Source organism: Epinephelus fuscoguttatus, linkage group LG21, assembly GCF_011397635.1.
Source record: "Epinephelus fuscoguttatus linkage group LG21, E.fuscoguttatus.final_Chr_v1".
Classification (NCBI taxonomy): Eukaryota; Metazoa; Chordata; class Actinopteri; order Perciformes; family Serranidae; genus Epinephelus; species Epinephelus fuscoguttatus.
The window spans coordinates 6,063,102-6,547,494 of NC_064772.1; the positions used below are offsets into that span (position 1 = coordinate 6,063,102).

The following is a 484,393-nucleotide window of genomic DNA, read 5'->3' on the forward strand; positions in this document are numbered from 1 at the left end:
AAATGGTGGCCATTACTGTCATTTTAACACTCACCTCTGTCATTTTCATTCTGTTCTTTTCTTTGTCTCCAGTTATCCTCTCAGCAGTCTCTTAATATGAAACCTTTTATCTGCAGAAGGTGAAATGCTGACAGGAAGTTACTTTAATAATTACAGAGACAATATCTAAACTACACGACCAAAAGTATGTGGACACTGGAACATGACAGTGTGTGTGACACTACGTTGACGAATGTGCTGCTTTACAGCCTTCATTCTTCTGATTTACTCTTTCTACCAGGTGTGGAACCTGCTGCAGGGATTTGATCCCATTCAGATGGAGGAGCATCAGAGAGGGCCATCCCTGGATCAGGAAGCCAGGGAGAGGTAAGCGAGGAGCTGCTTCTCCTACAGTACCTCTGTCCTCCTGCAGGAGGCAGTACAACCCCACACAAAGACTAACCAGCCCGGTGTTTGTCCTCTCATCCTCTTCTTATTTGTGACAAAGGTGAGGAAGGAGTGGAGGACAAATGTGTCTCCCCTCACTTTCCCCTCCTCTGCAGTGGCTGTTCTAGGCCATTTCAAATGCAATTTTAGGGGTACCAAATAAGCACAATTGTAAAAAAGTCAATGTATCTCCCTGTGGCTGTTTTGTGAATCTTAGTAGTTGTTTTGGATCTCTTTATGTTCATTTTTAATCTCTTTGTAGTCTTTCTGTGTCTCCTTATGGTCATTTTGTGTCTCTTTGTAGTCATTTTGCATTTCTTTATGTTCATTTTGCAGTCTTTATGGCCGTTTTGTAGTTGTTTTGCATCTCTTCATAATCATTTTGCATCTCTTTATAATCATTTTGCATCTCTTTAGAGTTGTTTTGTGTCTCTTAATCATTTTGCATCTCTTTGAAGCTGTTTAGCACCATTTTATGGTTGTTTTGAGTGTCTTTATAATATTTTTCTATGTCTTTTTTAGATGTTTTGCTTTTCTTAGTAGTTTTTCCCCCCTAGTCATTTTGTATTTCTTTGCGGTTTTGTATCGCTTTGTAAATGCATCTTTCTGTGGCCCTTTTGTGTATCTTTATGGTTGTTTGGTGTTTCTTTATAATCATTTGCATCTTTATAATCGTTTTGCATCTCTTTGTGGCTGTTTTCTGTCTCCTAGAGGTCATTTTGAAACTCTTTGTAATCGTTTTGTGTCTCTGTGGCGGTTTTGTGTAACTGTTTGGCTTCTCTTTGTAGTTTATTAATGAGCACAACTGTAACATACTACCACCATCCCCATATGTCTGCTTCTCCAAAACACAAATGAGACACAAAACCATAAACACAAGAAAAATCACTGAATAATCCCTACATCCTTGAACCACTGTTGCTCCTCTGTCTTTGTCTTCCTTATCGGTGTGTTTATGAATTGAATCAGATGTTTTACTGATGATCAAGAAATAATGATAACGATCAAGATGAGGATGATTAATGCAAGAAACAATGAACATTTTGGGTAGTTTGCATCAGAAAATGTGTGTGAATGTTATCAGTGTACAAGTGAGTGTGTGTGTGTGTGTGTGTGTGTGTGTGTGTGTGTGTGTTATCAGTGAGCGTCAGCCGGCTCTCTGCTTTGTTTTTAGGTCACTTTTACACCGACTCTCCTTAAATCAGTCTGAAAGCAGCTCCGCTCTCTAAAATAGAAACAATTAGTGCAGGCTTGACATTCAACTCTTTCTCTCTTTCATTCCTCCCTCCTGTCTTTCTTTCTTTCTTTCTTTTACATCCTGTTAGGTTTTTCGTCTTTTTTTTTTTAGGGAGAAGTAGGCCGTCTGTCTGTCTGTGTAAGCTCTGCCTGCAGACAGACAGACGCCTCGTCAGCACACATCAGCTTTAACTCGTTTATGTTTGATGCGGCCATCTGTTGTTGGTGGAATTTATTTATTTAAATAATGTGTAGAAAAAGAATGTACACTTTACACTTTAATAATACTGTACAGTATGTGTTACTGCAGAGAGAAAACAATATATAACTAGTATATTTTTCTACTTAAAAAAAAAAAAAAAATCAGACCACAAGTGGATGCTGAAGTGAACTTTTGAAACAGAATTAAAACAACTTATAATTGTGAGCTAGGTGATGGTGAAGAAATGTGCTGAACCTGTAAATATTTTTAATTTGAAACTTCCAGAGTGTACAGATCAACTCTCTGTTACAACTGTGATCTACTGTCTACCTATAGTTGTTCTGACAGTCACATCTGTTTGTGGTTGTTTTGCATCTCTTTATAATTGTTTTGTGTATCTTTGTTATCATTTTATGCATATTTCTAGTCGTTTTGCATCTCTCATTATGGGTGTTTTCCGGTCATTTTGTGTTTCTTTGTTTTGGTCCGGGAGGTCCAAGCTCGCAGTTCTGTATATTCGGACACTGCGAGCTTGGACCTCCCGGACCAAAACATCAGTTTCCTCCTGGGAGAAGTTTGGCCGTCTGACGCTGCTGCTCTCTTCCGCCATGGCTCTCTTCTGACCTCCACGGGCTGATGATGCAAAGGTAGCCTGGGAGGAGGTCACCACAATCGTGAATCAATGTTGCGTTTCTCTCGTACTCTCTCTTTCTCTCTCGCAGTCTCACTCTGTTTCTTTTCTTTTGACTTTTCTAAGATGACAGATGCTGAATATATACTCCCTATCTGATGCTGTGGCTGTTTGTGGTTGGCTGAGAGGGGTGTGAACTCATTAGTTTGCAGCTGTGTTAATCAAATCAGGTTGGGTTTCCATTACACGTGCCAAAGGTGCCAAACGGTGCCAATCCCCTTTGATCTGACATCAGATGTGACGGGACAGTCGATATAGAGATACATTTATGTGCTGATTACAGATAGTTGCATTGAATAGTGGTTTTGTGGCTATTTATTGCATCGTTAATGTGCCTGATATTCTGGGAACCTGCCTGTGAGGTTTTGGTGACGTGTGCGCACTGTCCGCCGGTCAGCCAAACTTCGGCTTACACCAGCTGCGCTCCCCCTGCGCTGACAGTAGACCTGGTTTCAGCTGGCGAGCTTTTAGCGCACCTTCGGCGAAGCCTTTTGGCATGAAACTGTCACTGCGCCAAGCTGGATCTGTTGACACCTCCCCCTGCTGTGCCGCCACACCCATCTCAGCGCACCTCGGTCTGCCAAACTACCAAACTGAGCGTGCCTCGGGTTGCGCTGTTTGAAACTAGCTCTGCGCGGGGTTCGCTACCCTGCGCTGTGCCGGGAAACTAGAGCCCTTTGACTTATTTCCACCCAGTCAACAGTGGGATATTCATTGTGCCGACAGTGGCTTGGAAAACCGCCCATAACCGTGTCACACGGGGAAGAGGGAAGGCGGCTGGAGTTCCTCCAACATTTGCGGTTAGATTATCATATATTTTTATTCACAAAAATATAGGCTGCTTCGGCTGATTTTTTTTGATGCGCACATGTGCCCCTAAATATTTTTTACAGTTCGCACACACGTATTTTTAGTCGAGTGAAACGCTCGCACTGTCGAGCGCTGGATCTGATAGCCTGAGCACATCGGCACAAAACGCTACGGCGTTCGAGATATTATTTATATCATGAGAAGTCAATACTTTCGGCAGCCTAAATCTTTTATTTAGAAACTATGGCGGGTCAAATTAAACTATGGCGGGCCAAATTAAACTATGGCGGGCCGCCATAGTTTCGTTAATTAATGGGAAACACTGGTAAAGGTCTCCCACGGGACTCCCAAATGCTTCTTACAAAAGATGGTGAGGACAGAGGGACAGAGGATGGGAGGGTTTAATAATTAATTTTCATCCAAACAGAATAAAAATGAACAACCGCACACACTTTTACTGTTGTTATTTTGTGTGTGTGTGTGTGTGTGTGTGTGTGTCATGACTAAGCCCACAAAGAAACAGATGACATCACAGACTTAATGCTGTGTCAGCAACTGTCCTGCATATACCTACGCTGTGTGTGTGTGTGTGTGTGTGTGTGTGTGTGTGTTGGACTGGTGTCACTCTTTGATCCTAACGAGCAGAGAGAGGCACGGTCAGAACGAACACACACACATTCCACACACACACACACACACACACACACACACACAATGATGAAGAAGAGCAGGACAAAAATAAAATACATGTTAAATTTTCATGTTAAAAATAAGCAGCAGTTGCTCTGATGGTCAGACACGACTGTGATGGGATGATCTTGTGTCTGTGTGTCCGAAGTAAACAGCTGTTATTAACTTTACAAGTTGATAATATGTAAAAATCACTAATACTTATTTTTTTTCAAGATTTTTTTTTAGCCTTTAATGTATAGGACAGACAAGCGAGAGGGGAGGGGAGAGAGAGAGAGAGGGAGTGACATGCAGCAGGGGGCCACAGGCCGGAGTCGAACCCAGGCCGCTGCGGCAATGGCCTTGTATGAAGCGCCTGCTCTACCACTAAGCCACTAGCCCCCCCCCCAAATGTGGTATTCCAGTAGGAGCAAGATTGTATGGCTGCAGCCTGGAACCTCCTGTCTCATGGCTCTCGTATCATGACCTCTTGTCTGGTGATAAAGAAGCCACACCCCCCGAGCTTCTAAATTTCAGAATATCACGCCTGACACGATAGTTGTTTTAAACGTAATATTGTATTTTGTAATGTATTTTAGGAATCCTGGTAGAGTTTCCTGGTAGAAAAGTTGTACATATGACTGCAGCCTGGAGCCTCTCATCTCATGACCTCTGCTGTGTTAAACATGACTGCAGCCTGGAGCCTCTCGTCTCATGACCCCTCCTGTGTTAAACATATGACTGCAGCCTGGAGCCTCTCGTCTCATGACCTCTCCTGTGTTAAACATATGACTGCAGCCTGGAGCCTCTCATCTCATGACCCCTCCTGTGTTAAACATATGACTGCAGCCTGGAGCCTCTCATCTCATGACCTCTGCTGTGTTAAACATGACTGCAGCTTGGAACCTCTCGTCTCATGACCCCTCCTGTGTTAAACATATGACTGCAGCCTGGAACCTCTCGTCTCATGACCCTTCCTGTGTTAAACATGACTGCAGCCTGGAACCTCTCGTCTCATGACCCCTCCTGTGTTAAACATATGACTGCAGCCTGGAGCCTCTCATCTCATGACCCCTCCTGTGTTAAACATATGACTGCAGCCTGGAGCCTCTCATCTCATGACCTCTGCTGTGTTAAACATGACTGCAGCTTGGAACCTCTCGTCTCATTACACCTCCTGTGTAAAACATATGACTGCAGCCTGGAACCTCGTCTCATGACCTCTGCTGTGTTAAACATGACTGCAGCCTGGAACCTCTCGTCTCATGACCCCTCCTGTGTTAAACATATGACTGCAGCCTGGAGCCTCTCGTCTCATGACCCCTCCTGTGTTAAACATATGACTGCAGCCTGGAACCTCTCGTCTCATGACCCTTCCTGTGTTAAACATGACTGCAGCCTGGAACCTCTCGTCTCATGACCTCTCCTGTGTTAAACATATGACTGCAGCCTGGAACCTCTCGTCTCATGACCCCTCCTGTGTTAAACATATGACTGCAGCCTGGAACCTCTCGTCTCATGACCCCTCCTGTGTTAAACATGACTGCAGCCTGGAACCTCTCGTCTCATGACCCCTCCTGTGTTAAACATGACTGCAGCCTGGAACCTCTCGTCTCATGACCCCTCCTGTGTTAAACATGACTGCAGCCTGGAACCTCTCGTCTCATGACCCCTCCTGTGTTAAACATGACTGCAGCCTGGAACCTCTCGTCTCATGACCTCTGCTGTGTTAAACATGACTGCAGCCTGGAACCTCTCGTCTCATGACCTCTCCTGTGTTAAACATATGACTGTAGCCTGGAACCTCTCGTCTCATGACCTCTCCTGTGTTAAACATATGACTGTAGCCTGGAGCCTCTCGTCTCATGACCTCTCCTGTGTTAAACATATGACTACAGCCTGGAGCCTCTCATCTCATGACCCCTCCTGTGTTAAACATATGACTGCAGCCTGGAACCTCTCGTCTCATGACCCCTCCTGTGTTAAACATGACTGCAGCCTGGAACCTCTCGTCTCATGACCCCTCCTGTTGTATTTTAGGAATCCTGGTTGAAAAGTTGTTTTATACATAGTATTGAATCCTCTTCAATGTACTGTTACATGTTGTCCTTTCTTAAAATCATTTTATTTTTTTATGTAAAGCACTTTGAGTTGCATTTTGTCTGAAATGTGCTACACAAATAAACTTGCCTCGCCTTGCCTCAGTGTTATAGTGTGTCTCAGCTTGCAGGCTCTGTAGATATCTGCCTGGCACTGCTGCTTGTCCTGTTTATGTGTTAGTTGACACACACATATGCACACATACATGCACGCACATTCGCACTACAGGATAAGCAATTGTCATAACAATTTCCCTGTGATGTGTGAAAGGAATATATAATACATATATAAAATATATAAATAAAACGAGTCTTTTAAAGAATGCAGCTTTTTTTATTTCTTTAGTCAAAATATCCAGACTGCAGCTGGCAGAACTGGCTGCAAAATCCAGGGTGGGGATCCTCAGAATAAATCCCCGGAGCTCTCCCAACTTCCCACGTCCAACATAACCTGTGGGTATAGCAATAACAAAACAAAAGCATATTCATGTGCATGGTGTTAAGATTTATTTTTTTGTTGCAGACACAAAGTCATTTTACTTAGTAACATTTGAACATTTGAATTCTGTTAAAAGCACAGTGTGAATACCTGGCATGCAGCTCTTAAATGTGCAGTTGCACTGAGCGCAGTTTTGTACAGAGTACATAACGTTAGGTATTAGCTAAAAAAAAAAAAACGGTAAACGCTAACGCTTCTTCAAATAAAGATGTATGTGTTAACCCAAGGGACACGTAGTATCATCTTACGTTTCAAATGCAACGTTACAAACTATCCAGATGGTTAAAATTGTAAAGTTAAGAGTTTAACCATTTCATTTTTGTAAAAAAACAAGAATGTCAAGAAGTCACTAATTTGCATTTTTGACTATGTAGACTTGCTGTTGTACACGTCCATGTCATGACACGAGAGGTCATGAGACGAGAGCAAAGAGCATGGATACCAAGAGGCAAAGCTCAACAGAACGCCACATAGCAACAGACTCGCCCATGGTTTCGTCCTACCGCCGCCATTTTGGACCGTCAGCAGACCGCAGCAGACCTGCTTGCATACAAAAACACACAGACAAACTGAAGTATATCGCTATTAATTATGCTTACAATGCTACTCACCTCGTGATAGCTTGGTCACAGCTGCTTTTTCACGTTTTTGTAAAGCAAAATATAGACTTTAAACAAAATGAAGAAAAACGGCCTAGATGGCATCTCTACATATTACATCCACTTAAGAGAAGATTAGCTTAATTACTCCTTCAAAATCACCCCATAAGCCAATCTACCAAAAAATAAAAGTAAAAAAAAAAAAAATCAATATTTTAACTAGAAACACATTAATGGTGACGTCACATAGTCAGGAATAAAGGTTTATTTACAGTTATACAGTAAGGGGACAGTAATGATAATAATAATATATATAGGCTATTTTAATATGATATATTTTAATGCTAAAGCAGTAATCAGTTCTGATATAAATGGTCCAAGAGGCCATATATAGGCCTATATATATATATATATATATATATATATATATATATACATATATCTTCCCACGAAAACTGGCATATTAAATTGATATTAAAACACTTTAAAACGTACACCTCTGTCGGGATCCTTCAGGAAACGGTGGAAGGCCAGGTGCGGGGTGTTCCACCGATAGTTGTTGGAGTTAATTGCACTACACTGTTTTCTTCAGTGTTGCCAGATCTCGCAAGACAAATAAGCAACCGGGCCTGTGAAAACAAGCCCAGAACAATCGACTTTTTCTACGGTGCCCCCCTAGGTTCCGGGGAGAGAAAATTAAATAATCTGTGTGCACGGTTTTACAGTCCGTGGGGACGGATTTTAAACTGTGGGTACAGATTGTCAGTTTACATCCATGTGGACAGATTAGTAAACTGTGCGCAGTTTTGCAAAACTGTACCCACGGTACACAGTTTATTTATTTTTCTCCCCCCTGAGCTTCAGGACAATGACCACAAGAGGGAGTTAAACCACATTTTAACATTATTTAACATTAGAAAACAGATGGGATATCAAATATAGACTGATGTACCAAGTACATTATATACACAGTAAACCTCTGATAATTAAAACTTGCACACACAAATAAATATCATCCTGAATTCACAAATTCTTTATTTATTATTGCTTTTTATGCACTCATCTAACTTTTTTCTTTTAGTTACCGGACTGATGTTTTCCTAACCAGAAAAAAAAACACATTGCCCTGCTCTGCCTCTGATTGGCTAGTACTCGTTGCCATCAGGGTCAGAGCCAATTAGAAGCAGGATGCGGGTGGGAAAAAACTCTGCTGTCTCCTGTGTGTATGGGGAAAGGGGAGGGACAGAGGGAACAGGCAAGACAAACTATCCTACGTTTAAACAACATATCGAAAATATCTGCTTGACAACTTATTATGGAGCTGGGAACAAGCCCAAATAAGCAACTACGCTTTAGAAACAAGCCCAAAAAAAAAACGCGACCCGCGACTTCCAATATTTGTAAGCGACTTTACAGAAAAACAAGCCCAAAGTCGCTTATAATAAGCAGACTTGGCAACACTGGTTTTCATTTACTTTTTTCCTCCTCTCTCCTTGACAACTTGCATGTTGTCTGGGCGCAACAGTCCAATCTCAACAGTCCAAAATGGCGGCAGCGCCCCTAGTGGCTGTTGGCAAAAATTCAACGGAGCTTCTTCTCTTGGTATCCATGCTCTTTGACGAGAGGCTCCAGTCTGCAGCCATACAAGTGCTGGAATTTGTAATTTACGTGACAATGCCTGAACGCAACACAGGCTCCACTCCAATTGACTGTGTGTTCAGTGCTGTGCTGCGCTGCTGTGTGAGCTGCGTGTTACACACTGTCCATAACAATAACTATGTCAGGTAACAAACTGCGTCAGGGTTGTTTTCAGTCAGGTAAATGCGGCCCGAGCCGCGCTCTAGTGTGTTCACCTGTGTGTGTTGGGGCGAAACTCTGCCGTGCGCAACAGAGAGCAGAGGAGAATTGTAAACGTGTGACCATGTAGAGACAGAAATGACATAAGATAAATAACATGAGGCTATTTAGTTTGTTTAATAAAAGGACAAGGTATAGACCTGGGGCCTCATGTACAAAGACTTGCGTGGATTTCCTACTGAAACATGGCGTATGCTTAAATCCAGAAAACGTCATACGCACAAAAACATCTCCCATTTAAATATGCAAATCATATTTACAGTTTTTCACAATTGCTTAAACACATTTCCTGATTGACTACCTCACTTTCTCAAAACCCTAAACACAAATCACAAAACTCACACACAAAATGCAAAATCCTACACTTCTCTTGCAAAAGCACACTTTGCCCTCAAAACAATATTACCTCTTCACTAAATGGCATTTTCTTTTCAAATGACAAACACATACAGCATATGAGCAGACATGTCTAAGCACCCATTGAACACTGATGTGCAGAATGGAAAACACTATAGTGTGAATGGAAAACACTATATGGATGCTTTATCAGTAGAATCATGCCTTTGCATGTTCAGTGCTACATTCACCTGTTGGATGTAAAATACTGTATTACCATATCATGTTTTTGCGTATATTCAACTAGAAGACAACACAATACTTGTACAACAAATAATATTTTATTTGTACTCAAAATGTTCAGTCTACTGTAAATCACAGCAAACTGTGGATGAAAACTGGCTGAAATGAAAAAGATAACAGATGACAAATAATAGAAAGAGATAACATAAAACAACTAGGCTGCATCCTGCCTACGGTCCCTGGCTTGCCACAGGTCCTCATCTACGTCACAGGCAATGTCCTCCCTGGCCAAACAGTGGGGGAAGAATCACCTACAATGGCGCATGAAGCCTTGACAGGCCTCAGCAGTCACATCGCCACATACGTCCTCCATGGCTTGCAGCAGTGGGATCCGTGTCTGTGGGTTCCTCTCATACACCTTCCATCTCCAGGCAGAGAAGAATTCCTCAGTAGAAATGAGGAAGGGAGAGTATGGAGGAAGATGCAGGACAGAAACTTCAGGATGGCCCCTGAACCAGTCACAGACCACAGCAGCCCGGTGGAAACTGACGTTGTCCCAGAAAACAACAAACCTGATTACCTCTGTGTCATCCATCTGGTCTGGTTGAACAACGATGTTGTAGAGGGTGTCCAGGAATGCTATGAGATGGGCAGTGTTGTATGGGCCAAGGGTGGCATGGTAATGGAGGACGCCGTGGTGGTTGATGGCAGCACACATTGGTATGTTCCCTCCCTGCTGGCCAGGGACCTCAATGACAGCACGCTGGCCGATTACATTTCTGCCCCGGCGCCTTCTCTTTACAAGGTTGAACCCCGCTTCATCAATGAATATAAATTCATGCATGGCTGCTGCTGCATCTAGGTCAAGATATCTCTGAAACAGACAACAGGACAGTATTACAGTATATACTGTACACCAAGAGTGTTCAACAGAGTATAGGCTATTGTGAAACATTGTAAAAAAAATAAATAAATAAAAAAAACTGTAAAAAAAAAAAAAAAAAAAGGACAACATTGGAGTACAATACAGTAGTGTGTCAGTGCTGATAGGACACAGTTGTGGAATGTATAGGACTTACTTGCACATAGTCATGGCGAATCTCCTTGATTCTGGCAGTGTTCCTCTCAAAAGGAACCCTGTATACCTGCTTCATCCTCATGGAGTTGCGTTGGAGAACACGGTCCACTGTGGATAAACTCACTGTTGCTATATTTTGGAATATGTGTTGGTCTGCAATGATTGCATCTCGGATTTGTCGGAGGGTTATGACATTGTTTGCCAGCACCATGTTGACTACTGCAGTCTCCTGCTCATCTGTGAGGAGTCTCCCTCTCCCACCACGGTGTGGTAATCTTGCAGTTCTGCAAAAGATACAAATAGATACAAATACAGCAAGGTCCTTGCAACACTCATTGAATACTGTATTGATATGCAGTGCTACAGCAAAGCGAGTAGGTTTCTTACCTATGCTCATTTCTGAAAGTCCGAATTATTGAGGCAACCGAGAAGCGACTCAGGTTGGGTTGGACTCTCTGGCCAGCCTCCCTCATGGGCAAACCATGGTTGACCACATGATCAATGATAGTGGCCCTAATCTCATCAGAGATTATGGTTCTCCTTTCTCCTCCTCGTCCTCTTCCTCCTTGTCATCGTCGTCCTCCTCCTCCACCTCCTCCTCCTTGTCCTCCTTGTCCTCTTCCTCCACCTCTTCCTCCTCCTTGTCCTCTTCCTCCACCTCCTTTTCTTCTCCCGCCTCCTCTTACTCTCACTCCTCCTTGTCCTCTTCCTCCACCTCCTCCTCCTCCTCCTCCTCCACCTCCTCTTACTCTCACACCTCTGCCTTGCTGCTCACCTCTCTCTTCAATGTTGCCACCATCCATTGTTCTCCAAACAAACCAGGAGCCCATCTGTGACCCTTTTATGACAAATTACTGATTGCAAATTGCACAACAGCCTTTGGAGTTTAGAAATGTGATTGGCAGTGTGTTATGTGTGAACAGCAAGAGAGGGAACTCAGGAAGAGTGTGCAAGATATAGGGAATTGTGTGTAGTGTTGTGAAAAATGTGTGGTATGGAATGGGAACATGTGTCTCAAGCAGAGATTGTGCTTTGAGTTCAGCAGGATTGGTTTGGGAGTTGGTACATTAGTTTCAGATTGTGCACATTGTGTCTGATGTTCCAATTAATGTGTTTAAGCAATCATGAAAAACTGTGAATGGACCCTGCACCTGAGATTCCCCTCTGTGCATGATCAAAAAACTAAAAAAAGAAAAACACAGAATGTGAATTGGAGACGATACTCACTGAAGTGGAGGCGCGCACAAATGTACTTTTTGGCACACTGTCCGCAATACTAAATGCAAGGGGAGTGAGTAGGAGAGTGTGTGTGAGGCTGTCAATGCTGTGGGGTCAGAAAAACATACCCATGCAGGATTAAAAAAGAAGTGGTCCAACATTAAGGTGGAAAAGGATGTACGCCACGTTTTTGTGCGTACATACCCTTTGCACATGAGGCCCCAGTTCTATAGGAAAGGTAACCTTAAATGACTTCTGTTGTGATCTGGCGTGACATAGAAAATAAAATTAAATAAAATTAACTTGACCATAGAGCGCCCAGGGCGCCACTTAGGCTAGAACCGCCACTGCATGCAGACAGTTAGACTTTTAATTGTCCAGGCTTTCAGATGTCTGCCTCTACCACAATACAGTTTGGACAAGCATTTAGTGAACAACAGTAAGGCTGATATCTGTGGCTGACGCTACAGTGAGAGTTATTGTTTCAGCTCTAATTACATCAGAGTTGTTGATTGTCAGGAGGACATCAGAGTAGTCTTAATATGTTATCTTGTGGAAATACAGAAATCAGGCTAAAAGAAATGGCTTTAAGTGAATCAGCAATGATGTTGTTTACATTGATCTGGAACAGTAAATTTTCAGATCAATGTTTACTTTTATTTAATTAGCAGTATTACTGATTCACTGCATTAATCCAATGAGCACACACACACACACACACACACACACACACACACACACACACACACACACACACACACACACACACACACACACACGGCTGACCTCAGCTGACACCTGTCACTTTGTTTTAAAAGTTGACTTGACCACACACACACACACACACACACACACACACACACAAGCAGACAGATCACTCTATCTGTTCCTGTTTAGCCCTCAGTTCTTCTGAGTGTGCTCAGTACAGCCCCACTGGGAGGAAAAACACACAGTCCCACAGAGAAGACTGACCCTATGCAAGGTCAAGTGTGTGTGTAACAGGGTTTGTGAGACAGTGTTTGTCAGGTTATATGAGCTCATTATTTTCAGTTTTATTACACCAATCTGGGAATCTATTATTAAAAGCCGGATGTTAAATTCATAATTTGCAACACAAACACTCTGTATTATCTGTAAATTAATACTATATTTTAAAACATTTTTAATTACACTGGTACATGATGCAAAACTTTGATGTGTGTGGACAGAAAATCCAGTCCAGTCACCAGAAGAAAATGGTGGCATTGTAAGTTTCAGCGTTTCTAAAGTGACATAGTATGAGCTGACTGTCATCTGGAAGTGGAGGGGATGGTGGATGGCGTGACACCTAGGAGAAATGCCTGCAAGCTGCAGACAACTGTTAGAGATCAACAAACAACAAAATTGGTTGTGTTTGAGTCAGTCATCCATCACTGTTTGCAGCGGCTTTTTAGTTCAAGAAGTGGATCTTTCTTTACTGAGGATAGAGCCACAAAAAATGTTTTTTTTTTTACCGAGACGTGTGTTTCCTGCCAGTTTCCTGCCAGGATTGTGTCACCAAAAGCAAGGATTTTAAGTTAAAACATGATCTTTTTCTAACCATAAGCAGGTGGTTTTTGTGCCTAAACATAACCACACAGTAACCTCAGTGTTGTTGAAACATAAGGAAGCATAGTTTCAATGCATCTGCTACATAACAACCAAGCAGCGACCTCCAAGGCTGAAAAATGAAGCCAATGTGAAGTGCCAAAAACTGCAGTTCCTCTTATGGCCACTTGAGGCTGAGTCCAAGAGTGAGTCAATCTCAACAAGCCTCTATGTTAAAATGGCCAACTTTACAGCAGAAATAAACACATTTACAGCCTGGTACAAAAATCTGTTTTGGTCTCTGCAGCTTATTTCAACATTTATGAAATTAGATTAGATTTTTTTTACATTTTATGAAAAGTTACGTAGGGCAGGGCAGGGCAGGGCAGCTTGAATGACAAGCTGCCTGCAAGGCATCCCCAAAGCTCTTGGCAACGCCACTTCTGGCTCCCAAAAACCAAGAAAGTGACGGTTGAAATGTTGAACATGAGGCTTCAAAATGGTCTACAAACCAATGGGTGGCGCACGGTAGCTACCTCCATTATTTATACAGTCTATCATAATAATGCACATGTAAACTATCTGTGGTTTTGCATGAATATATCCTTTCCCTCAATAATTACTTTGAACTATTTTTAAGTTACACTTAAACACTATAATTCAGTCACTGACTTCAAATGTGACTCCACCAACAGAGTTATGAGAAAAAAAAGGAAAATGAGCTTCTGATTCTTCAGATTTTTCTACAGAAATTGGCCAATTTTCAGAAAAAAAATCTTAATGAGAAATATACATCTAGTAAAGTGAAGAGAAGATTTTTGGCAGGCAGACAGATGGAGAAGCTCCGTTTAACATATGCTGAGGAACTCTGGCACCCCCTCTGTGTGCGTGTGTGTGTGTGTGTGTGTGGCCAGAGACAGAGTTACATAACCAAGTAAACAAGTGCACGCACACACACACACACACACACACACACACACACACACACACACACACACTCTCTCTCTCTCAACACAGCATCTTGCCCAAGGGCAACAAGGCAGTTCAGAGAGGGCAGCTTGTGTTCCTGTGTGTGTTCAGTCAGATGCGAGCATCAGTAGAGCTGAACCAATTAGCTGATTTACTGATTATTATTCATTGACAGAAATTAGATATGTTACATGTTTCTCCGGGAACTGAGGAGGATGAGGAAGAAAAAAGGTTAGCAGAAATGCTTGAGTTTCAACAAAACCACAACCCCAAAAATGAACAAAATGGAGTAGAAAAGTAGAAAACAGACATCAGTACCCCCTTATCCCACCAAAATTATTATCATTTTTTTTATACAGTATGTGATGGTAAAAATAGGTGATAGACTGCTTTCCCATTGCTAGAAGACCAGAGTCATGCCCATGGATGTATAAAGAAACCTGGATACAGTGTTGGAGGCGGGGCCATGTTCAAACAGACAGAGCGCATTCAAGTCCCGCCTCCCCTGGAGGGGAAAATAATTTGTCGCAATCAACTGACTTTGTATTGAGTGAAGGTACCTCCTTGTCATTTACGTTTGCTAGCAAACAACACAAAATTACCTTAAAGCTGTTTTGTGGTGGGATGCTATACCAACATTGTAAAGAATCCATAACTAAGTTTTTACAAGCTGCTGAACTGAAAAACAAAGCTTTGAAGCAATAAGAAATGAGGCATCAGCAGGAATATATAGGGAAAATATGGGATCCTGACACTCAGTATGTCTACATGCAGCAAGCATTTTGCTTGCTGTGGAGGTTGAAGCTAACGAAGGTATGTAAGGACTGTTTTTGATATTTGATAGCTTAAATGATGATCTTACATGGTGATTTAATCAAATAGTTGTAAAACCAAATGTCACTATGGGTCAGTCAGTGGGATCATTTCTCCAAGATAAGCAAGATAAAGAGAATGGACACTGACCAACAATATTGAGTTTATCAGTGTAACTTTTCTTCTCTGGTAGACCTAGGGCGCTAAAATGTTCCATTGACATGCTGATATCAAATGTTTTTAGTGGGTTACAGCTGTTTTGTTAGTGTTCCAGCCCTTAGTTGCATATTGTAACGCTGCTGACATGTTTGGCTAGCTAACATTGTCAGAGAGCTGTTCAGTAATTTATTTAATGCTCACTTTAATCATGTTAAACATTAGCATGCACAACCTAGCCAGATTAATCTCTGGACCTAACTAATGTTAAACATGAACACTTAAATAGAAAACACTTTTTTGTAGATTAATTATGATTCACTTGTCAGATGACTGTACATAAATAAAATGTATGTACCACAAATACAAATTGATTCTGGTGTCCAGTAGGGCTGCCTCCAACTAAGAATTTTCCTAGTCGACTACAAGTCATCATTTAGGGCCATTAGTCGAGTCACCTGCGTGTTTACGATATCAATTTAATTAACACATTATATATTTTGGGTAGGGCAACACAAGGGTTTGAGCTCAAGGTCTGAGAAAGAATAGTATAAGTCGCATCTCCCCAAAGTTCAGATGTGTGCCTCTGTGTGAATGTCATGGTAATCACTGGTAAGTAGGGTGACCATATTTTGATTTCCAAAAAAGAGGACACTCAGCCGGCCACGACATAGCCAACTTAAATGATACTCGCAGTTTACTCAAAGATGCCTTATCATTTTAATATATTTAAAATTTATATGTATGGATAGAAAATTCAGTTATATTACAAAATAATATCTCTCAAAGACAGAAATTCAGATAGGCCCCAATAGGGGACACATACACACACTAGAGTGTGGCGATCCGAGCCCGAAGGTACCCAACAGGTCGGGCTGGGTTTGGTCAGAAATGTAGCTATAAATTGTATTCGGGCTCGGGTCAGATTTGGTCAGCTTTCAGTGAAAATGTAGTGTAAAAATAAATAAAACCCTATTGTCTGTCCTGTTTATTGCTTGGGCACTGTTATTTACGTGACAACACCTGAACATAACACACACAGACACACACTGGCTGTTTGTTTCTACCTCTCCCCTCTCTGGAAGTCTCGGACCTCCAGCCGCCCGCCTCCGCCTTGATTAAACGCTGAAAATAAAATAAAAGAGGGAGAAAGGTGTCCTATATTTTATCTTATTTTGTTTTATTTCTCCCTCTCCTCTCGCTGGAAGCGTCGGACCTCCCGCCTCCCGCTCCCGTCTCAAACACGGAGGTCTCCCTCTCCACTGAGCACGCCCGGCCTGTTAAATAGCCTGTAACCACTGTGTGACACAAACTCAGTGCTTTTGTCATTAAATAATGTCGGGCTCAGTTCGGGTTCGGACAGAAATATGCGGCCCGTGCCGCACTCTAACACACACACACACACACACACAAACACACGGAAAAGCGGACATTATCATCAGTTTATAAAAACCCCCCGGACGCCCTGGACAGGACGTGAAAAGTGGACATGTCCGGGCAAAAGAGGACGTTTGGTCAGTCTACTGGTAAGTGTAGCTAAAGATAGCTTGAAAACTTTTTTTTTTTTTAACCTAACGGTCTTCTTCCATTGCCTGTGACCGTATTTTCCCAGAGTTTTTTTTCCCAGAGTTGTGTGATGGTGTCTGTGAGATTGAGTCAAAGTAAATTACAGTGTTTGTGTTCATGGTTATAAAGGAACGTGTCACCCAGTGACACAGTGTGACTCATTGATGTGTTTTTACGGAACAGAAGAAGACAACATACAGAATATCAACTTACCCTGAAATTCAGCAGAAGGGAAATAAAGCTGAGGGGACATGAAGAGTAAAACAACCCACAAGTTTTCAGCAGCAGCTTCAATTGTCATCCTCAATCGGCTCTGACGCCGTGCACACACACACACACACACAGTCAGAGAGCATTACATCATAAGTTCGGCTTCATGACACAGGTGGGGATCAGTGTTAGTGAGCATGACGTGATGAGGCGAACTTGCATCGAGCGTGAGATGGAGGGAGGAAGCCACAGAGAGACGGATGCAGATGAGCTTGCAGAGTCGAGGTAGTGTGCAAAAGCAATCTGCCACAGGGCATAATCTTACCCAGCATGCTTTGAGACATATAGGATGCCATAAACCTGTTTGTCCATCTGAGAAAATGAGTGATTCTGATCTGTTTGTCAGTGAAAAACATTTAGCTAGGGGCCCCTTTTACATGGTATTACATGGTGGTTTTCTGTTTGGGAAGCACTGAGCATACAACTCAATAAATGAGACTTGCACGAGTTGTGTGAGAGCTTGCAAACAGATGTTTTGATATAGTTTTGCTGTTGTTAAACATGGAGCCCGTGTACTTAAATTCATCAAGAATTTTCTGTTTTTGGATTCTCTGTTCACCTTGGAGGCATGTGAGAAGAACACAATTGTAACATGAGGTGAGTAACTGATAAACACATGGTAATTTAGAGGGCACAGTATTCCTTTAAATTAAATGGTAAATGTATGGCGCCTTTCTAGTGAACTGACCACTCAAGGCACTTTTACACTACATGCCACATTCACCCATTCACACACACATTGATGGTGGTGTGGTGGTTACCATGCAAAGTGCCACCTACTACACACTTAAACATCTAGCACAGCCATCCCTTTGGGGTTCAGCATCTTGCCCAGGGATACTTTGACATGCGTCTGTGAATGAGGTATAAAAGAAAGATAAAACAGTTTGGTTCAAGTTCGCCTTTGCTTTTAGTAAAGGAAACAAGTAGAGACCTACAACCACACAGAAAGCATCAAAATAAAACCATCACAACAGATTCAGTATTAAATTTTTTTCTCGTTTATTACAGGAGGCTTTTGTTTTATATACAGAGACATGTATTTGCAAAATACTAAAAAGTATTTCAACTCAAAGTACTAAAAAGTATATATATTTTTATATATATTCATATCATGATCATTGTAATTATTATTATTGTCTCTAAAACACCAAGGTGGGGTCACTGAGGCACGGCTTTCGCCTCCTTTACACCGAGGTTTCACCGGCTTTGGCCAAGGGTTCGCAAAGCGAGAGTACCACAGAGGTTAGAGGAAAACCTTGTAACTCACTTTTAGATGATTTAGGCTATATATAGGTATACTATGTAGGAAGTTGCCCACTGTTTGTGAACAGTTTCGCCAATGCGCGCAAAAGTCAACCACAGCTTTCTGTGCTTGGTGTGTCTTCTTGCTATATTTCAGGGGTTTTTTGGAGCTTTGTCCATGATTTTCAAAGCTTCCTCTCAGCTGAAAGCTGCTTCTGGTCTTGTACCCGGTCACTATCTTTAATGTGCCCAGAAACATCCCAAACACTAAAAATAAGAAGAAAACAAGAAACCCAGGCAAAAGGCAAGTCTCTGCAGATAAGTGCACACTGACATTGGGTCACAAGAGATGATTGAGAGGGATTACTTTTGTTTTTTAGGAAAATCCTGCATAGTACACCTTTAAAAATATTGAAACAAAAAGAAGTACTCAGTGATGATGAGAAAACACTCAAATTCGGACTTTGGGGGTTTTACTATTCTGTTGTAAAAGTTAAGTTTAAGACTTTTGGAAACTCAATTCCCTGCCCCCCACCCCTTTCCTTATAATAATAATACTACATTGGATTTATATAGCGCTTTTCAGGATACTAAGTTAAATCATTGGAGTTACAAAGTTTTCACCCTGCAACTGTGACGTCTGCTCGACTTTCCAGCAGAAAACACAATGAAACTGCTTGGATCAAGAAACCTCTTATCTCCAACTTGGTGATTTATATTTTCCAACATGATTTTTGTCATAAAATCGACATTAACAATGGGAGAAATATTTCCAACTTTGGCTGGAAGAAAAGACCATTCATGAGGTGTGAGGAGGGGAAACATTCAACGTAATCTCCCCTCCACTCCTGGAAAAGGCAACTTTCTTGAGATATGAGGTTTCTGGGGGACTGATATGGAGCTGGAGACCTGGCGAAACCAGTTTGACAACCGTTGTGAAACCAGTTGCGGTGTAAACGGGGCGATGGTGGTTAAAGCAGTGAGAGGATGCCTGGAAAGAAAAAACAAATCCATGACGACGAGAAAAGTAAAAACATCATTGTTATTATCCTCGTACTGTAAATAAGATACAGCATCACTCACTGCCTGTTTACATAACTGTTGTATTGCATTTATCACACAGTTAATAGTAACAATAGTAATAATAATGAACAATGAAACTTGTTTTCTGTGCATTTCCTCCGTGTTGATTCCGTAGATGTTTGTTGTTTTGTTTTGAAGGTGACGAAGCAGCTTTTGGTTTTGAAACGGGTAAAAGAAGGCAGGAAGGAGCAGAGACTCTTAGTCCGAGTTTGTGTTTCAACAGCCCCCCCTTTCCAATCTCAGTATGGACTCTTCCAAACCCCCTGGTAGCACCACATGGACTGACCCAAAGCTCAGAGCAAACACGGTGGTTTTCCTTCAAAACAGGTTTATTTTTGCTCCAGTTTTTGTACATACAGATCTTTCCTTTTCTTGCTCAGACAAGTCGGGGGTTATTTCAAAGGTTTGTTATCAATCTGTCTTTTCCACCTCGCACAGCCAGTGGTGAGCAGTCAGAGTGAATTTCAGGTATGGAGAGCTGACGTTGGTCTTCAGGTGGACAAACTCTGAGCTTGATACCAGTTTACTGTCCTGATACTGACAGTAAATGTTTGACTGTGTTTTTGTGCTCAGTGCAAACCAGAGTCTGAGGTCCAGATTCACTAAAATTACACTGAGAGGGCAATTTTGTGCATTACATTGCTCTGCAGATGCTCTCGTAGTGATATTGTGAGACATGGATGTATAAGGAAAGCTGGATACAGTGTAGTCTGACAGTCTTGCTGCCACTTTTCACCAGTTGCCACTAGGGGTGAAAAAAAAATCAATTCTTACATGTATCTCTCTTGAAACATTATGTCTCAATACAGAAAAGTCAATATTTGTAAATTCAAAACCCAATTCTCATTATGACATTATGATCACCTGTAACAATTTTGTACCATTTGGATAGTTAAATTTAACAGACTTAAACACGTGTGTCATGTTTAACTTCTAAGTTAGGCTACGTCTTGAGTTTTCCAAGAGGAAATCCAGCCCAGTTGCCTGAAGAAAATGTTGGCATTATACGATTCTACAAACCACTGATACGTGACATTTGCACGTTTCATACTCATCTTATCAGTGATTTTAAAGTGATGTAATATATGAGCTGACTTTGTCATAAGGAAGTGGAGGGCAAGGTGGAAGGTGTGACACTTGGGTGAGGCACCTGCAAAGCTACAAACCACTGTTCAAGATCAACTAAACTAAACTGGTTGTTTTTTTAGTGACCTGTCACTGTATTTCCACCAGGGATAGTGCCCCAAAAAGCGGTTGTTTTTTAACCAAGACATTACTGTGTTTCCAGCAGGGATTGTGCCATAAATGGTGGTTGTTTTTTACCAAAACATCACTGTGTTTCCTGCCAGGATGGTGCCATGATAAGTGGTCATTTTGTACGGAGACGTAGCAGCTTTTCCACCAAGTATTGTGGCACGAAGAGCGGTTGCTACTGCCACAAAAAGTGAGTACTCTAAGCCGAAACCTCACCTTTTTTCTAACCATAACCACGTGGTTTTTGTGTCTGAACTTAAAGTTAACCACAGTGTTGCTGAAATGTAAAGAAAAGTGAAGTTTCAACATATGACATAAAGAAATAATGCATTAGCAGTTTGTAGAACCGTACAATGCCAATAATGTTTCTGGTGATTATGTTAAAAGAAAAAGAGACCCGGAGAAGAGCCACACTGTATGCAAGTAAACTTATGTTTTTATTTTAATTATGTTATTATTACTATTATATTACAAATATGCTATGTGTTAGAAGCAGCAAGAAGTCACACAGTGAGGAAAAATAAATCGTGTAGAAATAAAAAATATTCAACCATTTTGCATTGATTATCATTTTATAAACGCATCATAATCCTCTAAATTGAACCGTGAGGTGCTCAGAGATTCCCACCCCTAGTGGCTACGTACAGAACGGCAAAAAAAAAAAAAAAAAGACAAACAAACCACAAAGAAAACCCAAAACCCTCAGCCAAAAAACACGGGGCGCTATTGTTAAAGAGGCATCTGTAAAAGTGTTGACAGGACAAAATGCACTTTTTTTTCTGCAGACTTCAGTGAATCTGAACCACTTAAAAGTTAAAAATAGAGACTTGTATCAGCCAATCAGCTCTCTGTGCTGTTTGTTCCACAACGTAAGAGGAAGAGCCACAGCAGTGATGGACGGGTGGCGGTGGGAGACCACGAACCTTGTTCAATATCAAAAATCATAAGAATCATTTCATCAGTCAATCAACCAACCAATCAAACATTAAACCAATCAAAGAATCACTCAGTCTGCCAGTCAAGAAATCATAGAATCAACCAGTCCATCAATCAAGCACATTATCAGTCAACCAGTGGGAAAGCATGGCTTGGAGTGTTGGGGTTCATATGTAGCAGGCACACTCTGGGTCTATTGCTACTGAAAACAGCCCTTCAGCACAACTGCAACCTGAAATACGCCTCGCAGCAGAGTTCAGCAGTGTCTTAAGTATTTACCTAGTTTATATGGTTATCTATTCTCAATAGAATCTAGTAGAAATAGAGTCCAGACGGTGCCAGTAAAATTGTTTTTTTTTCTCTTTTTACTTTTTTAAATTAATCTAGTAAAGCGTTTAGTAAAGATCCCTCGGGTGACCACGACAACAGAGACAGAGAGAGAGGTTGTTCGAAATATTGAGATCAAAGCAGACTGAACAAACGCTGTACACACACTTTGACACTTCATCTTAATAAAAACGAGTGGTAACACTGCTTCACAGCAGCCTCATGCCGCTGTATTCACCTGTGTGTCCGTACTGATAACACCGTCAGTGCTGCACCAGGAAAACAAGATCAGAGGTCACCAAACTCTCCAGGTGTGGTTGTGCATTTTCAAACGTGACTCCACAGATTCATACAGTGAGAAAACGCTTCTGTGAAGTCAAGTGTTTCCTAAGAACTCACTTAAAAGGTATCGGCAAACCGTTATTGCTAGACGCGGTTTGTTTTTTTTGTTTGTTTCTCTGTGCAAAATGGATAAAGAGCCGTCTCGCTCGGCCTCCGCTTCTCCTCCTGGGCGCAGCTAAAGCGTGCAAAAAATAATAAATAATAATAATCATTTTTTTAAAAAACGGTCTTAGATAAGATAAAACAATCAACCAGAAAACAAAGTCAATAAATAAATAAATAAATAACATGGTGTTATGATTTGAAGAGTCTCCTTTCAAACTGGGTAATAAGATACTTTCTGCAAAATCTTAAATTTGTTACACAGTACTTTGTAAGATAAAAGGCCAAAATAATTTTGTACTTTGGATTTATCTGCACCAGAAAATTAAATGTGTCGAATCATTAAACACTCCATTTAATTTCTTATGAAGAAACTAGACTAGAAAATGATATCCAAATAAGAGTCAGAATTGAATTCCCCACATTTGACATGAAACTCTTCATATGATTTAGTGGAAAAAGGAAGCAGAAAAGCTTTTAGCATCATCATGTCAGTGTTCTGGAAAAATCTACACAGCTGCAATTATTTTTTAATAACTCCCTGGTAGATTCTATATTTTATTTTGCACAGACAAACTGTGTTTGGAGACAGACACATGCCATAATTTTTTGCACCCTCAAATCTATTCAATGTAAACGCACCATAGGAGTATTCAAAAGTTCATTCCTGTGAGTTTGATACATGTAAATGTATGGAACCTTTTGAATTTTGATATTTTTTTTAAAAATATGGTGTCATTTCCTCCAAGACACTGTGTTAGTACATATAAGTTCGACAGATAGTGCTGCACCCAAAAAGACTTGTCTTCAATGCATTACCAGTCGTCATGTATAAATTTACAATTATAAGGATTAACATTTATTTTAATGCATTGATTAACTCTGCAGCTCATTAGTTTCTGATCATATTTCATGGCTCACCTGATCTGTTTCCTTTGCTCTTTGTTATAAATGGGTTGTTTTAACCAGGCCCCCAAGAACAGCGCTGGACTTTAAAGACAAATTTTATAGTGGCCAAACAGTAAACTCACAACTCCAGAGTCCATCACATGATGCCATTGGGCCCCAAAAGACTGTTTTCCATTGACATACATTGGAAAAGAGATGTCTGTAAATCAGTGGTTAATTTTTTTTTTTAAATGTTTACCTCTGCATAATGACTTGTTTCACTATCAGGATTCGATCCACCCGGTAAGATAATATTTTGAAAATCTAGAAGAGCTGTACCAGGAAATCATTTTATTCTCTTTCAAGTTAGCAGAGCGCTAATGGAAATAGCCAGTTAGCTGGCGGAAGTGTCTATTGCACTTATTCTATGGGCCCAATGATGCAGAAACAGTGCTGATCACCTGGGTAATTTCATAACATGGAAATAGAGCTTTTTTGGCTCCACGTGCCACTGAGTAACTTTTACAGGAATGGATTGGGGCCTTTCTGCAGCGCTGTATCCAGTTCTCTTTATACATCCCTGATTTAAACACTGAGAATAAAATGCAACACATCTTCTATGTATGTAGCATCCATGTTGTCTCCACATTACAACGTACAGCTCTTAAACACTAAAGTCAAAAGAATGACTATCCAAAACATACAAATGCACTATTGGACTTGGCTGGCAGAGGACTCAACTCAAGTTTGGTTTTAATCGGTCCTTGCTTGTTCATTCAGTGCTGTTGCCACACTACACTTACAACACGGTAAGGATTCATGAACCCTCAAAGAGCCTAACAGGCTGATCCGATGCACATCGGGCACTGAAAAGAGTTGTTCAAAAAGATTTCTTTGTTAATTTTTACTCTAAACTAGTTTCCAAGCACCTGAGATTAACACAATTGAACTTTCGATATTTCCTCTCTTTGGTAAATATCAGTCCATGGTAAATATAAAGCAGAAGTTGATCATTTTATTGCAGAGCTACCAAGAGCTTTACACTTACAATATTTTATTTCACACTAAAAAAATGACTCCTGGAAGAAGTCAGGATTTCTAGTAAGTAGTACTTAACCAGTTAGCTGGCTGTGGTCACTTAGCAATGTCAGGCACAACCTTTCTCCATGACCTGGAAAGTTGGACCAACAGGCATCAATGTTTTCTAGGTGGTAAAAGAAGCGGCATGTGTCTGAGGCCTTTGTCGTCGTGAGTATAGGTTAATTTACAGATATTTTCCTGAAAAAGTATTCAGTCAAAGCAAATTTTAGACTAGAATTATGAATTAGAATTATGGGAAAGTTGCTCCATTTTGAAAGAGAACAAATGAGTCATTTAGCAAACTGTTCAGTCCTTAACGAAAATTCATCTTGATTCCCGATCTGCAACATCCTACTTGTTTTTTGCATCATTTTGAAACTGCAGAGAAACAATCTGACTGATAAGCTGAATGTTTACAGCAGTGGACCAACCTGCTGTCTGATAATCTGCTGCAGTGAAACAGTTTTGTATTTTTTAAAGATGAGGTTTTTCCAGGACACTGAGTACAAATCAAATGCGGCATGAGCTTTCCATGAAACTAAACAGGTTGAAATCCTGATGCTAATGTGCTGAGTTGATTGTCACACTCCAGTCAGGGCTGGTTGATGCCTCAAAGATCTTAAGCCCATTTAGACTCGAGACTTTGGTTTAAGATCTTGAGCCAAACTCAGACCAGACGGATTTATAATGACAGCGGGTGATTTGTCAAAAAAGTTGGCATTGAATAGTTTGTGCAGCGACATTAAATCCCCTGATAGAAAAACAACTTTATAGATGGCTTTAAAAACAAATTAGTGAAAGTGAATTCTGCATGAATTAATTTTTTTTTTGATCAGTTGGTAAAATGCAACGACTGATGGTTTGTTGCACACTTTTAATGAGTTTCTAAATTAACCTGAGATGTTATGTACAGAAGCCCTGGGTGGAAAACGAAAAAAAAAAATTGTGCTCCCATTTTCTAGGTATGATCTAAATTGTTTTCTGCTCTGTTTTTATGACTGAAGAACAGGTGGAAATTCAGAATAATCTGTCTTAGTTCCTTTTTAAAAAAAAAAAAAAAAAAAAAAATCTGTGTATGGTTTTAAATGGTTTTGGCTGAATCATTTTTATAAGTTAGTTTCTTCCCATATGTGAAAACAGGCAGAAAAAAGTGTTTGTTGTTGTGATACTCATTTCACCCACAAGTCTGAAGTGCACCATGTTTTAAATCAGACTAAAAGTATTTGTGTTTTTTTCAAGGCGAGGTTTAATTTTCAGATGCAGATGAAAAAGTAATCTAGAAAAATTATCACGGCAAAATCTTTTTTTCCACCTGTCTTGAACACAGGAGAAAAAATGATTTATATCAGACAGAGAAAATCAATCACCATTTCTTTTCTCACTTGCATCTCAGGCCTTCTGTTATGATGTGAACGCTGTTTCAAAAATACATTTGTGATTATTATTATTTTTTGGCAAAGCTAAACTAAATTCTTTCGAATTTTGAGAGTAAAGACGGAGTAAATCCACTTGATACTATTGACAACATTATCAGAAAGACTTATTCTTGCCCATCAAAACAAGTTTTTACCCAGATTATCCTTCAAAAAGAAAAAAATCATCTTTAAAAAAAATCATCTGTGAAACAGGTGAGAAAAAATGTTTTGCCACAAGATTTTTTCAAAGTTACCTCTTTTCCATCTGTAAAATTGGTGAAAAAAAGGTTTTGCCAGGTAATTTTTATTTCAGAATCATGTTTCTACATGTCTGTCATTGTAATACTCTGCTGCACTACCCCATGTTCTAAAAAAGACTAAAAGCATTCATGTTTTTTTACGGGTGAGTTTTTATATCTCCTTGCAGATGAAAAACAAAGGTAACTTGGAAAACTTATCCTGGCAAAAAAAATTTCCACTGAGGTCAAAGAAAAAAAAACCAATTTATATCACCAGATTTTTTTTTGTCACTTGCCTCTTGGGGCTTCCGTAGTTATGATATAAACTTTATTTTCTCCATAAATAGATTTGTATTTCATTCATGAATCCATTTTACATAACTGCTTATCCTGTTAGTGGTTGCAGGGGGGCTGAAGCCTATCCCAGCTGACAATGGGCGAGAGGCGAGGTTCACCCTGGACACGTCACCAGCCGATCACAGGGATGTGTATTTATTTAAGCTTAATTAATTTATCTCAAACTTTGAGTAAAGATAGTAAGAATCTAACTTTGACGACACTTTATTCTTACCAAATCCAAAAAATCTGTGAAACAGGTGGGAAAACAAAAAAGTTCTGCCAGGATAATTTTCTAAGTAATTTTTTTTTTTTTTTTTTTAAAGTATTATTGAAATGCACGTTTTTATTAAGTACTGAGCATACAACTGGATAAATTAGGCTTGGATTATATCGTACGAGTTGTGTGAGAATTTGTAAATTTATGGTTTGATATAGTTTTGCTGTTGTTAAACATGTTCCCTGTTTATGTCAATTAATCCACAATTTTCTCTTTAGGAATTCAATGTAACTAAATGATAGACAAACAGTGTTTTACGTGTAAAGTATCTTTTTAAGTCATAAACACAGGAGAGAAACAATTTAGATCAGACATAGAAATGGATCACCATATTTTTTTCTGTCTTGCCTCTCGGGGCTTCTGTAGTTATGATATGAATCTTGTTCCATAAATAGACTTGTACATCTTTTGAGCAAAGTTTAATTAAATTGTTTGGAATTTTGAGTGAAGACAATATGAATAAACTTAAGTTTAATTCGATTTAACTAAACTTTTGACATCATATTGAAGCACTTTATTCTTGCCACTAACCTTTGATTTCTTCCTCATGCAGTGCAGCAATGCAGCAGGAATATAAATCTGTTCCAGTTTGTCGGTGAAGTTCCAGAAGGACTTTTAGACAAATCACCCACCAGCGTAAAAACTGACAGTGATGAGGATGTTCACCACCGGGGCAAAACACATGTTGGAAGAGTCTGGGACTGTGTAGAAAATCTCTTTGTGCACTTGGATTAGATTTTTTTTTTTTTTTGGTGTTATCTCAAAGGTTTTCAGAGAAAAAATAGAAACATCCCTGTCCCCTTTTTCAATGTGTCTTTGCCCAGGTGCAGTAAAGTGACAGCACATGTAAACTTAAAGGTGCAAAAACTGCCAACAAAAACAGATGAAGTTGCTTTTCAGGGTTTTTTTTTTTTTTCCTGACCGCACCCTCTTCTTTCATCTATTACAACATGGTAGTTCAGCCACTTTCTCATAGCTAGTGCCACTCCAAAGTCAAAAGAGAGAGACTGCTTATTTTTTTTCTTCAACTTACTCTAAAAAATATAAAAAATAGTAATAATCGTACCGCTATTAAAAGACTGGTAACATCAACAAAGTTATACTTTTACTACGAAAACATGTTTTAAATCACGTTGTCATTATTTTTCCTCCTCTCTCCAGTCTCAGTCAGTCGGAAAGCCGTCGACTGTCAAGAAACACCACTAGGAACACCGTCACTCTTACAGCCAGGCGTACTCTGAGAATATTGATCAACTGTGGGAGGGCGCAAACCCCCTAGGCCAATAAATGATGGATACATCTGATATAGTTGTTTTGACCCCTCTGACCCCCTGTAGCTGAGGTCAAAAGTCAGTCAGTGTTCCGAACCCTCGGCTCCGGTCGACATGAGAGACCCAAGAGGTCACAGGGATCTTCTGTCTTTTACTCCAGCAAAGGCAGAGTTGACTTGACAGACGGGGTTTCCCTCTCTGTCTTTGCAGTTTTTCTGCTTCCCTTTAAGAAACTCTGAAAACAAGTTGAGTCCAGGAATCTCCACGGGGAACAGGAAATAACATTAAAGGTAGTAAATATTCCACTTTGTTTGCTCCTTCACTTGACTCCTCCTGCAGTTCCTTGCTCATAGCTTCTCTCTGCCGCCTCCTCAGCGTTCCTCAGCTATGGTACATTCAGTAAACAAAACAACAAACCCAAATCGAGGACATCCTCATTTGTTAGATTTTTTGCTTTTTGGTTCCTGCTATGGTACAGCTTCCTGCTGTATGTCAGTGTCAACCAACGACGATGATTGTTCACTGGGTTCACTGCCCGCGGTGTCAGCAGCTATTGTTTCTGTCTTGGCGGCAAGCGGGTGAAAGGTCTCTGATGTGGCTCGTGTCACGCTGTCGTACGATGGTGGGGATGAGGTGGAGGAAATTGTCTCAGAGCGCTCCATCCCTAACAAACTCGAGCCATAGTTCTCCCTCATCATGGCGGCAATAAGCCCTTCTTTCTCAGGTGCATCTTCCCCGAAAATTCCCTCTTCACCTTCATCTCCTGCGTGCCGAGGTGTGGTGATCTGGCGGTACAGGTAGGAGGCAGCCTTCATCTGCCGCCTCACCAGGTGTCTGCGGTAGCATCTCTGGATCACTGTGGCGGAGACTTCTTCCTGTTTACGCCTCAGAGTCGTTGTGATCGGCTCATAGGAGATCTTGGACGGGTTGGCCATCATGAACTTCTCTTCCATCTGCTGCTTGAGGGCGTCCATCTCGCCTGACTCGCCCAGGACACGCTTTGTGAAGGCAAAGAGAATGTCCAGGCAGTGGATCTTGTCCCCACTGACCATGGGCAGGTCCATAGAGATCAGCTTGATCTTATTAGGCTTGCTGATGCGCAACGGCTCTGACAGCGAGTCGGCAAAGTCGGACAGCTTGGCATACTCGATGAACTGTGTGGCCTCAGGGTCGAACTTCTCCCAAACTTCATAGAACATTTCAAAGTCGTCCTCACTCAGCGGCTCAGTGCTCTCCTCCGTGGCCACGCTGAAGTTCTCCAGGATGATGGCGATGTACATGTTCACCACGATGAGGAAGGAGATGATGATGTAGGTGACAAAGAAGGTGATGCCCACCGACGGGTTCCCACAGTTTCCTCTGACGGTGGTGCCAGTGTGGGGGATGTTGGGGTTGCACTCCTCAGGGGAGTTGTTGAGGATGGGGCTAAGCAGACTGTCCCAGCCGGCAGATGTGGTGATCTGGAACAAGCAGATCATGCTGTTCCCAAATGTCTCAAAGTTGAACATGTCATCAATGCCTGCCTGCCGTTTCACGTAAGCGAAATTAGCCATGCCAAAGATTGCGTAGATGAACATGACCAGGAAGAGGAGGAGCCCGATGTTGAACAGAGCAGGAAGGGACATCATGAGGGCAAACAATAACGTCCGGATGCCCTTAGCCCCTCTGATGAGACGCAGAATCCTTCCGATACGAGCCAGTCGAATCACTCGGAACAGCGTTGGCGAAACAAAGTACTTCTCAATGATGTCAGCAAGCACAATACCTGGAAAACATAAGAAAAAAATGTAAATAATGTATACTTGTAAACAAATCAACCAGTCAGTAACAGACATTTGTGACACTGGGTGCTTTTGTAAACAGTCACTCTGAGTATTGCAGCACAGTTTACCATTTTCGGAACACCAGTGGCAGAGGCTCTGGGCACTCTGTCTGAGGAGACGAAGCAGCAGAGCTCCAAGTGCAATGAAAATAAAATTTAAGCGTTTGTTAATTCCTATAGAAATATAGAAATTAGCAGTAACCCAACCCGATTGAAGCATAGGGGAATGTTGAGTAATTATAGCCCGTCACGGCCTGAACTTGGCAGACTGGAGACCCAATCTAGAGAGAGCAAATAAAAGAATTTTTGAATTTTAACAGCCATTGAATACTTAACTGGAGATTGTTTTTCGCACAATCCTGTTTAAATAGATCTGAAACTAGAATTACTGCCTCACATATGCGTGCCCCTACAGTTTCTCTTAGTTTACATCCATGTCTGTGAAAACATGGATGCTTCACACATAGAAGATCTATACAGTCAGCACAGATTCAAGATTAGAGTCACCAATTCAGTATCTGACCAAATGTCTTCCCTTCTGTTCCTGAGATATGATGTTGATGGGCAGAAATGTTTTTGTAGAACATTATGATATCACAGTAAAATTGACCTCTGACCTTTTGGATCTAAAATATCATCAATTCATTATTGTAGCCTGTTAGACATCCATATGAAATATTGTTATTATTAGCATAAGAATTCTTGAGCTATGGCTAAAAACAAAGTCACAGTGACCTTGACCTTGAACCACTGACCGCCAAAATCTATTCAGTTTATTCTTATTATGTTATTCTTATTCTTATTCTTATTATTCTTATATTCTTATCTATTCTTATTTGAGTCAAGTCTGAAGAAATGTCTTTCAGGTGTACTGCAGGTAATGTGTTCACAAGAATAAGACATACACAAGGTCACAGTGACCTTGACTTTCAACCACCAAAATCGAATCAGTTCATTATTCAATCCAAGTAAACATCCGTACCAAATTTGAAAAAATTCCCTCCTGGTGTTCTTGAGATATGGTGTTCACTGGAATGACACACGCAAGGTCACAGTGATCTTGACCTTTGACCTGCAACCACCAAAATCTAATCAGTTCATCGTCCAAGGGGATGTCTGTTATACATTTGAAGAAATTCCCTTAAAGGGTTTGTGAGATATCGCATTCACTTGAATAGGACAGACAACCTGAAAACATATTGCCTCTGGTTACTGCTATTGCTGGCATGGTGGCATAATGAAAACCATAATAGCTGAGCATTCATTCTTTTTGCAGCAGAAAGCTGAGGCTTCTGTCAGTGGATGCTTGTAATGACTGTAATGCGCTACCGAGCATGTGTTGCAAAAATTCATCATGGAGCCAAAAAAAATGAATGATGGATGTTTTTCAAACCCTTTGACTCTAAAAATTAGCATGTTTAAAAGTCATTTATGGTTTACAAAACCTTTACGATTAATATGTTTTGTGTTTTTATTTTGTAAAATCTGATGAAAAAAATAAGATTTTTGTATTTTTTTAAATGACAGTTTTCAACAATTGTATTAATTATTATGGTTTATTGACCTTCATAACCTTTTATCTCAGTTTGTACAGATTTTAGGGATATAAAACACTTAAAGATACTCCAAGAAATTACATAACACAATTTGAATACCAGTATATTTATTTTCAGTGTTCACAAAGTTAGATCCAAAAATGTAAGTTATAGAATAAAAAAAATCAGGTTGGTTTAATTTGATTGGTTAAATCAAGATTAAATAATTAAGAAAAAAATTCAAGCTGAAAAAAAAATCAGCAATAGAATTTGACATATGTTCTATTTAAAAAATTTCAACTTCATTTTTTTAATCTATTTGTGAACACTAGAACTATATATACATATATATGTATATATGTATATATATATATATATATATATATATATATATATATATATATATATATATATATATATATATATTTAAATTAAGCTTTTGAAATATAAGTTTTTGACTTCAAATAAGTTAATCCTGAACAAATAAATTCAGAATCGTGGTTTTTAAAGTAAAGATTTTCAGTGCTATGAATGTAGTGGTTTTTAATTTCAATATGAAGAATTCCGTGGCTGTTAAAATTCAAATACTTTTGGTCTTTTATTTGCTTCCACACCAGTAAGGTTCAGGTAGAGAATCAAAGCTCTCGATAGATTCTTGGTCCAATCTTATCAATGAATTTGCAATTGTTGTTGTGTTTCAATGGGAAATCAGCTGCTACACTGGATACTTAAATGTTTCTGACATCACAATAATAATTATTAACATGCTGTGATCTTTTGCTGAGAACAAGTCATCCTGCAGGACTGGTGTCATCTGCAGAGACACCAACACAGGAGGAACATCTGCTGGATTATATCATCTAAAATCGATAAGTGGAAGACTATTAGTTGACCAAGATTTCCTCCTTTTTGAGGACATTCCTGTGAGTTACATCATCTAAAAGCTCTCTGTTTGGATACCTCAGTCTTTATGTGGCAGGTCTGCTGTGATTACAACTTGAGTAATTGGTTCTGGAGGGCTGAGCTGTCTTTCCCCTGTAACAGCAAGTCAAACACTGTAATTCATCCGTCTTTTCCTTGTTATCCAGGATGATAAACTCAGAGAGAAGCTGGCCTGTCATCACCAGACCAGACCCCCACACACCTCTATCTTTCATCCGTCTCCTGCTGCTGAGTTATGGGTGATGGAAGGACTGAACAGGGGGGAGTCGAGAGGGAATCACCATCACATCGTACATCAGCTCCACAATCCCCCCAATCCTGACTTCACCCCCCCCCCCCCCCCCTCCCACACACACACACACACAGCTGATGTAACAGGTCAATCATGTTTGATTTCTCTCCAGGGACCGCCCTCTGGCAGCTCTGATTGCTGCTGTTACCTTCACCTCCCCCAGGCAGCCTCGTCCGGAGCGTGCACACAACACACATCCACACATGTGCACACACACTTAATTACACACACATACACAATCTTGTCACAACACTGATAGCTAAATTACCTGCTTAGGTTGGTTTGTGCTGCCTCTGTAGACTCTTCTGTCACATGTGTGTGTGTGTGTGTGTGTGTGTGTGTGTGTTTGTGTGTGTGTGTGTGTGATAGTGTATATGACCATACAGGACCTTGGTGCAGGGTAAACATCAAGGCCAGGATCGTCACTTTGTTGGCAGATAATTGTCAGGCAGACATTACATCAGACACACACACACACACACACACACACACACACATATATACAGTGGTGGGGGAAGTATTGAGAGCCTTTACTTCAATGATTGTTTGGTTTTAAAAATGGCAAAAATAGTGAAAAAAATGTACTGAATGTATGATTACGAGTGAAAAACAAGTCAGCATAGACAGAAATTTCTATTGAGAACCTTACAGGGTATAAAAACACTTCTAGAAAACCTACGTTAATAAGAAAGAATGTTTGTTTGTCCCTTACGACAACATAGGAGACATTTCTTTATCATTTATAACAGTCTATGATGACAACAAGGGGTTAAAAATTCCTCTGTTCCTCTGCTAGTTAGTTTTGTTCTTTTGACACATTTCCTGCCTGGGCTGGCTGATCACAAAAAACACCATATGTACCATAAAACATGTGCTGTGGTACACATAGCAAATCATTTCATAGTTCATATTTGTTTCCTGGAAACCAGCAAAGGTGCATGTTGTTTGAAAATATTCTCATGTTTAAAAAAAGTTCATTTAATCACTTTTAGTAATTTATTTTTACTCCATCTTTAATTTTACCTAAATCTTTATAAACTTGAAATGGTTGTGCGAATCCTTTGTGAAACATTCAAATTGCCAGCTGGATAATGAAATTTTCACTGTGACCCACTGGGACGTGTTTGAACTCACCGACGATGGAGAGAATGACCACCACAAAGTCAAAGATGTTCCAGCCGACGGTGAAGAAGTAGCAGCGCAGCGCAATGATCTTGATGAGGCACTCTATGGTGAAGACGATGATGAAGGCCAGGTTGATGTTGTTCAGGATGTACTCCATTTGAGGTGACTGCTCGTCCGTCTCCACCATCATGGTGATCATGTTAAGGAGGATCAGCACCATAATGATGATGTCGAATACCTGCTTTCCCACCAAGTCGAAGAAGAAGCCCTGCAGAGAGTTCTGGAGAGAGAGAGAGATGATCCATTTGGTTCTAGTATTAATCAACATTTAGCTCATGCGTGTTTTTTTGTTTTGTTTTGTTTTTTACCATTTTTTCCCCTCGTTAAAGTATTTTTTTTTTTTTTTTTCCTTATCCGCTGTGAGGGTTCTAAGGACAGAGGGATGTCGTATGCTGTAAAGCCCTCTGAGGCAAATTGTGATTTGAGATATTGGGCTTTATAAATAAAATTGAATTGAATTGAATTTTGTGTTATGAATGCTTTCGTATACTTTCTTTTGGAACAATGTTGCTGTTCCTAGGGAGGACAAAAAAAGACTTACATATAAATAGAAAAATAAATAAATAAATAAGTACCAAAGTAAATATAGAAAAGAAATACAGGAATAAACACTTAAAACAAAACAAAAATAAATAAATAAATAAATATAGAAATAAATAAATATAGGGATTAATAAATACATTCCAAACTAAATAAATAAATACCAAAATATTTAGATAAATAAAAAGAATAAACATGTGGAAATATATATGGAAATAAATCAATATAAATAAATGTAGTTGAACAAAATGACCAAATGAATGCTACAGAAATGTACATTACACATTATCCTACTGAGTCAACACTAATATCACCACGACTTTACGGCTGTTAATAACCTGTTTAATGTGTTTTGTGTGCAATATGTCTTTGATATTTACATTTAACTGTTTGTTTAATTATTCATTATTAATTTTAATAATTTCATTGTACTTTGAAATTTCTCTGTAAAAGCTTTTTGGTCAATTAAAATGTGCTCTATTCATAAGTCATCTTGATTTGACTTGACATTTTTGATAACAAGGCTGGTATAATCAAAACTGAAAAGACTTTAAATTGAAATTTGAATATGTATATATATTACATTTCAGTTCATAGTTTTTGGCCATGATTGGATGTATCAGTGTTTAAATGCCGAGGTGTGTTGTGTTGGTACCAGAGGTCTGGGGATCGGTTTCTGAGGTTTCTTGGAGCCCAGTTTCTTCATGGCATTGTAGTATTTCTTCTGCTCCTCTGTCATGAAGATGTCCTGTCCTCCTAAGTAAACAAACAACAACAACTTTGTTATTTTCACGGCAACATGTTTCCTCACAACATTTCAAACTCAAATAATAAACAAACAAACAAATAAATAATTAGATATAATGTGTTCCTATTTTCTTTTGCATTTATTTGTATTTATTTGTTTTTGCTATGCTACTTATCTTCCGTTTCTGCTGGTTGAAGTTATCGATGATGACACCAATGAAGAGATTGAGGGTGAAGAAGGAGCCAAAGATGATGAAGATGACGAAGTACAGGTACATGTACAGATTGATCTCCTTAATAGGCTGCTCCTCAACCTGACAAGAACACACACACATCATTTCAAAAAAGAGGAATACACATCCTGTTCTACCTTATTGTATTATTTCTTCTTCAGCCTCTCATATTGTCTCATCTCCTCTCACATTATCTTCATTTTACCTGATTTCTCTTTTAGTTTATTACCTCCCATTTAATTCGAAACCTTCATCCATCATCGTTTCCTCTTTATTTTACTTCAGTTTTAAACTCACACCATTACTTGATTTATTCAGTGTCACTTGATGTTATTTCTCCATCACTAATCACATTTGAAAAGGGAATTCATATTTCTCTTCACACCTGATTTAACATATTCTCACCTCATTTCTATCTTCCAGTGTAAATGCCCTTTGGCTTTTTTGCACCTCTTATGCCCTCTACTGCTTGTCTAATCTCAAAAAACTTGGTTTACTTTTTACATTTTATCCAATTTCAGTGTTTTTTAAGACATCTCTTTTATTTTATTTTTGTAATCAAGTAAAACATTTTTATTTCCATGTGTAATTATTGAATTTCATCTTAACTGACCTCACCTAATCTAATCTAATCTAATCTAATCTATTTGAGGTCTATTTTGACCTTTCTGTTGCAACTGGAAACTCATCATTCATCATTGTCTGAAAAAACACATCTTCAAAACCTTTTCAGATTTGGGGTGCCCACGAGCTCACCTGGAAGAGCGGTCGCCCCATGTACCAAGGCCATGTCCTTGCTGCAGCGGCTGTGGGTTTGATTCAAACTCTGGCCCTTTGCTGCATGTCATCCCCTCGCTCTCTTTCCATTTCATGCTAGAGTATTCCTATCTAATGGTGCAAAAATGCCATTAAAGCCCCAAATCCAATCTATTCTGAGTTTTTTATCTTCTTTTATCTTTTTTTTTTACCTACAATGGCCTGAATACACAGTTTTATACAACTGATCGGGAGGAACTTTACACTTTAACTTACAGCTCGTGAATCCACCGCTGCATACATAATGTCCGTCCAGCCTTTGAAGGTTGCCTTGGAAACAAACAAACAAACAAACAAACAAACAAACAAACAAACAAAAAGATTAAATAGCAGCCAGTTGTGATTGGTGTGGAATATAATGAATATAATGTTATTACTTTTTTACCTAAAGATATATTTAAATTGATGTATCATTATAATGTTGATAATTATCTTTGTGTGAGTGTGAGTATTCTTTCAAATATATTTTTCCCCTTCCATAATTGCTCTGATTTTTTTATATTTATAATATATATATATATATATATATATATATAAAAAAATATTTTTTATATATGTGTGTGTGTGTGTGTGTGTGTGTGTGTGTGTGTGTGTGGTTAGGTTAGGTTTATTATCAGTAACGTTATATATGTCAGCATCAAAATTTGACTTGAATACATACTGACATAAGTACATTTGACTGTATATAGGCATATTTTTTTCCTTTTTCCTTCCTTTAATTTTTTTTATGCACAGATACCAGACTTGTAGAAAATGTTCAAATGTTTCTGATGCCTTGACAAAGGTCTGTGACCGAAACTTAAACAAAATAAATGTTTCAAGTGAGAAGAAAGCGTGCGGGAGTCTTTCTACCTGGTTGCTGTTCTCCTCCTCTGACGCACCTTTCTGAAAACCGGTGTGCAAAAGTTTTACAGTTTTTATGCACAGATGAATTTCTTTTTGTGTTACCATTGAAACTGCATGAGTATAGCATGAGAATAGGAGTGTCCACATAGTGTATGTACTGCAGTCTTTAGTAACAGTATATGTCAGCCCTTGACCCCTTTTTTCTCTCATTTCGCTTTACTTTCAACACTTTCATCAGTGCAAGAGACAAACTTGGAGCTTCTGTTTTCCTGCCTGTATGTGTGTCAAGAGTGTTCTGAGTGTCTCTGCTCTCACATCACCAAGACAACGTCCTGCACATTTCCTCCACTTGAGTGCATAACTGAACAAAAAGGATCTCAAAGTAACATTCCCGTTTTAGCAGAAAATTAGCAGACAGACAGAGAGAGAGCATCAGAGTGCCATGGAAACACCGCTGCTGTGTTTTTCTCAATGAAAGATCAACAAGTCCTTTTATGGACTTCCTTCCTCAGCCGGGGGTAAGAGGGTTGAGAGGTGGGTAGGGAGGGGGGAGCAGGTGGAAGTAAGGAGAGAAAAGATGCAGATGTAAAGTAACAGCATACTTTTCTCTGAGTGGGCGCCTGCCATCCGTCACTCAGACCTGAAATCAGCTTGTTGCCACGGGTTACCACCTGTTATTATTATGGTTTGTCGGATGTGAGCGAGAGGGGGGCACGCTGTGAGAAATGACAAGCTCAGCCAGCGATTTTTAATGGATCTGAAGACTCTATGACAGAGGGGTTACACAGTACATTTACTCAAGTACTGTACTTACATCCAAATTTGAGGTACTTCTAATTCTCTGGCTATTAAATAGTTTGCAAAAACATTTAATAGGAAGTGGAACTGAAGCAATTAGTCCATTAATTAGTTAGAAAAATAATTAATTGTCTTCAAAGTAAAAAGGCCACATTTTCTCTGGATTTGCAGCTTTGTTGTCCTATGAGAAAATAAACCAAATATTTTCAGGTTTAGTCCATAAATGGATAAATAACATTATCTTCTTTTAAAAGGGCAGTGTGAAGGATTTAGTGGCATCTAGCATTAAGGATTGAAGATTACAAGCAGCTGAAACTTCTCCTGGTTAGAATTCCGTCAGTGTTCATTATTCAGGAGGTTTTTACTGTCTCTTCCTCTCCTGATTTGTCCCCTCCTGTCGCAGAGGGGCTTCTAGCTCCAGTCGCCGATGCAAAAACATTAATGACCCTATAAAGCCCGTGTTTGGTTTGTCCGTTGGGCTACTGTAGAAACATGTCGGTGCAACATGTTGACCTCCATAGACGAGGAGACGCTCCCTAAGTATATATATACAGCTCATTCTAAGGTAACAAAAACATTCTTATTTTCAGGCTGCCAATATATCCCTCTAAATTCTACAAACTGGACCTTTAAAGGAGCTCTATGTAAGAAATCTAAAGCAAATAGTCGTAAAATCCTCCTAATATGTCACAGAGACTAAGGAATAATGTTCATATAACATACTGATCTCACTGACAACAATAGTACAGCCAGAATATTCACATTTAAAAAACATTTTTACAGTCTGCAAATCATGTTTATGTTTTGAATTTGTGTTTTGGCCTGTTGTGCCACCCACTGCCGTCTGTCAGTCACGCAGTCAGTAGAGTCTCAGCATCCAGGTTGCCAGTAGTTACGACTGAGCTATGTTAGGTTGAGCTGTAGGCTCTTGGTAGGCACACATATTACTTCCTTCTCATCTGGCTGGCTGGTAGTGAGCGGGGCTTATCAATTAACTCAGTGGTCCAGGTGTGATAATGAGAGATAGAGGGGGACTGCACTACCGAGAGGCCTGGGGACAGCATCTGGGTTTTTTGCTCTGTGAACCTGACCGCCGACTACCTCCAGTTTTGTGTTTTGTTAGTTGTTTTGACCAACCCTTTTATAAAAATTTGTACAATATCTGTCTGCCACGACATCGCCTGAGCTGGCCGCTCGTGGGGAGCCTTGTCTGAGCTCGCCACAGTTGCTGTTTAGAGGTAAGCCCCACGCACAACCCCACCGCCAACCAACCATGTTTCCTCTCTGCACACTCTATGTTAGAGAATGAAGTTGCCTAGACAGGACGTGAGTCAAATTATCAGTCATTCTCGTAACAGCTACAATGGCTGACGGTGAGACTAAACCCAAACGACCTCGTTATGATTCCCAAAAACGCCAAGACAAAACTCGAGGCAAAGCGAGGGTCTATATAGGAGATGCTTTTGAACGGTGGAGACGGTTGAAAGCGTAGAAGAATTTGAAATCGGATGTCGAAGTGGCTACTCTTCTCCTCGACAGGTAAGCTTTAGCCAAACTTGGCTAACTAGCATCGTAGCTAGACGGGGATGGACATTTCGAATACTTTCAACTGTTAATCATTTTCGATCATACACTGTAGTCCATGTGCAGGTGGGTCAATGACCCGACTGATTTTTTTTGAGAAACAAACGTTAGCAGCACAGCAAGCAGCATTAGCAGTGTCCCGCTACATAGCATTAGCAGCAGGCTCCTCCTCAGCTGTATCCCGGCAGCAGCGTTAGCAGCAGAGAAGCCGGACTTGCTCGAACGGTCCACTGAAAAACCGAAGATCACGGATACGGCGACACGGCCCTGCCACAGCAGCCACCCATGGGTAAGCAATTCAGTCTCCAGCGTGCCGCTGTCTATCAACCTTGAATCTGTAGGGGAGGGGGGGTGGACATGACTCGTGGCAGTATTTTGAATTTGAGTGCAGTAACTGTTTTGGCGACATTCTTACATACGGCGCCTTTAAATACCTACTACCTTGGTTTTAGGACACTGTTGGGGTTTTTGTTCTTTTAAAAATGTTTGAGTTATGGAGAAGTGGTAGGACCATGTAAGTGTATACTTATTTCTACTCCTTTTTGGACTTGTATTTATGTTTTTTACGAGTTTGTATGCTAACAGTTTGCTACATGGTTACTGTTCAGTAAATCAAATCAAATCAACCAGTTTATTGAGAGAGGAACTGAGAGATTAATCTGGACCCACAGCTGTGTTTAATCAGGACTTTGGACCTTCTTGGTCACATATTTGCTAAACTTCATGAAGACGGATGTTGATATGTTGTTGCTGTAAATGTGGAAACTTCATACTCACCATATGAAATGTCTACAGTTGTCAATGAACTGATCGTTCAGACGTTCACACATCCTGAGCTCAGTAAAATCTTTCCCTGCATCAGTTTTGCAGCCTGGAGCTATTTCCAGATGCTAATGGAAGGGTTGCCCCCACCAACCGTTGCCACGCCGACCAGCCAAACACGCAGAGAGGAGCCAAGCGACTCATTGCCATGGCAACCGCACTCTGACAAGTCTCAAGTTTCCTGGTGGCTGAAGTAGCAGCAAACTTCTTTACCCTGTATTCTCTGCTCTCTAACAAACCTGTAAGACTTCTCCTTTGCTTTATTTATGTTTTCTTTATCTTTTTAATTTTTGTGTCCGTCAATCCCTCGTCTTTCCTCTGTTCTATTTCCATCTATTTCCTCTTCTCTCATCTCACCCATCTTTTCTCCATCTCCAATGTCTCACTTTTCCTCCATTCATCCCACATCTGACCGCCCCTTGAATCCCTGCCTCCTAATTATTTCTCTCCATCCCTCCATCTCTGCTGTTTCTTTCTTACTGTTTGCTGTTTGAGCTTTAATTTTCTTACTTCACTTGTACTTTTTCTTCCTCCCTCCATCTCTCCACTTCCCTCCCACTTGGCTGGAGTCGCTCTAAAAATAAAAGCCTCTCAGACGCTGATTGATTGGAGGCTCTCAGGACTCCCGTGGTGGGCGACAGAGAGCGAGAAGGAAAAGAAAGAGAGAGAGAGAGAAACAGAGGAAGGAGGGAAATGAAGGCTTGTATGGAAAGATGGCAAGTGATGGAGAAATGGAAAGAGGAGGAGGCAGGGGCTGTATAATTGGCTTTGTTCATGTTGTGTTTAATAACAGATGATGGAGAGATGGGGAGGGAGGGTGAAAGAGAGATGAAGCAAGAAATGGATGAGGTGAGGGTAGAAAATAATACAGAGTAAAGAAAAAGCAGAACAGATGGATAGAAATTCGGAAACAGGAGAGAAAAATTAAAGCTTCGGGAAGTCAATGAAAGCAAAGGAAAAGAAAACTGATGGACAGAGAGAGACAGAGGGTGTAAAAAGATGTAATAAAGAAAGCAGGACTTTAGAAATAAAATAGTTTCACACTTATTTAGCATTCATAAGAACTAAAGAAAGATACGATCCATGGTTTTTAGTACACTATAATGTAGTTGCATGCAGATATATGTCTATTAATGTATGTTTATATCATTACCAAGATATGATCTACATTGTTTCCCTGTGACAGTTTTTATTTATTTAATCATTTTTATTCTAATCTATTTTATATACTGGTATATGTACATATATATAGTATATATATATACTATATATACTTCTCAATTTTTCAGTCTTGATTTTGTTTACATTAAGTGATGTATAATTCATTTTATGTATGCATTTTATTTAATTATTGCTATTACTTTAATTCATATATATTAATTTATTTTTATTTTATAATCTGGTTGATATTAAAAAATATTTTTAATCTGTTTACTTCTCTATTTTCATTTTTTTCACTCTTGTTATCATTTCTAAAAGTTTGGTTTCACTCATGAATTTTAACGCTTTTATGTGTCTTAAAAAAGGTGGTTGCTAACAAGTGGCTAAATGGACTACGTAACATTATAACAGCGAAAATGGCTTAACAGTGGGGTGACATTAAGTCATGCAACCGCAGTTTGTAACCTAAGGTTAAGCAGCGATTATGGCCTAAATTTTTAGATTCTAACTGGAGACAAACCTTTTTTTCATCCTACACTTAGATCATAAACCCTTGAATATAAAAATGACTTTTTGTCCAAAAAACAAACAAACAAAAAACCCCAACCTCAAAATCCAACATGGCTGCTCCACACATCAACAGTAGTGAAAGCTGTTGTTATATTCTGTTTATTAGCACTTCTGTCTTATTTTTGTCTCACTAAAACAGCCGAACACAGTCCTTTCCAACTTCACATCTGTGGACATATTGCTTTGGTCTTTATATGCACAAACAGCCTAACCAGGAACCGGAGGATTGCCAGCTTAAGTCCCTGCACAGACCAAGTATGGAATGTGGACTCGTAGCTGGAGAGGTGCCAGTTCTTGAGCAAGGCACTGAACCCCCAACTGCTTTTGCCTGTCCAAGACAGCTCCCTCGCCCTGACTCCTCTCCATTTCATGCATGGATAGGTCCTGTTTGTGCATGTGTGTGTATTTCGGGCCTGTATGACAACAGAGTGAAAAAAAAATTGAATTTCCCTGCAGGGATTAAAAAGCATATCTTCTTCTTCGTCTTCTTCTTCTTCTTCTTCTTCTTCTTCTGCGTTGTTATCAACTGGTATTGCTAACAAAATCCTGGTTTTCCGACTTGTGCTGGAACGTGACCAACTCAGGCGTGATATCATTCCCAGCTCGAACCTCCAATTTCCGAAGTTAATGGAACGCAGCATCTATCTATGCTCATGAATGTACACTGCTCAAATATTCAATTTCACTGTAATATATGTCAGAGTACAGAAACTACAGGCACTTTAAAGCATTTCCTCCTTCAGTTTTAATGTGACCTTGACAATTAATACATCAAATTGTCTGTAATACTTTAAAGAGAGCTGCTAAAACGTTTCTTATCGATTACTGTTATACTTCATGAATTTTTAATATTCAAAGAACAACCACATATACATTAATAGTATTAATATATCAGCCACCGTATACAATACAAAAGTACTCATTACTCCACACAGATCAACAGTACATAAGCTCATTATGACGATATGTACAGTTATTATAAATTAATAATAATAGTACATTAAAACCGAAGGAAGTCTGTTCAGTCCTACTGCATCTAAACTCCTCAGCTGTGCTATATTTGTTTTTGCCTGCCTACCACTTACTGTAAGTTTCATATACAGTGAAGAAGTACTGAGATCCTTTACTGCAGTAAAAGTACCAATACATACTGTAAAAATAGTCCACTACAATTCAAAATCCTGCTTTGAAAACTTAAAATAAAGGTATGTATGTTGCAGTAAACTGTTCCATGCTGTCAGTGTTTTCTTGTTCAATCTGATGTTTTTGGTTAATATTACTGCTGCATTAATGTGTCATTTTACTGCTGCATATGTTTAAGGTTGTGCTCATCATCAGCTCCTTTATATACTGTTGGGTAGTTTAATGTACAGCAATTCATCAGAATCTATAAGATCATCATAGTAGCACGGCTGTCCTGTAAGAACAATGTATCTCTAGTAAAAAAAAAAAACAGCCCTATTTTTAACATTGTGACGATGCATTTTCCACATGATCCAGGAGGGTTTTTAAAGAGTTTATTTAGCTTTAAGGAACAGATTGTAAGATTTAGTGAAATCTAGTGGTGTCTAGCGGTGAGGATTGCAGATTACAACCAGCTGAAACTTCTCCTGCTCAGAATTCCTTCAGTGTTCACTGTAACAAAGGTTTTAATCAGGAGCTGAATTATCCACCAAGGTCCCATCCTCTCCAAAACAATCAGACCAGGTGATATAAACCAGTAAAAACACTAAATAAAGCAGTTTCATGTTAAAAATAAGTGTTTTTTGATGCTGTTTGGCATGTTAGAGACGAGCCACGCCCAGCACCTGCAAATGTGTGTTCACCCAATTTCAGATCCAGACCTTCAGGAGGTTTTTAGCAGGAGCTGAATTATTTGCAGAGGTCTCTTCCTCTTTAAACAAACTGACACAGTGATTTAAACCGGCAAAACACTGAATAAACCATTTTCATGTTAACAAAAAAAGTATTTTTCTTACGTTGCTTATTGTGGAAAAGCTTCTAACTACAGTGTCTGTCACAAAAACATGACTGTCCCTATATAGAGCCAGTGTTTGGTTTGTCTGTTCTGGTCTACTGTAGCAACATGGCAGTGCACCATAGCGAACTCTGTGGAGGAGGACCTGCTCCCTATGTAAATGGCTCAGTCATAGGTCCCCTTTTTATTATCTACCTTCTACCTCTTTCCTTTTCCTCTCCTTTTTTCTGACATTTAATTTCACTGCTATGCTGATGACACACAGTTCTATCTATGCAATCCACTAAGCCTACAAGCCTCCTCCTCCTCTTCCCCCCAATTTCCTTGCTGAGTGTTTACTGGATATCAAATATTGGCTCTTGTACAATGTCCTTAACAATGATAAATCTGAGGTACTCCTTGTAGGTTCTAAATGTGCTTTGACTAAACAGCACATTTTTTCACTTACCATTGACAAATCCAAAGTCCATCTGTCCCCTCAGGTTAAGAGTCTGGGTGTCATCCTGGACAGTACATAGTCCTTGAGGCCCACATCAATAATGTTACTTGGTCTGCATAATTTCACCTACAAAATATTAATCGTCTTTGCCCATCACTTGCTTACAATACAACAATAACTAAGCCTCTCATGATACTATACAATCGAGCAATTAAAACTTTGGACAGGACACCAATAAGAGAACATCATTGCCATGTTCTTCAGAAACTAAATATACTATGTTTTGATAATTTCATTAAATTTGCCAATTTCAAACTCATCCATAAATGCCTACATAATCAGGCTCCCCAGGTGCTCAGTGACCTTGTGGTTCCACTTAGAGCTTCTGGCTCAGTAACATGTGGAGCGGCCAATGGGAATTGTAAGGTTCCTCTGCGAAAATCCTCATTTGGACAATCAGCTTCTTCTGTTCATGGAATTAACATTTGGAATTCTTTACCTTCAGAACTTAAACTGGATCCTGATTTCAATCACTTTAAACTCAAACTGAAACAGTTTTTGAAAAGGAATCAAGTCATGCAGTCACAAATAATTTGGTGCTTCCTATTCTATGGTGCTTATAATGTACTGCAGTTTGTGTGTGTATCATTGTGTCTGTACTTTTATTGTGTGTACTTTGCACTGTCACTTGTGTTTTTGTTGCTGACTCGTTTGTATCTTAAGGCCCAGCTAGGGATGGGCATTGCAAATTAGCTCAGGCTATAAATGCTGTGGTGTGTGGCATTCATGTATGTTACATATTTGTCCCTATACAAATAAACATTAAATAAAATAAATAAATATCCTGTATTGATTACTGCAATTCTGCTGTATTTGGGCTCTCTCTCAAGTGGCTTCATAAACTCCTTTTGGTCCAGAATTCAGCCGCCCCTGTCATTACTAGAACCCCCTCCACAGATCATATCACTCCTGTTCTCCAGCACCTTCACTGGTTTCCTGTTAAATATCACATAGATCCTCTACTGCAATCCAACTCTCATCACCATTTGCACACTTGACTACCATGGGTTCTAGAGCCTTCAGCCATTCTGCCCCCCACCTCTGGAACTCTCTCCCCCATTACATTCGCAATGTTGACTCCCTCTCCACTTTCAAATCCCGTCTGAAAACACACCTTATCAAGCTGGTATATTCAGTCTGCTTTAATGGAGACACATCTGGAGATACATGGTTTTCACTGGACAAGAAATGAAAAACTGTCATCTGGAAAATAACTACAGTTGTCAGACAAATGTATGTAAGAATATTTACCTCTGAGATGTAGTGGAGTATAAATATTAAGCTCCATAAAATGGAAATACTCAGGTAAAGTGCAAGTACCTCAGAGAGTAGTTACATTCCACCACTGATCATATGTATTCTCTTATAAATACAAACTAAATAAAATCGAGAGATATTTAATGAAAAAAGGGAGAGACCCCGAGTGAGACGTTGAGAGAGAAGTCAGTGGAAAGAAATTAAAGCTAACACGACAAATGGAGACAAAGAGACGGAGAGGGAGGGTGAGCACAGGAGTGGAAAAGTCAAAAGTGAGAGCGATGAAGAACAGGTGTGGGAGGAAAATTAAGGCTAAGACAGCAAATGGATGGAAGGAAAGAAAAGACGAGATGGAGGGGAGTGAGGGGAGGGGGAGGAGAAGCAGAAAAGTCAGTCCTCCTACGGGTTGTGGAGGAGACGCTCAGGTTTAATTTGTTTTCAACTTGCCGGGCAGGAGAATAGTTTCACTTTGTGTCTGTGTTTCAGAGACTGACATCTTAATCTGCAGACATACATAACTATAAGAAAGTACTAAAAGTAAAAGTACTCATTAGGCAGTATGGCTCATTTCAGAATAATATATATTACTGCACTCTAACTATTAATGCATTAATGTGTTCATCACTTGCAGCTAGAACTAGTTGCAGCTGGTAAATCTGGAGCTCATTTTAACTTCTTTCTTTAGTACTAAGTAGTTTCTTCTATAATAACACATCATTATTTATTAGTTGTTTATATTTTATATTAACAATATGAATCTACTGTGTAACTAAAGGTGTCTGATAAATGTAGTGCAGTAAAAAGTGCAATATTGCATCCAAAATGAAGTAAAGTAGATGTATAAAGTTGCATAAAATGGAAAACTCAAGTAAAATGCAGGTACTTTGAAATTATACATAAAAGGAGGTATGTTCAAGAGTTCAAGAGAACAGCGTGTTCAGAGGAGATCATATTTGCTTTGTGTTTCAACCCACACTACAAATGAAACACTGCAGGTGTTTTTAAGTGTCTAAATTCTGAACTTAAAAGGCACCAAATGAATCACCATTCACTTTGCAGTAAAACCCACCTCTCTGTTTGATGCTTGACAAACAAAAAATGGCCGACAGTGTTCTAAATGATCCACATGCTCTGAAAACGTGCGGCGGCAATTTTTCAATGAGTTCATGATTCTTTGATTCTGTTTTAGATGCTTAAATGACCTCTGCAGGAGTTTCTCTGCAAAGTTGGACTGATATATTGGCTGGGCTGTTATTAGCTAATCACACATAAATGGATATTAACACTTATACAACCAGCCCAGTCACCAGATCCACGGGGGGTGAAAGGGTATAGATGACCCTGGCCCAAGGCCAAGGCCATAAAAAGGTCTATGGTTGACACTTAAATGGGATCAAGAACAACAATTTTCTAGAACACATTTCTATGTGCTATCTGATACTCCAACCCCCACGCAGGTATTGTGAAATGGTGCGGTCCACCTGACTACTTGGGTTAGATGCACTTTGCCAGAACTAAGTGCTGCTAATGTAAACATGTGAGGCCGACTGCAGCCTGATTAGCTGAGTCAGAATGCCTCAAAATCAGGGACCACCAAAGGTAAAGTCAGGGTACAGAGAGAACATGAAAATAAAAGGAGTAGAAAGGCAATGGCCAAATATCCGACAAACAACTGTGAATTAGCAGCATATGACAGACAGAGCTGAAGGTGAGAAGTGAGTCAGAGTAATAAAACCTGCTGTGTCAACTCAGTTTTAAAGCTACGGTGAAGACACAGGTATCATAAACTAGAGGACCTAGGGCATGCATTGGTACCAACCAAGTTAAACTAACTTGGGATCCAAATAATGCTCCAAAGTAACACTAAATTTTGCTGAGGGGAAAAAGAAACTATGCCATTTTTAAAAATAGCGTTTTAAATATTTCTGCATACTAGGGTCCCTAAACAGTCTTGGAATTACACAAATTGGGTATTACTGGAAAACTGAGTGTTGACTGGGATATACCCTTGACACTAACTCTGCTTTGCACACAATTTGACCAATATTTAATTAACATAGCCTCAAGATTGAATGGATAAAAGAAGGAAAAAATGATTTTAATCACTCCTGAGTTGCTCTTATGATTTAATACCCAAATACTCAATCAATGTTTGATTGGACTTTTCTCTCATCATTCATTCGAGGGCATTTTTTAGGCCCAGGACACACATGTGACCACCTCTGCCTTTCAAAATAAGGTGTTGACATAGAGTTGATACAAATACATTTATAAATATAATTAATTGGACTATATTCACATAAAGTACTAAACAAATGAAGAAGAAGAAGAAAGAAGAAGAAGAAAGAAATTCCATCAAATTTAGCAAACTTGTTCACCTCGTCGTTATGGATAAATGTTGCACAGTCATTTAGCGCTAGCTAGCTCAAATGATCGCAGCAGGATTCATGGGTAATGGCTCATCATTAATGTTGTGTACTGTAATTTTTTTTTCATAAATAGGCCAATTTATCTTTGCTTGTTTATTGGATTCATGTTCATGTGTGTTTATGTAATAATTTTTGAAAACAACAACAACAACAACAACAACTACAAACAAACTTAAATTAAATTATTAAATAATAAATTGGCAGCCCCACTGCAGTAAGTCTGTGTCTGAGGACCCCCTAAGGGTCGCGGACCCTTTGTGGAAGATCCGGGCAGGAGAGTAGTCCTCTCACACATCTGAATGGTGGCAGGAGAGTATTAGTAGTAGTGTATGCCATCTAATGAGTTAAAATAAATTGCAGTAAAGAAACACCAGCCTCTCCCTGTGTAATAGCCACAACACCCTGACGTAACACAGTCTCTCACCACTTGCAGCAGAGCCAGGTATCCTGCCCCGACGTTGTCGAAGTTGACCTTCACTTTGGTCCAGTAGTAGAGCGACGTGTCGTTGACTGCCTCGCACTCTGTCTTGTTGTTGATAACGGAGGACTCATACATGTGGCCTGTGCGATTGACGCAGCGGCCAAACTTGCCGGCAAACAGGTTTACGCCCATGATGCTGAAGATGAGCCAGAAGATGAGACAGACCAGCAGCACGTTCATGATGGAGGGAATCGCCCCAATCAGAGCATTCACCACCACCTGCACCGACACAAACAAGACGGCATCACACACAAACACACACAGGTCAAACACAATAAATACTTGAGTATTTTCTTCTCATCTTACTTCTACATGGTACATGTATTTTTACATGGTACTGTGTAAAAAATTAGCACAATCTGTTACCAGGGTTAATGCAGAGCAGCAGAGCAACCTCTTATTGTTAAACTTTACATTAAAATTAATCAATCAAATCAATGCACCCTGCAGTTAAAACAATCTACTTAATTAAGCTGGCAGCAAAGACAAGCTGCGGAGATGGAGTCTCTGTAGGAGGAAAAAACCCTGCTCTACCCTGCCAACATGATGCGTCATGTTCACGCCCCATGTTGTTTGGCTCTAAGGTGGTCTTAAAACTCAATCCGAGATGTCTAAATCAGTGTCTAAATCATCTTTTTCTGATGTTGATGTTCCCACAAAGTCAAACATGTTCAGTAGTTTAGCAGAGTTTTAGTCTTGGCTTGTGCAAATACTGAAGTTCAAGGATGAAAACACTGTCAACAACAAATAACTGTACTCACACAGTCTTTTAAGAATCTTCAGTCAATGGCAGACATAAATACCACTACTTTATATCACATCATTAGTCTGTTAACATAGACTTGCTGACTCTGCTGCTCTTAATCTCTATTGTGCCTTCACCTTGCAATGTTTTGCTTGGTATGTTTTTGTAAAGTTCCTGCTCTTTCAGCACAATAAAGATATATTCTTATCTTATCATGTATATATATATATATATATATATATATATATATATATATATATATATATATACATATATCTATACATACATATATATATATATATATATATATATAGATATATATATAGAGATATATACATATATATAGATATATATATAGATATGATCCAGTGTGAAGTGAAACACAGGTCTAAAAGTCTCTAATATATTGCCAGATTGAGGCAGACTGGAGAATCTAGTGTTTTCTTATTTATCCTGAGTCCCTACTGTTTCCTTTGTACATCTCCGCATTAAAGGGAAACTTTGCAGATATATTTAACCAGGTCTGTGTCACCGCAGTGTGAGGAGTGTGTGCAGATGAATGGTGTTTGACTTTCCTTGTGCCAGCAGTGCCAGGAACTCCCTGTGCGGGCTGTGAGCAAAAATCTGCCAGGTGACACAAAACATGTTTTTTCATCATCTATGATGGGTTTCATGTCATTTAGTAGATTTTGGCTGGTGGACGGGTGGGGAGTTCTGTGAGCTGGAGGCGTGGAGGGAAGCCAAACACCGTTTATCTGCACACACAGACCCGGCTGGAAATCAGCAAAGTTCCTCTTTAACTAATGTGACACTCAACTCATATGGGAGGGACAGGAACTACAAAGTTTGAGCTTCAACGTGACATGTCATGTCAGATTTTAAAGTAAAGCAACTACAGCTTTTTTACATACTTAATCCTCATATAACATACAGAAACATGAATATTTATCTCCCGTCATATAAAAATGATGATGCTTTTATTTTACCATGAGACTATGCTTAAAGTTTTGATGCATTTTTGAGATTTAAGTTAAATTATATTGGTCAGGATGATTTTTTTTGGTAAGGTGCATTAAAACTGAAAAAATCTGAACATTAAATAATTTTAAAGTATAGACTCATAAGCCTCAACATGTTAGAACTTTAATCAAATATTCAGAATCTGAGTTAAGCCAACAAAACATTTTAGATGACACTTAGTTGTTGACGAAATACAATTATTCAACAACTATTAGCTGTCTATTCTGTGATGTTTATGGTCCATCTCTTTTACATTTCTTTTTGCTCAGTTAATACTGTGTAATTTAAATTTTCTATTTATTTCTGTACGTGTAGTGTGGAAACTAGATATTAAAAAAAAAGAAAAAGCTTTAGAATAATCTGGTCCAAGAAAACTTCCATTTTGATGTCTAAACATGTTGCTGACACCATCACTCCCATATGAAGTGAATGAGGATATTTAGTGAAACCAGTGCTTCACTTTCTCCTTCTGTCTAAAAAAAACTCAGCAGCAGCAGCAGCAGAAGAAGAGGAGTGATAGTGGACTTTCTTATTAACGGTTTATATTTTGGGGGAAATCACCCTGCTTCCTGTTGGTGCTCAGAGTGCGAGCTGAATCAGCTATGTCACTTCAACCTGCCTCTCCAGCCCTGTGGTGGTGAGCGAGCAGCATTTTGTAAATTGACACGAGAGCTAATCTTATTAGCCAGACAAAGAAGAGAGGATCATGGGAGAGTGAAAGCTCTGACTTCATTCCCAGCATGCACCACGTGAACCACAGCAGAATCTCACGTGGACCAGAGTCAGCGTCCTGCACACCTTTTACATTTTACCTTAATTTTTTTTTCTTGGCTGTGTTGAAACTGACTAGTTTGATTACAAAATACTGATTGGACAGTTTGATAAAATAGAACATTGAAATGGCTGTCAATCATTTCATCAGTGAATAGTATTTTTACAGCGTGCTACTGGTACTTAATCAATACTGATTACAAAAAAGTTGGGATGCTGTGTAAAATGTAAATAAAACAGAATGCAATGATTTGCAAATCCTTGTTAAAATTTATATTCAATTGTATACAGTCCAAAGACAATATATTTAATGTTTAACCTGATAAACTTTATTGTTTTCTCTAAATACACACTCATTCTGAATTTGATGCCTGCATTATGTTATAATAAAGTTGGGACAGGAGCATGTTTAGTGACATCACTTTTTCTTTTAACACTCAGTAAGTGTTTGGGAAGTGACACACTAACCGTTGACATTTTAAAGTGAAATACACTCTCATTTTTGCATGATATACGACTAAGTTGTTCAGCAGTCTGGGGTCTCTGTTGTTGTATTTTATGCTTCATAATGCTCCACGTGCCTTCAATGGGAGACAGGTCTGGACTGCAGGCAGGTCAGTCTAGTACCTGAACTCTTTTACTATGAAGCCACGCTGTTGGAACACGTGCAGAAAGTGTCGAAGTGTAATAAACAGGGACGTTCCTGAAAAAAACGTCATCTGGATGGTAACATACATTGCTCCAGAACCTGTTTGTACCTTTCAGCATTCATGGTGCCTTCACAGTTGTGAAGTTATCCATAATGCCATGGGCACTAACACACCCCCATACCATCACAGATGCTGGCTTTGAAACTTTGAGCTGGTAACAGTCTAGATGGTCCTCTTCTTCTTTAGGGGACACAACATGATGGACTCTTCAAACCACGGCACTCCACTTTGTTTCAGATCATCCCAGACGAGGTTAGGCTCAGAGAAGTCTGCGGTGTTTCTGGATGTTGTTGATATACGGCTTTCACTTTGCATGGCAAATTCCTGACTTGCATTTGTAGATGCTGCAATGAACTGTGTTTACTGACGGTGGTTTTCCAAAGTGTTCCTGAGCCCATGTAGTTATAGCCTTTATACAATTGTGTTCGTTTTTAATGCAGTGCAGCCGGAGGGGTCAAAAGTCACAGCCATTCAATGTTGGTTTCCAGCCTTCCCCCTTACGTGTTGAGATTTCTTCAGATTCTCTGAATCTTATGATGATATTATTGATTATAGATTGTGAAATCCATAAATTCTTTGTGATTGTACGTTGAGAAACTTTGTTCTTAAACTGTTGGACAATTTGCCCACACAGTTTTTCACAAAGTGCTGAACCTCACACCTTGTCTGGGAACAACTGAACCTCTCAAGGATGCTCCTTTCATACCCAGTCATCATACTGTAATCTGTTGACTAGTTAACCTGTTTACCTGTGGAATATTTCAAACAGGTATTTTTTGAGCATTCCACAACCTAGTCTTTATTGAGACCTGTGTCAGGCGTCAAATTCAGGAGTGTATATTAACAAAACAATAAACTTTATCAGTTTGAACATTAAATATCTTGTCTTGGTAATGTAAATGATCTGAGTACTTCTTCCACCAATGACAAAATTTGATCACTGACATTAGTCATGTGGATTTAGATGTTGTGTTTTCAAAAACACATTTTCTCTCCTCCTCTGTCTCTCAGTGCAGGGTGAAGTTTGTGCAGGACACTGACTCTGTGATACTGTCAGTAATACTGATGAATGACAGAAACAGAAACAGAGTGGAGGGTCCATGTTTCCTTTTTGGTCACATAAGTTTATGGACATGCGCATTTTTAAATACTGATTCTTTAACATAAGAGAAACATGAGTTTGTTTTCTGAAAGAGAAAACCTCTGAGGAGGAGGAAAGTCAAACACTGACAGGAAGTAATGAGATGAACCAATCAGAAAGCAGAAAAGACTGAAACAACAGGTGAGATGTTAGAAGATAAAACACTGCAAAAACACACCTTTAAACACACCTGGGCACTAAAATACTCTCTGGTCTTATATTTATCATCTCTTACATCATGTAACATTTAATGTCAGTTATTAATATAACCTGAGTGTGTGAATGGATGATTTTATTCAGACAGATATTTATGAAGTCTTTTTATCACCTCCTCTGACAGAATGACACAAAATAACAAGAAGTTATAGACTTTAACAGCTAAGAATAGTAGAAATATTTGAGTCCTTGGTTTTATAATAAGCACAAAGCAGTGACCTCGTTCAATTAACTGCAGATGGAAAGGGAATGAAGCAGATACTCATTGTGTATGATCAAAACAACCCGTAACATGTAGAGAGAGAGCGAGAGAGAGATGGGTCTAAAAAGCATGCTGGGAAGTTAGCTAATATGATAATCATGTTTCTTTGGAAATTTAATCTGATGAGTTGAATGAACTCCTGGAAGTATAGCCATCCATGTTAATATGTTCTGAAATGAGTTTGAAAGTAATAATTACAATTTTTTAAAGTTAATTTGAAATCAATAAATCATACATATTTATGTTAATGGCAGTTGATTTCAGTAGAGGATACCTTCAGCATTTTTCAACCTGGACTCTATTTCCGCATGTAAACTGATCGAAGAGACTGATGTGAACAACAGTTTTTGGCATGGTTCCAGAACTGAGTGAGCTCTAACTGAGTGAGCCTAGAAAGAAGGCAGACATATCTACAGCTGATATCTCAGACACTCTACAACTCACATCAAAACAATCTAGACTGATAAATAGCACTAAAAGTAAGAGGCAAAATAGGAATTTTTGATCTGGGGCTGAACTGTCCCTTTAAAAGGGACCATCATGCCCGGCAAGTAAGTTAGTGTACTTCTAGTGAGACATGACCATAGGAAACGATGAAGATGTTTAAAAAATAGCTAAACGGAACGAAATCAGTAATGTAGTGAAAGAATTCCCTGTCCACATGTCAGGATGTATTCATGAATGCACAGCCTTGCTGTCTACAACACCTCCTAGTTTCCAGCTATAATATTATGACCTCCTCCACCATTGCCTCGTTTGTGGTTGTATGAAACTTTTGACTCCGCCCTTTATTGCCATCTACTGGTTATAATTATGCCAACATAAAGGACGCACAGAAGTATGTAAGCAGGAGCATTTACAATGTTTGCAATGGACAGATCTGTTTTTGTATTTAAAGGAAGAATAAATGAGCCTTAAGAGGAAAAATATCTATTTTAGATTTTGGGGTGAACCTTCTCTTTAACTACTTTTTTCTGATTATACTAAAACATTTTCTTTTACTATAACATTTTTTTTTTTTTTTTTTTTACAGTGTATTACTAGTACTTTTACTTGAGTAAAGGATGTGAGTACTTCACCAATGCCCAGGTGTGTTTGTGTTACTAATACTGACTCTTACCCTCATGCCTTCAAATCTGGAGAGGGCTCTGAGGGGCCGCAGGGCCCGTAGCGTCCGCAGGGATTTGATGGCTGCAAAGTCTGAATAACCCAATGTATTGGCCACCAAACTGACCAATGAGACCTGGAGGAAAGAGAGAGGTAGAAAGAGAGGAGGGACAGGATAGAAAAAAATACAGAGACAGATATATGAAGACAGACAGAAAGACAGGAGAAGGAGAAACAGAGGACAGAAGCAGGACAGTTAACCTCTAGTCTAATGAAAGACAGAGTGGGAGAGGACTGAGCCACAATGACACCAGCCGATCAGAACTGTGGGGAGGCACAGGAGTGTTAGTTTGAATATCAGCTGACTGGCAAGTCCTGGAGGAGAGGAAGGAGACATGAATGAATTCAATAAAGTTAGTTTAGCATCAGCAAAGGGAAAGCACATTGCTGCTACTTCTTTTTTTTCTTTTAGATGATGTTTCTGATGACAGACTGAGACTTTGACCTGTGAAACAAATAATATTACCTCAGTTGAGGTAAGTTATTTTAATGTGTTAATATTCAGTTCATCTTCGATGTCCAAATAAACTGAATGTACTCCTTTATTCAAACTGTGGAAGAGAAAAGGATTATTACTGTTTACTTGGTGAGAAATGAGGCTGACTGTGGAGTATTTAGAGCCAATAAAGATCAGTATAAATTTGTCCCGTGTTATGAAAGCCTTTGTAAAAGGTAAATACAACAGACTGTACTGTTATTCTTGGATGTGTGTTTAGCTGTGAAGTACTTAGGTGCTTTTTAGGAAATATTTCTGCATGATTGCACTAAAACCTCATAATCCAAAAGTCAGTTAAAATATCTTGTAAACTTTGAGACTGCAACACGGCCTCGAAAACTTTAATGAAATTAATAGAAAATCTTAATGACAGATTTTTCTCCAGTAGCAGAAAAACTGATTAAGCGCTAGCAGAGAATTTAAATGATAAATGTTGGAAGTATTCAGCACAGTTGCTAAAAGAACTGTTAGCATTTTACATTTCTGCAAACCCCAAATATGTTACATTTGATAGGTATCATGTCAATGTTTCTAAAGTGACGTAGTATTTGAGCTGACTTTGTCATCTGGAGGTGGAGGGGATGGTTGACACTGTGACACCTATAGGCAAGACAGCTGCCAAGTTACAGACCACTGTTTGAGACCAACAAACAACAAAAGCAGTTGTGATTTAGCAAGTAATTACCATTTCCAGCTGATTTTTAGCACCCAAATGTGGGTGTTTTTTAATGACCCAACACTGCATTTCCAACCAGGATAGAGCCATGAAAGAGTGGTTATTTTTTTTACAGAGACACTGCTGCATCTCCTGCCAGGATAGTTCCATAAAAGCTCGGTATTTTAAGCCAAATCATGATCTTTTCCTTAACATAACCAAGTTTTTGTGTCTAAATCTAACTGAAATGTAAAGATAAGTTTTTAATGTATCCACTACACGCTAAGGTACAAATGTAACATATCCGTCGTTTGTAGAAATGTGCACTGCCAGCATTTATTTTGTTCTGGTTTATACAGATTGTGTTGATATATAACTTTAAGTTATGGTCAATATTCAGTGATATCAGGGATGATGAACCACAAAATATTCTAGTTGTACTGAAACACTGTGATATATCCCTTCTACTTAAATCAAGATGACATCAAGTCTAACAAAGAAACCGGAGCATCTCTAACACCCTCTTCGCCCCACATGTATGCTTTGTTTTTCACACTCGAGCAGCAGGTCTCAGGTTGGTTCTGTTGGGCGGAGCTCCGGGTAAGGTTCTGGTTCTTACCCTGATACCAGCGAAGCGGGACGCGGCCCGGAGAGGACGGAGAGCCCTGAGCGTCCTCAGCACACGCATAGTGGCGATGTTGTCCATAGAGATGAACTGAGCCAGCAGACCCAACACTGAGATCTAAAGGGTCAAACATTTTTTAGACATTTTCAAAGTCTAACACACAGAATTAAAATTCATAACGTACTTTGTCAAATATTACCATACCATAAATACTGTTCTTACCCTCCAATTCATCACAGTAAGATTCATTTTTATGTCCTTTTGTTCACTGTTAAGCTTCTTTCAATGAGCCTCTACACTTCCTGCATATATTTCATAATAAAAGCCTATCAGTAAAGGGAATGGTTTATGCCTTTTAATGTAAAGCATCTATGAGGAGAGTGTTGAGTTTCATTGATGGTAGCTGCACACTAAACAAATGGCGATAGGAATAAATTAATGAGTAAATACACTCACAGTATTTGAGGGGTGAGTATGACATGTTGTTGTAATGACAAAATCAATGCTGTGCAAGTGTACACTATGTTGAATTTATCAGGATGACAGGGAATAATGCAAATTAAAACAGGTGCAGATCAGAAACTCACAAAACTATCAAAGAATTTAAAAGGCCGGGTGAAAAAAAAAGAAAAGTTTTAGCAATGTTGGCCAAAGTGTATCTCCTACGTAGGACATATTATCTCTTATGTACAAGATGTTATTTCCTACACAGGTGGGTGCTAACATCTCACTTGCTTGCTGAGTACACTGTGTATGTATGTGTTCATGGGAACCTAGATGTTGAGGGTGGGCAGTTCTTGTGTGTATGAAATAAAATCCTACAGGCACCACTGCACAGTTCCATTATCTTTTAAAGCCTATATTTTTAGCTAGTTAACTGAGATGGTAAAACCTTTTCTTTATGCTGCATTTGGCTGAACAGTCAGTATGCTTTGTATCGTGCACTAAGCGTTTCATTCTGCACAGCTGTCCCACTCTTAAAAGCTTAATCAAGCATATAAGTTTATCTTTTATATAGGAGATAACATCCCATATGTCACAGATAAACTTTTGGCCAATATTGCCTGTATTATTTCCCAACTTCCTCTCAGGGCTTTCAAAAGAACATTGAATCTTTTGACTAAAATATAATTAAAAAGCTTATAGAACAGAAGAAATGAGAAATAAAAGTCTGTATCCAATATGAACCTGTTTGAAATAAAGACATTTTTTAAATATATATAAGGTAAATAAAAGATTTCAGTTATGTTTAGCATTAACTAGTTTATCAAGTTATGTTTAGCGGATGAATCTGGTGAAAGTTAGAGCCCTGAAAAGGTGCATTTCACAAGAAACAAGACAAATCAGAGAAAAGCCTGAGAGAAATAAAAAAAAATTAAAAAAAAATGTCTAACAGAAATGTGTTTATCCTTTTTTTTTTTTTTTTTTAAATTCCATCATTTATATTCTTTGTCTTCTTTTTATTCCTTGTGTGTGACCTGCCCTGATCCTTGTGTGTCATAACCTGTCAACCTCCCTGAGTCCGTGTTTATTTGTCATCCCTGAGTTTCCTGTTTTATTTTGGTAACCAGTGACTTGTCTCGTTTCAGATCCCACATCCTGTCAAGTTTCCCTCCTTTGTGATCACTTGCCCCACCCTAATGTGTTTCACCTGTGTCTCATTGTCTCCCTTGTCTTACATTATCTAAGTCCCCATCTTTCTTCCTCTGTTACCAGATTGTCTTTACCTTCAAGTGAGAGGTCCAGCAGTTGTCCTAGTGTTTCTTGTAAGTTTGTTTCAGCCAACCTTTTTTTCCTGTCAATTTGGATACTTTTGCCTGTGTTACTGATCACCCTTGTACCGAACTGAGTCTGATTTAAAGAGCCAGAATGTTTATTCAAGTTTGCTTTGTGAGTCCTTCACCGGTGTTTTTCTTTTTAAAAAATACTGTCATTGTAAAGTTAACTTGTATGATACACAACAACTGTGATGTTGCACTTAAAGACAACATCAGTGGAAAACTGCACTTTAAAATGTAACATTAATTCTGTTGAGTTAAGCACAGTGTTCAGTTTGTTCAATTTAAAGTGTTAAATTTATTTGTTGTATTTTAGCAGTATATTGAAAGCAGACGATAACTGACTTTAACATCTCTTTATTTATTGCAAGTAATATAATTACTGCAATTCAACCAAGTTAAAGCTGCTTTCACACTGCTGCGTAGTAACTGCCCTGACAACCGCTGACCTGCAAGGGGATTTCCCAAAAAAGCAAGGCGTTTTTTAAAGCCACCACTACATACATACTAGCCTGCAGCTGGACAATGGAAATCACTGAAACTACCAAAGATTCCTACACAATTGGACAATTTACCAGTCATCTGAAGTTCGGTGGAGACTTTATCCAAGGCCCAGTTTTTCTTGTGACTGTCCCCAAAGTTGCTAGTGCTGTAACTCCAGATATTCAGACACCAACATTGTCAAAGCTTCCATCTTGTCTTCTTTCTGCTGTCATAATGCCCGCTATGTGATCTGCCAAAGCCGAGTGGCAACTGCCAGAAGTTCAACACAGTATACTTTGTGCCGCAGAGCAAAATCTTTTCACGTGCACATGGGCAACGACCACTTCATACCCCTACCGTTGTGTTGGAAACCATTTCCCCTCTGCCACCTAGTTACTGCAGGGCAGTGTGAAAGCAGCTTAATGCATGTTTTCCTCATATCCATGCAGCTCTAGTCCCTACACCCCAAACTGAGAACCACTGATTTAGATGATCCAACACTGAGTCATTAGTCATAACAATCTGATTTTCTGGTGATGTGTGTTGTGGACTTGTATTTGTGTTTTTCTGCCCTCTGGTGGCTAAAAAGCAATGAATGCAGCTTTAAGTAAATTATGTGAGTCTTTCTTTACTATTAACACTGTGCTCTGTTTGTTGTCTCAGATCTGCATGTTAGACCTCTGTGACTCAACACATCTCTTTCTTCTCTCTCTTTAGGTCACTGCAGTCAAATAAAAATGTCACAACACGTGTCATTTATGAAGACAGCCAGGCGGAAAACACCCAGAGAACCAGAGAGAGACTCAATGCATGCATATGTATGGTGTGTGCATCAGTCTACCTCTACTTTATAATCGTGCCTAGAAGAGCGAAAGAGAGTGTCCAAATATACACATCTTTATATGTGTATGTGTGCAGAGGTTAAAAAGCCAGTGCTGATCGTTTGGCCTGAAGCTGTTTAGACTTTCTCTCTCTGTTCCTCTTTGTCTTTCTTTGTCTCTCATGGCTTTTATTTATAGAGTTGCATTATGGCAGTGGAGAGAGACTCAGAGCAAGACAAGTGCTGTAACGCACACTACCTGAGATATGCATGCATATATTTCTTTTTAATAACTGTAATATGTGTCACACTACCATTGAACAGTTTGGAATCAGCTGTTATATTAATGTCATTCTTCTTTTCCCTCAATTATGGCTACTTTAATTTTTTTTTTTAAATTTTGATAAACTTTTATAGAGTGTATATATAAATGTGTTTTATTATTTTCTGTTCTTGTGAATATGTTCATGTAGATGTTGCATTATATGTTTAAGACATGTCTACAGATTTTTTGTTATGGATCTAAAAATTTTAGTCATTTTAATATTATCAATCACGGCAAAGTTGATTTGATTTGAGAATCTTGCTTTCTGTGTCTTTGTTCTTGAATTAAATGAGTTGTGAAGGAAAACCAAAAAATGTAATAGAAGTAAAAAAAGTGGAAGTATTAGAAATTATATTGCTTGTGAGCAATGTGAGGAAGGATGTCAAATAATCAAGTCACCACAACATAATACACTGCTCAAAAAAATAAAGGGAACACTTAAACAACACAATGTAACTCCAAGTCAGTCACACTTCTGTGAAATCAAACTGTCCACTTAAGAAGCAACACTGATTGACAATCAATTTCACATGCTGCTGTGCAAATGGAATAGACAACAGGTGGAAATTATAGGCAATTAGCAAGACACCCCCAATAAAGGAGTGGTTCTGCAGGTGGTGACCACAGACCACTTCTCAGTTCCTATGCTTTCTGGCTGATGTTTTGGTCACTTTTGAATGCAGGCGGTGCTTTCACTCTAGTGGTAGCATGAGACGGAGTCTACAACCCACACAAGTGGTTAAGGTAGTGCAGCTCATCCAGGATGGCACATCAATGCGAGCTGTGGCAAGAAGGTTTGCTGTGTCTGTCAGCATAGTGTCCAGAGCATGGAGGCACTACCAGGAGACAGGCCAGTACATCAGGAGACGTGGAGGAGGCCGTAGGAGGGCAACAACCCAGCAGCAGGACCGCCACCTCCACCTTTGTGCAAGGAGGAGCACTGCCAGAGCCCTGCAAAATGACCTCCAGCAGGCCACAAATGTGCATGTGTCTGCTCAAATGGTCAGGAACAGACTCCATGAGGGTGGTATGAGGGCCCGACGTCCACAGGTGGGGGTTGTGCTTACAGCCCAACACCGTGCAGGACGTTTGGCATTTGCCAGAGAACACCAAGATTGGCAAATTCGCCACTGGCGCCCTGTGCTCTTCACAGATGAAAGCAGGTTCACACTGAGCACATGTGACAGACGTGACAGAGTCTGGAGACGCCGCGGAGAACGTTCTGCTGCCTGCAACATCCTCCAGCATGACCGGTTTGGCAGTGGGTCAGTAATGGTGTGGGGTGGCATTTCTTTGGGGGGCCGCACAGCCCTCCATGTGCTCGCCAGAGGTAGTCTGACTGCCATTAGGTACCGAGATGAGATCCTCAGACCCATTGTGAGACCATATGCTGGTACGGTTGGCCCTGGGTTCCTCCTAATGCAAGACAATGCTAGACCTCATGTGGCTGGAGTGTGTCAGCAGTTCCTGCAAGACGAAGGCATTGATGCTATGGACTGGCCCGCCCATTCCCCAGACCTGAATCCAATTGAGCACATCTGGGACATCATGTCTCGCTCCATCCATCAACGCCACGTTGCACCACAGACTGTCCAGGAGTTGGCAGATGCTTTAGTCCAGGTCTGGGAGGAGATCCCTCAGGAGACCATCCGCCACCTCATCAGGAGCATGCCCAGGCGTTGTAGGGAGGTCATACAGGCACGTGGAGGCCACACACACTACTGAGCCTCATTTTGACTTGTTTTAAGGACATTACATCAAAGTTGGATCAGCCTGTAGTGTGTTTTTCCACTTTAATTTTGAGTGTGACTCCAAATCCAGACCTCCATGGGTTAATAAATTTGATTTCCATTGATAATTTTTGTGTGATTTTGTTGTCAGCACATTCAACTATGTAAAGAACAAAGTATTTAATAAGAATTTTTCATTTTTGAGCAGTGTATATAAATAAAATACATAAAAAGTAGAACAAATAATCTCAGAAAATTATGTCAGCATATTGATCATTTTTAGGGATCAAGATTATGAAAAGTGATGTCATCTGTGTCAACTTTGACATCAATAACTTCACTGTCACCATGCCAACCATCAGCGCTTTCCATATTCTACACTTGAAAATAGTTAAATGAAAATTTAAGTAAACCAGTGTAAAGTATAAAGAAACTTATAGTTAAGTAGATACACTTAAGTAAATCAAGTGAAGTTGAGGTAAGTAAGGCAAAATTATTAAGTATGCTAACTATGATAAATCACACTAAAATACTGTACTGTAAACTACAGTAAGGTATGAGGTAACAAGTAAAGTAGGTAAACTAAGGTAAAGTAAAGAAAAATAAAGTGAGGCAAAACTGAATAAAGCAACATTATTAAGTAAACTTAAGTCAAGTTAACTTCGTAAATGACGATAAACAATAAAAAGTAAAGTCAGTAAACTAAGGTAAAGCACATCAAGTCAAGCTAACTACAGTAAATTAAACTACCACAAAGTACAGTAAGAAAGGTAAACTATAGTAAAGAATTAAATAACTAAGTAACTAAACTATGGTCAAGTGAAGTTAGCAAACTACGGTAAATGAAATGATCATTATGTACAGTAAGTTTACAGTAGAGTATAAAGTAATAAATGAGTAAACGATGGTAAATAAATTAAGTAAACAACTACAAAGTTGTTAAGTAAATTAAGCAAGTGAATCTAGTGAACTACCATGTATTACATTTCTATAGTGCAAAGTAAGTTAACTTCAGTTGAGTATAAATGAAAAAAGTAGAGTAAATAAACTAAGGTAAAGTCAAGTAAACTACAGTAAACTACGTAAGATTTAGCTGAGTAAAATTATTTAGGAAACAACAATAAAATAAAGCAAATTAAGTAAGCTGATAAAGTAAAGGACCATAAATTAAGTATTTAGATTATTAGCTCAAGTACTATACTAATCTGGTCTACATAAATTGGTTGATTTAACTATTGCATTTTAACTTTCTCATCACCATCAGCACTGTTTTCTGTTCAATGAAAACTGTGAGCTCTAATTATCATCTTTGTCACTCTTGTATCCACATTATTGTCATCACACTGTTACATAATCCACAGGATTAAAATAATGACTATGGTCACAGTTATAACGTCAACATTAACATTCAATTTCAGTTTTTAAAAGAACCAAACAAATAAACCATTCAACGGACCAATAAACCAACAAATCAACCATCAATCAACTAATCATTGACTTACATCAACAATGAGGAAGTCAAGCCAGCACCAGTAGTTGGTGAAGTACTTCTTGAAGCCATAGGCGAGCCACTTGAGCAACATCTCTAGGATGAAGATGTAGGTGAAGATCTTGTCTGCGAATTCCAGCACCACCTTGATCACCTTCCTCTGCTCGATGTAGATGTCCTCAAAGGCCTAAAGGGGGCAGCAGGGTGTGGAGCGTTAATAAACAGTGAACTAAATTAAAGTAAGTTAACTATAGTAAAGTGAATTATATTAAACCACAAAAAAGTGAGGTGAACTAAGGTACAGTAAACAACAACAAAGTAAGGTTACATTATTGAGTAAGCGAAAGTAAACTATGGTAAATTAAATTAATATAGGTAAGTAAATTAAGTAAAGAACAATGTAACCTATAGTAAAGTCAAGCTGCCTGAGTTAACTGAGGTAAAGTACAGTAGTGATGAACAGTAAAGTACACCACATGAAATTAAACTAAAGCTAGTGACACAAACTACAATGAATTAAATAAAGTAAACCACAGTAAAGTACAATATGGTAAAAAGTAAATTACAGTAAATTAAATAGAAGAAATTACAGTTAATTAAATGAATTCAACTTCAGTAAAATTAAGTTAGTGAAGGACATTACAATAAGTTAATCTCCTTAAATTTCCTAAACTACAACAAATAAAATAAAGTAAAACACCATTAAGTAAACTGTTTTTAGTATTTTATTTCTGTTTCTGTGTAGCACTTTGGAAACCTCCGTTTGTAAAATGTGCTATATAAATAAAGTGGATTGGATTGGATTAAAGTAAACATCGGGAAATAAAATAAACTACAGTAAATCAAATAAAGTAAACGATAGTAAAATAAAGTGAGTGAAGAATATTTCAGTAAATTAGTTTCCTTAAATTTCCTAAACTACCATTAATGAAATAATAAGAAAATCATCACAAAGTAAACTATGGTAAAAGTAAAATATAGTAAAATTCACAATTTAAACAACAGTGAATTATATAAAGTTAACTGCAACAAATTTAATAAATTAAAATACCGTTAATTAAATTAAGTTAACTACAGCAAGCCACTGTAAAAAGCAAATATGAGGAAATTCAATAGATAAGCTATGGTATATTAAAGTACACTAAAATAAATGGAACTACATTTAATGACATAAAGTAAACCACAATAAATTGAATAAAATAAACTACAGTTAATTAATAAAGTAAACTGCCATAAACCACTGTAAAAAAAAACATCAGTAAATCAAATAAAGTAAACTGCAGTTAACCACAGACAAAAAGCAAACATCCGTAAATTAAATTACTTACAGAAAACCACTCTAAAAAGCAAACATTAGTATATTAAATCAAATAAAGTCTACACTAGTTAATCCAATAAAGCATGCAGTTACTTCAATAAAGGAAACAACAGTACATCAAACAAACTACAGTAAACTACAGTGATTTTTGGAAAAAAGAAATTGATACTAAATTAAATAAACTATGATAAATTTACTAGAGTAAACTGGGTAAACTGTGGAAAAAAACAAACTATTCAATAGAAACTACAGTAAACTAAATAAACTACAGCAAACTGCTGTAAAAATAAACTACAGTAAACTAAATAAACTACAGTGAAAAAACAAAATTCTCTAAATAAATTAAACAACAGTAAACTTAATAAACTACAGCAAACTGCTGTAAAAATAAACTACAGTAAACTAAATTAACAGTAAACTACAGTAAAAGCAAACATATCTAAATAAAATAAACTACGTATAAAGTGTGTGTTTCTGACCAGAGCTCCGGAGCTTAGCAGAATCATAAAGATGATGAAGGTTTCAAACCAGCTGTGCTCTACAATCTGGTAACAAGTCTTCCTCAGTCTCCACCACATCTGACCAGGGCCTGCCGTTGTGTCGATGTCACAGCACTGAAACCTCGTCACGCACACTGTGGGTGAGAGACATTGACAGAGAGGCAGAGAGAATTAAGTTGACCGTTGACACATTAAACTGACTTTTATGTCCATGGTGAGCATGTATGGTCCAGGACTGCTCACCAACCCAGCTCTGTAGAGCTTCTTTCACATTGTTTTTACATTGTCATTGAAAAATCTATTTTATTTTTTTATTTCTATTAGCTGCTTTAATGATAACTGTTCATCCCACATCAGTCACAATATTAAAAACTGCTAAAAAAAAAAAAGGAAATCTGAAAACAATATGACTGTTATCTGCTAGTTAATACATAACACTGATTCATATTTCTGTTCACATTCCACCTCGACTCAATTTAAGAATCCCATGTTCTGTACATTCTCCAAGTGAAGCCTCCTGGGTTTATTTATTTTTTGTAGTTAAACAACATGAGCTTGTGTGAGTCTCAGCCCAATGCCTTGCTCCAGGGCACGCTGGTATCAAACCACACACACACACACACACACACACAGGGCGATGTCATGTCTGCTTTGTTGTCGCACAGATGACCCGCAGCAATAAGTGCTCTATCTAACCCTTTGGTTGATCTGTGTGTGTGTGTGTGTGTGTGTGTGTGTGTGTGTGAGAGAGAGAGAGAGAGAGAGAGAGAGTGAGAGACAGACAGAGAGTTTCTTGCTTGTGTTGAGCTGCTAGTGCATGCAAACACATACTGTACAGTCTGTCTGTGTTTATACGCGTGCTGTCTTGCATAACCGCTGAATCTTTGACAGATGTTAAGTTTCTGCTTCCCCGCAACTCTCCCTGTGTGTGTGAGTGTAATGCAGCATTCACATCAAATTCACATTTAATTTTTCCCAGCATTACTCATTGCAGGAAGGTGGACACAACTGTATCTATGCTTAGACTCATGGTTTTACTTATTACTTATATAAGTATCATATCAGCCCAGTCGCCAGAAGAAAATGTTGGCATGGTACATTTTTGCAAACAACTGATTTGTTAAATTTGTGCAATTCATATGTATCAGTCTTTCTAAAAAGATGTAGTATATGAGCTGACTTTGTCATCAGGAGGTGGAGGAGACGGTGTGACACCTAGGAGAGACGCCTGCCAAGTTGCTGATCACTGCTCAAGACCGACAAACAAAACTGTTTATGTTTCAGCGAGTCATTGCTGTGTTTTCAGAGGCTTTTTAGGCACCAAATGTGGGTGTTTTGTAGCCACCAGTCACTGTTTTTCCAATGGCTACTGTGCCATAGAGGGCGATAGTTTTTTTTATGGAGACATTGCGGTGTTTCTTGAAGGGATTTTGCACCTAAAACCAAGTATTTTAAGCTAAAACATAATCTTTTGCTAACCATAACCATGTATTTTATTTCTCTAAACCCGAACAACATGTAACTCAAATGTAATCTGTGTTATCAGAAATGTAAAATGCCAACATTTTTAGTGGTGATTTGGCTGTGGCGTGAGATCTATGTGGGATGACTGCCAAGCTGCAGGCCACTGTTCAAGACCAACAAACAACAAAACTGCTTGTGTTTTAGTGACCTGTCGCTGTGTTTTCTGCCAGAATTAGGCCCCCAGAACTGGATGTTTTAAGCCAAAAGCTGATCTTTTCCTCACCATAACCAATTGGTTTTTGTGCCTAAACCTAACCTCACATTAACCACAGCATTGTTAAAGTATAAAGTTTTAGCATATCGGCTACATAATAACATACAAATGTAACGTATCGTGGTTGCAGAAACATATAATGCCAACATGTATCCTGGTCATTATGATGATCATATACATTGGTAGCAAAATAAGTTAATTAATCTTTTAAATCTGCATTTATTCATTTATTATCCGTAACTGCTTATGCTTTAATGTTGCGGGAAGGTTGGAGCCTATCACAGCTGACGTGAATGGAGAGGCAGGGCTAACACAAACAACAATTCACCCTCACACTCACATCTACGGGCAGTTTAGTGTCACCAGATAACCGACATGTCTTTGGACTGTTGGAGGAAGCTGGAGAACCTGAGAACATCCATTCTGACACCAGGAGAACATGCAAACTTGTCTTTAATATATAACATTTTCAGTGACTTGTGCATTGTTCTTTTTCAGTGGAGAAAGAAGAAATTAGATCCCTTACTGAAGTAAAAGTATCAATACCACACTGAAAATACTCCACTTCAAGTAAAACTCCTGCATTCAAAACCTCAGTCATGTAAATGTATGTAATCAATAAAATGTAGGCTACTTAAAGTACTAATAGTAAAAGTATGAATATTGCAGTAAAATGTTCCATGTTGTCAGAGTTTTTCTATTCTGTCCTATGTTTTTGGATTAATATTCCTGCTGCATTAATGTGTATGTGTCATTTTACTGCTGTACATGTTTAAGTTTGTGTTCATTTTAACTCCTTAATAAACTGTTGGGTAGTTTAATCTATATCAATGCATCATATTCTATGAAGTCATCATATGTTTGTAGCGTGGCTGTCCTGTGAGAAACATATATTTAAAAAGTAAGAAAAACAGCCCTGTTTACAGTTTTGTGATGATGCGTTTTCCAGCCGATCTAAGAAGGGTTTTAAAGAGTTTATTTAGCATAAGAAGTAGGAGAATTTTTCTCAACACATAAAGTGTTTATCAAAAACATTCAACATCAACACATCTGGAGATACATAGTTTTCAGAGGAAGGAGGTGACAAACAAATGCAGAGAAAGTACAATATCTATCTCTTCAGTGTAGTGGAATAGCAGTATTAAGTTGCATTAAATGGAAATACAAGTACTATGAATTTGCACACATACATTCCATCACTTCTTTTTGACAGATTTAATCAATCTCACATATTTGCTATCTTTCATAACTGGAATCTGAGCTACAAGTAAAAGCTCCATTGATCCAATTCATAACACACATTTAACGCATTAAAACCTCACAAAATTATGGCAAACATGTTAGCAAACAGCTGTCAACAGTGTGGGTTTGTACATGTGATATTGTCAGTGTAAGTTTTTTTTTTCTAAAGCTATTACAATCTAGAGAAATAAAAATCACAGTCAGTGAGGTTAAAATCTGGGATGAATAGATGTTCTTTTAAAAACAAATTTTGCCATGTTAGCTAAGATTTGTGTATTAAATCTGTATAACACTGTACAAAGTCTATATTAGACTTTTATCCTGAATGAGACTATTTAAGGAAAGGAAAAAAAGTGTTGGGACAATTTATCATAACTATTTTCCAAGCACTACAATGACGAGTCAGGAATGATTCTATATGATCAGTATGTATGATTTCTGGTCTCAGCACATATCTAAGTTTCGGATCCTGAAAGCAGCTGGATGAGCCTGAAACAGATGGGACCACTCATCATCTCCTGAGTGGGTGCTGATAACAAGAGGATCAAATTCCCATTGCTCCGTGTTATCACTCCTGTTGGCCGTCTGTGGCACTAAAAGCTTGTTGCAAACGTTTCCAAATTCAATCAGTCTGTCTGGGGAAGGGGACGACAACCAGGACGATGAAACTATAACCTAACGTTCACTCACAACACAAGACAGGGAAATTCAGCAGTGATCGCTTTAGTGAGTGATGCTGATGTGCACTCTAGCAAAGCATGATGGCGACTCAGTTGCTGACAAAGGAGTGAGGTGATTGGAATGTCCTCACTGACGTCACATTACTCGCCACTAGGGCTGTCAAAATTGCTCAAAAATGACGTTTGAATATTCCTTCTAAAAGTAACTCACAGGTTCGAACCATTCGATTTTTTTTTCCACATTATGTCCACATGAGGACAAACTAATACAAGGAAACATACTTGTATATGTATTAATACAAGGAAACAGGGCTACTTGTAGGTATTTTTATTTCAACATAAATGTCTCTGAAAACATTTACATACCTACACATTAAAACACATAAAACAATTATCTATAACATTACGTTAGAAACGACTGCGGACCTCTCACTAACCCCCATCTCTGACCCGTCAGGCCACACCGCTCGCGGAAGTGCTGCGAAGAGCCTCGAAGCACCTCAAAGCGAAGCCAGTTTCCTTTCGGCACCCATGTTAACCACACAGCTCCGTGGCCAGCTCTGGTCTATTTTTTGCGCGAGCCGTGAGCGAATGTGTCAAGCCGGGTGACAGAGACAACAGCTGGGAGCAGAACCGCTTGTTGACCAGCGTGGAGAAATGTGCGTCTGATGTGAACAGAAGTGCTCTGGCTCGCGCAAGAATTTCGGTGTGCTACGCTTCGTAGCACCTCTGCGGGCGGTGACACTCATTGACATCCTGATGTTGAGTGAAGGTTGACTGTCGGCTTGGTGTGTCACAGCCACTATGCTACATCACCTGACTTCCTCCTTTGCTCCCCTCGTATTGTCACAGCCACAATAAGTTGCCGCCTAACAATAAACGTAAACAGCTATTTCACAGCTGGATAATGAACCCTAATATTAGGGTGTCATGCCCCTTCTAACCCATTTCTATGGCCCTTTTTACACAGAGATTGCACAAAAGAGCTGTTATGACGTCACTTCTTTATGCCTTCTTTACATTATTACACAGAGCCAAAGAACGACGGCATCATGCTACTCCAATATGTGATTTTAGACAGCATGCCGGCATCTTGAGGTATGTTGGGCATGATGTGTAACACAACAGTGTCAGCCTCTAGTGTGACGTATAACACACACATCAGCAGTGGTTTATTAACATTAACAATGACATTAACATGGCAATAACAATCATTTACCATCTTGTAATATGGCGGTTGATCTCATCCTCTGTTTGGGGGTAAGGAGCTCCTAGACCTCATTGTTTTCCCAATTGGCAGACATTTATGGCCACTGTTCTTCTTCTTTGAGTTAGCTGCTAACTGCTAACAGCTACTTTTTAAATCTCCTGTGCTGGGTTGCACGCATAACACCTTGTCAAACTGTCACATCCATTCTGACCATGATCCCGTCCTGCCAGCTGTCCTGTTAATACAGACACAGTTTCTGCACTGTTACTACCTCCAGTGGCAGCTTAAAGACAACTCTGTCCTCCCATTCCGCAATTGTACCTTTTATACAGCAAGACGAGGCGGCATAACAGCCCGATATTCCCGCCTTAAACAGGCAGTGTAAAGCAGGCTTACAATACTTAACCATTGTTATCAGCCACTTAATGGCCTGTGAACACTCAGTATGTGTAAACTAGGCCTGTGACCCCCACCTACATGGGCACTACATGTTACATTAACATAAAGGCCTCTAGTTTCCTGGCGCGGTCCAGGGTGGCGCAGGGTGGCGAACCCCGCGCAGAGCTAATTTCGAGCAGCTCAACCCGAGGCGCACTCAATTTGGTAGTTTGGCAGACCGAGGTGCGCTGAGATGGGTGTGGGGGTGCAGCAGGGGGAGGTGTCGACAGATCCAGCTTGGCGCAGTGACAGTTTCGTGCCAAAAGGCTTCGCCGAAGGTGCGCTAAAAGCTCGCCAGCTGAAACCAGGTCTACTGTCAGCGCAGGTGGAGCGCAGCTGGTGCAGTGGAAGTTTGGCTGACCGGCGGACAGTGCGCACACGTCACCGAAACCTCACAGGCAGGTTTCCAGAATATCAGGCACATTAACAATGCAATAAATAGCCACAAAACCACTATTCAGTGCAACTATCTGCAATCAGCACATAAATGTATCTCTATATCGACTGTCCCGTCACATCTGATGTCAGCAACATTGATTTACAATTGTGGGGACCTCCTCCCAGGCTACCTTTGCATCATCAGCTCGTGGAGGTCTGCTCACAGTTCTGTATATTCGGACACTGCGAGCTTGGACCTCCCGGACCAAAACATCAGTTTCCTCCTGGGAAAAGTTTGGCCGTCTGACGCTGCTGCTCTCTTCTGCCACGGCGAATTGAGTAAACTCTCATTACGCCTTCGCGCGGTGCATTTAAGGGCGAGGAGAGGGGCTCATTTGATTGGTGTGATGTGAATCGGCTGTGTAAAACCCACTCCACGCCTTCTCTCCTCCCTCTTTCTGACTTGTGCAGGTAGGAGGGACGGAGGTGGGAAAGAGGAGTAGCTGCGCCAGCGTGCACGGTGTGCCAAACTTGCAAAATCCGCCTGACCACACCCAGTTGGCGCCTGGTCTGCGAAACTAGAGGCCAAAGTCTTCACAACTACTTTTATGAATTACTTTAACGCACATTTTTGGGACTATTAGCACTGCATATTGACCATATTCCTTAGGCTGTACTTTATACAAATCAAATCTTTCCTATAAGATTATCTATTCTCTCTCTCTCTCTCTCTCTCTTAATGTATATATGTATGTTTTATATGTATATATATATATATATATATATATATATATATATATATATATATATAATATACACATATGATTCTCGACTTTTGCAGGGCTTCTTTCTTGTCTCTCAATATGTTTATTATTATGCACCAAAACACCAAGGCAAATTCCTTGTATGTGAAAATCTACTTACAGGTAATAAACCTGGACTGAAATCTCAAAGATTAGATCTTAAAAACTCTGAGGAACCTCCACATTGGCTGCAACATTCAGCCACAGAGGTTGCCATGGTCATATTACCATAATTCTAAATTAAGTACGGGGCAGATTTCTAAGTAACTAACACACATTTAGAGTAACTTTCTCTGCTGACAGACTAAAGAAGAAGAGTATGAGCTGTGTGTTCGCTGCTCTTCACTCCACTGATTGCAGCGTCTGCCTGCTTCTGTAATTAGAGCCCTGATTACCCTGGCTTTCTGTTTCCATGGCTACTAATAGGCTTTTTCCCGATACGCTGGTTGAGTAATCCAATGAAAACAAGCAAGCGGTAATCCGACACTCAATCAGCCCACTTGGCAGAATTATTTTGTGTGTGTGTGTGTGTGTGTGTGTGTGTGTGTGTGTGTCTGCTTGTACTGAAGGCAGCTGTAATAAACACTTTTTGCTGCATAAACTCCTATTGAACGGCTCATTACATCACCTGTTGGAGGAGCAGACGCCTCCTTCAGGCGCGCTGGCTCTCTGCTGCGTGCCACATTGATCTGTTATTGATCAGTACTCAGAAAATGCTGCTGAGTGATCCCCCACCAGGTGATTGCATTTGACCATTGTTGCCTGCACATGAATGCACTATTACTAACACACACACACACACACACACACACACACACACTGTATGTAAACATACTGAATCTAATGCAATGAAATGTATCAAATGCATTCTTGATGCTTTTGCAATTTGAATGGCCTCATTGTCGAGCATCATCCTCAGGATAAACTTTACATTTTCACCATGTGCAGCCTTAAGAACAGCTAAATCTTTTCAGTATTTTTTTACCCTGGACCTTTAACTGACTATATGGACTATAGTCACAGTTGGGTTTAGGCAACAAAACTTATTGGTTATGTTTAGAAAAAAGGTGATGTTTTGGTTTAAAAAAAAGGGACGTTTGTCACATATCGTACATCATTGCGCAATGACTCCATGTAAATTAGTAATGTTACGTTAAAGCTAGGGATGTCCCCCTCTGATCTCTCAGTCTCATGGCTGATTAAGGTATTTTTTTAGCTGATCAGGATCCACATGCCATAAATTAAATTGCAGTATGAGACTGTATATTTTAATTATCTACCAAAGTTATGAGCACTTTTTTTTTAATTTTAGCTCAGTGTGAGAGTTACTTGCATTTTGCTTTCAACTATGTTGCATGGTGTTTCACTGAACCGCTTGGGGGAGAGACAGACAGCCATGCAGAGCCGACAACAACCACACTCATCACACCGCTGCAAATGGAAACAAAAACTCTGAATGGCAAAAGTGAAAAAAAGTAATACATTAATCATTCAGGTAAGTAAGATTTAGGCTGTGCCGAAGCAAAAAACACTGAGCAATACTTTCTTAGAGGGAGAGAAATTCCTCCAAGACAACGAGAAGGCCAAAAGATTACAGAGATGGTTTGTTATTTTATAGGCTTCTTTATTTTGTAAATAAACAAATAAATAATAGGCTAATAAATAAAACATATTATGGAACAGCTGTGATGGAGGGTGTTTTTTCCTATTGCTTTGCAGAGCTGTTCAACTGTCATGCATAGGCTACAGATTAGATTGACTTAAATAACTTGCAAAAAAGTATATACTTGAAGAGTGCACTGTGTAGCTGTATTTTGTAGTTAAAGAGTATCTGATTAAAACTTAATATCAGCAGATTTTCATTATTACATGACTTGGATTGGGATCAGTAACAAAAACAAACCTCCTGCGTTAAAACCATGGTCCCTTTTGGTTTTACATGGGATGCAGGTATGCAAGCTTTGTAATTTTATGTTTAAAATAATGTTGACTTTTGGGACATGATCTGCAGTCTTCTGGATGAATGTCCGGTTTTGTTTGACACATCCATCTCCTCTCCTCCCCACCCTACATGGACTTTGCCACTCTTTTTACTACACCAGTTTCTCTCAGTGTCAAGTACAAAAAAAAGAATTTCAATGTATTATCATTCCATCATCATCTAAATTCCCTGAAGGCCCTTTTTCATTTTCTGTGTATATGTTCACAAAGAGAATATTCTTCTTATTTTAGCCCAACAAATTATTTCTCTATCATTATTTTACCTGTTTTTGGATAAAAAGATATCGGAGCGATAATATAAGTGACAAAGTGACTGAGCAAGTGGCTGACCGTCTTGCTCATGGGAACTCCAACAACAAACTGTGTCTGCTGCAGCAGTCACACCTGAGACCTTTCAGTTAGAGGACGTCAGAGCAGGAGATGCCTCTGCTGCCGCTGCTGCAGGCTTTACACACTGTTCACTGAGGCAGAAACACACACTCACATATTCACTCACAATCGCGTGTCGTGCAGCTCCACAACATTAACCAATGAGTTGGCATTTACAGGACCAATGGGGCAGCTAATCTAACGCCCGCTGTCAGCACAGATGTGAGTGTGTGTGTGTGTGTGTGTGTGTGTGTGTGTGTGAGAGAGAGAGAGAGAGAGAGAGAGAGAGAGAGAGAGAGAATTAAATCTGGATTTTTATATTTGCATGTGTGTTTTCAATTGTTCCCATCTGTGGCCACATAACAGAAAAGTCCCATGCCCAGCAGAGCACACCACCTTTTTTTATGTGGCAGCTCTGAGCACTTCTAGTTTCTAACTTTTCAGAAAGGCACCAGTGACATCACTGCCCCTTCTTTAGATAGGCTACTGTCTACTGTCACAACAAAGACAGGAGCAGACCAGCCAGCAGACACTAGATGTAGCTGGAGAGTGTTGTGCTTTCATCACTGTTCACTCTGTAAGCCTGATATTGACTGAGTGTTTAATCCTCTGTTAATGTAGCATTACATTATCTATCTAGCTTGTGTTGGTGTCAAGATATTGTTGTCATAGAAACACACCTATGCTGAACATGTTAAAAAAAATGTTGGGAGCGCCATTTTATGAAGTGCTGAGATGAAGCCCTTGCCAGCATCCTGCCACTGCTTTCCTGCTGAAGAGAAACACCTTATGGACACAGGCCCTTACTGAGGTAAGGACCAGCTCAGTCACCAGAAGAAAATGATGGCACTGTATGTTTCTGCAAACACATTACGTTTGCAAAATATTCTAGTTTGTTCATTAGCCTATTTTGTTCTAGTTTTGTACTTTGGTGATCGTACATCATTGTTAGCTGTTGTCCAAAGGGCTCTAGTTAAGCTAACGTTAACTTCTGGAGCTTAGCTTCATTAACTTATCTGTAATCGCAGAGATAACAAAGGTTGGCAAACATTATGCTGAATGATTCAGTGTAAATACTGTAGCACCAAACTAATGGAGAGACACTCTTGGTAAAGATGGTAAAAAGGCTGTTATCCTTTTCTCATATTCTGAGCCAAAAACCTTAACTTCAGTGGCACTTTGATGCAACATTCTCAATGACATCTGATCGTTATGTCTCCAAAAAGTCATCAATCGCCTCCTGCAAAATGCTGTGTACTGTGACACCTGCCATAGCGCTGGTCACTGAATGTTGACATTCTGAACGCGTAAGTGGAGAGGGGCGTGGCTTAGCCATAGGTCATTTGGTTTTCACCTGCCTGGCTTAACAATGCTGTCTGTGGCCATGTGTAAATCTGTCCTAAAACCACCCTAAACGTTCGTTTTCAAAGCCATGAAACTCACCAAGTGGTCAGTGGTGTTTGTTGGTGTTTTGACATAAAAATCGTAGCAAACTGTGGTTTCCATCCGTGTTTTCGCTATTAATCTTGATTGTGGAAGTATTTTTTCAGCTGCCTAATACCCGTGTGTAAACTTCCGCTTGATCATTCGTTTGACCCTGAAGCGTTATACACTCCAGCCCACTTGATGGCAATAATGCTCCTTTACGTGGGTGTCACCAACCGGCAGGAAACCATTGCAATGTAATGGGACAAAGAAAAAAAGCATAAGAAGAAGGTTGGCGTTGTGTTCAAAGACATCATACTGCAAAGGTTGTTTACAAGCACGTAATCCATTGTGCAGTTGTTTAAACTTATTACAAAACTTCTTCGTTTTTGATGTGAAACTGTTTAATTCAATGTTTTTTTCAGGTTTTAATCACCTGGTCTGTTTGTTTTGGAGAAGAGGAGACCTCTGCGGATAATTTGAATGAATGAAGTTGGATTACTCATAAAGAATCAGGTCCCTCGTGCTTTAAATAGATTTTGTGGACTTCAACGCACCTCCTGACTCAGTGTGCATTATTAATTACATCCCCCATTTAATCCGGTCCAACAGACTCATTGTCTGCTCTGACCGTATCAGGTAAAAGCAGGAACTCTGGTGCCAAACTGTTGACCTTCATTCATCTGAAGACTTTCTTTATGCCACAGCTCTGCGACTTGTTAGCACCACTCGCCAAGTTTTTCCCGTTCCGGACGACCTTTCTTCCCATGTGATGAATAATTAGCGGCGGGGGAGCATCACCATTCAGGCCGACACACACACTCTGTCTTGCTGACAGCCAGAGGGAGCAGCAGGGAGGCACGCTGCTGTTTGTGCTTTGTAATCGCAGCATGAAGGAACACACACACACACACACACACACACACATATATATATATATATATATGTATGTATGTATAGAGGGAGAGAGAGAGAGATAGATAGAGAGAGAGAGAGAGAGAGAGAGAGAGAGAGACATATACAGATAATCCTTCATGGCCAGAACAGCAGCTCTCTGTGGAACATAAACTACGCATGCAGATAAACACACAAACTTAAAGCACACACACGTAAATATATCGTCAGGAGAGAAAACCCTGTGTCTTCAGTTTTATGCTCTCCAAGAAGCTGAACAACTACATTCAGATCTTTGTCTCATGCACACTTAAAGGCAACACACACCTTTTGTGTCATTTGATGCACATTTTCGGACACATGTAGCACGCACCAGATGCTGATACTTTCATAGTATCACTTTCTTTTGCTCTTTTGTTCAAACTAGTGCTAACAGCTAGTTGCTAGCTGTTGAATGGTAGCAGAGCGAGCAGCCCCCAGCTTTCGGACTTCAAATCTGTTGATCTCTGCAGGACTTCACTCAGATCCAGCCTGTCTAGAGAAGGTTTATGGTTTGATGCTGTTTGTCAGACAGGTAGGAGGCTCTGTTATCTGTGAGTGTAGCTGTGTTGTAAGAAAACCGTCAGAGCTCAGTGCAGTTTTTGCTGACAGCTGAAAGTTTAGTTTTAATCACAGACTCTGTGAGAGAACATGAGTTTAAACCGCCAGACTAACATGATGCAGATTTAGAAAGGATTCAAGCTGACATAAAGTTATTTTTCCCGCTTCTTAACACAGAGATGAATAAATCAGAGTTCACAATGAACCGGGGTACAAATTCCAGTTGTGTCAGATTAGTTATTTGTGGTGCCAAAGTTTTTGAGAGCATAGATGAAGAGATGTTGATCTTTTCAAATGATGATGTGTGAGTGTGTGCTCATAAATCACCCCTTTAACCTGTCCAAAACTGCTAGAGCAATGCAAATTTCTAAATGTGAAGAAAGTATTTGTAGGTGTAGAAAAGGCTTTTACTGTGAAACATTTGCAGGAACTTGTTGTGGAGAATTCAATGACTTGTACTTCAAATGTACCTCCTGCAAACTGGTGGCATTTTTTATGTCATAACAAAAACAGTTCGACTGACATGACCCACTAAAGTGAGTGAAATAATAATAATAGTAGCAATACTAACAAAAATAGGACAAGAATATGTGATGACATTACACAGGTTGCAAATGAAGACCAGTGATGCTTGGTCGTGGACCAACTTGTAGTCTGGCATCTCTGTTGGCCAAGTCACAGCAAGATTTTATGACTCCATTCCGACATAGTTCCGACATAGTCCATTCTGACATAGTGACTGTCAGAATGGACAAACATGTTGTGTAGACTGAATCTGGCATAACACTTGCACTACTGTCTATTCAAAATAAATGAAAACATATGGATCCTGATGCATTTCGTTTTTTCTTCCCCATTGTACTGAGCTTGCACTGACCTGTGACTCCTGTGCAACGTTAACACCTCTAGTTTAAATGTGCGGTAGCGTAGAGATGTCAACAACGCAGGCTGAATGTACGAACGAGTCAGGCAGCCAACAAACACCCTGAGATTCACCATAACTTCCATATGGCCACTTTGTCTCTGCACGCACACACACACACACACAGCTGGTGTCTGCCTGCTGTTGTTAGTCAGTTTTTCTAGCCTACTTCTGCAGCAGCTGGCTGACTTGCCGGAACCACTACTCACACACACACACACACACACATGCACACACACACACACACACACACACACACACACACACACACACACACACACACACACTACCATAGTGCTGCATCAGCATACTGGTGGTACTGGTCCAGTGTGATGGGACTGCGAGCTGAGTCAGAAGGGAAGCCAGGCAGCAATTCTGTTTCTGTCCCCAAAAATATGTTGACACCAGCAAGGTGAAAAGGTCATTATCATCTCCTTTTTTCTCACTTCCTGTCCATTCATTAAATCTTATACTTTTTGGATTTGCCTTCTTTATCTTCTGCTTTTCATTTCATCTAATTTTCTTTTCACTCGTCTCCTATCCTCTTTTGTTCTATGCTCTCCTTTTCTTTCAGTTTGCATCCTGTCTTTTAGGGAGCACCTCAACTTAATGTCATTTAAAGTTTGTATTTGATCAAAAAAATATCTGCGCTTTCGATCAATGCCTGAGCCCCATTTTAACACCACATTTGGACTTCCCATGCATCCCTGAGTGCACTACAATGCACACAAAGCTAGCATGGTGTCAGCTAACAAAGCTAAATAACACAGTACCACAGCTAGAAGTAAAAACACATGACTGGTTGACACCGCATCACTGGAGCACCGAAAAAGCTGAGGTCAGCTCATCTTTGATTTGTAGCGTGTCACACCTGTCCACAGTGACAAGTGTTGGGTGTCAGTTCTTAGCTTCATGTCACTGGCTTCCACTGAAAATGACTCATAGCCTGTTGCTGTGTTGCTTGTCGTGTGAACATAGCAATAGGCATAGCCCTAGCTGTTGCTATTATAGTGTGTTTTCAGATTGTGAAAGTTATGGTACCATTTTTGTTGCCCAAAAAATCTTGTTTAGTGTTTGGTTGTACTAAAATACCCTCAAAGGATTTGGATGTTCAGTTCTTCCGGTCAGTACATTGTTTTGTCATGTTTTTTTTTTTGCCAGCCAAAATTAGCATTAGCATTATCACATTTACCCATAGCTGTAATGCACTGTGCTAACCGAGCAGCTAGTGTTAGGGTTAGTCTAACCTTCTTATTCAAATATGGTCACTTCTGGGTCCAAAAATCCAAGATGGTGACGGCTAAAAATGCCTAACTGGGGGCTTCAAAGCAGGAGTCCACAAACCAGTGGGTCAGTCAATCAATCAATCGTAATTGACAACACACTCCAACTTGCATACATACACAACAATTCGCATACATCCTTGCACATGAATAGCCAGTGACCATTATATAAGGAGGTGATAATTACTATGGATAGGTGCATCCTACTGACCTGCAAACATGACGCAAACAAAGAAAGAGAGAGAGAGAAAGAGAAAAAATGTTCTAAAGCTAACACTGAAGGAACATTTCATTTCCATCTCTTGGTAGTGGTGTGACAAGGAAAAGTAAATCAAAGGCCTGGAATCAGGTAACTGATGCCGTTCTCTCTGTATCTTCCACCATCCAAAGTAAATCCAAAAAAAGCTTCAGTAGACACAAAAAGCACAACAGCTACAGAAGGAGGCTCCTCCCAGTCAGTTATCTTCTGCAGATGATCACATTGCTTACATCATCGGAGACACCTCTCTGTCAGGGGAGCCAGCAACATGCCTCCACTCGACCAGTCAACAACAAACTCAGAGGGTACAGTGATGTACGTGTTATATTTAGTGTGAAATCACTATTCATTCTGACAGCCATCGCTGATAGCTTAGTGTTTGGTCAGTCACGTGGGTCTCAGTCTTGCTATCGAAGAGAAGATGCATTTGAGGAGTTTTCTCTTCTGATTGAATCAAGGGGGAACAGGATGCCAGAAATATAGAAAAACAAACAAACATGTAAGTCGATTTAAATAACTCATTCACGTTTTTAAGAAACCTAATCTGAAGCTTAAAGCTAACACTAACTAATTTAGCTAACTGTGCTATATTTCTAATATTTTGTCATGATTAACTTGTTTCAAAGGCAATTGGCAATATTTATGTGCAATCCTTATTTACACAAGTACTACGAGCAGTCAGAAGCAGGGGTAGATTTTGTTGGTACTTATAAAAGGATCGGAGCTACTGATGAACTTCAAAATACATGTAAATTTCCTTCCGAGAACAGTTTACACACAAATTTGTTCTGCTCACGTTTCATGAATGAAAAGCATTGTGTGGTCTGTGTTTACTTGAATTTACTGACATTATCTACTGGATATGACGTCACACATTAACTGAGCCTGTTGAAAGATTGATAAATGTTCATTACCACATGCTGCCATGTATGTCAGACATCTAATCAGATTTTGCTCTTCTGATGGATTTGCTCTTTCTGTGAATGGGTCTCCATGCTGTGTAGCAAGATGAGCCTCCTGCACCAAAAATGCTGTCAAAACTTTTATTCATAATTGCCAACACAGCCTCCATAATTCTGGGAAAAGAATTAGAGGAAGGAAAAACAAAAAACCTTGCAAAAATAAAAGAACCTCCCTAAATTACTGAGAAATTGATTCACACAGGACTAATATTATCACATAACCTCTGAGTTTGGTGAAATCTGGCAGATAATTTGTGGTGGAATTTTTATTTGACAAATTACACCCATGGCTCATTCGCACGGGATTAAGATCACAGAGGACTTCCACAATTATTACAGTTTTTTAAGGTAATACTGGTCCTGTGAAAATAAAGCTTCACTTTGGATGTAGGGTGACAAGAGCAAACAAAAGCCCAGCTTGTTCTGCACCTTTTTCCTCTTCACTTCTTTTTTAAAATCTCTGCACTCATCTCACTTTTATTTTTTGTTCCCCTCCTCCCTCTCTCTTCTGCAGTACGATACTCTTTTCTCATTTCCTTTCTCCTTTGCCCTCTCCTCCCTCATTACTACTTTACTCTTTTTTCATCTACTTTTCCTTTTTCTTATTTCTTCTTTTTTATCCTTTCTCTTCTTTCTCCTCTTTTGTCCCTTCTCCTTTGTTTTTCCTCTTTTCAGCTTTATTCTCTCGTTTCATTTTGTTTCACTTCTACGCATTTTCCTCTCTCTTCTTCACTAACTCGTCATGTATCTCACCAACTAACACAGACGTGCTGATGACAAAGCTGTGAAGCAAAAGGAAGGAATTTTGTTCATGTTTCATCCCTCCTCTGTCAGTGCTCCGAGCAGCTGATCTGAGTCCAGCTGGTGACAAACGTCAGCCTGCTGTGAAGGACTCTGCTGAATCAGGAAGAAGCGGGCGTCGTGTTGGGACAGTTGCAATGGACGCATCAATCTTGTAAATGAATCAAAGCTAATTCAACATCTGCCGCTTGGCAGGCACTTTCATCCACAGCAGCTCTTACAGGAAACAGGCCTGTCTCTGGGTGGAAGGTGGACCTGTAACTGGTGGTGGGCAATCCAGGAAAATCTGTTCTTTGTCCAATACTGAGAATTATCAGGGCTCTCTGATACCTGCAACATGTCATTTATTGCAGCTTGTTTTTATAAATTACCACTGTGTTGAGTAGTAAAGATTTCTTATAAATATTAATATTCCTATTTTTTTTTATTTCTTGCTTCTGTTATTTTGTTGGAAAATGTCAACAAAATCTTGTTCACAGGGACAGCTCCTTTAATTTTGATTAACAGAAAAAAGGTACAGTGTAGAAGATGATTGAATCAACACTTCGTTATCAATAGTGTTCACACTATGAACAACACAGCAACAGGGTTCGGGTTGTTTCCAGTGGAAGCAGGTATTATGTGACAGGTGGCATACTAGCACCCGACACTTGTAGCTGCTGATGGGCATGATGCACTACAAATCAAAGATGAGCTGGCCTCAACTTTTTTCAGCGCTCCAATGACACAGTGTCAACCAATTTTTTTTGTTTCTAGCGGTGGCACTGTGTTATTTAGCTTAGTTAGCTGACACCATGCTAGCTTTATATGTGTGCTAATTGCTGACCAGTGGGAGCACACTGTCAATTTACAATTGATTGGCATTCATGAACATACACACGTGCCTACGATGAAATTTGAGTTTCCCACGGTGTTCATGAATTCGGTCCAGGTTTAGTACCAGGGTTTTTTATGTGCAAATTTACTCACAAATTTCATGAATGAGACATATATGGTAATTTCTGGTGTAAATGTTGAAAATGTAAATCAGTAGAAATACTTGGGAACTGTTCTTGATGACAGGCTGACTTTTGAAGCCCATGTGGACTCACTTTGTAAGAAGGCTCATCAGCGGATGTATTTTTATAGGAAGCTCTGTGGTTTTAATGTGGATTCTACTTTTGTGAGAATGTTTTATTCTTGTTTTATCAAGTCTTTAATAACCTTTAACTTCATCTGCTGGTTCGGACTTTTAACATGTAAGAACAGGAACAAACTGTTGGGAATAGTCAGGGTGTGCAGTAAAATTGCTGGCACAGCCCTAAGCAACCTCATTGATCCTCACAAGGTGAGGTTGGTGAAAAAGGCCAGACTGATCCTGGCAGATCCAGACCACCCGCTTCATGGAGAGCTCAGGTTGCTTCCACCTGGACGCAGATATCTGCCGCCGAGATGCAGGCCAAATAGACTGAAGGATTCATTTGTCCTTGCAGCGATTAGACTTTTAAGTGACTTGTCTTGACTCAATTTCTGGACATATATATTTGTTTCTATGTTGTTTTGTTAACTGCTAGCTGTGGAATTAATTGCCCCTAGGGCATGATAAAGATTCTTCTTGATATTGGAGATAGCCACTATAATGTCATCCATTTGTTTGTGGACTCCTGTTCTGAAGCCTCCAGTTTTGCATTTTTGGCCATTGCCATCTTGGATTTTTGGAGCCAGAAGTGACCAAATTTGAATAAGAAGGTTGAGCTAACTGTAACACTAGCTGCCAGCTCAGGTAGCACAGTACATTACAGCTATAGGTAACTGTGATAATGCTAATGCTAATGCTAATTTTTTGCTCGCAAATATACAGGGTTAAAACCATGAAAACAAAATGTAGAGGGTATTTTACTACAGCCAAATACTGAACAAAACTTTTTGTTAGGTGACAAAAATGTTACAATTAACTTTCATGATCTGAAAATACACTAAAATAGCAACAGCTATAGGTATGCCTATTACTGTATTCACACCATGCGTAACAAAGCAAGAGGCTACGAGTCATTTTCAGTGGAAGCTGGCTACATAAAGCTTAGAACTGACGCCTGACACTGCGAAAAGGTATGACACACCACAAGTCAAAGTTGAGCTAGCTTCAACTTTTTTCAGCGCTATTGTTAGCTATTGTTATGCTAGCTTTACTTTGCAGTGAACATGGACATGCAAAGAGGTGGCAAAATGTGATGTTAAAATGTGGCTCAGACATTGATGAAAAGCATAGATATTTTTTAGACCAAATAAACACTTATGATGACATTCAGTCAAAGTGCTTTACAGCAAGTGGCAGACATCACAGAGCCTGTGATGACACAACTGCTTGAATAAGTGTCTGAGCAACACTTTCACAGTGCTGTTGCGGTGTCACTCATAGTGTGAACACAGCATCAGATGGCCCATGTTATTGTCCAAAAATCTGTTGTCATGTCTTCAGACATTAGCAGTGTTGCCTTGTCAGCACGTAACCACCATTTTCTAAGTAGTTTCACTACTACTACAATAATAATATTTAGTACCGGTAATTAATGCTCTGTCTATATTCATCTAATACACACAATGTTCTTTGCATGGGGCACATTGTAAGAAGTTAAATATTTAATATGTAACTTTTCCACATTAAAACTGTCTAAAAACAACAAGACCAATGTTATATATTTTTCTGAGTTGTTTACCCCAAACATTTCCAACAATATTCAAATCAAGAGAAATCTTTCATTTTAATCAAAACACAGTCTGTGTCATTTGGTTGCCATCGCCTGTCAGTGGTGTCATATCCCTTTTTGTGTGTGTGTTAGGGTTGTGGTTGTCTGCCAGAAGCTGTCATAAAGTGACATTTTATTCAGTTTTAAGCCACATTTATATGTGCACTTTTAATTTTTCTGTCATTTCTAACTATATGTTTTAACTGGATGGAGGATTTTAGTTATCAGATGTCGTGATACTAAGTTATCAGAGAAACAAGCTGATGAAAGTTATTGGCAACACAGCTCTAGGTCCTGCTGTGCCAACCAGCATCTGAGAAACATTGATTTGTTACATGAAAATGCTATATTCATATTATAATTAAGGGGCCGTATTCACCAAGCTTCCTAGCAGTAAGAATTGCTCCTAGTGACGAAATTCAAAGATTCCTAGAATTGTGACATTTTCTTAGAATTTCCCCTTAAAGTTAAGTCTTAAGTGCAACACACACCGCTGCTGGCGCGGCGCTGTGGCCGTCAAGGGCCGCTCCCCAACACACACTGGCAGCGGTGCACAGAGGCACCGTCAACATGTATTTCCCACCCCAGCCTGCTAGGTGGCTGTACCTACACTAGTTGCCAACGGTTGCCAACTGCTAGTAACAGAAGAAGAAGAGGAAAAACTTTGAGGCAACAACAACTTGAATTTCACGGGTGAGTTTCTTATCAAAGTCGTCTTATTAAAAATTTGAAACAACCGCAGTTGATCCTACGAGATGAGACATACATAAAAGGCTTTTCTCGCAGCGCCACCATGAGCGCCGGCTGCGCTGGAAATAGAGCAGTGGGCTGAAGCAGAGCAGCACGGCGCGTTGGCTGGCGCCAGTATGGGTTGGTTCATAGACTATAATGGAGGCGGGCGGAAAAACTGCAAGAGTGCAGCAGTGATGACTTTTGTCTGTGACAACCAATCACATCTGTTAAAAAAAAAAAAGCATCGCACCTAGCAACAGGGTCAACCACATCCCCCCAGTAAGGTAAAAGTTTCTGTCCCTTCCTTGCTCGGAGTTGCTCTTAGAAGGCATTAGCAGGCGCTGGGCTAGCAGCCTCTCTGCGACAAGCCGAACAGCATTGGAGAAACAGATAGATTTTTAACATAAAAATGCTATATTGAGTGTTTTTACTGGTTTGAATCACCTGGTCTGTTAATTCAGCCTCAATGATGAAAACTGAAGGAATTCTAACCGGGAGAAACTGCAATTATTGCAGAGGTCTGTCTTTTGACACTTTTTTGACTGAGAGACCCCAAATGACAGAAAACTGCACACTAAGTTTGACTGTTAACTGCTGTGAACAGGGTATAATAAGGCAAGACACATCAGCTTTTTGATGCAACAGGATATTAAATCCAGGAGAAAAAGATTAAAATGTGTCTGTATTTTGATTTAAATATATGTATTCATCTCAAACCATCCAGTGTAAGTGGTATGGTGACCTTGTCAGCTGCAAATACTGTATGTTACATCTGGGATTCATGTAGTTACTGCAGGTGCTGGGGATGTTTTTTTTGTTGATTTTGTTCTTCAGGCAGGGTTTTCCAGCTGGCTGGCCTAATTCTGCCTGAGTATTTTACCTCAGGTTACCTCTCAAAGTCAAATGGGCAATATCAGTCTGAACAATTCTTCCTTCTCATTGAACTCTGATCTGGAGTCAGCCATTTTTGCCAATAGAGAATCTATAACATACAAAGTATCTTCACTCTCTCCGTCACTGCTATGATGTCTCTGTATCATGGCCATGTTAGCTGAGCTGTGTTGAAGACAAATCTCTGTGCTCCAGGAGGAAACTGGCTGAGTCAGGAAGGAAACAAGGTGTTTGCTTTTCACCTGGGTTAGTCGGTACAGGATCATAAATCTAATTGTGAAAGTATTGGGGCAAGTGGGCGGTGGGACGGGCTCATGGTTAGTGGAACGATCATGTGGCTCACAGTTTTTAAACCCTGCAGCGAGAAAAACATGTTCAAGGCTGCTCTCTTACTGAGAGGATAAAGACAATTTGGAAAATCTAAATCCAGTCATCACAAAAACAATGATGCATCATGACACACGACGGCAAACAAATAATAGTTAGCAGACAGTATTTGTACTGCAAAGAACTTCTTGTCGACAAACACCACAAAATTAATATAAATAAATCCAAAATACACCTTGTACATTAGTTAAAAGATACCCCAAAGGATCTAACAGATTCACATCACTTCCATCATGTGATTTTCCCTAAGCTACATAAATGTCCATAAATGACTGATGAAACTCTTAGAAATATAACACTCTGGAGAAGCCAAAATGAACACAAATTAGTCTATCTTGTCTTCTTTGAGAAGTTAGCCAACTTAAACACATCTAAATTAAACAACCATTTCCTTTTTTCATTGTCTTGTACATCAGAATATTTCACTCTTCAATCGTCAACAAAAAACAAACCTAAGTCTGATAAAAAAAAACCAAAAAAAACCCCCGCCTTAAATCTTGAGGAGTAAAGAGGAAGAGGACTAACCGTTGACTCTGTCAGAGCCCTAAGACTTTTTAAAATCTAAAGAAATCAAATGGTTTGTTAAAAGAATACTGCAACAGCCAAATGATCTTTGAATAAAAATTACTCACCCTGTGTTATGTTGAAATTGTTTTGTTTTTCTCACATAAACAATGAAAGCAAAAAACAGCAAAACCATATCAAAACATCCACTACCAAACTTGACTGACATGACTCCTGCAATATAATCAAAGTCTTATTTATCCATTCATATGCTCAGTTCTTCCCAGACAAACACCACTTTCTGACAGGGAACTGAATGGAAAATGAAAATTATCTGTACTCTCTTGAAAGCCAGACTCCTTTTACAATAATTTTTGCTCACTGAACATGGCAGCTGCTGGTCTACCACTGCCTCAATCAATAAGTTTGCATTATTTCATGATTTTGGTGTTTAAAAGGGTTAATTCAGATTCACCAACGTCACACAATAACACAAACAACAGATCAACGTATTTTTGTCAGTGCAGTCTGGATTCGAAGAGAGAATAGATAAGTTACACCTTCCGTTCAGTTGTTGGAAAGGGCTGTTTGTGTGAAAAGTACTAAGCACATAACTGGATAACTGAGACTTGGATTATGCTGCACAAATTGTGTGAGGGTTCTGATGTTTTGGTATAGTTTTGCTTCAGTTTCTGTTTACTCCAATTCATTAAAAAAAAATTCACCATTGTTGGATTCTTCGTTCACAGTGGAGGCATGCAAGAAAAACTGTAATTTTCTTCACAAATTCAACTTAACATGTATAAGTGAGTTATCGATATACAAATGATTATTTAGATAGTAAGGTATTCCTCTGAGCACTTGAACAATTAAACAACTACTTCCATTTTTTCATCGTCCTTAACACCAGAATATTTCATGGTGTTGTTGAGACATTCCATGAAAGACTCATGCTCTTTAATTATCAAAAAGAAAAACTTAAGTCTGATTAAAAAAAAAACAAACCTCCTTTCTCTTGCTGTTAAATTCGTAGATGTTCAAAGGGGACTTACTGTTGACTGTATGTTGGAAAAAAAAGAAAACGAGACTTTTTTTTGTTTCCTAATCATCACCTCTGTCTTATCTCGCTTAGGATTTTATTTGTTGATCTGATCAAACTTGGTAAGTAGGGCTAACATCATTGTGTTATATGCAGATATAAAGCTGCATGTCATCTGCATAGAACAGAAATAAATGTTCTTTTGTTCTTGCAGTTCCACAAATAGAAGATAATACATCATTGGCTATTTTAGATCTTTAGGGATTTAATTCCTGGGATTTCATTGGCTGTTGGTTGCCGAATAGTACTCCGGTGTTCCCCCAGCCTTTTTTTCTCCTATGTCTCTGCCATGCTAGCTGTGCAAAATTGGGGCTAAGACAAATATGCATGCTCCAGGAGGGAAACTGGCTGAGTCAGGAAGGAAACAAGGTTTTTGCCTTTCACTTGAGTTCATCAGTACTGGATCATAAATCTCATTATGAAAGTATTAGGGCAAGTGGGTGGTGGGATGGGCTCATCATTAGTGGAAACCATGTGCATACAGCTTCAAAACATTTACAGATCTGCAAACTTGCACACTCATTGCAATGAAGGAAGGAAAGACGGAGGTGAAATAGTCTGAGTGATGACCTGTTAGATTATATTAACATTTCTTAAATGAGGTAACATATGAGCTGACTATCTCTGGGAGGTGGAGGGGATGGTGGATGGGATGACACCAAGGTAAGATGGATGCCAAACTGCAGACCACTGTTCAAGACCAAGAAACAAAACAACTGGTTGTTTTTTGGCAAGTCATTGCTGTGTTTCCAGTTGCTTTCATCCACCAGATATGGATGATTTTGGCCGCCTGTCACAGTTTTTCCTTTGGGGATAGTGCTACTAAAAGCAATAGTTTTTTTACTGAGACATCGCTGCATTTCCTGCTGGTATAGTGGCACAAAAAAGTGGTTGTCTTATTTACCAAGACACTGTTGCGTTTCCCGTCAGGATAGTGCCATAACAGTGGTTGCTTTTTACTGAGACATTGCTGTGTTTCCAGTTGGGATAGTGCAAAAAATCCTAACTATTTCAAGCCAAAACATGATCTTTACCTAACCATAAGCAAGTGCTTTTTGTACCTACACCTATCCACACATTAACCGTCTGCAGGGTTGTGAAAAGGCAAATAAACGTTTCTGCAACATGATAACATACAATAAAATATGACATATCTGTGATTTGTATAAATGTACAATGCCGACATTCATTCTGATGCCTGAATTGACATAACTATAGAACCTGTCTGGTGTAAAATACCATCTTTGTTAGCAAAATTTGATTTTACGTATGATTAGCGCATTAACAATTCCGTAATAACACATCCAATAACAATTATACATATATTAATTATATATATATATAACAATTATATATATATATATATAACAACAATAATATATATATAACAATATATATATTTTCTAATATGTTGTATCCATGTTTCCTTGTGTAAAAGTGTTAATTGTGTCCGACCTTGTTGCCTCAGCTGCTTTGTGTGTGTGTGTGTGTGTGTGTGTGTTTGTGTGTGCTTACTGTCCGGAAAGCAGTTGTCGGGGTCCATGGCCTCTTCAGCCATTTCTGAGTACTCATCCTCTTCATCTCCAGGCTTCCTGAGGTCCACTGTGCTGCCCTCTGATAGACTGATGTCATCTTTCTGCTGAATAATACAACAAGAAACAACCAATCAGATCAGTTCGCAGGTGCATCTCCATGTAGCGCATTAAAAACAAAAGAATTTTAGAATCAATTCTGTACTTCACTGGTAACCACTATTGAGAGGCCAGTACTGGGGTGATATGGCCTCTCTTCCTGGTACCAGTGAGGATTCTTGCTACTGCATTTTGAACAAGCAGCAGGCGGGAAAGTGCTTACTGACTGACTCCTACGTGGAAGGAATTACAATAGTCTGTGTAAGAGGAAATAAAAGTGTGCGCTAAAATCTCTAAATCTTTGATGGGCATGTCACGATCCTGAGGTTTTTTTAATATAATGTTATCTTGTGGACTTTGTTTTTGGGGTTTTCTGTTTGTGTTCTTTCTTGTTTTGTTATTCAATCATGTTTAATCTGTTTCCTGTTTTATTTTGTAGATTCTCTCCTCATGTGTTGTGTCTGGTTTTCCTTCCTGTCTTTGTGTTTTCCTGCTGTTTTCTATCACACCTGTCTCGTTAGTCCTTTCCTGTTCCCAGTCTTTCTTTCATGCCTGTTCTGTATTAGTCTTGTTTGCTCCAGTCTAGCGTTCCCCTCCACACCCTTGTTGTTAGCCAATCCCCATTTCCCTCCTTTTGCCCATGTCCACCTACTTCAGCTGTGTCTTGCTCTTGTGATTAGTTTTCTGTGTTTTCTGTGTTTCCTTTTGTTCCTTGTCAGTTCATCTGTGTTCTTGGTGTCATTTCCTGCTCCGTTCCCTGCCTGGTGTCTTGAGTTCTGTTTGGATTTTTTTTTTTACCTGAGTTCATCCCATTTTCCTGGTTGGTTTTCAGTTTAGTTTTGGTGCTTCTTTCATTTTTGACTTTAAGCTACCTGCCTGCTCCGGATGTTTTTTATCAGCTGCATTAAAGCTTGCTTTTTGCTAAACCTTCAGCCTGACAGAGCAAGAAAGGTTTTAATTTTGCAAGTGACTTAACATGATAAAAGCCAGAGTTACCAACAGAGTAGTCTCACCACCAGACAATCAGAGATCTCCGCCTTCTGATTGTCTGGGGACACTCCTTTCTAAAGTGTGTTTAACACACCGGAGAAAACGGCCGGCAACAAAGCAACACCTCTTGCATTTTTTAAAAGGACACCACCTCCCGGAAATGTGCGCTCTCCCTTTTCTCGTCTGCAAGGAAACAAACACACAGAGAGCTTGAAAATGGATGCCGAGAGATTTAACTCCGTTTTATCAAACGTGTGCTCAGTCCACCAGATTGTGGAAATGAAGGACTTACAGCGACTTTGTTTAAAACTTTTAACGCAGGTGGACTATGTTTACGAGCACAAGAGTTCAGCGAGCCACCGAAGGACCGCCCTGCGGATTTACTATTGGTTCTGCAACGTAGGGAGTTTTTTAAACTCTGAAATTGTATCTGCCCATCTAAACACAAAATCAGGGAGAAAGACGTCAGTCTTTAGTTAAGCAAAGCGTCTAAAGACTGACTTGTGAGTCTACCAACAGAGTTGATTTATCTATCAGATTTTAAACCAGAATCGAAGAAAACACCCAGATTTTTTGCATGTGATTTTATGTTTAATAAAAATGTCACAAGCATACAGTGACTAAGCAACAAAACTGTACACAGAGTGTGCAGAGCTAATAATAAAAAAAATAAGATAAGAATATATGTTAATTTTTAAACAATTAAACAATAAAATAATATATGACATCGTAATAAAATGTACAAATTGAAATTCTGGGCCAATACTGATACCAATGTTTAAAATAACAATTTCGCCATTAGCCGATACTGATTTTTTGGTTTGTTTGTTTGTTTGTTGTTATTTATTCTTCTTTTGTGCCAGGGAAACACAGAAATCTACACTATGAAAAATAAATGTAGAGTTTTAAAATCATTCAGTCCTTCATTACATTACCTTTAAATGAGCACGAATTCAATAATACACATCTATGAAACAACCTTTAAAATAAAAATCATCTTTAAAAAAAATAAGCAAAAAGCCTTTTATAGTGCTGTGAAAACATCAACACATTCCTCCTTTAAATAGCTGTTTTTATTCAACTTTCTCGCTAAAAGCTACATTTTACAAGATTACACGGATCACATCATGAGAACACTATAATTTTCATTTGCCCAATACTCATTTTCACTGAACAGAACTTTAACACTCCCCAAGTTGTGGCACCCCCTATGGATGACGGCGTCCTTAGCATTCTCCTATACTGCCTGTGCCACAGGCTGGTGCTGCACATGCTGAAATCAGTTGAGATCAAAATGAAGGTTTAGTTCAAAGATGGCCGTGGTCTGAACAGCTGGGCCGGATGTAGGGAGGTAGGAAGTAGGGAAGGGGCCATTGCAACCCACCTCCCACTTTATGCCCCTGGCTCACATTCTTTTTAAGTCGTCAATCGCTGTGCCTCTGCTGGAGTGATCCCATCACAAGATAGTCCATCACAAGTCTTGACTTTTAAACTTTGTAATGGTCAGACCTCTCAGTGATTGAATTTTTTCTTTAATAGTATACATGATGGATGTCAGAGGTAAGATATGACAGAGCTCACAAAAAGTTATAATATTATTATATTATTTACATTTAATAATTTCACAGCAGTCGTAGTGGGGAGCCATTTTTTTTCCAAAGATGGCAAGAGCTCTCTTAATTAGTTTACTTTTCTTTTTTAGTTTAGAGTTGACATGTTATGGTTGAAACGCAACCGGTAGCGATATTATTTAATGAATTTATTCAAAAATAGAAAACTTACCCGTACTTCAGCAGTATTCATATTATTTATTGTACATAGACTTATATATAACCTCCAAACTGAGTGTACTTCCCTGCCCTTTCTGGACTATTTCCCTCGCTACCTGCCCACACATTTTTTTTTTTTTTTTGGATTGCTGTTGTTGCTCTTTGTAATGCATCTTTGAGTATCCTGAAAGTGCTATATAATTCCAATGTATTATTATCATTATTATTATTATTTAGCTTACTCCTTTTTTACCTGATTAAATGATGTTTTTGTAGAAAACAGACAGAATTTACAAAAATGTGGGACACATATTTAAAGGGCTAACATTTTCACAAAAAAATATATTTATAACAAAAATGATTATAGCTGTACATTTTGACAACAGTGTTATCAGTACACACTGTTAGTTTTAAATTTTGGAGGCTTTTATCACATTTTTTAATAGTTTGAAGTTGTGAATTCTTGTCTGTGACAAGGCTGTTTCCTGACACAGGTTAAGGAATTCAAAAAATAAAAGCAGATCAAATTATTTTATAAATCATACTTATTTCACATATGTACTTATATGTATACATGAATTCTAGTAATTCTAGAAGTAGAATTAGCGTGTTTTTACTTTATAATCTTAAGGACATGATTCGTCCCAATTGTCAAGAATGGGTAATTATAATTTTCATGATATATCTAATCTGCAATGTGTAGTGATTACTGTTATGTGTGGTAAAAAGTATATATTGCCTTATATATTGCAGCAGAGTATGAGTGTAATGTTGCATAAAATAGAATTTTACCTTTATTCCACCACAGTTTTTGGACAACAGTGGAGCTTTATGGCACTAAGTAATGAGATATATCAGACTTTAGATACACAATCAGCACTCGTTAGTAGGATCAGGTCAATGGTAGATTGGGTTTTATTAGCGCTTGTGTTAGCTGTATAGTATCAGTATGCTGTTCTGAGTGTTATTTGAGTAAAGTGTGGTGCGTGGTTGTGTGACCATCAGCATCATTTTGCTGCAGTCGGAGCTGAATGAGTCAGATTTAATGTTACATCAATGACAGGAATCCTGGCTGAGAAAACAGAGAGGCATCACCTTCCAAACGCTCCCTCCCTCCCACTGCCAGGAAAACTGCCGTCTGTTCACTTTGACTCTGAGATCTGGACAAAACTAGACGTCAGGAAATCCCCCCTCATCCCCCCCACCCCCCATCCCCTCTATCTCAGCTGACTTCAAAGCTCTGTGTTTGCTGAGCATCATGGGAGTTTAACTTTACAAAGGGACGAGGGAGATGGAGGGATAGGAGACAGGTTTTCTGCTGAGGGCTGAGGACGGAAATTTGGCAGGTTTTATTGAATGTCTGGACAAAGACACAGCAGGGGTGTATGTGTGTATGTGTGTGTGTGTGTGTGTGTGTGTGTGTGTGTGTGTGCTGTACATGTGTTTGTGTGTGTGGACAGGTGAACTAACTACCTGAGTCAACAGCTAACTCATGAATGCATTCAGAGTCTGGGAACAGAGAGCAGCCGCTGTGACGAATGCCAGCCTTGGACACACACACACACACACACACACACACACACACACACACACACACACACACACACACGCACACACACACATGCACGCAAAGGTGAAGCCAAACGGACTGAACACACACCTAATCTCTGACACACACTTACAGGTGAAAAGATCTGCACACAGAAACTGGATAATGTAACACACACACGCGCAGCAGCCTTGGGCCGGAACCCAGACAGTTGACGTCCATAATGAGGGGTTTAAATGTATTTCTATTCACAAGCTGTTTCTATTGTGCAGACACAGAGGAGGTGAAGGCAGTGAAACACATTCAGGGCCTGTTAAATAATGAATCACGTGCAATCAGATTACTTTAATCACAGTAAAAGAATGAGATTTCAGGATGGTTTTACTAACTTGGGTCAAATTCCCCTAGAATTCAACCATTAAAACTGTACTCACAGAGTTAATGGTTGAATTCTAGGGGAATGGAGACATTGCTACAAATCCATTTCATTTGGAGGTCAAAGCGACAGTGAGTGCTCCCAAAATGCCCCGATCATCCTCCCAAAAAACAGCTGTCTGTGCAAGAGTCTTATATTGTGCTGCAAGAATGAGTCCTAAAACCTGGAAATGACTTAGCATTTTAGCATTCCCGATTTCCTCATCTCAAAGATGCCTGAAATGAGGTCTGTGGTTAACACAAGCTTTAAAGATTTTTACGTTTTGTTCTATGACATGAAATACGTCAGTTAATACCCCACTGTGAATTTAGAAGCTTTAATGTGTTTCACAAAAGGCAGTTGCTAACAAGTGGCTAAATGGAACAATAGAATGTCATCATCCCGAATGCAGATTAACAGCCCTGTTGTAGTGCCGACAATGAAGTCATGTGACTGTAGTATAATTTGTTTATAGCCTAAGGTTAGCTTTTATCCTGTTATCTTTTTTTTAAAGATATTTTTGGGGGCATTTTTTGCCTATAATTGATAGGAAAGCTAAGTGTGAAGGGGAGAGAATGAGGGAATGACATGTAGCAAAGAGCCACAGGCTGGAGTCGAACCCAGGCCACCGCGGCAACGGTCTTGTACATGGGGCGCCTGTTCTATCCACTAAGCCACTGGATTTGACTGAGAAGGCGAGGACACTATTGGCAGACAGCCTGTCATGCAAAGCAGCCTGCCTTAATTATGCATAACTTTAGCCTTAATAAAATGTAAACAGGTGAGTTATATAAAATTTGCCCTCTGTACAGTTGTCATGAGGGGGGGATATTAGCTATTGAGACCAAAGCAGTTTGTTGTAAACATGTTTATTTCTGCCATAAAGTTGGCAATTTTAACATGGGGGTCTATGGGGATTGGCTCGCTCTTGGAGCCAGCCTCATGTTGCCGTTCAAAGAACCAACATATGCTCATGTGGACCTCGTCACATATTTGGTCATGGACTGTCCGTCCACTTACGACGTGCAAGGTACCTTGGGTGTGTTGGTTGTTGACGTTATGAGACACCGTGTCAAATTCTCTTTTTTGAAGATGCACTTCCATTTTCACAGGAAATTTGATGTTTATATACAGTCTCTTTCAAAATAAATGCACTACCACAGTATAACACAAAGAATCAACGTTTTTTTCCTTCAACACCAAACACACATGGTTGGGTTTAGGCAACTAAAACACACTTAGGTTTAGGCAACAAAAGGAAGTGGTTATGTTTAGGAAAAAAGAACAGGGTTTGGCTTAACCGTCCTGCCCACCCCACTCAGACGTTCGCCGCCTTAACTTTTGTCCTGTCCCGTTGCGTTTCCCCCTGACGCCGCAGGGCACCGTTAAACTATAATGGCAACTGGCTGCGTATCATGCTGACGTCAGAGGACGCCTTTTTTCGTTTTTGACGCTGCAAATCACTCCCCAAGCGCCAGATTTCGACAACCTCAGAGTGAGACCGGGCTCAAATAACTGCAGTTTTTAACACCTCCATGTTGGCTTCATTTCTCAGCTTGATTGCAACATTTACTGTTAGGCAGTGACCTCTAGTGGCTGTAGTAATTATGGCATGAGCAAAGGAGGAAGTCAGGTGACGTAGTAAAAACAGCGACAAAGTCCATGAGGGGAGGAGGTCGGGGTGGATGGATCAAGCCCCCAGGAACAGGACTGGGCTTTGAAACAAATTTGACATAGTGGTCAAACTGTGTACAACTCCATGTAATGATACTGGGCCCCAAAAATCTTTTTTCCCATAGACTTACAGTATGTAAGTGATGTCTGAAAATGAGTAGGAATATTTTTTTTTGAGGGTCACAAATCCCACAAAATGACTCATTTTACCATAAGGATTGGAACATTGGGAAAAGCCTAGAGGAGCACCGTAATTAAAACCTTTTATTGCTATTCAAGTCAGTGTATCGCTCAACCAGAAGTCAGCTGCTCGGCCGGTAGAAGTCTCTGATGTGCCTGCTCTGTGGGAAAAACAAGATGGCGATGGCTGAAATGCTGAGCTTGAGGCTTCAAAATGGGAGTCCACAAACCAAGTGGTGAAGTCATGGTAGCTTCGTCCATTATTTTACAATCTATGGTTTTTGTATAAAAGCAATTTTGCTTAAACTGGCTTTAAGGGAATAAATGAAGCTGTGGGAGACCTGTAGTTACAGTAGAAACAGTGACTCACATCGAGATTAAAGTTGGTAATCTGTTTTTATCTGTTGTGTGTGTGCATTCTGTACAGGGCATGTGTTATAAGTGGGCTGGCATGTCTGTCATCCCTTCAGTCACAAACACTGAAACCACATCCTGCACCTACTTATCATTCCTCTGTGTGTGTGTTTTCTATTAATACTTAATACATTAATTGAGGAACATTAGAGAGCGGGACACACACACACTATTTTAATGTGGCACAGATGTAGTCGTAAATTTCTTGAATCCACTCCCTGCTCTCGACCTCTGTATTCCTTTGTAACACACACACCAACACACACACACACACACACACACACACACACACACACACACACAGTGTCAGCAGACTGGAAGACCACACTTCACTGTTTGTATTCATGTTTTCTTGTCAGCTCGTTCAGACATTTCATTCATTCATTCATTCATTCACCGTTAAAATGAAGCATGTGGAGTTGTTCGTCTTCACAAATGCAAAATAAGTCATATTTTATCTTTTCAACAGACTGAGAGAGAAAGAAAGAAAAATAGAGGAGACGATGAAGACAACAAAGGAAAACAGATATGCAGAGTTGCTTATCTGCATCCATTGAGTTGCTACAAATACTAAAGTACAATTTTATGGCACTTCTGTAAGTGTTTTCATGTTTTGCTTTTTTTTTTGCCTTTACTCCACTACATCTCAGAGGGCATATATTGTACTTTTTAAAAGTAGTACATTCATTTGACCACTCTAGATACTTAACAAACTCAGGCTATATACAGTGGCATGCAAACATTTGGGCATCCCTGTTCAAAATTTATTTTACTGTGAATAGTTAAGTGAGTAGAAGATGAAGTGATCTTCAAAAGGCATCAAGTTAGAAATGAAACATGCTTTTCAACATTTTCGTAGAATTGCTAGAAAGGCAAATCAAAACCCCCACTGACTGCAAAAGACCTGCAGGAAGATTTATGAGACTCAGGAGTGGTGGTGCACTGTTCTACTGTGCAGCTACACCATACAAATATGATCTTCATGGAAGAGTCATCAGAAGAAAACCTTTCCTGTGTCCTCACCACAAAATTCAGCTTCAGAAGTTTGCAAAGGAACATCTAAACAAGCTTGATGCTTTTTGGAAACAAGTCCTGTGGACTGATGAAGTTAAAATAGAACTTTTTTGGACGCAGTGAGCAAAGGTGTGTTTGGAGAATCATGGCTGCAGAGTTTCATAAAAGAACACCTGTCCTACTGTTTAACACGGGGAGGGTGGCTCATGCTTTGGGCTTGTGTTGCAGCCAGTGGCACAGGGAACATTTCACAGGTGGAGGGAAGAGTGGATTCAGTTAAATTCCAGCAATTCTGGAAGTAAACATCACACCATCTGTGAAAAAGCTGAAGTTGAAGAGAGGATGGCTTCTTCAACAGAACAATGATCCTAAACACACCTAACAATGGACTACCTCAAGAGGCACAAGCTGAAGGTTTTGCCATGGCCCTCACAGTCCCCTGACCTAAACATCATTAACTCTTGTACTCCACACTCATTCTGTAGCAAAAACGCCTAAAATGACATACCCAAATTAAATGACTGTAGCATCGCCAGAAAGAAAACTCTTTGAAGTTTCTTGTGAAAGTGTCAGAAACACTCTAGGTGATACAGAGACAAAGTAATGGGCCTCTGAAGTCAGTAAAAAAAATTAAAGATTTTGCTTCATCTGAGCAGGTAAATGACACTGTGGGGCTGTAGGCACACTATCAATGAACTTTTCCTGTCGAAAAACGGCATGACATGCAATTTTGGACTTTGTGTGTTTAGGCTGCTCTGGTGCCAAATACATCATAAATAAAAGAAAAATGATGTTATTTTTGAAAAGTTGAGAGCTTCCTGAATCCGGCAATACCAAACATCACATGGTTTGATGACGCAGTGCGCCTGGGAGATACCATTTAACAGAGGAGGGGGGGAGTGAGGATATCAGCATCCTGGCAGAGGTAAAAAAAAAATCTGTGGATAGACCTCAAAAGAGCAGTGCATGCAAGATGGCCCAAGAATTTCACAGAACTAGAAGCTTTTAGCAGAAAAGAATGGGTGAAAATCCCCCAAACAAGAACTGAAAAACTCTTAGCTGGTTACAAAAAGCATTTAGAAGCTGTGGTATCTGCCAAATGCGTCATCTTTAACTTTTTGCCTTTTGGAAATCAGTTTACCTTCTACTTACTTAACTAGTCACAGTAAAGTTAAATCTTGTTGGGCACTAATGCAACTCAAAAGCACCAGAAGTGAGAAGAATGACACTTTATTCTCACAAGTCTTAGAAAAACTTGATTGAGCTTCATTTTTCAAGGGATGGAGTTTGGATGCAATGAAAAGTATTTCCTTTGCTCTTGGTACAACCTTCTGTTTAAGCTCCTTCATCCACAAAAAGCTGCAAAAAGTTTCTGAGTTCTGAACTGAGCTGAATTAAAAGACAATCTTCTTTCAAGTATGTATCTGATGTTTTGGTGCTTATATCACAACTTTTAAAGAGTTTTAAGGACAAGTTTTTCATAGTCTTAATTTTTATACTCTTTTCAAAAAAAAAAATCATTAAATGTTTTTGCTTTTATATTTTTTTCAAGGTTCAAAACAAGTTAAATTCTCTGCATTATGCAATGTTTTGTTTGTATGTTTGCAATACTGTTTGTAGTTTATCTGTGATGTAACTCTACAGGCAGCAGCTTGTGTTAACAGGACAACAGGAGAAGCAGAGACGTTTTGATGTCGACTACAAAATAACAGACAAGAGAAATCAAAGCAGAGCTGCCGCGTCCGTCTCCCACCACCTGCCTCTGCAGACAACACCTGTACATCTGTTAGCCAGGTCCTGAACTCTGCAGGGGTCAGAGGTTGCCAGCGAGAGACTGAGGGGGCGGAAGGAGTGATGAGGGTCACAGTCTGTTTTACAAGCTGCCATTCCAGGGCAGCGCGCACACACACACACACACACACACACACACACACACACAGCAGTACACCTGGCATAAATGCAGAAAAGCAGAGTGACAAACACACCAGCTCAGGTGTTTATAAGCAGCGTTAATGGCTGCTTTTAAACTTTTAAGAGCTTTTTAAGTGTTTGGGGCAGAAGTGACACACACACACACACACACACACACACATACATATATAAAGACCATAATTACACTCAGTTTTAAAATGTCTTTCGGTGATTTGAACACAAGGCAACAGCTGAGACACATCTCAGTTCACACTTATGTCTATCACGCGTCTCAAGCCGACCTCGTGTAGCCTACTTAGTGCTGTTCACTTTTGACCTGATTGCCCGAGACACATTTTAAACCAGTGTAAACAGGGTAAAAGAGTCCTAGGGGTGAAGACTTGTCCTGACCTGACATGAACAGGTTCCAGTCCTCTGGACTGGTGGTAAACTGGTTTGGGTCCAGTCTGATTCTTTTCAAAGGGTAACTTCGGTATTTTTCAACCTGGGCCCTATTTTCCATGTTGCTGTGTCTAAGTGAGTAACGGGAACAACAGTTTTTGTAATTGGTCTCTGCAGCCACTGGACAGGCTACAATGGAGCGTTACTGAGCAATTCAGCATTACCAATCAACGTTCACTAAAAGTATTTTTTTTTTTTTGTCACTGACGGACTCAGATTGTTATCTTATGTGTCTGTAGAGACAGGATCCCTACAGAGACAGATCTTTTTGTTAAAGAGTGAGAGCCTTTTTGTTTTACCAGAAACAGCCCTGAAATAGCCATTGCCAAACACACTAGACTCCAGTGAAATAAGCAGTAACTTTATCATGGTAAAACATGTCGACAGAAACAAAATAAAACCATTTTGGTTTGTATTTCCACTGTTCTAACAATTTTGCTTTGGTTGAAATAAACCCTTAATTCATCCAGTTAGATGTGAAAACATGCTGGCTCTATACATGTTAAACTTTCTGTGTATTTACATGAAGTCTGATGTGTCTTGGGATTGGCAATTCCAGGGCTTTTCTGGTTGAACAAAAAGATCTTACGCTTTAACAGAAAGGTCTGTCTCTGTAACATTATTCCATAATGTTGTCAGACACTCAGAGTAACAATCTGAGCCTGTCAGTGGCAAAAATAAACACTTTTTGTGACGTAAATTGATGGTGCTTATCAGCTTCTTTGCATGTAATGTTGGTGTGCTGTCCAAATGGAGGGCAGCTGGAGCCAAAGATTACCAACACTACACAAATATGATTTGAGCTGTTTAGGGCTATTCCAATTGATCAAATTGAAAAACAAGGTCTACTAAAAGTCCCCAAAATATTAGGACGTAGTAATGATAACCTGACAGTGGTGCATTAGTATACAGTATTGACATATAAAAAAAAAAAAACATTTACTCACCCAGCCAAAAACAAGACAGCAGTCATTTCATTGGTGGATCCAACCGCACAAAAAATAATAACAGTCCACTAGAGTGGAGGACCAGGTAATTTGTAATGACGATCATGTCCACACCGGGCTAACTGGTTAAGTTGTCGAGAAAAAAAATTACTTTTCTTTGTTTTGTATGGATCACATCCAACTTAAGTTTCAATTTTCTGATGATACCCGCTGCCTGCAGGTTCATTCAACCCTTTTATGTAGTCACTTTACTCTATTTACAGTTCACACAGTATATGGATTTATCACTTCCTGCTCTCCATCTCAATTTCAGATGTCATAATAGTCACGTCAAACAAGCTATTGCCCACAGGGGTTACACTGCAGCCTTTTTTGCCACAACCTGCTGCAGCACTCTTGCTCAATACTGAACCAATTTAAAAAATTGTTGGTCCCATTAGTCCACTTAGACACAAAATCATAGGTGTCCAGTGGTAGAGAGAGTATTCAGATCCTGTACTGAAATAAAAATACTAATACCACACTGTTACAAGTTAAAGTCCTGCATTAAAAATGCTCCTTGTGAGTGTAATCTGTTTAAGGTAGTTTAAGTAATTTAAGTATCAAACTGTCTCCTGTGACTGTTATTCTATTATATATGATCTCATTATATGATTCTGACTCATGCATTAATGTAAAAGCAGGATTTTACCTCATTTTATACTACTGACTAATGATTATTTTCATTTTTTTTTTAAAGATTATTTTTTCAGGGCTTTTTGCTGACAGACAGGGTGAAATGGAGGAGAGAGAGAGTGGGGGGGTGATATGCAGAAAGGGTTGCGACCGCTGTGGCGATGAATCGCCTTTGTATATGGGTTGCCGGCGATATCCACTACACTACCGGTGCCCCATGATTGTTTTTATTATGCGTTAATCTTAATTGAATGTAAAAAGTACAATATTTCCCTCTGAGATGAAGTGTTGAAGTATTGAGTGCCACAAGAAGCAAATACTCAAGTACTTTATCTTTGAATGTAAAACAGTATTTAAGTGAATGTGCTCAGATTCCAGCACTGTGGATATTTAATAATCATCTTTAAAAGAGTTTTAAATGATCCAACTGAAAGAGTCTCCCAGACATTTTAAGACTGTGTTACTCAGTTTATGGCACAGTCATTCCACTATGACCTTTGACCTTGGCTGCTGACCGCGTCCACCTCCAGCAGCTGATTTCAGTTTTATGAGACAGTAAAACCTTGTTCGGTGATTTATGGTGCCATTAAAGCACAGGTCAGCTATTTAATCATTACATAACCAAACACAGGGTCTATTAAAACAGAGTGCTGCAGCAGCTTAACAGCTTTCTATTTACAGTGAGCTGTTTGTGTACCGAAAATAAATTACATACAACAGACCTGCAGGGAGAGGAGAGATGGGGCGAGAGATATAGAGAGGTGGAGAGGGAGGGGAGAAAAACAAGAAATTACAGCTGGGAGAGAGGGAGAGATAACAAGAGGGAGGATGGATGAATGTGCATCCTGTGGCATTAAATGTATTCTCTTTTTGTTGTGTTGCACCACTGGCTGGAATTTTACCCAGACACAGGTAATTGAGTCTACAGCAGAGTCTAAAGCAGAGTCCTACATGGGTCTGATTTTCAAGTCTCACTCTGAACTTGCAATACTACATCTGCTCCACCACCCGCACATATGACCAGTCAGTTCCAGGCTCAATACAACCCACCAACACAAGATCTGTGGCCTGACCCCAAACTACAAATCCTTTAATACAAGGCACTGTTCAAATGAAACTTTTTTTTTTTGCTACCCCCATTTTTTATTTTATTTTATTTTTTACAGATTTCAGTTAAAGACCTAAGACTTTTTTATGCATTGAGTAGATATATTTCTCTTGGTCACAAATCTGTTAAAATCCATATTAGTGAGCAATTTTCCAACATGATCCATCCACCTGACAGATGTGACACATCAACATGCTTATTAAACAGCATTATTACTAGACAGGTGTACCTCTGGATAGTCACAATAAAAGGCCTCTCTAAAATGTGCAGTCTGACCACGCAACACAATGAGACCGACGTTATAAGCTTTGAGGATGTGTGCCATTGGCAGGCTGATTAAGGGAATGTCCACCAGAGCTGTTGACTCTCAACTGAATGTTCATTATAGAACAATGATCTGTCTCTGATGATGTTTCCATGAATTTGGCAGTACGGCCAACCAGTCTCACAACTGCACAGTTTGGTTCCAATGACAAACTGCTATCGGGTTAAGACCCTGGTGAGGATGATGAGCATGCAGATGAGCTTTCCTGAGATCAGCTGTTCAAGTGGCTGATCTCAGCCAAACTTGCAGGTGAAGATGATGAATGTGGAGGTCCTGAGCTGGTATGTGGTCTGCAGTTGTGAGGCAGGTTGGATGTCCCGCCAAATTCACAGAAACGACCCTGGAGCTGACTTATGGGAGTGAGATGAACATACAGTTCATGGGCAACAGCTCTGGTGGACACTGTCTACACCTATGGTACATCAGAGTTTGGCTAACAAGAATTTGTGTATGCTGTTCCATATATGTAGAATTTTCTGGAGAGGGACTTAAAGTTGTACTCATTGGTTCTTCTCAGCCGTTTCAAAACACTGTTGCAGGAATCTTGTACGGAATCATCTATATGCCAATGTCAGGGTGTATTTCAGGTGGTCTTTTTAATTGTTGGTAGTTGCTTTTGTGTTTCTTGTTTTTATGGTTCACTTATAGCATAAACAAATATAAGTTTTAGTTTTTCTTTGTAGAAATCTCATTTTGTGTTTAATATTGTTTATTCTGGACTTGCATATTTTAGATTCTGTATTTATGTTCTATGTTGTCTGCCTGTCCTGACTGGCCAGGACACTCCTGCAGTCAGCTTGCCAAAAGCATGCTCCCTTAGACCTTGTGACATCTGTGGCATTGTGTTGCATATTTTAGAGTGTCCTTTTAATGCGACCATACGAAGGCACACCTGTGTAGTAACAATGCTGTTTAATCAGCATATTGATATGCCACACCTGTCAGGTGGATGGATTCTTTGAAAGGGGAAAGTGCTCACTAACACAGATTTGAACACATTTGCAACCAGAATTTGAGAGAAATATATGATATATAAATATTTTAAAAACACCAGTGGTATGTTTACATTTTTGTTCAGTATATTTTAAAATGAAGGTAGTTCAGGAAATACAATTCAAATGAATATATCTGGCTTATTCTCATAATATGGTGCAGCACATCTCTACAGTTAACGTGCCTGTTAGTAATGCACTTGATTGAAGCAACTCTTTGCAGAAGACAAAGCCGACACAAAGTAAGCAGTCAGAAGATTGAAATGTTATAACAATAAATTAAAGTATTATTATTATTCTTATTTGTTTTAAACTATTTATCATGCAACACCTGGAATTCATCCTGGGTGTTCTTTCCTAAAACCAGAACTGAGCAGAAATGAAGTTAAGACTAAAAGACTAAATATCACCAAATCAATTTATTTAATGGATTACATAGCACAAAATTATTTTGTGAACAAACCACAAGCATCCTGACAACTGCAAAAGGATGCCTGTAGCCCAGGCAAGAGAAATCACCACAGTGGCAGACAGCATGAACGCAAAGTTCAGCAACACTCATCGCATCTATTTATGTAAATGCCTGCAACAGTGACTACCACTGACATATCAGGGTCTTGCAGGGTTGTTCCATTTCATAGGGGAAGATTTCAATCCCGTGTAACACTGGTCTGAGGGGCAATGTGGCAAACAAGGGGTAGAGGTGAGCATGAGAACTGGGATTGAGAACTTATCAGACGCACGTTGTCATGGTCAGCTCCAACAATATTCAGTTGGATAACATTAATAACACCAAGCTACCCTTGAGCCAGGCACCAAAAACAAACATGCAGACTGAGGTTGTATGAATGTGAAGCAGGACAGTGCTTGGGCTGCACACACTCACACTCACACACACACACACACACACACACACACACACACACACACACACACACACACAGCTGCTGACTAACCTTATTCAGATATCAGCAGCACCTTCTTGCTGGTACATTATTTAACTGCCTAACTAGGTCACACGCTGGCAAACACATATTGTTCCAAATAATAAAAAATCATTTCACATTTATGTTGCTGAGCCAGCGAGGAAGTTCGCCAAAAAACAACCGCACACGACCGCGTGAATAATTTAGACGTCAAAATATGACGTATTTAACAAAAAAACTGAGCAGCCATGTCTATTACTCATGGTGAAAAGGCCTGTGCGAGTAAAAGTACCACAGACTCATTTATTCTTACTGCAGTTAGTCAGCGCTGACGTTGGTGGGTAAAACTGGGGGGGGCAGCAGAAATAAACTGTGAACGGACACATTATCACCTGATACATTTTTTATAGTGTGCTTGTTGGCACACAGCTGCTGATATACAGTAGACATCCATCAAATACAAAAACACATTATTATTATAAACATTTTGGTGTTTACGTCACCTGATGAATGTCCAATTTAGCTGCTAAATGCTCCCCTGTGTTCACCAGAAAGTCTCTCTGTCTGCTGCTGTGTCCCAGTGGTGGAAGTATTCAACTGTGTATAACAACTGTATTCAAGTGTTCAATATGTATGCTCAAATATGTTTAGCCACTCCAGGCAGATTTTTTAAAAATTATTTTTGGTCAAAAATGGCTCTCTTGATAGTTAAGGTTGCTGACCCCTAGTTTAGGCAATGAAACTCCTTGGTTAGGTTTAGAAAAAAAATCATGTTATGGGTTGAAGTATGTTTGTTACGCAACAGCAAGGTAACATAAATACATTACTTAAGTAATGTCAGTGTACAACCACTATGTAAATTATGTTAAAATAACATTGAATTTTGGTTTTCACATGGGACATGAACTTTGGTCTGTTTTGTCTGACCCATCCACCTCTCCTTCTTTCCACCCAACACAGACTTTTTTGCTCTTTATGATATGACTAGTTGTGGTACTTGATTATAATTGACTGAGTCACATTTGAAGCCATTGAAAAACACTCCATTTGCACAAAGCTGTGACCGCAAAACAACAGCATTACTACGCCAATTAACAGTTGTTTCAAAATATCCGATTTTGTTGTGAATTTGGATTTACTGGGTGGGCTGAGCCTGGATAACTGGTTGAAAGAGACAGACAGGAGGATGTTAAAAAGAAAGGAGACAAGCTGAAATTAACGAGAGAGAGATTAAAACGCTGGAAAAGTCAAGTAATGTGGTCGGACTACGTGGTAAATTTGCCATTGGAGTAGTGAAAAAACTTCATTGAGAAGGATGGAACAAACATCCCACCACAAAGTGTTAACAAAGGCAGACCTTTAGGAAATCAGGTACCGAATCCAAACACACCTGAAAGTCTTGTCAACAACATCTGGTTAATGTGTAGCTGCAAAACGGACACAGGGCTAAAGAGGGCAACCGCCAACTGAGGCTTGAATTATTTATCATCCACCAGTACAAGAGTGGTTAGTAATATGCAATACTGTCATTCGACGAATGCATAAAAAACAAAAAGAAAGGAATGAAGACAGCCTCCGGGAATTTTTGTTTGAAAGCCAGGGAGCCCACTGTGTCCTGTTGCTTTGTTGGAGAAATACCTGTCGCTGCTGCCACCCAATCCACTGGCTTTTTATCTCCATCCAAAGCAAACAAACTACACTACCCATCAAAGGTCAGTTTATCATGTAATGTTAGGTATACTAGAGCCCATGGGGGCGACTTCTTCAGCTCCATGTTGCCACAGATATGTAAAGCAGCTGGCACTTTGTGCTGCATCTGTGGGTTGCTTTGCAACCATTTTGCTGAATGTAGCTCAAGAACTAAAAATCACTGTAACCATGACCTTTCATGGTGTTTTGCTTAATTATTATATGTCAGTTGCTCTCAGTGTCAAGTATTGCATTAGAGAATTTGAAAGCCTGATGTATCTTATAAGATGCTAAAGGACTTCTAGTGATGTCACTCACAGAGGGCCATGACAAAGCATTAGTAGGGTTGGTGGGATTGGTGGTAGCTAGGTCCAACAACCACTGACTGTCACCCGGGAGGCCACTTTTTGCCTTTTGACAGACTGTATGGCCAAACCCTGTGTTGGCATGTGTTGGCAAAACGTACTGCGTTTGTTGTTGAAGAAAAACAAAGTCTATTTGCAGTGTTGTACTGACGTAGTGTGCTTATTTTGCAAGAGAATGTATGCAAACTGTAAATTTCCCATGAAAACATAAATGTATTTTGAAAACAGACAATGCATGTAACAGACAGACAGAAGTTGAAACAGCGTCCCAGAATGTCAACAACCAGGGCACACAGGGTACCTTGCACGTCATATGTGGACGTGGAAAGTCCATGACCAAACATCGATATGTGACAAGGTTGGAGTGAAAATGAGATTTGACATGCTAGGGATGAGAATGTGCTGGAAAAACACTTCAACCTTCAGTTTATCACAAACATTCAAAATCAGCACGTGGAGATACATGGTTTTTACTGGACAGGGCGGGGATGAAAAACTATCATCTGTAAACTAACTAAGTCTGTCAGATGAATGTAGTGCAATAAAAAGTACAACATTTACCTCTGAGATGTAGTGGAGGAGTATTACATGAAAATGGAGACACTCCAGTAAAGTACAAGTACCTCAAATTGCTACTTAATCGCAGTAGCCTACTTGCGTAAATGTACATTCCATCACTACCTTAATACAACAAATTTTTTGCACTTCAGCCAAGCTTAAAACCTTTTTGAGTTTTTTCCACTCAGGTTTTTTGTGCCAAATTATCTAAACTATCAACCTAAATCAGCTGAATGCATCTGATGTGAGACAGAATCCAGCATCTAATGTATTATTATTCCATATCTACAAAGGTCAGGCTAACCAGTTCAACAAAAGTTCAAGTCATGTCAGGAAACCCTTTCCAGAGCTCCCTGACTGTTACGCAACACAAACACCCACAGTGAGTGGCGAGGAAATCAAAGAATTGGGGGTGAAATAAGGAAATCAGAGGGTGAATTAAAGACCAGTGATGTGTAACATGAAGAACACGAGGATGAGGATAAAAACACGCGTCTACTCCTCTGTTTTCTTTTTCATTCTATGTAGAATGTTGAGCACAATTAAAAGCAAAAGAAACAGAGTAAGTGAGATGTAACTAGAGGGAGAAAAAAAACAGCCTGGCTGTTACACACACACACACACACACACACACACACACACACACACACACACCCTGAAAACAAAGCTTGATGCTAAAGAGTTGTGAAAGCAGTGATGCTCTCTGACTCCCCCTCTCTCCCTTTCTGTTGTCCCGACCCCCAACAGCCTCTCATCCCTCTCTCTCCCTAACACACACACACACACACAAACACACACATGCATGCACGCACACACACTCTTTCTCTCTCTGACTCGACAACAGCTGTTTTGGGGGGAAAATATGCTCCTGAGTTTTGTTCTATTTATGCTGCCCTTTCACATTAGGTCAGTGTGTGTTTTTCTGTATGTGTGTGTGTGTTTGTGTGTTTGTGTGTGCTCTGCAGTGCTCACTGCATTTGCATGTTTCACCTCATGGCTAACTGGCTACTGCACCATGCAAACACAGAGACTGAAGCAGAAATGATCAGCTTGTTTGCTGCTCAGTGTATATGCTGCTGTACAAACAGAGAGAGAGAGAGTCCCCTTAACCTCCTGAGACCACAGCTTTTCTTTGGTATGAATTTTTAATTTCTTCAGGCTATTTGGGATGAGAAGGACCTAAAACTAAGCATTACTGTATCTTTGAGCAGAAGGTATTATTTAAAAAGTTGTCCTTATATTCAATTTTATTCAATTCAATGTTATTTATAAAGCCCAATATCACAAATAAGAATTTGCCTCAGAGGGCTTAACAGCATATATGAGGACTATGGATTTATTTTTGATAGTCACAAGTAACAAAGTATGATATAAAACTGATAATTTCAATGCCTGTACATTGTTTTGCAAAAACAAATCAGCAAACAAAGTTTTGCAGCTCTAAAGGCCCAGACATGCCACACCTCCATCAATAATTAGTGTTTATGAAAGCCGACTGTTGCGTTGCCTCACGTCGCAGTGTCTTGGCCAAAAAGTTGCACATGAACACACCATAAAGACTGCAGCCAACGGCCAACCAGCATGTATGTTCTGCGCCTGTGGGAGAGGAAATAACTCTCCACACCAGCAGATGGTGGTAGTCTGTATTCATCATTCAGAGAAAGAAATTGGAAGACGATCTTGACGCTAGGTAGCTGGTTAGCACATTAACAACACAATCCAATGTTGAGAGAACATAGCATATTCATGTGTCAGTGAACAATGACACAAGGATATAGGAGGACACAGGGTTTTAAACTAAGCAATATGTGAGTTCTTGACACAAGATCAATAAGGTATGTATTATATTAATGGAGAAGTCATTCTTTGGAAGATTCTAACAGTTTAGAAGCCAGAAGGGATGAAACATCACAGTGTTTAACAAGAACATGGCAAAGATTAGAGAAAAGTTTTTAAATTGAAATAAATTCTGTATTGCAAAACACGTTTTTGATTCATTTCTTTCACGTGAATCATGTCAGGACACCTTGTGTCACCTTTGGGGTTTCTGACCCACAGGTTGGGAAACCACTGTGATACAGTATAGAAGGACAGAGAGACAGAACAGGTGCACAACATGATTAAAGAGGAGAGGTAATGATGAACTGAGTCAGCACAGGTGTGTTAACACGCACACACACACACACACATGCATCATGCACATGCGCACACACACACACACACACACACACACACACACACAGCACGACACAAATCTGTCATTTCATGTTAGATACAAAGAGAAGAGAGAGGAAACAACTAAACATCTCTTCTTCTCCTCCTGCTGCTGCAACACACAACATACAACACACACACACACACACACACGCACACACACACACACACACACACACACACACAATGAGACTATTTGAAAAATGTGACACAACTCTTACAAAGAACACACACACAAACAGACACAAGCACACACACAAGGTGTCTGTGGCTCAGTTGGACTTTTGTCCCATGAATAGATGAAGAGAGACAGGAGGCCAGCACACACACACACACACACACACACTAATATACACCCTTTTAGCACAAACACATCACACACAGCGTTGCAGAGTGAGAAAAATGCCTGACCATAATGCACTGCCTCAGGGCTCCAATTCTATCTGAGGGAACCTCTTACTCTGTGTGTGTGTGTGTGTGTGTGTGTGTGTGTGTGTGTGTGTGTGTGTGTGTGTGGTGAGTGTGTGTGTGTGTGTGTGTGTGTGTTTGTGTGTGTGTGTACGTGCGCTATAAATTGAGCTATCACAAAGACACTGTTCACAGAAAGAGAGAGAGGAAGTCTCTATGGGATATACTGTAATATTCAGAATATGTTTCAGATTCAGATACAGGATACTTCGTGGATCCCCAGGGGTAAACTGGGAGACCTTATGAATGCTCTGATACTGTATAGACACAAACCTATAAGAAGAGATATGTGCACAAGAAATATAAGAAATATGGGCAAATATGTGCAAAAGAAATATAAGAAATATGGGCAAATATGTGCAAAAGAAATATAGGCAAATATGTGCACAAGAAATATCAGAAATATGGGCAAATATGTGCAAAAGAAATATAAGAAATATGGGCAAATATGTGCAAAAGAAATATAAGAAATATGGGCAAATATGTGCAAAAGAAATATCAGAAATATGGGCAAATATGTGCAAAAGAAATATCAGAAATATGGGCAAATATGTACATTGAACTTCAAATGTGCAAAATACAAATGTAAGAGTAGAAAAGATGAGAACTAAATATTAAATAAAACATTAGTGTACAGTGTAAAAATTGCACAGTTGAATTGTTATTGCACAAAAATGTAGAGGGTTTCAGGTCAGTAGAGCATACTGTGCAGCTTAGCAGTTGAAACAGAAGAGTATTGCACAGTTGAAAATATAAATAATTAAAAAAAACTGTTAATACAGCAGTAAACCATTATTTACTATGTAAAAATATGGTGGAGTAATGGCGTGCTGAGCAGAGAATGAAGTCATGCTCATTGCAAACAGAGAAGCTCAGATTACTAACGTTTACGTAATCTGAGTTTACCTGTTTGTTGTGGTAAACAGTCCCAACTCACATGCACGTGCGCATGTGAGTTCCTGTGTGTATCCAACTGCCTAGCTAATCACTGCTGCTCTGCACTGCGCTCACACATTGGTAACTGGTGATTACAACAGTGGCACTGTAGCCAAAGTGTAGCGCCCACCCTCCGCCCTGGTACTTTAACACCATAAACTCTGTCAACACTGATGGCATTGTTAGCAGTGTTCGCACTGTTAGCTGTTAGCACTGTTAGCTATTAGCCACTGGCTCATCCACCTCTGTAGATACATATATATATATATATATATATATATATATGTGTAGATATTCATGAGAATGACCACGAAACTTCACCAAGGGGGAAAACAAAGCATTCACTACCATGCTGAAGAGTTGCTGTGTGGCTCTCTGCCTGTTAAATAAACTCAAAAATCCAGAGCTGAAGGGTATTTTTCAACCTGGACTTTATTTTCCCACATTTCTGTGTCAAAGTGACTCATTGTAACAAAAGTTTTTGAAACTGGTCCAGTATCAAGCATAAGCACTGGCCAGGCTGCAATAGAAGCGCTCAGGGCACGTCAGCATCGTCAATGTACCTCCAATAAAAGTACTCGTTTCTGCCACTGACAGGTTTAGTTTGTCATTTTCAATATCTGACAACATTATCTAGAACCCCAACCCTTTTAAAAAAAGAGTAATATCCTTTTTGCTTAACCAGAAATAACTCTAAAATCGGTATTAAAAAAAAATCCCAGCCACGTAGTCTTCAGACTAAATGTAAAAGTGTTATGTAAGATTAAAAAAAAGGTGAAGTTTGATCCGTTACACACACACACACACACACACACACACAAACACAAACACAGACAGACACACCAGTTGTTAGATGGTAACCTTGGGGGGGAACAACAGCTGACTCACCCACACACACCTGAGCTTGTTTACGTCAGACACAGATGCCTGTATGTGTGTGTGTGTGTGTGTGTGTGTGTGTGTGTGTGAACTAAAAAGCCACACAGTGTGGTCAGCAGACAGTCAGATCTCCTCCCTACCTCCTCCCTTTCCTCCTCTTCCTCAGAGCCCTCGCTCTGCTCCTCCTCCCCCTCCCCTTCCTCTTCCTCCTCCTCCTCTGGGAACTCTACGTCCGACTCTCCAGGGGCGATAGGGACGCTGATGGTCAGGTTTGGGTTTGTCATGTAGCTGTCATCCTCTGGCACCACATACTTCTCCACATGACGGCCTGAGACAGATACAAACACACAAATCAAAGTTGAGGTACATTAATCAACATTTAGTCACATTTTTTTAAAAAAAAAATCTCTAAAAAGATCTGTGAACTCCTGGTTGGTGTGTTCACGGATGCTCAGACATCAGAAATTAGAAAAAGTTAATAGATTATTTGTGGGAGAGACAACAGTATGCACAGTATCGATCACTAAATGGGTACTTTATCACTGGCTGTAGCTTAAATTTGTAACTTTATATCTTAATTGACTGAAGAATGTTCTGGTTGTTAAAATAAATTATTTCAGTCTTACTGCAGACTTAAAGGGCAGGACAACTTTTTTTTTTTTAGGTTTTTCTTTCTGTAGCCTCCCAGTGGTGCTCCTTATGAATTCAAATCTAAACATTAAGTTTTTGGTTAAGGTGTGTGGCATAATTTAGGTTTCTTTACCACAATGTTACTACATATATGTATTGCAATTTCTACACAAGAGTATACATTATCTCCTGCAGTGTTCATCGTGTTGATGGTAAAATAGCAAGATCATTTTTCTAAACTGAACAACCTGGCCCTGCAAATGATACAAAGCTAAACAAAGGCAATTTTAAAAAAAAAAAAATAAAGAGGTCATTGTGGGGAAGGTTGATGGTTCACCTTTAAGGGAGATCATTTGAACCATGGGTGCAGAGCTGCAAGAGGGAAGAGTAGGTTTATGATGGGATTTTGTTTGTCTGCAATTATGTGTATGTTTTTGCTGTCCCCAGCATGTTTGATTTTCTTTTTGTCTTCCACGACTTCTCCCGTCACAGCCGTCACTTTAACCAATAAAAAAAACACAGAGTGATCTGCTGCCATGGACAGCTGTATGGCAACAACACCCCAGCCTTTTTGATATTACCTCTTGGGACGTTACCACACAGAGTAAAAGGGGAAAATGATGACATGAAACAGCAGAGGCACTTTTTCAACCTGATGAGTACTGCCATTAGCATCAAGCTAGCAAACAATGTTATTTCTTTATAATGGAGGCGGATATAAAGTAATAAAATTAAAAAATACTGGTGAGGCTTTTACTCACCACAACTGCATAGGCAACCAGCTTCATTTGAAACAGACTACAGCAGACGCAGGCCTTTATTTCTCATTCCCTACAGCATTAATCTATTTTTACTTTTAATCCACTCCTGTTTGCACTGTTAAATTTAATGCACCACGCCATCTTTGAAACATTGCGAAAGACGACCAGGGATGATTGGTTGTGCACCAGCGTGTAGTCTGTCATGTTTGACAGCAAAGTTACAGCAAGATTTTATGACTCCACAATCACCTTATCTGAGATAGTGACTGTCGGAGCAGACAAAAATGTCATGTAGTCAGAAGCTGGCATCAGTTTGGACCCAAAAATCACACATTACCCCACCAACAAACTAACTAGCTGACGCAGCAGTAGACCAGCAGCTCCCATGTTCTGTGAGGTGAAATTTGTGTTTTTGTCAAAGAAGTCTGGTGGCTTTAAAGAGAGCAAAATAATGGCTTTATTCCCTGTGGAAATCACTGTCTGACTGTAAGGTACAGCAGTGAAAATATTACACTGTCTATGGATAAGCACCTTATACAACCCTACTTTAAAAAATCCAAAGTAACCCTTTAGTTTTACTGCAGTAAAGGTACTAATACCACTCTGTGAAAATACTCCATTACAGGTCAAGTTGCTGGCTGTAGCTGAGTATCTAACAGACAGATATGAGAGTGATATTGAACTTCTCATCTAACTCTCTGGCTGCAGCATTTTTCTATCCCCCAGCATCCTGTGTGGTCTCTCTGTGTGTGTGTTACCTATGACAGCTCCATTGGCCTCAGTGTGGATGGTGCTCAAGCGTTTGAGCTTCATCATGGCTTTGGCCTCTTTTCTCTTCTGACGGCGGCGCTTTAGATTCCCATTGAAGAAATCCACCACCTGCATCACACAGAACAGAGAAAAAGAAAAGACAGCGTGAGACACACAACATAACATGATTCAGACAGGTGCACAGTCAGGTATACTGACTGTCGGACAGACATACTGATACCTGTCTGCGGCACCAGGCCAGGCCTCTAGTGATCCTGTGGATGGCGATGTGTAGGTTGTTCATCTCGCCATCCTCATCGGGAGCTGACAGGTTGTCGGAACTGAAGCTGCTGAGGAGCAGAGCCAGGAAGAGGTTCAACAGCTGCAGACAGACAGACAGAGCAAGAAAGAGAGAGCGAGAAGGTGTCAGTTTTAACTTTAACCTTTATTAGTTAAATAAACACACCTGTGGTGTTAAACCTGTCGTGACATCTGTACAGTAAGATTGCATCATTATCTACAGAACCATCAGCTCAGCATAGGCTGAATATGAGACAGTGGGTCCCTGGGCATGCAGAGGACCCCACCACCTCTCCTCCACAGGAGCAAGGCACACCAACCTTACAGCTGTTTAGCCACTTTTTGTTGTTGTTTTGTGTCTCTTTGTAATTTATTTTGTGTCTGTGGTTGTTTTGCCTCTCTTTGGAGTCACTTTGAATCTCTTTGTAGTTGCTCTGTGTCTCTTTGCAGCTGCTTTGTTTGTCTCTATAGTTGTTATGCATCTCTTTGTTTTATTTTTGAGTCTTTGGTTGTAGTTGCTTTGCTTTGTTTTTTGTGTCAGTGGTTATTTGCCCCTTTTTGTTTGTGTGTCTCTTTGTAATCATTTTAAATCTCTTTGTAGTTGCTTTGCATCTTTTTTTGTAATCATTTTGAGTCTCTTTGTGGTTGTTTTGCCACTCTAGTCATAAATCTCTTTGTGTCTCTTTGCAGCTGTATTGGATCTCTTTGGGGTTGTTTGTGTTCCTGGATAGTTGCTTTATATTTCTTGATGGCCATTTTATGTCTCTTTGTTGTGGTTTTGCTCATTTTTGTCAGCACTGTGAGTCTCTTTGTGTCCCTTTGCAGCTGCTGCATCTCTCTGTAGCCACTTTATGTCTGTTTGAGGTCATTTTGAGTCTCTCCCTGGTCAGTTCGTGTTAGTTTGAGTGACATTTTGTTGGTCACAGCCAGTGGGGCCCCTGACACTTTGGACCTCTGGGACTGTGTCTGTGCCTGTTAGACCTGGTCAGTAATCCATCCATGCAGCTGACGCAGTTGATGAATTGGCTACAATAGCACTAGATTAGTGTCAGGTAGCTGCAGCGGACCTTGGATGCAATTTAGCTGCATCCAGTGGAAATGGGGGGTTTCAAGTGACTACTAAATACAAAGTATGGCTGAGGCTGATGGGAATACAATTGTGTCTATTTAGTCAAAAAACAAAGTATTGCACAAATTAAAATGTTGACCAGGTTGATACTACTGAGTGAGAATATGGATCATCACAGTTATTCCAATAAATCCAGAGGGGATCATGAATGTGTGAACCACAATTAACGGTAATCCATCCAATTATTGCTGAAGGTGTGTCACCAAAAAAACCAAATTTGTTGCTGGTGGAAAACATAATGCCTCCGACCATGGCTATTGCCTGCACAGACGCATGAAAACAGCTGTGTCATCAGTCTGCTGTTTGTTCTCTTCCATACATTCAGACTGTGGTTGTAACGAACATGTCAGCCTGGATCACCGAGGATGTGTGTGTTGACAATGAGGTCAGGGTGTTAATGAAATGCTTGTTTAAGACACATACAGAAACCAGGAAACACAAATCACCACACACTGCTTGTCCTCTGTCTGTCTGTCTACCGTCACACCTTCTTCCAGATGTTTCTATCCTTTAGTTAAACCACACACACACACACACACACACACTTCATGATCCACTGACACACATACACTCTTTGGTAACATAGTTTCCATAGCAGGTTGATTATTCAGAGTGTGATGAATAATGCCTGAGACCTCTTGGTAACTGATCACTGAGTCGGAGTGCTACTCTTAGCCAGATTGGCTTCTCTTTAACCACAGCTGAGTGAGCGTGTGTGTGTGTGTGTGTGTGTGTGTGTGTGTGTGTGTGTGTGTATGTGTGTGGTGTCTGTGAGTGTGTGTGGGTCAGGTGGATCAGGTAGCGTCCTGTGACTCTGATTACAGCCAGCAGATCTCGGACCTGCCGACACATTGGTTGCCTATTGCTGGAAGGCACTTGACAAGGACTCAGTGGACTGTAGGCTAGCCTGGTAAGACCATCTTGATGATGTGAGCTCAACATTCTGTTTCAATCACTGTATCAGTCCTGCATCGTATCCACAAATTAAAATCTAACTGGGGCAAATCAAGGACTTGCACTGCACTTGACAACGTCAGGAGCCAATCAGAGATTAGAATTGATGACTGAAAATGCAGGCTGCATCTTGCAGAACAATGGGTCTGCACCATTAGCACATCAGCATGCCTGCAGTGCACCATGTAGGCGAAATCTGCACACCATTTGCTTGTTATGGGGGCTGGCAGATACGCTGGATCCACCTTCAGCGACGTATCTGTCACTACAACCATATGGCCCATACAAACAAAGACAAGTCAAGGGAGATTGCTGAGACAGAGAACCGATGATTGTCACTGAGACTTACATAACATTATATTGGGATTAATACTGTCCATGCAGGCAATTATTTGTCAACCAGGAAAGCTGACATGGCTTAAGCTCTGTAGGCCAACATTGTTTTGTCAGCTGGAAATTACATGGTTGCTGCTGCTGGCTGACACATTACACTCCATTTAAACTGCTTTCCCGGCCCTCGCTGTTACGTGTTAAGCAGCACATCGGCCAACTGAAAAGAAGCAGGCCCAACAATGGTGGCTCCTGAAGTAACAAGCACTAACTCTAACGTTAGTAGAGTAAACAAAGCAATAAGTGAAGTTATTGCAGAAATAGAGTCAATAACGATTACAAATGTACCAGATTGATGTACAGTTTGGCATTATGAACGGTCAGCCTGAAGGCAACGGATGAAACTCAGGGTTCAGGATGTGTGTTGGGTCAGCAGATTCACATAAAGAGGATAAGATAAGACAATGATGTTCCTTTTTCCCTGTGATTTTTTTCTATGCATGAAGAAGAAGAAGAAGAAGAAGAAGAAGAAGAAGAAGAAGAAGAAGAAGAAATGTTTTCATATCCAAAACAATCTACAAGCCAGAAATCAGTTCATCTGTATCAGCATACATACTCAAATACATATAAACATATTCACATTCGCAGCTGCTCAGGTCTCGACAGCCAATGCTAAATGTAAAGTTTAAAGCATTTCAAAATATGCAGTTGTAATTTGAATAAAGCATATTCTTACAGGCACCCTGTGGTGTATTCTGAGCAAACTAATTATGTGTTTGAACTCATGTTGAATGCTTTTCTTGCAAAACAGACTCTTCTTAAAAGTTTGAAACTTTGTGTTGTATACACACATTTTTACTTACCAGCAGTCCTCTTCTTTTTCCCTGCCACTGTTGAAGCGTTGCTGCATTTTTAAGAGCATTACTGCCACCTGTACATCCTCACTCTCTCATAAAAACATTGGCCTGGTTTCAATACTGTGTTTTGTGCGTCGTCACTAAGAACAAGAAAGTGGATCACATCACTCCAGTTCTGAGGTCTTTACTGTACGCTGGCTTCCTGTCTGTCAGAGAATCAATTTCAAAATACTACTGTTGGTTTATAAAGCGCTCAGGTCTTCAGGGACAGGTCTGCTTTGTGTCCCCAGAGTCAAGACTAAACATGGAGAAAGAAGCTTTTAGTTGGTATGCACTACATCTGTGGAACAAATCCCCAGAAAACTGCAGGTCTGCTGCAACTCCCACTTCTTTGAAATAAAGACTGAATATTACATGACTGGAACTTCTATTATTGTAGTTTATAACTGTCTTAATATAATTTAGCTTGTCTTTTATTTTATACTATATGTTCTCTATAATATGTTGTCCACTTCAATGGTGGCTTTTGAAGTGTATGTATTTAAATGTCTTTTGATAATGCCTTCCTTTTGCTCTTTGTTTCAACACTTATGATGTTTTATGTAAAGCACCCTGAATTGCCTTGTTGCCGAAATGTACTAAATGAATAAATTTGCCTTGCCTTTCATATTTTGGTGTTGGGGCTGTACCTGTTTTATTACATTCAGATAAAGGACTGTGCCTTTACATGATCTTCAAATTACTGAAGTTTGTTCATTATACTGACATTTGTTATACTTACTTGAAATAATACCAATATGCAGATAAAAAACATTAATTTTAAAAGGTGTTGTCTTTGTTGCACTGTAATTAACAAAAAATACAAAAAACGGAAACAATAAACACAAGATCTGACAAATAATAATATCTGCAATGTATTCGGGAGAGCCCCCTGGGGAGTGTTTGTACGGCCCTGCACATCAGTGTATCATCTCACTGTCTCTCTGTATCTATCACACACACACACACACACACACACACACACACACACACACACTCTGCAGCTGATTAGTTGTTATGTAAGTACTCGACTGGAACCAGCAGCCTCCCAGTTTCTAGTTGTGTAAGTGGAAACCGGGCCAGTATCTGACATCAGGAAGCAACCTCTGACCTGTGTGTGTGTATGTGTGTGTGTGTGTGTGTGTGTGTGTGTGTGTGTGTGTGTGTGTGTGTTGTGAGCATGTTGTGTCATATTGCGTCAGTGTATCAGATGTGTAAGGTGGATCACTAAACACACACACAGTGGTGGATGACAAACCTGAAAGCCATACTTCAGTAAAAGTACAGATATCAAACCAGAAAATGACTTTGGTAGAAAATAAAGGTAACTATTAGAATATTGTATTAATAAATGTCACACAATATTTGAAATTTACTGTGCTTAAGCATTAAAAGTAATTTGATTATATTAAATTTATTTAAATATTGAAAGTAAAAATACAAGTAAATGCTGGTAATAACAAAAAGTGGTGGGAATTTCAAAAATTAACCCTTGCTAAGTCCGGCCCCCAGGCACAGACTGGCCAATCACAACGTAGCATTGGGCTGGCTCAGACCAGGGTCCGACAACAACACAGCTGTACTCCACAGACTCTAATAGAATCATTTCAGATTTCCTTTATTTTCAGGCTAGTTTTGTGGATTTGAAGCTAAATGTTGTGCCTGGGGCACATTGTGTATTAGTGATGCTCATTACCTGGAGAGGCTGGAAGGAGACATACCTTTCCTCCCCCTTCAAAAACCAAAATCAAACCCTGAAAAGTGTAGGGTTAGGTATAGCCTACTGAATGTATACACATGCTGCTTTTGCTTTTTAATGAACATTGATTGACTTTTCCAGGAGATCCTTGCCCATCTGGCCACAGGGGTCCGGGTGCTGGCAGCCAAACACTGTTCATCTGCACACATGGCAGCTGGTTCAATATCTGCTATATGTTTCCCTTTATATTCATTGTTTTCTGTCTTGATCACCAGGTGATGTGTTCTTTTTTACTGCCATTGGTAGCCTATTGTTCAGCTTTAGCCTCTGATTATCCTCATCTTTTTAACCTGTTTTTGCTGCTGAGTCTGTTTGACATTCTGGATATGCAGCTGTATCCTTCAATCATATGTTGTATACCCCTCTGTCTGCTTCTCTCTGAATTCACTTTTTAATTTTTCCAAAAAATATGATAATATTTCTTCAGGGAGTGCAATTAGTTACTGTGTGGGTTCAATGCTTTCTCCGTCAGCTTGTTGACTATCACAAGGGGGCGGGACTTAGCGAAAGGTCAATTATGAAGTTTATTTCCTCTTAACATGAAGATCACCTTACACTGGTTACACTTGAAACATTATGGAACACAGTGTTAAATGCAATGACAACTGCAGCAGCAGAGGAACAAAAATAAAACCAAATGTTTCTAACCACACACATGTTGAGCAGATTTAATACAAATTTGTTTATAAAATCAAAAAGATGCATTAGTTTAAAATTTCCATCATACATATAAAGTATTTTAGTTTTAGAGGGCAGCTATAACAAAGAAGAAAATTATGAATAAACTTAATCTATCTTGCACTTTTTAAAGAGAAACTCAGTCTCCCATTGACAGTGAAAGAAATTAAATAAAAGCGAAAATAGAGACGGTGACAGGGGAAGAAAGAAAACATATCTGCCAACATATCCCCCTGAATCCTACACACTAGACCTTTACATTTAATCTTGAAAGTTCAAAATATAAAATACTGAAAGAAAAAAAGTCTGAATATTTTATTTTTTAATAATTCTCAACTTATGTTTACTGTTATTACATTCAAAACAAAATGCTTTAACCCTTTATTACTTTACTTTAACTCTTTATATACTCGAGTAAGATGAGCAGGAAGGAAATCAATATAAACATCAGACTGTGTATGGATGTGTGTGTGCTGCACGTGACAGAGTAACAAAGTGTGCGTGTCTTTGAGTTTGTGCTTGTGTGTAAATATGTAAAAGAGAAAAAAAAACAAGCATGAGCTAACGTCTGTTTCTGTGTGTGTGTGTGTGTGTGTGTGTGTATGTGTGTGTGTGTTTTGTATTGATCCCAGCTGGCGGAGTGTGTGTTGTGTGTTGCTACTGATCGGTGTCCGGCTGTCACATAACTGGTTTCCACCATTCCAAAACGGCGACATCTGATTGGCTGCGGGCTCCGACCCAAACACCAATAGATCAATGCTGTTGATTGGTTAACATGGCAACATGCCCCGACAGCTCGACCAATGACCTTGCTGCTTTCCAATAATCCAATAACACATCACTGACAGATAGAGGACTTCCTTCATCTCTTCATCACTTTACTCATTTAACCTGTTTATACATCAGTGACATCTTTAATTTATTTTAATGGCCACCAGGGGGCAGTGGAAACAAACTGTCAACAGTAATTAGACACATGACCTTAAAAAGCTGTTGTGGTTAAAACTTTAGTAAGAACCTGATGTTGTGGGTGAAACCCATCTGAAAACCAGCAAAATCACAGCAGAAAGTGTGTATGATGATGTGTGAGAGTATGTGTGTACGTGTCCATGCTTCAGTTGTGGATGTGTTTATGATTAATGACAGTAAGAGCCATCTGTGTGTGTGTGTGTGTGTGTGTGTGTGTGTGTGTGTGTGTGTGTTAGTTTCCGCTGCAGCAGACCACCTGATCCCCCAATTCACCTCGTTTAACTCATTAAGCGGATCGTACCAATTAGCCCGGGGAAGTGGGCCAACCCTGCACCTTTCCTACACACACACACACACACACACACACACACACACTCGCACAGACACAGAAACCAGAAAGGCAAAGCACAACTAAGCCAATGGTCGACTAAATGGATAAAAACCTACTTGTTTTGGTTGGTTAATTCATTCATTCATTTATTTCCTTTATATCATTAATTTAAAGTGAGACTCATTTAATTATTTTAAAGTTTATCAATTATTATCTATTTATCAGGAATTTATTTTAAGCCCAGTTCAGGCCAAACATGACAGACAAGGTGAAACAGGCACCTACTTGCAAAGTGCTGCTCTGCAACATTCTACAAACCTGCCGGTTCACACCAATGTAACTCAATGAGATGGTGTATCATCTCTATGCAACAACTCTCTGTAATTTTTTTGTGATTTACAGCTTTTCAGGCTGATTCTGTGGCTGAGTATTATTTGTAGCTCCTTAAAATGTGAGTGAGGATAGTGAGATACTGGCCACAGTTGCATTTGTAGTGATGAAACAGCGAAAGACACAGACAAAACAAGCATCAGATGGACTGTGTTCATAATAAATATGCCACAATAATACTAAGAACCAAGGGCAATTAATTAGTCAATGATAATGTGTGTGGGCGGGGCATGAGCACATACAGTGAGCAGCAGCAGCGACCCACCATCCGACAATGATGGAAACAGAGGAGCGAGGACGCTCTGCAACATTCTAAAATGGTTTCATCTTGTTGCGAATCTTTGGTCTGAACTGGGCTTTAGAAACAAAATTGATATGTTTGTTGTGTGACGATAATGAGGTGGACAAGGGTGGTTTTTAATCCAATGCATGTTTATAAAGTAAGAAATAGGTAAATAACAAGTACGCCTTTTGAATACACGTGATGGCTTGACTCATTGTGACCCATTGTGTCAGTTCAGTGTGGGAAGGCTTTGCATCTTCAACAGCCGCCTGCCGCTGCCTGCTTGAAGATGTGTTTTTAACTGATGAAACACTTTTGATTGTAAACCAAATGGAACATTTTTCTGTCCCCCATCCTGTGTTTTTTGGTCAACAATGTTTTTGTACAACCAAAAACTTTGTCATGTCATTATCTGGGGCATGTCATGGCCTCCCATTTGTTCCTGCTACTATATGGGTGGGCCATACCTTTGCTATATGTTTTTAAAGCCCTAACAAAGACCTGCAATGACAGACACGTCGGCTTTTTTAATGATTTGGCCACTACATTAGGGCTTTTTAATATTTCCTTCCTCGTTTTTTTTATATTTTCAGAGTGCCTGGATTGTCCTCCTGTGTATCTTGTTGTTTTCCCATTCTCCATAAGCACCTGACTCAAGGTTTTGATCTACCAGTAACCAGTCATCTCTCTCTTTTTAAAACTCTTTGTACTGTTGTTGGAATTTTGGTGGGTGGTGAAGGGATCAATAAACTGCAGACCTTCATGTGGGAACCTGCTGTTCATTTCCCATGTGAAACCAACATCCACAACCACATGAATGTAACATGCAGAAATGAGCATAATTAACATGCCGTCCCTGAACATCCAAAACTGTCATAGGAGGATATTAAGCGCATCATGCAGTATTTTGACATGAAGGTCCACTGACAAAATGGCAGTATTTGACAAGTTGAATTGAGAACATTTTGGCACAAATGCTGGCTGGATGCCCATCTCCACCAGCATGCTTGCAGTGTCTCAGTAGACCTCTTTTATTGTTGTGTCAGCCAAGTCATCCTGCATGGTCTTCTCACTCCATACAGCAAGCAGGGCTTGCGTTTAATCCACAGACCAAGCAATTGCCATTCACTTTTGTCTTTGCTTTTTTGTGACATAACTGAAACTGATGAATTATCTGCTATGTCTGGCTACAGCAGGGGAGATTATTTAAACATGTGGCTGAAAAGTCACTGAATGTTGATGCTGAATAATAATGACGAAGCCCATTTGATGTCACCACAACCCACTTGGAGGCAGAGGCGTGCACACTGGCCCAAGTCTGGAGATATTCCATTTCAGGTGCAACACAACACAACTTGTCATGTTTGTTTCTAATAGAAATACAGATGTAACATGGAATGGTTTGACTCTGTGCGGCAAGAAGTGCTAATAGAAAAGACATAAATTTGTTTCAAATCTGGTTGGACGTGGTGCGTTGGCATCCACAACATAAATATTACTTTATAAATACTGATGTTTATTGGAGACAAAATCATTTAACACTTTCATATGATCAGATCATCAGCTATCAAATTTAGTGAGACAAATGCTGACTGCAGGACTTTTACTCATAACAGACTATTTCTATGGCAGTAAATGATCAGAGTGCTCCTTTCACTGCTTCACCTTCTGTAGAGAATCATTCAGCTCTGTATTAGACTAAAGTTTAACTCAGGTAGTCGAGGAGAGTCCAGGAAGCAGCTGCTGTCCTCGAAACAGCCAGGCATCAAGACAGGCACACACACACACACACACACACACACACACACCTGAAGAACTACAGCATCCACAGCTCAGGGGGGCCGGTGGTGATGAATGAGCGGTAACATGATCTGTTTTTGGTGCTTCTCCTAGTCACAACAAACCCCCATGAGCAAAGCCCCCTGGGAAAACAGTGTGACACGTGAGATAAGAAGAATGAGAGAGAACTACTAAAACCACTAGGAGGGTGAGAGAGGACAGAGGAGTGGAGAGGATAAGAAACAGGGTAAAGCGGTGTTTATTTATTAACCTGTTTGGTTCCTGTGATGTTTTTGTGTTTGAATGAGCACCATCATGAGCTACTTACAGGTACAACATGCACAAACACAAAACTAGACAGTACACAATGTGGGCAAAAGTATATGAACAACTCCAGTTCACAATGCCAGCGACAAAGAAATGCCATACATAAGTTATATTCACTGTGTTTATACATTTAATAATTTGAATGTATTTTCTAACACTGTCTTTAACAGATTTATCTATCTTTTCCCTCTGCACGTACCTCTGGGTGAGAACTGATGTAATTTTGTGTCAAAATGTGCACAGTGTAAATTTCTATCTGTATTTGTTCATCTTCATTTCCACAGTACATTTATATATTAACAGGTGAAACTGAAGTAAACTCTTCAGGGGATTGTTTGGATCTTTTGCAGCGGGGTTGTATGAGGCATTTATTCATAGTCAGTATATTATCTCCAGTAAATGGCGGGCGGCGTGTCCCCAGTTTGGCTAAGCAGGTTTGAGTAGTGCCGTACAGCCTTCTCTAAGAAGCTGTTTTATTGCTCTCTTCAAAGCCACCAGATTTCTTTGACAAAAACAGTATTTTGACCTCACAGAAAAACAGGAGTTGATGATCTCTTGAGGTAGTTTGGATTCACCAAAGTCAAACAATAATAATAATAAAACTAACTGATTGCAGCAGTGGTGGACCAGCAGCTCCTGTGGTCTGTGAGGTAAAATGACTTTTTTTTTTTTTTTTTAATTAAGTGCAGCACATACCGCTGCCATACGCCGCGCGTCAAAACGCCTGCCTCCATATATTCTATGAACAAACCCACAGCGGTGCGGCTCCCACTGCTCTATTTCCAGCGCGGCTGGCGCTGCGAGAAAAGCCTTTTATGTACGTCTCGACCGTCGTAGTATCAACTTTGGTTGCAGCTTTCAAAGGGGTATCTGGATGCTTAACATTATTAAGTTTTTCAAATTTTTAATACAACGATTTTGATAAGAAACTCCCCCGTGAAATCCAAGTTAATGTTACCTCAAAGTTTTTCTCCTTCTTCTTCTTCTTCCGTTGCTAGCAGTTGGCAACCGTTGGCAACTAGTGTAGGTACAGCCACCTAGCGGGCTGGGATGGGAAACACACTTTAGTGTCGACGGTGCCGCTGTGTGCTGCTGCCAATGTGTGTTGGTGGGGGGGGGCACATGACAGCCCCAGCGCAGCAGCAGTGTGTGTTGCACTTTAGTCCCCAAAAGAAGGTCAACGTCAGAAATATGGAAATATTTCATATATAAAAAAGGTGATGTCAACCAATAGAGCGTACTGTGCCGACATTGCCTCGCCATTGTCGCCACAACATGAGGTAACACAACGAATCTTTTTGATCACCTGACTCACCATCACAGAGCGCTATATGATGAGTGCAAAGCAAGAACTCAAACAAATGTTACGGCGCAAAAAGCTAAAAGATGACTACTACTACTTAAAATAAAGTGTTAAATAACGTCCATTTTGTCACTTGTGTTAATTCCACTTGTGTGAATCAACCTAATTCTTTCCAAATAGAGCTACTCAAGTCATCTGGTGAGAATTCTTGTATTTTTCAACATCGCAATATACATCGCAAAAAAAAATAAAAAAATCGCATTGTCAGTTTTTTCCAAAATCGTGCAGCCCTACTGTGCGTTCACACCAAATGTGATGGACGTGATGTCATAGCCTGTAACGTGAGTATCGCGTCGCTGGATTACAAATGTCATCTTTTGATTATCGCTTCATCGCTTCAATCGCGATGACGCAACCCTCCTCCCGCAATTTTCTTCACCTCCTGCTATTTTCTTGTCAACCACGGCTGAGTTAACTACCGTAGCTGCTCTTCATCTGTTGTGGACATCTGATTTGGATCGGAGACCCAAACGCTGTCTGGGTTCACAATATCCTCCAGAAACGCACACAGCTGGGTGAATACCATCACCTCCTGCAAGAGCTGCGTCTGGATGACGGTCGTTTCCGGCGGTACTTCAGGCTGACGCTGGCCCAGTTTGAGGACCTGTTGGCCCGTATCAGTGCGAGGATCTCCGGCCTGGACACCAACTACAGGCGCTCCATCCCAGCTGCGGAGCGCCTGTCCATCTGTCTCCGGTTAGTTGCTTATAATTTCTTTATGAATGGTTGGATATCAACGCTGATTGGATGTCGTGGCACAGCAGCGATGTCGCTTGAAAAGTTAAAATTTTTCAACTTCAAGTGACACACGCGATGAGGCGATGGACGCGGCGATGGACCTTTTCCACGGCAAAGTTCAGATGTATCAAGACTGAAATGACCGTGGAAATGTGTGGTGCCTCACGCCTCTTCATGGCTGGCGTACGCATGTTTCTACAGCTGTTGATCCTTTGGCGACACTTAGGGGTGATGCTGGGAAATCCGATCTCACTCTGAAGTCGTCAAATCCAGCACTTGGGAAGTAACTTCCAGCGTCAGACACAGATGAAAAAGCCATGCTTTAACACTGGCATGAAACGCAGCTGGTCGTAGTTATGGTTTAACCGTGCCCAGAGGCGTCTGGGGGAATGTGGCGGGAGACGGTAGGTGAAAGTCTGTGTAGGGCATGTGGGAGGGGTGGTGGATGGGTCCAACAAACACTGACTTTCTCTCAGGACAGCTGTGAAAATTGTAAAGCCAAACCCTGTTTTTTTCCTGAACCCAATCACGTGCACGGTGTTGTTAAAGAAAAAAAAAGTCAATTTGCAGTGTTGTACCCACATGAAGCATTTTTCTTTTTTTCTTTAAGATATTTTTTGGGGCATTTTGCCTTTAATCAATAAGACAGTCTAGCGTGAAAGGGGGAGAGAGAGAGGGAGTGACATGCAGCAAAGGGCCACAGGCTGAAGTCAAACCCAAGCTGCTGCTGCAACAGCCTTGTATGTGGGGCGCCTGCTCTATCCACTAAGCCACCGACGCCCCAGAGCATTTATTTTGAAAGGGACTGTATGTGAACAGTAAATTTCCTGGCAAAACGGAAGTGTATTTTGCGTGTCTTAACTGGATGTGGAAAGTTCATGACCAAATGTGGACATGTGGCAAGGTCGGAGTGAGAATGTTCTTGGAATGTCCCTATCTAGAGCCAGTGTTTGGTTGTCCATTCTGGGCTACTGTAGAAAAATGGCAGTGCAATATGGCAATCTTTGTAGATGAAGACCCAACAGCTCTTTCAAAGTAAAAAAAACACAAGGATTCTTATTTTCAGGTGATTGTATACTTAAGAAAACACAGTTAAAAGGGGAAACAGTTGTCAAACTGTGTGTTTATTTATTTCGGTGGACTTGGCTCTGTAACAGTCTGCACCTCACTGTGTGAAGCTCTCTGAATGTGAGAAGTATTACGTCTCCACACAATGCTACAACATGGCCACAGACACAAAACACTTGATGCAACACAAGGACACAAAAGGTGATTTACAAGCAACTAAGAATTACTTTTCTCTTGGCAACAAACCAAAATGAATTCATTAAAAGGAACTCAGAGCTTCTTGTGTTAGTAACTTTGTTGGGAATAGCCGTACTTTATTACGCTGGCACTTCTGTGATGTAAAGGCCACGGCTGTGCAACATGTTTTTCAGAGTAAATGAAAAATTAGGATTGAAATTATTTAACTTTTAAACTTTTTCTGTACACTCACCACCAGATTAAACCTTTGTTATCCATCTCTCAATTCTATCTTCACCTATCAAATATTTTTTGTCAGTATTTATTAGGTTTTCATTTTTAAATGTTTTAATTTATATTTGATGCTGTTTTTATTTAATTTGTGCTTTACAAATAAACTTGCCTTGTTCAAGTTAACGCCTTCAGTTATGTGCAAAAAGTATTTTGCAGTGTTCGTTAATTATTTTAAGATTTTACTACCAACTTCCTCTGTACCTGTGTGGTTTCCCCTCTCATTTAATGAAAGCTGTCTCCATGGAGATGTTTCGTCTCATTATTGAATGATTTATCAAACCCAGTACATGTGAAATTAATCAAGTCAGTTTAATTTGATTATTCAAACTGCTGATTTGTGGTTTTTCTAACAGCTCTGGAGACTCAGACAAAAAGTCATGATGATTAAAGTTGGTGAACACATATAATGAGAGAGTGAGATGAAAGGAAGAAGAGGAGAGAGGAGAGAAAGAGGAGAGCAAGAGTGTCTGGTGGCAGGTGTGCTGCAGTTGAAGTGCTGGCTCAGGGAAACACATTCAGCCGCTCGTTTGTCATGAAGAGAAACGGCAAACCAAACATCTGCTCACCTGCGTCAGTCTGTGCAGCTGCGCGCACACAATCACACATGTACACACACACGTGAGGCTTTCAGAGAAGCAGGTCTGCAGGATACAGCAGGAATTGGACTTTTAAGACAAAAGACTTTCAGACTAAAAGCAGAGGGACAAAGGCATCATACTGTTTCTGCAGTGCAGTTGCCAAGTTTCTGCAAACCACAAATATGTTACATTTGCAGATTTCACGCATATCATCCTAACTTTTTTAAATCTAATATATCAGGTGGAGGGGATGGTGGATGGTGTGTCACCTTGACTAGACGCCCACTGTAGACCATTGGTAAAGACCAACTAACAACAAAACCAATATTTTTTTAACGAGTCATTGCTGTGTTTTCAGCGGCTTTAGAGGCACTCAACTTGGGTGTTTTTTTGCGACATGTGGCTGTGTTTTTAGTGGCTTTTCAACCCCCTACTGTAGTTGTTTTTTTGGGACACGGGTGTTTTTAGTGATCTGTAACTGTGTTTCTAGGGAATTTTAGCCCCCCAGTGTGGGTGTTTTTTAAGGACCTGTGGCTGTGTTTCCAGAGGCTTTTGGCCCCCAAACATGGGTGTTTTTTAGCTATCTGTAGCTGTGTTTGTAGTAATATTTTAGCCCCCTAATGTGGGTGTTTTTTAGGGAGACGTGGTTGTGTTTCAAGCAGTGTTTTAGTCCTCAAATATGGGTGAACTGTAGTGACCAGTAGCTGTGTTACCAGCAGCATTTTAGGCGTCTGACTTGGTTTCTTTTAGGCCCCAAACCTGGATGTTTTTTGTGACATGTAGCTGGGTGTCAAGCAGCTTTTTAGCCCCCTAATGTGGGTGTTTTCTGTGGCTGGAGCTGTGGCTATATTTCCAGGAGTTTATTAGGCAGCAGACTTGGGAGTTTTTTAAAAAAAAAATTTTGCGACCAATTGTTTTTTATTTTCAAAAGAGAAGGGCACGACATAATTCAATGACAGTAATACAACAAATAGTATACACTTCCCTTTAACCCACCCCTCCAGCATACCCCCCCAAAATGGTGACAACCCCCCTCCCTCATTGTCCCAACCCGATCTTCTTCATTGTTACATACAGTATATATAGTTATACAGCACATAATACACTAGTCGTATCAGTGTTCTGTAGGTCAAATTACAATTAAAAAATTACAGATAAATACACATCTCTCATTCAAGTAGATCTTTAACCACTGCAGCTGCAGAGGCCCATGTTCGGATTGTTTTGTGGTCATAAGTAGCTCGTAAATCATTAAACGTCCTAAGACCTTTATCATCACAGATATCAGACATGACATTAACCTCTCCATCACTCCACTCCCTAAAAGAAAAAGGCACCCCACCAGTGAGTAGAGAATAGTTATGAAAAATAGGACTTTGTGTGTGCCACTTTTACATAGATCCAGTTGTCCTCCCCACTGAGTGTTGTTTATTGTTTATTGTTTATTTCACTGAAGAGTAGTTAGCTTGACGCGTGGACGTCCCCCACCCCAGATAAACTTTGATATTAAACTATGCATCTTGTCCCAATAGCCATTAGGCGGGGAAAGGGGTATCATATTAGAGTAAAAGTTCACTCTAGGAAGGACGTCCATTTTGATTATTGACACACGTGTTTGTAAGGAATTTGGGAGACGCGTCCACCTTACCAAGTCCGCCTCCACCCGCCTCATAATACCTTGGAAATTCTTGCTAGAGATGGAGAACAAGGAGAGGAAAACATCCACGCCCAAGTATTTGAAGCTCCCAACCACTGGTATGTGTGTTGGCAATGTGGAAGTGTCAAGAGATGAGTTAAGGGGCATCAGTGAAGATTTAGTCCAGTTAATTTTATAGCCCAAGAGAGCGCTGAACTCCTCAAACACCTCTAATACTATTGGGATACACACTGACGTGTTATTTATGTATAACAGAATGTTGTCAGTGAATATTGATATATGATGTGAAGTGTTGCAGAAGGATATGGGCGAGAGAGTGGAGTGTTGTCTAATTGTCTGCGCAAGAGGTTCGAGGGAGAGAGTGAACAAAAGAGGGGACAGAGGACAACCTTGTTGGGAGCCTCTCGATATTGGAAAGGGGAGGAAAAAATGTTGCCTGAGATGACCCTAGCTGAGGGATTAGAATAGAGTACCTTAATCATCTTAATATAGTTAGTACCAAGACCAAAAGCTTCCAAAACCAGACAGAGATAATTCCATTCAAGTCTATCGAAAGCTTTTTCAGCATCCAATGATAGCACATGGGGACTCAATATCTTTAGAAAAATATAACACATGGAGAAGTCTACGCATATTATCAGCTGCTTGACGCGATTTTATAAACCCAGTCTGGTCGCAATGTACTAATTTTGTCATGTGTGTCTCAATCCGTGAAGCTAGGACTTAGCATATATTTTTATTTCTGAATTCAAAAGTGACAGGGATCTGTCAGACTTGGGAGTTTTTTTGGGTTTATTTGCCACTTGTAGCTGTTTTTTCAGCATTATTTTTAGCCCCCAGATGTGGATGTTTTTTAGTGACGTGGCAGTGTTTCTAGTGGCTTTTTAGCCTCCTAATGTGTTTGTTTTCTTAGGGACCCATGGCTGTGTTTCCACACATATGGGTGTGTTTTAGTTACCTGTAGCTGTGTTTCTAGCAAAATTTCAGCCCCTCAATGTGGGTGTATTTCAGAGACATGGTTGTGTTTCAAGTTTTAGTCCTCAAATGTAGGTGAATTTTAGTGGTTGTGTTTCCAGTGGCTTTTTAGGCATCCAACTTGTTTTTGTAGGGACATGTGGCTATGGTTCCAGCAGATTTTTAGGCACCTGACTTGGGAGGGTTTTTTTGCCACCCATAACTGTTTTTTTTTTCAGCATTGTTTTTAGCCCCTCAGTGTGGGTGTTTCTTAGTGACATGTGGCTGTGTTTCTAGTGGCTTTTTAGCCTCCCAACATGTTTGTTTTCTTAGGGACCCATGGCTGTGTTTCCACAGGCTTTTTGGCACCCAAACATGGGTGTTTTTTAGTCACCTGTAGCTGTGTTTGTAGCAAAATTTTAGCCCCTTAATGTGGGTGTATTTTAGGGAGATGTGGTTGTGTTTCAAGCAGAGTTATAGTCCTCAAATGTAGGTGAATTTTAGTGACCTGTGGCTGTGTTTCCAGTGATGTTTCTCCTACACATAACCAAGTGGTTAACACGTTAATCACAGCGTTGTTGAAAAGATTCAATGTACCCGCTTCATAAGAACTTGCAGAAATGTAATCATGGTTTGCGTCAAAGTTCAATAACAGCATTTATTCTGGCTACTGGGTTAGTTTATGATGAACTGCAGGTATACTAGATATTTACTCCAAAATATAACCCATATAAATAAATGAACAAATTAAATGTTTGATGAAATGTCTGTTGACAGCCAGTGACTCCACTAGAGCTGCTTGAATCATCTGTATGTGTTGTTTGATATCTATATCTATAAATCTATGTCTATAAACTCCTGAATGAAAACAGCTAATTTTAAGTTTTTGAGTTTTTAAATGTGCATCAGTGGTGTGCCTCATGTTATATGGAGTCATAATGTTACACACACACTGTACACATAGTCTGCTGCACACTGATTCAGCTACTGCCTGCAGGAACACACACACACACACACACACACACACACACACACACACACACACACACACAGAGTGACATACCCAAGTCTGTACCTAAGATAAGAGGTAATTCCCCACCTCTCTCTTTATCTGTCAATGAAAGCATGAATGCTTATTACATTTAGCTAAATAGCACGCACGCACGCACGCACGCAGACAGACAGACAGACACACAGACACACAGACACACAGACAGACACACACACTATATGACATCACGCGACCTCACAGCAGACGTCATTAGCCGTGCTGTGTTGATTTTTTGAACGAAAATAGAAAACAACTGTGTGTGTGTGTGTGTGTGTGTTAGGTTGGTCTTTCCCCCTGCCCCAGGGCCACCTAGGTAATAGTGTAATATCATTATGTTTGCTGTCACAGAAACATAGTCTCACATTCTCCATGGCGACTGTTACTGTGACAAAGGTTTGACATGTTAAAGTGAAACGGACATGTGTTACTGTTTTCCTTCATTTCTTCCTTTCTGTGTCCTTCCTTTCCTCTTTCGTTTTCAGTCCTTCATTCTGCCTTCATTTCTTTGACCTTTCCCTTTTTATTTCCTTTATCCTTTCTACCTTCCCCTTTACCTTCTTTTTCTTTCTTCCTCGCTTTGGTTCTCTTTTTCTATTTCTTCCTTCTGCACATTATTCTCTCCTTCTTTTTCTTCCTTCCTTCCCTATTTTGTTTTCTCTCTTTTTTCCTCTGTCATCCTTCCTTTTGTCCCTCTCCTTCTTAAACTTGTCCTTATTTTACCTCCTTTTCATCTTCCTCCCTTCCCCTTTACCCTTCTGCATCATTCCTTGCTTATTTGGCTCTCTTCTTTTTCTTCCCTCCCTTCTTCCCTCCTGACTTCTAGCACTCTCTTTCCTTCCATTTCCCTTACTACTTTCATTCTTCCTTTCTCCCCCCCTTCCTCCCTACCACCTTTCCTCATTTTGGTTTCTTTCCTTCTTCCTCCTTTCCCCTTTATCTGTCTTCCTTTCTTCTGAGCTTCTTCCTTTCTTTAGCTCTCTTTCCTTCTTTGCTTGGTTCTCTTTAATTTGTTCATGTATCCTTCCGTTCTACTCAATGTTCATCCTTTGTGTCCTCCCCTTTTACCTCCTTTCCCCTCTGTTCGTTATGAGCAATGACACTTGACATCTCAACAAAAAACAGAATCACTCACACACATATGAATGCATACATATATGCCTACACACACACACGCACACAAACGCACACAGTGAGCTGAGTTGTGCACAGGGAGGCCATTCCCAAAGGGATAAATCACCCAAATTGGAAAAGTTTGGTCATCATGTCACATACATACACTCACACACAAACACACACATTCTACACACACATGTTTGGGCATATTCATTCCGTCAGGTTAGCATATCGCCCTGCCAGGGGAGATACAGTTCCTACCGCTGACAAGAGAAGAATAAGAGGCTGTTGACTGTGTGTGTGTGTGTGTGTGTGTGTGTGTGTGTGTGAGCTGTCTGGCCCATCAAGCTCGTTATTAAATATCCATGAGACCATTAAGCTAAACAGATGAATGAGACTCTATTATTGTTGCACACACACACACACACACACACACACACACACACTTCATGATCCACTGACTGGTGAATATGAGACTCTGTATAATGACTAAAAATGACAACAAGAAGAAAATAAGGAATGCAATAAGATGTGGAAAAATGGAAAAAGACAAGTTAACATGACATAAAAGTCTTTGTTGATTTTATTTTATCCATTTGTTCCTTTCTCATATCAAGGATTCACCATATATGATGTGTTGCCTCATATAGAACTGAAAGTTGCACTTTTCTATTTATACTGAACAAAAATATAAACGCACCACTTTTGTTTTTGCTCCCATTTTTCATGAGCTGAACTCAAAGATCTAAAACATTTTCTATCCACACTAAAGAGCATTTCCTCACAAATATTGTTCACAAATCTGTCTAAATCTGTGTTAGTGAGCACTTCTCCTTTGCCGAGATAATCCATCCCACCTCACAGGTGTGGCATATCAAGATGCTGATTAGACAGCATGAATATTGCACAGGTGTGCCTTAGGCTGGCTACAATAAAAGGTCACTCTGAAATGTGCAGTTTTGCTTTACTGGGGGGGGGGGTCAGAAAACCAGTCAGTATCTGGTGTATCTCCTTCGCATAGAGTTGATCAGGTTGTTGATTGTGGCCTGTGGAATGTTGGTCCACTCCTCTTCAATGGCTGTGCGAAGTTGCTGGATATTGGCAGGAACTGGAACATGCTGTCGTATACGCCGATCCAGAGCATCCCAAACATGCTCAATGGGTGACATGTCCGGTGAGTATGCTGGCCATGCAAGAACTGGGATGTTTTCAGCTTCCAGGAATTGTGTACAGATCCTTGCAACATGGGGCCGTGCATTATCATGCTGCAACATGAGGTGATGGTCGTGGATGAATGGCACAACAATGGGCCTCAGGATCTCGTCACGGTATCTCTGTGCATTCAAAATGCCATCAATAAAATGCACCTGTGTTCGTTGTCCATAACATACGCCTGCCCATACCATAACCCCACCGCCACCATGGGCCACTCGATCCACAGCGTTGACATCAGCAAACCGCCCCCCCACACGACGCCTCACATGCTGTCTGCCATCTGCCCTGAACAGTGAAAACTGGGATTCATCCATGAAGAGAACACCTCTCCAACGTGCCAGACGCCATCGAACGTGAGCATTTGCCCACTCAAGTTGGTTACGACAACGAACTGCAGTCAGGTCGAGACCCCGATGAGGGCGCGAGCATGCAGATGAGCTTCCTGAGACGGTTTCTGACAGTTTGTGCAGAAATTCTTTGGTTATGCAAACCGATTGTTGCAGCAGCTGTCCGGGTGGCTGGTCTCAGACGATCTTGGAGGTGAACATGCTGGATGTGGAGGTCCTGGGCTGGTGTGGTTACACGTGGTCTGTGGTTGTGAGGCCGGTTGGATGTACTGCCAAACTGTCTGAAATGCCTTTGGAGATGGCTTATGGTAGAGAAATGAACATCCAATTCACGGGCAACAGCTCTGGTGGACATTCCTGCAATCAGCATGCCAATTGCACGCTCCCTCAAAACTTGCGACATCTGTGGCATTGTGCTGGGTGATAAAACTGCACATTTCAGAGTGGCCTTTTATTGTAGCCAGCCTAAGGCACACCTGTGCAATAATCATGCTGTCTAATCAGCATCTTGATATGCCACACCTGTGAGGTGGGATGGATTATCTCGGCAAAGGAGAAGTGCTCACTAACACAGATTTAGACAGATTTGTGAACAATATTTGTGAGGAAATGGTCTTTAGTGTGGATAGAAAATGTTTAAGATCTTTGAGTTCAGCTCATGAAAAATGGGAGCAAAAACAAAAGTGGTGCGTTTATATTTTTGTTCAGTGTATAATATAATCTCACGTTACATTTAGACAACTCCACTTTGAGGGAACATTGGGTTCACAATAACAATTTAAAGGTCCAGTGTGTGGGATTTAGGGGGATATATTGGCAGACATTGATTTTAATATAATAAGTATTCATTTAGTGTATAATCCCATGAAAATATGAGTCCTTGTGTTTATGTTACTTTAGAATGGGCTGTGTATATCTACGTAGGGAGCAGATCCTCACCTACTGAGATCACCATGTTGCACCTCCATGTGTCTACAGTAGCCTAGCACAGACAAACAAAATGCTGAGGAGAAACCAAAAAAAATCAGTGATCTCAAATAAACTGTTTTTGGATGGTAGGTCAGATAAAACATTCAATTTGACAGCATAGGACATACCACTTGAAGATGTCACTTTAGGCTCTGGGAAATAACAGGATGTTAAATAATAAATCAAGAAAATAATGGGCAATAATTGGCAATAAAAATAGTTTTTAGTTGCAACACTAGTCACAATGACTGCTGGCCAGATTTCCACTAATTCACTGTAATTCCTCGCATAATATATAATCATATGTATAATTTTTTTGACCTCCTGACCTTTTCTCCAGCAGTGGGTTTAATGACTTCATCATTTTGTCATTCATCACTGACTCTTGTTATTTCAAGTTCAGTCCATACAACAAGTGTTTTGATATCAAGTACCACTCGCTCACTCTCATGTAACTCGGCTCACCGTTGTTGTTTTTTTATGTCGAACAAGCGTAATCACCCACACACGCATACACACAATCACTCAGTTATACACGTACACACGTGCACCAATGCAGGGAGCACTCATCTAGCCAGAGAAAAAAGAGGAGAAGAAAGATTTCCTTTCTTCTGATAATTATCTGCCATCTCATCTTACACACACACACACACACACACACACACGTCTTTGTAGCTCATTTTACCTGCCTTGCTATAAAATGTAGCCCTGTCTGTCTGTCACTCTGTGTGTGAGTGTGTGTTTGTGTGTCCTAGTCAGTATGTCCTAGTCAGAGGGATTCAGAGCAGACAGGGGGTGGTAACTGGAGAAGAGAAAGTACACTTATCTGATGGTCACCACACACAAACACACACATGCACATACACACAGAATTTAAGTTGGAGGGTAATAATCAAGACTAAGACCAGGATGAAAGTAAAGAAGAGAAAAAGTAGACGGCAAGGAAGGCAAAAAAATTAACAAATACACTGTCAAATTATGCAACGTATCCTCATATTGGTTCGTGTGATATCTCTTTTATCTGCACAAATGGCATTTTCCCATGACCCAAGTAAAGTTATATAAGTTAGGTTTAGGAAAAGAAACAGTTGGGAGTTCTCATGTAAGGTACTTAAGTTACATATTTTATTTTTAGGAAAAGAAACAAAGTTCTGTACTTATCGTAAAGTTACGTAGGTTAGGTTCAGGTAAAGAAACATGGTTGGGCATTGTCACGTTATGTACTTAACGTAAAGGTACGTTCTTAACTTGGCAAGGTGACGACATACGTTAAAATAATCCAAGATCACTTATTGTTACATGTGACAAAATCACTGGTCTCCTGGGCCAAGTCTTGTGTTTGTTCGACCCGTCCACCACTGCAACATCCTTACATGGACTACGGCTGTAGTCAACAAAGAAAATCTTGGTCGACTGAAGTCGTACATCTTCGACGAATCAATTAGTCATGGGAAAAAAAAGAAATGTACATGTTATTTTTACTTCTGCAGTGGTGTGTCTGTCACTCTGCAGTTACACCTCCAAATCGCTAGTCGGCGGTGGAGGACTGTGTTAAGTGCTGTAAAGTTTAGTTGATTCAAATTAGCTTCACTATAAATCACAGCATTGACAGACAAACGTTTGTCTTTATCTGGACACATTTCCCCCACCAATATAACATGCCAATGTTATTAGCACAAGTCTGTGGCATTTTACATTGTATAAATTAGCCTAGCGACAAGTGGAGATTTCCTCTGTTCATGTGAAGCCAGGATAAATCCCGAAGTATAAATCTCTCAAGGATAGATCACACACAAGATTTAAATGCTATTTTAGTGGAGGCTTTACTGTCTTCACAATTTATTGTTCCTTATCTGTGAAATACAAGTAAATACAAGCTTTGTTTCCACTGAGGGAAATGGTGTCAGTATACAGAAACAGACAGGAGGTCTGCGTCACCGCAACGCTGAGCGTGAGGATGGGTGAGTTAAACTTTGTTTAAACACCCCCAGTTTCATGGGTAACTTAGCCTGTCCCTCCTGCCGCAGGAAATAATGGATTAATCCTGGAAAGCTATTGATGTAGCACTTTTCTCCTTATGAAAGTAACACAGCAATTATTCGACCAATGAGAATTTGGTCAGACCAGAGCATATCGACCAGTCGACCAGGAGACTACAGCCCTAACATGCACTTTCACAATTTCGTTCAGTTTTTTATAACACATTCTGGCGTATCTCTTCCATTAGTATACTTGTGAACAGTGCATGAGAACAACCTGAATTACAACATATCAGAATGTGGGATCTTTCGGTCATGTGTGTTATCAACCCTCAAATGAACTAAAACAGCAAACAATCCTCTTACTGGGAAAGGAGGAAGATCACTGTGCTAAATGTATTTCTAAATGTATTACACCATAAAACGTACAACCAGTTCTTTTTCTTTTCTGTATGTTGGAAGTGACAAACTAAAGGGGAAGGTTTTAAACTGTGAAGTACACAGCGAGAGAAAAGAGGGAGGCAGAGATAAAGGGATGGTGGAGAGGGCATCAGCACATATGGAGAGTCAGATATAAATGTTAGGAGGTTAAACAGGGAGAGAGGCAGACAGAAAGAGAGAAGGAGGGGGTCAGTAGATCAACATTTACTCTGTCTGTAGCTCTCAGTAGATCTCACATAAATCAGCAATTCTTTGGACAGAGTTGAAACACAGGGTCACATGTAAAATATCCCCTCTCTCTTTGTCTCTCCATCCATCTATCCACCTGCCTCACTCCACTGTAGCATCCTCAGAATGCCACACAGGTTTTCATCTTAAGTGGTTGTAAAAGCTGTCAGAAGAATAAACCACTGGAAGGTTCAGCTGACAGATCTACAACGTCCAAACAATATGGCACAGAAGTAAAGGGTTTCAGGTGATGTGTCAGAGATCAAAAGTCAGTCACCTCCTGCTTTTCAGTGCCTCTGAACACCATGTACCCTCTGACAATGCAGTTCTCACCCACAATGATCAATGCCTCCATGCTTACAACACAGGAACACAGAGTTCTCCAAGATTTTAATCTTTCAATCCATATACACCGCTGTCGCAAGAAGAAAAAAATGGCATTGTACATTTTGGCAAACCATGATTTATATGTATCATATCAATGTTTCTAAAGTCATGTACTATATAAACTGACATCTGGTGCTTCTCAAAGTAAAGGAAGTATCCTTAAACAGCTGAATCTGTAGGAGGCTATGTCATCAAATTCTGTTGCATTGTCAAGGATCCTTCGAATTCTACAGAATATGGAGTTTTTCCTTCAGAGAATGTGTGTAACCTCAGTGGGCATGAAGTACAAAATTCTTTACACACAATTTGCTGGAATTAGAGGTAGGGCCTCTTCAATGATGCACACCTAGGCACTCGCTAGCCTGTTTCAATGTGTATTCACTGAATGCTAGGATGGAGTCTTGCCTAGCCTAAGCAGGACCCAACTTGGAAGGGCATTTCCTACTAAGGAAGCATCCTTGATTTGTAAAGCACCATTTGTCATCAGAAGGTGGAGGGGATGGTGCATGGCGTGTCACTTAGGTGAAATGCCTGCCAAGCGGCAAACCACCGTTCAAGACCAATGAAACAAAACCTATTGTGTTTTAGTGAGTCATTGCTGTGTTTCCAGGAGCTTTTCAGCCAACAAACAGCGACCCATCGCTGTTTTCTCAGCAGTGACAGAGTCACCAAAAGCAGTCATTTTTCACCAAGACATCATTGCTTTTTCAGCGGGGAATGTGCCCCCCAAACTGAGTATTTTGAGTTTAAACATCCTCTGTTCGTAACCTACTTCATGGTGCTATCAGTAGCCGCAATACATTGTCTGTGAATTTGCCCCTGAGTGTAGATATGTGTTTGTAATGGCACAACACAAAGTAAGAGGTTACAGGTAAGGTGTCAGAGGTCAGGCGTCTGGGCTCAAACTGAGCCCAAAGTGTTGAAGGTGAAAGCCAGAACAGTTCTGCTGGCTCTGACAGCCCTGCATAGACTCAGCCAGCTACAGCTATCTTGTAATAGTTATCAGCTAAGATCCCCCAACAGCAGATTCCTGTAATGTATGGAATAGAGTACCATAAACTCAATCTGGCTGATATTTATCTGGTAAAAAGCAACTCTTGCTACCTTGAAAAACCACAAACAAAAAACAATTATGTCAAGGACTTGGTCAACAATAATTTAGCAACCCAGAGTTTCCAACACATTAATTTATTTATGGTGGCCCGCCACGATTAAAATATCTGCCGCAACATTTTGATTTTCTATTTTTGGAGCTGGACCATTTATCAGGTGCCCTGCTGAAATAAATACACAGTTTGTTCCACACTCTCGCAGCTCAGAGCTGCAGAACTGCAAGCGCAGTGAATCACAGAATGTAGAGATTTAGAGAAGGGACACTGACTGACACCAGGCAAAAAACAACAACAACAAAATTGCAGGTTACACCCATCCCATCCCCAACAACACAACCTCCTGACGCCCCGCTGGCATTAGCTACTGCCACACTTTGATTCTAATTCTGTGGGAAACACTGCAACCACCAGCAGGGCAAAATTAGATTTCAAAGTTTCAGCAAATCTTTCAGAAGCAAAGGGTCAAAGGTCACTCACCACCAGGTTTCCGATAACCATGACCAGCATGAAGACCAGGATGCACAGCGGCTGGCCTGCGACCTCCATGCAGTCCCACATGGTCTCTATCCACTCGCCGCACAGCACCCTGAAGACAATGAGGAACGAGTGGAAGAAGTCCTTCATGTGCCAGCGAGGAAGAGTGCAGTCCTTTGAGATCTTACACACACAGTCCTGGAGGGAGGAAGGAGGACACAGCCTGATGTGTTGAACCCACATGCACAAATCTAAACTTGTATTTTGGTCAGAGGTCAGAGGTGTTACCTGGTAGTTTTTACCAAACAGCTGCATCCCAACCACAGCGAAGATGAAGACAATGATGGCGAGGACGAGCGTCAGGTTGCCCAGAGCGCCCATGGAGTTACCAATGATCTTGATCAGGGTGTTAAGGGTTGGCCAGGAGCGAGCAAGCTTGAACACACGAAGCTGGAAGCAAAAAGAGACACACAGGAAGAGATGGGACTTCAGAATAAGGGTAATCAAGTCCTCTTAATCACTTCTGTGATGTTCCAGAACCAAGCAGTCTGAAGTGTATTATTTTTAAGAGATTTTAATGGTACAGTTTGACCAATGTATTCTTTATTATTTGAATTAAAGTATCACTATCAATGCTTTTACTTGAAGTACTCTGAAGAAATATTTCACTACTGGAAAAATGGTCTTTTCAGCAGTCAGCATCAGAAAAACTCTAATTTGTAAAGTGAAAGTGCTTTATTCAGTGTTTTACTGGTTGAAATCACCTGGTCTGTTTGTTTTGGAGAGGAAGAGACCTCTGTGGACAATTCAGCTCTCAATAAAAACCTCCTGAACAATGAACCCTGATGGAATTCTAATCAGGAGAAGTTTAAGTTGGCTGTAATCTGCAATCCTGACTACTAGACACCACTAAATCTGACAGACTTGAGTTTGTCAATAGCATCATTTCCATTCAGGTGTCTCACTTCTATTGGAAGGAAGGTTTCCAAACCAACAAAGGAGAGCTAAAGAGACAATGAGGGCAGGAAAAGAAAAGGGAAGGAAGGAAGGATGACATCGGAGAGACAAGAGAATGAAAATTAAGACATAAAATAAAACAAGAAAGTACAATGAAGACACACAGAAAGAACACAAAAACAAGAGAAAGAAAAGAAAGAAGTGAATGTAAAGTGTATATGTTTATTAGTGAATCTGTGTGTTTGCCACAGGCAGAACCTGCCAACACCCAGAGTGACACTTGGAGAGATCGACGTAGACAGACGCAGACAGGCTTCAAGGATCTGTGTGTGTTTTCTTTGTGCGTGTGTATGTGTGCTTTCTATGTGTGTGTTTTGGGTGGATGTTGACAACCACCGTCCTTGTCTTGTGCAGCAAAGTTGGCCGCAGCTGAACCTGACATGTATTTTAGTGACATCGCTCATCAACAGCCAATCACCACGTCCCTTGCACACTGAGAAACGTCCTGAGGATTGATGCCTTTTCATTGGTGCTTCAGCTGATGGTCAACCAGCTCGCACCGGCCAGCATGTGCACTAGGTTTCCTCTTTTAGATAATCTTTTCTTCTGTCTCACTTTCAAGGGAATTTGTGGACTGTTGTTATAGTATTTGTTGTCTCTGTATCTTTACGAGCTGTTTTGTTTATTATTGTCTATAAGCAGAGGTGGAAGAAAATATTTTTCTTTGTCATTTGGTTTGGTTTCTTTTTATTTTATATATGATTACAATATTATTACATGTATATTTAGTATTATTCATTACCTTTACTAATATTTTAATGATTATGTTTTTTCCTTATTTTTTTCCTATTATTATTTGCTCAGTCCTTTTGTCTTGTCTCTTCTTTATCAATTACAGATTCAAATACACTCGTTTACCATACCTGTTTCCATCTACCCTCATGAATGTTTTTTTTTTTTTTTAAGATATTTTTGGGGGCATTTTGGCCTTTATTTGATAGGGCAGACAAGTGTGAAGGGGGGAGAGAGAGAGGGAGTGACAAGCAGCAAAGGGCCACAGGCTGGAGTCGAACCTGGGCCGCTGTGGCAACAGCCTTGTACACAGGGCCCCTGCTCTACTACTAAGCCACCAACGCCCAACCCTCATGAATGTTTTGTATGCCACTACCTCAAATTTGTGTACTACCCTCCCCAGCAACAAAAAGAAGAAAAAAAAAGAAAAACAGTGTACAAAAACTATGTTACGAGTAAAAGTCCTACATTTAAGTTTTTCATGAAGTGGGAAATACAAAAGTATTAGCATGAAAATATAACTAATGTACCAAAAATATACAGAATGTCCCATTTCAGAATATTATATATTTTATTACTAGATTATAATTATTGATGCATTATTATGTTCATCGCTTTAATGCTGCAGCTGGTAAAGGTAGAGCTCATTTTAATAACTTTATATGCTGTTGGGTAGTTTGATCACTTTGTCATCATCTCTTAACAGATTTATATTTTGTATCTTTACATAGCTTTGCTGAATACTTGATTCTGCTTGGTCTATTATTTAATTCTACTGTCTTTTTTTTTATTGAAGAGCAGGCCTCAGCTATGAATTAGACGCACTTCTGATCATTGATGCTGATCAGAAGCAATGGAATCATTTTTAAATCAATGAATGCTATTATAATTGATTTTTTAAAATAAACAAATCTTTTGTAAAAAAAAAAAAAAGTCACTATTAAAAATCAATAAAATAATTTTTAAATCAATAAAATCCATTTTAAATGAACAAAATTATTTTTAAACTAATAAAATCCTTTTTAAAGCTAAAAACATTTTAAAATCAATATTTTGTGTTAAATCATTGACGTCTTTCATGAGTAGCCATGAGTAAGGCATGATAATGAACAGCAAATGAAATGAAAGGGTGATTCAGGACCCCGACACGGGGAGAAGGGGTTATTTTTGCAGTACGTTATCCCTTAGTTAAAAATCTGACTCCATAAAATAACAAAAGCTGTAAGATAAATGTATTTCAGTAAAAAGGACAATATTTCATTCTGAGATGTAGCGGAGGAGAAGTTTAAGTAGCAGGAAATGGAAACATAATCAAATAAAGTACAAGTGCCTCAAAAATATCCTTAAGAACAGCATCTAAATAACTGTAATTTGTGAATTTTCACCACTGTCTACATAAGTCCTGAAAAACCAAAAGTATGAGATTATTCTACCTTTTCTTACCTGTTCAGTCAGGAATTTGAGTTGAAAAATGTTGGAAATATGAGACCTTAGTAACGGACTCAGTTTAGACGAGACCTGCTCACTAGATCTGGCAACTTTTTAAAGCAATTTAGTTAAATGGTGGCATAGAGAATATCTCTCCAACACATATTTCGATTGAAAAGTCATTTCTGCATGTGATGTCATCAGATATGCAAACTAGTTTATCATGTTATATAACGGCTTTCCATTACAAAAAGTTGGTAACAATGGAAAAAATCATTTCAAACTCGATTCAAGAAACTGATTCTGAAGGACTGATGAAGAAATTTGTTGGTAACTTTATGTTTCAGGTGTAATCTGAGCATTACCAGTCTGAAGGAGCGCAGCACACTGAGCCCCTCCACATCAGACAGGCCGAGCTCCATGAGGCTGAGGCAGACGATGATGCTGTCAAAGATGTTCCAGCCTGTCTGAAAGTAGTAGTACGGATCCAGAGCAATGATCTTCAACAACATCTCTGCTGTGAAGATCCCTGAGAACACCTAAAACACAGAGACACACAGACATTTTAATATTAATGTGACAACCGTACTGATGTTTTAATTTGGTGTATTTAAGGAGTTGATTTTATGAAAAGATGCTGAAGCTGCTGCTAAAATATTACAGTCACCTGCTTTGTTAATGATCACGTTCATACAGAAAATAAAGTTCAAATTAAATAAACGGCCTTATTTGGAAAATCCAAATGGAATAGACTGTTTTCATGACCCCAGTCAAATTATCGTCTTATTTGGACTAACAGGAATATTAGCGTGTATGAAAAAATGTAGCCAATGGAGAAGAAAAAGGAGGTAACATGTTGTTTTGCCTGCAAAATGAGTCAGGAAACCTGACCTCTGCTGTGAGCTTTAGATTTTAGAAAAACAAAGAAAACTCACTGTGCATGTAATTTAAATTATACTGAAGATATAAAATATAATTTACAGCACCAATTATATATTACTAATAGTCTGAGATAGACAAATACAAGGAGATCGTCTCTGCACTAAGGTACTAGAAATAGCTGTGACACACACACACACACACACACACACACACACACACACACACACACACACACACATATGCACACAAAGCTAAAAAGTGGACACATACAGGTAGGGACAGTCAGGTAATGACACATAAACACACACACTCACACACACACATAAACACACACAGGCATACAAAAAGCTAAATGAAGGGCAGAGTTAGCCAAAGGGTAGGACATTTCAGACTGGGTTAGATTCTCTCTCTCCCTCTCTCTCTCTCTCCCTCTCTCTCTCTCAGACACACACACACACACACACACACACACACACACACACACACACACACACACACACACACGTGTCACCTCCTATAAACCCCAGCTGAAGTACACAAGTTCTTTAAAGGCCAACAGGAGTTCAGAAACAAAGGGACACTCCAGCACACTAACCTGCTGCGCTCACATTAACACACACTGTTAGTATGACTGCTAACCATTTTCAACACACTGTGTGCATGTACAGGTATGTATGTATGCTAAAGTATTAGCGTGGAGACATTGAGCTGAATCACAGACCCGCGCTGCTTTATTAAACAGTTTTTAATAAAGGGGACCTATTATGCTTTTCCTTATTTTCTGTCATACATCTACACCTATCAGCCAAAACATTCAAACCACTGACAGGTGAAGTGAATAACTGTTTTTTTTATTCCAATGCATTGCTCTGCTGGAAAACCTTCTGGCATTCATGTGGATACCACCTGACATGTTCCACCCACTCAATACGTGTTGCAGACAATGCCCCCCCCCCCCAAATGGATCTGCCACCAACGCACTGATGCCAGACACCACAGGACACTCCCAGAGATCTTGTGTTCATGCATCGACAGGTGAGAGCCAAGTCCAATCCAAGGAGGCCCCACCTTGGATTAGGGGGACATCTGGAGTACCGGCACATCACAAGAATCCTGGGAAATTTAGAAGCCAGGTCGACACCTTGAGCTTTTTGTCACGCTCTACAGGTCATTTCTAAACAGACTTTGTAGGGTGGTATGCTGCTTTTTTCTGCTGGGGGCCACTGCCACTGGGGATTACTGTTGCCATAAGGGGGGTACTTGGTCTGACATGGTGTTTGAGTGGGTGGAACATGTCAGGTGATATCCACATGAATGCCAGAACCAAAGGTTTCCCAGTAGAACAGTGGACTGGAACAAAATAATCAAAGTTGTTCACTTCATCTGTCAGGGGTTTTAGTATTTTGGCTGATTGGTGTATATGTATAATGTTACAATGCTGGATGTTAATATTAAACATGGCCAAAGTTATGAGGTAAATGTATTTAAAAGTAATCTCTGTAAGCAAAAACCTCAGGCTACAGACAGTTCTGAATACGGTTTCTAGCCTTTTTTTTCTACTATTACTACTTTTACTTTTTACTACGCTTCTTCTACGCTTCTATGAGTGTCTACACTAAATACTCATATAGCTACATGCTAACATATAGCTACATGCTAATGTCAAGGAAACATGTAATCTTGGTTGCTGATGTTCATTTCTCCCTGATTTCAGATTTTACTCTGTATTCATGTGGTGTCTGAATGATAAAAAAACAAACAAAAAAACAACAAGTGCCCAACTGGGAAAAATTCACATTAACACCCCCTCAAGTCAGAACAACAACTCAGAAAATTGGTGAAAATTTTGGCACGTGTTACCAAGTTGACGTCACATATGCAGAAACATGCCAAATGTTCAGTTGATTTTACTAAACTAATAATCCTTTTGCTCACGTGTAATTTGTAAAATGGTATTGTGTTGTAAGTGTAAGTTGCTGTTCATGTAGAGTAACCTAGCTTACTTAGAAAAGTTATTTATTAGCATTAATGGAGTAAAGCAATATTTCAGTAGTTTTAGGGGATGTACCTGCACAGCAACAAGACACCTTTTAATAAAAAGATCCGAATTTTACTAACATGTTGTTTATAAGCTTTGAGCAATAAAAAATAGCACATTTTCTCTGTAGGGTCCTTGTTGTTCCCACATTATGACTTAAAGTTCATGAACACACCAAAGTCAGAGGAACAACTTCTCAACAATCTCTCTGCTGAAACATGTTCAGTTGTGTTTAGAAGCTTTTATTGGTGATTTTTAACAGTAGACAATGCCACTATTCTCTCTTACAGTCATTCCTCAGCAGTAATGACGGTGCAGAGACGCTGAGATACTGAAGACTGGGAAACACTAACCAGTCAGAGCAGACTGGGCATTTTCAGGAGGGGGCCTTAAAGAAAAAGACAATAAAACAGAGGGTGAATACAGGTGTTCCAGCACAGACAGTGTGAGGAAAATGAGGAAAGTGCTTATTGAAAAGAAACCCAATATACAAGTATGAACCTGAAAATGGGCAGAATAGGTCCTCTTTGCGATCACAAGTGCACTCGGTTCCTCATAAACAAGACCCGACCAAAAACTCAAGTAAAGCTGCAGATTATATTGAGTCTAATCAGGTCTGCAAGTGCTCCACTCTACTGCTGCAGGTCTCAGGTCTGTCTTTTCGTCTTTTTTCTAGATTTTGGCAAATCAACCTTTATATTGATGCAATCTTTTTCTTTTCGACCCCTTGCTTTTGTAACGATTATGGTCAATCCCACATCGCCTGCTGTCAGTGCTTTGAGAAGCAATAGCTCCTATGCATCTCTGTGTTCTTGCATAACACCATGTTAAGTAGGTTTTCACCAGGCTTAATTTCTGAAAGGTGGATTAAAAAAAATAACCTTTACAAACAAGAGGAGACAAAATATTATAGACTGTTTTGCTCAAAGCAGCTGTTTCATTTTCTCTGCTACACGCACCATATGTAGACCACAAACATGGTGGGTAACAATGACGACAGCAGGACCTGGGAGAAAGAAACGAGGTGGGCATGACTACATTGACTGAATTCTTCAATATAATCTGATGACTAAAAAGACTAAAGTGTCAACACTTTTCATTGACTAAAACTATATCAACTAGAATTACCGCCTTGTAGTTGTATACCTCCACAAACCAAGTTGCAGTTACATCCATGTCTGTGAAAACATGGATGCTTCACATACATCTTCCCAAGTGTCACCAATTCAGTATTGGATTAAATGTCTCCCCTTCTGTTCCTGAGACATGACGCTGATTAATGGCCAGTAAAGTGTTTTATGCAGAACACTGTGATGTCACAGTGAAGTTGACCTTTGACCTTTTGGACATTAATGTCATCACTTCATATAACAGCTACGGTTTTCTTTGACTGAAATGATACTAACATACCCAGACTTTTAATCAATTCAAACTTGACTAAAAAAACAGGTTGAGGTTGCAGCTGCAGTTTTTTTTTTTAATTCAGTGACCTGAGGACAGTTGCAGACTTGCAGTTCACTGAAGCAGCCGAGTTCTTGATTTGGTGATTTTTAGGAAACAACACTTTTCTCAGCTGTTTTCTCCTGTGGTTTGATCCTTTAAGCTTCTCTCTCTCTGCAGACCTCAGCTCGTCCAGGGTTTGCCTAGCTCTGCTTTACATCACGTGTGTGTCTGTGTTTGCTGCGTTTAAAGTGTGTGTTTGTTGAAAGTGCACGTGAGAGTGTATTAATGTGTGTGTCCTTGCAGCAGCAGCAGCAGCAGCAGCAGCAGCAGCCCCTCTCCCTGCTTGTTGTTCCAGAAAGAAGGGGATCCTCGATGTGACACCGGCTACGTGACACACGTGTGTTTGTGTGTGTGTTTCTGTTTCTTGGTCTGTGCACGTGTGTGTGTTTGTTTATGTGTGTGTGTGTGTGTGTGTGTGTGTGTGTGTGTGTGTGTGTGTCTGTGTGTGTTTAACTGGCAGTGTGTGTGCAAGTCTCCCACAAAAAGTGAGTTCTGAGGTTTAATGGTTCGACTATTTTTGTCTCTATGCGCACAAAATCACACACACACACAAAATCAGGCTCTTTCTGGGGTTACCTCTTCATCTCAAACACACACACACACACACACACACACACACACACACACACACACACACACACACACACAGATGATCCTCTTACACGGGCTCATTAACTCTGTAGTGTGTTGATTAGCTACTCAACAATCACGCTGTTATTATTACCACCATCAGGAGAGCCTCTCTCTCCATCACTTTCTCCTGTAAGTGAGTGATGTGTCGATGAAGGAGGCTCTCTCAGTACGCAGAGGTTGAGCAAAAACTCATAGTTGAAGATGAGAATGTGAAATGAAGTGAGTATAAGTGATTCAGAGTGTGCATTTTCAACATATGAGAGGAAGGAGGTGTCAGTTAGTTATGGCAGAGGTTGCTGGTTTGAATGCTGCCTGTGCTGCTGCTGCTGCTGCTGCAGTGTTTCAGTGTGGTGGTGTTCTGTTACTGATCAGTGAAGAGTGTGTGTGTAAAAGTGTGTTGACGTCAGGCAGAGTGACGTTAATGAAGTTAAACACAGTTCAGCTGTCAAATATCAGCAGCAGCCTCTGGCCTCAAACATCACGCTGTGGGAAACATCACACACTCACAGCTCCTTATATTATAATACTTAGGTACTTATATTATTTCATAAACCCGACATCATACATCGAGTTTACCCCACTGTTTATTCTACATTCTATATTTCTTGTATGTTAACTAAATCATTCTGCACTGCTTTTTGCACTTCTGGTTACATCCTAAGCTACATTTTATTGTCTCAGCACAGGACTCAAAATACTTTTTTTTTTCTGTTTACATGCACTGCACTTTTAAAATTACATGCACTGTTTTTTTACATTTGGTGTATTTGTCCTTCTTCATCCGCACTACTGCCATGGCCAGATCCAAGCCGAATTACAGTAATGTACAGTGAAACTACTTCAAGTGTCAGATGGTCATAAAAACGTTTTGAGCAGCCACTCCACAAACCTAAACAAAAACTTGCACTAAATATATGAATATATGAAGAGGTGTGTCCTATGTGGTGATAAATTTTGATATTACGTTTCAGTCGCTGGGACACATTACATGGAAGCTATTAAAACATGATATATTAGAATAATTATGTGAAATAAATAAACCACACAACAGTAATGAAAATAAGTGTGCTACGAGAGAACAATCTGGCGTAATTTTCTGAATCATAATTTTCTTTAATTATTGAAAGCACCTCAGTTTTGTGTTATTTAAACAGTAATACATGGCTGATCCCTCAGTCAGCCCCCAGTAGTTAAACAGAGAGCTGGGAAGCTTGGAGGTGAGTTTAGCGTCCTCTAACTGCCAATATCGGGTGAAACTGACGTAGCTGGTCAGATATCATCCTTAAAACTTACTTTACCAAGATGCAGAGGCCTCGGCTGGTTTGACCAAAGTGTTTTATGGTGCTGCTGTTTAACTATGCTGCTCTGTCTTGTCTGTCCATGTACTGTCAGTGCCCTGTACATGTGTTTTCATGGTGTGAGTAAATGGATGTGTGATGTAAGGCTCCATGTCATTGGTCCAACAGCTCATTAGTCCGATGTCCCGCTGTTCCAATATGTGATTATACTAGGCTATACTGTATTTGTGTACCATAGAGGATGAGCAAACGCAACAAAAGTAGGCTACTGGTCGAGATACAAGTGTGATAGAGAGGAGAGAATGAAACTCCATAACCTCCTGTTATTAACTTTGGGGTCCGGGTTGTGTGGGGAGCTCTCCGCGGTGCTGGCTCCCAGCGGGTGTATTTCTACCTTGATGGTGCGCCGCGACCAGCTCTGGGTCAGCTGGGAAAGGCTTGAGGCAGAGCAGGGTCACGGCTTATGTGTTTGTCACTTTCTTTTTCATTTTAACCCACACCATGATCTTTTCCTGACCCTAACCAAGTGGTTTTTGTGCCTAAACCTAACCAGACCTTAACCACAGGGCATGATGATGATTTCGGAACAGCGGGACTTCCGAACAATGGGATGTTGGAATAATGGGCAGACCCCGTGGTGTAAAAGTGTGTGAAAAGTGTCAATTGCACATGGTCAGTGGGTGAGTAGGCAGGTGCACCATGTTAAGTGCAGCGGTGCATGTAGAGCTAAGAATTATTTTTTACAGTTTTTTTTTTTGTTTCATTATTCAGTGTTCATATGTATTTTAAAAAGTTGTGAATTTTTGACACTGCTGCATTTGATTGGCTAACTTAGGCTGGATGACTATAAATCAAACAGCAGCTCTGATCCCAACCACATTCAGAAGTTTGTTTTTTGTTTTCTGGTCATAAGATGCATCTTGCTGTTGCTGGGCAACACCTACTTGCCTGTCAATCACCTGTATGCCAGAGACCTAAACACTTATAGGTAGCAATGTTCAAGTATTCAAGTTTTTGTAAGCATCGCACAAATGTTCGTCTTTGTTAGATTGAACTGTTGCAGTAATGACCAGATTTTCCTCCATGTTTGTTATTGGCAGTTCTTCTCTATGGGAATTTCCATTTTCTGATCGGATAGCAGAGAAAAAGCTGCACTGATGTTGACAGTTTAATCTCTCAGAGCTGAACCTTTTCAGTTTAGGCTGATGACTGTACAAAAACACAAACAGGACGACTTATTGTCTCCTAATTCAAGACAGACCTGACACATAACATTGCTGGAGACAGAAACATGGATCCTGAGGGTTCTGTGGGTCTCAGGTCTGACTGAGGACTCTTACTTGTGACTTATCCTACCAAGTTGGTAGGTTGGGTGTTTGTAGACACAATGATGACTTTAAAGTTCAGTTCGTGTTCACGACTGAGGACTCTGTGTGTGTGTGTGTGTGTGTGTGTGTTTCTGCAGAGGCAAAGTCTCTGATTCACTGACTGAGGGATGAAAAACTACTCTGACCAGCAAGTGTGTGTGTGTGTGTGTGTGTGTGCTGCTGCTGGCTAACAAACAGGGGATGTCGACATCAGCACTCACTAATAACAGTAACATCAGCACAGAGCGGATGACACGGACTCTGTGTGTGTGTGTGTGTGTGTGTGAGAGAGAGAGACAGACACGTGATTATTTTTGTCACAACCAGGCAGATATAATGAGTAAGCACCAGGACACACACACACACACACACACACATACAGTAGCTAGCTCATAATTACAAATATCGGATTTAAGTTTACATTTAATAAACTTTATTTTTCTAAAATCTGTTTTAGGGCAATTTTTGTTGGAAATATTTAAGCCTTTACATATGGACATCCTGTGGACTGCCAAACCATTATAGCTAGAGCATTCATTCTTTTTGCCGTGGAAAGATAAGGCTTCTGTCTTCCGTCATCACATCATGTTTCCTTTCTTATGTACGGTGCAAACGTTGTATCTCACCATAGTCATGCCAGAATTTCCCCATACAAGTTGTGGGAGATGGATGTTTGCATAATCCTGTATATATTGACAGAAAATAGGGCTGCTCCTTGAAAGTCAGGGATCAGTTGGAGACCCCTCATTCAAGACAGCTGCGGACACAATGCAGTGGCATGAGGAAGGACAAACTTTCCACTACAAGGCTCCAAGATAACATTATCCTCTCTCTTCTGCTTTAAAGAGGTGAATTAACAGCTCACAGATACTTAACACGACACAGTCTCTGGCTTTTGTTTGATATCTAGTGTTGGCAAAAAATGCACATTTCTGATCCATTATTAGCGTCATTAGGTTATTTACTATATTACATGAATGCCACTGTCACACTGAACGTTCTGCTGAACCCCATTTAAAATGTCTAATGTACACTGTACGATTTTTGACTAGATTTGACCCAATTTTTGAGACGCACGACCTGCCTACGCTTGGGCCAGATTTCCGCTTTGACGTGTGTCTTTTGCCGTGCAGTGTACAGGGGGGAGCGAGGGCCGATCGTCTGTTCCAGAAGCGCGGTCGGACGGTCGGATGAATTTCTGACATGTCAGAAACTTTGGTCGGCCAGCACAGACATTCACACAGTTGAAGCAGAGCCACAAGCTGATTCGCCAACGTCTGTGCATTTATCCCTCACTGCGCCTGCGCAAAGACATAGATCACCATGGCGATGCGTCGGTGGACTGATAATATGGAGGCCAGGTTGGTTGAGCTGTGGCAACAGTGTGAGTGCCTGTTTGACGTTTCTTCTTCCACCTACCACGACCGCTATCAACGAGAGAAATGCTGACAGGTGATATATTCTTCAGCTGCCTGGTAAGTTTTTTCTGCTCTCATTTTCAAGCAAGTGCAACAAACATACAAGCTAGTGCGCTAGATGAGGTACAACACACACACACACACACACACACACACACACACACACACACACACACACACACACACACACACACAGAGGGTGCACCCAGCTGTAGCCGGCTTACCTCCAACTCTCGTTGTAAAATGGACAAACCATACTGTCCATGTCTCTCAAGCCATCTGCGAGTCCATGTGCGCAGACGCCTCTTCTTTTTGAACGTTTCGGCACACAGAATAGCGCAAATCATCAAAGCAAACCGCTTGTCCTGCTTCGTTGACAACATCGGCACTTCCGGAACAAATTGGAGCTTTCAAATGTAACGTTATCTTTATTGGCAGCTGTCAACGGGCAGGACAGTCAGCAGGGGCCGACGAGCCATTTTCACCTGTACAGTGTGAGCTCTCTGATCGTGCTTGATGATCAGAACGTACAGTGTGAGCACATAAATTGTGAGCTTTGGCCGCACATCGCAGATGATTCACTTGTACAGTGTGAGCTGGTATTAACAACAAGATTTTAAAAATCGTACAGTGTATGCTGGACTTTAAGTGTCATCACGTTGTATGCTCATGAGGATGTCATTCCGCTAAGTTAGACGTGGTGCAAAAAACCACGCGAAAACTAGTTGTGGTGCCAGAGGAATGAATGATGAATCTATCATCATCATTATGAAAGTCTTTGCACTCTGTTTATAGAAATGAGCATATCTCAAAACCTAAAAAAGCAAGTAGTTCAAATAACTAACTGAACATTATGAAATGTTTTGTTTATATGTTTAAAAATCTTGTGGAGCAATACATTTTGTTCTTTTATTTTGCAAAGTAAAAAAAACATCCAATTTTTGTATTTTTCTAAACTAACACAAAAAGTAAGATAATTTGTGTTTGGTACATTATTTCTTTGTTGTACCAATGCTGCTTGGCAGTAAATCTTATACTGTTGGAAAGCCTGTTTATTTCCCTTTTAAATGGTGCCACATTTGTAAGGTACATGCATTTGTGGGATGAGCAGCAGAGCTGAGTATGTGGGTTGCGCCCATGAAAAATTTGTCAAATCTTCTCTGCCAATGCCAAACAGCTTTTTTTGCTGTTGACTCTTGTTTGGTTTTGTTTGGTGGATTGGATGACTGAAGTCTGAAGAAACATTGTTATACGGATGATACACAATTGTATTTATCCATAAAGCCAGAAGAAACGGATCAATTAACTAAACTTCAAAAATGCCTTACAGACATAAAATCCTGGATGAGCTCCAATTTCCTGATATTAAATTGAAACAAAACTGAAGTTGCTGTTCTCGGCCCCAAACAACTCAAAAACTCTTTATCTGATGATATAGTTTCTCTGGATGTCACTGCTCTGGCCTCTAGCACTACCGTATGTTTCTGTGTTTATTTTTTCAAATTTGATGAACAAATATGTAAGCTTTTGCATTTTTAAAATTTCTGACATAATTTCAATAGTTTTATCAGTTATAATGGTTTATTGACTAACACGTCTTTTTAGCTTAGGTTGTACAGATTTTAGGGATATGAAGCATCTGAAGATACTTTAAAAAAAAATGACATCACAATAAGCAAAATTTCCACTGTAGGCTCTGACTAACTGTTTCCATTGCAGAGTTAAAAGGGTGAAAGGCACTCACTTTGTTTAGGGACCTAACTGACGTCAATAAAACATTGTTTGTTTAGCCATTTACAGTTTAGGCAGTGGGATTCTCATAAAGGTCCCCTCCAAAAAACTTTCCCAAAATGCACTGCAAGTCCCCAAGTTTTAGCATTCCAAAGCACTGCCCTAGTGCCCCTGAGCAAGGACAGCACTGTGCTGACCAAATTAGATAACAGCTACAGCAGAGGACTCTGTGTGTGTGTGTGTGTGTGTGTGTGTGTGTGTGTGTGTGTGTGTGTGTGTGGATACACAGCAACAACCTCACACTGTGCAGTGTGCCAGATCACACAGGGAGCACCTTTATCAAGAGTCACACACTCACACACTGAATTTGTCCTCTCACCGTCTCCTTCTCTACAAAGAAACTTCATAGTAGCAGACTTTAAGGCTCATTTTTCATTCACATACTAACAAGACTGGGGGGCAGAAAATATTTCTTAAGTCATTCATAAAAAAATGTCCGCAAGGTCCTCGAGTCCTCTGGAGGAAATGGAGGACTTGGAGTCAAGGATGGGACAGTTGGGGACAGGACAGCTGGGAACGAGGAGTCTGAGTGTCAAAAGCCTTCACTGCAACAGTAGCTGCTGTATTGACTGAACCACTATGTTAAAAAGGAAGGATTGATTATTTATCATTATTTACTCATTCTGTTATTTTAATTTGTTTAATTTTTTTTATTTTTAGATGTGTATTTTCATTTCTTTTATTATTGTGAAATATGTATTTTTATTTTTAGATGTCTTTTAATTTATTTTATTTCAAGTTATGAACTTATTTTTAAATAGAACAGTGGGGATGTGGGACAAAAATGTCAAAGATAAGTCTTTAAAAAAAACTGCTCACTGTGAGAGGAGGTTAAGTAGGCCTTTCACACAGACTGCATTGGCTACCTCTACTTGGTGTGACGGCTACCTCACTGAACTGCTGTGGCTCGCACACATGTTGAACACACAGCGTTGCTGCTGCAGTGCTGCTACTGCAGCCCTGTCTTTCTACATGGAATCAGCATCACACAAAAGCCATAATAGAAGTCTTGTGCTAACAAATGCAGAAATTCAGTCCCCAGAAGCACTGCAGGGCTTTTAGTTTGAAACAGAAACAGAATGTGTCATGTCTGTAACATATTCTACAGATACAGATATGGAAACTTAGTGAAAGGTTCAATGTTACTCATGTGCTGTTGATATGGCTATCAACAGATTATTGTCATTGTCTATTTTTGCTGAGAACTGCACGTCATGCAGGAATAATAAGCGAGACTCTGAATCATTACAAGAGCTACAGCTGAGCTGCACTGTTCACACATGGCTGCTCTAACCTGTCAACATGGGCACTAAGCTTGGGTAATATCATGAGATTATTATTCAACACCCACAGAGACATTAATTTATGCGACAGCTGTTAGTTTTGTGCTATATTCAGTCTCTTTCTCTATGTGCTTCACCACATTGTTGTTGCATATCATAAAAAAAGTAACAACATGCTAGCATACGTCTGACGCTGTATGCAATTACCCATGTAGCCCAAACTCAAGCAGGAAAGACGTCCGCTCTCATAAGCAAACAGACTGCAAACACGTCTGTTTGGAGATTCTTTGGTTTTAAACCAAACAAAAAAGGAGAGTCAGAGAACTTGAACTGTGATATGTAAGGTGTGCGATAAACAAGTCAGGACTACAGATGGAGACAGCGCAAATTTCCGCTACCATCTTAAAACCTCAAGTCTGCCTCCGACTCATCCACAAAGAGCAGTCACACCAAATCTTTCACCACTGTGTGCCATCAACCCTCGATCATTGGGGTTTTCACAAAGGCAACAAAATGTAAACATGACAGTCAATGGTGGTGTTATTGAATAAAAATAACCTCACCAGTTGATTGATCTGATTTATTAATGCTTTTTTGTAAAATAGTACTCACTGTCTATACACTCTGGCTGTTTATGGGTATTGCAACGGATATGTCTCTAGACCATGTGCTTCTATCTCTTCAGTGCTCCTTTTTTCTTGGACAATGATTTCATTTATCTCTTTTCTTAAAGCAATATCATTAGTAGGGGAATTTCAATATCATCTCAACCCAAATGGGCAGCAATATAAAAAGTAAGAGGTTTTGTGACACACGCAGTGCCCATGCCAGGTGTCAGGATGTCCACAGAGTTAGAGAAGGACCTTCTGTAGCACTTGAAGAGATTCCTGCAAACAGGGGAAGCAGAGTTTTGTCAAGGCTTTTCCTCAGTAGAAGAGAACTGCTAACCTCATTTGTAGGAAGGAAAACTTTGAGGAACTCCTGAACCCGACTGATATGTCTTCTGTGGATGGAGGACTCGCCTTATCGGTCATTTAGGAGGAAATAAACAGGGTAGTTGGAAAGCTCCCCATTGACAAGATGCCACCAAGGGTGGAAGAGAAGAGATTAAATCTGAGATTCTGAAGGCTCTGGATATATGTGAGCTCTCCTGGAGCCTGTTTCAAACAGCAACATGTAAACACAATTAAAACCAGGACCCCTTAAAATTTTTATGGCTGAAGGCCAATTTAGGAACTCAGCAAATGATTGAGGGCCGCACAACTGGCAATAATCGTCACAATCTTGTTAGGGGGGTGCAGTTTGATGCAGTAACCGAGTAGTGTATCAAATGTAAGCTATTAAACATCAAATTATCAAAATAGTTAAATCCAGTGAAGATGCATCCATGAACCTAGATGGATCCAATCCAGTCAATCAAAATATAACGCAAGCATTTGATATCACATTCTGGGACCACACTAAATGTTTCTGAAGGCCCCCACTGGCCGTAGGCTGTACTTTGAGAGACTATGGTTTAAATGCAGATGGCATTATTAAGTTATTGCAAATGACTGTTGGTTGGGGTGTTGGAGAGCAGAGGTAGAGGGAGGAGTGGCTCATGACACACTTTGTTTTGGTCTACAGGCAGTGCACAACAGAAAACCTAGCGGTGAAAGGATTTCACTTTTTGCCCCTTTAAGTTTTGGAAAAACATATTTTTTTTAGCTCAAACTGAGCTTGACCTAAAATTTTAATCATTTTATTCCTCAGTTCAAGTGGACATATGTGCCAGATTTCAAGAAATTCCCTCAAGGCATTCTTGAGATATCGTGTTCACAAGGATGGGGGACGGACAACCCAAAAGCATAACGCCTCTGGCTACGACTACTGCCAGTGCGGAAGCATAAAAAAATGTGTCCATCAGAACCAGCCAACAAATCAGTTTCTGTCAGGCCATATTGTGTGCGAGCCTTACTCCCCATTCATCAAAATCCGCCGCTTTGTCAGTGATCTTGATGTCAGATACTAACGCAAAGAGTCACCTTTCACAGCAGTAGGCTATGCACAGGACGTGTCAGTTTTAAAGGCTGCTGGCAACAGTCTAACTCATCAAATAGCAACACTTTGTCAGTGGATGTCAGCATTAGACACAGATGCAAAGAAGTACATTTTGTGGGAGTATGATAGGCACTGGGCATATCACACATAATATATTCGTAATATCAGGAGCAAGAACATCTGTAGGGCGGGAGGTGTAGCGGATGGGTCATGGTCTGGTCCAGTACACACAGCCCCCTCTGCAAAAAACATGGTATATAGACTGATGCACATCATGTGGGACCAAAATTCAAAAGCATGAGCTCTACCAGGAAACTTTTAGTTATACACCATTAGCAACATGTGCTGTGGTTGATTCAACAAGCTAACTGTTCTGCAACTCAGTCACACTACGGTGACCACAAATGAGACGCCGCAGGATCCTGGTCAGCCACAACAGCAACAGGGAGAGAGAATTGTGTAGAAGGCGAGGACAGTGTGTCAGTGTCGCCCAACCAATGTGGGTGATGTAAATGAAAATGCATCCACCATGCTAAAACAAATTCGACAACTTCACACAGATGTGCTGATCAGTGGGACGAGGGACAATGTACGTCGTGACAAAGTGCCGCCCTGGGCAAACGCCCATTCGGCCTATATCAGGATCTGCTACTGCCTAGCTTCCACTGTTACAGACATTTAGTACACTCAGGAGAGGTTGTGCGCTTAATGCACAGTGTGTCTCTATAGATAAAAGCCTCCACTAAATGGTATGTATCCTTTAGATCTTTACACACATGGAAATATTGACATGTGAAACCCGCAGAGCAAAGCTGAAGAGCACATGATAAACAAACAGTGGAAGCGTTAGTCGACATTGATTCTGTCAGCACAGTCATGTCCTGACATGATCTTTTACACATTGCATAACATAACACACACACACACACACACACACACAGAGCAGAGGCTCTCCTGTCCATCAGAAAGGCCATCTAAATGCTATGTAAACATCTGTGAGGATTAGAGGAATTATCCTATAAAGAACTTAAAGACTTCAGACTGCAATCGGATCCCTTTGGTGTGACCCCGCCTTTATCTGACACCTGAACTGCTCTGTACTGAAATGAAGGAGAAGTTTGGACTGTTTACGCTGCAGAAGTAAATAGCTGCTTCAAACTGCAGAGGAGGTGACAGCAACATTAGAGCAGTGTTACATAATGCTGGTATTGTTGATAAAGGGATGTTCTTTGGGGCTGAAACTGTCTGGACAGTTGACCAGGTGAACATAAAGAATACAGGGACCTTGCCTGTGGAAACGTACTTACACTGAACAAAAATATAAATGCAGCACTTTTGTTTTTGCTCCCATTTTTCATGGGCTGAACTCAAAGATCTAAAACATTTTCTATACACACAAAAGACCATTTCCCTCAAATAAATCTGTGTTAGTGAGCACTTCTCCTTTGCCGAGATAATCCATCCCACCTCACAGGTGTGGCATATCAAGATGCTGGTTAGACAGCATGAATATTGCACAGGTGTGCCTTAGGCTGGCTACAATAAAAGGCCACTCTGAAATGTGCAGTTTTGCTTTATTGGGGGGGTCTGGGGGGTCAGAAAACCAGTCAGTATCTGATGTGACCACCATTTGCCTCACGGAGTGCAACACATCTCCTTCGCATAGAGTTGATCAGGTTGTTGATTGTGGCCTGTGGAATGTTGGTCCACTCCTCTTCAATGGCTGTGCGAAGTTGCTGGATATTGGCAGGAACTGGAACACGCTGTCGTATACGCTGATCCAGAGCATCCCAAACATGGTCAATGGGTGACATGTCCAGTGAGTACGCTGGCCATGCAAGAACTGGGATGTTTTCAGCTTCCAGGAATTGTGTACAGATCCTTGCAACATGGGGCCGTGCATTATCATGCTGCAACATGAGGTGATGGTCGTGGATGAATGGCACAACAATGGGCCTCAGGATCTCGTCACGGTATCTCTGTGCGTTCAAAATGCCATCAATAAAATGCACCTGTGTTCGTTGTCCATAACATACGCCTGCCCATACCATAACCCCACCGCCACCATGGGCCACTCGATCAACAACGCTGACATCAGCAAACCGCTCACCCACACAATGCCACACACACTGTCTGCCATCTGCCCTGAACAGTGAAAAATGGGATTCATCCGTGAAGAGAACACCTCTCCAACATGCCAGACGCCATCGAATGTGAGCATTTGCCCACTCAAGTCGGTTACGACGACAAACTGCAGTCAGGTCGAGACCCCGATGAGGACGACGAGCATGCAGATGAGCTTCCCTGAGATGGTTTCTGACAGTTTGTGCAGAAATTCCTTGGTTATGCAAACCGATTGTTGCAGCAGCTGTCCGGGTGGCTGGTCTCAGACCATCTTGTAGGTGAACATGCTGGATGTGGAGGTCCTGGGCTGGTGTGGTTACACGTGGTCTGCGGTTGTGAGGCCGGTTGGATGTACTGCCAAATTATCTGAAACGCCTTTGGAGACGGCTTATGGTAGAGAAATGAACATTCAATTCACGGGCAACAGCTCTGGTGGACATTCCTGCAGTCAGCATGCCAATTACACACTCCCTCAAAACTTGCGACATCTGTGGCATTGTGCTGGGTGATAAAACTGAACATTTTAGAGTGGCCTTTTATTGTGGCCAGCCTAAGGCACACCTGTGCAATAATCATGCTGTCTAATCAGCATCTTGATATGCCACACCTGTGAGGTGGGATGGATTACCTTGGTAAAGGAGAAGTGCTCACTAACACAGATTTAGACAGATTTGTGAACAGTATTTGACGGGAAATGGTCTTTTGTGTGTATAGAAAAAGTTTTAGATCTTTGAGTTCAGCCCATGAAAAATGGGAGCAAAAACAAAAGTGTTGCGTTTATATTTTTGTTCAGTGTATATATTGCTTTGTGTTTTTTTCTACTGATGCTTCGTGTTCCTGCACTATCCCTCTGCTGCTGTAATGTTGCAAATTCCCCACTGTGGGACGAATAAAGGATTATCTTATTTTATACAACAGTTAGTTCCGGCCCTGCAATCTGAGTAGTAAAACCGTGACGATATTGGAGTACAACATCACGGTTAGTTCACTGTGTATGTATCACTCCGCCTCACAGCTGATTACAATCAACAATCAAATCAAAACTGATGGTTAGTGTCAGTTAGGTCAGCAGTTGCGTTGTAGGCTAATTAATTCATCCACTGTCAAACAGCCAAAAATATGGATTTATTTCCTAAAATAAGTTTTGAATTGAACTATGAATGGTCATCAGAGGAAGATGAGGGAGAGGAGAAGCTGAATCCATCTGAGCACACATCCAGGTTTGTCAATGTTTCATCAGCGGAGCTCAATGACTTGGAGAAAAGCAACATAGTGTCAGATCAGAAGGCAGAGTCGGCTGTGCCTGTGAAGCGGCAGTCCACCATGCAGTCACCACAGACTTATTTCACCAGCTGCACAATTAATGGAAATGTGCAGATAAATGTGTATAAAGAGTAAGTGCCTGGCGTACCATGTCTGTGTTACATAGCAACAGTGACAGCAGAGTCCTGAGGGAACTATTTTTGTTGGCGGAAGACAAATAAAATGAAAAAAAAAGAAATTATCTATTTTGTCCTCATTTTCCAACATTTCTTAATCAGCCTTGCTTATTTAACTGTTGAACTGTTGTATAAAAGCAATATCACACTCGAGCTCGTGATGTTGTACTGTGATATCGTCACGGCTGTGATTGTCTTCGGCACTTGGCCTGCGGCCTCGTGCCTACGACCGAATCACAGCCATGACGATATAACATCACTCCCTCTTGTGTAATATTGCTTAATTGTCTTGTCTTGTCTTGTCTTGTCTTGTCTTAAAATATGCAGCCAATTGCTCAACAATGTGGCTGAGGTGTGGTGAGGTTTCGGCACAAAAAACACTTGGTTATGGTTAGGAAAAGATCATGTTTTGGCTTAAAACAATCATGTTTGGTGCCACAACGGTCACTGGGAAATGCTGTGATGCCCTGCTACAAGCACCCAGGTTTGGTTCCACAAATACCGCTGGGAAATGGCAGAATGTACCACCAAAACTCCCAGGTTCAGTGCAAAAACATCCAAATTCAGAGCAACAAATGATGCTGGGAAATGCGGCAATGTGCCGCTAAAACACCCACATTGTAGAGAGAGAGAAAGTAAATTCAACCTGAACTTGATTTTCTGAAGTCAAACAGTGGACCAATAGTGGCAGTCCTGCACTGCTGGCCAAAAATCAGTGGAGATACAACAATTTATTGTCTTAACATCAAGCCACACTTTCATCTTTGTATTCGTTTTTTTTTTCTCCGGTAGTGGACGAGGAGCACTTTTTACTTCTTTGTGGCCACTTCAATCAAGCTCACCTGGTTCTGCCCCACCTCCAAATCCTTCAAAATTCCTCTAACTACTGTTTTGCAGTTGTTTACCTCTGTGAACCAGTCAAGTTGCAGTTTCCATTCATGTATGTTCAGACTCAAATGCAGCCATGACAGCAGACTTCAACTTTGAAGAAGTAGACTTTGGAGCAGGCTTCAAATATGGATGTTGCTGCAAAGAAACTACAAATTCTAATTAATTAATTAATTCTTGAGTTTCGTCTGTTTAATGAGGTCACAGAGACCTTTAACCTTTGACCACCAAATTGTAATTAGTTCATCCTTGAGTCCTGCTGGATGTTGAGCCATATTTGAGGGATTGAGATCTTGCATTCCTGAGAATAAGACCGACGTGAGGACACAGTGACCTTGACCTTTGACCATGAAAATCTAATCTAATCAATTCATTGGTGAGTCGAAGTGGAAGTTTGTGCCAGTTTTGAAAAAATTCCCAAAAGGTGTCCTTGACATTTCACACTCAGACAGAATGAGACGGTCAGAGAAGAGAAGGTCAAAGTGACCTTGACCTGTGACCTTGTGATCAGCATTCAACTTCTTAAAGGGAAGTTGGATGCTTATGTGGTACATAGTTACACAAGACTGAGCAGTAACAGTTGTTGACTCCAAGTGGGTGTTGGTGCCAAATCTGAAGGAATTCCCGCAAGGCATTCTTGAGATATCACCTTCAAGAGACTGGGATGGACGAACAACCAGAAAACATAATGCCTTTGGCCACAGCTATTGCTGGAACTAAGGCATAAAAACACGTGTTGAAATGTTTAAAATCTGCACTTGGATTACTCCTTCAAGTAATTTATACACTGGAACTAAAAACCGGGACATCATGGTATTAATAAAAGCATGTGTCTCAATCCAGGTAATGCTCTCACAGTAGCCTGACTTTAGGCCCAAACCCAGTGACTGAACACCACTGCTGCAGGCTGACCCACGGCCACTGTTTCTCCTAATAAACTTTATTACCATTCTCTGCCGCAAACAGCTGCCTGAAGCCTGAGCTGAGGAAACCTGACATCGCCAGACAGGTACAAGTGTGTGTGTGTGTGTGTGTGTGTGTGTGCGTGTGTGCGTGTGTGTTTGTGTGTGGGCAGGTGTGATCAACATGGTGATTTTAGCCGTAAGCCTTTCACACCTCAGGTGAACCAATTACCATATTGCATCAACCTATCAGCTCCTGTCAGATCGTCAGCACACCTGCAGGGTCAAACACTGGAGTTAGTCACAGTGGTTTAAAGCCATCCGACCCGTTTCTGTCAGCTCCAATACTGAAACTCACCTTGCTTTTCTACTGAGAGACAAAAACAGCACACACACACTTTTTATTTTTCTAGAAGAGCAAAGAAATCCAAGTCTATTTTTTGTCTCTGAATCCTGGGGTATGTGAATTGTACAAAAGGGTTTGAGGCAGTTTCAAAGGTCCGAGGGTCCTTTCCCAAACAGTCTTGTTCTTTGTCACAAAATCTAACCGCCTCCTGAACTCGCCTCAAGTTTGTTTGTCACACCTAGTGACAACAACAACACCCAGTGAGGAGGTTCATGCTCTGTACTCTTCTTTTCTTCAAAGAAAAGTTTGTGAGATGTTTGGAGATAAGAATACCAAACCCAAATCTCATGCTAAAATATAAATGATAAATACAATGATGGATAAAGGTAGTGTAGTGCAGATAAATTGTCTTTGATTTGATTTGAAAATTAATGGTAAGTGACAACTATTTGTCCAGAGTCTGTGGTTGATAGATGCACTACTCTCTCTTTTAATGTCTACACTGGTTCTTGCTTGGGTTTTACTCCTTCTTTAACCAACAAGCTTATAGCTCAGTTACTACATTGTTACATAAACATGTCATATATTACTCTCAACAAGACCATCACAATGCATGCTATACATAGCACTAAACATGTTCTAGGACATTTTTTATTCAGAAAAAAATTACACACAGGAGGGAAATGTTGCCATGGTGTCTGCTCTCAACAATGAATAAACACAAATAAGTGGGAACAGGAAGTTCTACTGATTCATGCAGTGTATTCCAGTATAAAAATGTATGGAACTAAAGCTGGGTTGCACCAATATGGATTAATTTAATCAAAGATTAGCTTTGATCAGAGTTCAAAACTAGGTTTAAAGGTCCAGTGTGTAGGATTTAGGGGGATAAATTGTCAGAAATTGAATATAATATAATAAGTATGTTTTCTTTAGTGTATAATCACCTGAAAATAAGAATTGTGTGTTTTCCTTATCTTAAAATGAGCCATTTATATCTATACAGGGAACAGGTCCTTGTCTACATAGATTGCCATGTTGCACCACCCTCTACAGTAGCCCAGAACAGACAAACCAAACAATGGCCCTAGATTGGGATATTCAAGTTTTTGCCTTTTCATGGCGGCCACAATAGTTAGCAACCCCTCTGCAACAAGCTGTACTAGAATTTTTTTTATTTATTTATTAACTGTTTTTTTTTTTTAAGTAAAACTGCTTAATTCAGTGTTGTTACCAGGTTATCTCACACTCCTGCAGATAATTTGGCTACCAGTAAAAACCTCCTAAATGCCTGTATCCCAAGCTATCAGAGAAAAAAAATCAAGCACACATAAACTGCTGGGTGAGGTTCCTGTCTCCAACATGCCAAACAGCATCAGAGAAACACTGATTTGAGAAAATCAAACAATCAGGAAATGCTACTTTGGCAAAACAGCTACATTTCTTTCACTGTAACTTGGGAGAAATTCAGCGGCATCATAAACCTAAATTGGCTGGAGTCTGTCCCTTAACTTTCCTCAAGGAACTTTCTTTGTTGCTAAATTAATCTAAAACAGACAGCCAAAGGAAACCATTTCTAAGTAAGGTATTCATCTATCCATCCATCCATCCATCCATCCCTCTGTCCTACCAGGTTTCCAATGGTCAGCATGCCATTGAACTCGTCGGTCATGGGATAGTGTTCCATGGCCATGAAGAGCGTGTTGAGGACAATGCAGACGGTGATGGCCAGGTCCAGGAAGGGGTCCATCACCATGATCTTCACCAGCTGCTTTACTTTTAGCCAGGTGGAAGAGCAGTCCCACACCAGGTACCGGTGGGCGAACACGTACCAGCACGGGTGGCACTTCTTATGGGCCTCCTCCAGTTCTGCATCACCCGAGATGAAACAACACAAAAGAAGAGGAAATAAGTACAAATAAATAAAAGACAATTAAGAGAATGGAGGGGAAAAACAGGAAACCAAGCGGCCACCCAAATTGATCATGGTCACTTAAGACAATTCCTGTAATTCCAGCAGATGTGCCGTGGCATGTTTGAAGCTAATAAAACTACACGCCTCATCTATTTTTGTTAGAACCATGGTGCTTTTCGCAGAGCAGATCGAGTTCTCCTGCTAATGGCCGCTGTACATAAAATATAGATACAATGTAATCATAAGGATAAATGTATTTTGTAATAGCTTAAACACAGCCACGAATCTTTGATCCATAAGTATTAACTTCATCTGTAGGTGACAGCACAATAAATTAGGAAATAACAACAAACACTATTAAAACAGACAAAAAACCCTGTTTAACTACCTGCATACTTAGTAATGGTAAAAGCATCTGCCTGAGCCCAATTGGGCTTGAACAGACCCACCAGGATTGGGCTTTTTCATGAAACTGGCGGTTCTTGTGAATAAGGAGTTTTAACTCTCTGAATCAAGAGGGAAAGATGAAAAACTGAAAGAAAGAGAAAGAGAAGCCCTTTTTAGATAGGAATTGTTCAAATTTGCAGGAAAGCCCAATCAGTCTTTTTTTAGCATTGGCAGTATAAAAACAAAATCGGGGGGAGCGGCAAAATGCCACCTACCTACTGTTGTTAATACAGACTGCGCCTTTTTCGGGGCAATGAGGGGCGTGAGCAAGTAACAAAACATGTAGCTCAGCGTGCGATGTAAACAGTGACGTATGAGGGAAGCCGTGGCTGGTTAGTTGGCCCGTTCTTCACCATTCCCGTCATCTTACGGTTAATGGCCTCTTTGTTTTTGAGGACAAGGAGGGCGCGCAATTCCTTGTCTCCCCAGTTGCTCATCTTTACAGTGTCTGTCAGGTCTGTGTTTCCCTCTTGCTACTAGCTGCTCGCTAATTCCTGCTATCAGCTGTTTCCTGTTTATCCACCGCCAGTGGCTCGCACATGCAACGTCATCAACAGCTCCTCCCACAAGTCTTCAACAGCCCCTCCCGTGGCAGAAGGCCGCCTTGGTCTTTTTAAACTAGAAGGGTTCTACCAATATGACTACCCTACGAGGAGGAAAATTGGGCACCTTGGATCAACTCGCCAATCCGGCTCTGTGTGTCTAATCGCTCGCAGCTTGCCGACAAAACGGCCCAACATTCGCGGAAAATCTGGCAGTGTAAAATGGGCTAGAGAGAGTGGGACTGCAGGGTGACGTGGTTTGCGGTGTGTATTCTGCCCCTCCCCGTCCTGCAATGGGAGAGAGGTGTAACATGCAGCAAAGGGCAGTGGTCATCATTTGAGCTCCACATTGCTATAGACTGCTGTGCACTCTAGATGCACAGAGGGGCGAAGCCCGCTCTGTCGAACCTGTCCATAGACCATAGAATGATGAAATAATGAAAGAAAGAGAAGAAGAAGAAGAAGAAGAAGAAGTTGTGTGAGAAAACATGTTAGCCCTAAGCTTCTAATAAATATTTTAATCGTAAAAGATATATATTATAATATATAAAATGTTGCATAATAAATATTTGTGTTTATTTTTTTACTGTAGAAATTCTGTTTTACTGGCTTCCGGCTCAAAACTGCTGCCTTGGTTCAGGTTTGGGTTAGGCTTGGACCCAAGGGTTCATGTAGGGACCCACCTAATTTTAAGGGCCCAATCAGAGCTCTAGACTAAATGAACAAAATCTGCAGGTCTACAAAATCAGGCAGGCAAAATGCTTCACACTCACAGTGTGGTGCAACGCTGTGTGGAGGATGGTAAAAAAAACCTTGTTACAGCTGCACATGGTGGAATTGTCCCTCCCAGCTCCCTTTCAGTCAATATGACAGTGAACATAACAAAAACAGGGACTAATTCATCTTGTATCATGCCTAACTTAACTTAACTAGCTTAACTTAAGTGGACCATAACATATCCAGTATGGTATTAATCTGCAGATGCCTGTTTCAAATGAATCCAAACTTTTCCAAGGATGTCAGTTTTTGAGCCACAATGAAGAACAACATGAATCCTGCAGACAGTAAGGGTTGTTGTTTTTAGCCGCGACAATTTCCTGAAAACTTGCGGCCCCCCCCTTAACAACCTGTTAAGGGGTCTGAAGAGTCAGCAGTCAGTGATGGCTTAAAACAGTCAATAAGACCACCAGAGGTCCTTCAGCACACAGTCAAACAAGTGCACACAAAATATTAGGCTGGTAGGTCCAATAGTTTGTGGGATTAGCTGCAGACAGACATATACACACACACACTCAACCATAATCCCCTCCTGGTTTATGCCTGGAGGGGATAATTAGTAAATTAATGTTAGTGCTATAGAATAATAAAATAAAAAACAAATTGAATCAATAATAAATAAAACAATTTGTGGCCTCTTTGTGGGTGTCTGTGTATATATGAGTTGTGTTTGGGTGCTACTGTTTTATCAGCAATGAAAACCAGCCAGGAAAACAAGCATACTTTTTCAATAAGAAAGGCTGCTGTTCAGTCTTTAGTCTGGAGAAATAAAACCACAGGTGGGCCCAGATCATAGTTTTCCAAGTCACTGGGGTTTCCAAGACTGGGGTCCTGAGACAGGTCCAAGTCATTATGTGTGTACTTTGAGTCCTAAACAAGTGTGCCTTTAATTTAAGTTTACTAAAATTGTAGAGAGAATGAATGCTTACTAAAAATCATGTTTATTATTTTCAAATAAATATTCAACATTTAAAACTGATCTGTTGTGTCTCCGTGTGTCAATCCTAAGTGTTGTTGTTGTTTTTAATGGACCACAGCATGTCTGAGATATAATCTAATCTGCACTGCACTAACAAACACACCTTTTTCTTTCCTGCTTGTGTAACATGATTGGCTTCATTCAGATTAATTTAAATTCATTTTTAATTTGTTTTATCGACAACATAAGGTGTTGATAAGTATCAGAGTAATTTTTTGTAAAGGGGGCAGAAAATATAAGATTTTCTTAATTCTGCCTCCCTTTAGTCATGGCTGTGTAAACTATATGGATATGAAGATGTTAAAAAAAAGGTTTTGTTATTGGAACACATTCATGAACGAAATAAACTTCAAACAAACAAACAAACAAACAACATTCTAACATCACTATTATTATATCTTATTGCAGTAACATTTTAAGTTTTCATAACATATTTTTTTACTCTTTTGGCAAGGGGAGAGTATGAATACATGCTTTGAGTGTTTGGTGTTAAAGTCAAAGTTGAGTTGACAGACATATATTGATTTTGTCATTAGAATCATGACTTGAGTCTTAAGTAACGTGACCCAAATCCACACCTCTGACAAGAACATTACATATTAAAGAAGGTTTCTTTAAACAGATTGTGTCAACTTTATGATAATACACGAAAAACAGCAGTATGACCCTCGGAAAATGAGGTGAGAGATGAAGTGGATTGACTGTCTTGTAGCCAAGAACACTTTTTTTTTATCTGAAATAAAACTGTCAGTAAATAATACAGTATTCTAGAGAAAATAATAAAGGATGAAAGGAAAGAGGGGAAGGAGAGAATGAAGGGTGCACAAATGGATGGAGGGAGGACAGCAGTGGCTTTTTGTATTTTCCTCTATGATGATTTGTTCTCTAAGAGCAGCGACTGCCGAGGGGAGAGACAGTGACTCAGCAGACTTACCGCACACGCACGCACGCACGCACGCACGCACGCACGCACACACACACACACACACACACACACACACACACACAGACATACATATGAGTGCAGATTTGGACAGATATGAACTCAAAAATCAAACACATGGATATCAACACACACACACACACACACACACACACACACACAAAATGATCTCATGGTTAATGAGGGTAACCATCAGAACACTCTCTCTCTCTTTCATTCTGTCTCTATGTCTCTCTCCCTTTCCAACTCTCACACAAACAAAGCCAGTGTCCCCCCTGGGGTTGGCTTGGGCAGCGACAAACACACACACACACACACACACACACACACATGATTACGGTTACGGTTACACAATAACATATCGATACACAATTACACAAGCATACACACAAATACATACAGACAGCCTGAAAACACCTAACACAAAAATGCTCAAATTCAGACAAATTCATGGTTTCTCACACACACGCACACACGCACACACGCACGCACGCACACACGCACACACACACACACGCACACACACACACACACACACGCTGGGATAAAAAGTCAGACCAGTTTATAGTCCTGTGTTAACACACCATTACAAAAACACCTACAATGTCGATGGGGATTTGGAGGATGGATGCAGGACGCCTCTTTCTGTTCATTCCACTGTTAACTAACTAACTCACTCACCCGAACCAAACTCAGGTAGCATTTTTATTTTATGCAGGTTCTTTATTTGAGCAAATTCATTTTGATAGAAATGAAACGAGCAGCTGCCTGGATGGAAAATAAATAAATCTGAAATTGTGTGACTCTTGACTAGAAATAAGGAGGAAGTCAAAATTGTTTCTGCTAATGTGGCTAAATGCAAAGACCAACATATAGGCTACATTTGGGAACCAAGATGTCAATAAAAGAAGACTAGGTAATAACCTCCAAAATAGGTGGATCATGGAATGAAACGCTAGGGGGATTTTAATTTAAAACAAGGACTTTTAATTGGAAACAGGAAGTGGTGGCAAATACTCAGTCCCAGACTTTCACCATGAGTTTCTCTTAAAGAGCTGGCCCTGTCATTGCTCTGGTCGGTGATCCATTGGCCACTATCAGAGCCAAGCTCCACCAATAACGATAGTCTGTAAAACATCCCATCCGCACCAATTACCAAAAGGACAATTTTGTCATTGTGGCGGTATCCATTCAGACATTTAAACACGTAGTATTGACTTCCATTTCAATCAGTGTCTTATTTCCACTTTCTTCTTATAGCAGTGGCAGCACCCGCTCTGATAGTTTTATAATGTTTAAATACATTTAAGGCTTGTGTCATACAGACCCAGCTGTTCCTCAAACAAATTGATAACATCCTCTCTTTCCTCTATCCAAAACTAACATTTCAACCACAGTTGACGATCACAGAAAGTGATCCGAACAAAGTTGTTGGAAATTGGCCACAGGCACCAGCCAAATACTATAATCAAACAGTCAATTAACAACTGCAAATCATCGCAACCACCAGAGGTCTTTCAACATACAGTCATACACGTGCACACAAAATATTAGGCTGACTGGTCCTGTAGTTTGCGGAATTAGCTGCAGACAGTCATATACACACTCTTACGCATGATGTTAATGTTAGTGCTACAAAGTCTAATAAAATAGCATACAAATTACATTAAGAATAAAGAAAACAATTGGTGGCCTCCCTGTGGCTGTCTGTGGGCATATGAGGTGAGTTCAAATGCTGCTGTTTTATCAGACATGCTAATGCGGAAAACAAGCATAATTTTTCAATAGAAAAGGCTGCTCTTCAGTCTTTAGTCTGGAGAAATAAAACCATAGGTGAGACCAGATCATAGTCTTCCAAGTCACAAGTTAGACTGGGGTCCTGAGACTAGTTCAAATCATAGAGTTTGTGCTTTGAGTCCTAAACTAATGTGCCTTTTAAACTTTTGAAGAACTGTCAACAGACAGCTGCACTCATCTGGTGATAGCAATGTTCTTTCCTACACTGTGACAAGAGTGTGTGGATGTAGCATTATGTTATTAAATTTTACTCATGTAGCAGCTAGCTAGTTAGCTAGCTTGCTAAATCTGCCATGCTATCATGCTACACCGATTACAAGAAATGAGGAATACAGTTTTACAGGACTGTCAGTGTCCACAGCTCAGTCAACGTGTCAGCTTCTACTTACTTTTGAAAAAGCAACAGCCAATGGGGAAATGTTTTCACTCATTCCAACAAGTGGTGTAACTTCAGCACTCACTCACTTAACAACAGAAAGACTTGTGCCTTTCTAGGGCTGTCCTCACATGCTGCAGTCCAGCCAAAAATGAAAGCCATCAAAAGATCAAGACCTTGTTAAAACGTATTAATTGTTGCTAATATTCACTGTTGAACCCTGCTTATTTTAGCCTGTATTTGTTCACATATTTCCAAATTGTCTCCATTAAAAAGTTCTGAATAATCTATTAGCAGCATGTACCCATTGATGGAAGGACATCTATTACTGAATTACTCTGATACTGAAGAAAACTTTAAAACGTGATGATTTTCAGGCAAGTTTTGCAGAGTCTTTTTCTGTGAATTCTAGACAGATTTCTGGACATTTATTCTGGACAGACAATAAAGGTAATGACATCCTTGTGAAGTGTAAGTCATAGATATCAATATGTGTTTCATGCTTGTGTGTTTACATTTCAGTGAGTTATGACTCCAAAAAGGGGCTACATTTTGGAGCTCACGGAATCAGTATTGTTGCTATGGTGATAACCTTGATTTCAGATAATGGTGGCTGTTGTCCAGATACTGTATATTTGAAGTGTCACTTTACACGTGCCAGCCAATCAGAAAGAGTATTTCCTGTATTGTTGCTCCCATGTTAAATTATGTTGCTCCTTACCTTCCATGGCATCAGTGAGGTAGCTGGCAGCGCTGAGCGCCCTCCCCCTCCGCTCTGATTCCTGTGTGGACGAAGGACGGGGTAACAGCATTGTGCTAAGCTCTGTGGTTGATGTGGGGACCTGAGAGAAACACAGAGGAGGAGGATGACATCTATTTTATTCCATTCTTTTTTAATTAAGTGTGGGAAAACACAAAAACATCACTTCCAATACAAACTAACAAACTGTAAGTACGCAATATATTGTAACATGTAGAGGACACACATGCTGTAAAAGACACCAACACACACATTCAACCTCCATTCAGGAGCATGAGCTGTCATCCACTTATCTGTTACCAAGGTGATAGCATCACACACACACACACACACACACACACACACACACGGATTTATGTCAGGTCAAATGGGTCAAACATAGTGCTGTGATTTCCCTGTGTGTGTGTGCATGTGTGTGTGTGTGTGTGTGTGTGTGTGTGTGTGCGTGTGTGTTTATGTGTGTGCACCTCTTATCACCAGGGCAACAGATAAGCAGGTGATGACTTGTGTTCAATGAATCAGAGAAATCCGTGTGCCACCACTCTATGTGTGTGTGTGTGTGTGTGTGTGTGTGACTGCTGGATATTTTTTCATGTGTCAGACGAGCTGTATGAGGGTTCAATCCACTCGACTCCATGTGTCACCTCTCACACTAAAGGCTTTAATCAAACTAAATAATTAACCTCTTCCTGCTGTCATTAGCACTGGGTAGCAACCAAAAACAGGTCATGTGATCAAGATGCCTCCTGGAAGCTTTACTGTGGAAGTTTTTCCTTTGGATACATCCAACTGGGACCTGAAGGGATTAAATGTCCCATCAGGCCTTGAGAAATGTCTCAGAATCCCCCAGTGGATGCTGGAGGAACAAGTCATGGGAGGCAGTTGTTAACATAGCCTGCTAACATGTCAACCAAGACCCAAGAACCAATAGAAAATAGTTGGCTGGATAGGATAAACAATGCAAATTTATTAGGGCTGACCTGAATGCTTCAAACCTTTAAATCAGTAATCAAATGCTCAGATTTTTCTTTTGTTTTTTCACCACGGCAATGATGGAGGTAATTCAAAGGAGGTGGCCAGTGTCAGATGCAAATGAGACCAGGGTTCTCTGCGCAGTTATCAACCCCTACAGCAATCATTAAATTTAAGAAAAAAGAACATGTGAGACTATTGCAGGCGGTTTACCGCAGCTGCAAACTGTAGTGAAGCACCTCAACTAGTGATAAGGCCCAAGTCGCAGCATACCAAATCATCAATAACTAACAGAAACATTGCTTGCAATAGTTCACCTTCCACCTTCTCTTTGCTTTCTCTATCACTTCCTCTGTGTGACACACAGGTCCTAGCAGAGTTGGCTGATTAGCTGATTCGCATATATAAAATGACATATATAATAATGATATAAAAATCTCCCTCAAGTCCTGTCACATCCTGTTGAAGCTTCAAATATTCACAGGTAATTATCACTGAAGCTTCAAAGGCCCTGAAGTGGTGTTAAGGACAGCCTAATATGTATTTAAGAAATAACATCTTATTTAGTATCATTTTATCAACCTTTAACAAACTTATTCTGAATTTATACAGGTCAGCAATAGCATACATTGTTAGCATAGCAGCCAGGAGTCACACCTACTTAATATTAGTAAAATATATATGTAAATTGTCAAATAATGGAGGCGGTTGTTATTTACCTCCACTGCTACCAGGCCTTTATTTAAAGTAGGCTCATATTAGAGAGAGGCTACCGCTCTGTTTGAGAAGTATATGTGTTCATAATTTACAATGAAAGTCACAAACAGTTGTATGTTTGGCTGCTAGGTATATTGCTAATAAATACTGCTGAATGATGCCATTAGTACATTTTCCATTTTCTAGAGTTCCACGCCTGTCTTGTAACTCACTGCCAGCCAGGCAACATCTTTAATGTGGGGCTTTTTGAACTTTTCATGGCCAATATCATACAACATCAGCTGGTTAGACACAGCAGCAATCAATGTGTCCTCCATCTTGGCTCACTCTTCCTTTGAAAGTTGCTTAGTCTGTATGAGGTAAAAAAAAGTTTTACTTCCTCTGTGTAAATTTACCTGGATCTTCTGCATCACTGAGCCATGCAGCAAGCCGCTTGAGAATTAAGCTAGCCGTGCGGTAAACTTCTGCTGGCTGAGGCTGCTACATTCGGTTTAGCACTCTGCTAACTTGGATCGGGAAAATGATTTAGACATGCAGCTCTTCTACATTTTCAAATTGTTTTTGGACCGAATGGATCAAATCAATCAAGAAAATGTACCTAAAAATTTACAGATGTGTCTTTCACAACAGTCTGTGCTTACAAAAAAATGAATTTGAATACCAAACAGTTGTCTTTAGCCAACTGGGTTGAAGATCATGTAATGTGAACAAAAGCTACAGACAAAAAAGACCTTGAGGTGAAATCCTTTCTTTAAGTCCTGTTTACGTTTTCATGGCTGTACACCTTCTAAATATTCCAGATGTGTTTTTATATCAGATTATACACCTTTCTCCAAAAGCTTGCCATTAATTGGTCTCAGTGAAACCATTAGTGTCGTTAGTATATTTCAAATGATGTTCTGTAGGTTCTGTAGGTCAGTTAAAATGTATAAAGATGAACCCCTCACTGACCCAGGGGAGTTTAGGACTTCTCAGTCCTCTCACAGATGAACTTCAATGAACCTGATTTGCTCAGGTGTGATTACATAACACTTCCTGGTAAATGTTCCTCCAATGAGACGTGACGCATGGGCCTGAAGGTCGCCGCCCACGACACCACCTACATCCTGTCTGCGTGTCAGGCAGGGAAGCACCAGAGCAAGGAAACACACACACTCTAACAGCAGCCAGCCGTGCACTAATTTAGCTTCTGTTAGCTGCTGTGGGTTGCCATGGTAACATTTCCGTGGCAACCAAGCGTGTGCGCCCTCCTCCTCCTCCCACTCGCTTCTCCATCAGTCTGAGCAGCAGGACGACAGGTCCGTGTTCTTCATGGACACGAGGAAGCAGAAATACTTCATGTCAAAACATGAAACTATAAACTGAACTCAGAGCTGCTTTAAACTCCCACACAACCCCTGCTGATGTGCTTCACATCTCAGTGTGAAGTAACTTTTCAAAACTGTGCAGGAGTTTTCATTCATTCATCTGTGAGGATATCAAATGTTTCCCTGCAGCAGCGCTTGAAGCAGAAAGAAAACAGTGCCCGTACTCTCTTTTTTCACATTGGTGTGTGTATCGACTGGTATCAGCTGCTCCTGGGGTCACACGTGCTTGTTGCATGTCCAACTGTTGACTGAGCAGTGGTGCAATGTAACTCAGCACACTTATACTACATCTCAGAGATAAATATTTAACTTTTTACTGCACTACATTTGTCTACAGCTTTAGTTACTTGGCAGAGGACAGTTTAACATCCCCTTACTGTTTAGTTAAAATCATGTATCTCCAGATGTGTTGATGTTCAGTGTTTATGATAAACTGTTCCTTTATGTGCTTAGGAAAATCTCCTACTTCATGAAGGGAAACTTTGGTAAATTTTGGTATTTTTCAACCTGGATCCTGTTTTCTCATGTTTCTGTGTCTAAGTGACTAAAGGAGACAAGAGATTTTGGAAATGGTCCAGTGTTGATAAAGTGAAGAGAGTGAGAAAGAGTGCTGCAGCCGCTGCGAAGAAACAGGTTGCTATGTAAATCCATATGGGCAATTGTGCCCCCCGTTAATTTATGTACAAAAAAGTGTTTGTGTTTGCCACTGAGAGTCTCAGATTGTTATCAAAAGAACATCTGACAACATTATGGAAGAGTTCAGAAAACATAGTTTAATGCTGTAGATTAAACTATCCAACAGTATTTAAAGGAGTTAAAATGAACACAACCTTCAATATCTGGCAGTGTAAACAACATTATGGGAAATCTGACGAATGTATTTTGACTTAAATAATAATTTATTATAGAGCGGGTCTGAAGTTCACTGGAATAGAGGCCCACACTAAAGCCTAGGTTAAAAGGATTTTGTTAAAGGACATATAAAATATATTCCATCTTTTCATCAATAAATTGCTGGGAAACCTATGAAAGGCCAGCTCTGGACTCCTCCTCTGATAATTTGAGCAGCTTGTATTAATTCATGACTGACATTACTGGTGCTTTATGCTTTTATTCTGATATCAATAGGGCAGAATTCAATCCAAAATTTGATGAAAACACAATTATTGGCATATCATTTTTTTTTGCATTCTTTGTCTTCTAGTTCTATTTAACCGCTTCTCTTTCTTCTTCTATTTCTTATATAACAGTGTAGGTATGGGAACAGGTTGTCAGCAGGTGGAGGTGACAAACACCTGCAGGCATGGAGCCGTTGCGTTTTATCCTCATGATCCTCTGACCTACTGCTTGATGGGGAAAAGACAATTGTAAACAAGTATGAAAATAAAGGTAATCCCTGATGACACCAAGCCGTCTGGTTTTCAGCTACAGGTTCTCTAATGTTCTTCTGTAAGTTTGAAGATGAAACTGCACACACACACACACACACACACACACACATATATATATATATATATCAGTGTTTCCCATACATTCATTTATCTGTGGTGGTGCGCCACTAAAGAATTATCTCCACCACATATAGATGTTTTTGCTTTTGGCGCTACCTGTTCGACCTTGCAAATAAATGCATTATAATGGGACTCACTGTCTGTGAATGTAGCTTGTCATTACAATTCCGGTGCAATAGGTGGCGCTCCTGTTGCCGGTGCAGCTGGCAACGGGAGCAACATGACAACCACCGCCTGTCGCGCGACAACTCTCTATTTTACGTGGCTCTTCTATTTTTGTCGCACTATGCTCCCCTACGCGACCCTCCAGCAGATAAAAACTACATGAAATAGTGTGCTAAACGAGCACAATGTGTTTTTAAATGAACAAACCATTATCAGTGGTGATATGTGATGACTTTTTTTTTCATGCATTTACCCATGTTTATCCGTGACATTGTGTAAATGTCCGTGGCGGACATTTGAAAGCGAGTAGATGACAAACAGTACAGTAAACTTGTAGATAACTCAAATATATGCAATAACTTAGGTGGAAAATGCTTTAACATTTCATGCAGCCTACGTGCAGCCTTTCGGCTCAGCAAATGGTAAACAACCCCGCTGGCGTCTCTACGTTTCGCTTCCGTACGCAGACAGAATTTTTTATCTGGGTAAACTATCCGCTTACGTACCCCACAAAACTCATTTATGCTTATGTATGGGTGCTTAGCTGAATCTGTAAAGTAACTAAAGCTATCAGATAAATGTAGGGGACTAAAATGTGAAACATTTGGCTCTGACATGTAATGGAGTAAAAGTAGAAAGTAGCAACCAATGTAAATACTCACTAAAGTACAAGTACCTCAAAATTGTAGCCCAAAATGTGTGTTGTGCGTACAGTTGTAGGATGAACAGAACTGTTTCTGTGTATCATTGTGAAACACCATCAACCCCTCAGAGGAAACATACAACACACACACACACACACACACACACACACACACACACACACACACACACAGGTTTTCTCTCTCATTCTGTGTGTTTGTTAACTGAGTCATGCAGTGTGAGTGTGATCTGATTATCATCTCTGCTGCTTGTTTCTGAAAGGACATAACACAGGATGTGTGTGTGTGTGTGTGTGTGTGTGTGTGTGTGTTCCAGGCACAGCTGATTTACTGGATGTTAACAGCCTCGGTGCAAAATACAGAGAAATATAAAAAAATGCGCTGTTTGAGAGTCTGAAGTGTCCATTAACAACATCTACCTTTAGCCTGGTACTGGTAAAATGTTTGTGTTTGTGTGTGTGTGTGTGTGTGTGTGTGTGTGTGTGTGTTAGGGATACAGCACTGACTGTCAGTGTGATGCTGATTCTGAGCTGTAAAGATCCATTGATATTGATATGAGTATTGCTGCTGTTCCTTCTTGTAACAGTTGAATTGGATTTGAGTTTTGGTCAGTTACTTTTAAAACTCCAAATAATGAACACTACTATTTTCTTAATATTCATCTGACTTTACAGATATTTTCCCCAAACCCCTTCTATTATCTTCATTACTGCACCATTTCCTCCAAACTCTTGTTTTGTTTCCCTGTAGGGCTGCTGTACCCTAGTAGTTTTAAGAAATACTGTGGGGACAATTTATTTTTATTTTCCCATAAAATCCCCCGATTATTGCTTCCTTATTCCCCACAGTCTTGTTTTTTTTTCTTTCCACTGTACCTACAATAGTAGCTACAGGAACCAGTTACCATTTTATTGGCTATGGAAGCCCGTGTCTGCAAGCATGATTTAAAAAAAAACAAACAAACAAACAATAATATCTCGTTGGTCATTATTATTCAAAATAATACGCAACTTTCTGAAAATAATGGGAAACTTCTTAAACTAGTGACTCAGAATCTGCAACTAATGACACGGAATGTGAAAATAATGAGAAACCTTCTCAAAACAATGACTTAGTATCTCAAATTAATGAGAAACTTCTTTAAAATAAGGAGAAATTTTCTCAAAATAATGACTTGGTATCTAAAAATAATTAGAAACTTTCTGAAAATACTGAGAAACTTTCTTGAAATAATGAGTTAGCATCTCAAACTAATGACTTGGTATCTGAAAACAGTGAGAAACTTTCTCAGAATAATGACTTAGGATCTTTAAAAAATATGACACTTTCTCAAAATAAGATGAAACTTCCTAAAAAAATACTGATTTTAATTTCTCATGATAATGACTTATTTATTTTAATGACTTAATATCTCAAAAATAATGACTGAGTATAATTTCTGATTATTTTGAGATATTAAGTCATTATTTTGAGATAAATGCTTATTTTGAGAAAGTTTCTAATTTCTTTAGATATTATGCCATTATTATGTGCAAGTCATTATTTTGAGAAAGTTTCTTATTAATCTGACTTGCAGGTTCTTTCTAGTTTTCATCAGGTTAATGGAAATAGGCTTCCATAATTGGCACCTGATTCAAATCTCACTGTAAATTGTGGGCTGTATTATAGTTGCCAAATTGTTTTTTCCTGTCAAGAAGGGTATGTTTCCTGTCAAACACAGCCATGTTAGTCATCACTTGCTCGTCCAACCTCAGCTCCAATAAGACTGCCTGACGCTCCACCCAAATTAGTAATTTTATACTTCTAGTAACTAAAAGAAACTTGTGACAGGGCCAGACAGGTCTTATGTGCTCTTACAGTATGTGGTCTTAAATGAATCCATGTTAACTGGTTGTTCAAACAATCAGGTGACTTTGAAAAAACTGCAGTGACTACTCAAATCAAAATTATATCAGTGATGGTGTGTCTGTGAATGTAAAGAATTTATGAAAAAATGTTGTGTGTGTAGCTTTTTGGATACCAGCAGCAGTATTCCTTCTTTCCAAGCATTGAAAGCATTTGTATGTTGTGTGTGCATAAAGGAAGGACACCTCAGTAACGTGCCTGTCCTGGTATGTGTGGCTTATAGTCCCTGATGCCATAGCAGTGACACTATGTGTGGTTGGAATTGAGTGTGTGTGTGTGTGTGTGTGTGTGTGTGTGTGTGTGTGTGTGTGTGTGTGTGTGTGTGTGAGTGTGTGTGTACAGATGGAGGGAATACCACAGTGTTGTTATCTGAGATGGTTGATCTGAGTGTGTGTGTTTAGCCCATGATATCAGAGTGGAGTTATGCAAAGTGCTGATTCATAATTCACATATCTGAGGGTTAAATGGCTGCAGTCTCCACCATTGTTTCCACTGCCACACACACACACACACACACACACACACACACAGTACTCACGCTCTCCTCCTTGACCTTCTCCATGGTGCAGGCAGGCAGCTGCCCCTGCAGAGATGGTGGGGAAACCCCATTCTGGTCCATGGCAACAAACAGCTTCCCGTTGACGTTCAGAGTTGGATAAAATACCTGGAAACACAAACACACACACAGGGATGAAATATGAGTGTGTGAGGAAACCTGTTATCAACACCACAGATATTTGGCATCAGGGTCCAAAACTGTGCATGAAAGTCTACACTAGTGAATAAAATAAATGAGATCAGGTTGCTGAAACAGACCCACATCACGATAAACTGTCATCACTACAATGCAGAGGTTCATTGACTTTGTTTGGTTTTGCATTAACTTGCATTAATTAAAACATACTGGTGGTGCCATTCAAAACATGGCCGACAGTAACCGGATTGCAATTCGCGAATAGACTCTCGCTGTCCGTCACTCTCACTTTGTTGAGCTGGGAACCAAAGAGAAGAATTTTAACAGCAAAGAGAGTCTGCAATTATGATCTTCCTAAAATGAAAAATTAAGAGCACAGTGAAAATATGATAAAAAGAAAAATTACAGAGAAATTAGATTATTATCTTTTTTTTTTTTAATGACAGCAACGGCAACACAATGAGCTGCAGTGTTTTTAATGACGTCATATCTCATGTTGTTTCATGGCCGTTTGAAAACTATTTTGGCCTGTAATTTTCTGCAGTTTACCAGCCATTGGCAGATATCCAAAACAATGATTTTAAGCCCTGTTTGGCATCTTCAATTTGATTCTTTTTATTCACAATTTTGGTTAAATTTGATATGCTTTTGTTTGTTTGTTTGTTTGTTTGTTTGTTTGGCTGTGTATGCACACTTAATTAGTCTTCATCTCATTATATCCTATAATGTCTATTGTCATTCCTTTATATAAAACAATATCTGCTCTCACATATTGCTATATAATCTCATCTGATAAAGAGATAAAGTTTCATGTAAACCCATCTCATCTCAGTTTATCTATTATCTAACCATGCTAGGATATCAAATCTGATCTTGTATCAATAAATCACATCTAAAAGAAGCCCCATAACATGCCATGTGATCTTATCTAATCTCATTCCAAAGGGCCGTCAACACCAAGAGCGACAAAACATATATTGTTTTAAAAATCATTCTGACTCATATGGATGGTGGAGTCCACACCACAACTGTAACGACAATGACAGCAGACATTAGGGATGCAGGATAATATTGGCATGTCATCAGTATCAGCAGATAGTGCCCTTAAAATGAACAGATCAGAATCGGCCAACATGCTTTTTCTTATTTTGCACAATGAATGAATATTACATACAACTGAAAAGCATTCTATTTCATGTCTCCATCTGCTAGTGGCCATCAGGATAAGAGTATGTATGATGTTAATTCCACTACAGAAGAGACTTGATAATCACTAAAATTAGGTAGGGAAAAAAATGGATACATCGATACTGGAATTGGTTATTGGTCAAATAGGTTGTTTTTTATCAGCATATCTGCAAAAAAGCTAATATCGTACATCCCTAACTGACACACGTTTAAAATCCATCTGAATTTAAAATGTGTCACTGTCAGCATGGCAGATTACATTGCAGAGAGAGTCACTCTACATACATTTCTGCGAGCGAGTTATTTTCTAGCAGATACATTTAAACTTTAGGTTTCAACAATATTGTCATAATGTGTGGTTAGGTTTAGGCATGAAAACTACTTAATGATTAGGATTTTGGCTAAAAAATCACTAGTGGCACTATTACAGCTGGACAAGCAGCAATGAGTCCCAACAAAACACACCATGTCTGATCCAAAAACCAATGATGAAACAAAACCAATGATGAAACAAAACCAATGATGGCTAAATCACAACAGTTTTTATTGTGTGTCAGTCTTACCCATCTGCAACTTGGCAGGTGTCTTGCCCAAGTGCAGGGGCATTATAGTGGAGGTGGAGTAGTCGTTTGGGCCATAACTATATTTGTCTTTTTTAAGATTTTTGGGGGGCTTTTTTGCCTTTTATCCACAGGGATCAAGTGTAAAGGGGAGGGGGAGAGAGAGGGAGAGGGAGAGAGAGAGAGAGGAGAGAGAGAGAGTGGAAGTTGGCCGACGCAAACAGAGCTGGCTGCCCAGAGAGGAGAGGTTGTGTTCTCACTGTGACCAGGGAACAGTAGAGACTGAGCTGCACTTCTTGACTCAATGTGACAAATATAAATGCATTAGAGAAGAGTATTTTGCAGAAATAATAAAGATATTTCCAGAGTTCTTGCACTGGAATAACTTAGAGAAACTTCCGGTCCTACTGGGAGAGAGGGAGGACTGTTGTGTACTGGCGGCAAAATATGCAACAGCCCGTCATCAACTTCACATCACACATGATAATTGATAATTGTTTATAAATTGATAATTAATCTGTTGTATAACAGAGAGAGAGAGAGAGAGAGAGAGAGAGGGGATGAAATGCAGTAAGGGGGCCGTAGGCTGGAACCAAACCTGTGGCCCTGTGCCATTACTAAATTAACCAAATTAAACTTACTTAATAGTTTGGCTAAAATACTGAACTTTGATTAGAAAACTACAGTGGAAGCTCTCTGTCAACCCTTAAAGGTGCAGAGTGATTTAGTCAGCCCCTGCACTAGGATTTTTCTCTCAATGCAGTTGAAGCCGAGTTAGTGGCTGCTTATGCTACTGGAACATCAACGTGCACTGTCATGTCTTTACAAAATAAAGGGAAATCAGGGTTCCAAAAAAGTAAAGGTAGAAAAAAAGGAAAGAAAAAGAAACAAACTAACTTAAATTGAATTAAAAGGTGCATGCAAGAGACCTGAATACAGAAGGGAAGAACAGGGGGCCCACAGAGAATGCCTATGCATAGGACCCCAAATTTGGCGCACATGACAAAGTCAGCTCATATACTGCATCACTTAAGAAACATTGATATAAAATGTAAAATGCCAGCATTTTCTTCTGGCAACTGAGGCGAACTATAAAAACACTACCTGGAGTTTTACTGTAGAAATACTTTGTTTTGCTTTTTGTTTTTCTGCATTACATACAACAGTAACAGGTCATCAATATCCATTTTCCTAAACTGCCACAGTTGCCTAATTCATGCTGTTATGTCGTATAATCTCATCTAATGTCATCCACATAATTAATCCCATGACATTTTATCTATTCTAATCTCATATGATTTTATTTTGTCTCAACAAATCCACTTTTGTTCAGCAAAATTATCATCTCACATCACCTGACAAAAGTGTAATTCCATGCCAACTATTCTTACCTAATTTCCAATCTCATTCAATTTTAGAATACAGTAGCTACCGTCATTTTATTCAATTAAATCTAATCTATTCCCATTTTTCTTTACATTAAAGTATCTCAATTCATCCCATAACATCTCATTATGTTTGATTTTTTTTAATATAAGTAACCCAAATCTTGTTTCATCCAAAGACTAATCTCATTCTGCTGGGTCACCTGGGAGCTCCTGCTGGCATTGCTGTAGGTGCTTGGTCGTCGTTTGGGCCACGGGTGCGGCAGGATGCCACTGAAGGTCCCACCACTGTAGGTTCGACCCCCAACGCCTTCCACCACGTCACCTGGGACGCTGTACTCGTCATCGGCCATCTCCCCCTCTGACCCCCGGCTCCTCAGACGGAAGTTGAAGATGGAGGAGACCTGGCTGCTTCGCCGAGTCCTTGTGGAGAAGGAGCGAGCGAGAAGAGGGTGGAGGGGCTGGAGGAGATGAAGAAAAGCGTTACTTTGACTGTATTATAACAAAATGAAAAGGTTACACATCCAGATTCTTTTTGCCTTACCTTTCCCCCATCTGTCATGTCCACCTGCAGCAGCTTTTCCTCTGATAGGTTCGCTTCTACATCAGCGACTCCCACCAGCGCTTGACTCCGCCTCCGTTCCTCCATGCTGTCCAATGGCAGGCCAAATGGTGAGAGTTCTGGTGACATCATTGAGTCCGAGTCGAGAATTTTCTGGGCAGCAGCCTAGAAGAGTAGATGAAATTTGTGTCGGATGAAACACAATAAACTCTCCAGAGATCCAGTAAACTAAAAAGAAAGTAAAGTAGAAAGAAAGGCTACAGCTCAGGCTGAGGAGTAGGGTAAAGCTTAGGCTAATAGAAAGAAAGACTACAGCTCAGGATAAGGCGTAGGCTACAGCTCAGGCTACAGCTCAGGATAAGGCGTTGGCTGCAGCTCAGGCTACAGCTCAGGATAAGGCGTAGGCTACAGCTCAGGCTACAGCTCAGGCTACAGCATAAGCTACAGCTCAGGATAAGGCGTAGGCTACAGCTCAGGCTACAGCTCAGGCTACAGCGTAGGCTAAAGCTCAGGCTATAGCTCAGGATAAGGCGTAGGCTACAGCTCATGCTACAGCTCAGGATAAGGCATAGGCTAAAGCTCAGGCTATAGCTCAGGATAAGGCGTAGGCTGCAGCTCAGGATAAGGCGTAGGCTACAGCTCAGGCTACAGCGTAGGCTAAAGCTCAGGCTATAGCTCAGGCTAAGGCGTAGGCTGCAGCTCAGGATAAGGCGTAGGCTACAGCTCAGGCTACAGCTCAGGCTACAGCGTAGGCTAAAGCTCAGGCTATAGCTCAGGATAAGGCGTAGGCTGCAGCTCAGGATAAGGCGTAGGCTACAGCTCAGGCTACAGCTCAGGCTACAGCGTAGGCTAAAGCTCAGGCTACAGCTCAGGCTACAGCTCAGGCTACAGCGTAGGCTACAGCTCAGGCTACAGCATAAGCTACAGCTTAAGCTACAGCTCAGGATAAGGCGTAGGCTACAGCTCACGCTACAGCTCAGGATAAGGCGTAGGCTAAAGCTCAGACTATAGCTCAGGATAAGGCGTAGGCTGCAGCTCAGGATAAGGCGTAGGCTACAGCTCAGGCTACAGCACAGGATAAGGCGTAGGCTACAGCTCAGGCTACAGCACAGGATAAGGCGTAGGCTGCAGCTCAGGCTACAGCTCAGGATAAGGCGTAGGCTACAGCTCAGGCCAAAGCTCAGGCTACAGCTCAGGCTACAGCGTAGGCTACAGCTCAGGCTACAGCTCAGGCTACAGCATAAGCTACAGCTTAGGATAAGGCGTAGGCTACAGCTCAGGCTACAGCTCAGGATAAGGCGTAGGCTAAAGCTCAGGCTATAGCTCAGGATAAGGTGTAGGCTGCAGCTCAGGATAAGGCGTAGGCTACAGCTCAGGCTACAGCTCAGGATAAGGCGTAGGCTGCAGCTCAGGCTACAGCTCAGGCTACAGCTCAGGATAAGGCGTAGGCTGCAGCTCAGGCGACAGCTCAGGCAACAGCTCAGGATAAGGCGTAGGCTGCAGCTCAGACTACAGCTCAGGCTACAGCATAAGCTACAGCTTAAGCTACAGCTCAGGATAAGGCGTAGGCTACAGCTCAGGCTACAGCTCAGGATAAGGCGTAGGCTAAAGCTCAGGCTATAGCTCAGGATAAGGCGTAGGCTGCAGCTCAGGCTACAGCTCAGGATAAGGCGTAGGCTACAGCTTAGGCTACAGCTCAGGCTACAGCTCAGGCTGCAGGTCAGGCTAAGGCATTATTTGGGATGACACAGGTTTGCCATAGATGCTCGCTATCTGGCACTTTTTCAAAAGCAGCATTATTTGTATCTGCTTGGCATGTCTTGATTGTAGGTTATAAGTTTATTTATTTGACTTCTATCCTTGGCTGCCTGCCCTGCCCTGCTTGGTTAGTCTGAGGTTTCAAGCAAATTGTTGTTTATAGTACTTGGAACTGGTACTTGTTCATGTGAAATCTGCAGTCCATCTACAGCGATTGTAATTCCATAATAATTCTACTGTATAGTAAATCCATGGGGTTATAGTAAATCCAGGTCAGGAGCAGAGCAGGAGGTCAAACTGATGATGGACTGGGTTTATCTGAAGTCAGTGCATCAGTTTACCTGTTGCTCCTTCTTAAGCCTCTCCATGGCCGTCTGAAACTCCCGTTCTTTCTGGCATGCCTCGGCAATGGTCGCCTGGTTCTGCTCCTCGTATGCCATTGCAACCACGGCCAGGATAAGGTTGACCAGGTAGAAGGAGCCCAGGAAGATCACCACCACAAAAAACACCATGTAGGTCTTACCAGCTGACCGCAGCGTCTGCAAAAAACAATTAACAGAACACAATGTTCTCACACAAACATATTTGCAACGGGGGAATTTCCACAGTCCCACCTCGCTTTTTAGAAACTCTCTGAACAGCTTCCTGTTACTGTCCAGCTGCCAAAATCCAGATGAGAGAAGAGGAGCTGATAAAATGTTGGATTACCTTCAGTTATTACCATGTGTTCACATCAGTGAGCTTTGGGAGTGACTGTTCTATGGATTTTTTCTGCCGCAGGTTTCAACTCATAATTACATTTACACTTAATATTCTCATAAATTGACACTAAAATTTAACATTAATCAAAGATAAGGCTCTAAATAACAAGTTTCTTTTGAATAAATACAGAATTTCAACCTTCAACCAGTTTAAGATGTCCACCAGTAAGATTAAAGTGTGCCTTAAATGTCCATAAATAAAAACAGGGTCAAGCACCAAAGCTGAGGCATTAAATAGTCTGATGGAAGTAAAGCTTGACATAGGCCACTTGGTCTTGAGGGGCAGCGACCTGTATCTGAGCCTGATACTTCAGGAACAACAGCCACTACGCAGCATCCCCATCACCTCTGAGACCAAAAACATCCTTGTGTATATGCATTACCTGGTGGTAGAGATTTTCCCAGTAGTCTTGTGTCATCAGGCGAAACAAAGACAGGAAGGCCCACCCAAAAGTGTCGAAGCTGGTGTAGCCGTAGTTGGGGTTTCTCCCTGCCTTCAGACACTCAAACCCATCTGGGCACTTTCTGTAACACAAACAAGCAAAAGCACACACACCAGGCCTTATTTAGTGTGACTGAAAAGTGATCAGTATTGTTCTCTCCTCATCAATTAAAATGTCTGCAATGTTTTTGTAGAAGAGGTTGGATCTTCTATAAGGAAGATGCCAGCCTGTCAGCTTTGGTCATGGTGGAATGTCGATGTCCCCACTGCTACGAAGCCTCTGCCCAAGCAGCAAAATATAATGAATACGGTTGAGATCACGTTGTACTGTGTTAGCCTGTGCTAACTGGGCAGCTGAATTCTAATAATAAGAAACTCTGAATCTGAGACAGCATCAAAACTTTTTTTTTGCAATTCTTACTTGCCCCAGCAAATTAATTGCAAGAAAAACAAAAAAAAGAAAAACAAAAAAGCCCATTGACATCACAACAGGCATTGCAATTCTTTAGAAAAGCTGCTGTGAAATAAAGCATTTCATGCCAGAACAATCCTAAAAACAGCCAGTAAAACCCTGCAGGGACTGTCCAGACAAAAAAGCCACTGAAAGGTTGAATAGCAAAACTGCCTATAAACACACAAGTATTTGAGCATTAAATTTGAAGTCTTCTTTGCTTTCTTTTTTACATATCTACATGCTGACAGCAAAATTAATAATGGCAATTTGGCACACAGACTCAGTCGGACTAAGAAAGTTTGGGGTTTGCTTTCTGATCTTTGGGTTAAAGTGAGTTTAAGATACTGTGCCACCTTCTTTTCATGGTGATGGCAACAGTAGCATTCATGTTTATGATAGTGAATTAGCGATGAATCACCCTAATACATGAATCCCTTCAATTCATGTATGATCCATGATGATGAAGATATAGATACAGTCATTTCTGGCTCCAAAACACCAAGATGGCGACAGCCTAAGTGCTAGGGTGGCCATTTCCACAACACCAAAAAGGAGGATACTTTGCGGCATTTAGTGAAGCAAGAAAAATTGCAACATAGGACTCTAGTGTACTCCCCACTATAGTACAATTTTGTCCATTATCATGATACAGTGATTCTGAGATACTCTATTTATCACAAGACAATTTGATCTATCATGTATGACTGGTGATTGACTTGACTTGACTGCACGATAGACTTTACAAACCTCTGCAGAGGATATCTTGTCATCTTGAGGCGATGTAGCTTCTCGAAAAAACAACGTGCAACTTGGCTCTTCTGTTGCTATTGTTTCTGTGCTAGCATGCCTTTCAATACCCCCCTTTCCTTGTGTACTAACGTTCACATCACAACGACAAAGCATACAATACGCATGCAAGTCGTCTTTCGTACGTTTGCTGAAAAATGTGTGCTCTTTTGACCATTCGGCATTGAATGAGGTCTGTCTTTTTGGCATTAACATTCCGTTAACGTGATGATATGACACAGCCAGCACATGGACGCTTGTTTACATTTTCAACCAATGATAGATCAGATAATCGATTGACATCGCTTTCGGCCAATCATTTTTTTTGCCAATCTTTCATTAGACCGAAAGTCTTACAGCACTGGACGATATGCTGCGTTACATTCAAGTGCAACTCCAAAAAGGAGGACAAATAAGCGTCTGGCTTGTGACTGCACCGGACGCCGGACAGGGAATTTAAAATCCGGACGTATGGCCACCCTACGAAGTGGGGAACTGCCCATTGGTTCGACATCCCATTGTTCCGACCATATTAAACCCATTCTTCATTCATAATCTCTGCAAATGCAGTCTTTCTAGCTCTTTCTACTACCTCATTGCCGCAGATGGGTTTACATATGAGTTAGTTGAAAGTCTGGTGCATCTCATACAGACGCCAAAAGGTGTGTATTGGTGTACTTGTGCACTGGTGTCAGATGCCGAGGGACAATGATCAAGACGAAACTGCTGTATTCGTCCTGAGAATGAAAATGGGTTACTAAACGATTTACTGCCTCACAGTTGCATGCCTCTGTAAATTAGTGAAGTTGCAGTCACAGTTTACATCCATGTCAGTCCAGTTGACAATGCTTCAAATATGGATGTTGCTGTAAAGACACTACATATTCGTAACCATGATTGTGTCACACACCTCAGGCAGCAAAGAAGATCTATACAGTTAGCACAATTTCAAGATTAGTGTCACCAATTCAGTAACTGACCAAATGTCTCTCCCTCTGTACCTGAGTTATGACCAGACCACGGTATAACGCGTTACTAATGCATTAGAGTACTTTGATTACTTTTTGCAGTAATGAGTAAGCTAACGCGTTAGTTTGCTGTTTGAGTAATCAAATACTTAAGTACATTTTCAAACAAGACATCAGTTACTTCTGTTACTTTTAGAACGCTGGTCCTTCAGATCCGAAACACCAACGGCTGCTGTTTGGTTCTAATAACGGAGATAACGTTAAACCTATCAGTCTGAAAGAAGCCACGGAGCTTGTGGCTCACTACGTGGACTCAGGACTTGCATTATGCCTGGTACACGCTACATGCTGGTACCCACCAATTATCCGCGGTCGTCTTTCATGGCGTGTCTGATGTCATCGGGTTATTCTTGTCCTATTTTTATCACTTTTACTATTATTTGTGTCTGTTCATGTGCCAGCCGACATGTTGTTGTAGTCACCTAAAAGTAGTCTCGCTCACCAGACCTTTCTCAAGAAAAGAAAGGTCTGGCTCTCACTTTGAGATTGGAGAAAAAAACGCTCCGGCTGCTTGTACTTCTTTCAACCAATCACAATCGTTCTGGGCGGTGCCACAGCAACGGTGCGCTTGCAAAAATATTGCCGGGGGGAAACAGGTTTTGGTGTAACACGCCCACAAAAATATCACCTACAGGACGCGAACCATGACAGAAAAATGGCTACATCCCTGCAAGATCAAAAACTGCAAAAGTTAGTAAAGGATGTGTTGAAAACTGTTGAAAACTGCTACACAACCAGAGGTGGTAGGGCGGGACTTCAATGGGTGGCTCGTTCTGCCCAATGAGAGGCTGATCTCTGCAGCGAACTTCCACCCACTCAGACTACCTAAAAGCGTCAGCAGATGGCAGGAGCTACATTTGAAGCGCCATAAGTAAACTAACAAGCTACTGTATCTTCCACAGGAAGTTCTGACAAATGTTTCAGAATAAAAGCCTATTTAGAAAATGGAGGGATTCTCTCAGCCGAGGTTATGAGGGGCTTTTAATTTGAAACAAGTGTTGAGTTTGAAATGACGGTGCGATATGTTAACTTTACAAAGACAATGGAGCGGATAAAAAGTAAATATATAAACACACAGAGGGATTAATAAATAACGGAGCGTCTATAATGTACTTTGTTTCAAATGAAGCTGGGAGCCTCTGCAGTTGTGGTGAGTAAAAGCCCCGCCGCTATTTGTTAATGTTATTACTTTATGTCCGACCGTGAGGATCTACCATTGTTTGCTAGCTTGATGCTAATGACAGTAACATTAACTCAGCGGGTTGACAAAGTGCCTCTGCTGTTTCACACCATCATTTCCCCCTTTTACTCTGTGTGGTAACATCCCTAGAGGAAATATTAAAAACACTGGGGTGTTGTTGTCATACAGTTGTCTACGGCAACAGATCGTTCTGTGTTTCTACTGGTCAAAGTGACGGGTGATGGGAGAATTGGATCTCAGTGAAGGGCAAGTGGTCCATAACTTTAATTGTGGAGACAAAAAAACGTAGGCTTAGCGCCCTGTGGTCCATTGCCTAATAGGAAATGTAGAATACTCAACAGTACTTTAAAAGTGCTTGAGTTACTTTTCTCAGGGAGTAACATTGGAAGTACTTCTAAAGTAATTGAGTTACTTTACTCAGGGAGTAACGCAGTAAAGTAACTGGTTACTTTTTTTAAAAAAAAAGTAACACAGTAATGTACTTTGATTACTTTTAAAGTAACCCTTACCCAACACTGGTTATGATATTGAGGCATGTCCAGAAAAATGTTTTTGCAGAACATTATGATGTCACAGTGAAGTTGACCTTTGACCTTTTGGATATAAAATGTCATGTTGTCATTTTATCCTATTAGACATATGTGTGAAATTTTACCATAAATGGTGGATGAATTTTTAGGTTATGGCTAAAAATATGTTTTGTGAGGTCACAGTGACCTTTGACCCCCAAATTCTAATAAATTAATTCTTGACTCCAAGAGGACATTTGTGCCAAGTTTGAGGAAATTCCCTCAAGGCCTTCTTGAGATATCATGTTCACAAAATGAGACGGACCCAAGGTAACAGTGACCTTGACGTTTGACCTTTGACCACCAAAAACTAATCAGTTTATCATTGAGTCCAAGTGGACGTTTGTGCCAAATTTGAAGAAACTCCATCTAGGTATTGAGATATTGTGTTCATGAAAATGGGACAGATTAACGGCAACTCAAAAACGAGATACCTCCGGATACGGCTATTGCCGACATGGAAGTATAAAAATATAGGATAAACTTATATGATGTAACACAGGACCATACAACCATTTTACCCAATGATATACAAAGCACACAAAGTATGTGGCTCCACATTGATGAACTACAACAATAATATACTCTTACAGGTTATATTATAGAAAAAAAATTAATAACTTGAATGAATAACTTACTATATAATGATGAAAACTCTGTCTGTGTGTGTGTGTGTGTGTTCCACGTTTTTCTCCTCACTGACTTGGTCAATCCATGTGAAATTTGGCACAGTGGTAGAGGGTTATGGGAGGATACAAATGAAGTAATACTACATCAATTGGCCAGAGGGGGGCGCTATAGCAACTGACTGAAATTGCAAACTTTGAATGGGCATATCTCATGCCCCGTATGTAGTACAGACATGAAACTTTGCAGAGAGCTGCTTCTTCTGATGAGGAAAATATGCCTCAAGAACCCATAACTTCCGCTTATATAGATTTTCCGCGATCGATGGATCGACCTCTTTCTAGGAAGTTTGACCGATCTGCATGAAACTCGGTAAACATGAACCGGAACCAGGAACCATTCCTCATAATGAGTACTTTTACTTTTGATACTTTTGCTTAACTAATATTTTCAATTCAGGACTTTTATTTCTAAAAGGTATTTTTAAACTGTGGTATTTCTACTGTTACTGAAGTAAAGGATCTGAGTACTTCTTCCACCGCTGGTAATAATCAGGAGGTGTGTGGTTATATAACTATAACTAGTGTTTCTCTTGAATCTGGACAATCTCACACCACAGGTTTGTACAGAAAGTGGGTGTAGGAACATTGTGAAAGCTGAGACATTTCAATCATACATTTAAAAACAGCATCTGTCTTTCCATCCATCCATCTCTTCCTGACACAACACCAGCTAACACCAGCTCTGTTTCTACATCACTGTTTACGACTGAAGGCTTGTTATCGCCGTGCGACCGGGACCCGCCCACACGTGTCACCACGGAGACAGAACAGATAACACGGGGACGGCATTCATCATAATTGATATTCCACATTCATATCCTATCACATTCATTGCCGCCCACGCAGTCACATCTGATCTGCTGATACACAGCAGTCCCAATGGTGGAGCGCTGGTCAGCAGAGGGAGGGGCTGCTGCAGTTTACAGCTGCTGCTTCTGCCCACAACAATTCACAGTGACAGACACACGACCAATGAAGCCAGCAGTGAGGAGGTCAAAGGTCAGATGGTACAGCAACCTGAAAATAATCCTTTGACCTGCACATGATTGTGGAATGGTCCTCTCTGACACCCTGATGGTTACTGTGTATTACTGTACACATACAATTCCAGCACTTTTTTGTTGGCATTTGTTGAAGCAAATTTGTGATTCAGACACAGATTTTGTCCGGTGCAATTGAAAAAAGTGAAAAATACAACCTCAATGGTTGCACAGTGGTGCAGTGGTTAGCACTGTTGCCTCACAGCAAAAGGGCTCCTGGTTCGCTCCCAGGGTGGGGAGCTTAAATCCAGGGTAGGGGAGCCCTTCTTTGCGGAGTTTGCATGTTCTACCCATGTCAGTGTGAGTTTTCTCCAGGTACTAAGGCTTCTTCCCACAATCCAAAGACGTGCAGGTTAATTGGTGACTCTAAATTGACCGTAGGTGTGAATGTGAGTGTGAATGGTTGTCTGTCTCTATGTGTCAGCCCTGTGATAGTCTGGCGACCTGTCCAGGATGAACCCTGCCTCTCGCCCTATGTCAGCTGGGATAGGCTCCAGCCCCCCCACAACCCCTGCAACCCCCAATTGGATAAGCGGTTATCGAAAATGAATGAATGAATGAATGAATACAACCTCAATCCCCCCAAAAGTGAGGACACTGTATAAAACATAATTTTTAACAGGATGCAATAATTTCCAAATCCTACTTCACCTTTATTCAACTGAATACAGTACCAAGCCAAGATATTTGATGTTCAACCTGACAAACTTTATGGTTTTTATAAATTTACACTCATTCTGAATTTGATGCCTGCAACACTTTCCAAAAAAGCTGGGACAGGAGCATGTTTACCACTATGTAACATCCCTTTTTGTCTTAACAACATTCAGTAAGTGTATGGGAACTGAGGACTGTTGAAGTCTTGAAAATTAAATTCTTTCTCATTCTTGCTTGATATACGACTTTAGTTGCTAAACAGTCCAAGGTCTCCATTGTTGTGTGTCATACTTCATAATGCTCAACACATGTTCAGTGGGGGACAGGTCTGAACTGCAGGTAGGACAGTCTAGTGCCTGCACTCTTTTACTACGAAGTCACGCTGTTGGAGCACATGAAGAATGTGTCTCATTGTCTTGTTGGAATAAACAGGGATGTCCCTGAACGTCGTTTGGATGGCAGCACATGTTGCTCCAAAATCTGTACGCCCCTCTCAGACATGGTGTCATCTCTCTGATATTATGGATTGTGGATGGCAAAATCCTAAAATTCTTTGCAATTCTGCATTGAGAAATGTTCTTACACTGTTGGACTGTTTGCCCGCGCAGTATTTTTACTAAATGACAATCTTTGCTTGTGAAAAACTGAGCCTTTAAAAGATTCCTTTTTCATACCCAATCATGATACTATCACCTGCTACTAACTAACCCGTTTACCTGCTGAATGTTCCAGGTGTTTTTTGAGCATACCACAACTTTCCAAGTCTTACGCTGCCCCTGTCTCAACATCAGGTGTTGCAGGCATCAGACTCTGCAAATGCAGATCATTTAATTCTTCTTTTATTTACGCTTTACACAGAGTCACAATGGCACAAAGTCCTGAGATAAAGTCCAGAACAAAAGGTAGATGAGGCTTACTTTCCCCTAGCTACAACCACAGAAACAAAACTTGTAGCAATGTAGTTTTGTTAAGTGTCAAAGCATAAACTCTATAGGTTTGCAGTGAGTGGAGGAGTTATGATGCACAGAGGATGACATTAACAGAACCATGAACACCTCAGCGTGAACAAACCTCTGGTTGAACAAAACTCTGAGTCACAGAGGAGCTTCATGCTGAGTCACAGAAAAGGTTGCTCGCTGTGCAGACGCTATCTGGGGATTCAAACCGACAACCCTGCAGTCACAAGCCCACAGCAGTGACCCGTCCTGGCTGGCACCGCCCCCGCTGGGTCTCTGCCGCTGCAGCAGCTGGGATGCTTTTAAGCAGCAGCTCACACTGACTCATCAGCGGCCAACCTGCCTGTATTTATTATCACCTTACTACACAACATTTGGTGGGAGCTGGTAATTCATTAAGGACGCATGTAAATAAACTATTTAGTTATATAAGGTTTACATAATACAGGTGAGTGAAAGGATAAGATGGGATGACATGAGTGAGACGAAATCAATTACATTCACTTTTTAATTTTGCACTAAAAATGTCTTTTAACCCTCTGAAAACAGACCTCCGGTGCATGGCCAGCTGAGGTTGTTGTTTTCATGATACTGTTTAAAATCGATCTAAAATAAAATTAATTAATTAATTAATTAATTCTTTTTGCAACAAAAAGCTAAGATTGCATCATGACATTGTATGTGTGCAATGACCTCATTTTGTCATGTTTCAAGCTGTCTAAAAGATGGTGAAAATGTATGGTGACACCACAGTATTGTCCTGTCATTAGTGTCATTAGTAAAATAAAAACCAACAGCTAGAGTGTACAGGCTGTACAGATATTATGGACATAAAATACACAGGGGAATATTTCTAATGCAGATGAAACTGCCTTACTGCCTTTGGACTTTGCTCAAAAACTAAAGTACATAGTTAGAATAACTCATCGCGGTTCTGCATTTAAAATCTTTTGTTTATTTTTCAAATCTAATTTAAAAAAATCTGATTATTGTATTTTTTTAAATTCATGACACGAATTAACTACTTTAATCAATAATTTTGGTTTATTGATTTACATTTTCTTTTATCGTAGGTTGTACAGATTTTAGGGATATGAAGCATAAGAAAATACTCCAAGAAATGACATCACAATAAGCAAAACTACCAGTGTAGGCACTGGTGGACTGTTTCTACTGCAGAGTTCAAAGGGTTAAAATACTTAATTAAAAAAACAACATGGAATAAGTAGACACTGCAAATACTTAACATGTGTACATTATTAATAATAATAATAATGCATTATATGTTGGATTTGCATCTTATTGTCATCTTAGACTATTTATATTTTTATATTTATTCTGTTTTCCTACTCTGTATTTAAACGTCTACACTGCGATTTCCCTCAGGCAGAGGTGGGACCAAGTCATTGTTACAAGTCCTAGGCCTCTAGTTTCCCGGCGCGGCACAGCGCGGCATGGCGCGGCGCGGCGCAGGGTGGCGAACCCCGCGCAGAGCTAGGCCCAATTCCAATCCGATCCCTTACAGACTCACTGAATTAGAGGCACATTCATATGAAGTGCGTGAGTGTGTGAGGGCTGTCCTATTGTCAAATCGTCAAGTCAGTGAGTCAGTGAGTGAGGCTTTTATGCCCCTTTACTGTAGGTCAGCATCGATGCGGACTTACGGTAAGGAAATTACCCACAGTTCATAGCGTTGTGACATCAAATACAGGGGTTGCCCTCAGAACACCGGTTCACCGAACAAGTGTTTAAAAAAACCCCGCAAACAAATAAACACGGTCGGCAGATCTGCAAACTGTAACGATATATATATATATATATATATATATATATATATATGTATATATATATATATATGTGTATATATATATATATATATATATATGATAGATATCACTATATCACTTAAAACACTTTTGATGCTAGTTTAGAAAAAACATGCATATGGTAAAAACACAGTAAATTCATTATTTCAAACTTACCTCTTGCCCATTTTACAACTTAAGTGCTTGGATAAGGATTGACTGATCAGGGAGTCTATCCCTCACACGCCTTGTGCGTGCTGACAATAACCGATAAATGATCACGCCCAGAGCCACCAGTGTCAACAACATTTTGTAGAGAGGGGGATAAGTGCTGTCCCATTCCTATTTATAGCATCCGGAGCCCTTTCAGACTCTCACACTCAATCACTTACAGCTGATGTCAGTTAAGTCAGTGAGGGTTCAGGGCTTGAGTCTTTAGGGGCCGGATTGGAATTGGGCCCTAGTTTCAAGCAGCGCAACCCGAGGCGTGCTCAGTTTGATAGTTTGGCAGACCGAGGTGCGCTGAGATGGGTGTGGCGGCGCAGCAGGGGGAGGTGTCGACAGATCCAGCTTGGCGCAGTGACAGTTTCGTGCCAAAAGGCTTCGCTGAAGGTGCGCTAAAAGCTCGCCAGCTGAAACCAGGTCTACTGTCAGCGCAGGCGGAGCGCAGCTGGTGTAAGCTGAAGTTTGGCTGACCGGCGGACAGTGCGCACACGTCACCAAAACCTCACAGGCAGGTTTCCAGAATATCAGGCACATTAACAATGCAATAAATACCCAAAAAAACACTATTCAATGCAACTATCTGCAATCAGCACATAAATGTATCTCTATATCGACTGTCCCGTCACATCTGATGTCAGATCAAAGGGGATTGGCACCGTTTGGCACGTTTGGCACGTGAGACTGCGAGAGAAAGAGTGCGCGCGCGCACGAGAGAAACGCAACATTGATTTACAATTGTGGTGACCTCCTCCCAGGCTACCTTTGCATCATCACCCTGTGGAGGTCTGCTTGCAATTCTGTATATTCGGACACTGCGAGCTTGGACCTCCCGGACCAAGTATAATGTATTAAATTTATACAAGTCAGGATTACTTTTTAAAATTTCTATTTATTGTCAAAACAAGTTTCGTAAGAGTTACTTAGGTGTTTAGCTAATGTTAGCTAAGCATCAGCTTGCTAACAATGTTAATATTAGCTTCCACTTACCATCTTTTGTGCAACTTTAAATGTCAAACAAAGTTTAAAGTTGTTGCATCTCCATCTGTAATTTTCAAGTGGATCTGGGGAATTAAGTGTTGACTTACTAGGAATGAATAGCATTAATATAGCATGATTCAGGAAATGAAGGGAAATTAAATGATTTGTGGCACACTTTTTAAATTTTTTATGGTTAAGGCATCAGGTAATTTCAAGTCAAAGTTTAAGTCCAAGTGAAGTCACATGTCATTGGTGTTGAAGTCCAAGTCAAGTTGCAAGTCTTTTTTGATTTTGTCAAATCGAGTCTTAAATCATCAAATTTGTGACTCAAGCTGGGCTTGAATCCAAGTCATGTGACTCGAGCCCACAGCTCAGCCCCAAGGTTAAATAAAGTTTGTCTTATTTTACAAATTAACTTGAGACTTTCTTATGAATAAATTATAGGAATGCAACAAAATCAAAAAGCTGCAGTTTTATACAGAAAATAAGTAGATGAGACAATACATAAGGCAATAACATTAATGTACAAGTCATCAACAAATCAAAACCTTTTAGTTTCTGAAACAAACACTACACAATGGTGATATAAATGTACACAAGTCCCTTGGGCTGGTCATCTTACTGCAGCCAAAACATAATAATTAGCTGAGAGTGGCTGTGGTTGTTTGCAGTAGTTAATTTTAGAAAATGCATTTACAAAGCATTGTGGTCACACAAATTATGTGTAACATAGCAGCCAATCCCCTGCACTCTCATGCATGCATTGCACCATCATCTGTGCTTTGAGCCTCCCTTTATGCGACCCTAAATATATAATTTCTACTTTCACTTAATGCCACTTTGTATGCATATATTGCTGCTACTATGTTTTGTTATATTTATTAATTTTACTTTGTATGAAGAGCAGCTTTGGCACAAATGTGTCCTTCAGAAGTTCCATCTTATCTTATAGCCAGTAACAAAAGCCTTATTAATACAACACAATACAAAAGCAGCACTGAATATGAATCTGCCACCACAAAGCTCAGTAGTTGACCTTTGAAGCATTTAACTGGAGCAGTCAATTTCATGCCATTTAAATCTGCGACTAACAAACTAACAGAATTTGCATTGTGAAGCCAGCCACCACTGGGAAAAAAATGTTCCAAGCCTGTGTCATTGCAAAAGCAGTCAGGCTGCAAAATGGCACATAGGTGATGCAGATTTAATGTGAACATGCAAAGTATTATTACCATAAAGTAGCTGGTCATGTAGGCTACAGTAACTACTGTGGTAAAATCACAGCCAAAAAAAAAAAAAAAAAAAAATCATCTAAAATCAAAAAGCTGCTTATGCAAACAATTAATGCAATAGGACATCCAAGTTGCTGCACTGCTTAAACAAACATTATGGTGACAACAATCATTTTCAATGCAACAATAAATTTCAACTCACTGCACTGCTCATTCGAACATTATGGTGACAACACAACTATCAATTTGTTGAAATAAAGCAGTCGAACTTACTGCAATGCTTATCCAAACATTACGGTAACAACAATCAATTTTAAAACAATAAAATTATCCCAACTCACTGCTCTGCTTATCCAAACATTACAGTAACAACAACAGCAATCGATTTTAACGCAATAAAACATCCCAGCTCACTCCACTGCTTATACAAACATTACGGTAACAATGGCAACAATCAATTTAATTACATTACAAATATTACAAACAGCAAACTAAGTCTTGCTGACCCATCCACCAATGACAAAATGCTGTGTAGCTGTTATACCTCTTTTACAGTAACCAATGTCTGACAGTTCAGTTTACAGCAACAATGAATCTGTTATCAAAGTGTCAATCTGCTCATCTAAACATTATGGTATCAGAAAAGGGTGGCTTATTAATGCAGTCAAACAGAAAAATACCAGGGGGCTTCTTATCCAGTCATTGTGGTCAAAAAATGTGTAACACAAATGTGTAACGTTATAATAAAAAGCTGAGTAGCTGCTTGTGCAAACACTATGATACCAACAATCACTGTTAACATTGTTAAAAGTTCTAACTGGCAGCTCATTTACGCTTTACCGTACAGTTAAGTAATGTGATAGCAAAATCAAACTGAGCTGCTGATACAAACATTACAGTAACAACAATCAATGTTAACTGAATAAAAAAAGTCAATGATGCAAATGTTACAGAGCTGTTACTGTTAGCTATTACTGAGCAGCTGATACTACAAACATTACGGTTAAAGGTGGAGGAAAATCAACACAACACACACTGTGGACAGCTCCACTGATAACACCAGAGATGAAGTCATCACACACACACACACAAAATATGACTAACCAGTCATCACGTAGGGCCAGTCATCTTGATGCCAGTTAGACTGACACCAACCCTGACCAAGGCCACTGCGTCTCACACACACACACACACACACGCACGCACGCACACACACACACACACAGTGAATGTGAGGTGTACGTGTGTGTGTCACTCCTCCACTTCCACCCATCCACCCATCTTGCGGCAAGTGAGTCAACATGGTGGCATGTGAGTGGATGTGAAGTGTGTATGATGGGTTGACTGAGTGTGTGTATGTGTTTGTGTGTTTAAGGGGCTTGAGGACATAAAGAGAGTGTGTGTGAGAGGTTCGGAAAATGCAGACAGGAGGCTGAGTGTAGCGTATAGCAGGTGTGTGTGTGTGTGTGTGCATGTGAGGTGTCAGACTGTGTGAGAGCCGGCAGTTATCTCTCACACACACCTCTGTCTATGTTAATGGAGGGACGCCACTTCAGACCCCCCACTCTAAGTAAAGGGGGCCCCTCAGCCCGGCACTTACACACCTACATCACACACACACACAGACAAAGAAACACCTGACAGTCTGCTGGTACAATATAGTAACACAAACAAACACACACACATACACACACACACACACACACACACACACACTAAATTGTGTTTTATTTTCAGAATACAGCCTCAGTAGGACAGAAATTTAAAATACTGCAGCCAGAGAGGTTTAACCACTGTTACAGAAACTTTGTGTAAACCCATAAGGACTATTTAGCAGATTCTACACAGACCTTCACTAACAAAACAGATGCTTTAATGATCAGCTATACAAAAGTCTACTTGAAAAGTAGTCTCCATACAATTCTTGATCAATCATCTAACATGTTCAAGGTTTGAAGTCTCAAAGCACACTGCTGCTTTGGTCAGGAATTTCTCATGAGAAAGGTCTCCTATTTATAGCCCCTCAAAATGTCAATGTGACTTTTGTTTATTCAGATTAATGACAAGATAAATGTTGAAAGTTTCAAACTTCACTTTACCAAATTATGTCTATCTAATCAAAAACTAAAAGTGTGCACTGAATACTTGAAACACAAATACATATCACCAGTGTTGGTAGTAACTTGTTACAAAAGTCATGTGTTACAGTAACATATTACTTTTAAGCAGTAAAGAAGTAATATAAGGCGTTACCAACAGGATATCATTTACAATGTCACATAATGCGTTACCACCTGAAATTAAATCTTTGTTTTCATTTTTCATTCATCCACACTGATCCACTTCTGCCAGTGAGCCAACAGAAAAAGGTTGTTGTGTCATTCATTATATGCTATCTTATAGAGGGGTGCCAGTGATTGCGTGTGTTATCATGTCCAGTGTGTTTCTATTCATATACTTCCACTGTATCCTCTTTTGCTTTTGTGTCCTAAGGCTGCCTGAAAGCAGCAGGGATAAGGAGCTGGCCTCTGGGTTGTTTTTTCCTCATTCCGGTGTTCAGCACATCTGGGTTATGTAAGTAGCCTATATGTTAGATGTGTTTTCATTCACACCATCTACAACCACAGAGCAATGCCGGCAAACTTTCCTTCCTGTTCTTATGCATAACTGTCGCTCTGGTGCTGTTGTAGCTGACTGGCACATTGGGAACCGGCAGGAGGGTCTTCCAGCTGTGGTATATTAAGTTGCCCTCCTCCTAGTAACTGACTCACATGCCATTCCATTTGTAGTGCTAAGTATTTGTATTATTTGTTGTACAGTATTTGTTTATTGTTTTTCATATCATAGGCCCACAAATATTTATCCATATCTAATAATGATCAAACTTTGATCCTCTGCCTCACCATCCCTGTGACAAAGGCTATTTCTTTATTTAAAAAGGTCAAGATTATTTAATTGCTCTAATCATTATGCTTTTATTAATATAAGCAGCAGATTTTAATCCAAAGTTGTATCCACTGTATGTGAATGCATTAATGGGTCAGACTGGCGCAGCACTGGATTTGAAATGAACTGTAACAAACTGGAGCTGCTGTACTTTGATTAACTTCTGTGAAACAACATGACCCTCATCCATATAAAATGAACACTGGTTCTTCTGGGGTCGTTTTGGTCAAAGTAACACAAAAGTAGTGTAAAAAGTAACATTACTATAGTGTATTGTATCTTATTACTTTTCAATGAAGGTGATTAGTAGTGTGTGATATCACCTTTTTCCAATGAGAAGACTGCAGACAGAAACGCAAACAGTGAAAACTGTATAGTGAAATAAACAAACTGGACCGCCTTTACAAAAAAGAAAATGTTGTATTCATTCAGGTCCCAGTCATTCACAGTGAGAAGTTGATTGAGATGATTGCAGTTTAAAGTACATGAATAAGTACATTTACCATAGCAGGATACAACACTTGAGAGGGTGACAGAGACAGACAGACAGAGCCAGACAGACATACAGACTCACTCAAAGACAAACATGCTGAGGCTATTTTGGGAGATATCCTGGGGATTTCTGTGTGTGTGCGTGTGTGTGTGTGTGTGTGTGTGTGTGTGTGTGTGTGTGTGTGTGTGTGTTCGCTTCATGTTCCCCCGCCATTCAGTGCTGTTCCCTATGACCTCTTAAACACACACAGACACACAGACACACAGACACAGACACACACACACACACACACACACACACCTCTAATTATAACACTCAGGTAAACTCAAGTCTGGGAGGAAGAGAGTACTTAGAATTGCTATAGCAACCGTATCCCAGTGCTGGTTGCCGGGGGAGATTGTTTTGTGCCATCTCTGCTGGGAGACGGGAAGACCGTGTGTGTGTGTGTGTGTGTGTGTGTGTGTGTGTGTGTGTGTTCTCACCACACCTTATCGAGACTTGGCAGAACAAACTGTAGGTTTAAATCAGCCTCTGTTTTACAATAATATTCACTATATTTAAAAATTAAATATCTTTAGGAAATGCTTTCATTCAGAACAGACGAGAAAAAAGGAAATCCATTGTAATCTAATCTCTTCACTACTACCTTTATCTGTCATATTCTAATCTACACTAATTATTTCTAACGGTATCTAAATTATTCTAATCTTGTCAGTTTGGTAGTCCAGGTTGTTAAATGTTGATGCTTTGTCATGCCCCTTGGCATGTTATATCAGTGCCAGAGGTAGCCTTTAGTGTCTTTATGAGGAGCACTGAGCTTTCAGTTAACTCCAATATAAACCCATCCACAGCAATACTTTATCTTGAGACCAACTATGTAATATAAAAGGTGAGAGAGTCTGCATGGGGTGGAAGGGAGGGGAAGTGGATGGGTCAAACAAAACAAGACTATCACCCACAAGATCACTGTTTGTGTCCCATGTGAAACCAAAAGTCAATATTGTTTTGAAGTAACATAATAAAATTAACATATGGTCATATTTATGCCATGTTACATGACAAACATACTTATTTTACCCCAAAACATGTGTTTTTTCTGAACCAAACTGCAGGGTTGGGCATCATTTGGGTTTTTTTCCGATACAGGTGCTCATACATTAAAACTGTGCCAATGCCTAAACCAATGCTTTTAAAAAATACAGCACAGCCAGTCACAGAAAATTACTTATTTTATATCAAAGGCAAATTTAAACAAGAAATTAAACAATGTATTAGGCTTCACTCATAACAGTTTAAAATATACTCACATATGTAACTATGGATAAATACTAAACACTGTTAACAGATTCACATAAAGAATGAAACCTAACCCAACAACAAAATTTCAACGATAAATAAAAGAGCACAAATAACAGCAAAATAAATTTTGAGGTCCCCTGGTGGCTTAGTGGGTGGAGCAGGTGTCCCATATAAATATGTCCTTGTTTCAGCATGTCAGATGTCATCCCTTCTCACCCCTTCATGCTTAGACTGTCCAATTTAATAAAATCCAGTCGCTGCAGCCTCACCGTCACCATCACTGTCACACGCAGGCTTGTTCACTCCCACTCTTGCTACTCACACAATCTGGCACCAAAATAGTAACTGATGCTATATTGGCACTGGGTTTTGGTTCCCAACCCTACCTAACCACGACCCTTTCACAACATTAATCATGTGTTACAATTTGTTTCAGTTGTGTGTCAGTAAGAGATGCTAAAGGGCGTGGCAAAGCGTCTGTATTTGACGACCCGGGAATGAGAATGGGTTTAATGTAGTTTGGGCTACAGGGGTGTCGGTGGCTTAGTGAATAGAGCAGGTGCCCCGTGTACAAGGCTGTTGCCGCAGCGGCCCGGGCCCGACTCCAGCCTGTGGCCCTTTGCTGCATGTCATTCCCTCTCTCTCTCTCCCCCTTTCACACTTGACTTTCCTATCAATGAAAGGCAAAACTTCCCAAGAAATAGCAAATCTAATCAGATCTCACTGAGTTCAAACTAATCAAAGACAATTTGTCAAATCCACTTTTATCTACTTTAATCGACCCTTCGCTTAGTCCCAATCCCAGATGCAAACTGACGAATCATAGTGTAGCATCTGGCCAGCTCAGACCAACAACAACACTGCTGTGCTCCACTGACTCTAATGCAATCGTTTCAGATTTCCTTCCTTATCAGGCTGGTTTTGTGGATTTGAAGCTAAATGTTGTGCCTGAGTAACGTTGTGTATTACTGATGCTCATTACCTGGAGAAGTTGGAAAGAGATATATATTTCTTCCCTGTTCCAAAACCAAAATCAAACCCTGTAAAGTGTAGGGTTAGCTAGCTAGCTACTGAAGATATAGCCTGCTGAATGTATACACATGCAGCTTTTGCTTTTTAATGATTATAACACTTGAAAAAGGCCGACCCTGCTGTACAGGAACCAGTGAAGGGAAGCAGGGAAACTGATATTCTGTCAACTGTGTGTCATCACACTGTATGCAAATGAAAGTTGTTTGACTTCAACCCCCGGAGATCCCTGCCTGTCCAGTGGTGGAGATACCATAACTGAGGTATGGCAGTGGAGGTCCAGGCACCGGTGGCGGCAAAGGGGAGAGGGAGCCAAACACTGTTTATCTGCACTCACTGTGATGACACAAAGCTGGTTCACCATCGGCAGAGTCTCCCTTTATATTCATTGTCCTCTGTCTCAATCACCAGTGATGTGGTGGTTCACTTTGACCACGTGATCTCTACATTAGGCTTTAAAAAAATGTGATAGCACTGTATTTCTTTGGGGAGTGCAGTTAGTTACATTGCGGGCTCCATGCCAGCTCTGTCAGTTTGACTGACCATCACAAAGGGGCGGGGCTTAGCAATGGGTCAATTTAGCCTAATCTATTTAACATCTATTCATCTAATATACATTGATCAGCCATAACATTAAAACCACTGACAGGTGAAGTGAATAACTTTGATTATTTTGTTCTAATGCATTGTTCTGCTGGGAAACCTTTAGTTCTGGCATTCATGTGGATACCACCTGACATGTTCCACCCACTCAAACACCATGTCAGACCAAGACCAAGAAACAGCCTGTGGAGCGTGACAAAAAACTCAAGGTGTCGACATGGCTTCTAAATTTCCCAGGTCCCAATCTCCTCAAGGATTCTTGTGATGTGCTGCTACCCTAGATGTACCCCTAATCCAAGGTGGGGCCTCCTTTGTGTCCTGCGGTGTCTGGCACCAGTGCGTTGGTGGCAGATCCATTTAATCCAGTGGGTTATGAGGTGGGTTAATGGCACGTGCCACAGATGCTCATTCAGATTGGGATCTGGGGAATTTGGAGCCCAGGTTGACACTTTGAGGTGTTTGTCACATTCCTTGGGCCGTTCCTAGACGATGTTTGCAGTGTGGCATGGTGCATCATCCTGCTGGGGGGGCCACTACCATTGGGGATTACTGTTGCCATGAGGGGGGGGACTTTGTCTGCAATGGTGTTTGAGTGGGTGGAACATATCAGGTGGTATCCACATGAATACCAGAACCAAAGGTTTCCCAGCAGAACAATGTATTGGAATGAAATAATCAAAGTTATTCATTATTTTAATGTTTTGGCTGATAGGTGTAGATGTAACATAGTCCAATCATGTCTAATATAATCTTACTGAAACAAGCTTTATCTTGTCCAGTTAAATCTAATCTAGTGTGGTCTAGTGTAATCTTGTATAATCTAGTTCAATTTAGCCTAATCTATCCTACCATCGAATATGAGCTAAAATAATTTTAGATTTTGGTTGAACAAGCAGGTTTGAATTTACTAAAAGTCTAGTGAGCGTTATTATGCTAACACTGGCATTCAGCCCTAAGATGATGAAGTACATTTGAAACAACTGGTGTGAGAATAATTGTCAAAATCTGACTAATCCTAATCTGGATAAATTATGCTGGTCAATGTTAAAACAGTCACATGATGTGACTCTGCTTTAAAATGAGTACATATCAGATCTGCACCAGAGCACATAAAGTGTTTACACCAGGAGAGAAACCTTTCACCAGTGGTGGAAGGAAGTATTCTGATTTTACTCGATTAAAAAGTAGTAATACCAGTGTAGAAATACTCTGTCTCCAAGTAAAAGTTCTCAAGTGAACCTGTTCAGAATAATATATATATTATAACCATTACAATTTTTGCCTCCAAAATGTAGCGAAGTAGCAGTAGAAAGTATCATGAAATGGAAAAACTCAAAAACAAGTATCTCAAAATTGTACTTAACGACAGTACTTAAATGTACTTTATTACTTTCCACCACTGCCTTTAACATTGAGCTCATCAACATTTTAAGCACCTAACAGAATGACTGTCAGAGGTCAGAGGTCACTATTCATGCTCGACCACAGCAATCTGAGCTCTGGGGGGGGTTGAGGGACTTTTGTGTGACGTTCTGAAGTCGACTACATTAACTTAAGGTCAGCAAGGCGCTCTCAGTGTTTCCATGAGACGGGAGGAGAAAATCCCTCTGGCTTTGATTCTGTTTTAATGTCTCATCAGTGACACAGCAGCTCCTGAAATAGCAGCTAAACTATCGAGGCGGGTCGCCTGGCTGTTAGCATCACAGCACAGAGCATGCTGGCTACAAACCAACGCTTTGATCACAGCCGAGCCGTAACTGTGTGTCTGTGTGTGTGTGTGGCACTTTGATCACCACATTTGGTCACATTAATAACAGAGTCGTCTCCAATGTGTTATCATTAGAACATCTAAACCATCCTGATTACCAAGCACTTATAAGGACACACACACACTCTCTGGTACTGATGACTGTTCACATGACTGTAGACTTGTTCAAAGTAACCAAGACATGTCGACATGTTAGAAACTATCCCTGACCTCTTAGTATCATACACTCCAGGACGCACTTTGAGGTCCTGAGGCAGAGGTCTTTTGTCTGCTCCAGATGCCCGGCTGAAAACTAAAGGGGACAGAGTGTTTGCTGTCAGGGCCCCGAGGCTCTTGAACAGTCTGCCCAAAGAGATCAGGCTGGTAGAGTCAGTGATCTCTTTTAAGTCCCCTCTTAAAATAAACTTCCATCAGAGAGCCTTTCCTGATTTTACTTGAGTTTTAAGTTCATTTAAACTGTTTTTTATTTCCTCAGTTTTTATATGTAAATGTATGTTAAATGTAAAGCACTTGGTAACTCAATTGAAAAGCACTTTTAAAGGGGCAATAAGTGAAATCGTTTCACCGCTAGGTTTGCTGCTGTGCACTGCCTGTAGAGCAAAACAAAGTGTGTCATGAGCCACTCCTCCCTCGACCTCTGCTCTCCAACACCACCTCCCCCCCACCACCCACTCGCCTCGTCTGTGCCGGCGAGATGAGTACCGCAGCACCTCCACGGACTATCACATCTAGACGGTCCCGGTGTTTCCTCCGCAGGCTCCGCTTCACTTAGCTTCACTCAGCTGCCTGATATACCCGCTGCTTCTTCCCACATTAACCTGAATAACAAACCAGGGCTTGGTGCTCCGGTTGGATCCAAACGGAGAGCCGCTAGCTGGGAAGCTGGCGGAGGTTAACTGGCTGTGTTAGCAGTTCACATGAACATACATGAACGTGCAGCCGGACCGGCTTGTAAACAATGGGCTGGAGATCAACACAGAGAGAGGGTGTGTGAGGTCATGCTATACTCCAGATGAAATTACACCTCTAGTTCTTCACATAGCAATTTTTTAATTCCTTCAATCTAGAAATGATGAATTCCGCTTATTGCTCCTTTAAGTAAGTTTAAGTAAAGATTATTATTTCTTTTATCGTTTACAGTCTTCTGATCTGAACCCTGTTTTTTCTCAGTTTCACACTAGATTTACAGCCTCATTGAATTTCCACATACAGTGTTCCAATTATAACATGGCGGAAGAGCCAAAAAAGACCTACAACTCGACTTGGTCTTTAACACCCATGACTCCTGACTTCACTTGGATTTGAGCCTTTTTAATTTAAAATACCTGATACCTTCCCCCAAGACCAAAGATTAGAAAGTACTTTTTTTTTTTTAAAGTGTGCCACAATCAATTCATTTCCAAAAGCAACCACATTAACGCCATTCATTCCCAGCAAGTTGACAGTTAATTCCCTGGATTCACTTTGTGTAAATTAATCCCAAGTTGCAGCACCAGTTTGAAACAGATGGTATCAAGGTATTTTGTTTCTGTACAAAAACTATGCGATTGTCAACAAATAAAAAAATTGCAGTATGCAAAACGTGTGAGTCAAAAATTACAGATGGAGACGCAACAAATAAGTACACTGTCTTTAAAGCATTCATGATATTTGTAAATTTAATATGACCAAGCAGCAACCTCCTGTTCATTGAATGGCCATTTGAGGCTGGCTCCAAAATCCCCACTGAAACCCATGTTAAAATGCCCAACTTTACAGCAAAAATAAACATGTTTACAGCCTGGTCTTTACAGCTTATTTCCCTGGGTCATGACATGGGTGTATTTTTACATAATTTACCCATTCACTTTTTATTTGGACTGACAGGCTGTCTGCTGATAGTGGCCTAAGCCTCTCAGTCAGACCCACCCCTTACTCCTCCACAGCTCACCCAAATATGATCACTTCTGGCTCCAATAATCCAAGATGGCAACAACCGAAATGCCAAGCTCCAGGCTTCAAAACAGGAGTCCACTAACCAATGGGTGACGTCATGGTAGCTATGTCTACTATTTATACAGTCTATGATTATTACTCCGTTGTTAAAATGGTGTTATTAGGATTTGGGACTTGCCTTGGGACTTAAGTGCAAAGACTTGTGACTTGCAAAACAATGACACTGTCCCACCTCTGCAACATGTGTTAGCTTAGCATGCCATAAATTGTTACTTACAGCATAAGTAGAGAGTTTTGCAGTCTGACCAGATTTGAACTAATATTGGAGACTGCACATGCAGCCCATGCAAACAACAAAAAGGACATGAACAGATGCAAATTTGCCCTTGGCAGCACAAAGTGAGGCAAACATGCGACTGAAAATTTAAGTTACAATTTGAAAACAAGTTGTGCAAAAACTTTATGCTTATCACGGGGATCTTGTGAAAGTACAAAGACAAGAGGAAAAAGAGGAGAAACTGGAGAAATATAACACAAAGTACAGTGTTCCTGGTAAGTTTTTTAACAGTCAGATGATGAGTTGTCACAAAAGCCCGACACAGCTACAAACAACGTCTGTGCAGTCTGTTATTTCACCACAAACTAACAACTTACCAACTGCACAAATAGTCAAGGCAAAATTACCATGTATCTTTTTGTTTTGTTGCTTATTCCTACACGAACATGTAATGTCATAAAAAGGTATTAAAAAATTTAAGCTTTCAGGAGCTTTAATAAGCAGCAGGGGAACATATTACGTCTCAGCCCTTCAGAGTAGTGTTTCCTCAGTAAAGCCATAAAGACCAGTCCTGTGCTGTTCATTAGTCGGCCTAGTTGGTTTATGATAACTCACTTAAAGTGACCTAAAACATAAAATTGCATGCTGGATATATGTACTATGGGGAGAAACAACTTTTACATCAGTTTACATCCATGTCTCTGAAAACATTGATGCTTCATGCACATCTTATCCCCAACAGCACAGAAGATCTATACACTCAGCTCAGTTTCAGAATGGACATTCAAGATTGGCATCACCCATCCAGTATCTGACCAAATGTCTTCCCTTCTGTTCCTGAGATATGATGTTACGAAATGATCAGAGAAGTGTTTTATGCAGAACATTTTGACGTCACAGTGAAGCTGATCTTTGACCTTTTGGATATAAAATTCACTTCATCATTATATACTATTAGACATTTGTGTGGAAAATGTATTAAAATGAGCCAAAGAATTCTTGGTTTATGGTCAAAAACATGTTTTGTGAGGTCACAGTGACCTTGACCTTTGGCCTTCAGTCAGTTCATTCGTCAGTCCAAGTGGATGTGTGACAAATTAGAAGAAATTTTCTTTTAAAGGTGTTCTTGAGGTACCATGCTTATGAGAATGAGATGGATACAGGCAGATTGACCTTGATCTATGACCACCAAAATCAAATCAGTTCACTGTTGAGTCCAAGTAGCGTTTGTGCCAAATATTAAGAAGTTCTCTTTCTTCTTCTGAGATATTGTGTTCACAAATCTAATCAGTATATTGTTGAGTACAAGGAGACATTTGTGCCAAATTTGAAGAAATTCCCCCAAGGCATTCTTCAGATATCATGTTCACAAGAATGGGACGGATGGACAGATGGATGGATAACCCAAAAACATAATGCCCCCAGCTACGGGTTTCGCCATCACGGAGGCAGTAAAAGGTGTACTGTCAGAAGGGGCATTTATCATCATGTGGTAAAAATGCTGTCATGGAACATTTCATTGGTTTGTCACATTTTCAAGTTAAACTACATGAAGAACTGCAATGGCATTTGTTCTAATTTAACATATCTTTGTTTCCATTTAGTTTCTGACAGTGGTCATTGTGTTCAGGAAAGTTAGTTTTCAGTATTATACTGCTTTCAGTGCTCAGTGTTCTGCGGGCTCATGGTCTACATGTCATTATGGGAAATGCCAGCGTTCTATTTATTTCAGTGGAGAGCTTTTCATGCCACAAAGTCTAAATGTTGTGGAGGAGAGCTTCTTTAGGCTGGAGGGAAAATGTGTCAGGCACAATTTAACTTTTTATAATGAAAAGCTAAAGGGAATAAAGGCTACTTAACCTTTTCTGGACTGCCTTAGATCTCTTTATCCTCAACAAAACCTTTTCTAACTCATACATCAGAGGATAAGAAGCTTCCCAGACACCAGTCTGTTTTTAAGACCCTCAGTTGTGTTGTTTCCAGTGGAGAATTCGCTGTCTCATCGTTTAAATGCAAAGAATTTCATATGTTGCTTTAGCAGTGAGTACAGTTTTAATATCCTGAAAGTTTCATCAGAAAAGATTTATTGATTTTTAAGATTGATACAGTGTTACTGAGTATATTTTGATGCAAATTTTGTTAGGTTTGAGGTGTTTCTTGTCCATTTAAAGTTCTTAAAAATAGAGGGCTAAAACTTTATACTACAAAAACTTTGCAAAAAAAAAAGTTTTGATGTCACAGTATGGATATTGCAGTGGTGGACTCAGGCTGTCTGAGGGGCAGGGGCAGAAAAAATAAAAAAGGCACCAGCTGCATGCTGTGAGGCACCAGCAGGCACAAAGTTTTGTGGTATGTTGGGCAGCCTATATGGCGCTGCAAAACATTCATGCCAATGGAAGAGAACCCTATAGGGCACTTTATGATGTTTTCTCTACTGGAAGGGCAAGCTAGAGGGAACTTTATCATGCTGTTTCCACTGAAAGGGCAACCTAGGGGGCACCTGATCATGTTTTCTCCACTGGAAGGGCATTTTAGAGGGCACCTGATGAGGTTTTCACCACAGGGAGGACCCCCTGGGGTCACCCAAGGTCACCCTAAATGACAAGTTATCATGTTTCACTGGAATTGAAACCCAAGAGGGCACTTCATCACATTTTCTCAACTGGAGGTCACTTGATGATGTTTAACTAACTGGAAGGGCACCCTCATTGGCAAGAAATCATATTTTCTCCACTGGAAGGTCACCCTAGATGGCAAGTAATCATATTTTCTCCATTGAGAGGGCACCCTAGATGGCATTCAGTCATGTTTTCTCACTGTAAGGACACCCTAGATGAAACTTTATCATGTTGTTTTTGCTGGAAGGGCACCCCATAGGGCATTTTATGATGTTTTCTCCCCCGCAGGGCATTCCAGAGGGCACTTTATCACCTTTTCTGTAATAGAAAGGTTTCCTAGACAACAAGCAACTGGAAGGTCACACTTGAGGACTTGATGACATTTTTTCCAAAGGAGAGGCATGTTAGAGGGCACTTAATCATGTTTTATGCTTTATCTACTTTCGAAGATGGGAGTCTAATGGTGGTACACTGATTTTTTTTAGCTCCATGTTTATAGTGCTTTTCATCCAAAGTGCTTTACAGTTTCGCCCCTTATTCACTGACCACAGGGAGCACTTTGGAGCCTGGTGTCCTGCCCAAGAACACTATGACATGTGGTATCCAACCACCAACCTTCATCTTCAATCATCTGTTCATCAGCAGATGGAATCAGTCTTGTGATAACAACTATATGGTGAAAAGATCATAACCCTTCATGATCTAAACGGTGTTTCCTAAAACTTTGTACTGCTTCAATGTTATCCGACTTTAATAGTCATTGTTTTCAATGGAGAGTTAACATCCTGTGGTTTGAACGCTATTTACTCGCTCAGCAGTGGTTCCAGTGGAGAGCATCGCTGCTCTACACGATTTTAAAAGAGAAGAGCAGCCTGTCAACTGCTCTCGGCTGTTGTAAAATCCCTGGGAAACGAGTTCTCGAGTGGCTCATTACTTAGATATGTGTATGGGTATGGGAAGAAGCCGTGCTGGCTTTGATTCAGACACTTGTTGGCATTCCTTGAGAATTGCACAGAGTGCTAAGTCATGTTCATTTCACCAGCTGTGTCCAAATGATTTATAACGGGAGGATAATGTGACACTACAGAAATAGAGCCTGAGGGGGCGTCGGGGACTGCGTCTCAGCGGAACAAGGAGACCACCGTAGACTGAAGATGTGGGTTTGAAATCAGCTCTGGATCTGTCCGTCAGTCCCACTGCCGATCAATATTCTCACTTCAGAGAAACTTAAGAGATAACAATGAACTCACTCAACTCTCACTTTTTCTCTGCTCTTCTTCTCTTTGTCTTTCCAGGTTTGAATCTCAGATTTGTTTGTTTTATCTTTTCTGTCTATATTCTTTCTGTCTCTCCTGTTGGTCTTATTTCTGTCTCATTTTAAGAACTGAGACTCTTTCCTTTTTGTTATTTTCCATGTATTAACATTACTGAATATTAAAAGCAAATGGAAATAGCACTCAACACGCAAAAATGTTTACACCAGTAAAAACAATTATCTTTGATGTAATGTTCAATTCAAATTAAAGAATTATGTAATTAAAGTGCATTTGTCAAACACTAAGATCTAGCTGGCACAATTAAACATACTGTTAACTCAGTTTTGCTACATACAAGTTGTAAAAAGCAAAACTGGGTGTTGTAAAATTTCCAGCATGTTTTGTTGGGGATAATGCAGGATTGGCTGATGGAAGTTGGAGATAGTTCATGTTTTACTATCTGTCAGCAACATTTCTGTCTCAGCTTGCTTTGTCCAGGTGCCACTTTTGCAGAATTACAGGAGGTCAGGGGCAGTTAATAAAAAAGCATCAATTATATTTATCAGTAAATATAATTAACAAATTGCCTGTTTTCAACTTTTTGACTTTTGCTGTCCTTAGTCATCTTTGCCAATAGGCTAGGATTTGAGGGCATTTGGGGCTTAGCCCAGACCTTTGTTTTGGGGTCTAAGGGATCCTCCTATGGCACTTTTTTGAGAAACAAGCTCTTTTTTATGCTTTTAATTCACTTTGGCAACTTGTTTACATTCAAAGTACAAACAAAAATCCCAGTGTCAACATATTTATTGTCATTGTGCATTAGATCAGAGGGCCACCTGGAAACATATCAAGGGCCAGATTTGCTCCATGGGCCGTAGGTTGCATATGACTGTCATAGGGTCTCGCAAGGCAACTTGTCCAGAGGAGAGGCCAGACAAAAGGCCAATTTATAGACTGAATGCCAATTCATTGTTTCCATATCCATCTGTCCACGAGGTTCCGCTGTTGTTCACGTGAACATTTGTGTGCAGCCCATTTTATGTGACCCTGCGAACTTTACATATAACAAGCACACCGACTGCTCCAATTACAAAATATATTGTCTTGTTCCACTCTTGAGTCCAGTTCAAAACACTGTGGTCAAGCCAGCTGTGGCTGCTGCACCACTGTAAAGTTAGTTTTAAGTTGGATATTTGACAGAGTCAGCAGCATCTTCTGCAGGCTCCAGAGGCAGTAGGCTCACCTCCCTGCCCTTCCATTTACTGCTGGAAGCTGAGGCGGACCCTCAACTGTACTATGAATGGAACAACGTCCGTGTGACTACAGCTTTCCACGGACATTCAATGCGGAAAGCTTGTCCGAGCCTTGAGAGTGAATTGCAGATCCTATATAAATCAGCCAAGATGGAGCTGCAGCACCTTACCCAGGACAGGAAACCAGGGGCCAACTCCGGGCGCCAGACTCGGGAGGGGAGAACCAAAAGAACCACATAGAGCTGCCACAGGTAAGGTAAGGTCACATTACGGGCTCTAGTTTCGCAGACCAGGAGAGGCGGAGGCGCAGCGCACGGATTCTGCAAGTTTGGCACACTGTGCGCGGTGGCGCAGCTACTCGTCTGTCCCACCTCCGTCCCTCCTACCTGCGCAAGTCGGAAAGAAGGAGGAGAGAAGGCATGGAGTGGGTTTTACACACGTCACATCAATCAAATGAGCCCCTCTCCTCGCCCTTAAATGCGCCACACGAAGGCGTAATGAGAGTTTACTCAATTCGCCATGGCAGAAGAGAGCAGCAGCGTCAGACGGCCAAACTTCTCCCAGGAGGAAACTGATGTTTTGGTCCAAGCTCGCAGTGTCCAAATATATGGAACTGCGAGCAGACCTCCACGGGCTGATGATGCAAAGGTAGCCTGGGAGGAGGTCACCACAATTGTAAATCAATGTTGCGTTTCTCTCGTGCACGCACTCTCTCTCTTTCTCTCTCTCAGTCTCACTCTGTTTCTTTTCTTTTGACTTTTCTAAGATGACAGATGCTGAATATATACTCCCTATCTGATGCTGTGGCCGTTTGTGGTTGGCTGAGAGGAATGTGAACTCATTAGTTTGCAGCTGTGTTAATCAAATCAGGTTGGGTTTCCATTACGCGTGCCAAACGGTGCCAATCCCCTTTGATCTGACATCAGATGTGACGGGACAGTCGATATAGAGATACATTTATGTGCTGATTGCAGATAGTTGCATTGAATAGTGGTTTTTTGGGTATTTATTGCATCGTTAATGTGCCTGACATTCTGGAAACCTGCCTGTGAGGTTTTGGTGACGTGTGTGCGCACTGTCCGCCAGTCAGCCAAACTTCCATTTACACCAGCTGCGCTCCGCCTGCGCTGACAGTAGACCTGGTTTCAGCTGGTGAGCTTTTAGCGCACCTTCAGCGAAGCCTTTTGGCACGACACTGTCACTGCGCCAAGCTGGATCTGTCGACACCTCCCCCTGCTGCGCCGCCACACCCATCTCAGCGCACCTCGGTCTGCCAAACTACCAAACTGAGCACGCCTCGGGTTGCGCTACTCGAAAGTAGCTCTGCGCGGGGTTCGCCACCCTGCGCCACCTTGTGCTGTGCCGGTAAACTAGAGCCCAAGGTCATGATGTAAGGAGAGGGAAGATAGAGGCCTTAGCTCTCTGCTGCAAAAAGACTGAATGCTCCAGCTATTATGGTTCTTGTTTAAAACAATTTAAACAGGATCATATAAATAACAATCTCCTGCAGCCATCTGCAAGATGTCTGTTTTTAAAGGGTTGAGTGTGATTTTAATGTTTTCTTAACATCTTGTGTTTAATCCACTCTGCAAAGCACTTTGAATTTCTCTGTGTATGAATGGTGTTGTACAAATAAACTTGCCATGCCTGAATGCATGTCACTGCGTCTGGGAACAAACTTCTGGAAAAGTGGACCCTCTCCTTTTCTGGAGACACTCTAGGGTCTCTAGGAGGTATCAGGCAGGTGTGGGGATATTTATGAACCAGTGGCTGAGCATTGTTGTTCTCTCTGGTAAAGAAGTATGCAGCCTTGCAGTCCATGGGTGGGGTGCTATGATTTATATTGACTTCTGTGACTCTGAGATTATTCAAATGTATTATTTCTGTCTTTCTACTTCCTGTCTCTAATATATAAACACACTGTGAGTTGACGTCTGTCCAGAGTGACACAGCTTCCTTTCAGCTTTAGATGGACACACCTCTACAGTGCGCTCTAATTTTTTTATCTATTTGTCTTTCCTCCATTCTCTCCATCTGTCTGAGTCTCCTCAGCAGTCAAACAGCTAGGTCAGGCGTGAGACATTATCGATCTGATCGTGCACACACACACACACACACACACACACACACACACAGCACAGTGACCATCTGCTCCCACGTGTCAACAGTGTCAACTCATTCTCTGTCAATAAAGCCACTTGTCAATAAATATTCATTTCTCTGAGACCACTTCCTCTGCTGTCTCCAGGGTGGACTCTGTCGTGTTTAATCTTTCATGCCGACTCCATAATTTACCTCAATATCACCTCTCCTGCAGCCGGACTGTTTACTTACACTCTAACAGACACAGTGCCTCTGGTTGGTAAGGAAGCCCAGGAAGGACATTGGTGATGTGGGCAGTTTTCTCATTTGGTGAATGTAAGTAACCAATCTCACCATTTTCTCTGTTTAAAAATAGCAGTTGCAGCTTTACTTGCTTTGGCAAAAGAAAAGTTCAGCTAGGATGACTAATTTTCATATCCTTGCTCGCTTTTATATAAAAGTTCTCTCCAACTTTATCAACTGACTGCAATCTAACTGAACCTACAGACGTCTGTTGGCCAATTACGTTCTTGCTGTAAGGATTTGAAACAGAAGTCTTCACTGGTCTTGGTTGCCAGAACCCTAGATACAATTCCGGACCCAGTAAATGGTATTGGTAAATGGACCTGCATTTGTATAGCACCTTTCTAGTCAACCACTCAAAGTGCTTTTTACACTACAAGTCACATTCACCCATTCACACACACATTCATACACTGGTGGCCGAGGCCAGCATACATGGTGCCACCTGCTACTCAGTTTTTAACACACACACACACACTGATGGAAGCATCATCAGGAGCAATTTGGGGTTCATTATCTTGCTCAAGGATACCGACATGCAGACTGGAGAAACTGGGGTTCGAACCATTAATCTTCAATTGGTGGATGACCTGCTCCACGTCTGAGCCACAGCTGCCCAATAATAATTATCTTTTCAGAGAAAATGTTGTCTAAAAAGATGAATATTGAATCAGGTCCCTCCAGGATTTCTTGAGCTTGTTTTTTTTTTAGGATTGTTGTAGCCTATATGCCAGATTTCACAAATTAAGAGTACTGTTTTTTCAGGCAGTTTTTTAAAAATGAAATTGCAGAAACAGTGAAAATCACAAAATTTGTTGTGATTATTTTTGTGTATAATTCATTACAGATCAAAGGCAACCTGTTCCAGTGAGAATAAAACCACACTGTTCTAAGTTGGTGATTTATACAAGACTGACATTACCACTAAGTGGGGCTGCTCCCTGAAAGTCAGCTTCAAATCATGAGTCAACTGACTTGACTGAGGTACAGGCAGCTGTGGATACAGAGGCAGCTGCCTGGAAGAAGAGAGGCTTTGCCTGGTCAGACACAGAGAAATGTTATCTTCTGCCCCCTGCTTAGAAGTAGTGAACTTACAGCTCACAGCAACTTGGTACAACACAGTCTTTGGCTTTTTTTTTTTTTTTTTTCCAAAAAATGATGCATGTTTCTGATCGTTAGTGTAGTAATCTTGTCTGCTACATTTCGTAAATGTCACTGTCAAACTAAACATTCCACAACACCCCGTTCAACAAAGTATCACCATGCACACAAGTCAAGTTGCACTCATCCATGTCTGTGAAAACAAGGATGCTTCAAAGGCATCTGCCTTCCAGCAGCACAGAAGACCTATACAATCAACACAGTTTCAAGATTAGTTTCACCAATTCAATATCTTAACAAATGTTTCCCCTTCTGTACCTCAGACATGATGCTGATAAAAGCGTTTTTACAGAACATTATGATGTCACAGAGAAGTTGACCTTTGACCTTTTGGGTATGAAATGCCATCACTATTAAATAAAAAGTTAGGCCAAGAACATGTTTTGTGAGGTCCCAGTGACCTTGAACTTTGACCTTTGACCACCAATTCATTCCAATTTAAAAAAAAATAGCCCTTAAAGCGTTCTTGAGATATTGCGTTCACAAAAATTAGACAGACACGGTCACAGTGACCTTGACCTCTGACCACCAAAATCGAAAAAGTGTATCCTTGAGTTGAAAACATAATGCCACCCACCACTGCTATCGCTGGCATGGAGGTATAAATAAGGAACAAACAGTCAACTATTTGTAAATCAAAATACCTTACACTAACCTGCATATTTAATCTAACTCATCTTGATTCTTTCAACACGTGTAACAGATCTGGGTGCAGCAGCCTCTGCCATGGTGATCTGTGTTGTGTACATCTCTGAGCCATTCTCCAGATGTGTTTTGTGGTAGAAAAGTTTGTGTTCCAGGGCATCTTTGAACACAGTTCAAATCAGTTTTCCCTGCTTTCAGGCAGAATATCAGGGAGTTGCCTTGCACAACCTTCAGCAGTAATTTTTGTTAGTAAATAAATAAGGTGTTCATGTTGCACATCTACATCTTTACTACCAGAAACAAGCAAGTGAGTTTTGTGATGCTATGCCGGGAACTGCTATCATTGGTGGAACTCACGGGAAACTACGATGATTAGTCAAATTTGCAGAAAAGTTACAGTGATTGGACAAAACTGCAAGATTGCGCAGAATTGTGCTATACTGTAAAAACTTTATTTCACTTAATCTCAAGACTGAAACAAAATTCCTAAATTACAAAAAAATTCTGTCCACCTTCATTACATTGCGGGGGAAACAGAAATATATAATAAAGTCGGGAAAACACACAAAAAAATCAACAAAAATGAATCACAGATTTGATCCCACTTATAGTTTTAGGTTTCTTTGAATTAAATCAACTAATGGTTCAAAAATCAGACGGTAAATCAGATTTCCTCTTCCTGAGTAAACAGAGTGGCTCCCTCTTTCTCTCTTTTCTAATTTGTCCTCTGGTTACCCATGATTCAGTGTGTGTGTTTGGTGGGCGGGTTCGGTCCGTCAGCGCAGATGACATACGGGGAGGGGGTCATGATCAAGCTGGTCGACATTATCCTGTCTGAGGGAGTTGGACGTAGGCAGGAAGAGAAGGTCAGAGTGTCGACTCTGATGTTGTTTTTCCTCCTCGGGCCCGTTAGTTCACATGCAGCCGAGTTTATTTGTGTACAGTTCAGGTGTCACTTATCCTTTGTGTTTGGGTCATTTCACAGAAGAAAAGGTGTCTTTAGATATTCAAGCAGCTTTGTGTCGACTTCCATCATTGCAGAGCATATTTTCTTTGGTATTGTATTTTAATTTATGTCCCTTAATACCACCTCGCCTTGTTCTCCAGCCTACACCTCTGTGTTTCTGCCGCTGCTGTGACCTAATTCAACCCTCAGGGATCAATAAAGTTCATTTTATCCTTCCAGTGTGGGCTGTTCTTATAACTGAGTGTTGTCCGTGAGTTTAATTTGATCCACTTTATCCCTCCTCCTCTGCCTCTCTATCACTAAATAATTATGAATACTCTCTATGTGTTCTCAATAAGCACAGACATGTAACATTTCACAGAAAAGCAAAAATTAACAGAGACGTTACAGGGAAACATTTTTCAGTCTGGACCCTTTTTTCCCATGTTTTTGTATGACTAATGGAGACAACACATTTTGAACTGGCCCAGTACTGAGGGAGAGTACTAAAGCTGGCAGCAGCGATACAGGCTGCAATGTTACCCTTTGGGCCAATAGCACACTGTCAATGTGCATCGGCTACAGTGTTTGCTTTTTAGCCACTGACAGGATCAGGTTGTGGATCATAAGTCCAGCTGTTCTCATGCACTGTTCATGCCTACATCTTGGAAAAGTTGTGCACCACAGTGCATATCTAACCCACGCTATCATGAGCTGTAAATTGTAAATAACCCAAGTAATGAAGAAGGCTGCGATCTTGTGACGATGTGCTGACAGGAGTAAAGAAGAAAGTAGAATGAACAGTGAAAGTCAATTGGGTCAAACAAACACAGAACTTCTCCCCCGGAGACCAAGTGAAGTGTTTTTAACTCAAAGAAACTTTACTTTTCTAAACTTAACCTATGTAACTTTATGTAAGTACATAACATGAAGGTGCTCAACATTTTTTCCTTTTCCTAAACCTTACCTATGTAGCTTACTTGCCTAAACCCAACCTAACTTTATGCTAAGTATTTACAAGTACATAACATCATTTGCAGGCAAGATTTAGTGATGCAGAAGCAAAAAACACCATGCATCTCCATCCAAGTAGCGCTCAAACATCACTAAAATTACTCGGTCCCAAGTCCAAAAGAGAGACTGAACAGATATTAAAAATGAAATAATCACGAAAATTTTCACTGATGAGTCTGAGTAGTATTGACTAATCCCGTTTGATCAGCAGGTAAACAGTCAGTGTCAAGAGGTGGAATGCACTGGCTGAGATGCAATGTCAGAACCCTTCAGTTATCGTCTGATGACACATTGGCTTTACATTAGCCTTATTTAATATATCTCCATTCATATGAATATCTATCTGTTAAAAGAGATTATCTTAAATGACCAGTGAATGGAGGAGGAAGTTGTGGCACTGACATCAGCTCCAGATCTGTTCAAACATTTGCTGTTGCCCCCAGGAGCTTATTGTTGTCAGACCAATAGCTGATGGATTCTGAGATTGCAGTTGCAAAGTACTGCTATTGTAAGTAGCAGTAGTATTCTACTGTGCAGAAATAAAGTGGGGTATTACAGAAGTTGTCTTTCCCTTTGGTGTTTCAGCCCTAAGGAAAAAGCAAAAGGATCACAAGTGCTTTAGACCTGTCTGTTATCAACACACACACACACACACACACACACAGACACACACAGACACACAGACACACAGACACACACACACACACACACACACACACACACACACACACAGATGCATGTACACGCGCACACGCACGCATGCGCGTGCGCGCACACACACACACACACACACACACACACACACACACACAGTTATCTCCCTGTGGACTGGCGTTTAGGTGGTGGAAATCTCTTTTGTGTCTTTGGCTGAACATTGGACAGATGTCACATTCACAGCCTCCCGGAGAGCTCATAACTCAAACTAAACACACCCACAGCGCAAATATGCACACACACACACACACACACTCTCAAACTGATGCAAACTGATGGAGATGCACAAACACTCCCTCTCACACACACACACACACACACACTCAGACAAAATCAACCCCCACTTTGAAAAATGTTTTCAATATTGCGCTTGAGTTATTGATCAGGGCAGCTTTTAACATAATGTTTTAACCATTTATAATGGGGGGGGGGGGTTGTTGGTAGAGATCTGTATGGCACGTGCACAAACACACATTTAAAGTTTAAAAAACACACGCACAGTTGGAGGTGCATTAACATGGTGGATACTGCCAGCAGAGGAAACTAAGCTAAGCAGAGTTGGAAATGTACTGGAACCAGCAGAAATGAATGCTAAACTAATTTAATGGGACACACACACACACACACACACACACACACACACACACACACACACACACAATCGGTAGTGCATCGACATGGCTACCACCAGCAGTGAATGCTAGGCTAATGGAATGATGAATATCAGCCATGTGACGCAGTGTATTCCAGGAAAATCAACCCCCTCGGCAGCTATTTCCTCAGAGTCGGCTCGAGCCATATTTCTCGCTAACTGCTGCGATGACAGCAAAGTCTTTCTGAGAGGAAGCTGGGTCAATGATGATTAAAGCCGCACCTCCACCTTTTGAATCTGTTCCTGTGTTTTCTTGTCACATTATGGGGCAAATAAAGGTTTCAAGTTGTTTTGCAGCTATAATGGGAAAACAGCTTCTTGGCATTGATGGAATTCCTCATTGAAAACAGAAGGGGTCAGATGCATAAAACTCTGTGGATTCATGACTAAAACAACGTGTATGCACAAAGACAGAAAGGTACATTCTTTTTGTCACATTTATAAAGACCCATGTACGGCCGATTCTGTTTCTTATATCTCAATCAGTTTGGAACTGGGTGCACGTGTGCCTCATTTCCTCTCCCACAGATAGCCATAAGGATGTAGAAATGCCTGTAAACATTAATTTGCATATCAATACATTTGCATAAACAATACTATCAGACCTGTCAATGAGAAACATGGCACAGACAGTGTAATTTCACTGTCTGTGCCAATGTGTCACTGGTAAGGTTCACTAGCAGCAGAGCAGCTGTCATTACACACAGCTGTGGATATTTTTAGTGACCATTAGTTCATCACGTTTCTGCAAACCATCATTGCGGAAAAAATTTCAGTCATCATTATGTGTAAATGAACTGTGTTAGACTTCCTTTCTCCTTACCATCGTCCAGATCTCCCTGCTCATCTCTCAGCTCAAATCCATTGGACGACGCAATTTTCCCTGACTCTTGGGCTGTTGCTCAAACTACAGATAATACTTCCACACTTTCATATGCCCACCCCCACAAACACAAAGAGTATGGAAGTGGATCAAGAGAGACAGCCGCCTCTTGCTCCCTCTCTCTAGCCAGTCTAACACAGAGGTCGTGCTATAGGGCCACTACGAGGTCCCGTCTTTTTGCTGCCTTTGCATTTTTACACAGAACCAAAAAACGGACGCATCATTCTGCTACAGTGTGTGATTTCAGACAGCATGTCGACATTGCAGAAGCAAAGTGGCATGGCAGATGTGACATGTAGCACAATAGCATTGGCATCTTGTGTGACATATAACATATGTGTCTGCAGCGCTTTATCAGCAATGACAATGCAAAAACAATCATTCTCTGTTGGAGTGTAAGGAGCTGCTGAACCTTTCAGCCTTAGCGTCGGCCACAGTTATTCATCTTTGAGTTAGCTACTAACTGCTACTTTTTAAATCTCCTGCAGTGGGTCACACACGTAACATCACACCTGTGCCAGAAGAACAGGCAGTGTAAAAGGGGCTCGCTCTTTCTGAGTCAGACCAAACTTAGATCAAACCCATATCAAATGGTAAGTAAACACCGCTGATCAAATATGAACTGAGATTCTGTTACAGTGTTGGCCATTTCTTGCCTAAAGTGTTTTCAGAAAACATACTGTAGTGAACTGTTACACTCTAATTCAAGATCATTTGTTACCAACAGGCTGCCATACTGTTCCTGTGTCAAAATGGCCAGGCTGCTTTACGTTACACACAAGTGAGAGCATTTATTGGCCCGGTGCGGCGCAGTGCATTTTGGTAGTCGTAGGTTTTCTACCTCTTGGCAAAAGCGGATGCCACAGCCCTTTTTTTTATGGTCAAATAGTGCCAGTGTCAGGCTGAAATTTTACAGAACAATATGTAACCTGCAAGATGAATAACACAATCAATGAAAATTGGCAAACAACTTAAAATCAATATCTAAGTCATACTGTGGTTTCTAGCTCAACATGCTCAACAAGATCATGACCTGCCCTCGATGCCTCAGGTTGTGTGTTTGAGTCCAGGGGGAGGCAGAATAAAGATCCCAATGCCTACTTAGTTATTGTGCTGTGTGGATTAGAGACACACAATTTCTAAGGTGTTTTTACTTTAAGAAGTTCCATGGTCCGGGCAGTTCTGTTAACTGACCCTCCTGTATTTCCCATTTGTTGTCTTCCTCTTCCTCTTCCATCTTCCTCTTTAAAAGGCTGGCTTGACTCACTGCCGCACAGCAGCTATAATCAAATCTCAAAATGTCTCAGGGGAACTATAAGTGTTATTTTGTTTTATAGGTAATTTATCTTAATATGTGATACCACCATAACCAATAAACTGGCCGAGGTTCATGAGGACACATGATTGAAAAGCCCATTTTCACCACATATAAGCCATGACACTGTATTAATTTTTATATCTGCCTGTTTTGTCTCTGTGTAATGTGCTCCAAAAACAAAGTTGAGTTTATCTATAGAGCATCTGTAACTGGTGAAGAGGGAAAGGCGAAGCTCTCAGTTTACCTTGTGGTAATGCTCACCTACAGTTATGAGCACTGGGTAGAGACCAAAAGAATGAGATCACACATACAAGAAGCCAAAATTTGTTCCCTCCAAACTGTCTGGGATCAGCCTTAGAAACAGGGCGAGGAGCTTAGAGCAGATTGCAGCTCCAGCTCCACCTGAACTGATCAGGATGCTGACTGGACTCCTGGCTCCTCCCTGCGGAGGCTTTCCGGGCACGTCAACCCAAAACACACTGGTATTATAAATCCCATCTGGCCTGGGGATGACTTGGGACCCCCAGGAGGAGCTGAAGGACATGAATGGAGAGAGAGAAGGACGTCTGGGCCACTTTGCTTAGCCTTCTGCTACCAGACCAAAAGAAAGGATGAAGAACGCACAGAGAACTCAATAACATAAGATTGTTTTGACTGTTGCCCCTGTCGCTCCAGCTTGTGCCCTCTTATGTGAGACTTTTACACTGATGATAAAATTCCAGTAAATCAGTTCAGATGCTAATTTTGTCAAAAACAAAGTTAAAAACAAACCTACGCAGGTGTTTGAATGCACTTCCCATCCCCTGAAGAATGCTTCCATCCAGTGTGCAGTGAAGTAGATTTTTAACCTACTTTATAAAAAGGTGCTTCTTGTTTCTTTTTGGCTCGAGGATGAGAGCAGCTTCTTGTGAAATTAGTTAAAATTCCACTTCACTGTATACAGGAGGGAATATTTCTAACGGACAGAAGAGTCTTTGAGGGTTTTGGACATATCTTCAAAAACATGTTTGGTGCTTTTTGTATTCTGTTGATTTAATTTTTTTTTTAGGAAAATATTGGCTTAAATAAATCTGTGACTGGAACACTCTCATTAATGCAAAAATGTAAAAATGATGATTAAATGACAGCTACAAACTGGGAGTCAGATTGGATACTTTAAAGCACATTAAAAGGGAGAGGATTCGGGATAAATAGACCAAGTGGGACTGCTTGGATGCTGTCCTGGTAAATGAGCCGTCCTTTCAGCAGGAGGAACAGGAGAATCAGGCTCCTGCCCTCTGGGTCCCTCCGGCTCCTAACAGCCTCGGATCACCTCCTCTCAGCGCAAAACAACTTCCTCCCGCTGACCTCACGGGTCACATGCTGCATGCCAACAAGCCCGCGTAACGAGAGCCCCTAACGACGGCTGCTAATTAGCTTTCCTTAACGAGGCAGCCCATCAGGCCGGCTGTCATTCCATATCGTTGCTGCGTGCCCACCGTGCGGTTGGCATGTTGCAGGCATGTCAGCAGAATACTGACGGGGCCGCAGTGATGAGGGGTCACATGACAGACTGCATGCACTCATTTAATAGGTCACATCTTTTTCCTCTCTTCATATAGCAACAAATTTACTTATGTTTTTATAATCATTTGGTATGAACTTAAAAAGGACCTTTCATGCACATTTTCAGGTACATAATTGTATTTTAGGTCTCTACTAAAACATGTTTACATGCATTAATATTCAAAAAACACTATTTTTCTCATACTGTCTGTGCTTGAACACCTGTATTCATCCTCCCTCTGAAACACTCCATTTTAGCACCTGTCTCTTCAAGTCCCCTTTCTGAAAAAACCCAGTCTGCTCTGATCAGTCAGCTTTTCGGGGTCTTCTGTATCTTACCGTCTCTGCACCATCATTGCTACTGGGGAATGACTGTATGGAGTGTAGCAGCACTTCCCTTTAAAAATCACCAATAAAATCTTCTGAGCACAACTGGACATGCTCCAGCAGGAATATGATCCAAAATCTGAGGAATTACAGTCAGCAACCAGGATTACAAGTTTCCCTAACATTAGTATGTAGCTATATGTAGCATTGTACTTGCAGGAATGACTGTAACGGGGAATAGCAGCACTTTCTACTGTGAAAAATCAACAATAACAGCTTCCAAACAAAACTAGAAGCAGCAGGAATATGATCCCTGGTGTTAGCGCGTAACTGTATGTAGCACTGTAGGCTATTTGCAGGCAGGAAATGACTATAATGGAGTATAGCAGCACTTTCTCCTGTTACAAATCACCAATAAAGGCTTCTAAGCATAACCAGACATTTTATATCAGGAATATGATCCAAAACCTGGGAGACATTCAGCAACAGGGATTACAGGTTTCCCTGACAGTAGCATAGCTACATATAGCAGTGTACTTGCAGCCTGGGAATGACTGTAACAGAGAAAAGCAGCATTTTCTCACATTAAAAATCACCAATAAAAGTTATCAAATACAACTGGACATGTTCAAGCAGAAATCTGTTCCAAAATCTACATTACTGGCAACCAAGATCACGTTTTCTTGATGTCAGCATGTAGCTACATGTAGCAGTATTTGTAATGTAAACACTTGTGTGTCTGGAGCAGACAACCACACAAAGAGATTAGTCACAGGTAGATGTCAGCTTGTCCTAAAAGTAAAAAAAACTAATGTTAAATGTAGTTGGGGCAAGAATTTATTCAGATATGTCTTGCAGCTTGCCTAGGGCAATACTGACAGTGAGCTAACTTTAGCTTTACTCAAACCATGTACGCTAATACTTGTTGTCATTGCCACCACAGAAAGCCCACTGCCCAAATCATCTGATTAGATGATGTGAAAAAAATTCCGATGAGGTCGGGCGCTTTTTTCTGCTCTGAGCTGAGGTTTTTTAACTCACAGTGTTCAGTGCTCTCCTGCAAAAAGACAAGGTGCGTAGAGCAAGAGGTGCTCCACAACACAAAAGCAACAAGCAAAACATTCCACTTTTATTGCAAACCATCACAAAAAGCCACACCAGGCCCAATACATGCTCTGTCTGATTGGGGCCTTAGCCCTCCTCCTTAAAAAACCCATTCTGCTCTGATAGATCAGCGTGTCTGGGTCTTTTGTATCACGGCATCTCAGCACCATCATTGCAGCCAGAGAATTACTTTATGGGGGTACGGAGGTACTCTCGACTGTGAAAAAAAAAAAAAAAAAAAATCAATCACCAATAAAAGTTTCTAAACCAAACTCTTTACAGTCAGACATGTTTGAACAGGAATATGATTGGTAAGAAATTCACAACATTGCCAACCAAGATTACATATTTCCCTGATGTTAGCTACATGTAGTAGTGTATGCAATGTAAAAACTTGCTGTAGCGTGCCTGGAGCAAATGACCATGTAAGGCTGACGTTAGCTTGTCTCACTGGACACAGCCCTGCCAGCACAGAACAGTCTGAAGCCTGAGGGTTTTGTTCACAGGGATCACTTTTATCTACTTTTTCCTCATTATTTGAAACTTTGGCCATGTTCAATATGAACATCTGACATTTTAATACTATATATGTGACAGAACATAAGAAAAAGCATAAAAGGTCCCCTTTAAAGTGACTGCATTTTCAGCAATCGGTTTCAGACTAATTAAAGGCATTACAGGAGAACCTCGTCGTGATTGGCTCCACTTACTAAAGAATGGCTGGAATCCATTCAATCGGTGAGTTTCCACTCAGCAGGTTTGCCTCGTTTGAATTAGAGCATTGGAGTTTTTCTATCATTCAGTTATATGTTTCATTTCAGATCTGAAGTGAAACAGATTATCTGCAGAACATCATTCTGACTGCGAGCCAGAGGAAGTAAAAAGAAAAAAGATGGAAATGGGAAACTACAGAAGACTTGGTTTGAGGTGAAACACAGAATCAAAATTCAATACTGAGTTTGAAGTGTAAGTTATGAGTCCAAATTTGCAAGAACGGGAGGACACAGTACGCTAAATTTGTACCTGGAACAACATCAGAAGCCCAGATGGACTATCCTCACTGCAATGTATATTTACAATATAAAAATGTCTTATATCATACATTTATCTGCTTGTGTTTGCATTTCTTTATATTTATTATTTTTTGAAGGAGGCAAAAGTCCACAAAGGCAACTTTAAATGCCCAGAGCATGAACCTAAACTTTACATTCAGGCAAACTAATTTGGCAGCAACAAACTTAAAGCTGAAGTGTGGCACTCTTAGATATACATAATGAACATCCATTACATTCAAGCTCTTCCCAAAATAGTTCACACAATGCTGATTAAGGCCGCGACAAAGTAGAGTGTGTTTTGCAGGTTGCTGTCTTTTTTTTAATTGTTGCTAAGCAACCACCGAATCACCTGTCCTCTATTTTGCTATGAAGTAAAATCACAGATTTGTACCTCAAAATCTGCATAAAATATGGGCAGACAGAGGACACTTAGGGAATGGTCACAGGGAAATGGAGGTCTGTGTTGGTACATGAGACCCTCAAAAAGAGGAGAAATCACAGGAAGCACCACCAGCTGGTCTAGGAGCTTCGCCTGGATGATGGTTGGCTAAGGGCTTATTTTAGGCTGAGTTGGAAACAGTTTGACAATCTGCTGTCATTTATCAGGCTTAATTACAGTTGGTAAAACACTGGAAAGCAGTTGAGGCGACAATTTGTTCAGGTGTGTCTTGCAGATTGCCTAAAGCCTGGTATACACTGTGTGATTTTGGACTGTCCCAGATGAAAGATGACCAACATGAAAGATACATGGCAATATCTTTGGTTGTGGCTCTGAAACGGTAATCCTAGGTCATACAGTGAGAGAGCTTCAAGGATGGCCATTACCATGGTCTTGTGATCAAAGACAGCCTTGGATAAAATTCTAACAGAAATTTGGGATGACCATCTCACTGTGTGATTGCTGTTACGACCTACGTCTACAAACCAACCAATAGAAATGCAGCATGAAATGATGCACTGGCGTTAAACCCAAACAAACCAATGGATGGCAGCCCGCCATGGAGGCAAAACACACTAAAAGAAATACGTGGGAGTAAAAGCTTGTGGAGTTGTGGCAGCAGAAGCCTTGCCTGTATGATGTGTCCTCCAGCTCTCACCATGATCGTGTAAAGAGGGACGAAGCATGGAAGGAAACAGTTGCAGAGTTGCAGCTGCGTGAGCAACCCAGCAGCTAGCAAACACATACACAGACACACTGCAGTATATAGTGCCCACAAAACTTTGGGTTATTTAATAATGTGGCCCTCTATGTTGGGCTTCACAGCTGGAGAAGTAATAACCTGTGCAGCATCCTCAGTAGAGGAAACTATTGCATAGCACATCGTAGCCTGTGATTTAGTAGGTGCTGTCATCGTACAGTCTGTTTACATCAAACTTGATGTCGTACCCAAGTTTATCAGATCCATGACACACAGTGTAGCTGCACTTAACTTACAAGATTCTCACAGTCTGTAGGAGGCATAAGACATATATCTATGGTCTTGACCCAGGCAACCTTGAAAGTACAGACAACATCGTAATGGCAAAACAGTCCTCTGTGGGTTCAAGCACTTAACAGAAGCTGATATATCAAATGAACCTCTCCAGATGCACTCATCATCCTCAACATCACTTCCCTCACCTCCACATTCATTAGTTTTCGTTGTTGTTTTTTAATCTCAGGCATTTGTTAGCTTTGTAACCCTGCCCCTCATGCAGGCGGCGTTCCCAGCCTCAGACGGCCAGATGCAGACAGATGCTGCCACACTGCTTCAACGAGTCCAACACGCCGTCTCCCAAAGCAAGCCGAGGTCATGATGCAGTGAAATGCAGGACTACCTGGAGTGAGCACTGTGTTGCTGTTAACTGATGACATAAAGGTTTGTCTGTCATCGAGTTGCTTTCAGCCTCTTCATCTCTCAGGATTTGATTTGGGAAATCGACTTCCAGCAGACACAGAAAAATGACTGCAGTACTTCATTCTGCTGGTCTGTGGTGTCCAAACTTTAGGTACCTGAGTCTTCCATTGTCATGCTTCATACATTTACTTGACTACATTTATCTGTCAGCTTTAAGTTTAAGTTTAAGTTTATTTACTTTATTATTCCCCCTGAGGGGAAATTCAATGTTTTCACTCTTGCTTGTCAATTACACACAGGTCCGAAAGACACACACATGCACAAACAGGACCTATACATGCACAAAGTGGAGAGATGTCAGAGTGAGGGGGCTGCCCTTGGTCAGGCGCCACGAGCGGTTGTTACTAGGATCTGAAGACTTCTGCAACTGTTGCCACTATATGTGTTACATATTTCCATGAAGTTTCCATCTAAGAATGACTTTATGAGTCAGAATTTATTTTGGGTAATATTCTGTATTTTATTTGTGCTATTTTAGTAAACAGGAAGAGTCTTTTATTTTGAAGCCCCGTTGAGCTGTTTCCATCTGGTTAATGTGAGAGAATTAGAAGCTAGCTGACGCTGTTGAGTGCAGGTTGTATAGAAAGATGCTCATATGCACCTGAGGATGAGCTGTACAGTACCTGCTTTTAGAAGAAGAGTAATGTTTACTGGTGTATACGAAGATAAGAAGATTCCAAGATGATTTCCTTTCCTAGCATGCAGCCAACGAGGTACTTTATTACGTTTGTATTTATTTTTGTTTTCTATTGTTTGCTTTCATGTTTGCTATTCAGGTAACGTGTTGTCTTTATGTTGTATTTGTATCTGTGTATTATTAGTCTTCACGGTTTGATGAGGAGAGAAGACTTCAGTAAAACCCATTGAAGAAAACCACTTGTGTCTGATTGTGCCTGGGAGGGAGTCACAACTTCCTTCACCTCTGCTGTTCCAAACGGTCTCTGGCACAGCTTCTGTCGACTGACATTGACGTAGACAGTATGAAAACTTGTCCTTGGTTAGGACAAATTATCCCCCCTGCCAAACACAACATGCCTACCATGAGCACAGTGTCACACTGAATAATAAACTACAGCACTGACTGTGAAGAAGAACCTGTGATGTCACTTAAAGATCACTTTTCTCCTCTAAAGGTACAGAAGAGTCAATTCTAATCTTAGAGCCAATGTTTTCCAAACTAACACATGGCTGATAAAATGCCTGTGATTCTGTCCATGCAGCTGGTTGTATGAGTCGCAGTATGCCAGTGTGTATGTCAGAGTGGGTTAGCTCAGTGACCTTTGCCCTCAGGCCCGGCGAATCAGCATCATGCGTGAGCAGAGCAGCTTCAGCGAAGGAAGCAAACAACACTGTGATCAACATCACTGTCATCACTGCTCGCTCACCCATCTTTCTCTCTCTCACTTTCTTTCATCCTCGAGCAGTCTCTCTCTCTCTCTCTCTCTCTCTCTCTCTCTCTTGGCTAACTCCGTCGCTCTCAACACTGTTGACTCACTTTGACTCTGCAGAATGAGAGGGAATCTTTCACAATCTCAAAAGCAACATGACAAACATCCAATTTGATCAGCCCAGCCGCCAGGGGAAAATGTTGGCATTATTACGTTTCTGTAAATCACCACGTTACATACCTATCAATTCAACATCTCAAAAGTGACAGACACTGCACAGACAACAACACCAGTTGTTATTTTAAGCTATATATGCTATAGAAATATGCTACACATATTTGCTAGAAGAATGTTGACCTTGAAGGGACAACTGGTTGCTTTTTCTTCATCTGAGACTATTATTCTTTTTAGCCATGCCAGCAGCATCGCTCCGGGGACATCACAGCCCAGTTGCCAGAAGAAAATGTTGGCGTTGTACATTTCTGCCATCCATGGATACATTACATGTGTACATTTCATATGTATCATATCAATGTCTCTAAACTGACATAGTACACAAGCTGACTTTGTCATTAGAAGGTGGAGGGGATAGTGGATGGTGTTACACCGAGGCAAGACATCTGCCAAGCTGAGGACCACTATTCAATACTGTTTTTGGTGAGACAGTTTGTTTCCAGTGACTTTGTAGGCACCAAATGTGTTTGTTTTAGCGAATGGTGGCTGTGTTTCCTGCCAGGACAGTGCCACAAAAAGTGATTGCTTTTTTTATCAAGGCATCACTGGGGTCCCAGCTGGAATTAGGCCCCCAATACTGGGTGTTTTAAGCCAAAACATGATCTTTTCCTAACCATAACCAAGTGGTTTTATGCCTTAACACAACCACACATTAAGTGCAGCAGTGTTGAAATGGTTAACATACAAATGTCACGTATCAGTGGTTTGCAGAAACGTACCATGCCAACATTTATTCTGGCATTGGGGTTTGGTGGCGATATCGTCGTGTTGGTCACGTATGTCCAACTGGTAGGAGGCCCCGGGGCAGACCCAGAACACCGTGGAGGGAATACATATCTTGTCTGGCCAGGGAACACCTCGGGGTCCCCTGACTGAAAATAGATGGATAGATAGATGGATGGACAACAAATTCCTTCACAGGAAATTACTAGAGTTATGTTCTGTCATTAAGAGTCCTGATCACATTCATGTTTTTAAAGAAATATGACAATGATTTGATGGAGTGATTGAAGCTCCGCCCTGCAGATACTGAACACAAAGGTTTAAACTGGCCTCTTCTGCTCTGCTGCCTCCGTCGCCTCCAACTCCACAGCTCTTCTTCTTCGGTCTCTTGTCTAACCCTCATTCTGTCGTTTTTCTCTGTAGTTTTCAGTCAGTCTCCTCTGCACCTCCATCTTTCCTGACTTCCTCTTTTTTCTTGATTTTGTACTTTCCTCTTACCCCCTCTTTGCTGTCATATCCCCTCTTTTTCTTTCCTTACTTACTGTACCCTGTCCTTAAAATTACATCCTTTTACCCCTCTATCCATTATCTCTCTCTTTCTATGCCTCTTTATTCTTTACCTTCCTTCCTGATCCCAGTTTGGCTTCTTTCACTTTCTTTGTACCCATTTGAAACCAAGCATTTTTGTCACTTTGTCTATCTCTTTATTTTCCTTTATTTTCTCTTCTCCTCTCTATTCTATCTCTTTCTCTGTCTGTTTTTGGCTGCCCAGTCTGTCTCATCTCTCACCTTCTTTCATTTTATCTCTCTTTTCTCCCCCGTTCCTGTCTCTCTCCATCCCATTATTTCTTTCTGTTATCTGCTCCCATGCCCTCGCTCAATCTTTCTATCCTTCTGTCTTCCCTCTCTCCCTCCTGTCTCCTCGAATACCCCTCCGTCCGTTCACTCTCTCATTTATCTTCTCTTCCTTTCTCCTCTTTCGCCCGTCCTCCTTTCTGCTTCACCTCTTCTGAACCTCCTCTCCTTCTTCTTCTTCCGACTCTCCCTGTAGCGTGTTTCCTGCACTGAGCTACATGTCAGTTAGCTTCCTGACGTATCAGTCTGTTAGCCTGCTGGTGACGTGAATCTGTATATAGGTTTCACATGGCATGGTCAACGAGCTTCAGGCTAAGTCGGGCTAACTTGTTTTCCCAAAGCGCATGGCTGCTTTGACTTAGATGACAGTCTCTCTTTTACACACACACACACACACACACACACATATACAAACACAGACACCGTATTGTCATAGCTGTGTCATTCAGTGTCTGTCAGCGTCCTGCTCTCAGCGTGGGCAGTCAGCACAGATACTAGTCCTTTCTGACATGTCACACAACACTGCAGAACACAGAACTGCCAGCAAGATGCAAAACAGATGATGAGACACACACAGCTCCGTGTTGCTGCGCGGGAAACTCAGCCAGCCAAAACTGCAGTAATTACACGAGAAAAGAGGAGAAGAACGCCACACAGAGCACTTCCACCTCTGAGAAAAAGTTATTTACAGGCCTAAAGACTCAACCTGCTGTTTATTTGGTTTTTGTCTCACAGATGAAACCAAATGAAGCCCAATCTGTTTCCATCTTTGTTCTGTTTACATTTTCTAACAGCTCCAAACAGCCAATAGTTTGAAAAGAGAAAATACTCAACTTGCTTGGCTCTGAAGTTTTATCAAACTCACTCAGATACACCATGTGTTCAGATCCTTTACTGCAATAAAAGTACTAAAAAAACAATGTGGATATACCCCACTACAAGTTTAAGTCCTGCATTTCAAATCTTAGGGAAGTAAAAGCATATATATGGCAGTAAACTGTTCCATGCTGTTAGTGTTTTCCTTCTCTCTGCTGTTTTTGGATTAATATTCCTTCTGCATTCATGTGTATGTGTCATTTTACTGCTGTAGGTGTTTAATGCTGTGCTCATTTTAATTCCTATATATACTGCTGGGTAGTTGAATCTACAGCAAAGCATCATATTCAATAAGATCATCATATGTTTGTAGCGTGGCTGTCCTGTGAGAACCACGTATGCCCTGTTTTTAGCTTTTTGACGATGCATTTTCCAGACAATCCAAGAGAGTTTTTAAAGAGTTTCTTTAGCTAAAGAGGAATTTTCCAATCTGACCACCATAATAAATGTTGGCATTGTACATTTCTGCCAACCACAGATATGTAGCATTTGTGCATTATTATGTAGCTGATATTTTGCCACTTTATGTTTCTGTACATTTTTAACAATGCTGTGGTAATGTGTGTTTAGGTTTAGGCACAAAAAGCACTTGGTTATTGTTATGGTGAGGAAAATATTGTGCTTTAGCTTAAATAATTTGGTTTTGGTGCCACAATCATTACTGGAAATGCCACTGGTATCTTGCTTAAAGACAACAGGCGCTGTTTGTTGGTCTGGAACAGCGGTCTGTAGCTTAGCATTCATCACACCTGCTTCTGTAGAGCCATTACTAATGTAATGTTACGGCTCAACAAGTTTGCATTTATAACATATTACATCAGCTGAGAATCTGTATTGCTCATAGACTGACTGCTGACCAGTGGCGTGCACAGACTTTTTGAAGGGCAGGGGCGAAAAGAAAAAAAAGGGCACATACAGCGCGTTCTCGTCACTGAAGAGGGCACTAAGTTCCGCGTGTTTTTGAGGGCACTTTAGACATGTTTATATGTTATACAAATGGCATATTATATAGCCTTAAAACAGACTAACTAGACAGACTACTCAAGTTAGTTTGTAGTTAGGATCAGCATCCACGAGAACTGTGTAGATTCAGTGTTGGACTGTGAAGAACACACAGAGACATGGATGTATGAAAGAAATAAATCCCTGGGTTGGTCTGGGGGTCCTCCCCCAGAAAATTTTCAACACATTTTAACACCATATTAGCACCAGATAATCCAAACTGGTTCTGTGAGATATAGTTCTGGCTCAATATAGATCAAAAAAGGGCCCAACATAAAAGTCATTGCAACAGTAATGTTTTAACCAGCCAAGAGGGCAGTTTAGTGTGTTTTTTGGCTCCAAAGAAGGCACTTTAGCGTGCGTTGTGGCTCAATAAGAAACCATTCCATTTTCATGGCACTATCTCTAGCTGTCACACCATCCACCATCCCCTCCACCTCCAGGTGACAGTCGGCGCATATACTACATTCCTTTAGAAATGTTGCAAGAAAGTGTAATATATCTGTGATTTGCAGAAATGTGCAGTGCCGACATTTTCTAATTGCGACTGGGCTTTAAATTTTCTCAACAAATGAAGGAACAATTCATCCTTCCTTATCACAAACATCTGGAGATACATGGTTTTCACTGGATAGGAAGGGGATGAAATACTGTCGTCTGAAAAGTAATCTATATACTGTAAACAGATATCTATATACACATTTGAAGATTTTGGTAACGGGAACCATTCTGGTTTCAGTTTGAAGTCCCAGTAGTACTGACCAATCATGTTTGTGTGGCAGGTAAACAGTCCATTTGGAGAGGCAGAGCTCATTGGCTAAAATGCAATCTTGGAACCCATCAGCTATTATCTGATGATGATTTAGCTTTATATCAAAGAGTTTTCATTTTTCTGCATTCATTTGTAAATATCTGTTTATAGAGTGTGGCAAAAATGACCAGTGCATGGAAGAGGAAGTCTTGGCCCAGAAATTCTACTGGCAACACCAGATCTCCTGCAATATTGGCCCTTGCCCCTTTATCGTCGACAGACACTAGCCAATGTGTTTCAAGACTGTCTGAAAAGTAACTAAAGCTGTCAGACAAATGTAGTGTACAGGATTTACCTCTGAGATGTAGTGAAGGAGAAGTATAAAGATGCATAAAATAGAAATACTAATGTACAAGTACCTTAAACTTGTATTTAAGTAGAGTACTTGAGTAAAGGCTACTGAGGGTTACAAAGCACAAGCCACCATGCTGGATGACTGACAGTGATGTTCCTGCATGACTTAACTTAAGCTTTTCACACTTGCATGTGTTAGCTCTGAGCTAATCCAAACCTGTGGCTACAGAGAGCTCAGAGATATTGCAGTAAGCTCTGGGCTGGGCGACAGTCTTCTCCACGGGCTGAGTGGTAGAAAGGTTTCATTTCTGGCAGAAGAAAGTTGCCTTCTGCAAACTGACACCAATCAGACACAACAGGAACTGGTGTTTGGGTCAGGACAACATTTTAGTGTTCACAGTTTTCTATTAGAGGGTTTAAATCAGCCAGTCAAAGGATTTTCTAAATACTCAGGTCACAAGTCTTAAGGCCATCAGTGCAATTACACAGACACCAAATATTTTTTTTTAACTTCAAGCCACCAAAACCTGAAACACCTCCACATTTTAAACATTTTCTGAAAAATATCCAGTTTCATCTTGCCACCCAGGGATGCAGCACAAACCCCATCTAAACATTTTGATAATTTGTGCGGGAAAAATCTAATTTATTTCCAGAGTCAAAAATCTTACACCAGAATCAGCCTTTATGTGGAACTGTGGGAAATAAACTCATTAATTTCTCCTGAGAAACAATACAGAAGACATGAGCTCAGTGTTCTCAACTGCAGCAGTTTTGCTTACTTGAGTAATTGTGAACAAAATAATAATATGTCAAACAACCATCAAAGCCTGAAGCATCACTGAACATTTGTAATGACCACAGTCACACCACCCTTTTTTACGATCACCTGCAACACATTTCAGCCTCTGTCCTTCAAAAATCCTTTCATCCTTCAACAAACTCCACCCTCAGCAGGGAGGTGTGTCCAGCTCATACACCCACACCTCCACCTCCACTCTTCCCCAGCTTCTCAGTCTGTTTGAAAACACGTTTCCTGTAACGGAGAGAAAAAGTTCACTCACCCTGCATCACTGCTGTTCCCACAGATTAAGGCATCCTTGGCTCCCTCCACCTTGTAGAAGTTTTCTAGAAATATAAGAAATGAAATTTGACGTTAGATTTGAACTTTAATTTGAAGTTGAAGCACACACTTATGGTCCACCCACACAGGTGTTTTCACTCATTCTGCCTAACGCCCAGGACTGTGTGGGAGTGTGGAAGCTGGACTTGAGTGACATCTCTTCACCTCAACTCTCCTGTTAGTTTTAAAGCACTTGTTGGTTAGGGTTTTTGCTTTTATCATTCTTATGAGTTAATGTAGTATCCAGCATAACTTAGCAGAGGTCCAGTTTGAATAAAAACACCTGTGTGGGTGTGCAGGACCCGACGATATATGTATGTATGCCTTCATAGTGAACATGGAGAACATGTCAAAGTCTCACACAACTTGTGCAGTATAATCCAAACACAAACAAATCCAAACATGGTCCCCGTTTACTTTAATTTATGAAGAATATTTGCCTTCTTTGAATTCTTCGTTCACTGTGGAGGCACGAATTCAACACAAATTCAAAGCAAAGGCCCAGATACACCACACTCCCTCTCAAATTCAGCTCTTTGTTCACATTCTTCACTTCCGTTTATCTTCTCATGCACTGAGCTGAACTGCCAATCAGAGTGACTTTATTTGCCAATGGGCTCCATTGTGCTGACGCCCATTTAAGATGCTGAATTGGCAGAAAAACCAATGGCCGAACTTTGACCAATGTCTGACAGTTGGCATGATGCGTCAGGCCCTTAACACGTGGTAAGTAACTGACATGCAATTGGTAATTTTGTGTAAAATATTCCTTTAACAGTCTTCCTGAGGAAAAGTCATGAACACTGAACCCTTTTAACAAAAACTGAAAAACATCACACACAAGCAAGGATAATATTTTTTCCCCACATATTTTTGCAAAAGCTAACTCAGCATCTATTTATAGAGCAATTGCTACAAAGCGGTTGCACCAAGCACCAGCCTCCAGAGTGGAAAAATGAAGCCAATGCTGAGGTTTTGAAAACTGCAGTTTATTTAATGTCCACTTGAGCCTGGCTCCAAAAGCCAGTCAATCCCCACACACCGCCATGCCAAAGTGCCCAACTTTACAGCAGAAATCAACATGTTTACGGCCTGATACAAAATAAAAGGTTTTGGTCTGTACAGCTAATTTCAACATTCACGACAACTGTAAAGGCAGTGAATATTTATATAGCCCAGTCATTTACATTTTATTAAGGCTTAAAGTTATGCATAACTAAGGGCGTGGCTGATTTGAGTGACAGGCTGTCCACAAGGTATTGCGACAGTCTCTGAGTCAGATCCACCCCCCACTCCTCCACAGCTCCAAATATGGTCATTTCTGGCTCCAAAAATTCAAGATGGTAAGTGCCAAATGTGAGGCATCAAAATGGTTGTTCATGCACCAGTGGGGGACATCAGGGTACCTCGTCTATGCTTGACAAACCAGAGAGCCTCACAGACTGATGGGTCGGATCAAAATCTCTGTTGATCACTTTTACCCCCGTTATTTGTCCTAAATAAAGCCAGAACAAGTGATTGACTGTGTGGAAATATTTTTTTTTGTTTTTTCATTTTATAGATGCAAAATACTAATTTTGTGATGTCTCTTTTAATCTACTCAACATTACTTTTGGATGTTTTTTGTAGCTCAAAATAATTATTTAGTGCAGCCAACCATGGACCCAAACTTCTGGGTGGATGGCGGCTCTACAGCACAGGGTGTCTGACAGACCAGTTAACAGTACAAATAAGCACTTACACATATCAAGTCTTTATCTTTTGTTTCAAGGAAGGTAAATTTTAACAACTGTGGCATTTGACTGCAGTACAAGACATGAAACATTTTGTCTTCATAGATATATATTCCCTCTGCTCAACTGATATGTTTTAATGTATTGTCAAAAGAAAAAAAAATCAGGATGGTGTTTCAGGTAAGTTCAGGTAACCCTTTCTGTGCTTTCTGTATTCAGCTGTCTGTTCATCTGTCCGTCTGTATAACCATAGGATCAATAAACTCATCAGACTCCGCTCAAGTGTTTTGACCTTTCAGATTCCATCTAAGTACAGTAGGAGGCCATAAAAACAAAACCATTACAGGAACCATCGTTTAGTGGGCATTTATTCTACACTTTAGTCTGACCACAGGCCATTTCCAAGTACATTAATATACTTACCTCAGGTAACTCTCTGCCCCAAACACATATGTATTAAAAGCTTTTAATGCAGGTTGGCAGGAAGAAAACAAATGTTTCTTAAGTTTTGTTTTGGTTTGAGGGCATGCAGAACTTGTTCCATAGGATGGGAATAAATGTTTTTAAGCAGCCCAGTTTCAAAGAGAAGGACTGATTCTGGAACAGCTCTGGAGATGGGTAAGTTTAAGACAACCCATATGAAGTGGGGACACTTTCAAGAAAAATGTCAACGTATGATCAAGGATGAGTTTGAGACAGAGCCATGTTAAAACTGACAGATGACAGTCAAAAGTCAAGATCAAACAATGAGTTTTAGATCAGACTCAGGAACCAAGACCAGGTTACCAACTAGAGAAGATAACTGTTAACTGATAAACCCTTTAAATCCGACTCAACATAAAAAGTCTTTAAACAAACTGCTGTTTTCCCTGGGTTTGGCTTAAAACTTTATAAGACATGTTAGACATGTACTTAAGTTTAACCCTGTGTTCCCAATCACATACTTTTTCTTTTTACGATCTTACAAAGTACATACTGTTGTGTGGAGCATGCATACGATTGGGACACACTATTTCCTTATGACATTGCGCCTTGACCTTTGACCCTCTTGCTTATACATCCATCACAATCTGTAGCTCAAAACATTAAGTAAAAAGAAAATATATCCAAACTGGAACACAGCAGATCTTAATGTTATCACTTAACATTATTTTGGAGATAAAACAAATCACAAAGCTGGTCAGAGAAGGATGTAATTGTCTTATTCTAACAAGAAATGCTGTAATTGTTGTTATTAATGTAATTTATAATTTTAAAGCTTGACTATCCACAGGCACATCAGATCAATATATATGTCTGTAAAAAGTTGGCTATTTTACCATAACTTTAGAAAAAGATGTTTAAAATGTACAAATTGAATTCATTTCTCTAATCTGACATAACAATGTCATCACGTCAGGTCAAACTGCAAGGGTCAGGGTCAGCTCATGGGGCAGCTAAACTTGGGGAGAGATTTGCAGTAGTGGGAGCTAGTCAATAGTGCAGACAGGATTTACAAGCTGAAAAAGACCAGACACTTGCCAGAACAGTTTTGGAGCTGCTCTTTAGATCTATAAAATATCTTGGATATGAGGGATTTCCACTCCAGGGACATAGTCATCAGGATGGAGTCTGAACAGCGAAAGATGGCGCTGACGACAAGCAGACATAATGTCATTATTTGTATAGGGGCCCTGCCTGGCTTAAACAAAGAGAAACCAGCATGTCTGCCACCATTTAAAGGAAATATTAGATATTTTGCAGTCCAGAGACAAACTGTGTCTGGAGCTACAGAGCACACATTCTTTGTAATGATAAAACCACTGATGTAAACATGTCTGAGCAGTTTTATTGTAGCTCTTCAACCCAGTCGCCAGAATAAATGTTTGAATTGTACGTTTCTGCAAACCACAGATATGTAACATTTTTTACCTTATTATTAGTGGATATGATGAAACTTTACATTTCAACAATGCTGTTGATAGCATGGTTATGTTTAGGCACAAAAAAACTTTTATGGTGGTGTACATATAAAAATTGTAATGATGGAGGGATGGGGGGGTTTCTTAGTTCCACGTTCACTAAAATGTATAACTGATCGGAATGACGGACAAGTCTATGAAAATAAACTTGTAAAAAACTTCTTCTAAGTAACTCTTGGATGTGATACAGTGTGTAGTAATTGATGTGACAGGCTGCCACCTGCTGTGATTTTACTCGTCTTAAAGAACTGACTGAAAAACTGAAAAACATCACCTCCTTTTTGTGAGATGTAACATCAGCCCCAGAATTTGTGTCTTTTATTGTAAAAAGCTGTTCCTGTGTGAGTCAACCTTACATAATAGAGATGGGGAACCTGACAGATGGGGATCGTTGAATCAGATGCAACTTTTCAACAGAAACAGTGACCTTAAATGCCGGCTTGACATTTTCATCCATTTGCCTGACGGGAACAACCATCCAGGGTACTTATCTTTTATTCAACATGCAATTCGGACCACATTTAACTCCAGCCATTATGACCGATTACACAGCATTCCAATAGAAAAATATTAAAATGGGTGTCATGTTCTTATCTCACTTCACTAAGTGTACTCGGGGAAACAAAAGAAGCAGCTGCGACCCAGCGAAACAAAGTTTAAACACTTTTCAGCAAAACCTCAGCTTGTCAGAGAGAAACAAAGCATTTCGACATTTCAAAGTCTTCCTTTATTGTGGCAGTACACGTGCAAAGTTTTCCCTCCTCTGACAAACAAAACAGGTTCTTTGGTGCTTGTGTCTGGCTCTGACCGCGTCTGACCGCCGCTGCACCAAAGGCACTTAAGCTTTTTAGGAGTGAAGCCATTCATTTGTTATCGAGTGCATCTGGGAGACTGCATCCCCACTCGCCAACAAAAAACTTCTGAAGTCTGAAGTGCTTTTGTTCACCAGCTCAAAGTAACCATGAAGCCTTTACGCAGCACTGAGATTAGTCACTGAGGCATTTTCTCCCCAGACAAAGCAGATAGGAACAGTCTACGTAGAGTCATTACCTGAAACTTCAGGTTTAAATAAATGCATATTAGCCCGCGGACTGACATTTAATAAAGGTTTTTTTCAGAGCGACCCCCATCTGAGAGGATTTTACAGAGCTGCAGAAACCTGGAAAATTGTCTCTACAGGATATCGAGAGAGTGGGCTTAATTTCATTTCTTTTCAAGCTCAAGAGCAGCAAATGATTCTGACAAGCCTAAATACACCTCCACCCTCCCCTCGAGGGTTTTCATCTGCACCAGATGCATTTACATGATGAAAATCTGCAGGTATGACAAGTGAAATATACTGAAACACTGTTAATCTGCTCTCCAATGAAGGAAACATATTGATCAATGGCTCTTTGTTGTTTTGTCAAAATGCCTCATCTGAGAGGCAGAAGGCGGACAAAGGCAACAAATACATGTTAGATTATGTTAGATATGTACGTTTCATATCAGTGTTTCTAAACAGTACTACTGCATGGAGTGTATATATAATTGGTACAAGCTACTTCGTCCTAACATTGCACTTCAAACTGTAACCTTCCTGCTCATATATCCGTCGCAGTACGTAACGCGAAATGTAAAGAAAAAAAGAACACAGCAGATCTTAAAGTTATACCTTGAAAATACAACAAAACACCAAGCTTGCCAGAGGTTGGAGTCAATTTCTTTATCCTGATCCTGAAATGTTATAATTGTTATTATCTATTTATCACTGTAAATGATGCCACCTTAGAGGCAGAAGGTGGGCAAAGGCACCAACAGAATGTTCAGCCCCGTCGCCAGAAGAAAATGTTGGCAATGTACGTTTCTGCAAACCAAGCATACGTTATCTTTGCACGTTTCCTACATATATCAACGTTTCACAAGTGATGTAACATATGAGCTGACTTCATCATCTGGTGGTGAGGGAGATGTTGGATGCTGTGACACCTAGGTAAGACACCTGCCAAGCTGCAGATCACTGTTCAAGACCAACACACAAGAAACCCAGATGTGTTTTAGTGAGTCATTGCTGTGTTTCCAGCAGTTTTTAGCCCCCAAACATGAGTTGGGTTTTTTTGTTTTGTTTGATTGTTTTTTACAGTTATTGCTGCGTATCTTCACCAGTCAAATTTGAGCAAACCGAATCAATTATGAAATTAAAAAAACTTTTAAAAAATGTTTTATCTGAATTTGTGAACATTTAAAAAGATATTCAGATTTATCCTTTAAAATTCCAACTCAAGAAATGTCATATTTTAGTTTCAAAGAGGTGAATTCAGAATTCAGACACATGGTTTTTAAAGTTAAATATTTCAGTGCTACGAATTCAGTCGTGTGTAAATGTTAATACTAAGTACACTGTTAAAATTCTCATTTGCTGCCATACACAGTCTCTTTTCTTTTTGTCATACTTATCCAGACATGTAAATTACTAAACTCAATTACCATACTTTTCCATAATGCATAGGAACCCCTACAGCTATGAAAACATTAGGACATTGATCAGTCTTGGTATTCAGCACACATAATAGTCAATCAGTAAAAATGATTTCACTTTGGTTTGGCCAAAAACTGAAGTGACTTCTACATCTCCTTCATTATGGGACAATGTCAGTACCCCGAAATGTTCTTGAGTAAAACGTTTAAATCTGCTGCATCAAGTTTAAAGTTTCAGAGCTGCAGAATGTGCAGCTCATGTTAGAAATAAACAGAGCGGTAAACTAAAGATATTAACTTGTGAATTTATATGATTAGTAAATTTCTAACAGCATTTCTTTCTTGCTTCATATAAAACAACAGTGTTGCTTTTTACAACACATCATTTGACTCGTTTTATGTGAGTGTGCTCAGAGCCTGAAGAAGAAAGCAATAGGTTACCAGAACAAGTTGATAACCATCATCTCTGAAAGAGGTTTGAGGCTTTGTCAAGCCTGTCAAGGGGGGTCATTGTTTAAGGGAATAGCCTGTCTTAAAGTTCCCTAAAGAAAATCTATAATGTCAATATTTCTGTGTTCAGACAGAGATCATTTAGCTTGTTTTGAATATTTAAAAATCAAAATCCATGTTATATTTTTTCCTGTAGAATATTTTTGATAAATCATCCTGCACTCTGGGAGCAGCTAACTCCAGATATACATAGTTCTTCACATTTTAGGAGCTTAAGACGCTCTAGTTGCCATTTCACCGAATTTAAGACACTGTTTTTAATGATAAAAATAATTTAGACAAATTTTAAGGGAAAAACTAGGGTCACGAGGTCATTTCTAGGTGTAAGCACTGAAATTATTTCACTGAATTGTACAACAAGAGGGGCCAATGGTTGCTGACGGCTGGCTCTGAGCAGACTGAACAAACATGATGGGCATGATGGGAAATGTTTGAGCATGGAGAACATGCACCATTGATCTCCCACTGAGGGGCTGTTTTCAGACTAGCCCAACAGGACAGGCTTTAACAGCGCAGCTCAGGTTTCACAGCAGCTTTTAGAGGTCGATACGGGAGCCTGCAGGGGACATTTGTTTGATGTGATGGATGGGAAAGCAAACTGCAAATGAATAAATAGAAGGTGCATTAGCAAGGAGCAGCGTGTCCCAACAAACCCCGTTACTGTAAGCTCAGAGCTGCCTTTTTTTGGATGGTTTCACCCTTTAAGAGAAGTTAAGACCCAGTAGAAACAGTGTGTGTGGTTGGGGCAGGTATCCTTCTTGTGCTACAGTGAAGCATCATTACATTAAATAATAACACATCTGGTTTTCAGATAATGAGGGGGTCTGTTTGTCCTGGGGTGGATTTTTTAACAGGATATTTCCTGTTGTTGCTGGATTGTGAATCTACCTCAACTGCTCCTAACCTAAACTAACTGAAAATAAATAAATACAAGCTTGCTTATAAATTTGAGCTAATATCATGTTTGTTTTTCATACCACTATGACTGTGGCTATGAACCTGCTATTGGATGGCTATCTAAGCCGGCATTTTCTCTTCCTTCCTTTTTCTGCGTGTTACCACTTTCCAAATCCCCTTTGCAATAGGAACCTCCAAGCTAACAACGTGGGGTGCTTTCAGACCTCGAGTTCACTTGCTTTGGTCCAAATCAAGGACTAGTTTTGTTACAAATTGCATAATTGCCTAGAGTTGGTTCATGTTCTAACTGCAGCATTTACAAACAGTCCAGATAAAATGGCTTGTGCGATAAAGCTGCTCTTGATTGGTCAGAATTTCCATGCAGGTAAAGTCCAGGAAGTAAACAAAACATTGAAGAAGAGTACAACTCCAAGATAAGTGCGACACTTTCTAATGTCACAATGGAGAGACAACTACACAGGTTGATTTTAGCACTGGTCATTGTATGTTATTTTGCTTACAGTGTTCATTTTAGGCAAACCATACCGTTTGAGAACGAGGCGCGGCTCCAACTACAAAACAATGTTTTGATGCATTGGATGTGCTGAATGCACATATTAAGGCAGTACAGGAGGAGCTGGTTCAGACCGAGGTTGGAACACACTCTCACCACAAATGGACCGCACCAGAGTTCGTTTGTAACTTCAAGAAGGTCTCCATCCGGTTGTTTTGGTGCACACCTGAGTGCGATTGCTGTGTTCACACCTGCCCAAACCAACCGCACTTAGGGGTTAATGACCTTGACTTCGATTAAACCAAACCAAAAAGGGCAGGTGTGAAAGCACAGTTACATGCTGAAAATATTAAGCTCTGACAGACATTTGGATTGTGTGATAAGGCATGCCTGCTCTGATCTTGAGGTGAATTGTTGTAAAGATCTGCAGTGAATCATGCACTTTATGAGCACACCTCAGAAAAGCCCAGACTCCGTCTCACAGGATTGTCATGCCTGATATTGCTCTGTATTTTAACAGTCAAAGTTTATTTGCCACATCTGTTACAGTAGCAGTAGTGGCAGCAGCGTGCACCAGTGACATTAACTTCAACAATGTACCAATCTGTTCCACTTCACTCAAATGTCTCTGATATTGTCATAATATTGTTTTACACAGTGGTGGACAGTAACAAAGCACATTTAGTAAAGTACTGTACTTAAGTACAGTTTTTGAGTATCTGTACTTGGGTATTATAATGCAGTACTGCATGCGATTTGTTTGTCAAAATGGTGTTCCCGTACCTTTACCTCACACATGCCTTACTCACATTGGGCGGCTCATCAGTAGAGACAGGTAGAGGAGAGGTCATCAGCACATGGATGTATTTGCTTATGCAATGCTACTATGGCTACGGCAGCAGATGGAAATGAAGATTCCCCGCCAGATCACCCATAGCCATACCTCAAGTCAATGTTTGAGGTTTTTGAGATGAAGAATGACTCGTATCATTTTAAATGTTTGCTCTGTTTACTGTGCACAAACTGCATCACTATGGAGTTAGATTTGTCTCATTAATACCTGTAAATGCACAGAGGGTGATCTACAAATATTTCTTGATCTGCACAAGTTTCATAATTATGTGTGTGAACAGATCGATAATCTGTGTGTAAATGTGTAATCTGTAAATATAAAACACATTCCACAAATACAAAACATATCTGAGAATACATTAAATTAATTTGCAAATAAATGAAAAGCATTTGTGGATATCTTCCTAACATTTACAACTTTTGAACAGGCATTTGTGAATTCAGTTTTTATTTGTGAATCGAAAAAACATTTGTGGATCTCAGTTCTATGCGTGTGGATTTGCTTTTTACACACATGGATTTTTGAGACAAACTTTCCGCCGGTCAAAAATGCACTCGTATCACACTCAGCCATCTTCAGATAGCACGTGATCACCCAGCTGATGACGTCATCTCCGCATGTGAAAGTAAGAGCACGCAGTCTTTCTATGAGCTGTTTTTTCTTGTTGTTTTTTTAATAATAATCAGCGATAAGTAACGTACATTCACTGTTTTATGTTAATGTCATACAGTGATTATTAGTGTGTGTTTATTTGTTCTATGTATCTGGCACACACTTTTGTATACATTTCTGTTTGAGTATGAAAGGCACGGTGGCTTGGCTGCTTCTTAAGTTGGCAGTTATCAGCCAGAAGTTGAAGTTGAAGTTGAAGTTGAAGTAAATGTCAGTGTCAAAGTTGAAGTTGAAGTTAATGTCACTGTACAATGTTCAAACCCAAAGAAATATGTCATTTTAAGCAAGGACACAAAGTCATTTGGTGGCAGTAGCCTGTCAGTGTATTCATATCTGCTTCGCACATGTGTCAGAGCTGTAATTGTCTGTCATAAATAGACTTTTTATCCAGCTTTAAGGCACATTTGTACAATACAATGTTTAGTTCTAGGTAGTTTTTAACTGTATGTTTTAACCAGATAAGAATTTTAAGTCATCGGATATCTCAATCTTAAGTTATCAGGGAAACACACTGAGCAAACATTAGCGGCAGCTCAGCTACTTGCCCTGCCATGCTAAACACCATCGGAGAAACACTGATTTTTAATGTAAAACTGCTTTATACAGTATTTTTGCTGGTTTGAATCACCTGGTCCATTTGTTTTGTTGAGGAAAAGACCTCTATTTGTTTAAACTGTGCTAGATGGACTGACACAAAATGAAAATAAAATAACACAAAATAAGAAGACATGGTGTGAAAAAAGTAGAAATGAGAAGATGGAAACAAAACATAAGGAATACTTAATTGATTACCGGTGGAAACTATTTCCTCACTGGATGATTTGCAGTAATTTTAGAGTTTCCTGCTGTATGTAGATTAAATATGAACATGAGCAGCAACACAAAGACAGTTTAGTGATTTGGTCCCATGGAGAAAAAGACAAGGTGGTATCAAGCTCAGGTTTCATCTGACAGCAGCGTTAAGTGTTTCCTTAACCCTGACCTCAACCTATATGCAGGTGTGTGTGTGTGTGTGTGTGTGTGTGTGTGTGTGTGTGTGTGTGTGTGTGTGTGTGTATGTGTGTACTGTATGTGCTACTGTATGTGTGTATTAGTATGTTCACATAACATATATTATGTTCCCTGGTCAACACACCTGATCTGTCAAATAGTGTATACTGGCTAACCTCGCATGACCTCTTAGTGTGTGTGTTAGTCAGTGTGTGTGTGTGTGCATGTGTGTACATGTGTCACATCCTGTATGTATTATGTTCCTGGTAAACTGCCCAGCTGAACTGCCTGCACACACATCACACCTGACACTGTGTGTGTGTGTGTGCGTGTGTGTGTGTGTGTGTGTGTGTGTGTGTGTGTGTGTGTGTGTGTGTGTGTGTGTGTGTGTATGTGTGTGTGTGTCATGCTGCAGTGGTGACTGGTGTTTCCTAAATGGACTGGACAATGCCGTGTTGGCACTGTGGTTATAACTGACGTCAGTAAAGACACACACACACACACACACGCCTCTCTACAGAAGATACTAGAAGCTTGTCTTGCTCTGCTGTCTCGTCTTGATGTTAAAAATGTAAGTGTTGTCCATTTATTAATTCCTTTTTAAAAATATTTTTTTAACTGACCACTACAGCTGCTACCATCAGAATCTGAAAAACATGGGGCAGCAGCAAACCATATTTTAGCCACCTAAACTAGAACTACTGCCTCACAATTTCATGTCTCCATGAACCAGTCAAGTTGCAGTTACAGTTTATATTCATGTCTATCCAAAATAATATGTAGCTATGACAACTGACAGTGCTGCAATTATGGATGTGGCTGCAAAGAAGCTACAAATTTTGAAAGGTAGATGTTTCACACATCTTCAGCACAATCAGCACAGTTTCAAGATTAGTGTCAAAAACTCTGACGAAATGTCTCCCCTTCTGTTCCTGAGTTATGCCATTGAGTGATGGCCAGAAAAGTGTTTCTGCCAAATATTATGATGTCAAAGTGAAGCTGACATTTGACCTTTGACCTTTTGGATACAAAATGTCATCAATTCATCATTTAATCCTAAAATTTTGTCATGATTAGAGTATGAATTTTTGAGTTATGGCCAAAAACATATTTTGTGAGGTCACAAAGACCTCGACCACCAAAATCTAATCAGTTCATGTCGAGTCCAAGTGGACGTTTGTGCCAAATTTGGTCAAATTCCATCAGGGAGATCTTGAGATATTGCGTTCATGAGAATGGAACAGACAGACGGATGGACAACTGAAAACACAATGTTTCCAACCACAGCTACAGATGCATGAAAAAACAGTATCAGTTTATGTATACGCTATTCACATAATGTCCACCTATGCTCTCATCAAAACCAGAATCAATTAAGAAAATCAGTCATGTTGGCTTGCTGAACACAGGAGCTGCTGTTCTACTGCTGCTCTGATCAGTTTGTTTGATTGTGTAATCGTGTGACTTTAATGCTTTAAAGGGTAAGTTTGGATTCACCAAAGTCCCACAATAACAAAAACAAAGTAACTGATCAAGGCAGCAGTAGATCAGCAGTTCCAGTGTTCAAGGAAGCTAAATTACTGGTTTTCCCAATGGAGTCCGGCTTTGAAGAGAGCAAAATAATGGCGTTAGTCCCCGTTCTAAAGTTGCTGTCTGATGGTAAGGTAGAGTGGTGAAAATATTCTAAATATAGAGTACATGTCAACTGATACAGATTTTTTTAGGTGGCTAAAATGTGTTTTGTTGCTGACCACATCCACAGCAGTACTATGCTTAAATTCCGTGTCGTCACTCCTTCCTACTTCTATAAACTGGCGGCATGCAGACTGCCATCTAACATAGTTAATACACTGATCATAAATAAGTACCTCATACAACCCCACTTCAAAAAATTCTAACTATCCCTTTGAAGGTCCAATCGTATTTTCTGTAAATTGTCAAAAATAGTCAAATTTAACAACGCTGAGTTAAAAAAGAATCAGAGTCAGTCTTTAGAATCCCATCATGAATAATCTATGAGTAATTCCAACATGATGTTAAACCCCCACATTCCCTGAAACAACAGGATGTCACCTCAATGTTTCCAATGGAAGCTTGATGGCTCTGACACTTCCTGAAACAAATAACTAACACATTGGACCTGGTAGGAGGACTTGTCACAGTTTGAGGCATTTCACTCCTCAACAAAGTCTGAGACTAAACCTGAGCTGCTGTGATAATGGGAAATCAGACAGGACAATGGAAGCTGCTCCACACCAGAACACCTCTGAATCTGATCCCAAACACACCTGAGAAAAACCTCCCTGAACCCTGACCCACTGCCAGAAATAAGTACACTTTCCAAAATCTCACATCCCATTCTGTCAAATATGAATTATTCAGCAATGAATAAACCTAACCAGCTCCTTGCTGCTTTTGCAAAGTGTGCCAACACCAACTGATCACATCCACAGTAACAGTTCAGACTTTGATTCTCACCCTCGTCGTTGATGAAGTCCTTCATGGAGGCCCAGGTCTTGTTGTTGCAATAGAAGGTGGTGTTGGCCGGCAGGCTGCTGTTGACACAGTGTGCCGTGCTGCGGACGCACTTCTGCCGCAGGTTTCCCATGAAGAGCTGCAGGCCGATGAGGGCGAAGACGCTCAAACAGAAGACGGTGAGGATCATCACGTCAGCGAGTTTCTTCACTGACTGGATCAGAGCGCCAACAATGGTCTTCAGGCCTGCCAGAGCGCCATGGACGCAGACAGGATTAATATTCAGATAAAAGTAATTGTGGCTGTGAACCCTTGTTAAAAACATTACATAAAGAGCTTGCTCAATTTCAGTCTCTGATTAAATAGATAATTCAAACAAATTATTCATTATGTTCAGTAAAAATCCATTTCAAAACTAGAAAACAAGCAGCTAGTATGAATAAAGGGGCACATATTTTGAACTACTTCAAAGGAAAAGGTCACCCTAAAACAATATGAACTTTATATAGTACTCACCTCCCCAGGCTCTCTGTGGTGCCATGTGAAGTGTCTTAAACTGAGTGGTGTTAAAGAAGATACACAAAATAACCACTTGCATGTCAGTTACTCATTGTGTGTTACCTTGAATTTGTGAAGAAAACTTTTTTTCTCGCATGCCTCCAAGATGAATGGAGAATCCAAGAAAAGCAAACATTTTTTGTGAGCTGAAGTAAACAGGGACCACGTTTAACAACAGCAAAACTACATAAAAACATTAAGTGACAAACTCTCACACAACTCTTGCAGTATAATCCAGATCCAATCATCCATGTGCACAGTACTTCCCAAACACATGCATTTTCACTGAGACATTATGATATAACGAATGAATGGCCAAGTAGCATGCCTGTGTGTTCGAACTCTGCTCAAGCGAAACTCATACTTATGCGTCTGTTCAGGCATGCTCAGGACATGCTACATGTTGGCAGAAGTGGTTTATATCACAATGTTTTAGTGAAAAGTGAAAGTCATGTGTTTACCGGACATACGACTGGATAAATGAGACTTGGATTATATTGCATGAGTTGTGTGTGAGTTCGTAAACAGATGTTTTTATATAGTTTTGCTGTTGTTAGACCTGGACCCCACTGAGTTCAATCAATCAGGAATGTTTGCCCTTTGTGGATTCTTAATTCACTGTGGAAAAATGTGAGAAAAATAAAGTTTTCTTCTTCAATTCAAAGAAACATGTGGTGGGTAACTGATATACAAATGGTGATTTTGTGGGTTAAGTATTCCTTTAAGGAGAGCAGTGCGCCAAAAAAATGAAAGCATATCTGTGCAAATAGACATTGACAGGGTCCAAACAAAAGAGAGCAAAAAAGGTTACAAAATGTCCAAAACCAAAATCAAAACACAATGAGTTAATGCTAAAACTTTTGTTTGTTCATTTGGAAAATTGTGTTTCATAAAAGTTTAGCAAAATAGTTGCGTTTAAACCTACAAATAGATACAAGTCACTTAGTTAATGCTGTACAGGAATTTTCATAATGTTTTTCAGACGTTTTACAACTACTTTTTCTTTTCAGACTCTGTCAAGTCTGTTTGCACTTTTATGCTTCCATTTTTTTGGGCACTGCACTCTCCTTAACACCACTCTATAGAAAACTTTTTCTGGTACCATGGACAGCCTTGAGAGTTGAGCACTATACAAAATTTACATTGTTTTGGGGTGAACTATTCCTTTAATCAATGGATCAGGAACCACAGAGATGGCAGCCGCCTTAAATTCAATCTTAACTTAATCCAATCCTCCATTCTCTTTCCAAAATGCTAAGTCCTAAATATTTTAGCCCAAACCCAAATAGAGTTAAAGCAATAAATTATCAAGACACTCATTTTTAATTTGTGAACGAAAATCTAAAGAACCTGCTAATACTTGTTCAGTTTATTGTTTTAAAGCTAACTGCAGCAATGTGAGGTAGGTCAAACTAAAGGTCGGCCATCTTTATGCACCATAGAAATAAATCACATGATAAATAATACATTAAATGAAAAAGTAAAGTAGTTTTACAGAAAACAGGAAAAAAGCTCTGCTGTTAGATGAAACTCTCTCAAAATACAGCGTAAAATGTTTTGTCCTGTCGATGTATAACATTTCTTAGAAAGGTTTTCATCTTACAGCTGCTTTTAAGTTTTTCAAAAATGTTTCCACTGTGGAAGAAAAGTCATCATCACAAACAAAATCAAGCAAAGCAAACTCCCCATTAACATTTAGATAAAACACAACACACACACACACACACACACACACAAACATATGGTAAAACAGCAGGAACAAAACACACTGAGAACACAAAGGGTGCAGACAAGTTGACTGTCCTCAGCCAATTGGACCAAATCAATTAAACACCAGTTTCTCTTTGCACTTTTTTATCACTTGAAAGCACTTTCCCTTATAAGTTAATTCATTAGAAACAGACACACTTTCAATTTGCATCCAAAATTAACCAATAGAATCAACGTTGAAGCGTCTGTAAGCTAATGAATAACTAACGTGATTATATTTAGTTATGGCTGCAGCTGTGACATGCTTTCCAAATGTCTGCTACTACTGCTATAGTTATAACATGTGTTAGACACTGTTACAACAAGGCCACGACCATGGCATGAAGATGTTTTTATCATGTTTATGGCATGCTAATGGCGCCATTGGCACTGCATGCTAACATGCACAGTGGGAACATACAGAGGCTAGGCAGCAACAGATTTTAAGAAATAGTTCCACATTTTAAATTAGTATTTAAATTAAGGGCAAAAGGCTGAACAAATACATCTTCATACAATTAAAAAGATCAATATACAGGTATAAAGTGGCATTAAAGAAAATGACTCGAGTACCTCAAATTTGTATTTGAGTAAATGTTTGTGTCCCATGTTCCTAGCCCATGTCAAACCAAAAGTCAACACTGAGTTATTTTAAAAGACATACATAAATTTCCATTATCATTCCCAGATTGTCAAATACTGAAACACACTGTAACACATAAATATTGTCAGTGGTTAGGTTAAGGCAACAAAACTACTCGGAATGGTTTAGAAAAAAAATTGGTGGGCTGAAATTAACATGTAACATGACGTAAGAACATATTTTGATGTAAGCACATTATGTGATGTAAGCACATAACATGACTTAAGTACGTTAAGTAACATAAGCAGGTAACATGACGCAAGCACGTAACGTGACGTAAGCACGTAACTTCTCAGATACAAACGTAACGTGACGTAAGCACGTAACTTCTCAGATACCTATGTAAGTTACATAAAACTACATTAAAACTATGTAGGTCAAATAATGCTATGGAAACAAAAGCTAACTATTGCTTTCACAAAGAACATGAGCAGCATTCTATTTGCTGAAAGTCCATGTTTATGTGATAGTACTTATCACCGACCATTAGTGTTTTTCGTTTTCTTAATTCTAGTTTTGGAAGAAACTTTGTTTTCATTCATTCATTCATTCATTCATTCATCTTCTAACCGCTTCATCCTCTTGAGAGTCGCGGGGGGGCTGGAGCCTATCCCAGCTGACATCGGGCGAGAGGCAGGGTACACCCTGGACAGGTTGCCAGACTATCGCAGGGCTGACACATAGAGACAAACAACCATTCACGCTCACATTCACACCTACGGACAATTTAGAGTCACCAATTAACCTAGTCCCCAATCTGCATGTCTTTGGACTGTGTGGGAGGAAGTGCCCGGAGAGAACCCACGCTGACACGTGGAGAACATGCAAACTCCGCACAGAAGGGCTCCCACGCCCGGGATCGAACCGGCAACCCTCTTGTCGTGAGGCGACAGTGCTAACCACCACACCACCGTGCCACCCACTATGGTAGTAGAGGAAGAGTTAATTACTCTACAGGTGTGCTGCTTACCGGGAGAAGCACACAGTTTTTTGAACGCCGTTTTAGTGGCCTAACTTTGAGCCTTTTGTTTGCTTTGCATACAAGTTATAATGGCATACGTGTGTGTAGGTCGACAAAGGCTATATTGTTAAATGGACCGATTGTCGTAAATAAATGATCAACATTTGAGCAACTGCATGGACTCTGATTCATTCAATGGAGCTGCCACAGACAACGCGTCAATTAGAAGTCCTGGTAGCAGCCTATCAGTGGCTTAGGTTTTTTGTTTTGTAGAAATCAAGTCACTACAATGTTGGTCATGATAAGAACTGATAACAGCCGTTTAATGGGCTGATAACATTCAAAAGTGATGCCAGCTGACAAATCTTTTTCATCATTAACATAAATTCATTTCAAGATGTGAATTTAGCTTCAATTTAAATGAAGCAGTGAGCCTTTTAACAAGTATTAGAATCAATTTTTACTCATGTATCATTGCTTGGGTCACTGTTGAGAGTTGTATTGTGTAAAGTTGCTGTTTGCTAAGCCTCTGATGTTCACTCACAACTAATTATGAGGAAGAATTCGGTGCTTCTTTCTGCATACTACCTATGTGTACTTTACCAATGTGAAAAAGCAGATTTATTCAGTAGGTAGTATGCAGGATGAGGTTTCAAACACAGCCACTGATTTTAGTTCTTCCAGCAGGCCCCAGCCGGGAGGGGGTGCGTTTGATATTCACTCCCCTGCATTTCCCTTCCTCACCTGGGATGACAGAGATGGTTTTGAGCGCTCGCAGCACCCTGAACGTCCTTAAGGCTGACACATTACCCAGGTCCACAAACTCAGTCACATATCTGCAACAAGCCGGGAGACAGAAGCACAAGAACAGACACACACAGAAGGGTATGACCACACTGAGCAACAACGAGCCGACACAGAGGGATATAAAAATGGAGAGAGACAGAGAGAGATACAGTAGAGACAGGCCAGGTAGAGGTTCAAGCCAGAGACATCTGCTATTAAGAAGGGGAAGTAAGATGGTCAAAGCTGCTCACATGGATATAAACTGGAGACAAACTCAACTTCAGATTCTGAAAAGACTTTTGGGTCTACATGTATACAGATACGTTTAAAAACAGATATTGACCTCCATGTTAAAGCCTCTTGCCTATACCAAATGGAGTTTTTAGGTCACTAAAAGAGAGATTTTTTTTAGAAACACTCTCGAAGGTGGAGATTTTTCAAAACCTTGGTCACTGTTTATCCATGTGAATCATGTGTTCAGCTTTTACATGTCTGACTTCTCCTTCTTTACTGTGTCTTCAGTTCAGATCAGGTGATTACACCCGTGACTCCTCATTGGATAGAGAGTGGGACGTAGGCAGGGGGGCTGGTGCTGCAAGACACAGCAGACATGGGACAAACAAGAGAGGACGTTCACGACGACGTTACGATGATGAGGGATTTTTTTTCTGTGCCTTGTCGCCCCCAGGTGGTGGTGAGGCCTTACCTGGGATGACTGAGATAGTTTTCAGGGCTCTCAGCACTCTAAAGGTTCTCAGCGCCTGCAGGTTCCCTACTTTGATAAACTCTGTTAACAGCCTGTAGGGGGCAGTGTGGTGGTAGTCAACATACAACAGAAGAAGAAAAACACAGCAAAGTCTGAAAATACTTCGGTGATTTAAATGTTTTCCCCTTATGAGTTAGAGAACCAACAGTTTTCAAAACATCAACAAAGACCTGGTGCTATAAGCGGCATCAATACAATAAGGGAAGAGAAGAGATTAAAGATATAAGAAAGAAAGATAACATCAAATGTAAGTTTGTTTTTTTCACAATGATTTCCTTTGATATAATATTTGTGATCACATGTTGCAGATTAATATGTTGAATACGTGCACAAATATTGAGGCTTTTTCATCATCTTATCCAATCAAATAAGAGTCTATATCAGTCATAACAAAGGGTCCAGACTGGAGTCAAACTAGTGACATGGCCAATAATATCAGTCTACTTTAGCTTGTCATATATCAGCCCGTAGGTCACAAGAACCTGCAGGACAGAAATGCCAATATGTTAGGGGTAATTTAGCTAAAGAGTTTAGCTAAAGACCTTTGAGTTGAGTATTAATTTGTAAAAACATACTATTGCAATGTCAAGAATGAACTTCCATGACTTAACAGAAGAAACAGATGGTGCTTCTCAAAGTCAAGGAAGGATCCATAAATGGCTGAATTTCAAGGAGGCTACTTCATTAAATCTCGCCAACGGACTGTTCCAGTGTCACGGATCCTTTGAATTGAAAAGACTGAGTCCTTCCTTCCGAGAATTTTCAAGGATGCATATATGTATCCTCAGCGGGCATGAAGTACCCACAGTTCTTTGTGCACGATTAGATGGAATTGAAGGCAGGGCCTCTTTAATGTCGCGCGCCTGGGCCCACGCTTGCCTGCTCCAATGTGTTCACCAAATGGAAGGAAGGAGTCTTGCCTAGTCTCTGCAGCAACCAACTAAGAAGTACCCTGTCCTACCAACAAAGCATGTTTGACTTGGAGAAGCACTGTGTGTCTCCATTTGTTTTTTATCTGTAAAATGTCCCACTCTATTTACATTTTCATTATTTTCATATTTTCATTAAAACTCAACTTTTCAAAGCGGCTTCTTCATGTGTGAATAATGTTGTGTGTATTTTAAGTGTATTCTGTTTTATGATAATTTCTATCTAATGTCAAATGTCTTTGAGTACTATGAAAATCACTCTATAAATAAAATGTATGATTGTTATTATTATTGTTATCATCATTATCATTATTATTATTATTATTATTATTATTATTTTGGTCGAACATTTAATTAATTTAAAATTGCCCTCACAGAAATGTTTGGTTATAATATGTGTTAATTAAAAACTGACATGTTTGTTGTTCTTGGATGTCTTTTCAGGAGAAAATCATAAGTATTTTTAATTTAAAGAAAATTGTTACAGCCACCCAACATTATATTAGAAATCATTCCAGCAGAAAAAGAGAACGGAGGAGATAAATATTTGTATACAATAATACGTATTGCTGCATTAAAACAAATTACACGGAATTGTATGAATGTTAAGTCACCATCTGTTAAGGACTGGAAATTAACAGTTGATGATATTAAAGAAATTGAAAGAATCACTTATAAGTTGAGAAAGAGGGAGGATGAATGCATAAGACTCTGGAGTAAATGGGCCGAAGAAACATATGGATTGGAATAATAAAACCTAAATAAATAAATTATATCTAAAAGAGTACAGAAGGACAATGAAGGACAAAGAAAAAGTTGTATAAATGTGGCAGGATGAATGAAATAAGTGATGAGTTTCATAACGTGTAATAGCAAAACCTGCAATAAAGTAAGAAAAAAAGTCTAGTTTAAGTAAAAGTAAACTTTTGATTTTCCAATATTTGATACAGTAGCTAATAATGATTAGAAACCTGCACACCCAACAAACTAATGCAGCTTGGATAATACTATTTTTACGACTACTACTATTTTTAATTAATGTGACTAAATAGACTTTCCTTTCTTTGTGATATCAAACTGAAAATACTAAGTACAGGTTGTTTTTTTTCCTTGTCCCATTGATGGGCATTGAAAGTCAACGGGCAACTCTGTTTCCTATAAATTCTGTTGACATACTATTAATTTGGTTTTCCAAATTGGGTGGATGGGTGGGTGGATTAAATTTACTGGCAATGGTTTTTCGACACATCCCCAAATAACCAACATTCAAGATCCAAAAGTGAGGGAAATTTTCTGTTTCAATATTTCAAAATCACTCTGAATGTATATCTCCTAACAAATTTACATGTATACATACAGAAATATAAAGACTTAAGGCACCCCCTGGCATAAATAATTGGGGGCTGACTTTATTGTCTATGGTATGCTCCAGCAAGATGGTAATGGTACCTTTTAAAACTAGACAACATGAGGCATCCATCGATACTGTTGGCACAGCTTGTTGGTAAAAGGGGGCTACATAACACTCTATATTTAGGCTGAATTTTGTCTGGGGCTGAACTGGCAAGGCCATTCTCAAAGGGGTCCCTTGAACTTTTACCCCAAGATGTCTGATGAAAATGGGTTCTGTGGGTTAGGGTTAGGGTTAGGGTTACCGAGTCACCTCTAAACTTGAGAAAACTTGTTACCAGTAAAGATAATTAGGAAGGTTAACTGTAAGATAAGAAATATGTATACATATATCAGCATGAGTTTCAACAACTCTCCACACTGACATAGTTTTTAATATACTTCAACAGGACAATCTAGTCCCTGATGATTGGTTATGACTCTTGGTTTTGGTGTGTATTCAGTAGACCCATCTGGCAGCCCATATTAAAAATTTCTGGGGGCATCACTGGAGGCTGCTAGGTCAGCATCCAGACACCTTTATATGTTAATAAAAAAATAGAATTAAAAGAGACATTTGTTAAATTCAACTTTGAACCAAAAAGAAATCCATAACAATAATTTCCATCAACAACCAGGTAAAATGCCAGGGTGGGAAGGTTTCACTTCTCTCCCCTTTTAAATGAATCACATGAAGTTGTGAACCATGGTGGCCATATTGGCCCCCCTGCTTAGATTGAGTCATCTGCTAACGGCCCTCCATTACGGCTCATATATCACCACCGTTGACTGGCAGGCTGATTGAATTACAGTGAGGGGGGGGTGGGGGGGCACAGCAGCCAGAGCACGCTGCACCAGTAGAACCAGTGACAGCAAAGAGACGCTTCATACTGGAGAGAGGTCAGTCCTGCTCCCACTGTAATGAGCCCAGAGTGTTTATATATCAAGTCATTTTTTGTTATCAGTCATACTCATAATTTTACATTATTTTATTTTATTTTACACTGTAATGAATTCATTATTGTAACTATTTCAATTAAAAAAATAGGGTTGTATAACTATTTTATCTTAGATCTTAAAAATAGAAATCTATTTTTATCAAATTATTTTACCTATTTAGAATGCTTCAGTGTCAGTGCTGGACGATCTGGGATGGTGTGTCAGTTTACGCTGGTTAAATGTATTCCTTTGTCTTTATACAACGACAGTTGCTCGGAGCATCATAAAATGTTTGCCTTATTCCTCCGCCAAAGGGTGCCAAGAGCCTGTGACCAGGCACGGACGTTTGCCCTGGGGTGTGCACCCAGTGCACTGTTGCACATTTAGCTAATTTAGAGATAACATGCTGATTTTTTTTCTCCATCGACCAATCAATTGGTTGATGAGAAGGAAGAATTTCAGATTTTCTTTCGGTGATTACAGCCCGAGAACTTTGGCAGGACGTATCCTGAAACAAAGGGGAAAGTAGCAAGATAGGATTTGGGGCTTGCTGCCAAATATCACTCACATCATTCCCAAAAAGACAAAAAATTACTATCCATCAAAAAATATATATTTTTCATCACTTTATGGTGATTATTACTGCTTCACTTGTATATAGAATTATACAATTTAGAAGCTTCAATATGAGCCCAAGTTGAAATAACAGCCTAAATTCTTCACTCTACCTAAAATCAGAGAAAAATTGTTTTCAGTCACTACAGCCTTCCAGGCAGTCTATCTGCCAGCAATCTGAACCATGAAATGTTGAATACCCCAAAGTTTTATGTTGGAATTGTACAGTATGGGTCCCCAGCACTTAGAAACTGTCAGATACTGACTTGCGTACAAAGGTAAATTAGCATAATTACCTTAATGGAAAATATTTCAACTGCTTGGCTGATTTGGACAATATTGCAAAGGTTTGGGGGTTTTATTGAGGATGCTAAATCCATTCCTGACATTTTCAGAAATATCTACATCAGAGTCTCATGTCTTTATCTAACTCCTCAGATGTTTGGTTACCACAGTGTTGATTTATTGATGATTTTATTTGGCTAAAAAGATATAAAATGTTGCAGCTCTGATGCTGTGAAAATGGCTGACGAGTGTGGTGCTGCTGGTGTGGTGATGGCAGCCATTAACATGTCATTACACCAGCAATAGCAGTAACACAGGGGCGGGCCGAGTGTGTGTGTGTGTGTGTGTGTGTGTGTGTGTGTGGTTGGGGAAGGAAGGGTGATGGACTTTGTCTCCATGGGAATCCTGACTCGGTGGGTGGGAAAGAGAGCATCAATCAGAGAGTGTTGTGTGTGTGTGTGTGTGTGTGTCAGTAGGGGTGTGTCTATTCACCGACCATCACTCTGGATTTAATAAAGCCAGGGCACAGAGGGGTGATGTGTCAGGGGCAGAACGTGTGTGTGTGTGTGTGTGTGTGTGTGTGTGTGTGTGTGTGTGTGTGTGTGTGTGTGTGTGAGTGTCCTTACATGCACTATCATGGTATTTTCTTGTGTGTGCATGACCACACACTCATTTAACATCACCATCCTTGGTATGTGTGAGTGTGTGTGTGTGTGTGTGTGTGTGTGTGTGTGTGTGTGTAAAGAGGTGACTTATGTGTCCCTGTCCTCCTAAAGATCCAACTGACCGCAGGACGGCCCTCGGTTCAAGGACACACACCTACTGACATTTGTATCTGTGTGTGTGTGTGTGTGTGTGTGTGTGTGTGTCGTCCACAGAACCATAGACAAACAGATGGGAAATGAAAGAAGGAGCAGGTGGAATATTTAAAAGTGTTTTGAAAGAAAACTGTGTTGTTATTTATTTCTTGTCATGTGCCAACTTTCCCTCAGACAGCCTATATTTCCCAGAATGCTCTTCTCACAGTCAGTAGTCAAAGAGCAATATGCTTTTGTTATTATCAGTTAAGGTGGCAATACACATATTTTTAGAGTTACGGAGCTTTTAAATGGGGTCGTGTCAGAGTCGTAAGATTCATAAAATGAAATTAGTCTTAAAGGTCCAGTGTATAAGATTTAGGCCAATTTAGTGACCTCAAGCAGTGAGTATTGCAGAGTGCAATAGCTGAAACCTTTCCTGGTTAGACTTCCTTCAGTGTTCATTGTTCAGAAGCTTTTTACCAGGAGCCAATTATCAGCAAAGCTCTCTTCCTCTTAAAAACAATTGAGCCAGGTGATTTAAAGCACTAAAAACATTTCTATATTATATTACAATTCTGCCAATATATCCCCTGAAATCCTACACACTGAACCTTAAACAGTGATTTTCTGAAGTTAGTTTCGAGGTAGATAATAAGAGCTGTAAATGTACTTTTTAAATCAGTGACCCCCAACAGAGGCAGGAGTACGGAGCCCAGTATGTGTTACAGGAAAACATTTTTCATTTGCATGCTTAATAAATTTACTCCCTTCAAATGAGTGGATAATTGGTGCTTGTGGACAACTAAATCAAACCCTCAAATTACTTCATTTAGTCCCTCAGATGAACAGCTTCGTCCATTTGTCTGTTTTGTCTCCACAGTCTCACTGCAGGTCTCCTAACTTAACTAGATTTATCTCATTAACATCACATGTTCTGTGGACATTAAGGTAATAACTTCAAGAAATCTGCAGTGTCATCAATGTTTTTATGGAAAAGCAGAACTCAAGCCTTAATTATGTTGAAGGGAAATTAGAAATAACATAAAGTTGTGTTTAAAAATAGAAATCTGTAGTGTATCTATGTATAATAATAATAATATGACCACCACTATTTCTAAGTAAGTTCTGTCTTCCCTCTTTAGCTCTCTTTTCTCATTTCTTTCATAAATATATTTCTGTCACTTTCCAGGAGAACAACTGAGTGCAACACTACGAAGGTTCTCCAAAAGAGACTGTTGAAAAGTCCATAATTAAACAATAATGTGTCTTTCCCTTCTCCCCTGCCGTCCAGTTTTTCACTCTGTACAAACCTTCTGGTTTCCAAACAACACGTTTTACAAACTAGTTCTGTTGGAGCACAACCGGACCCTTCTTGCAAGAGAATGATGGTGGTTTTGGTTAATATTAAAAGAGTAAACACTGATTTAAAACATAAATTAGGACACATTTACTGTTTCAGTACCCCTTTTTACAAAGAAATCCCACAATACTGCTGTAAGGAAGATATGCCATTAAGCCAGCACTGCTTTTTTAATACTACACATTCTCATTCCCAACTTGTGAAATACTGATGGAAAGTCAGTGGCCCTACATGAATCTTTGCACTTGTTTTATACCAGGCACCCAGGAAGTGCATTCGGCTTTGAAGCTTATTTTCATAATTGCCGTACAGTGTAAATACATCTGTCATTTGATGCCATGTCGCCCATAGACTTATATTGGAAAAGAGACGTCTGTCAATCAGTGGATTATTTTTTTGAGCATCACAACCCTCGCAAAGTGACTCATTCCACTATCAGAATTTAATCTGTTCTGTCTGATAACATTTGGAAAATCTCAAAATGCTACATGATTAAATTACTTTATCCTCATTCAAGCTAGGAGAGCAGGAAATAGCCAGCTCGGCCAGCAATAGTCTCTAGTGAAGCGGGAAACTTGGTGCCTCGGAGGTCGCTACTGCGCTGACTCTGGCTCTGACATCACAAGAGCAAGATGGCAGCAGCCATATCCAGGATATTTTAGCTTCAAGTCTGTACAGATGGTCTGAGTGGAGACGCATCACTTTCTTTATATGCAGCCTATGGTGTAGAGGCAGTGCCAATCATCTGTGTAATTTTATATGCTGCAGCGGAACATTTTTGGCTTTATGCACCGAGAAGCAACTTTCATGGGAACGAAAGGGGTCTCACCACCAGTACTGTGTCCAGTTATTTTTGTACTGAACTAAAGAACTAACTTTTTTGAGTTAGCCGCTTATTGCTACTAGCTGCTTTTTAAATTCCTCAGTGGTGGGTCACACACATAACACATAACAATGCCTCCTTGTGTCATGCATTTTATGCAGAACAGTGTGGAGGAATAATGCCTGAAGAGGCTGTATGGAAGGGGCTAATATTCAACGAAAACCACCATTATTTTTGGACTCTCAACCAAGTGTTTTAACCAACCACATGTGGCACATAGCATGCGAACTCTTGCCATTTGGACACCATTGCCAGTTAACTCAATCCAGTCAGCAATTATGTTTTCCTGCCATATGTGAATGTATTCTGCAGGCGACAGGGTTTCCCATAAAGTTGCTTAAAATATGTGGATGAAAAGTTGCGATGTCTACCCGCATGAAGAAGCAGACGTGCTGAGTGAAGACAGAATGTGAAGTAAATCATCAGCAGATGTTTTAAGAGCTAACTGTTTTAATGGGGAATTTGTCCTTTAAGTAAAGCCATTTTTCCCTCTGAGGGATTTGGCAGCAGGTCGTCAGGGTCGCATTATGTAGCTCTGCAGACACGGCGTCCACACCCTCTGAGGGCACCTTCATCAAGACACTTCAATTTAGCGGGGGGCCACGTTGGAGGTGACACCGCTTCATTACACTGCACACTAACCCCCGAGCCGATCCTAGGGGTCAATTATTGATCCGATTGGTTCATTGTGATCGTTTATCTTACCGCCAGCGTCCCTCCCTCCATGCCTCCCTGCTCCTCAGCATTGTGATTGATCGCTGCCTGATCGCTAACCAAACCAAACTACAGCGATTTTCCATCAGTCAGTCAATTACTGCAGTGGACAGGTCACGCTTGCTGAAACAAAATGACGGGATACGGCTCGCAGAGTGGGCGTCAAAGGAAACAGACACCCAGAGTTGCAGCTTCTGAGTCTTTTTTTTTCTTGCTTGAATTGATGATTTGATGGTTCATTTATGTGCTGAGCGAGTTTCGGAAGCCTTGAGCTTTTCAAACCTGTAATTTGGAAAATGCATGGGTGTCACTGCTCTTCTCTTTTTTCTTCAAAAACACTGAGTAAAGTCATCTTATTCATCAAGTGGATCATCAAACGATTCACTTCTCCCACTTTAGACCTGTTGCCTTTTATGTGTGTGTGTGTGTGTGTGTGTGTGTGTGTGAGAATGTGTGTGAGAACTGTACAGAAATGTTTCTGAGAGATATTCAGCTCTCCTCAGTTATAAGTTATATTTTACTTGCGTCTGGTGGGTTTGACAATGATGACTTTGGGTCTGTTTCTGGTTAAATAAAAATGATCTTACTCTTTTAAAAAGGGTCTGTCTCTATAGAGATCCTCTCCATAATATTGTCAAACAATTACTAAGCCAAACACTTTTACTGGACGTAAACTCACGTTGCAAAAAGCCCCAAGTGGTTACCTTGTAGCTACTTTTGTCTCCCAAAGTCTCGCAAAATACTAGAGGAATTCCAAAAGTTGTTGCCATAAGTCACTTAGACACAAAAACATGGGAAAATACATTGAAAATTAGCAAAGTTGTCCTTTAAATAAAAGCAAGAGTAGTAAGTAGTAAGAAATCGCATCAGCAAAGTGTCCTTACTATACAAATTAAACATGTTATATATAATATTCATAATACTGGACGATTAATACACACGATTAATTGACACATGAATGTGTGTGCAACATTTTAATATTATCTGGACAAAACATCATGTTTTTGGAAGAATGTTTTAAACTAGATAATTTACAAGTAGATGAGAGTAGAAGCAAAAGTATATATAATTATATAAATATTTTGTTGTGATTTATAGTGATGTGGACATAAAAAGTGCAAGTTCCTCAAAATTGCACTGAACTACAGTATTTGGGTAACTGTACTTAGTCACTTTCCACCACTGTGGACAAGAAACAAACACCCTCATCACAGCACAGATTTATTTTTAACCGCCCAGACTTATTAAGTTTATTAATGATATATGATGCTGCAGTCTGAAGTTTGTTTTTTCTCGGACTGACAGCACAATGAGACAAAGTTCTGCAGACTTTCTCCTTACTTTGCAAATGTGTCTGAATTTACTTCTGCTCAGCTGCACAAACTGACTTCAAACTGCACATTTTCACAGTATGTACCTCAGCTGCAGAGACAGGCTTCTATTAGTCTTTATTTTTAATTCCACAGCCATAATCCCATCAGTACAACACAGTCATGTCGTCCTCTCACCACTTTCTCTTTTCATTCACTGATTAATTCCACTCACTTCTACTTTGCAGTTCTTTTCCCTCACAGATGTTTCACATTATAAGCCTTCCAGTAGCTGAAATTGCATAATCACTGCCGCTCGGAAGTGTTGATTGTAATGCAGCATGACACCAAATAAAACTAAGGTAAGCTAGAATGTGTTCGAATTAGACCCACATCATAGTCATGTGTCATATATTAATCTGCAACATTTTACACTTAAATAAACTACTGTCCAACTCTGATGTTTACTTTCTTCTTCATTTTAGTTTTTATTTATTTTATTTTTTTTCTTTTGACTTTTCTCCTGACTCGTGCAAGGTAACCACATGGGGCTTTTTGCAACGTGGTGTATTAATAATATGGAGCTAGGATCAAGGGGGTGAGATTTGGAGAAAGTACTCAGAATTTTCAACATTAAAGTTTTAAATTCACAAAAAAACCTAATTCTTTTTTTTTATTGTATATTTCTTTATTTACAGGATGAAAAAAAACACAAATTTAAGTGGAAAAAAAAAATCCTAACTCTGCCATTACAAAGTTGAAATTTTGCAAAAAAAACCCCAGAAATCCTCTGAGATTCCTATCTATATTCAAGATTGGAATATAATTCACACTATCTTTCCTTTTTTTAAATAGAAATATGGGACTCGATCTCAGGAAATATAACCCAAACTCCATACTTTCTACAATACCAACAGACTAATTACGCTGTCATAGAAAGATGAAATTGGCATACTGAAACTAAAATCTGAAACAAGGAAAAAACATCAGGATCAGTGAGTAAGAACATTATTTTGGACTTTATTTGAGCCCCTGCTGTCAAATATTGATATTTATGTAAGAATTTGAAGTATTTAGACTCTTTTTAGTGGGTTGGACTCAAGATTAACAATTTAAAGATGTAGGATTCTGTGATATGACGGTATTTACTGTGCAAAAGTAGAAATGTGTCCATCAGTTGAGATTTGCCAACATTGTTTGTACTGTGGGAGCAATCCATGGCGGGCTATTAAGCAATTCTGGGCTGGATTCTCACATGATCTCACAACCTCTCGAATCCAGCTGCCACATGAGGTAATGTGATTTGGGCAGACATGGAGGAGGAGAGTGAAGTTGTAAATACAAAAATCTATAACACTTGAAATATTGTTGTCAAGCTTCCATTTTAGTTTTACTGTTTTGATTATTTTTGTTGTCTAATGTGAGGCTGTTATTGTTGTTTTTTTATTTGCATGGAAGTTCCAATAAAAGAAAATAATCAAATGTGATAAAATGCAGTTAAACTTTGTCTTGATTGAATTTACAGAAGAATTACTGTATTAGGATTTATGCAGTTACTGTGATATAAAATTACAAATACTGTGATAGAAGATTTTAAGCCTTAATGCTCAACCTTACAAGGATACATCACTATGAGTAAATATTTGTCTTTTCATGCCACTGCACTGCTACAGCAACATTAATTGAAAAAACATTTTGTTGTAAGGTAGATGAAATAAGGTGAGAACGGACTTAATTGAAGCATTACAGTGGAAAAATGTTGCTGCTTTGCTCCACATAAGGTTCTAGCAGAGAATCTGTGCAGCTAACTTATCAGTAAATATAAATAATAATTTGATTTTCTGTTCTGATTACCAGAAGAAATGACTTTTGCAGACAATAATGTGAATGTGGTAGTTTTCACTGCAGTAATTTAAACAATGACAAACCTGGTGACTAAATCTGGAGGCTGATATTTCACATTTATGGCACGTTCTCAGTCTGGGCTTCATATGATCTTGATTAGTTGATCATATTCACTCATAAAGATGTATTTTCATCTTTAATCACAGCAGGAAACACACTTAACACTGGTTTTCTATGACACGGTGACATTTGTGCATTACAGAGTACACCTTACAAACAGGCCTCATTATAGTGAATGAGGCACTCGCACCCTTTGATGCAGGTCTTTAGTTGGAGGTGTGTGCAGTTCTAAGCTGTGGGTACGGTATGTTATTCAGAACGAGCAGTTTTATGAATGTTGTGTGTGTGTGTTTGACTCACGCCATGACGATGACACTGAAGTCAAGCCAGTTCCAGGGGTCCCTCAGGAAAGTGAAGGGCCCCACACAGAAACCCCTGGCCAAGATCTTTATGAGAGACTCGAACGTGTAGATACCTGTGAAGGTGTACCTGAGGGATGGAGGACAGCAGAAGGGAAATGAGAAAGGGAGGATATTAAGAGAGAGAAGAGTAAAGAGAAAATGGGTGATGATAGATAAGAAGGAGAGGAAGGAAGGAAGGAAGGAAGGAAGGAAGAGAAATGAAAAATAAGAGAATAGGAAATGTAGGAGGAAGATGTGAGAAGGGAAGAGAGGAGGAAGAGAAGTAAAAGAGAAAAGAAGGGAGGAGAGATGGGCGAAATGAGAGAGGAGATGAAAGGAAAGAGCAGAGAGAGAGAAAGCAGGAAAAGAAGAGTGGAAGAAAGAGGAAGGTTGAATATTCATAAAATGAGCAGAGCCTCAACTCTCCGTCAAACATCCTTCACTTATTTAGTTTGTCCCCAGAAACAAGTTTGACCCATCAGGGCGTCAGCTCAACCGTACAAAGACAGACAGACAGCAGAGAGAGAGGCAGTCACGTCAGCAGCAGCAGCTGGAAGCCACAGCTGAAATACCTCAAAGGGTCAGGTCATCCAGAGTAACCTGCCTGGTGTCACCGTAGTCAAATACCTTAGAATTTAACTCCTCAAGTTTTAAATATCAGTCTGCAAGATAAACCTAATTTTCTTTGGGAACATTTGTGCCAAAAACAAGACAGCTGGAAATTAACTAAATTTACATTCAGGGTGCTTTCACATCTGACCTGTTTGGTTCAGTTAAAACTAATTTAGGTCTGTTTGCCCATTTGGGCTGCTGTGAAAGCTGTCAAACAACCAAACAGAGACCACTTGAAAAGGTGAGTCTTGTTCTGTGTCCTAACAGACTCTGGAGCCATTTGTAGGATTAAATAGTAGCACATAGGTGATTTTAGTATTTCAAAAGCTCAACCACTAATAAATCCATCTGTTGATCATGAAATCTGTTCAGGAAGCGTTTCGTAATTGATCTGCAGGGGGCCATGTATATGATCTATTTATGCAGATCATATAGTGACCATGGTGACACGTATGCACATCAGTGCGGGTATTTTTCCTGATTAATAGGTCAAAAGCTTTTAAAAGTATTGTGTTTGTATCCAGTTCAGTGAGACTGTTAACGTTCTGAGACTCGCTGGACCGTCGGTGATCCCGGCCAACAATCCCATCTTCAAGAGGCTCTAGCTACCGGGCTGGGTTTCAAAGCAGACGTCCCCCCGACCACTCACCTCAAGATATCTGAATAAAAATGGATACCATGGGTAACCATGAGTCTTCCCTTTACATACATCTCCAGTTTTTGCTAGTCCAATGCTGGTTTGGACAAAAAACATGCAGGTAAAAAAATAAGGAGAGACTGGCTGCACTGCACTGAAATGTACTGGACTGGACTGGACTATATTGTACTGTGCTGTACTGCATTGCACTGTACTGCACTGCACTTAATTGTACTGCACTGCACTGTGACAGAAAGATGTATATCTTTCTGTACTGTAAGTGAGATTTTTAATTGATACTGTCTGAAACATGATTGTCTCATTAAGTAACTGACAGACCAGCAGACATACAATACAGTACAGCTGTAAACCCAACAAGTAGCAACTTTTAGTGGTTTCTGTTTAGTCAGAGTCAGACCGCCAATTTTCTTTCATCAAAATCTAATTTGAAGCATTGACAAAATGGTATTACACCAAAAATGAACTTTGAATTTGACTTTGATTGCCACAGTTTGTACAGAATGATCAGCCAAATGTTTTCCTCCACCCTCTGGATGCCGTTACATCATCAGACACACAGTGTGCTGACATTTGCTGGCAGTGCTACATTCAGCAGCAGTTAGACACTCTGTGGGAAACCCCTTAACTCCCACAGAGACAGACAGACATACCGACAGTCAGAGGCACAGAACTTTCCAGGTGTACTTACTCCAGGTATTTGGCCCAGTATGCCGGCTCGGACATGGCCATGAAGCAACAGTTGGTCAGGATGGTGCACATGATGAACAAACTGAATAATGTGAGCAGGTTAAGGAAAAGGAGGTTTTACATCAAAACCCATGATAGAACAGAAAAACAGATCTTTGTGACCTGATCAATAAAAGCAAGAGTCACAAAGGTGTCAGTTCAAGTTGCATTGCATGTATAAATAGTATTAACAAGAAAATCACAGAAAAATACTGTGAAACTTGATGCAACAGGTGCAGCAGCGTCTCACAACACTTTATTGACATAATTAATAAATCCACGACTTGATTCCATCCAACAATATTTTTGAAATGAAATAGAAACACTGACAATATTTCCATTACTTCTCATTATCATTTGAAAAAGTCCTCCAACCTTACATCCCTTGTTCCTTCCCTCAAACACATCTAACTGGAGTGTTTCCTGAAATAGTGCCCCTACTGCTGTCATAGTTAACTGAAAGAGAAGCTTATATGTGGCAGTTTAACTGCTGCAGTTTTATACATGTTGGTAATGTTGTGAAATGGTTGCAGTTGCACCAAAACTAAGTGGGTAGGTTTAGAAAAAAGATCATGGTTTGGCTTAGAATATGTTCATTTGTTGCAATGCAATATGATACGATACGATACAATATGATGTCATGCGATACGATACGATACGATACAATATGATATACTTTATTGTACCCATAGGGAAATTTGTCTTGGACTCAGGAGCTGTAGTATTGCTACGTATGCTAAGTATTGCTGCCTTACGGTAATAGTCCACAAAAAATTAAGCATACACCATAAACACATAAAAACACATACCACACATAACAGTATTGCCCATCAGCCATTCATTGTAACTGCACATAACACCAGTATAAAACAGAGCACCATAAGCAAAGCAACACAATCCCTAAAGAATCAACCAACATTATTTGAAATCTTAATTGAGGTAGGCACAGATTAATTTTTAAAATGATTCAGTCTAAATTTGGGAATCTAGTATCGTCTGCCCGAGGGTAAAAGCGCATACTAAGCTTGGAGAATATGGGAAGTCTGGTTACTACGGTAACATGATATACCAAACATGAGTGACATTCCACACATATATCATGTGAAATATGTGTGGAAAAAGGTAAAATACTGTAACTCAAAGTTGACATGACATGAAGTCTCCTGGGTGGAAGGCATGTGTTTGTTTGACCCATCTATCCACCCCAACCTCTTAATACTACTCTTCATACTACATAACCTGACATCCTTCTTTGCTCTCATCATAATTACTACAGCCACTCTAGCTAACAATGAGCTAAATATGAGTCTCAATCAGGCCCAAAGGAACACAGCTCAGCTTTGCTTCCAATTGTTCCCAGTAGCCCCTTGTGGTGTTGCAGCAACAAAACCCCTGCTGCCCAAAAAGCATTTTCCCCATAGGCCATTATTACAAAAGTGAGGTCTGTAAATCTGTTGACGGGACACCTTGAACTGCAAACAAGGTCATTTATGACTGTTTCGTGTATGAATTTTTGTTCCATGGTAGTTTTATCTTTGTAAAACTTTCCTGGAGCCAAGAAAAAGCTATTTAAAAATCTGTGATGTCATCATAATGTAAAATCTATGAACCAAGCAGAGCTCGTGGATGGAGCCAGCAGCAGAAACACTACTGCACATGTTCAGTGGGCCGCATACCGCAGAAGTAAACCTAAAAGCTAGAAAACTTTTGTGGTGTATGCGCCAGACAAGCAACTACAATCGAATGAATAGTCGCCATCTTGGTCCAGTATCTCGTTATTATACAACTATGGTAAGCTGCTTGTACAAACAACCTATGTAGTCCTATTTTGGAGGAGGACAGTTTTTTTTTTTACCTTGATAAAGACTAATATATGGGAAAAAAGGGGCCCCTCTGGGAAAGTCAAGGAGTTTCCTGTTGCTGTGTTACTGGGACTATAGTAGGAAAGATGGAGGACATTCTATGTCTGTCCTGTCTTGACTTGGAATCACAGGCAAAGAAAAAAAAAGGGAGTGGCCCCTGAAATCTGATTGGCCACCCCAGGTGCCACCCCATTACCCTACACTATGATCCTTACGAGAAGTTTTGCAAAATTTCAGCATATCCCCATACAACGATTCCTACAAGTCAGTGCCCCTTTAGTCTGAGTGGGCGGAAGTTTGCTGCAGAGATCAGCCTCTCATTGGGCGGAACAAGCCACCCGCTGAAGTCCCGCCCTACCACCTCCGGTTGTGTAGCAGTTTTCAACTGTTTTCAGCACGTCCTTTACTAACTTTTGCGGTGTTTGATCTTGCGGGGATGTAGCCATTTTTCTGCCATGGTTTGTTTCCTGTAGGTGATATTTTTGTGGGGATGTTACACCAAAACCTGTTTCCCCCCGGCAATATTTTTGCAAGCGCACCAATGCTGTGGCACCTCCCAGAATGATTGTGATTGGTTGAAAGAAGTACAAGCAGCCGGGGCGTTTTTTTTCTCCAATCTTAAAGTGAGAGTCAGCCCAGCCAGACCTTTCTTTTCTTGAGAAAGGTCTGGTGAGCGAGACTAGCGTCCCTTAGATGAAATTATGTCCTTAACATAAAATGACGTAATTAAAGTATGGAAGCATGATATTATATTTGTGTGATGCCACTCTGTTGTGCTGTGATTGATAGATCTGTCCTTTTTTAAATACAAATACAGAAACGTCGGAAACTGTAATGTTAACAATTAAATTAGACATGTGTGGTAAAAGCCAGGCAAAATTAAGGCTATTTAGATGTGTCCAAGTCATGCCACCACCAGAATAAGTCAGTGCCCCCACTGTGACAAAGTGCTTTATATGATATAAATAAATAGTCTAGAAGAGTCAGATGTTTGACCTCCTCTTCCCTGAAATGTGTGAAATGGTTTTTAGAGCTTGTTGGGAAGCAGGTGGGTGGAGTTTAGCAGAGGGGACAATAAGTGCCAGAAAGAGAATTAGACAGTCAATTTAGTGTACTTTTCTGTGATTTATGGCTCTTAGTCGCTGTGCATAAGAGCACCAAGTCAAATGTAAAATGGAAAAATGTCCTCGGTATGATGTTGCCGATCGAGAAACTGAAGCTTTTATGACTTGTTCCCTCATTGTGAGTCTCTCTGGAGAGTGTCAGCTAAACGCCTAAAATGTAAATGTAGAAACGTCTCTCTTTTCTGCTTTGTGTGTGTGTGTGTGTGTGTGTGTGTGTGTGTGTGTGTGTGTGTGTGTGTGTGTGTGTGCCGACTACATGCCGAAGTGATTTTACATGTTCTTTTTTTTTTTTAAATACCTTTCACTGATTTCCCATTAGGGCTAAATAAAGACGAAGTGAACTGAAAGGCTATGCCAAGTTAGCATGTGTGTTTCTGCGCTCCCCTCCGATGCCTGCCACATTCAATACAGCAAATTAATATGCCATTAACAGCCCCAAAGGAAGGAGGGGGCCCACTCCTGTCTAATCATCATATAATGGGGAGCAGTAACTTTTCCAAACTGTCAGAAGGCAGCGATACATGTTAAATATCACCTTCACCTGCCATGTTTCAGCACGCTACACGCGCTGAGGTGGGAGCAACCTCGCTCAGCTGTCAATCACAGCTATAAATGAATCATAATTATTGTAATTTGGCAGAAGGAACATACTCCCCGAGTGAAAGCGGCCCAAACTCCAGCTGAAAGTTGTTTGAGCTGCAGGGTAATTGTTGATTGAGTGCCGGCTGTAATGATGTTGCTGGAGCGCGGTGGCAGGCGGTGAGATAACACGGTTACCGATTGACAAACAACGCAAATGTCCCCCTGCCGCTGCCGCCGCAGAGCCATGAGCTAATTATGCCATAATGATAGCCCTGCTGTTGTGGACCTCCCAGGCCACCGTACCGGTAATGTTGTTACACCTCCCACATCCACCACGGGATCTATTTTCTCTCTCAAAGCTTTTTTTGCTTCTTCCCTCTTTCCATATTTGTGTGTCTCCATCATTCTTCTTCTTCTCTTCTTTCTCACCTCCATCACTCACTCTTTTTATCTAAGCTCACTCAAGACTGCAGTTAAATACTTTTATCATCCAAAATCAAAGCTAACCTCCTAATTTCTCTCAAGCCACCAGTCTAGTTGCTCCACAGCTTTTATTTTGAAAGAACAGCAGGAAGTAAATGTATCTGGATCAGCAGCACAAACACAGAGAACAAGGAACCAGGCAGGGGCGTAGCCATCATTTCAGAAGTGAGGGGGGCAAATTGTTCAGAGGTCTATTGAGTGATTTTTCATCCTGCAAAATGTGATGTGCAAAATTAGTCAAATATTTTTAAGCCTTCTCCCTGTGCTACCTATTGCAATACACATTTTGGAGTATAAATAAGAGTATATAAGTACCCTACACAACCCTTCTTCAAAAAATTAGACTATCCCTTAAAGAATTATCTGCGACAAAGATGCCTGCAAGATACACAACAAGAAAGCTGAGGTTGCCACGGGTTACCCTAGACTAATGATGCATCTCAAACCTGCATCGAGGCCCTCAGGAAGTGATCCGGTGATTACACTAACAAGATACAAACTACTGTTTATTCACACAAAAGTTTGTTGAACAATAGCACACATATTGGGTAAGAAGTGCATAGTATGAGATGGATGCAGCCTTTGACTTGCACAAAAAGACTTACAAACTGCATTGGCTTAAAAAAACAATACAACACTAATATGGTGCAAAGACTGTGGTAGCCAGGTGCCAACACAATTTCATACAATGCTATTTAAAGCGACCAGGTGTTCCCTCAAACACAGCAGCTCAGCTCCATCTCAGCAACACAAAGTCAGAAAATTACTGACAACATCAATTCAACAGCAGAGAAGCAACACGAGGAGACACAGCTAGTAGCTGTAGTGCAGTCTGATGGATGAACGTGGTCCCTGAGCAATGCCTCATGGGACACAAAGTCAAATGTGTGTCCTCCAGAACAAAGGCCCAATGGGAAATGTAGTCAAACAGTGTTTTCTGTCAGAAACGACACTTGGTGTTAATACTGATCAGCTGACAGAGAAAACACGCAACACACTTTGTTTTCTGGAAGTGTTTGTATGTGTGTGAGTGAATGAGTGTGTGTGTCCATCTCACACCATGGCTAGTCATTGTGGCGCCAGTGTGGTCAGGCATGAATCCAGAACACACTTGATCACACACACGTTTATAAAAACACTCACACACATACTAAAACTCCACTTCACCATCACAAGTTGTACTCTAACGCAGCTCCCTACACACAGACACACACACACTTGTTCGAATTTTTGTTTTGTCTCTTATTATAACACACACACTCAAACACACACACACACACACGTAACACATCAGCAGCGCCACACCTCCACTCCGACCTCTTCACCCACTTATCCCCCTGACAACAATAGCGTGTCCGCCGGCTCGACATCTCTCAACACCAGCAGCCGCCTCCTGTTGTAAAAATAGATGAGTGTGAGGTGAGGGGAGGGAGGGACAGAAGAAGAGAGGGAGGGTGGGGTGGCGAGGGCGGAGTAGGGGGCTGTTGAGTTTTGGGGGTGAGGTGGTATCTGTCATGTTGGCTTGGCGTCTGGAGCCCAAGGAGGACATTGGCATGGGATAGGGCGGGACCAAAGCCCTACAGCTGGAGCCTATTCCTTAACATCTGGAATCTTACATCACTCTGAGGCCTTAAAACACGATGATCCTCTGATATCATATTGGGTGCAAGGTTCAATTATCTGTGCTAAAAAAACAGAAAAAAGTTTGGACTCAGCCCAAACCACCATCCAAAAAGCACTTCATTCATTCATTTAAAGTGTGCTGAGGCCTTAATATTTTATATTTTAATAGTTTATTATCCCATTATACCTTGATTTATTATCAGAAACAACTATCTGCAGCTACAGCACAATTTCTCTCTTTCTGTTCTCTGATGTATGTTTTATAAGACTGTGTTTGCCAATCATTTATTTTCAGATACCTTAACTATAAGCAGGGTAGCTTAAAGACATAGACTGTATGAAATAATGGACATAGCCTCCGTGACCTCACCCATTGGTTTGTGGGCTTCCGTTCTGAGGCCTTGAGTTTGAGTTTGACCGTTGCCATCTTGGTTTTTCAGAGCCAGAAGTGACCATTTTTGGACAAGACAGTACAGCTGTGGAGGAGCAAGGGGGTGAAAAACACTTTGCAAACAAGCTGTAACTAAAGTGGCCCAGCCCTTAAATATGCATAATTTGGTCCAGTGGTCCAGTGTGATGGATTCAGGAGGATATATTGGCAGAAATGGAATGTAGTTTAATAAGTCTGTTTTTTCTAGTGTATAATCACCCGAAAAAGAATCATCATGTTTTCATTGCCTTAGAATGAGTTGTTTATATCTTAATAGGGGGCAGGTCTTTGGAGATCACCACATGCTGGACCGCTATGTTTTCTACAGTAGCCCAGAACGGACAAATCAAACACTGGCTCAATATGTGGGTTATTTACATTCATGTGTCGGCCATTGTAGTTAGAGGTCCCTCAGCGCTGAGCAGTATTAAGGAAAACACCAGCTTTCATTTTCCCAGGGTATCGTACCTGGTGGCAGACAGAACCGTATAAAGAAAGTGAGGCTTATAGGGGACCAGTCTAAATGCAGACAGTGTCATTATTCTATAGCAATTACATTTTGCAATCAACATTTGCTTCATAATAATAAGTTTAAGTAAAAACAACTTTCATCCAGAGTAAAGCCACTCTGAGTCCAAACCACAAGTTTCAGTTATCTAATCAAAATTTGTCAGGTGAAATATTTTTGGTAAAAAAGGTGTGTCCAATCTCAAAACAATACTTAAAAAATATTATATATTCCACCAATTTTGAGGGTTTTTTCAAATTAATATTATTACTATGAATTGATGACATCATATACCCCTGAAAGGTAATTTCAAAAAATTTAGCTTAAACAAAATAGATTAAATCACATGAAAAATCATGCAAACCTTGATGAGGAGCTTGTAATCATTGCTTGTTCAAACCTTTGACACAGTGCTTTGGCTTCTTAAGAAATAATTTTGGCCAAACAACCAATACTAATGGATTACACAAATCTAAGATTATTCCACCAGGTCTCAGTGGAATAACATCGGACCTACAGCTGTGTAAAGAACACAATAAACAGATGGATCTGATAGGCTTAGTGTGGCACTATAGGTTAAAGGTCAGGGGTCAGAGTGCAGCAAATAGCAGACCCCAAGATCCAGACAATTACTGTAACAATCTGTGTGTGAATAATCACCTGTGTGTGTGTGTGTGTGTGTGTGAGAGAGAGAGAGAGAGAGAGAGAGAGAGAGAGAGAGAGACAGCAGAGACCACCTTGATGGGAAATATTTACTGGTCATGTTTATAGCTTGCCAGACAGCTCAAGATGATATCTGGCTCAGAAATACAACCCACAGGATGAGCCATCTGATTCACACACACACACACACACGCACACACACAAATACACAGAGTCAGTTGACATGATTGGTAAATACACTGTCATTCTCTCATATGTGTGCCTGGGCAGCATCCAGCTGTAGGTCCCGGTGTAAACTCATCTCAGAGATGATTCAGGATACAAAGACATTCCTGACAATTTAATGCAGCCACACGGTGATTATACAGTAGTGCAATGTCACTAAGTAGGTATTGTATTTTACTTGAGTATGACCATTTTATGAAACTTTATACTTCTACTCCCCTACACCTCAGTGGCAAATATACTTTTTACTGCACTACATTTGTCTGACAGCTTTAGTTACTTTTCAGACAGTGTCTCCTTCTTGTCCAGTGACAACCATGTATCTCCAGATGTGTTGATGTTGAATGTTTGTGATAAACTTAAGGCTAAATTGTTCCTTTATGTGCTGTGAAAATTCTCCTACTTCCTATGCCAAATAAACTCTTTAGAAAACCCTCTCAGATTTCTGAAAACAAGCTTCAGCCTTGTCAAGCACATTGTTTAATGGAGATTATCAATAAAGGAAGAAAATATGTTAATTTTGCATTATTTTTTTCCACACAACCTTAGAAAAACGTCTTCATCTTTTGCTGCTTACCTTGTTTAGTGATGAAAAATTAACTACCTTAATCTACAACCCATTCTTAGTCAGTATATTAATTAACTTTGCTATTAAAGCAAAGATTCAGTGAGTACCATTAATGCAAATGGAGGCAATCAGAGTTAATTTAATGCACTTATATGTAATGGGTTGATTTACATTAATAAACCATTAATAACTGTGTAAAACTGCACAAAATGCATTTAAAAAATCTGTAATTACCAGAGCAGATATATATATATATATATATCAGTCAATATAAATCAAACTAAATAAATCCATTATATTTCCTTGCTGTTTTAAGATTTGGCTGTTTTGTGAATAAGAGTATAATAAAGCTTTGCTTTGCAGTGAAACCATGTTACCATCACTCAACATTGTATAAGCTTAACAGCTAGCGTAAAGCATTTCGCTCAGCATTTTATAAGCTAAACAGTTAGTGCAAAGCCTTTAACTCAACATAGGATAAGTTAAACAGTTAGCATAAAGCATATCACTCAACATTATATAAGCAAAACAGTTAGTGTAAAGCCTTTAATGTAAATGAATATAAGCTAAACAGGTAATGTAAAGCCTTTAACTCAGCATACAGTAGTAGGGTATAAGCTAAAGGGGTAAAGCCTTTCACCTAAGATGGTATACGTTAAACAGTTAGCACAAAGCCTGTCCCTCAACACCAAATAACCTAAACAATTAGGATAACATCACTCAACATAGTAAAAGCTAAGAAGTTACCATAAAGCCTATCAATCATGACTGTGTATGCTAACCTGTCAACACAGAGCCCCTAAACCCCTAAACTGTTTACATAAGAACATGCCGAGTATCAAAACAACTTTAAACCCTATCACTGTCAAGCCACATCCATATACACACAGACATGTAAAGGGTGATTGTGTATAATCACACACACACACACACACACACACACACACACACACACACACACACACTCACAGAGCTACTACCTTGCTGAACAACTAATACTTGTAAAATTAAAAATTATAATTAAAAAGTAGGTTATTATGTTTATTTCCCTAACTAAATTTTCAAAAGGGACACTCCAGTGATTTAGTGTTGCACCGGGACATTAAGACCCAAATAATAATAATAATAATAATAATAATAATAAAATATGGTTTCTACTAGCAATTATTTTCTTTTACATCTTTATTTTCTTGATTAATGGATTAAGCCGGTAAATCATTATTGTGAAGAATACACTTAAAAAATATTAATCCAAATTGCTCCTTTCATTAAACCAGCAGTCCAAATGCCAAAGATATTCAGCCTACCCTCAGATATGATTAAAAAAAGATTCAAATTCTCATCTACCCTGTGAGAAACCAAAACCAGCAACTGTTGGGGTTTTTTTGCAAGAAAAATTAATACAATGATTAACTGATTATCAATATAGTTCATTTAAATTTTTTTGTAGATCAACTAATTGAGGAACAAATTAAGTGTTAAAGCTCTAAAAGAAAGATATCCTGACATTTACTCCTTAGTATGGGTCAAATGACACAATTTACAATGAAAACAATGTTCAGAGAAACTTTAGTCAGAAAATCAACCATAAACAATAAAAGTTAAAGGGCCATGTCCCCCCCATCCTCGTCCGTGCTAACTATTATTATGAAACTGATTTTTATGTGCACAGCAGTGGTGAAAGTAGTGCTCGGATCCTTTACTTATACAAATACTACAGTCTAAAACTTCGCTCTGAGATGTAATAAAGTACAAGTATGAAGAGGTAGAAAATTGGCATACTCAAGTAAAGTGCAAATAACGTAACATTTAAATATAGTAAAAAACAACATAAACTGCTGCAAAGACTGAGGCAGTGAAGCTGTGATGAGGCCTCAGCTGCCTGCAGCGATGAACCACCCAGGCTGCGTCTATTTGTTTATATGATCACCCACATTGCCGTCAGGGTGGCCCGGCTGCTCACACACTGCGTCCTTCAACACACACTGAAGCCCTGCAGGCTGCTCTGCATCTGACCTCTGACCTCCCTGCAGTCATTCCCCCACAGTCAGCAACAGATCATAACACTGTCAAGACGTGACGCAGAGTACATACAGTAGCGGCAGCAGTGTAAGGATATGAGTGGACCAGGATCTTGATGGCGATTCTGCGGATGGGGTGGAAAGGGCTGAAGATGTAGAGAGCTGATGTGGCACTGAAACGGAAGATGGCCTTCCCTTTGTTCAGGACTATGAAGGTCTGCAAGAGAGGCAGAAAAATACATTCAGTATGGAGATGAATCCAACACCTGATTTTTTATTTTCTCAAGCAACGCTGCCATTTCACAGTAGCAGAATGAAATTGACCACATTTACACTGACAGAGAAAGCAGCGATGTTTGGGCTAATTAGGACACAGGCTTTAGGGAAAATAACATTAATTACCACTTCTGTCCAATATCCACAGTGTTGATTTATTGTATTTTATTTAACCTTTAGAACAGGTCCCACTGAAATTAAAAATTTCTTTTTCAAGGGAGTCCTGGCCAAGACAGGTAGCAGCACAAGATAATAAAAACAAGTCACTGTTAACAGAAACCAAATGCAATAATAGACAATACTACAATTTATAATATCCAAAGGAACAAAGTGCAGTCAAGCCACACCTCCAAATGATCAGTTTAAGCATCAACACCTTAACAATTCTGTCTCCATGTCTCTCAAAATGGATTTCAAAGGATTCAAACTAAAAATCTGAAACATGCAATACTTAAATGTGGAATTTTCAGCCACAAAAATAGACTATAAAGTAACTGATGCACCATGACGTCTCCCATTGGCTTGTGAACTACCATTTTTAACAGACCCGCAGGAACGCTGCTTTACCTTGCAGCCAGTTTTTCCCAGTGATTGCTTGCAGTACTGCAGCAAAAAAGAGATATCTGTAAAACTGTTGACAGGACACCTTGAACTGCAAACAAGCTCAATTATGAATCGTTCTATTCTAAAATTTTGATCCACTATGGTTTTATATTTGTAAAACTTTGCTCAAGCTGTGAAAAGGAACCCGGAAGCTAGAAAACTTTTTGGCATATGTGCCAAGTGAGCAACTTCATTGGAATGAATCTGCGCCACTTTGGGGTCCGATATCTAGGTATTATTAAAATCTATGGTTTTGAAGCCTCAAGTCTGGCATTTGATTTTTGGAGCCAGAAGTGGCCATATTTGGAGGATGGGTTAGGGTTAGGGTTAGGGTGGAGTTAGGGTGGAGCTAACCTTAATGCTAACTGCTACCTTGGTTAGCACGGTGCATTTACAGCTATGTTTTAGGGGTGTCCTCGACTAAGAATTTTCATAGTCAAATCTGATTTGACAGATTTTTCCTTTAGCCGACTAATCGTCGAATCATGTTGTTTTCCCCTCACTGATTAATGAGCTCATTTGCATCAGTTTCCACTCCAGAGAAAAGAGCTAAAACACCCAAATAAACAAATTTAATTCTTCAGTTGGCATAATGAGATAATAATAATAAAGGTTAAAGGGTTATCATTTTATCTTTATTCCTTTCACTTCATCAAGGTATGATGCTCTAGATGAGTGCTGCAGCCTCATCCATGTTTTTAACAGGAGTCGTTTCTGACTCCTCAGAACTTGCCATTTCATTCACAAATAAACATCCAAAAACATCATCTAAAGGTTTAGAAACAGTTTTCCTTCTTTCTGACTTCAAGTTACTTCATTAATCAACTCTCAATTGTTTGGCCACGTCGGAAAAAAAGTATCCAAATAAATAATCAGAGTCTATCAAGAAAACAATCAGCGGTGAAATTCATTTCAAGACACTTCAGGTAAACGAATAATCCTTCAGAAAAGTTTGATTTGAGAGCACATACCTCCTCCTAACTGTTTGTTTATGCGCTCAGTCCCGGCGTCACGAAATCACGAAATCATCGACTACTCAGGGTCACCCCTACTATGTTTAACTGAAATAATGCTCATGCTATTTTTCACTAGTGAAAAACAGACTTAAATCCATTAAAATAAACTGTACTTACCGGAACAACGGAACATCTGACTCCTAAGAGGGTCTTTTAGTACAACCAAACACTGAACAAGTCATTTTTAGGCAACCAAAACATAGCAGTTAACTTTCACTGAACTGAAAACACATTGAAATAGTGACAGTTAGAGTCACACCTATACTCTGTGATTTTGGGGTTATGCCATGGTTACGTTACCTAACCAACACTGTCACTATGTGTAGCGACTTATCAATGATGGCACCCACCTGTAACTCAAACTCAACACTTTAAACCTAAATGGGTGAGTTATTTAAAAAAAAATCACCCCCGCCATACAGTTATCATGAATAGAGAAATTAGCTAAAGAGGCAAAAACTGGTTTTTGTCCCAGGCTGTAAATGTAAACATGTTTATTTCTGCTGTAAAGTTGGGCATTTTAGCATGGGGTACATGGGGACTGACTCCTTCTTGGAGCCAGCCTCAAGTGGCCTTTAGAGGAACTGCAGTTTTTGGCACATCTCTGTTGGCTTCCATTTTTGAGCCAGGAGGTTGCCACTTGGCCAGGAAATGCAATATCAAGCCAGCAAGAGATCAGCACTTCACCATCAGCTCCTTTTAGGCAGACCAGCCCATTCATGGTCGAGTTTTTTGTTGGTGGGCCACTAAGAATGAATCGTTTGAAACATTCATAGCAGCTGTTGGACTAACAGATGCTAGCTAGAGCCATCCACAACCAACTGTCATGCGTCGGTGGATTCTTGCCACCTCAGTCCACCATTAGGTCTCACACCTGCGGGCCTGGGTTGCCTCTGCAAGTTTGGGGCACTGGAGGATGAGCTAATAAAGGACCAGCTGGCTGAGCGCACTAATATCCTGACAATCAGAAAGAAACTACTGCCGTCCCTGATGACCTAACTCTGGCAAAGCTTGTGTGGAAATAACATCTTACATCAAATCTACAGCCATATCAGCATCTCAGCTCCACCTCCTCACCCTTTCAGTCCATGCTAATGATGGACTGTGGGACCCCAGGGTGTTCAGCCCTGAGGTGAACTTTGCCAGACGCCAGGGCACAGCAGTAGATGAGGAGTAGCCTGACCTGCCCTGCTTAAGGACACTGTACCACAATAATAATATAATTAATGTTGGTGTTATTGTTTAGTTTCAGAAAAAAAATCTAAAACCCTGCCATGACCCTTAACCCTTTAAAACCCAGAGAAAGTTTGTTAAATCGTTTAATTAGCATAACAGAACATGGACACAGGCTCAGAGGTGCTGAGTGTGTTTTGTTTGTTCCTGCATGCCAACCAACACACACATCATGGATATGTGTGTGTCCTAGATGCTTGGTTAAAACCCAGAGGAAACACACCTGAGCTTAAGAGAGAGCAAAGAGAAAAAGGAAACACGGGGGAGAGAGATGGAAAGAAAAAGGGTGAAGAAATTCCCTCAGGAGAAAAGTCACCATAGAGAAAGACAGAAACAGAATTGCAGTGAGAGGAGACGAAGGGTGTTTTCAAACCTTCCATTTATTCGCTCTGGTTCTGAATCAGTGGATGAGTTGGTAAACTTGTTACTTTTTTCCTTTTGCTTTGGTTTCTTTTGTCTGGGGGGCAGGAACGAGGAAGTAAACACAAGTAGAAAAACCTGTATGTACTGCTGCCCCACAGTTATTTTATTTAACAGGGCACTCTTCAGCAGGCCGGTCTAATTCTCTCACCTCCAGCTGCTTTCAACACTTCACTGTTTTTATGTGTTGTATGTAGAAGCTGAGACATGTAGTCATCTGCCTAAACATCAAGAAGGCAATGCACTTCTTTGCTAGTCCAGTTTTCAGGTCCAGATTTCTCTCAACCACATCCCAGCATGCAAAGCACAATTTGGGAGATTAAGTTCAAACTCTCATAGTATGTTTTTTAGTTTGGTTGAATCAAGCTTGGATCAACACAAACAAACCACCACACAATAGGTTTGTGACCAGACCAACACCACTTCCACTAAAGCAGGGGTTCTAAAAGATTTGATGACTAGGTGCCTATTTAAGTCATTTTAAGTCATGATTGAGGGCCGCAGAGGTTAAGGACACATGATGTCGGCCACTTTGACAAAGTTGACCCCCAGTATGTCTCTCTACTTCACTTGAGATACCACAAAGCTACTCTGTGTTACAGCTTCACTACTTTTCACAAAATTTGACTGATAGTTGTCGGAGGATTTGTGATTGTTCTCATAATGGCATTTAACATCACGTTACTGAAGCACCAAAATCACCTGACTGCAGAAGAGGCAAATTACTTTAACTGTCCCTTGAGGTCTGACAAAGTAAGAGTTGATCCATTTTTCCTGAAACCTCCTTTGCGTCTCAGTAGTGATGTCAACAGTTAACTGTTAAATGGCTAATCAGTTAACCACCAGGAATAATTGTGTAGTTACGCATGTTAGTCTATATGTTAATTTTGATACTCTCCAGTAACTCCACAGCGCACAACCAGGGTCTTGTAGAGGACAGATAGCTGGCTGAAATATGCTGAAATAGAGTGCCTACTGTCAACCCTACGGTCTCTGCTGGTTGGACAGCCTTGGCCACTCTGGACTGCACCCCAGAAAGGTCAGGTGGGAGCTAGCTGGCAATACTATTACAGCTATTACTGCTAATAACCCTGTCCTGACCCAAAAGCTGTGCTGTGGAAAAATTGTGCCTGACCCCTAGTCTCCCCCCAAGTTGCCTTAGTGAATAAGCATCTCAATATGTTTTTTTTTCTAGCTGGGGTAGGCCTACAGTGTTATTTAGCTTAGTACGCTGACGCTATGCTAGCTTTCTGTGCACTGTGATGCACACGGGGGATATAATGGGGTGGTGAAATGTGACATTTAAATGGGCCTCAGACAATAGTGAAACACAAATATATTTTTAACCAAATAAATACTTGAGATGACTTTCAGTCAAGGTGCATTGTTGCAAGTAGCAGACACACAAAAGGCCATGACAAGGACTACAAGGACTGTCTTAAACACTTGAGCAACACTTAAACAGCGATTAGGCGATGTTGCGTTGTTGCTTGCAGTGTGAACACGTCATTACTCACCAGGGCCACCATGTTTCTGCAGCAACATCATCCCAACAGCAGGACAGTATTACCATGGTAACTGCGTCACCACTAGTTAGCTCCCACCCAACATGGCTGGTGCGCTGTGCAGAGTAGCCAAGGCTAATGTTAGCTAACCACTGGACAGTGAAGGGTGGGCAGTGAGCACTATGTTTCCACATGTTAACGTGGCGAGCCGGCTGTCTGTCAGCAAAGCCAACAGAAAATAAAACAGGGGAATCCAAGGCACTCTTCTTTAAATGAATAGAAAGCCTTTATTAAAAAAATGGCTGTTTCTTTTAGAAAAGGTTAAAACATGATGAAAGTGGGTTACAGCCCACGTGTTTCGGCACAAAAGAATTCTTCAGGGTGATTCTTCTTGGTTTTTTTGACGTCACCTTCGTCACATGATTAGATGAACCTTCTGAATACTCTGGACTTTCTTTTTGACGGAAAAAATAAAATTGAATGCAATACTTTTAAATCACTGAACATTAGAATTTCACCACCTCTAAATGGATAGCGCCTCCTAATGCAATGCTACTGCTATGTGGACTGAAAGAAAAGGCCTCCTGTATTTACATCATTTTGTGTGTTTTTTTTCTAAAAAAAAATTAGCCGTCTAGTTATCCTTAAAAGATGTCGAGCTATCAAAGCAAAACTAACCAAAATTGACATCCCTACCCCTCAACCATGTTCTCCATCTCACTTCCATATCAAGTTGACCATCATAACCGCTAACTTTAGCTAACGGCATTGGCTCTGATAACAACCTCATTACCATACCACTGGCAAAGTGCCACTAGTTGCCATTCAACCAGCAGCTTTCTACAAGTTGTCATTCCTAACCTGACAGATGCTTGTTAAGGGGGTGCAGTTTGACAAGCTGAGTGGTTTACTAAACGTATAGATATTTTAAATAAAAGTACTGAAATGGATTATTCGGATATACATGCATTTTATGTCACACTGGGGGCCACACAAAATGTGAGGGCAGCCATTGGCCAGTGGGCCTTTCTTTGAGAAACAGTGCTCTAAAGGGTCTCAGTGTGGCTGTTTTGGTCCACACTTAAATACAATCTCTGTGTTAAGATCTGCTATCATCATTCCATGGTCGAAAACTAAAATTCCGCAGGGCTATACTACACAGGTTTGAAGCCACCCTGAAACAGGAAAGAGACTGAGTGTGACAGACGTGATCACATGGACCAGGTGTAAACAAGGTCTGAGAGTTTAAAAAGGAGGACATACTGTGAGAGAGGGGACACACTTACTCGGCCACCTCCCTTCTGTGAAGGGAGGTAGCCAGTGAAGTAGGCTAACAGAGAGTCAATTTGTCTTCCAGGGATTCTCCAACAGGAGAGACGGGGTATTTCTAAACACCTTCACCCACAAACATACACAGTAACACGCACAGAAACACACACACACACACACAAACACAGTCTCTGGGTCACCTACCCTCTTGTCTTTGAAGTAGTACTGGTCGATGTCCTCCAGGGGAACGCCCACCAGATGAGACGGGATGTCAGCGAAGATGCGCGGCAGCTGTTTTCCTGCCTCCAGGTCGGGCCGGGGCCGGGGGAGCTCCACGTCGCCCAGGTCCTGACACACACACACACACACACACACACACACACACACACATACATACACAACATCACCACCTCCGAAACACACCTCACATCTGCCTGCTGAAGCTGCCTCACATGTTCAGATTTAACCTCCAATATTTCATCCTCTGGTTTCTGTTTTATCTTGTTTTGATAATAATAACATTAATAATGCTTCCTGGTTGTGTTTGTCAGGTGTGTGTGTGTGTGTGTACCTCCTGGTATTGTTTGTTGCGTCGGGCCCGCTCCTGGGCAATGCGCTGCTCAATGCCCGCCAGGGAGTCCGGCGTGAAGCGCTGAAAGCTCTCTGGTCCCATTGGAAACACACAGCCAGCCATCTTCTCATCCTGATCCTGCTGCTGACTGGCCCAGTATACCAGCTGCAGACACAGAGAGAGGAAAGTTCAGTGCATAACTAATAATCTATCATGATAAACAACAAGAATCCACTCATGATCCCTTAAAGATATAATAATATGTAATGTTTCAGTCAACCAACTTTCCCTCCAGCTTTACAGTTTCCCTCTACTTCAGTGAGTGGTTTTCTAAATTAGAAGAGGGACCAAGTGTGTGCACATCCAGGCAAAAATACTCAGGTGCAAGACAAAAAAAATGTTTCACTGCAGTGCACAAATGAACTCTCTGCACACTGCAGGATCCAAATAAATAGTTTATTTCTCTTTTTAAGGCAAGGTTTCAATCAACAAGGAAGTCACCTGAGAAGGATCTTGTAGATTGAAAGGTCATAAACAGAGAAAACGAGAAATAGACTGTTCATTCGGAGTCTACAGTGTGAAAAGACTCTCTTTGTACACTGGTTTCCTACATTACTCAGTGTCTTTCAACAACACTGCCACCAAACTCCAATAGAGTGGTGCAAGATGAGACCTAAAGCCCGGAAAAATCGGTTTAATCATCTTGAAGTCAGTGGGTTTTTGGTGAGATGCATGAAGTAAGTTCTGTGGTTAATACAAGCTAAAGAAACCTGTTTCAACATGAAAAAAATGTTTTGTTCTTTGAGAAAAGGTTGCTGACAAGTGGTAAAATGACACTACAGAGCATCATCAAGCCGAACATGACTTACAGGACCTTGTTGTGGTGGCAACGTTGAAGTCATGCAATGGTAGTGTAGTTGGTTAATAGGCTAATGTTAACTTTTTTACATCTGATGATTGCAGTCACACTTCAAAACTTATGCGTTCATTGTTGAAGATTATCTTGCTGAACAAAACGTTTGTTTGCGACAGAGCTTATTTTCTGCAAAAATCCAAAACTGAGGGAACCAGGGTGACACTAACTTTCATGTCAGCCAACAGAAAAATTTCATTCCTGGTGCAATCTATGGCAGAGCGTACATATTTATTACATTACAATTCATAATTAATCTGGAAAGTAAACAAGGTACACACTTACATTTTTTCAATGATTAAAATATGTACTTGGCATGTGAATAAGGTGCATTGAAAAGGAATCAAACTGAAGCTTGTTTATCTAAAAAAAACTAAAAACCCTACAGAGATAGGGGCTAAGCCTCCGATATTTATGTCATGTTTATTTGTATCGCTATGTCAGTCCAAAATCGTGTTCACATCTTGGCAGCGCCCCTTAAAACAAACCTCTGTTCTATTTCCTAGGCTGCAGCCCAGGTGTGTTTAATTTCCACTGACCTGCTAAATATAATACCTGTCAATGATTTCACATGTTGGTTACAGATCAGTGAAAATTAAGCCAACCTGGGTTGCAGCCCAGAAAATGGCCTATGACTTTGTGTGACGCACATATTATGCTACTTATAGATCAGGAGGACGTGATTATAATCTTATAATCAGCTTGATCAGTACACTCACATGCTGGCATCGCCTACTGTGTTTACACTTGGCTGCTCTCGGCTCACAGATTTACGAATGCCACTGAGTCTCTATATCTCTACTTGTGTAGTTATGTTTCCATTTTTTGAAAAATCAAACGCATCTTTCCATTAACTACATATATGTGGAAATATTCAAGAGGACGTGATAGGATGACACAACAAAGGAAGCATTTCTGATACATTGGAACACTTTATCACTGCTTCTTATTTGTATTTATCCCCTTTCAGGCAAGATGCAGTGACACATCACCACCAAATACCATCCATCTCAGTCCAAGCAGTACTTGAACATAGTTCAAAATTAGTCTGCACCAAATTTTAAAGAGAAGCTGGATAAAACCCCTTTACCATCAAAATTATCACATGTATGCAGGTATTTGAAATGTGGGAATGCCCCGATTAAAATAGGCAATAGATTGCTTTCTCATTGCTAGTCTCGCCACCAGACAATCAGAGATCTCCGCCTTCTGATTGTCTGGGGACACTCCTTTCTAAAGCGTGTTTAACACACTGGAGAAAACGGCCGGCAACAAAGCAACGTCTCTTGCATTTTTGAAAAGGACACGCCCTCCCGGAAATGTGTGCTCCCCCTTTTCTCGTCCGCAAGGACACAAACACAGAGAGCTTGAAAATGGTATGCCGAGAGATTTAACTCCGTTTTATAAAACGTGTGCTCAGTCCACAAGATTGTGGAAACTTCCAGCCACTTTGTTTAAAACTTTTAACACAGTCGGACTATGTTTACGAGCACAAGAGTTCAGCGAGCCACCGAAGGACCGCCCTGTGGATTTACTATTGGTTCTGCAACGTAGGGAGTTTTTTTAAACTCTGAAATTGTATCCGCCCATCTAAACACAAAATCAGGGAGAAAGTCATCAGTCTTTAGTTAAGCAAAGCGTCTAAAGACTGACTTGTGAGTTTATCTCATTGCCAACAGACCAGAGCCAAGTCGGGAAAACAGGTTAGTAATCAGCAGAAAGATGTAATGTAAAAACTCAGTGCAGACTAAATTTGGGTCGATGTTTTAGTGCTGCTCAGGCAGAGACTAATGGTATTTTGTGGCGGCACAACATTGCATCTCACTGGTAAAGGGACTAAAATTAGCGTGTCAATCCAAGTGTTGTTTTTCTGTCACTGCTGATCAGAGCTGGTCAGAGCTGGAGCCAATGAAGACCTGTGACTACTGTAGAGTTATTTGTCCTGTGTGTGAATGCCAATTTTAGCCTTTCCCATTAAATACAAAAGCCAAGTTTTAGCAGGTGTTAGTGTTTTGCACAGTGGGAGAGGTTTAAGTAATAAATCTCAAATGAAATAACCACAGTAAAAATTTCACTGGACTCCATGCTGCTTATTACTGTTTACCAACCTGTTTTCTGGCATGCTCATGATGCCAAATGTGGCCCTCCAGTAAAGAAAAAACAACAACATAAGCATCTCAGCTTTAGTCTGGCAACGGCAAAGGAGTCTGTTGCCAATCTTTAGCGGGTTGTCCAGTGTTTAAAAAAACTTGTCTAGAGGCACTAATTTTGGTGTTAAAAAAGTAAGAGAGAGGGGAGAGGTTTCAGTGAGGGCCCCTCCCCCATATAGACTCAAACTAGGGACATAGTGTTAAAGACAGGGGTCCCTGTAGGGAGGCCAACATACTGTAGTTGATATTAATAGAGAAAGACACACACACACAGAAAGGTGGTCACTGATATTTTGTTGCTATATCCATGTATACAGTCAGATGATTATGGGATGTCCAGGTAATGAAGTGCAGGCCGATAATAGTGTCTCATTAACACTAAGAAACGGGGCGATTGAGTATAAAGTTACACTGAGAGAGCCAGAGAGATTGATTATAGGATTACACGGAGACTTCGTAGAGAGCAAGACTGACAAAGTGTGAGTGTAACAGGTCTGCGTCTGTGTGTGTGTGTGTGTGTGTGTGTGTGTGTGTGTGTGTGTGTGCGTCCGTGTGTCCAGACCATCTGCCTTGGATCCTAATTGAATGATTAGACAGGCCTCGTTTTTCAACCCTTCATGCATTTATTCTTCACAGCTCCGAAATCTGATTTCTGAAGTGTGTGTTTGTGTGTGAGTGTGTGTGTATGTTTGTGTGTCCACATCAAAGGAAAATCCAGCTCTGTTTTCCATCTTTATCAAAAGCTGTCATCCACTCAGTCCCTGTCTCTCTCACACACACACACACACACACACATGTATGTCAAGTACAGTAGCTCCTGATGAGCTGTTCAGTCCTGGTTTCCATTCTGCTCCAACACTCGGTCACGTACACACTTTGGTTGGACCTCTATACTTTGTCAAGACTTCCACTGACATCAGGCATTCCCAAAGTCGTCAGAGAGACCTGACGGCGGGCAAAAACAAATTTCTTCTACGCAGAATTCACTTCAATTTATGTTCTCATTCTTTTAATTAACTGAGACGTTTATGCTCAGGTAAACGTTAAGGCTTTTAAACAGCTGTGGGAATCATGTCCGTCAGGTTCAAAGGAGAAAGTCAGGTGATGTTATAGAAAGGTCCACAGAGAGAGGAGGTCAAGGTGGACATCAGACAGTGACACAGGACATCCAGCTCTCTTCTCTACTTCCTTCTTTATTTCACTACCTTGTCCTTTCCTTCTTAACCTCCTCTTTGACTACCATATCTCCTGTATTACCTACCCCCCCTTCACTCCCCTACCTCTTCATCTCCTTCCGTCTTTAATACATTCACCTTTCCTTCTTCACCCTCTTTTTTCCTTCGTTACGCCCGCCTTTCTTTCTCATCCTCCTTTTGACTGCCATACCTCCTAACTGTCCCAGCCCTTTCCTCTCCTACCCGTTTCTCTCCTTCCCTTTTCTCTCCTTTTCTTTCCTTTCCTACTTTGTCTTTCCTTGTCAGCCTCATTGTCTTCTTCCCTGCCCCTTCTCTACTTCCATCTTTATTTCCGTACCTCCCCCTTTCATTCCTTACCTCCTTTTTACCTCACCTACCATATCCTTCCCTTCTACTGTATACTTCCTTCTTTATTTCACCTCCTCCTCCACATCTTCCAAACCACCTTCTTTTTTCCCTACCTCCTTCTTTCTTTTCCAACTTTGCCTGCAATAACTCCTGTCTTTCCTATCCCCCCTCCCTCTTTTAACTCTTCCTTTCCTTCCCATTTTTATGTTCTCTTTCCTTTCCTTCTTTGACTTTCTATGTTCCTTTTCTCATGTACCCTATTGTTTCCTTTTTTCATTCCCTTCTGTCTCTTGTACCTCCTTTATTTCCCTACATTCTCCTTTCTTTCTTTATCTCCTTTTTTACTTCTGCACCTCCTTCTTCCTCACCTATGTCCCCCTTTCCTTCTTAACCTCCTCTTTGACTGCCATACCTTGTTACTGTCTTACCCTTTTCCCCATTTCTTTTTCAACCTCTTCCTCTCCTTTTATCTTTTTTTGTTTTTGTTTGTTCCCTTCTCTAATTTCTAATGCCTCCTTCTTTCTTTATCTACCTCCTCTGTCATCTTAACCTCCTCTTCGAGTGCTAAACCTCCTAACTGTCTTACTTATCCCCCCCTTACCTTCCCCTTTCTAGTTTCTTTGTCCTCTCCTACTTTGTCTGTACCTCTCTGACTCCTCCGGTCTTTGTCAACTTAGTCATTTTCTTGTTTACCTTGCTTCCTTCCCCTGTCTCCACTTTCCTTTCCTATCTTTTCCTTACCTTCTCTACTTCCCTCTTAATTTCCTTACCCTCTCTTTTTCATCCTTCTTTCCTCACCTACCTCCTCCTCCTCCTCTTCCTCCTCAACTTCCTCTTTGACTTTCCTCCTCTACCCTTTACTCTCCTTCATTCTTCATTCTCTTTCCTTTGTCCTTCCTGGTCAACCTCCTCCTTTCCTTGTTTATCTTCTTGTTTCCTTCCCTGCCTTTTCCTTCCCTTTCACATCCTATAGTGAGAAGCTTTTTGCTCTTTTATGAATATTTCTTGAAGTCTTGCAAAACATTTTTAGTGACTTTGTTGGCTGATCTCCCAGTCAAGTGCATGAATGCTGTGAATGACACTGTAAGAGTCTATCAGAGCTCATCAGTCAGTCAGATGTGTTTAATAGAAATGTACCAGCGTCCTTTCACACAGTAATCATCCTCTGAAGCTCACTGCTCCTCCTTCAGCTTCAGGCTAAACGATGACTAACTGCTACAAACATCAAAATACTGAACAGACACTTTCATATCTGTTCGCCTTCAGAAGCTTTTTACTGTTTTTAATGATGTTTCTTTTTCTTTTCTTACTCATTGTGTCTTCTTGTTGTTGTTTACTACTACATCTTCTTCTGTGTTATGGCCTCAAACTGGAACCAGACCTTTAGGTTTTAACAAAGACTGAACTCAACTGACCTATTTTGTGTTGCATTTTTGTATGTGTGGATTACAACATGATCAAAGGGGACTTATTATATTCATTTCCAGGTTCATACTTATATTTTGGGTTTCTACTAGAACATGTTTACATACTTTAATGTTGAAAACACTTTATTTTCCTCATACTGTCTGTGCTTGGCCACCTGTATACACCCTCCCTCTGAAACCCTCCATTATCACGCCTGCCTCTTTAAGGCCCCCGTCCTGCTGTGACTGGTCAATATTTCCAGGTCTTCAGTATCTCTGCGCTGTAATTGCAGCTGAGAAATAACTGTAAAGAAGAAAAGCAGTACTTTCTACCATAAAAAAATCACAAATAAAAGTTTCTGAGCAAAAATCTTCACAATCAGACTCTTCAGCAGAAATATGATGCAAAATCTGAGAAAACTTAACAACAAAGGCAACCAAGATTACTTGTTTCCCTGATGTTAGCATGTAGCTTCATGTAGCAGTGTACTTGCAGCCAGGGTATGACTCACACACACACACACACACACACACACACACACACACACATATATATATATATATATATATATATATATATATATACGAAATCTGAGAGAAATCAATATCCTCAGCAACCAGGATTACATGTTTCCCTGACATTAGCATGTTGCTACATGTAGCAGTCTACTTGGGATTGACTACAACTGTGTATAGAGGTACTTTTTTACAGTGAAAAATCACCAATAAAAAGTTCTAAATCAGAATCTTCACAACCTGTTCCAGCAGGGATATCATCTAACTTTGGAAGAAATTAACATTGGCAACCATATGTAAAGGTTTCCCTGATGTAACTATGTAGTCACATGTAGCAGTGTACCAGTGCTTAATTTGTAAAATTAGAAGTAGGGGAACACTTTGGGCCTCTGAGAGAGCAGTGTTCCCCCACTCCCAAAAGCCGGCACCCGAGCCGCCTCACTGCGCGACTCCGAATGGAATGGTTGTGACATCTAGTGTTGTCACCGTACCAAAATTGGGACCCACGGTACAATACCAGTGAAAGTATCATGGTTCTGAGTAGTATCAGGATACCACAGCAAAAATGAGGCAGATGTGCCTTTTGTCATTTATAAAAAGATAAATCACTTTTCTATAATACATATTTCAATGGAATAAATTACTTACTGACTTATTCATACTTCAAAAACAGTATCAATAAGTGATTAACATAGGGGGGGATCAAAATAAAAATAAATAAATAAAATAAGAATCAACCAGCCACCCTCCTCCCCTGACAAGTAAAGAACAGTCCCTTCATAAGTAAAGAACAGTCCCTAAAGTGCGGTGAGGTTTGTGGACCGTTACCTGCCACAAAGAGAGAAATGTGAACGGCTTATTTCTCCTCTGACACGCCACATACCTGTGTGCCGCCATGGCTCAGTTGTTCAGGTACTACTGGGCAGTCGTGACACCAAGAAGAGGAAATTACTGGACCTGGAGTCGGACTCGCCGGTAAGTCATTATGTTGCAGCGCGGAGCACTATGAGCCTCCGCCGTATTTGACCACCATACCCTGTCTGTGACCCCCGTTCAACCCACAACTGGCAGGATTTGATTTTCCTTTCTGCTGCTGGTTGAAATCTGTACTCGCACAGCGCACTGAATGATTTAATTTGCGCACACAAAACTATTTTTAGTCGCAAATGCGAGTAAAATGCTCGCATGTAGAGCTCTGTGGAAAACAAATCACTGCCGACAAGTAAAAATAAATAAATAATAACTTTCACTGCTCAAAGATACTCACATGCCTGGAAAACAAACCACTAGAGCAGCATATTGAGTGCCAGGTGGCCAGCGCGTGCCGTTATTGACCAGCACGTGCCGGGACAGTGCATGGACACTTGCGACCGTCTTGCGATTGGACTTTGAACTATCATATGTAGGCTACTGTGGAGTTTTAGTACCGCGGTCTACCATTACCTGTATACCCTGCAACACTAGTGACATCAGCCAATACTGTATGTAGTTTTTAGATGTGAAAAGTTCTAGACCCATGCAAATTAGTTCCGGAACGCACCAGGGCCTTTTCTGAAAAGATCCTGGTGCGCGTTCCAGTACATTCCAGCTCAAATTAAGCACTGCAGTGTACTTGCAGCCAGGGTGGGACTATGTAGAGACCCTTTCAGTGATGAAAAATCACAAATAAAAGCTTCTATACATAACCAGACATGTCAGTAGGAATATAATCTGAAATCTGTAAGAAATTAACAACATGGACAACCAAGATTACATGTTTCCCTGATGTTAGCATGTAGCTACATGCAGCCGTTAGGGGTGCAACAATCCATTGATAAGCATCAATTTATCGATTCAATGATCAACAGTCCAATATCATTAATGCAAAGTGAAAACGTGAAAATATTTTCATTATGGAGAAAATATGGATCAACAGACAAAACACATGCCACATGTAAACAATGCTGTTACGAGATAAAACAAGACATACCCGCCTGGGCAGGCATGTCACTCTGCTAACTTCTCACTACAGTAACAATGGCTGCTCTGTTTCAACAATGATCTGCTGAAAAAACCTGCTGTTCTGTCAGGAGATGCAGGGACTTAAACCAACAGTGAGTAAGAAAAATAATAACATTATATGTAATTTGTTAGGCTGTGACTAGAGGAAAAAGGTCTGCTAGCCACTAGGCTAATTTATGCAATGTTAACATGCTTAAGCTAATAATGGGTCACTACCAAAAAACTGTTGTTTTGTTTATGAACATTGACAGTTATTACAGGGCTGAATCTGATACTTTTGTGAAATTATGTTGTTAATCCATGTTTCATCCATGCTTTATGGCTGATGGTAGAAGTTTGCCTTCAGGGCTTTAAGCTTCTTTTGTAACAGATTGTGTTAAATGAGCAGATGATATTGTCTCACATTCAGTTCAGTTCAGTTCAGTTCGTTTATTGGTCTCCTTAGAGAAATTTGTCTTGGTTGATATCATTAATCGCAGGCCCCTGAATCACACTGAATCAAAATCGTATCTTGGCAGACTTTGTAATATCTGCAAATATTATATCATTGTCCTAAGGATCCATATAATATTGTATCATGATGAAACTGGTGATTTACACCCCTAGTCAGCCATAGAATGACTGTGATGGAGAATAGAGTGAAAAATTTACCACGAAAACTCCCCACTGAAAGCTCCTAAACAGAACTGGACATGTTTCATCAAGAATAAGATTCGAAATCTGAAAGAAATGAGCATCGGCAACCAAGATTACATGGTTCCCTGACATGTAAACACTTGCAAAAGCATGCCTTGAACAGATGACCATAAAGAAATCTGTCATGTCAGCTTTTCTGTAAAGTAGAAAAAAAACATTAGAAGCATAGTATTCAGAACGGTCTGCAGCCTGAGGGTTTCCCTTAAAGTGATCACTTTTACATACGTTTACCTAATTGTTTGAAACTTGTTTAATGTAAGTGCCATTTTACAGTGCACTGCATATCAAAAGAAAAAAAAATCATGATGAACCTCACCTGTGCTCACAGAGATGATGGTTCAGTAAAGGTAATCTATTCACAACATCTTTGCATCTTTACAAAGGGATCAGACAGAAAGAAATGTTGTTTCTTTACAATGTCTCTTTTAATTTTTAATACCAGGCTGTCATCTTAGTTTAGGTTTAGGTTTCCTCCAATCAGCTGCCTTGCTCAAGGGCAAACTTTTATTCACTCACAACACAAAGCAAATAGAGTTTGATGTGGGTAGGATGAACAACAGGCAGATTGTAACTACAGACACTGAGAATGAAGAGAGGATGTTATGAAAGAGAGAGACGGGATACATTTCTGGGTCAAAACACCGACACAGACGACCCGCCAACCAAACAAGCATCGCCCTCAGGAAGGACACACAGACACACACATGCAAATATGCATGCAGGAAGTCACAAACAGAATGAAGCACATGCTGGTCTTACAGTCATGAGTGTGGTGTGTGTGTGTGTGTGTGTGTGTGTGTGTGTGTGTAAAAACCTGCAGCCATATAACACCTCATATCAATTTTCTACATATTTCATGTCGTCGTGTTCAGGCTTTCGCCATCCCGTAATATAAACATGAATGTGTCGTGTGCATCTTTATTAACAAGCATAAAACATGTAGCCTACTGTAAACACACATTGCACACACACACACACACACACACTATCTTATACTACATCTGATGCATAAAAATGTCAACAGAATCCATTCTTAAAAACGAGCCAACCACACCGCAGACCTGTAATTTAAGTTTAGTACAAGTCTTATTTTATCTTTCATTCGGTGACATTTTTACTCACTCTGTCACCTGACTTGCGGAAACCCTCACAGTAGGGGTGATACACACACACACACACACACACACACACACACACACACACACACACGTATGTCAAGTACAGTAGCTCCTGATGAGCTGTTCAGTCCTGATTTCCATTCTGCTCCAACACTCGGTCACGTACACACTTTGTTTGGACCTCTATACTTTGTTAGGACTTCCACTGACATCAGGCATTCCCAACGTCATAGGTAGGTCTGAGGGGGTTGTGGGCTGATTAACAGGGTATAAAAACATATTTCTGCAGCTCAAAATATAATGTCATATTTGGGTTTTTTTTCTTCTAATTAAATAAAACTTTACTTTTAAATGTATGCTTACATTTAAGTTTAAGTTCAGGCTCTCTCAGGCTGTGGGAAATATGTCCATCAGGTGCAGAGGAGTCTTTATATTCCTCTCCTTCTTTTTTCTATCTTTTCTTCCCTTCCCTTCCTTCCCTTTCTTTGTTTTACCTCCTTCTTTCCTCCCCTTATCCTTACTTTCCTTCAGTTACTTCTCCTTCCCTTCTATACCTACTTATTTCTGTCCCTATCCTCTTCTTTCCCTCTTTAACTCCTCCTTTCCTTCTCAGTCTTTTTCTTTCCTTGAATAACGCCTTGTCTTTCCCATGTTTCTCATTTCCTTGACCACCCTTTCCTTTCCTTCTCTACCTCCCCCTGACCTTCCCAACCCTCTCCTTTTCTGCTCTAGCTCTTTGACTGCCATACCTTCTGTCTGACCTTTCTCCAACTTTCCTTCCCTACCTCTTACCCACCTTCCTTTCTCCACTTCCTTTGTTATTTCCCTACCTCTCCTTTCTTTGCCTCCTAATTTCCTTCACTATCTTCTCAATTCCCTCTTAACCTCCTTCTTTCTTTCTCAACCTCTTCCTTGACTGCCATACTTCCTAACTTTCTTACCTATCTTCCTTACCTACTTTTCCTTTCCCGTACCTCTTCCTCTCCTTTCTTGTTCTATCTACTCTTTCATTTCCTACTTTGTCTTTCCTTACCAACCTCATCCTTTTCTATTTTACTTCCTTGCTTTCTTCCCTGCTCTTACTTTCCTTCACTTCCCTCACCTCTCCTTCTTTATTCCCCCACCTTCTTCTTTTCTTCCCTAACTCCATCTTTTGCTTTTAACCCCATTTTTGACTGCAACACCTCCTCACTTCTTACCTTTCTCCCCCTTTCCTCCCCTGTCTTCCTTCCTTCCCTTCCTTTCTCTGCTTTCTGTACTTCACCTTTTACCCTCCTTTTTTCCCTTCCCAACCTCCTTCTGTCCTTACCAACCTCCTCTTTGACTGCTAGGGTTCCTAACTGTCTTACCTTGCTCCCTCTTTCCTTACATATCTCTTCCTCTCCTCCCCTTTTCTATCACCTCTTCTCTTTCCTTTCCTACTTTGTCATTCCTCTTCGATCTCTTAATTTTGTCATATACCTCATCGCTTCCTACCTTGTCCCATGTTTCTCTTACTTCCTTCTCCTTTCCTTCTTTATTCACATACATTCTCCTTTTCTTCCCTACCTCTACCTTTCCTCACATCCTCCTTTCCTTCTCAACCTTGTCTTTAACTGACATACCTCCTGACTGTCTTAGCTATCTCTTCTTTCCTCCTCTACCTCTTGCTCTCCTTCCCATTTCTATCTACTTTTATCCTTTACTTTCTTGTTTCCTTTGATTCTACAAAATTTGGTTTCAGTCTTCTACTAAATAATACAGGGCCGTAATTGCCAATATCATACCAATACTTTATCTTATATACTTTACTGTAGGGAAGAGTAGTGTGTCATGATTTATGAGGTGAATAATCAGTCTATTAAAGAAACAGCTAATGATGACCAGTTACAGATTCAAAATGTAACAGTAAGCAATGCTAAAACCAAGATCCAATCTGACTAAAATATTGATTCCACCACAGTATACCTAGATCTTCCCAACTCTTTCCTTTGTTGCAGCTCCAACTTCTCTTTCTTTAAGCCATTTTTTTCCCTTTTTCATTCAGCCATCACTGCAATTATGTGTCAGATTAAACTAGTCAGTGTACGCGCTGTGGTGTGCTGCACGGCATGTATGAGTGCACACGACACAACAGCAGTGGAAAAGCAGTGAATGCACTAGATGTGTTCACGACAACAGAATGTTGTGTACCTATATAGACAGTTTTACTCTTGACCCACTAATGGGTACAAGGTAGAAGAGAGAAACTGATCCCTTTTAAGGGATTTATCAATCCATTCAATCAATTTTCAAATCATAGTATCTGTAGTATCAATATTTTGGTATCGATCCATCCACCCTCACTTGACAGACTACATTTGTTGTCAGGTGAAGTCCCTCAATTCAACTTAGATGGCTGAGGTTTAGCTGACATTAATGAGCCAAAGTCCTGAAACACATCACCAACACAAATTCTCAAATGTTTCTGCTAACAACTGTTCAGCAGAGAGTCATTCGCTCCCTGTGACTGTGTGTGATGGATTACTGTATCTGTCAATAGTCAGTTTCATGTCTCTGCAATTTGAATAGAAACTTAAAACAATAGCTGTCTTAAAGTTAGTAGAAGCAGTTGTTGCAAGTTACAATAAAAATCTTAGATCTCAGGCTCCCTCCAACAATGCTCATTAAATATTTAAAAAAAGAAAATTATGCAGGTTTAAAAAAAGCATAAAAAGAGCAGAATTTAAAATACAGGGATAAAATGTAATGTATGTAGAATATGTGGTAGACAGGTGTACAGCATTTGCAAAATGAAAAAACAGAACTTGAAGCTCCTGTGTGTAGGATTTAGGGGGATATATTGACAGAAATAGAGTGTGTGTTAATGTTATAAGTATGTTTTTTAGTGTATAATCACCTGAAAATAGGAATCACCGTGGTTTTTTTGCCTTAGAATGAGCGATTTAAATCTACATATGGAGCAGATCCTCGTCTATGGCGATCCCCATGTTGCACTGCTATGTTTCTACAGTAGCCCAGACTGCAGAAACCAAGCACTGGCCCTAAATAAAAACATTTGCGTTTTCGCGTTTTGTGTTGGCCACTGTGGTTAGTTTTTTTCTGTGGCCATATTTTTATAATGATTTGCAATGGAAGCGCCGCATATTTTCACCACAGTACAAATGGCAGCAGCACGATGAGGTGCTGGGCATGAATTCAGCGCTGAGCACTAGAGGTTCTTTTTTTTTCTTTTTTTGTGAGCACTGAGAGTTGAAAAATGTTCAATGTTCAATGTTGGGTAACAGCTGAACTGTCAGTTCAACTGTTAAATCACAGCAGAAGACAGACAAACTCTCACATCTTACATGTACAAGTGCTAAACAACAACAGCAACAACAACGGAGAAATCTGTTAATACACTGTATTATGTTTGATCTCATAACCCACACAGACTGGCAGGTCCATTCTCTCTCTCTGAATGCTTCATCCTTCCCCTCATCCAAAGCAAGTACTCTACCTTGTGCCCACATGTTTACTTCTGTAGATACTCCCTATCATAGCAAACAGATGCTAGGCTGTAAAAAACATAGTGCCCCAAAAGCACTATCAAATGCTTGCAGCTGGACATTTTCAGGTGGGAAAAAAAAAAAACGCTTTGGTGGACATGGGGCCTAAATCACCTGGTCTATTTGTTTTGGCGAGGAAGAGATCTTTGGGGATAATTCAGCTCATGATAAAAACCTCCTGAACATCTGGATCTTAAGTTATCAGAGAAAAAAGATGACCACACATAAGCAGGTGCCGGGTAAGCCACATGTCTCTGTCATGCCAAACAGTGTTGGAGGAACACAGATTTTTTAACATGACACTTCGTTATTCGGTGCTTTTAGTGGTAGCAATCACCTGGTCTATTTGCTTTAGAGAGGATGAGACCTCTGTGGATAATTCAGCCCCCAGTAAAAACCACCCAAACAATGAAGGAATTTTAACCAGAAGTTTCAGCTGGTTGCAATCTGCAGTCCTCACCACAAGATGCCACTAAATCTTCCTCAATTTTACACAATGTCCTTGTAAACAAGAGTAAATACATAATGCATAATGATAAGTAATAAATATGTATATACTGAGATATAAACAGGTAAGTAAAAGTACAATATATAAAAGTAAAGTGACACTAAACAAAATGTAGAAAATATAATCAACTAATAAATGATGCTTTATTATAGATGAAACTACCAGCAGTATAAAGTAATTAAATGAGCTCTACCAGCTGCAACATTACAGTAATGAACACGTAAACGCATCAATAATTATAACCCATTATATAATATATATTTTTCTGAAATGGGCCATTCTGCATGATGACTACATTTACTTTAGTAAAATATTGAATGGAGGGGTTTTTATTTGTAACAGAGTGTTTGTACACTGTGAGCTTGTCCCTGTTTTTTTTTTAAAAACAACAACAGCGTATTCCTTAAGTGAGAGAAAACAGCATCTGTTCCCGTGTGCGTGTGCATGTGCGTATTCATAGCCATGTGCTTGGCGTAGGTGCATGCATATTTTGTCCTCCTTTATTTCCATACCATTTCAGCTATTCATCAGATACTGTATGCTCCCCCCTCGCCCTTCTGCTGTGTGTGTGTGTGTGTGTGTGTGTGTGTGTGTGTGTGTGTGTGTGGACGGAATGGCCGCACGCTTGGCTTGCTCTTTTCTCCTCCAAGCGTTTCTCCCAACCTCTGGCAAGCCACAAACTCTCTCTCTCTCTCTCGCTCTCTCTCTACGTCTCTGCTGCATCGACCATGTTACCTCATCATGTCTGAAGCATGTTTGTGAAATAAGGTCAGACCACTCAAATACTTGGATCTTTTTAACAAAGCACTGGCACATGCAAAATACTGCATCTCTAACTGTTATGTTGCAGAAAACTATAATATGTAAATCTGCAGTGAGAGACTCTACTGTGTGCTCCCTCTGCTCAGGTGGAAAGTATGGAATATCATTTATGACAAGACTATTGATATGTAAACACAAAATGTTTCTTGTTCTAATCAAGCTATAATTTATGATTAGCGAGTGAACTGAGTAAAAGGTTAATAGATTTTGAGAGGGCAAAATCAAGACTGCAAAACATGATTAAGAAATCACAAAAGAATTGTGTGTGTGGGTGTGTAAAAGAGCACAGGAGCTTTCTTTTGCTTATATTCTACAATGCTGCTCTCAGTACACTTCTGATTTCATTTTTCCATTTTTTGCTACTTAATACTTCTACTCCACTACATTTATATGCCAGCTTTAGTTACTTTGCAGATTAGTGATACAAAATGTACAAAATAAAGATCAACAAATAATTTATGTATTTTTACAGATTAAAGCTGTAACATTAACGTGACAAACACATTAATGCATCAAAAATTTTAATCAAGTAATATAATCAGGCAGTTCTTATAAACTGTTCATACATTTTCCTAGGAAAAGTAATACACCACAATTCGTACATATCCCATAATCATGAACCAATAATTCATGCATAGCCCACATATTTTGAGAGACAGTTACCACGTGACCAATGCGCTGATGAAAGTGAACAAGAAAGCAGTCCAGTAGGGAGGCAGGTTGAGGTGGTGGATAGGTCACGAAATCACAGACTTTCCCCTGGGACTTTTCCACCAAGACACACTTTCAGAACCGTGTGAACTATAAGTGATTTCAAGGTACGTCCTCACCTTGTTTCTTTTCCTAAATCTAACCACAGTAACTTAACTTGCCTAACTTCCATAACTTTATGTTAACTGCATAACTTGGGGCACTAATTCATAGGATATCATTAGAGCTGTTTTATGAGGATACATTATTCTGAAATGAACCATTGTGAACAATGAGTACTTTTACTTTTGGTACTTCATTTTTATGATAATACTTTTTCACTTGTACAACTTACTTTCAATGCAGCACTTCCACTTGTACTGAGTATTTTTCTTACATTGTATTTTTGCTACTTTTACTTCCCACATCTGAGTACTTCCTCTGACTGTTTCTTCACTGAGTTGCAGTAGAGAGGTGTTTCTTCCGGGCTGGTATGGAGAGGGGGAACATCTGCAACAACTACGGGTGTAACGGTACCCAAAAATCTTGGTTCTGTACGTACCTCGGTACACAAGTCATGGTTCGTTTTTTTTCAGTACAGTAATGAAAAAAATAGACAACTATTAAATATCTTTTACTTATTGGTAACCTTATTAAAACATATCACCACAGCAGTTAACTCTTTTTACACAATTTTTGAATGAAACAAATATATATAAAATCCTTCTTTTTCACATTGTTTGAATGAAAATAGAAATATAAAAGTGAAAAATAAAATCCTGCTGTTTTTTTTAACACATTTTTTGATTGAAAAATATAAATATACATTTCTGCTTAAACAGTTTTACTCAATTAAAATAAAAAGTAGAGTGCAGCTGGTCCGCTTTAAAGCCTGCTCAGATTCAGTTTTACTAGGAACTTACTTAGCTTTCCCACTTTGTTAAAGTGCAGTAAACAAAACATGCTTATATCTAAAGTGCAGCTTACACAATTTTACTCAACTCCAATGGCGTTGGTTATTTCTTTAGCGCGATGGTCAGGGAAACGCTCTTTCTTTTTAAACAACGATGATATCGTAGTTTGCACCAGACTGCTTTTTCTAGTCGTGCCGGTTAACGTTCAAACTTGGGTGGTGTCGCTTTAGATGCGTTAGCATGTTAGACGTGTTTCCAGGTACATACCCGACCGCTGTTCTGCAGTGTCGGCACACTGCTTTTGTCTTGTCCAGTTGTTTATTTCCATCTTCGGATTTTACCCTGAAACCAAAGTGTTCCCAAACGGAGGACTTAAAGTTTGCGGGTAGGTCTTCAGGTTCGTCAGGCGCACTTGCCACGTTGTCAAAATGCGAGAATGCGCTGCACAAAGTGAAAGCAGAGATTTACGGTCGGACTTGGTCCGTCACTCAATTATGTCTGTCGGGGAACTAGATATTTTAAATAGTTCGGCTCGCAAAAACGGAATTAAAATAAAACAAAATAAAATAAAATAATATCCTGCGCCCAATAAGTCGGTACAGAGTCGTGCAGAACCGAAAGTCGCGTACCAAACGGTTCGACACAAATACATGTACCGTTACGGCCCTAGCAACAACAAACAACTCTTTGAAAATACATTACAGCATGTGGGTGTTGTTTGAAGACAGACTTGAAAAAATGTAGCATTTGAGATTTAAAACGAAGGTTTTTAGGGGCTTTAAGGAATAATTTATCCACAAAATGATCAATGTTATATATCAGTTACTCACCTCGTGTTACACTGAATTTGCAAAGAAAACGTTTTTCTCATGTCCCTCCACGGTCATCCTCCAGACCATTTAAAGTTACTCTATGCCTCCTCACGTTACTAATGTTACATAGCGAGCCGATGAATGTGCCCAAGAGTCTAGTGGACTATAACTATTTAGTGTGTAGTAGGGTCTATGACTGAAACGACTGTGGTCTTGATTTTGGCTGAGTGAGTAAATGCGCTTAAGCATAATTTTTTTTATATTTCAACTCTGAATATGGATGCACCACTGTCAGGCTAATAATACTAGCTTACGTTAGCTAACTTTAGCTATTATTTCTACCTATCTGGTCAACCGCTGCCTGAGGTCTGATGAAACGCTGTTAAAAATCTGTGTCGTTTTAGAGCACTTTGTAATTACATCCAACTCGAGGTGTGTTTGACACAATGCTTTAACATTTACATCTGAAATTAGTTTACTCCGACAAATCATCATTTTGTAGGTGAAATTATTTTTTCAAGGTTTGAGAACTGCACTGAAACAGTTGGTTTGGGAAAAATGATAATGAAGGTTCATAAAATGCAACTGTCATTTGCAGGTCTTCATGCAATTTCCACATTAAATGTAGACCACCCACACCTGTTACATAAACACTGCTCACTGGAGCACTGAACTTTCGCATTGGATGTAAATAACCCAATATGGGTGTAATTCTATAGGTATACTGGTCTGATATATTAGCGATGTACAGTGTTCTCTAACCCTGACTTGCATGCTGATCACTATTTTCAGTCTTTCTGTGCCCACTGCAGTTTTGTCACCAAAGCTCCTCCATACAACCGATGAGGAAGAAGGGGAATCACTCTCAGCAGGTGTGGTATCACTCAGGACCAATCCCATCAGCTCTTTCGATTCGCTCTAAAAGCAGAGCGTCCTGTCACAGCGCGGTGATGGAGAGCGAAAAACTCTCCCAGAACTACCATCTCCTGAGAGGACGCTGCTGTCCAGAATCAGCAGCAGCAGTGGCAGTGAATATGCAGCACCTTCAATTCAATTAGCCTGAGAGGAGAAAACACATTTTGTCACCGTGCTGCTGTTAACGGAGCAGAGCCGCTGCCCAGCGCAGGAAATGATTCACTGATATCAGGCAGAGAGCCAAGCTGAGCTGGCAGAGGACCACAGGGACGGTTTGGCTTCAGGATTGGTGGTGGGGTGGGGAGGGGGGGCGGGTGACCCTGACATGCAGCCGCCTCCGTGCGTCATGTCGAAGCTCCATGTTGGATGACAAACCCTCACACCTCCAGTGCCACGTAAATCCCACCTTTGTGAAGCTTGTTATGTTTTAGTTTTTACATCAGATAGGTTGATTGTACTCCACACGGATGTTTCAGACCTTGTTGTATATAACTGCAATGTATTGAATGGTGTTCTTTTTATTTTGTTCCACATTACATATAGACTTACTTACTTACTCTCCATGCCAAGCTGACTGAGTCACTAAAACTGTACTGGCACTGTGCAAATAATTTACCATTAATAACAAGGTAACAGAAGTTATTTACCTTGATGATGTGTTAGCAGTGTGTCACTTGCAGCTCGTCATCTCACTGCAGTTGTCTCTGCTTGTACTATCACCACTTGCAACACTTAAAACTATCTGATAAATAGTCTCAGATAGATCTGTATCTTGGCTTGTAAACCAGCTTTTATTGGCCATATCTGCAGAATGGCTTCAGGGATCTTTTGGTCACTCTGTCAGTTTGGTCCTAACTAAAACCTCTCCAACACTACTTGAAAGATTGTCATATAACTTTTTTTAGACATTCATGTTCCCATACAGTGACACTGGTGATCCCCTGACTTTTCCTTTAGCAGCAGGTCAAAGTTGTCACTTATCCAGAGGAATTCCTCAACACCTATGACATGAATTACCACAACATTTGGTGTGGACATTCATGGCACCCTGAGGATTTATCCTGCTTATTTTGGTGATCTTTCCACAGAGCACCACTATCTGTAATTATTTCAATTTATCCAACACTTCATTTCATGACTAAATACCTGCAAAACAAATTGCATTCCCATCAGCCTCAGCTATAGTCAGCGCTAAATGCTAAATGCTAATATGCTAAACTAGCTTAGTGCCCCACAGACAGAGCTCATTTTGCAACCTGTAAAAAGCGCACCACACTACCTTTTTAGTTAAAGCCTGCCCCAATCAAACAGAGTCCAGAGCTAGCTACTCCTCAGCTTAACCACTATTTTGCTGTGAAAACTCACAGATCTGTACCTTAAAGTCTGTGTAAAAAATAGACAGGTGGAGGACACCTGAGGACACAGGGAGACAGAGAAGTGGGAGAAACAAGGAAGAGTACCGCCAGCTAGTCCTGAGCTTTGCCTGGATGATGATCAGTTCAAGATGTATTTTAGGATGAGTCGAGGACAGTTTGACAATCTGTTGCGAATCATCAGGTCTTGTCTAATCATCAGCTTGTCAAAGGCAACAATGAAGGTGAGCTAACGTTAGCTTCACACAAACCATGTACACTACTACTTGTTATCATTGTCTCTACAGAAGGCTAGCCAGGGTTGGCAACCTTGGGCATGTGTACCACCATTGAGATTTGATCTGATCAGCTCTCATGGGATTAACTAATCAGTCATCCTCCCCACAAATCAAACTCAACAAACTGATAGCAAAGGGAAAAAAGGATCTCATATAGAGTTTCATGTTAGCATTGTCATTATGCAAGTAAGCACAGCCTCACAGAGCTGCATGGCTGTAGACTGCTAACGAAGCTCCACTGACTTCAAATACCTGCTATTTCCTGTAGCTGCTTTACAATGAAAGCCTCCTGCTGGTTAGATCATTTTCTATAGAGAAATCCACCACTCTGTTGGTCATGCAGTCACAGAGTGGTGCTACGGAGTGGAATAATAGTTTACATAATCTGCTGCCTGTGTTGCTTAAACCAGCAAAAGCAACAGTCAGCACTGACTGAAAATGTCACGTCTGCTTTATACATTGCTCTATGCAGAGAGAAATAAAAGGTCTGATAAGAGATTTGTTAGTGCGTGAGTTCAGAGATTCTTAGAATTTTCCGCCAAATAAGAACCAGATCCAAAATGGACCTGATTGTCACAATCCATCCCAAAAGTCCCACTCTACCTTCCCATGGCAAAAGAAGACAAATAACCAGTAAAATTAAGAGCAACAACACAAGAGATAAACAACTGGTACTCTTAGACTTAATTGATCAATAGAGTATTCCATATTCTAAAACCAAATGTATCTGAGATTCAAGCAGACTTACAGCTTCTGTCGTTTTGTTTTATTTTGGCATTATTTGGCAAAAATACCATAAAAAACCTTCAAGCATACTGTATAGCAAATGGGCTGAGAGACAACTAGACTTATGCACCTTCTCTTGGCTCTGTTTCCAGGCTTTAGAAAATCTATTCCTATTCATACTGGCTGTTCTACAGATGCAGATGTGCGTGCACGTCCTTTTAGATGCTGAAAGCCTGATTGAATAGCAAAGAATCCTGCAGAGAAAGTTGATATTCCAGGATTGTCAACTACTGGCTAACTGGAGACAGACTCATCAAAAGAGAGTTTAAAAGAGAGTTTGATGATAAACAAAATTAAAGTATCACAGCTGCAGCTTTAAGTTAACAGTTAGGTAGCTTATATTAGCTAGTGCCTAAAATTACAGCATATCCTCGGCTTCACTCCTTGCCACTACAGACCACCTTGCCAGGAAGAGAGTGGGCAGCAGCTCCACAGACAGACTCCAAGTCAGTGGCAAGTGTTTGCAAACCCCAACATCAGGGGACCAGACAGCCCCGACTCCCCGGCGGTTGAGCAAACTTTCTGTTGCTGCTGTTACACAGGTTAGACCCAGCATTGCTGCTAGCCACCAGTCTTGCTTTGAGTCTCCCAGTGCTGTGGCTTTGTGCTGGAGAAAATTTGTGCCTCTACAGCCACAGAACAAGGATCCATCTCCTTAGGTGGTGCCCAGTCTCCTCCCGGGCAAGCAGTCCACAACAGTAAGGTGCAAGGAAGTGTGTAGGCCAGCTAGCCAATTCTTGTTTCATGTATGGTCTGATAAACAGAGAGAGCAGGGCAAGAAGGGGCTAAAAGAATGCGCTCCCAGCAGCTACCCATTGAAATAAGATTAGATAAATCAATGTATGGGAAAGACTGGGTTTCCCTATGAAGAGTGTGCACATGCCAGTGGTTGTCTGGCAGGAGGGTCTTAGGACAGAGAGGTAAGAAAGAACGGCAGGAGGAGGACACATTTTCAAATTCTGCTTTTTTTACCTTTTCAAGTTTGCTTCCCTACCCATGGATGGATTACTAAACAGGCCTATCAGGCACAGGCCCAGGGGCCAAAAGTGTCAGGGGCCCCCTGGCCTTCACCTGCAAAATGTCACTCAAATCAATATACCGACTAGGAAGAGACTCAAGATGACCACAAAGAGATTCAAAGGAACTACAAAGAGGTACAAAATAACTACAAAAACAGGAGAGACAGACACAAAGGGACACAAAACCACCAAGAGATGTTTAACAAATACAGAGAGATGCAGCACCACCATATAGTCTGTGTGTCCAGTCCTATGTGAGAGAGGTGGCAGGGCTCTTTTCATATATGTGCCTAGGGGCCCACTGTCTTATAATCTTCCCATGTTCCTACCCCAACTTTAAAGCAGATGATTATGTCACTGTGTAAACTCACCATATTTCAGCACATCTTGTGTGTTCATTAATGCTGTAACATTACTGGTCATTGGGACTATATTGTGTATCTGAGTGCAGCAAAGACCAAACATGATTTAAAGAACTGTGAATGCCTCTTAAATCTATCAGTCTTATATAAACTCCAGGTCTGACTGTTTTCAAAGTGACTGATACAGACTTTGTGCTCTTGTAGTTTTGTAACAAGGCTCTGGTCTCTCTTCCATTCTTCCTTTCAGACTGTTTGGCCCTAAATTGGCTTCCTGCGTGGCGGCCCGTCAGAGGGAGTTGGATCAGTCTGCTGCTGAAGGTGCTTTTCTGTTTCTCGGCGGGGTTGACTGATTGTCCCTGACTGCCAGTAGTTGGTTCATTGTGCTTTGTTGTTGCTCAGGCTGCAGACAGTCCAGGGCCTAACTCCTCACACTGAGCCAACCTGACTCATTAGCTTAGCGAGTCCTCTGGCATCGCCCGCTCTGACGCCACTGACTTCACCTTAGAGTCCTCTGCAGGCCGGCGTGGAGCTCTCAACATGTTAACATCAAGTCCATCCTGCCGTTTATTACCTGCCGCTGACTGTATGGTCCTCAACAGTACTCATGCACACTTAACCTGACCAAGTATTATAAACTATTATAAACTATACACAAATGTTAACTGTGTTTTCAGTCTTTTTTAGTGATATTTCAAAGTAGGTAAGACAAAGGGGGTATCATTTAAAAGTGCCAGACTGTGCACTAAAATCTTGATTTGTTTTTTTTAGTGTGGTGGAGTAGAAGGATAGGACCTAAGATCTTTACTGTATATTTGAATATAAAACTATTTATATTGAGGGGAATTCTATTTAAAGTGTAACGAATAAAAAAGTGTTGTTAATGATCCAGCCAAATTAATTTGGATTATTAAAATATTCGCCATGTATATACAAAATGGTTTCAAAATCCTGAAAAAATTTTTTTGTAAAAAAACAACAAAGTATTCTTTGCACTGAGACAGTGGAGTCATGTTCACTGAAGAAACTAAAACAAAGATCACGCCACCATAAAACTGCAGACTCTCATTAGCAGCTAACTCAGTAGCACAAAGCACACACACCCTGAGCTGAAGAACGAGAGAGTGGCTGTGTGGAGATAGCCCCTTGTTCAACAGCTAACATTTGCACAAAGCACACAATCACAACAGTGACTGTAACTGCTGGCGGGCCAGGTAGCAGATTCAACCATTAAGACTGAAAGGTACCTTAGTGATGACTGCTTTGTTTGTAATTATATGATTGCGGCATTTTAATTATGTATGTATGAGACTAAGAGAGCTTGTGGAATGTGGCAAACTCACTGGTGGGTGAACAAAATGGCACTGACGCTATGCACTCTAATGTTAGTAGTAACATAGTTTTAATATAGAAGGGGAGGGGTTATGTTAAGGATGGCTCCAGTGCATCATCCAACATGCTTTTAGGCCCGGCCAAAAAATCGTACTACACAGTTCTCAGACTTTTCACATTTTTACCAAGTACTTTCTAACATGTATAATGTGTTTGGAAACATTCTGCTTTTTCCAGACTTTCACATCGAAGGAAAGAAGAAAAAAATCAGTATAACAGCTGATTGCAAACTTTTGAACAATAGTGTAAATTATCAGGTGTGGAACAGTCCAGAGTGAGCAAGACCATTCCCAGTGGAGATCTTAAGGATTACACCTTTGAGATTTTCTTTGTGTAGTGCTTTAAGCTACCATCTCCACTATTTTAACTGTTTTCAGTTTTAGGAGTTCACACAAAAAAAATACACTATATTTTAAAATGCCTACACGTGCACTTAACACACCTGATTTTCTAGTGGAATTAATGCAACACATAGCAGATAATAAAATAGTGAAATCATGTAATCTGATTATTAGTGACATAAGGGATTACCTTTGTGATTTAAGGTGTGTGTGGGCTGGGACACTCACAAAAGACACAAATCAGATCATATCATAATTTCCATATTAGCTATCTCCAGTGTCTCAGTAAGTGCCCCTCCTGAGTGTGTTGGCTGTGGTTATTAACACACACACACACACACACACACACACACACACACACACACACTGGTATCAGTTCATATTCTGGTCAAGGTCATATTGAAAATAAAGTGTTTTATACACGTCGTCAAATCCCTATCAGACAGTAAAGGAAGAAACTCCTCCTCCAACCAAATATCAACCTTTGAGAAACATTTCACAAATTAAATTGAATTAAAACACAACATTTTTTTCCATCAGGACAAAATGAGTTCTGTTCTGACAAAATATCAACTCAACACCTCTGAGGCCAAAACTGTATTAAAAAAAAACACTGAAATGAATCATCCCACAGGTTTCCTTTCACACAAAAAGGTGCAAATATTATCCATATCCAAATGTTTTTATTTCCAACCTTTCTGTTTTTATTCCTTTATTTTCTCCTTTCATTCATCCACATTTTCCTTTATCTCTTCCTTTCTTCTGTCCTTGCTTCCTTTATTTTTTCCTTCCCTCTGTCTATTATACTCTTTCCTGTCTTCCTCCCTTGCTTCCTTCATTATTTCTTGCTTCCTTTATTATTTCTCCCTTCCTTCTATTATATTCCTTAGTAACTTCTGCCTTTGATTCCTTTTTCCCTTCTTTCTATTATATTCCTCCCTTCTTTTCATCCTTGCTCCCTTTACTATTTCTTGCTTCCTTTATTATTTTTATTCATTCTGTCCTTGCTTCCTTCGGTTTTTCCTTCCTTCTCTCTATTATAATCCTTCCTTCCTTCCTTCCTTCCTTCCAGCCTTGTGTCCTTTTTCATTCTTTCCCTCCCTTTTTTCTTCCTTCTGTCCATTCCATTCCTTCCTAGCATAATTTACCAGTCATTCTTTCTATCCTTGCCTCCTTTACTTTTTGATCTTTTTTTTTTTTAACTTGCTTCATTCTTTATTTCCTTTGTTTTTTCTTCATTTCCCACTGCCTTTTCCCTCTGTCCTTTCTTCCTTCAGTCCTCTCAGTCTGTCTTCCTCTCTCACATTGTTCATCCTCTCTTCACCTCTGGTTATCTTAGCGTCATTTTACCACGTTAGTCATTAGCGTGTTTTGTTTATTTGGTCTTCATCGTTACATTTTATCGCTGTATTTTTTATCACCTCAGCTGCAGGTTTGTTGTGTTAGTGATTACATTAAACTCAAATTAAAGGAAACATGCGTCAGTGTTCGAGGCTGCCAGCTGTCGAGACCATGACGTTAAAATAAATTAAGGAAAAAATTACAATAGACAGATGACAAGATTATAATTATATATTTTATGAGTAGCTTGAAAACGCACTTTAACAAACTGGATCCTCTAATTTCTGATGTCAGACCATTCACCCAATTTCACTTGTCAAGGAATTGTCACTCAGCTCAAACAAGCAGCCAATGCAACCAAATCAAAACAGTCTCAAACAACTTTCCACTGGCCTTTAAAAAATAAAAGCTGCAAGGCTTCAAATCAAATAGCTCATCAAATGTCTTAATAAACATGTTCAGACGGATGTGTTAAACTGAGAAAAAAGAGACGGGCTGAGAAAGAAGGGAGAAGTTATTTCCAGGTGTTTGCAGTTTTTCACACATTTCCGATTTTCCTCAAAAGCACTTTCAAACTGTTTCACAATGAACACGTCAGGTACATTATGTCAACCCTGTGTCATTATTTAGTAAAATTAAAAAAATACAAACCTCTATTTTAGAATTTTTATCAACAAAAGTTTGTCTAAAGCAGGACACTTCCCATGCATTTGAATCAATTCGTCAATTCATACAGAGCTTCTGGGATGGAAAAACAACTAGAGAACAACGTCATGACTTTATTTTGTAAACAACTTTATGGGTGTTGTTTATGACTGAAATGATTAATGATTGTATAGATCTGATTTCAGGAGACGTGGATTGATAAGCAGAGAACAACAGGGTGAAATAAGAGATACAGACAGAAATAGAAAGCTATGTGTCCTTGCATGTGTCTGCATGTGCACACTGCAAGCATGTATCAGCCTGTGCGTCTGTGTTTGATGTTGTATTTGTAAATGTGCTCAAAAAGAGAGGAAGACATATCTACAACTGTGTAGATAGTTTCCAGAGTCAATGCTTTTCTGCGGTGAATTATTCATTAATGTATTCATGGTAATCAATGGTTATGTACAAGGACTCGACTCTGAATCACTGTGCTGTCGCGCTGACTGACAAAGAAAAAGTCATCCAAAGACTGAACATTTTCAGCTGCTGCTTCGACATTATGGATTATTACATTTTATATGAATATGAATGAAAGGTGCATACCATGTAGAGATGGGTCAATTTCCTGTTTTGTCAGTCCGGTCCAGTGTGTGAACTTAATCTGGTTTCATTTCATGTGAACCGGCTGAACCAGTATTGTCATTATGACACATTTTGGCAAATTAAAAAGTAGTCTACATCATCAACCTGTGCTGATGGCGTTGCAGTGCTAAATCCAATTTGTATTGCATCAGTAATAAGCAATACGAGAGCAGGATTAACATATTATTAAGTTTATAAATGGACTAACGGAACCACTAGTGTCTGACCACCTGTGATCCGAGCACATCAACATGAAGGAGATCAATTTTCAATAGTGGTGGGAGGGCGGAAGAGCTGCCATGCTATTTGTTTACCAGAATGTTCATGTTTTTTTTTTATGGGAGTAACAAGAGGAGGTATGACAGAATGAGTCTCTCAAGAAAACTAAAACTGCACCAATATGGCAACATTTTGTATTTGAAGCCAACAAAGGAGGGGTCCTAAGTGGCCACAAGTGACATTTTGAGCTGGATATTTATCAGACGCCATGTTTCTATTTATTTGTGTTGCTCTCTTTGAAAGCAGCATAATGGATGAGGGACAGCTAATTCATGAAGTTAAAATGGGTAATTATTTAAACGATACCCCGTCACTTCACTACAAAAACCTAAATAGGGTGGCAGGTGGCTGGAGGGAGATCTCTAGGGAGCTGAACGTTTCAGGAAAATGACCATCACTACTGACAAGCAGGACTACTTGCACTCGGGAGCGGCTGCTTAAGTGTGCAAGTATGGCACCTGGTAAAATTCAGTATACTGGTCCAGTCCAGCCGTTAATATCAAACCAGCTTTGACGGTGCTAGAGAAAGGTCCAGAATCATCCTGCTATGGTGGAAAAAACACACTCTGTCTTGTTTGTATTTCTTTAAACCAATCACAATTGCCATGGGCAGGGCTAAGGTGCCTCATATGCCTTAATAGTCTGCCGGCCTATTTCCACCAGATGTGTGTTGGTTGCATCTCCGCTCCGGCACGGCAGCAGAGCCAATAGGATTCAATTCTAGTCAGTGTGTGTGTTTCCACCGGCTGCGGCTGTGCTGCGTTCTGGCTCTGTCTCAGCTCCGGCACTCTGGAGCCCTCTGCAACAGATACGCAGGACTTCTATTTTTGCCGGATGCCGGAGCACAACGCAGCAATTCGGCACAGAGCAGATCGTGCGGGGCAGGAAGTCAGAAACAAAATAAAACATCCGGTTAATTTTCAAAATAAAATACACAGTGTTCACGGCGGATCATATTTCCCTGCACTACACCTTGAAAACTACATAATGGGCAGAGGCAGGCCTGAAGTCAACAGGTTAGAGGTTTTCAGATGTCATTTCACCCCGTTGACACCATGGACGAGGAGGTGTTAATCATGGCAGTGCACCAAGATGTCTTCCGGCGGAGCTGCACCGCTCTGCACAGCAAACACAGACGGTGGGTATTGACGGACAGCGGAGCACGCAGCGGATAACCAGCGCTGTCGTTCCGCAACGGACACGCATCCAGTGGAAATCCGGCATGAAAAATGTCTCTTTGGACCAAGAGCCCCTTTTTCCGATGACCAATTATTCCCAGAACAAATGCCCATTGCTCTTAAGTCCCTTTCCTGCTATTAGTTTCAATTTTCCAGTGACACCACCCAGCCAACAGGTCCCTGCTTTTCCAGAGGCTTTGTGCCACCAAACCTGTGGGTCAAGCTAAAACATATTTTCTTAACCATAACCAAGTGGTTTTTGTGCCTAAATCTTACCACAAGTTACTCACAGCGTTGGTAAGAAACATGAAGTTTCAATGAAGTTGCTACAAAATGATGTACAAATGTCCGTGATTAACAAAATGTAATTTTTTTTCTTTTTGCAAGTGGGTTATCTAACTGCAGGCAGTGTGTATTTGTGGAGAAATGGGACTTCGGAGCAATGGACGGTTTTTGTAGGGATAATAGCCTATGGGAGACATGGGCTTTCTGACCAATGAGATATTTTTCAGATTAGTGGAGCTTTGAAATTTTGGGCCGTGAAAACAATGGCCCAGAATGCATTAATGGTGGTCTTGCTAAATAGTGTCGGGTGAACTTTTGGTGAAACATTTGCACATGAGGAGGCGAGCAGTCATTAAAATGACTCACACAATATGATTCAACTTTAAGTAATGAAAAAGAACAAACATAATTTAAAAAGTGGTGCCCTTGAGGTGAAGCCGTACTATACTTCAATCCTAGAGGAACACACTGGACCCATAAAAGAGAAATTTGCAGGTTAATTTCTTTAAGAAATATAGACATAACCTTGTCTGAAAATTACCATATGAGAAGTTAATTCAGAATTTATTATGGTTTACATGACATAAGGGCACAAATTCAGAGGAAAAAGTGGCTCTTTTTAGCTCCTCTTCTAAAAACGCTTTTTTTTTTCAACATCACCTGATACTACGTCACGAGAGGGACTCTGCGTCCTTGACCCTGCCTCTGTCCAATGCGCAGTAGTAGGTGGTAGTGAGTCTGAGCAGTAGTAAACTTGTGAGTTAGTATTTTTTCGGTTGTTAACAGTGCATTTCACTGTTTGTGATTATGCCGAATTATTGTGTTTGTGCAGGTTGCACAAATTCGAGTCTGTCAGGACATGGAGTCCACTGTTTTCCGGACAGAAAAAAGAGTGGAGTTAGTTTTCGTGCCTGGATGCGTTTTGTGCAGGTGAAGAGGCGCGATTTCACGGCTTCATCTGTGACCATAAACGCGGTCGTGTGCAGCGCTCATTTTGGACAGGAGGATTATGTTCCTCCATGTTTGAGACGGGAGCGGGCGGCGTGAGGGTTGATGGGCAGTGTGAGGCATGTTATGTCTGGTCTGGGGGTCAGATTCTCAACCAGAGCCCAGAAGGCATCCACCTCCCTGCAGCACATACTCTACACAGCTGAGGACATGGGCTGGCTGTTCCCACACAAGCACCTATCATACAAAAAATTATCAGGAAATCTTCATATCTCTCTCTCTCTCCCTCTCTCCCCTGCAGACGTCAATACACCGTAATGCGGCGTTATAGCAAGATGATATTTGCGCATTAGTTTCTGTTATGGGTAAGTAGCATTAGTTATCTAATACTGGCAGAACTATTGGTAGCTTTGTTTTAACCTAATACGTGATGGCAAACTTAATGTTGTGATGTGAACACAGCGTTAGACATTGTTAGCTGTCATTAGCTAACGCTGGTCGCTCACCAAGACACCTGCCCAGTTCGCCACTGGTTCTCCTCACACCACAGCTCTATTTCTCTCCTGTGGCCGTTATTTCTCCTAACCCTGATCTGTTCCTGGTCTCTTGGACGCCTAGCAGGCTCATAATTATAAGCCTGTGGGCTGTCATATGCATATGAATGTACATTTTCAACCTCTTCAGTCTCAAAACTAGTACTGGGATCCATGTTTATTAATGTTACACTCAGTCGAACTCGGCCAGACTCCCTTATGCTCCGTCACTTCCGGTTAGTGGGTTTTTAGATGCGGAAGCAAAATTCTCCCACAAAAACGACCCCAAAAGTCACTGTAGTGTGTATATGTTTTTGGTTTTTGTTTTAATCGAGTTTCTACATCATTTTCCTACATATTTATTCACCATGGTCTCCAACCTGCAAGTTGGGCTTTAAAACCCCAGTGGATGATGGTGTGCCAGGAGATGTAAATGTACCAGCTGTGTAGTTTCACCGGGAACTTGTATTTTGCAAGTAAGTCCAACAAATCCACACCACCCATGTATTCACTGTAGGTACCCACAATGTAAGGCCTCTCAACTTCCGTGTAAGATTTGATGCAAATGAATCCTAATTATGTGATACATTCCACTGAAGTCCCACAATACTGTCTGGCTAGCCTAATGTACTCTCTAGTTAACAGACTAAAAGGAACCCCCAACCAGTGTTGGGTAAGGGTTACTTTAAAAGCAATCAAAGTACTTTACTGTGTTACTTTTTATAAAAGTAACCAGTTACTTTACTGCGTTACTCCTTGAGTAAAGTAACTCAATTACTTTAAAAGTTCTTCCAACGTTACTCCCTGAGTAACTTTTGAGTATTCTACATTTCCTATTGGGCAATGGACCACAGGGCACTGAGCCTACATTTTTTTGTCTCCAAAATTAAAGTTATGGACCACTTGCCCTTCACTGAGATCCAATTCTCCCATCACAGCCGTCACTTTGACCAGTAGAAACACAGAACGATCTGCTGCTGTAGACAACTGTGTGACAACAACACCCCAGCGTTTTTAATATTTCCTCTAGGGATGTTACCACACAGAGTAAAAGGGGCAAATGATGGTGTGAAACAGCAGAGGCACTTTGTCAACCCGCTGAGTTAACATTACTGTCATTAGCATCAAGCTAGCAAACAATGGTACATCCTCACGGTCGGACATAAAGTAATAACATTAACAAATAGCAGCTCACCACAACTGCAGAGGCCCCCAGCTTCATTTGAAACAAACTACATTATAGACGGTCCGTTATTTATTAAGGGAACTGCCCAATGGTCCAACAGCCCATTGGTCCGACCATATTAAACTCATTGTTCTGAAGTCCGCTCTGAAATTATCATGATGCCCTGTGGTTAAGGTCTGGTTAGGTTTAGGCACAAAAACCACTTGGTTAGGGTCAGGAAAAGATCATGGTGTGGGTTAAAATGAAAAAGAAAGTGGCAAACACATAAGCCGTGAGCCTGCTCCGCCTCAAGTCTTTCCCAGCTGACCCAGAGCCGGTCGCGACTCACCATCAAGGCAGAAATACGCCCGCCGGGAGCCGTTCAGCACCGCAGACCGTCGGACTAATGGGATGTCTGACCAATAAGCTGTCGGACCAATGACATGGACCCATTTATTAATCCCTCTGTATCTTTATATTCTTACTTTTTATCCACTCCCGTTGTCTTCATGAAGTTAACACATTGCGTCGTCATTTAAAACTCAGCACTTCCTGATTTTCCTTCAAATTAAAAGCCCCTTATAACCTCAGCTGAGAGAACCCCTCTATTTTCTAAATAGGCTTTTATTGTGAAACATTTGTAAGAACTTGGTTGTGGAGGATACAGTAGCTTGAATGTTTGCCTACAGTGCTTCAAATAGAGCTCCAGCCATCTGCTGGCGCTTTTAGGTGACTACAACAACATGTCGGCTGGCACATGAACAGACACAGTTCTGGCAGTGACTCAAATAATAGTGAAAGTAATAAAAATAGGACAAGAATAACCCAATGACATCACACACGCCGTGAAAGACGACCAGGGATAATTGGTGAATACCATCTTGTAGTGTGTCATGTCTGTCGGCCAAGTCACGGCACGATTTTATGACTCCACAATCGTGTAATGTGACATAGTGACTTTCAGAACGGGCAGAAAAGTCGTGTAGTGTGTACCAAGCATAACGCAAGTCCTGAGTCTGACCTGTCTGTCAGCGAGTCCTCCTCCACCTTTTTTTAGACACCATAGACAACGGCAGCATTTCTCCGACCACGTAGCGAGCCACAAGCTCCGTGGCTTCTTTCGGACTGATAGGTTTAACGTTATCTCTGTTATTAGAACCAAACGACAGCCGTTGCTGTTTCGGAGCTGAAGGACCAGCGTTTTAAAAGTAATGGAAGTAACTGATGGCTTGTAGAAAATGTACTCAAGTATTTGATTACTCAAACAGCAAACTAATGTGTTAGGTTACTCGTTACTGCAAAAAGTAATCAAAGTACTCTAACGCGTTACTTTGTAACGTGTTATACCCAACTCTGCCTACAACCCACTTACACCCCCCAAGTCAAGAACAGTGTGCCATAGCCTACATACAACCCCCCAGACCACTTAAATCCCCACAGTCAAGAACATTCACACCTGTCCCTACACCCATACAGAAACCATCCTACGCAACCAGTGTCTGGCTTTAGATATTTCAGCAAACAAACAAAGCTCAGAAAAACAGTTGTATATGAATTTTTGTATGTATATGTATATTAAAATACAGCCACAGTTTCAAATAACAGACAGGGTTTGAAATACCGCAAGAAATCATTTATTCATCCAGAATTACTCAAATCTGGTCTAAACAGATAAAACACATTTAGAAATTGTAAATCATATAATAAATTATATTTCTAGTAGTAATAAGTCAGTATTTTACCATTATATGAACATTTGAGAAGTGCAATGTCCCCATGTAATGTGCAAGGTGCATATGCTATTTTGACTACCATCCTCACCCAACGTTGTAAAATTACAACAAAGACATAAGTTGAAAATCTAATTTGATGCATGTATTCAACAATAATTTAATATTTACCGGTTCATGACATTCTAATAATCACAAAAAAAAAAACAAAAAAAAAAAAAGGGATTTTACTTACTTCAATGTTAATATATCCAGTTCAGTGAAACAGGGAGATGTGCATCCAGGAAAATTCGCAAGTTGTATGAGCTCATGGCCTGATGGCCAGACCTATTTACACATTTACCACTTGATTTTTTTTTTATTTGAAGTCTTTATTTCAAACATGCAGTGTTAAAACCAATTCAAAAAAATAAATAAATAAAATTAAAAAAAATAATATATTTATGTATGTAACCAGAAGGTAAGGCAACACTGGGGCAGACCACACGGGTCCACCAGCATGTTCAAAAAGGAGTAGGATGAAGTATACACTTATCTAGTCCTACCCCTTAATTCCAGAATAATCTCATATTTTACAACTATCTATAGTATCAATAACACGCTTAGATAAACATACACATCCACACACCCATATTTAGCTGACTGTGTAATGATATGAATATTCAATTCATTCTTTATTGCAGACCCAGGGGGATCCATATCACAATAAAATACACAGTCAAAAGACAGCAGAGTAAAAATAAGAAAGAAAAATAACACAGTTATATATTCAGTTACATAAAGTTATATAAAGTGCCCAGCATTTGGCTGTAATAATATGTATAGCCTGTTATACAGTCCATAACAATAATAACAATAATAATAATAATAATAATAATCCTAATATATAGTAATATAATAATGAACTACTGACAGCAATGATATAATGACAATATATATACCTCCATATATACTTGATTAACTATATAAGAATAGATGTGTTATACACTGGTTCATACATCCAATTATATACATATAAATAAATGTAAATCTATATATAAACATGAATCCGTATATACATGTAAATACATATTAATCCAGATATCTATATATCTACGTAAACATATGGATTATTCACATCTGTATTTTGTAAAAAAAAAAAAAAAAAAAAAAAAAAGTTTCTTCATATCTATTTTTAAATTGTGATATGTTTCGACTTTGTTTTAGTTCCACGCTAAGGTTGCTCCACAGTTTCACTCCATAGGTAGACATACAGAAGCTCTTCAGTGTTGTGCGTCTATTGAGAATTTTTAAGTTAAACTGACCCCTGAGGTTATAACTTCCCTCTCCCTCATAAAATATTCCCTGTATATGACCCGGTAGTGAATTATTTTTTGCTTTAAACATTAGTTGTGCTGTTTTGAAATCTACAAGATCCAAAAATTTTAATGATTTGGATTGTAAAAATAATTGATTTGTGTGATCATGATAACCTGTGTTGTGTATTATTCTCATTGCCCTTTTTTGTAGCACGCACAAGGAATGAAGTGAGCTTCTGTATGTGTTACCCCAGACCTCCGAACAGTAATTTAAATAGGGTAAAACCAGTGAGTTGTATACTGTTGCAATGCCATTGTACCATCCAATGGCATTGCAAGGCTAAACAATAGGACCTAATGACTATGTAAATATGGTCTTTAAAAAAACACATTTGCAAGTTTGTTTTTGGGACAGCTAAAAGTGGTGTTGTAATTGTTCAACAGTGGGCCTTACAGGGTTACTGCACGATCCAAATCTTTGTTAAAACTTTTTTTCGGTGTGTAGGTTGGTGGCTTGGTGGTTGTCGTTGTTTCCTGTAGTGAAGGAGATTTTGAAAACAGTAACACGCAGATAGAAGGAAGAATGCTGGTCTAAATATCCGGCCAGTGGCAGGCAAACAGCCAGAGCTTTAATTCTCAGCCTGAGCCCAACTGGGCCCAACCCCAACCTGGTGTGTTTGGGCCAGGCTGTAATTTCTCATTATTCCCCCGGGCTTGACTCAGTTGAGTCCTATCCAATATACTGTTTTGTTTTTTTTGTTTTTGTTTTTGTTTTAAATTATTATTATTATTTTTTCATTTTTTATGAAACTGGCAGTACTCATGAGTAAATGGACAGAGTTTTTAACGGACTGAATCAAGAGGGGAAGAACTGCATCTGAGAGGGAAAGTAACGGAACAAATGGAGCAAAATAGTGGAGAACAGAGGGAGATATTCATGTTTTTAATTGGGCTCAGGCCCACATCAGTTGCCGTCGGTCAGGCTCAGGTTGGGCTTTGACAGAGGCTGTGCAGCTTCATGTAGAGTTAGGCCTGAGTTTTTTCACTGTGAGCACCAAACTCCATAAGTTAACATTCAGTAGCAACTATTAATATTGATGATTTGGACCACATACATATTTCATCAATGTATGCTCCATGAACTAAATCATAACATATGTGACAAAAGTTGACCAGACAGTAGAACACTCCACACGGCTTGGTCTTCCACATTATATGTTTCTTTTATCTAATGTAAACATGCTGCAGTAGTTACTGTTAGTGTTTCAGGGCCTTTGGAAGCTGTGAACTGAAAATAGGACTCATCAAAAGCCTCAGTTTGACTCAGTGGGGAACTAAAAGCAGCTAAAAATGTTACAGGTCATGTCCCTGTTTCCTCTCATAGTTTATGTCGTTTCCGTAGCAACAGATGGAGTCCAGGTGTTGCAGCATTAGAATTCAGAGCAGGAGTGACTGTGTTACTTTTCATATCTAAAGACTGAGGCTTTGGGACATTTCTGTGTTCCACCACTTTTCATTTAACCAACTTATCTTCAACAGTGGCAACGTTTACAATATCTTCCTAAGTTTTTTCTTCAATATGTTTTTAAGAAAAGTCTTTGTCAGATTCAAATCATATTCTTAAATGTTATTATTATGATGAATGCCACTGTCCTCCCAAATTGACAGCGCATGCCAGTTGATCCTTGTTAGCACAGGTAAACGCCCTGCAAATCCTCATAAAAGGGCATGAGAAGACTGAAGAAGAAAAGTTGAGAGAAACCTAAAGCCTAAAGAGGGTGGACGACCGACTCCAAACATTAAAAAAGTCTGTTTTGAAGTGGAGGTACTTCTGCAGAGTGAACGCCAAAGAAGCTGTCATATTAAGTAGATCAAGTATCAAGAGTGGATGTATTAAAAGATGCATCCGATGCTTAAAATGTTAATTCACTACCCTGCCCGCAAACTGCAAACTGTACGCATTACAGGCAGAGACGAGTGCTGCGGCGCTGTCCAAGCTGTGTGTACATGTGTCAGGAGACAGACAGACAGAGGGGGAGAGAGGGGGAGGGTGCACTCACACAATGTTTCTGCAAGTTGGTCTATAATGTAATAACTAAAAACACTGTTCCATCATTTTTGGTCCCATCCGCCCAACCCCCTTCTTAAAAATGGTTGGTGAATGAGGCCCAATATCCCTACTAAGCTGTTGACCTGGCTAATGAAAATGAATATTGCACTAATATTCCTGTTTACGTGCAGCCATGCATACATTCATGTATCATACTGTAAATTTACAAATCTTTCGTGACAGTTTTATATTTACATTTTTACATTTCCACACTGCTCATCAATCTGTTCCTACAAATAATATCGACACAAATGGATCTCCATATATGAGTATTTGCAGATTCATTTTGTATTCGCAAAATATTTTTGAGTGTACAAATCAACAATTTTTCGTATTGTGGAAGTTGTTTTATATTTACAGATTACACATTTACATATGGATTGTCGATCTGTTCCTTCAAATAATGCTGACACTAATCTATCTCCATATCTATGAAACCAAAATATTAAAAGAAAAATGGAGGGCAAAACCCAGAGGACCCGAGAGAAACTGCACTAAAACTGAAACGAAAGTTAATTTGTTATCATTTTTAGATACATATAATTAACTAGAAGACATGTTTGGTTTAAACTAATAACATCGACCTCTCTTGAGCTCATAAAATGAGATTTCATCCCACAGTGATGCTGCCGGTCATCTACTCCTGCTCTCACACATGTTTCAGTCGTGTAAATCAGTGGATCAGAGCTGTCCTGCTCTGGACTCACAGCTTTAATTAAACATACACACACATAAACACACACAAACACACACACTCCTTCCCGGGGGAAATCAGAAATCAGGAGAACGTGGACAGAGGGGACTCGGACACCTGTGGCTCACCACTCTCAGCCAATCAGGAGGCTGGAAAAGATTCAGGAAACATCACAGCTGATCAGGATGAGCGGGCGTGTGTTTGGATAAATGGTTTGATAAATGTTTCAGACTGGAGGAGGTGAGGGGGAAGAGACAAGGGGAGAAGAAAAGGAGGGAGGAGAAGGGAAAAGAGATAAGGAGGAAAATCAAAGAGGGGTGGAAAGAAATGTGTAGAGAAGATTAGAGTGCAGAAGAATTGAACTAGGAGAGAGGAGGGCATGAAAAAAGGGGTAAAGACACAAGATGCGGGCACAGAAAAGAAGAGAAAAATAGATGAAAAGAAAAGATGCACCAAGATGAAGATGACCAGGAGTAAAAAGAGAAGAAAAACAAGAAAACAGGAGGAGGAAAAAAGAGCAAAGATGCAAAAGAAAAGAGAAACATATGGAAAAATTAAAAAAAAAAAAAAAAAAAGCAGAGCATGGGAAAAGAAGAGCAAAAGGAATGCAGTATAGAAAAAAAAACATAAGATGAAAAGAAACAGAAAAAAGGAAAAGAGAAGTAGAAAAAAGAAACAAGAAGAAAAACGACAAGTTTTGTTTTTTTTTTTTTTTAAAGACAAAAACAAGAGAGAGGGATGAGAGGAGACTGAAGAGGAGGTCTTGAATTAACCAGCAGCTTCTCTGTCATCAGCTGCTGATTTTGGAGAAAGACTCTCCAAAAGCGACACACACACAGACACAGACACAGACATAGACACACACCCACACCCACTCACACACACAGCCAGACGGCATTGTGGGTAATTAGCACCATCATGTCCAAAAGCAGGGGAGAGAGTCAATGAAAATGTAAATCTGCATGAAGAGATTTCTTCTGTTTGACTGCAAGTCTGCTGCAATCCACTTCAGACTCTGTGTGTGTGTGTGTGTGTGTGTGTGTGTGTGTGTGTGTGTGTGTGTGTGTGTGTGTGTGACTGAACGGCTGCATTGATTATTCCAGTTGCGTGTTGCAGCTAACAAGTTGTGTTGACATTTTTGTTGATAATGTTGTCTCCTCTCTTCCTATTTCTTCTCTTGTGCTACATCATATTCTAAATGAAAGCTTGTGTGTGTGTGTGTGTGTGTGTGTGTGTGTGTGTGTGTGTGCAGAGAAGGCAGCTCATGCCAGAAGGAATGACCCTGACACAGAAAAGGGGGGGTAAACAAAAGCTTGGCAACTAAGTCCGCCTGGCAACCCAGCAAGCTGCAGCTGTTTGTTTGTTCACACTGTGATACTGTAGCAGTGAAGGTGTGTGTGTGTGTGTGTGTGTGTGTGTTTGTGATGGTAGAGGGATGTAACCTCAAACCTGGTGCCCACGTAAACATGGCCACCCACCGCCACTTTTCTGTTTTTGGACCTCAGTGACAGGGATGTCCCCATTTCCTTCACACTACATATCTGTCAGCAGATGGCTAATGATGGCCTTTGGTTTCAGTTATAAAAGTATGAGGTGTGTCCTCACTGTATGGTGCATGCAAAGCAAAGTGTGCACTGTAGTGTGGGTTTCCATCATCAACATGCACAAGGTAGCAGACAATGGTAGAAATTTTAAAAGCAAGACAAAGACGTAGCAGAGACCATTACCGGAAATTACTGTCAGTTTAGCACAAAGGAAGACACAAGTAATTATCCTCCATTGGAGAAGAAAACAGGGTTTGGGTGTATGAAACATGGGGTCTCTTCCAGCAGCATGCTCTTAAATTTCTCTGTTATGTTTCCCAATCGTGCTCGGGGGATGAGGGTAGTAACAGTAAAATGTAACTAGCAGAAAAAGGAAAAAGACAATCAGGCGTAGGTGTATAAAGGCAGGATATGGTATATCTTACAAAAACAGAGAATAAAGGTTTACCAAAAGTCTTCCAAGTGTTAACATAAAACTGTTTTCTTTATAAAAACAAAGGAAGCGGTACTAAATTGGTGTATAGCAATTAAATAACTAAAAATGATAATCAAACAAAAGTTCACGACCTTCCCGGACAGGAGTAAAGCTCAACAACACCAGTGCACTACAACTCAAGTTTCTGCATTCTACATTCTCTCATAATTAAGTTAGATCCTTTTTGTTTACCAGTGAAACAGCCCTGACATCACAACCATCAAACCCACCAGACTCCGTCTAAATTAACATTGTTTTATCACTATAAAACAATCTTCATTCAAAGTTGACAAAAACAAAATAAAACTCAGAAAAGCCTTTTTGGTTTGCCTTTTTATTTTTCCAACAATCACCAACTCTAGTTTGGTTGAAATAAAACCCTTAATTGACCCAGTTAGATGTGAAAATATGCTGCTTCATTGGACTCTAAAATGACTGTTTATTTAAATGGAGTCTGGTGTGTTTGGTGATGGCGTTTTCAGGGCTGTTTCTGGTTAAACAAAAAGGAATCTTACTCTTTAACAGAAAGGTTTATCTTTGTGGAGATCCTTCCTTGATTGCGAGCTGGCAGCAGCTGAATAAGTCGCAATGTAACCACTCATGTTTGCGCCATCTATTTACCTCTACTGAAAGTGCTTAATTTTGCCACTGACAGGCTCAGATTGTTATTCCAAGTGTCTGACAACATTATGGAGAGGATCTCTACAGTAACAGACCTTTTTCTTTAAGAGTAAGGTCCTTTTTGTTTAACCAGAATCAGCCCTGAAATCACTATCGCCAAACCCACCAGACTCCATTTAAATAAACAGTAATGTCAGTGTGTATAGAGCAGCTTATTATTTACACCTAACTGGGTGAATTAAGGGTTTATTTGAACCCAACCAGAACTGGTGATTGTTGGAACAGTGGAAAGACAAACCAAGATGTTCTTTGTGAGTTTTATTTTGTTTCTGTTGACTCTGAATGAGGTGTGTTTTACAGTAAAAAAAAAACCAAAATAACCATTTATTTCAATGGAGTTTGGTGGGTTTTGGCGATGATGATTCTTAGACTGTTTTTGGTCAATTAAAAATGGTCTTACTCTTTAACAAAAAGGTCTGTCTCTGTAGGGATCATTCCTATAATCTTGTCAGACACTAAGAAAAAAAAATCTGAGCCTGTCAGTGTCAAAAACAAACACTCTAAGTGGATGTACACTGATGGTGTGCAGATGCCCAGGTGGTTATATTACAGCCTGTTTCGCCACTGCCAGCTGCAGCCCTCTCGCTCAATACTGGACCAGTTTATAAAACAGTTGTTCCCATTAGTTCCCTCTCTGCTCTTACTGAATTCATTCACAGGTGTGTAGCTGGTGTTTAAAATGAAGGGGAAAAGAACTAATAAAACAAGGTCAAAGTTGTAAAAAAATCTGAATCTGTTCAATAAGATAATGGTCGGAGTGCACAGATGCGTGCATGTCCCTTTCATCATATATCATCCAGCAGTGTAGTTATGGTTGGAGCCTCTTTTTAAGTGTTGTTTCGGTTCAGTTTGTACCTCAGAGAGGTTTCTTGGCTCTGCAGGTGTCAGGTGAGCAGGAACAGATAAGTGGAGGGTGAAACAGTCTTTCCTTCCCCCGACAGAGTCACCTTTCATCTGGGGTTACACCCTGACATCAGGGCCGAGCAAGGCGGCCTCTGGACTCCGGTGAACAGTGCTTACACACACTGACACACATTCACACATTCATTATTCATCCGCTCACTCTCTTATTCACCCACTCGCTTTTTCCCTTCGGTCAGTGTTTTGTGTCCTTGTCCTTCAAACGTTCACTGACCTGAACGCTTAGAGGAACAAAAAAACATAACAAAAATACATGTTTAGTTCCTCCATCAATACACATGAGGGCAGAGGTCACAGCGTCCTGGTGACACTCATGATTATTACAGTAGGTAAAAGAAGCACCACTACAATCCAAAAATGATCATTTAAGAAGCTCTGCATCCAAATCTTAATGTGATGAGGTGCATCCAGGCGTCCCAGACATGGCGTCGGTTGTGGTTAACCATGACACACTACACGAGATGAAATGATGGATTATCGTGTATGACACTCATTGATCCGAGCTGACACCGTACGTCGCTGCCACAGGCTATAATCAGGCTGATATTGTGTAGTGTGTACCAGGCATTAAGGACCAGGCAGTTCTCTCAAATTTTTTGTATGTTTTCCTTCAAAAAGCAATGCACCCAAATTTGTACATAACCCACATATTTTGAGAGGCCGTGATCACGTGCGCTCACCGACGCGCTGAGGGCAGTAAATAAAGAAGCTATCTAGAGCACTTGAGAGGAGGCAGATTGGGGTGGCAGATGGGTCACAAAAAAAACAGACTTCTGCTGGAGTCATGAGTTCAGATCCCTGTGAACTTTAGGTGCACTTGTTTCACCATGTTTCTTTTCCTAAATCTAACAGTAACTTTTATTGCCTAAACCTAACCTCTGTAACTTTATGTTAATTAGGTAACTCTACATTAAGGACATAACGTCATTTATGGGGCGCAAATTCGTAGGATGTTATTAAGCTGATTTTCTGACATTTTAGAGATATGTGGTTCTCACAGGACAGCCATGCTACAAACATAAGATGACCTTAAGGAATATGATGCATTGCTGTAGATTAGACCACCCAACAGGATATAAAAGAGTAAACATCCTTGTAATGGAGTATTTCACAGTGTGGTTTAAGTACTTTTACTGCAGTAAAGGATCTGAATCCTTCCTCCACTGTCTCTTACACCCTATTGCCCACATGATGTTCTATCAAATCAAATCAACTTTATTTATATGGCACTTTTCATACAACAGTAACACAAAGTGCCTCACAGAGGTTAAAAACAACAAAGATCCAAAACAGAAAACAAAAAGAAAAGAGAAAACCCAACCCTCCCACCCAACAAAAAGCTATTTAGCTCATAAAATTGAGTTAGTAGCTAGGTAAGAATGATCTAAAACAGAGACATAAAATGCATCAACACTAAAACCTATAGGCTAACTAAAATAACAAAAGATAAAGGTTAAATGAGATAAGAACGTAACAAGAGGAAGGGTAAGAATATAAAAAATAAATAAAAAATAGATAATAGATGGATAAATCGGTTATAAGAGGAATTTAAAATAGATAAATAAAGAGATCAGTTAAAAGCCTGATTAAAAAGATGAGTCTTGAGCCTCTTTTTAAAAACATCAACAGTCTCTGCAGCCCTGAGGTTCTCCGGCAGGCTGTTCCACAATCGGGGGCCATAATAATTAAATGCCGCCTCCCCATGTGTTTTAGTCCTAACTTGTGGTATGGTTAAAAGGCCGGTGCCGGAGGACCTCAGGGTCCGCGAGGGTTGATATGGTAAAAGCAGGTCAGATAAATAAGAAGGCCCAAGACCGTTAAGACAATTAAAAACTAATAAAAGAACCTTAAAATCGATCCTGAAGCGCACGGGGAGCCAATGCAGCAATTTTAAAACTGGTGTAATGTGCTCCCGCCCTCTGGTCCTCGTCAGCACTCGTGCAGCTGAATTCTGTAATAATTGTAGATTTGAGATACTCTTTTGGGAAGACCAGAGAGCAGGGCATTACAATAATCTAACCTACAGGAGATAAAGCATGCATCAGCACCTCCGTGCTGGCCTGAGAGAGAAACGGGCGGACTCTGGCTATATTCTTAAGGTGGTAGAAACCTGCCTTTGTTATGTTTTTAATATGTGGAATAAAACAGAGCTCAGAGTCAAAAATCACACCCAGATTTTTTACAGATTGTGTTGGTTTAAAATCCTGTAGTTTTGGTAAAAGTTTCTCTCTCTGGCCTTCAGGACCAATGACTAAAACCTCTGTTTTGTCCTGGTTGAGCTGCAGGAAATTCGCTGCCATCCATGACTTTATATCTAAAATGACGGTAAAAAGGGCAGCAATTGGCCTGTGTCATCAGGAGACATGGCGATGTACAGTTGCGTATCATCAGCATAACTATGAAAGCTGATGCCGTGCCTCCTGATGACGTCCCCCAGAGGAAGCATGTAGAGATTAAAAAGAGTTGGACCTAAAATTGACCCCTGGGGGACCCCAAACTTTATCTCATGGGCTCCTGAGGAACATGTATCCATACTTACAAAGAAGTGTCGATCAGTAAGGTAAGAGACGAACCAGTTAAAAACAGTACCAGAGAGGCCGACCAGGTGCCTCAGTCTATTTAATAAAATGTGATGGTCTACTGTATCGAAGGCGGCGGTTAGATCCAGTAGTACCAAGACTGTGAGTTTATGGTTATCTAAATTGCACCTGATGTCGTTTAAAATCTTTAAAAAGGCTGTCTCGGTACTGTGGTTCATCCTAAAACCAGACTGATACTTCTCTCAAGTGTTATTTGTATCTAAAAAATCATTTACTTGGGTAAAAACCAGTTTTTCTAAAATTTTGCTTAAAAATGGTAAATTGGATACAAGTCGATAATTATTAAAAATGTTGGGGTCTAAATTGCTCTTCTTCAGAAGGGGCTTCACCACCGCCGTTTTCAAGGAGGCCGGGAAGACACCTGTCTGAAGAGAGCAATTCACCATGCACAGTAGCTGTTTCTCAAAGAATCCTTAAAATGTTTTAAAAAATGGTGTGGGAATTGGGTCTAAAAGGCAGGTTGTGGGCTTTACTTGGGAGAAAACTCGACCAAGTGTCCTCACATCAACCAGGACAAAACTCTCCAGTGTTTCCTCAGGTAAAAGCAATGATCCAGGTGTGTCGACAGTTAAAATCTGTTGCGATAAAAGACTGGATCTGATGTCATTGATTTTACTTCTGAAGTGGTCTGCAAAGTCCTCACAAAGGGCATTGGTTGTTGGTTGGTTGTTATCATAGTGTTTTTATGGTCGACCCATGACAGCGTTGCCAGGTGTACGATAATTATTGTATTTGTACAATAATTTGGCCCTCTGTACGATCAATAATCGCAAAAAAGGCCAAATGTACAATAATTTGACCATTTCATGAATGTGTGGTTGTAATCAGTATGCCAGAGTGTTTTTTGTTAGCCCTGAAGGCATCTGTTCCCATGTGACATGTTTCCAGCCAATCACACTTTGCTTAGCGTGAGATACGGGTGACGTTTGTCTCTGAACAATGAGCACAATTGGCTGAGTGGTCAGCTGTACCCGCCCCACGAGGCGCTAGGACCCGTCAGGAAGTCGAACGAGAATGAGATCAAAACAGAAGAAGAAGAAGAAGAAGAAGAGGAAAAACAGAAGCAAGGAAAATGGAAAAAGGTAAACACTAGAGTGACTATATTTGTCTATAAAGCATCAGTAGGATTGTTATTTTGGTTATGACGGTTGTGCGATAATTTCCCTCAAAATACAATAATTTTGAGTCTCTGGTACGATAAGCCTCCATTTCCCACCTGGCAATGCTGACCCATGACCAGCACAGAAGTCAAACAACAAAGCACCACTCGGGTTCATATCAGGCTGTTCCTCCCAGTCACCGCCTCAAGGCTCCTCCATCAATGCCCACGTCCCCCAGCAGTAGTCCCCTTGTGGTTCCCTCTCCAGAACTTCCCCCAGAGACCCCCAACAAGCAACAAACAGTGAGAGACATATGTGGCCCTAAGCTGCCCCCCCTTTCCCTTTCTCCTTCTCTCTCTCCTTCCTCCTTTACTTCCTCCATTCCTTCCCTCACTTCCTCCTCCTTTTCTGTTAGTCTTTTTTCTCTCCCTCTCTCCCCTCTCCTCCCCTCTTGCTCCCTTTGTTTCATCATATCCTCACCTCCTTTCTTCTCTCCTTTGTTTCACCCATTCCTTCCCTTAATTCCTCCCACTATTCTCCTTCTTTTTTATCTGTTGTTTCCCCATCTCCCATCCTTCCTCTTTCTCTTTCCTGTCCTTGACTCCTTCCCTCACTTCCTTTTTTTCTGTTCTTTAATTCTCTCCTCCTCTCTCTTCTTCCTCATTTACTTTCTCTATTCATTTCCTCAATTCCTCCTCCCCTTCTGTTAGTTTACTTTTTCTTCTCTTCTGTTCCCTCTCCTCCCCTCTTGCTCCCTTTCTGTTTCATCATCTCCTTCCCTCACTTTCTCCCTCCATTCTCTTCCTTTTCTATCTTTTTTCGCTCTTCCTCTCCTCTCCTCCATCATTTTTCTTCTCCTATTTTGTTTCATCTCCTCTCCTTCGTTTCCTTGACCCCTTCCCTCACTTATTCGTCTCAACACCTCTTCTCCTATTTTTCTATCTTTTCTTTACCTCTCTTCCCTCTTTCCTTTCATCCTCCACTCCTATCCATTCTCCTCCTTTTCTATCTGTTTTTCCCTCTCATCCTTGTCTCTGCATTTTTCTTCCTTTCTTTTGCTTTTTACTTTCTCCTCCATCATCTCCTGTCCTTCTCTTTTTTGTCTGCATTTATTCCTTCTCTCTCTCCCTCTCCCTTAACTTCCTCCATTCCTTCCTTCCGCCTCCTCTTCTCTCCTCTCTCTTTCCTTCTCTCAGTGGTGCCTCTCTTTCATGATCTCATCTCCTCTCTTCATTGTCTTCTTTATTTACTCCCCTTTACTTCTATTTTTTCCCTTACTTCCCTTCTTTTTCTCCCTTTGTTTCTCATCCTCTAATTCTTCCTCTGCTTTGTTTTTTGTCTGTTCTCCTCTTGTCCCCTTTTCCTTTTTCTCTGCATCCTCCAATTTCTCCTCACTAATCTTGCTATCACTGTCACCTTGTTCTTTACCTCCTCTTACCACCATCTCCTTCTTTGATTCCTTCTCTCACTTCTTCCTCCCGTCTTCTCCTTATCTGTCTGTTCTTTCCCTGTCTTCTACTCCTGTCTTCCCTCTCTCTTTTGTCCACCTCCCCTTTATTTCCTTGATTCCTTCCCTCACTTCCTCCTCCCATCTCTCCTCTTCTCCCTGTTTTTCTTATCATTTCTTTACCTCTCTCATCTCTTTCCTCTCTCCTTCTCTTCCTCCACGCTTTCCCTCTCTCCTCCCTCCTGGCATATCTGTCGTTCCACCTCTCCTGTGTCAGCGCTCTGTCGCTCAGCTGTCACTTTCAAACTGGGACGAACACACACACATACACACACACACACACATACACAAACACACATACACACACTGTCAAAAAATTATCAGCCTGTGGCTTGCGAGGCCTCCCGTCTTTCAGCCCTGATGTTGTTTCAGCCACTCTCACACCATACCGACCAGGACACACACACACACACACACACACACACACACACACACACACACACAGAAGGGCCAAGTGTATTATTAGAGCACTGTTTAGTACCAAAGAGAACACACACACCTAACTGACAGGTGTCCCATTGCAGTGACTGTTCAAAGCAACTGCAGGTTTTCATTGTGTGTGTGTGTGTGTGTGTGTGTGTGTGTGTGTGTGTGTATGAGGTCAGTACATTATCTCTGACCGCAGACCTCAAAGATCAAAGGTGGTTTGAAAAAAGTAGAAGGAGAAAGAAAGAAAGAAAGAAAGAAAGAAAGAAAGAAAGAAAGAAAGAAAGAAAGAAAGAAAAAGAAAGAAAGAAAGAAAGAAAGATGGAAAGAGGAAAGAAAGAGGGAGGAAGGAAAAAGGAAAAAATAAGTAGCATGGATGGAAGAATGACAAAAAGAAAGTGGGAAGGAAGGAAAGAAAGACAGTACGGAGGAAAGGGAGGAAGAAAGACAAAGTAGGTATGAAAAAGAGGATGTGAAGAAGGAAAAAGAAGTAGAAAAGAATGTAGGGAGGGAGGGAAGAAGGGGGCTTAAATGAAAAAAGAGGAAGGGATGAAGGAAAGAAGGTGGAATGGAAGACTGGCAAAAAGAAAGTGGGTAGACAGGGAGGAAGGAAGAAAAGAAACAGGGAGGAAGGAGTGACAGTAAGAAAGAAATAGGAAAGAAGGAAGTAGAAAAGGCACTGAAGAGGAAGAATGACAGAAAGAAAGTGAAGAGGGAGGCAGGAAGGACAGAAGAGAAACAGGGAGAAAAGAAAGTAGGAAGGAAGGAAGAAAAAGAAAGGACGGGTGGAGGAAAGACACTCAGGAGGACTAATGACAGACAGAAAGTATATAGGCAAGGAGGAAGGAAAGAAGTAAGCAGGAAAGGAAAGTATGGAGAGAGGAAGCAAAAAGGAAAACAGGTAGGAAAGGAAGGAAGGAAGGAAGGAAGGAAGGAAGGAAGGAAGGAAGGAAGGAAGGAAGGAAAGACAAAAGACGGAAGAATAATACAAAGTTGGTATGGAAAAAGGACAGAAAGGAGGATAAGAGAGGAGACAGAAAATAAGGAGAAAGGAAGAAAAGTAAAAAAAAAAGGTAGAAAGGAGGAATAAAGCAGGTAGGAAGGAAGGAAGGATGAACAAAGAAAGAGGAAGGAAGAGAGACATGAAAAGAAGATAGGGACGAAGGAAGGAAAGAAAGACAGGGAGAGAAGAGAAATAGTAGGAAGGAAAGAAAGTAGGAGGGAAGACAGACAGTAGGGAGGGAGGAATGAAAAAGACAGCAGAGGAAGGGAGGAAAGTAAGAAGTATGATAGAAAGTAGGAAGACATGAAAGGGTGAGGAAGGATGAAATAAAGTAGGAAAAGAAGGAAGGAAGGAAGGAAGGAAGGAAGGAAGGAAGGAAGGAGGATCAAAGGGACAAAGAAAAATGTTATTATAAATCACAACCAGTCTCTTAAAGGAGACACAGATCAACTGAATAAACTCTGAATAAACCAATTCAATTACATTTTAATTGACTTAATAATCAGTTAGAGCAGAACAAGAATTCATTTCATAAAATGTCATTAACTCAAAAAATCAGTCTAAACTGTGTTTCAGTGTTTAAACTCATCTCTGGAAAGAATCAGTGAGAACTGAATCATGACAGCTGACAACATCATCATCAGACAGCTTCATCACTTAAACACAGAGGCTGATTGACAGCTCTAAGCTGCTGTGTGTCAGACGTTTGTCGGATCAAGTAAAGTGACACCATCAGTGATACTGATGATTAACAATGTCTGGTTATCGTTTTGTTCTGTCTGTAATCGAGGAAAGTACATTTATTCCACATGCACGGTGCTTAAGTACAGTACCGAGGTACTTTTACTTCACTTGCACGCTCCCATTATTTACTACATTATATGTTTCCTCCAATACATTTCAGAAGGAAATACTGTACTTTTCACCGCACTATATTTATCATCCACATGCACTTTTTAGCTAAAAGTTTGCAGAGTCTAAGAGTCTTAAATTAATCCTTTAATTGCTGGGACACTGCCTTGTTGCTTAATGTTAAGCTCTTCAATCTTCATTTGTCATTATTATGCACAACAACTGCAAAGAAGCAGTCGTTGGCAATGGAAGTCTTAGAGCTCAGACTTTCTCTAACAATGCTATTACAACATGTACAAAAAGAAAATCTCTCAAGGGAAAAAAGTCAGAATCTAAGAAATAAAACAGTGCAGAGGTGATTTATGCAGTTATAAAAAGGTTAGTTAATTTTATAAACAGATGGAAACAGGTAGTAACATGAAGTAGAAGTAGCAACAAAGTGACCCTTTATGGTATGTGGTAGTGATGCGCGGGTTGGGGTTTTTTCCAACCCGTGGGTCCCGCATTTATGAAATAATTTGACCTGCTCCATCCCGCCCGCACAGCCACATCTATTTTCACAACCCGCCCCACCCCGCCCCCGCCGCTATTAACGTACCCGTCTTGTTATGTGGCTCTCATGCTTGTATAGCTTATCACAGGAATTGCACTTCACGTAGCCAATGTCGTCTGCTGCACTATCTACCTCGCAGAAATTGTCCCAAAAATGAGATTTAGCAGCTTGGCCTTCTTTTCTTTTAACTCTGTACTCTCCCGACTGTAATCTTTCCCTCACTTCTTCTTCCATCTTCACCGCTTCATTGATTCTGGTTTGTTGTGGCCGCTGCTTGGCACTTTTGTGACGTCAGGTCGCAGGTTACGTTACGTAACATCCAATTACCTAACCTACAACAGTGTTGTTAACAAGTAGGCTATATCTGACATATTTAATCTTTAATGACCCGCCCCACCCGCCCCACCAATAAAGATTTTCTTGACCCGACCCAACCCGACCCGACCCTAATATGTGGGCCCCTGCCTCCTATCCCAGTCACCACAAAAAATGATGGTATTATACATTTCTGCAAACCATGGATATGTTACATTGTATATTATAATGTAGCAGATACATTAAAACTTTATGTTTCAACAACGCTGTGGTTAACATGTGGTCATAGGCAAAAAAACCATTTAGTTATGGGTAGGAAAAGATCTTGTTTTGGTGTAAAATACTCAGTTATGGGGGTACAATCTCTACTACGAAAGCAGCTATGTTTCTGGAACAAAATAAATGCTTTTCGTGACACTATGAGGAAATACAACAATGCCTTGGTTAAAAAAGAAAAGAAAACAGGAACGCTTTTCGTGACACTATCCAGGTAGGACATGCAGCGACTGTTTTTGTTAGTCATTGGTCTTAAACAGTGGTCTGCAGCTTGGCAGTGTCACGCCATCCACCATCACCTTCACATCCTGATGACAAAGTCAGCTCATATACGTACTGCGTCACTTTAGAAACTTTCATATTAGGGCTAGGCAATAAAATGATACTGACATTTATCTTGATATAGTTTTCCTCAATAGAGATAAAACTAAATGTTCAATAAATCCACCGTGGAGGGGGTGGTGATACATTTTAAATGCCACTTGCCACCTGCCATTAACCGGAGGAAGAAGAAGATGAGACCAGCCACCAATGCATTAATGTTATAACATAACAACAACATTCAACATGCACTTAGTTGTTTTTCATATGACTGTTTTGACTACGGATGACTCGCCACAGTAGCTACAGTAGCTGTATGTGTCAATTCATCTTATGCTAATGGTAAGTTAGCAAGTTAACATGACTGACTAAATGGCTATTTCATTAGAATAATATAACATATTGTTGGCTACAGTAACTGAAGCCTATAGCCAACTCATCAGTTAGCAAGTTAACGTGACAAACTAAAGAGCTGTTTTGTTGGACTGACAGGACATAATGTGAATAAATGAAACGTGAATAAAACTGTAATTCATTTCCTGGTCTGTATACATGATTTGTGTCTCAGGCTGCCGCATTTGATTTGTGAAAAATTGGGACATTTGACATGCGATGGGTACTTAATGTACCCTTTAAGCCCATGGGTGTTCCAAATAAGCCCACTTCATGATTTGTTGATAAATAAATAAATATATATATCGATATACAGTACAGGCCAAAAGTTTGGACACACCCTCTCATTCAATGCGTTTTCTTTATTTTCATGACTATTTACATTGTAGATTCTCACTGAAGGCATCAAAACTATGAATGAACACATGTGGAGTTATGTACTTAACAAAAAAAGGTGAAATAACTGAAAACATGTTTTATATTCTAGTTTCTTCAAAATAGCCACCCTTTGCTCTGATTACTGCTTTGCACACTCTTGGCATTCTCTCCATGAGCTTCAAGAGGTAGTCACCTGAAATGGTTTCCAACAGTCTTGAAGGAGTTCCCAGAGGTGTTTAGCACTTGTTGGCCCCTTTGCCTTCACTCTGCGGTCCAGCTCACCCCAAACCATCTCCATTGGGTTCAGGTCTGGTGACTGTGGAGGCCAGGTCATCTGCCGCAGCACTCCATCACTCTCCTTCTTGGTCAAATAGCCCTTACACAGCCTGGAGGTGTGTTTGGGGTCATTGTCCTGTTGAAATATAAATGATCGTCCAACTAAACGCAAACCATGGGATGGCATGTCGCTGCAGGATGCTGTGGTAGCCATGCTGGTTCAGTGTGCCTTCAATTTTGAATAAATCCCCAACAGTGTCACCAGCAAAACACCCCCACACCATCACACCTCCTCCTCCATGCTTCACAGTGGGAACCAGGCATGTGGAATCCATCCGCTCACCTTTTCTGCGTCTCACAAAGACACGGCGGTTGGAACCAAAGATCTCAAATTTGGACTCATCAGACCAAAGCACAGATTTCCACTGGTCTAATGTCCATTCCTTGTGTTTCTTGGCCCAAACAAATCTCTTCTGCTTGTTGCCTCTCCTTAGCAGTGGTTTCCTAGCAGCTATTTGACCATGAAGGCCTGATTCGCGCAGTCTCCTCTTAACAGTTGTTCTAGAGATGGGTCTGCTGCTAGAACTCTGTGTGGCATTCATCTGGTCTCTGATCTGAGCTGCTGTTAACTTGCGATTTCTGAGGCTGCTGACTCCGGATGAACTTATCCTCAGAAGCAGAGGTGACTCTTGGTCTTCCTTTCCTGGGTCGGTCCTCATGTGTGCCAGTTTCGTTGTAGCGCTTGATGGTTTTTGCGACTCCACTTGGGGACACATTTAAAGTTTTTGCAATTTTCCGGACTGACTGACCTTCATTTCTTAAAGTAATGATGGCCACTGGTTTTTCTTTAGTTAGCTGATTGGTTCTTGCCATAATATGAATTTTAACAGTTGTCCAATAGGGCTGTCGGCTGTGTATTAACCTGACTTCTGCACAACACAACTGATGGTCCCAACCCCATTGATAAAGCAAGAAATTCCACTAATTAACCCTGATAAGGCACACCTGTGAAGTGGAAACCATTTCAGGTGACTGCCTCTTGAAGCTCATGGAGAGAATGCCAAGAGTGTGCAAAGCAGTAATCAGAGCAAAGGGTGGCTATTTTGAAGAAACTAGAATATAAAACATGTTTTCAGTTATTTCACCTTTTTTTGTTAAGTACATAACTCCACGTGTTCATTCATAGTTTTGATGCCTTCAGTGAGAATCTACAATGTAAATAGTCATGAAAATAAAGAAAACGCATTGAATGAGAAGGTGTGTCCAAACTTTTGGCCTGTACTGTATATATATATAGTTAAAAATCTTAACAATCCAAACTTGTTCTATTAAAATCTGTAATCTCTTAGCTCTCAATAGCTGTTTTCATTTTCTCTCCACGCCTATCCTCTGACTTGTAAATGGCATTTGAAATAGGCATGAGCAGCCTTTTTGCTGTTGTCAACACAGAAAAAGCTAAACTTACATGTCTTCTTTGGAATGTAGCCAAAAAACTATTCATGAACAAAATTAAAATTATAATGGAAATTACTCTTCAATGCTTCATCTTTCAATATGCGTTATCATTTTGTCTGTATCTCTATCATACATTGTACTGTTGGCATTTAGAATTGGCCAAAATTTCTGATCCAGCCAGCTGGTTGAAAGTGCAGATATTTTTATCAAGATTTCTGAAGACCTAATGACTACAAGAAAAACAGTTTCCAGGTTCAATACTAATATTTTAAGGATAATAAATGATGATATAATGATATTTAATTATCTGAATTATGGAGCTGATTGATTAGGTGAGGTCAAAGTTAGGCAGGAAAATGGTTCAAAAGTCAAAACAAAGTCAAGTGGGCTTAATGGGAGCAGGTGGGCTTAAAGGGAACATAAGTGAATATCTGGTTAAAAGTCAAAATATTTTATTCTACACACGACATTAAAAAAACTACTACATGAAATGAATCTATATGTTGCACTAACATAACATGAAAAGTATCAATTGATCATGCACTTAAAGGGATAGTGCACCCAAAAATGAAAATTCAGCCCTTATCTACTCACCCATATGCTGACGGAGGCCCTGGTGAAGTTTTAGAGTTCTCACATCCATCGGTGGGGGGAGCGGCTAGCACACCTAATGGCCCCAGACTAACGTCCAAGAACACAAAATTAAATCCACAAAGTATCTCCATACTACTCATCTGTAGTGATCCAAGTGTGCTGCAGCTCCCGACATAAAAAGTTGCTTCGAAAAACATCATATGAACTCTGTTTTTAGCCTCACTGTAGCCTGTAGCTCTGACTGCTTCTCTGTGCTCCACGTTCACGTGTGCGCGCTCAGGGTGATCGGTGATCTCTGAAGAGCAGCAGTCTCATCAGTACTAATGTCCAGATTCTCAAGTGCAGGCATCGCCAATTCCCAGTCTGAGCAGCAAAGACTTTCCTCATCCGTTGGCATTGCTTTGCATTTGAAACAACTACACCACCAGGTTTCCAGTGCTCGACTCCGGTATTCTGCGGCTGGCTGAGGGTTAGGCTCATGAGCTGCGGCGGCTGCTTCATCCAGTAGCCTGAGTTCCGTGCGTATGCTCGGGCTCAAACAAATACGGCTCAACAAAGAAATGTTGTTCCTCCTCAGTTTCAAAGTCTTTAGACATGTTGGGCTGTCCTTTGCTAAAAGACCGTAGTGCAACTTATCTTTAGCTCTGTGGTTACTGTTGTCTCTCCCTGTGGTGCACGTGTCACGTGATGTAAACACGAGTGAGCAAAGCTCATGCTTTCGCTGGTGCACACGTGAGCGCGGAGCACAGAGAAGCAGTCAGAGCTACAGGCTACAGTGATGCTAAAAACAGTTCATATGACGTTTTTCGAAACAACTTTTTATGTCGGGGCTGCAGCACACTTGGATCACTACGGATGAGCAGTATGGAGATACTTTGTGGATTCAATTTTGTGTTCTTGGACGTTAGTCTGGGGCGCCGTATACCATTAGGTGTGCTAGCCGTGCCCCCCGCCGATCTCCGCAAGGGATGTGAGGACTCTTAAAACTTCACCAGGGCCTCCATCGGCATATGGGTGAGTAGATAATGGCTGAATTTTCATTTTTGGGTGCACTATCCCTTTAAGTAATTAGCTATACTCATTTACATCCACCCTAAATGGTGTGATTTTTTTTTTGCTAGTGTCCGCTTTAAGCCCACTTGGTAAAAATGTTAATGAAAAAATAAATAAAGATAAATATACACATTTATTATCTATTTAACAGTATAATAATATATTTTGCATACAAAATGTAAACTATACATGCTTATCATGCTTTATGTCATTGCAATGAACAATGCTATACAGCGACTGTATTGATGCAGGATGTGGGCTGTTTGCTAGCATGCTAAATTGCATACTTTGACGTCAAAAGAAAAAATATTTCTAATTTGAGTAATATTCTAACATATATTTTATTCAAAGCACTAATCTCTTAAATTTTGATAACAAATGAGTACTTGCCAAAAGCAGGAGTAGAAATATGGAAAAAAAAATGCTGTTTCTGAGGTCACCAAAATCACTGAAGTTTTTTGCAACTTCTTCTGGGAGCAGCAGGCACATATCACACATGCTTCGATAACTCAATATTGACAAATCTGAGTGGCTTACAATAAAAAAATATATATTTTATGTAACAAGCAGCTTCATTGGAAGAACCATGACACAGTAGAAATGGTGATGTAGTTGTTTTTTTAAAATTTGACTCAGAAGACAAGTGGGCTTATATGGTACCTGGACTTAAGAGGGACCTTGACCCATGCTGTGGGTGTAAAAAAAGTTCTGACCACAGTTGAGATTTTTATTTTCTCTATTTATTTGTACACACTGTCAACTAAAACACTTACAAAATTTCACACCTGCCCTGTTTGGTTCGTTTCCCCCCTGCGAGCGATGTGTTTGGGCAGGTGCGAACACAGCTATCACACTGAGCTGCACACCAAAACAACAAGACCTAGACTTTCTTCAATATAGACTAATATAAACATTTTTTGTAATAACATTTTTAGCCATCACCTAGCCCAAGTTGATATGATAGGTATGGAACATGCAGATGTGAAGTATTAATGTTTTGCAGAAACGTTTTCCTCTGGTGACTGAGGTGCCCCCCATAAGTCTAAATCTTCTGCAATATTGTCGGAAGACTCAGACATGTTTAAATCTGCAGAAATAAAGGGATACAGTCCACATCTGCACCAGTGATGAGCAGTGACCGTCACCATGACTCCAACTTCATCCACATTAAATCCAAAAAGTAGATGCAGGCAAAATTTTAACACTAAATTTTTATAAAAATGAGAAACTGGACAAGCATCTAATCTGTGTGTGTGTGTGTGTGTGTGTGTGTGTGTGTGTGTGTGTGTGTGTGTGTGTGTGTGTGTCCTCATATTGAGGTAATCTCCCAGAGTGGCCGGCTTTAAGCCTCGTCATCTCTCAGTCTCTTACACACACACACACACACACACACACACACCTTCCTTCATTAGGCATCAATATTCAGGTTCATTTTAATTTAGCACCAAAGGAGGTCAGACGAGCGAGCTCATCACCCTGTTATAGCTTCGTCACGCGTGCTAACACACACACACACACACACACACACACACACACACACACACACACACGCAGAGACACCATCCATTCTGCTCTACTTCTGCAGCAGATAGTGGAGGAGGCTGTAAATGGACTGCAGCCGTCACAGTCTGACTGACTGCTACTACTGAGGACAGAGAGGAAGAGTCAAAATACAGAAAGTAAAGAAGGAAAGAGTTTAGTTAAACTATTCATAGCTTTAAGGACCAAAAACCTGCTACTGATGACATCATGTTCACTCCTGACTGACTGAGACACAAGCTGGAATGATCCTGAGGTGACTCTCTGTCTTCAGTCCACAAACTGTCACATTACTTTATGTGACTGTTTTCATTTTCACTGACACCACAGCAGCAGCTTTAACCAAGGACAACTACTTACTACTACATACTACTACTACCAGAAATACATTCATGCATACTACTGCTACTACCAAGACAGTACAATGCATACTTCTCCTACGACTACCAATAGTAATATGACTACCACTACCACTACCAATACTACTACCACAACAACAAACTACACACTACTGCTACATATTGCTACAGCAACAAACATGCCACTTTTACATACTACTACAACTACAGTACAACAAACATATTAGTACTACAATATACTACTAAAATTACTACTGCATTCTACTGCTACAACAACTACCCACAGGGCTGTACAGTGCGACATATACTGTATGTCGCACGTGCAATGGAAAAAAATGTTTGTGCGATGAATTTATTTGCCTAGTAGCACGCGTGCCTAGTAGCACAGACTGCTTGCGAGCCGCTTGTGTGTGTGTGTGTGTGTGTGTGTGTGTGTGTGTGTGTGTGGTCTGTTTTTTTCTCCTTTTTTCACTACTGCTGTGCATCGTCTGGCAGCCAGGTGAATTGGTTCATTAGCGTAATAAACGGAGGGAAAGCTCTTGTCATCGAGTGTCTTTGTCTCTGTGGGTGAAGCGGATATGGGCCACACACACACACACACACACACACAGTGCGATCTTCGTGAGGGGGAGACGAGGCGGAGAAAGAAACAGAGTTGAGCATAACCTGAACAAAAAAAAAAAAACGGGGCTAGCTGTGAGGCTAGTGGAGCGTTAGCTGCAGCATGACTGGAGGAAGCACAGCCAGTTAGCCTCCGCTAGCTTCCCAGAGAGAGGGGAGCCCAGTAATTTGGACGAGCCAGTATGCTGGGTTTGTTCTAAAACCATCTCAACAAAAAGAGCGAATACAACCAACTTAACTGCACACCTGAGAGTGAGAGACTGACAGTCTATTTTTTTTTGTATTTATAAGGTCTTTATTTATTTATTTTGGTATTTTTACTTGTTATTTCGGATATTTAAATTAACAATAATTTTTTTGCATTCCTAAATATTCTTGTTAAATAAATGTTTATTGCTCTTTACAAGGGTGTACTTGCATCATTATGCCTTATTATCATTATATAAGTTTAAAAATGGTCTACAAACAGCAAAATTACAACAATAATAAAAATGTCTTAAAAGCACAATATTACGAAATATTATCGCTTATCGCAATAATTTACGCAATTAATCACCTAGCAAAATTTGTTGTCGTGACAGGTGCTACAAACTTTCTGGCCTGTGCTACAAAATTATCACCCTCTGTAGCACAAGTGCTATGGGCTAAAAAAGTTAACGTACAGCCCTGACTACCCATACTATTATATACTACTACATAATACTACTTCTGGTATAACTACTTGCTACATATGTATAGGCTACTACTACTAACACACACACTGCTACCACTACTAATTACTACTCCTACTATTACTACATACTACTACAACAACAAACATAATACAACTACTAACAATATATACTACTACCACTATGACATACAACCACAGTATACCATTTCTACCACTGCTACTTCTACAATATCCATTCCCAACTTGGGTTGGGAACCAGAGGGTTGCCGTTCCAAGTCCCTGTCTGGACCAAATACCAGTGTGGACTGGTAGCTGGAGAAGTGCCAATTTGCTTCCTGAGGACTGCCAAGGCGCCCTTAAGCAGGGCACTGAACCCTCACCTGCTCAGAGCGCCTGTCAATTGTCCATGTCTTCTTCCACAACAACATACAACTACTACTACATACTGCTACAACTACCTTCTACATACTTTTAGGATACTACTACCAATAAAACGTATGACCACTATTACTACTAGTAATAGTAATAGTAGTAGTAATACAATTACTTACTAAATACAACTACTAACATTACATACCACTATTACAACCACTATACACTTCTACTACCATATTAATCCAAAAACATCAAATATGGTTGTAAAACCCTGACAGTGAACATTTAACTACACAATGAATACTTTTAATTTTTTTAATTTGAGTACATGTTACTGATAATACTAACATACTGTTTATTTAAATAAGACTTTAAATGCAGGACTTTTACCTGCAGTGTAGTATTTTCATAGTTTGATATCAGTACATGTACTTCAGTAAAGGATCTGAATACTTCTTCCAATGGTGGATGTTTGTTTGGCTACAGGGGACTGGGGGAAACAAAAAGTGTTTGTTGTCTTTCTGTTCTTATTTTATCACAAACAGATGAATTCTTAAGCTCTTTATCAACAAATGAAAAGCATCCTGTCTATAAGTCATACTTAGTCTGATCTGCCTCCCTGTTTTTTAAAGACACATTTTCATCAGAATGTTCCTCATATAATATTTATTGACAATAAAGCAGTAATCAGCTGGTCAATTTTTTTTTCAGTCGTATTGTGTCACATGATGACAACTCAGCCATCCCCATGACAACTTAGCAAACTCCATCTGCTGATGAAGAGTATAACATGGGGACAACAACTGTGTGTTTTACATATGTTTCTCTTTTTGTTTGCCATTACAAAGTACTTTAAACAGTTTTTTTTAAACTTGCAGGAAATCTAGTTTTTAGCTTTCTAAGATTAGAAGTTTTTGTGACGAGTTGTTCAGACACTAATGGTGGAACAATGACCTACAGTAAAAGCTTAAAGCTCAGAATATAGTTGTTCTGCACATGAACAGACAGGAAAAAGTAACCCATCCTTAGTGCCCTGGGTGATTGAAGGTCTGAAAACATGAGGAAGTAGGAAAGGAAAGAAGAAAAGGAGAAAAGGACATAAAAGAAACAAGAACAAGGAAACACACACTGTGCGACACAGAGAAGTGGAGATCTACTGTGTGTGCGTGTGTGTGTGTGTGTGTGTGTGTGTGTGTGTGTGTGTTCTTCTACTCACCGTCGCAAACCTGGCATGATGCTGATCAGCTTAATAGGCTTTCTATTGATTCTGCCTGTCTGTTCAGACACACACACACACACACACACACACACACACACACACACACACACACACACACTGCGACCCAGTTAGATTTATCCTATTTGAGTCTCTCTCCTCCCCACCTTGTCTCTTCAATTCTGTTATTCTGTGTGTGTGTGTGTGTGTGTGTGTCTGTGTGCCTGTGTGTGCGTGTGTGCGTGTGTCATGCTGTTCTCTTGTTCTTCTCACTGTCGTCCCTCGTGGCTGATTAAATCAGTTTCTATTAGGACCTCTCTCTCTCTTCTGTGTGTGTGTGTGTGTGTGTGTGTGTCTTTCTCTCTCGTTCTGTCAACATGTCCCAGCTGCCAGTGTTTTTATTCAAATCTCTTGTTTGTACAGATTTTTACATAAAGTTTGTATTTGAAAAGTTGTGACGTTTAACATTAAATGTGTGATTTAAAGTCTGTGGCTGGATCGTCTGACAGCCCGCTCATGTGACAGTCTCACTGGGTTTGTCATATTCCCTGATGACTTGTTTGTGTCTGAAGGTGGGGTGGGATTCCCATCACGCACTCCTTGCACCTGTTCGACACAGTGGAAAGCTCCAACAAGACTACAGGTCCTTTCACATCTTGGTTTGGTGCGGAATTTTAAGTTTGAGCAAAATTACAGGTACTAAACCTCCCCAGATCACAGACCTTGGTCCAACAAAAAGTCTAGGGCCATAAAGCACCTTGAGTTAAGATTTTCCTTTAAATATTTAGGACCAATTACAGGAAGTTCTGGCAGAACCAGGAAAAACAATGCAAAAAAAAAAAAGCCAAAACAAAAAACAACAAAAAACGCAGTAGTCCACTGGGAGAGGAGGAGATCAGCACAAATAAAGACAAACCAAACGGAAACCAGTAGAGACTAAGAGATACCAGAGGAATAGACCAGAGTAAATAAGAAAGCCATTACAGATGAAGAGAAACCAAAAGGAAACCAGTAGAGACTTAGGCTGTGGTTGAATAATTTAAAAATGACATCCTATGTCTTGTTCTAAATACTTTTCCTTGACCTAAATGGAAACATCATGAGGTCTAGGAAAGATATGAAAGGGAATTCATAAGGACTTAGCAAAAGACAACCATGGTGCTGAGAAAATCCAACTGCCCTTACACTATGCTCTGTAATTATTATTAATTATGTAATTAATAATGTGGGTCGGTTGGGATAAAACTACAATGTTCTGATGATGGACCACTAAAATACATCTTCCATAATTAATCCTGTGAGCAGACTACATAAACATTGACAACCCAGTGAAAAATAGTAATCTATTACCAAGGTTGGAATTGAAATCAAAAAAGGCATACAGGCTACCAGTAATGAAAGGAAATGGTTGTGACATTGAGAATGGTTTCTCACACTTGCATTCCTGTCCACTCATATTTATAACATGAATCCCACTGTGATTGCATTAAAATAACTGTCAAATTTATGCACGATAGGTATATTGGGGTTTTTTGTGAAAGGCCAAATGGTGCATCGCAAGGACTTGTGGGATGGCATTATCTCCTTTCCTTAGGTAAAGGATGGTCCAGTGTACTCCTTGAAGAAAGGAAGCACTGAAGCTCCTTTCCTTAGCAGCAGCTCTTATCATGGCAGCACACGATGTATTGCTGCTCCCGTGCTTTATTCCCACACCAAACTTAGAAACCTCCAAGTCTTTTCACTCAGTTCAGAACCTTCCAAAGCAAAAAAACATATTTCAGGAGAAACCAAACAGAGAGACCAGACAAAATTTAGACGAGACCAGAGGACAACAATACAGACAACTAGAGACCAGGAGAGGAACACCATTAACCTCTTCCAACAATATGGAGTAAAAAGTATTCCTGCTGTCACGGTTTCTTGACCAAAACAAAGATGGCTCTGTACTATCTGTTTAACGTAAACCAAAATTAAAGTTTGATTGGATTTAATTATATGTGTTTGTGTTACTTTATATTATCTTATATTTCCATACAAAGGAAAAGGTTTTATATTTTTCTTGTGCCATACAAAACGAGCAACAACAACGCAGGAAATACAGCCCGAGAAACAGGTTATAAACATTTTTTATCTTTAGTTTTGGTTAGAACAGTGGATAACAACAGAATGTATTTATTCTTAATAAATAATCAGATGCTTGGCTCTGTGAGTCCCATGTTAATGTAATATTCAATAGTCAGAGGGGCTAACACAGTAAACCAGTAAGGATCAGAAGCCTTGTCCAGCCTATCACCCCCCTCTTTCTCTCTCTTCTAAGTCAGTGTTTCCTTTTTCCTTGGATGCACACACACACACACACACACACTTTGTAGTGATACAAGGCCATGTCATCAGTTTGTAGAGGAGCTGATGGATGATCTGCAGGACTCTGGACCGTCTGACTGACTGTTTCCTGTCTGCTGTTGAACCAGTAAACAGATGAAGGTGCACACAAGCCCCAAGGACACTTTATAATACACACACACACACACACACACACACACACACTGGCCTTGTCTATCACATGCTGTTGAACATGGCAGTCAGTCATCGATCTCTTTCTCTCTCAGTTCATCATCTCTAATCACCCACACTCATTTTCACAAGTCTGTCTGTTTTTAACTGAATTGACTTAAACAAGCCTCCTCCACCTGCTCTGCACCTGCACAGGATGCAAAATGTGCACAAACATAAACATGTTTTATGGATGCAAACATGTGCAGGAGTTACGTTCACCTTTTTTTTCTGCCTTTGGAGAAAGAAGTTTTTTGTATGTGTGAAACCCTGATATCATGAAGTTCAGTTTTCAGCAGGGAAAGCTGAACATGTTGGTTCTCCTTGTTAAGCGTTCCCTTTTGACTTTGACCCTTTCTAGTAGCACTATGGAGATACTTACTTATGAGTGTGTTCTAGTTTTATCTATAAGTGGCAGTGATACAGCAAGAAATGCAGCAATGTTTCAACAAAACTAAGGAAGAGGAAGACTGCAGGCAAGTTAACACCATGGATTATTACATGCGCGCAGACGGCACTGGGGACAGGGGTGACATGTCCCCCCCAGATTTATAGTGACCCCGATCTGTCCCCCCCACTGTCCCTTCTACACATAGGTAAAAAAAGAGGATCAGTGTTCTGTTAGTTAGGCTAACTTACATTGCAGCACAAAGCTGAAATGGCAGCGGCAGTAGCCTTGTCAGTGATCAATCCACATTACACCGATTCAAGAAGGGGAAAGGCTGGAGCAGATCCTTGCTGAGTTGCAGCAAGGTGTTCAATTCTCCACGTAATTCTCGGTTAATAACACTGCACAGCTGATCCATTGATAGCCCGGTGTTTGTGCTACGACTCATGGTGTGTTCAGTTGTACTCGTAAGTCAGAGTTTTGAAGTCGGAAAAGCATTGAAATCTACCATCTACAAGCATAAACGTTGGGGTTTTCATTTCATTTCATTAACTGTCCATTTTTTTCGGATTCCATGTTCCATGTCCCAGTTTTTAAACTGGGAAGTGCTCAGTTTGGAGGTTACGTTGTTCGGAGCTCCGAGTTCCAACTTCCAATGTAAATGTAACACACCATAATGCACGATTCTCGACCCCGGGGCCCTAAGAGGAGCTGGTAGCTGTGCCTGTAGCAGTAACCATATATCATACACAACTGTCTAATGACTGAGCCAGAGAAGAAAGAAAAATAATCACAGCGTTTTTTTTCAAGAACCAAAAGATGTAAATATCCTATGCCTGTTACCTGTTGACTTTTCCAGATGTGGCAATTATTTGTTTTGTAATGTTGAGTAGCTAGTCTGAGAATAATAAGAATAATAAGAAGGCATTTGGACTTAACTGAAGTAGGCTAAATGTAAAATAACAGCATTGTAGGCTGTAGGTGAATATCTTTAATGCTGTTATTTTTATGTATAATGTTATTTTAGTAAGCAGCAACTGTTAATTGAAATTATAAGATTTAAAATGTTAACACTGTCCTCCTGGCCGTTGCCCGTTGCCTGTTGACTTCCCCAGATGTGGCAGATATTCATTTATATATATATATATATGTACATATATGTATTGTATGTATAAAATAACTAATTGAGTTGGAATCATTTGATCATTTGCTGACAGCTTGGTCCCCCCCAGTTCAAAAATCCCATCTGCGCCCCTGGATTATTAAGAGACCTGGATACAGTGTTGGAGGTGGGACCTTGTTCGCTCTTAAGAAAGTTGCACATGTGGCACATGAAGCCCAAAAAGCTCTATTGCCTAAGGTGTGAAATTACCCAGAATCTCCACATTATGGGCCCAAAAAGCAAGCGCACCACAGACTTGTGGTGGCCGAGTGCAGCCGAGTGGCTAATCTCTGTTTGAGCACTCACCTAACTTGAATAGGGATGAAATGATTTAACTGTGCAGCTCTTCTAGATTTTCAAAATGTTACTGGACCAAATGGATCATATTCCAATAGTAAAACAAGTAATTTTTAGGGGGCTATGACACTTAAAAAATGTATTCACTGATTTACAGATGTCCTTTTCATCATGTGGCTTCATGTGACGGACCCAGATGGTTTAGTTACACTTTTGAGGACGATGTAACATTGGCTTCAAAGCCCAGTGCTCTTCCAGAGGGCTGGTTTTACACAGATGTAAAAAATACAAGATCCAAAAGGCTCACAGCAGTCAGCTTTGCAAATGTTTTCTGAGGTGTGTGGTTTCCGTGCAACATGGCAGCTGTGGCTAACATGTTAGCTCGCTGCTGTAAATGTTGATATTTTTCTTGCTATAAACCACCAGCACCTTATTCTGGTCCTGAGTGATGACCAGCGAGCTTAACCCTGAGACCCCTCCACCAACCCCCGCAATGACCCTGAGACGACCCCACGACTACACCCCCAACACACACACACACACACACCCACACACACACACGCCAGCTGAAGGCTTTTCCTCACTGCCAACAAGGACCATGCAATGACCAGCCAACAATATTTATCATGTATAATCAAGAGCTCTTTCATACATTATTTTAACCTATTCTAACAATTATTGATGCTCTAATTGCATTAGACTGATTTGAATTTAATTTTTGTTTTTAAAATACACTCCCATGAAAGTCAAATTTAAGAACATATTTACATTCAAACACTTTTTCTATTATTATAATTGTTGATTTACACATATTAAGTTTCTTTAATACATTTTGTTGAAATTTAAAGTGTGTTTTAATGTATTATTGCTGCAGTCATGTTTTCTTAAACACTGTGCTCAGGTCAAAACACAAAAAAGAGGTAAACACACACACACACACACACACACACACACACACACACACACACACACACTGAGCCGTCTCCTCATGTTATCTCCTCCCCGCTGAAGTGCCCTGACCAGCTTCAGAGAGGCTGCTGTTAATTCTTTATTTTGTTGCCATTTTTATTTTTAATCTGATTCCACCGTCTGTCTGTCTGTTTGTCTGTCTGTCTGTCTTGTCTGTCTGTCTTGTCTGTCTGTCTGTCTGTCTGTCTGTCTTGTCTGTCTGTTTGTCTGTCTGTCTTGTCTGTCTGTCTGTCTGTCTGTCTGTCTTGTCTGTCTGTTTGTCTGTCTGTCTGTCTGTCTTGTCTGTCTGTCTGTCTGTCTGTCTGTCTGTCTGTCTTGTCTGTCTGTCTGTCTGTCTGTCTGTCTGTCTGTCTGTCTGTCTGTTTGTCTGTCTGTCTTGTCTGTCTGTTTGTCTGTCTGTCTGTCTGTCTTGTCTGTCTGTTTGTCTGTCTGTCTTGTCTGTCTGTCTTGTCTGTCTGTCTGTCTGTCTGTCTGTCTGTCTGTCTGTCTGTCTGTCTGTCGGCAAGAAATGATGTCGTCTTTACTTCAGACTCACTGTGTTGACATGTTAAAGACTTCTCCTGGTTATGGAGAATATGTTGCATCAGTAGTTCATGTTTCTTTGTTGGTCCGTCATCAAGGTCATCTGTTACATCACTACATGTCAACGAACTACTGAAGCGGTGACAAAACAAGGCGAAAACATCATGCATTCAAAAAAGACTTAAAGCCGCTACAAGGAACTTTTAACTGGATATGCAAAAGTCTCTCGTTTCTGCTGATGTCTGTGCGTGACCTACAACAGCAAATGAGACCATTGGTGTTGAAGATAAGCTATTTCTATATAGTGTATATCCATACCTTTAGGAAACTGTCTCCGGGTCCGCCCCAGGTCGCTTCCAGGACGAAACGATTTACGGCACTCAGACGGCACACGTCATCTTACCTAGCTGCTTACATTTATAGGGACTCTTATAAATAGTTGCTATTCCTCCTCCTCGACCCGACGTCCGCGGGGAGTTAAAATAGCAGCAATCATCGGGTAAAAGTTCTGTGAAAGCACTGGACTCACCAACAGTCAGCCACGTCTCAGTCACACAGAGAAAATCCAATCCTCAGGAAGTCAGGAAATCCTTCAGGATAAACGTTTTGTTCGCTAGCGATCTAGCATTTACCAGCCCAATCCTGGCAGGAGCCGGTGGGTCCACGGCGTTAGCTGTCCGGGGAGCCACACACAGAGGCCGCAGGTTGTGCAGATTCACACCGCGCCAGCGGGGACGAGGAGAGCAGGGGCCACGGGGCTAGAACACCTCATCCGGGCTGACGACAGGTACCAGCCAGGCGTCGACAGGGTCCAGCGAGTGCCGAGAAATAAAGAGGCGAGGCACCACTCCATACTCAGTCCAAGAAGCCGTGGAAGTGCTTGCCAATCAGGCCTTCAGCCTTACCAGCCGACCGCTGCGTTTACCCCGGTGGCGGTGGCGCTTGCGCCGGAGAGGTGGAGCTGGGGCACAGCAGAGGTGAGCTGGGATCCCCGATAGGAGCAGGGGCAAAGTTTTCCCGTCTTGTTGTTTCATTCATCCCCAAAACAAACACACACGCGAGCCAGGTAAGCGTCTTTACGACAATACGCGCTAGAGCTCATGGGAAATGTAGGCTTCATTCCGGCAAAACACGACCGCTTTTGTACACAGGGTCGCCAAAATCAACTCAGAATGAAAGTTCCTTGTAGTGGCTTTAAAGCAACACTTACCTTTCTGTAAATTTTACACTTTTCTTTGTTTAGAAAAGAATGTAAGTGAATTCCACCAGAAATAAAATCTCATATTATACCATTCTCATATGGTTCTAAGAAAACTCCGACCAATCATCGCATTTGGACTGAATGCAATGATTGGTCAGAGTTTTCTCCTGTCCTGTCTGTCTTCCCCACGTGAAGGCCTCCAACTGACGTAACCAATCGCGTAACATCCCCAAGAGCTAACCCCATCAAACCAGCTGTTCTGCTCACTGGACATGGAAATGGATTACATCCAACTGTGGAGATCCACTCACCGAGGAGTGAGGGACTGCTGCGTCCTTGTGTTCATTGAGACATGGATGAATGGTAACTTATCAGACTCCGGTGTTGAGCTAACAGGGCTAACACCACATAGAGCAGACAGGGAGGCTGCATCATCTGGTAAGCTCCGTGGAGTTTTTGACTGTAAAATGTCGACACTTTTCATTTTACTATTGCACTATATGTTTTTTATTTTTATTTTTATTTTAATTAATTTTCAAAATAAAATATTTTGAAGACAGAACATACAGAATAAACAATCAAAAACATACCCCCCACCCCCCTTCCTCCAGACTGTGCCACGTGATATATGTTTACATGATTACACACTAATGTGTTCAGTTTAAAGGGTTACATGTGTTACATTATTAAGATGATTCACAGTTCACAATTAATCTTACATGTGATGTGCCATTATAGACTATAGAATGAAGCATGCCTCAACAAAGGGAGGCTTCAATCTGTGGTACTGCATTTAATAGAGGTCCCCATATATTGAGCAAATGTTCTGGTTTACCCTTCACATTATACATGATTTTATCTGGGGTACAATATGAGGTAAGTTCATTCCACCAATGTTTCATCGCCGGTGATGATGCAGACTTTCAGTTCACCATTATGCATTTTTTTGCTGCAGTCAGTGCTAACATAATGAATTTTTTTTCATGAACTGTAAATTTATTTAATGTGTTTAAACACTATACTACACTATATGTTCTTTCTTATATGGTGCACAAATTGTTTTTAAATGTTTTGTTTCTTTTTGCTCGGTGTATGCAACACGTCATTTTATTTTTGTGCTGCACATAAAAATGACAAAGAAGTTCAGTTCAGTTCATAACGTTATGACAACACAGCATCCAGTTGCTAATGGCTAACGTTAGCCTATTGTAGCGTAGCCTCTGAAACATTAACGTTATCCCCCTTGTGCATTTCCACTTACTAGTAATGTTAACGCTACTATCTAACGTTAGCACTGTAACCTTATTCTAAAACTCATCAGTCATCACTGACTTCAGTTGAGTTTTAAAGGGAAATTTCGGTTTATTTCAACCCGTCTCCTATTGTCCTAAATTTGTTTCAAGTCACTAGTGACATAGAAATAATAGTTAGCATGTTAGCCGTTAGCCTAGATACAGCCGGGGCGCATAGTAGCATCAGCCCTATTAAAACGTAAGTGAACGGGCAACCTTCAAGTGCAAAGTTAGTCCACTAAACAAGTTTTTTTTCCACAAAGACCGCCTCATATCATTAGGATAAATGTCAGAGAACATATAGAAAACGACATGTAAACATGTTGTCTTACCTTACCGGTGTGCTGCTATGTTTGTTGTTTACCATTTAGCTAAGGTTGCAACTGGTCACATTCCTTGCAACAGAGGTATTCCTCTTCTGTGGGCATTGGGGCACAGCATACACAGGTAACGTTACACCACTGATCTCCAGAGCTAAAGCCTTCCAGCAGCCATTCCTCCTCTGTCGTCCTCTAACGTTACCTGTTGCGCCTCTCTCTCTCTCTCTCCTCCTCCGTTCTTCAATTTCACGAAGCTCTTGGTCAGTGTATTCTGGCTCAAATAAATAAGAGCGGCCATCGACTCTCGATGTGGAAAGCCTATATACTAACATTCCACATTTAGGTGATCTTCAGAGTTGTTGTCTTACCTTACGATGTGTTTACCGTTTACCTCTGCTTCCCAAAGTGCGGCCGAAATGTCGCGAGAACAAGCAGCGATCTCATACCGCGCCTGAAATCTCGCGAGAACAAGCAGCAACAGCTGGAAAGCAGAACCGGACAGTAGCCTGAAAAGTTCATTCATTTATTTTATGAAAGATTTATAGAATAATGGCTGACTTCGACTTTGTGGAGGAGGAATTTGATTTTGCAGAGTTTGATGGCCGCCCTTATTTATTTGAGCCAGAATACACTGACGAAGAGCTTCGTGAAATTGAAGAACGGAGGAGAGAGAGAGAGGCACAACAGGTAACGTTAGAGGACCACAGAGGAGGAATGGCTGCTGGAAGGCTGCGTAGCTCTGGAGATTGGTGGTGTACCTGTGAATGCTGTGCCCCAGTGCCCACAGAAGAAGATTGCCTCTGTTGCAAGGAATGGGACCAGTTGCAGCCTTAGCTAAATGGTAAACAACAAACATGGCAGCACACCGGTAAGGTAAGACAACACATTTACATGTCATTTTCTATATGTTCTCTGACATTTATCCTAATGATATGAGGCGGTCTTTGTGGAGAAAAAGCTTGTTTAGTGGACTAACTTTGCACTTGAAGGTTGCCCATTCAATTAGGTTTTAACAGGTCTGACGCTACGGCTGTATCTAGGCTAACAGTCAACATGCTAACTATTATTTATATGTCACTAGTCACTTCAAACAAATTTAGGACGATAGGAGACAGGTTGAAATAAACCGAAATTTCCCTTTAAAACTCCGGGGTTGCGTTTGACTGTCTTGGTTGTAACATTATACACTTATACTCTTCCGTGTATCTAACGTATCTAACGAGGAGGAGGATGGGACTTTGGAGGGAGGCAGGAGTTGTGGATATTCAAATTTTTTCTAAATGCTCTGTGAAACACAAGAAAGTAAGAGTTTCTTTAAGTCAAAGTACAGGAGTATTATGACTAAAATGTTCTGAAATGTAACATTAGTTAGAGCAGCATGTTACTGTTGTAGCTGCTCCAGGTGGAGCCAGTTTGAACTACTTGATTTACAGTTAAGTTCAGTGGTTTACAATCACAGGTCGAGCCTCTCCAAAGGGTCACCAAATAAATCTGAAAGGGCTGTAACATAATTAATGGACAAAAGAAGAGAAAACTAAGTCCTGATATAGTAATTTATATACATTTTGGGCATTTTTCTATCTTTGCTGGGGGTTTTTTCAGTATTGAATAACTTTATGTTAATTATGTGTGAGGTTTAACCACACCTGAAATGTGACACAACTAAACACTGTTTTATTGTAAGTGGTCACATGTCAAACAGTTGGGAACAGCATCCTTATTATGCATTGTATTTTATAAGCATATCATATTTTTTATGTAAAAAAATAACTTGTAAAGCAAGCAGTAACTACAGCTCTCAGATGAATGTAGTGCAGTAAAAAGTACAATAATTACCTTTGAACTATGGTGGAGTAGAAATATACAATAGCATAAAAATACATACTCAATCATACACCTGTAGTTAATGAAACTGCTGCAGATTTGGAAACAGTTAAAAAGCCAATTGGAATTCATGCAAATTCCAGTACACACTCCCTGTAACATCAATCCAATTTTTCCTCCATCTCTGAATGACAGTGCCTTCAGGGTGTGGCATCAGAGAGGTATCACCACATTGAAGATCTGAATATAAATAAAACATTTGCCTCCTTCTCACAATTGTCCCTGTAATTCAAACTTGGCAAAACTCACCTTTTCAGACATTTTCAGATTTGTGATTTTGTACAATTTTATTTTTTATTATATTTCCACTTCCTCCTAAAACTCTACTACAAAGGATGCTAGAGACCAGTGTCCACAACAAAGGGGTCGTTTCCTATTTATATGACCTTATCACAAACTCTACACCTTCTCATATCTGTTAGTAAGACAGCAATGGGTGACTGATTTAGACCATGAGTTCCAAGATGATGAGTGGGACATAGTTTTGGACAGAATCCACCCCTCCTCCAATTGCGCCCTTTACAGCCTCATCCAACTTAAGCTCATTCATCGAATGTACTGGACCAAGGTCAGGATGTCTAAAATCAAACCTGACATGAACCCAATATGCAATAGATGCAAGCAGGCTCCAGCTACATTGATACACAAGTTCTGACTTTGGTCCATCATTATTTACCTTCTGGAAGTCAATTTTTTGCTATTTTTAAAGCATTTAAAGCAATTATTGACCCTTCCCTACTCATCACTCTCCTTGGCCTTTCACCCAAAAGTGTTCCACTCCCTAAGTCCCAGAAAGATGCCTTGGCCTTTTCCACCCTAATGATTCATATGACTATTTCAGATTTACCTCCATGGTTAGTGCCCAGTTCAGGCACTAACAAGTCAGAGAACAATCATGTTCATGGTTAAAAGAAACTGATGTTGACTGTGGGTAGGAATTGGCATGCAAATGAAACTCTTCATGTCTCCACATCCATCCATCCATCCATCCATCCATCCAGAGTTTTGCTTTGCTGTAACGTCACTATAACATAACATATAATGTCATTATTTCAACCAGAAAAGAATCAGAATTAAAAGATAAGTCGAAGTTAACGTGAGTTGGTTTTTACAGAACTGCAGACTTGTGAACAATCTTAAAACACAGGTTGATGACTTTGGTGCGCAAAACTTTAGAACGTGTTCATATAAACATGTATAGAGCTTTAAAAATGCCAAAGAAACAGTTTATTGCTGACAGCCATGCTTTCTTTTACTTTGGCTCAAACACACAGAGAACAGAAACATCCAACTATAAAAGAATACAGCTTTGGCCCTGAGACAGACAGTAACCTGTCCGAGGTGTTTCCCTGCCTTTCATCCAATGCATGCTGGGATATGCTCCAGCCACACCACCACCCTGAGCTGGAATCTTTTGTATATGATCTTTTTTTTTTTTTACTGAAACACAATCCGCTGCTTGCAGGGCCGAGGACCTCCATAACAGCTGCCAGCACAGTGACTTAGATCACCTGGAAGTCCTCTTTAGGACTCCAAATGATTGCTGGGGAGCCAGCCAGAAAAGAATGGATCGACCACGGCCAAAACCGGACCAGCGCTTGGCCGGCGCCTGCTGATCGTCTCCCAGTCTGTGTGGGAGCCAGCACAGACACCGGCAACTCCACATGGGACAGGCAGCCCAAAAAACAGGAGCTTCAAAATACCAAAGTACCGATCGACAGCATTACTGGCAAGCTGATCCGCCCACTTCACTCCGATACCTTAAAATAAAATCTATCTGAGATACAAAGACTAATCATTTGATTGTTTCTTATTCATGACTGTTTTATTGTTATTGCTGTTCTATTGCTCTTCCTGTATCTCCTCCATATAATTAGGGAACATAAGTGTATTGATATGTTCAGTTATATGCTAAGAGAAAGGTCAGAAAGTGGTGAGCAGAGGCTGATGGAGAGATGACGGAGAGAGGGAAAAGGATGGAGTCAGACATTTGATATTTGTTTTTGTTGTCGGACTTAGATGGAACTTTTACTGTCATTAGTGGATGTGATTGTTATTGATGTCCTCGTTATATTTTCCTTTATGTTCCACTGTGCACTTTAATGCCAATGATACACTGTATATTTACAGATGGGGGAGCAGATTAAAAAGTGAAGCAGAGATGGAGGGAAAAAGTGAGAGACTTAAAAAAGAGGAAGACAATTCAAATAAATATTTCAGCCCAGACACCAAAAGAAAATGTTGGCACTTTGATGTTTTTAGCGGGATGTCTCTATAGTTCCAGTGGGTGAGATGACACCAGAAGTTAATGTTTTTTGGCGAGGCACTGCTGCATTTTCAGGTGTGATTATACCACCAAAAACTGGTGCTTTTTAGCAAGATATTGCTTTATTTCAAGCAGGGCTTGTGCAACCAAAATTGAATGGTTTTTAGCAAGGCATCTCTGCATTTACAGTGGGGATTGTGCCGCCAAAAATGTATGTTTCTTAGCGAGATGTCACTGCATTTCCAGCAGGGACTTTGCCACCAAAATCAGATGTTTTTTAATAAGGCGTCACCACATTTACAGCGGAGACTGTGCCGCCAAAAGTGTATGTATTTAAGCGAGATGTCACTGCATTTCCAGCAGAGGTTTAGCCACCAAAAGCGGATGTCTTTTAGCAAGGAAACACTGCATTTCCAGTGGGGGTTGTAGCAAAAAAAGAAAAAATGAAAATAAAACAGATATTCTAAGCCAAAGCATAATATCTTCCTAACCATAACCAATTGCTTTTTGTGCCTAATTGTAATGACACATTAACCACAATGTTGTTGAGATACAAAGTTTCAAAGTATCCGCTATAATAACATACAAATGTTACATTTACGTGGTTTGCAGAAATATACAATGTCACCATTGGCAATTGGATTGAATCTTTGCATCATGTATTGTGTACTTGAATTTGACCATTTTACATTCTTTTTGTTGTAAGATTTTTTGGGGGCATTTTTGCCTTTAATTGATAGGACAGCTGAGTGTGAAGGGGGGAGAGAGAGAGAGGGAATGACATGCAGCAAAGGGCCACAGGTTGGAGTCGAACCCTGGCCGCTATGGTAACAGCCATGTACATGGAGCACCTGCTCTATCCACTAAGCCACCAACACCCCACCATTATACATTCTGTGCTAAGTGGCCACAAGCAGCCACTGGATGTACAGTCTATCCTAATTGGAAAGTATGACATAAACAAAAACAACATGAGCATTGATACTGCAGCAACATAAACATGTCTTTTTGCAGTTTTTTTTTTTTTTTAAGAGATGTGTCAACAAGTTTCTCTAAAACCTGTAATGTTATCATCAAAATGCCTTTCAAATAAAGGTTGCAATCTAAATCTGTAGCACAGCTTTTTTTTTAGACAGCTAGATGTGCTTTAATCAACAGCTCCGATTCAAACTTTGGAAAACAAAAGCAAAATCCAGCAGCTTCTGTTCCATGATATTAATTTCACTTTATCTCATCTCCATTAAATCCTCTGTTCTGGAAATCCATTCTCTATATGTCTCACTTTCATGTGTTTAAGATTTGTATTAAGTGATTTATTTTATTTGTTTAGAGTGCAAAACAAAGTGTGATGTGGCTGTGTTAAATTCCTACAAAGCACTTTGCTGCAGACTTCCAGCTGCAGACTGATGCTTCAACTGTCACATGTGGGTGGATTGCTCAGGTGCTCTCTTACTTTTGGCCATGTAGTGTACTCTGAGTATTTATTCTATTATTTCAGTTTCTCCATTAAATCAAGATAAATTTATTTATTCGCTTCAGATAGGTGGTCTCCATAAATAACGTACAAATAATACATTTTCTCCTCAATTAATAACTCCTTTAATTTATCTTACGTGGATTTGGCCATAAATAAAACTTTAATGTGACGATACTTTCAGGAACATGTGATTCACTGAGATTCATGCGGAGCGATGGAGCAAGAGGAGGAGGAGGACTGAGAGTCAGCGAGAGAAAGAGTATGAAGGACAGGAAAATAAAGAGGATATGGAAAAGCACAAGACAGGAAACAGAGGGGCAGGTGAGGAAGAGGAGAGAGATGGAGGTCTTTGACATGGCCGCCCATCGTCAAAATTAATCACCAGCTGCAAAGTGTTTTAAAATGTCGGCCTGCTGCTGAGATGAGTGAGCGGCAGTGATTTACTGCAACAAGGTTCATTTTTAATCATCAGCACATCTGAGTCATGTTTAATGTTTGAGCTGGAATGACTGCAATCCCACCACAGCTGCACAAGAGACCACTGGTTAGATCTCACACATGAAGACCACATTTCCCATCAGCCCACTGTGAAGCACTTTGTGACATCTGCACTAGCTAGTTTATATTGTTACAAGATGTATATGATATAAATAATGTTGTGGTGTGTAAAACACTGGTTTGTCTCTGGGTAAATATGCCACGTATGGTTTGCTATGTGCTCTGTAAATGTTGAGATAACAGGGTACATACATACACAGTGTGGGCACATTCTTCACCCAGGACTCTCTAACGAGTTCATCCAGCCATGCAGAAAATATTTTACTGTCTGTATTGTTTTATGTTTTGAGTTTCATGATGATGACTTTTTTGGATTCCTTGGATGATACGGCACACATAGTTTGTGTTTTTCTCCAGTCCGGGAGGTACTTGTGATGCAATTCTTCCGGACCTGACATGGCAGCATAAACGCTTACAAGTGTCCTAGTCTACTGTTAAATGCCAAGAAAGAAAAAGAACGCCTATCGTCGCGAAAGAACAACAACATGTGGAAGACGGCAGCGACAGCTCCGCCTCGACTTGTCAAAAAGAAAAGTATATTTTTCTTGAGGCCAGTATATTTGATTAATTATTTGTAATGGGTGTGCTGTGTATTTATTTTGTGTACTCAGCGTGATGAGGCGCTAAGTGTCTACTTTTTTTTAAAGATATATTTGAGGGCTTATGCTTTTAATTAATAGGACAGATACAGCTGAAAGGGGGAGAATGGGTGGAGCAAACTAGGGGCTGTGGGCCGGAATTGAACCTGCAGCCACTGCAGCAAGGACACAGCCTTTGTACCTGGGGCACACGCTCTACCAGGTGAGATAGTGAGCGCCTTGAGTATCTACTCTGCACCGAGCACTGCACATTTGGAGCTGGTCACCGAGAGCTGACAAACGTTCAGCTTTGAGTATAACGCTGTGCTTGTCACTGCTTGTCATTGTTACCTAGCTGTCCAATCACAGTGGAGAACGGGCAGGACAAAACAACCAACCTCACATCTTACATGTGCAAGTGCTGAACAACAACAATGGAAGAGAAATATATGTTCATATACTGTAGGATGTATATTGACATATGTTTCCTCACGCACAAAATCTCATAAACACACATAGACTAGTACTTTGTTTTTGAGGTGGATCATCAGGAATTAATATAGAAATTTATTTTTTATGTAAATCTTTTAATAAAAGGTTGTTGTATGTTAGGTAAATGGGATTATTATTTTCTTTTTGTTCTTTGTTTTTTACAGTGGTATCGAATGGGGTATCAAAAATTGTGGAATTTCACTGGTATCGACAACTAAATTTCTGGTACACGCCTACATGGCAGGACACAATATGTCAGCAAAAACTCTCAGATCTTTAGTCTGGTTTGTCCCCTCAACCTGTTATTATTTTATTAAGCTGGTGAATATAAATGTGCATTTTGTGCCTTATTGCCTCCTTTTAATTAATTTCATCTTTCTTTATGGATCACACCACTTTTCTTTATGCTGTTCAAAATACTGTGTTTTACCAAGAAATCACATGTCAATCATGCAGTGTAGGTGGGACTTTGACGGGGTCTTCTTCACTGTCTTTTTATTCTGAGTGGAAACAGGAAGGAAGCAGAAACAGAAGAAGCAGGTGTTGGAGGTTGAACAGGTGGAAGAGGAGCAGGAATGTCAGCAGTGTTAACAGGAGGTCAAGTGACTTCATGGCTCTGATAAATCATGAGACCTCAAAGCAGACCAACTGTGTCTAAGGTCAGCTGACCACACAGTCAGAGAGAGTGTGTGTGTGTATGCATGTGTATGGCGCGGGGATCCTGTTGAACATGCAGAGTGATCCTCCAACCTCCTCAGACCTCAACTACAGTAAATCTTAACAATGTTTACTTTGTAGAGAACAATGAGAACAACTAACACACTGATGGATGTGTTAAAGCTCTGACAGGAAACAAGGTCCGACAGGAACACAAATCTGTCTTGTCTGTGTGATTCTCACTGGTTTAAAGGCTGATGACAGTTAATGGGATGTTGGCTCCGTCAGTCATATCTGATCAAATCACACCCACACAGACCTGATGAAGCAGATCAGCTCAGTTTAGGAGGGTTAAACTCCTAACAAGAATTATCGCCTCAAGATTCAATGCCTCCGCGAACAAGTCAAGTTACAGTTTACATCCATGTCTGTGAAAACATGGCTGTTTCGCACACATCTTCCTCCCCGGCAGCACAGAAGATCTATACAATCAGCACAGTTTCAAGTTTAGTGTCACAGATTCAGTATCTGACTAAATGTCTCCCCTTCTGTTCCTGAGATGTGATGTTGAGTTATGGACAGAAAAGTGTTTTTGCAGAATATTATGATGTCACAGTGAAGCTGACCTTTGACCTTTTGGATATGAAATGTCGTCATTTGTGTGAAATTTAGTCATAATTAGCATTTGAATACTTGACTAACATGTTTTGTAAGGTCACAGTGACCTTTGACCACCAAAATTTAATGACTTCAGTCCGACTTGAGATATTGTGTATGTACTAGGGGTGTAACTGTTCATAAGATTCACGGTTCACTTCAATATGATACAGCAGTATCACAATTCAGTACATTTTAAAACGTAAAAATACCAGAGAAATGTCCTTGATTTTTTAAAATTTTAAATGGGTGAAAATTAACATTATTTCGGCTTTTGTGTTTTGTGTACAAAGCCAGAGTGTGTGCTATGTGTAGCTAAAAAGGGCTCATCACATATTATAAATGTTAGAAAATACTTGTTAAAAACATTAAAAGACTTGGAACTGTGTAGTACTGAACTGTGCACTTAGATCGTTGAACAGTATTTCACCATTTGTGTTCCCAGGATGTTTTGAGTGAAATCATGGCTAGATTATGCACTGAAGCGTTCCTTCACATACCCCTTCCCAAATGCTACGTTACTACAGACATTAGAGCGCGTAGTATGTCATTCCTAGTCGAGTTTGCTACATCCCACAAGTTCTCTGAACTCTTTCAGTCTATAAAAAATCTCCAGTCCACAGTCATATAAACACAAGCTAAACAGCCATCATTAACGTACCTTTCAGTCTTTCTGGCTGAATCTGCTACCTGGCCCGCTTACAGTTACTGCTCACTGCTGTAGATTTGCTTTGTGCTTCTGTTACCTGCTGCTACAAGAGGCTACAGCCACACAGTGACTCTCGTTTGCTGGTTCGGGGTGGGTATGCTGTGCAGCCAAGTGTGTGCTGTCAGCTTAGCTGCTAAAGGGAGGCTGCTGTAATACAGCGGCTCGTGCTTCGGCTCAGGGATCATGTATGTTACTATAACTCTGGGTCAGCTGCTGAGGAGAGTCTGTAGCTGTGCGATGGCTCATTCTTTGGCTTGATGTGTTTTATCCACCACTCTCTCTCTCACCATCGCCCTCATGATTCCCAGTGAAACCGAAGTGGCTCCAAATGCCAGATCTGCAGGTTATCGGATCTTCTATTTCTGGTCATGGCGTTACTGAACATCTTGCAACGAGCTAGCTTAGCGCAGCGGGGTCATCCCATAGAACCCGGGAAACATAGAACCTTTTTTTGTGTAAACAGGGAACATAGAAGCTTTTTTGCAGGGTTAAGTGGGAAACATAGAACCCGAGAAACATAGAACCCTGGAAACATAGATACGCTCCCAGCGTAGCTGCTTCCCAGTGTGTTTCACTGGAGTAGAATGTTCTGGTTTGGGGGTGGGACGGGCAGACAGCATGTTGCCTGTTCCATCATACGGGCTGTCTTGTTGAGAGCAGTGGCACTGAGAACATTATATCAAACACAGTTTAAGCTGCGTAATTTATTTTACAAATGTCACAAGATAGTTCAACAAATCATTCAGTTCATAATGCGCACCGAAACAAAAGCCTCGTACTGAACGGTTCAATACAAATATGTATATTGTTACATTCCTAATATGTACGTAAGGACAAACAGACAACCAGAAAACATAATACCGTCAGCCACTGCTGTTGTTGGTGCGGAGGCATTAAAAACAAAACAATGTTGGTGGCGGTGGGAAAGTAATGTAATCTGTATACGCCTGAAAAGCTTGTATCACCCGGAACACCTACTACTGTTGCAAGCATACTCACTGACTCAAAATAATGAGAAACTTTCCAAAAGAATGACTTGGTATCTCAAAATAATAAGAAAAGGTAGCAGCTCATTATTTTTGAGATACCAGGTCATTATTTTTGAGATACCACCTAATTATTTCAAGAAGGTTTTTCATTGTAATGATTTACAGGATCTTTTTTTTTAATTACACTAATTACACTGGCACAAATGGGCTTCCATACATGCTAAATCTCAACTGATTGGATAAACTTATGTCACCACTCCTGACTACAAGATATGAAAGTACTTCTATATTACAGGAAGAGAAAAGAGGCATTTGTACACTGACGTCTACTCTCTGACTATGGGTACGTACTCCATACAAACCCACCTCAAAAATCCAAACTGTCCCTTTAAGAGGAATGAGGAGTCAGCAGTCAGTGGCAGTATAAATCAGCCAATAAAACAGGGTTCTCAACCATTAGGAATAACCCCAATTACAAGTATAAAGTCATAAATGTGCACACAAAATATTAGGTTGATTGGTCCAGTTATATGTAAGATTAGCTGCCAACAGACAGGTACACACACAACCACACGCATGATCCCCTCCAGGCTCACTCCTGCCGGAGATAATAACAGAGAGAGTGAGAGAAGAAATGAAGTTAGTGAAGTGACTGAACTTCATTTAAAGTCAAAGAGAAAACCCCCAAAGTCTCCACTGTAATCAAAACAAACATGGTCGACTTCCTCCACCACCACCGCCGCCGCTGCTGCAGCACTCATCCCAAATTATTTAGACAGAACGTAAAGAAACACTCCACTGGGGTCTGTTGTTGATGATGACACTGGTCGCTATGGTTCTGCTGTTGCTATGGTTACGGCTGTGAGTTCTGGTCCCAGAACACACAGGGTGATGAACAGGTGAAATCACAGTGTGAGTGTGTGTGTGTGTGTGTGTGTGTGTGTGTTCTACATTTCGATGATTTTGTGATGATTGAGAAGCAGACACATCCACAGAGTGTGATTGATCACGCTGCCCTGCACCTCTGAGGCAATAAACCATCACACATACACACACGGAGTCACACACTTGCTAATGAAAAGATGGAGGAATATTCTGTCACCAGCTTCTCCTTTACACATGTTCAGACGACGCTCACACACCGGCCAATCGTCTCGTTGCTCAACGCAGACGTGTCGGTATGTGAACAACTTGGGGTGCGTTTGATTTACAGACACTTGAGGAGAAGTGGACACATCACTGAGCTGGTGGAGATAAATCAGACGCTTGCTGCACCGCAACAAAAAAATCCACAACGCCTCTCCATCACACACCTGATGACATCACTCTATGATCTCTGACCTTTGACCTTGCTGCCTTTGGCTGCTTGCAGTAATGGAGGAGGGAGTTACAGTAAAGCTCATTCTGCTGTTGAGCTAAAGCATTAAAAACATGTTTTTACTGTCACTTTATTTTTTTTAACAGAATGTTTCATCAGACCTCCAGCTGGACCTGCTGTATTTTTAGGGTTCAAGCCCTGAAGGGGCAGAACCCAACTGTTTTTGTGCTGATTTGTTATTATTATTATTCAGTGTCATGCCATGACACAATTTGCCGTGAGCTGGAAACATGAAACTTGGCCAAATAACTGGAAGTGAGGACAAAATGTTTCCCAACAAATATGACTTAAATTGACACATGGTGGCACTGTAATTAACGCCCAAAAGTCTGATTTTCGAAAGGCCACATCCCTCACACTGTAAATCCAATTGACTTGAATTTTGGCACACATACACAGCTCCATGTGCTCCCAAAAATGCCTTAGGGATCATAAAAGTCCACCATGATGGATTTTCTACAAATCTGATTGATGTGAGAAACAGTGAAATGATCAGACTTTTCTTCATTTTGACTCAATCAACATCAAATTTGCTACACAGTCCCGTGGAAGTAAGAGACACATTTCTACTATTAATGAGCAAGATCGGTTAAAAAAAACATGACCACCATCATTTAAAAACTTTCTTTATAGATTTGCTTCCTTCATAACGCAATGACAAAATTCCACACAGACAATGTAATGGCACGAAAGACAGAAGCTTTCTGTTGCATAACAGAAGCCCAGTTTAGACCAAAGTTTCGCAAAACAAGCCGAGCTGAAACATGCAACTACATGCAATGCGCCGTTCTGTAAAAACCTGTCGGTTCACACCAATGCAACTAGATGAGACGGTGTATCATCACTATGCAACATATCTCTGTACTTTTGATGTGATTTCCAGCTTTTCAGGCTGATTTTGTGGCTGAATATAATTTGTAGCCTTTTAAAATATGAGTGAGGATAGTGATAGTGAGATACTGGCTACAGTTGCAAATGTAGTGATGAAAGGGTGAAAAACAAACAAAACCAGCATTGCATAAACTGTTTTCATAATCAATATGCCACAATAATAGAAATAACCAGCACCACTTACTCAGTCAATGAGGATGAGCATCAGCAGCAACCCACCGTCTGACACCAGTACGCCATGAGGACCCTGCAGGTGAACGTAGTCTGCAGTCATTTTGACTTGACCAGTGGACTTTACTATAAGCCGACTGGCTGTAGAAACAAGCAACGTGCTTTACGTTCTAAAACCTGCCCCCAGTGAGTTGCAGGTAACACCATCAGCTGGTTTGAGTCAAGCTCAGACCGGCCAGTTCACACCGCTGCAACTTTTCCCTGTAACGATCTAAAATGATTTCATGTTTTCGCGAAACTTTGGTTCAAAGTGGGATTTACAGTTTTATATTTTAGATGGTTTTGAAACAGAATCTTGAAAACAACAACCCCCCGCAACCATCTGCAGAACATCATCAGAGCATTAACCTTCTTTCTACATTTATTTTGAAAAAGACTGTATGCAGTAATGAGCAGAAATTGTACATTTTCTGTGAAAACAGAAGTTTGTTTTACAAAGAGACAATGCATGTCTGAAGTGTATACTAAAACGCTGTCCCTGAATGTCCAAAACTGACGCAGGAAGGTAATGACAGTGTCATAGTTTGATCTGTGGGTCCACTGTCCAAGTGTCAGTATTTGACATGTTAGGAGTGAGAATATGTTGTATATACAGTATAGTGTGTTGTTTGTACTATTAATCTTAAAATTAAATAAAAAATCTTCCATTTAATTGTTTTCAACCAATAGGAGCCAAAAAAGATCATTTAAAGAAAAACAAATCAAAGGTTTATCAAATATCATGTCATGGCCTCTGGCTTCTCTTCTGCCAAAAATCATCCTGATTTTTCAGATTTTTCCTCGTGTTGCATAATTTTTTATTCTTTGTGACTGGAGCTGTAACAGTTCAGGCAGCAGCTATCTGGCCTCTTTGTTCCTCTGTAAGCTGCCTTATGTTGCCTTGAACACTCACTTAAGAAAAATGTTGACTGTCAGACCTCTATTAAAGCTGACACATGCTGCTCTTTGGTATTTCACTTTATGTGACTCACCGGAGCAGCTGCCTGTGGAGCTCCAACTAAAGAATATCAGTTTGCTTTAAGTCAGAGTCCTGTAAAGAATGTCTTTATTTAACAAAAACATGTATACTTTTTAACAAAAACTACAGAATACACGTTTTCATTTAATGGAGTACCAATACACAAAGTACTCTTGTTCATGTAAAATCGGTTTTGTAATGCTAAACAGGATCATATAACATCGTCACGGTAATGCAAAGATACACTCACTTGAGGTATGATACAGAAATGTGAGTTTCATTTAAAACTTCAAATTAAACTATGAATAACATAACAGAACATCAAGAATATGTTCCCACAGTATCTTGCAGAAATAATCTACAATTTAAGTGTTAAGTGTTATCACTAAACAGGGTGTGTACTTTGGCTACACACAAACTAAAAATTGCTTTACTGAGAACAACTGTACTGTAACCAGAGTACTGACAGAGTATATAACCACCCGATTTTATGTTTTGTGATTTGAAGAGCTGCTCTGAACTTTGTCATCAAAAACAAACAACAGCCAGGCCTATAAATAGACCACACACACACACACACACACACACACACACACACACACACAGGCAGGACTATCATATTACTGACCTGCTGATTAAACTTGTGAATTTGATTGTAGTTTCGTTTGAAAAACAAAATCTTAGCTGATTGTTAATTTTCTGGCGTCCATCCAGAGCTTTCTACCACATCTCATAGTCTTCCTCAGCTCAATGACGCCTCCTCAGATGTCATGGAGGAGACAAAATCTACTACAAATTCTCAGGAATTGAACTTTTATGTTTAATTAATGATTTAGGATCATCTGCAAGTTTTATTAAGATGAAAGCAAGCCTCAGCAGCAGCACGATGTGGCAGGAAAAGACTACAAAAATGAAAAGAACAAGGAGAACAAGAGAATGGCGATGAAAGAGAAAAACAAAGAGAAGGAAAATAACAAGAACAAGATGGAGAATAAGAAGAAAAAGAACAAGATGATGGAAGAAACAAAACAAAGAGAAGAATAACAGAAGAAGGAGACACAAGAGAAATATGTGGGGGAATGAAGAACAAGAGAGACAAGAAGGAAAAGAAGATAAAGAACAAGACCAAAGTGAACAACAAGGGGAACAAGTATACAAACAGTGGAAACAAGAGGAAGGTCAAGAACAAGCACAAAATGAAGAGGAACCAGAGGCTGAGAAATATGATGAAGAACAAAAACAAGTGGAAGAACAAGAAGAAGACCAAGGAGAAGAAGAACAAGAAGATGAAGAACAAGTACAAGACAAAGCAAAAGAAGAACAAGACAGACAACAAGAGGAGCAAGAAGATTAAGAACAAGAAGAAAAAGAAGAATAGAAAGAAGACCAAGGGAAACAAGAAGAACAAAAAGAGGAACAAGACAAGAAGGAGAACAGGAAGATGAAGAACAATACCAGCACCAAGAGGAAGAATGAGAGGAAAAAAGGACAAGAAGACAAAGAACAAGAAAAAGCAGATGATGAACAAAAACAAGAGCATGCACAAGTTGGAGAGGGTTAAGTGTCAGTGTCCAGTTTTATGTCTTTTCTGTAATAAGAAGTGTGTGTGTGTGTGTGTGTGTGTGTGTGTGTGTGTGCGTGCGTGTGTCTGTGTGTGTGTGTCTCAGAGCTCAGTGGCAGATCAATGAGTTTGACATTTTATATTGAAGGTTAACTCAACAGATTCACACTGAACTCCATTTCTTTAAATTCAGTGGATCAATACGAGCATGACGGAGTGGAATCTAAGTTCTAATTCTTGACACTCTGCTGACTCTAACGTCTCCACAGATTTGGGCAGTAAAATAGTTGAAGGGAGGAAAGAAGGCGTCACTTTTAAGAGTCTTTCTGCGAGCTGCTTTAACAGAGGAGGAATAACAGATAATTAAACTGTCAGCGCTCTCAGCTCTGTGCTCTCTGGGAGAGAGGATCACTGAGATTAAAGCAGATCTGTCCATCCTGACTCAGCTTCAACACGGAGCTGCTGTGTGACCACGCTGAGTCACCGCCTTCAGCATGAACCTCCACATCTTCGGGCTCAGGTGGTCCTGCTGGTTCGACCAGGCCGGACCAGATCAGACCAACATGTCTGCCTCAACAACTGACTGTCAAAAACTATAGCTGAGGTCTTACCGGTTCTCTCACAGTCATCAACTTTATTTCTCATGTTTTATACAGTGCTGCATGAAGATGACTGCATGCTACAACCAGTGGTGGAATATACTTAAACTAAGTATTTCCATTTTCTGTTACTTCATATTTCTTAAGGAACTATTGTACTTTTTGCTTCACTACATTTACTGCGTCTACATGCACACTAATATTCCACTATTATTCCAAATATGGCAATATTCTGAATTTAATAGGGGTCATGTCAACAGCATATTTCATTTGGATACTCCAAATTAGGCCTTTTTCCAAATGTACAGGCAGTTCTCATTCCCAGGTCATCAAAAACTGGCACAGTGTGCCAAAGCCCTCTGTGTGTGGTATCGACGTCAAAGGCACCCCTAAGCATCTTTATGAGACGTACCAAGCTTTCAACTAATTCCTATGTAAACCCATCTGAGGCAATTTTTGAAGCTCAGAATATCGGCTGTAGTATAAAGAGTGAGAAAGTTCTTGTAGGGTGGGAGGGGTGGTGGGTCAAACAGACACAGACTTTCAGCCTGGAGACTGCAGTTCTTGTCCCATGTGAAATTAAAAATCAGTACTGTTTTACGTCACGTAACATACATCCATCTGTGATGCACTTACATCACTCACATGACATAATTACGTCATGTTTTGTACTTATATTAATCCAAAACATGATGTTTTTCCGAACCTAACCAAGTACTTTTGTTGCCTAAACTTAACCGTGACCGCTTCATCCGGTAGACAGCTGTGCGTCTCATACAGATGTTAAAAGTTGTGTCTCATAGAGAAGCAAAAGAGTGCCTTCAGCGCATATATCACACATGATGGGCGCAAGAAAATAGGGATGCACAATGATATCGGCACGTCATCCGTATCGGCAGATATTGGCTTTAAAATGAACTATCAGAATCGCCCAACATGCTTTTTCTTATTTTGCCTTCATGTCTCCATCTGCTGGTGAGCCACCAAGATAAGAGTATGCATACATAATATGATGTTAATTCCACTACAGAAGAGACTTGATGATCACTAAAACTATGTGGGGAAAAGGTGCATAAATTGATATCAGTATCGGTTAATGGCCAAATAAGTCTTTATATATCGGCATATTGGATATCAGCAAAAAATCCAATAACGTGCATCCCTACAAGAAAGCATAATGGGGTGTTCACACCAAACGCGAATTCGCATATTCGTGCGTTGAGATTACATACAAAGTCAATGCAAAGACGCGATTAGACGCGAATTCACGCCGGGCAGCGCGATGGATGCGTCTAGCGCGACGCAATGGACGCGATAGAGGCATCTAGCGCAGCGCGATAGACGCGAAATTCTCGTCCAACGCCTCATCGCTTGAGTTGAAAATATTGAACTTTTGAGGCAAATTCGCGTGACGATGTGCCGCGAAAGCCAATCAGCGTTGAGATTCTCCCGACGTCACCGGCATGTGTCAACAACTGCCAGTTGTTGACACAACAATAAACTGGAGATAGATGGACAGATGCTCCGCAGCTGAAATGGAGCGGCTGTAGTTGGTGTCCTGCCGGGAGATCCTGGCGCCTACCCTCGCCAACAGGTCCTCAAACTGGGCCCCAGTCAGCCTGAAGTACCGCTGAAAGCGGCTATCATCCAGACGGAGTTCCTGGAGCTGGATGCGCTTCTGCAGGATAGGGCGAACCCAAAAACGACGGCGTTTGGCCCTCCGACGCATCTGGGACTTCCAGAGGAGGTAAACAACAAAGCAGCGATGGTGGTTATCTTGCCATGGTCGTCAGTGACGTCTTGACGCCCTGACATCCAGTTGTTGATGATGGAGGAGAAACTTAGTGCGGCTACCCGGAGCTATATGATACTACGTGTCTACTCTACAGAGACCGCAACAAAAAGGAGCAAGCTTGGGTGAAAGTCGCAGAGGAGACTGGTCTACTTGGTAAGTTCTGTAAATATGTGTCCTTAATTAGTTTGCAGAATGGTTGTACTATGAATGTTAGCACTAGCTTAGCTCCAGTTAGTACAGCCGGCTTCCCCGCTACTCACGCAAATTAACAAAATGGTCAGGCGTCTAAACTTACTCTTTACGTGCGGCACGTTATGAGCGAGTAATTCGCTTCACTCGCGCCCAGTGTGAACGCTACATAAGTATTTGAAAACCTGGGAGCGTTGGTATTTGACAAGCTGGAAAGACGTATTGGATATGCTGATATCATTCAGGTTTTAAGAGCATTCTTTGAACATGGCAACAGCACATTCAGAGCAAGCATCTCAGCTGGGGTTTTAACCCAGTTTGCGACACACAGTCTCTTGCCTGTTTGCCGTTGGCTCTGTGAGTTGTCATTAAAATGTTGTACAAAAACCAACTCGCCAACAGTTTGCAAGGCTGATGTACAGTATGGTGAGATGCATGCCCAAAAGAAATGCCCAAAGAAATGAAAGTCTGGTCAGTCTGGTCAGAAGGAGAAACACACCTACTTTTAAACACTGTGAAAGACTTCGATATGGACAGATTCTGGATATGCATAAATATCACAGCACCTACCTTTTCAAGAAGGTGGTCAAAGGAATGAAAGTGACACTGTGTTTGCACGTTCCAACAATTCTGCCACCAGTGGAAAACTGTGAAAAAATTCTATTTTGACACAAAGAAGCAAAATGACAAGCGGCTCCAGCCATTCCCCTTTTCCAAATTTTAATGTGATAAATGACATGTTAAAGCAAGTTAATCACAGTATGCACAACTGCATGCAAATGGAAATATTAGTGGAATATTCATTTTCATTAGCCATGGAAACAGCTTGTCTTTTTCGGAATGAGGGCAGTAAACGAAATATTTTGTGCAAGTAAAGGTAGTCATTTATCTAACAGCCTGAGTTACTTTCAGCTTAAAATGTTCTGACCTTCCCCAGACTGGAGGAGCTGGGGATCCAAATGCTGATCTTACGATAAGTGGACGACCCTCTCTACCTTCTGAGCCACAGATTTGGTGTTTTAAATTTTGAATGTGTCTCATAAACTGAAGGATGAAGTGTTCCTTTACAGACTGAGAAAATTCTCCTTTTTCATAAACTCAGTGCACTACTCGAGAGGTTGAAAGACGACACTAAAACACCAGAAAGAAAAGACACCCGTTACCAATGAAGCATTGATCAGTTGAGTGTTTTCTTGTTATTTTTCTGCTTCACTACGTAACATAAGGTTTTGCTTTATCCCTCTTGTTTGCCACATTTTCTTTTTTAACTGGTTCTAATTCAGAAGAGATTGGGCTTAACTGTACACGTTAACAAACATTATAAAACATCCCAAAATCAAATTGTGGAGACAACCAGTCTGAATAATGCTGAACTCTGTCACAAAATACTGAATGCTGAAACTGTCACAAGATCTTGTGTTTCTCCAAACCCTGTTGATGTGGATCAGAATCTTCAACCTCTGGAGATGTACATCATACTGTCAACCTTTGCACATTACCTGGTTAATATTTTGCACATTTCTGCTCAAAACTGTCAACTTCATATTATGTTTCTTGACTTGTGCGCTGCGTTTGTTGTTATGCACCAAATCATAAGACAAATTCTCTGTATGCGCAAACCTACTCTGCAATAAAAACGTTTCACATTCTGATTTCAGGGGATGAGCAAAATTTAAACCTTGGTTCCTGTAAACGCAGGTGATGTAGATCTAGAAAGGAGATCTGGAAAAGCTCTTGTGGTCCAAAAGAGACAATAATGTTCCAGGCACAAGCTTTGGTCAATGCTCCTGAGCATTTGACTCTCTGATGTTCTCAGAAACAGGCCTTTCACATTTTACAGGACATGACATGAACATTTGTGTCTTTCATGAGAGTTAATAGCCATGAAAACACAGTGAAGAAACACAAAAAGGAGATGAATGCAAAGCAAACGCTGAGAGGTGGATTGTGAGGGCTCAGGAGGGTTTTCCAGCTCTGTGATAAAAGCTATAGAGCTGCTCTCAGGTTTCATATGGCGACAAAGGTTGTAGATAATAAGCAGGAGGCTGGTTTCAGCCTGCAGGACTGATGTCTGAACAGAGCCACAGCGCTGCCTCGTCCGTCAAACAGCAGCCCGTGTTGTCTCAGCGCCCGGCACAGGAAAGGTCAGGCCTGCTGCTCCAACACTGAACAAACAGCACAACACTGTGTGGGGCTTTTCAGCTGAACACACACACACACACAGACACACACATACATAACCACCTACACACAAACACACCAAATACGGGTTTGGACACCGGTGGGCTCACGTAGGCACACACACACATAAATGTAATGCATGCAAGGCAGGCGGTGCAGCACTGGGACACCTGTTGTAGGGCTGTAGCAGAGCGGTGTCGAGGTGTTGACACAGCAGCCACACACTGTTTGTGTGATTTTCAGTATCACGGTTGGAGCTCTGCAACAAACTGTCTGTGGCACCTGTAATCAATGATGTCAGAGTGCACTGACACACCCTGAGTACACCTTCACTTCACTGCAGTGAGGTAGAGATCAGAACCACTCAGATCAGGATGAACGAGATTTTCAGTTGCTGTTTAAAGTCACAGTGAAACGCAGGGTAGGTTTCAATGTGACATATTTAACACAATATTTGGGCAGTTATTAAAGGGATTAAAATTAAATTCTTCAAAGGTCCAGTGTGTAGGATTTAGGGTGATATACTAGCAGAAATTAAATATAATAGGTATGTTGTCTTAAAGCCGCTACAAGGAACTTTTAACTGGATATGCAGAAGTTTCTGGTTTCTGCTGATGTCTGTGCGTGACCTACAACAGCAAATGAGACCATCAGTGTGAAGATAAGCTATTTCTATATAGTGTATATCCATACCTTTAGGAAACTGTCTCCGGGTCCGCCCCAGGTCGCTTCCAGGACAAAACGATTTACGGCACTCAGACAGCACACGTCATCTTACCTAGCTGCTTACATTTAAAGTGACTCTTATAAATAGTTGCTATTCCTCCTCCTTGACCCGACGTCCGCGGGGAGTTAAAATAGCAGCAATCATCGGGTAAAAGTTCTGTGAAAGCACTGGACTCACCAACAGTCAGCCACGTCTCAGTCACACAGAGAAAATCCTCGGGAAGTCAGGAAATCCTTCAGGATAAACGTTTTGTTCGCTAGCGATCTAGCATTTACCAGCCCAATCCTGGCAGGAGCCGGCGGCTCCACGGCGTTAGCTGTCCGGGGAGCCACACACAGAGGCCGCAGGTTGTGCAGATTCACCCCGCACCAGCAGGGACGAGGAGAGCAAGGGCCACGGGGCTGGAACACCTCATCCAGGCCGACGACAGGTACCAGTCAGGCGTCGACAGGGTCCAGCGAGTGCCGAGAAATAAAGAGGCGAGCCACCACTCCATACTCAGTCCAAGAAGCCGTGGAAGTGCTCGCCAAACAGGTCTTCAGCCTTACCAGCTGACCGCTGCGTTTACCCAAGTGGTGGTGGCACTTACGCCGGAGAGGTGGAGCTGGGGCGCGGCAGAGGTGAGCTGGGATCCCCGATAGGAGCGGGGGCAAAGTTTTCCCGTCTTGTTGTTTCATTCATCCCCAAAACAAACACATGCGCGAGCCAGGTAAGCGTCTTTACGACAATACGCGCTAGAGCTCATGGGAAATGTAGGCTTCATTCCGGCAAAACACTACCGCTTTTGTCCACAGGGTCGGCAAAATCAACTCAAAATGAAAGTTCCTTGTAGTGGTTTTAACTGTATAATCACCTGAAAATGAAAATTCCTGTTTTTTTTGTTATCTTAGAATGAGCCATTTATATCTACATAGGGATATCAATTTTTTGCATCAGCCGTTGTAGTTAGGAGCCCATTTGCGATGAATAGAATCAGATAAAAATGATATTTTATGGTCAAACAGCTTTGTTTTGTTTTTTTCTGTGATTTAAATCACCCGGGTCTCATTTATAAACATTGCGTATGCACAAAATGAGACCTGAAAGAGGCGAATGCCACTTCCCACAGAAAAGTTGCCATCTATAAAAACAGAGACACTTTGACCCATGCTTGCCAACATTTTAGAGACAAAATTGATGATGCAGATGGTGAAGTGGAAGCCTGATTGTAGAAATTGTCGAATATTTTTTGGCACATACCACTTTTGGCTTTTGTCCGTATTCAATTTTAATTATGGATCTTACACACTGTTTTATAAATAAGACCCCTGGTCTGTTTGTTTTGGAGAGGAGGAGACCTCTGTGGATAATTCAGCTCCCGGTAAAAATCTTCTGAACATCTGGATCTTACGTTATCAGAGAAAAAAGGTGAGTGCACATTTGCAGGTGTTGGTCTAGCGGCCCATCTCCAACATGCCAAACAGTGTTTAAGAAACATTGATATGTTAACATGAAACTGCTTAATTCTGTGTTTTTAGGGAGTCAAATCACCTGATCCATTTGTTTTCGAGAGGAAGATGCCTCTGTGGATAATTCAACTCCCGATAAAAACCTCCTGAACAATGAACACTGAAGGAATTCTAACCAGGAGAAGTTTCAGCTGGTTGCAATCTGCAATCCTCATTGTTATATGCCACTAATCTCCCTAAACCTTACACACTGAACCTTGAAAAGTGGCTCAGCTGTGGACATGTCTTATCAATACAGAGCTGCAGAGCGCTGCTGGCCTCCACAAACATCCCTCTCTTCCTGTGTTAGAACAAGAGGAGAATTAAAGGGTTAAATGAATAAAACAAACCTCAACCACAGTCTTTGTTCTCACAGGTTTACCAGCTAAAATCCAAGCACACATCTCCCATTGAGGTACTGCTCTGTTAGCTAACAGTCAGGAGCAGCCACAGTCAGCTGGCAGATGAAGAGCTGCAGGCAAAAGGCTGCACACCTCCAACTACTTAGTGATGTAACCAACTCCTTTCCCCTCATTTATGTTGTCAGGTTCCCTGTTAGCATTGGGTTTAAAACCAAAATATTGCCAAATAATTGCTTTTGCTTTTAGCTTTGACAAAAATCATCCGCCATGTGAAATTTGACTCCAGCGACTCTGTGCTGCAACTCTGCTGCTGCTGTACGCTTTCAGTTCATAAAAGCATCCACCCTCCAACTAATTACTGATAAAAAAAAATACAATTACCACCTTGCAGTTGCATTGCATGCCTCTACCAGCAAGACAAGTTGCAGTTTATATCCATGTTAGTCCAGACTCATATAAGTATTGTAGACTTTATATAAATTTAAAGGTGTTAAGCGTATTTCCACTCAAAATGTGGATACCTTTTTAACCCGTCAGCACAGAAGATGTATACAGTCACCAATTCAGTAACTGACCAAGTGTCTTCTCTTCTGTTCCTGAGATATGATGTTGAATAATGGCCAGAAAAGTGTATTATGTAGAAGATTATGATGTCACAGTAAAGCTGACCTTTGACCTTTTGTCATCATTTTATCCTATTAGACGTTTTAACATATGAATTCTTAAGTTAAAGGTCTGAACATGTTTTATGAATTCACAGCGACCACTGACCACCAAAATCTTATCAGTTCATTGTTGAGTCTAAGTGGATGTTTGTGCCAAATTTGATGAATTTCCCTCAAAGTGTTCTTGAGATATTAAGTTCATGAAAGTGAACTGCAGCTGTTGACGGCACCGAGGCATAAAAAGCAAAATGAAGGTGGGGGCAGTGGGAAAATAATGTAATCTGTGTACGCCAGAACAACATGTATCACCAATAAGGGCTCATTTATGCTAGACATTATCTACAGAGACAGACAGAGCCTTCTGTCTGTACTGTGTGTTCATTTTGTTCGTATTTGTGCATGTTTTCTGAAAGCTTGTGGATACGGATGACACACAGCAGTACCACCAGAGATGGTGGAGGCAGTGTAGCGTAGTTCAAGCAAGATACTTCCAGAGGAGGCGACCAAGAAATTTAAATAATGGCCGAGCAAATCATTATATGTAATAATATATAGTAATACATTGTGAAAATAGTAAAAAGAATTCTCTGTCCACATGTCAGGATGTATTTAATGGCCTCACAGACCACCCCCGTCTGTAACGCTGCCCCTGTTAAAAGGTACGACCTCTAGTGGCTGGAGCTATGCCAACATATAGAACACATGGAAGTATGAGGGGAGTGAGATTTACAACATTTGAAACTGACATATCTATTTTCGTATGGAGTATAAATGAGCCTTAACACCAACTACCACAGCAAGCCTTTTTATTATCAAGAACTATTATACTTACTATAGTAAGAAATAGTACCTACTCATTATTTTGAGATAATAAGTCAATATTTTTGAGATACAAACTTGTGATTTTAATAAAGTGCCTCATTATAATGACTTACAGGACCTATTTTTTTTCATTACACTTGCAGAAATGGGCTTCCATACATCCAAAGTTGTTAATGATTGGAAGAATTTCGTTATCACTGCCAACCTCAAGATATTAAACTATTTCTGTTTTACAGGAAAAGTAAAGAGAGGCATTTTGATATCAAATTCTCAAAATCGTTATTCTTTTTTTAAGATATTTTTTGGGCATTTTAGCCTTTAATTGATGGAACAGCTTAAGTGTGAAAGGGGGAGAGAGAGAGGGAGGGACATGCAGCAAAGGGCCACAGGCTCTAGTCAAACCCAGGCCGCTGCGGCAACAGCCTTGTACATGGGGCACCTGCTCTACCACTAAGCCACCGACACCCCAAAATTGCTATTCTTTTTTTTACACAAATTTAGTATGTAACAAGAGATAAATGAAAACTTGATGCAGGGACGCAGGATTAGAACTTGTATTTTTCATTTCACCATGTCTGTTTAACCAGGCAGGCTGCACAACCTTCTACATTTGTTGTTTTGGTAGAAGACGATGTTTTCAAACATTTAATCTGCATCAGGGTCCTGACTGGCCTCAATTTACACAGTAATAATCACAGGATAAATGTGCTGCAGCGTGTCGCTCACAGGAACATGTTTAAAAATCTCACAATATTAAGGAATCTTTAATCTATTTATTTGTTGAAATCTGACAGAAACTGCTGGTTTAAAGTGACGTGGAACATCAGAATCACCCGACGAAGTGCTTTAGAAATCCTAAACTTGGCTGTTTAAATGATAGATGAAGCAACTTAACAGCACCCTTGCTCCATATCTGCCACAACCAACCAACACAGACACTATCTTGCTTTCAAAGACTATGCAACGCTGCTCACTTCCTTTAACACCTCCAGTGTCATCTCAGGGTGAAGGTGCAACCAGATATTTTACAGTACGCTTTATGTCTTTGTTTGGTGCATCCCTCGCCTCTTTCATTGGACAGAAACTCTCTCAGGGTTGTAAACATGCCATTGTACATGTAGCAAACAGAGTCATAAGGTCATGGATGCCGCAGAAGATGAGGAATCGTCTGCGATTTTCCACTATCCTTCTGTCCTACCTCCCTCCAATCATTCCTCCTTCCAATACTGCTTCCTTATCTTTTTCTGATCTATGTCCTGTCCTTTTTTGCTTTCCTTCAAACTGTCCTCATGTCCTTCCTTCCGTCCTGCTGTCCTATCTTGCCATCAACCTGCTCAGCCATCTCCCTCTTCTCAAACTGCACCTGCAGTCCTTTCTCCCTCGGGTCCTTATTTACCACCTCACAACTCTCCCTTCCCACCCACCATCCAAACACATAATCACTCTATTTCCGAACTGAGAAGTTCTTGTTGATAGTCGTCACCGGAGGAAGGGTCGCAGGTCGTGACACAAGCTACAGGGCTGCTGTCCGGAGTCAAGGACACTTCAGTGAGGTGGGGGTGGAGGGCCACATGATGCAGCCACTGGGGCTCATTTTCTATCATTTTCTTCAAGTCAGTCTTTAAATGTATTTATCAAAACTTCATACTGAACGCACGTCATCTGCCTTTTTATTTGTGCAAAAATGTTGATGCGCAAGCTCAATTCTTTACCGTGATGGCACAAATATAAGATGACCTTGTTATAAGAGAAGCTCCACTTTTTCAAATAAACACAGCATTTATTTTGAGGAATTATATGAAAGGAAAGAGAAACAATTAGAAGGTAAAAAAAAATGTTTGTTCCTGTTTTCCATCATATCACTGCTTGGTCTTTTATTTCACAAGCTTTTATCGTATGCAGGTTGTTTGTATATTATATAACTGACAGAAAACTGATCAGAGGTAATGTGAGCCTCAGTGTGTGAAGGATTCATCCAGAAGGTGGAAGGTCATCAGGAAACTCCAGCAAACGCAGCTGCAGCTCTGACTGATATTCTGTTGTTGTTTTTTGGGGAGGCATTTATGCTCTCTTTTCTTGTCTCGACACCGTCACAAACAACACAAATTAAATCAAACCATTTGCATCCTGAATAAATCAACAAGAATTTAAATATTTCTACACCGACAGTCCCTGGAACTGACTAAACATGACGACCAGAGGATGCATTGGATGCAGAAAATCCAAGTCGAGCAATTCAACCAACAAAATGCGTCATCAGAACAAAAGTATATGATATGGATTTCATCCTCAACTGTATTTTCAAAGACTATTTCCCAAAAAAATTACACTGTGAAACACACTTTAAGTTACATAGAAATATTACAGGAAAGGAGTATTATAGAGATATCAAAGGAGATTAAATGCATCAGAAACCCATACAAACACTAATATACAAATATTATAGTGATACAATAAGACATGACACAAAGAAGGTCATGATACTAAGAGGTTTCTTAAATATTTGTATTAAAAATCATTAATATTATAGGAATGTTTTGGCTTAATAAAGATACAATACCTTTAAGTCCTATAAGTTACAATAATCATCACATATACTTTCTAAGAAGCCAGATAAATATTAATGCAATGTCATACTGTAATATGGAATAAAATATCATAAAAGTAGCCTACTAAAGGGTTTCTCTTGAGGATGCACTTTAAGGAGAAATATTATAAGAATATTACAGTTAAACGAAAGAAATAAACATATATGCCAAGCGGCAGCAACCACAGCCCCAAATGTATCTCTCCTTACATAAACAGAGCCGGTTAATTAATGGAAACTGATGGCACGGCTCGGCTCGGCTCGACATGGCTGATAACGAGCCGGGTTGCATGGGAACAGGGGAAACTCAGTCTCTGGAGGGCGAAAGTGGCTGAAAAGAGGGACGGAGAGGAAAGAGGAACGCGCTTTAAAGTGCGTGTTTTCAGGAGCAAACCGAGTCTGCGTCACCCCAAAAATCACACAGTGCGCACACCAGGCGGCAACATAACGAGTTAAGTGAGGTGATTGTTTAGTTTTATGAGCAAATCAGCTCCTGACATGATACTTTTGGTTTTCTGTTATAGCTGTATCAAAGGATGCACTAAAGTCTCTGTGCAGAAATAGCCTATGAGTTTGAAATGTAGTTTTGTCACAAATTACCTGACAATATGATTACATCTGGTGCCAAACTGATAAGAGTAATATTGTGTTTGTCTTGGTGAAGGAAATTAATTATGAAATAAATATTTCTTGTTGACAGAAGTGGTTTTAACTCAGTGTCGCAGGTGTTTTGCCTCGTCGGGACCAACTGGCTCTAAAAGGTCAGAGTTCACCACACAAGAACATCCCAACCTTTAAGCACTAAAACAAAGAAACGCATGTACTCACATGTGAAACTCCTGCGTTAAAAACTGCGGGTTTGTTTGGATGTGGCTTTCACACCATCACCGCTCCGCCGCGCCCCGCTCACAGCTGCCAAATCCCATCCGGAGCCGAGGCGCAAAGTGGCCGATCCATGAGCACAAAAACTCCGCGCAGCGCCACAGAGGAAAAGTGTTTGGAATAAAAAAAAATCTCTTGGAGGAAAAAGAAGATGATGTTTGTTTTTTTACATCCAAGCAGTGAAATAATGATGACAGGATAAATGAGGAGCGACAGGAGCGCAGAAGTGTCCCTCCAGCAGCGGCAGGGGGGGAGCGGACTGTAGCGCTTCAGTCCAGCCGGGGAGGGGAAAGTGCGCACCGGGCTGCTTCACTCCGTCTGCTCCGCTTCCTCCGGCATCTTCTCAACTTCAGCCGCTTTAATCCTCCGGGAGAAGCTCCAGTTTGCTTTTATTCCCCCTTGATCCCGAGAAACACACTCCTCCACCTCGGGAAAACAGATTTTTAATTTCTTCCCATCCTTTTCAGGTGTGATCATTAACAAGAAGAACCTCCAAAATAAAAGTCCTCCTCGCGCCTCCAGCTGTTGCTTTAATTTGATTTTTCTTTTGGAGAAATTCACTGAAGGTGAAAAAGTGGCAAGTTTTGCCGTCAGAGCGGAGTGTGTGGATGCGTTTCGGCGCGTCGGTAGGTCGGTAGGCTGGTAGGGCTGACCGGCCAGACTCCCATCATCCCCGCCGCTTGATCGCCCCCTGGACGCGGACAGAGAGAGAGAGAGAGAGAGAGAGAGAGAGAGAGAGAGAGCGGGGGAGTATCGCGAGGTTACGCCCTAAGTCCCGTTTGTCTCGCGCTGTCACTTCTCTCTTACAGCTCCTTTCAATGGAGATATGAGAGAGCATGCCAAACTTTATTTGCAAGGTACTTCAATACCAGAGTAACAAAATATTGTAAGGCAATACATTAATATTAAAAACAAAGTCAGGTGATAAAAATAATAAACAGGAGCAGGAAGCATCAATATCATGGCTTTAAGAATAAAAGGGAGACTGTTTCCTCATGAAGGAGGCAGGACAGGAAAGATCTGATCACTACCAAGTGCTCATTTAAGCGTCATCTTGTGGAGGCAGTGATCACAGTATCTCAACTAACCCATAATAGCCTACATAGAAACAAATCAGAGTGTGAGACACATGCACAGCTTTCATTTGCAGGTTCAGCCCAGTCAGCCGCATTAAGTGCTGGTGTTATTCATTTCTGCAAACCACAGACAGGTTACATCTGTATATTTCATACATATCATACCTAAAGTGAGGTAGCATATGAGCTGACTTTGTCATCAGGAGGTGGAGGGGAAGGAGAATGCTGTGACACCTTGGTGAGATGCCTGCCAAGCTGCAGACCACTGTTCAAGACCAACAAACAAAGAAACCATTTGTGATTTAGTGCTGTGTTCCCAGCTGTTTCTTTGGCAAAAAAAAACAAAAAAAAAAAAACAAAACCTGGGTGTTTTGTAGCAACCTGTCAGCAGGGATGGTGCCACAAGAAGCGGCTGTTTTTTGCCAAGGCTTCGCTGCATGCCCTCCCAGGGTTGTGCCCCCAAAACTGGGTATTTTAAACCAAAACATGATGCATATACTACTGCCACATAACAATGGCAAATGTGACCTACCTGTGGTTTGTGGAAAACTACAATATCAACATTTTTTCCGCCAACTCGGTTGTGGCGTGACACCCGCTAACCTGCAGACCACTGCTCAACACCAACAAATAACCAGATGTGTTTACGGGATGCGCTGCCGTTTTGCCAGCCGCTTTTTAGTCACCAAATGTGGGTGTTTTGTAGGGACCCATTGGCAGGGACCCCATGATAAGCTGCTGTTTATTCCAGAGACATTGCTGCTTTTCCAGCTGGAATTTTCAGCCAAAACATGCTAATTTCCAAAACCATAAAAAAGTGTTTTTGTGCCTTAACCTAACCATTAACCATAGTGTTGTTGAAACATAGAGTTCCAACGTATCTGCTACACAATAAAGTGAGAATGTAACACATCCATAGTGTAAGAAACGTGCAATGTCAAAAAAATTTCTGGCAACTGGATTGCTGTGTGAAACCTTGGTGAAACACCTGCCAAGCTGCAGACCACTGTTTGAGACCAACAAAAAATAAAACCAGTTGTTTTTTAGCAACTCGTCACTGTTTTTCTAGCGGGAATAGTGCCACCAAAACAGAGATGCTCCGGTACCATTTATTTCCACCCTGATGCTGATTCTAATACCTGACCTTGCGTATATGCCAATACAAAGTACCAATCTGATACCACTGCCTTTGAAAGTTATTTTTTAAAAATGCATCGCTGTACACTACTCTAATCCTATCTATCCCTCATTAATGAAACACATGAACTACCACCCAGAATGACAGCTCAAAGTGACTTTGAACACTGCCTTCAGGAAGACGATACAGGATACCCACAGCAACGAGAAACACAAGTGCCACCCGTCAAAACTAAAGCCTTGCATTCTGTGCACATTGCCTTTTTACTGGTGGAACTTTCCAGTGTGACAAATTGCCAAATCGCTGATATTTTGCTACAGCTAACGTTACATTATTTACCAGAAATCAATCAATCAATGTGAAACTACTTTGAGGTTTATTAATAAATTATGTGGCATCAGATCAGTACGTAGATTCACCTTCTCATTAATACCAGATCCAGCATTTTACGCAGGCTCAGAGGCATTTCCAATACTGGTATTGGTATCCAGAAGACTCTATATTTTAAGCCAAAACATGATCTTTTTTACCATAACCAAATGGTTTTTGTGCCTAAACTTCACCATGCATTAACCACAGCATTTAACATAAAGTTTTAACATATCTGTTACACAATAACTTAAAAATGTACCCATGCTTTGCAGAAACGTACAATGACAAAAAAAAATTCTGCTGATTGTGTTGAATCTTGAGGCTACATAATTTCTTAAGTGCTGGTTTGAATTTGTTCACTTTGCATCCTGTGTTTACTGGTCACAAACAACCACTGGATGCTCAGTATAACGTAATTGGGAACAAGAACATAAACAAAAAGCCATCAACACTGCATCTCCCTTCCAAACATACTTGCAATAATACTGTAGTATCAGTGAGATAAACATTATTTTTATACAGCTTTTTTCAAGAAATATATCCGAGAGTTGCTCTAAAACCTGTCACACAATCATCAGAATGCCACTCAAAGCTAAGTATACTAAAGTCAACTTACAAACTTTGGTGCAGATTTTTTTAGACAAATAAAATGTGTCTTTATCTGCTGCTTTAACAATAAACTTAAACTTCGTAGAAACAAAAAGTTTCAACAAATCTGCTACACATAACAGACAAATGTAACACGGTTTGCAGAGACTCACAATGCAAACTTTTTTTCTGGCAACTGGTTTGCACAGCAGAGTCATCAGTACAGACACAAAACAGTGGACTTTTCTGATGGTATAAAATAGAAATATAAAAGAGAATATGCAAGTTCACAGAAAAATGAATAATAATCAACAGATTCCTGCTGCTGCAATACAGGAATGACACTTTTACAAATAATGTTATATGAATAAAATCTATCATTTATTAGTCAGAGGCTGCAGAGACAGTGATTCTGTTCTCTTCCAGGCTTAGGCTCATATTATGGGATTTAGTATAATAATAATAACAACAACTGTGACTGTGCAGCTGTATGGGACAAATATTTGGACCTAATTTTTCCCGAGCTTCAAATTATGGAACAGAAAATGAGAAACAACAAAGAAAAGAAAAGCAAAATATTTTGGCCAATTAAGACAAAGCAAAGTTGCAAAAAAAAATTGTATGATTCATTCATGAGTCAGAATAAAGATGTGTAATTATTTTTAGCCGTGCAAGAGACGAGGCTTTATGAATGGTCCACCAACACTTTGGTCCAGACTGAACTGAACAAGATAGGATGGAACTTTATTTATCCAGAGAGAAACTATTGTGCAGCAGTTGCAATAGCAAGCAGTTAAGAGATTAAATATGAAGAGTCCAAATAAAATAAAATCTGAACAATAAAAATGTTCAGTACAGTCAAAAAAGGGAGAAAGGAAAGGAAAGAAAGGGGCTAGGACGAGTTAAAAGGAAAGGATACAGGAGGAGAAACAGGAGATGACTCACCTGAGAGTGACATCCCCATCAGGCTGACTGTCTGTCTGTGGAGTCATACTGCCTCCTGCTGGATAAGAGAAGAACTGCAGGAGGAGATAAATTATGAGAGAAAGTCAAACTGACGGAGTGTAACGACTAATTACTGCTCCACACCTGCTCCACACACACTCACAGGGAGCAGTTAATGCCAGTCAGGCCGTCCCTTCATTCTTCCACCTGACGGCTGGTGGCCCTCCAAGTGCTCTTTGTTTTGTCCATCTGAACCTGTACCTTATCACTGTGGTCTACACATCAGTGTCGGTTTGCAACATATTACATTTCTTATGCAAGTATGAAGGTGACAATGTTTTTAAAGAACTGGTCTGAATCCAACTGACTCAAGTATGGGGAATTATGCTCATTTTCAAAATGTATACATGTTTTATTATCACTATTCCTATGGTCTAAGGCAGTCAGTCCAAAAAATATGAGTAAAAATGAACTCTCTCCCCAGTTCAGATCTACAGCGCTAAAACTGAAATCTGTGATGTCACAGATGATAAAGTCTGGAGCTGCTCTTGCAGCATAGATAATACTCAAAGAACCCAGGGGGATGTTCTGAGTATATCAGAGTTGCTCTGATACCAGTATCAGAAATGCCTCTGATACTGCCTAAAACGCTGGAGGGGGTTTAGGTGAGTATGGGACTCTACGCACTGTATCAGTACCACTTTACTAGTCATTGATTTGTTCCTTCATTATCCGTAACCACTTATCCTGGTCGCAGGGGGGAAGGCTGGAGCCTATCCCAGCTGACATTGCGATGTGTTTCAGCTGTCCACTTGTGTTCAGATCACAGAAACTCATGTTAACACCAGGTCTAAACAGGCTCATAGAGTCACCAAGTAACCTGCATGTCTTTGGATTGTTGGAAGGAGCTGGGGAACCTGGAAAAAACCCCACGCTGACATTAGGGAGAACATACAAACTTCACACAAAGGGGCCCCGACCAGCCGGAAGGTTTGAACCCAGAGCCCTCTTACTGCTAGGTTGTGCTAACCACTGAACCACCGTCCCATCCCACTTACTTTAAAAATGAACTTTAAAGTAGTTTCACAGCCGGATATCAGTTCTTGTTCACCGCTCTGAAACAGTAGCCTGCACAGCATGCTGCACTGTGCAACCACAGGTAACTACTGTTAAAGAGCAGTGAAGAAGAACTCCTTCCAGTAAACAGTGTAACATTAGGCATCAACGAAAGGTCAGTAATTTTGCAGTAATTTACAGTGGAAAGTTCCAAATGCACAACATGCACAGTATGCAAGTCTTTAGTTTCCAGGTGTGGCACCAGTGTTGCTAATTACTTATAAATCTTTTTGAGGACACATCACAGATGTATTTGTTCATGTTTGACAAAGGGCTTATCCTGAGTCATGCACTAAAACAATGAGGGTTAGTAGTGTACAGCTGTTAAATTTATTTTAACACAATGGTATCAGCTTGGTACTTGGTTTTGGCCAATAAGCAAGGTCAAGTATTGGAATTATTATCGAGAAGGACAAAATAGTGAAGGAACATCTCTGGCATCAAGCATCAAGGCTGGAGCTGCTCCATAGACAATGACTGGTGACAGATGTTCTAGATGACACTGAGAGCAGCCAGGAAAATGTTTCAGAACTGAGAACACTACAAGACCATAAAACTTATTTGGGTATAAAAAATCTGTGTGTGGAGCTTACAGTGTGGGAAACAGAGCCTTAGAGAGAGTAATAGAAACTCCACAGACTCTCGAGTGTGAGTTTTTCATAAAACTATCACATTAACAATCAATGATTGAAGAGAAAGGTAAATTGTGTTTTAGTCCCAAATCAGTCTGCTGAGGTAATATACTATTAACTTAACATTTAGAACTAGAATAAATATAAACCAGACACCCCTTCACTGTGTTTATTTATTTATCATTATTATTTTTATTTTAATGTCAGACTTACCTGCTGTCACTGTCTGGTTACTCCTACAAACTGTCATGAAGGCTCATGTTGATAAAAGATATCATTAGAAACATTCAGCAGCCAACAACATAAAGTTAACATCAGTTGAACTTAAGCTAACTTTCGCACACGTCACTTACAGGTTAAAAGAAGCTGGACAACTTTTGGCAGGAAGTATGGCTTGCTGATTGCAGGCTGTGCTCCAGTTGGTGTCTATACAGTCTATGGTGTCTGCTCAGGTGTGATTGCAGCTTACAGGGGCATTGCCGCCACCTGCTGGACTGGAGAGTAGAGCAATAGAGAGGCAGAGGCAAGGAATAAAATGTCTCTGCTTCTTGAGGAAGTGGTGGAACCTTAACTTCAATAAAATGATCAATAACTCAGTGAAGACATACTCTGTTATAAGCAAAGTCCTGCATTCAAATTCTGCATTTTAGTTACCTATTAAAAATGTAATAGGTAATGTAACTATTTCAATTACTACAAAGTAATGTAACTTACTACATTTGATTACCTTTAGATTGTTTTCTAACAGATGTTTTAAATCGGACAGTAAAGCTGAAAAACATCTGGAGGTTAGGCCAACAGAAGATGTTCCCGTACAGCCAAAAGATGTGAAGCAGCAGAATGAATGTTTTATTCTCCATATAATCTTTTAGCTGAAAAGAATATATTCACATGTGACACCTTCGTAATCACCAACATTCTGAGTCATCACAGTAACTGAATTACATAACTTTTCTCATCAACTGAAACTGATTACAATTACATTTATTTTGTGATTTAATCACATGTAACTAGTCTTTAAAAAGTACATATACTATTAACATAAAAATATACTTGAAGTAACAAACCAAAAAGTACTTGCTGTGCAAGAGGGCCCATTTCAGAATAATGCATAAAGTATTATATTATTGAATTATAGTTACTGATGCATTAATGTGTTCATCTCTTCTGCAGTTGCAGCTGGTAAATGTCTTATCATATCTTAATATATGATAATATTTCATTAGTTGATTTATTTTGTATTATTGACTAATGTCACAAATACAAATGTTGTAAAAAGTAAAAAAAAAAAAAAAAAAAAGAAAGTATAAGTCAGAAACATGAAGTTGCAATTTTAATCCATGAGAAGCTAAACTTCATATCTTTGAACCAACATAATGATGAGGACGGGAGATTCAAGGTAAATCTGTGCAATATATACACCCCAAACAGAAGATCCCAATTTATTTTACAAAGTAAATCAACTTGTAGGTGATATTGGTGATGGACAAATAGTACTAGGGGGATATTTTAATCAGGTCTAAGACGGTATGCTAGACAGAGCAACTTACAGCAGAAGAATTCCAAAGGATCAACAAGCAATACACCAGCTGGTGGAGGATCTCGGCCTGGTGGATGTATGGAGGCTGATTAATCCCAGAGAGAGTTCACTCTTTTCTCTCATAAACATGACTCTCATTCTAGAATTGATTATTTTTTTTGTCTCTAAAACTGTGATTGACTCCTGCATGGACTGTAAAATTGTGATTATTACACTTACTGACCACGCCACTGCCATACTTGATATATTAATTGGTGAAGAGTCAGTTCAGAGTAGCAGATGGAGATGTAATACCTCTCTTTTTTCCAAGATCTGATATTTAAAGAAATGTTATGATATCATTAAGTCCCTTTTCCAGATAAACATTGGTTCCACTGTCTGGGATGCATCTAAAGCTTTTATTAGAGGTAAAATCATTGGATATTCGAACAGAAACAAAAAACAGGATAAAGTAAAAGTGATAATGTTTGAATCCCAACTCAGAAGACAAGACAAGAGCTGACACCTTGAGTGACACAGGAGGAGAATTTGTAAATCAAAACTGGATATAAATGAGATTTCTGATAAAAAGGCTGAACATGTGCAAAGACAAATTTCTTTGAGAATGGGGATAAAACTGGTCGATTATTGGCCGGGCAGGGAGAAGGATGTATTAAGGCACATGAGATTAATGAGACTTAAAAAACTTTTTTAAATTTTTTTTTCCAAATCTCTACGCTTCAAATATGGAGATTAACACAAACAAAACAAAAGCATTCTATTCTGAGACTGAATTCCCAGAGCTTTCTTTGGACCAGGCAGAGGAGACTGATGAACTGTTCAGTGAATCAGAGGTGAGGGCTGCCTCATACTGCAGATACTGATGCTGGGCTTTTGTTTAGTCTGTGCTGTTTGTGTTTATGTATTTGTTTATTTGTGTTGATGTTCTTACAATTAAAAACCTTTGATAAAAAACTTAAATAACAAAAAACCCTATAAAGTAGCAGAAAATGGAAATATTCTAGTACAGATAACTGAGTACTTGACTAACTGTACAGAGTTATTTAGTAATATATAAAGCATGTTATTATATTTGGATCATAAAAATATAATTAATCAATAACCTGAATTTAAACTTATAATGTGATAAGTGATTATTCTAACACTTTGAGGCATAAAATGTTGATTTCACTGATGTGATTATATATTTTACACTTTATGTGATTTATCATATGATGGCAATAAAAAACAAAACCTCCACAACTAATTATCTAATACCAACAGGCACATTTTGGTGCTAACAGCCAGTAAAAACCCTCTCAGCTCTGCTTTGCGATGAAACACTCAGTTTTACCTGTAAACAAAGGGCCCATGATTCAGTTCAGATTTTTAAAAACTTTATTGCTTCACAGCAGAGAGCAGAAACTTTATGAAACAGATAAACATACTTAAAACAATGTTGTGATGCACAGCTACGGTTTCAATCCTACTGGGACCACCACCAGTGAAACATCTACTTGAAAAACAACGACAGCAAAAAAACGCGTTATATTTATTTGACATTATAAAGCCTATACTGTATGGATTTTTGTTTTCAGGAACATTTAGGTAAATATTGTTTTGTCAGGGTTTTTTTTTTTTTTAGGTTCTTTTTGAATAGAAAAAACAACGGCACTGATGATTTCCAGGTGTTACACAAGCACACATCATGACCTCAGTAGTTCTAATCTCCCAATAAGGCCCAAATTTAGCCTGCAAGACTGATTTTTAAAATTTCCCATCGTTCCTAAAAGAATACAGAGGCTGGCTCATAAACACAAACAATATGTACATCCAGATGTATGACAGCTTGTAGACACACCTATTATAAACAAAAATAAAGTATTAGAAAACAAACAATATGAGAAAAAAAACACTGTAATGTTCACTTTTATTTCTTCTGTAGGCTAGTTCAAAAAAAAAAAAAAAAAAAAAAATATATATATATATATATATATATATATATATATATATATATATATATATAAATAAATGTATTTGACAATATGCAGCCTTTAAACAGAATCTGTTCAGTGATCACACAAGATTAAAACGGAAAATTTAGGTTTTCAATGCAGATAAATGAGATTTTGATGACTGGGGCTGGACAATGCAGCCAACTTTTTATTGTAATAATAATATAAACAAATAAATGATAATTCTTTAGTTGGAAGTCTGTATAAAAGTATAATTTAATCTGTAGATATAAAAGAATACTCTGAGGGTGTTGTGATTTAATAGCTTATTTTTAACAAATAAAATCACTCGTGTGTATGAAGAAACAAAATGACAAAATCTGAGTCCTCTATTGGTCATACCTTAGAGAACTGGTTAACAGAAAAACAGATGAACGATTAATAACATCACACAATAGAGCGTGAAGCCAGCTACAATAGTTTATCTATCACAGGTGACAAACTTCGATAACAATATATTACAAAATAAAAGAATTCTTTCAAGGAGTCTGTAAAAATTTACCCTCTTTCCTTGAAATTAAGTTTTCATATTCTTTATATTGCTACATTTATCTTTTGAGTCTTAGATTTAGGCAACAAAAGCACTTTGGTTAATGTTAGGAAAGATTATGACTTTGGTTAAATATACAAGTTGTGTGTCGAAGAACTGCAGACTTGTTCTTAAACCAAAACTATAATATTCTCTACAGTTAAAGATCCAGTGTGTCAGATTTAGGGAGATTGAGTGGCATCAAGCAGTGAGGACTGCAGGTTGCAACCAGCTGAAATTTCTCCTGGTTAGAATTCCTTTAGTGTTTATTGTTTATATCAGTATTTTGTCATGAACTTTCCATATCGAGATATGACGTGCAAGGTACCCAGGGTGCGTTACTTGTTGATGTTCTGGGACGCCGTGTTAACTTCAGCCTGTTACATGCATTATCTGTTTTCAAATTACACTTCCATTTTAACAGGACATGTTCAACAATAAACACACGTTACATTTCCCCCTGATGCCGCTGGGTGCCATTAAAAAATAACAGTGACCACCTGCATATCACACTGATATGAAAAGATAGCTTTTTTTGTTGGTGTCCGACCCCAGAAGTCACCCCCCCAAATGACCAAGCACCGGTATTTGACGTATTCTCATAGAACTGTTCGTATGTCCTTAACTGCAGTTAACGTAATGAATGTAAAGTTACTGTGGTTAGGTTTAGGAAAAGAAACATGGTGAGGACGTACCTCAAAATGTCTCAAAGTTCACCACAACTTTGAAGTGAGATCAGGTTGATCCTACACAATGGACCTTTAACTGACCAACAGGAAATCTTCTTCCTGGCTTTGTCCTTATTTTTAATGTCATGACTGGCACTAAAGCAATACACTCAAAAAATTATATAAATGAAAACTGAAATAAACTGTGCAGGAATTCAGACATGATTACAACTTAACTGCAAAAGCTCAGTTTGGATTTTTGTTTCCGGCTGTAGGTCTGGTGACCTGCTCCACCACATCATGAAATGAGCAGCTCAATCCTGCTGAGTCAGAACGACCTTTATCACATGAAGACAGATGATTCACATCCAGCACCTGACAGAAAGGGCTGATGTCCAGCTTGTTGGAGAGATTTCTCACATCTTGACTGAATTCATGAATCTGAGGTTTCCCATCAAGTGGCCACTCTTCAAGCATTCATTTTTCTTGACAGCATCATAACCTTTAGAATATATTTCCATCATTTATGAATGTTTGTATGTAACAATAGAGCCTGGTGCAACATGAACACTGAGAGGTGAACTTACTGTAATGTTCAGGCAGTCTAGAAAGATGGAGGAAATCCCTTACTGCTCGTCCTCACACACACAATTCTGAAATGACATTCAAAGCACAGGACGTGTTATATATGCTCTGCATAAAGACACTAACTTATACACAAACACACCAATTCACTATTATTGTTGTGACCTTGGGGACTCCAGCTTTTCTATGGAGGATCTTTTTAACCAAAATCAAAATTAAAGAAGAAAATGGCAGTGGGATATTTGGGATATTTGGCTCATACATAAACTTTAAAAAAGAAAGAGGAAGTTTAGACAGGAAACGGAAAATTTCATTTTAATTTGTGAGATGGTAATTTGTAAAAGTGAAATTTAGAATCCTGAAATGGAAAATTAGAAGAAAAAAAAGCTTTAAGAAATGGTTCAACATTTTGGGGAGACAATTATCTTTCAAGAGTTAGAAGAGAGAAGCTGGGTGAAGTGGAGGCTGCGGAGGAAACACCGGGATGGGTTAATGTCCGGAGCTTGAGCAGCAGGTAGCCTGGCGGGCTCGCGGGCTGCTGAAGCTCCGGACATTAACCCATCCCGGTGTTTCCTCCGCAGCCTCCACTTCACCCAGCTTCACTCAGCTGCCCGACAAACCCGCTGCTTCTTCCCACATTAACCTGAATAACAAACCAGGGCTCGGTGCTCTGGTTGGATCCAAACAGAGAGCGCCTCACCAGCCGCTCCCAGCTAGCTCCGGATTGTTATTGAGGTTAAAGTGGGAGAGGCAGCGGATCTGTGGGACAGCTGAGTGAAGTGGAACCTGAGGAGGAAGCACTGGTTAGCCCCAGCTCTCCACCATTTCATTACGAAAATACGCGCTGCCATTGCCTACTGGCTGTAGCTTTTTATAGGGAAGGAGGGCCAAGGGCTCCGGGGGGGGGTTCACATGAACGTACATGAACGTGCAGCACCGGACCGGCTTGTAAACAATAAACAATGGGCTGGAGATCAACACAGAGAGAGGGTGTGTGGAGGTCATGCTATACTCCAGATGAAATTACACCTCTAGTTCTTCACATAGCAATTTTTAATTCCTTCAATCTAGAAATGATGAATTTCGCTTATTGCTCCTTTAAAGTTACTTTAAAGCCACAGTGTGAAGGAATTTCTCCCATCTAACGTTGAAATCATATATTGCATTCAAACAGATGGCGCACTCAAGCACCTCACTCTTTCAAACACGTATTGCAACAATGGTAGCCGCTGTATACCACAAAGCTATGATAACGTTGATGAAACCATGTCATCCGATACTACATGGAGTATTCATTCAGGCTCCTACACAGACACACGTGACGCAAGTTGACAAACCCCCTCCTCACCATGCTGGCTGTGTTTACAACGTAGGACTGTCGGGACGGGTGTAAATCGAAACAAACCAATCACGTCTTGTCTTTTGACAACTGACAAGTGGCTCAACCTCACACACCTCATCCCTCTCCTCGCATCACTGTGCCGCTATCAGCTGTTAGCTGCTGTTAGCCGTGACTGCATTACCTTTCTCCTTCAGCAGCTCTTTCCAGCTGGGAAAGGCTACCCCGATGTTGTTGTTTTTTTAATTTGCCGGTCATGTTGCCTTTTTGATTCCCTTTTGCACTTTCTTGGTGACGAGGATTCCATCTCCGTTGATCATATGCATGATCCTGCATTATGCTCAAAGAGTGGGACTTTGTTTCAAATTTGCCGGGGTAGTAGCAAAGCACCTCCTGCTCCTCTCCTTCGGCTCCTCAGTCACGCAGCGCTGGCCTGGCTCTTAACAAAACGCCTAAGGCGGTGCTGTATGTCCCTTGCTGGAAATGTATTCTCAAGATGGCGAAACGTAATGGAAACCCCCAGACGACTTGCCCGCACAATGTACAAACAAATTCAAAATTCTCCTTTTAAGAGAATAAGTCAGATTATTGGTGGAGGTAATAGTACACCAATGATGACACATTTATGAATGCAGACATCAATTTTTACCAATAAACAACTAAAAATGTTACACAATGTCCCTTTAAAGTTACTGAAATCAAAATCATACTCATGTGAAAGTACAGAAGTATTATCAGCAAAATGTACTTCAAGCATCAAAAGTACTCATTATGCAGAAAAGTGGCCACTATCTTGTGATATAGTATATACTTTATGATTTTCTGCTGTTATGACTCGGGAGGTAGAGCGGGTCATCTATCGGAAGATCAGCGGTTCGATACCCCTCCAGTCTGCATGTTGAAGCATCCATGAGCAAGAAGTCTAAATTGCTCCTGATGGCTGTTTAATTGGTGAGAAAGGGTGATTATATTATATTATATTATATTATATTATATTATATTATATTATATTATATTATATTATATTATATTATATTATATAAGCAGCAGTATTAAGTATATTAAGTATAAATATTCAAGTACAAGTATCTTAATATAGCAGCTTGAGTTAAGTACAGGACTTTAGTAGATGTAGTTCCCTTTCTTGTTGTAATTGTAAAAAAGTAGTAGTGCAGTTACAAGATTGGAATAAGTTCAATGCAGCTTAAACAAAGGTAAGAGACAATGAAAAAAGTAAATGAATGAAAGCATAAAACAAAAGAAAAAACTCTAATGAAAAGCCATTTATACAAATGAGCTTTTAAAAGAGGAAGGCAGGTGTATGTTTGAACTTTGGACAGAGCCAGGCTCGTTGTTTCCACCTGCTTCTGGTGTTTATGCTAAGCTACGTTTATCGCCTCCTTACGCTAGCTTTATATTTACCGTACCGACATGAGATTAATATTGATGCTCTCAGAAATTCTGCGCAACAAGTCCCAAATGTCAAACAATCTCTTTGATGAAAAGCCTGCTGTGCTCTTCACACAGATATAGAAGTGATCTTACTTTGCCACTGAAGCTTCCAGGTTGAAGGTGAAATCAATCAGCTGTTGGGACTGATTCTGTTTCATCAGCAGATAGACGGCTGTTGGAAACTCTGCTCTGCTGATCTGTTCGTCATCACTGAAACAGTAAAAATGGAGTCATAAAGTCAGGAAATTGACTCAGTAAAGGCTCCTATAAAGCAATATCCATTTTAAGTTTGTAAAATTAGCGACCACAAGCTTCTAGGTCATTTTAGACCAAGCAAGGCTGCAATTGCAAAACTTCTGAGTGTGTTGAACTGAGTCTGAGTGTGTTTTATTTCTTAAGAATTGAACTTTTTTTCCTTTAAAAATTAAGAATAGACCACATACAGAAAGCTGCAGGTTTGTTCCCTCTATTTGCAGTATTTTTTCTAAATGCTGCACGTGTTGTCAAATTGGTGAAGATGTTTTCTTAATTTGTGTTGTGTCTATTTGCATATGTGAATGTTTTTAATTTGCAGTGTGTTGAGCTCTCAGGGCTCCCATATGATACACAGTGGCACAGTACTCACAGAATAAGGCTCCTGCCTTTGAATAAATAACCTCTTTTCTTTAAATTACCAGCAGGTGGCTTTGAAGCTAAAGCGCATTAAGACTGAATGCACATTAGGCTACCTAATATTCACAGGAAAAATAAATACAAAGGGAAAGATGTTTATTTAGATTATTGGTAAGTGATGATTTTATTGTAAATTTTTGATTTGCAACTTATTGATATTTGATACGTGCAGTCTCTCCCACTCTGCACTGGAACTGTTGCATGACAATTGCTGCTGGGATAATAAAGTTTGATCTGTATCTATATCTGTAACTGATAACATTCTTAAAATGTAGCCTTCGTGCCTGTGTGAAGTGTAAACAATGACTCTGGTCTCACTCTGCAGGCAGGTGTTGGCAGCTGAAACGTGTCACGTTGAGCCGCTCGGTGTTCCTGGAGCAGCTGGAGGCTGCAGACTCTGCTGTCTGCTCCTCCTCGTGTTCATCACACAGCCTCATGTTGAATCTCATGCCAAATTACCTGAACGAGAGTCACAACACAAACAACAAATGTGTGTCAGTGACTACGTTTACATGCACAAAATGTTCCTGTTTTTGGCCTTATCCCAAAAAAGACAATATTCCTGCTTGGCTGTTTACATGGCTAATGAAAATTAATATTCCACTAATATTCCTGTTCACATGCGGAGCATACTCTGATTAATGTGCCCCAAACATGTTGTTTATCACGTCAAAATATGGAAAAGTGGAACAACTGTGGCTGTGCCAGGATTTTTTCAAAGTTTCCTGCATGTAGTGGACTTAGACCTTCTGTCATTCCGTCAATAACCTTGTTGAAAAGGTTGGCTTATTTGCAAATATCAAAAAATCTGTATCCATGTTTATCATAATGTTTAAAAGTAGGTGTGTTTCTCATTCCCATTAAAAAACTGCTGGCATGTTGTTTTGTGTACAACATACAGAGCTGACCATAAACAAGAGGCCATGAGTCACAAAATGCAACAAAACCCTGCAGTACAGTTGGTATCACAAGGTATATTTACATGTACATTAATATTCCACTATTACTCCAAATATGATAATATTCTGAATTTGATACAGATCATGTAAACAACATAATCGGTTTGGATATTTAGAATAAGGCCTTCTTCCATTTTCCTGTTACGACATGTGGGGTATGCCAATATTATTCGGGTTTTAATAGCATTTTTTTTGGGCATGTACAAAGCACATTCAGAATATGTGTCTCAGTTGGGATTTTTACTGTAGACACCTGTTCATGGGCAGTTCTATGCGTTGTCATGGATATGTTGTACACAAACCCAACTCGCCAACAGTTTATAAGGCTGGTGTTGAGCAGACCCCAGGAAATGCACCGGTCAGTTTTCGTAGTAGCTAAACGGTGGAATTATACCATCGCATGTTGCCTTGCAGCCCAAAAAGACTTTCTCCCAGTGACTTACATGGCAAAAGAGATGACTGTAAAATCATTGGATACATTTTTTGAGCATCACAACCCTGTGAAATGATTTGTTTAACTATTGGGATTTAATCCAGTCAGTCTGATAACAACTGGAAAGTCTGGAAGACATTATCCCCATTCAAGTTAACAGAGCGCTAAACCAGAAATAGCCAGCTTGGCCGGCGGAAGTCTCTAATGCTGCTGCTCTATGGGCCGCACACTGCCGAACAGTAGCGGATCCTGATATGGGCCGAATGGGCGTTTGCCCAGGGCGGCACTTTGTCATGACGTGTGGGGGGCAGCAGGAGCGGGTTCGGCCCACTTGACATGCTGCTGTGTTGTGCTATGGCCTGTTTAAGTGCTGGAATTTAGGAGGGTGTCGCCCAGGGCGCCATTTAGGCTAGAACCGCCACTGCTGCCGAAGCAGTCCTGATAATCCCCGGATCATCCTGATTTTTTCTTTGGTTCAAACTGAGAACCAACTTTTCAGGCTCTGAATCAGTTCATATTTGGACAAAATGCTCTGAACTATTCAGAATTTGGTGCAAGAACCAGAATGGAAATAATTCCATGCTGGAGGAAAAGAGGTATGATTCGCTCTCACAGGGCTGAACTGGACGCATGGAGATGCATGTCCAAAACAAAAGCCAAAATTTCTGGTCAGGCGAAGAAACACACCTACTTTCAAACATTATGAAAGACTTGGATGTCAGCAGGTTTTTGGATATGTGCACATATCACAATGCCGACCTTTTTAAGAAGGTAGCTGAAGGAATGAAAGAGACGGGCTGTGTTCACACGTTCATCCCAAAATCACGCTACTTGTAGGAAACTGTGAAAAATCATATTTTGATGCAAAGAAGCAAAATGACCAGCAGCTCCAGCTGTTTTTACATATTGACATATTGTCGTGATAAATGACACCTTAATCAGAGTTTGCACGGCTGCATGTAAATGGGGATATTAGTGGAACATTCATTTTCATTAGACGTGTAAACAACTTAATAGGAATATTGCCTTTTTTGGAATATGGGTTGAAAGGGATTTTTTAAAATATATTTCAGCCTTAATTTCAGTAGATAAGACGTCATTACCTGTTTCCCTTTGTCTCCAAATATGCAGATGAGTAATAAGTGCAGAGTGAAAAAAGCCTTCTTCTTTGAAAGAAAAAGTTGATGATTCAAAGAGCCAAACTGAGAGTAGTTGCATGTCAGCTGATCCTTCTTTAAAAGCAGTTCTTACAACACACACTGTGAATAAATGCATTTGTCTGTACTTTGAACTTTGGCCACTAGATTCTAAAAATAAAGTCAGAGGACATTTATTTCCTTCTGGCAGGATGTCGTCATACAAACAGTGAGATAAAGACGTAAAAGGTTCAGGGAAGTTCCATATTAACTGGACGAACAGATTTCATGTGTTTATACCTTTAAATGATGCAATCAGGTAGAAACTGGAAGAGGCAGTTTCCTGTTAAGTGAGCACATTTTGACATAAGGCCAAATCTGAGTCTGCAGGCTGTTATTACTTTTAATGCCTTCAGCTGGTTCAGAATTCAACTGCCAGATTTTTGATGGGATAATGGGCTTTGGCTACATTTGTACAATTGTAGAATTGATTTCAAGTTTTTATAACTTACTTTTAAGGCTTAACTTGGACCGGCCACAGAATATATATTATAGATCTCTCCACAGAGCCTGATCATAGCCACAGATCCTCTGATGAGGGGGAGCGATCAGAGGCCCAAACTCTGCACAGCACTTTCTTAAGACACAAAACATATTTTCTGTGTGACATTGCTTTAAATTTGCATTATATACTGTATGTTTCTGTATGCATATGTGCATATGGGTTATGTTTATACAGGGGTATGTGCTTTAATTCTAATTCTGTTTTATTTGTTTCATTATCATATTACGTAGTTTTTGATCTGGATGGTCAGAGTTACACTTTGCTTTACTTTGGTCTTTATCTCAAAGAATGCACTTTCTTCTTTTCAGATTGAATTCTAACTTGTTTTATATTCTATTTGCATTTAGAATTCAAATTTGATGTCTTTTAATAATGCCTTATGTTTCTTTTCAGTGTTGTCTTAATGCAACCCAACTGCCAGAATAAATTTTGGCATTGTGGATTTCTGCAAAACACAGATGTGTAATGTTTGTACATTGTTATGTAGAAGATACATTGAAACTTCACATTTTAACAGTGCTGTGGCTAACGTGATTATGTTTAGGCACAAAACCATGTCGTGAGGTTTAGGAAAAGATCATGTACCCGCTTTTGGTGCCACAATAGTTCCTGCTGGAACACAGCAATAATTTGCAGAAAAAAACATCTGCTTTTTGTGGCACAGTCCCCATTGGAATACAATAATGTTTTGCTAAATAACACCCACTTTGAAGATCCTCACCGAAAACAAAGTAATGTCTCACTAAAAACCAAACAAAAAAGGCTTTGGGTGCCACAATCCCTGGAAAAGCTGCAGTGGTTTGCCAGAAAACATTTTGTGGTTAGTTTGTTAGTCTTGAACAGTGGTCTGTAGCTTGGCAGCTGTCTTGCCTAGATGTCATGCCATCCACCATCCACCTCCTCCTCATGATGACAATCTCAGCTCATGACGCTGGAAATGCAAGGTTGGCTTGCTAAGAAAAAACTCCCAGTTTTGGTGGCACAATACTCACTGAAAATGCAGCAATGCCTCACAAAAAAACAAAACAAAACAAAAAACTTTTAGTGCCACAATCACAGCTGGAAATGCAACATTGGCTCACTATGGCACAATTCCCCCTGCTCAAAACACAGCAATGCCTCATAAAACAATAAATTAATTTTTTAAAAAAAACACTTGTTTTGGTGCCACAATCGCAGCTGGAAATGCAGAGTTGGCTCGCTAAAAAAACCCATGTGCTTTTGTTGGTACAATCTCTGCTGAAAATGCAGCAATGCACGCTTTTGGTGTGACAATTGTTGTTGTAAATGCGTTGTTGGCTCGCTAAAAAACACATGCAAAAGTGGCAGAATCCCTGCTGGAAACACAGCGATGATTAACCAAAAAACAATGTGTGTTTGTCTGCAGCTTGGTAGCCACCTTGCCTAGGTGTCACATTATCCACTATCTCATCCACCTAGGTCACTTTAGAAAAGTTGTTATGATACATATGAAACGTGCAAATGTAACCTATCGGTGGTTTGCATACAATGCCAACATTTCATTATGGCCACCGGGCTGCTTAATGCCTTTCTGTGTCTTGTGTAAAGTACTTTGAATGTCCCTGTTGAAAGCTCTGGCCTCTGCTGTCATTTATCCATCTGTCTTTACATCTGATAAGGAGAACAAACTTCCTCATTTTCCACATAGTTTCCACTCCAAAACAGGAGAAGGAAACATTACTTCAGGTGTTGCAATTATGTTCCATCATGAAAGTTTTTCTCACATAACTGGAACTAAGTGCAATTTTTATGCTGTGTTTTTTTTAATAAAATGCAAGTGCATTGCACTCATTAATTGGTTTTGCGAAAAATAAATAAAGAAATAAAATCTTGTTGAACAATCACAATACAAAGGTGCAGCAGCAGTTCAAAAAATGAAATTAACTAATGAATCTATGCCTGAACTCTGTCACACAGTATGGTTGACATTAAATGGAAATATCGATGATTACTGAACCATTTTCACACAATACTTCTTCACATCTGTCTGTATGTGTTGCACTGATGCACATCTTTTTTAGACCACCATCTCTGTATATTGCATATTTTCCAGAATATACTTTCGTACATTGCCCTAGCGCTTACATTTTAAACTGCTGCATTGTATATCTTTTAAATAATAAGTTCAAATAGTTGCATTTTTTTCTATTTTCCATTTATCCTTTAATGTCTAGGCACCAGGACAAGCCTAAATTGATGCTTTATAGTAATTCAGATTTTGTGAGAAATGTGCAGTGAATCACATTTGAAAAAAACAACAACCGAGATGCAGTAAATCTGAGGCTTTCTGGGCCCTTGAGGGTCTGGGCCCTCTGGTTGGTGATCCAGCTTTGGTTCCATCAAAACAACAAGCACTTCCTTCAAAAGCCTCTCAGAGTGAGCTGATCAAATTAAGCACTCACCATTTTTAAACATACAGGATTAACACTCACCCTCTGCTGTAGTTTGGATTTCAGTTTTTCCTCTGTCATCACAGTCTGAAATCAAAGAAGTGTCCTCAGTAGTTTGCTCTCCAGTTTGACTGGATTAAACTGGTTCTTTCCTACTTGACATTTTTCTGACTGTAAGCCAGATTAGATTTGTCCTGACGCCACTCCTACAAGCTATCTGATGGGAGAGCAGCCAAGTCTCCTCCTCCAGTTAAACAAGACTTGTATCACTGGGTCAAAACAGACTTTGAAAGTGAAGCTGTTATTTTCCAGTCACCACTTAATCCTCACACCGTCACGACAAAGGGAGGGTAAGAAAATGTGTCACATGCTTTGTTTAAACCATTTTTGAGTTATGAACATTGAATCCATTTTATAAAAACTGATGAGCAAAGACCATGTTTGTTTTTCTCAGAATTTTGCAAAAGCCGTATCAGCGTCTCTTCTGCAATAACTGTTACAATGTGTTTGTACACCAGAAAGTCTTATAGAGAGAAAAAGCCAGATCAAACACTCCATATATCACTTGTAGCACCATATTTGAGGAAGGACACAAAATATTCATTTTGTGATGCCTTTTTATCCATTCAACATGTTTTTTGTGCACCAGTCATATTTTGCTGTTTTGGTATGTAGACTTGTTTTGTACAAATTTGCTATTAAATATTAAGCCTTTGTCCAAGGAAGTTAAAGTTTACCAGCTGTGGCATTTGATTACAGCAGAAGACATTAAACCATTTTGTCTACATATAAACATATTCACTGAGATTTTCTATTTTCCCAGATACTAACACTGCAATGTTTGCTTTCTGTGTTCCAGCAGCTGGTAAAGGCCTAAGATGACCAGCAGCTCGAGGACAGGAAGATGCACCTGAATATCCTGGAAGAGATGGAGGGGTGCAGATATTTGAGAGGAAGAGAAGAACAGATGCAGGAATAAAACAAGAATTAACGCCTCTTGCTTGTATGCCTCTATGAACCAGTCAAGTTTCGCTTACAGTTTACATACGTGTCTGTGAAAACATGGATGCTTCACACACAGAAGATCTATACAGTCAGCACAGTTTCAATGTGGACACCCAAGATTAGTGTCACCAATTCAGTGTCAGACTAAATGTCTCTCCTTCTGCTCCTGAGAAGGAGAGATAAAAGTGTTTCTAAAGAGCATTATTATGTCACAGTCAAGCTGACCTTTGACCTTTTGGATATAAAATGTCATCACATCAATATTATATCCTATTAGATATTAGTGTGAAATTTTGTCGTAATTGGCAAATAAATTGTGGCAAAAAACATGTACTGTGACCTTCAGCCACCAAATTTTAATCAGTTCATACTTGAGATCAAGTGGACCTAAATATCAAATTTGCGGAAAGTCTCTCAAGGCCTTCTTGAGATATTGGGCCCTATTTAGATGGTCTAAAGCGGACGGCAGAGGGCGCATAATCCATGTCTCAAGTATCATTGCTATTTAGATGCAGGCGCAGTTGTCATTTTCATGCCCTGCGCCCTCGTCGTCTAACTAGCAAATGAACTTGCGCTTGTCTGGGTGTGTTGGTCTAAAAATGAGGAGTAGTCAGGCGCAGTCATGGTGCGTTGCTAGTTAGATGACGTAAAAAGCAAATGCGCCAGTGACCAACAAAAACCTGGTCTAAAGTCAACGGCACAGTATTTCACTGTTAAACAAGTTAGTAATATGCGTCTCTAGGCGGGTGCACAACGCGCATGCACTCTGCTCAGACACACCTGGAGCAGCCACACATATGCAAAAGATAACAAATAAAAATATGATTACAATGTGAAAGGTTATTATTGTGCACATTAAAATATTTATCAGAAACACGTCTTAATGGTCAGTCATTAATCAGAATGATCTAATTGCAGTAATAATGATTATCATAATTTGTAAGAATGACAAATGAAATTATGTGACCAATCAATCATTTTTTTTGATTGAAAACCAAAATCCACACATTGCATTTATTTTATTTATTTATTTTGTTATACTAGGCTACATTATATACTAGGCTACATTATATTATATTATTATATTGGTTTTTTTGTAATTAGTATTTTATTGAGTTTTGCACTTTTAAACATACATAACTTAAAAATTGGCAGACCAATAATACTAACATATATATAAAAATATAAATAAAAATTTATTTATTTATTTATTTATTTATTTATTTATTTATTTATTTATATATATATATATATTTTACTAAAAATGTCAAAAACAAAACCACCCACAAATAAACAAACAGAAAAAAAAAAAAAAAAAAAGTAAGAAATTCAGCACTATAGTCCATTCACATTTTTATAGTACACCACCTCTGTCTTCAGTTCAGGTCAGGAGAATTCATCATGTGCATATAGCATATACATATATTACTTCAGGGTCCATTCATGTTTCTGATATATTCAAGATAATCCCCCCACTTTGCCATATATTTCTCTGTTCTGTCTTTAATACTAAAGGAAATTTGCTCATAAGATGCCACTTTTGCCAACTCTGTGAGCCATTCCTTGAAGGAGGGTCCCTCTGACTTTCTCCAGTTCCTCATGATGATCTGTTTCCCGACCATTATACTGGTATGAATAAAGTCCTTGGCTCGGTCCTGAGATGTCATTCCTGGATCATTAAGAATGTAGAGCCTTGGGCTGAAATCATAGTTGGATCCGGTAATAGTCTTTATGCAATCATGAACCTTCAACCAATAGTTCTTTATCAAAGGACAGTCCCAAAGTAGATGAGTCAGCGTCCCCTCAGAGGTGCAACATTTCCAACAATCAGACTTGTCTCTGAGTCTAAGCCTAAACATTCTAGAGGGGGTCCAGTAAAAACGATTAAGAATCTTAAACTGTATTAGTCTAATTTTAATATCTCTTGATACTTTTGTAATATTTTCATATATTTTGTCCCATTCTTTATCTGTAATATTTATATTCAAGTCAGTTGACCAAATTGACATAAGTGCGTAGGAAGGCTTAATTTTTTGTTCAAAGATCATTGCATAATAAATAGATGCCTCATGACCCATCCCCATTACTTTAGTAGTCTGAAGAAGAAGATCTGACTGTTGGGGTGGAGTTTCTCTCCCTATAACATTAATAAGCAAATGCTGAAGTTGCAAATATTTCCATAAATTACTTCTGGGCAGGTTATATTCAAAAGCCAGACTCTCAAATGTCTTCACCTTCTTCCCCTCATACAGATCTGCTAATGTTGTAATTCCTTTTTCCAACCAATTCCTCCATACAAATGAATGTCCAGCAATTTTTAACTTTGGATTATTCCAGATACACGATTCAGAGTTCAAATGAACATTCAGATGAAACATTTGGGATATCTTCTTCCATACATTATACAGGTTGGCTATAATAGGATGAGATTGTAGTTTTGAGGATAATTTGCAAGACAGAGCATTTATTGGGGCAAGTGGGGAGAACATACTATACTCCATCTTAAACCAGGGAGGGGCCCTCACAGGTGGCAGCATCCATTGAGCTATATGCCTTAAACAAAACGCATAATGATATAGTACTAGTACTATACTACTGGACCAGTTAACCTTGTAACCCGATAATTTTGAGAATGATTCAATATTGTCCAAAAGTGCTGGAACAGATCTAACTGGGTCTGATGCAATCCACAATATATCATCTGCATATAACATAAGCTTATTTGTACAATCATTGATTTTAATTCCTTGAATATATGCGTTTTTGCGAATAGCCACAGCTAGGGGTTCGAGAGCTAAACAAAATAGCCCCGGTGACAATGCAGATCCTTGTCTAGTACCTCTGCCTAATGTAAAATAAGATGAAATAAGACCATTAGTTTGCACTGCTGCCTCTGGATCTTTGTAAAGGATTTCTATCCATCTCATAAATGTTTGTTCAATCCCAAAAGCTCTAAGCGTATGAAACATGTACCTCCATTCTATCCTATCAAACGCCTTTTCGGCGTCAAGCGAGATGGCGGCTATTGGATCATTTAAGTCTCGTACATACCACATAATATTTATAAGCCGTCTAACATTATCGAAGAATTTCTCTTTCTAATAAAACCTACTTGATCTGAATGAATAACTGATCCGAGTATGGTATCCAGTCTATTCACAAGTATTTTAGAGAGTAATCGACAGTCTACTGAGATCAAACTTATAGGTCGGTAGCTTTTACATTCAATCGGGTCTTTATCTTTTTTGAGAATCAATGTAATAATGGCTTGATTTAAGGAAGGAGGTAGTCTACCAACTTCAAATGCTTCTACCAACATCTTTTCAAATAAGGGCAATAAATCTTCAGCATAACATTTAAAGAATTCAGCTGTAAAGCCATCCTGTCCAGGAGATTTTCCTGTTGGTAGAGACCTGATTGCATCTAGTATCTCCTGAGAGCTAATAGGTGAATCTAGGCTATCTTTCTGTGTCCTGCTGATCTTTGGAAGATTTAATTCCTCTAGAAATGTTATGATCTCTTGATCAGTGGCTTTGCTTTCAGATGTGTATAATTTTATATAGAATTCCCTAAATGCATCATTTATCTCCTGAGGTCTGGTTATTAAATTCCCATCTATATTCCTAACTGCTGCTATACGTGTTTTAGACTCTTTCTGTTTAATATATCTCGCAAGAAATTTACCAGCTTTATCTCCCGATTTAAATATAGTTTGCCTTACCCTAAACAGAAGAAACTCAGTTTTCTTAGAAATTATAGTATTGTTCTCATACCTAAGTTGAGTTAATTCCTTTAGAACCACTTCAGATATATTTCTTTTCAATTTGAACTCAGTGTTTTTGATTCTTCTTTCCAGATCTATAAACTTAGCAGCATTAACCTTTTTTTTTTATGAGAGGCATATTGTATGACAAATCCCCTCAGAAAGGCCTTCATAGCCTCCCATGCCACTATTGCAGAGGGAGCTGTAGGTACATTAGTCTCTAAATATAATCTAATTTGTGCCCTAAGTTCCTCTTTAAACCCTGTGTCTCTTAACAATGAAGAATTAAATTTCCAAACTTGTGATCTCATTATTTCCTGAAATGGGATCATATCCAATCTAACTATAGCGTGGTCTGTTATCAGGATACTATCAATACAACAGGACACTGCAGCTGATATTAAAGCTCTAGAAATAATAAAATAGTCAATTCTGGAAAAGACTTTATGAGCCGCTGAATAGAAAGTGTAATCCCTGCTGGTTGGATGGTTTAACCTCCATACATCTATAAGGCCCAAAGAGGTGCACAGTCTCTTAAGTATTAAAGTAGAGTCAGGCACTCTAGTGAGTGTTGGCTTACTACGATCCAGGACATTATCAAGCACGGTATTGAAATCCCCGCCAAGAATTATAGGATATTGACCCATGTCATGCAACTTACTTTCCAAATCTACAAAGAATTTTGGGCAATCTACATTGGGTGCATATATATTTGCCAAAATCAGGGTTTGTCTTTGTATTTCTGCCAGAATTATAATGACTCTGCCCTCATCATCCTTTACCTCCTTCCTGACTTTAAACTGTAAACGTTTATTAATTAATATAGCCACTCCCCTACTCTTAGTTGAGCCAGCACTAAAGGAAACATGTCCCACCCAATCCCTACATAATTTGGATGATTCCTGAGTAGACATATGTGTCTCCTGTAGAAACACAATATGTTGATTTTTAGCTTTTAAGTGCCTCAGAATCTTTTCCCTTTTAATTGCACTCCCCAACCCATTCACGTTCCAGATGGAATAACATAATGTCCTCCCATTGCTATTCATGGAGAATAACAGAATATTTGACCATAGGATATTTATACATCATTCTTTTGTGATTAAGGACCCTTGTTGTACTAATGAAGAGCATAAGCAAAATCACTAAATGACCCAGTGCAATATAAAACACATACCAAAACAACTCCAATATGAACCAAAAAAAAAAAACTGCCATGATCAAACTAATACCCAGAAGATGTCACCTTTTACCACATTTACAGCAATATTTGTTAAATTAGAAATATATTAAATAGTTAAATCTAAATATTAAATGTGGCACCTAAATGTTAAATCTAAATGCTAAATCTAAATCTAAATGTTAAATCTAAATATTAAATCTAAATCTAAATGCTAAATCTAAATCTAAATATTAAATCTAAATCTAAATGTTAAATCTAAATGCTAAATATAAATATAAATATAAATGTTAAATCTAAATCTAAATGTTAAATCTAAATATTAAATCTAAATCTAAATGCTAAATCTAAATCTAAATATTAAATCTAAATCTAAATGTTAAATCTAAATGTTTTGGGTGAAACTAAATATTTAGCTAATATGCAAATTCACACTGCCGGTCACCGGAAGTACCAAAATAAAAGCTTGAGATGGTCAGACTGTTTATAGAATCAAATAACGAATTAAAACCAACTTATCGGGGGAAATGGACACTTGAACATACATTAGCGTGATAATAACTACCTAAAATAACAAGAAACGTGTTTGGAGAAATTTTATTTGATGTGTACTTTGAGCTGTTAGTGTCCCTTCTGAGGGAATCACCTTGTTGTTTACAAATACTTCCAGGTAGAAAACCAGCGGAGTTTAGCAACATATATATATGCACATCTCACGTTTTTCACGTCACTGTATCACTGTTTAGACTAATCTGGTGTTTGTAAAGCCTATAAACACTATGACTGAACAAACATTACTATCACGGTCTGAAATTAATAACATGGTTATCGTAGATTAGCGGGGCTAACTGTTAGCTGTTAGCCCCGTTAGCGTGTCTGTAATGACTCATTAACTCTTAATCGGTCCGTGAAGAAAATATTTTTTCCAGCGGATGTCTTAGTTACAACATGATTGAGCTAACTGGAGTAGTTTAATGTCGTATCCGACAACGGGAGACATTTAACAGATGACGTCCTGATAGCTTTGCTGCTGCTGCAGCCGCTGATGCTTTCTAGACATCGTGATTTCCCAAAACTGAATAAATACCACACATCGCAACGCAAAACTGCTTTGCTAGCTCAATCATGTTGTAACTAAGACATCCGCTGGAAAAAATATTTTTTTCACGGACCGTTTAAGAGTTAGAGTCATTACAGACACTGCTAACGGGGCTAAGAACTGACGGTTGTTAGCTTAGTTTAGGTTGTTAATCCCTCCGAAGGGACACTAACAACTCAAAGTACACGTCAAATAAAATTTCTCCAAACACGTTTCTTGTTATTTTAGGTAGTTATTATCACGCTAATGTATGTTCAAGTGTCCATTTCCCCCGATAAGTTGGTTTTAATTCGTTATTTGATTGTATAAACAGTCTGACCATCTCAAGCTTTTATTTTGGTACTTCCGGTGACCGGCAGTGTGAATTTGCATATTAGCTAAATATTTAGTTTCACCCAAAACATTTAGATTTAACATTTAGATTTATATTTATATTTAGCATTTAGATTTAGATTTAATATTTAGATTTAGCATTTAGATTTAGATTTAATATTTAGATTTAACTATTTAATATATTTCTAAGTTAACAAATATTGCTGTAAATGTGGTAAAAGGTGACGTTAAAAAAAAAAAAATCACAATACTTTTTTAAACATTGTTTGAAGCTAAATGTGGCAAAATGTTGATGTTATTTTCAGCGTGAGACACTTTACAAACGGCACCCCATACGCTTCTTCTGCGTCTCCCTGGAGTAATCTGGAAAAATCATCACCTGTTTGCCGCTCCATACCACCCGCTTCTTCTTCCGTGCTGTCTCCATTACATTTTGGCAATCTTTATATCGCAGGAAGCGGGCAATAATCGTCCGGCTTCTTTGATCCCCAGCTGTTGGTCGTGTCCCGATCCTGTGGGCCCAGTCCATCTCAATTCCCCCGGGGGGTGGATCGATATCCAGGGCTGTTGAAATGAGTTCGTTTAGGAAGGCAATAGTGTCGCCTTTCTCTGCCCCTTCTGGTATACCGACGAATCTCAGATTATTGCGCCTGGACCTGTCTTCAGCTGTAGCCAGTCTGTCAGTCAGTGTCTGTATGTCTGCTTTTATGGCTCCAGGGTTAGCCTTCATGCTAGCTTGCTCATCTTCCAGCCTACTCACACGATCTTCGACCTCAGTCATACGTGAAATGAGTGAGGGCAGTTTAGTATCCACTGAGCACAATGAGCGGCGTATTTCTTTCAAATCTCCGGTATCCTCTAATATTTTAATCAGCATCCCATGGATCTGAGTCATGTCGTGCTCAGTGGCTTTACCTGTTGCAAGCTCTTTGCTAGCTATAGCCCCATCCTCTTTAGCACATGCGGACACCTGGAGCTGAGTTTGTGTGGCAGAGCGAAGTTTTCTTTGTTCCATGTTACTACACGCAGCGGCGCTTTTTGAGTCCTCCAACATATCTTCTTGGCTCCTCTCAACCTTTGCCCGTAAAAAGAATGTTGATAGCTGAACGCGTTTAAGGATTATTTAAGGACATTACCAGTAGAGCAGCGAGAGCGTGATTTTCAGGCAGCCATCTTCCTCTCCCGGATCACGTGACTGATATTATTATATTGTTATCTGAGTGTAGAGAGGACACACATGCAAATAAGAGGCAGAACACAGCTCTAGGAAACGTGTGAAAACAATTAACAAACGTGGGTGGGGGAGAAAACGCTGAACAGGTCCTATAGCTGCAGGATCAGCACCTTGGGGAGCTCTGCGGCAGTCCTGACAGCTGTGCTCTGTTATATGATGAAAACAGGTTTGAATAATATTCCACAGATATTTAGTAAGATCTTTCTTGTATTAGTGATCCCACGCCTGCTTTACCTCGGGGAGCTTGGGTGCCTGTCTGCTGTCCTCGTAGATCTGGTTCTGACGGGCCTTCACCTTCCACACAAGGAGATCCGTCTCCTCAGCTGTAAAACGCTCACTCTTTCCAGTTGGTAGGTCCGCCATCTAACTAGCCCTCCACCATGCGCTACAATCGCGCCTCTTTTAAAGGGAATGAGAGGTGACACTCTGATTGGCTTATTGAATGATACGCCCAAAACACACCCATGACTAATTCACAGAGTGAGTCCAACCCTTTTAGACTCTCCAGTCTGAAAACGCACTGTCTAACTAGCAAGTGACTGGGACACGCCCATGGGCCGCACACCTGGCATTTCGCGTTTTAGACCATCTAAATAGGGCCCATTGTGTTGACGAGAATGCAGTGGTGAGGGTCACAGTGACCTTGACCACAAAAATCTAATCAGTTCATACTTGACTCAGAGTGAGCATTTGTACCAAATTTGAAGAAGTTTCCTCAACCTGTTACAAAAAAATAGCGTTCACAAGAATGAGACAGACCAGGTCATGGTGACCTTGACCTTTGACCTATGACCACCAAAGTCTTATCAGATCATTGTTAAGTCTACGTGGGGTTTGTGCCAAATTTAAAGAAATTCCCTCAAGGCGTTCTCAAGATATCTTGTTCAAGAGAATGTGATGGACAGACGACCCTGAAACATATTGTCTCCAGCTATGGCTATCACTGGTGCAGAGGCATAAAAACAGATGGAAAGGAAATATATTTTCCACACAAACACCAGTTAAAGTTAAGAATGAGATTAAAAGTGAAGAAACACTTACATCTCTGCATTTATTTTCTGAATCTGGCAATAAGTTTCATATTCTGAAGCCAAGACTTTATTCAATAATCAAACAAACCCCCCCAAATTAACATAAATCCACCCTTATCTTTAACTGAGCTGTTGCAACATTCAACTAATTTTGATTATTAGTCTCCTCATTGCTCCACACTGATTTACCATTTTTATCTACCTTTATTTTTCATCTAATCAGCGCATACAAATGACAAATTCAGAAAACAATCAGCATTGTGATAGGGATAACATCATTGTCACTGAGTTAAATGTTCTCTATAATGATGCAAACACAGCTACTGGCTGACACATGCTTGAAGTACTACAGACGTGAGTAGCTACTAGGCATACTAAAATTCACTTCAGGTCTGCCAGTTTTTTTCAGTCCATATTATCTTTCTACATATCAAAGCTTTGTGAAAAACAAACAAAAATAATTCAATTCAGTTGTGTTGGAAACTTGTTCAAAGTATTAAAATTGCTATGATAAGTTGCTAATTTTTATTATAAATAATAATTATATTGGGCGGCACGGTGGTGTGGTGGTTAGCACTCTCGCCTCACAGCAAGAGGGTTGCTGGTTCGATCCCGGGCGTGGGAGCCCTTCTGTGCGGAGTTTGCATGTTCTCCCTGTGTCAGCGTGGGTTCTCTCCCACGCTGACACAGGACTCCGGCTTCCTCCCACAGTCCAAAGACATGCAGATTGGGGACTAGGTTAATTGATCACTCTAAATTGTCCATAGGTGTGAATGTGAGCGTGAATGGTTGTCTGTCTCCATGTGTCAGCCCTGCGATAGTCTGGCGACCTGTCCAGGGTGTACCCTGCCTCTCGCCCGATGTAGCTGGGATAGGCTCCAGCCCCCCCGCGACCCTCAAGAGGATGAAGCGGTTAGAAGATGAATGAATGAATGAATGAATAATTATATTATGTAATTTACATTAAATTACCTCTCGGGGGACCACCTCGCAAAAAAGGAAAATGATAGCCAATTTAATAATAACGCTATTTATATGGCACTTATCCAAACAAGGTTACACAGTCTTTCACAATGTGCATGAAAAAAAAAACACAACAAGAAGAAATAATAGTAATAATAATATAGTTACAATAATTAAAAACAATGTTAAGACATCACTAAGAAAAATAGTGTGCAGAGGTAAAAACAGAACAATAGAAAATAAAACACAAAAGTTGCAAATCACAGAAGTACAAATCAGGCATTAAAGGAAAAGCTTTCCTTAAAAAATAAGCAATGATTTAAAAGCAGGTAAAGTGCTGGCAAGCCTGATCTCTTCTGGCAGAGAATTCCTGAGCCTCAGGGCCTTTATGGAAAAACCATGTCACCTTAAATATATTAACTCAGTCTCATAAAATACACTGAACTATCATTTTGGAACTCTGCTGGTATTAAGGATAACTATAACCAAAATGACCCTGTCAATAGTAAGACTGAGGTATTTTTCTTGACGTACAGTAGCAGAGATTGGCAGCATTCACTCCTGTGCAACATTAAACACACAGCATATGTTTCAAAAGAAATGATTCACAATATCATAAAGCAAAAATAAAAACACAAAGAGTGGATGTTTGTGTGGCTTTGGCAAAGTCAACTTCCCCAATAACCTGATTCCAAAACAACCACAACAATAAAACTCAGTGGACAAATGTAAATCAAATCAATGTGACACATACATTGATAGAAGTTAGTCTTGCTTAACCTGAACTGTTACTGTGCTCATGTTCACTTGTCATGAAATAAACTCTTTGTTCTTATTTTTCATTAATCCACACTGATCCACTCCACCAGTGCACCACCAGGAAAAAACATCCCTCGAAGGTTGTTGTGTGCTGTCATGTCATTACAAACTACTTCATGGAAGGATGCCAGTGATCAGCACATCTGGGTCATACTGTGTACCATCATGTTCAGTGTGTTTCCACGCTCTGGAAGCAAGGAGGTGAATAAAAGCAGAGGAGTGACTGCAGCAGTGACCCTACTAGTACACCACTTCCCATGCAAAAGTTGTGATATATATAAAAGCAGACTTGATGGAAGAAACTTTGACCCATGCTTACGAACATTTTGTAGATGGGAAATTGGCAGCACAGATGGTGAGGTGGAAGCCTGATTGTAGAAACTGTCAAATATTTTCTGGTGCACGCATTTTTGACTTTTGTCCGTATGTACATATTTAGTATGGATCCTACGCATTGTGTTATAATGAGGCCCTCAGGTGATGTCATGGGTCACATGCAACAGTGACCAGTGGTGACTGGCCTGGGTGTGAAAACCTTGTGAGATGTGTGGGGAATGGTGGATGTTGTTTCTGTCTATGGAGGTCAAGTTTGGAAAGGTGTGGATCAAAGATACTATTTTATTTATTTATTTATTTATTTATTTGTTTATTTTGCACCATTGCAAAAGACAATAGAAAAAAAAAAAAAAAAGGCCATCACAAAATAAAGGTGCTGAGCAGAGGCAAGAGACCCAGATGGGCCTATACGGGGCCTCAGCTCCTTAAGTACATCACCAATTCAACACAAGAGCCTAAAGCAAAGTGAAAATAAAAAACTTCCAAACAAATTTCATAACATTGAGATAACAACAATAATAATAATGATAATAATAATACCAACATTAATAATAATCAAAACGAATCAAGATAAAACAGCATACACAAAATGACAGTAACAAAAAGCACAAAGTTATTCACCTAGCAACGCATATTTAAGCCTGGACTTCAGCAGTGGAGCAGAAGAACAGTTTTTAATCATAGAAGGTTTTGAATTCCATATTGTAGGACCTCTGAATCTTATACTGAACTGACCTAATGTTGTGCAGGAGAAATGACAATGAATATTTTTTGATTGCCTGGTAGGATATGAATGAATACTGGAATTTGGTATGAAAAAATTATGGAAAACAGCAGGAAAATAATCAACCTTTTAAATACAGTTAAACATAAAAATACATGTCTGATACACATTAATATCAAAAATTGATAATATCTTAAGTTGCATAAAAAGAGGAGCAGATGGTTCAGATTGAGTAGAAGTAGTGGCAAGCCTTATGAATTTCTTTTGCAACAAAAAAAGTTTGTGAAGAGAAGTAGGAAATATACTGGCCCAAATAATATTACAGTAAGATAAATATGGGTATATTAAACTGTAATACAATGTCAGAAGACAGGAGCGATTCACTAAAGAAGAAATCATTCTAATTATGCCATAAGACTTCATAAGTTTTTGCACACAAGCTCAATATGGCTTTTCCATGTAAGGCCTTCATCAACAATAACACCTAAAAATTTGGCATGAGAGACCTGTTTAATTTCAATGTCATTGATAAATAATTGAGTCTTGTTTTGAATCATTTTTGTTTTTATGTCTGAAAATCATATAATTGGATTTGTTGATATTTAAGGAAAGCCTATTCACCTGAATATTGGAATCTGTGATCTATTGGAATTCATACCATCTATACAAACACATTGCTGCCGGTTGCTGAGATAATCTCTAATACTAAAGTCTTCAGTCAGGGAAGAACTGACTTGTGGGCCTTTATTTCGCACCATATTAATCACAACTCATGCCAAGTCAGCTCTGGTTCCAGTGTACTCCATTTTTTCTTGATTTCTCATGCACCCAGCAAATGTTGATCCAGCAGCTGGTTTAGAACAGTTTCAGACACTGTATCAACAAACTGTCCAAACTGATGACAACCTGCTCTGTGGTGAGTCACTCTGAGGTACATTTTCTTCTCGTAGAACACAATCTCAAGGACAAGCAGGAAGACCTTGTTTTAAGAACACAGACTTCAGTTTCTTGTCCCTATTTCTTCTCCCTTTCTCCCCTCTTCACGTGACTGAATCACTTTCAGAGTAAAAGTTCACTTACAGCAGGCTTTAACTGGAAACCTTCTCACTTAAAGATGCCAATGAGTGATGTATAACCGTAAGAGAAATTCATCATCACACTTCACCGGTTCTTGCTTTTGCTTCTGCTTAATTTCAGCTCTCTGGAAAGGTATGGATCCACCTCATGCACAGCAGCAGTAAGACGTGAGCTGGCTTCACTTCCCTTTCTTCGCACCATGTCAATCAAGTCTCGTGCTTTCTCTACTCTGCTTTTTGGTCTGACTGACTGCATTTCATCATCACTTATAACGTGACATTCAAGAAGTTTATCCAGAAGCTGGTTCAGAGTAGGATCAGATACTCTGTTTACAAACTCTGTCCGATCTAAAGGCCGATTCTCTGCTGGGATGCGGTCCTCTGCTGGGACGTTGCGTTCTGCTGGGACGTTGTCCTCTGCTAGGACACTGTCCTCTGCTGGGACATTCCTCTGTGTAACTGCCTCTCTTGGACCTGGAAGATAACCAGGAAAAAAGCCTTTGTTTAATGTGTGTGTTCATATATTAGAAATACTTTAGTGTTTGATATGTTTAGAGGTCTGGAGCCAAGTATATGGAGGTAACATACCATTTACATCTCCTGGCTCTAATGCTGAGCAGATAATGTACAGTACACTTTGGCAAAAAAGAACCCATAGCTTCCGTTTGTATAGATTTTGAATTTTTTGAAAAACACTTCAAATGGATCTCTTCCTAGGAAGTTTGAGCGATCTGCATGAAACTGGGTGAACATAATCTAGGGACCAATATCTAAAGTTCCCTCTTGGCAAAAGTTGGAAAACTTACTAAAACTGAGCTTCTATAAGGCAATGAATATTGCGGAGGGCGTGGCTCATCACATAAAGGTGTATAACATCTCAAGGGTTTCACCCATCACCACGCAACTTTGTAGGCATATGACCACACAGAATCTGAGGGGACCCCTCCATTATTGACCCCATCAAACAAAATGGGCGCGCTACAGAGCTCATTTCTTATCTAGGCTTAACCGCCATATGGATTTTACTAAACTTGGTAGATATGTAGAACAGGACGCCTCAAGGTGACTGGAGAAATTTAACTCTAATTGGCAACTGGGTGGCGCTATAACAACAGAAAAATGCTTTGAAATGGCTAAAATGCGACCGATCGCTGTGGCTCCCCCTGTGGACCAATGTTGGAGTTTTTCTAATGTTTGGTATGACTAAGTCATGGTATGGTATGCTGTACATAATCACGGAAACTGTCAGTGTGTCATTAAGTCAGTCAGTCATTCTGTCTGTCCCACATTTTTCAAAAACTCTGTCTGAATACATTGCTCTTCTTAATGGGTTCAGTTGACTATTTAATCTGCAATTTCCTATGACCTGTATCCCAAACACACACCATGTGAAACTGTACATGGGCAACTGTGCACTCAATGGGTTTACACTAGTTAATAATAATGAAAGGCCCTATGTGTAAGATACCTGATCAGGAAGTAATGCACCTCAAATTCAAAAGCATTGCTGTGACACATACATACATACATAATTTAATCACTGTATATCACAACAATCCCCTGATTTTTTCTCCCTCAACTGGAGAATCAGTAGCTTTAATGAAGAACTTGACTTTAAACATAAAATGATTGTAATATGGATTTAATAAATCACTAGAGACATGTGCAGTTAAAAAAATTACTGGCGGGGGGGGGGGGTCACATGATGGCAGCGAGGTGAATGCACCGTTTTGGTTAGAAATCCGTGCCACTCGACTCTAATTATCTGCTTATTCTGACAACAACTGCATATTGGGAGCCACTTTTGGTATGCACAGTATATGCTTTGTCCCTAGAAAACTTTTGGTCAGTCTTTTGGTAAAATGGGAAGAAATTTGAGGAAGACAGACAAAGAATTGAGAGAAGACAGACACACTATCCACAAACATTCCAAAGAGCGCCAGACCACTAGCAAGCAGCTAGATGAAGCTGAGGCTAGAATCCTAACGGCTGAAAATTCTGCCACAGCACAGGAGCCAAGGATTACTGAACTGGAGAAGCAGGTCAGTGCTTTATCAGAGCGCCTGGATGTGGCAGAAAACTACGGCCGGTGCTTGAACGTTCAGGTTGTTGGCTTGGCAGAAGGCACTGAGACGGGGCAGCTGGTGGATTTTTATAAGCGTGGCTGCGTCGTGTCTTGAAGATAACTACCAAAGCCGATCGCATAAAACTTCAAAGAGCACACTGCTTGCTAGCATCAAAACCAGACCTGAACAAAAGTCCCAGGCCGCTGTGATTACATGCATTCAAAGATAAGCAGAGGGTGATGGAAGCAGGGTGCTGTGCCAGTTAAGATTGTGCCTTAATGTATAACAGATCGAGGTTCTCATTCTACAGTGATCTCTCGGTGGCAATGATGAAGAAATAGGGTTGGGCGATATGTTAAACATTTCCAACCAGCCACTATCAGCCCATCAACCGGTGATATATTCGGCAGCTGTGTGTGTGGTGGAGAAAAAAAAAAAAAAAAAAAAAGAGGATGGATGTTGCATTCATGTGATGTCGGAAAAAAATCGAAAAATGACTTTCAGAATGGGATAATTCGCATGAACGCCACCTCATGTCAGAAAAACGACTCGGCAACTCGGATCTCCCGACACCACATGAATGCAGCAAAAAAATGCAGCGTGCTTTGCGAGCCCACTCATGTCCAACATGGCACGGAAATATCTGTGCATACCGGCAACAAGCATGCCATCAGAAAGGGTGTTTAGCACGGCTGGTAACATTGTTGACCATATGCGCACTTTGCTTAAGCCAGAAAAGGTTAACATGCTCGTTTTTCTCTCCAAAAACATGTAAAACATTGTGTTTTTGAGTTAAAGACAGCACAAAGGGACTTTATTATTTTATGTGATTTTTGCACTTTATTTTTCCATTGTTCTTCGTTTAGCCTATATTTATTATTATTTTTATTTATTTATTTATTCAAGCAATAAGCCTACGAGAGGCTATTAGAACAGCTATAACAGCTTAAGTTTTTTTGCCACGCCCGCATCGGCATTATTATAAAGACAGCGCAAAGGGAGTGGACATTATTATTTTATGTGATTATGTGATTTTTGCACTTTATTTTTCCAATGTCCTTCGTTTATATTTACTCATTTGTTATTATAGGCTACTGTTACTGTGTAACTTTTGTGGACCAACTGTTTATTCTGTTTGAATAGATTTACCTGCGCCTTATCCTCTGACTGTGGTCTTTAATGTCAAAATTAATGAATTGAAATTTTACTTAAACATACAGCCTATAGGCTATACTCTTATTCATTTAACAAAAAATAAATCACCTTGAGATCTTTGCTGAGTAATAAGCTGTAAAGACGGGCTGAAGACGACTGTCCGCCACCATTTTAAAAAGAGTCTGATGGCTGCAGAAGGACACATTCGCTCACAGCCTCTAAATGAGCAAACAGGTGGGAGATAGGGATAACATACCTGTCCTACTATAACGATCGGGGTGCACAACTGCACATCTTTTTTGATGTAGCTCTCAAATATGGTTTATGAGTTAACGTTACTTTCAGCTTCACCATCACTGACGTGTTTTGTGAAAGACCCGTCAGAAATCAGCGTGAAGCTGCCAGTTCCAATACGCGCACACTTTGAATTGTGCTCCACATAGTAATTATGAACTATATGTACCGAGTTGAATTCTGTGGAGACAGACCATTAATTTAGCAAAATAAAATGACAAAAATCGCCCAAATAAATCGCCAAAAATTAAACCAACCGTGATGGACTCAGCCGATAGGCGAATGGCAACATATTCGTCCAATCGCCCAAGCCTATGAAGAAACGAAAGGTATATGATGTTGTGAAACAGCGGCTGTGGGAGTGTGGGATTTCATATGCCATGCTTTTCACAGCCACCCTACAGGTATCCCATGGAGGCTCCAAGAGGAGGTTTGCCACCCAGGAACAGGCACACGATTACCTAGGCTCCGTGCCTGGATGATAACCCCCACCATAGGCAGCATGATTTTATCTGACCACGGCAACCTATATATGGTCTAGGAATGGGTCACGATTTTCGATTTTCGAATAGTCGTTGTATTTTTGAAAAATCGATTTTTTAATGCAACTATTACTATTCGCTGTCTTATTTCCCCCACTTTATTTGACATGCAATTCAGCTCCTAACCGCACGAGGGCAGTGCAGTGTGCACACAGCGGTGTGAGATGCTCTTCTACAAACAGGAGAAACATGCACAGACTACTACTCCGTGAGGTACAGTACAGGCCAAAAGTTTGGACACACCTTCTCATTCAATGCGTTTTCTTTATTTTCATGACTATTTACATTGTAGATTCTCACTGAAGGCATCAAAACTATGAATGAACACATGTGGAGTTATGTACTTAACAAAAAAAGGTGAAATGAAAACTGAAAACATGTTTTATATTCTAGTTTCTTCAAAATAGCCACCCTTTGCTCTGATTACTGCTTTGCAGTAATAGTCTCATCAATAAGCTTGGCTCGCCACGACTGCTGAACTCTACTACCACTGTTGCAGCGCAGAGGAGCAGCAGAAGAAGTCCACACACCAATCTAGCTTCAACAGAGACAAGGAAAAAGACCTTGCCAGAAAAGTTCTGTCATAGGCACACACTCCAACTTGTAAAGGAGCACGGCTCACAAACTCCAGGTTTTTGTCCAGTTTTCTCCTCAGCTCGACGGCGACACGATGTCTCCACTTAATTCGACGAACGGCCAAAAAGGGAAACTTTAACCTCTCCAGCAAAAAAGTAAAATATCAATTTCTCCAGTATAATCCAACATGTAAATCCTCAGAGCAATCCAAGGTGTGTCTGTATCTGATCCGCTCGCGCAGCAGAGAGAGTTAATCGGAAATGCAAGTGAGCTTAACTGACACGGAGTGAGCTGGGCTCTGATTGACTGGTGAGGGATATCAGCCCTGTATCACGCACAGATCACCTGAACTCGCCGAGTTCAGCGCTATCCTCCTCCCATGTCACCTGAATCTTTACAAACATCACAAACTGAACACATTAAGCACTTTCACCTCTAATGAAATTAAATAAAACATTTTTAGATTAAAGATTTTAACCCTTTTTAGAATGAATTAATTTATTAATGCACTAGTTTGTCTTTTTTTTTTTTTAAATCAATTTCTAATTTATTTCTGCATGGAAAACATGAGTTTTACCATTATCATTTTTAACTGACATTTTTGGATTACAATGTAATATTTAATGTCTAATAACCTGGGTTACACTACCACATCCACCTGTTGCACAAAACGCACACAGCAGTGTTTCCCCTAGGATGGAGTTGTAGCAGCGGAGGTGAAGCACACGCATGAAAAATAATTTTCACATGCGTGAAACTTTTTTGTATGCTTGCAAAGCACAGCCTGCTGGGATGTTTCTATGTATCTACTGGCACCAGAAGGGCTCTTTGGGACTAAGTACATACAGTACATGTGTGCACAGTAATGAGCAGGTGAAATGTCTGTCTAGCTTACATATGAGGTGTCTCAAGATTTAGGAACATACAATTGTATTGAATATAATAAAGTAAAAAGTCACTTGACATGCTGCTGTTTTGTGCTATGACCTATTTAAGTGTTGGAAGTTGTTATTTACGTGACAACGCCTGAACGCAACACAAGCTCAGCATGAGTGCCGTGCTGCGCTGCTGTGCGAGCAGCTGTCTGTCTGTGCATAACAGCAGTCTGTTGGTGGTTATTTACACACTGTCCATTTCAATAACTTTGTCAGCTGACAAACTGCACCGGGCTCGGGGTCAGGTTTGGTCATGAAAATGCGGCCCGAGCCGCTCTAGCATGCTCACCTGTGTGTGTGGCGGAACTCCACAGTTGTTAGTTTACATGCCCGACCGCGAGTTTTACTTGCCCCGGGCAATCGGGCAATCCTTATTGTTGAGCCCTGCCAACATTTGTGTAAAGCTACAAAGCTATTGGTCTAGTATTGTGGATGAACTGTCTGTTGGACCCTTTGTGCCTCCTACTTGGACTCTCGGATGGTCATATTACAAATATCAAAACACAAGAGACTTTTCAGTCTTTTGACTTTTGCTGCCAGGAAAAATATTCAGCTCTTCTGGACCAAGGACGCTGCTCCAACAAAAAAATCGTGGCACAATCTTATAATGCAGTGTATTCCCAATGAATATATCTCTTGTATGCTTCACTCCTCATTAGGGGTCTTACATATAGATTGGGACTCTTACTTAAAGTACATTGGACCTACATGGTCATCTTCTGTATTACAGGGGTTTCCTAAATCAGCCTGGCCAGTCTCTGTATACTCCCTCTTGTAACCTTGTTATTTGTCTATAGTCTGTTTAAAGCCCCTACAAGGAACTTTCATTTTGAGTTGATTTTGGCGACCCTGTGGACAAAAGTGGTAGTGTTTTGCCGGAATGAAGCCTACATTTCCCATGAGGGGATGAATGAAACAACAAGACGGGAAAACTTTGCCCCTGCTCCTATCGGGGATCCCAGCTCACCTCTGCCGCGCCCCAGCTCCACCTCTCTGGCGTAAGCGCCACCGCCACCAGGGTAAACGCAGCAGTCGGCTGGTAAGGCTGAAGGCCTGTTTGGTGAGCACTTCCAGGACTTCTTGGACTGAGTATGGAGCAGTGCCTCGCCTCTTTATTTCTCTGCACTCGCTGGACCCTGTCAACGCCTGGCTGGTACCTGTCGTCGGCCTGGATGAGGTGTTCCAGCCCCGCGGCCCTTGCTCTCCTCGTCCCCGCTGGCGCGGGGTGAATCTGCATAACCTGCGGCCTCTGTGTGTGGCTCCCCGCTCCAGCTAATGCCATGGACCCGCCGGCTCCTGCCTGGATTGGGCTGGTAAATGCTAGATCGCTAGCGAGCAAAACGTTCATCCTGAAGGATTTCCTGACTTCCCGAGGATTGGATTTTCTCTGTGTGACTGAGACGTGGCTGACTGTTGGTGAGTCCAGTGCTTTCACAGAACTTTTACCCGATGATTGCTGCTATTTTAACTCCTCGTGGACGTCGGGTCGAGGAGGAGGAATAGCGACTATTTATAAGAGCCACTATAAATGTAAGCAGCTAGGTAAGATGACGTCTGAGTGCCGTAAATCGTTTCGTCCTGGAAGCGACCTGGGGCGGACCCGGAGACAGTTTCCTAAAGGTATGGATATACACTATATAGAAATAGCTTATCTTCACACCGATGGTCTCATTTGCTGTTGTAGGTCACGCACAGTCATCAGCAGAAACGAGAGACTTTTGCATATCCAGTTAAAAGGTCCTTGTAGCGGCTTTAAGATAATTACTGGCAAATGTATTTTTGCATCAGTCTGGGGCAAGGGTAGGGTTGGGCACCGTTCATAAATGAACCGATAAGGTATTGGTACCAGTATCTGGAATTCGGTACCAGTACCAAACGGTACCTTATTTTGGTACTTTTTAACCCTATGGGCCCTAGGCCTTTTTGGGCTATTTTTACTGCCTTTTAAGCTCATATCACAGTCATTATAAAGGCTACATACACATGCTATATCTTGTTTTTTTTTCCTCAGGACAATCTGGGCTAACCAGATTTGCCATCATTGCCTAAATTCTTACATTTTTACATGTATCTCACCATAGCAAGTTGGAAGTTAACATATTCTGCCATATCTGAAGAGGGGAGACTCTCTGGAATCTGGCAATATAAGAACCATGATGCTGGAACATTCTGTCACTTCACAATTGTCCAAAACATGTGGTTTGTGCCAGGCGGACATGATTGCTAGTATTTTTTCATTATTGCAAGAAATTCCATTGACTCATTCATAGAAATCAATGATCATAGAAAAATAGTCAACCAAGTGCAATGATGTCCTCCAAGATAATATTTGTGTTTCAGTTTCAGTTATATATTGGGAGGACATTTTGGGTATTTTTTTTGGGGGGGGGCACGTGTCCCCCTAAATGTATATGGTGGCCCTGTCAGCATGCATAATTAGGCTACAGTTGTCTGGGTGCTGGGTGCACAAAGGTGAAGTGGCTTGTCTTGTCATACAAAGTTTGATGGAGTGTCAACTGGACAATATGGAGATATCTGCATCTTGAAAGCCGGACTACAAATGTGGATAGACAGGAAGAAACACACGCAAGCCTAAGACGTGGTAAGATACGATATTCCTCACTACATGAAGTGACTGATAACAAGATCTGTATAATGGATTGTAAAGAAATTCGTCAGGATTTTATTTGGTAGACAATTGATCTGGATTTATAGCGTGATGGGATGACAGCACAATGATGTGTGTGATCCTGCGCTTTCATGTGATATGCGTGGCATTTCTGTGTGAGCCTGCATTCGTGAGTAATCCATCCAACAGGAATGTGTGTGCAAAGCTGTATGAAAGCTCTGTTATACATCATTTTATTGTAACTTTATCAATTTTTTTCGCTGTGAAAACACTGGATTACCGACAAGTGCTGGGCCTTATCGAAAAGCTACAGTTCCGCTGTTTCACGTGATATGCATGGCTTCTTGCTAGGACACATGGTCGTGGAGAAAATCCACAGAGAAGAACAGGTGTGAATTTGGACGCACTATGCGTCGTTCGGGCCCATAGTCTAAACTTCTCAGTTACAACATTTGTTTGAGAACATTTAGGAACAGTGCTGCACGTTAACTTTTGTCTGCACATTTTTTTTGTCGCCATTGTTGCTGAGTCTGAGGTGCGAGTCATGCGCTCTCGCTCCGCCTCCACCTCAGGTACCGAAATTTGGCACTGATTCATTTTAAGTGAATCGGTACTTGATAGTACCGACGTGAATTGGTACCAAGTAAAAAAAGTACCAAGTTTCAGTACCCAACCCTAAGCAAGGGAAATAAATTAAATGATTTACAAACTGTAACAACAGTCTATAACGTTAGATTAAGCTGTTTGGTCACTCGTGCGTACCTGTTTAAGTAAACAGAAAGTATAAAACAGCTGAATAACAATAGTAGATGGCACATGCTGTAACATTCACGGCAGTGCAGGAAGTTCATGTGACTACTACGTTACCATACCAGAAGAAAATTATCATTTATATAAAGTCAGCAACAAATATGTCAAAGTGGAGAGATGACGAGATTCAGAAACTTCTGTCGATACGGGTCGGAGCCAAAATTGCCAGACAAATTCAAAGAATGGCAAAAGACTTGTTTATGTCCAAATGACTAACTAGCTACATAACCACAATGAAATCTATGTCATAACCTGCCTCCTGCACACTCTACCTAGGCACCACTCCTTGCCTGAAGCAAACAAGAGTATTTCCAGTAGGTAAGTATGACTCTGACACAGACAATCTCCTGTTGTGTGCTACATATGTTAAAGCTAAACTCCAAAAAATGTCTGAACCTCATTGACCAGACATCGTCTGGTGTTCGTATTAAAACTAAAAAATACTGCCCAACAGTTATATGCCTCCACGCACCAATCAAGTTTCTCTTGTGCTTGACACATGTCTTTCCCCCGGCGGAAGATCTGTACAATCAGCACAGTTTCAAGGTGGACACCCAAAATTAGTATCACCAACTCAGTATCTGACCAAATGTCTCTCCCTCTGTTTCTGAGATATGACTTTGAGTAATGGCCAGAAAAGTGTTTTTTTCAGAACATTATGATGTCACAGTGAAGTTGACCCTTGACCTTTTGGATATAAAAAGTCATCACTTTATAAATTTATCTTAATAGACATTTGTGTAAAATGTTGTCAGACATGTTTTGTGAGGTCATAGTGACCTTTGACCACCAAATTCTACTCAGTTTATTCTTTAGTCCAAGTGGACTGCCAAAAATTAGACAGAGGCAAGGTCACACTGACCTTGACCTTTGACCACCCAAATTGAATTAGTTCATTGTTGAGTCCAAGTGAATGTGTGTGCCAAATTTGAAGAAAATCCATCAATGCTTTCTTAAGATATTGTGTTCACAAAAATGGGATGGACAGACAACCTGAAAACACAATGACTGGTGCAGAGGTCTAAAAACAGATGGAAAGGAAAACACCCGTAAAAGTTAAGTATGAGATTAAAAGTGATGAAACACTTCTCTAAAACACTGTTTGTTTGTTTTTTCCAGTGGCGCTGCTCTGCGGCGACCCGGGCTACCTCGTGCTGCTGTCTTATGTCTCTGTACCCTTTTAATCTTTTATTTATTCATTTATTTTTGGTGGCTTAATTGTGCTACATAGTTAATAGTTAAAATGTAGCAGGATGTTGTTATTGAAAGGACTGCTTGTGCCGCTTACCCTGCGACTACTGTCATGCCACACCACGCTGGAGGTCGGGAACACAGTGCTCCTAAGCCTACACCAGAGACCAACTCCTACTTCCCCGTCCCAGCCGCATACTGGTGCCTCTCCTACCGAGGGAACTGCTCCGGAGCCCGGAGGGAGGCCGCATGGGACAGATGCGGAAGAGGGGAAAACACGGCGGAGTACAGCAGAGACTTCGTAAGAAAGCAAACAGACCACCACAGCCTTCCATGCTTCTCAGCAATGTTCGGTCTCTGAAGAGCAAAATTGAGGAGCTCAAAGTTAACACCAGGTTTCTCCACAAGTACTGGGAGTCATGCCTGCTTGTGTTCACTGAGACGTGGCTACAGGAGGTTGTGTCCAACTCGCTTGTCTCCTTGGACTGTTTTATCCTGGTGTGCTCGGACAGGAACACCAACTCCAGCAAGATTAAAGGTGGTGGTATCTGTGTTTATGTCAGCAACAAGTGGATCTTACAGTTTACTACAAGAGAGTCAGTCTGTAACTCTGATATAGAGCTGATGTGCTTAAGCCTGAGACCTTTTTATCTTCCACATGAATTTGGGAACATTTTACTATGTACTGTTTACATTCCGCCCAATGGGAACGCAGTAAATGCAGCAAATACCATCACAGACTGTGTTCATAGACAATTAAAACGCACTCCCGGGGCACCCTGTTTTATTTTAGGTGATTTTAATCATTGTAAACTTGAGACAGCACTGCCTGGGTTTAATCAATATGTGAATTGCAACACTTATGGGAATGTCAGGAATGCCTATACATCTAAGGTTAAACCTCCTTTAGGGTCCTCGGACCATTATTCTGTATATTTAATTCCCACCTACAAGTCCTTGCTTAAGAGCAGCAAACCCCAGGTAAAAAAAAAAACTTATTTATTTGGGATAATGATGGTATCGAAACTCTGATTCTGGTTGTTTCTCCTGCACTAACCGGGGTCTCTTTCATGGCCTGGAGTTAGAGGAGGCCACAGACACCATCACTGAATATATAAAGTTTTGTAAAGAGAGCGTGTTAACCCAAAAAGTAATCACTATGTACCTAAATAATAAACCTTACATTTCTAAGGAAATAAAAGAGTGCACAGAACAGAAAAAAATAGCATTTAAGAGCGGGGATCTTGTTAGAATGAAACTGCAGAGAGATCCTAATCACAGACTGAGAACAGCTAGGAAGACGACAAGGGAGAAATTTGAATCCAATTGTCTAGCAAAAACTGTGGGACTCCATTAAGGTAATGACAAACATGATACCAACAACATGGTTCGACCATGTCAACGTGGACCAGGTGGGTCCGCTGCCCCCTTCCTGTGGGTCCACTCATGTCTTCGCTATGGTGGACAGGACCACCAGGTTGACGGAGGCTGTTCCCCTGTTGTCTACCACGTCTGCAGAGGTGGCACGGGCGTTTCTCTGCCTGGGTGGCCCGGTTTGGCACGCCAACTGACCTGACTTCTGACAGGGGCTCCCAGTTCACCTCTGAGCTGTGGAACACCATGGCAGGGAGCCTGGGGGTGAAACTCCATTGTACCATGGCATACAACGCCCAGGCTAATGGACTGTGTGAGCGTTTTCACAGCACCATGAAGGCTGCTCTCCGGGCTACACTCACAGACAGTAATTGGGTCGATCGTCTGCCATGGGATGGGATTCCATGAGGATTTGCAGTAATCTTCTGTGGAGATCGTCTTTGGCCAGCCACTGAGGGTCCCTGGGGAGTTTCCTTCGGTGGCCTCGGCCCCCTGGTCTGCTGCGGCTCACCGGTCTGCCTTCCGCAATGCCACCAGCATTTTCGCCCCTGTTCCTGTACATCACTGCCTCCCCCAGTCCTACATCCCGAAAGATCTGATGTCGGCCGAGTATGTGTTCATCCGCCACGATGCACATCGTTCCTCCCTCCAGGCTCCGTATGACAGGCCTTTCCGCATCCTGGAGGCAGGTCGCAAGAGTTTCATTGTGGACATGGGGGGAATCAGGAGCGGGTTTCAGTGGATCGCCTTAAACCTGTTCACATGGCCCCGGATGGGCCGGTGATGCTGGCTCAGCCCCCACTCTGTGGCCGCCCTCCCACCTCTGCCCCTTTCTCATGCCCTCCCGCCTCTGCCCCTTCTTCAGGACCTCCCCCTGTTGCTACCTCTGCCTCTGTGTCGGCCCAGCCTTGTCGCCAGCGTGGACGCCCCCCTGGCCTTTTTGAAAATACAGAGGTTTGTCAAATGGTGTGATGTGGTGTGTGACAATCATCTTGTTTTGAATGCCAACAAAACAAAAGAGATAGTGTTTGATTGGTGACCACAGCCCTTTTGGTCATCCACAACCTAACTATTGCCCAGGTTAACTCCTACAAATATATTGGTGTCTTCATTGATAACACACTAACTTGGAGCACACATGTTGACTGCCTCTGCTGTCGGTTGTGGGTTGAACGGGGGTTACAGACACAGATAGGAATACGTATTCCTGTCAAATACGGCGGCCATAGTGCTCCGCAGCGCAAGCACGGCTTACCAGCAACAGAGAAGCCTGGCTCCAGGTCCAATATTTTCCTCTTTGTTGATGTCATGACTGTCCAAAAGTACCTGGACGGCTAAGCCGTGGCGGCACACAGGTATGTGACGTGTCAGAGGGGAAACGAGCCGTTCACATTTCTCTCTTTGTGGCAGGTAACGGCCCACAAACCTCACCACACTTTTTTTGCATAAGCAGTACCAATAAGAGTAGTACTACCCTTAATATCTTAACGATACCCTTAACGATCTGCGAGTGGAGACTCAGATCTTTTATAAAAGGTAAGAGTCTCACTCCTACCACTATTTTTGGCTGATATATACCGTCTAGAAAGTGGGATCATACTTTCACGTTTCATATGGCTTTATTTGGTGATATTTTATGGTGTTTCTGTATCATAAACAACATCAGCTATCATAATCACGCCTGATTTCAATAAGGTATGATGTTTGAAGCTGGCTGAGTGTTGTTTGATCACTGATAGTACTGTTTTGAAGCGGAGTGAGCTCTTGTCATTTGGAGCTCTGCCTGGATCTTTGCATGGAAAAAACACTGTAGAATGGTCATACTTTGAGCAATTTACTTTAAATTTGAAACAAATGTTCATTGATAGTGTGCCTACAGCCCCACAGTGTCATTTAGCCACAGACAGTTATTCATCCTGAAAATCATTTTTTATTTTATTTTAGGCAAAATCTTCAACTTTTTACTGACTTCAGAGGCCCATTACTCTGTCTCTGTATCACCTAGAGTGTTTCTGACACTTTCACAAGAAACTTCAGGGAGTTTTCTTTCTGGCAAGACATGCATGCATGTAGTCAGAGCGGTTCAGAGGCTACAGTCATTTTAATTTAGGTATGTCATTTTAGGCTTTTTCTCTACAAAATGGGGGTGGAGTGCAAAAACTCCTTTGTCCCTGCTTCTATAAAATTTGTTAACAGTGGCAGATAAAGCCAACTGCACTTTACTTTATGGCTGCTGTTTTAAATTGCTGTATGATGTTTATTTTATTTTATTTACTGTTTTGATTTACTATTCATTACTATGGTGTACTATTTATTGCCTGCTGCACTATTTAACTACTGACTATGTTACTATTTATTTATTATCTATTTTTATGTTGTGTTACCAGTGATGAATCTTCTCTGCATCTAGACCCCTCATCACTCCACACTGATCCCCTTGAGATGTTCTTGAGATATTGCGTTCACAAGAATGAGAATGATGCAAGGTCACAGTGACCTTGAAGTTCTTCGTTATGTCCAAGTGGACGCATATGCAAAATCTGGAGAAATTCCCTGTGGGATTTGTGAGATATCATGGTGATGAGAATAGTACGGATGCAAGGACAGACGGACAACCCAAAAAACATAATACCTCTGGTTACCCTGGAGCTCTGTATACAATAAAATCCCTCAAAAACTGGTTAAAGAAAGTCAACTATACAATGAATACAGACTGAAGAAAAATTGGAGGCAGAGAAACAATGAGGTACCATGAATCAATCAATGGCTGTAGAACTGTTATTTTTTTACTTCTATCGGGTGACGTGATGCTGCAGGTGGATGAATACTTAACCATTCAGATAGACATCATGCTTCCAGACTTCTCTCTGGCTTTGGTCTCGGACTGTTAAAGTCACTTCCTCCTCGTTTGTAGGCAGGCGGATCTCAAACGTTGGGTGGTAATTTGGTCCAAACTCCACGTCAAACTCTGCTTTCTGAAAACCAGTGTAAATACAGCTATAATATCCAGTTAACTAAAGGAAACCAACAGTAGCTTGTTAGTGCTGTAACATGCTGACACAGTTCATCAGAGACTTTGATTCAAAATACTCACCTTAGGTTGTATTTTAATGGCCTGAGGACAGTGAACAGTGTAACTGTGATCTTGGATGAGTTTACATGTGGAAGGAGCCTCAATGTAAACAGAATTTTGTCGTTTTGCGCTCACCTTAGGAGACATCAGAACATTTACATTTACAACTTGGTTTATCCTCCATAGAGACAGACTGATAAATATATCTAATTACAGATATATCGGTTTTATGTAGATTGCTACGTAACAAGAAATATCAGCACTGTGGGGCAGCAACTAATCTGCTGGTTTGATCTACAATGTTGGAAAATAGTGAAAAATCAAAAATTACATGTCTTCAGGTTGAGCATGTGACACTTAGTTTTAGTAAAAAAAAAAAAACTGTTTCAGTGTTAATATGAAACCTAAATGTTGTTTTATGACGGACTTGAAAAATGACTAAACTTTAAGAAAAATAAGTTGACAGCTGTAACATGAAGCTTTACCTCGTCCAGAGGGATGTTTCTTGGCAGCAGAAGTACACTGAGTTTTTGCCACTGTGTTTTAGGGTTTTGTTGTCCAAGGAACAGCAGAATTTGACCACTGACTGGTCTTTTCAAAATCCCCCTTATGACGTTCCAGAGAAGGCCAAAGGCAGAGAGGTGAGGGACACTGACCACCACATGAGTGTCTGTAATCTTCAGTGGGTTGAGGATGCTCATTCCATTGTCATTGATGTGGACGACAGACAACAGGTGCCCAGAGGTCAGAGCTGTAAAAACACAGAGCTGTTAAAGTACAAGTAAAGCATAAATAAAATGTGTAGTGAGTTTTCCGTACATAGAAAATTGGTTATTAAGCATTCAGCCAAATTTGAATACTTAAAAAAAGTCGGCAAGTATAAAATTATGTTTCAAAATAATGAAATAATAGGCGCTATAAAGACACTGTACTTACAGTGAGGCTCTGTGTAGATGCATACCCTATGCCCTAGCCTGACGTGTGCACCTAGCCAGCAATGTAACTACACATCACAGAGATGCAAACCTCCTGTTTATTTTTGTAAGCTATAAATCATTTCCCTCAGTGGAAGCAAAGCTTTTATTTTCTCTTATTTCACAAGCCCCTTTTACACTGCCAGATTTTCCGCCAATGTTGGGCCGTTTTGCTGGCAAGCTGCGAGCGTTTAGACACACAGAGCCGGACTGGCGAGTTGATCCAAGGTGCCCAATTTTCCACCTCGTAGTGTAGTCATATTGGCAGAACCCTTCTAGTTTAAATAGACCGAGGCGACCTTCCACAATGGGAGGGGCTGTTGATGACTTGTGGGAGGAGCTGTTGATGACGCCGCACGTGCGAGCCACTGGCGGTGGATAAACAGGAAACAGCTCATAGCAGGAATTAGCGAGCAGCTAGTAGCAAGAGGGAAACACAAACCTGACAGACACTGTAAAGATGAGCAACTGGGGAGACAAGGAATTGTGCGCCTTCCTTGTCCTCACAAACGAAGAGGCCATTAACCGTCAGATGATGGGGACGGTGAAGAACGGGCCGACTTATGAGAGAATCGCCGAAGGACTGACCAGCTGCGGCTTCCCTCCCACGTCACTGTTTACGTCACACGCTGAGCTACACGTTTTGTTACTTGCTCATGCCCCGAAAAAGGCACATTCTGTATAAACAAAAGTAGGTAGGCGGCATTTTACTGCACTCCCCGATTTTGTTTTTATACTGCCAATGCTGAAAAAAGACTGATTGGGCTTTCCAATCTAAAAAGGGCTACAGATAGGAAACATTCATTGTGAAGTCAATAAAGCCCCCACAAAAAAAAGGATTTTAAGTCTTGTGTATGGTTTATCCTGACTTTATAGGAGTAGAGGAGAGTCTTCTAGCCAATTCTAGGCATGTAAAATGTCAAAGGCTTATGCTACTAACATTAGCATGTTGTATATTTAAGGAAAACATGCCTAGTACAAGACAATGCTTTTGTCTGTGAACCTTTTGAGTTATAATGGAGCCTAGCTTTGTAATGTTACCTTTGTAAAAATGATGCTGTTGTTGCTGGCTTCACAGTAGAGGTAAACTCTGCTTGCTGTTAGGACAATTTATGCAGTGTAAAATGTCATAGGTTTGTGCTAATAACATTGGCATGTTGCTAAGAATGTGGAGAAAATGTAACTAACAAAAGGTAAGTGTTTTGGCTGTAAACCTTATCAATTATAATGAAGCCAATTTGTGTACTTGAACAGATAAATCATCAGGAGGTTGTTTGTACAGACTGTAGGTATAATGAACTGTGTAGTCAGTAGGAGGTGCTAACAGGAGATTTTTTCATTGCTCTAACAAAACTCTTAAACTCATCTCTTACCATCCCTAGTTTCACAGTGTGGGAGGTGGAGCTGACAGACAGCAGCATCCTCAGAGCACTTGATTTTGAACAGTGGCCCTGCAGCCATCTTGTCTGCTGATTGGAGGAGGTTCTCATCCCATTGGACAATGCTGTACTTGAGCTCCACCTTCTGAGCCATAACAAACACCAGTTCGGTCAAATCACACTGGAAAACACCTGCATGAGGACATCTGAACCTGCAGGACACAGAAGGGCTGATTACAACAACCTTCAAATAATTTGCAGACAATCTGCATGTTTATTCATCTTGTACGGTATGGTTTACATGTTTCAATCTTTCTTTCTGTGTTGTGACAACCTGCGATACATCTGACTGTCCAACAGATATCTCATTGATAATTTGCAGGATTGATCAAGTGTCATGACCTCAAACTGTACATTAAACAAAAATAGTCTTCAAAATAAGTTAATAAATAACTAGAATTACCGCCTTGCAAACCAGTCAACCAGCAGTTACAGATTACATCCATGTAATCCTGTTCATACTCATATGTTACCATGACAGCTGATAATGCTTTAAATATGGATGTCACTGCAAAGAAGGTACAGTACAGGCCAAAAGTTTGGACACACCTTCTCATTCAATGCGTTTTCTTTATTTTCATGACTATTTACATTGTAGATTCTCACTGAAGACATCAAAACTATGAATGAACACATGTGGAGTTATGTACTTAACAAAAAAAGGTGAAATAACTGAAAACATGTTTTTATATTCTAGTTTCTTCAAATTGAAGGCACACTGAACCAGCATGGCTACCACAGCATCCTGCAGTGACATGCCATCCCATCCGGTTTGTGTTTAGTTGGACGATCATTTATTTTTCAACAGGACAATGACCCCAAACACACCTCCAGGCTGTGTAAGGGCTATTTGACCAAGAAGGAGAGTGATGGAGTGCTGCGGCAGATGACCTGGCCTCCACAGTCACCGGACCTGAACCCAATCGAGATGGTTTGGGGTGAGCTGGACCGCAGAGTGAAGGCAAAGGGGCCAACAAGTGCTAAACACCTCTGGGAACTCCTTCAAGACTGTTGGAAAACCTGTGTGCGTGCGCGCACATGTCTGTGTGTGTGTGCGGCATCGGGGTGAAGAGAGCAGAGGAGAATAAACGGCGGTGCACCGCTGCTAGTTGCATATAGGGGAAATACTGCTCTTTTTGGTATGAGTTCTTCTGGGTCATCGTGTACAATTGCTTTGCTTTCAGGACTCTCTCCAGCAGCCATTCTTGCCTCTAAACTTTTATGCTCTCACTCTCGCCAGCTCTAGCATGCCTGAGGTGTGCAACGGTGAAATGGGTCCCCGCTGAAACACTTGTTTGGGCTATTCACCGGTATTGCGGTATATGAAAAATTCATAGCATAACGAAAATAATTACCAGTTTTTGGTATGAACCGGTATACTGCACAGACCTAGTGGACACCCAAGATTAGTGTCACCAATTCAGTATCTGACCAAATGCCTCCCCTTTTGTTCCTGAGATATGACATTGAGTAATGGTCAGAAATGTGTTTCTGCAGAATATTATGATGTCAAAGTGAAGCTGACCTTTGATCTTTTGGATATAAAATGTCATCACTTCATAATTTTTATCTTATTAGACATTTGTGTAAAATGTTGTCATAATTAGCTAATGGATTCTTGAGTTATGGCCAAAAACATATTTTGACATACTACATATAACATATTACCTTTGACCAAATTCAAATTCAAATCACTTAACTGTTGAGTACCAGTAAATGTTTGTGCCAAATTTGAAAAAATAATTTCGTCAAGGTATTCCTGAGATATTGTGTTTGCGAGAATGCGACAGACGAGATTGCAGTGCCTTTGGCCTTTGACCACCAAAATCTAATCAGTCTTGTATCAGTATTGTTGGATCCAGGTGGACATTTGTGCCAAATCTGAAGAAATTCTCTCAAGGTATTCTTTAGATAACGTGCTCACAAGAAGGAGACAGATGAGGTCACAGCACTCTTTGACCACCAAAATCTATTTAGTTCATTGTAGAGTCCAAGTGGATGTTTGTGCCAAATCTGAAGAAATCCCCTTGTGGTGTTCTTGAGATATTGCATTCATAAGAATGAGACGGATAGACAACCTGAAAATATAATGCCTCTATGGCTATTGCCAGAGAGGAGGCATACAAACAGCATCCGCACAGACATTAACACAATAAGTATCCAGCTTTTGGCCTGATAATAAGTCATATAAAGGCTGCATTGTTTAAAAAGTTGTGGACCAAACTGAATTTCTGGACAAGGTGTGAGTGAAGCAGCAGTATGAAGTATGAAGCAATGAAAGGAGTTGAAATGATAGTTGATGTGTGTCAACAGGTCTCTGAAGCTGTTCTAAACATCCAACATGCAGTTCTGATAGAAAATACCAATGCTTTCAGCACCAGTTTGAGCCAAACTGTACTGAACAGGTTGAATTTTCAATATAAGTGTAGGCACTGAAAGGAGGTGAAGTGTTGGTTTAAGTGTAAATGCAGGGACTTGACCTGGTTGAAATATCATGCAGTTTTTGATTTGATTACCTGTATGTAGTCTTTCCAGACTCAGTCAGCAGTTCAGGTGTGAATTTTAACTTGTCCTAAAATTGAAAAAGCCATAAAAAGAATTCATTAGAACATAGTAGTTGGCCAAAGAATTAAAAGTTCATTGCTGTTTGAAATACTGAGGAACTCCAGTCTGATCACTGACAAATTAACAAAAATGTTAAAATGAAAAACTGACATTTGAATTCGGAGCCTCTGTACACAGAAGCTGCTGCTGCCTCAACCTCTCTGGATCTCCAGGGCATAGCTGATTCATTTCATCCACAGTCTCCTCATTTCTGTCAGACACATCGAGGTTTGGGTTTGATGTGGACGGATCTGGTGGGTGATAAGAGTCATCAGATGGAGAGAGGGAGACAAGCAGCAGATGTCAAACACACTTTATAATATCCAGGTGACCAAACATTCATAAACCTGTAAACAGCAACGTCCCCAGTTCAAGGCGACCAGTGCCCTTTTTAGCACATCTTTCCCCTCGTGTTTCCTGTTATCGACCAGCAAACCCTCCAGTGAAGTCAAAATGTTGGCAAAATTCTGTTTAAGTCATGACCAAGTCCAAAGGGGGTTGATACCAAGTTAAGACAGAGTCCATACAATAAAAATGTATCCAACAATTACAGAGCCGGAGACTCATGACATTGGCCTAATCCCAATACAACCCTTACCCCTACCACATAGCCTTTACCCCTCTATTTTACACGTTCAGGTCAAGGTGTAGGTTGTGCTGATAGAGCCATAGAGCAAACTGTTTGGGCTGCATGGCACTCCAAACTGAGGCTTTTCAGAAGCACACCTCAAACCAAGGTTATGACAAATCATCATTAAGACGGCTGCACAAGCAACACATAAAACCCCACATTTGTATTTTCTTCATTAATAAAGACTTAAAATTACAATAACCATCGTATTGTCTTAGTTTAATGTTGTTTTAATGAATTAGAGTCCTTTTTTTAATGACAAGTATAACAAAAGAGCAAAGAAGCTTGTATGCTGACATCTTAGTAGCTAACTAGCTAGCTAGCTGATGTTACATTGATATATCTGATTTGTGCATGACTAGGGATGGGAATCGAGAAGCGGTTCCTGTTAAGAAACGGTTCCAACTGGTTCAGTTCATTGACATCATTAGCCTATATGCTTAATGATTCCCTTATCGATTCTTTTCATTACGCCGAATCTCCACGTCACGCTCGTCAGTCAGCAGCATGTTCAACAACAAAGACGTAATGGCGGAGAGACAGAAGCGGTTGAAAGTGTGGCTTCATTTCACCAAAAAAGACTCATTTCTGCTGCCTGCAGTGTTGCTCCCCCAGACCAATTTCATATTTGTTTACTTATACAAGCACTTATCTCTTGTTTAGAGTAGAAACTCAATAAAAAATTGTGTTGTTGACACCGAAAACCTGTAAGGTTTACTTTTCTACACAGAAAACTCACAGGAGGAATCAATAAGGGAATCGATAAATAATCAGATCAGTAAGCAGAATCGATAATGATATTGATATCAATAAAATCCTATTTTGACATATTTCCACCCCCTCCCCACTTTGATGACATGACACCCAAAATTTAATGCAAGACCAGCAGCAAAATTGCTGCACATGTTACGGCTCCTCTGATATCAGTGCAGACTGGCAGGGTTGGAGCACAGGTTGCTAACTTCAGCTTGTAGAGAACTGCTCATGGCCTGGTAACGAAGCAGTGTTCTTATTTTTTTTTTAACTTGTTTGATTGATTGATGGCACCAAACTTGAACAAGCGTGTGCCAAGTGTCTTGACAACCACAAAAGGATGCCTATAGCCTACACAAGAGAAAATCACCACAGCAGAAGACGGTATATTTGCAATGTCAGGCAACACTCATTACATCTATTTATGTGAACACCAGCATTCAAGACGACTGATGATGTATCATGGTCTTGAAGAGTCGTGCCATTTTATAGGGGAAGATTTCGACCACAAGATATGAGTAAAAATAAGAAATGGGATTAGGCCATTCTTGCAACAAGACATCATCTTACCCAACATGCAAAATAGAACAGAATTACTGTGGTTACTGGTTAACCAGTGCCATAAAGCACATGGCAGCCAATTCTTTAATTAGGCCCCTTCTTTAATATGTTTCTTCTTTTACTCACGTCCTTCATGTCTGTCAGGTGTAGCCCTGTTTTCTCTGTCATCGAGCCTGAGAGGACAAACACAAATACAGCAGTTATTTTATATGAAAAGTTGAAATAATTGCTCAAAATCACTCATCTTCCAGATTTAAGTCATTGTGACAGGTGAAGCTCTAAAACTGAAGAACATAGACATATTTACTGTTACACTAACATCAAGGAATTGACCATTTATAGCAATTATACATATAATTAGATTTGTCACAAAAAACTCAGCAGTTTGAGGGAACTCTTCATGAATCCAAGCAGTGACGTGGAGAATAAATTCCCTCTTAATGATCATACATGAACATTAAATCTTAAATCAAATATACTAAAAATTTGACGTGAGCGTATCAGTGTCAGGGGAGTCAGTGAGGAGTGCCAGGTTATAGTGGAGACACTGTGCACCTGTATGATTGGATGTCACTGCTCAGCTGGTAGCCAAGAAGCTGATGGAGGATTGCTGGATTGCTTATTGATGGACTATCAGACACTGAAAGCCGAGAGTGGCCGTGCTTGAGATTATCTTTAAATGCCACATGAGCGACAGGCAGTCAAACTCCAGTAAACAGTTGGTGCCAGGATGTTTCGTTAGCCGCTGAATGGCAGCGGAGAAGGTAAGTAAGACTCCTCTCAGAGCTGGACTGTCTCGAGAAGGTTTATGGGTTGATGCTGTTAATCAGGCAGGTAGGAGGCTCTGTTATCTGTGAGTGTAGCTGTGTTGTAACAATCTGAAGAGATGAAAGTTTAGTTTTAACTCTGTGAGAAATTATTTAAACCTCCAGTCCACCATGTTGCAGATTTAAAAAGAATTCAGGCTTTAAGTTATTTTTCTGCTTCTTAACAATGAGATTGATAAATTAGAGTTTACAATGAACCTGGGTAGAAATCCTAGTTGTCTCAGATTAGTTATTTGCGGTGCCAAAGTTTTTGAGACCATAACTGGAAAGGTGTTGATCTTTTCAAATGATGATCAGTAAGCATGTGCTCGTATATCACCCCATAAAACTGTCAAAAACTGACCTTGATTATGATTTCTGATACATGAATTAGCCTCATTGGATTAGTTTAAAGGAGCTATATGTAAGAAATCTAAAGCAAATAGTCGTAAAATCCTTCTAATATGTCACAGAGACTAAGGAATAATGTTCATATAACATACTGATCTCACCGACAACAATAGTACAGCCAGAATATTTGCATCTAAAAAATTTTTTTTTGAATTTGTGTTTTGGCCTGTTGCGCCACCCACCGCCGTCTACCAGTCACGCAGTCAGTAGAGTCTCAGCATCAGTTACAGTTACGACTGAGCTACAGCAGCACGGCAAGCAGCATTAGCAGTGTCCCGGTACATAGTATTAGCAGCCGGCTCCTCCTCCACTGTATCCCGGCAGCAGCATTAGCAGCAGAGAAGCCGGACTGCTCGAACGGTCCACTGGAAAAGATCAAGGATGCGGCGACGCAGCCCGTGGGCAGCCGCCCGTGGGCAGCCGCCAGTGGGCAAACAAATCAGTCTCCAGCGTGCCACTGTCTAGCAACCTTGAATCTGTAGGGGAAGGGGGGCGGACACGACAGTAACCGTTTTGGCCACATTCTTACATACAGCGCCTTTAAGGAAAAAAATGTGTGACTAAAATGTCATGAATTTTCGTTGACTAAAATGTTTTGAATTTTTGTCGACCAGACTAAAACTATGAAAGATAGAAATGACCACCAAAGTGGCTCCAAGTGTACATTATTGGAGGATCTTCTACTTCTGGTCTGGTAATGGCCTTACTAACTATACTGCAACGAGCTAGCTTAGCGTAACTGCCTCCCAGTTGTGTCTTACTGGAGCAGAATGTTTTGGTTTGGGAGTGGGAGGGGCAAGACAGCATGTTAACTGTTCCGTCGTGTGGCGTTGGTTAAGCATAATATTTTATATACTCATCAGCATGTGTTTAGAGAGAACCACTCTTCTTCTCTGGCTGTCTCTTATCTTGTCAATAAAATTTATAAAGCTCAAGATAAAAATCGGGATCTTTTTGGAGATATCTAAAGCTTTTAATACTGTAAGTCATCCAAACTTTCCCATCTTAGAGTAAATAAAACTGTGTTGTTCTGGTTTTCGAGTTACCTCAAAGACAGGAGTGTTTGTCTCTTACAATGATATTAATTCATCCTTCTGTAGCATAACTTGTGGAGTACCTAAAGGATCGATCCTTCTGCCATTATTAATTTTAGTTTATATGAAAGATCTAAGGAATGTTTCAAACAAACTGTTTAAAGTGATGTAAGCTAATGACACAACAGTTTTTTAATCACACAAAGACATTGACGAAATCTCTACAGTAGTAAAATCAAGAACTCATTAAGATAGGTGATTGGTTTAACTATAATAACTTATCTCTTGTAAAGAAAACATGTTTTATTCTCTTTAGTATTAGGCTGGGGAACGATGGCCAGTTTTGAAATATAAAAACTCGCTAACAATTCTATTTCAAAAGTCCAGTCAACATGATTTCTGGATGTACAACCTAATGAGTCTCTATCTTAAAGGGCCACTGTGTAAAACGGGTTGAAAACAGTGACATCAGTGGTCAAATTCTAGACTGCAGGGCTCACTCGCTCACCCCTCCCGTCGGGTAAATGACGGTGGCCTCGTAGGGACAAAAAGCCTTGCGCACGAGTTTTTCAGGAGTAGGTCTATCTAGCGACGAAGTGAATGTTTATTTAGAAATCTAAGCCATGTTACGATATTGTAATGAATCCCTCACGAGCAGGAGACCAGAGGAGCGTTCGGGAAAAAGGCCAGTTTATTTGAGCACTCCAAAAACTCCGGTAAAACACTCCAGGGGGTAAAAGACTCCATCCCAAACTCTGACTCTTCTAGCGTAACACACACACTTCATACACACATACTCGTTTACCATGCCGAGTGGGGACCCCCTCCCCTCTCTGCTCAATCTCCAGCTCGCACACTGACTGACAGCGTAGCTGGTAAACAGAGCTCAGCTGTTTATTTAGCCTAGCAATATCTCCGGACTATAGTAGCTGCAATGGACGACTTTGAACGTGATTTTGAAGAGTTTCTTGTAGCGGACACAGACCCAGAGCCATACCTGTTTGAGCTGGAGCGTACAGATGAGGAACTCCATGTGTTTGATGCTGAGCGGGCGAGAAGAGAGGCTGAATGCACAGAATGGGATTCGGTGCTATTGCTACCATCGTTGGGGAGATATATCATCAGGAGGAAAAGCGCCGCAGAGAGTGCATCACAAGGAGTGAAGTTGCGTCTTCTTTCCCTCGCAGATGACGGTTCGGGTTCATTCTCTCCTGTTATGTGGTAAGTGTGGTCCATTCGCAAACTTTATAACTAAAAAAACTTTTCATTACTGTCTATCAACGAACTACTAACACTCTCTGCTGTTTCCTCCTCCTTCTTCCTTCCTTCCGCTGTCTTCGTTGGTTTATTTATACACACGAAACGCGTTCTCTGGCTGGCTGGATTGTCCGCTCGATCTGCCGTACATACATGGCGGCGCAAGATGGCAATCTCTCTAAAGCAAGGCCCTTGCTATATAGATATATATAAAAGCATAATTATAAGGCTACGAAAACCAAACGAATTTTATTTTATAGCGATTATACACTTATATAAACATATTAATGGGTAGAATATTCAGATTCAGATTCAGATTGACAATAAACCATGCCAAATATTACACACTGGCCCTTTAAAAAACAGATTAGCACACTTATTATTCTCTGGTTTATCCATATATATATATATATATATGTATATATACATACATACATACATACATATATATACATATACATATACATATATATATTTCACTAATTTAGTTTGGGTAAGTACCTTCAGAAACTAGCATCAAGAATCATCAACTGAATACATCAAATTTATTCTTCTCAATCATTGTTTCTTTAGTCAGGCATCATCAGTGTTTGTCAATCACTCTGACTATTCTATTCGAAATAATGATAAACTCTGGCCTTCTATCTATTGAACATCTCAATTGCAATTTGGTTTAATCTGTAGAGGTTCAGCTATATGGAATGCTTTGCCATCTCATATCTTAAAATTAGCACCTCCACAAGAAAACTGTTAAAGGTTTGTTTTTAGCTCCCTAATGTTATCCTTACTGATTAATTGTGTAAACTGCCCATTTAGCTATCAGTGTTTGATCTTACCTCCCTTTTGTTATGTTGATGGGTTTGATTTTATTTCCCCAGTGTTAATAAATGGAGTATCCATGTGACTGCCCATCAAGATGTTGAAGGTTGCATTTTATCTTCCTATTATACTTATGGATTCCCTGTGTAAATTGTCTACTAATAGTCAGTGATATTAATTTTGTGTACCTGTATACATGGTATATGTGCTTTTTATCATTTATTTATCTTTTTCTCATCTTTGTAGTATTTTTCTTGGTTAACTAACAAATCAGGATACACAATATAGAGTGCCTAGATCAGGGGTGTCCAAACTTTTTTGAATGGGGGCCAGATAAAACAACTTGAAAATACCTGGGGGCCAACTGATTCTTACATCAATTGTTTGTTTTGTTTTTTGTTTTTTTTAAAAAGGGAGACAATTGCAACCATTTTTATCTTTTAATGAACCATTACTACTTGATGCCCGTCTACAAACTGTAACTGTAGTCCTATCATTGTGAGATGAAGGGTAAAAATACGAAGTGATCTTGCTCGATTAACCATTATTGTGTAAAGGGCCACATATGGTATATTTTGAAAGTCGAGCCGAGGGCCGATTAAAATTGGTCTGCGGGTCATAATTGGCCCCCAGGCCAGACTTTGGACATGCCTGGCCTAGATTAAGCCCCTCTGAGGGTTTTTTTGCATTTCTGCATCACATTTCTATTGCTCATGTATTACATTGTATGTTTTTTGCATTAGTGAAAACAAATAAATTAAACTAAATGTAATAGGACAGTTGAACAAATTGTTTGGTTTGAAATGTGTACTGAACCAAAAGCCTATCTAATGGTTAAATACAAATATGTGTATTGTTACACCCCCACCACTGAGACCAGCAAATGGGCTCATCAGCCAGGACTGACTCTTCTTAGAACCAATTTAGTATATTCATTGAGTTTGACATGTGCAATGTCGCCCCCACTAGCACAGCTATTGGATAGATGCCCATAGATACTGTACCCCTATTAAAAAGAAGTAAGGCCTACATGACTGGAAAATTTGGAAGTCAGAGCAAGGACAGCAGCAAACACTTTTCTGAATATAATAAATTACTGCAAGCTCATTGCTGTTTATCAGTTATATTTAGGAGGACGGGAGTTCCTATTTTTTTTGTCGTGGATTGTAAACGCCTTAAGGAATACATTTATTTGTTTTAACGGGAACGTGCATATGACCTCCCCATCTGTCTCCACTCTGGTTGGCGGCTTGAGAAAACAAGGTACAACAAGCCGCTGCAGCCTCTACTGACCTCAGAGGCTCCATTCTACCACATGCACTGTCCAGTCCAGCAAACAGCAGCTTCACTCCTGAATCTTGCAGGTTGTTGTCACTCAGCTGCAGCTTTCTTAGATGGGAGGGGTTGGACTTCATAGCTGAGGCCAGAGAAACACAACTGACCCCTGACAGCTCACAGCTTTGAAGCCTGCAATTACAGGACGCATATCAATAAAAGACAATGTATTGAATAATCTCTGCAAGAGAAATAATTTTAAGCCTGTGTCCTTTAAAAGATAAAGCATCTACAGGAGAGAGATGACAATGAGCTGACCTCAGAGTCTCCAGTCTACAGTGTGGACTCTCCAGAAAATCACACAGCAGCTTCACTCCCAAATCCTGCAGCTTGTTGTAGCTCAGGTCCAGCTCTCTCAGATGGGAGGGGTTGGACTTCAGAGCTGAGGCCAAAGAAACACAGCCAGTCTCTGATAGCTCACAGCTATTAAGTCTGTAATTACAAGATAAATATCTTATCAGACATGTTTTAGAGAAAACTTGCTGCTCACATAAAAACCAAAAATAAATCTGGTCTGATCCCGGGTGCAGGAGCCCTTCTGTGTGGAGTCTGCATGTTCTCCCCATGTCAGCGTGGGTTCTCTCCGGGTACTCCAGCTTCCTCCCACAGTCCAAAGACATGCAGGTTGGGGACTAGGTTAATTGGTGACTCTAAATTGTCCCTAGGTGTGAATGAGAGAGTGAATGGTTGTCTGTCTCTATGTGTCAGCCCTGTGATAGTTTGGCAACCTGTCCAGGGTGTACCCTGCCTCTCGCCCAATGTCAGCTGGGATAGGCTCCAGCCCCCCCGCGACCCTCAAGAGGATAAGTGGTTAGAAAATGGATGGATGGATGGATGGATGGATGGTGTACTTCTCAAAAATGGTCATTGTGACTCTATAGGTCCCTTTGCACACAGCCATAATGGCTGTTTCAGGGAGCTTTTTTGTTTACTTTGGATTGAACTGAAAGACAAGCATTTCAAGTGCTTCGTGTAAAAACCACCTTAATTTGGAAAGCTGTGGGAGGCTTGAGCAGAGGTACACACTGTTTTACCCGAGTCATGTTTCCCAAAATCTTTACACTGGACGCGGCTACAGCAAAGTGACACATAAAGTTGAAATTGTCACATTTATTTGAAACACACAGGTTGAGATGTACTGGAATTTTCCTATAAAGCTGATTGTTGCTGAATCAGTTTCACTGAGTCCTAAGTGGATTAGCAGGAATTAGTGGTGTTGAGTCTGTCATCCCTTTTGGGATGTCACAATCAAACAATTACAGTTAATTCAGCCATTAAATATGTATTCTATGCAACCTTGTAATTTTATACAATTACTGCAACTTTACCAAAAATCTCCCTATTTAAAACGGGTAAAATCTTATTTCATTGTAGAGCTGTGTGCAGGGTCTTGATTCACTCTGCCCCTCTCTGTTTATCATGAGACTAATGCTGTGGAACCAGAGCTCTGTGCTTTTGACAGTCACACATACAGTGACAGGGCTAACTGTTAGCATCATACCCCTAACGTTACCAAACGATACAGGTTGAAGAAAGGTAGTTGGGCAATTTCAGATGAACAACTCAGTTTCGGATGTTATCCACTGCAGCGCAGCTTCTGCCCAAGCAGCATGGCGAGTAGTGATGAGATCACATTGTGCTGTGTTAGCCCGTGCTAACCAGGCAGAGAGAGCAGGGGAAGAGTGGCTCACATGGACGGTCCTTCAGTGCTGGAGCTGACTGTCGCCAATCAGCTGTTGCTACTCCCAAGCCCCCACCCCAAATCATCACAAATAAATTCTAACTCTGTGGGAAACACTGAGTAAATAATACTTCAATAGAATATACTAATATCTATATATATATATTTTTTTTAACCTCAAAGCATCTAAAGGAGAGAGATGACAATGAGCTGACCTCAGAGTCTCCAGTCTACAATGAGGATTCTCCAGAAAATCACACAGCAGCTTCACTCCTGAATCCTGCAGGTTGTTGTCACTCAGCTGCAGCTCTCTGAGATGGGAGGGGTTGGACTTCAGAGCTGAGGCCAGAGAAACACAGCCAGTCTCTGATAGCTCACACCTTTGAAGCCTGCAATTACAAGAAACAAATAAAAAAAAAAAAAGGTGAAATGTATTAAATAATCTGTGAACAAGAAGGAATTTTAAGCCTCTGTTCTTCAAAATTGGAGCATCTTGAAGGAGAGAAATGACAATGAGCTGACCTCAATGACTCCAGTTTACAGTGTGGACTCTCCAGAAATTCACACAGCAGCTTCACTCCTGAATCTTGCAGCTTGTTCTTACTCAGTTCTAGCTCTCTCAGATGGGAGGGGTTGGACTTCTGAGCTGAAGCCAAAGGAGCACAGCTGATCTCTGACAAACTGCAGCCCCTCAATCTGAATATGAGACAAATATTTCCGAAAAATGTGGTCATTGTGACTCTATGGGTCTCTCTGCAGTTAGCCATAATGGCTGTTTCAGGCAGCTTTTTTTTTGCGTTTACTTTGGGTTGAACTTAGAGACAAACAATTCAAATGCCCCATGTAAAAGCCACCTTAGGAGGCTTGAGCAACTCGCCTTGGTACAAATTGTTTTACATGAGTCCTAGTTTCCCAAAATTTCTACATGGAGTGCAAAGTTAGCATGACCCATAAAGGTAAAATGGCCATATTTATTGGAAACACAAAGGTTGAAATGTACTGGAGTAACAATGGTTAGGTTTGAATCGGTAATGTTTACTCTGTACAGAAAGATGGATTTTGAGAACTGCTAGCATTCAGATGAAATATGAATTTTCTACCTTAGAGTCTCCAGTTTGCAGTGTGGACTCGCCAGAAAATCACACAGCAGCTTCACTCCTGAATCTTGCAGCTTGTTGTTACTGAGGTCCAGCTCTCTCAGGTGGGAGGGGTTGGACTTCAGAGCTGAGGCCAAAGAAGCACAGCCACCCGCTGTTATTTCACAGCTATTAAGTCTGTAATTACAAGATAAATATCTTATCAGACATGTTTTAGAGAAAATTTGCTGCTCACATAAAAACAAAAAAGAAATCTTTTCCAGATTAATATAAACTAAAGTACAACAAAAAGTCAACTGACCTCAGAGTCTCCAGTCTACAGTGTGAACTGTCCAGTCCATCAGACAAAAGCTCCACTCCTGAATTCTCCAGATAATTGTTTTTCAGGTCAAGCTCTCTTAGGTGGGAGGGGCTGGACTTTAAAGCTGAGGCCACAGTGTTACAATGTACAGTTGACAGCTCACAGCCAGAAAGTCTACAAATACAGATACAAAACCAGAGATTTTCAAAACAGAACTGAGATATCCTTGATACTTAATTGCATAACATTACTGTACTGGAAATGAAATAGAATTTTTGTTTCACTGCTATTTATTCACTGGGCTCCTGGCTTAGGCCTCTGCTCGAACATTACGTGCCCAAAATTAAGAGTATCTCTCTGCAACCACACGATCTATGACTAATTTTGGTCTCAAAATAAAGGTAACATTTGGGAGATTTACTGCAGAGGTGTAAACATATAGATGCTACTGGGTCAGATTAAGAAATACCAGAATAAATGAAAGACTTTATCCGCACCTAATAAAACTTCATACTTTTAGAGTGAATGTCCTTTTGAAATTATGCAGATGGAGCCCAAACTCTCTGGTAAACCATATAACAACATCTGAACATTACCTGTGCATGGACAAATACGAGTAAGGTGAAGCACAACAATTTGAGAGTTTTAGAGAGAGGTTTAGGTGAAATCTTAAATTTGGACTTTTCCGACATTTGTGCGCCCTCTTTAGCTCCAAGATAAATTTCAAACTCATTTGATGTGACTTACATGTCATTATAAGTATTAAATCTAAAAACTTCAGTTTTGGCTTCATTAAAAAATCAATCAATCAGGCCTCTATACATGTTATTATTCATAGAAACCCATAATAAATGGGCAGAGTGAATCTTCAAAGACGTCAACAGCACAGTATATCAGTGTAAGACATGTGTTACCACAGATCAACCAGCAGATGAAGACACAGACCACAAAATACAAGGCTAATATCTGCATCTTTTCAAGCAATGTCAGTGAACTTCATTTCTGTCCTCTGCCCATTTAAGCTCTGTAGGGACAGTGTTTACCGACTGGATTAGACTGAAAGAGGTACTGGGGCTGTGGGCTAGTGGTTTTATGCATTCAGACACAAGTTTTGACAACAAAAACAGCAAAGGTAACCAGGGCTGCCCCCGACTAAGAATTTTTGTTGTTGATCAATAGTTGTCATGTAGGGCCATTAGTCGATGAGTCACCCGCGTGTATTCGATATTCATTTAATTATTAAATTATACATTTTGGGCAGGGCAACACAATGGTTTGAGTTTAAGGTCTGAGAAAGAACAGTATAACTAACATTGTTAACACTGTGCTACATTATGGAGAAAAACAAAACCGTACTAATGAACCTATATAAATATAGGCCTATATCTTATCTACAATTGCATGTCACACGCTGAGCGAGCCGCCTGTTAATTATGGTGTTGGCAAACAGTGCTGGGTGTAACGCCTTACAAAGTTACAAAGTAACGCGTTACTGCAAAAAATGGCTTTTTTCAGTAACGAGTAGTGTAAGGCACTACTGTCCCGAAATGTAGTAATCACATTACAGTTACTAATTAAACACTTAAGTCGTTACTTGCGTTACATAAATTTCTCATTAGATCTTCCCCTTACTTAAGAGTTTGTGACGACGGCCTTCAGGCTGTTGCCATTGGGTCGTCCTCGTGTCCAGCCGGTCAGCGGCGAACACAGATGCGGGGACAAGCCAGAGGATGGGAAAGTTTCTGCCGCAAACAAGCACCGAGACCCGGGGAGACATGGGAGCAGCTTCATGTGTTTACAGCAGATGGCAGGAGCGAGGACAGACGTCTCACTCTGCTACTCTGTGGTGCAACGGAGCACACACTTTCAGTTTATAATTGTAATGTCCATTGTCCCACTAAGTATTGATAACAAACTTTAGTATTTTACAAATTCGAGTTTTTTTTATTTGATAATCGTGCTGCTGATATGCAAAAATGAACTAAATGACTGTGGGGCAGTGGGCAAGTAATATAATCATAACACCTTTACACATGGTAACCACTCCCCGCCTGGCATAACAACTTCTCTGGCGGAAACCCTTTAAATACTTAAGGACAGAAAGAGGGGCTTAGGGGCCTACCTTGTGAACCAGCTGTGCAATGAACAAGAAGCTCTGGCCTGACACCTCATGCAACACCATAATAGCATAATGGATTTCAGTCATCGCTACAGTTACACTGATGGGAGAAAACATATGCTTATATTTATGTATATATATATTTATGTATATATATATATATATATATGCAGTGCAGAGCTGATCTTCTTTCAGGTGCTCTTTCTGAGTGTGTAGGCCTATTGTCAGTGGGACAGATGTAAAGCTCTGGGTAGCCCTGCACTAAAATGATCAACCTTTCCATATTTATCAGACTGAGTATTTACGGAAGAAGGGAAAGATATTTGTCGGCTGTGACTGGTTTGTAATGTGACTCCTGTCTGACTGCTGAGCGTGGCCTCTTCCTTTGCCTGTCCTTTCAAATTAAATTCCCACATGGTCCAGTCATAAAAGTTTTGATTTTATTTTGTCAAGGTGCAGCTCCTAATAGAGTTTCACTTTTGTTTGTTTGTTTTTTTCTGCGACTAAGCGACCAATTAAATCTTGCCAACTAATGACCATTCTGTTCAACTAAAGTTTGGTCGACTATAAGGGAGCAGCCCTAAAGGTAACACAATCTGTAGTTGTAAATATATGAAGGGGACTCTGTTGCTTTGATGATCTGTGCCATGAATCTGTGTTGTAAAGGATAATAGGAGTTACACCACCAAAATTGTTGGCTTCTAAAGATTCAATTGAGGTGTCTTTTGTTTGGACAGTGTGGAAAAAAGCAAATGGGAGTGTTGTACTGAGAAAATGCTTTTTGCTTGTACGCTTATTATGTCCTTGTGTTTAAATGCCCTGTGAAATGTATTCTAATGAGGGAGTGGCACTGACCCCGCAGGCTCTCGGGAAGAACATATACAGAAACAAAGCCAAATTAACTGTAAGTAAAAGTATTTACAACATTTTCAGGAAATGATGCATGATAATTCTGGCGATAGCCATCCCACAATGTTTGGCAAATCCAGCAGTCCTGCTAATAAGTATGCAAGTGGTGTCAGACTACTCTGCCAGTCTCACCGTATATCTGTATTGCCAGACCCAGCACTACTATCAGCCCATGGAGGGCTACCATTTAGCAGTAAAGCTTTTATACACATCTCCAGATTGCGTAAACAAACAGATATTGTGAGAAACTGTGTAAAAGAGCCATTCCTGCATGCCTGGCACAGCTCATTCGGCTATGGGGCCACTATGGGTTTAGGACAATGTTGCTCCAAAAGCAAGTTGTAATAAACTGTTTTTTCTTTATGGTTGTGTCAACACGTACATCTCGATATACCCTGCTGGACTATATCAACACTAACCGAGCTTTTCTGCAGTTCCTCACAGCTGGAATCAGTCTCTGTCGTCCCTGATTTGATGTTTTGTACTTCATCAAGTCCAACTCATCCACAACCTCCTCTGACATCTGCAGTATGTAGGCCAGAGCTGAGCACTGGATCTCAGAGAGTCTCATCTTTGATCTGTTCTCTGACTTCAGGAACTCTTGGATCGCCTGATGTACTGAGTGGTCATTCATCTCTGTCAGACAGTGGAAGATGTTGATGCTTTTGTCAGGAGAGATATCGTACGTGACTGTTTTCTTTAGGTTGTTGATGGCTTTCTGAATGATTTCTGGACTAGCGTCTGTCTGACCCAGCAGACCTCCTAGCAGTCTCTGGTTGGACTCCAGAGAGAGGCCATGAAGGAAGCGAACAAACAGGTCCAGGTGACCATTTTTACTTTCCAGGGATTTCTCCATTGCTCTCTTCAGGAAGACATCCAGGGGTAGGTAACGGTCATTGTTGTCATCATGGGATGAATCATCATCTTCCTCATCTTCCTCATCCTCCTCCTCCTCATCTTCCTCCTCCTCCTCCTCCTCCTCCTCATCTTCCTCATCCTCCTCCTCCTCATCATCATCCTCCTCCTCATAATCCTCCTCCTCATCATCATCATCATCCTCATCCTCCTCATCCTCCTCCTCCATCATCATCTCCATGGATGGGTAATGCTCATTTTCCCTGACATTGTTGCTGTCATTATTGGTTAAATCAACATCAGCACCCTCCTCCTCCTCCTCATCTGCAAGCTGGGATGAATCACTGTTACCACAGTCCAGGTCCGTCCCCAGGAAGTCCTCCAGTACCTCTGTCTTCCTGTTGGTGTAACAGTGGAACATGTAGACTGCAGCCAGAAACTCTTGAACGCTCAGATGAACAAAGCAGTAAACTGTTTTCTGGAAGATCACACTCTCTTTTTTGAAGATCTCTGTACAAACTCCTGAGTACACCAAGGCCTCTGTGATATCAAGACCACACTGCTCCAGGTCTTCCTGGTAGAACATGATGTTTCCTTCCTCCAGCTGTTCAAATGCCAGCCTCCCCAGCTTCAGAAGAATGTCCATGTCAGCCTCTGTCAGCTCCTGTGGACTCGTCTCATGTCCCTCATCATACTTCTGCTTCTTCCTCTTTGTCTGAACCAGCAGGAAGTGTGAGTACAGTTCAGTCAGGGTCTTGGGCAGCTCTCCTCTCTGCTCTGTGGTCAACATGTGATCCAGAACTGTAGCAGTGATCCAGCAGAAGACTGGGATTAGACACATGGTTTGGAGGCTCCTGGATGTCTTGATGTGTGAGATGATTCTGCTGGACTGCTCTTCATCACTGACTCTCCTCCTGAAGTACTCCTCCTTCTGGGGGTCAGTGAAGCCTCGTACTTCTGTTACCCTGTCAACACATGCAGGAGGGATCTGATTGGCTGCTGCAGGTCGGGAAGTTATCCAGACAAGAGCTGAGGGAAGCAGATTCCCCTCAATGAGGTTTGTCAACAGCACGTTGATTGATGACTTCTGTGTGACATCAGACACAACTTCATTGTTGAAATCCAATGAAAGTCTGCTTTCATCCAGGCCATCAAAGATGAACAGAACTTTACAGATAGCGAGGTCCTCTGCTGTGACCTTCTGTAATGTTGGATGGAAAACATGGAGCAGCTTGAGAAGACTGTACTGCTCATCTTTGATCAAGTTCAGCTCCCTGAATGAAAGCAGAATCACCAGACTGACATCTTGGTTTTCCAAACCCTCGGCCCAGTCCAGAGTAAACTTCCGTACGGAGAAGGTTTTTCCAACGCCAGCGACACCGTTGGTCAGAACCACTCTGATGTGTCCTTGTTGATCAGGTAAGGCTTTAAAGATGTCGTGACACTTGATTGGAGTGTCATGGGGGGTCTTCTTCTTGGAAACTGTCTCAAGCTGCCAAACCTCATGTTGGGTATTAACCTCTTCACTCTGTCCCTCTGTGATGTAGAGCTCAGTGTAGATCCTGTTGAGGAGGGTTCCACTTCCTGTTTCATCACTTCCTTCAGTCACACATTCACATCTCTTTTTCAGACTGATCTTATGCTCATCTAAAACCTCCTGCAGACCACCATCCACTGAAAGACAGTAGAAAGAAGGCCAAATTACAAACACTGTTAATTTTTGGTATCCAAACAATAACAAAAATGGAATGAAAATTGGGGGCTTAGATTTATGAACATGTAACAAAATTGAAAGTGTCAGGAAGCACAACACGTGACTGAAGTCCTGTTTTCAGACAGACAGATGAACAGCCTTACTTTGTACAGTGCTGGTCTGACTGGCTGTCTGCAGTCCAGCTCTTGTTCTGGGTTTTTTTCCACACTGGGGACAGGAGCAGTCTCCTGATGAAGCAGACTGGTCCCAGTATGACGTGATGCACTGTCTGCAGAAACTGTGTCCACAGTTGGTAGAGACTGGATCCTTCAGAACGTCTTGACACAAAGAACAGGAGGACAGCTGCCCCTCCACTGAAACACGGTTCCTCTTCTTTTCTCTGTGGACAAACATACATTTCTTTTTTAACAAAAAACCAAAACCATTTCATGGCTTATTGTAACAAAATGTTTTACAAACATCGCCAGGATAATTAGATAGCAGGGAGCTGTATGCATTAGGGGCAGCTGTGGCTCATGTTGGGATTCACTGGACCACAGATGATTTGTCATTTGTTAAAATATGAACTGGACCTGCGAAGATTTCTCCTCTTGCCAACTTTTTTATAGATCTTACATCGTCGTTATTTTTTTTTTTTTTTTAGTCCTTGATTTTTCCAAATAAATGTAGGCGAGGCAGACCATGTACGTTACTTCCAAGAGCTTCAAGATGATCTTGGCTTTTACCATGGTCTGATTACTCAGTTCGGACTGGATTATGCATCGGCTACATAATACTATCCTTATCTGTTATCTGTTTGCAATTAATTTACACAACTGAGAATAGTCATTCAGTGCCTCACCCTCTGAACAACACAAGAGGGAGACTGTAACACACCCTGCAGGTACTACACTGTCCCTCATCTCACATCTTGTCTGCTATTCAACTCATTACTTCAAGCTGCAGCTGACAGTAACATTTCACATGGCATATTGTTTTTTGTGAAAATCTTGATATTGATTTGTGGACAATGACATGACTGGTTGGCTAGCCAGTCTTGCTGTTGAACATACTGTCAAATTATATTTACCGTTTGTCAACTGTATGCAATGTTATTGGCTCTGAATCTTGCTAGCATAATGTTAGCTTTCTGGTTAATAGCTGGACCAAAGGGTTCCATGAGCTGGGCGGACTAGAATATCTCCCGTTGCTGGGTCGTATCTAAGGTTCGTCCTGCATAGTGGAGTAGTGAAACGTTTCCATTGCATAAGAACCCTACGGGGACGGCAATGATTGTTCCAGGTATTATATTGCCTCTCTGTATACTGCGTTGATGTGTGTGCGCTTGCGCAAGACCATGAGACATGGGCACTGCCTTCATGTGTGTTCACATGCTTTTGCTGGTCTCGCAAGCGCGCACACGTGAACACGGTCCACAAAGAGACAGTCAGAGCTACAGGCTACAATGAGGCTAAAAACAGAGTTCAAATGACGTTTTTCCAAACAACTTTTTATGTCGGGGCTTCAGGACACTTGGATCACTACGGACGAGCAGTATGGAGTTATTTTGTGGTTTCAATTATGTGTTTTTGGACGTTTGAATCTGGGTCGCCATCAGCCATTAGGTGTGCAGTTGTGCTGCTACCCACTCCCCCCTCGGATCTCCGCAAGTGTTGTGAGGACTCTTCACCAGAGCCTCCCTTGGCATATGGGTGAGTAGATAATGGCTGCATTTTCATTTTTGGGTGCACTATCCCTTTAACCCCAAGCACCCTGAGTCTGGGCAAAAAGTACAGTTGCTGTAAGATCCTAGTGCATACAGCATTCACATGTACATTCCAAGACAGATCATAGTCAATATGTACACCCAATTATTGCAATAGTTTGCATGGCAATACTGTATCAATACACTGACAGCAAGTATATATTTTTTGATATATATACACCGCTAAGAGTTCATGTGTGACTTGAGGTTAAAATCTGATGCTGCACACATACTAAAAATGCTTCATAGTCAATACTGTTATTGATGTTTGACACATCCAAGACTGTCATAAGAGGTAAAAAAAATTAGCCAGTCTCCAGTAACATTTTATATTAAAAATAAGTCATTTTGTGTGTGTGTGTTTTTCCCCAAATCAGTGACATTACATTACATACATTTGGCTACAATAGCAATGACTTAAGTGAGATGAACTGACTGAAAACTTTACTAAATAAAAACAGGTGTTGATGAAGTTTGACATAATTTGCAGTTATAAAAAGGTACCAGTCCTACTCATATCCAATATGTTACTCACTACAGTGCAAACAGTCTCTTACTGTGTGTGTGATGGTCCAGGTTCATTACTGAAGAATAAAGGAATATCTTTGGAGTGGTCACTCTTCATAGACACAGTGCTGAATACTCCAGACTCTGCTCCGTCCTTCTTGTCCTCCAAATCACTCATCTTCTCAAGTCTGAGAGGACAGACACACACACACACACACACACACACACACACACACAAATATGCTGATAAACTCCATATAGCTATACAAGCCAGAAACTAGCTTTCTATGCACAAGCCTATGTAGTGGGTTGCACAAAAACTAATGATGCATCAAAGCCAATGTTGTGACTAATCTTTGAAATGTCCAAGACTGTTACGAAAGGTAAAAAAAATAACCAGTCTCCAATAAATTCTTATATTGAAAATAAGGCATTTTGTGTGTGTGTGTTTTTCCCCCAAATCAGTGACGTCACTTATAAATTTGGCATTTAAAGGGTTAAAAACCCTGAACATTTTTAAAGATTTGGTAGTGTTGATCAGGACTGAGGTTGATTAACAGATTTAAGCAAAAAAAGTTTCAAAAAAATATTTATCTGATCTGATATATTTTTACAGCAGTTTTTGTTTAAATGTCTGGTTTCAGCCACTAAGAGTTCATGTGTGACTTGAGGTTAAAATCTGATGCTGCACACATACTAAAAATGCTTCATAGTCAATACTGTTATTAATGTTTGACACATCCAAGACTGTCATAAGAGGTAAAAAAATAACCGGTAGCACTTTATAATACAGCCCGTGTTTTACGACGTAACTCCCCGTGTCTTACAGCGTAACTTCCCGTGTCTTACGGCGTAACTCCTCTAAGACCTGCCGGGGTCTTACAGTGGAACTGCTACTGTCTTATGCTGTCACTCCCAGTGTCTTATAATGGAACTTCATGCGTCTTACCTTGCACTTACTGGGACTTCCCGGGTGACTCTCTGACATCTACCATGACATTTTGGGGGAGCCTATATGGTTTAGTTTCACTTATGACTTACAGTGTAACTCGCTATGTCTTACAGTAAAACCTCTTACAGTCCAACTCCTTTTGTCTTACCATGTAGGCCTACTTATTAAAACTTATAACTATAAAATCAGATATGATTTACAGTTTTAAAATACACGAAAATCATACTGCAATATGTAACCTGTTTAATCACACAATGACAACTTCAGAGTTATAAAATATCTTTATTCTTTACCATGCAGACACCTGGTACTTACATGCTAAGTGCCCAAGACTTCCCCTGTATTGTAAAGTGCACACTGTTCACCCTTCCTTACCATGCAGGTACCTGGTACTTACAGCTAAGCCCAAGACTTCTGCTGTAAGTACCAGAGACCTACACTGTACTTATCAGGAGCGGGCTGTAAAATTGCACACTGTTTGCCCTTCCTTACCATGCAGGTACCTAGTACTTACACTCTAAGCACCCGAGACTTCTGCTGTACCTACCAGGGACTTTCCCTGTAATTACCAGAGACCTACACTGTACTTATCAGGGACCGGGCTGTATTATAAATTGCACACTGTTCACCCTTCCTTACCATGCAGGTACCTGGTACCAGGCAAAGTGCATACTGGTAAATAAACAGTCTCGGGTGCTTAGAGTGTAAGTACCAGGTACCTGCATGGTAAGGAAGGGCGAACAGTGTGCACTTTACAATACAGCCCGGTCCCTGATAAGTACAGTGTAGGTCTCTGATAATTACAGGGAAAGTCCCTGGTAGGTACAGCAGAAGTCTCGGGTGCTTAGAGTGTAAGTACTAGGTACCTGCATGGTAAGGAAGGGCAAACAGTGTGCACTTTACAATACAACCCGGTCCCTGGTACTTACAGGGGAAGTCTTGGGCACTTAGCATGTAAGTACCAGGTGTCTGCGTGGTAAAGAATAAAGATATTTTATAACTCTGAAGTTGTCATTGTGTGATTAAACAGGTTACATATTGCAGTATTTTAAAACTGTAAATCATATCTGATTTTATAGTTATAAGTTTTAATAAGTAGGCCTACATGGTAAGACAAAAGGAGTTGGACTGTAAGAAGTTTTACTGTAAGACATAGCGAGTTACACTGTAAGTCATAAGTGAAACTAAACCATATAGGCTCCCCCAAAATGTCATGGTAGATGTCAGAGAGTCACCCGGGAAGTCCCAGTAAGTGCAAGGTAAGACGCATGAAGTTCCATTATAAGACACTGGGAGTGACAGCATAAGACAGTAGCAGTTCCACTGTAAGACCCCGGCAGGTCTACTGTAAGACAAGCGAAACTACACAACAGGTTCCTCTAAAATGCCATGTAGATGTCAGAGAGTTACCATGAAAGTCCCAATAAGTATATGGTAAGACACGGGAAGTTATGCCGTAAGACGCGGGAAGTTATGCCATAAGACACGGGGAGTTACGTCATAAGACACGGGGAGTTACGCCGTCAGACACGGGAAGTTACGCCGTAAGACACGGGGAGTTACGCCGTCAGACACGGGAAGTTACGCCGTAAGACACGGGGAGTTACGTCGTAAAACACGGGCTGTATTATAAAGTGCTACCAAATAACCAGTCTCCAGTAACTTTTTATATTAAAAATAAGTCATTTTGTGTGTGTGTGTTTTTCCCCAAATCAGTGACATTACATTACATACATTTGGCTACAATAGCAATGACTTAAGTGAGATGGACTGACTGAAAACTTTACTAAATAAAAACAGGTGTTGACAAAGTTTGACATAATTTGCAGTTATAAAAAGGTACCAGTCCTACTCATGTCCAGTATGTTACTCACTACAGTGCAAACAGTCTCTTACTGTGTGTGTGATGGTCCAGGTTCATTACTGAAGAATAAAGGAATATCTTTGGAGTGGTCACTCTTCATAGACACAGTGCTGAATACTCCAGACTCTGCTCCGTCCTTCTCGTCCTCCAAATCACTCATCTTCTCAAGTCTGAGAGGACACACCCACACACACACACACACACACACACACACACCCACATACCCACACACACACACACACACACACACACACACACACACACACACACATTCATATGAGGACTCTTCCTCATTTACTGTGATTTTTATTGTAATTATCAGGTCATTTCTTACTCATTCTCAGCAACTAATCACATTTTTGTGTATCATACTGTATAGGGATCGCCAAAGCTTCACATTGGGTTGCATTTGGCTTTCTTGATTTTAAGGGGTGTATAAAAACTTTTTTAAAATCCATACAGTAGACCTGTATCTCAGCATTCACTTCTGTGAAGACAAAGAAATCAAAGTGTCATTTTCAAGTTTAAATTCTCATCCAATATCTAAACTTAAAATCTCACAAGGGCACAGTGAAGACCTGCTATATTCGCAAAGCCATATGATTGTTAAAAAACCCCAAAAAATAACATTATACACACAGAATTATATAAAACGTTTCTAAAAAACTCTTAAAAATTCACCTTTGATTCACAGGATCTGCAAATTTCCCATTTTTAAATCCTTGCTGAAAACATATTTTTTAGGAAAGCTTTTAACGCCTGATTTGTACTTTTGTGATGTGTAACTTCTTTGTTTTATTTCCTTTTGCTCTGTTTTTGCCTCTATACAACAATTTTTCTTAGCTCATGACATTGTTTTCATTATTATAATCTTATTGTTGTCTTGTTTCATGCACTTTGTGAAGCACAAATAAAGTTATTATTGAAATTAATCAAAATCATTGGTTTTACATAAATTTCAAGCAGTTATTATGCTTGCTGTTTGGGTAAATCCTACTGCTTATCAGTTGTTTTGTACTGTTATTGTTTTGCACTGAAGTGCAGTACTTGTTCATAAAAATATTCATATAAATCACAGAGACTATTAAAATTTAATACAAAGAGGTGTGTCTTAACCAGCCTGTGTACTGACATGATCCAGCACTGATCTGGGGTCATCAGGTCACATGACCTGGGAGCTATTGAGCTAGTGGGGCAATCCACTGTAGTATCTTAGCTAACTTTCTTTCTATCTTTCTTTTCTGTGCATTTACCGTAAAGGTCACAACATGAGCATACTTAAAATTTAGGAGCAGCTGACTTGACCAAGCCAAAACGAGCGCCGGCTGGCTTGACCGCAGAGCAAAATTATGCAGCAACGCGTCATGACACGCCTCTTTGAGGCGGTTTTACCAGTAGCAGTCTCGTATAAACTCAGAGGATTACATGTTTCGAAAGACTGACGAAAGCAAAGATGGCTGCGCTTTACTATTATTCTTATTGTTTAGCAAATTTGAGTCTTCATTTTAATTCCTCGTACACATTATAATGCCTTATGGGAATGCTTTATGATGTGTTGTTGTGCGTGGAATGTCATGTATGTGTTGTTTATCCGTTGGTGTTGGTGAAAGTAGCTAGCAGTGTTGCTAATAATAAAGGCTGTAAATGGTACAAACGCAAACGGGGAGCGAAATTACGAATCCTACTATGGCGAAGGCATGGGTCACCCTACTCTCCCTCTGATTGCAAATGGGGACGCATAGGCTACCGCCAATTTAAACAGGAAGTTACGACATTTTAGGACATCATCTTGAGTCTCACCGCTCATAACAACGTAAACGGATCACAGCATTAATTCGTGAATTTTTAAAAAAAAATTCTGGGGAGAACCCCCCAAACCCTCCTTGAAATCTTTCTTTTTGTCACAACAGGACATATTACTGGATTTTTTTAAGCAGATGATCAATACTACCATTAGACTGATGAAACTTACCATAATCTGCGCCGTAAAACAAATATTGAGCGTCTATGGACGTATGTGGGGCTTAGGCCTACAGATATGAATATGTAAACGTACACTCATTTCTTCTGGTTGCCACATGTGCATATTAACTCTTTTAAGATAAAAAAAACAAACAAAACGTGCCGCCGTATCCACATATGATCATGACCACGCACGCACAAGCAGATATTACGTCACAAGGTAAAATCTCACTCCAGTGTTTCAAATTTACTCGCGACCTTCAGTCGAATGCGTCTGTGGTTGTCGTAGTGACAACAGCTGTTTTCAACCAGGAAGAGAACACGTAGCTGTCCTCGCGAAGGCCTCTTCATTCAATTTTTCAGAACAATAGGCCTATCAAAACATAGCCGTCCTGATCCGTCTTTTTTTTTGTCGGGGGAACCCAATCACATACCGACACTCAGACACGCTAAAAATCCGACAACATACAGCCAGCTATGTCTTAAAATTGGGAGGCAGCCAGATCAACTTGTGACCACACTGTCCAATACACCGAGGAACATTTAACAATCTCACTGCTTTCCAATACAAACAGCAGCGGTTTAAATCCTCTTAATTCATAAACATAACATTTATTGTTGTGCTACAGGTCGATAAAGCCAATATTCATATAATCACGTGGAAATACTTTATTTTAAATTAAGCAATAAAGCAGCCGCTGTATAAATCCAGTTACTTCATAACAATAAATAAATTTGAGAGTTCAGAAAAAAAAACACATGGTAGGCTATATGGTAGGCTATACCAAACATGTACAGTGAAGAAACAAATATGTAAGATCCTTCAACATAACCAAATTTGTAGCACTGACCAACTTAACTCCTTTGGCCACAAGGTCATATTTCCTTAAATTGACGCACATGTAGATTTGATGTACTGGCTGCCATTCATGTAATTAAATTTGCGCTCAGTCTTTTATTAATATGGCTGTGCTTGTAGTTTCCAGCAGATCGTTGTTTACTAGGTAGCATTGTGCTGGTGGGAAACATGACATCGGAACTAAGTGAAAGTGTCAAAAGTCAAGTTAATATTCTAAGCAAATAGGGACTTTGTCAGATCAAAGACCAAAGGATTCCAAGGGTGCACTGCATGTGACTCTATGTTATGTTTATGAATTACGAGGATTTAAACCGCTGTTTTTTGCATTGGAAAGCAGTGAGATGGTAAAATGTTCTTCAGTGCATGCGTAGTGTGGTCACAAGTTGATCTGGCTGCCTCCCAGTTTTAAGAAATAGCTGGCTGTATGTTGTCGGATTTTTAGCATAGGCCTATCTGTCTCTATGATGGTGTTAGAATAGTGGCGCACCACTGTTAAGTGTGCGCCTATTATTTATTTTCCCATGATGGAGCGGGTTCGAATCCCGTGAAAATGTTATTTTTTACGTCTCAAAGGGCTGAACGGTTCTTTAATATGGCACGTTTATTTAGACAGGCACCGAAGCTGTGTAGGCCTATTTAGAAAATTTATTCGAGACTTAAATTAACAGGAAAAACAACTTGGCCTCTTCCTGTTTTCATCATTCCGTCATAACAAGTGCGATTCAAACCGCGACTGAGTGTCGGTCCGTGACTGGGTTCCCGCAACAAAAGTCCAAAGACGGATCGGGTCGGCTATGTTTTGATATTGTTCTGAAAAACTGAATGAAGAGGCCTTCGCGAGGACAGCTACGTGTTCTCTTCCTGGTTGAAAACAGCTGTTGTCACTACGACAACCACAGATGCATTCGACTGAAAGTCGCCAGTTAACAGGGTCGCGAGTAAGTCCGAAACACCGGCCCTCTGACCAAAGTTGGCAACCCTGTTAATTATCAACCAAGTAGTACAGCCACCTCATCAACTACCACGACACTAACGTTATTGTTCGTGTTGTACGCCTCAGGTTAACACGGACAGTTGGTGACATAAATATAGAAACATATAGGTGGGCTATAGGCTACTGTATACGATAAACGCCTTCATAACGTTACCCGTTACTTCTCACGGAGTTTTAACGCTAAGAATGTCGAACTCTGTCGAAGCTTTGGGCAGGAAAACAGATCAAAACATCTTTGTTGCTGTTCAGCAGACGGAAGATTTTACACAACCTGCTTTTCTGTTCATTAAACGTGGTGTAGTTATACAAAAAGTCGTTTTTCTTACCTGACAAACGTTTAAATCTTCATTACTTAGACTGTTTACTCCTCCCGTTCTAACACTGCCATGCCCGCTCGCGCCACTAAAATTTGTGTTGTAGGTTGTACAGGAAAAACGAGAGAAATCCTCCTCTTCCCTTTTTCCTCTGGCACACTGCTGCTTCCCACAGGTACGAATTATATTGCATTCTCAAAGGTGTAATTCTGTCATAGTCCCGTGGGATTCAGTGAGCTCTCTCCCTTTTAACAACAACAACAACAAAAACTAGTTTATTTTTATGCCAAAAAATGGGGAAGAAACGTTATAAACAAAACATACCATATGTGTCCCTCCGCACAATAGGCCTATTGGTTCATCAAACAAGTTTCCTGTGCTTTTTGTCCATTCCTCACCATGGCAGGACTATCATACAGTTTGTAGACATGCACCAAGCAGGAACTACAAAGACTTCTATTTTTTTTTTTCATTAACAGACAGTAAACTAGCAAACAAACAATTATCTAACAGCAGAAATGTCCTGCTAGGTGGCAGACATGGGGGTATTCCATCAGCGTCTAAGAATATCCAGACTAAGGTGTCATCTTGAAGTTTGACTAAACGCCAGCTCCCAATCTAGCTCCCAATCTAGCTCCAACCCGTTCCATCAAGTGAAATCAGCTGGCTCCAACTGACGCTAATTCAAGCCTCACCTGTTAAGCCTCAACTCATGCATGCGCCCAGGGAAAATAAAAAGCCCGAATTAGTCGAGTGCCGAAAATGTTGCAAAATGTCAAAAAGCAAAGGAAAGGAGCGAGCGGAGGCTTTTTCTGCAGCGGAGCAAACGCTCCTTATGGAAGTGTATGAGGACTATAAGGACATGAAAAAAGGCAGTACTGCAGCAGTTAATAAAGCAAGGCAGGTGGCGTGGCGGTATATTGCCAACAGGCTTAATGCGCAAGTGACAAAGAAAATTCAGCATTTCAGCATAATATCATGTTCTATAAATCCCACATCAAAGGGACAAAATATATATGTAGATAAGAACACCTATTAAATCTAACAATTCAAGCACGCCAAATGAAATTCACCACATGTGTAACTTAATATTAGTGATAGACTAGCTATTTATCACATTTATCTACTGATTCCTATGTAAAGTTCAGATGATGCATTTAATCAAACTATTTTATGTCAATCATCGCATTTATCACATAATTGATTGTAGATTATGACATTTCCTAAATGATCAGTTTATAGGAAATAATCACATTACATTTATCTATTGATTGTAGAAAATGACATTTAGCAAATCCATCAGTTCAGTGGAGATAAGGGAAACTATTAAGTGAATGCAGGTGAGAGTGAATCAATTGTCTGTTTGTCATCATGTGGCAGTCAACTGTAAGCTCTATCCCTTATTATATCAAAATAAGGAAAATCCCCTTAAATGTATGGCATGTGCTATAGGATGAGGAACAGACAAACTACAGTGGTGTGTGTCCCATTTTAATGTGGTTGCTTTGTGTCATGGTTAATTCATAAATATAAAAGATAACCATATGTTAATGTGAGCAAATCAAGCCCTATGCATGATGTATAGTGATGCTAGAAATAATCAAAATGAATAGAAAATACATCCTTTTTACCTCTCTGCAAACAGTTGCCTTACTTAGCCTCTCAGCATCACCAACACTATAGGAATGTACCGCTAGCAAAGAACCTCAGTGCAATACAGACTGACTGCACAGTGGTCAGAGACTGGCTGTGGCGTGTGACCTTTATAATGTGTGGTTCCAGCAAACTGCATAGATACACTATACTCTGCCTGCTGAACCGGTACCTCTCCACAGATAAGAGTCTGTCTGTATCAATGGGCTGGTCCTGTCCTGGAAGACCCTTGGGGCTGGTGGTGGTTGGAAGGCCCTCTGAACAATGTGGGCCTCCTCATCAGCAGGATCCTTGATGAAGGGGCATGCCATTATTTCCTAATTTACTCTCTCTTGCTGTCTCTGTGTCTCTCTGGGTGTGTCCCTCTCCTTCTCTGGCCGTTGTCAGCTGACCTTAATTGGCTGTGAATTTGCTAGCCAGTTGGAAACAGAGTGGGGTGGGGGTAGAGGGCAATCACATATTCATGTACAATCTTTTTTTTAATGCCTCAGTTTCATTTTATTATAGTTTTGTTTTTATTAAATTGATTTTGGCTTTACTGTTGTACGTGGGTTTTTTAAAATTATCTTATTTTTATTATTTTAATTAGTTTTTTAATAGTTAATTTTTTATTAATTATGTTACATATTTTATGATCTACATATTATTTTATCATTACATGACAGTTGTGAGTTTGTAAAAGCACTGGCAGAATTGTCTTTTAGGTGTCTGTTCTTGTCTATTGAACATTTTTTGATCATAGATGGAGCTAATCCTCACCTTAATCCTGCTACAGACCAGGGGCCTGTATCACGAAGCAGGATTTTGTCTTAGCGAGGTAACTTCAGGGTTAACCCTGGGTTTTCGGTCTCACAAAGCCGGTTCAGTTCTTATCGGGGATCACCATGGTAACTTACTCTGAACGGCTATCCTGCTCCGGAGCAGGGTAAGTTCAGGGTTGAATCTGATCCTATAAAAAGCACCACCCACTGGCCAATCAGCTGTTTGGAAAAAAATGACTCCGCTGACAGAAATGCAGCCCAGCCATGATGGGAAGTTTAATTAATTTGACTGATTTTGATTTGAAGGTTTATTTTGAACATTAAAAAAAGAAAAGAATGCAACAACAACAGACAATGAAAAGATTATTCAAAAAGGAGTGGAAAGAAGTCGAACTTTCACCCCACCCCTTCATAGAAAAGAAACTGATCATTTGCGGACACTTAATAGCACCATTAATTAGTGCCAACATTTTGTTTTGTTGGAGGAAATGATCCCTGTTAAAGATAATGGGCCTAATTGACAGCTTTGCTGCTGGAAATGTGGAAAGTAGCCTATCGTGTCTACACTTCATGGTGTTTGAGGGATTTTTCTTTTTGTTTTTTAAAGAGGGAGACTAGGTATATTTTTGCACAGCTGTTAATTTCTAACACAGCTCAATATCAGGATGATTTTATTCGGACTATCAGTTTGGTGTTGATATGATTTAATTGTGGCGTCAGCTTTAAGCTTTATTGTAGCATATATAACGTTATGACAAAGAAGACCAATTTATCAGACGCAATGATGTTAGACGATAGGCTAATTGTAATACACGCAATTCATCTGCGCAGCATTGATTTCATGGGATTCAAGGGTGTGATCAGTGTCAGATGTACAGGTACAGGTACTGTAGCTACTTGAACCAGTGATGAGTCATTTAACCTACACATCATTTTATTTGCTACCTTGTTTTGTCTTGATTTTTCCCTCTCTCCTCCTCTATTTCTTCTTTCCTGACCTTTTTTCTTCTCTATTATGTGATTTCATTGATGTTTTGACAGGGGAATTTCTTTGATAAGCTTTGAGTGGCTTCTAACCTCTCCGGCACTTTTCTTTTTTAAATCTTGTAAATGTTATACTGTCTGTTTTTAACATTATGTGCAAATAAACTAATCTAAACTAAAACTAAACATTATTCATCCCGTTATGCGTTGCCATGCATGTTTCCTCCTCCTGCAGCTGCCACGGTGTTGGCCTTTTCTCTAATGTTGCTTTTCTCCTCCTCATATTTTAGTAGAATTAATCTCTGATCCTCACATGAGAAATACTTTTTCCCTCACGTACAGCGCTCTGTGAGGACGCTCAGTGACGCTCAGTGATGCTGCGCTTCTCTCATGATTGTGATTGGTCCGCTGCGTGCGCGTTCACGGCTCTTGACAAAGCAACCCTGGGTTGAGTTACCGAGTTGATATCCAGCGTCATGATACCTTTTATCCTGATTGCCATTGTTAGGGTTAGTCAACCCAGGATAGGTCTGGGTAACCCAGGAAAGGGTGATCTCGCTTCGTGATATAGGCCCCTGGATTGCCCAGCAGCATAAGTTACCATGGTTACTAGGCTGGGATTCAGGTTAACCACCTTGATGGAAAGGAGTTGTGGCTCAGGTTGATGGAACGGAAACCGGAGTTTAGCTCTATGTATCAGGGTTAGCCAGAGGGGTATTCCAGGTAGGAGGTTCAACAAACTCTGAGTCTAACCCTGAACTCTGAGTTGATTTACCCTGAGATGGGAAACTCTGAGTTACCGGTTCCAGAACAGCTGATCTGAGTTTGTTCAGTCAACTCTGAGTATGTTCGCTTTTTATTGTCGGTTAAACCGACAATAAAAAGCCATCATCAATGGAGCTCCGACTCCACGATTCACCATGGCAACAGGTAAATAAAAGACAGCGCCTCCATTTTAATCCAGTGGATGCAGAGATATTAATGCACGTGTAGCAGACGGTGCACGTTTATCTTTAAAAGAAGAGCCTGAGTCAGAGCGAGGAAAGTGTAAATAAGTTAAAGTTAATAAAAAAGTTTTATTCAGTGTTGTCCGTTTATTCATCATTTATCAGACTTACATTTCCTTAATGAAGATAAAGTGGTGGAATCTGACTGTGTATCAGGCTGTCGAGACATTACATTATATTAATTATATAGGCTACAATAATATATTTGTTGAGATTGAATCTGATGGGGAAAAACACAGGAGGCAGAAGATTTAAAACATACAGGTTAGGCTATAGATCAAAGACATAAAGACATGACTGTAAACTCACAGTCTAACCCAGTAATAATATGTTTGGTGATTTGCACTTGAAAAGACGTTGAGGTTAAAATACAGTAGATTTTAAAATGTTGCACATCTATTTGAATCTTGACTCAACAGCATTCAGTGACTTTATTTCAGCTACAAATGTAGTAAATTTAAAGACACTGAAATGCTGCACCATTGCTCACTCAGAAATATGAACATATAATCCCCAATATTAGGCTATAGGAATTATGTTCCATCAGTGCGACCAATGACATCAGTGATAGAGATCATTAGTCATTGATACTACGTGTCTAAAGCTTCATACCCATTTTTAAAATTTAAATAATTAGACCTACACATTATGTGCAATAAACATTTGGGAGCTGCTCTAACAGACTGACAGTCTGATCCTTGTGCACAGTGTTATAAAAAATAATAAATATAAAAAGGACAGAGGTTTGATTCTGAGCTGAGGGTGAATTCTCGATGTGTAATATTTGAATGTAAAGACAAAAACCGATGTCCAAAGAAATGATTGATGTGCATAAATTCAATAACTTCAGACAGTCCTGAGTAACAAACTAATATCCAGCAGGATTTAGACTGTGACGGACGTTAAATCTCTACTAATTAACGCGCTTCGATACAAGCTTTGACACGGACTGAATGAATGAGGAAATGAAACAGCGTGTAAGAGGGAGGAGACAGAAGAAAACTCAGGGTTTATTCAAGAAAACCTGCCAGCGAGCAGGTTAGGTTCACAGACTCAGTTGCTATGGTGACTCAGAGTTTCAGTTACCTCTCTTTCTGGAACTGAAAACCCAGAGTTTCCCTCATTTCAGGGTTAACATACTCAGAGTTTTCACTAAACCCGCTTTCTGGAATACCCCTCAGAACCATGGTTTCCGATGTGAGGCTAATCTTAGCCACTTTGATGGAACAGAACTCTGGCTCACATTAGCCAGACTTGGCCATTTAAACTTGGATTTGCCTTAAGCCTGCTTGATGGAATACCCCCCTGGAAAAGTTTCAGCTGACTGAAATCTGCAATCCTCACTGCTAAATCTCCCTGAATCTTACACACTGGATCATTAAACCAGGAAGTTTCTTAGTTTCTTCTAGTTTCCTGATCTGTGTTACAAGAGAGAACTGGCCAAACTAGCAGCATAAAAAAAGTTTGCCTGATAACTTTTTTTTCTTAAAGAAACCTATGAAAATGATTTAAAGATCCACAAAAAACATAATTACTTGCATCTTATTTTCACTTCATGTGTCAGTTATGTCCTCAATTAGACCTTATAGACCTTGTCTATAAAATTCAATTTAGAAAATGTAGTTTTCCTGAGTACAAATGATGTCTTCAAATTCTTGGTTTTGCCTAACTGCCAAAAATAAAAATATTAAATACATTTTTAACATGACAAAGAAAAGCATTAGCAGAAGTTTGAATGTTTAAAACATGAGAAGTGACAATTTAAAATAATTAAGCTATTTTCTTTCAATCAACTTATTGTTTTTCGCTATTTTGGCAGATTAAGTTGATCTTTTTCAACATCGACTCCCAGAGAAATTTTCGTTTTACATTATCATTAGAGAGGGAAAAAACAAAAGCAATAAAGGAGGTACAGAGCCTACAGCAAATCATCAAAGTTTATTTCCTGCACATTTAAAAGCAAATGAAAGTAAAAGCTCGAATCTATGAATGACAGTCCCGTTATTTTAGAAAACAAACAAACAAAAAAAAAAACTAAACATCAGCTCAGTTCTCTGTGGGTGAACAAGTGGTATCAACAAGCCTCAGCTGTGTACTCACATTTGGATCATGTGTTTTCTGTTTATACTGCCTGCTTGGATTATCTGCAGTACATTTAAAGAGTCCAACATGCAGCTACAGTTCAGATCCAAACTCTGAGGTCAGTTACTCACAAAGCCACAAAGCTTTAAAGGACCAAACTCTGCAGCAAAGGAACTTTAAACCAAAGTCCAAGGCCCGTACAGTAAGTGTCGTATGTAAGCCCATTTCTGCCGATGTAATGAAAAAAATCCTTTTAGTTTGAATGAGAAACTTTCTCAAAATAATGACTCCTATCTTGAAAGAATGACTAAGTATCTCAAAATAAGAAACTTTCTTAATTTCTAATTCTGACTTGGGCCTATTTTGAGATATGAAGTCAGTATTCTGAGTTTGTCATTCATTTGAAATACTAAGTTATTATTTTTGAGGCAAAGAAGTCATTTTGACAGTGTCTCATTTCTGATATTAATTTTTTTTAGATACGAAGTAAATATTTTGAGTTTCTTTCAAAGTGCTATGTAATTATTTTGAAAAAGTTTCTCATTAATTTTAAGTTACTATGTCATTGCTGTGAGATACCAAGTAATTACTTTGAAATAAGGAAGTCATTATTTCACTAAAGTTTGTCATAATGACTTTCAAGCTAAAATGGGCTTCCATAGAGTCATCCCCTAGTGGTAAAAACAAAACAAAACCCCACAACAAACAAAAAAACACAGTGCACAAACCCCCCATTTCACCCCAATCTGTCATTCAAATAAATTAGCTCAGTAATTTTTGCTCTCACGTCATCATCATCCATCAGCCAGTATTTACACCAGTGCTTTAGCCAGTTCAGTATTTTTTTTTTTTTTTTTTTTACATTTCAAAAGAAAAACAAACAAAAAGACCCACTATCTGTTAAGTTATTGTTCTGATTTTGAACAAGCTGCTTGTGGAGAAAAGCCAGAAGTAAACACATTTACAGACAGAAAAGTAGAAAACAGGCACACGTTGAGGATTTAAAGATTCAATTTTTGTTGCTGTTTAACAAGAGAAACTAAAACATCTTGTTCATTCATGATAACCTGGCCTGTTAGGTGACATTCAATGATGTTTTTTCACATGATGAGACCTCTCTACCCCCTCATCCTGTCGGGGTTTAAACTTAGGGTGTCGGGGTTAAAGAGCAGGTATAGCTCAACTCTGCTGACTTGTCCTCTTCACTTATTTCCTGTCCACAGATCTGATGAGGAACCAAATGATCAACTTGCTTATGTTATGTTAGCTCCTAGTTCAAATCATCTTTAATCTGCCCATTTTTTCTTTTTAATTGTTGTCAGAAAAAAGAAAAAGCCCATCAGTTACCCAGAGCCTAAATTAAAGTCTTTAACTTGCTTGTGTTTTCCATTCAACAGTCAAAAACCCAAAGACCATCACAGGAGTCTAAGAAAACCAGCAAAGATTTACATTTAAGACGTCAGGACCAGCAAATTTTTGTATCAAAGAGTTTTTCCTAATCAGTTAATCATTTCTTCTGTGCCTCTCCTTCCTAAATGTGACGTTCAAATGCAAAACAATCACAAAATCTCAAACGTGGAACAAGGAAATGTCTGTTTTTGTTGACAGTAGATCAGCAACAGTTTTTACACAACTTCAACCACTTCAATGAGACCTATTGTGCATATTAATCGCCATGTTTGTAGGCAGCTTTAGACCACAGAGCTCAAATGCTCTTTGAAACATCGCAGCGAAACAAGAACAATGTTGTCATGCCATCCAAACATAAGAAACTACACAGTGATTGCTACTGGGTGTATGTTCTTCCAAGCTCCTTCCATGTCTAATTCATGTCTCCCATTTAAGTGAACATTAGGAAATATGGGATGTTGCCTCATGCTGTTCTCGTTCTTGCACAAGGGGCTCAAAAGGTCTGGTGGGGTCTCTAAATTTCAACAGGCGGACGGCACAGAGTCCTTGCAGACTTTCTGAGACGGAGCATCGGTGGTGTGGTGAAAGAGCGACACCAGGATCAGACTTTCCTTGAGGATCTGTGCATTAACATGAGCAAAGCAAAGCAGGAAAGGGGCAACAGAGCTGCTAGAAGAGAGCTCTACAAAGTCTAAAATGTGCAGGCAGAATCTACAAAATAGATTAAAAAAAATCCAAAACATTAACTGCATTTGTCACCAGAGTAGGGCTGCAACTAACGACTATTTCCACCATCCTGTCATCTGTAAAATACTCGTTGGGTCACATTTGAACTAAAATGTAGAAAATAAGTGACGAATGTCCAACACATGATGACTTCTTCACATCACTTATTTTGTACGAAAGCCAAAGATACTCAGTTTACAATGAGACAAACAAAAGAAGGAAATCGTGACATTTTAGTGACTGGAACCAGAACTTTGGGGTACTTTTCTTGACTTTAACAATTTGTCAACTAATAACTTTAGCTAGTCAACTAATTGATAAATCCACATTTAATTCCAGCCCTACACCAGAGTGGGAGGTAATAAACAAAACAATCAAAATGGTCTCACAATGATCACATCAGCAGTTATCTCACTAAGGCTTCAACAAATGTAAATCTGAAAGAACAGCAACAACCTCTAGAGAAAAATGCCCTCATGTGCCTTTAAACCCAACACACCTGTTTCAGGATGATCCTTCTTACTTTTCTTACTCATGTGACGGCTGCAGAGAACTCGTTAACAAAACGGACTGTGTGTGTGTGTGTGTGTTCAACAGTTTTTAAGCTGAAAGTAGAGAGCCAGCCATCGCTGTGCTTGGCACTGGTTAAAGTTTCTCAGTAGAGAGGGCAGAGTACGCTCAGCGTGGCGCTCACAGCCCTCCTCCTCCTCCTACGTAGACGGGTGGGTGAAGATTTGTCGCCGTGGTGTAAGGCACCCGTCACTCGTCCGAGCCGGCCGAGCGTTTCTGGCTTCTTTTGCGAGGAGATCTTTTGGGAGAGGCTTTGTCTGGGGAAGACAGAGAAATAAACACAAAAAGTCATTTTCGGGCAAATTCAGTCTTTTGTTGGAATTAGGTTAAAGGGGACCTATCTGCTCATTTTCCGGTTCACACTTGTATTTTGGGTTTCTACTAAAACATGTTCACATGCATTAAAAACATGTTATTTTCCTCATACTGTCCTGTGCTGGAACGCCTGAATTCAGCCTCTGTCTAAAACACTTTTAGTGTCTCCCTCTCTAAGCCCCCCTCTCAAAAAAGCCCAGTCTGCTCTGATTGGTCAGTGTTTCCACGTCTGACACATCTCAGCATCTCTTCACTGTCATTGCAGCTGGGCAACGAGTGTAGCGAAGAATAGTGGCATTTCTACAGTGACAAAGGTGACCCCAAATTGGGGAGCAAATTTAGAAGACATGGGCAACAAAGATTATGACATTAGTATGTCGCTACATGTAGCAGTGTACTTGCAGCTAGGGAATGACTGTAACAGAGTATAGCTGCACTTTCCATGGTAAACATAACCAGACGTGTTCCAGCAGGAATATGATCTGCAATCTGGGAGAAATTTACAACATCAGCGGTAAAGATTACATGTTTCCTTGATGTTAGCATGCAGCTACATGTAGCAGTGTACTTGCAGCTGGGGAATGACTATAACAGAGAACAGCGACAGTAAAAAAAACAAAAATCATCAATAACAGCTTCTAGACACAACTGGACATGGTCCAGCAGGAAAATCAATCAACAACCAAGATCACGTTTCCTTGACGTTAACATGTCACGAGCTTACGTCAGCTTGTCTCAAAGACGAAAAATGAAAACCAAGTAGTGCTGTCAAAAATACTGATTTATCAATACATATCAATTTTGAGTATTTAACCAGTTTCAATACTCATTTTCCTCATTAGTAATACACCTGTACCAGCTGCACGTTCTTGCTTATTCTTGATGCTTACAACAGTCATTCTGCTGTATTCTGCTAACCACCAAAAGAAATGTTGACACTGACATGTTATAGTCTTGTTTTATTTTTATTTTAATAAGAATTTTAAATAGTGTGCCCTCAATGAAATTTTTTCCTCATGATACTGAAAATGGTATTGAATATCAATATTTTTGAAGGTACTGTATCAAAGTTAGCAATTCCAGTATGGAGACAACACTAAAATAGAGTATTCAGAACAAGCCTGAGGTTAAAAGATAATGATGATGATAAGTTATTGTTTTGTATAACAGTTGAAACAGTTTCATTGACGGATCAGAGCATCTGTACCTTTAAGGTTAGGGAGCTCATTTTCAAAAGTAAAGGATAACACACACAGTCCATCAATCATCTGGATAAACACTCCAACATCAGTATTAAATTTAAAGAGTGCTCTGTTTTTCTCTCTCTCACACACACACACACACACACACCCACACACGACATAAAGCAGACCTCACCTCTGCGACTCTGCACTGAAGACGCAGGGAAACATGACAGCAAGGAAGGCAGAGAGAGAAGAAAAAGAAAAGAGTGAGTGATCCCCATGCACAGTGGAGGTTAAAGTTCATACAGGAACAGGTGAAGCAGGAAGAGAACAGAGACACCTGCACATACACATCAGCTCATTCTGTGAGGACACAAACATCAACAGACACAAAGTTTAAGAGTATGGACCGAGCATCAATCAATCGCTTCAAGGAGTGACGAGTTTTTAATCCTCATGTGGTTTTCTTGTCATCTGGTGAAATGTTTTGTCACCTTTTTGGTAAACGCTTTCCACTATTTTGTTCGGTTGAGCTCTAGACTGCAAACACTTTGACAGTTACTACAACTTTTCGGGCATGTTTATATCTACTTTATGTTGTACAGTAAAACATCCTTACCTCAATTTTAAGCAGGGCTGAAACGATTCCTTGAGTAACTCGAATAATTCGATTACTAAAAAGCTTGGAGGCAAATTATTTCCCTCGAGATTTCATTAAATCCAGTACAACTATACAGCGCACTGTGTTTCACATGGATGTTTATTTCTGTTACACAACCTGCTTACGTTACCTCTGTGTAAAGCTATAAATGAATCAATAGTCAACGTTTTATACTAAAGACTGAAATACCACCATAGTGATGGTTTGCAGGTAGGCCTACATGTGATGAATTAGTGGCTCAGGTGCTATCAGTAGCCACTGGCATACGTAAAGGTCGCATGTAATGACAGCTGTTCTGTCAGAGAATCACGTTGGTGCGAGACAGTCTGTAAAACTACACTTCCTCGCTGCCCTATTTTTAGTCAACAGGTCTAATGAGTGGTGGAGTGGGCACAGATATTGATTTGCAAACTGATTGAAGGGTGTTCTTCCATCAATTTATGTCTCAATGTGGGAGTGTCAACAAAGCTTGTGCATGTGCGCCCAGCCCCACAATGACTGAGATATAAGTGCACGTGACGCTTCATAAATCCATAAGCTCTATAAGTTTAACATCCGAGCGTAATTGGACCTTCAGATAACTTTATCAGTCAGTCAGCTTGTCAGTGCGCGCGCTAACAGAGCAGAGTCTTCAAAACCATGGCAACAATGCCACTGAGTGTCAGACCTGCCATTATGTGACATTCTCCCTCCACAAATTCTGATTTACTATTTCTCCACGATGTCTTGTGAAACTCTTTTTGTTTAATATTTTTCATGTCATTCCCAGCAGGTGAAAACATAGTTTATGCAGCAGAATATTGTGTGCACAGAAATACAGGACAAGCTGCGTCCCTTACTGAATCAGTAAGGGACAGGTCATTTTATTTTTCAATATGGGACGATCCCGTTTTATAGGGGACAGGTGGTAATTCTATCGTCTACATGCCTCAGTGTGGCGCTGGCGTCAGTCACATTACCTATCCTCAGTTTTACTATCCCTACTTTTAGCCACACCTCTGCAGAAAAAGAGTCTGCTGCACTTCAGAGCTTTTCCTGGGAAAAAGAGCTTCTAACTTTTATGGATGCTACCGCACATCTGGTCAATTAATCAACTTCACTACTGAAAAGCTATTTGACACATAAAGTAGTGACATTGCCACCACACTACTGGGAATGTTATTAAATTCATAATATCGCTACTTGTAGTTTAAAGTGATGCATTAGAATATGCACATTCATTTTTCATTTTTGTTTGTTATCTGCTTGAATTTTCTGAGAGTTTTGCTTGTTATGATTATTTTTGGGCTGCTGACACTCAAATTTGGTTGCACTATTTGAGAGTTGGGCCCAATACTATTTTTTTTCCTCTATACTTAAAAACATAGGGTTGCAACCAGTGATTATTCTTTATTTCTTTTTATTTATTTAGTTTTTATTCCGACTGATTATTTTCACATTATTCATTTGATGAAACGTTCTGTAAATAATATGTCAGAAAATAGTGGAACATGCCCTGTGTAATTTTGCAGAGCCCAGGGTGACATCTCCAAATATTTTATATTATCTGACCAACAGTCCAAAAATCCAAAGCTGTTTGGTTTCTTGTCTGACAGCTGCATCAAATTCTCACATTTAAGAAAAAATAAGTGTTTGTCAGTTTTGCTTAAAAAATTAGTGAAACCATTATTCAATTATAAAAATAGTTGTCTGCTTATTTTCTGTTGATTGACTGACTAACTGTTGAGGCTTTAATCTAAAGGGCTTTTTGCATTTATGAAACATCCCGAGCACCTTAACGCATCAGGTTTAAATTAAGTACTTTCTTAATTAAAATATCGTTTAAAGTTAGAAAAAGTTTCTGATTGATCAGGACATATTTATGGAGCCCCCGAGGTCACAATAGGTGATTGTCTTGTGCACACAAGATGAAATGAATTTTATCATTCAGGACTTTATAACTGATCAAAAAGGGTAAGAATCTGAACAGACATTCACCTTGAGCTTTCCATACTGTACATTTGATACTTGATAATAACAATGTTTCCCCTATATGCAATTATGAAAATTAGGAAAAGATCTTTTTTTTGTCTCATTTTCTATAAAGCGCCAGATCACAACAGAAGTCATTTAAGGTTACCTTTCCTATATAACAGGTCTATAACTTGTCCTTTTATTGAACAAACTAAATAGCCTTATGTTATTTATCTTATTTACACAATGGCATGTAATTTCTGTCTCTGCATGGTCGCGCATTTACAATCCTCCTCTGCTCTCTGCATCGCGCACGGCGGAGTTCTGCCCCCATGCGCACAAAGACACACGCACACAGGAGCCCGACACAGTTTGTTACCTGACAAAGTTATTGTTATGGACAGTGTGTAAATGACCATCAAAAGACTGCCGTTACGCACAGTCAAACACGCTGCTCGCACAGCAGTACAGCACAGCGCACACACACTCAGTTGGAGCGGAGCCTGTGTTGCATTCAGGAATTGTCACATAAATAACAACCTCCAGCACTTAAACAGGCAATATTATATACCCAAACACTGCACACCTTTTTGATTGTTTTAATATATGTTATGTGATTTTACTGTATATGAATTGGTTGTTAATATATTTTTGTTCAATAAATGCCAATTGTTTTAAAGATTATACTTTTATTATGTTCAATAACATTGTATGTTCCTAAATCTTGAAACATCTCATATGTAAGCTAGACAGACATTTCACCTGCTCATTACTGTGCACACATGTACTGAATGTACTTAGTCCTAAAGAGCCCTTCTGGTGCCAGTAGATACACAGAAACATCTCAGCAGGCTGTGCTTTGCAAGCGTACAAAAAAGTTTTGTGCGTGTGAAATTTTTTTTCCGTACGCGTGCTTCACCTCCGCTGCTCCAATTCCATCCTAGGGGAAACACTGAATAATAACAGAATTCTCTAGTTATTGAAGATTTGAGGTTCAATATCCTGACCTGCCAGCTAAAAACATTTCAACAACTATGCAATACAATCAGACATTTTAAAGACGTTTTTTGTTTTGTTTTTGTTTTTTTAAGTCTCTGAACGTTGGCTTTCAGAAAACACAGCACAGAAGCGTAGCATATAAATTGGTTGAGGTTTGTAGAGAATAAAACGGTGCAGAGGACAGAAGCTGGTGTGCGAGCTGACAAGTGTGTGTGTGTGTGTGTGTGTGTATGAGTGCTGGATGTGACTTACTGATCTGGTTGAGCGTTTCCTGAGGGATCCAGCTCAAGTCGACGTCATTGTGGCTCGAAGTTCCCATTTCCACTTTGGGAGCTGGACGCCTCCTCTGTACACAAAAACACACACACACAGACACAGAGTAAGAAACCTTGAGGTCATGTAAATTTATTCAGTGCCACTGCAATTTATTGTTAATGCAAATTCAACACTTCCTCCAGGTTTACTGCTGTGGTGGTAAACTCTGACTAGTTAATCTGCCATGTCAATCCAAGAACCTTACTTTTATAGGCTGCTACATGGCTGTTTTAATTACTGATGCATCTATCAATGATTTCTGATGAACTGATCAATCATTTTAGTCTACAAAAGGTCAAAAATAGAGTACAAAACAGTTTTCAAGATTGCAAGGGAAATTCTTCAAATGTTTTGTTTATAATGACAGAAATTTAAAAAGGTGGAGCCAGGTGTTTTACTGGATGTTATTTTTAATAAATTAACTGACAGATTTAAAAACAACTGGCTCACTGGTGTAAACACTGTTGTAATCTTTACCTTTCTGGACTCCAGCAGCTGGTGAAGGCCTACAATGACCAGCAGCCCGAGGCCTGACAGGAAGACGTACATGAAGATCCTGGGAGAGACGGAGAGAAAGAGGAGTGTATGAATATATGAGAGGGAGAGAAGAACAGATGCAGGATTAAAAGATGGGATGTAAGGGAAATAAGTGAACCACACAAACACCAGTAAAAGTGATGGAAACACTCACGTCTCTCCATCTAGGCCATCCTCTCTCTCTGTGATGGTGACCGTCTGGTTGAACACTGCATCCTGGAAAATGTTTCCCTACAGAGAGGAGGAGAAAGAAGGTAAAAAAGAGGAAAAAGGAAAGCAGAAAAAGATGTTAAGAGAAGGCAACAGCAAAAGTCAAAGGAAGATGAGAGAGAAGAGAAAGAGAACAAGCAGATATTGGAGATATTGGAGCAGGTCACAGGTCAGAGAGTGTTGAAGAAAGTGGCGAGATAAGAAAATAAAAAGAGAGATACAGGTTACTCTTAGTGCCCGCCTTATCACGGTCTTTGTTTACATGTCAGGTTAGCCTGAAAAACAATCTGCGGTTTCATCCAAATTTAAAATTTTTCAGGGTCACCAGCAACAATCAAATACATGTTACAAAGTCACCAGTTTCTGTGCTGTTTAACTGCACTCATTTGCAGACAATTGGCAATGTATTTCTATGTTAGTGGAAAACTTTAAGAAGCCAGCATTCTGATGAGTCCTCCAACTCTCATCTCTTATTGTGTGCTACAATACAGGTGAACACACAAAATTAGGACTAGGTGTCATTATTTTTAAATATTTTTGACACCTAACTTTGAGGACTACAAACATTTAAAAAAGAGTGAATTTAAATCTTAAAAAACTAATTAAATTAATAGGGAAAATTAATAGCTAAGTAAACAACTGGGAAATATTATATAAAAGTAATAAATAAATCAAGCTACACAGAAATATCAAATAATTCATGCATACATTTATGTTTTTAATGTTTTTTGTACATTTAATGTGACTATCTAAATGTATACATGGGGTCATTTATTTGGCAGCTTCCATCCATACAAGACATGTCACTGACAACACCTGCATTTATCCAATAAAAACTTACATTGCTGTCCTTGTAATTGAGGTTGATGACGAGTCCGAACGGCCGCCCTCCCATTGGCTCTGCGGGGATGAACGAGTACTCAAAGGTAGCCTGTCTGCTGGGGGGAACCACGATGCCGAGCTGGAGAGCTGTGAAGTTCTGGATGTAGAATTGATAATCCTGACAAGAACAGAACAGAACAGAAAGTTAGAAAGACATGCAAAGAAAAGCTCATTCATCTGAGAATTGAGAATGGTTGTTATTGTGATGCAGAAAGGGAAGTGTTTTTTTTGTACCTGTGGGTAACGGAAAGAAGCGTCCAGGGACTCTACAATGAAGTTCTCTGATCCCTTGTTGCTGAAGCCCAGCAGGAATTTGACAATGTTGTTGGCGGGGAAGTCTGGAGAGAAACGAGAAGAAGAGTTCATTGTCTTTTCTTTATGGCCATCTCCAGTTGATCAACAGAGGGCACAACACTTCAGAGAAACTTACCTTCTCCTTTAACAAACAAGATGGTGGTGTCAGCATTGGGGGAAGCTTTCACCTCTCCAACCAACGCTTCTTCCTCTTCATCTTCTTTTTCTTCCGTCTAGACACACACGGTTTATTTCAATATTAATATAAAGAGGTATATCATGACACATTCATACCATTTTCAGACCATTTTCTTCCCTTATTGAAAGGAAGCAGTTGTTTTTAACTCCTCTCAATAAGGTTAACATACTTATATCACAATACGAGAGAAGACGGTTGCGGAGGTCAACAGCCTCCTGATTCTTTATGATATACATCTAATGAGTTCCAGGACCTCAATCAGAGAAGAGCAGGACCATTTTCCACATCATTTTCAGGAAATGTTGATTTTTAGGCAAAGCGTCCTGATGAACATATATTTGCTATTTTAATATCCACTTGTAAAAAGTGCTTCCTGAACCCCCCATTGCCCAGGAGTGGATAGATATACTGCAGGGCTCGACAGTGCGAGCATTTCACTCGCATTTGTGACTAAAAATAGGTGTGTGCGAACTGTAAAAAAATATTTAGGTGCACGTGTGCAAAAAAAAAAAAAAAAAAAAAATCAGCCGAAGCAGCCTATATTTTTGTCAATAAAAAAATATGATAATCTATCTGCAATGGTTGGAGGAACTTCAGCAGCCTTCCCTCTTCCCCGTGTGACATGGTTATAGGCGGTTTTCCAAGCCACTGTCGGCACAATGAATATAAGTCCCGCTGTCGGCAGTGTGGAAATAAGTCAGTGTGACTTAGTGTGGAGGAAGCGGCGGGCCTACGGGGAGCCTGCTCCGTTCTCCCCGCAGTTAGGGACCGTTCTCCACGGCCAGGCTGTCGGCTGGGTGGAAATAAAGCCCTTTTCACACAGAGCGCGCAAAGCGCAGACCTCCACCGACGAACCCATTCATTGTGTAAGTGCTACCGCGGCACAAGAGCGCACCGCTCTGCCGCTGAGCAGCGCGCGAGAGGGCCATGGCGTCTGCGTTCCGCCAGCCTGGGCTCGAATTTAAAATGTTTTAATTTCACGCAGTTAGGGACCGTTTGCCACGGTACCACTGCTGGGCAGGGTGGAAATAAGTCCTGCAGAGTTTCAGAGGACCTGGAGAATGTTTTAGGATAGTAATAACATTATATAAGATAACCATATTGCAAAGATAACATATATAAGATAATAACATTAAAGACAAAATTAAATTGCAATACCTTTTCAAAACTTGATGATTTTACCTTTCTGTACATTTTGTATACAAATTCATTAAATAATTTTGCTTGTAAATGTCTATTTGCATCACGTTCATTATGGAAAACACATTATTTGATCAATTTACATTGTGCCCCTAAAGTTCTTTGTGCGCTCCTTACTTTTTCAACTTAAGAGCACATGTGCTCCTTGGGGAAAAAGTTAGCGTCAAGCCCTGTACTCAACGCTTTATTTCATAGAAAATATTTATTTTTCTCTGCATCTTCAGAAAAATGTCTTCATTAAATTCTGGACCAAGTGGCTCAAATATGTAAAAGCCTTAGGGCCAGATTTTGCGGATGTATCAAATGAGTGAGTCTGTTATGTTGTTCTATTCAAGCAAACCTCATTGATTTGTATTATATTTTCTCTCAAGACTCCTCCTGACATATTTTTTTGTTGCTCTTTTGTGGATGCTTTATCTCTCCTTACATATTCAGTTGTTAAATACTGAAGAAAAAAAACTCTCTCTCACTTTGTTTTTATGTTGTCAATGCAGCTAAATTAAATTAAAATGTTTATTTTATGTGTGAAAGGCAGAGTTTGGTCTCATATGCATATGGAATATGATGCAGATTTGGTGTGTATTTCTGAGTGACTGACAGACATAGAGGGACAAAACAAGATTTTGCAGAGGGCCCCCAAAAATCTAGACACAGCCCTTTTAGCTGGTTTATCTACTCTTGTGGACAAGATGCAGCTGTCATGGGGAGAGGAGCAACCATTGCCAAGAATAAAATGTGATGGAGAGATCTCATTGCAGCCTTGTGTTCCATAGGGGATGAAAACAAGTAAGTGGTTAACATTAGTTACATGATTTGGTGCCAAGTTTTGACTTGTCATAGTTAACAAAACATTATCGTATCATCTCACTCACTGTTAATACAAATGTCTGCTTATCTACCTTTTCAATAGAAAAGAAAATCGTCAGTGTAAGAAGGTGTCAATAATGTGTTGAAAGACAAAGTACCATAGTGCACTGCTATACTGATTATTTGCTGATATGTAATTACTTAGTCACTCACCAGTTCTGCATTCTCATCGTCTTCCACTTCCGCCTCGTCATCCTCGTCCTCAGCCGTCACATCATCCACAACATCTTCATCCACAGCCTCAGCCTCCTCATCCTCAGTCAGATCCTGCGCACTCACCACCGGCCCTGATGAAAAATTGTTAAAACACAACCTTTTTTTAAAGAAGAGTTTTTATACAGACAGTACACACTGAGAGAGATTTTTTAGGTTAAAACTCCTTAGAAATAGCTTTCTGTGGAGAGCTCTTTGATCTTCTTGCCACAAGCAGCAACTAAAGAAAACTGGTAATCCAAACACACCCCCACTTTTCTCCCTCACCCACAAAAAATACAAGAACAAGGCAAAGAAACAGTCACAAAAAAGGTCTTCAGAATGTAATTTTCTTCTGTGGTTCAACACATTTCCACATGAAGATGTTGGGGCGAGACATGAAAGCATTTCCCTCTTCATCCTCACTTACTGTAAAGGAGGTTGACAAAGATTACAGATATTCATCTTGGGCTCTAAGTCAGAATGAAAGTAGACTTGCACATACCCTGCTGTAAACCCTAGTATGTTCATGATTGTGTTTCATACTTTCTCAAGTTCTATTGATAAGGTTAGACTAAATATTAGAAACAGCTTTCAGTAAAAAGCAAAGCAATTCAACAGCATCCTTTAAACTCCCCATACAGTTGAATCAACACCTCTTTGAAGTGGTTAAAAACCTGTAAACAATATAAACGTCATGAAGGTTGGATTTACTATTAGAGGACTATTAGACTGCATTAGCTGTAGCTATACGTGTACCTTATAAAACTGGAAACTGGGCATAAATGAAATTTCTGGGAATTTGAATGGTCTGAAAAATATTTCTCAGTAAAGCATTTGTAAAAAAAAAAAAGTCTCAGTTTTTAAGGTGACCCTTTAAGACCGCTGGATGTCATAGATCATTGTGGGCAATACTATAAATCAGTAAACATGACTGCTTTTAGGGTTGCAGCAGTAATCTGTTGTATGAAAACTGCCAGTTATACCATGTACATTTGCTTACCTAAGGTACTGAAAAAGAGCAACCAGATGAAGATTCTCACCTGCATATGCACATCTTCTTACCTTTTTGACTGCCTTTCAGACTTTTTACACAAACTTTCATTAAAATGGCTTTGAGTATTAATCATACTAAAGCCTTTGTTCAACCAGAAAAAAAACCAACTTGTTTTTATTCCTTCAAAGGTCTGATGATAATAATAACAATGATAATAATAATAATAATAATAATAATAATAATAGAAACTGCATCATACAGTGTAGCATGAAATGTGATGAAGTGTTTTGATCTCACAAGTATTAAAGTCTCTGCATTAGCAAAAAACTGACATCCCGTCAGGTCGTTTTATCCATTAACAGATCCTTGGCTGAGTTCCGGCATAATTTATTATAACAATAAGCTAAAGATAAGATAAACTTTATTGTCCCGCAAGGGAAATTTGTCTTGGGCAGTATACATATTGATCTTGCATAAAATGTAAATGTGAACAATTCCATATTGTATACCATGATACAGCACTTTATCTATATTGCCCATTCCTAATGCAAAAAACCCTGTGCATCATTTTACACACATTTGGCTGAAACAACTGGCTCAATATGTTGTTCCTTTGGAAACTTTTATGTCATTTAGGACCACAAGATATCTGCAGCAGTGTTCCTCAGTATCCAAATATACAAGACAAACTATAGCTTCATATAAGCTCAGTGTAACCCAAAAATCTCCTCCTACAGCTGCATCCTGAGGCTATTGCTCTTAATCTACTTACTGATAAATCTCAACCTTATAATGTGAGAGTTCAGCATTACCCACAGATCTACTAGCCCAGAGACCCTATCACAGTCATCATTACAGTGAATCACAACATATTTAACGGCAGGCCTTAGTCATATTAAAAATACATGTGTGCTGAAATGACTACTGAAGTTAGTGGCCATTAACAACAACAACGACCAGTGATCCTACTACACCTGCACCGTTAATGTTAGCTGTAATAGCTATAGTCAGTTCAATGCAGCTTTTAAATGTGTGTATCGATAAAAGTCGATATTAAATGTAGTTACTAGAGAGATTAGACTATACTAAAACAGGAGTTTAACGGGTCATGTGTCCAGGAAACTGACTGACAGTTAGCAGCGCTACTTAGCTTCCCAGCTAACAGCTAACAGCTAGCAGACAGTAAGGACACGTCAGTCTAAGCAGGCGGATAAACTCAAAACAGGTAGCAAACTTTAAATTATACTTGTTGACAGTTTAACACTCAGAGAAAGAAATGCCATAGGCAAATACTTTTTAATTTCCCTGAAAGAGTGATCTCATTTTTATATTCACAGTTACTTTCAGCTAGCACATGTCAAATGGAGAACGGCCTTCCCCTTTTTCCCCCACAGAGGCTAGTTAGCCGAGGAGCTAACACTAGCATGTTAAAACTTACTAGCTAATTAAACAGTGTCTCGACCTTCGTGAGCAAAACTTACCTTTGATAAGGATGGTCGCCGGGAAAGCTAACAGCGCAAGCAGCATCAGTTTAGGTAGAAATTTCATCATTTTTGGAGTCGAAATCAGTGCGTTCTCATTCAGTGTCAGTCAGACAGCCAGGCTGTGAGCGCTGCCGTGCTGCTTCCGTTACAGCCCTACTGCGACGCGTGCGCAGAAGACACTCACCAGTAGGTGTTATGACGAAGTTGGTTCCCCTTCGCAGTGTATCTCCCGTAACGATGTCCTCCTCGGTTAGTGCAAAGGTTAGGTTAGGGCACCGTGGAGGAAGTATTCACATCCTTTAATTCAGCAAAGAACCTGTACCACACTGTTAAAATCATAGACATATATACATATATGTATATACGTATGTCTAAGGTTAAAATAAATACACTGTCAGAGGGAAATGCCCTGCACTGAAAATGTCCCCTCCGTAAGAGTATGTAAACATAATCGGTAAAATGTAGTTCAAGTATGAAAAGTCTGAAATTGCCCCCTGTGACCGTTATGATTGTTCCTATATACTGTATGATCTCATTAGATGATTCTGACTCATGCTATTTTGGATGAAATAGCTATTCTTTTTATAAAAAAGTTGACCCCGCCACACCGGAACTGAAGACTGGCTGTAAAAACAAAACAAAACAAAACACTTTATTTCACGACTGCTGATAAAATTGACAAAACTGTCCTTGGAATGCTTCATTTAAATTTAACCTTAACTCTAAAACGGATAAATAGTAATGTAAGCAAGAAAAAGTAACTGTTTCAAATGGAAACCAAATTCTAAAATAGAACACTGGAGTCAATTGAGAAATCTTTAATTAGAGAATAAATTACCACACAAATAATATCAGATATTAAAATTAGATTTCTGGTGATTTTTATGGTGATTCTATAGCTGTATATGAATAATAAATATAATATGGAATTTATTATCTATTTTTGTTCTGGGGCCAGTTGCACAAAACATCTTAAAAAAAAAATTCATTTAAGGCTTATTTTCCCATTAGCTAAGGGACTTAATAAAAGTGTTGCAGGGAATCCCTTAAAACATTTTCTTAGTTAAGGAAAAACAATTAGGCATTCACTACTCAGCTACTCTTACCTTTCTTGCGTTTCACACAAAACTAATTCTTTTCAGTATCAAGATGATACATTGATCACCCACAAGCATGAAAATTCAAAAACAAAGCTCATTCAACATTTTAGTTTTCAGTCTTAAGAGGGAAAATGATTGATTCAAGAAAATGGCACAATCAAAAGGGAAAGAAAAGTAAAAAGAAGAGGAAAAGGGGGAAAAAAGACAAAAGTTATCTTCTATTCAGTCAAATAAAGAATTATAGGTGTCCATCTCTGGACAATATGTCCTTTTTCATTTGTATTTTGTTCCATTGTGTACATCACATTCTTAGTCTATTGTTCCACAGTGGGGGGTTAATTTTACAACCATGAAACAGTTATCATCTTCTTCGAAATTAACAAAAGTACCCTTAGGATATGCAAATACCTCCTAACAAGTAATACAGTGGATTCAAAGGTAAATCAACATCGAAAATACCTGTTACCTCACTTTTAATATTCTCCCAATATTTCTGCAGGTTTGGACAAAAAAATCTATGTATGATCTCCGATCATTCCACAACCTGCCCAGCATAATTGCTTGCAACTGCTTGCGGGGTCCTAAAACCTTTCCTAACCTTAACTTTCCAGTCAAACTCTCTCCACATTGGACTGTTTGTGATCCAGTGGTTCAGTGACTTTCCTCCCACTCTTCATCCTCCACTATCACATTAGCTTCCAACTCCCATTTTCCTTTAATAAAAGAGGTGTCTCCTGAAACATCTAACTGTAACACCTTATTTATATGAAATATATGCTTTTCTTTCAGTCAAATTAATTTCCAGCTGTAACTGGTGTTCATCTTTTTCCAGTGTGCTTTACCCAAGATTATTACTGATCAGAGAGGAGTCTCTGGAATTGAATTTTGTTCAATCTGTACCCATTCTGTATCCAAGTTATTTTTATCCAATGCACCAGTATTCATAATCGTACCGCCCAGTAATAGTTTTTAAGGTTTGGCAGGCCAAGTCAGTCCTTGTGTTTTTGGTAAAGTGAGTGTTCTGAGCCTCATTCTGGGTTTTTTCTTCTGCCGGATATATTTTGATAAAAGTTTATTTAACATCCTGAAGGCAGTAGTTGGTACTGGTATGGGAAGGGAATAAAAAAGAAAAAGAAAAATAGCAGCACATTCAGTCGAATTGACTCTATTTGTCCCAATACAGACAGGGGTACATTTGCCATCTTATTATATAATATTCTAATTAAAGTTATCTAAGATTGATCTAAGAATGAGCACAACCACACTTCTGTTGACAAATTATTTTTTATTTCTACCACATGAAACACACTGCAATTATCATATGGCCAAAAAAAAAAAACACAGCTGAGATTGAGTGATATATAATTTCAAATAATATGTAAATAAACTGTGAGTATAATCTGTGATAACATACAGACTAAATCAAAACTTTACAATGGTGACATTAGAAGCCAAAAATCCTCAATGCAAGAAAATAAAAAGGATTTTTATAAAATGACACAAATGCAAAATCAACACAGTTAACAAGTGAATACTCAGTAAATTATATTCTACTGCATCTAGTATTTATGAAATCAAACATACAAAATGCTCTCCAGCTAAAATGACAAATCATGGCTGAGTGAAGTTTTTATTCAGTACATGACCGGGATGCAATCCACACAGCAAGACAACAAACCCTAAAAACACGACTTACCGGATACATACAGGTAAAAGAGTAAAATATTTCTTTCCAAAACGTAGACGGGAGCCTGTGTATCAAAATAGTCTGCGACATACAGAAATCTCAAGGCCTGACGTACTCACACAGTCTGTTCAGATTTCAGTCCACGTAAACTGTTACTGTGTGTTAAATCTTCTGGACACTTTAATTCATTGAGTTAAAAAGAAACAGAAAGACACAGTGTGTTAGTTAAGTCCTGTACAAACACAGAGGTTAGTGTTGCTGTTTAAAACTGAAGCTTTCTGTCTTTCTAAAATCAAAACAAAACAAAACAAAAAAAAAAACTACACTCACCTGAACATGAATTAAAACTCAGGATAAATAAATGATTAATCTTGAGAGATCTCTAAACCTTGTTCTCATTAACTTGTTATTGTCGACTTCTTCAGTTCCTCCACTCGTCCCTCCTTCCTTTGGTTGCCTCACTCTCAAGTACATTTTCCTACTCAAACTCAACTCTAAAAGATAAACATCAGATCTTCATGTTTTTCCTCCACCCTCTTCATCTCACCACCGTCCTTCAAGGGTAAGTCTGGTGTTATTCAACATTTTGTTATTGTCAAAAATCTTATCAAAACTAACAAAACAAACAGTGTGTATTGGTGCATTCACAATGAACAAGTGAGTGTTGCATGCTGAGATTAAATTTAAAGTCAATGCAAAGTCGGGTATTGCAAAGACATGAATAGACATAAATGATTTGTGCTATTTATGTATGCTTAGCAAAATACTCTGGGTAATTTAAGTTGGTCTTGTATTGTGGAAGGTAAACAACGTATGGTGTGGAGTGGTAATTTGACTTATTATACGAGGGTCGTGAGTGTACACAAATTGACGCCACATCATCAGATGTGGCCCTTAGCAAGGGTTGTGTGTGGCAAGATTTTGCCTGTCCCTGCCATAGATTGTATGAAATAATGGACGCTTAGCCACCGTGACATCACCCATTGGTTTGTGGACTCAGGATTTGGATCTGACTCACCGACTATACTAACAACTTTGGGCCTTAATAAATAAATGAGTTACATAAAAATTCACCCACTGTACAAATGCTGAAATTATCTATAGAGACCAAAACAGTTTTTTGTACCAGACTGTAAACACGTTTATTTCTGCAGTCTCAGAGGTTGCCCCTTGGTACGTGCACGTCATTTTACACAGATGTGGATGGGTGAAGTACCATACTGCAGATGTGAGTACTTGCAAACACTGTCCCTGCAGTTTGGGAGAATATTGGTTTGCCATAGGGAGAAACTGTACAGAGTGTACAAGATCCACCTGTTTTCTCATCACAATCCTATGTAGGCATTTGTGAGGAAAGCATAACTGAGCCTTAAAGGTCCAGTGCTTTGGATTTAGGGGGATATATTGGCAGAAAT

General features: G+C 40.2%; 3 protein-coding genes and 1 long non-coding RNA gene across 8 annotated transcripts; all 4 read right to left on the reverse strand.

Moving 5' to 3' along the window:
- Positions 1-26,914: 26,914 nt before the first annotated feature.
- Positions 26,915-379,915, reverse strand: LOC125881479 (sodium channel protein type 4 subunit alpha-like). Its single transcript, XM_049564551.1, has 32 exons — positions 379,802-379,915; positions 285,133-285,297; positions 284,766-284,909; positions 278,338-278,456; positions 268,113-268,202; positions 266,114-266,242; positions 253,817-253,908; positions 249,165-249,407; positions 236,041-236,104; positions 185,991-186,132; positions 185,188-185,385; positions 183,071-183,253; positions 182,730-182,987; positions 179,238-179,363; positions 171,362-171,482; positions 164,495-164,733; positions 143,278-143,451; positions 140,024-140,185; positions 139,739-139,933; positions 113,707-113,847; positions 113,474-113,594; positions 111,465-111,652; positions 88,749-88,872; positions 64,869-65,023; positions 63,085-63,258; positions 54,624-54,746; positions 48,582-48,857; positions 36,430-36,483; positions 35,341-35,478; positions 35,073-35,177; positions 33,827-34,097; positions 26,915-29,866 (listed from the first exon to the last, which is right to left on the reverse strand). The coding sequence occupies exons 2-32, from the start codon at positions 285,253-285,255 to the stop codon at positions 28,569-28,571; spliced, it is 5,970 nt and encodes a 1,989-aa protein (XP_049420508.1). The 5' UTR covers positions 285,256-285,297; positions 379,802-379,915; the 3' UTR covers positions 26,915-28,568.
- Positions 379,916-389,282: 9,367 nt separating this feature from the next.
- LOC125881480 (uncharacterized) lies at positions 389,283-400,202 on the reverse strand. Its single transcript, XR_007448238.1, has 5 exons — positions 400,048-400,202; positions 394,820-394,960; positions 393,923-394,039; positions 391,041-391,106; positions 389,283-390,955 (listed from the first exon to the last, which is right to left on the reverse strand). It is a non-coding gene; the product is annotated as an uncharacterized LOC125881480 (long non-coding RNA).
- Positions 400,203-410,830: 10,628 nt separating this feature from the next.
- LOC125881477 (uncharacterized) lies at positions 410,831-458,959 on the reverse strand. Of its 5 annotated transcripts, XM_049564546.1 has the most exons (19): positions 458,722-458,957; positions 454,613-454,750; positions 451,815-451,952; positions 449,657-449,892; positions 447,364-449,473; positions 443,917-444,090; positions 443,619-443,792; positions 443,041-443,214; positions 442,734-442,907; positions 441,096-441,269; positions 440,796-440,969; positions 435,302-435,348; positions 433,342-433,481; positions 433,143-433,198; positions 430,561-430,778; positions 428,699-428,964; positions 428,235-428,348; positions 427,974-428,115; positions 410,831-414,042 (listed from the first exon to the last, which is right to left on the reverse strand). In XM_049564546.1, exons 2-19 carry the CDS (start codon positions 454,738-454,740, stop codon positions 413,654-413,656), a joined length of 5,028 nt encoding a protein of 1,675 aa, XP_049420503.1. In that variant the 5' UTR covers positions 454,741-454,750; positions 458,722-458,957; the 3' UTR covers positions 410,831-413,653. The 5 variants fall into 5 exon arrangements, with proteins under 5 accessions (XP_049420503.1, XP_049420505.1, XP_049420504.1 ...); XM_049564548.1 differs by lacking the exon at positions 441,096-441,269; XM_049564547.1 differs by lacking the exon at positions 451,815-451,952 and having other exon boundaries at positions 458,722-458,956.
- Positions 458,960-465,033: 6,074 nt separating this feature from the next.
- On the reverse strand, positions 465,034-480,352 carry ssr1 (signal sequence receptor, alpha). Its single transcript, XM_049564881.1, has 9 exons — positions 480,189-480,352; positions 477,672-477,805; positions 475,389-475,485; positions 475,193-475,296; positions 474,918-475,076; positions 474,021-474,097; positions 473,807-473,885; positions 473,267-473,360; positions 465,034-468,159 (listed from the first exon to the last, which is right to left on the reverse strand). The coding sequence occupies exons 1-9, from the start codon at positions 480,256-480,258 to the stop codon at positions 468,092-468,094; spliced, it is 882 nt and encodes a 293-aa protein (XP_049420838.1). The 5' UTR covers positions 480,259-480,352; the 3' UTR covers positions 465,034-468,091.
- Between the last annotated feature and the right edge of the window lie 4,041 nt (positions 480,353-484,393).

Excerpts from the sequence above, each read along its gene's own strand:
- LOC125881479 (XM_049564551.1), bottom strand. The coding sequence starts at position 285,255 with ATGGCTGGCTGTGTGTTTCCAATGGGACCAGAGAGCTTTCAGCGCTTC. Across the intron at positions 284,910-285,132 it reads GCAACAAACAATACCAGGAG|GACCTGGGCGACGTGGAGCT; the intron begins GTACACACACAC and ends TGTGTGTGTCAG. Across the intron at positions 36,484-48,581 it reads ACCTGGCTCTGCTGCAAGTG|GCAACCTTCAAAGGCTGGAC; the intron begins GTGAGAGACTGT and ends TTTGTTTCCAAG.
- LOC125881477 (XM_049564546.1), bottom strand. The coding sequence starts at position 454,740 with ATGAGTGATTTGGAGGACGAGAAGGACGGAGCAGAGTCTGGAGTATTC. Across the intron at positions 428,349-428,698 it reads GAAACATCCCTCTGGACGAG|GTGAGCGCAAAACGACAAAA; the intron begins GTAAAGCTTCAT and ends ATGTCTCCTAAG. Across the intron at positions 428,116-428,234 it reads CCATTAAAATACAACCTAAG|AAAGCAGAGTTTGACGTGGA; the intron begins GTGAGTATTTTG and ends ACTGGTTTTCAG.
- ssr1 (XM_049564881.1), bottom strand. The coding sequence starts at position 480,258 with ATGATGAAATTTCTACCTAAACTGATGCTGCTTGCGCTGTTAGCTTTC. Across the intron at positions 475,297-475,388 it reads CTTGTTTGTTAAAGGAGAAG|ACTTCCCCGCCAACAACATT; the intron begins GTAAGTTTCTCT and ends GTTTCTCTCCAG. Across the intron at positions 468,160-473,266 it reads GGAAACGCTCAACCAGATCA|ACAAAGCCTCTCCCAAAAGA; the intron begins GTAAGTCACATC and ends TGTCTTCCCCAG.